General features: G+C 42.8%; 3 protein-coding genes and 1 pseudogene across 20 annotated transcripts; 1 reads left to right on the top strand and 3 right to left on the bottom strand.

The window, feature by feature from the left end:
• The first annotated feature begins 36634 nt into the window (after window positions 1-36634).
• Window positions 36635-38704, top strand: LOC148021334 (uncharacterized). Its single transcript, XM_087699208.1, has one exon. It carries the CDS (start codon window positions 37282-37284, stop codon window positions 38158-38160), a length of 879 nt encoding a protein of 292 aa, XP_087555334.1. The 5' UTR covers window positions 36635-37281; the 3' UTR covers window positions 38161-38704.
• A 30332-nt stretch (window positions 38705-69036) lies between these two features.
• On the bottom strand, window positions 69037-362759 carry LOC148021332 (uncharacterized). 17 transcript variants are annotated; one of them, XM_087698141.1, is made up of 21 exons: window positions 362330-362759; window positions 362081-362241; window positions 361811-361867; window positions 355054-355098; window positions 338575-338631; window positions 338109-338222; window positions 316623-316679; window positions 284184-284253; window positions 246947-247002; window positions 244748-244797; window positions 205650-205692; window positions 205458-205556; window positions 178619-178696; window positions 161886-161975; window positions 133085-133201; window positions 126107-126169; window positions 125915-125989; window positions 121066-121108; window positions 93230-93324; window positions 71940-72016; window positions 69037-69399 (listed from the first exon to the last, which is right to left on the bottom strand). In XM_087698141.1, exons 4-21 carry the CDS (start codon window positions 355081-355083, stop codon window positions 69321-69323), a joined length of 1293 nt encoding a protein of 430 aa, XP_087554267.1. In that variant the 5' UTR covers window positions 355084-355098; window positions 361811-361867; window positions 362081-362241; window positions 362330-362759; the 3' UTR covers window positions 69037-69320. The 17 variants fall into 17 exon arrangements, 16 of the variants coding, with proteins under 16 accessions (XP_087554267.1, XP_087554250.1, XP_087554257.1 ...); XM_087698124.1 differs by having other exon boundaries at window positions 362176-362241; XM_087698131.1 differs by lacking the exon at window positions 133085-133201 and having other exon boundaries at window positions 362176-362241.
• LOC148021333 (uncharacterized) lies at window positions 256244-257221 on the bottom strand (annotated as a pseudogene).
• A 48600-nt stretch (window positions 362760-411359) lies between the features above and the next one.
• LOC148021331 (Peptidase M28 family protein) lies at window positions 411360-464170 on the bottom strand. Of its 2 annotated transcripts, XM_087699206.1 has the most exons (13): window positions 462073-464155; window positions 461844-461911; window positions 461693-461774; window positions 461509-461601; window positions 454956-455108; window positions 454704-454775; window positions 430418-430505; window positions 430249-430332; window positions 413236-413324; window positions 413013-413141; window positions 412694-412837; window positions 412047-412600; window positions 411360-411868 (listed from the first exon to the last, which is right to left on the bottom strand). In XM_087699206.1, the coding sequence occupies exons 1-12, from the start codon at window positions 463240-463242 to the stop codon at window positions 412427-412429; spliced, it is 2346 nt and encodes a 781-aa protein (XP_087555332.1). In that variant the 5' UTR covers window positions 463243-464155; the 3' UTR covers window positions 411360-411868; window positions 412047-412426. The 2 variants fall into 2 exon arrangements, with proteins under 2 accessions (XP_087555332.1, XP_087555333.1); XM_087699207.1 differs by lacking the exons at window positions 411360-411868; window positions 412047-412600; window positions 412694-412837 and adding exons at window positions 429880-429948; window positions 430032-430061 and having other exon boundaries at window positions 413093-413141; window positions 462073-464170.
• Window positions 464171-476893: the final 12723 nt, after the last annotated feature.

Here is a 476893-nt window from a genome sequence, read left to right as displayed (position 1 = left end):
CTCCTAAATATCATGGATCCAATCTTTATGAAGGGTAGTAATAGTAGAAACTGAACATGCCCACATACTAGATAATGTATATGCCACTACATTATTCTTGCATGCCATATTGGAAATCTCAAAGTCATAGCCTTGTAGTGTAGCCAACCATTGTCTTTTTAGGAGAAATATTAGGCCCTGAAAGTCAACCCTTGGTGATCACTCGACTTTGAAATTGCTACCATAAATGTAATGATACCACTTCTTAATGGCATGAAGTATGGCTAACATCTCTTGCTCATAGATGTGGAGTTCTTTCTTTAGCATCCAACTTCCTACTTTCATAAGCAATAACACCATGATCCTAGCATAAAGTAGCCCCAATACCATAACCATAACCACTAGCATGAGATATAGATAAACTCCCTAGAAATTTTTGGGCATGATAAAATAGATGCGAAAATAGGAAGACTTTTCAGTTCATTAAAGCTGTTTGTGGCAGTGGTGTCTCAAAAGAATGCTTCTTTATTCAATCTATTAGTGATGAGAGGAGCTGTTATATTTGGCATAATTCTTGATAAATCTCTTATAGAAAGAGGATAGTCTTAGAAATCCTTGCAATGAAGTAGAATTTTGTGGTATGGATCAATCCTTGATGCATTTTGTACCTTCTTTGGATCCACCATGGTCCCTTTATCACCCACAATGTGACCCAAATATTCTACCTCACTAGCTATAAAAGTACACTTGCTTTCTTTTACAAAAAGCCTATGTCTTCTCAATGCGAGTAGGACTTCGTGGACATGTATATAAGGATATCATTGAATAATATCAAGACAAATCTATAGAGGATTGGCCAGAAGACCTTGTTTATGAGAGCCTGGAAAGTAGTAGGTATATTGGAAAACCCAAATGGCAAACCAAGAAGTGATAGAGAACCCTTTCTATCCTAAAATCCATTTTATATTCATCACCTTCATTTTGATTTGATGGTATCATGATCTCAAGTCAATCTTAATGAACACCTTTGCATTCTTGAATTCATCTAGCAAATCATTAATGCGAGGGATTGGGTATTTGTTCTTTATGAGCTCTTGTTACAGCCTTTATAATCAATGAACATCCTATAGGAGCCATCTTTCTTTTGATAAGTAGTATGGGAAAAGCAAAAGGTAATTGGCTACATTGACTTTAACCTGTCTAATTGGCTACGCTGACTTTAACCTATCTCTCCACTTCTTCTCTTTTATACTTTAACAACTTGTAAGGAGTTTGTTGATTAATTTAGTATCAGGTGATGATTCAATAGGATGGTTTACTTCTCTCCCAGGAGGTAATGATGCAAGAGGTTGAAATATGCTCTTAAACTCTTCCAGAAGTTTACATAGACATGGATCACACTCCTTGGGTGAAGAAGATTGTCGATATTCATCCGCCTTCAAAAGGTGAAGTGTGAAAATACAAGACATTGCATTGATTTCCTTCTTTATATTCTTTTTGTTGATTATTTTCACGTGAAGAACATGCCAAATTTTCATTCACATTCGAAAGAAGAAGCGTAAAAATACATGGCGTTGCATTTATTTATTTCTTCATTTTCTTTTTATTGATTATTTTCACTTATTTTCTCTCTATACCATGAAGTGTTACTTGTTGCCCACTCCAAGTGAACTCCATAAGCATATGATGGAGATCCAAAGAAAAATTGCCAAGCTTTTTGAGCCAATTATAGCAAATAAGGATATTAATGGGATCCATATCTAGGACAATCAAGTCTGTCATAATAGTACAAGAATGGGATAACTCAATAGGAGTTTGGAGGTATATCTCTTTACTCAACTCTTGAGTTTGACTTGCAACTTGTACCTTTAGTGGAGAGTCCTTTTCTTGATGCAATAACTTTAGCTCATATAATGATTTGGCATTGACAAAGCTATGTGTGCTACCCATATCTATGAGAACATGAGAAACCTTAGAATTGATAGTGCCCTTGAGCCGAAGTGTATTCTCCCCTTTGCAATCCATCCAAGCATCTTGGGATATGGAACATAGCATGGGTGAATATGCAATAGTTGAAGAATCATCCATGTTTAATCCACTTGGTTCAAATGAACCACCTAGATAAAATGGAAACTTATTGATTGGCTCTAAATACTCTTGAGTGCATTGATCATCATGGGAATGCGTCTCATCACAAGTAGGAACTTCCTCTACACTTGTAATAGATTCTCCTCATGTACCTCATCTTTATCAGAGTCTTCTATGATCACCATGTTAAACTTGGCATTGTTGGCTTTGCATTTCTATATATGATAGGATGACCATTTCTCACCACACTTGAAATATAATCTTTTCAACTTATCACTAGAAAAAGCATTGTTGCTGATGTTATTAGGTGAGTGTTTAGTTTCATCTTCAGCTCTCTTGAAATTCCCTTTTGGTTTAGTATTATACCTAAAGTTGTTGCCTTATTTAGAAGTATATGCTATAGAATAAGCTGGAATCTTAAAGTATTTGGAGCCATGTTCTCTTTTTTATAACCCTATCTTTGTTGGCTAAACCAGTATTCAATTGTCATTGGCTAATTTGAATGATAAGTCACTCTTGTTTTGGGTTGAAAAGAGCTCAATTCTCTTCTATATTTTTGACTATAGCGTTTAGCATATTGTATGACTGATATACATTTGTAGGCTTTACTACCCCAACCTTTGCTAAAAGATTTGGATTAAGAAAAAAAATACTTATTCAATTATGCTAAATCGGATATATCTTCAATATACATAGAAAGATTTGAAAACTGGCTAGAATACTCTCTAACTGTAGAGCCTCTTTGCCTAAGGTCATACCATTTTCTTTCTAGTCTCTCTTTTTCCATTAGAGACATGAATACTTGAGTCACGTTTGATTTGAAGTATTCCCATGTTTGAAAAATTTGTCCAATTTTTCTTATGTATCTCCACCATGTGTGCACATAACCCTCTAGGTGTAGGGCTGCATAACAGGTCTTTCCTTTATCATTGCATGGGTAGAGGGTTATGTACATTTCAAACTTGTTGATCCATTCTTCTAAATCTATTGGTGAGGGATAATCCCCTTTGAATTGAGGCATGCTAATCTTCTCCTTGTATTATTTTTCATAGTGCTAATGCTATCCATTATTGTAGGATATATCAATCAATTATTATTTATGAGAGAAATTTCAAAATGTTTGCTATCTACGATTATTGTTAATAGAATGCTCTCCATTTTCCTTGTTGTTAAATGAACAATGACCAAGTGAATTAGTTCAATGTGGTTGATGATTTTGGTTGGGTTGACCATATGGCATCATGTCATCGAGGTCTTCATCATGCAAAAATTTGTAATCTCTTCTTGGTTCTTCATGAATGTGTTGATCTTGCCCATTCCTTACATTAGGCACTTTAGTATTTTGTGGATAAAACTGTTTGTAGAAGGAATCACATCCATGAATGTCATCATCTCTATCAACATGCTAAAAATTCACTTGCTATCTATGATTCTTTGGGTTTTCCTCTATTCCATAAATTGGAAGGAATTTGAATTGTTCCTTTGACTCTTGAAGGGACATCGTGCTCATAAGTTGAGTGCACAAATTTATTGGCTGATTTAGACTATACATTATCACTTGGGAGTGGCATAGCCTTGTTATTAGAAGGTTGATTTCCTTGCCATTTACTACCCAAGTTGCTGAGAATGGCAATCATTCGAGCAAACTTTGCATCCGACATATGATGTCCAAACTTCTCAAAGTGGATAATCATTTGACCAAAATTGTCATCAATCATATGGTTTAGTTGGATGATGTCTTCATTCATGCTATCAATCTGTTGTGAGAATTGTTGATACTCATTTGAATCATGTGAGAAATTTGCTTTGGCCAATAGGTTCCATGGCCAACGCGACTTGTCATTTGTGTTGCTATTGCCCATAACATTTCTCCCTTGATTTTTTGCCCCCATGGATGAGTTAATCTTTGCATGGTAATAAGCTAAAACCTCATTTATACACTCAAGAACTTGCTCATTCTTCTTGTTTCTTACCATGGGAATAGGTGTAGTAGAAAAGGATTGTCTATCAGTAAATGAGTAATATCTTAAGTTATACTTCTCCAATCCTTTTGATTATTAGCTCTAAATGATTCTTATTATTGGGAGGGGGGGGGGGGGGGGGGGTAAGGTAGATTTATTGAAATGCCAAGTTGAAAACAAATAGGAGGTAGATCTAGGTTCAAATAGTAAAATGTGTCTTAGTGTCCAGAGGCATTCTGTAGTGTGACCACTTGAAAGTAAAATGGCCATATCTTTTGATCCACAACTCTCTTTTGCCAAAAAATTTGACTAGGATTGAAGCTAACTTCTTTTTTTTCAAATAGAGTACAAGAAACCTTTGTTTATATCTATAATCAATTCCTTGTGACTATCTAGAATTAGATAGCAACTTGTATATACTTGTAAATAGCATTATTTAGGCCCTGTTTTGGCAAATATGACCATGCAATGTGACTTGTTTTCCATTAAACTGAATCTTCATTGAATGCGTGGAGTAATCTATGTCAAGATTATATTGATGATGCCAAGGCATTCCTAAGATAATGTCACTAGATTGCAAAGGCACAACTAAGAAATTTCTGCGCTCGACATAATCACCAATTTTAATTTTTAAGTCATGTACTTCTTGTGTTCCATTATATCTAGTGCCTAAGAATACAGCCTTGATACGATAATGAGTCGAAACAGTATGTAAATTCAATTCTTTGACCAATTTTATAGAAATAAAATCGTGTGTGCTCCTGTCATCATGTAAAACAATCTTTTCTCTACCATGCACAAAACATTTCATCGTTAATAAAGAATAGGGATTTGGCCTGGTAAAGTATCTGAAGTAGTATCGATATTGTCATCGTCTTCTGTGAAATCTCACATTTCTTCATGGTCTTCATCTTCAGTCGCTCCCAAGTAGTTGATGTGAACAGTTGGCTTTTTGGATTGAAAATTCATCGCTAGATGTCCAGGTTGATGGCACTTATAGCAAACTATGGATTGGACTTTAGAAACATTATTGGCAATAGCAGGAAGTTTAGGAATGTTGGGATTTGGCTGGAAATATGGCTTAGGATTTGGATTTGTGTTTGTTGGTAAAGCAGGGGGTCGTGTCCAAGATTTACGGAATGAAGATGGAACAAAGCGGTTTTGATTGAATTTTTTGAAAGTTAGAATTGAATTGCTTTGTACCGAAGTTACCGTTATCTGAGAATTGTTGGGGTCGCTTCTCTCGTCCTCGGATTTTATCTTCAATATCATGGGCCAAGGAAATCACATGTTTGAGAGTCATTGGCTTGAACATGTTCACTTTCGCATAGAAGTGACCAAGCAAACTAGACATAAACTTGTGCTTATGGGTCGCCTAAGGTATATCTTCGAGCATTCGAAGTTGCAATAAGGCATTCCAGAAATGCTCGGTATATTGTGAAATAGGCTCACGATCTCTTTGTTGCACAAGATCCCACTGTTTGATTGCTTTTTCGTGGAATTGAGGTGGAAGAAAATTCTACAAAAAATTCTTTTGAAAGGTTTCCCAGGTAGTAGGACAATCAATGCTTTTGCGGACAAAAGTCCATCATAGCGATGCTCTATCCACTAAGTGATTAGTGACACACTTGAGTTTGTCTTTTTCGGCATACTGTTCTTCATGGAAATAATCATCAAACTAATTGATAAAAGCGAGAACAGTCTTTCTATCGCGTAACCCATTAAAAGTACGGAATTTGAAATTTCTTTTACTTATCTTGGCTTATTTCCAGATAGATTGTGCTTTAAGTGTCGCATCGATCGTACGTCGTATAATATCTTCAGGTTGCGGTCCATCTTGATCAGCAATAGATCATTGAAGAGTGGCCAATTGAGCTTGTAAAAGTTTGATATGCTATTCGTTCCTCCTGAAGCTGCATCATAATTAGACCCAATTTTTGCTCCATCGTTGGTTCTGGTAAATCACCTTCGACCATAAAATCTTCCATATTTTGATCCGTTATCCTGCAAAATTTCAAGCAACCTCACACTCAAAATCTTGTTAGTGGGATGAGCGTAGCTCAAAGTTGGGTTTATAGGGCTTGCTCTCTCTTTTTTTAAAAATGGCTTTTAGCGATCTTTCTTCTTTGTGGATACAAAAGTTGCTGAAATCCTTCTTTGACGAATTCTTTGCCTATGAAGCCTATGTATAGCAATCTACTCGCTAGAAATTATCTTTGCCATAGCACGGGTGTGAACAGAGGCTTGCAGGGAGGTTGAAACGAATCTAAGATTGATTTATTGAGGAACTCCATGTGAATAACCACTAGAGAGAAGATTTGACATTAAAGCTTTAGAAAGCTTAAAGTTTTAAGCTTTATTAAAAAGATTGATAATTGAAATGTATGGAATTAGGACGTCAGGATGGCGTCAACGGATTTGATGCCATCAAGAAGATGCTGACGCTGCCGTTGCCACTGCCGAACTTTTTAAGAGAATAATCTTTACTATAAAGTTTGTTAATATTTTAAGCTTAAATTTTACTTATCTTTCTTCTTTGCTCTGATAATAAAAACATATTGATGAAGAAGTTTCCCAAGTGGTCCTCCGCACAGACACTGGTCCTTCGCGATCCAACAGTGCAACTGGGGGTTCTTCACTGCCAGGAACACACTGGTATTGATGGGTTATCGTGAGATTGATTGTAGAGCCCATTCGTTCCACGAGCTTTGCCTTCACGCAAGATGGTAAGCGGTTGGAAGCCCTTGATCTCAGCTTCGCTCTTATACCATTGGTGCATAAATTGGATGCTATATGAGTACGTAGCGAGCGTGGAAGGTCCCCAAGAACAAAGAACTCTACTTTAAGCTCAAAATTCAGAAGAATAGACTTGCACGACATGAGGCAAAAAGACCAATTGGGTACAACCTCCCCCCATGCCTTGTGTGAGCACTCCACAAAGAATGTATTTATTAATTTATTCATCTCCAAGCTAAAAATTAACCCAATTTTACAATTAGCATGCTTTAGCTTTTTTGTTAGCTTTTGTCCAAATAAAGAATAAAGCGGTTGGGCATCCCAAAAGTTAGGTAGTGTCCAAATACAATGTCCAATAATGAATATTTAAACCGTGCGCCCATACACATACAAAAAATAGATATATGTCAAGCACTTCAATAAATAAGCGTGCCAAAATAAATATTAGCGCCATGCCTAAGACGTGTGCCCATTAAAATGATAATTTCTTCTAAATAACTTGAATACACGCTATCGCCCATTGCTTTCCATCGCCACCGCCGCCTGCTCTACACCTCAACTGAAGCATTCACAATTATTAGAAAATAATTAAACCGACAAAAGTGAATACCTAATAGTCTTCAGCAACAAAATAAATAAATAGGTTGAAACTCTGTCCTAACCTTAATTCAATATGAGTGCGCACTCTAAACTCATAAACGTCCATTAATTTAAATATGTATTTTATGGAATCACCCGCTATGGGATCACCCACTTGCACATTAAATTATTGTGACACCCGAAAGGACAAGCGTCCCCGTAAACTTTTCACACAAAGAATTCACTTTGTGTATGAGCCCCGACAAATAAATATAATTTTACGGAATCCACCGCAAAACCTCACGGAATCCACCGTGGTCTTACGAAATCCATCGTGGAATATGCCTCCTAGCATCAATAAAATACTTCATAATCCTCATGATTTGAACTTAGATTAACCAAAGATTTAAAGAAATTCATGGTTGCCATGTTTTTCCTCAAATTGAAAGACAAGAGTACTATAAATCTTACTAAAATGCTTCAATGTTGGATGTATCTTGCATATAGAAGCTTGCCTTCACCTTGTTGAAGCTAAAGATACAAAATCCCTCTCAAATCTTCAAGAAATTGTTGAAATTTCCTTGTTGTCTTGAAACTACCATTGCTAGGGTTTTCAAAAATCTCCAAGGACTCAAGAGAAGGGAAGAAGCTTGAATGTAGCAACCATGAGCTCTTTATGAGAGAATAATGAGCTTGACTTAAGCTCTATAGGAGCTATAGGTAAATTTCTTGTAAATGATGAGGCAATATACTATCATTTAGCATGAATCACATTGAATATATTCATGTCCACTATGATCTCATGCCTTGCAATCAAGGCAAAATGATACTCCATAGATGGTAATCAAGGCAAGGAAGAAGCCTATGCCATTCTTGAAGTTCAAAATAGAAGGGAAAGAAAGATTGCAACATTTATCTCCATGGAAGCTTGTAGGAAAGCTTGAGAGAAAGAGAGAAAACTCTTGATTAGCAAAAAAAAGACTATTGGAGCTTTCCCTAAGAATCTCCAAAATGGGCCTCATATTGACCATGAGTTGGTTAAATGTCTAAGAAACCACAATTTCTTCTTTAGATATTTTCCAAGAATCCCATAAATAGTCAAGAATTATTGTAGAGAACCTTAACTAGTCGCGGTTTGAATTGTACCAAGTCATGTGACCTATTCTTGCACTCTAGTCGCCTTGTATGGTGCTAGTAATCAAATCTAAGCTTGAAAACAACCTTGCCAATGAATCAAAAGAAAGGCTCTGATACCATTGTAATAAACTTAGCCTATCTTGAATCAAAATACTATGAAAAGCAAGAAACAACATATGAGATAATTAGCCATAGCCATGCCAAACCTTGTAGTAAACTACATTATAATGTAGCCATAGCTGAATTGAATCAAAGATACAATGAGAATCATGAGATGAAGGTTGTTGTAACAAATCCACCTCTTGCAATGGCGAACATTGAGTATCCACCCTTAATGTTGGTGGAGAAGGCAAGAAATCCTCAAGCTCCAAGAAATGGAGAAGTTTACAAATGTGCAAAAAGATCCTTTACATTAGCACCCTCTTGCCTTTTATACTCCATCCTAAAGTAAGCTAATTCCCTAAGCTAAGGGTATGAAAATTATTTTAATACAACTAGCATTTGTATGTAATATGCTAACCTAAGGATTGCCACTAGAGAATACATTTTGTGACTATTGGTAGAAAAAAATAGATCACTATACATGATCATTAGGAGGTTTTTCCAACCTTAAAAACATCCTTTGCCTTACACAAGACTTGGATTTTTCCTTTTGTGATGATGCATGCTTATGGTGTTGATGAACATGAATATATCTACAAAGGAGTTTCTCAATTAAGGACAAGAATATTTCCATAATCAAAGGCATCATCGTGGATTTTTTAATAGCACAACCTTCCCTTGATAATTGAATCTTTCGCACTCCCTTGATAATTGAATCCTCAAAACTCCATAAGCTCTCTTTGTAGCCTCAAGAAACAACTATGGTACTATGGCAGCTCAAATAGCAAGGCGTCTTGACAATACAATCAGCAAGTAGTCGCACATCCTTAAACGTGATGGTTGTTGAAGCAATGGTAGCATATGATAATGCTCAATGACATACTCTACATTTACATGTCATAATGTAATACAAATTGATTAGATAAACATATTTTAGTGTATGCTTTTGATAATATAATCCAAATCAATTAAATAAATGCATCCTATTTGTTTATGTGATAACATTCTTCGAATTCATATTTGTATATACATGTGATACACATACCTATGATCATTCAAAATACATATACATATGGGAATATGCAATGTTATGTGCTCTACATATATAGAAGTTAATAGTGTATCATTGAAGAGATTAAGTATCAATTTGCTATTGTTTGTAGGGTTTATGTACTGCTAGTTGTTCTCACAACAATAGCCTTCTAGAGTGGTGAGTGGCAAAATATTTCAATATTGGTGAGTGGTAGGATTCACAAAACGTCACAACAATATACTTCTAAGAGAAAGCTCTAGGACAAATAAATCATACCTTTGCTATATGTGCCTCATCTCACTTAGAGACACAATGCCCAGTTGCCATCTTCTCTTCATTTATGGTCATCTCTCTTGGTTAAGGGAGGATATTTCAACTTTGAGGAGGCCCCACCTTGTACTCTAGGTAGTATCGGATGATCTTTTTTTGGCGATGAGTAGTAGAGTTAGTATACACCATGCAAGAAGCTTGGGAAGAGTAGGATGGGGAAATGAAAGCTGAGGATACTAGAATGGAGAAAAGAATTAAAAGTAACAAGTGAAAAATGACAAGGATGATAACCTACCGACCCTTTAACACCTTGAAAAAATTAATTACAATTTCACATGTAAGATTGACCATTTTATTGGAAATCCCTCATTCTTTATTGGAACGTGACAAAAATGTACACATGAACTTGTGATATGATCATGAGCTCACCTATTTTGTTGCATTAAAAAATGTTAGGGGTTTCTTGGGCCTAAGTAAGGCATGTGGAGCCATTTTCGTTTGACTTTAAAGCCCTCATGCTTTTTTGGAATGTTGCGGGACTTTGCATGTGCATCCATGAGATGACTAGTAGCTCACTACTTACTTTCATCAAAAAATGATGTTGTGAAGGGCTTGGTTCTAAGTTTGCCATATGGAGCCATTTTCCTACCCCTTCCCTTAAGCCATCAAAATAAAGCTTCCCCTTAGCTCTCTTTATCTCTCTATTCTATATCAAATATTCTCCTCACTCTTTCTTTTACTCAACCATTATATTCTCGTATACCACCATAACATTATCCTCTCCCTATAAATCTCTCTCTCTCTCTCTCTCTCTCTCTCTCTCTCTCTCTCTCTCTCTCTCTCTCTCTCTCTCTCTCTCTCTCTCTCTCTCTCTCTCTCTCTCTCTCTCTCTCTCTCTCTCTCTCTCTCTCTCTCTCTCTCTCTCTCTCTCTCTCTCTCTCTCTGTGCATGTCACACACACACACAGAGTATAGAAAAAGAAGCTCATGACACCTTGTTTAGCATAGATCTCTCTGCCTACTCAAACACCCATACACCTATATGCTTATGTGGTTACACACTCACATGCACACACACATACACACATATACTTACATAATCACATTCCTACTATCTTGCTCTTCTTATACACATTTGTATGATTGAATTTTCTTTTTAACTATTTACATATGTGGGCACCCACAAGCTATCAACAACCACTCTCTATTAGCATGCTCGTTAGACCTTGGGGATGACACACATACTAAAAATAGAGGAGGTTGGAAATGAAGAAGGGAATATAAGTTGTTCATGATCCTCTTTTCACACATTTACTCACTTAGTGATACACATGTAGGTACATACACTAATGCTCACTTACATACATATATTGACACATGCATATTGAATTTAAGCAGATCCCATTGAATTTAAGCATAAGACTCATAGGCTGGTCCAAGATAATAGCTCTTTTGCTAGAATTTGAGGGAATACACCAAAACTAAAATGTGAACATCTTGTAGCCCAAGGTATAATATTCTAGAGTATGGTATATCTAAGACCATGAACCCCCTCATATACACATTACTATTGGCCCCTTTTTTGTGAAATACACACATATATATACATTAATATGTGTGTATTTATTGCTAATGCTCACATAAATGCATGCAAACTTACACACACATACACACACACACGCACGCACGCACACACGCACGCACACACGCATGCATCACTTCCCTTTATGTGTCACACACATATCACTTATAATAGTCATGGTATGGAAACTACTACACACACACATACAATGAATGCACTTGGATTAGCCTTATTCGCATACACGCTATTTTTTTTATATTGCTTGGCCTTTTGAAGCACATATGTACAACCAATCACATACATTGGCGTTCACAATCAAAGACGCACTACTTTTTCACTTAAGAATAGTGATTACACTCAATGTCCTTGATTATTATTATTATTATATAAATATGTATAGTCAAACAACACTAGTCAAGGATACCTTTATTTTTGCCCAATTGGTGGGTCCCCCTCTTTTTCAGTGTGATGTGCTAGACTCACAATCAATGAATTTCCAACCAATCCAATACTACGAACACCATAGTAATATGATGATCTAGGGGATACCTCTCATTCACATGAATACTGCATGTGAATTATGGAAGTCATGTTAAATAATGAGTGTATGGTTAATGATGGACTTTGGCATCTTAGTACACATCAAGTCTGTGCAAGTCCATGCAAGTATGTATCTAGCTACTCATAAATTGTTGTACTCCATATAATGACTGCATCTTCCTTGGAGCACATGATATCTCTCTCTTATCCCTCTACTACTAAAAATGATGTTGAAAGGTTGTCTCGGTAACAATATATGCATTATGTTTCAACGATCTCTTTCATCATATGATCATCACTTGTATATAATCATAATCTAACACCCTTCCCTACTTAAGTATGTTAATTGATGGTTGCTAGCTGTAAAATTTGGGACAAAATATGATGCCATGCTCTAAACTCTCATTATATGATAGGTAATGATTATCTCAAAGTATATACAATAACTCTAATATGTACGGTGAGAAAATGAAACACTTGAATATTGTTCATTCATCCGTGTTGTTTTATGACACTAAAAGATAAATTATGTACCCCGAAATTGCTCACTCATTCCTCTACACTACTTAGAAGAATGCATAGGTGTCTTGGAGCATATATCTCCTTGATGGTTTAAAGGCTTGGTTTCCTCTTATTAAAACTATCTCTAACAAAGAAGTCCTCCTATATTTTTTGTAAGGGCTTTTAGGCACTATGACTAATTAAGAAGTAGACCCATTCTTAGTGGTGTCTAGATTTTTTCTCTAACCCTCTTTCATACTATAAAAAAGGACTACCCATGAATATGGTCTCCATGAGCATGGGGCTCATAGCCACTTCCTATATGTGCTAAGTATATTCAAATGTATGTTAATGACTAACTCTTATTTGTTTCGATAACTTGACTTTATCATTACAAAGGTAGTAACATTTCTCATAGCTTTTTTTAAAACTGTTATGTTTGGCATCTATAATCTAAAACCACATGAATGAGAGAGTCTGTAGTTTTCTATATGAATTTCTGACACTAGATTCATCAATTTTATGTATCTCTTGATGTTTTAAGAGAGTGTGCATAGTTTTCTATATGAATTTCTGACACTAGATTCATCAATTTTATGTATCTCTTGATGTCTTGACTTTGAGCAATGACCATTAAGATGTGATAAGTAGTCCTAGATACCTTCATAATTTGTTAAGTAACAAAAGCTTGCAAGACGTGGTTTGTATAAATAATATAAAGGTAGATCTCTTTACAAGGTATTGTTGTTGTGGATAAGGTATTATTATTGTTATCAATTACCATATGCCATGGTGGACTAATATTGTAGTACTAAAAAGCTAAAGCCTATGGAATTTTAAATCTCTATAGATGCCTCTGCTTGGACTTGACACAAGATGGTGCTATAAGGCTGAAGATATCCTTGGTTTCTTTATAAGGAAACCTGATTTTGTAAGATAATTGCTTATTATTTCAAGTAACTTAGAGTTAGCTATTAGTGCTCTATTTTCTTAGCCCCTTTATAAAAGAAGTTGATTTTATAGAATGACTTTATATCACTTTTTAGGTATTACCTCTTAGCACTAGAACACTTTTAAACATGTACTTTAAAATATTTTTTTCTAATAGTACTCACCTTCATTTGCATAGACCTTCTACCTTTATGATCCTTGTCTAGATTTACCTCACTCCAATTTCATGTGTAATCCTTGTTAGAAGTTGATCAATGAAGATTGTGAATGATCAAACATATATATTTGTACTTTTGAAATTGAATGTTTTGTTTTCATAACAAAATTGACATAGGTCCTTTGGGCTTAGTTTCTCTAGCATCTTTGTAGGTGTGAAGGGGATGACAACCGAGTTCGATGATGATGCCTACAATATACATTAGGTGTAAATGTTCTTACCTTGATCTTTTGTATAGATGTAGGTAACAGCTGGACCCTTCACCCACTCAGCCATGGAAAAGCTACTCTGAGGTACTACCTTCAACAAATTACAATAATTTTGTGTAGTTATAGTTGTGTGTCAATGTCAATTTATACTTTAGGAGCTTTGTGAAATTATAGCTTCCAAATAATTTTTAGCTTCATTGTTTACTTTTATCCTTTTTGTTTGTTTTTAGATACTTAATTATAAATTATAAATTTTATGTGTTTTTATTTTTAAGCATATTTTAGTGTAATAAAACTAATCATTACTTAATTGTATAATTGTTTAATTTTTTAAAATATGTGGGGGTATTTTTCTCATAACAATGTATATATGTTATTTAATTTATTATATGCTTTCTCTTGGATTGATTATTTAATTTAATGTGATTTATTAAATTTCTTATTTAAGAAATCTATTAATCTTTCAATAATCTATATGATTCAAGTTTTTGTCGAAGGGAAATGTTACACACACACTCACTCATGCATATGTTTGAGAGAGAGAGAGAGAGAGAGAGAGAGAGAGAGAGAGAGAGAGAGAGAGAGAGAGAGAGAGAGAGAGAGAGAGAGAGAGAGAGAGAGAGAGAGAGAGAGAGAGAGAGAGAGAGAGAGAGAGAGAGAGGATAATTTTATGGTGGCATAAGAGAATAAAATGGTTGAGTAAATGAAAGAGGAAGGAGAATACTTAGCCCATAAGAGAGAGAGGAAGAGAGAGACAGGGGAAACATTCATTTTGATGGCTTAAGAGTAAGGGCACTAGAGAGTTGAAATTATAGACCTTCTGTGAGGATTTAATGGAGTGAAGAATTCATTGATTACATTATCTCCATCATCATTTGATGAAGAGATAGAATAGTATATCTAGTTTCTAACTAGTTCATCTCAAATATACCATTTGGCATTTGATCATCATTAATAAGAACTCTAGAAATTTAGCTATGGTAATTATTGTCAATCTACCTTTCAATATATCGTCTTTATTTTCATCCTCTAGTGCTATCTTCAGAGGCATTTGCCAAATAATTTTATCTTCTTTTTCTTGTTATATCTTCTGCACATATTGATCAATCTTTGCAATAGCTTTGTTAGTCCACTAATCATCATCTTGATCTAGATAGTCTTCTACTTGTTGCATTGCAAGCACTTGATCTTGGAAAAACATGACATGTCTAGCTTGGCCTATGCAATCTCTCTCTTGGTTAGATGTAGAGGGACTTGGTCAATCATTTGTATGTGAAGGTCTTGCTACAAAATCATTCCTTGTAAGATGATGCCAAAGTATATCTTATTTGCTAGAGGAAGAAAGAGAGATTTGTTTCCATAATATGTGTTGATTTGGTTCTTTCTTTTTGGTATCCATTAGTGGGAAATAGGTGTTGGACGTCATACTAAAAATTTTCTATTTCATCAAGGTTAGGAGTGTTTGTAGAATGGATATTGAGAGCATCTTTAATAGGAGTTGAGAAATGAGACCAACCCTTTTGTGTCATTTGTTTGCAAAAGATGACCAATCTATAGGTAGATTGCTATTTAAGAGAGGAGGATGAATTTCATAATGTTCACTTATTTACAAATGAGAGGGTTGGACTTTTATAGATACAATTAAGTGGGATGAATGATGAATATTTACATCAAGGTGCTGGGACATGGATCTAGTACATCAAGATAGTCGGAAGAGAAGAGTAGAGTGCAGGAAAGAAAAGAATCATAGGGAAGAGTAGAGTAAATAGGAATGCAAGGAAAATAAGTGTATTGCTTCATGTTTTCTTGTTTACAAGATGAGAGGATTGAGCCCTTATATAGATACAATTGAGCGGGATGAATGATGAATGGTCACATTAAGATATTGTGAAGAGAAAGTAGTACATTAGGTGTGTTTGCCTTTCCAAAGCGTGTCGATAAGAATGAATATTTTTATAGGTAGAAAGATAAAAAGGTGTATATGGGCTACATCAATCTTTTGAAGTGTTCGGTTTTTGAGAGAGTAAGTCTAGTAGGACATTATTTAAGCCTTTGATATGCTCTTAGGTGACAACCAGCTCATAAAAAAAGAGGGAATAGGTGTTTATTCCCTATCTTTGTAGGGGCCTTTTTAGTGAGGTATCATTGTACATATTGGAGGTCTATTTTGATTGTGAAAGGAAAAACTTCCACAAAAGTTCCAAAGGATTTGCACATTTAATAACAACAAAGATTTCCCATTGGTAAAAAGGTACTTCTTTTGGGTAGAATTGAATATTAGTGAGCATATCTACAAAGCTAAAGTTATTTCTTTACATATTTTCCAAGAATTTTCTCACATAACACTCATTGTTGGCATTTTTCTTTGAATTGCAAGGGATCTTAACTACCATGTATTTTGCATTTGAATCCTTATCTATTGGATCTTGCATGTATGCTTGTGAATTTGTTGTTTTAGCCATTGCTCAATTGTTTAATACTTCATCTTGTAGTTGAGAGATGGTGAATATGGTTCTAATGATTTTGGGTAAGTAGAGCCATGCCAATCTACTGGCCTTTGTAAGAAAATGCAATGCATTTTGTCTAGAATGTGTAAGGAACTAGATATTGCAAGATATTACTTACAATGATGAGATCATACTTAAGGCCTTTCATTAATTGTATCCTAATAGGAAGCATGAATCGTCCAAGTAATAAATATGCCTTGACAATTGTTGTGAATGTAATTCTCTTATTTTTAGAGATCTCTACAATGATAGGACTCCTTTTTTTGGTGGTATTATGGGGAAATAGCTCATATAGAGGATTTTGTGAGATTGGAATTGGTATCTACCATACACAATGAGGAAACATATTGAATTTACCTAAAGATTTGATTTTAACACAGATGGCAGGAATATGACCTTTGCCTTCTATTACACCGATTCAAAGATGATACATTTCATGCATTTTTGCCTTGATCTAATTGAGAGGTTTCACTTCTAGCTAGTTGGCTTCTTGATTTTTTGGAGGGTGTCCAATTAAAGTGAAGATAGAAGTAGAAGTCTAAAAAATCTCTTTTTGGACTTGGGGATTTTTGGTAAAAACTTTGCATAGTCCTTAACTGTGTTTGCATAGTAGTCATTGCCTCATTTAGATAATTGAATTCTTTCCAAACTTTGCCTATGTCTTTGGCTGTTTTTATTCAAAAAATTCATTGAGTGAGCTATGATGATGGATTTATTCAAGTTTATGGGGAGCAAAAAATTAGCCTTTTTTAGTGCCACCAATAAGAAAACCTATTTTAGAAAAGTCATTTGGGTTGGAGAATGATTATTGTTTCACTCTTTTTGGTGCTTTTCTCTTTTGGGATGTGGTCTTTTTCGGAGTGATTGTGTTGAAATAATATCATCTTTTTGCTTGTTAGAGATGGATGTTGATGATGTGTCTTCAACATGCTATTTTCCTTTGTATTTGAACCTATGTGAGATGCTATCAGATTCATCAAAGTGATATTCAAAGATGTTGTCTTGCATGTATTCATTAGAGGAAGTATAAGTAGCTTAAGAAAAGTCACTAGATATTTTTGATGTATCATTTGACCAACCACATGAATAGTAGAAACCATGATCAATTTCAAATTCTACATCATCTAAGAATTCTAAATAATTAAAATCCTATGATTTATCAGACTTCCATGATCCTACACTTCCATTATATGAAGGCTCATAGGGTGAATCATATTCCTCATCAAAAGAGTCATATTTAGTGCTTTTATAAGCAAGATTAGGATAGAAATGATGATTGTTTATGTGTGTTTTTTTAAAATGAGAATGTTGTTTTGGATTTGTCTTCCCCTTTTTAGGACATTTGTTGGCAAGGTGTGTAGGGCTTCCACAAATTCAACAATTTGGTTGTTTATTCCTTTTGTTTTTCTTTGACCTTTGTGCTTGTTTTAGTAGATTTGGAGTTTAAGATTGTATCTTTCATCATTGTGATATCTATCATATCTTCCTCTATGATTCGTTCCTTGTCTTCTTGGCTAGTAGTTATACCATGGTTGACATTGGTGTTGTGGAGAAGAAGAACCAAAATCTTTGTATTACTTAAGTTTGTGCTTAGTGTGGTTTATGAAGCGCATATGACAAGAAGGGGAGGGGTGAGACATGCGGTGTTTGTTGTAGGGGAATGGTCCCCATGCTGATGTTCGCGTTGCCTCCAGTCATTAGCGGATGTTAGTTTATGCTAAGTCACGTGGACTGGTTGTCGTGGAGTGGGACAGGGTACTTCCTCGGGAGGATAGACCAAAAGGGAAGGTGTATGGGAAGGGACTACACCCTGTCTACACCGTCAGAGTTGTTGGTCAAGGTCTCCTATGGTGGCAATATGGGTTGCATGCCCTTCACTTGGAGGTGGGGCTGGTCACACGATTTTTAAAAGTGTGATGTGAGGAGGACCTGAGGAGCTTAGCCTGTCAAACCCGACTCTTCTCCCAGCGCTTGACTATCATTGCTTGTGTGTGCTGATATTGTTTATACATGGTGACACAAAAATCAGTGTTTATTTATATACATGTCTATGAATCCATGTCACATCACGAGGATAAGAACCAAGCGTAGAACTCGGGGTTGTACCGGAGCATGGCACACGCATCTAGTATTCGTGGCAGCTGACTTAATACTGATAGATATTTTGCCATGTCGAGTAGCATGGAACCTTGACCGAGTCTACTGGCAATATGTAACTCCTCTTCGGTGAGAACCTTATCAATCAAAGGGCCCTGTAGCCTAGTCCCAGCCAAGTCCGCACCCCGAATGTCAGTGAGCACTCGAAGGGAAGTTGGTGCCACATAGGTTGGGTCTCTTTGAGACCGCCATTTGGCCAATCGCTCTTCTGAGACCATCATGATCTGAGCCCCTAGTTCGGCCATTACGACGCGGCTTTCGCACCAACGCCGCTCAAATTGACTCTGGCCTGCTGACAGTCGCTTTAGTAGCTCTGTATCTACAAGATTCGGTCGACAGAGCACTTCATTGAACGTGACGGTTAAGCGTAGTTCGTCAGCCTCCTCGTTAGGGATGAGTCGCATCTGTTCATACAGGAGCCTGTCGTAGTGCCCGTTAAGATGTTCTTGTTCTTCCCATGATAGAGGAAAGGTCAAGTACTCTCCAAGCTGCTCCTTGGGGATCGTGCCCACGTCCTCAAGGACGTAGACACGTGCGACCACTTTGAGCTTAGCCTCCAACTCAGTTAAGCATTCTGTGACATTTCTATGTTCAATGAGGGCTTGCTCGGTTGCTATCTCATGCAAAGTTCTAAGAGTTTCCTTAGGCTTTAGCATGGCTGGGGGCTCAGGCCTAGATGAGCAAGATTGGTCAACGCTAGGATTTCTTATGCTCTTGGGGTTCTCACGTTTCTCCTGAGGTTTTGCTACCATTTTGTCATGGTTTTTCTCGGATGTGACTGGTATAGATTAGTCACCCTATTGTGACAGCGTTGCATCCACTCTTGATTGATCAATGTGAGTTCTATTGTCAGTGGATAGAGTGTTGCAAGCAACTGTTGCTTTGGTTTGTCAGAGCACACAGGTGTGTCTGAGGTTTCACCGCTATTAAGAGAGGCATCAGTGGGTCCATTGGTGGATGGACTCGATGCTTTATTCATCTGCTCTTCGGCGCTCTTCATCTCAATGTTCTTGGGGTCCACAACCACCTGCAACTGTTGTTGTTTTCTCTACTTTCTCCTCTTTTTCTTGGTCAATGAAGGTGCCTCTCTTGACGACTCAGGACCCTGGGCTATATCGACCGTTGATGTGCTTGGTCGGGCCTCAGCATTTCCCTTCTCTAGTGTGTCCTTATGGGACATAGCCGCGGTTTGCTGAATAGCCTTGCCCGGTTGTGAGGGCACAACTGCCTTCCTTTTCGGAGAGTCTAGCCCTTCAGCCAACTCCCTTGCATTTAACTCCTCCAGCCTAGGCTTTAGGCACTTTGAAAGTGCTGGAGTTGTTGAGGGATTTGGTTGCGACACCTCCTCCACAGGTAAACTACTAAGGACACGTTCCACATAGGGTATTGTCACGGCCAAGGGCTTTGACTGCTGTGATCCCTGATTGGAAGTAGTAGCAGCTAGTTTAGTGGGCTGGCTACCCTTGGTGGATTGCGGTGTCAGGTCCCTAGGGCGATCAGAAGTGGGTGTGTCTTTTGTTGGCCTTTGAGCACTCATTTGTGTAGATCGAACATGAGCTGATCTAGTCGCATTAGGTGGCTCAGGCATATCCTTGGGTCGAGAGCTACAGATGGCATCATGTCCCACCTCCTTGACGATTGGAAGCTTAGATGGAGATAGAGATTGGAATTGAGCAGTCGCCCTTGACAACTGCTGTGGTGCTTCCTGTGTCTGTTTGGGAGAAGAGGGCGTAGGAGATCTAGGACTCTTGGGTGGACTTGGCACTCACTGAATGATCTGCTCGAGGTTACTAGACGATTGTGCCATTTGCTTTGTTGAGCGATCAGCCTTGCCTTGAGCAATGTTGTGCCCATGATGCTTGTCCTCCCCTTGGGGAATCAAAGGCTCATTGGGCACTAATGGCTTTTGTGCACGCTCAATGGTTACATATGACATCTGCTTATTAAGCATGCTAGGTTGAGGCTCTTTCTTTTGAACACTCATGTCTGGTTTCTTACCTCGAGACCTAGAGTTTCTCTTAGATTTCCTCCTGTGCTTCGTTGCTTTTGATGCACTCTGGCCTTCAGTCGACCAGGGAGGTTTGGCAAGGGGTTTTGGCACCCAAATCCATCGGTTGCCTGCATAATACCCTTGAGCCCGAAGCAACGCCTTGGATATCCATCGTGGCGTTGTGCTGGCTCTCCATCGACGCCTCCGTCTATAAGGCTTGGGCTTCTTTTGGGGTCTTCTACGATATTTGTAAGTCCAAAGCCCGTCCTTGGCGTTGTCTCTTGACCTTCTTATTTCAGGCCTGGCCTCACTCACTGGTTCTCGTTGTTCGACCTGTGCTTGTATCAGTTTTTCCAACAAGTCCTTGCCCTCGTTTGTAGGCTTGACTGTTATGTCATCACCTTCCTTGCCTTTCCCTTGAGGTTCGATGAGGTCACCCTTGCTAAAGGTTGTGACTATCCTCACACCCGATAGTGTCAGGTGTATCCTCTGTGCTACATAGTCAGCCTTACACTTGATCGCCCTTTTGAAGGGTCTTCCTAGGAGGGTTTCTTTCCCGCAGCTAGCATTGTTTGGAGGAACATGAAATAGGATAGGCAAGCTTTCTGTTTCAATTGTTGCAAGGATTTTGCACTTCCCTATGAGTGCTTGTGGGTGTCCCCCATAAGGGCTGAGAGTTGCACTAGTCGATGTGAGCTCTGGTTGGCCTAGTAGGGTCCATGATTCATAGGTCAAGATGTTAAAATCTGCTCCTTCATCAATCAAAGCATCGATAGTATGCTCTCTTTTCGCGGTGAGTTTGACCCTAAGATAAGCAGGTGGTACTATGTCTTCATCTTCCGGGTCCTGGCTTGTAAATTTAAGCCTTCTGACAGATGCCCTTGAGTTCTTGACTGCACGACCAAATGTGGATTCTCCAGTGCTGTCTTGGATCGTCAGTGCAGCGCTATTCAAGGTACATCTCTCGTCAAGAGTGTCATGTTTAGTCATCTTCGCATTTGTAGCTTGCAGAAGTTGCATTTTGCTTTGACTAGACACGGGTTGAACACAATGTACATGTGTTCTTGTGGTGTGGCCTTTTTGCCCTTGATGGCTAGATTGGCCCATTGATGTTTTAGGTTCTCTGTTTCTCTCTATTCGGGCATGGGATTTTGGTTGCTCTATTGCAAATGAGAATCCATGCTCGTGTAGAGCCATTACTACTCTAGGGTCCAATTTGGAGGTCCTGTCACGGCGCGCGTTTTCTGTCCAACCTACTCGGGGGAGGTGCGGAGGGGGGCAGAGCCCCCTCTGCAGGGGTCCGGGGGGGGGGGGGGGGCAATCCCCCCTGGCCCACAGGGCCGTTACGGTAGACGCCATATGCAATTTGGAGGACCGTTTATAGCCAAATTTTGAACTACGTGCTCTAAATTTTAGCCGGGTTATGGATCTGTGATGTGCCTTCAGCTCTACGTAGCCTTAGAGGTCAATCTCGGGGTTTAGATGTATCAAAATGTGTGTTCTAGACACGTGTCCGATTTTGACAGTTTTCTGTCCGATTCTCAGATGTCCGATTTTCAAGAGTCCGATTATCAGAATCAAACGTCCGATTTTGGGTTGGTTCGATCGGACCAGTGGTCCGATTTTGCTCACGTCCGATTCTGGGAATCAGATAAAAAAAGTGGTCCGATTCTGGGAATTGGATCGGACAGGGTGGTCCGATTCTGGCTGTCCGATTCTGAGCTGGTCCGATTTTGAGTGGTCCGATTATGGACTCGTCCGAGTGGTCCGAGCGTCCGATTCTCAAAATCGGACGGGTTGGTCCGAGGGCCATATGGCAGGTCCTATCGGGCTGGTCCGATTCTAGGAATTGGACGGTCCAAATCCCGAACTCGAGTGTTCCGATTCTGGGAGTCGGATGGCCTGGTCCGACTACGCGGACGATGGCCCGCGAGTTGCACGTGCGATGCCTCTAGACTGACATCTACTACACCAAATCGTCCAGCACCTTCTAGATAGGTGCAAGACACTACAAGGGAATGCTAGACATGCTTGGAACCACTGCGGTGCTCGAATCGAACGGCTCTCCAAGGATCTGTGCCCCTATTTCCCTATTTTAGCATGTTATACAACAATAGAGAACCCTACTGTTTGTTTCTTTTTCTTTGTTTTTTCCTATCCTAAATGCATCCAAATCAGAAAGTAAATACCTACACTACTTCATTCCACAACATACATCTCAAGAAAGCAAAAAACGTACTTGCCAAGGAGATCGAATACCATCTTCGACCCCCTCGCTTCCTACCTATCTACCTCAAGCACTGTTTCGGGGAAAACCCTACTCCAATGCTCGATTCGAAGCACGCAAGCGCTCAAGGCTTGAATCCGTTGGTCCCGGCAACGGAACCAAAATGTGGGAGCTTTCACTCAACCGCCAAGACCCACGAACCGCTTATTGATTCAAGCGTTCCAAGCCGAGCACTAATGGCTACCTCTCACATAGCCGACGCACCATCCATATCTACGGGTGTAGTGAGCTTACCTTGATGCCGTTCGAGTTACCTCCTCTCCCGCGCACTCCGGTAGCTCCACGATCCAAGTGCAAGCTTCAAGCAAGCTCCATCCTCAAGCTCCACGCTCCAAGCTCCATTGCCGCGAGCAAGACAAGAGAAGAGAAGAGAAGAGAAGAAGAGAGGAGAAGATGGAGAGCTTCTCCTCCTCGGTCCCTCACCCTCACACACTCACTCCCTCACACTCTCACACTCTCTCTCTCAAGCACAAGCTCAAGCAAGCAAGAAGAAGAAGAAGAAGAAGAAGAGGAGAGCTACTTTTGGCCACACACAAGAATGAGCTTCTCATTCACTTTTCAACTTTATATACAAAACCCTAAATCCCTTTTGGGCGGTCATCCCCTTTTTACATGGCCGACCATAGCCTAGGCTCTTTTTCCCATTGTCCTTCTATCTTCCTAGCTTCCTTTCCACCGCCCGTCTACATTTACAAATTGCACAGGTGAGAGCCTGGCGCTCTTTTACAAGATTTCAAGGTGCGCCTTTTTATTTTAAAATGCACATTTCCCCTTTTGCCTTTGCCTTGGACTTTTAAGGTTGCCCTTGCGCTTTTGGCCTTTTCTCCTTTTCTTTCTTCAGTCGGGCTACCTTTTTCCGCCTTTGCCCTGTGTCTTTTCCACTTCCTTTTGCTTTCTTCGTGTTGGGGTTAACACCAATACATTATGTAGAGGAGACAAATGAGGATGAACCATACATAAACCCTTACATCTCATATGATGAAGAGGGTAACTCCATCTTGATGGATTTTATAGCAATGTCAGTGATGGCATTAGGGAGGGGAAGAGGTAGAGGTCTAGGAGGATAGAACCAAGAACCCATCGCATATGGTCACCCCGAGTATATCTCATCTCGCTGCCTCGAAAGAGAGCAAGCCAATTGAGATAGGGCTAACTTGAGATGTCCAAAGTGTGGGATCACACACTTGTATGCCAAGTGCCCTAGGTGAAAAACCTCCACTAGTTTGGCAATCATGCCATCTGTACCATTGGGGTTGTTCGGAGTTGGGACACTTGATAGTGAGGCTACACTTATTCTATTGAATGTCAAGACCCGAGCACAAACTAAGTAGGTTGATGTTTCATTACTTGGATCTAGAAACCTGACACAGCTTCAATAGGGAAGAAGAGTCATGGGAGAAGGAGAAAAAGGGTTGAGGTGAAGGTTATACTCAAGACAAAGAGTGCCACCACATTACCCAAGGAGAAGCAAGTCATGAACGTAGAAGCAGAAACATTTGCTTCTAAGACAGTAGAAAACGGGAGTGCCAGGAGTATCCTGACCCAAGGCACCAATTGGAGGTAGTAGATAAGGTCAAAGGAGTGGGTGAGAGAAGCCCAAGAGCACCTAAAGGATGTTGAACCCATAATTGAGGACAAGATTGATGAGCTCTCTAGCACAAGTACACCAATCTCGCCTACACCGATAAGATCAAGAGATGCATCCGTACCCAAGTAGCACTATATAGACAAATTCGAGATGCCACAGGCAGGCAAACCACCTGAAATCATTAGCAAAAGAGCATAGAGCTTGATGAAAAGCAAGTAGTTGGCAATCTGCTCATGACATTGATATCGTCCCTATGACTCTACTTTGGGAGAGTTGCTTAGGTAGAAACTGACACTATGGCAAGTGTTGAAGTAGTGGGTAGAAGGGCCTAATGAGCTTGGACTGACTGGCTTGCCTAACCACGATGCAACAATGCAATTACCGAGCTTAACCCTAAACTAAGTGCCTAAGTCCTTGCATGTAAACACTTTTTGATAAGGCGCAAAAATTCACGCAATCTTACCTATTGTAGCATTAGGAGATGCCATGAGAAAGGGAATCATAGATCCGGGAGCATGAGTCATTGTGCTTAGCCATACAATCTTGCAAGTTTGGGATAACCCACATGTGGAGGTTGCAAGGTTTGATGTCATGCTGGCTAATGGAATGAAGGTTAGACAATTTGGAGTACTGAAAGGTTGGCTCTTGAAGATAGTAGAAGCTCAGTTCTCGGTGAACTTCATAGTCATAAAGGGAGTGGACTACAACATCCCACTAGACCGAGCCTGGATGTGAAACACATGAGTGATAGAAGATTGGGATAACAGTCTAATATTCTTAGGCAAAAAATCAAAAGTTGTCAATGTCAAGATGAACACCTAGAAGATCATGCCAATTGACCTAGATGCGATCTCTACCATCTTGAAAGGAGACTCACAAGTTAGAAATTCCTACATGCCACTAACAAAGTATATCCCTTGCCTTGAGGATGAGGGGGACTGGATGCATGTGCTAGCCACCATCAATATGCCATTCTTAGGTGATAACGAGGATTACAAGCAGAAGGCAAGGACATCCAATGAGTCCCACAAAGCCACACCATATCAACTGCCAAAGATTAGGACCACACCATCAATACCACTTTGCATGATGACCAAGAGCTCTAGTAGTAATCAGCCTACACCTGTCCATTTCCAGGTTCCATCTAACAAATTGGAACTCCCAGGGACTCTTAAACACTTGACGAGAGCTCGCTAGTAACCCGGCTGCATGCACTTGAACCTATTGTACAATTGGACACTAATCACATGAATGAAGAGAAGGTTGAGAGTGGAACCTAGGAAATGACGAGCAGTCAGAATATGAGGACTCAAACAACGAGTTACAAAGACTGCTACTCTACTAATGAGAAAAGTAAGGAAGAGCTTAAGAAAATAGAGTATGATATAGACGGCTGAGTGATTAAATAAATATGAGTAGACTCTAGGCCTACATGAAGCCAACATCTTTAGGATCAAAAGAGGAGTCATCAAGACGAAATGTGACCATACTTGGTTACACCACCTAGGTGTAATAGACTATGAGCGAGCCCCAGATTAGTTGCACCACTCTTTAGAATTGAATCGGCCTCAAAGCTGTGACACTAGGGGAAACTCCTTCTTGTAGCAAAGGTTGTGAGTTTAACTATGAGTTGAAAGTGAGCTCTGAAAGTGATGTGGAAATACCTTGACCACCTAAGACCAAATGCACCAAATGGGACCTCCTAGTCCACTTAAGTTGCAGGTGGTTGAAGGAGGAAAAGAGGAGATAGTCAAGGGGGTCAGAAGCCAAAAAGTAGAGGAACCCCTAGGATCTACCAAAGCTCTTCACAAAGTTCAAAAAGGCCTACAAGGTAGTGACCTTGTTGGAAGCTAAGAGGCAAGGACATGCAAGCAAACCAGTAGAAGGGCATGCTAAGGTCAATGAAGTACAATAGGCGACACTTAGTCCATGTGCTCGATTTCGTAGATGAATCTGGCCTTCAACAGGTTATCTATCTCTTCCTTAATAGCATTGCATGCTTTGGATTCACTAGGTATGGTCGTTGCTTAATTAGTATTGCATTGGGAGTCATAGAGATATTATGAGTCATGACCCTCGAATGCACTCCTTTTAGCTCAGCTAAGGACCAAGAAAACGCATCCATGTACTCTCACAGGAAAGCGATGAGATTAGTCTCCTCTTTCTCAGTCAGGTCATCTGCTCCGAATATGAGAGCAAGTGTGTGTGAACTATAAAAAGGTCAATGTTGTTACTATGAGAGACAACTACCCACTACCCTACACGGAGCACATGCTCGAAAGAGTAGTGGAAAAAGAAGCCTATAGTTTCCTAGATGGCTTATCACGCTATAACCAAGTGTAGGTGCATCTTGATGATAGACATAAGACAACATTTGCGACCAAATGGGGTGTATTTGCCTAGATGGCCATACCATTTGGGTTTACGAATGCACTAGCTACCTTTTAGTGCATTCGTATAGCTATGGTGTTCGTTGTAAATAAGTTTTGTCATTATCTTTTGGCTACGCCCTTCACCTTCTTTGTTGACCCCCATCAAGCTTTGCTTTATTTGGTGAACAAACCTTGCACTACATGACACACAGTTAGATGGTTACTTCTACTTTTATAATTTTACTTCTTCATGGTCATATGCATGGGTAAGTAGCATTATATGGTAGACCATATGTCCCACATACCCATAGGAGATGCTAGATAGTCCAAATCCTAGAGCATGGATTGCCTGAAAGACCTATAGAGAAGGCTAGGCTAAAGCACATTAGCCTCAAGATTCAGTCCTATTAGTTAATATTTAGCCAACTCTATAGGCTAGGATAGGATGGGTTATTGTGAAGATACATGTGTGAGTATGAGATGCATAATGCACTTGCTAAAGCACATGGTGGAATTACTAGAGGACACTTCAATCATGAAGACACTACAGCACGCAAGGTGCTGCAATCTCAATTGTAGTGGCCCACCCTCTTCTACAATGCAACTAAGTTCGTGAAGCATTTTGACAAGTGGCAAAGGATCAAAATCCCCATCTGTAAGGACAAGGTGGAGTCACACCATTGCAACAAGCATTGAGATTCAAATGAGTTGACCCCTATAATAGCATGATAACCCTTTGAAAAATGGGGATTCAACTTCATTGAGCCAATCAACCCCATAGTGTTGCAATACTCACGAGTGAAGTACATAATTGTAGTGATGGATTATCTCATGAAATAGGTGGAAGCTCGGGCCACTAGAAAGTGACATTAGGACCATGGCTATGGGATGGAAAGGAAGCGTGGTAGAGTTAGAACATCTATTTGATGAGACATGTGAACCATGCACTAATCTGTAAGAAGGAAAGACACAAGAGCTAGTTTGACAAACATGTTAAACAGCGTGACTTCAAGCAAGGCAACCTAGTGCCGCTCTACTCTATAAAGGGCCATAAGTAGAAGATGAAGTTTAGAGGATTGGGACCTTTCAAGGTTTGCAACATTAGTCAAATTGGCAATGTAGAGCTCGAGACTCTAGAGGGAGAGGGCATAAGCTTCTTTAATGGTAGTGGCCTCAAGAAGTACTACCCTCCAACACATCCATTGCACAAGCCTCCAATGCTGGAACCATCAACGAATGTAGGAGTTGCCACCATCATAGAGATAGAGGACAAGAATGAGGAAGTAGTAGCACTTGCCTACCTGCACATATTGGTCGCTGCCAAGAAGATGCATGGCTTTGATGCACTCATTAACGGGGGAGTTGACTTTAATATTCTTACACATGACCATTGGACCCTCATTGGTTAGCCTTAGATGTAGCCTACTAATGCCAAACTCAGCTCTTTGGGGGGCAATCTTACTCACTATTGAGAAAGTGCAAGGTAGCGGCCTCTATCGAGACTAAAAGCCTACCAATGATCTTCTATGTATTGCCTAACACTAAGGCTGCTGGTAAGGAAACACTACTAGGGTGTGCATTCAAGAAACAAGCACACTGCAATGTCGATTCACAATGTATTCACCTTGCCATTGATAGTGTTCGAATAGTGACGGCTTTCAACAAGGGCATCATGGCTCCATCTAAGCTTGTTGTGGCACCGATAGAAGAACCTAGTGCCAAGCCTAATGAGGGGGTTGTGGCTTGTCCCACCCTACCAAAGCAAACTGTAGTTTTGGTTGATAAAGCCACCATGAATACGAGAGACAACTTGGATGCCTACATCAGACGCTTGGATGCCACCTTCACCATGTTTGCTAAAAGCTATAAATGGTTGGATTTAGGCCTCCTAGATGAGCCATTTGCAATGGATGTACGCTCCTTGCCATGCACCTGGAAAGAATATGAATTTACATTTTTCAATATTCCCATGGTAGCTGAGGAATTGATCACCAACAAGATTTCTCAAGAACAAACTCTCAAACAATGATTGATCACCTCCTATAGCGAGAGCAAAGTCTCTACAACAAACTAGGTGCTTGAAGAGTTGAATAACCTAGCCGACTTTGACTCTTCCTTCCTATGAAAATGGTATTCTCTCCGTCTCCAATGGGAATAAGAGGGTTGTCACACTGAGCAGAGATGTGCAATTGAAACCTCTGAGTATGACCCAACCTATGTGGCCCCTACCTCGTTCAGGGTCTTGGCCATCACTCACAATGGATTGTTAGAAGATCATGTTATGGCCCCTATTTGGACCAAATCTTGATCGAGGAAGAACTACACATTGCTATCAAAATGAACTCTGCTAACTTCTCAATTGATATCATGACCTACATTACACGAGTAGGCATTAGGCCGTATGACATGGACTATCATGCCCACTTAGAATATAACCCACAATTCTATGATTGTCTCATGAAGAAATAAAGCCCAACCAATTGGCGCTGTTAATGCCCTTAAGCCTTCATCCTCCCATCCTAGGAAGAATCTTCATCATTCCCAAGGGGGGAGAGGGAGAAAGGTGGACAAGAAAACATGACTTGAACCTCAAACCGCATTTCAAAAGCATAAAAGGACGGTTAAAGTAAATGTGTACTCAAGTAAAATTTTCATGAAATTCTCATTGTGGATTGCTTGAAGCAAAAATTTTCATTCTACACTTGAATGTTTCAGAGTTCCATAACATACATTTGTGATCCTCTTATCTTTTTGCAAGAAGTCATTGCAAGTGAACGAAAAGTGAGTTGTCGCATCATGATAGGAACTCGAGATGACAAGGCACCATGACAAAGGTAGCAAGCTTCCATTCTTGGAAGAGGAGTAGGCCAAATAGCTATTGAAATGAGATGCTTCAACCAACTCAAATATAGAAGCATTCAGAACCTAGAAGGTAGGGTGATAGAGAAGCAGGCTGTGAAACATATCATCAACCAGTGCAACCTTAGCAAGTACCTAGAGAAGGTCAACCAAGCCATCGATTATAGCAAGTACATAGAGTTCATGTGATCCTTTGATGCCACCAAGAACCATAGTATAGTGACGGTGAGGTAGGGAGAGGAGACCTAAAGAGTAGAAGTCGAGAGCTGAGTCGAAAAGGGATCTAGGGCTTGTCAACAAGCTTGAGAAGCAACCAAAAAGAGACATCTACATCATGTTAGGGATGCATAGGGGCCATGTGTACACAAATGATCGGATCAATTTAGCTGACATCCCTAACCCCGACATCAGACTACATGCAAAAATGGTCCATGTGTTGTTCTCCAACTAGAGGTACAATGCTTTGATGAGCAAGATCAGAGTACCACTGCCCAAGAGCTTTACAGCTAGATCCTTGGATGAAGTCAACTCGAACAGCTATGTACGTAAGACCATCAAGTCTTCAGCAAAAGCACTAATCACGTGCCCTAGAGCATAGGTGGGGAGTCTTCAACTTCCATAATAGCAGAGACTGCAAGGAAGAAACCAGGGCCAACATAGGGTTTGGGGGTGTGCTAACCACTGCCATAATCCAGGGGAAGTTGTGGGAGATGTAGAGAGGGAACAAGTGGTGGGAGAAACACTTGATCTCTCACTAGCCCATGGGTCGTCAGTGCATTATCCATAAGGAAGAAGTAGAGCGAGCTACAAAGAAGAAGGAAGCTCACCTCCAAGCCCAACAACAATAGGAGGGATTGAGCAAAAGAACTATTAGTGAGCAAGATGAGGAGGGATTTGTCCCATCAAGCCAGGGAGGAAGGGAAAAAATTATGTTGAGAATTCTAGGCAAAAAGAAGGAAAATACAGTAGAAGGGGACAAGACTTAGAAGCCGCACAGAGAAAGAATTAAGGAAGCTAGAAGAGGAGCAAAGGAGGAAGTAAAAAGAGGAGGAGAAAAGGCTAAAAAGAGTAGATGATGAGCAGACGGCTCTCACTCTCAGATTGTCAGTCGAGAAAACCTCCCCAGAAGAGTATGGATGAGCCTAGGCACTAGCTCTTTAGCAGTAGTTAGCAGAAGTAGCTCAAGGATCTGTAATGGGCAAGCAAGGGAAAGGCTCCATTACATCCACCACTGCCTATCATGGTTGCCATGCCTACCACCACATAGGAAATCGCAAAAGCCACAATGAACCAAAGCAATGTGATGGCTTGGGTGTTGTAGTACCTACTCAACATAGTGTAGCAACTTGACCTAGCACCAAGTGGAGGAGTCCTAGTGCCAGAGAAAAAGACACCAGGCTGCTCTAGATGCAGAGTCCAGAAAGGACCCAAAGAAGCATAGAATAGAAGCCTCAATGATATCCATAACCTTGGCTATGTCAATGTCCAAAAATTATGACAAATACATATAAGAGCTGCTAGGCCAACTGGAAAATGTGAAGGAAGAGAGGAAGGAAATGTTGGTAGAGCTAGAGGTGTAAAGAGAGGTATTCTCACCAAGGAGTTGGAAAGAGTAAAGACCCAGGCTTATGTAGAGTTCCATAAGGCGAAACATCAAAAGGAACGACTTCCCAAAGTACTACACAATGCCAAGGCGGCACAGAAAGACAAGGTGTTACCTAAAAGGATGGCAGAGGTAGAAAGCCGACTCCATGTGACCATCTTAGAGCAAAAATGATTGGAAGGGTTTAAAGCCTAGCATATGCCTAGCTACCTAAATTTACTTCGTAAATAGTGCCCACACACTTGACGAGTAGCATTTTGACTAGAACTTGTAGAACCCATGGAGATATGGGGCTATAAGAGGAATAACAAATAGTTAGATGCTACCAATACTAGTCATTTAACACATAGATCAAACACTATATGTGGTAAAAGAGGAGGACATGGTAAAGGGGTTGATTATAGGATGGCTAACTTATGACACATTCCTTATGCAATTTGAAGTTTAGAATGTAGATGAAGACACATAAGAAGGTTCATCTAGATGAGACAATGCTTTCAAATAAACTAGCATAGTTGGTAATGACATGTGGTCATTAGTAAAGATGGAGGTGATTTTTTTGCAACCTGTGAACACTTTTTGGGTGCCAGTATGTCACAGTTGTGAGCGTGCAAAACGTATGCTCTCATGCTAGCAATAGAGTAAACTTGAACCTTGTCATGTCAAATGGGAAAATGTGCTCATTAGATGAGATAAACAAGCATTGACCTTACTTGTCACATTACTAGGTTTATGAAGTTAAATTTAAAAGTCCCATCAATATCTTAAATGTGTTGTACTACTAGGGCAATCATGCAATTGGTCCCCTAACCCTATAGTGAAGTTTGTTGGGCAAGAACAAGGTTCGTATTTTTGAAGCCTCAAAATGGAACTAGAATAAGTCCATAGAATGAATGCCACCACAAAGAGGGTGGAGATCATGCTTGGGAGGACAAGGAAACCAAGAGGATGCATATTAGTCATCACAAAGGGCAGTAGTACATGGCCAAAAGAGGATGGGAAAACTCCTTATAAAGGAGATGCATATACTCGATGGTTCTCTTGTGTTGAGGCATAGTGCATTGGCAAGTGGATGAGTTGATGTCTAATGCCACATAGAACAAGAAAATGTGCCACACGTAGATGGAAAGAATGGAGCTCTTATGGTGTTGGTGTTATATAAGCCCCAAAAGAAATTAGGGGTGGACATCGGGGAGTTGTCCATGTTAGGGGGGGCTTCGGTTTTTGGTTTCCACCTTTTGTCATAGAAAGCTAGGAACTAGTCCAAGTCACATGAAGCGGGTCTTGGATTTCAACTAGAGATTGATTTTCGATTTGGAACAAACAGAGGCTCAATGGTGTTTGAATTAAAAACCCCATTGAAAAAAGGTTCCATTGATATCAAAGACACATTGAATCTAGCAAAGGCAAGGGGATGAAGATATTTTCTCTTCAACAAGACACTCATCTAAGAAACAAAGATATTGTTATTTGAAAAAGTCGTGGTTTTTTGAAACCTCTTGTGATGCAATTACCGTGAACGACACGTGTGGGTCGGTGTGAAGAACAAGGATTTGGAAAGACATTTGGAAACAAGGATGGAGGTTTCATGTATTATTAGTTGAAGGGAAGCGAGTATAGAGGTTTTTTTAAATTGAAAGAGGAATCTCCGAGGTGAGCACATGGGAGAGGCAAGGCATAAAGATTAGGTTGAGGTGGGTGGGTAGCGGCAGGATTAATGTAATAATTTGGGTATTTTAGCACAATCAGAACAACAAAGCAAATTTTCTATTTTTCTTACAAAAAATAATGGAGGGGTATTTTTAACGGTCAAAACTGCGAATGACGCAAAAGACTCACGCAGTCGAGAAAAGAAATATTCGTGCCTGCTGGGAGGCTCTCTCTCTCTCGCTCGCGGGTCATTCATAGATCCCCCATCCCGTTTCATGCTTTTACGCCAGCTAGCTAGCTAGCTCACTGGTACAGTTCATCATCCCATGCATGCCTTTATATAAGCCTTCCTTTCTTTCTATTATCCTAGCCATAATCCCATTCCCCACAGTTGTTTATGTAGACCCCCTAGCCCCATATCATGCTCAACTGCAAGCCTTTAACGTACCTCTAAAGATTGGCAGTTGGTTCTTAGGGCATCTCTTGCCCCTAAAAAGATTTTTAGTTCGTTCTAAGGCCATCTCTTGTCCTTGCTCCATCTTTAGCATCTCCAAAGGTAACTCCCCTTGACAAATGACTAGATCTATTCATTTTGCTACTAAACAATTGTCACAATTGCTCGATCCAAAGTACCTACTAACGTTTAGTTCATAGCTCTTTCCATAGCTACCACTACATAGCCAATATACAAACTTCACCTTCTTGAGTGCAACATTTTTGGCAGGTCACATCAACTTTACACCGCGCAAGCTTGCTTTTTGTTTATATAGAAAGGGGCAAGCTTTGCCATGGTACACTAAAAGGTTGCTTGCTTGGTTGTAACCTTTATTGGTGACTAGTAGATTGGAAACAAGTGAATCAATCACTAGATGTGCCCATTTATAACAAGCAACATAGCCATCATCCTTCAATGAAAAGTTAGAAGAAGGTACCGCAAATATATAATGCATGTATTCCTAGGATTATGGTAATCTTACAATCATAGACTTCTTTTGGATTTCATTCACAAATGGCAAACTTCAAATATCAAGAGTTAAAAATAATTTTACTAATTTAATGTCCAAGCATCGCATATATCCCACACACCTGCATGCAAAGTGTGCACACACATGCATACACACACAAACACACATAGGCACATGTGTGATTACACTCCCATGGATGTTCCTTAGACTCAACCCACATGTTGGAGCTTGATCTAGACCTTATGATGAGCAGCCTCTTAAGGGCATTCATATATCTAGGTGACTATTGAGCAACCACTAATGCTTCCAATTGGTACGTTGTAATTAGGTATAAAGCACAATCAAAGAGGTAGCCATCTTGTTGGTTGTTAAAAATATGTTTATACAAATTTTTATTGTCATCAATGATACATCTTAGACATGAGAACAATCCTCAACATCTCTCACAATAGGGTCATTAACTTGCGTCAAATTGTGCCTTACTTATCTTAAGAACTCAAATGTACACATTATAAGGTTTTCACATGAACATTGCCTTAACTCCAAGAAAGTTGGCCATTCCAATTTCTATATAATATTCAAAAAAGTTGGTGTGTCATTATTACCGATAGATAACTCAATCAAGTCACTTTCTTGTTGTGAAGGCCTACGAGTGTGCTAATGTGAATGTTAAAGGGGTGTGAAATTATGAACATTGTGATCAAAAGGTGTGCCAAAGTTCAACATGTGCATTGCTCATGAGCAATGTACCTTAAAAGTTTCAATCACATCTCTCTCATAAGTTAAAATTCAAGGGAGTAATGTGTCTAAAGGTTAAAGTGGTCAAGACCAATCTTGAACAGTTCACATTGCCCAAGTACCATAAGTATTCAGGCCTTGCTCACACTTTTGTGGGCGGCTTAATTGGCGAGTCAAAATCCCATTAATGTTGTATCCACCACCAATATTTGCAACTACAAATTTCACATTGGAGTTTCCGAACACATGGACATGCGTAGCCATTTCATCAAAGTTGCCTTCACATGGTTGTTGCTAATGCCACATGTGGGATGACAAATACCAAGTGTGTGGTTCTACCTACTCATATATTTACCTTGTGTAGAAAAATTGCTACTCGTTTGCTCAGCACAAAAGTAATAAGGTTTCATGACATTTATGGTTGAATAAGAGAGTAGATCACATTTATTAATTTGGTCTTTGAAAAGGCTTCCTTTTCTTATATTGAGCTTTGTCAACTCTGTAGGCCCGCAGCTTGCGTTTTTAAGAGAAAAGATGGGAGTAGAAGTGGCTTTGGACAAGTATGCATGTCCTAATGTGGGCCATGTAACAAGGCTTGGTCCATGAGTGCCATGGCTTAAAAAAACCCTAAAGGACATTCCACATGGGGTGGTAGGCTCTAGCTGTATGCACTTTTGAAACGTTGACATAAACATTTGAGAATCAAGGTAGATGTGTTTGATGAGCATGCCTGGTAGACTTGGAAATGTTCAAGGGAGAACAGTTCCATCAAAGTGAGCAAAATGAGTAACTAGAAAGAATCCTTTATGCATGTCTAGTCTACTTGAATATATGTATCTAGGTTGTGCATGACTAAGTTGTCCTTCTCAATTACTAGTACTTCCCATGATATAAAATTGCATCCTCTACCTATTCACTATTCAAATTATGGAATTTGTTGATTCACAACATGTACAAGTCTAAGATGGCTACTTGTGTGAAATGAAGAATCTTTGTTGTTTTATTCTTGTTTTTAGTAGTGTCTCAACATACAAAAGTGTTACAAAATAGTGTCCCTAGTCTAGGTAAAGCTCCAATCCACTGTATGTATATGCGCATGATGGAATCGAGTTGCCCTTAAGTCACTCTCTACATACCAAGCTTCAGCTCCATTGTTTGTAGGCATAAACATGGAATCATCTAGTATTGTACTTGCTTTGCACGAGTAATCACTTTGTTTCAAAGTTTTGTTCAACAGCCGTGTAACTTGTACCATTGTGCAATATTCATTGCTAGGAGACTGGTTAGATTTTCTTAGAGGCTATTTGTTGGGTACATTCCATGCTGTTTGTATGATAGTGTACGATTGTGGGGATTAGAAGCTAGTTGGATTTCTTCCTGGCTACTTATTGGGCACATTCCGTGGAGTCTATATATAGAGGTCGGTCCATCCATCCAATTACTCTTGGGAGGGTACCTACTGTTTGCTTCCTTTTTCTTTTTTGAGAAGACTTGAACTTTGAAAGATGCCTTAAGGATGTATCTAAGGTTTGAACTCATGGTGCATGCACCCATATACAATCCCACATGCTCATTCCATTAGGGCTACAACCCCATATACCAGCACACATGCTCAAGCCACTAGGGCTACACATCCACTGTCAATTGTTGTTTACTTTTCACACACAGACACACTCACTCACTCACACCACATGCACACACACGACACGCACATGCATGCGACCAGCAAATGTATATACCCGCACACGAGGGTGGAAGCGTGAGAGGGGGGGTGGAGCAATAAAACATTGAGCCAAGGCACATGGATGGGGGATTGGGTACAGCCAGAAAGCTGGTTTGTTTTTTGGAAGCCAGGGCCAAACACACACACACACACACACAAAAACAGTTGGGATCCACGAGCTGGAAAGGCTGGGGCTACTTTCAAAATTCACATTAACAAAAAAGCCACCAAAATTCACATCAACAAAAAATCGGAAATTGACCCAACCTTACAAGCCCCCATCTCCATCCTCTCATTTCCCTCCACCTCCACCGAGAGACACACTCTCTCTCTCTCTCATCAGCCAGCCTCTCCTTTTCTCTCTTTCTGTGAATCTTGTCTGTCCTCCCCTCTCTTCTTCTTCCCTCCTGTCAGACACACTCAAGGAAAGAGAGCGCTTTAAGGTGTACTCCACAGCAATACCACTTTGTCTCCCCACACACCCTCTCTCTCTCTCTCTGTCTCTCTCTCTCTCGGGTCTCTTGAAGCCTTCCCATCATCCTGCTCATAGCCCACTGTGTGTTTCCTTTCCCTTGTTCTCCTTTTGAATTACATGAAAGCACCCCCCTCGACACATTCCTAGTCAAGAAGAAGTAGACACTCCTGGTCAAGAAGTAGCCTCCTGCCTTCTCCCCTCCCCCCCCCCCCCCCCCCACCTCTCCCCCTTAAATGCACTAAGGCTTAAGCAGGAGCCAGCATCAGATCTCTACCAAAATGATGCTCTTTTCTTCTGCCTTCTTCACTAGAGCTCATCTCATGCCCTCCATTTCCTCAGATTTCCTCTCTGGGAGCAAGCCTATCTTATAGCACTTGCTGCCTTCTCTTTCTTAGTTTTACCCTTCTCTCTGCTCTTCTACCCGCTTCTCTCTCTCTCTCTCTCTCTCCTAGTGCCATCATTTTACCCCAATTGGAAGCCACAATGCAGAACCTTGTCACATGCCTGTATGAAGCCAGGCTCTTTGGGCTTTGCAGGCGTGTGACCATCACATGGGTCAAGAACTCCAAGGGGCATGGCCTGTGTGTCACCATAGATGACCCTTCGTGCCAGTACACGTGCAAGATCAAGATGAACCCCTGGTCCTTCTGGAAGAAACAAGGGGTCAAGACCTTTGATCTGTGTGGCAGCAACAAGGTGGACATCTTCTGGGACCTGTCATCGGCCAAGTACGTGTGTGGTCCCGAGCCACAGGAGGCGTTCTATGTGGCTGTGGTGTGCAATGAAGAGATGGTGCTGCTCTTGGGAGACAGAGACAAGGAGGCTTACAAGAAGAGCAAGGCAAGGAAGCCATCATCCAGCATGAAAGCCACATTGTTGTCAAGGACAGAGCATGTGTTTGGGAAGAAGCACTTCTGCACAAAGGCACAATTCGGCGAGTCAGGCAAGGCGCATGATATCGACATCGAATGCCAGGTAAAGGTGCCAGCAAAGGAGCCTTACTTGTGCATAAGGGTCGACAGGCAGATGGTCGTACAAGTGAAGAATCTAGAGTGGAAATTCAGGGGCAACCAAACAGTCCTGATTGATGGGCTGCCAGTGGAAGTCTTCTGGGATGTGCACAATTGGGTGTTCAGTGCAGGTGTCAGCAATGCCACCTTCATATTCCAGGCATCATTGAGCAAGGTACCCCAGAAGGCGCACTCAGCCAAGGAGATTGAGAATGTCATCAAATGGTCTGGGGACTTGAATGGCAGCATTTCATTGATGAAACTGGCCAGCGCGAGGAGCTTGAAGTCTGCACATGAGTTGGTCAGCACAACTGGTTCCTCTTTGATGTTGCAGGCATGGAAGAGTGAGTGAAGTGTCCTTGCCTGCAATGCAAGCTCTTCTATTATATGCCCTCTTTGTGGACCTTGTATATATGATGGGCCTGGCTTCAATTTCAATTCCCCCCCTCCCATACATCGGCACACTGTCTTCATTAATTTGGAGGCCCCCTCCCTTCACATGTGGGACTCCCCCCCCATCAATAATGCCAAAGCCCAGTATCAGCTGTCAAGGTGTGCTTTCGGCACAGGACGATGGAATCGATAAGCTTGCTCAAGGAGTGTCTGTTGGAGAGTGCAAGGTGCATTATTCACATCATGGGCTGCCTGGATGCCGTCTGTAACACGCCCTTATAGAATTGGAATCTGTTGCAAAGCATCAGATTTGTGGTCTTATATGAATGCAAAATTAGAAGCTAGAGACTATAAATCTTGAAAGGTTTGGTCTAATTTTGGATTTGTCAAAATCAACACAGCCTATCATCGGAAACTAGCTAGCATAAAACTGAGTTGTTTATGATCTGCTCTTGTTGAACTTAACAAGGCATCTGAAGGCAATCCATTTAAGATTATATTTATTGATGTTTAAGGCACCTGAAGGCAATCCATTTAAGATTATATTTATTGATGTTTATTCTTTGTGGTTCTTTAAGTAATGCTAGACAATTAACTGCAGCTGTCAAATGAAAGAGAGCTAACTGAAACTTGACTGTTGGGAATATTGCTACATATTTGATGCCTTGCTTGTCACACATATTTGTCCATCAACTTGGGCTCTATTTCGCCAATGTCATAATGTTCTTATTAACGAATAAAAGGTCTTTGCTCTGCACATGGGTATCACGAGACAAGATGGAAATTGGCAAGAATCCCCCAACTACTACAAGGATAGACACGATTGGTTCTGTTTAAGTAAGGCTACAACAACTTCCAATGATGTCACTCACCGTAATCTACACATGGGCATTGAGACAATCTAACACTTGAACTTTCCAAGTGCAAGGATATGCTGCTCCGAGTAACATAGAAAAGGGTTAGGACTTGAGTAGACCCAAAAGTGGAATGCTAAATGTTAGAGGGCCAAGATTTTGAGACTCATATTACATGATTTCTTAGGCTCATCACTATTAAGAAAGTCATCATTATCAATATATGAGTCTTGTGTTGTCTCATCCAAATCACAACCACTTAGGATGTTGCCATCATCATCATCACCGTGTAGCTCTCTAATAGGAATATCCTCGTGAGCAGCATGAGTTGTGGTAGATGAGCTTCTAGAGCCACACTCTACATTAGTCCTATTGACACATTTGTGTTGCTAACAAAAACGAACCTTGAGTAGTGGATCCTCACTCTTCATGAGTCCATGTGACCCAATAGTTAGTTTGCTACAACCATCACTTAGCGCATTACTATCATCATCATGCTTTTGCTGTCTAGTAGGAGCATCCTTATGAGCATGAGTTGTTGCAGTAGATGAGAGCCACACTCTACGCAAGGCACCTTTGCCACTTTTGTGTTGCCATCAATAGTTGCAACACCTCGGGCAATGGATCATCACCCTCTACAAGTACATGAGACTTGGTGGTCAACATGCTCCCAGTCCATGTAGAGGTTTTTGAAGACCACCTCTTGCTCAATATCATGTGCTTTGTATGCAATTTGAGGAGCAAATGGAGAGATGATAGATTGAATTTTATCCATGAATTGTAAAAGCTTAAGATTAGCTCAAGTTTTCCAAATCAAGTACTAAATGACTTGTCTAGCCATAAGCATTTTATGCATGCTACAAAATGTATGCAAGTTAGAATTATGATAGATTAGTCGTTGCAATTGTCTCATGCTAAGCCTATTGCGTATATTGGTGAATTAAGAGAATAGACTACCCAATTCTCTCACACACTCTGGAAAAACAATCTTGAATAGAAGTAGATGTTTCACATGTCAAGCATCTATCTTATTGTAGAAGTTTATCTAGATTCTATAGATGTAAAGATAAAAGGTTCAACATTGCTACTGATTACATACCTATGCAATACCTTAAGAGCCACCTTTTGCACATTTGGCAATTGGTACCCAAAAAACTCCCAACAAAAATGTGGTTCGACTAAAGATGCTCTTTTGAATAGAAGCACCACGGTATTCTTCATGTAATGCCTTGGGAGATAAAAATCTCTATCTAGGCTCTTGCAACAAGTAGGATGCAAGAGGGGCACAAAACGTTTGCATATGCTTCTTCATTCACTTCCACCTATATAATGTGTAGAGACTTCAAGATGGACATATGTGTACAAAGTTGAGTGCCATTCACGAAATGTACTACCTATTATGGAGTTGGATTATTAAGAATATTTCAAGCCTTCATGCCTCAATGGCTTCTCTCATGAAATGTGTTAGAAGCCCTAATCTAGACCCTTCATAGTCATATAACATGTGTAGAATCCTATGTAATGGAGTAATTGAACATGTGTAGAATCCTATGTAATTGAGCAATTGAAATGACCAAGGTTCACACCTGACTCCAAAACGAGCTTCTCAAGCAAACCTATTGCTCACTTTCATACTTGCCATAGTTGGCTCCCAACCCATCCATACCACGAATTATTCGGATACCATTGTCCATTGAATATTGCTTTGCATGCCATAGAGTTGCTCAAGTGGCAAATTACATGATGGTGAATGAGACTTCATATCACTATATGTGGAATCTAACAGTCACTTTTTCCTTCTTGGTGATGAAGTTTACAATCATCAATGCATTTGTTATCTTCTGCGGCCACTTTAGCTTGATCACGTCCTCCATGAGAGTAGTACATGCAAGTTCAATCACAAGCAATTACCTAATTTTCAACATAACTAGAAACATTATCAGTGATGCCTTGGATCACATTGGTAATGCCAACCTACATATTACATATATGCCTTAGAACTTAACAACACAAAGACTAGGAATTGATTTGAAGACCTCTTTATACATCTCTAAATTCTAAAATGACCTCAATTAGTGTCTGTCTAAATGTATTGTAGTACATGTCCTTGGTTGTTTTTCTCCCTTCAAACCCACATCCACAATTCATAAAAAGTATATTTCAAAATGGCTAGTGACATGAATATTGATGATGCTCCACTTCTTCTAGCCACTCCACGCATCAATTGGATGGGGGATCCATCCATTCACCAAGTTGGCACATCGATGGTAAAGAGAACTTTTTATTCTCTCTCCAGTTCATCTATCTATTTAGTGTGTATATTATTGTAGGTTATACCTCTTCTCATATGGTCCCATTGTGACTATGGCTCTCACCATCCTTTGCCATTTATTAGCGTTAAGAAATGGATGGGGAGATTGTAGGCATTATTATGTTTGCAAAATTTTAGTTTCGTGATTCATTTGTAGCTCCTTAAGGAACGATAATGAGTTGAACATCTCCCATGGACTTGACAAGAGTGGATAGTCTCTTGGGCCTCTTGGATCCAATGGTTGTAGATACTAGGGCAATTGATGCAGAGGTGAACATGTTGATAGTTGGATCCATAGTATCTTTAGGGATGGGTGTCATGAGGTGATCTCCACTTAAGCCTTAGTAATGATTGAGGTGACTTTGAGTTTGCATGGAAAACTTCTTAATGATTTCATTGGCAAGTGCTTGAGGGATATTAGTATGTGGGTTGCATTCTCCACCCAAATATGACAAGTGGATGAAGAGCTTTGACATACAACTTCTTTAGGACTTGCCATGATATTTGCTAGTCCATTAGGTAGTAATTCAGCATCATGTTAGTAGAGGTTGGGAAGAAAGAAGAGGAGGTAGAGGAAGAGGAGGAGGTAGAGTGGAGCTAGATGAAGGGGAGGAGGAGATAGAACGAGCAGTAGAGAAAGAGGAGATAAGAGGTAGGTGTAGAGTAGGTGAAGAGAAGAGGAAGAGGGGAGTGCTTGAATGTTGCAATAAAAGGTAGAGACTCAAGGTGAGAACTTGAGTGCTTGAGGGGTGAGAGGTAAAATGTTGAATTTCAAAATTTCCATAGTTCAAATTGCAAATGGTTGAAAAATGGTAGAAATTCTTAATTTTGAACCAACAATGACTAGAAACAAACTTTTTCTCAAACATTGTTGATTATATAGATCCCTAAGAGACCATATGGAACGATGGTTCCTATCAAGCAAGATTACAAATACCGTGGAAACATTATCTATCATGCTTTGTTGGTTAGAGGAGAAAATAAGGGCTTGATATGTGTAAATGGAACAAATTGATGGTATACTCATTATATTTAGGTAAACAATTGGTAGTATGCTCATTTTACTCCTGTAACAATGTGTGATATTTAATATGTCACATTTATTATCCTATATCACTTAACTTCTATGAGTTGAAAAGGCACAATGATATAATTGCTTTGTGAAAGGTAGCTCTTAATGGATTTCTAGCCATGCAATGCAAATAACATATCGTAAATCCATGATAAGCTAAGGGTTGCAACATTATGCCTTGAATTGGAAGAGCTTTCTAGCATTATTTCCTCCTTGATGTCATGGTGAACATTGACAAGCACTCCAAGTTTACCATTTTGTTGAAATTGCTTATACTAACATATATGCATTGGGCAATGTTTTTAACTTAGTAGAACTTAACTCAAGATAACTAAGACATGTGGTAGTAGTTTCCTCATATTTTGAGGTATCTTTCTTAATATTAGTTAGCTAGGCTTAATAGGGGGTGGCAAAAATGGACAATTTAATATTTGTAAATTATTGTGACTGAAGCAAATTTTTCTTAATACTAGTTGGTCAAGCTACGCATTAGTGTGCAAAGCTCATGAGCCTTCACCTTTCTCCATTCCCTCTTTTGCAAGCAAAGGGAAGTAGTCATGCTATTGCACGGTTGCTTTAAAAAAAAAAAAAAACTCACAAAAGATTTGAAAAGGCATAGACATCCATAGTTGTCTAAGAAATGAATGAGCTAAATAGCTCTGCTTTGAAGTTCCCAAAAGCTCAAATGCATTATGAAATATATCCTTTTGAATGGCAAATATCACATCATTTAAAACTAAATGTCAAAATAAAGTGCTATAATGTAAAACAAGCTCAAGTAAAGTGTAATCAAAGTAACATGACAAAAGTATAACAAGCTCAAGTAAAAGTGCTATAATGGTTGTGAGAGGTGTTAGAAGTGGAGCAACAATGGAAGTGTAAACATATGTTGTAATAAATTGCTAAAACACAAGACAAAAGAGAGAGGGAAAGAAAGAACACAATATAGATGAGAACTCATATGTATGCTCAGGAAATGGAATCCATATATCAGACACGAGATTGTCACATACAATAGTGAGTCATTGGCTGTGTGGGCACTAGCACCAGCTCCTCTCTCCACAGGACCTCCAAGTGGTGAACTGACAGAATGAGGAGGAGGAGCCTAGAATATATAGGCATGTATAATGCCATAAAATGTGTTAGGTCAGCCATCATTTAATGCTGGCTGACTGCCACCAATAATTGCCACAAAGCATAAAATGCTACATAATAAAAATGCCTAGAATATCTACATAATTTGCCTAGCCATAATACATGCTCAAACTCACACATGAGTTGACATACTCTTCTAACACCCTCTCTTAGATCATGGGGGATTTGATACAATACAATGATACAATGATACAATGATAAATAACTTCATCATAGTCCATACAATAGAAAACCACTGAGTAGAACCATGGATACCTAGGCAGTGGGTGATCAAGCCACCACCAAGGTGCCTCGGAGAGAACCTGATGTCGATGTTGATTGTACCTACTCCTAAAAATAGAGAATATCATACCAACTCTCAATGTCTGTCAACAATGCATTTGATGTAGCACACATGACCATCCTATCACCAATGCCGCAGCACATAAATGACCATGGATCCCCCTCCTTGGACCAGACTGCCAAAGTGTCCCCTCATGTGAGCTCCAAACAAAAGCCACCCGCTCTCTGTCAAGTAACCAGCCCATCATGAACTTGGATGGCAATCCTAGCTCCATGATTTGAACCTGCTAGACTTCGATCAATGCATTGGGGACGTCCCTCTCTGGATCATGTGCATTTGTATAGAAATATAGATGAGGCACGACTGCCCCATCTCACCACCCTCCCACACTCCCTCTCTAGCACTAGAGAATCATGAGGGATGGCCTCATCACCACCACTATTGAGGAAGGGACCACCAAGCCCTTCTCACAATCCAAAGAAATGGATCCCTTCCATGCCTTGGACTTCACCTTGGTTGGAGGATTGGAGTTGGAATTTAAGGCAGATGGTGACTCGTTGGAGGAGTTCGTATCCTGCTTTGTCTTTTGCTCCTTTTGCTTCCTGGAAGCCGCTAACTCTTTGTAGTCTTTCTGCAAATGGCCCTTCTTGCCACAATGGTAACTTTGGGCCTTTCACTTCTTCATCCTCAAACCCCTCTCTAAAGCTACAAGAGCCTCACTTGAACCTCCATAATGTGACGGAAGCCACCCTTGTAGTTGCCAAGTCTCCTCATGCTCAAGTAGCATTGAGGATATATGAAGAAAATTGATAGGAGTTGTAGATGTCTATGCCCGTAGTAAAGAATTTTCCAATCTATCAAACTCTCGAGGAAGCTTGTAGAGTACCGTACCAACAAGATGTGCCTCTGATAGGGTAGATTGCATAGTACGAAGCTAGTCCTAGATCTCAGTAACTTGAAGAAGGAATGATTGTATTGTATCTTTGATTTCAAACTTCAGTTGCTAGAGCTAGCCATAGAGAGTAATGGTCCTCATGGTGGAAGGAGCCTTGTACATCAAGTGCAACTTCGACCATACATCTCAAGCTGTCCTACAAGAGTTGAATGGTTAAGTAGTTGTCAAGATAGTTGTAATTCACTAGGCTTGAGGAACAAATCAACATCTACACATGGCTAAGAGTAGAAGTAGCACAAAAGATAAAATACATGAATGATATGTAACTACAATGAGGAACTAATCAACCTCATACACATGACTAAGATTTAAACTAATGCAAAAGGTAAATACATAAATGATATGTAACTACTCTATTAGCTCTAAAATCATGAAATCCTGAGATAAATGACCTTTAGAGCAAGCATGAGTATTGCAAGAGTGGTCATTTCCAGTAAATCCCCAAAGTTAGTGGTAATTGGATAGGCTATCATGCTCCTTCATGTTATAGAACGAAGTATGGTAGAAAATAAAAGTTGTTTGAAGGCTAGGGGATTCATGTACATAGTGATGATGACTAGTGTGACTACCATCTAGTCTCAATCTATGAATGCAATGGGGACCTCATCTTGGAAAGGAGAGGACTTATTTCTCATAGTAAACTATTTATTCTTGATTTTGACGATCTTACTCAGAGATATAAATCCGAGTTGTCTTGATATGCTGGTAGGCATGGTGAATACACATATAAGCTATTTTGTCAAATATGCTATAACTTGGAAATTCCAAAAACTATGCAAGTTTTGAAGAAGTTTCGTGGGACTCGATCTTTGGTAACTAAGGTAAGTAGATGCTCATGATCCACATGTCGAATACTACTGGATGTTAGGACTAGGCATTTCATGAGTTTTATTGGTTTTTATTTGGCATTTGAGAGGGCACTCTAAGTGGGTGGTTGGGTGGCATGATTTCAACATGATCTCATAGGCCTTGTTTCTCGCCTATATATGCAAGCCTCCTCTGTTGGGGGTAAAGGCGCCTCTGCCTAGCCGCCCGTGTATTACTACACTGACAGTCATTGCCACTGCACACTGCAGGTGGCGAGCGCCCGTCACCATCACTTTATTCTTTATTCTTTTAGTGACAGTTTGAATAAAGGAAGGCCCGGTCACACATTGTGACTGTTGGAGTTCCCATTTCTTCTCTCTCTCTCTCTCTCTCTCTCTCTCTCTCTCTCTCTCTCTCTCTCTCTCTCTCTCTCTCTCTCTCTCTCTCTCTTGCTCTTGCTCTCCCGCCATAGCTCTCGAGTCCAAGCTTCGGGTCTTCTCTCCCTTTCAATTGGTATCAGAGCTTTGCTTTCCGACTCTTGAGCTTGGTTCGTGGCATTCTCAGCATCCCATCGACTCCCTACTTGCATTGGGTCTCCTTCCCGGCAGCCATATCCGACTCCTTCGAGCTCATGTCACTCCCCGGCTTCTCGAGCACCTTCCCGGCATTGTTGGGCACCTTCAAGGCATTACATCAGAAGTATTCGATCATTTTCTTTAGGGTTTACTTCAGTTCTTAGGTCTCACAAGCTGTAAATAAGTTGTGGGCAGCCATAGCTCACACCTCTTGGAGCTTCCTTCACCTGGATCTTGCTTCCAACCTATCAAGGCTTGCTGAGGCTTGGTGTAGGCCTTCTTTGGTCCTCATTTGTGCCCCCTTTGGGCCCCATTTTTGACACGTGGGACAACAGACCCTCCCAGCCAGCTCATGTTTTTGTTGTGCTAGTTTCAAAATCTGGCAAAAAAATCACTCTTTTTGTCATATCTCGGGCATTCGGAACCCGATTCAAGCAAGGTAAGAGTCTAACTTGGGGTTTTGGCATGCTCTGAATGTGATGGTGATGTTGGATTTGCCAAATTCTGATGACAGAATATTATGCAACAGATTTCAGGTTTGAGACAGCATGTATTTGTATGCCTATGCTTGTTTGGGCATGACTACATAACCGGTTTGATGCCTATTGCATCTTGATTGATTGGGGGATTGAAGCTACATGTAATGCTATGATTTTGGCCTGATTTTGGGGCTAGAAATACACAGTTTATAACAGTAAATGCATGCTAAATACTCTTGGGCTGAATCTATCTTTCATGCTTTGACATATGCCTATTGGTTTCGGATGTATGTCTTGGGTTATGCTATGATGTATTGATCATCGAGGGACGACTTTGAGCTTGTCATTGAATCCAGATGCTTTTGGAAGCTTGGGCTTATTTAAGCCCGCAATTATTGACATTGGTATATGCTTTGACAGTGATCGTTCTTGGGTTTATGCATACCCGTTGCCTACGGCTTGATGCTCATGTCACGGTTGATTACCCTATGCATACGTTGAGCTTGAGTGCTCATTGAAGCTCCACCTTGGATGCATTTTGGATTATATGGAGTAGTCTTGGATGTTACTTGGCTTTTCAGAGTTTGGATTGGGATGTATTTGATGTCTTACATGCTTATGGATGCTACATACGGATGCTCTACCGCCTATATGTTCCGGATGTACTATATGTTCCGGATATCTTACATGCTTATGGATGCTACATACGGATGCTCTACCACCTATATGTTTGGAATGTACTATTGATGTATTGTCTTGGAATTATGCCATTAGCACTATGTCTTGCCTTGGCTTGAGCTCTTGAGCTCATACATACGGATTTTGTGCCAGTGGGAGTATTCTTGAATGCTTATCAGACATTGAGTAGGTGGTATTTTTATGCATTGAGCCGTTACATACTATTGAGCAGTTACAAACACTTGAGACTTTGGGACTTCTCACCCTTTGGGATGATACATCATATGTTTTAGTTCACTGTATGCTTATGAGCTATGTCTCAGTTTTGGATCTGTATCTTTGTGAATTGACACCTACTTGTGTCAAGTTTTGGTAATGGTAGGAATACTTTGCCCCGTTAATTGGGGGTGTGCCTACTCACTGGCAGATGTTTGTATGACATTCTTGGGTGTTGGATTCATGCTTATCAACCGTCATATGCTTATGCTATGCCCGCATGATGGCTTTCTTTGGTATTGGCAGTATCTGATTGCCTTGGGATCCGGTTTTGGCACTGTTAGCTCTCTTTTATTACTGAAATCTGAAATTTATTATAGCAAGCATATATGTATGGACTGTCATGGATTTTTCATGCTGAAACACTTTGAAATGATGTGCTTTCACTAGTACTTGGTGGGCAACAGCATTGGTTCCACTTTCCTTGCCATTTTACCTCGATTTTGGTGATTTTTTGGTCATTTTCTACAGTAAACAGCAAGCAGTTTTGAACTCTCTACAGTCTTCCAGCCTGCATTATGGCGAGTTCGTCCACTAATCATGCTATTTTCACCATCACTAAGCTTGATGGTACGAATTACTCTTATTGGAAGAGCCAGATTTGGCAGGTGTTGGTGCAAAAATCGCAGATCAAACCTTTGAGGTTAAGCGGGCATTTGCCTGCAACTATGCCAGATGAGGAATGGCTTGAGCTTGATGAGTTATGCAAGTCCACCATTGCATTGTCTCTCACAAAACATGTTCACTACAATGTATTTGAGGAAGAACAGAGTGTATGGCAGTTGTGGGATAAAATCAAGAATCTCTATGACAAGAAAAGTCCAGCGAGTCAAATGTATTGGCTGAAGCAGCTTATGGATCTGCGCATGAAGGAGAATGTGACTATGTCTGCTCACTTAAGCCAGTTCCATGCTATACTCAAGAACTTGAGTTCGCAGGACATTACTTTTGTAGAGGATGTCACTCCTCTTTTCTTGCTTGGTACTCTTAATGAGTCATGGGATGTATTCCGCACTGCATTATGTGCCTCTAATACTACCTTGAAATTATTTGATGTTGAGAGTGCTCTTCTGCAAGAAGAGGTTAACCATAAGAATTTGGATGCCTCTCGTGTGTCGCATGCTATGACAGTTAGAGGCAGGAATAATGGATATGGAAAGCATGGTAGTGGCAGTGGCCGTGGATGGGATTCTCAAAAATCTCAGTTCAAGTCGCGTGGAAAGTCACGTAGCAAATCCCGTGGCAGGAATGCATATGTTACTTGTCACCATTGTGGGAAAAATAGCCATATTAGGCCACAATGCCATGAATTGCGCAATGAAAGGCGTAAAGATAAGGGGAAAGACAAAGTGCAGGATAAGTCTTCTGATCACAGCATAGTGCCTGCAAAGTCCAGTGTTAAAATTGAAGAGATCAATGTTATGCAACCTGAGGATGTTGATGATGATGATTATATCCTTGTAGCTTCTTCTAGTGCTTCGCAAATGACAGAGATACACTCTATGTATGCACAGTGTTGGCTCTTGGACTCAAGTGCATCCTTTCATGTGACACCTTGCCGAGAGTGGTTTCATTCATACCGTACTGTTTCGGGTACTGTGCGCTTGGGTGCTGACAGCTCTCTTGATATTGTGGGCATTGGTGATATTAGGCTGCAGTTTACTTCTGACATCAGTTTTGTTATGCAAGATGTATGTCATGCACCTGCTTTGACATGCAGTCTCATGTCACCTTGACAGCTTAATGATGCAGGATATCATGTATGTTTTGGAGACTCTGCATGGAAGATCACTCATAGCAGACTTGTGATTGCGAGAGGTGCCAAGGCTAGCAGTCTCTACCCCTTGATTGTATCAACTTCTTCCCTTGATCATGTTTTCTCTGTGGGTTCTATCCCACATGTATCTCTTTGGCATGCCCGTTTGGGCCATATGTCTTTGAAGGGAATGAAAATGCTTTCTAGTTTGCAGTACTTACCGCCCCTTGATTATGCATGTTTTGATTCATGTGAGCATTGTGTTTATGGCAGGCAGACTAGGTCTACGCATAAGAAGTCTGCTAGGCCACGCATAAGTGAGCCCTTGGCATTGGTACATTCAGATGTCTGTGGGCCCATGCCTTGTCAGTCTATGGGTGGTGCAAAGTATTTTGTTACGTTCATAGATGATTTTTCACGGCAAGTTTGGGCTTATCCCATTAAGCTGAAATTTGATGTCTTGGCTGTGTTTCAGAGATGGTTTGCATTGGTTGAGAACCAGTCTGGGTATAGGCTAAAATGCCTAAGGAGAGATAATGGAGGTGAGTATGTCTCACGTGCTTTTGAGCAGTTATGTGATGAGAGGGGTATTAAGCGTCAGTTGACCGCTCCCTATCCCCCCCCCTCCCAAGAATGGTTTGGCTGAGCGGATGAATAGAACCATCCAGGAGCGTGTATGCACTGTGCTTAGCCATGCATGCCTACCACATAGTTGTTGGGCTGAGGCAGTTAGTATAGCTGTGCATGTCGTAAACAGATCACCTTCTAGTTGTTTGGATTTCCAGGTTGCAGAGGAGGTATGGACTGGAAAACCCCCCTCTTATGAGCATCTCCGTGTCTTTGGATGTGAGGCATTTTGCCATGTGCCCAGGGACAAGAGAAGTAAGCTGGATCCCAAGAGTGTCAAATGTATTTTCCTTGGTTATGGGGATGCTGGCGAGATGGGTTACCGTCTCTGGGATCCGCAGGCGCGGAAAGTCATCCGTAGTCATGATGTAGTCTTCCATGAAGACAAGATGCATAGGTAGCCTGAGAGAGTTGTTGAGATCCGCAAGGTCATATTTTAGGAGGAGCTGAGAGCTCCCGCACAGCCAGTTGGACAACCTACAACTGCAGTAGATGCTCATGGTCAGGGCATTGGACATGCAGCTAGGCAGGCAACAAAGCTTGCCGTGAGATGGTCTACTAGAGACATATGTCCACCAGATCGATTTCAGCCCTCGATGCATTACGTCTTGGTTACAGATGCAGGAGAGCCTTTCACTTATGATGAGGCTATGCACAGGGGTGACAGTCACTCCTGGGAGAGGGCTATGCAGTCTGAGATAGACTCCCTGCATAAGAATGACACTTGGGATTTGGTTTCCTTGCCTATGGGCAAGAAGGCTTTGCCATGCAAGTGGGTGTACAAGCTAAAAAGTACCCCTAGACACCCCAAGCTGGCATACAAGGCTGGATTAGTAGTAAAGGGTTTTAAGTAGGAGCATGGTGTGGACTTTGATGAGGCCTTTTCTCATGTGGTTAAGATGACCACCCTGTGCTTAGTCTTGGCTTTGGTTGCTTAGCTTGACTTGGATTTATACTAGATGGATGTCAAGACGGCTTTCTTACACGGGGACTTGCATGATGAGATTAATATGGAGTAGCCTAAGGGCTTTGCAGAACCTGGCAGGCAACACCTAGTGTGCAAATTGAAGAAAAGTCTTTATGGCTTGAAACAAGCATGTAGGGAGTGGTATCATAAGTTTCATGCCTTTATGAAGTCATAGGTCTACAGCTGGAGTGCTATGGATTTATGTCCTTACACGAAGAAAGCCCGTGATGGTTCTTTATTGATTTTGGTACTCTATGTGGATGATATGCTAATAGCATGGAAAGCTCATGATGAGCTGGATGCTCTTAAGGCTCAGCTCAAAAAGAGCTTTGAGATGAAAGATCTGGGACAGGCCGCTCACATACTTGGTATGCGCATTAGACGCGATAGGCATCAGGGATCCTCTACTTGTCATAGAGGGAGTACATTCATCAAGCCCTTAAGCGCTTTCGCATGCAGGATGTAAAGCCTATTGGCTGTCCATTGCCTTCTTATGTGAAGGTATCACAGGCTGATTATCCGCAGATAGATAAGCAGAGGACCGAGATGTCCAAGATTCCCTATGCATCCGCAGTGGGGCCAGTCTTATGTATGCCATGATAACCACTTGTCCAGATATTGCCTTTGCAGTTGGTGTTGTGGCACACTATATGGCTACACCTGGCAAGAAGCATTGGGATGTCGTGAAGGGTATCATGAGGTACCTGAAGGGCATTGCAGATATGTGCATATGCTATGGCAGCCAGGATACAAGAGTCATGGGGTACACTGACTTTGATTATGTAGGACATGCAGATAGTAGGAAGTCCACTTCTGGCTATGTATTCACCTACGCTAGAGGTGCTATTTCTTGGATGTCCAGGGTGCAGAAATGCACGGCCCTTTCTACTACAGAGGCTGAGTATGTTGCAGCTACTGAGGCTTGCAAGGAGGCCATTTGGTTGGGTCGTTTAGTTGCTGACCTTGGTATTGATGCTATCCCTACACTGCATTCGGATTCTATGAGTGCTATTCAGTTAGCCAAGAATCCGGTCTTTCATGTGAAGACGAAACACATTGAGGTGAGGTATCACTTCATACGTGGGGTCGTTGAGGACAAGTCTGTTGATCTTGTCAAGATCTCGACTGACCAGAATCCTGCAGATCTGCTCACGAAAAGCCTCTCTACAGAGCGATTTGCCTTCCTCAGGAGGTTGATGGGCGTGGGATGAGATGACATCTTTCCTCATCCTGTTGTACATGTGTACATGTTGTACTGTCTTTTTTTTCTTTTTCTTTTCACTCCTCACTGGGGCAGATTCACCTTTAGGTGGGAGGTTGTTGGGGGTAAAGGCACCTCTATCTAGTCACCCATGTATTACTACACTGACAGTCACCGCCACCACTGCACACTACAGGTGGCGGGCACCCGTCACCGTCACTTTATTCTTTATTCTTTTAGTGATAGTTTGAATAAAGGAAGGCCCGGTCACACTTTGTGACTGTTGGAGTTCCCATTTCTTGTCTATCTCTCTCTTGCTCTTGCTCTCCCGCCATAGCTCTCGAGTCCAAGCTTCGGTCCTTCTCTCCCTTTCATCCTCATCACTCTTCATCATCATATTCATTATCTACATCCTATGGAGAGAGGAAGATTGAAAATACTTTGGTGGCCAACCACTGCCCCTATGGTTTGTCTACATCATTTGATGCTCTGATATATGGATTCCATGGCCAATTTCTTCATTATATGAGTTATGTATTCTTGCGTGTCTTGTCATTTCATTCAATGTTCAATAATTGTTTTCTTTTGCTTCCATTCCATATGTCATTCTCACATGTTATCAAACAATCAAGTTCTTGGTCTTTGTGTATTTTGTGATGTGACAAATATACTACATGTTGCTTTTACTACTATGCTAATGCTTATGTTTTGGTGATGTACCTTGTTGGAAGCTCACGCTCAACCGCCAAGGTCCACAGACCACTTATTGTTCAAGCGTTTCAAGCCGAGCACTGATGGCTACCTCTCATATAGCCAATGCACTATCTCTCTCTACGAGTGTAGTGAGCTTATCTCCATGCCCGATCAAGTTGACTCCTCTCCCGAGCACTACGATAGCTCCATGATCCAAGTGCAAGCTTCAAGCGATCTTGATCCTCAAGCTCCATGCTCCAGGCTCCATTGCTGCGAGCAAGAGAAGATAAGAGAAGAGAAGAGACGAGAAGAGAAGAGAAAAAGAGAGGAGAAAATGGAGAGCTTCTCCATCGAGGTCCCTCACCCTCACACACTCACTCCCTCATACTCTCACAATCCCTCTCTCAAGTATAAGCTCAAGCAAGCAAGAACAAGAAGGAGAAGAAGAAGAGGAGAGCTACTTTTGGCCACACACAAGAATGAGCTTCTCATTCAGTTTTCAACTTTATATACAAAACCCTAAATCCTTTTTGGGTGGTCATCCCCTTATCCCATTTTTTACATGGGCAGCGTGACCTAGGCCCTTTTTCCCACTGTCCTCCTATCTTCCTAGCTTCTTTCCTACCACCCATCTACCTTTACAATTTGTATAGGTGAGAGCCCGCGACACTCTTAAAATAAATTATAATGCACCTTGCACTCTTTTAAAAAAGTATTGACTTGTGCTTTTTCTTATGTGTCTTTCTCTTTGATTTAGGACTTTTCTACACTTCTTGTGTTTTCATATTTTTCTTTGCGTGCCTTCGTCTTCTGTTTCACTTTTGCCTTGGTCTTGTTTTCTGCTTTAGATTTTCTAGATTTTCCACCTTGTTCATCTGAGGGTTAACATTACCCTCCTAGACGAGTGCCAGCACTGAAGACGTGGGTGGAAGGGACTGTTGTGATTTTCCTTGGAGGAGTTTTGGTGGTGGTGTGGATGAAGGTCATTGGTTGGGGCCATGTTGTTGGCATGGTTGGTTGGTGATAGGGTTGTTGGAGTTGGTGATAGGATTGTTCTTTGTTGGGAATTTCACTCATGGCTGGCACATGCGTTGGTTTTTGGGGATTCTACATGTGATGATTCTTTGGTGGGCTTGCATGATGATAAAGGACAAGAGTTCAAAGTTGAGTGTTGATGAAGAGCTGACTGTACTTTCATTGGAGTCTTCAATACTTGCAATTGAAAACCTCTCACATGGTATCTCCAGTCTTTTTATCATGCACAAGACGTAGTTTGATGAGTTTGGGAGACATGTCGAACTCTAAGCAAGCTGAGAGTATTGTCCTGCACTTGAGGATCCAAACTGTGTATAGATTGTGGTGCAGATATTATGTGAGTGCATGTGCATACTCAGATAGTATGTAGTTAGAAGACTATTGGTCACATTCCTCGTAGCAATGTGTGGATGATGCGAGGGTTCAATGGGGTGGAAAAAATTATCGATGTTGAGGAGAAGTATACTCGAAGGCTTCTTGAGACATTAATTGTGCTTTTGACAACACAATGTAGCATAATTGAGCTCATTGATGCCGAGATTAGATTGCGAAGGCCGAGATTAGATTTGATAAGGTAGTGGGAGCCTTCAATGTCAGTGGTAGTTGATCACCATTGTTGAGTATAATTGAAAAAAGAAAAAGGAAGTGTACTACCTAGGGGTGCATCTACTTCACTGTGCAGTGTTGCATGGTGTTCGTATAGTAAAACTGGGAGTTGGGTCACCTTAGGGAAGCCTATGGTGTTGTCATACACTTGAGGACCCAGCTTGTGTACAGGGGAGGTGTTGTGGATGTCACTTGGGGAGATTTAACTAACCATAGGTGAGCACAAACTCCCTAGGTATGTCCTGTCCTTGATGTGCCCTAAGTGTGAAGTGGGGGGATAGGAAAGACTAGGGGGTTAGGCACAGAGCCAGCTGGCCAAGGCCACCACTGTACATGCCTATCCTTAGGACCCCTAGGTGCAGTGTTTGTGGCACTCTGATATACATAGAAAAGCTCATTGTTTGTTTGCTCTTTCTCTTTTTTTTTTTCCCTTTTTCTTTATCTCTTTCTTTTGTTTTGTTTTGGAGATACATTGGGAGGGGGGCATGCTAGACATCATCCTAATGCTCTACAATAGTTATATTTCGAGGGGGCTAAGAGATTTACCAAGGAATGCATGGCTTGGCATGGAGCCCCTTTCTCTTCTAACTAAACTTGTTGTGGCCACGGAGGGGGCTTGGTTTCTACACTCGTTCTTTCTTTTGTTGATCTAATTTAGAGTCACACCCTTCTTTGTGGAAGACCAGCTCTAGTGGCTCCTATTGAGGATGGCTGCATTTGTTGTTTTGGCTCCCCAATCCCCTAGCAAGGAGAGTTCCTGTGAGGTTCAGCTAGTTGAGATTAGGGGAGCACATTGCTCCTCTACTCCTAAGCTAGTGTTAGGCTTAAGTGTCATGGCATGGAGTCCATGTTGCAATGATGTGCCAGCTTGTAGGCTAAATCTTTGATTCCATCTTCATTAGAGTAATCTCTTACTCCCTTTTTGCCTTAGTCGTTCTTCCTCCTCTTCTGGTGTTTTCTTGCACACTTCTTCTAATCTCTTCGATTCCTCCTCTACCATTTGCAGCTCTCTATTTTATTTGGAGGTGGATCGAGTTCTTCTTATGGGGATTTTGAGAGTGTGATCTTTCCTTTTTGCTTGACTTGAAAAATTTTAGCCTTGCTTCTCACGGATTGTTCTCTTGCTCTCTTGTTGTTGAGATGGTTGGTCATTCTTCTTTTTATTAGTAACTCTCTCCATGATGTTGTCCTATTGTTCATTGTGGACTTTTTCTCCCTCTTGTTCTTGGATTGGTGACGCCGACTCATCCCCCCGCATATTATACACATCCCTCCTTGGACGTTTCTCAGTCCTGCTACTAGCTAATAAACCCAAGACCTTCTCCACCATCGCAGAGCTCAACTCTACCTCTACTTGACGAGATCTGCTTCTCCTCTTCTTATCGTCACCACCATACCACAGTTTCTTTTGGCATTGAAGCTCCTCAAATATTTTGTGCACTTGCTGTAATCGATAGCCTACTAGACCTTTTCTACATACTTCTGTAGACTGCACTGGTCCAAGAGTTGTGTGATGGCTGGCTCCTCCATGATGGTGTCTTTTAGGTTTAGGGTAAGCTTGAATGTAAACTAGCTGAAACCCCTCGTTTCCACCATTAAGCCATACTTTTCTTGCTCTTCCACCGTGAATGGAAGCTTGCCACCTTAATCTTGCCTCGGATGTAGAGTTTGGCCAAGAAAGAGAGAGTAGCCAATGACTAGGCTTTGGGCCATGCTCAAATGCAATGTGTGATTTCTGTAGGGGTGAATTTCTCTTCTAGCAGTGTGGCTTCCATCATGGCTCTTTGTTCTTAGTATTTATGTCACTTTCTCCATAATGGTTCTTTGCAGGGTTGGTGGTCTTGTGGTGACTTGGACATTGAACACTTTCATACAGAGACCTATGTCGTCCTGCATTCACTTGGCAACTCATGAGAGTACATGCAAGTCATATGCTTCAACCATAATGAATAGGTGCATGCATTCAGATACTTGAGACTGGGATCTTCACCTAGATGTTGCATGGTTGATATACCGTGGTTCTCACAGATGTATTTGGGCTGATTTGGGCTTTGCACTTCTTGAGCATACACCTATTTATGTCAGGTCTTGCCAGTGTTGTGTACATTTTGCCCTATTACACATATGGTGTGCCGTCTTATTGACGGATTCATTTGATATGCTTGGGTGTTTGCTCGATTTCCATATGACTATCACTTCTTGATTTATGTCCGCTTGATGCTGGTTATGCTTTGATAGTCAGTGGTTGACTTGGTGCATTCATTTTGCCTACAGCTTTGGTCTCATTGTACCTTGGGTGTAATTTATTATAGCAAGCAATTATGTATGGATTAATGTGAAATTTTCATGTTGAATCATCCTAATTTTATGTATTTTTTATGGTACTTAGTGGACAACATCATTAGCTATCAGTTCGTGGTCATTTTGCCTTGGTTTTGATGGTGCTTTGGCTATTTACAGCAGAAAACAACAAGCAATTTCGAATTGTCTGCACCGTTTTGGACTAAGTATGGCATCTTCTTCCACTGATAGTGCTATCTTCAACATCATTAAGCTTCATGGTATGAATTATGTCTATTTGAAGAGCCAAGTTTGGTAGGTATTGGTGCAAAAATCTCAGATCAATCCACTAAGGATGTATGGTGAGCATCTTGAAACTATGACTGATGACAAATGGGATGAGCTTGATGAGTTATGCAAGTGCACCCTTATCTTGTCTCTCATTGAATAGGTGCATTACAATGTGGTTGAGGAAGTACAGAGTGCTTGGCAGCTTTGGGATAAAATTAAAAACCTCTATGACAAGAAAAGTCCAGCAACAAGTCAGATGTATTGGCTGAAGCAACTTATGGACATGCGCATGAAGGAGAATATGACGATGTCTGCTCATTTGAGCCAATTCCATGCTATTCTCAAGAACTTGACTTCATAGTGCATTACTTTCAATGATGAGATTACTCCATCGTTTTTTCTTGGGACTCTGAGTGAGTCATGGGATGTATTCTGCACTACCTTTTATGTGCTCCTGCTACTATTTTGAACTTGCCTGATGTAGAGAGTACTCTTCTGCAGGAAGAGATCAACTGTAAGAACTTGGATGCCTCTCATGTGTCGCATGCTTTGACTGTTAGAGGCAAAGATGGTAATGGATAGAATGATCATGGAAATGACCATGGTAAAGACTCACAGAAGTCTAGGTCTAAGTCGCGTGGTAAGTTGTGCAACAAGTCTCTTGGGAGAAATGATAATGTGACATATCATCATTGCGGCAAGAAGGGTCATATATGCCCACAGTGTCATGAGTTGCACAATGAAAAATGCAAAGAGAAGGGAAAAGACAAAGTATAGGAAAAGTCCTTTGATTGCAGCATGGTACCTACGAAATCTAGTGTGAAAATCAAGGATATAAATGTCATGCAGATTGAGGACTCCGATGGGGAGTACATACTTGCAACTAGTTCTTGTGATACTACGCCGTTGATTGAGGTTGACTGAGGTTCACTCTATGTATACGTAGTGTTGGCTTTTGGATTCTGGTGCTTCATTTCATATTACACCATGATGTGAGGGGTTCCACTCCTATTGCACTATTTCATGTTACACCATGCCGTGAGTGGTTCCAGACCTACTGCACTATCTTTGGTTCAGTTTGCTTGGGTGATGACATGTCACTTGTTATTGTTGGCATAGGAGATGTATAGCTAAAGTTCTCTATTGGCAGTATTTTTCTGTTACAAGATGTACGTCATGTAGGTGCACTTACACACAGTCTTATGTCTGCAGGGCAGCTTGATGATGCTAGGTTTCATGTCTCTTTTGGGGATTCTACTTGGAAGATCACACGTGGCAGACTTGTGCTTGCTAGAGGTGCCAAGTCTGGCAGCCTCTATCCTCTTGTAGTTGATGGGTCCTCTATTGACCATGTTTTGTCAGTGGGTTCCATCCCACATGTATCTCTTTGGCATGCCCGTTTGGGTCATATGTCTCTTAAGGGAATGAAAATGTTTTTTGGTTTTTGCAATACTTACCGCCCCTTGACTATGCATGTTTTGATTCATGTGAGCATTGTCTTTATGGCAGACAGACTAGGAATATGCATAAGAAGTCTGGTAGGACATACATGAGTGAGCCCTTCTGGCATTGGTACATTCAGATGTCTGTGGGCCCATGCCTTGTCAGTCTATGGGTGGTGCAAAGTATTTTGTGACATTCATTGGTAATTTTAGCTATAAAGTTAGGGCTTACCCCATTAAGCTTAAGTAAGATGTCTTGGCTGTCTTTCAGAGATGGCTTGCATTGGTTGAAAACTAGATTGGGCATAGGTTGAAATGCCTTAGGACTGGCAATGGGGGAGAATATGTGTCTCATGCCTTTGAGCAGCTATGTGACGAGAGGGGTATTAAGCGTCAGTTGGATGTGAGGCCTTCTACCATGTGCCCAAGGACAAGCATACTAGGCTAGATCTTAAGAGTGTCAAATGCATTGTCCTTGGCTATGGAGATGCAAGAGAGATGGGCTACCACCTTTGGGATCCGCAAGCACACAAAGTCATCCATATCCATGATGTAGAATTCCATGAATATAAGATGCATCGGCAACACGAGAAGGTGGTAGAGATATGCAGGGTTATATTCTAGGAGGAGCCTCATGCTCCAGTACAGCCTGCACAACAAGATGGTCAGCTTGCAGCAGCAGTTAGTATATATGGCCAAGGTGTTGGACATGTAGCAAAGCTTGCAGTGAGGCTATCTACTAGAGCTAGACGTCCCCGTGATAGATTTGAGCCCTTAATGCATTATGTCTTGATTACAAATGTAGAAGAGCCTCTCACCTATGATGAGGCTATGTGCAGGGGTGACAGTCACTCCTGGGAGAGGGCTATGCAGTTTGAGATGGACTCCCTGCATAAGAATATGACTTGGGATTTGCTTGCATTGCCTCAGGGCAAGAAGGCTTTGTTGTGCAAATGGGTGTACAAGTTGAAAGGTAGCCCTGGAAACCCCAAGCCGGCTTATAAGGCAAGACTTATTGCTAAGGGTTTTAAACAGGAGCATAGAGTTGACTTTGATGAAGTCTTTTCTCTTATGGTCAAAATGTCCACCCTATGCTTGGTTTTGGCCTTAGTCACGCATCTTGACTTAGACATGCATCAAATGGATGTCAAGACTGCATTCTTGCATGGGGATTTGTGTGATGAGATTTACATTGAGCAACCCAAGGGCTTTGTAGAACCTGGCATGGAGCACCTAGTGTGCAAGTTGAAGAAAAGTCTTTATGGCTTGAAGCATGCACCAAGGGAGTGGTATCATAAGTTTGATGCCTTTATTCACAAGGCTACAACAGGAGTGCTATGGATCCGTGTCTTTACATGACAAAGGCCCGTGATGGCTCATTGCTTATTTTGGTACTTTATGTGGATGATATGCTAATATTAGCAAGGAAAGCTCATGATGAGCTAGATGCTCTTAAATCTCAGTTGAAGAAGAGCTTTGAGATGAAGGATTTGGAACAAGCCTCTCACATTCTTGGTATGCGTATTAAGTGCGACATGCATTTGGAGACTACTCTACCTCTCGCAAAGGGAGTACATTCATAAAGTCCTTGAGCGTTTCCACATGCAGGACGTGAAGCCTATTGGATGTCCATTACCTTGTTATGTGAAGGTCTCATAGGCTGATTATTCATAGACGTCTATAGACAGAGATGAGCAGAGGGCTGAGATAGCTTATGCATCAGCCGTGGGCAGTTTGATGTATGCCATGATAGCCACTTGTCTAGATATTGCCTTTGTAGTTGGTGTTGTGGCATGCTATATGGATATACCTGGCAAGAAACATTGGGATGCTGTGAAGGGTATCATGAGATATGTAGAAGGCATAGCAGATATGTGTATTTTCTATGGCAGCCAAGATACAAGAGTTGTGGGGTACACAGACTTCGATTATGCAGAACATGCAGATAGTAGGAAGTCCACTTTTGGCTATGTATTCACCTATGTTGGAAGTGCTATCTCTTGGATGTCCAGGGTTCAAAAGCGTATGGATCTCTCTACCATTGAGGCCGAGTATGTTGTAGCCACTGAGGCTCGCAAGGAAGCCATATGGTTGGGCCATTTGGTTCATGATCTTGGGATTGATTCTATACCTATGCTGCATTCGGATTCTATGAGTGCTATTCAGCTAGCCAAGAACCGGTCTTCTATGCAAAGAGGAAACACCTTGAGGTGGGGTATCACTTCATATGTGGGGTCGTGGAGGACAAGTCTATCGACCTTGTCAAGATTTCCATGGACCAAAATCTTGTAGATCTGCTCACAAAAAGCCTCACTACTGAGCGCTTTGCCTTCCTCAGGAGATTGATGGGCGTTGGATAAGATGACGTTTTTCCTCATCCTGTTGTACATGTGAACATTGTATTGTCTTTTCTTTTTCTTTTCACTCCTCACTGGGGCAGATTTTCCTTTAAATGGGAGGTTATTGGCGGTAAAGGTGCCTTTGCCTAACCTCCCGTGTATTACTACATTGATTGTACCCGTCGCCACTACACACTATAGGCGGCGGGTGCCTGTCACTATCACTTTATTCTTTATTCTTTTAGTGACAGTTTGAATAAAGGAAGGCCCACTTACACATTGTGACTGTTGGAGTTCCCATTTGGTCTCTCTCTCTCTTTCTTGCTCTTGCTTTCCCGCCATAGCTCTTCCAAGCAAGCTTCGATCCTTCTCACCTTTCACTTCTCACATTCCCCTTCTATACCTCTCTCTCTCTCTCTCTATCTTCTTACTCTTTTCACACTAAATTTTCTCTTTCTCAACACCTCTCCCACTATACTTTTACTCTCTCTTCAACACACACACACACACACACACACACACACACACACACACACACACACACACACACACACACACACACACACACACACACACACACACACACACACACACACACACATCGCTCTCTCTCCCCTATCTCTTTATACTATCTCACTTCACACACACACACACACTCTCTCTCTCTCTCTCTCTCTCTCTCTCTCTCTCTCTCTCTCTCTGTGACACACCCACATGCACATGGAATATTAGTGATGAATAGCAAAAAATGAAAATTGAAAAGCCCCTAAGCTATATGGGCTAAGGCTTTTATCACCTTTGGTTGGTTTGCTTATGGTGTGCTCTTTATTAAGCTATGGCCTAGCTTTACTATTGTTTGACTATGATCACATTGCTTTCAAGATGCTTTGTGACAATTTATCTTGTGCTCATTCAAGATTTTCTCTTGTTGATCAATCTTGAGGATGATTGTGCCTTGACTTTCAATCTTTTTGATAATTTGATTTGAGACTAGTGATGGAGATCATGATGACATTTGTATCAGGGAATGAGATGACGATGATGATAATGTATGTGAAGATGAATATATGGTTTGATTAATAAAAAAGAACCTATTGATCATTGATCTTACTAAGGTTAGCCTACTAAGGTTATTACAAACTCTTCCCCTTAGAGGAATTGAGATGTCCTCATCTCAAGAGAAATTGGGAATATTGTTTACATGGGCTTCCTCATCAATCTAAGCGACATCCTCTTCGAGATAGTCATTCCAATAGATGAGATATTTTCTTAAAGTTTTTACTTCTAAGGATTATGTCCTTTATATCAAGTAGTCTCTTAAGTTGTAGCTCAAGGACTCCTTGTCTTAGCATTACAATATGTTGATCATCTAGCATATAATCAGGATTGGGTACATAAGCCTTTAGTAGACCAACATGGAAGACATTATGGATGTCTATTGAAGAAGTTGTAACTTGTATGCATTGTCCCCTAGGCCCTTGAGGATCTTCTAAGGTCCAAAATATCTTGGGCTTAGTGTCTTAACTTCACCCAATGATAGCAAGCTCTTCGTTGGATGAACATGGAGAAACACAACGTCTCCTTCTTTGAAGATCCACTCTTGTCTTCCAAGATCCATGTAGGATTTTTTAAGATTGTTGGAAACTTGGATATCTTGTCTTATGGCCCATGAAGTCTAAAGATATCCTTGATGAATATCTTGCAATGTTTGAAGCCTTTAGCTTGTCTTGACTAGAATAGGATGAGCAACTGTTGTTAACATGTCTACAATCACCATGATAGAGTTGTATCCTCCTTGGATTCAAAGTAACCCTCCCATGAAATCCATGCTAATGGTGAATTCCCGCTTGATTTGAGGAATATCAAGAGGTTGTGGTCTTTTAACATGCTCTACTTTCACCCTTTGGTAGCTTAGGTATTTAGTGATATGCTTAATTAAGTACATCCTTTTGAGCTTTTTCCAATGATAGCTCATCGTAACTACATTGAGTATCTTAGCATGGGAAGGATTTCTTGAAAATGAAGAATGTGTGAGAGTGCATAATAAAAAAAGGAAAGCGAACATGGAGAGAAGAAGGAGAACAAGAGAACGTAGGAGAGAGAAGGAATAATGTGACTGCAATTTCGTAAGGTACAAGGTTGCAATAGTCAGCCCTAATACATAGCTCTACGCATTAGTGTGGGCATTAGACTATTCAAGGTGATGAGAGAATGAGGAGGGTTAGCTAATCACAAAGGATCAATGATGGATAATGGATAATGAAAGTGGGCGGATAGGTTGCCTATATATAGGTGAAAAGAGAGAAAGCCCTAAATGTGGTGAAACCCCTAAAAAATAGCCAAAAGTTCATAAAAAGAAATGCACTCATGTGCTCTCCATGTAAAGTACCTAAAACATGTAAAATGATAGATAAATACAATGTTAGAGCTCCTAATGCCCTCATTTGACTAAGATTGAGGTTCACATGTAAGAAATAACTACATAAGACACACATGATTGCTAACACCCCCTCTCAGATCTTGGATGTGGAAAAAGGCTAAAGGAGATGCAGATGTGAGGATGGTAGGATACAATTTGTTGATGAAGAAAGCCAACCAAGGAGCAAGACCCCTCTCCATATAGATATTTGATCAAAGAGAAGACCATCAAAGAGTAATGGAAATGGAGAGGCATTGAATGAATCATCACAGAAAACTCTATTTTGGGATGGATGAGCCAAGTCTCTAACCCAACTATGAGACAATAGTGATGAGGAACTATTGAAGGCACCCATAAGTTGCATAGAAATATTAGGGACCAAGGGCCAAGTGGCAGGGAATGGTGGCTTGATGATGAAAAAAGGGGTAGCCACATTCAAGAAAGGCCCAAAGTAGACTAGAAACCTTGAAGCGACTCTGCATGATCTTGGGAAGGGCCCTTTGAACACAGAGGGCTAGGAAATCCATAGCCACATCACCCATATTGTCTCCCTTTGAAAGGGATGGTAGGTACAAGGGAACCATTAGAGGAGATGGTGGGGGATGGGATGGAACATGTGGAATAGATGGTGCACAATTAGGAATGGGTATAGCTACAGAAAGATGCCTTGGAGGGCCTCACACAAAGGAAGGGGAATGTATCATAGATATGAAAACAAACAAGAGGGGAGAGAGATGAAGCACCCAAGCATGCACACACAAAATAACAATGGAGACTTGAGAACACAAAGAGATAGGGCTGAAATCTTCTTCTTCTTCTTTCTTCTTCTTCCACACAAAACAACATAGCCTACAATATGATAAAAGACTAACATGAAAGTAAACAAGAGAAGAAGAAGAAGAAGCTTTGGCCACACACAAGAATGAGCTTCTCATTCACTTTTCAACTTTATATACAAAACTCTAAATCCTTTTTTGGGCAGCCATCCCCTTATCCCCTTTTTTACATGGCCGTTCGTGGCCTAGGCCCTTTTTTCCATTGTCCTTCTATCTTCCTAGCTTCCTTTCCACCGCCCATCTACATGTACAAAGTGCACGGGTGAGAGCCTAGCACTCCTTAAATTAAATCATGATGCGCTTGCACTCTTTTACAAAAGTATTGACTTGCGCTTTTCCTTGTGCACCTTTTCCCTTTATTCGGGACTTTTCTGTGCTTCTTGTGTTTCTAGATTTTTCATGGCGTGCCTTTGTCTTCCATTTCACTTTGCCTTGGCCTTTGTCTTCTACTTTAGCTTTTTCAGATTTTCCACCTTGTTCATCTAACGGTTAACAAAGTACAAGATCAAAAAGAGCAAACTAGACTACATCGACGAGAAGAGCTACAATGAATTGAAGATCTATGTAAAAAGAAATGTTGAAAACTGCAAGGACCTCATGGTCCTTGACCCAATTTTTTACTAGATTGTTTCTAGCCTTGTATTTCCTAGCCCTAAGATATAAGTTTTTAAAGTCCTCATGTAGCCTTGTACTACAGCCTCTGTACAGTTTGTGAGGCCCCTGTTATAGCCTCTAGATGTCCATCCTGTTTGTGATACCCACACTTAGCCTTTTCTGCGATAGCCTCTAGTGTTTTGCCATGTTTATGGTGTGCCCACACTTTGCAGGTATTGCTTTCATTAAAGCCTCAACACACTTTGTACTTTCTAGTTGTGATTGAGAAGGGGTGTTGAGATATTTGCAATCACACCTATTGTAGAATATGATGCAGTTTTGGGCTTAGGACATGCAGGCATGACTAAATCCCATATGCACAGAAAGGAAAACTGCTACCCATCCAACAACTATAAAGCATTGTACTTGACTACCACTTTAACATATGATGAATGCAATATCATGATTCTTTCCCATTTCAGTTAGTGTCTTGGTCATTGTCAGTCTTATACACAAGATTGTGTTTATGAGTCCAAGTCTCAATCTTGGAACCTGATTCACTTGTGTAATAGGTCAAGTTGTGTCTATGTCATCATGAGCTTAATCTTCCTCTTCAATCCACCATAGCCACTGCCATGCTCTAGATCTCGCATATTTTCACAGTTAGATCCTTTTCCAAAGGGAAATAATGGTTTGCCAAGTAAGTGGGTTTATAAATTGAAGGTTACACCTAATAATGTAAGCCAAAGTATAAGGCACATTTGGTATTCAAAGGCTTTAAGCAAGAGAAAGGTGTCGACTTTGATGAGATATTTTCACCTTGTAAGGTACTTGAGTGGTACAAGGAATATATGCATGTGCTTGGCAAGAGTGGTGTACTTGGATACACAGATGCATACTATATAGGGAATATTAACAATATTCAACCATATGATATGTCTTAACCTTGTGTGGTGGTGAAATCTCATGGATGTCTCATTTGCAAAAATTTGTGGCCGTATCTACCACTAAGGCAAAGTATGTAGTAGCCACCATAAAGGCATGCAAAGAAGCTATATGGCTTACTCATCTAGTGGGTGATTAGGGCCTCGAAGAAGACATGCCATTTTTCATAGTGATAGCCAAAGTGCCATTATGTTAGCAAAGAATCCTATGTTTCATGGGAAGACCAAGCACATTAATTGCTTGAGGTGAGGACAAGCACATTGAAATGATCAAAGTTCATACCAAGATGATGATAACCCTCTAGACTTTCTCACTAAGAGTATGCCCTCTGCACAATGTGCTTATTGAAGAGATTTGATGGGCATTGGGTGAGGATATCTCACATGTATTTACCTCATATGTTATTCTATTATTTTGTCTCCTTGAAAGGCACATCGGCCTTTGAGTGGGAGATGGTTGGGGTAAAGTACTCACTAATTCTTACTTTACATGTACACACTCATTAATTATTCTTTGAGTGATAAGAAACTAAGGTGTTGCTCACAAGAGAGATATTGAGGCACCAAGAAAGAAGCAACTTTTCTATGTGTGTGTGTGTGTGTGTCTGAAAGACTGAAAAATTTAAAGCAAGTGTTGGAAGAAAAAAAGAGCACTTATAAAATAAAATTGAAGAGAAACAAAGCTATGTAGAGGAGGTAAATTAGAGAGGGCTCAGTTTCTAAAGACAACTTAGGGCAAACAATCAAAAATAGATATTGAAGGTGCTTGGATCTCACATTATAGCACTCTATGATGAGTGAGCTATGTATAGTGATGATATAGTGCAATCATATGATTTTATAAATGCCTTGGCAAATAATTTTGTAAAAACTCTAGATGGATGCACACACATTCATTGCATCTAGGGGTCCTCAATCACCTCCTATTTCCTTAATAATCCTCCATGATATTATTACCACAAGCTCTTCCATCATCTCCATACATACTACCACTCTGTACAATATCTACCAATAACAAATTTGATATCACTCGCGACATTTTTCCTCAACATCAATGATAAACAACATGCCTCCAATACGACCACATCATCATTGACCACCCTAGCATTTCACATCTTTAGTGCAAGGTATAGCAACTATCTTTGACATGAGTGTCATGGGGCTTGCACTCATCTAGGAGGTGGTAATGTTCATTAACTCACAAAGGATATAAGAAATGTGACAATGTATTCTATTCATTATCAACCTTGACTGTGTACAAATAGTTATAGGGAGAAGCATACATCAAGGGGTGGATTGATCATGAGCCCACAAAAGTGGATAGGATGCCAAAAAAGTAGTGGAAATCCTAATTTGCAAGGGCCTAAACCTAACCCTAGTTTTCATTTATATAAGACTTGAAAATTAATGGAACAAGTTATTCATGTATGTGCAAACTTGAGCTACTACTTTTTTTTGCTACTTTTCTTCTTGTGTAACTAATCTTTTAGAGTGAGGAAGAGAGAGAGAGGGTGGAAGTGTGTGCAAGAGAGAGGGACTTGATGAGGTGAAGCTCTTCTCCATTTCTTTCTTTCATTTTCTCCAACCCATCTTGGTAAGATGTTGAGTTGAGAATACACGTGAGGATTGAGTTATCAGAGAGTGAGGGACTTGGTGAGCCAAATGTTTTTCTTTCTTCTTCCTCCTAAACTTCTTCTCTCAACCATGGCATGCTTGTGGTGAATGTGAAGGACTTGTCATGGATTTTGGAGAGAATACTTGGATCATGGTGCCACTATTAAGCCTTAAAGATTTGAACTACAACATAGAAAGGTAAGTCAATAAGTAAATTTACAACATTCTCCATTAGAGTATTGTATTCTTTGCTTTTATAGATAGGAAGAAAGGATATGTGGTTAGTTTGGAGCGAAATGTAAGAAGAGTATGTGAGAGGTTTACCAAGGAGGTTGAAGGTTTTGAAAGAATATAAGTTCTATCCAATATCTCAACCTTTGTGCATTTAGGCAAACAATAGAGATATATACTATGCAAGAAAGCAATGAGATGAACTTGATATGAATTAAAAAATGTAAGCTTTCTATCCAACTATCTGAGTTAGAGAACTACAGGGAGGCCCTTTCGAGGGTAGGAAAAAATTCCCACATGTACAAGTCTTCAATTCAAGGTTTATGCTTTATTTGGAATGATGATTTGATTTATTCTATTCATATGTGGTTATAGATTGTATTTTGTACTCTGTGTGTGTGCGTGTGTGCGCACGCGCGCATGCATGCGTGCATATATTACTATTCTCTCAAAATGAGTGTTCATGTAATCGAGGCTCTTGCCCCTTGAACACTCTAGTGAACCCTCCTCATTGTCCATCAAGGAGAAGGATCCCAATTGTAATGAAGCTCCATTGTTGGCTTAGTTAGTGGATTATCCTAGGTATCCATATGAGATGACTATGTTGCAAAACCACCCCCCCCCCCCCCCCTCCTTCTTAAAGAATGTTGGACTACTACACAATTATGATGGCTTAATGCACACAAGGGTATGATATTTTAGTAAAATACCTCATCTGTGATCAACTATTTTAGATATTACCAACCATAAGATGTGAAACCATTTGATGGAAAAGCTATTTGAGACCTTGATGAAATTTCTTAACATGTAGCTAAGTATGTCATCATACAAGAGGTTTAATAAGAAAAAAATATACTTATTTCAATTGTTACTTGCTTTTCTATAGCTAAATAAATAAATAATTTGTTTGAGAAACTTTGTATCATACTCACGTAAGACAACTATGCATTGGCTCTAATCTTATCTTCCATCATGCCATACTTGCAATTTAGTCAATCATACTAGTTAAACCTCCTTTGAGGATTATTCCTAATCTCTAATTAATGATTGTGTTTGAATGGTTAGCAAAAGATTCCATGAATATTCCTATATGTGTACCCCATATAGACATTCATTTGAGTCCTATTATATGCATAGAAACGCATGGATGCATACATGTGCATGTGTGTGTGTGCGAGAGCGCGCACGCGCGCGTGCGTGTGTGTGTGTGAGTGATTTACTATGCCCATCATTAAGACTATGAATTATGAAAGAAAATGGGACCATTTTGTATAGAAGATAATGTTGGTTTGTAAAACCTTGAGTTTCTCAAACTTCGAATGAATCCAAGTTTCTCCCTTTTCTTCTTATCAAAGGATTTTATCATATATGGGACAAAGAAAATGGATGAGTTCAATGAGTGATGAATGTGATAACTGTTTGGCTACATGTTAGTTGTTAAAGATTTTGCATGAGAAAATTGTAATGAAGAGAAGCAAAGCAATAGGATGGCAAACATGCACCACAATTGTAGCATTCTGATGCATTCAATTGAACCAATTTGATAAATAACAGAAAAGCACAATCATTTATTGGGTGCTTATCAAAGTGCTACTAACGACTATAGTTTAATATCTTGTTTTCATACCTCACCACTTACAGAATGAAAAAATTGATGGGTCATTATTTATGGAGAATGCCAAGCCACATGTTTTATTGAGACTCAACCTAAATTGCATACGTCTACATGCATAAGTTGGAGGCATTGCATGTGCCAAAGTGTATCCATCTCAAATAGAAAGGGAAAGGATGCAATGAAATCAATTTGGAGCCTTCAAAATATCACATATTTTTCGATGGATTGTCCATAGTTTCTTTTGGCAAGCCTTTCCACAATACCTATACAATCCAAAAAACAAGCACTTGTTATGCTAGGTTTGATAGTGAATGTTGATCATGAGTTTAGAAATGTGATATTTACATAGTATATCACTAATTTTAAAAGTAATAATTAAAAATTATTTTAACTAAATAATACTTTATTTAGAGTTTTGTTTTGTCGTGCTGAGAGAGAGAGAGAGAGAGAGAGAGAGAGAGAGAGAGAGAGAGAGAGAGAGAGAGAGAGAGAGAGAGAGAGAGAGAGAGAGAGAGAGAGAGAGAGAGAGAGAGAGAGAGAGAGAGAGAGAGAGAGAGATTATGGCCAACAACTTGCAAACATGTTTAGTTTTGCAAGTTTCTATAAGTGGATATATCAAACTCCAAGGGTCACTACTTTATGACCTTGCTAGATGAGCACGATCACAATTGCTCTACTAGCATGCCGAAGTGCATGAGCTTTGTTATTCATCCTCCCTATTAATCTTATATATACTTGCTTCCATCGAATACCATCCACAAAAATAACACACTTACATGCACTACAAAGTCACTAGTCATCATCTACTGATAGCTCGATTTAGGTAGATTTTTAAAAATATGCTAGCATAGTCTTAATACATAGCCAAACTCTTTTAATGTGACCATTTTGAACTATGTGCAATTTGGGCTACATCCCAATCTCTACATATTAAGAGTAAGCCATCATAGAGCTACTCAATCATACGTTTTGAATTCTTGATCTCCCATTAGTCACACACATATCCTATTGATTGAGCTACCAATTCTTAGTATAGTTGAATAGCCTCCATCCCAGCCCCTTCATCTAGATGGGTAGTTTTGACCCAAAGGTCAAATTCACATTTTTTCACCTCAAAGGATACCATGCCAAGATATCCTAGTTGATTGTGGGATTCAAATCAAGAACGTCTTGAAACTCATCCACTAGGCTAATGTTGTTGGTTAAAGTAGCTACTAATGATTCTATGCCCATTATAGGGGGTCTTCCTTTTGCATGCTCACTCATTTTTTGAATCAGCATGACAAGAAGTGGTTAAAATATTTAAAGGTTTTATGTGAACAAGGGAAGATTAGTCTCAAAGGGATTCGATTAGCTAACCAAAAAGCACATTCCCTTAAGATACTTGGAGGGTTAGGATTCACCAATGTAGGTATTAGAGCACTTCTTTTATTGTTGACTATTCTTATGACATGCCTCCACTTTGTCTATGCAAATTAGAGGTAGGCATACATAGCTTTAGAACCTTGCTTTTGTTAAGAATGACAACAAGATGGCAATGTAGGAATGCAAGTGATGATAGAGAAGAGGAAGATCACAACTCTAATATGCAAGATAATAAGAAAGAAGAAGATACAAAGACAAGTAGACAACTCTAAAATGGATTGGGGTAACATGCATTCCAACTTGAGGAAAAGAAACCTATTGAGGAGGGAAAAACCCTAGGTGTTCCTAAAATGGTCACACATCACTACCATAATATATGGTATTAGCCTTTTCACTTGGAGGTCACCAAGAGGAAGTATTGTCGAGACATAAAAAGCCTAATACTTCAAGAATTTTTTCTCTGCCAAACAACTTTACCAACACTATCAATAATTTTTGAGCTTGTCAATGTGAATTTCAAGACCAATTTGAAGCAATTGATGACAAATTCTCTTACTATTTGGAGCATTCAACACATTTGAAAGATTTTTGTTGTCACCAATTAAGGCAACAAAGGAAAGAGTACATGTCCCCTTGCTAGGAATTTTGCATTGTTTTGTCATAGTGATGGTTTCTATAGATGCTATAAAGAACCATAAAGACTTCTCTTATTTCTCATAAGATGAGAGCTACCACTATACAATACCCATGAGTGAGTGGCCAATGCTTCTTGAGCTGAGAGCATTCTCAACGATTTCTATTAGTAACTCGAGCTATTCTTTGGCCATTCTAGCTCCCTCCTTCCCTTACTTTTTAGCACACCATTCCTCTCATCTATCTTCTTGACATGAAACTCTACAATTGCATGTCTCTTCTTCTTACAATAGTAGAACTCTCCTTGAAACTTATTCACACCACCTTTCTTCCTTTTGTCACCATTGCTTTTGGTGGAAGAACCATCTTTACCTTTTGGAGTGGTAGAGAATACAACATCTCCATTGTTGCTTTGTTCTCAGGCTTTAAGCCATGACTTCTTCTCCATTAATAGTGCATATAATTCTTTAAACATAAGTGATTTGAGGTTGCACATAAAAGTTTTAACTTCCACATAGTGTAGTCTGTACCATCTAACTTGCCTTCCATGAAAGTTGGTGGAATAATACTTGTATTTGAATTTTTGATACAATAATATCGCTTCCTAATGCACTAGAACCATTACTTAGAGGTCATTATGAGGAGGGAGGTATCATAGAGAGGTGAAAGCTTGATATTTTAGAAATACCACATGATTTGGATTTGATAATATTAGTCTTCACTTTGGTGTACTCTAATTCTATATAAGATCATAGTCAAAGAATATCAATGTTTGGGAAGTAGTTACAAGCAAAGGAAATCTTACCATTCGCCTTTACATCTTGAACATCGTTGAGTAGATGGTGCCCCACATGCAGCACAATTTGGTGCCTCCATGGATTCCTATACAACATAACAAGTAAGTATTATGAGAGTATTGAAATTTGGAAAGCTCAAACCTTGCATATTTATGGTTTTCTTGTTTTTCCTGTTAGTTGTTTTTGTATATGAAGAAACTCTTTTGGAAATTCTTATTACATTTTACCCTCAGTTCAAGCGTATAAATTTTATATTGAGTTAGTGAACTCCAAAATATCATTATTTATGAGAATTGGCACATATCTAAGATATTTCAATAAGAGCTAAATGTTCATAATAATCCTATTACTTATAGGAAATCAAAGAGTAAAGAATATCATATGGACAAGGGCACTAATATGTGATCTCAAGTAGTACAATCAATTAGAACTAGAAAGTAAAAGAGGAAAAAATATTAAAAAGCATTTGAATGAATAAAAAGGAAAAATAAGACCTTACATGCAAGAGCACAAAATGATTATGATCATGTAAGAGCAATGAGTGCAAACATTCTATTAGATGGTTAGCAAAATGAGAGCCAAAGATTGGTTACAAAGGGTACTATATGAAGGGAGATAAAAGCAAAGAGTAAATCCTAATATGAACAAACACAATATTTCTTCTAAAGTCTAGAAATAAAAGGTAATATCAAAGTACACATAAAATGAAAAAATTCATTGAATAAGAAAGGTTGTACACAAGAAGATATAGTAAAATCTCTACATCTAAGAGCTTATTAAATAGTAGACTTGATATGTGACAATAGTGATTACAAGTATATTTAATATTTATATAAATAACAAAAAATTTCAAGCAATAATGACAAATGAATGATAAAAAAATCTTAATAAAGATTAATTTTTACTGTAAGACCACCCAAATATGCCATATAAGTGTTTAAATACATATCTTTTTTCACATTAAGAACTTTGCCACACTAAAGGGCATGTTGTGCTTATGGACTAATAAAAACCAAGAAATTTCCTCAAAATAAGAGAAATGTTGCTCTCAAAGGTCTTTAAAAATATTAGTATCACCTCAAATTCAAACAAGACTAAGGGCATAGCCAAAAAGCTCCTAATAATACTCATCCTTAATGATTTTGGTTCAATAAGGGAATTTCGGTACTTATATCCTACCTTTAACAAGACAGAAAAAACAAGGCATGAAGACAAGGGCATGCTTAAAACATTATGGGGAAGGAGTGAGATGAAAGTGTGTTCATTATAAGACTAGGAGGGATATTCAAGGCTGTAATGGTGGCAACTCATTTGAAAACTTGAACTGGGAGATTATGCTTATGCACAAATTTGATATGTTAATAAGAATCTACGATTAAGAATATAATTAGGGAGTGTGTGGAATAAATGAAGCCTCGCCATTTGGAAGGATTGACAATATTGGAGTCTCTCTTGAGTGGAATCAACAAAGATGGCAAACTTGAGTAAAAAGGGTAGAAAACATATTAGACACACATATTAATTTACATGTACTATTTGCACATACAATGCAAGAAGGTTGTGGAAGTGAACATGGAAGATTATGCTCATGCACATATTTGATATGTTAATAAGAATCTAGGATTAAGAACGTAATCAAGGAGTGTGTTGAATAAATGAAGCCTCCTCATTTGGAAGGATTGGCAATATTGGAGTCTCTCTTTAGTGGCATTGACAAAGATGGGAAACTTGAGTCAAAGAGTAGAAAACATATTAAACACATTGCTGGATTAGTCTACTTGTGCATGTACTACTTGTGCATGCAATGCAAGAGGGTTGTGTAAGTGACCATTGATATGACAAGTTTTGTACTAGAGTTGTAAAAACCTATAAATGAGACGTTGATGACTTTGGATTTGTATGCATCTTAGCTACAAAAACTAGCACTTTATGTAGAAGACGAATCTTTGATGGAGCTTCAACGATGTGTTGATGGAGATGCAAGTTGAGAGAGGAGATACACATACATTCATTTGTGGGTATTAGAATGTGTACTGCTTATTCGATTTTTAGATAGGTATATTGTACATTGTATAATGTCCCATAAAGGGACATTCACACCCAGTGTGGATGAGAGCACATTGGCCCTTTATTCCCAACAACCTCCCACCTAAAGGTAATGTGCCTAAAGGTAGTGAAAGAATTAGCTAAGTCTAAGTATGTACAAAACTGAAAACCTATACCTATCCAACTCCCATCATCTAGCGACAATGGAGCAAACCGCTCTACTAGAAGACCCTTTGTGAGAAGGTTTGCAAGGTTATCATCTCTATGTACCTTGACAAGCTCAATGCTCTTACTGTCAAGTATCTCTGTGATGAAATGATACTTCACATGTATGTGTTTTATCTTTGTATGAAAGATAGGATTTCCTACTAACATGATAGCACTCTGACTATCACAATGGAGAACAAGAACCTCTGTAATGTCAAGCTCTCCCACTTGACATGAGAGCCATAAAGCCTCCTTGCATGCCTAAGTGGAAGCCGCATACTTTGGCTTTGTAGTAGACAATGCAACACACTTCTATAGCCTGGATATCCACGAGATTGCTCCCCTTGTGAAGATGAATACATATCCTAAAGTAGACTTCCTGTAGCCTAAATGATCAACATATTCTGCATCTGTAAAGCTAACCACATATGCCTTCTTCTTCCCAAAGTAGATGCACAAATCCTTTGTGCCATCAAGGTATCTCATGATACCCTTCACTTCTTCCCAATACTTCTTGCCAAGGCGTGCCATGTACTTGCTAACCACTCCCATCGCAAATGTAATGTCAAGATGTGTAGCAACCATAACATGCATCAAGCTACCAACAACTGAAGCATACAAAATCTTGGCCATTTCAGCCTTTTCATTCATCAGATGTAGGGATGTCCTTTGCACCGAGTTTCACATATGCAACCAATGGAACACCAATCACTTTTCCCCTCCATATTGAAATGCTGCAAAATCTTGGATACATACTCTTGGTGTGGCAAATAGAGAAGACCCTTTGACCTGTCATGATTGAGTATCCGCACTCCAAGAATACGATTTGCCTCGCCAAGATACTTCATGTTAAAACTACTATGTAGGCTTTCCTTCAGGGTATCCAAGGCATGAATATCTCTCCTTGCAATCAGGATGCCATCCACTTTCACCTTATAAACCCATTTGCATGGCAGTATCTTTTTCCCTTTAGGCAAATGCACTAAGTTCCAAGTACCATTCTTTTCAAGAGATTCCAACTCTAATAGCATAGCCTTATGCCATTTCTTGTTGCCCTTTATGTCCATTGCTTCCTTGAAGCATGATGGTTCACCACAATCAATCAACATGACATAATCTACAACATACTGAGTAAAATGAATAAACCTATCTAGTTGCCTTGAAGGTCAGGTCGACCTATAGAGCAAAGGCTCCACCTTTGCTGGGTGCTGGGGCGGCATGCAAATCTGCATTTATAGCTTGCTGCCTTGAACTTTAAACATGTTGTCTTGCCAATTTCAGCTATCCTAATTGGATGTTATCCTGTTGAGACTACGGGACATCATGGGAAACTGCTTATTACTGATCATTTTTAGCATTATTCCCTACATTTTCAGAGCCATTTACACCAAGTATTTTCCAACTGGTATAGCTTCCCAAAATACAACCCTTCTGACCTCCTTTGTCTTTTATTCCAGGAATATAACATCATTGCTATGCGTACCACTTTCCTTTTCTCGAGATCCCATAATCGATATGCCATTTCACCCTTATCACCATATCCTAGAAAAATGCATTTAGAGGACTTTGGCTCAAGTTTGTTGTGCTCTTTCTTATGGATATGCACAAATGTTTCGTAGCCAAACACTTTGAGATGGGCATATGAAGATGGCTTTCCCAACCACACTTCTTGAGGGACTCCCCCCCCCCCCCCCCCCCCCCCACCCCAAAAGACCTATTCAGTGTGACAAATTAATCAAATGAATGATTGTCATAACATCCTCTACTTAAAAACCATGGGGTAATGCAACATCACACATCATAGTGCGCACCTTATCTTGAATGGTCTGATTCATATGCTCTGCGACTCCATTTTGGGGTAGATTAGGAGGGGCAATGAGCTTCCTCTTTATCCCTTTACTGTCACAAAAGTCTTGAAAGACTTTAGATACATATTCCCCACCATTGTTAAGAGTGAAGACACTTGAGTGTCTTACTTATCATATTTTGCGCCAATGCCATGAATTTCTTGAATTTATCCAAAGCCTCGTCCTTATGATGGATAGGATATACCCAGACTTTGTGTGTAGCATCATCAACAAAAGTGATCCCCCTAGAGACAACCCTGGAATTTGACATACATCTGAATGTACCAACTCTAAAGAAGAAGATATCAATAAAAGAGACTTCTTATGTGATGTTTGAGCATGTTTATCAGAGACACAATGATCACAATGGTCAAAAGCAACATACCTCAAGCACGGTAAATAACACTAACGAGAAAGTGCTTTCATTCCAATTTGACTCATGTGTCACAATCGGTCATGCCATAAGGAAACACTCGGCTACTCAATAATGTCAACAACATGGTCACACACACTAGGTACATGTAATGGATAGAGGGTATCACTCTTAGAACCATGAGAAACTATCCTAGATCCATTATATATCTTCCATTTGCCATCTCCAAAAGTAGTGCGATAGTGTTTGTAATCTAGATGCCATGTGCTTATCAGGCTTTTCTTGAGCCACTGTATATGCCTCACATAATGGAGGGCAAACACTGAACCATGCTGAGGTTTTAGCCGCACACCGTTAATGCCTGCAATATCACATGCATAGTTGTCCCCTAAGTAGACAACACCATGTCTGGCATCACTGTAGTCAAAGAACCACCCATGATGGTGTGTCACATGAAAAGAAGGACTTGAATCCAAGATCCAAGTATGCATGTCATCACTCAAATTTGTTACCAATGAGTGTGCACTAAAGCAAGAAGAGACAAAGGGTACATCACTACCACTGTCACTCTCATGACTGACCACATTGACTTCCTCTATCTTGACATTACTCTTCTTTGTAGGTTGGCTATCCTTCTTCTCATCCTTGTTATCATCAGTCTTCTTACCCTTGCCTTTCTCTTTCTTCCACTTATAGCATTTCCATTTAAAGTGTCCTTTCTTGCCACAATGATGGTACTCAACATCTTTCCCATGAGATTTACTACGTCACATTTCCCCTTTTGGTGAGACCTACCTCTAGTATGCAACGCATTGAATGACTTGTTTGTTGCATTATTTTGTCGATTCGCCTCTTCCATAAGCAAAGAGCTTTCCACATCAAAGTGCATAAGCATTGCATTTGAGTTGCTCATAGTTATCATGTATGTATCCCAACTTTCAAGCAAAGTGCATAGCAACAAAGTGGCCTTGAACTCATCGTCAATATTACACTTCAAAGCGATCAGCTAGTTGAAAATCGAGTTGAAGTCATTGAGATGTACAGAAACGACTATATCTTCCTTCATGTGAAGATCCATCAACCTCTTTAACCAATAAACCTTGTTAGCAGCATTCTTTTGAGCATACAACTTCTCAAGTCTAGTCCACATAGCATAAGTAGAGTCCAACTTCTCTATGTTGAACAACAAAGAGCCTGCAAGTGATAGTTCAATAGTGAAGCATGCAAGCTCATCAAGCTCATCCCAATCCTCTTTCTGAATGTCTACTAGTCGTATCTTCTTTGTCTTGATAGGCTTCACCTATTTCTTTTGCACCAAGACATTGTGGCACTGCTTCTGCCATATGACAAAGCTATGTGCCCTCAAGCTTCTTGATATGCAATAAGTTGTTACTATTAGCCCAAAATGATAGGAAATGTCACCAAAGACAAGCCCAAATTGTCCACAACTAACCAAGATGCAAAATCCAACCAACAAGATGTTTCCAAGTTCTTGTGTTCAATACTGATTAGTGATCATATTCTAGCATAGCCAATATATTTCGGATCAATGGCATACATGAAAGCATCACACCAAATAGTGATTGGTAGCTCTAGGCGTAAACTATATGTAGATGATACTTGTTGTTCCTAGTATACATCATCAAAAAATATTTGCATAAACTAATCTATATAGCATTACTTGCTCTTGTTCCCGGTATACAACATTAAAAAATGTCAACATAAACTAATCTATTTTCAACTCAAAAGAGAGGCACAAAGCATGTGCAATCACTACTCAATTGTATGCTATTATGTTAGTACCAAAATAGTATTAGAGACCTTCACTAAAAGCATACAACCCAACCAAAATCACTTACAGATATGGTACTTGTTGCCTACAATTTTCCATAGCCAAGATAATGTTTCCTAGCTCCAAATCAAGCTCAAAATATACCCAAAGTCACCTCCAAATGATTGGCATTTATGGTGTACATATACACTACATTACTAGCACCCAAGAGATAGCCCAAAAGTAATAGGTATGGCATAAATCTCTACCAAGTGCATTCAGCCTTGCTATTATAGCAACCAAAACTTGGTGTAAATTGAGTAAAATCCATGCTAAAATTAGGCCAAAAGCACCTTAGATGCAAGGCATATCATCTCCCAATGTGTTTACATCATATGAGCATGTGTTGGCATCCAATAGGCATAATCATTGATCAATGTCAATTCAAAACAAGGGTTGCATGTATATTATAGCCAATATCTACAATTGGAGGACTCTAAACACCAATGCCAAGGCTTGATATCAGTGTTAGAAGTGTGTAGCCAATGTCCAAGCCAATGGGTCCCAAAAGAGAAATTGTAGCCTATGTATAGGCGTCAAGAAGCCAAGAAAAAGAGCTTGCAAATAGGCACAACCAGGGTGATGTTGCACTACTCGCCTACAGGGTGCCAATGCTACAAAAGAGATATTTTAGAGCTATACTAGACCACCAAGAATCTCCTTAGGAAGCCTTGAAGTAAGGCATTGAGCATAGAGTTGCCAATCTCTAATGATGAGAGGTATGCAACAACTGCCCTATTATGTGTGCTCAAATGCCCTTCAAAATGAGCTCAAGACTAGCTAAAAAAATGCTCTAATGAAGCTCCAGTGCTTCCCTGATGAGTGCCAAGAAAGGAGAGATCAAGACAAACCTCTAAGAATGAGACATGGCTGCCAAGAGTTGGATTTCTAGGCTTGACTATTGCCGAGTCAAAATGTCAAGAGCTCCTTCACCAAGAACCATGCTCTGATACCAATTTGTAGAAGATGGATCCATGATGGAGATTCAAAGATGTGTCAATGGAGATGCAGGTTGAGAGAGAGACACACACATACACACTCATTTGTAGGTACTAGAATGTGTACAGCTTATTCGATTTTTGGATAGGTGTATTGTATATTGTATAATGTCCCGTAAAAGGGCATCCACACCTAGTGTGAGTGCGGGCATGGTAGCCCTTTATTCCCAACACTTTAACCCATACGTTTTTCTTCAAACATTGCTTATATATATGTATGTAAGAACTTACTGATTCTAAAGGAGGTGTGTGTTGGGGATAGAGGCGCCTCCGCCTACCCGCCCGTGTATTACTACATTGACAGTCACCGCCACTGCACACTGTAGGTGGCGGGCGCCCGTCACCATCACTTTATTCTTTATTCTTTTAGTGATAGTTTGAATAAAGGAAGGCCCGGTCACACATTGTGACTGTTGAAGTTCCCATTTCTTGTCTCTCTCTTTCTTGTTCTTGCTCTCCCACCATAGCTCTCAAGCCCAAGCTTCGATCCTTCTCTCCCTTTCAACTAGTATCAAATCTCAGCTTTCCGACTCTTGAGCTTGGTTTGTGGCATTCTCAGCTTCCCATCGACTCCCCACTTGCATTGGGTCTCCTTCCCGACAGCCATATCCGACTCCTTTGAGCTCCCGTCACTCCATGGCTTCCCGAGCACCTTGCCGGTCCCTTTGGGCACCCCCAAGGCATTCACACATATGTATTGCTTCACTCTTTACAAGGTTTACCTCATTTTTCAGCCCTCTTGAAACAGGGCAACCATTACACTCCCAGCTCTCATTTCATATGTGGGCTGCTCTCCTCTTGCTGGAGCTTGTTTGACGCCTTCCTTGGCTTTAACCGGACCCCTCCAAAGCTTGGCCACCATTTTTTGTAGCCCCAGGACTAGCATTTACAATTGGTGGAATCACGCAGCCCTCCCATATGTGTCTTCAGCATTGACAGTCACAATAGCAACTCTCCGCCTCCATTGGCACTTGGAAAGGCTCTATTTCGGGCATATGAACATGCTTTGATGCTTGGTTTTGATGGTTGAAGTGCTGGCATAGCATTTGGACTGATTTAACACTATTTTGGGATTGTCATAACAATCCACAGGCAGTTTATGACAGTGTTACACTGACATTTGATGCTACAGCTTGTTTGGTATTGTCATTTGATGCCGGGTTGGTTCCGTTTGATGCCCGGATGTTAGGGGAATGTATGTCTATTGTTTGGCAGCCATTTGGAGCTGATTTTAGTGCTGAAATTATCAGTTTTGAATAGTAAATCACTACTGTACACAGTTGGATTGAAGTCATTTTACTCATGTATGCTTATGCCTATGCTTTTTAGGCTATGTTTCGAGCATATATGGTGATGTATTGACACTTGGGGCTCGACATAGAGCTTGGTTTTGATTCGGGATCATTGGTTGAGCTTGAGCTTGCTTTGCAAAGCATTTGGATACTCCGTCTTGGATGTACTTATGGCATGTATGTTGCTTATGTCTGACCAGTCTTGACATGCTTAGCCTATGCCATTACTACATGCTAGTTACATTGTTTGGAGCCTATTGCTACTGGAGCTCCGTCTTGGCTTGACCTTGGATTCCCGAAGCTTACTTGAGCTATTTATTGGCTTGCCAGAGTTGTATCTTGGGATGTACTTGATGTCTTACATGCTTATGGATGTTACATACGGATGCTCTACCACCTACATGTTCGAGATGTACTATTGATGTATTGTCCTGGACTTATATCATTGGCACTGTGTCTTGCCTTGGTTTGAGCTCTTGAGCTCATACATATGGATTTTGTGCTAGTAGGAGCATTCTTGAATGCTTATCAGACATTGAGCAAGCGGTGCTTTTATGCATTGAGCAGTTACATGCTATTGAGCAGTTTTACAGACACTTGAGACTTTGGGATTTCTTACCCTTTGGGATGATACATTATATATCTTAGTTCAATGTATGCTTATGAGCTAAGTCTCAGATTTGGATCCGTATCTTTGTGAGCTGACACCTACTTGTGTCAAGTTTTGGTAGTGGCAGGAACACTTTGCCCCGTTGACTGGGGGGTATGCCTACTCACTGGCAGATGTTTGTATGACATACTTGGGTGTTGGATTCATGCTTATCGACCGTCATATGCTTATGTTACGCCCGCATGATGCTGGCTTTGGTCTTGGCACTATCTGAATGTCTTGGGATTCGATTTTGGCACTGTTAGCTCTCATTTACTAAAATCTGTAATTTATTATAGCAAGCATATATGTATGGATTGACATGGATTTTTCATGCTGAAATGTTCTAAAATGATGTATTTTCACTAGTACTTGGTGGGCAGCAGCTTTGATTCCACTTTTCTCGCCATTTTCCCTCGATTTTGGTGATTTTTTGGTCATTTTCTGCAGTAAACAACAAGCAGTTTTGAATCTACAGTCTTCCAGCCTGCATTATGGTGAGTTCATCCACTGATCATGCTATTTTCAACATTACTAAGCTTGATGGTACGAATTACTCTTATTGGAAGAGACAAATTTGGTAGGTGTTGGTGTAGAAATCGCAGATCAAACCTTTGAGGTTAAGCGGGCATCTGCTTGCAACTATGCCAGATGAGAAATGGCTTGAGCTTGATGAGTTATGCAAGTCCACTATTGTATTGTCTCTCACAGAACGTGTTCATTACAATGTCTTTGAGGAAGAACAAAGTGCATGGCCGTTGTGGGATAAAATTAAGAATCTCTATGATAAGAAAAGTCCAGCGAGTCAGATGTATTGGTTGAAGCAGCTTATGGATCTACGCATGAAGGAGAATGTGACCATGTCTGCTCACTTGAGCTAGTTCCATGCTATGCTCAAGAACTTGACTTCGCAGGATATCACTTTTGCAGAGGATGTCACTCCTCTTTTCTTGCTTGGTACTCTTAATGAGTCATGGGATGTATTCCACACTGCATTATGTACCTCTACTGCTACCTTGAAATTATTTGATGTTGAGAGTGCTCTTCTTCAGGAAGAGGTTAATCGTAAGAATTTAGATGCCTCTGTGTGTCGCATGCTATGACAGTTAGAGGCAGGAATGATGGATATGGAAAGCATGGCAGTGGCAGTGGCCGTGGACGGGATTCTCAGAAATCTCGATCCAAGTCTCGTGGGAAGTAACATACTAAATCCCGTGGCAGGAATGCAGATGCTACTTATCACCATTGTGGGAAAAAAGTCCATATTACGCCACAATGCCATGAACTGCACAATGAAAGGCGCAAAGATAAGGGGAAAGACAAAGTGCAGGATAAGTCTTCTGATCGCAGCATAGTGCCTGCAAAGTCCAGTGTTAAAATTAAAGAGATCAATGTTATGCAACCTGAGGAAGTTGATGATGATGATTATATCCTTGTAGCTTCTTCTAGTGCTTCGCAGATGACAGAGATACACTCTATGTATGCACAGCGTTGGCTCTTGGACTTAGGTGCATCCTTTCATGTGACACCTTGCCGAGAGTGGTTTCATTCATACCGTACTATTTCGGGTACTGTGTGCTTGGGTGCTGATAGCTCTCTTGATATCGTGGGCATTGGTGATATTAGGCTGCAGTTTCCTTCTGACAACAATTTTGTTATACAAGATGTATGTCATGTACCTGCTTTGACATGCAGTCTCATGTCACCTTGACAGCTTAATGATGCAAGATATCATGTATGTTTTGGAGACTCTGCATGGAAGATCACTCATAGCAGACTTGTGATTGCGAGAGGTGCCAAGGCTAGCAGTCTCTACCCCTTGATTGTATCAGCTTCTTCCCTTGATCATGTTTTCTCTGTGGGTCCTATCCCACATGTATCTCTTTGGCATGCCCATTTGGGCCATATGTCTTTGAAGGGAATGAAAATGCTTTCTGGTTTGCAGTACTTACCGCCCCTTGATTATGCATGTTTTGATTCATGTGAGCATTGTCTTTATGGCAGGCAGACTAGGTCTACGCATAAGAAGTTTGCTAAGCCACGCATAAGTGAGCCCTTGGCATTGGTACATTCAGATGTCTGTAGGCCCATGCCTTGTCAGTCTATGGGTGGTGCAAAGTATTTTGTTACATTCATAGATGATTTTTCACGGAAAGTTTGGGCTTATCTCATTAAGCTGAAATCCGATGTCTTGGTTGTGTTTCAGAGATGGCTTGCATTGGTTGAGAACCAGTCTGGGTATAGGCTAAAAGGCCTAAGGACAGATAATGGGGTGAGTATGTCTCACGTGCTTTTGAGCAATTATGTGATGAGAGGGTTATTAAGCGTCAGTTGACCGTCCCCTACACCCCCCTCCCCAAGAATGGTTTGACTGCGGATGAATAGAACCATCTAGGAGCGTGTACGCAGTATGCTTAGGCATGCAGGCCTACCATAGAGCTTTTCGGTTGAGGCAATTAGTACAGCTGTGCATGTCATAAACAGATCACCTTCTAGTGGTTTGGATTTACAAGTTGCAGAGGAGGTATGGACTGGAAAACCTCCCTCTTATGCACATCTCCGTGTCTTTGGATGTGAGGCATTTTGCCATGTGCCAAGGGACAAGAGAAGTAAGCTGGATCCTAAGAGTGTCAAATGCATTTTCCTTGGTTATGGGGACGCAGGCGAGATGGGTTACTTTCTTTGGGATCCGCATGAGCGGAAAGTCATTCGTAGTCATGATGTAGTCTTCCATGAAGACAAGATGCATCGGCAGCTTGAGAGAGTTGTTGAGATCCACAGGGTCATATTTCAGAAGGAGTTAAGAGCTCCTGCATAGCCAGTTGGACAGCCTACAGCTACAGTAGATGCTCATGGTCAGGGTGTTGGACAGGCAGCTGGGCAAGAAGCAAAGCCTCTTGTGAGATGGTCTATTAGAGATAGACATCCATCTGATAGATTTCAGCCCTCAATGCATCATGTCTTGGTTACCGATGTAGGAGGGCCTGTCACTTATGATGAGGCTATGCGCAGGGGTGACAGTCACTCCTCGGAGAGGGCTATGCAGTCTGAGATAGACTCCTTGCATAAGAATGAGACTTGGGATTTGGTTTCCTTGCCTATGGGCAAGAAGGCTTTGCCATGCAAGTGGGTGTACAAGGTAAAAAGTACCCTTGGACACCCCAAGCCAGCATACAAGGCTAGATTGGTAGCAAAGGGTTTTAAGCAGGAGCATGGTGTGGACTTTGATGATTCTTTTCTCCTATGGTTAAGATGGCCACCCTACGCTTAGTCTTGGATTTGGTTGCTCAACTTGAGTTGGATTTATACCAAATGGATTTCAAGACGACTTTCTTACATGGGGACTTGCATGATGAGATTTATATGGAGCAGCCTAAGGGCTTTGCAGAACCTGGCAGGGAGCACCTAGTGTACAAATTGAAGAAAAGTCTTTATGGCTTGAAACATGCACCTAAGGAGTGGTATCATAAGTTTGATGCCTTTATGCAGCCACAGGGCTATAGCAGGAGTGCTATCGATTTGTGTCTTTACACAAAGAAAGCCCGTGATGGTTCTTTATTGATTTTGGTACTCTCTGTGGATGATATGCTGATAGCAGGGAAAGCTCATGATGAGCTAGATGCTCTTAAGGCTTAGCTCAAGAAAAGCTTTGAGATGAAAGATCTAGGACAAGCTGCTCACATACTTGGTATGCGCATTAGACGCGACAGGCATCAGGGACTCCTCTACTTGTCACATAGGTAGTATATTCATAAAGTCCTTGAACGCTTTCGCATGTAGGACGTAAAGCCTATTGGCTGTCCATTGCCTTCTTATGTGAAGGTATCACAAGCTGATTGTCCACAGACAGATGAGCAGAGGGCCGAGATGGCCAAGATTCCCTATGCATCCACAGTGGGCAATCTTATGTATGCCATGATAGCCACTCATCCAGATATTGCCTTTACAGTGTGTGGCACGCTATGTGGCTACAGCTGGCAAGAAGCATTGGGATGCCGTGAAGGGTATCATGAGGTACATGAAGGGCACTGCAAATATGTGCATATGCTATGGCAGCCAAGATACAGGAGTCGTGGAGTACACTGACTCTGATTATGCAAGACATGCAAACATTAGGAAGTCCACTTGCGGCTATGTATTCACATATGCTGGAGGTGCTGTTTCTTGGATGTCCAGTGTGCAGAAATGCATGGCCCTTTCTTCTACAGAGGCCGAGTATGTTGTAGCCACCACTGAGGCTTGCAAGGAGACCATTTGGTTGGGTCGTTTGGTTGCTGATCTTGGTATTGATGCTATCCCTACTCTGCATTCGAATTCTATGAGTGCTATTCAGTTAGCCAAGAATCCGGTCTTCCATGCGAAGACAAAACACATTGAGGTCAGGTATCACTTCATATGTGGGGTCATTGAGGACAAGTCTATTGATCTTGTCAAGATCTCGACTGACCAGAATCCTGCAAATCTGCTCAGAAAAGCCTCTCTACAGAGCGCTTTCCCTTCCTCAGGAGATTGATGGGTGAGGGATGAGATGACGTCTTTCCTCATCCTGTTGTACATGTGTACATGTTGTACTGTCTTTTTTCTTTTTCTTTTCACTCCTCACTAGGGCAGATTCGCCTTTAAGTGGGAGGTTGTTGGGGGTAAACATGCCTCCACCTAGCCTCCTATGTATTACTACACTGACAGTCACCACCACTGCACACTGTAGGTGGTGGGCACCCATCACCGTCACTTTATTATTTATTCTTTTAGTGACAATTTGAATAAAGGAAGGCCCGGTCACACATTGTGACTGTTGGAGTTCCCATTTCTTGTCTCTCTCTTTCTTGCTCTTGCTCTCCCGCCATAGCTCTTGAGCCCAAGCTTCGATCCTTCTCTCCCTTTCAGTGTGCTCCTTGCAAAAGACAAAAAAAGTTCACAAGACCTCACCACTGAAAAGCTTCTACATGAGACATTATGAAGTCCCTAGTAGTTTGTTTATGTATTTCTTGAAGTGAATACCCTTTGAGGAGTTTCCCATATGGTTTGCTTTTGCCTTTTAAAAAAACCTTGTTGTTAAACTTTAAGTTTGTCAGAATAGGATTCCTCCAAGTGGTTGTGGGGTCCCAATAGAAATGCAACTAGAGGTTTGCTCTATGGTTTCAAAGGGAGTATGATTCATACTGCCCTAGATAGCTAGGTTTTCTCCAAATGATATGTTGCTTTTTGAGTGCCTAGTTGGATTTCCTTTCCAAACCTACACTAGTTTTTTGACTTTTGAACTTAGAAATTGTTGGCGTATTGAGTAGGGTGTTTTGTGTGGCTGCATTGCTAATGTATCCTAGAGGTGCTCTATGTGGCTTAATTGCTAGTGAATCCTAGAGGTGACTTGAAAGAATGCATTTTGTGGGACGAGCAAGTGATCCCCCAAATGTCCTAATTTTGAATGTTAGGGGCTTCAAGCTTTTGCATGAGGTAAAATTCTCCTCATTTCTAAATGCATACTATGCGTGCAAGGAATTTGACCATTTTGCCAGGGAATGCTCAAAGAAGCTATCAAAGGAGAAAGATGGGAGTAGCTTTGAAAACTTTGTGCAAAAGATGCAAAAGAGAAAATGTCGACTTGTGTGGATATATGTGTGGTCGTTGTGAAAGAAAATAATCCTACTAAAGAGCCTTTTGGAGAAGAGCAATCTAAGTTTAGTAAACCAAGGTGTCCTCCTCTACAACCAAAGGATTCCAACAAATTGCTTTTGGATAGGCATGTAGAAAAAGAAAATTCAACTCTAACAATTGAATCTGTCGTATATGGAAAACATAAACAAAAGGCATAGTTGGGCAAGCAATCCCGTAAGAAATTAACAATAAAAGGCCATAATTTAGTAGCTTGTATGCTGCCTTGGCCTCAATATGCTTATTTTGGTATGGAGAATACATAGAAATATCAAAGGGATTCAGTCAGGTCATCTGAAGGATTATTGAAGCAAGTCCTTAGATAGTATAATCTTCATGAGTTGTGTTTGTAAGAGATTAAATGAGGTGCAAATTTTGATGCACCCTTTTGTTACAACATTGATGCCCAATAAGGGAGAGTAAGTGTTTTTTGATTTTATGTGGTGGGACTATTTGGATTGTTATAATCTTTGTGTATGTTGGCTTGGACTATAGGTTGCAATGATAAGTATGACTAGAGAATTTATTGGGGTCTCAATCATCTTATTTGAAGTATAGAGATCTAATATGATTTTTTATTATGCCTCTAACCTATCATCTAATAGGAATATTTTATGGAGTCATTTAGCTTAGATAGAATTAAAAGATGACAATTTCTTTTTTGATGCCTAGAGTGTGATGCTAGATGAAAGTGCTAGGTCAAACATGGGTGATATCATCCCTACATGTGATAAGCATGCATGGAATTCTTTTTGTTGTTCTTATGATCTACTAACGTAGATATTTTAAATAGAGGTATTGTGCTAAGTCAATTCAATGGGCACAATAAACATTCTTATTGTTTTTGGGAGAGTAGCTCAACTAGATCTAATGTATAAGTTTGGCACGGGATGCATTAGTCCTACAATCTCTATAGAAATTTTATATATTGTGTGTGCTTCAAATCATTTTCTTGTCATTCTTCACTTTGCATGCTTGTCTAATTATAAAATAATGAAGGACTCCCTCCCTTCAAATTATGTATTCCTTTCTTAGTCATGCTACTCTAAAATATAAGGTGGTGGAGGCATGGAAGAAAGTAGATATTGTTGGTGGTTCAATAGTGGTCTGCGATTCCAAGATTCATGATGTAGCTAATGCATGTGTCTTATGGTAGAGAGCAAGCTAAGAAAAAGAGAGAGGTGGTCCCATCATAACTCAATTTAGGGTGGGTAATAAACTAGCTATAATATAATAAACCTACTATAAGGGTATTCTCTAATAAATCTACTATAATACAATAAGCAAGTGCCATTATCTTGGTTGATCCATCTATAAAAATAAACAAATATGATTATATTCCAAATCTTATTGCTCACTATAATCCCTTGAAGAAACTTATAATCCTTTCTTGATTGGTCTAAGGCAAACAAATAACCCTAAGAATTCGTCATGTTATGGTGTTGTCATTATTGCATATGTGTTCCTATCCTATTGCAAAGGTCAAGTTAAATGTGTATATGGACTCAGCTTAAGACCATTTGGATTGATGCTAATAAGGAACGACATAGTAAAAGATATATTTGGTTGTTCTAAGAGTTTCTTTGGTATTTTATTCCATAACTTGAAATGATTAGGGTTTTAAAGGGAAGCCTTTAGTATTGGATGATTACTTGGTGCATGTGGTGATGTGACACATTTTTATGACAACTTGAAATATAGGCTAAATAACTCTGTTTGACTCAAATTGAGATATGTATGGTATGAGTCAACCTTATCAAATGTGCACATGGGATGCAGAAGAATATTGGAAAATGAAAAATAGGGATATATTTCTCAAATTATATGCATGTATATCAAGATTGAGATGCAAGGGATCATGGTTTGTGCAAGCTTTCATGTTTAGACATGATTGAAGCACTAGCATAGTATGTGGGGCAGCCCTTTGGAGGGGGCAAGGAGATGAGATATATTGCAAAAAAGATGGACTTTCAGAGGATATGAAAGTATAATTTTATTCATAATACCAAGAATATCTAAAGGATAATACATATTGCACATAGGATACCCTTTCAAGGGTTTGGAAAAGCAAGTTAGCATAGCTAGAGAACATAGCTACTATTGTTGAATTCAAAGAGCAAGGTCATACCTATCAAGAAGAGGAGACAAATCACCGTACTAGAGTTAGAGGTAGGGATTTTTGCAAGGTGTGAGGGAAGGAAAAGAATTGGTTATGTCAATAGCAAGGAGGCATTGCTTCATAACCAAAAAGATAGAGAATGACTATAATAAACATGCTAAGATAGTGCGTGCATGGCTTGGGGAGAGATAGAAGAAGGGTGGTGAGAGAGAGAGGAAAAAGTGACAAGGTGCATTGTACAAGTGTATGAGGTAGGGACTATAGATACATCAAAATTACAATGGCTAAGTGAAGCACTAGTCTCAAAGCTATAGTGCTAGATCATATGCAAGTCAAAGTGGAAGAAGGTGATAAAGTCCCAAGTGTGACTAAAAGCATATGTCCTCATACACTCATAGTCACTTTGAAGTATCTCCCATCTCTCTCTACAATAGAGATGTCCTACAAATCAATGGTTTAATTGCAACCTGCAAGCCAAAATGCATATAGCAATAAATCAATCGACTTCTATTTGTGGCAATGACTCTTAGTTTAGTCTTTTTGTGACAACATTGGTATGGAAATCATGTCAAGGCCAATAATGATGAAGGAATGATTCTCCTAAAGATCCTTGTATCCACAATTAGTACTTTGTGATGCCAATATTGCCCCTATGTCATTATCTTACTCTCAATTAAGAAAAGGAAGACATTTTGAGGCTTTTCTCCACACTCCTAAGCACTCAAACCATCCCATAGAAAGTAGCTTTGAGTTTCATCTAGCTCTCCACATATGATGCACACCTATCATAACCAACCATATGCCAATTGCGCTATACCAAGCTCGTTGCACATGAAGAACAAAAACTATCTAGGTCTAAATTTATCATCCAATCTCCTGCAAAAGGTAGTAAAAAAAAGGTACAAAGATACCACGTACATACCAACATTGATTTTTAGTAGCAATTGGCATTGCTCTAGTGTTGCTCATCTTTGTCCTCCTCCCTATAGTAAGTTGGTGCTCTAGTCAAAGAAGTCACATTGCAATGTTTACAAGGAATGAATGAATCTATGCTAACCCACTCCTGTAGGTCACATTGGAATCCCTACAATGCCTCCTCTAATGAATCTACGATGATACAATAAGCAAGTGCCATTATCTTGGTTGATTCATATCTAGAAATAAAGGATTATGAATGTACTCAGAATCTTATTTCCTAGTATAATGCCCTTCTTGATTTGTCTAAGGTAAACAAATAGCCCTGTGAATTTGTCATGTAATGGTGTTGTTAATATTGAATTTGTGTTCCCATCCTATTGCAAAGGTTAGCCTTCCATGGCCAGGCGTATATGGACTTAGCTTAAGACTATTTGGACTTATGCTTGTGAGGAACAAGACATAGTAAAATATATATTAGTTTGTTCTAAGAGTTTGTTTGGGATTTTATAATGAAACTTGAAATAATTAGGGTTTTAAAAGGAAACCTTTTGTTAAATGGTTATTTGCTACATGTGCTAACGTGGCACATTTTCATCACAACATATGCTAAATAACTTTATTCAACTTCTTTAGAATATGTATGGTATGATAGGAGAGATAACTAAATATGAGTCAACCTTGTTACATGCATACATGGGATATGAAAAGATCTTTGAAAAGAAATCATATGGATGTATTTCTCAAATGATATGCATGTATGTTAGGATTGAGATGCAAGGGATCACGGTTTATGCAAGCCTCCGTGTTTGGACATGATTGGAGCACAAGCCTAGTATGTGGGGCAACCCTTTAGAGGGTGTGGAGAGATGAGATATATTGCACGAAGGATGACCTTTAAGAGGATATGAAAGTATAAGGTTATTTATAATATCAAGAATATGCAAATGATCATATATATTGTACAGAGGGTGCCCTTTGAAGGGTTTGGAAAAGCAGTTTGGCATAGCCAGTGAACACAATTGCTACTATTGATTTCAAAGTGTAGGCCATGGTCATACCTAGCAAGAAGAGGACACAGTAGAATCATGCCAATGCCCTTGGTGTACAATAGAATCACGCCAATTGCTACTATTGCTAGCTCACCCTTTAGGCAATTGCACCTAAGGATGGAGGTTTTCCCCTTGAATGCTCACAAGGCCCTTAGCTCATGTAGTGTCAAAGGGTTCAGGCAATACAACTCAATTTTTTGGATTATTTTGATCCCCTTGGCTACATCATTGGTGCCAATTGTGGACATGACAATTTGTTTTTCTGTCTTTGGTGCTTGTGCTTTCTTAACTCCTTGGTCTTGGTTGTCTCCTTTTTAGATCTTCATATCCTCGGCTTTGGCTCCATGGTATTTGATGATTTTTTTGGCATTACAATGGCTTTGGATAAACTTGGGCACTTATGCATGATGGAAATAGAACATTGTTTATCTCGCGACATTGTTTTTGCAAGATACTGGAATTCAATGGTAGTGCCTAATCTTGGTTACAAAAGAGAAGGAGTTTCCAACTTCTAGACATGTGTGAATATGCTCTTCAGTTTGTGATGAAAATGAATTAATTCAATACAATTGCATTGTATATGTAATTTACAAATTATTAATTCAAATCGGTTTGGAATAGCAAGGAATGTGAATAGGATTTTAAGACAAATTGGTTTGTTGAGGAAGCAGAATAGTGTGAATAGGGGCTGAGGATAAACATGGGTCAAAACACAATCAATTTGAATGTCAAAAGGGTTTCGGTGAAGGAGCTTTTTGAAAATCTTAGTGATAAGGTTTAGAGAGGACTGAATGAAGAAAAATGTAGGGGTGGCATGAAATTCTTGAACTATGCCAGGTCCATAGCACACATCTATGGGACACCAATTTTAGCTGAGGCGTATTTGAGCAGTAGCAGACAACTAATCTTTGAACTCCAATTGCAACAAAACACAATATTTTTCATTTCTTTCTCTCCACTTATTTGTCACAGACACACAAGAAAGCCCTAAGATCGTGGGACAAGCTACCCCCAACTTCTTCGGTAAGTAGACCCTTAGCTTGCCAAAAGTAGAGGTCCCTTAACAAGTCTCTTCTTTAAGTATAGGGTTCAAGTAGCCCCTTTTCTTGGCAATAGACACCAAGAAATACCATTAGATTTGGGCTTGAAACCAACCCTCGAATGACTATAACTTTCTTCTTCTCTCTTCCACACTTCAATGCACTTGACACTTTTGAGAGCCTTTAGTCTCCATGCTTTGAGTCTCTTGGATAGTAGCAACACCACTACTTGGACAACATGCTAGTGATTAAGAGACAATGCAAGGACCATGTCATCACAACATGCTCTTTCTTTGGTGCAAAATTAGGAAAGGAGAGTGGTGGAATCAAGTGTGTTAGCTATTGATTATCACAGATTATCGATGATAGGAAAGGGGATGGATGATCATTAAGAGGGTGGACTAATCAATGATGGGCTCATGAGATGGGTAACCAAATAATTATAATAGGGGAGATGACTAGTACCAAAGGCAAGAGGTAGACTACTTGGATGATAGGTGGCAACAAGGGTGGCATCCAAAGGCATGAACATCAGCAACACCTTGGTGAGCTTCTTGGAGGTTGGTCCACACTCAATAAGTAGCCATTCCTTATGATTTTGCTACATGATTATATATCCAAGTGATTTCTCCATATGAAAGAAACATGTTGTTTCATAAGTAGTGCACATATCATCAATTATAAATGTCCAAAGTTTCTCTAGGAAAAGTGAATAGAAGTCTATTTTCTAGCCAAAATAGGAAATTTGAATATTCAAATCCTTTGTTCCGCCATGTTTTGTTAGAGAAAATATGTGCTCATCTTTATAGGATGAAGGATATTAAGATAATGTTTAGTTTTCAATAAGATCTCCACTTGTTTGACTTGAAAGAGGGCAAACAAAAGTGAATATAGGCCATATGAATAAAGCAAGTTTGTACAACTATTCCATTGACATGCATTTTGGAAATGGTGATGTTTGATAAGGATGCTACATCGTGACTACAATCAATTAAGCTAAAATCAGTAGCTACAATATAGTTATATATGTTATATTTGATGATAACACTTGTAATGTTCAAAATTTGGCATGTGGTAAGCTCTTGAAAACAACCAAGGTTGAGCAAGTATAATGAGTATCAAGTGTCAAGATGCAAAGCCTCCAAAGCAACAACTATAGTAAATACAAACATTAGGGTAGAACTTTTATTATTATGTTAATATGACTTTAAACTCAAGATGTTCATTTTTCTAATGCAACAAAGTGGAAATTGGTTAATTTACATTGTTAAGCTTACCGCAAACTCAAACATACGTAGCAATTCTTTGACATGACCTTCTGAGAGTTGTGATCTTGAAAATGTTGTTAGAAGTTGACACTTGGCAATGTGATCTATTTCCAAGTCAAGATGTTACTATCATTCAAAAAACATATTTTACTAGAAGCGATTCAATATACAGACCTTTTGGCCAACATACAAAAATTTGTTATATTAAATGCAACTAGTTGTACAAACCTTTTGCCCAGCTTGCAAATATTAATGCACACCATATATAAAACCCAAAAAATGATATGAAAAGCCACTTGACTCTAGAAATGAAATCTAAATTCTTGAAACCCAAACCTAAAGGAAAAAAAATTTCTAATGTCAGTTGCAACTTTAGGCCTTCCTAAAATGTATAAATAAAACAACGAGTGCTTTTTGTAACATGCCTTCAAAGTATAAAATTATAAATCTTGATGAAAGACATGATATTGGATCAAAAGAAAGAAAGAATGGATAGAGGGAAAAGAGATGAAGCAATATTCTTGTGTATTAACATTGAGCTAGAAACTTCACTATAGAGGAGAATTTTGAAATTGGGGTAATCCAACATTGCTAAAATTATTCTAGTGTGCGTAAAACACCTCACAATATTTTATAATCCCTTGTATAGTCTTACTCTATCTAGAACCAAAATCATTGATGAGCATTTCCTACCCCTTGGGAAGGTTTTCATCCTCTAAATCTTGCTTTAATCTTCATAAAACTTCTTTTTATTAGTAATTCCCCTTGAGATTGTGTCCTAAGCCAAATTATAGAAATAATATTGTGCAAGTTTTTCAAAAATAATAATAATAATAATAGTGTGGAATTCTCTTAGAATGGCTAAGTGAGTAACTACATAGGAGATCTGTAGTACCAAAACATGTACATTTGTAATGGAAGAAAGTGCCAAAATCATTGGTCCTTTAAAATCATAGCTCCTCCTCAGTTGAGAGCCATATCATAGAAGCATCTTGAAGACAATTTAAAGATTTTTGAAGAAATTTCAATATTTTTAGAAGCATCCACATCATTTTTCAAAGGTGAGATTGCCAAAAATAGGCTTGTTGATTTGATGCATCCATTTGGGATTATTTTCATGCAAAAAGTGTAGAATCTTCATCCACATGCCTAGATCTACTTGTGTATACCCTATCATGATATAATGAAGATCCATATTAGTCCTTCTCTCATTTATCACTCCTTCTCCTCTCCCATAGCACTTGTTTTTGCAATTCTATTCCATCATCGATTATGAGTGTGTAGGAGGTGAGGAAAAAAAGGGAAAATGATAGAGCATGTGAAATAAAGAGGGGAGACATGTCTGTAGCCATGGGACCATTAGCATGCCTTCCTCCTCCTCCTCTTCCTCCTCATAATTCACGAGCACAAAAATTATCAGAATAGTAGGATTTACATGTAAGTAAATGTTCTTGGTATTATATGTGTTTGTTTCTATTTCCTATTGGGGAAAAATGATTGATTTGTTGAAAATCTATTGATGCTATGAAAACGGAAATAATAGCATAATTTTTAGAATTATGGAGCAAGAAAATATAAGGAAAATCAAGAAAAGTGCATTAAAATATTTATTTACTCAAAATACACAGTGGAAAAAGTGGAAAACATGTGGATAGTTGCTCCACTTCACATTTAAGCTCATCTACATTTCAATTTCTCAATGTTCACCCTTATTCATACAATTGTAAGTTGGTTGGTGGCGTGATGTTAGCCTCAATGCCATTCCTTTAATGCACATTTACTCTTATTTTTCTACGTCATTTAAGAAAGAGCCGTGTAAGTGGGTAAACGAGTGAATTGGGATTGTTTTCTCATAGAAATTTCGTCATCAACAATGTTGTATTTACATAAAATCTGCCAAGATTTATAAGCACCTTACACATACATCTATGCACATGCAACATAGGAACCACCAATTACCTTAATAGAGTTTATAGGCTATTCACTACTTGCATAGGGAGTTCTACCTTGATTAAGATGCAATCTATTAGTCTTGATTGTCCCATTAGAGACATATTGTTGATAGATTTGAGGTTTCCTATTGCATTGTCGTAGAGGAATCAAAATGGGGATTTTGGGTTGACAAAAGAGTCCTTTGGAAGATTCAAGACATGAAATTTTATTATATGCGGGTTGTTTTGAATCTAGACTATTCTATTCATGTTTGGGACCTAATTTTGGGACATAGATACATTGTTTCGTACTTGAACACTTATATAGCAACCAGTGAATCTTTTGGGCTGAATGAATTCGGGATTTGTCTGAGCCATAGCCTTAGGACTATTTTCTATAACTGGATGTATATAATGTACAAGATTTGAGTCAAAGATCTATCACGATAAATAGAATATTTAGTTGAGTTTCTTTTATTGTTTGTGTTTGTATTTAATCTTGTATCCATCTTCTATAGAATTTCTTATCTCTCTACTATAATCTGTTCTTGCAAGAACCTTAGTGGTTTTAGGCCAAACGCAACTAATCTCTCAAGGGAGGCAAAATTTTGTGCTTCACGAGTGCAACATGTAGGAGTTAAGCCATACACTTATTATTTTTAAGAGCTTCAAGCTACTACCATCATGTGGCCACCTTTCACATGACCACATCAAACAATTGCCTATAAATCAATCTATCATGTATCATTCCCATGTAAGAAATGATAGACAAAACCAATATTTGAGTTGTAGTAGACAATAACTTATCTTTTTGTTGTAGTCATGCCCAAGGCTCGTTGCTTACTCCATGATTTACGCAATGCTACTTGGTTCAATCACGTCCTTGCCTCCAACTTTGAATGCAATATGGAGAGGAGAAGATGGAGAATAAGGGGAGAAGAAGAGCTTCACAACAACCTGCTCCTCACACTCTCAACTCCTCATGTACACATCCCCAACTTTACCTCTTACCATGAAGGAATGGATAGGAAGAAAGTAGAATGGTAAGAGATCCTCACCTAGTTCCTCACACTCACACTCACTCTTCTTCACTCTCACTTAGGCATAAGGAAAAACAAGGAATCCCAAATTTGCATGCACATGAATAGCATGTTGTACTCCTTTTTATCCCTTTTATACATGAACTTTAAAGTTTCCAACCCTTTTGGAGATCTAGCCTAATTTATGGCCTCATGATCAGTCTTCCTCCATTTTCATACTTTCTTTAAGGTTCATAGATAAACGTAAATAAAGCATCTTTCTTTATCATTGGGAGTCTACCGATACTAATCCAATTTGCATGGGAGTGAGCTTGACTTTGGAATTTATATCATATTATAAGTGATGCAACCACTTTGTTGTACATTGTAGGCGATGATAATAATTATAGTAGTACAATGCAAAAAATATAATCCATTCCAGTTGAATGCTGACATATTGTACTCTTGCTTGACTTGCATACTTGTTGCTATTTAAGATTAACAATCACTCCTATTTCATTTTTTGTTAGCTCTTGAGTAGGATATCGTTAGCCAATACCATTGCTTGATCTATTTGATCATTGGATGTACTCGCTTATAGATTTCCTAGATATATCCATTGTGTAAGTACTCTCCCAAATATCTAGGATTTAGATAGAGATTCTCCATAGTCAAATGGGAGAGGCTGCAAGGTGACTTGGAAGTTACATCGAAGAGAGAATGCAGTTTTCTCAAAATCTAGGATTTTGGCACTCATTTTTGCATTTTGAGCTATACATGATTTGGTGTTACAAACCCCAAATTGATTATTCCTTCAGGCCTTATTCTCAAGTTTGAGATAATTTACATAGAATTCACCAAGAATTCTAAGAATGGTCATCTTCATAGGATATCTAAAGGTAGATTATCAAATCTATACTATATTATTATTCACAAATGTGGCTAAGGTAATGCGCAAACCACCAAAATTAATCCAAGATAACATGGTCAATGTACAAAGGTATGTTGATATGATGGCTCGAGATATTCATTGACGACCTTTGCATCCACTCTAGCTAGGAGAAACACCTTGAGAAACTTTGCTTGGTCTTTGAGAGGTATCGAGAGTATCAATGCTCCTTGAACCCTTTGAAATGCGAATTCTGAATTAAGCACTATATCATTTTAAACCATGTCATATCCAAGAATGGCATTGCAATTGACATTGTGACAAGGGTAGAGTGATAATGGTCTTCCACCATCCACTAATTAAGTGGCATTCAAGGCTTCTAGGGATATATTGGGTAATGATGATGCTTCATACTTCATTATGCTTTGATAGTAAGGAAACATTACAAGCTTTTGGTTATCTTAGACAAATATCAAGCATCCTAAAAAGCACTTAAAAAGACTCTAATGGTTGCATCTATCATATGAGCCCCAAGTTAAATAGTGACTTTCCATGCACATATTGATGTGAAGGGGATGCAATGGCAGTGGAGAAGGAGAAGAGGAAGATGCGGGAGAGAAGAGCACACACAATGTAGGTGCTGTCCAATTGAACTGATAGCCTTATTGCACTATCATATTATATATGAATAAAGAATGGGCAGTCACAGTATACACGGGTAGGCCCAGAGGCCTTATACCCCAACAACCTCCCACTAAAAGGCCAATGTGGCTAGGGAGTCAAAACAAAGAAAAGAAAAGAAAATACAACGTGAGGAATCATAACATCTCACCCAATGCCCAATCGGAAAGCGAGCTGTGCAAGAAGTGTCGGGAACCTCTGTAGAAGAAGAGTCAAGCATCCCGAGTCCATGACATCCAGGAGATAAGCGATCCCACAGCTCCAAACAACGAAGCAATCCAACAATGCTTCTCATGAAGCAAGCACAACTCATCAATGCACTGGTGTAAAGCATCAGAGTCGCACATAGCATCAGCATGGCGCATATAAGACAGCGGAGAGCAGTCAAACTCTCCAAAGTCAATCACTGAAAGAGGGCCAACATCCCAGACACTCGTCCAACGGGTCTCAAGACTACATGTGGCCTTAGCGAAGCGGAAGACTGACATATGGCTGGCTATCTAGCCTGCAAAACTACAAGAAAACGGCTCTCATGAGCCTGTAAGGGGTCTAGCAACTGACCACCAACATCCTGACCCTGACTACTATGCATAGCTACATCATCTAGGCCAATAAGTGCCTCATTTTCAGCATAAACAACTTGCTATAATGGCATTGTAACTGTTGTAAAATCAACCATAAAGCGTACCAAACGCTCATCAAGAGGGCTAAGAGGTGTCTGCGTCTCATTGAAGACAGCATGATGGCTACGTATGACCTGCTGGGCATCCAAATCCCAAATCTGTAGGCCTTAAAGTCACCATCTCCATAACCAAGGAGGATACATCTACGTGACATAGGCTCATGTGGCATATGTACAGATGCTTGGCAGCTAAACATCCTCAAGTAATCATATGAGGGTTGCATGCTAATCCATGCCTCATGGGGTGTAATACCATCCAAGGTCAAGCACGACATCGTGTTAACCAAATAGAGTGCTGTCATAAGGGCCTCAGCCCAAAAGCCATAAGACAACCTAGCTGTGGTAAGCATAGAAGCAACCTTTGCCTGTAAGGTCAAACACATGCCATGAGCAATCCCATAATACCGTGTGCACAAGAAATCAATGTCATACTGCTGACAAGAGGTCCGAAAGCTGAGAGAGAGAGCATGACTCTTATAATCCATCTGCAAGCACCTAGGCCTACTACCAATAGAATCCATAAACTTGTCAAGCATAACTGCAGCATCCTCAATCTGCACCAAGGGAAAAGCCCAAACACGATGGGTAGCATGATCAACAAAGGTCACAAAGTATGATGCTCCACCAAGTGACTGGGAAGGCATAGGTCCATATATTGCACAATCGGCAAGATCTAGAGGAGCATGCCTCATACGATCACCATAAGCCAAGGGGGCTCTGCAAGGACCAAGAGTACAATCAGGGCAAGCATCAAGATTTGTAAGTGACATAGGAGGCATCAATGATTCTGAACGAGACAAGATCTCCATCTCTCTGTGGTGCATATGGCCTAGGCGATAATGCCATAACAATGCATCTGGTATCCAGATAGCTACAACCATAGAATCTCCCACATGAGAGACATGCACTGGGTAATGAGAACCAACTCGAAAACCTCTGGCCAAAACCAAGCAACCATTGACAGATCTTCCATGACCTATCCTGAAGAGAAACAGAGTAACCTGCATCATGCAACTGACAGACAGAAATTAGGCTCTTACTGAGCATGGGAACATGTAGAACATCCTTGAGTATAAGAGAAGTCCCATTAGGCAAAGCTAGGTGTATGTTCCCTGTACCAACAATAGCATAAGTCTTCTCAAGGCCTAGATCAATACATCCATCAACCTCCCTATAAGAAGAGAACCATGCTCCATGAGGGGTAACATGACAAGATGCCATAGAGTCGAAAAGCCAATCAAAGGCATGGGCCGGATCATTGAGCAAGTAAGATGTAGGGAAACTAGATGACAGGAGGACATGCTCAACTGCATCATCATGGGTAACTGCATGTATCTCACAACTAGAAAGAGTGGTTATACCTACTGCATCACTGACTCTCTGCTCATGTCGAGTCTGTCTCTGTCTCTACTACTCTTTAATCCGTCTAAAGCATTTTCTTTGAACATGCCCAAGCTTCCCACGATGGAAGCAAACATCTGAAGTAGAAGAACCTGTAGAAGATGACAAGGAATCCAAATCATCATGAATAGGACTATCCATAGCATCCACGGAGCTCAAGCAGTCGAGGGCTGTCCCAACATAGGGAACTTGCTCATAAAGACAATCATCTGCTAGTACATCAGTGGTAGAAGCATGCTGCAAATGTTCATGAAACCTCAATGGATGGGAGGACATAAAGGCATCAATCAAGGATGCAAAATCTCCCACATGAAGAAGAGTCATAGCCAACTGCATGACATAACCAACCACAGTATAGTAAAGCATAAGACATCTGTCATAAGAGCATATGATATTCAGCCATGAAATTAGCCCATAACCATATGCATACGCATAGCTCTACAGTACATCATGCCACCAAGGAACATCCAAGTCAAGTAAAGACCGACAAGGGGCAAAGCATCCTGCAAGAATCAAGCTCCAGGTGAAGCCCAAACATCTATACAACAACATCCAAATAAGTGGCTCTGTAAGGTATACAATAGTAGACCATGTGTATAGACGTGTAAGCATACATAGCATCTGCTCTCTAACATGGACGGGCAACAGGAGCCCAACTAGCATAGAAGCTAGACAACAGAGGAGCAAGAAAGCCATAACTGTAAATCCCAAGCACTATCCAAGTCCATTAATCAGTAAGTATCCCGCATATCAAATGCAAACGAGCAATCACAGCTCAATAGGCAAGTGCCAAAACAAGGGAGCAGTTCACTGCTCAATACCTGTAAGTGCATCCAAGTAATAGCCAAGACCCATAATCGGAGCATCAAATCCCATATAGCATCCAGAGTCATAACGGAAAAAGCCAAGTCAATGTCCAATTGCTCAAGGGAATACTCAAATGAATGTCGAGACGAGCTCAAACAACTGCCATCCACAGCCAAAGCATAAAGCATTCACCAAGACATCATAACCCGTACTAGGTAGCCTAAGCATAAACCATGGCATAGATGAAATGCCAGCTACAGAGAAGTGACAATCAAACCCAAATTGAGCTCTAATCTCAGCTCAAAAGCATTCCAGAGCATAAACAAGACATGTTCATAGTCCAAATACATCATGACATCATACCGAGTAGCCGGGAGCACTCCGTGACCAATAGGCATAACCCAACTGTAGCATAAATAGCTTCAGCCCTGAAGTTTCCAACATCATATAATCTCTATAAAGTGAGCAAATCAGTGCTCAATCCAAGCTCAAATCCATAGGCAGACCATAGGCATACATTCCCGTATGTATAGGCACCAACTGGGCATAATCGGGCATCAAATGCCAAGACCTGTAAGCATAAAATTGAAGTAACAGGTGGCTGCCCTGTTTTGGACAGATCTGGGATTATTCAAAACAGTCAATGGCTGAGCTAAGTCAGCTCCAAATGCGTCTCACATAAGAGGCATAACATCCACAAGTGATCCGGTATCAATAGACATCAGAAGAAGCATCACATAAGTCATAGGCATACAAATACATGCTGTCTCGGACTTGAAATCTGTTGCATAATATTCTATCATCATAATTTGGCAAATCAGACATCACGATCACGTCCAAAGCATGCCCAAACCCCAACTTAGACTCTTACCTTGCCTGAATCGGGTTTCGAATGCCCGAGATATGACAAAAAGAGTGATTTTTGGGCCAGATTTTGAAACAGGCACAAAAAAAACGTGAGCTGGCTGGGGGGGTTCAGATACAGTTGCATGGATACATTGATGCTGATTGGGCTGGTAGTATTTCTGATAGACCATCTACCAGTGGATATGTGTTCTCTTTTGGGAGTGTTGCAGTCACTTGGAGCAGCAAGAAACAACTTGCAGTTGCCTTGTCGAGCACAGAGGCTGAGTACATGGGTGTAGCAATGGCTGCATGTGAAGTAGGTTGGTTGCATAAGCTACTTTATGATATGCATCAGCATTTATTGTGACAACATGAGTAGTATACACTTGGCAAATAACCCAGTCTATCATGCTAGAACAAAGCACATTGAGGTGCATTATCACTATGTGCAGGAGAGGGTTTTACTAGGTCTTATTAATCTAGTTTATGTCAGCACAGAAGATCAAGTAGCTGACATATTCACGAAGGCATTGGGCGCAGAGAAGCTGTGCAAGTTCAGAGACCTGCTTGGTGTGCAAGAATTGGGATTGAGCTCGAGGGGGAGTGTTGAGATATCGAGCTCCACTCGTGATATGCCAGGGTGACCGTTGTGCATTTATGTCACCGACTTGTCAGTTGCAGATGCAGTTGGTACACCGCCTATGAATAATAGCTAGATGACAGCTATCCTTATCTACTCTAGTTTGTGGCTCAGTTAGTATGCCATCTTAGTTAGTTGAGCTTGGTTTGAGACCCATATATAGGGTTCTTCTATTTCTATGAACTTGAGTTCTTTTGGCTTACACAACTAAGAAGAGAAAAACTGTTTTCAGCCTCCACCTCTGTGTGTATTCCCCCATTGTGCAAGCAACAAAGCTACAAGTGAGACTTCTTCCTTCTCTCCCACAATCTTGACATTGACACGCACCCTTTGTCCGATGCCATGGTTGCTTTGGGATGGGACGCCTTGGGTTTTTTTTTTTAAGGGCTTGATTGGCCTTTATTCTTGCGGCACCATTGTTGGGCATGAGAGAGGGTGTTGAGCTAAAAATGCATTAGCTTCACTTAAATAGCCCCAAAACATGCTTAGCCTTGTTTATTTAAAAGAAACGTGATCCTAGAGAGTGTCTGTATCCCATAAGCACAAATCCACTTGGGAGGGCCCAAAATTTCTATAAATAGGTATGCTACCATCCATTCAATCTAAATCTCATTTTCACAGATTTTAGGTGTTTTCAGCTTGCTGCCCATACCCCTTTCACGAAGGACATCGTAGTCTCAACTATCCCTTGTCATCTATGGTCTGGCACCTGTTTCTAGCCTTCCACCCATAGTTTGCAGCTATTCACAGTAGAGCAATTGTTGCTGATCACTCTCCAGCTGCCGCTTGCTCAGTTTTCTCTCCTCGATGTTGCTGTCATTTTTCTCTCTCCTCAACCTATCGCAGTAGATTTTCTCTCCTTAGCCTTTCACAATAGATTTTCTCTCTACTATATGTGTTTGTTGTTTTCTCTCTCAAGTAGTCTACATTTTTAGTCTTTCTCTCTCTAGGCTACCATCTGCATCAAATCCAACTATCCACTTCTACGTTTGCTACTGTTCAACATCTAGAGGCTACCTTACTGCGTTCGAGATCCATTTGGAGTACAACACACTCTCCAACTCATTACCTTTGCCCCGATCCTTGAGATACATGAATTCGAGATTCAGTATTCATTCACCACATAGTGTGTTTGCTGCATGAGCATTGTATATTCAGTAATCATATCATTTCATTTTTCATTGTGTTCATTGTCTCTGAGTTACCCTAACTCTAACTGTGTTCTTTTATTAGTTTGTGGTTTGTCATACAATTGTTATTTGTGTTTTTGTGTTAGGGTATTTCTTTACAGGTGGTTGCGGGGGGGGGGGGGGGGGGGGGGGGGGGGGAGGGCGGGATAAGCTGCGACCCCCCTCATTAGGCTTGGTACTAAGTTGCTCTACTAGTGGCATTGTGGTCTTACATGGAGCCGCGCTTCTCTTGTTAAAAGCGTCACTATCCGAACATTGCCAATGGCAAGGTGAATGTGCTATGAGTCGTAGTTGACATTGCAGTGTGCTTGTTTCTTGAATGCAAATCCTGACAGTGATTCCTTACTAGCAGCTTTGGTGTTAGGTATCACGTAGAAGATCATTGGTATGCTTTTAGTCTTGATAGAGACCGTTACCTTGCACTTTTCCAATAATGAATAAGATTGCCCCCCAAACAGGCTAAGTTTTTCATTAGTAGGTTGCAACTGGGGCTAGCCAATGAGGGTCCACTGATCATGTGTAAGAATATTACAGTCAACTCCCTCGTCAAAGAGTACATCAAAGGCATATGTCTTGTGGCTAGTGATCAATATGCACAGATATGCGGATGCCATTGCTTCCTCTTCTTAGTCCTCTATCTCAATGATGGTGGCTACTCTTATGTTTACAGGCAGGTCCAACAAATTGGAGGCTCATGTGGTGAGTGCACTAGAGGGTAGTACTTCTTGAAACAAGTGACATTAAAGAAGTGTGTGCTCTCCTCCTCTTTTTCAGTTAGGTCCTCGGCTATGAATACGGGTTGAGGCTTTTCATCTTCCCTCGCTAAGTTGACCTCCTAGACCTTAGCAACCCCTTCTACAGTTTTCTTATCTATCCTTACCTCTTAGCTCATGGTAAAATAACTACCCTATTGCCCTTTCTGAACTTCATAAAACACTTCACTAGATCCAAGGGCTTCCTTTGCTCTTTGGCTTCAAACCCCTTTGATTGCCTTCTCTTTTCCTCCTTCAATCGCCTACACCTTAGGCGGCAGACCGGTAGGTCCCCTTTGGTACGTTTGGTCTTAGGTGGCCAAGGTATATTTGGATCATTCTCGAAGATCACTTCCAATTCAGAGTCAAACACACAACCCTCACTAGAGGAAGGCGTTTCCCCTAGTGATTTGCAGCTCTGAAGTCGATTCAGTTTTAAAGAGTGGTGCAGCACTTTGGTTGAACTAATCCAACTTGTTCATAGTTCATTACACCTAGGTGGTCCATCACATTTTGTCCTATGGACTCCTTCAATCCCTAAGACTTTGGATTTCTGTGGCTTGGTGTCTACTCCTATTCGTTTGATCACTCAACCATCCATAGTATACTCTATTATATTGGCCTCTTTCTCACTTTCCTCATTCGTAGAGTAGCAATCTTTGCACTCATCATTCGAATCATCACATTCTAACTGCTCATCATCTCCTAGGCTTTTGCTCTCTCAGACCCCGATTAGTGCTCAATTGTACATGTTTAAGTCATGCACTTGGGTCCATTGCTACTTCAGCTTGTCCATGAGGTCCTTGAGAGGTTTGAGATTGACAGCTAGGTTACTAGCCAACTCTCTAGTCAAGTATTCAAGAATCCCTTGGATTTTGAGTTTGTTAGATGGGACATGGAAGGGGACATGTGTTGGTCGACTACTAGAGCTCCTAGCTATCATGCAGAGTGGTACTGATGGTGGGGCCCTACTCTGTGGCAGTTGAGATGGTGTGACTTTGTGGGATTCACCGACTACCCTAATAGCTTTCTTATAATCCTCCTCTTTATGTGAGAATAGCATATCAATGGTGGCTAGCACATGCATCCAATCTTGCTTGTCCCTTGAGGCAAGGGATATACTTGGTTAGTGGCCTGTAGGAGTTATTAACTCGTGAATCTCCTTTCAAAATAGTGGAGATGACATCTAGGTCGACCGGCATGGTCTTCTAAGTGTCCATCTCGATTCTCATAGTTTCTGATCTGTTGCCTAAGCATATCAGACCGTTGCCCTAGTCTTCTATCACTCGAATGTTTCGCATCCAGGGTCGGCCTAGCAAGATGTCATAGTCCACTCCCTTCATGACTGTCAAGTTTACTAAGAATTATACCCCCGTTATCTTCAGGGGCTACTTTTTTAGCACTCCAAACGGTTAGACCTTCGTTCTGTTAGCCAACGTGACATTAAATCTAGCAGTCTCCATAAGAGGATCCCCAAGCTTGTAGGAATGTTTGGCTTAGCACAATGATTCCCACTCCTATATCTGCAATTCCCTTCCTTATGATATCTCCTAATGCATTGACAGGCAAGATTGTGTGCATCTCGGTGCTTACCAAAAGGTATTTACATGTAAAGACTTAGGCACCGAGTTCAAGATTAAGTTCGGTATATGCGTTATTGCATCATGGTCAGGTAAGTTGGTTGCTCCAAGTTCGTTAGGTCTTTCTATCCATTGCTTCAACCATTGCCACAATATTAAGTTCTGCCTAAGTAGCTCTCCCAGAGGTAGGGTCACAGGGGCTGATATCAATGTCGTGAGAAGGTTGCCAATTGCTTGCTTTTCATTAGGCTCTACACCCCTTTGCTAGTGATCTCACCTGACGGTCTACTTCCCTATGGTGTCTAGGCTTTGTCCATGTGGTGTGGATGCATCTCTCGATTTTAGCCGCGTGGGTGAGATTGGTATGCTCATACTAAAGAGCTTATCAATCTTGTTTTCCATGATGGGTTTTCCATCCTTGTTAAGGTGCTCTTGGGCTTCTCTCACCCACTTCTTAACCTTATCCACTACTTCCAATTGGTGCCTTGGGTCAAGATACTCTCCAATCTTGACACTCCCCTTTTTTGTCTCCTTAGAAGTAGATGTATCCACTTCCCCATGGGTAGTGTGGTGGCACTGTCTTCCTTGAGCATTACCTTCATCTCGGTCCTCTTTTGCCTCCTCCTACGGTTCCTCTTCCCTATTAAAGCTGTGTCAAGATTTATAGGTCCATGTAATAAGATACCGTCCTGTTTCGTTTGTGCTTGAGTCATGACGTTCAACGGTATCAGGGTGGCCTCACCATCAAGTGTCTCGACTCTAAATAGCCCCAAGGGTACGGATGACATGATTGTTAAACTAGTGGAAGGTTTTCACCTAGGACATTCAACATATAAGTGTGTGATCTTGCACTCTGGACATCTCAAGTAAGCTTTGTCTCGATTGGCTTGCTCGCTTTCAGAGCAATGCGATGAGATATGCCCTGGGTGACTGCAAGTCTAGCACATAATGGGGTCTTGGTACTATTCTCCTAGACCTCGACCTCTTCCCCTACCTAACACCATCACCGGCACTAGTCTGAAATCCGTCAGAACGGGGTTCCTCTCTTCATCATATGAGATGTAAAGGTTTATGTATGCTTCATTCTCATTCGGCTCCTCTACGTAATGTATTGGAGCATTGCTCAGTGGATGGGTCACAATAGGTCTAGGTGGTCTAGATATCCTTATAGGATTGATGTCCCTCCTAGGGACGACTAGCTTTGAGTCATTGGGTATTAGGAGAGCTAATGGAGCTCCTCTCCCAAAGTTCAGCAGCATATTCCTTGGGTAGTATGGCTGATTAGTGCATGGTCTTGACCTAAGATCCAAGCACTCGATTGGGAGGTGATTGCCTCTGCAATGCACATACTACACATGAGGTCGAGTGGGATTTCTCATCATCTCTTGAAGCTTAGCCAAATCTAGCTTCATATCTGCCAACTCTTGGCTTTGGTCGACGCCCTTTCCCTAGTCTTGTACGGTCTGACTGGATCTCTCATTGATGGTCATAACTCTCTTTGAGGTTCTAGTGGTAGTACCATCTCTCGGGCCGTGGTTCTAGAGCTTCTCTCCTTGAGCAACTCATCCACTCGTATGGCTTCTTCAAAGACCCTAGCTAGCACATCCCTTTGTAGGTTCAAGTTTCCCACCAAGGCCTTGTAGAGATCTTTGCTTCAGATGAGTGGTGGAGTGGACTTGTGCCAAATCATGCTTTCTATCTTTCCTTGTGCACTTCAAGTGTTTATGTGACAAAGTATGTAAGTGCAATCATAATCAATGAAAATCACACTTCCTTTAATCAGTTTTAGCTAGTGCTAGCTCTTTCGTGCAAGTAGCAGTCACCCGTGGTGGTCCACTCTAGGTCCCTGCTATACGTTTGAAGTGTGGTCCCGACAATGGAACCAAAATGTGAGAGCTTCTCACTCGACTGCTAAGACCCACATTCCACTTATTGCTTCAAGCATTTCAAGCTAAGTGCAATGGCTACTTTTCACATAACTGTACGCACTCTCACACCTATGAGTGTAGTGAACTTACCTTCATGCCCGATTGAGTTGCCTCCTCTCTCAAGCTCTCTGGTAGCTCCATAATCCAAGGTACAAGCTCAAGCAAGCTCGATCCTCAAGCTCCAAGCTCCATTGTGGTATGCAAGGCAAGAGAAGAGAAGAGAATAGAAGAGGAGAAGAAGAAGAGAGGTGAAGATGGTGAGCTTCTCCACCATGGTCCCTCACCTCACCCTCACACACACACTCCCTCACTCTCTCACACTCCCTCTCTCTCAAGCACATGCACAAGTAAAAGAAAGAATAAGAAGAAGAGAGCTAGTTTTGGTCACACACAAGAATGATCTTCATCATTCACTTTTTTCCTTCATTAGGGCCAAAAACGCTTCAAAAATGGCACTTGTAAGAAAGTGATTAAGTTGCTAATTAGTTGAGGTTTAGGAAGAATAAAACCTCTAAATTTGGTTGTCCAGATGTGATTAATGAGAGAATATTTGGTTCATTGAAGAGGTCGGCCATTAATTGCCCTCATCTTTTAATCCAAGTCAGGGGTCACCTTTTCGGCCGTTTTTGTCTTGGAACTCAAGAGATTTTGTATTTTCGAGATTTTTGTACGAACTTCGCATTTGTTTGCTCCCGCGTTTTCTTTCTACACACTATTCTCTTTTACCATTCCTTTTGTTGCACTTACTTCCTATCACTATGAGATTCTTGCTCGGTTCATTTGCTAGAATGTCTAGCAATACTACTTCAAATAACACAGGCGCAAGCACACGTAAATACAAGCTATCTATTCAGCTAGATCCGATTTACACATCTTGGAGAAGTATACATCGTCGAGTATTGATAGATGAGATTGAAGCCAACAAGTTGCGAACACAAGGAATGAAGCATATAGATTTGTGGGTGGACGGAAATATTTATCCCAGGGATCCTTCTACAGGTAAACCACCTCCTTTTTTCAATGTCCATGTCTATATAAGATATGCTGGAGAAGGTTACAATGGAATGCTTGGCTATTGTATGAGGTTATACTCTGCGTCTTACACATATATAGCTCAAATGCATGAAATGAAAAAAGCACTAGAAACTACACAAACAAATATTTTAGAGTTGACAAGTCAGATTGATATTTTGAAAAATGTTAACAAGTCATTGCAGGATAAGCTAACACACTTGAGAGAAACTCCAGTAGGATTTAGAGAGAGGAAGAGACCATTAAAAAATATAACCAGCTTGTGTGAGAGAGCAAAGAAAAGGAGACTAAATCTTGCAAAGAAATATGTCTCTAACATATTAGGCATAAATATCCGAGAGAATGAGGAAAGAATCAAACTTTTGAAGGAAACCATGAATAAGAAAGATATTTTGAGGATTCTAAGTCACCCGAAAACGCGGATTTGAGAGGTCCAACTCTCAAAGAGTTAGTGAAGGATTTAAAAGGCACGGTGAAAGCAAATGAAATCGTAGAGACATGTGATACTGTGGGTATAAGTTGAAAAGGTTATCGTGCTATCTCTGGATTATGGTTTAAAATTCTTAAACGCAATAGGCTAACTATATTTGGATTGCCCCGAGCCCTTGCAGTTTCGACTGCAAGAATTGCCATGAATCGCAAGATTCCACATGTTTTTGGAGATTACATTCACATCAAAAGGTCTATGTCCTATGAAAAACAAAAAAAACAGGCAATTTTTTATTACAATGCGTTTAACAATATATGGGTTGATCTAAAAAAGGTGCAAATTGCAATGGTTCACATGTATAAAATCACAGTAGAAGAAAGTTATGGTGTTCTAAAGTTTGCCTTGAAGTTGGATGAAGCATAGATTCAAAAGGGACAGAAGATGGAAAGAATTAGCATTTGCCTCATGAACATGGCATTGGACCATAGCAATGGTGAGGGCCAAGCTCCATTGCATAAGATCCAATCCGAGATGGAGATTTGGTGGATTGGTGCAGCCAAGGTACCAATTGAAAATCATCAAATGTTGAAATGGTTGTTCAACCATACAGGTATTCCAAATATCATTAAGTCTCAAAGTGAAGGCGAAATGTTGGTAGTTGATGGGGTTGGTAAATTTAATGTGGAATGGCATATGAATGCTGATTTGAAAACTATCAAATGTATGCTTGGAATATGTAATGGTACAAATGCAAAATATCCTTGCATTTATTGTATGGAAAGTATTGGATCCAAAGATTGGAGTAGTTTGCGACCAGTAAGAAGAGCCCCAAATAGAGACTATAGATTTGAGTAAATTTAAAAACATAGAAGACATCTGGGATCCCATTCTTTCCATCTCTCTTAAGAATGTTCATATTTGTACTTTGTATGCAGAGATTAGAATAATCGATAAGCTTCTCAAGTTGCATCTTGACTACGCATATTCCATTAAGCCATTATCTTTATCAAATGAATGTATTGATAAATGCGAGGCATTACTATCAAAAATGGGATTTCATGGGGGCCAAGTTCACTTGAGAAAGGATCCAATACTTTCAGGAAAAACAAGAGATATCTTGGCCGATGTCTCTATGGGAGGCTCAAAAGCTAGACGATTCTTAGGAAACCATTCAGGAAAGCAAGTGAATGCGGCTTGGGAGTGTTGGAGAGAGCTATGTGAGATCACAACAAATGTTGCAAGCACGCCGAGGCTTGCGTTTCTTAGAATGGAGGTCTGGATACACCTTGATGTTTTTCTGAAACTCCTCAGGCAACATAAGACAACATATACATATGCGGAAGAGTTCAAAAGATCAATCATGAAGCTTGTTTAGGCAATAAAAGAGGCATGGGGAGAAAAAGATATCACTTTTTATCTAGTAAAGTAATAATTATTTAATATGGGCTTATTTTGACAGGTTTTTCAATTGGTATAAAGCTAGTGTTACTTTGTATTGCAGCATATTCTTCATATTCATGGACCTTACTTTGTGGAGGAGCATCGCCCCTTAGCAACTTATAGTAACCAAGGCATGGAAAAATCCCACTATCAAGCACGCACAAGTTATTTTCGAAGCACAAGGCATGGGGGAGGAGTTACAAAAAGCAATGCTTTGGAGGAGCTATTCAATTGGTTTTTTCGACGACAACTTCAAAGAATGCAGATAAAAGACGGCAATGACACATGAGCAATCACACTTTTATATATAAGAAAGAATATATACAAAGCTAGTTTTCCAAAACTCTCACATTCTCTTCCTCCTCATGAATCTTTCCTCTATAACGTAGAATTTTTTTTCTCTTGTAGCCAACTATAGATTTTACATCAGTTCGGTTTGCAGCCAAGGCGTAGGATGTGAACGCCAAAAAGTATCCTGCTCTAGAAGCAGAGTAACCTGGGCCGTAGCCAAAAATCCTAATTGCTGCAGTCTTTTCCAAAAACATTACTTTGTGGGAATTATATTGTAATCGTGAGAAACCTAGAAGCCTTGTAAGAGCCTTAATACAAAGTATGGGCTATGCTGCATCCTCTGAGAAACTACTATGAAGTACTAAAAAGGAATCAGGGCCAATCCTAGCCAAGTAGTGGCCGAGTGCAATGCCTTTGAATGTACTACCACCAACTCTCGATCCTTTGCCATGTCCCAAGAAGTTATCTGTATCAGCAATCTCCAACTGCAAATAAAACCCATACTGAATGAGCATGAAATGTAAACCTACAAATGTGTAAGCAAATTCAAAATTATCTTACCACTTGATTTTCATCGTACTTCAATTTAACTGGATTCCATAAATTTATTGATGATGATGTCTCATTGGTGTTAATCAATTCTTTAACATATTCAGACTCCTCTCTTCCAAAATTGGAAATCCCAAGTTAGCTTTGAATGCGATCGAAGTCCTCATCAGTAATACTCAACTCTTTCTCAGCTTCTTTGGCCTTTTCAAAACAAAGAGAAAGGGCCTCACCAACATCAATAAACTTATCGTCTAGAGTTTCTTTATCAAGTTTGAGTATCTCTTCCTTTGATTCATTCTTTGTGTCAATTATCCCATTTGCAGCATCAGAAGCCTCTGCAATAATTGCTAGACAATAATCTTTCCTGAGATTAAAAAGTTTTTGAATATCTGACAGTAAAATGTACTCCTTATCCTTGAAAGGTATAGATGGTAGAGAAGGAACAATATGGTGAGAACTCTCATCAGTTGGAGGGTTTGTATCTCATTGGCTCTCCTCAATGATAGTCTCAGCTTTGAAGTGAGGAACATCCAAATTCTCAGCAATAGAAGCCTCAAAATCTGCATCTACAACCTCCTCTGTTTCCTTTTCATCTACCAGATGATCAAACATGCAAAAGCTGGCAGACTTTGCTCCTTCCAACTGTTGCTCATCAGCTTTCACAGGATATTTGACAAGGGTGAAAACAATAAAAGCAACAGATTTTCTCATCATCTTGTAGTTTTTGGAATGAGTGGAGCACAATATGTCTCTTGAATAAAACCTCTCCAGAGAGTGGGCACCACACTTCTTAGTAAACACTGACTTTTCATTTCCCGTTGACCCAATGGGAACATGGACATATTCAATTGTGCCAACTTCAATAGAAGGACATGCAAGATTTTCAAACTCCAAAAAGTCCTCCAAAATATATTTTTTACAAGATTTCAAAACACTATCAAGGTCCCAATCAGGATTAAAGACATTCTTCACAACTCCATAGAATGAGAGATCCATTCCATTCTGAAGGATAAAATCAAGAAGCCTCTCTGATGGAGTGATATTAGTAAGCTCTGATACTCGACCTCTCATTACCGACATTCGCTTCCCTGGAGATGTACTTGGCATTCTCACACTGGTGGCAGAGCATGGAGAAGAAACAGAATGCACAGGCTCATCACACGTTGATGCCCTTGAGCCTTTTGAAAGCCTTCTTCTTTTACCAATTCCTGGAAAAACCTTGGAGCCTAAGAATTCTGTGGGTTCAGACATGTTTCCAACTTGTGCCGATACGGCGCGATAAGACTGAAACGCTTCAGACGGATGTGCCTCCTCGGCCGTATCGGTGATTCCAGCAAGAACCTCAACGAAAGAGCCGCAACCGTAAGTAAGGACGGGAGAAGAGAGAGCTAGAATCAGTGATCACCCGACCTCGGGCACTATGAGCTTAGGAGGCAAGCCAAAGGAAGACTCTGCAGAACACCCAAAACGACGCGAACAGACGAAAGCCCAGAAGACAAACACTCGCTCTCGTGCCGTATTAGGAGAAGAGATAGAGGTCCATAAAGAAACCGAAAAAAGCCGTACGGATTAGGGACACACTCTTATGTAGGCGCGCAATAATGCCACCTGGCACTATCCGTTGGGCTTCAACAAGTGGCAGTAGCCGTTGGCCAACACATGGCCGATAAATACGTGGCAAATACGTGGACCGGTCGTTAGTCCACACGTAGCATATGCACGATATGCGCAGACACGTGGCACAATCAGTGTCAGACACGTGTCAGACACGTGTCAGACACGTGTCATGATTGACGTGGGTATATAAGGGGTTATTTTTCCTACGTGTACACTTTACATTTCTCAAGCTCTTCCGCCTTGCTTGCCGATACGGTGCGATCCAAGTCTTGCATCTTCTGCGTTTCTAATCTCTCGCGTTGTATCTGTGGTCTTTTTGCTGATTCCTTTGCTTCACTGGTCAAAACAAGGAGTGCCTATACGGAACGAGGGCGTTCGTCCGAGGCTTTCATAACCTCCCCCTCGCGTCATATCGGCCAATACGGAGCGAGGGCTTCTTTACGTAGTCTTCGTTTTCTCCATATCGCTTCATATCGGCATTTCAACATTTCCTCCTATCGCGCCATTTCGGCATTTCTCTTCTTTGCTTTTCTCCTCTTGTAATCTCCAATACGAAGCGAGGGCGCGCTTTCATACTGTTCATATTCTTCATATTGCGCCGTATCGGCATTTCTCTTTTCGTCCCTTCTCGCGCCGTATAAGGCCTGTTGCGTTTACAGATTTTTGCTATTTTAATTTTTGTCCTTCTGGTTCTTGTATTTGCTTCTCTGGATGGCAAGGACAAAGCAAACTGCAAGAAGAGTGTATCTGGATAGGAATGATAATGGGGGTAGAAGAAAGTTACAATTTGATGAATCTGAGGAGCCCTCTTCAAATTTTGCTGAAGCTGGGCCATCACAGGCCCCAAAGCATTTTACCACAGAAATCCCCCCTACACCAGGTGTTGGCCTAACATCTTCCATGGAGTTAAAGAATTTCAGTGCAGTGAATGTTTCTTCTCCTGAAGTTGAGGAAGCAAAGGGTGAGACTTGCCATGTGAAAGATTCATCCCCTACAATTGCACCCGAGCCTACATCTGCCTGAAGCCACTGAACCTCCCAAGCCACAAAAGAGAAAGAGGAAGTCCCGGTTTTTCTATATGCAGAGATGTTTCAGTGAGATCAAGAAAGCCCAGAGAGCTACACAGCATGTCATTCCAAAGGCTGCTTTTATAAGAGTCGTTAAAGAGATCTCTGATAGATTGTCTCAAGTAGCAACTGTCTTTGGTCTAAATAAGAAGTGGCAACTCTCAGCCATTCTTGCCCTACAAGAGGCCGCAGAGGATTTTGTTATTGATTTCATGAACGATGCTTACATTGCTGCCGCCCATACTCATAGAATCACCCTTATGAATAAGGATTTTAGCATTATCAGCAGAATCAGGTATAGGTTCGATAAAGTGCTGAGGCCCTTGCCTTCCAACGATCAAAAATCCCTTGAAATCCTTATCATTCCCCCGAAATTGTCCAGGAAAGGGAAAAAGCTTAAGGTTGAGGATGTAACTCACCTTTACTCTACAAGGGGTGCCACCCAGCAGGAGTCTTTCTTGAGTGAAAAAAATCAGGAGGTGTTGGAAACTGAAGACGAAGTTTACAAGAGGAAAACCGCATCACTTGCTCCCGTCAACAGTGAGAGGATGGGCAAAGTGTATAGGCAGATACTTGTGAATGTTTCTGCGAAACCTGAGAAGGAATATCTTAGTATATCTCCCGAGGACAAGCTCATGTTGGAAAAAAGGGATGTCCAACTATCTGACTCCGTTGTTTTTTGTTGCATAAGGTAAGGCTTATTTTTTTTTTTTTTTTTGCGTAAGGAAAGTCTTATAGGTTCAAGTATGTTTTGGATGTAATTTGTATTGAATAGCTTTTGCTATTGACTGCAGGTCATTGGTCTCCTCTCTCACTCTCGATATCCGTAGAACCATATATATTGTTGATCCACTTCTCTCTGTGGAGCTATTTGCAAAATCTGGGTCTAATATTTCACCATTTTTTCATAGCTTCGATAGTGTGACAAATTACCACATCTTTTTTCCTTATGTAGAAAGGCATTTTTCTTTTTCTGTAGAGGAAAATTTATATTCATTTGCTTTCACCCTTCTACTCACCTCTATTATGAATTTACAGAGGGCATTGGAGTCTCATCTACATTAATTGTCTTACAAGAGAAATTATCTTTATGAACTCTCTCAGCAGTGTTCATGGCCAAGCACGAATGTATGTTGAAAGAAAATTACTTACTTTGATTTTATTTACAAAAAATATTTTGAACTTACAAAGCTTCCTTTTGCAGTGCTGGTAGACTTGTTTTTACATTTTTGGATACTACATATGAGGATCTTGCTGATCCTCAAAGGCCTTATACGTTTCTTCTACAAGAAGTTCCATTGCAAAGTGATGTGCATTCTTGTGGATGGAGAGTTATCTCAAATATTTGCAGAATAGTGGATTCAAAGTTGTTACAAATAGAAGGAGTGAATGTAAGTTAATTTCATTTGATGTTTGTGTAACCCGTATCATGATTTCTTTTCACTAACTTATAACATTTATTCTTACAGTGTAGAGACTATCCTGATTCATATGTTTGGTGGATAAGGGAGAGATGCATTGAGCTGATTCTGGACAAGGCAATCACACCATATGATCTTGACTCCCCTCTTCCTCCCAAAACTTCAATGGCCAAGGGTACAAGCAAGGGAAAGGGCAAGGGAAAGGGTAAGGATAATGGCAATGGTAAGGGCAAGGACAAGGTCAAGGGCAAAGGCAATGGGACCACTGCTGTAGAGTCTAAAAAAAAAGGAATGCCAATGCTTTCTCCTCTGAAATTTGATCCATCCCCTCTTAAGCCCCAAGAAAAGAGACTACTTGTAAATGTGAAATTCTTTCAACAATCAAAGAAAGGCCCTGTGAGAAAAAACATCTTTGAAAAAATCGATAAAGAATCAAAATAGCAAACATAAGCATACATGAACCTTATTATTTTGTCTTTGTACATTTATATGAAATTTTTGTACCTCATGGTGTAATGAAAATTTTCACTTATAAATCTAATGTAATGTACATTTTATTTATATACATTCGAAAGGCAACTTGCTTCATGATAGCTTATGAGTTCCCACTAAAAAATATCTTAAGGACAATCTATTAAGATAAATTCCTGCAAAGTTTTCATTCTCAAGGCTCAAAAATCACAATTGTGGGAGACAAACAACTCGTACAAGAGAAAGAGCGCTCGACTCTTTTACCAATTGTTACGCCATTCACTTTGAACTTATATCTAGGGTATGCATTGTCTAGCAATTCCAAGGTATCCCTCACATATTTCAGACTCCAATTGGAAGTAACATTCACATTCTTTACTTCTTTATGTGGCAAAATGTGCACCGCAAGTTTATATGGTGTGCAATCTGTATCGAAATCCAAGGGAACCCAAATACCCAATCTTAGTTTGTATCTCCTCTAATCAAAGCCCAAAGCAAGAGTTTGACGAGGGATATTGTAAGCCAAAGCCAAGGATTGAGGGCATGCACTGCACCTCAAGATATCACCCTTATGGTCGCACTCTCTAGATTTCCAAAGCGTCCCTATAGTGTTGTCCAAATCCTCTTCCGAAAAGTTTCTACTTAGCCAGGATACCTTCGTTCTTTGTAAATTTGTTGTTTTGAAGCAAGCCACGAAGATATGGAGAGGTACAAACCATGATAAACGTATTCTTCTTGAGATCCTTCCAGCTGTCATGGACTTTTTAATATCCTGAGATATTTTGAATTTGAAACTCTGCACCGTTACCTTGTCAGGAATCTCCCAGTTTAGAGATGAAAGACTTGGCAATGGAAAATCTTCGATATTCCCATACCTATCCGCTTTAGAGGGAACCACATACTGTGCATAATATATAAAAACCTTGCATTCACTAAAAAAAGACACAGTTTGATCGGCATAAATAATGTCTGCCAATACCTTATGAATGGCATGAAAAGTCCCACTTAGGCTTTTTACAGGTTGTCATTCTATACTTGTTGACGGAAAGATATCTACAATGACGAACCGTTTGTTAGAACTTGCATAAATGGAAAAGAATTATATACGTTATTCAACTAATAACTTACAATGTGTTTGTTGGGGAACACGTTCGTTTGGAGGCAAGTGCATATCCTTGGCCATGTAAACATGTTGCACCTTGACAAACCAGCCTTCGGGCATAATTTTGAAGGCAATGATACGCCCCTTCCAGTGATGTTTTATATCATCTCGTTTTCTTCTTTTCACCTTATGAAAGCCCTTGCAAGATGGCAGCATGGTAACCCAATCGTTTACAGCAAAGGTTTTGGGCTCAAAATTTCCATCTGCTCCCTGGCTATAGACTGTGCAAGAGTGTATTAAACGAGAAGGGCGCATAGAGGAAGCCATGAAAAGAATGAAAGCGTAGAGAAAGAAGCTCAAAGAGGGGTGAATGAACTAAAAAGTAGCGCCAAGAACACAAATGAGTATGTATTGGGCGCCAAAAACAATATTGAAAGATCTCTCGACTTTCAAAATCTCATTATTAATTTCATCACATCTCTGTCATGTATTTTGTCAGATTTGTAAGTAAATAACGTCTTTGGGACTCCAAAACATGTCAACCTTTAGGGGTTTTGGCTAAAAAAGAAGAGAGAATTACGAAATGGACTCCACTATCTCTAAAAAAGAGGAGACAAGAATACCATATTCTTGCACACGTGGCGAACTCTCTTTGTCCATTTCCTTAATCCCGTGATTAACAAAAGTGCATTTTTTGAAGCGTTTTTGGCCCTAATGTTTTATACATACCCTACTTCTCTTGGCCGCCCATCCCTTTTTACATGAACGACCATTTCAGCTTAGGTTCTCTTTCCCTATTCCCTTATTATTTACATTGTTCCTTCACCCATACCCATCTACATTTACAAATTGCACAAGAGGGAGCCTAGCGCTCTTTTACAGGGGTTTAGGGTGCACTTTTATATTTAAAATGCATCTTTTCCATTTTGCGCTTGCCTTGGACTTTCGAGTTTGCTTATTGTGCTTTTGGCTCTTTTCCTTTTGTTTTTTCATTGGGCCGCCTTTTTTCGCTTTGTCCTACGTCTTTTTAATTTTCTTTACTTTCTTTGCATCAGGGTTAACACATTCTCTTTCTTTCTCTCTTATATCTTGTTCCAACTTTTCTCTCCTTGATTTTTGTAATATAAAGAGATAGACCAATCTACACATTTTCTTTGTTATTTAGTGTACCTATCATTATTGAGGTGTTGCAGCTTCAATCAAACAACGAGGATAGGCTATTGTTTAGCACAAGATACAAACATTGATCCCACCCTCTCTGTGTAGTCATATCATCATTATATCGCTATACTCGCCATACTTGGATTGGTAAGCCCTAACAAATCACGAGTAAGCCACTTGAATATCATGAGGCAACAATGTGATGATTGACTTCCAATTGGCAATACCTCTTGCATGTCAACCAATCAAAGTGTATATTAAGGTGTTCAGCATCCACTCTCCTTTACACACTAAAGAGAACATGACTTATTGTGTGCCCTCTAAAATGGTAAACTCACTATAAATGTCAACCAATCAAAGTGTGTATTAAGGTGTTGAGCATTCACTTTCCTTTACACACTAAAGAGGACGTGACTTATTGTGTGCCCTCTAAAATGGTAAACTCACTAGAAACTTTTAAACATGGAATCTCCCTCTCCCACTTTATAAAGTGATGAACAAGGGTGCACTTTTTGCATCTACAATCAATTAAAATATTTATATACTTACTATTTTCACTTTTCTCCAAAATATATCCTTTTGGTATGTGAAGGTATTGCATCCATGTTTGATGTACTTTCAAAAAGTGCATGCTCACATTGTAGGCAAGGGCAAAGAATCTATGACTCTATTTGTAACTACCATGATAACTTAACTTAGATACAAAGTGCAAAAGTGTGCAAGACTCCATATGGGCTCTGACTACAATGTGGATTCATTGCTAGAAGCTTTTTTCCCCATGTATGTATCATTTCTACTTGGAATGTACAAGAAGGATAATTCTTGTGTTCTTTTTGAGAAAATAGAAACCCTATTAGTGGCATCTTGGAGAAATCCCTTGAAGGTAAAAATACAAAGCAAAAGAAACTTATAAAGATTAGTTGAGTGTGCCATATCTATGATAATTATGTGCATACTCAATATGGTGGGCTATAATACTAGACCATACAAGGAGCTAGGTGAATGAAGGTGCTAGGATCCCAAGTCCATACCTCTTCCTTCTCATCCCCTCACAGTCACCTTATAGCCTCACCCATCTCTTGTGGAGACTATAGATGATTCCTATCCAAACCTTTGAAAGAATCTCTACAATGGAATATTTTCTTGACCTAAAGCTATCATCAAACCTCCTCCAAAAGTTTTATAGATATGATATGAGACGTAAAGCCTATTGGATGTCCATTACCTTCTTATGTGAAGGTATCACAGGCCGATTGTCCGCAGATAGATGAGCAGAGGGCTGAGATGGCCAAGATCCCTTATGCTTCAGCTGTGGGCAGTTTGATGTATGCCATGATAGCCACTCGTCCAGATATTGCGCATCAGTTGGTGTTGTGGCACGCTATATGGCTACACTTGGTAGCAGACATTGGGATGCCGTAAAGGGTATCATGAGGTACCTGAAGGGCACAGCAGATATGTGTATTTGCTATGGCAGCCAGGATACAGGGGTTATGGGGTACACTGACTCCGATTATGCAGGATATGCAGATAGTAGGAAGTCCACTTCTGGCTATGTATTCACCTATGCTGGAGGGGCTATCTCTTGGATGTCCAGGGTTCAGAAGTGTATGGCTTTGTCTACCACTGAGGCCGAGTATGTTGCAGCCACTGAGGCTTGCAAGGAGGCCATATGGTTAGGCCGTCTAGTTGCTGACCTTGGGATTGATGCTACACCTACACTACATTCAGATTCTATGAGTGCCATTCAGTTGGCTAAGAATCCGGTCTTCCATGCGAAGACGAAACACATTGAGGTGAGGTATCACTTCATACGTGGTGTCATGGAGGACAGGTCTATTGACCTTGTCAAGATCTCCACTGACGACAATCCTGCAGATGTGCTCACGAAGAGCCTCACTACTGAGCGCTTTGCCTTCCTCAGGAGGTTGATGGGCGTTGGATGAGATGTCGCCTTTCCTCATCCCTTGTACCTATGTACATTTGTACTGTCTTTTCTTTTTTCTTTTCTCTCACTAGGGCAGATTCGCCTTTAAGTGGGAGGTTGTTGGGGGTAAAGGCGCCTCCGCCGTGCCGCCCCGTGTATTACTACACTAACAGTACCCGCCACTACACACTGCAGGTGGCGGGCGCCCGTCACGTCACTTTATTCTTTATTCATTTAGTGACAGTTTGAATAAAGGAAGGCCCAGTCACACATTGTGACCGTTGGAGTTCCCATTTCTTGTCACTCTCTTTTTTGCTCTTGCTCTCCCGCCATAGCTCGCGTGCAAGCTTCGATCCTTCTCACCTTTCAAGCAGGAGACAAGGTCACCCTACATATCTAGAAATCTAGCATACTTTTTGAATCAAGGACTCCAATGTGGCATTGCATTAGAGCCAACTAAACTTAGCACCCTTGTATTGGGCAAATCCCTCATGCACCATATGGTTTCTTCCCCTTTCTTATTATGGGAGTTTGTGCCCATTTGTCTTAGTGATTATTATTAGCTAAAGTGCTCATGATACAGCTTTATTTCCCAACTTGGACAATGGTAGAGCTTAGAGATGCTCATCCACCACTCCTCTTTCACCTTAACAAGATATGCTCTTGATATTGAGTATTGTAGCACAAAAGAAACATGTAGCATGGATGATTAGTAGGGATATTTGAAAGGATATCATTCACACTAGGTTAGCTCCATTTCTACATGTAGTAAACAAATAGGTATTGTAAATTTTCAAATCGTTGAACCTATAGGTGTATTGCTTAGCCTTATAGTTGCTTGGACACCCTTTATTAATGTATTTTCATAAAATTTCTCATACTTCAAAAAGGTTGTGTTTAATAGAAAAAGGAAAAAAATATTTTGTCTTCACATGTTATATAGAAAATGCACACAAGAGTCTCACGTGTGAATAGGTGTGATTTTACTTACCCCAATTCCTTTGTACCAACACTTTCTCTCTCAAGAGAGGCACCTGTGACATTAGACAAACTTCTTGCTCGCTCTCTCTCTCTCTCTCTCTCTCTCTCTCTTCCTTTTGTGTATACATTATAGGTACAATGATTGAGCGAACATCATAAGTACAATGGTTGATGAACAAACAAACTTGTGAGTGGTAGACCATATGAGGATCTAGGTGAGAAAAGGCATCGGAGTCCCATGTCTGCATTTAAGCATCTCTTCTTTTCATCATCCATTCAGGGAATGTGAATGGTCTCTGCCCGAAATTCGAATCCTAGGGAGAATCTTTACATAAAAAACATCCGAAAGGTCAATAGCATGACTACACCTTGTAGCATAAATGAACCAAGCAATAATCAGCTCATATCTATGATAGCGTCCCGAAGTCCACCATGCCTCCGACGAATCTAGATTGCCTCCTCAAATGCTGGCCCTCATATCCACATCCTGGGCTTCTGATTGCGATGCAAGCTACTCCCTCCCAAGTTGCCACCACAGTCTCTGTTGCGCCTTCAAAAGGAATGGAGGCACACTGGAGGGAGATTGCCTTCTTGTCCACAAACATCAGCGACCCAATGAAGGATGAAGCCGTGTGATGAACATCGGCGATGGATATGGTTGTGAATCATAGAGGTCAAATAATGCTTCTACTCCATGTTTAGTAGTAAGGGGCTTCACTTCACCGCTAGAGTCACGAAAATACAGCGAGTAGTGTAGGAAGCAATACAGTGCCACCACCTCCTCGGAAGACTTTTGGGAATCCAAAGACATGAACGGAAGTAGCTTTTGACGAGGAAGTACTCGGTCTGTGTATGACTTGTTTGGTCGGAGATGTTTTAGGAGGCAAATCAAGGACGGAAGAAATGAGGAAGTGACGACAGGGAACTGGAGTGTGGATGGGGGAGGCACAAGGTATGGTTGATGGGAGGCCAACAGTTTCATGGAAACGCTATTAGTAGGTGATGCTACTGGCCCATCAGTCTCAGCAGGTAAAGACTCAAGTGGTCGAAACGAAGAGCAGAACAAGCCGCAGCTAAAGCCGAGAACAAGGCGGCAGTGGGAGATTAGATGGTGAGATAGGCAAGATGGAGGAGAAGGTGGAGAGTTGAGAAAGCAGAATAGTGAAGCTTCTCACAGAAAATAGCTAAGGGAAGTTCTCTCCCTGCTCAAGATCATTAAGAGCTGTGACACGCGCAACTTGTGAGCGTGTAGTGCTACGTCCTCGCACAAGCAGCAAATTTGGAGAGGCGCATAGTCAGCTGCCTTGAAGAGAGAGATCTACAAGTAGCCATGCACCGCTTCCTCAAGTTCATCATGGGGTATCTCCAATCTTACAGATACCCCATGAACCACACCAAGTTCCTACTTTTCTCAATTGAAGTTAAACTCCATGGTCACACACACATAATTTGGACTCTGTCAACTCACCTCAATCATTTTCACTTGCGCGTGACTTGGCTCTAAGTTGGCCCTTTCTTAGAGATAATATGGATTTTGACAATGCATCTAATATAGTGGTTGGTGTAGTTTTGATACAAAGATGAGGTTCAAGACCAATATTGGTGAGTCTTCTATGCTAGCAAATGACTATGTTGCCAAAATTAATTATTAGTAATAATAGTGCGAGAAGTATTAGGCATAGTTTTTGCATTACAAAAGTATAGAAATTATTTGCTAGCCACCAACAGATTGATCTTTCATATGCACCATCTGGCTCTTTTGTGTCAGTCATTTGGCATCTAGATGCTATTATTGCAAGATTTTGATTACTCTTAGAAGTCCATATACTAGGGAAGCACACAATAGTGGATTTCTTAAGCATACTGGATGGATTGGAGTAGGATGGGAGTAAGGACTAGTTATCTGATGTAAACTTATTTGATGTAAAGGTGCTAGAGTCACACTCTTATTATGACTATCTCCTAAAGATGTTACTTTTAGGTAGTATACTAGTAACTATGTATCAAAAGTACTTGTAGAAATTGCTTGCAGTTAAAAATCCTAGGATGATGGGGAGGAAGAAAATCATCACCACTTCAACCATTGATGTGTGTTTTCTCCACTCTTTTTTTCTCCAACACTTCAATTTGAAGGCCCTTTCTTTAGAGATGAAAAATGTGAACTACCATTGTGGGAGAGGAAGAGAGGGAGCAGGGAGAAAGACAAATGAAATAAAGATTGAAGTCACAAAATAACAATTATATTATTAGAGATTACATCAATGATCTATCCTTGGCCTTGGGATCAAGATTCCACAATTAGATTAGAGAGTTTCTCATGATGATCGACAAATGGATGGAGAGAAGGGAGGAGGCACCATCTTCATTCTCACATTGCTATTGTGAAAATCATGCCTCTTGCCTCCCTCTTTTTGTTATTTCAATTTCATTTGCAAGTTCTTGTTTACATTTCATATAACTTATTAAGTGGTCTCTCCCATGCTCCTTGATTTCTAAGGTCAAATTGCAATGCTTTTTTTCATGGAAATGTAAAAAAGTGAAACACATCATGAAATCTTATCTAGCTCTTGTCTTGCAACTCCACCTTCTTCGGCTCTTTCATATTTGAAAACTGATTGAAATACCTTTTAAGTGTTCAAGCTTCAAATTAACCCCAAAAGACATTCAAAAACTTTGAGACATTGCCAAAATCCACTAAGGATTATAATAATGTTATTGACAAACTAATAAGTGTATTAACATCAACCTTATAGAGTGGGTCCTAAGTAGATCTTGCAAAGGAACAAGGAAATCCTTGAAGAGGTACCCAACAGATTTAGCTTTGTAGAAGCACTCCTAGTCAATATCAATCCCCTTGATGACATACTAATCATTATAAGGGGTCAAAAAGAAAAAGAAGGTCAAGAAAACTAACCCTAGTACGAGTATACCTAGAAGGTTGAAATCTCATTTGAGTTTCTACAAGGCATTATATAAATCAAACTCCTAGAAATTAGTCATACCTTTTTTTCTTACCACACAGTTCTCTCTTAGGCTTTTTTAGGACTCTCGCATCATATTAAGACCAACATCTAAACAAAAATGAATTGTGTTTCACTTTTCTTCACATTTTCATACAAAAAAGCCTTGCAATTGGACGAATAAACGACATGAAATGTAAATAAAAGCTTGAAAATTATATTTAAATGACAAAATGAGGAGGATAATGGCATGATTTTCAAGACAGTAGCATCAATATAAATATTATTCCTTCTCCCTTCTCTCCCTTTGCTCCATTTATTTGTTAATCATCATGAGCAACTCTCTAATCTAATTGTAGAATGTTCTTTCCAAGGCCAAGGGCAAGACATTGATGTAATCTTTGACCAATATCATGGTTGTTTGTCAATTTTATATATATATATATATATATATATATATCTCTCTCTCTCTCTCTCTCTCTCTCTCTCTCTCTCTCTCTCCCCCCTTTCTTCCTTTATCATAATGGCAAATCACATGTTTCATCTCTACTATGAGAGAGGAGGGCACTAAAGGAAAGGGGGCCAGAGGGGGGGGGGGGGGGGATAGGGCTAGGGATCGAGGAAGGTCCTTTAAATAGAATTGCTATAATAAAAATAAATAGAGAAGAAACATGTTAGTAGTTGAAGTAAGCATCAACAAGGTCTTCTTCCTCCCTATCATCTTAGGATTTCTCACAATGGCGATTTCTACAAGTAAGGAAGTGGTTTCAGTACATAGTTGGCTAATGTGAGAATATGGATTCTTTTTTGTTATGTTCTTTATTTAATAAGAAAATTAGTTGGAACTACCTTTCTTTATTTTCAAAATGCTTAATTTTACCTTTGGATGTGAGAAAATTAGGAAAAATTAAGGGATACATCAAAGACATTACCAGTATTCATTTTGATATAATTATCTTTGATGTCAAGGAATAAAAATGCCAAATGTTACATCAACTAGGATTAATGGGGAGGGTAGAGGTTGCTCGAAAGAGTCTTGCCAAAGTCGGGGGAGTGAGTTCATTGGGGTTGGTGGGTAGCAATAAGACTGGCTAGCATGCAAGGAAGGTGGGCAAATCAGGCTAGTAGAGCAAGCAAGTTGACAAGGTAGGATGCAAGAGTAGGAGGAAGAGAGATGGCTGGTGCTCTAGAAAGGGGCAGAAGGTGGGAGAAGATGAAGCTGATGGGCGTGGTTGTGGACTTGCTGACGATCTAGAAAAAGTGCAACAATTCAACCCGCACTACACAAGACACATTAACAATTCTCTTGTAATTAAACTACCTTACTCTTTCTTTCTTTAATTTTCTAAAATAAACTCTTCTTTATCGAAAAGCAAGATATTGGCATATTTCAAGACTAAGTGGATCACTTAACTAAAGCTAACAATGGGTTTTTTTTTTGTGACATGCACCACCTTGTCACCACACCAATGCATAAGCATATGCCCTAAATAGCAATGCTAACAAACAAAAAATGTGCACAAAAAAACAATAACTTTTTGGGTCTATATAATATACTATGTTGTAAGTACTTGCACTTGGCAAATGCAGACCGGGTATGTGAACGATACCATCCACAAGGAGCATATATGAATAGTTGTTAAGGGGATAAAAATATGCCTTTGTTGCACCATGAGAACCTTGAAGTTCTAAGTGTTCATCCATATTTAGAGTGTTGGTAGATCCTATCACTCTATGTCCATTTGAATAAGATTGGGTTTGTCTCTCATGCTTATATTGGATATTCATTTACCAATAGCTTTTCTAGACTTGATTATTAATATTGGTACTTGTTATTCATATACAAAATATGTGCCCATTAAAATAACCAAAACTAGAAGTTCTTTGTTTAGTTCAAACCTGCTCTAAAATAAAAGGGTTGGATTTCAAGCCTTCAAACTTAGGCTTCACATGAAGGGAGATCTCTTCCAAAACCTACAAAGGAAAAGTAAGCACGTAAAACATGCACACACACCACAAAGAAACAAAGGATGAACAAGAATATTACATTTCAAAGACACAATTTGAAAAGTTGTAGAGTAATTCACTCACCCACTGTAGTTCTTTCAAAATAGGGATTTGATCATGAAGAATCTCATTGAGGTGTTTCCGAAGCTGAAAGTTCAAATCAATTAAACTTGTGTTTTGAATGAACATTTGATGTGCACAGATAGACATAGTAAACAACATTGTAGTACAAGAAATATGCTTTAATAATGTCTAATAACTAATCATGTTAAATTGGTTAACCTTGACTTGAGATATGGCACTCATGCACAACATACTCTCAACATGGGGAGAAATGTAAAATATTAGAAATCAATACACGTAAATCTACAAAAAAAGTTCGATGTGGAGGCACATGAGTGAGGTAGTGAGCACAAGATAGTGCACACAAGAGTGGGTAATAGTCCCACACCAAAAGTTATGAGTATTGGAATGAACAAATGAAAGTACAATAGGTCTAAGATAAGTTAGGGACCTAACTCAACTAGAGCCATATTGACTCTAGATATAGTTACACAACTTACTTAGTTGTGTCCACATCACACACTTAGATGGGCTTAGATGGTAGTGGTAAGAAGCGTCCTCTCTACCTCTTCCACCTCTTGCGAATTCACTAGAGATAACAAGAGGCAAGAAGGTTCAGGTTTATCGATGAGTGTCCATAGTTGATTATGGCAACATCAATGAAGCTCCACATGTGATACTATTGCTGAAAGGAGAGTAATAGAGGTTAGACTTTCCATGGGAGGAAATTGCCAAAGCAAAAGTATATGGAATCAATTACGGCGATATCAATGGAGCTCCACGTTCGCCTCTAGTGCTCAAAAGAGAGCAATCATAGTTGACTTGTGGGGGGAAGGGGGTTGCAAAGTAGGAGTGGGTTTGGAAGAGAAGGCAAAAATCTTTCACTAATCACAAGTAGCCATGTGAGTAACATGCCCTTGGAAGCTCAATCTGCCTTTGCTCATCTGAACTTGGCCTTAGTTGTGCCCACATTACACACTTGTACATTCGGTGTTGGTAAGAATTGGTATATTCTAACATTCCCTTGTAATGACAATGTGTACAATGAGTGAATCGATCACTAAAGGTATTAAGTACAAAGTTTTTCAAAAATCCTCAAACTTTTCACCTGATACTACCTTGGTGAAAATATCTATAACATTCTCATGTGTGGGAATGTAGATCATGGTAGTCTTTCCTACATGTGATCTCTCTTTGACATAGTGATAATGTATGTCACTGTGTTTTGTACAAGCATCAACATTGTATTTCGTGCTACAATAGTAACATTTAGATTATTCAAAAGAATAGGAGGGTCCCTTCAAATGAACATGAAGACTAGCCAATAAATGATATAACCAAACACATTGAATCATCACTATGAAAGCTCCTCTATACTTAGCTTCACAAGATGAGATAGCAAGATATAGCCCTAATAGACTATATCTTACTTAGCTAAGAAACGCATGATTGGCCTAGAAAGAAATAATATTCACTAGTAGACTACCTTGTGTTGTGAGATCAACAACCTAATTAGAATCACTATAAACATGCATTTGCAAGTCTCCCCCTTTGGAAAATACCAAACCATATACTTGTTTTTTTTGCAAATAATGAAAATGCACTTAACAACTTGCCAATGTAGTGTCCTTGGATTGTGCATGCATTTGCTCACTTGTTATACTGCATAATACCATACGTTAGAATAAGTGTTACAAATAGATATACCCAACCACCTTGCTATAATGGCAACATCTCATAGATCATTATATCACCATGCACTAAAAGTTTTAGCCATGTTTCCATAGGTGTGCTTATAGGTTTACGATCTTGCGTGTTAAACCATACTAGTAACTTTCAAATGTATTGTGACCAAGATATAAGAATTTCATGCTCATTTTCAGTAAACTGAATACCTAGAAAGTAGTGAAGTAGTCCCATGTTTGAGATATCAAAGGTAGAGTTCAATTCAATCTTGAAATCTGTAATTTTTTTGTCATTTGGTTCATTGAGTAGCACACCATCTACGTAAAGAATAATGGCTATAAATCCCCCCTTCCTTCTTGACGTAGAGGGTGGGCTGAGTTAGGCTATTTTGGAAATCTTGTGTAGTCAACAATATATCTACTTTGAAGTACTAAGAACGTGGAGCCTATTTTAAGACATACAAGGCTTTATTTAGCTTGATACCTTGTGCTCTTAGCCTTGCATAATAAAGCTTGGAGGTTGTGCAACATCCCTTTCCTCTTCCAACTCTCCATTCAAAACTATTGTCTTTATGTCTAATTGATATGCATCCCAACTAAAATGTGTAGCCATAGCAATCACACATCTACTAGTGGTCATCCTGGATGTAGGAGAAAATGTCTTCTCATAGTCAATGCCCTTTTTCTGAGCATACTTGAAATATATGTAGATAAAAGAGGCACAAACCTACTTGGTAAAAAACTTGTTGTCCATGCTATTATTGCAGTGAAAATCCTGTCAAAACTGAGCTAATGAGAGCTCAAATATGTCCCCAAAGCACCTTAATATATCCATAAGCGATCTAGCAACAAGACATGAGCATATGAGCATCAATGAAGCTCAAACAATTAGGACAATGGATATCCCAAATCTCTATACAACATGTTTGATATGTATTGCAACAAATAACTAAGATTGTAACACTTCAAATGGGAGCCAATGATGTCGGTACAATGTTTAATGTCTAGGAGCTGAAGTAGAAGCCAATAGGCATGAGAGAGAGTAGCTTGCATGTCTAATAAAGAAGCCTCAAAATAGGTGCAATTCACATTGTTGATGCTAGTACTACTACTGAAGGTGATGGATGTGAAGAAACTCTTACCACTCATAATGTGTTCCCCAAAAGGTCTCAAACAAGGCCAGAAGACATTGAATTAAACTAAAGATCAATGGCGTTGATGCATACCTCAAGGTGTGGCTACCATGAAAGCTTAAGCCGAAGCTTCTTCATGAGCTGAAGTAAATGATGGATGAAGCTCCTCCTCAAATGCCTAATGCTAGTTGAAAGGTGAGCGAAAGGTGGAAGCACGAGCAAAAGTAAGAAGAGAGCAAGAGCTATTGAGGTTCAAGCAAGAAAAGAAAGACTGATATATAGAAACTTCAATAGTCACAATATGTGATATGCCTTTCCCTTATTCTATTTATCACTAAAAGAATAAAAAATAAAGTGACAACGATGGGTACCTACCACATGTAGTGTACATGTGTGTGGGTCTGTATACAAGTAAATATAGGTGGTTGGGCATAGATGGTCTTTAACCCCCAACATTCCCATGACTTGGATTGGGATCATTTGCTAGAGTTTGCTAACTCTTTGTTGAACATATAGCAATATCCTGAGTTGTCATAAAGAGGGCATTGTGGATGCTCATGTTGACACATAAAAGATGCTCCTCCTCCACCTTTTTATGAGTGAAGTTCTCATTTTCTTCATGGCCAAGATTTTGGTGCTGCCTTAGATATGTTCATGTTGACTTCTATTTTATGATGTGATTGTGTAGAAGAGATTTCTGTGGGCTCCAAGGGCTTTCATAAGGTTGTGCTTACATCATTTAAGAATCATAGAGAGAGAGAGAGAGAGAGAGAGAGAGAGAGAGATTTTAAAATCCATGTTTATTAAAGTTTGGGGCAAGTTGTAGGCTTACGAAGCATTTCGAAGTTTGGGACCTCCCTTTAGCCACAAATAAATTATATACAACACACATGCACAAATGGGATATTCTTCAAAGAAGGATCATTCAAAAAATGGTAGAATTGTAGTAATACATTAGTATGCCAAAGGTAATGTGAACATAAAAGCTATCATATTATGGGCTTTCATACCAAGTATGTTTGCAATACTATTCAGATGATGATGGGTAGCATAGGGAGATTTTGAACAAACCTTAAAGAGAACATTATGATGAGATCATTGCACATCTATTTGTTGTCAATATTTTTGTATCAATCAAACCAATCTAAGACTATGAGCAACTCACAATACTCGGAAAGCTTGCAAACAGCTCTTCAAAATGTCAAATCATGTCTTTAGATGGACAAAACAAGAAACTTTAAAAATGCACAATTTCCTTTTCTATCCATGCAAATAATCTATTTTTATTTTCCTTCCTCGATTTCCTATTAAAACAATAACAATAGTGTTATTGCCAACTTTCAAAAAGAGAAATATATGTTACTATCATGTTGGACATTTCAAATATCATTCTTCTTATTCTCCCTAATGAATTCAAGAATGAGTCGTCACAATTCAATTCCACATATGTAAAAGACTCCACTAACATATGAGCTTCACCTATGTCTATAGTTGTAGTATAAAAAAAGAGCAACACGCCCTGTCTTTACCCTTTCTAGGGACAACCTAATCTTTGCCAAATCCATTGAGACTACCCTTCTTGTCTATGTGTTTGCTGTCTGGGTCTTTCCTTTATTGCATATGCCACTTGCCCCATGTTATTCAATATGTTTTAGGAGCAAGTTGTCACAATCTCCCCATGCATGGTTCTATAGAATAGTTCAACAACCATCTTCCACGTGATCAATTACATTATTTTTTTGGAAAAGACAAGGATAATCTGAGTGCAAAGAAGACAATGAAGGTATCTTGCCTAAGATCCAAGAACAGATGGGCATCTGCTTCTATCGAGCCATTGAGACCCACACATGGGAAAAATGAAGCTCCAAATTTGTCTCGCCAAAGGGCAAGAGATGAAGAGGTGAATCAGTGTCTCATCGCAAGTAGTGCAAAAGATGCAATGGCTTTGCGAGATCTTGCGAGCATGTAGATCTTGTGGACACGTAGGACATCCCCAGTAGTAGGGAGACTATCAATAAGCAACCTCCACAAAAAAAAATGTCCCCTAATAAAAAATCTTGGATCTCCATAATTGAAGAAATCTATCCCATCACTTCTCCTTGCTACGTCGAGCACGCTAGACTTTATTTGCTTCCTTTGTGACCCATTCTTCTAAGTTTTTCTTTGCAATGTCTTTCTATAGTCTTTCTTCTTTCTTTGGATGAGGACTCCAAGGGGGATAGTAGTAGTGATGAGGAATTTGAGGAGAAAGAAGGAAAGAAAGAAGGACAAGGGCCGTAAATCCTTAGAAGGCACTTGCCAGTTTGCAACAAAACCCTTTGGTGTACCAAGTGTAACAATTTGGGTCACTTTGTGGTTGATTGTGGCTTAAAGGGATGGTGCAATATTTTCTATCCATACTATGGAGGTTTGGCAATATAAGTTTGATGGCATGGATAGAGGGATGGCAAGGCATTGGAGGAATCAGCTTGCCAACTGGAGTGCCCAGGGACCATTGGCATCATAAAATACCAGCACTGTCTTACATCTAGCAATATTGTCTTGTTAGAAGTAGATGCAATAATGGAAGCATGAAAGAATGCTGAAATAAAACTGAACAAAAGATAGAAGAGAGAGAAAAGAGAAAACACAAGAACACTCCAAGGGAGAAATCAGAGATATCCTCGAGAAATGGAATCCATATAGCAAACACAAGATAGTCATGTACAAATAGTGAGCCACTAGTTGCATGGGCACTGGCACTAGCTTCCCCTCTCCAACAAGGCATGCATTGAGATTTACAAGTAATGAATGAATGAATGTAGAGAAGCCTCAGTATATAGGATAAGGTAATGCTAAGAAAGCAATCAAGTTGGCCATAATAAAATGCTAAAAGACCACCAAAATGACAAAAAAAAACTTAAAAAATGCCTGGCACATCCTAGACTCACTCATGAGCTAACTATATTGCTAACATCATCTCTCAGATCATGGGTGAGCTAATAATGCTACAATGATAATGACTCATCATAGTCCATATAACAGAGATCACCAGAATAGGACCAATACCCAAGTAATGGGTGATCAAGCCACCACCAAGGTGCTGCCATGAAAACTTGATTGTCGATGTCAATTGTACCAAAACTTTAAAATAGAGAAGAATCATAGCATCCTCTGTGTTTGTCATCAATGCCTCGCAATAGCATACGTGATCATCTTGTCAAAAGTGCCTTTGAGCATAAGTGAACATGGATTCCCCACTTTAAGCCAAGACCACCAAAGTGTTTGCTCATGTGAGCTTGGACTAGGAGGCAATCCCACTCTCTATCAAGTAACAGCCCATCATGAACCTAGAAGTCCCAAGATTTTTATGCATTAGCGAAGTCCCTCTTTGGAACCTATATACTTGTATAGATGAGGCCCCCTTTTCCCCTCCTCACCACCCTCTTACACTTCCTCTGTGGCCCTAGAGAGTTATGAGGGATGATTGCACCAATGGCACTAGAAAGTAGCAGGAGGGACTGCCAAGCCCTTTCCGCGATTTGAAGAAGACCAAAAGTTGAAAACCACTAGGGAGAGAGAAACCAAAAATCTCCCCATCATCAGCCATCCTCTCCAACAAAGGGAGCATCGGGTGAGTGTCCAATATAAACAATAAAGGACTGAGAGGGCATTCTTGACGAAAAGAACGAGATAAGGCAATCTCATTAGTGACTCCCTCGTTAAGTGCAATATGTGCCAATGCATCCTAGTTGATAGTGTCAGTAAGAGAGCTCATGTGGGAAGTAAAGCCCATGGTAGACATCAATTGCTGCAATCAGTTGACATGATCAAAAGCCTTTTCAACATCTAACTAGATCATAACAACTTGATGGCTAGAGGCTTTAGCATAATCAATCCCCATTTGAACATTCAAAATATGATGCAAGATGTTCTGTACCTTGATAAAACCATACTAATGTGGATGAATTAGTTGTGGAAACACTTTTTGCAATTTGTTGGCAATGACTTTGGAAAAGATTTTATATAAGGAACATAACAGAAATGGGTCTCCACTTTTTTAAAATACATGGGGAAGAAACCTTGGGTAGCAACTAAATTAGTTCAATCTTTCAATCTGAAGGCATCAATAAAGATCTTCACATACATTGACAAAAGGCAAGTTAATGGGTCTCAAGCTATTGCACATTGACTAAAAATACCTCATTAGGAAGGCCATCCCAACCTGGGCTTTTCTTGTGTGGTAAATGGGGTAGCACTTCGTCCACTTCTTTCTCTGTATTATCTGCTTCCATCAAGTCCACCCATTCAAGGTTAACCTGATTTTGAACCAAGTCACAAATGTATCGACGAATAGAATGAACAACATCAGAAAGAACTTCTTGCGGGTCCAACAAAGATCTATAGTATTTGAGGCATATCTAAATAATACATATCAGCTCAATGACCACATCACCCTGCTCGTTCATCAATCTCACAATATTCTCCCAGGCATATTTCTAGTATAGACGAGCAAAGAAGTGATACCTGTCTCTCTCTCTCTCTCTCTCTCTCTCTCGTAGGTAATTGTATTAATCACGAAAAAAGTACAAGATTACAAGATTAGAAGATGCAAGATGGTTCTAGGCGATGCATTGTACCTAAACTATTATGAGGACATGTATTTTTGAAACCTCACTTAACATGTTTTAAGTTTTAATCACATGATTAAGTAAATGTTACACATGTGAGGTGCAATTGGGGTTAGAGTAAATTTACGAGCTCGGGACTCGAGAAAATCACGGGATGTCAAAGACAAAAGTTGCTATGAGTTATGCCACACAGGTACTTGGTAGTATCTGGTGCTAGTTGTTGGCCTAGGTCATTCATTTGGCCATAAGTGTTAGTTGGTAATACTAGAGAAGTGGTATTTAATTGTATCTAACGCCAATCTGATGGTCAAAGATGACACAGAGACACTCGGGAATGGAAGTTGCCTAGTCAATTTAATTATTGGCTAGTCATATTATTTTTTAGGGCACCGAAATAATTATTAGATTAATTTTTAATATTTAAAGATTAAAAATTAATATTTAATTATGGATAATATTGAAAAAACCATTTGGGAAGGTCGCCACTTGTCAAAAACGCCCATGAAAGATTGAAAAACGTCTTTAGAGACTGAGAGAGGCATTTTTAGTGTATTCAGCTTGCAAAAGAGAGAGAGAAGATACTGCTAGTTTGATTTGCAGCCATTGGAGATCCTTCTAAGGCAGCCAAGGGCAAGAGAAGACCAATCAATAGCAGGTGACAACATCTATAGGCTGTTGAGATAGGGTAGTAGCAATTCTTTGCATCTACAAGCTGTTGTGGCATAGCAGCAAACTGCATTTGACCGATTTTCAGTCATTCTTCGTGACAAAATTCTGAATTCTCTCTCTCTACAGCTTTCTCTCTCATCTCCCAGTCATTTCACAGCCTTGCTCCGAAGATCGCAGTATTTGGACCCTTGGAGGTTGAGAAATTGAAAATTTCTCTGTTGTAAACCCTAATTTAGAGCAGAAATTAGGGTTTAGTAGCAACCTCGAGAAGCATGCTAGAAATTGGAAGCTCCAAGACTTAGATTTTTCAGGGCTCAAGGTGAATTTCAGCAAAATTTAGGTGGAGGACTGGCCAGCCATTGAATTTGGGGCATTTCCATCGTCTATGAAGTGGGTGAAGGCCAATTATGTGCTCGAATCAAGGGGCAAATTAGATTGACACTTTGGACAGCAAGGGGAGTTTGGATTGTGAAGGGGATTGGGAGAATCCCATTGTAAATCAACTTTTTCTTCAATAAAGCTAAAGAAATATCAAAAGGGGAGCCAATTTTGGGGCCAATCGGGTGTGCATTATCCAAGATCAATAGGCAAATTTGTATTTTCAGATTTGCATTAATTATTTGCTGTTGTAATTAAGTTGTAATCAGGGATTTACCACCCATCCACGGAAGGAAGGTTTGTTTCATGGTTCCATTGCCAGGATACCATCAAATCCTTTGAATTGGTGGGCTTGTGGTACTTGATTGCAACTTGGGACTATTGCATTATTGCTGAAATTGTTCTCAATGTAGTCAATTACAGCAAGCATGTCTTCACATGGTAATATGGGATCAAGGGGAGAGGATGTATCACTCCTTGGTCAATCACGTGGTGAAGAAGAAAAATGCAATGACTGTTGTTGGGCATGGTTCTCAGCATGGACAACATGCTGAAAATGTGGGAAATGACCCAAATGTTGGCACTTTAATGCATAAAGAGGCTCATGACCAGCAAGGGGCTGAAGAATTTGATGATAGCTTCAAGGATTGAATGCATACAGCAAGGGGCTAAAGAATTTGATGATAGCTTCAAGGATCGAATGCATACATCAGCAAATCTTTTTGCTGAATTGGCAAAGGATCCCCAGTTTACTCGATTCTTGAATGCCCCAAAGAAGGGTAGTAAAGGCAAAGAGAAGAAGACACCTTCTACAGCTTCGGGACAGCCACAAGAACCGAAGGAAATGCCTAAGCCTTCTTTAGAAGAGCCCAGAATGCATGATGAGCACAAACAACTGGTATTCGTGGGGCAACAAGCGCAAATGCATGGCCAACTTGGTAGTGCCAAAACATTGGGAACATGGGCAGCAAGGCAGTTATGCACATGCAAGCATGGGACAACAAGGATACTTTGGTGGCTGTACCATTTTTCATGCTATGATTGGACAGGCACCGCATACGGGAATGTATGGCACAAATTCCTATGGTATGCAGCAGCCAATGCATGGCTCACAACACCCAATGTATCCGGGTAATGCAAGTGGAATGCCTAATCCCATGTATGACAGCATAAGCATGATGCTTGGGACACAAAGCAAGCAATATGGATATGTATCGGCATCCCCAGGGACTGTTGGAGCACAAGGATTTGGTGTTGGTCATGTAGGTGCTTCAGATATTGTTGGTTTTTATGTAAATACAGCCAATGCACCCTTTTTGCAGCAGCCCATTTATGATAACTTGACTCCCACAAGTCCATTGAAGGACTATGATGAAGGTGGCAAAAGTGTGAAGTTTGAGCCTTTCAGTGGTGCACAAGATAGGCTGAAACCACTTGTTTTTATTCAGCAGTTAGATGCAACCTATTCTGGAGGCAACTTCACAGAGGCATCTTAGATATGCAAGGCAACCACATTTTTGAAGGGAAATGCATTGCAGTGGTGGACTACACTTCTTATTCAAGGGAAGTCACCTACACTTGGGTCCAATTCAAGCAAATGTTTGCTTTAAATTGGTTGACAAGTACCGAAGTAGACATCATGATAGCTTGAAATTAGTTGAATTCCAAAGATTGCAAGAACTTGGATCAGTACAATAAGAAGTTTTGGGATGCATTGTTGCCAGCTACTTCTTATCGCATAGTACCCCTCCATAAGCAGGTGGAGAAGTATATTTGTGGTTTGGATATTCGGGATTTTTGCAGTAAGTCCACTGTTTCCATCATGTCTCAGCTTATAGAAACTACTACTACAACTGACATATTGGTGCATGGATGATGCCAAGTCACATGTCAAAGGAGCAAAGGCTGAGAAAAAGGGTAAATCTGAAAATAAAGTTGAAAATTAGAGCAGATTTTGGCACACAAAGAGAGGAAGATCAAGGGTAAGGTTTCCAGAAGGTACTTGGTGAAGTTTCAGAATTATTCACCAATGGATGCCAAATGGATGGAGGAGGATGACTTGGCAGACCATCCTCAGTTATTTTAACTTTACCTTGATGCTTTCCAGTTTGAGCCGGCTTAATCAGGTTCAGCAAAGCAAAGGTCCACAGTATTACCTGATGCTTGTGAGGGAGCTAGCACCTCTGCTCCTTCAGTAATGGACAACTCTAGAAGTAGTGGATCTCGAATGTATTCAACATACATTCAGGGTACTATAGCTGAACAGTATGTTTGCTAGGAGATCACTATTCAGCGTACTAGTCACTATGTTTGGTATGCGGATCGGTATGGTTTTCACTGCAGCTTTGAAACTATACATTTGCATCCGTTATGCTCGGTGTGTAATTAGTTATGCTTGGTATGGCATTGGTTATGCTTGGTGTAGTATCAATTAATGATCATCAGGGGTTGATTATCAAATGTTGGTTTTCAGTGTATGATCATTAATATTGAGTGGTATTCAGCTCAATTTTTGATAAGCTTGAGAACCATTTATGGTTACTTTTTGGATTAGTTTTGCATCAGTTTTTGCATTGGTTGTTGGTTAGTTTTTGCAATGAGTTTGTGATCAATTCTCAGATCAGCAAGTGATCAGTTTATGATCAGATTATGCTCAATTTTCAATGGTTTACATCTAGTTCCATGGACAACAGCATATGTTATGATGCCATTGATGTTTTAGCCATGGTTTATGCTTGGTTATACTATGCTATGGTTTCCAGATGAGTTAAGCTCATGAGAAATGGATATGTCACATGATAATCTCGCAATGATTTTGAGATTCTTTGTGAGTCTTATGTTATGTTATGTTGGTTGGTAATTTTCAGCAAATGTTGGGCATATGGAATGGTTGAACAACATTGCGCAATGTTGTGTTGACTATGATGCCCTATGGAAAATACCAGTGTAGTACTTTGCTTTTGATGCATTTGGCAGTTCAATCGAGGACGATTGCAAGAATTTCAAGGGGGAGGGTTGTCATGAGGACATGTATTTTTGAAACCTCACTTAACATGTAGATTAATTTTTAATCACATGATTAAGTAAATGTTGCACATGTGAGGGTGCAACTGGGATTAGAGTGAATTTATGAGCCCGAGACCCAAGAAAATCATAGGATGTCAAAGATAAAAGTTGCTATAAGTTATGCCGCTTAGGTACTTGGTGGTATCTGGTGCTAGTTGTTGGCCTAGGTCATTCATTTGGCCATAAGTGCCAGTTGGTGACACTAGAGAAGTGGCATTTAATGGTACCTAACGTCAATCTGATAGTCAAAGATGTTGTAGAGACACTCGGGAATGGAAGTTGCCTAACCAATTTAAATATTGGCTAGTTAGATTATTTTTTAGGGTATCAAAATAATTAATATTTTTAGTATTTAAAGATTAATTTATTAGATTAATTTTCAGTATTTAAAGATTGAAAATTAATATTTGATTACGAATAATGCTAGAAAAACCATTTGGGAAGACTGTCACTTGTAAAAAATGCCCATGCAAGGCTAAAAAACGTCTTTAGAGACTGGAGAGAGGCATTTTTAGTGTATTCAGCTTGCAAGAGAGAGAGAGGAAATGATGTTGGTCTGATTTGCAGCCATTGGAGGACCTTCTGAGGCAACCAAGGGCAAGAGAAGACCAATTAACAGCAGGTGACAGCATCTACAGGCTGTTGAGACAGAGCAGCATAGCAGTTCTTTGCATCTACAAGATGTGGCGGTAGGGTAGCAATTGCATTTGACAGATTTTCGGTCATTCTTCGCGACAAAATTCTGAATTCTCTCTCTCTACAGCTCTCTCTCCTCTCCCAACCATTTCACAGCCTTGCTCCAAAGATCTCAGTATTTGGACCCTTGGAGTCTGAGAATTAGAAATTTCTCTGTTGTAAATTAGGATTTAGCAGCAACCTCGGGAAGCATGTCAGAAATTGAAAGCTCCAAGACTTGGATTTTTCAGGGTTCAAGGTGAATTTCAGCTAAATTCAAGTGGAGGACTAGCTAGCCATTGAATTTGGGGCATTTCCATCATCTATGAACTCGATGAAGGCCAATTAAGTGCCCAAATCAAGGGGCAACTCAGAATGAAGACTTGGTGGTCACTTTGGACAGCAAGGGGAGTTTGGATTGCGAAGGGGATCAAGAGAATCCCATTGTAAATCAACTTTTCTTTAATAAAGCTAAAGAAATACCGAAAGAGGTGCCAATTTTGGGGCCAATCGGGTGTGCATTGTCCAAGATCAGTAGGTAAATTTGTATTTTCAGATTTGCATTTATTGTTTGCTGCTGTAATTAAGTTGTAATCAGGGATTTACCACCCATCTACAGAAGGAAGGTTGGTTTCATAAACTCAGCTCTCTTTTACAAAAGGTTAGATGGCCAAAAGAGCTCTCTTTTTTTTTTCGTAAAAGGTAATTGTATTAATTACGAAAAGTTTTCATGATTACAAAAGAGCTCTCTCTCTCTCTCTCTCTCATGGCAATGAAACAGAGAAGATTGTTCTATGCGAAGGAACTAAATCCTCCGTAGTGAGAAGATCATCATCCTAGAAAAAATCCAATTGCTAGTGTAGGAGACCCTTTTTGGCAATATGTCCTTGGATGCCTACAGTAGAATCGAAACAAAAGCATCTCAGGTGACCCAATTGTGCCAACAATCCCATAATTTCAAAAAATGAAACACAATCTTTATACTTTGCTGCACTAGGATGGGACAACTCAAGAGTTCCCTCATCCAAGAAATCTGCCAATACTATAAATGAGTTTAGACATTGACTTATCGATTTAGAGGTGGAGGGATTACTCCCATTCTTTGGAGTAGACCTGGGATAACGACGATTCCATGCAGTGATCACCTTTCCACGTGTGTCAAAAGCAAGTGTGGCTGGAGGATCTTTGAAATGATCCACAAGATTTTTCACTGCAGAAGCATTCTGTGGGGCACAAGAGACCATGTTAGCAGATGTACACATCATGGGCTACTAATCGTTACATCACACATAAGTATGCAAGGAGTCCCTGAGCAGCCAATATATCCACATTTATCTTTTTGTTTAACCTTGTTTCAGTTGATCTTGAGAATGCAAAGGTTTTTCCCCTTGTCTATATTGATGGATGCTAGAGCCTTGCAAGAGTTACCTTTTTATCCCACCAGGTCTTCCTCAGCCACTGGTGGGATCCCAACTCTCGAGCTACCTTTTTATCCTGCCACTCAGCCATAAAATGCCCCAGTTGTCCACAAGAGAAACAATGACCGACATAGGTGTCCCGTTTCAAATGGAAATGCTTTCTCTTAGTCAGATTAGAGCCGGGAAAATGTGGCCTATGATTGAGGGGCTCATGCTATAGTCAAATTAGGTCATCATTACAAGACACATGAGACTCACCCCTCTATACATTAGTAGGGTGGCCCTGGATTACATCATGATTGGGATCATATGTTGATCTTGACATTTAGAGAGGAGCTACTGTGAGAGCTGAGGATCAAGGTACAACAGAGATTCAGTAGACAGTGTGAGAGTGTGAGAGACAGAGTTGAAGCACGACACCCAAGAGAATAGACTGAATGAGTGTAATCTGAAAGTACAAAGTACAACCCTTAAACCTTAGGGTTGGAGGGGGGGTGTTCACACCCGACACACACTAAGTGCCTAAATGTGTGTAACATAAGCACATAAGTACATATGATAATAAGACCATAAGTCTGGGGGAAAAAACCTCTCCTACCGAGAGTAAAAAGTGCCCCAGTGTCCTATTGATCACCGACACTCCCATATGAGCGTAGGCGTAAGTAAGGCATGAGTAAAATACCCAACAAACCCCCCTGGAGTGAAGAGTGATCAAGAGTACAAGGATCATCCGCCACCAAAGGATATCAAATTTAAAGTATCGCGAAATGCTTCAAATTTGTCACAAGGAAGAGCTTTGGTGAAGATGTCTACCACATTACTGGTGGTAGGACAATAGACAAGGCTGATATCACCTGCATGTAGCCTCTCTCTGACAAAGTGATAGTGAATCTCAATGTGTTTCGTGCGAGCATGAAACACTGGGTTCCCTGCCACTGCAATGGCACTCTGACTGTCAGTGAACAAAGGAGTAGGCTCAGTAACAGATACATCCAAATCAGCTAGCAAGCGTCTAAGCCATACGCATTCAACTGTGGTGGTGAAAGCTGCCTTGTATTTAGCTTCACATGACGATGTGGCAACAGTGGATTGTTTCTTGCTAAGCCAAGAAATGCAAGAAGTGCTAAGAAAGAAACAATTGCCACTAGTAGAGTGACGTGCATCAAAATCACCAGCCCAATCAGAATCACTGTAAGCATGTAAATGCAGTGGTCCCCCCTTGGCATAAAGCAACCCAAGAGAACGAGTACCTTGCAAGTAGCCGAAAACACGCTTGACAGCTTGCCAATGTGACATACGTGGCTGATGCATATACCTGCTCAAGGCTGAAACTGCAAACTGTATGTCCGGCCTAGTATTGCATAGATAGATAAGGCATCCAACTGCAGGAGCATATGTATGTATATCAAACAAATCACTGTCATCATGTAATGATAGTTTCAGTCCAGGTTCCATGGGAGTACAAACTGGCTTGCAATCCTGTAAGCCAAATTTCTCAAGAAGCTGCCCAATATACGTTGACTGTGATAACCCAATACCTCGAGCAGTATGTATGAACTAGATGCCCAAGTAGTAGTGAAAAACTCCCAAGTCAGACATGTCAAAAGTTTGCTGCAAATTTTGTTTGAATGCTGAAATCTGATCAGCATGTGTTCCAGTGAGCAAAAGATCATCAACATAAAGACATAAAATCAGCATAGATCCCCCTCCTTTACATACGTAAAGGGTAGACTCAGATGAACTGTTTAGAAAACCCTGACCAAGCAAGAAAGCATCTATCTTTTCATACCAAGCTCTAGGAGCTTGTTTTAAACCATATAGTGCCTTTTTTAGCTTGCATACCAAATGTTCTGAGCCTTCAACTGCAAAACCAATGGGTTGCTGTACATAAACTTCCTCTTGAAGTTCCCCATGCAAAAATGCAGTCTTGATATCTAGCTGATGAACTGTCCAACCATAATGTGCAGCCAAAGCAATCATAGACCTGATGGTCGTCATATGGGAAGTAGGAGCAAATGTCTCCTCATAATCAATGCCCTTTTTCTGTGCGTAGCCTTTAGCTACCAGCCGTGCCTTGTATTTATCTATGGATCCATCTGCTTTTCTTTTCAATTTGTAGACCCATTTTGTTCCAATGGCTTTCTTCCCAAATGGCAAGGACACCAAATCCCAAGTGTGATTCTTAGTAATAGAATCTAATTCAGCTTGCATGGCTGCCTTCCAATGCACACTGTGTTGTGCATCCTCATAACATTCAGGCTCTTCATTATCAAAAGTACTTGCTGCCATAATAAACTCCATAGTATGTGCTGAATCATGCAAACGAGTTTGCCTTCTAGTACGACCAGCCATGGGTGCATCCAAAGGACTATCTTGCATGGTCTGCAAATACCATCTAGGTAGCTGTCTAGCATCTTGGCTGTGTGCAAGCTCTTGCTGAATTTCTGTCTCAGCATTATGCTGAGTATTCTGATCAGCCAATGGCTGAATTTCTGCACTTTCCATAGGAGCAGCTGGCTGAACATTAGGTTCATTTTGTGAACCTCCAGCTGAGTCACCAAAAGTAATGGGCAGCAGCCCTTCAAAAACATCACGGGCAGCCTGATATGTGTCCAAACCAGCCAAGGATAATTCTGATTTTTCATCAAAAACAACATCCCTGCTGACGAAAACCTTCTTAGTAACGGGATCATAGAGTCTGTAGCCTTTGCTCTCATTGCTATATCCCATAAAAATGCACTTAACAGCCTTGTTGTCCAATTTTCTTCTAAGTACCTGTGGAATATGGGCATAGGCAAGACACCCAAAGGTACGAAAGTGACCAACAGAAGGTTTGCGGCTGTTCCAAGCCTCAAATGGTGTGATGGTCTTCAAGGCTTTGGTAGGGCATCTGTTCAAAATATGGCAAGCACACATGACTGCTTCCATCCAAAAACTATGAGGCAAGCTCTTTGCCTTCAGCATACATCTGGCCATCTCCATGAGTGACCGATTTTTCCTCTCTGCTACCCCATTCTGCTGTGGAGTATAAGCTGTAGTATACTGATGTACTATGCCCTTCTGCTGCAAAAAAGAATTCAGCATAGAGGACATGTATTCCCCCCCTCGGTCCGAACGGAGAGTCTTAATGTGGCATCCAGATTGGTTTTCAACAAGTGCACTGAAAGCCAAAAATGCATCATACACTTCTGACTTCTTTTTCAAACAATAGACCCAACAAAAACATGTGAAGTCATCAATGAATGTCACAAAATAATAACAACCACCCAATGACATGGTCTGCATAGGCCCACAAACATTTGAATGCACCAACTCCAATCTGGTTGTTGCCCTGAAAGCAACATTACGAGGAAATGAGAAACGATGCATTTTCCCCAAAATGCATCCCTCGCATAAGTGCTCAGGAGGTCTCTCCAAGAGAGGTAAGCCATCCAACATCTGAGTACATTGTAAAAGCATCAAGCTGCCAAAGTTTACATGCCCTAAACGAGCATGCCATAACTCCGCCTGTATCATAGCAGGAGTAAGAGTGGATGTCAAGTATGCTGATTGATCTACTGAAAGAGCATCCAACTCATATAAACCATGACACAAAGATCCTGTCAAGACCAATGTCATGCATTCTTTTTCTCGAACCATGCAACGGTCATCATCAAAAGTGACCTGCATACCACAACGTGCCAAAAAAGAAATAGAAAGCAAATTCTTCTTTATTCCAGGCACAAACAAAGCATCCTGCAGGCGGAGAATAGAGCCATCAATGGCTGTGAGCTGAATCTCCCCAATACCACGAACAAGGTATGATGCATTATTGGCACACTGTACCGTTTTCCCAACGGGAGGTGCATTAACTGAAGCAAACAAATCTCTGCGAGATGTGATATGTCTAGAAGCACCACTGTCAAAGAACCAAGTGTCAGCATCCTCTGTAGAGCTAAGTGCTCTATCGGCCCAAGAGATATCATAACTGCAAGTGTAAAAACAATAGTCCCGGTCCACAACAAAGGACGCGGACTCACTAGCAGTGGAAGGAGTAGAAGAAACAGACATTCATGACTCCTTTTTCTTCTCTTTGGCAATGTGCTTTCTGCACTCAGTGATATAGTGGCCGGGCTTCTTACAATAATGACATTTTCCTTTCTTTGCTTGCATCCCCCCTTGTGACTGAGTCTGCGATGTGCCCGAAGTGCCAAAACTCTGTGGAGCATTTTTCACCTTGCTGTTCTTGCCTTTTTGTCTTGCCACAAAAGCCTGCTCAGAGACTATAGCATCCACACCACTATTTTTCCGTGTTTGCTCCTCCTCTAGAAGCAAGCTAACCAGCTGAATAAAAGTGAGTGGGTGCTCAGCAATCCTCATTGTGAGGTTCAATGCAGTATGAAAAGACAAGTACGAAGGAGGTAGGGAATTCAAGGTGGTGGATATCAACTGTGCATCCGAAAAATACTCATCTACATTCATGAGCTGCTCCCTCAAGTCCTGAATCTTGTTTAAGTGATCCTACATAGAATCACCTTCATGCATCTTCAGAGTTTCCAACTCTTTCTTCAAGAAAGAGATCCGTGTCTCATTTTTTCCTGCAAACATATGCTCCAAAGTCAACCATGCATCTCGTGAAGAAGATGCCGAACGGATATGAGGTATGATGGACCGCTGAACTGCCAAAGCAATCAGCGACAAGGCCTGTGCATCACGGGTATCCCAAGCTTTTTGAGCTGCAGTTCTTGGAGGAAGTGGCTGAGGTGGAGCGGGCTGAGGTCCCCGTTGTCCACGTGCGCCATGGGGAGGAGGAGTAGCGGGAGCTACAACTCCCGGCCGAGTTTCCTCTCCACTGACATAATCCCATAAATTCTTGGCCACTAATACATTTTTCATCATAAATGACCAAAGGGAATAGTTGTTTCCGTCCAGTTTGTCCTCTTTGGATACATACGTAAAAACATCACCTCCCTGATTTGCCATGATGACAAATTTCCAAAGACAATATGAGCAATGTCAAAGCAGTTTGAACTGGAAATTTGCAAATTTCCAGAAATTGCAGCAAATACTTTTCTGCAATTAATGTGCAAGGGCGTACTCTGTCAGAAAACTGTCCTTTACTGCACGCTTCCCAAGGTGCAAGCAGTGCAGTGCAACACTGTTATGAATAAATCCCCAAAATTTTTGCCAAAATCTCTGTCAAAAACAGTCGTTCTATGACTGTATCAGCAGTTTAAATGTATCTGTCCTCCAAATACACAAAAGCCCCAAAATTTCTGACCATTCAGTCCAGAAATTTGCATGAAATTTACTTTTCCAGTAGATCTGTGCCAACAGCGTGTGAACCGCCGCTTCCAGAATTTTATTCTGGGCTGGAATAACAATAATTTTGAAAATTTTACCTGGGCGTGAAGCACGTCGCGAGCTGCTGACGTGACAAAGGCAGGCAGGCAGGCGGGAGCAGGTCGTCAGACGGGCTGACCAGTCGCGATGGGCAGGCGGGCTGCACGTGGTCAAAAACGGCGGGCAGGACTGTCGAAAACTGCGCTGTCGAACAGCGCGCGTGCTGACGTGACGTGTCGCTGGTCGCTGGTCGTCAGGCGGGCTGCGACTCTGACGCAGGTCGGAGAGCAGTTCGTGGTCACGAGCGCAGGGCAAACTCGTTTGCAGGAAACGGGCCTTGGCGGATTGAGGCGGATTGCTGGTGCTGCTCGCGAGCTGCTGACGGACGACTACGACTGCTGACGTGGATGATTGTTGACGTGGACGACTGTTGACGGGCAGGGTACTGGTGGAGGCTGGCGACGAGCTGTACTGTGCTGAGGCAGCTCTGTGGAACAGCGCCTGACTGCTGAAAGAACTGACGACAGGTTGTACCTGTGCTGTCGTGACGTCTGACGCTGGAGTACGACTAGCGTGTGCTGCAGAAGTTGAGTTCAGAGCTGAGCTCTGATACCAAATGTGAGAGCTGAGGATCAAGGTACAACAGAGATTCAGTAGACAGTGTGAGAGTGTGAGAGACAGAGTTGAAGCACGACACCCAAGAGAATAGACTGAATGAGTGTAATCTGAAAGTACAAAGTACAACCCTTAAACCTTAGGGTTGTAGGGGGGTGTTCACACCCGACACACACTAAGTGCCTAAATGTGTGTAACATAAGCACATAAGTACATACGATAATAAGACCATAAGTCTGGGGGAAAAAACCTCTCCTACCGAGAGTAAAAAGTGCCCCAGTGTCCTATTGATCACCAACACTCCCATATGAGTGTAGGCGTAAGTAAGGCGTGAGTAAAATACCCAACAGCTACTATAGCTAGACACTTTATAAATTTAGTTTTTTAGACATAGAGATCTTTATATGTTAGCCTAATACTAGGATACATTTTTCTTCCACTTTCCTGATGAGATGACATTGGATAGAGATGTTTTTTGGTTTTGTCTCATAGGCCACATTGGCCTTTTGTAGACATTAATATATCTTTCTTTCTCTCTCTTTTTGTAATTTCTTTTTTTCTTTTTTTCCATAATGGTCTCTCCCTCCCTATCTTTCACACTCATTGATCAGACTAGAGCAAAGAGGGATTACTATGATGGTTGAGAAAGCATGGAAAGGCCATTGATCATGATGATGGCATGTATGATTGGGAATAAGCCCTCCACCCCACATCCTATTGTCATTGCAAGAGCTAGGGGCAGCACCTATAGTTACGAAGGCACTCTTCAGGGTAGTGATCTTTTGGCATATATTATGGGAGCTTCCACATCATAGATACTCCAAATTGGTACTAACTTCATCTAGATAACTAGCAGCAAGAGGCAAGAAGAATTGTAGGTTTTCATAGATGACTATTTGGATGAGTCTACATGGTTTGGATATTGACCACCTTCCACCTTTTGATTATAGCCTTGACTGCCCTACACTTGCTCTCGACCGATCAGAGCTGAACCAGGTGATCAAAGTTGATATCTCGAGGATTGAGATAGCAAGGACATGGATTCCCCCACCACTCCCTCTAGGATCAAGGATGGAGTTCTATAGGAGTCATTTCTTCTCTCTCTTATGATGGTTTCGCTATTCAGTCAGCATATATGGACATCCATCTCTCCCATAGTATACAGGCTGCTATTGGACAGATTCGCACCTCCTCACATAGGCTTCAAATGGAGATAGGCAGATGGACAGATACCCTAGTAGAGGATAGGATTTGCCAACTTTGTGGTTGAGAGCCTGAGACGGAGGAGCACTACATATGTAGATGTACAATATACTATGACATACAAGGACAGTACCATTGTCTCTTCCGTGATGGTTTTGGACCCCTTCGCCACATCATGGAGTATGAGGACCAGAGATGCCTAGGTCTTTTCCTCTTGGAGCTCCACAGGCGCCGCACAGCACTATTGTGAGACAGGAGGCCAACTCATCCAGAGGGATCCACTTAGAGAGTAGTGATAGACTTTTTTCGGGGGCCTGACCCTACTAACCCTACCAACCTAGCAGAGACAGAGCCATCCTGCCAGACACCTTACATGCCACGTTGTAGAGTCACATTGGATAGAGCCATTTCCCTTCGTCGAGCACGATGACCCCGTCTACTAGGACCACGTCCAAGGAGGCTGCACTACAATCGGATCAGAGCCATTATCACAAGACATCAAAGACTCACCACCAAGCATATCGGTGAAGCAACTAGGGATCACATCATAGCAAAGATCACGTGGAGATCTTCATGAGCCATAGCCTATAGTCTTCACTATATTTTTGTACATGGCTTTGTTAGATATGGTTCTCCTTTTCTTTCTTTTCTACCAATGGGACAACACTACACATGGTTCAACCCTAGTATAGTCCCATTGCATAGTTATTCTCAGCATGGTTTCATAGGCCACCCACTTATTTTTAATGTTATCTTTACCTTATTGATAAGATGCCATTAGATATGGATATACTCTAGATTTTGTCTCATAATGGCAATAGTTACATTAGACCATCAGGTCAGCTAAGAAAAATAGAACAAACATAAATCAACCTAAAAGGCCTCTAAGACCATAACACACAAATATCACACAGAAAGGACAGCTGGAGTGGAGCGAATAAGATCCAACCAAGGAGCAGCAAAGTAAGGAAGAACCAAGTTAGCTGAAACCATAGAGGAGATCTTTCTCTCTCTCTCTTTCTTTCTTTCTTATACATTGTACGAGACAATGACATGTAGAGTATGAGTGCCTGGAGGCATAACAGACTCAGTGTCTAGTGCGGTTGGTGTAAAGCAAGGCTGTCCGCTCTCTCCTTTGTTGTTTGGATTGTACATTGAAGAGATTTCAGATTACATAGAAAGATGGGGTGGTATGGGAGCTAGCTCGGCTGGGGTATTGATACCAATTTTGTTATATGTAGACGATATTGTGCTCATCTCCAATTCACCCGAGGGGCTACAACGACATCTGGATGCATTGCATGTGTTTTGTAAAGAGAAAGGCCTCAAGGTTAATGTTGTAAAGACTAAAATTATGGTCTTTAACACCTCAGCAGCTTGGATGACATGCTCAGAGCATCACTTTATGTATGATGGTTAGTTTGTCGAAGTGGTTAGACAATATGTATAACTTGGGTCACTTTCAAAGGGCCATAGTTTTCATGAAAGGAGACGTCAGAGGCTAGGCTTGCATGGGCATATGTAGCTTTGGGCACTCTAGAGCGACACTGTGCACACATACAATTTTAGGAGCCCCGTACCAAATTGTGGTTCTTTGACACTTCAGTTATGTCCACACTACTCTATGGAGCAGCCATTTAGGGCCCAAGCCTTTATCATACTAGACGAGCGCCTCTCATGGGATATAATGGACCTGAAGCACAACATCATAATGGCTGGGAACATATGGAGAGACTGCTGGTCATGATGATAGCATGTATGATAGCACGACATCATAATGGCTGGGAACATATGGAGAGACTGCTGGTCATGATGATAGCACGTATGATAAGGGCAAAAGCCTCAGTACCACAAGAGATCATCCAAGCAGAATTGGGTGCAACACCCATGGTAGCAGAGGCACTATTCCAAGCCATCACCTTCCTCCAAAGGATACGGCAGCTCCCTAAAGACCGATACCCTAGGCTAGCCCTAGAGTCTTCAAGATAGCTTGTAGCAAAGGGAGATAGATGCACACATGAGCACGTGGCTGAACTTGCATGGCATGAATGTAGACAGATTGCCACTGTTCGATTACAGTCTTAATTGTCCCACTTTGAGTCCTTTTTTTTGCAAATAAAGTGTGGCTAATTATATTACTTCAGAAAAAACCTGAATACAAAGAAGTGCTCATGCTCAACAAACTAGTTGGAGCTGATGCAGAGTCACAGATATATCAAGTATACAAGCCTCTCAAGGCGGTCTAGGGGGGAATGGGGGCAAGAAGCCACGGAGGGGGGGTGTATCGCCATCTGGAGCTGCCTGCTTGCATAATGAAGAACAGGTCTTGGCTGCCCCAGGTGCGTAAGAAGTGAAAACGGAGCTCCTGACGAGCACGAGACTCGCTCTGCACCTGTTCCCACCGGCCGTGGAGGGAGTGGATGATGGAAGTCCAGAGCTCTACCAAAGTTGCATGTACTGAGAGGTTTTCCCTGCCAAAAACCTCTTGATAGCATGCCTTCCAAATGTGCCATCCAGTAAGATTCCCTACAATCTCCCATACCTCCGAGCGGTCTGCTATGGGCTCCAGTACTTGCCGGTTGGGTAAAGCTTCCAGGCCGATCACTGTGCAAGACCCAACCTCAATGATGAGGATCGTATTTTGCATCGCGGTCTCATACAGAAGGTGATGGCCCTAGCTGACTGCTTGCCAGTAGAAAGCTCCCCACGAGATACATCCAAGGCTAGGTGCTAGAAGTGAAAATGCGGCATACTCCTCTCCACATGAGCTGTGCTGCCTTGCATGACCAATGGCAATGCTTTGGAGTTTCCAAAGGCTAATGTGGGCAGCATTTACACCCTCCATCCTGCTGCATCTAGGCTAGCCAACTCCCCACCGCCTGTCCTCCATGTGCCAAAAGCCATAGGAAATATGATACCCTTCTGGGCCTCCACCTGTCCCATAGGCAGTGCTAGAAAGTCCGCTGGAAGGCATCCGTGATGCTCTGCTCTGCCCAGTATCTGCTACGTGAAGGCGCTCGGACCATGTTCTCATGCATCAGTACATGTTTGCCAATCCAGGCTATGTACTCCAAGAACCTCAGTGGCTTCTTGGCAACCGCAATGGCCGGCCATAGCCACTCTCCAAGGTCCCACTCTAGCTCATCAAGTGGCCTGCTCTCCCATATCCAGAGACGCCACTTCCAAAACTCCTTCTAGAATACATAAGGGTCTAGATGCCAGGTCTTTCCCTGAAGACCGACCACACGAATCCTCCTTCAAGGAAGGACAATGATCTCCTCATCTTGCTCCCCTCTATCAAAGACCAAACGCGCCCCCTCCCCCCCAACCTATATGGTGAAGAAAATCCTGTAGGGAGTGCCATCTACTCTGCCTGTTACTTATAGGGGGACACTTGCCGGTGAAAATCTAGCAGCCCATACCTCGCCAGGCTCTATCGGTTCTCAGATCAGGGGGTCAACCCACTCCTGAGGTATTGCTGCGTCAATCTCCCTTCTCCTCAGCTCCCCTCCTCTCTAACACCTTGATGCCTGGTGTAGCACGTCCTGGTCCACATCCTGTACACCTTCGGCTATGTCCTGATAGTGCAAGTGGGACCGGCCTCCTAGCCAACCCACTGGATGTGGGGGCGCTTGCCAACAATCTGTATCCCGTCTCTATCTCTGACTTGGGGGTTCTAGACCCCTAGCTGGCGGTCTATCTCCTCTTGGCATCCTCGAGGGCTCTGAATTAGGGCCTTATGGAGGCCCTGCCACACATGAAGTAGGCTGCGGAGAAAGGAGGATTTAGGGGGTGTGATGGGCCGTCGTGAATATCCATTTCAAGGATGGCCTCCAATCACTACCAAGCCTCGATTTGCATTCTTGGAGACCCTCATGTAGTAGGACCTTCCAGGTCTGCCCTCCTGGCATGAGCCCATGGATAGCTTGCCCAACAGGGCCAGGCTCTGGAACTCTAGGTCTGATCCCAAGCCCTCCCTCAGACCGATGCCGAATGACGGTCGCCCATGCCACCTTGGCTTAGAGATGAGCTACACAAGATGAGAAAAAACACCAGCCTAGAGAAAATTCTGCACTAGGTGGCAAAGATGAGCTACACAAGATGAGAAAAAACACCAGCACGAGGCGATGTACCATGCCGTTGCTAGGAGGACTTGGTTGACCACTAGGGCTCAGCCTGCTAAGCAAAGGTGGGTAGTACTCCAATAGGTCAGCTAATAGAGTCGAGTACGAGAAGAAACTGTTGGGTAAGAGTGATGTGGAGTCCCACTTGAAACCCCTGGTATCGGACGGTTTGCCCTCTTCACACCCATTTGAATCCCAAGTGGACGTCCCACTCTTTGCTAGAGTCCGGGTCCGTAAGAAAACCAACTGACTTTCGCCAGTTGATTTTTGCTCCCGCTGCAGTGTAAAACACCTACAGTGCTAGTTTCACACTCTCCAGCATTAGCACATCGTCCTCTATGTATAGTTCGGTATCATGTGTATACTCTAAATCTAACAACTCCGTCTCCCCCCCACCAGAAGTTGAAGGCCACGTAGCCCGCTCACACGTGACCAGAGGAAGTAGGACATCGCCTCTGCAAAGAGTAGGAATAGATAGGGGCTAGACGACAGCCTTGCCGGATCGATCTCTCCAACTGAAACTCCTCCCCTCTCTTGCCACCTATGAGAACCCTGTTGGTAGCCAATCTGTAAGGTGCAGAGACCCCACGGATCCATGCTTGGGGGAAGATCAACCTCACCATGGTGCCCTCTAAGAAATCCCAATCAACCTTGTTGTAGGCTTTCTCGAAGTCTAGGAGAAGTACAGCCAATCCTTGACCATTGTGTTGCGCCCACTCAGTCGCCTCGAAGAAGGTGAAGACATTGTCTAGGATGCTCCAATCCTGGACAAAACCTGTATGTGTGTCGTGAATGATGTTTGGAAGCATGGGGCGGAGTTGCCTACCGATCATCTTAGCCAGTGCCTTATAGGCTACTGACAGCAGGGTGATCGGTCTCCACTAGGAAAGCTCTAATTGGTCTCTCCCTTTGGGGAGGAGATTGATAAGACCTACAAATAGACTCCCTGGCATCCATCCTGAGCTGAGAATATCCTGAAGGGCCAGCAGTAGGGGGTTCTTCACTACCTCCCAGTAGGTAGCGAAGAAGGCCCTAGTGAGACCATCTTGTGCATGGAAAGCCTCCTCTAATTCCTTCTCTGTGAAGGGGTCTAGGAGGGAGCGATCCATCTCCTCTATGACGAGGGATGGGATGTGGTCCCAAACTTGTTGTCTATCCTTTGGCTGAGATTGCCTCCTATTGGAAAAGGTGCCTATAGTAGTTTGTGGCTATCTCCATCACCTCATCTGGGTTAGAGCGACCTCCCATACTGATCTCAGAGGCTGCGAATTTGATCTCCTGAAGTGCAAGGCTGATGCACCTAGAAAAACTCCTTGCACATTGTGTCCCTCTTTCATGCCCAAAAAGTTGCTGAGGTATGGAAGGAAAACTCTGAGCGCTTGTCCTCGATACCGACGATGGCTGCCCGTGCGTGCACCTCTTATGCATGGAGAGTGGGGTCCCCTGGTGCCTCCTGGAGAGGTCTCTGCGTGGCTGCTGGGTCTTGTCGGAGTGCTCTTTCCTCCTCCAAGCTCTGTATCTGGCCTGTAGGGCTGCCTCCTAGTAGATCCTACTCGTTGACTCGGCTAGGATCCTGCAACATCCTCTACGATCCTGTCCCTCCTGTCCCACTTCCTAGTCCAGAACTGCTCAATTTGCCTCTTCACCTCCTCCTCCTATAGATCGAGTCAGAGATCCGACAGGATCGTGCATCTAGGGCTGAAACTGGGAGATTTGTCAGGAGGACCGGGTAGTGATTAGACAAAGTGGTGCGGGCCAACTACCCTACCTGGCCTTTGGGAGAGCACCCCCATTCTCCCACATAGAACCTATCCAGCCGCTCCATTGCCCAGTCGCCTGTATCCTCAATGACATCTCCCTCCTGTGGAAAGCTGGGTCCCTCTAGGCATCGAGTGCTCCTACTGCGAGAAGAAAGACCTCCCATGTCTCCTGCTTCTCCCTTGCCATACCCTGGTAGTTTTTGTCTCTGCCCTGCTGGTCCTCTAGGGCTTCCAGGTTGTTGAAGTCTCCTCCAACAATCCAGGAGTCCACCTCTGGGAGTCCTGTTGTGTGCCCTAACCTCCGTAGGGGCATAGACATTGAGGACTTCGAGCACGAGTCCCCAATATCCAACATGATCCATAGAACCCTCCCTGTCACAATCGCCCCGTGATCTTGTACACAGGCAGTAAGGCTCGCGCCAATAGAGGTGCATACGCCTCCACTCCTGCTGTGGGCACCGATGGTGTACTCCTAGTAAGTGTGTGAACTACCTGGGAGTATCTTCCCTACCCGATGGGCCTGGGCAGTAGGGGTGAGCTTGTGCTCCTGCAAAAGTAGGATGTTGATCCATCTAGCAAGGGCCGGCTGCAACTCCTGCCGAACAATCAAATTCCTGGAGACACAAGCCCCATTGTAGTGGAGACTATTTACATTCCAAGATGCAAGATGTAAGCTCATAGGGAAACTTGTGATTGACTGAACAGACATCTGTTTCGTGTGGAAGCTGCTGATGAAGAGGAAGAGCTATGGGACATGCGAATATGCTTTTCTGCAGGCCTCGACGGTGAACTCCAATCCCCCATGGTGGCCCTCGAGTGACGGACCATAGGGGTGAAAGATGCTCTAGGTGGTACCACCAGGGTATCTATCGGCCAGGCTGAGAGTCATGACTCTATACATTGGTAGAAAAGGGCAACCTGTACCAGGGGCCACTCGATCACATCCATCGGTGCTCTCCACTGTGGAGGGGCTAGAAAGATAATGCTCAAGTGTGGGACCTCGATACCAGCCCACTAGATAATATCCATCATGCAACGTGGGCATTGTTGTGAAAATAGTGCTAGTCCTCCTTCCATCCACTAGGAGATGTGGTCTGCCACTTGACTCTTCATCTCCTCCTGTATCAGTCATCGTCCAGTCCCTTGAGTGAGAGGTCTGAAGAAAGAAGGTATAGTTTGGTCCATCCGATGGTGCTAGTAGATGGAACTTGCCACTCCTTGACTTGCGTACAACGAAGATCCCTACCTCCAAAGGTAGTGGGAACTCTCCATGCTCCGCAACTCTCAGGTAGGATCACGGACCACTACGAAAAAATTCCTGTGGTAACAGTTGCACTTGTCTCGGGAAAGTGTGATAGGTGGTAAGGACAGATGAGCTAGTGGATGTGTGGGGAGGGGGGGGGGGGGCAAGGCTGCTGGTGAGTGGAGGATGTAGGCGTATGTGGCTCATCACCTCTTGTGGGAAGAGGGGGGATGGGCAGGGGGGGGATCACCTGTACTGGGTGCGGATTAGGGGGGACTAATCATCAGCAGGGGAGATGGTGGGGGGGATGAAGATCGAGGACGGTGGGGTGGTCGGAGATATGTGGTGGGTGTAGGGGGGAGACTGGTGGCCTTGGAAGGGGGGTTTGTGGGCTAGGATTGGTGGGGGATCCATGTGAAGAGGGGTGGGTGGATGCGGGGATTGTGAGATCTTGGGTGAGGTAGCCTGTGGCACGGGTGGTGGATGTGGGGGATTGTGGTCTTGCCAGGTGGGGCGGGCGAGGGGGGGCTATGGGGTGCTCTGCTGGGGGGGTTGTCGATCACCCTCTTGCTCCGTGTTGTCGTGGTTGTGTCTGAGGGGCTGCTGACTACAGCCCCCCCTTTCGTCTCCCTCTCTGTTATCTTTGGATCCGTGTAAAATTGTCAGCGTCTGCTTGCAGCCCTGTTAGCGGAGCTGCCTTGGCTCCGAAGCACATGCAATCTGTTGCTTGATGCCCAAAGTCATGGCAGCGCAGGCACTGCCCTAGTTGCCCAGTCACAATGACCTACTGCCTAAAGGAGTGACCTTCTATCTCAATCTTTGGGAACTTTGGTATACTCTTTGTATCTTTCACAGCCACCCATATCTTTGGGACTTCTACAACTGTCATTGCATCTGTGAAGGAGGCAAGAAGAACTATGCCGAAGAGCCGTCCAAAGTCCTCCATTAGTTGGCGGTACTCTACTGCTAATTTGGGAAAAATTTAAGTGACCGGATGTCTAAGGAACCTGTTATGGAGTGCAAATGTCTCCACTGTGAAGCCGCTGTACCAGGGAACCATGTAGATGACCCCCTTCGTGGAGGCATAGGGTGAGCTATCCACCATGAGTTGCGTCTGCAGAGGTGAGTCGAACCATGAAGATCCCTTGACCCATGAGGATTGCCTCTGCGATCTGTGATGTGCCAATGCCCAGCGTGGAGTGAAGCCAATCTTGAAGTTGGTGGGTCCTCGATGGGAAGTGTCCTACGACCTGACCAAAGATCACTGTTTTTTTCAACTCCAACTCTGTGGCGCAGACGGCTAAGAGCTATTCCTTAGAGAGGACGATGTGCAAGGTGTTTGACTGGGCGGCACTCGTCGTAGAATGCACCGGTGTCTAACCAGAGGTTTCCATTGCGCGTCCATGCTAAGAACCTACCTATCACGCTGCTTTGCTTTTGGTGGGGGGAAAATTGTTGCAGAGGGAGGGAGCAACTAGGGGAGGGAGCAACTAGGAGGGGGGAAGCACGGGTTGTGGGTCTACTAGATGGGGCCATGGGTTGCAGGGCAGAGGAGGCGGGGGCAGCACGGGGGGGTTAGGGAGTCCGCGGGGGGGGGGTTTTGGTTGGTAGGGTAGGCGCGCCACTAAGCCGTAGGCAGGGGCGACGGGCAGGGCGGGTGCGACAGGCCATGGGTAGGGGCTTAGGCGGAGGCGATGGAAAGGGCAGGTGCCATTGGGCCGTAGGCAAGGGGGGACTGTTGGCGATGGTGACAGGTGGGAACAGGCGGGGCGAGTGTGAGGGATCAGGCAGGGGTGGTGCGATGGATTAGTGAAGTGCAAGGTAGCTTAGGCGATGCGACGAGCCAATTCTTCACAGCTTGCTATGCACTAGATTTTCCCCACTTTGAGTCTTAGCCGTTCAATAGAATTGAATAGAGTGATCAGCTTTCCCATGAAACCAGACCGAGATATATGGATGCTCAACTCTCACAAGTTTCGAGTTGCTATTAGACAGATTCGCATCTCATCACATCACCTGATCATTGAGACATGTCGATGGAGCAGTGTTGCAGCAAATGAGAGGATGTGCAAACTTTGTGGATAGGAGGCAAAGATGGAGGAACACTAAATTTGTACATGCACTATATACTATGATATCCAAGGCCACTACGATTGTCTCTTAAGGAGGGCTTCAGACCATTGAGACGGGTGATGGACTATGAGGATCAGAGATGTCTCGGCCTTTTCTTATTGGAGTTTCAATGGCATAGAGTAGCATTGTTATGGGATCGGAGGCAACCTCAGTCACATCCACCCATCCAGAGCAGTTACAGACTTTTTCAATATAGCTCACCCCCCGGCCACTGCCACCTTAGACACTACATCTCCTACTGATGGGCGCCATCGAGGGACATCATCAAGTGGCATCACAGTAGACAGAGCTATAGCGTTATGCAGAGCACGATGCCCCAAGGTTTCTGCTTGGCAACGTAGACATGCTCATATGTGACACATTCGTGTCATGATTGCTTGTATAATAGATGAAGATTATCATGCCAAGTCAATCGGGGGGTAGCTTGCAAAGTCTTGGTGGATTCCATACACTAAGAGGGAGATATTCTATACTCTTTTAAGTTTCTCAGTTCTCCATATTCTTCGTTTTCCATTTCAATTTATCATGTAGATCTAGACATAATTCTATGAGAGATGATGATGCCAGTTGTATTAGTTATGGTCTCATAGGCCATTCTGGCCTTCTATAGACGTTAATAAATCTTTCTTTCTTTCTTTCTATCATGATTGGTCATACTTTGGCCAAGATATATGGATCTATATTGGAGCATGAACTCAGTGAGTGGGCTGAAATGCAAGGCAAGAGAGCACAAGAACATGCAGGTTTCAGACGAGGATATACCACGCTAGACCATATTCTCACACTTAGAGCCATTATTGAGGAGGGTCAAGCCCGAGACAAGAGGATCTATTGTTGCTTTGTAGACTTTCGCAAAGCTTTTGATACAGTACCTCGTACACGCATCATGCAGAGATTGTAGGACATTGGAGTACCAAGGTATACAATGGGGTGTCTATGCATTATATGAGGCAGTGAGAGGTCATGTAAAAGCACCTGGGGGGCTATCAGAGAGGATATATAGTACCATAGGAGTGAAACAAGGATGCCCACTTTCACCCACATTGTTTGGTCTATACATAGATGAAGTGTTTGATTATATAAACCGAGGAGGAGCTGGAGCCAGCCTGCTGGTAGGGGTGCTGATACCGATATTACTGTATGCAGATGATATTGTTCTCATTTCAAATTCACTGGAGGGATTGCAATGCCATCTAGATGCTTTGCACATCTTTTGTAGAGATAAAGACCTCACAGTGAACGTTGGGAAGACCAAAACCATGGTTTTCAATACTTTAACAGCATGGCTGACTAGATCTATGTACTAGTTCACATTTGGGGGAGACATATTGGAGCATGTGAGGGAATATGTCTATTTGGGAGTCACCTTCTTTGGCCCACGTTTTTCATTGAGAGGGGTATCAGAGGCACGTCTGGCACATTGATACGCAACACTGGGGGCACTCGATAGTCAATGTGCTCACATACAGTTCCAGGAGCCCCGCACCAAACTCTGATTTTTTGACACCCTAGTCACACCTACATTACTATATGGAGCAGAGGTATGGGGTTGCAGCTTGTACCACAGGCGTCTTAGCCCACTCACTGATCAAATTGGAGTAGAGAGGGATTATTGTGATGGTTGGGATAGCATGGAAAGGCCATTGATCATGATGATAGCATGCATGATTAGGAGTAAGCCCTCCACCCCACATCCCATTGTGAGAGCAAAGCTAGGGGCAACACCTATAGTTACAGAGGCACTCTTCAAGGCAGTGACCTTTTGGCACAGACTATGGGAACTTCCACGCCGTAGATACTCTAGATTGGCAATAACCTCATCTAGACAACTAGTAGCAGGAGGCGAGAATAACTGTTGGTTTTCACAGATGGCTATTTGGATGAGCCTACATGGTTTGGATATTGACCGGTCTTCCACCTTTGGATTATAGCCTTGACTGCCCTACACTTTCTCTCAGCCAATCAGAGCTGAACCAGGTGATTAGAGCTGATATCTTGAGGTTTGAGACAGCAAGGACATGGATCCATCCACCACTTTCTCTAGGATCCAGGATGGAGCTCTACAGGATTCATTTCTTCCGTCTCTTTAATGATGGTTTCACTATTTGGCCAACATATATGGACACCCATCTCTCCCATAGCGTACGGGTTGCTATCGGATAGATTCGCACCTCCTCACATAGACTTTAGATGGAGATAGGCAGATGGACAAATACCCTAGTAGAGGATAGGACTTGCCAGCTTTGTGGTCGAGAGCCTGAGATGAGGGAGCACTACATATGCAGATGCATAGTATACTATGACATACAGGGACGGTACCATTGCCTCTTCCGTGATGAATTTGGACCCCTTCATCGCATCATGGAGTACGAGGACTAGAGATGCCTAGGTCTTTTCCTCCTGGAGCTCGAGAGGCACCGAACTGCACTACTGCGAGGTAGGAGGCTAGCTCATCTAGAGTGACACACACAGAGAGCAGTGATAGACTTCTTCTATAGAGCCGACCCTATTGACACTTCTAGTCTAGCAGAGATAGAGCCACCCTGCCAGACACCTTACAGGCCACACCATGGAGTCACATTGGATAAAGCCATTTTCCTTTGTTGAGTATGACGACCCTGTCTACCAGGACCACATCCGAGGAGGCCACACCACAGTTGGATTAGAGCCATTATCACGAGACACCGCAGACTCACCATCAAGCATATCAGTGAAGCAGCTAGGGACCGCATCATAGCTGAGATCATGTGCAGATCTTGAGATCAGCTAGCCCATAGTCTCCACCACAGTTTTGTACATGGTTCTATTAGACCTAGTTCTCCTTTCCTTTCCTTTTCTTTTCTATCCATGGAACAACACTACACTATTGGGTATTTCACTTACGCCTCACTTACGTCTATGCTCACATCGGAGTGTCGGTGATCAGTAGGACACTCGGGCACTTTTTACTCTCGAGAGGAGAGGTTTTTTCCCCCTGACTTATGGTATTATTTCGTATGTGCTTATGACACACTTACGGGCACTTACCGTGTTCGGGTGTGAACACCCCCTATAACCCTAAGGTTTAAGGGTTCTACTTTGTACTTTCAGTCTATTGCATTGGGTGTCATGCTTCACTCTCTACTGTCTACTGTTTTGTGTGCTGAGCTTCGATCCTGACCTCCACTCTCACATACACATGGTTCAACCCTGGTATAGTCCCATCATATAGTTATTCTCAGTATTGTTTCATAAGCCATCCACTTATTTATAATGTTATCTTTACCTTACTGATGAGATGACATTAGACATGGATGTACTTAGGATTTTGTCTCATAGGCCACATTGGCCTTATGTAGACGTTAATATATCTTTCTTTCTTTCTTTTTTTCTCTCAGCCGATCAGAGTTGAGAACTAGGTGATCAGAGCTGATATTTTGAGGATTGAGACAGCAAGGACATGGATCCATCCACCACTCCCTCTAGGATCGAGGATGGAGTTCTATAGGAGTCATTTCTTGTGTCTCTCTGATGATGGTTTCACTATTTGGCCAGCATATATGGACACCCATCTCTCCCATAGCGTACGGGTTGCTATCATACAGACTCGCACCTCCTTACATAGGCTTCAGATGGAGACTGACAGATGGACAAGTACCCTTGCAAAGGATAGGACTAGCTAGCTTTGTAGTCGAGAGCCTGAGACGGAGGAGCACTACATATGCAGATGCACAATATACTATGACATACGAGGACGGTACCACTGCCTCTTCCGTGATGGATTTGGACCCCTTCGTTGCGTCATGGAGTATGAGGACTAGAGATGCCTAGGTCTTTTCCTCCTGGAGCTCGAGAGGTGCCAAACTGCACTACTACGAGACAGGAGACCAGCTCGCCCAAAGGGACACACACAGAGAGCAGTGATAGACTTCTTCTATAGAGCCGACCCTACTGACACTACCAGCCTAGCAGAGACAGAGCCACCTCGCCAGACACCTTACAGGCCACACCGTGGAGTCACATTGGATAAAGCCATTTCCCTTTGTCGAGCACAACGACCCCGTCTACCAGGACCACGTTCGAGGAGGCCACACCACAGTCGGATTAGAGCCATTATCACGAGACACCGCAGATTCACCACCAGGCATATCAGTGAAGCAGCTAGGGACCGCATCATAGCTGAGATCATGTGCAGATCTTGAGATTAGCTATAGCCCATAGTCTCCACCACACTTTTGTACATGGTTCTATTAGATCTGGTTCTCCTTTCCTTTTCTTTTCTTTTCTATCGATGGAACAACACTAAACATGGTTCAACCCTAGTATAGTCCCATTGTATAGTTATTTTCAGTAATGTTTCATAGGCCACCCACTTATTTGTAATGTTATCTTTACCTTATTGATGAGATGACATTAGACATGGATGTACTCGGGATTTTGTCTCATAGGCCACATTGGCCTTATGTAGACGTTAATATATATTTATTTATTTCTTTCTTTCTCTGCCTCCACCAAGCTAGAATGAATCTCCAACAGCCTCTAACAGTCTTGCCTTCACTTGCATGGGAAAGGTTTCTAAGTCGCAGCTTTGCTAATGCACTTTTCAGCCATTTGATTGATTTTTATAATTAGTAATTCTCAAAATTAATTTCAGCACTTGTCATTGCCTAGAAAAATTACATGTACCCATCCACAATTAAATTGGCTAAGCCATTTTTACTCCCAAGTGGTCATAAATATTGATAAGCCCCTGAGCTGGGAGTAACTAAATAATTAGTGCTTAGTTCCTAGTGTCACCATCGACATTTAATGGCTAATTAAATACCTTAGGCCCAAATTGTCACCCAGCACCACCTAGTACCTGACCGGTATAACTTATTACAATGTTTGCCTTTGACACCCATTGACATCTCAGGATCTTGTGATTGTGACTTTAGTAACTTGCACAACAGATATGCAGCTCACATTTGTACATTCGATCAATAACTAAATCAAATGTGAAGCAGAGCATTGAAATTCATGTCCCCGTGTCAGAAAAATTGATTGCAAAATTGATAACATTGTGATCTTTGTTCATATTAATCCAAGCGCATATATATGGGTGAGCTTGGACATGTGGAAACTAAAGCACTTCCATCACCATCAATTGCAACATATTTGATACCTAATTTACAAATCATAAGCCTTTATAGGCTCTTGAATTGCAAGTGGTTTATTAAAGACCACACTCACAACATATAATTTCATGACATCTAGAGTTGCCCTCTAAACATGATACAAAACTCCCTTCCAAAACCAATTGAAAAACAGAAACCTGAGAAATTTTTCATTAAAAAGCTTAAGATAATTTTGTTTTCCAAACTAGGGAAAATGAGTTCAAAACCTCAGGCAAAACTGAAGTTAAACTACATAAACAAACCTGAAAGTGAAAACTAGAGAGTAGACCTTAATGTGGCCTTTCTTAGAGAGAAAGTCTAGTACAAGGGATCAACAAACAGCCAATCAAGTGGCCAATTGTCAATGAGGTGATCCAAGCTGAAAGAAAGATGAAAGTTAAGGGTAGCAAGAAAAGCTGGGAGGTAGGGCTCCATTGCTTGCACAAGGTGCGTGCAATAGAGGAGTCCAAAGCAACACACACATGTTAATCATATGTGATTGTAAGCTACAAAACAATTATGAAAACAAATAATTTGAAATCACCATTAAACTTAAAAATACTAGTTCATTAATATAGACATTGCCTTGCAATTAAAATTAACTCGAAGAAAGCATTGATCAAACATGAACCTTCAAGACTTGGTCACGGTGGAAATCAGTATACTTGAAACGAGACCGGCAACTAGGGTCCATTATCAAGTTGTATAGAGTCAGCCAAACCTGTAATACAAATAGTCTGAAAAGCATTCTTGTTTCCATGTGAAAATATCCCTCCCTTCATCCCTCTATCCCCTCTTTCTTTTTTGGTTTAAAACTTGTTGAACTTTATAGCCATCCAGCCAGCAAATAAAAACCAAATGCACGGCTAAGAAAACAACATTATATGCCATTTGGAAACTAGCATAAGAAGACACCTATGTTGGAGCATGATCTTGAATGACTAAGTATGCTAGATTGTGAATTTTTTCTCCAAGTAATTTGGAGTGTGGATCTTCCTGGGTTATTAACCAATGATGAGAAAGGAGCGGCTCCCTTGAAAGTCCTCATATCCACATATTGGATCTCTATCTATTATCCAAGCAATGACACCCCGAGTTGCAACCATGGTCTTTGTTGTGCCATGAAAAAGCATCCTAAGGGCTCTCCATACTGCCTAGGTTCTGGAAGAGTCCCATAGGCAATGTCTCTACGTCTCCTCTGCCTCGTTGGGCCTCGTCTTATCCAAGCCATGTGCCAACTATTAAGTTCTTATGAGCTATGAGCCATAGGAGAGGCCTAAAGCTATCATCTAGCCTCCTCAAAAAATCTTACACAAAATGACTTGAGATGCCATATCTATGTCAATGGGAAGTAGCTGTTGGTTGTACTTTGATCATGCTCATCTTAGTCCTCCTTCCCAGCATGATAGTGTAGTCAAAGAAGGCTACATTGCATTGGCTATCAAGGGATGGATCACTCCAAACCTGGTATACTGGATCCCAGTGTAATCTTTGAACATGCCTCCTATTTAAAGTTGAGTGTCTCCATCCATCTAACAAGTGGGTAGTTGGGTCTAGGTCGATGTACCATCTCCTCTCACAATGTGCCACTCCTATGATCCTCTATCTAGAACATCTTGTGAACTTTTCTTGGATCTATTTAGAACATCTTGTGAACTTTTCTTGATCCAAGTGTCCTCCCTAGGTGCGACCATCTTCTGCTACTAGGAATGTGAAAATCTTGTCTCTCTTGGTTGCAATGATCCCAATGAAGATGTCTCCTATAGAGAAGAGACCAATCCAGGCTTAAGAAATGGCTATGTCCGTCTTCCACTTTGGAGGTACTCCCTTTGGCATGGTCTCCATTCTAGCTCAGCCATGTATTCTTTGTCTTTGGATCCATTTTTGTGTGCCAAAAGTATTTTCTTTGTGGAAAAAGCACTTTCTAAAGGCATAGAAGCACTTTTTTGAATGCCAAAACAATTTGCGATAGGTCATAAGCACTTCGCTTGGTTCAGAACTAGTTTTTACAAGAAGAAGAGCACTTTATGCACCTTTAAAACATATTTTAATGGAAAATAAGCACTTCCTATTCAATATAAGAATTTTCTCTAAGAAGAAAACAACTAGTTGGGCTCCTTAGAGCTTTTCTATTGCCCAGAAACACTTTGGATAAGCAAAAACTCTTTCTACATCCATTACACCCATTTCTAAGTACAAACCCATAATAGAGATGCTATTGGCACTTTTGCATCTTTGGAACAAAATCTAGAGCAACCTCATAGAGTACCCCAATACAGTGAAGAAATCTGATTTCATTTAAGTGACCAATATCACCACCTACTCAATGCGTCCACTACTCCATTCTCTCTTTTTTGCAACCTTGATCGTGAAGTTGGAAATAGAAAAGAAAGTGCCACTATCAATGGAAAGTCAAAGTCATCTCCTACAATGAGTGAGTAGGTGGCATAAATTTTTCAAGCATATCAGGCCTAGGAAGATATTCCTCTTCCTATGGCTTATAGCTCATAGGAGCCTAGCAGTTGGCACGTGGCTTGGATATAGTAGGGACCCAGTAGCATGTGCAAGATGTAGCCGTCCAATGGAGACATAGAGACATTGTCTATGGGATTGCCCTAGGGCCCATAAGGTTTGGAGGAGAGCCCTCAAGATGGTATTTCACAGTACAACAAAGACCATGGTGCTACTTGGGGGGTTGTAGCATGGATCACAGATCAAGGTCCAGCATGTGGCTACGAGGATGTTTAAGGGAGCTACTCTTTTCTCATCATTGGATAGCTTCTGAGTAGGATTCTCACTCCAAATTACTCATAGGCATAGTGGACTCAAGGATACTGCCATAGATGGGAGTATCATAGCCTGGTATATTTGGACTACAAGATGAAACCATGTTATTGACCTTTTGGATGTATCCATGACGGATACCTTATCAAGAATATGGATAGAGATCATTCACACTCTCCACAGGAGATGGGAGAGAATCATGCTTGTTAGGTACGAAAAGTATCATACACTATGGTATGATAAAATAGGATACTAAATGGTACCTTAATACTTTTAAAGGTATGGTACAATAAAAATACATTTCTCTATCCTAAAGGCAACTTAAAACCTAGCTCTTTTTGACAAAATAAGGTAGGAAAATTGTTTGGATCTCAAATAACCTAATCTTATGAGAGAATCATATTAATATAAGGAGCATTTAACTCATCCCAAAGTGTGGTTTGAATGGGAAAAGAGGTGTCCATTAAGTTGGCACCTTATGGTACTAATAAGGTACGGTACCTAAAGTACGGTATAGTATGAACCCTTTCGTATGTGGTACTAGTGCAACTATGGAGAGAATGTAGTGCAGCTTTGAGAAGATGAGGAAGAGAAGAGAGGCTTTTTTGTGGACATGGGATTTAGGCACTTTCTTCCATACAGTCCCTCATATGGTTTGGCATTACAGCCCATTGGATTGGTTGTTCACACAACCATTGTATTTGTGATGCATGTAGTTACTCTTCACATAGTTCCTTGTACTTTGTATTTTACCTCAGGTTATTTGCCGAGGTATTATTAATAGAAATTTCTTTTCTTCGGAAAAATAAGAAGATCCTATCCGACTAGATAATCCTCCAATACCTCAATGTCATAGGTAAGGAAATTTAAGTCTTACCACATTGAGCTTCCAATACTCGTAAGCCACAACATGTCTGTGCTTCACTATAACACCATATCTCTACTATGACCACTAACATCACAATTTAATGTGGAGGGATAATTAGAAACCTCAATACACGTTGGGAATAATAGATATCCTTGAAAGCTTGCTCTAGCTGTCCATATCCATTGGATATTTGACTTTATGGCATTTGAAAATCTCAAATAATACATGCATATATCAAGAAGGTTATAATACCCATGAGATAATCTAGAAAATCAGCTAGTGCATTGGCTTGCCCAAATGGAAGCACCACAAAATTGAACTATCCAAAAGGTGTTTGAACAACATATTGTGAATGTCCTCTCGAGCAATCTTCATCTAGTGGGAGTTGAATTCATGTCCTACTTACACCAGTGTAGCTAGCTGATCCAATAGCTTATCATTGAATGGAAAATAAATGTTGGTTCTAATGGTAAGATTTTTGAGAATCAGTACAAGCTCTCCTTTTTGATGACATTGGAGCACCAAACAAGCTAGGGCTGACTTGAATTATCTCTCATTGTTGCATGTTTGGAGGTCCATAATATTTCTTTATGCTCATGTATTAGGGTGCCTTTGAAGGTGGTTATGCTGCTAGAACAAGCTTGGTAGGGTGCCTTTGATTGTGGTTCTACTACATTGAAACAAGCTTGATGGTGAAGTCTTCAAATCAAGATGGAGGCAACCCTTGAGGCAACTCATACAGGAAAAGAGGATCCAACTCTCAAAAAAATGCGAAGCTCCTCTCATCAAGATGTGCCCATGCGGAGAAGGGGTCAAAGAGGTCTTCTTGTTCACTTCAAGATAACAATCGTGGTGTGGAAGCCCTTTCAAACGACCCTCTATGAAGCTAAAATTAGATGCATTACACATTAAATCTTCATTAGCTCATTAAAATAATCCCAAAACTCAATGATTACCAAAGTTTCAGTGTCCCATAAGCAAACAACCAAACCTTGGGGGGATCCACATCTATGCATAGGAGGTTGTTCACTCCATTCAGTTTATCCCTTTGTTTGCACGTCATCATCCCTCTACCAATGGCTGCTGAGCCTCAAGCGATTGCTGCCATGTCATCTAGAGCTCCTTGTGCCTCTACCAATGGCTGTCGAGCCCCAAGCGATTGCTACCATGTCATCTACAATGCCTTGTGCCTCTCCACTGCTGTTGCCTAGCTTCCTACAGCTACCGATGATCAACTGCCATCATCTTCAAGGCATTACATTGTTGCATTCACCAATTGCAGCCTCAGAGACTGCTGTGTTTTGATTTCTAGCTTGTTGCCCTTCCACTTCTAGCCTCATCTCAGCTTTGACTAGTGGTTGCAACACTTAGGATTAGTCTCTGATGGATATCACTCTCCGACTACTCCCTTGGCCCACTCCCACAAAAGCCATTGGCTATTGGATAGCTTTGTCTTTGAGCATCTTGTTTGTTCTTTCATTCATTTACAACATTCATTCATTCACTTCACAATTCTTTTTCTTCTTTGTTTGTGTTTTTTCCATTTTTGCATTTGTGTTTGAGTTCTCTATGCCGATGATATTGTACTTATATCTGACTCACCTGAGGGACTAAATAGACACTTGGATGCATTATCAGCTTTTTGCAGAGATAGAGATCTTAAGGTGAACCTTGGGAAAACTAAAGTTATGGTATTTAACACTTCAGCTGCTTGGGTGACAAGAGCTGAGCACTAGTTTACTTTTGACGGAGAGCCAGTGGAGATGGTTAGGCAGTATGTTTATTTGGGGGTCACATTGAAGGGACCACAGTTCTCTTGGAGAGAGACATCAGAGGCTCGTTTGGCAAAAGCATATGCAGCCTTAGGTGCATTGGAGAGGCAATGTGCTCACATACAATTTCATGAGCCGCGCACCAAACTGTGGCTTTTTGACACCTTGGTTACACCCACACTCCTATATGGGGCAGCTATTTGGGGTTCGAGTCTGTTTCACACGAGGAGACAGCCTTTGGGAGACCAGGATGGACCAGAGAAGGAATACTATGATGGATGGGAGCATATGGAAAGACCACTGGTCATGATGATCTCACGCATGATACGAGCGAAGAGCTCGACCCCACATGAGATTATCAGAGCTGAGTTGGGGGCATCACCCATGGTGGCTGAAGCCGTGGTTCAGGCAGTGACTTTCATACATAGACTATGGGAGCTCCCCCAAGATAGATACCCACGGCTAGCCCTGGCCTCTTCTAGACAACTAGCAGCAGACAGTGACAGACACTGTTGGTATGCTCAGATGAGTACATGGATGCGTCTACATGGTCTGCAGATTGACAGACTACCCCCCTTTGACTATAGCCTGGATTGCCCTACACTTGACATAAGCCGATCAGAGCTAAACCATGTGATCAGAGTAGACATACTGAAGTTAGATACGGAGAAGACTTGGATCCGACCCCCCTCGCCCCATGGCACGAGGATGGCACACTACCAGACCCACTTCCTTCAGGTATCTGAGGATGGTTTCATCACCCGACCCAATTACATGGACACACAGCTGCCTCATGGACTACGCACAGTTATTGGTCAGATCCGCACCTCATCCCACCACCTGAGGATTGAGACAAGCAGATGGGAGGGTATACAGATAGAAGAATGCATATGCCCACTATGCGACAGAGAGCCAGAGACAGAGGAACACTACATCTGCCGATGCACTGTATATTATGACATACGAGGTAGATACCACTGTCTGTTTCGAGAGGGTTTTGGACCCTTGAGATGGATCATGCAGTTTGAGGATCAGAGATGCTTGGGATTTTTCCTCTTGGAGCTCCAGAGGCGCAGAGCAACAATTCTACGGAGTAGGAGGCCCCCACAGCTCGACTCACATAGACAGAGAGTAGTCACTAACTTTTTCACTGATACACGACAGAGTATGGCAGATACCACTACTACTGCCCCACAGCCTACAGGAGTACATCATTGGACCTCATCTTCTGTAGGTGTCCCTTTGGATAGAGTAGTGGCACTTAGCCGGTCTAGGCGCCCACGTCCACCCGGACGAAGGCCTAGACATCCACACCATAGACAAATTAAAGCCATCATTGAGCGCCACAGGAGACGGATACCGAGACGCCTCAGCCATGCAGAAATACACCTCCCTAGAGAACAGACATATCATTGATGGAGAGTTTTCCTTTCTCTACTCTCACTTTCAGATTACTGACATGTTTCCCTTTTATAGGACACTATTTCATTTCCTTTTCAGTCTTATAGGCATGTTTTTCATCTTTTTTCTCATTCCAGATGAGAAACACACCATCATTGTATGTACTGCTTTGGTCTCATAGGCCACATTGGCCTTTTAGAGATGTTAATATACTCTCTCTCTCTCTCTCTCTCTCTCTCTCTCTCTCTCTCTCTCTCTCCCTCTGTTTTAGTCGTGGTCATACACTTCATGTTTTCTTTTGCAAACGCTACAATATCTCCGTATGGTATTAGAGTTAGTGTTCTTCTAGAGTGTCTTCTTGAGGCTATTGTGGATTGCTTGGTTTGTTCTTGATTGCCCTAAATGTCATGGCTGATTCACAATGGCCTAGACCACTCCGTCTTTGGATCCTTTGATATTTTCTCAAACTACTTCTGTAGTAGCGGGTCCATTGAGGTATTATGGTCTTGATTTAAAGGATAATGCTCACATGCTAACCTTTGTTTAGGGATCAGCCCAACTCTTTTTTCTCTCATATTCCTTCACAAGGTGCATCTCAATTGGAGCACTCCATTGATGAGATTGATCACCTCTGAGTTGAGGAAAGACTATCCACTTGGGAAACAGCTGAAAGTTTCAATTCTTCACAATCAAGCCTAGCGGCAAGTTTGTACAATCCATTTTTGTGTGTCTAATTATGTCTATACTACTTCAGTTATACGAGGACTGACTCTAAGTCACTTAGGAGATCCATTTTGGTACCACTATGGATTAGAAGAAAGCTATATGAGGCGAGATGTTCCACAAGGTAATCGTTCATCCTTTGTTTCATTTGAATTTGAGTTTGGTGCTTTGCATTCACCTTCATGTTTCTTGTCCTTTCTTCCCACTTTCAATTTATATTCTACATTCAATCTAGATCATTGGTTAGTCGACATGCACCCTTTGCCCAATGCCTTGGCTTTGGGGTGAGATGCCTTGGGGTATTATGGGCTGGGCTATGCTTGCAATCCCTCTGTGCTTCTAGTTTTGGGCCCAAGAGGGGGTGTTAAGCTAAAAAAGATGCATTACACATTAAATCTTCATTAGCTCATTAATACAGCCCCAAAACTCAAGATGACCAAAGTTTCTATGTCCCATAAGCAAACACCCTTTGTTTGCAGGTCATCAGCCTTCTTCCAATGGCTCTCCAGCCCCAAGTGACTTTTGCCACATCATCCAAAGCCCTTGGTGCTTGTCCATGGCTGTCAATTGCTGCTCCTTGCTACAAGCAGCAACGATCTTCTCTGCAATGCCATGAAAGACAATCTTGAGGGGTCCCTTTCATACATCTTGGGCTGTGGGACAGCCCCATAGTTTGTGTCTCTACTTCTCCTTTGGCTTGCCACATCTTGCACATGCCAGGACCCTACCATATCCAAGCCATGTATTGACTACTAACGTCTTGTGAGCTTAGAATTAGGAATATCTTTCCAAGCCTAAAGCTATCATTTAACCTCCTCCAAAAGTTTGATATAAAATAATCTTCGATGCCCCTTTTTGTGCCAATGGGAAGTGGCTGCTGGTGGTTATGCTCTAATGCTGCTCATTTGAATCTTCCTCTCTCTATCCTGGTCAACCATTCTCCTCTACCATCATAAAAGTGAATGAGGAAGATTCTTCCTGACATGTTATTAATAGAAATTCCTTTTCTTTGAAAAAACAAGTTCTCAAATGCACTTGTATCCACCAAGAAAAGTGTAGGAGTTGATTGCATGAGTGCAAGATAATGTTGTTCATCTTAGTTTCATACAATATTTCTGCAAGGACACAGATCTTGCAATGAACCTTGGCAAATCAAGGTAAAGGCATTTAATAAAATACCATTATCTCCCCACAATATATTGGCTGATCAAGAGTACACTTAACACATAGGCACAAACTAGTGGAGCATGTGACTTTCTATACATAATCTGGATGTTTTGCTGGTCCTAGATTGTCTATGTAGGGTGATAGAGGCCAGAATGTTACAATCATATGCAGCACTAGAGGATTTGCGAGAGTATGCTCATGCAGATTTTCATGAACTAAGCATAAAGATGTATGTTTGAGAAATTTGAAACTCCTACATTTCTATATAGAGCACCTATTTAAGGGTCTTGCCTCTACTACATGAGGAAAAGGTATAGAGACCACATACAAGGGAGAAGATTTATAATGCATGGGAGTCCATGAAGGCACCCCTTATGATGAATCATGGTGAGTTCTCACATGATGACCACTTGCATGATGTGGAATAAGGCCTCTATGCCACTCTAGACACTAGGTCTTGTCTTTACTACACGAGGAAAAGGAATAGACACCATACATAGAGGGGAGGAAATTTATAATGCATGGGAGCCAATGAGGGCACCTCTTATGATGAATCATTATGAGTTCTTACATGATGACCAATTGCATGATGTGGAGTAAGGCCTCTAATGCCACTCTAGACACCCATTTTATTGATAATCTCTTGCATAAGGCCTTTGTGCCACGCAGGACTATGAGAGAAGAAATTAATTGCCTAAGCAACCAGTTTAAATATAGCACCACTCTTTGATGTTTGAATATTGATAGCTGGCCAGCTGGAGGGTATAAAGGTTGGAAAGAGTGACTTCCACTAAAATGCAAATTTTTATTTTGTTAATAAGACCCCATGGAACAAAATATGTAACAAGAGGAAGTCTTATCACAAAGCTTGAATGAATAATCAGTCCAGAGGTCTATAATGCCAGACCATGTGGGTTTGGTAATGGAAGAAAGTGCCAAAATCCCATGTCCTAAAAAAAGCATCTCTCCTCATAGTCTTTGAACTGCGCTGCATCCTCTCCCATCTCCCATCTCCCATGGAGAGTATGCATAATCTCTGTAGTTTGCAATAGATATGCCCTTGGCATATATCAAATTGCCCACTGTGGATGCATAAGGGATCTTGGCCATCTCAGTCTTTTGTTCACTAGACTAGAAACAATCAGCCCAAGCAACCTTCACATGAGAAGGTAAATAATTACCAATACACTTAACATCCTGCATATGAAACCGCTTAAGGACCTTTTGGATATACTCCTTTTTGTTGAGCTAAAATATGCATTACTTGCTGATTAGTCTCTTAAACAGCCCCAAAACACACTAAAAATGGTCTTTTAGAGTAAAACCCTAAAAGGGGGAGTGGTTCGAGAGAGTTCAGTGGAAACCCTAAAACGGGGAGCGGTTAGAGAAAGTTTCGTGGAAACCCTAATTTTTGGGGCGCCCTTCCACATCTATAAATAGACAGGCTACCCCCATTCAGCCATCATCCTTGTTTTGCAGGTTACACCAGCCCACACACCCTCTGCTGCTATTGGCGCCTAGTTTCCAGCCTACAGCCCACCTCCATCTGCTGTCCAGCCATCATTGATTGCAACCACATCATCTTCAGCTTGTCCATTGCTGTAGGCGACAGCTCTCAACTGCTGGCAACTGCTCCAAACTGTCCCAGACCGCTGTACAGCCTGTTGTCCATCGTCTCCAGGGTCAGCCAGCCTGCGTTTTTAGCATGGCAGGTCCTAACACTCTTAGACATTGTTTTAGCTTGTTGTTTACAGCAGACTGTGCACAGTTTCCAGCCCCCAATCGGTGGTACACTGCTGCGTTTACCAGTTTCGAGCCTCCACACTACTGCGTTTTGGTGACCAGCCTGCTGCCATTCACTATTCAGTACTCTTACACTCCGACTGGTGGTCACAGACTTGGGATTTGTCTTCGGTGGATGTCACTCCGACATTGCTCTGCCCTTCAGCACACTGTACACTCTTACATTCATTTACAGCATTCATTCACTTTAGAGTTGTGTTCACTCTCTCCCTTCTTCTGTTTGTGTTTGAGTTTTGAGTTTTGCGTTTAGGGTTTGAATTTTGCCCTCTATGTCTGTGTCTGCGTCTTTGCGTTTCTGCCGTGATCGTACACTCTGTGTGTCCTCAGTGCAAACCCTAGCAGTCTTCTTGACATGGTATCAGAGCCGGTGCTCTTGTAAAGAGTATCTTGCGGATATTGTTGAGAGCTAGTCTTTGTGCAAGGCACACAATACGACTCGTAACCAAATCACAATGTCCCAGACACCTTCTCCAGTTCCTGTGATGTCTTATCAAGCTTCTCTATCATTGGAGGCCCTGAGACGGCATTATGGACTCAGTGAGGAGGACGACACTCCACCTTCACCAGATTTCACTAACATGATAGAGGAGGACTTTGAGGAGTACTATCGCAACAAGTACGGTGATGTTTACACCCCTCCTACTAGTTTTGCTACCACATCCGGACCGGTTGGTGAGGCTGGCTACCTCTCCGATCACGGAGGACATACGGCATTTGGAACGTTTGGCGATCCATCTTCATAATCTCAGCCAAGTCCAATGTCAGGTTTGTACAATTCTTTTGTGTCGCATGAATCAAAACTCTCGCCTGTTTTTTCTTTTGAGGTACAGGATTTGGATGGCTTTGCGTATGCGAACTTCAATAGAGGGGGCTCATGAAGCAGACGGAATTCAGGTACATCTACAACTTTTGTTTCATTTGAGCATATCACACACACTTCTCACTTTCCTACCATCCCACCCTCTTCTATATCACACCTTGATCATCTCTCATCATCTTTCCAAAATCTTGGATTATACTCCATATCTGCATCACACACCGTAGGGGTTGGATCTTCCATCTCCGCTCCTAGCACCTTTTCCTTCTCCATCCCATTCTCTACCTCTTTGCACCATGGTACTTCATTAGGGGGAATGCCACCCTTTAACACAGTGTCTCTCACCTTTCCGCAAATAAGCACACCCATAACTCCTGGGTCGATTGTGATGGGCATCCCCCTCACTATCCCCAGCTTCACATCTCTCATGACCACTCATATGCAGGGGTTTCCATCCTGAGCTTATGGTGCGTCTTCACACTCTCCTTGGGTTACACCTACACAGGGATTCCCATCTTCTGCTCCTAGTGTTCCCATCCTACCTCCTTGGGTTTCTCATGTGGCTACCATGCCCATGCCTAGTTAGCCCATCCCTACCTATGGATCCACCTTGTACACTACCCGCATGCCTAGTGGGCACTCTCGGGCCCATTCCCAAGTGTACTCCACTCCCCCATCCTACCCCCACTACACTTTTTCACACTATCCATCTCCAAGCACTACCACTCTTATTGCAACGGCCAAGAATGCCTTCACGGATAAGACACGTTTTAACGGGTCAAATTTCACTACTTGGTCGAATTTCATGCAACAAGTGCTCGAGTCTCAGGGTCTTTGGGACCTCGTCATTGGTCTAGAGCCTATGCCGAACCCTCGACTAGCTCACCCTAACTACATCCGTCAATGGAGAGTCCACAATGCTACAGCCAATGTTGAGCTGATGCAAGGATTGATCGTGAGTTTCACTCTCAGTTGCAGCACTTCCCGCTCACATCAGAGTATTGGAGTCACCTTCTCGACCGCTATGCGGCTCGTGATCGTACTCGGTGCATCAATCTCGACTTTGAGCTTCAAGAATTCTCTCTTAAGGAAGGGGATGATCTGAAAGTCAAGCTAGCTAACTACAGGCGGTTACTTGCCGAGTTCGCCACTACTGGCTCACCAAAGTCAGATGACGATCAGGTTATATTCTTCTTGAATAAGTTGCCTGCAAAATACTTCAATTTCATTCAACACATCATCTCCCAACCTCGATTGCCAATCTTCTACGAGTTTGAGTGCAAGTTCTTGCGTTACGCAAGGCTGCATGATCAAGTCCACAAGAAATCCTCATCACAGCCTTATTTAGAGTAGAGGGGGTTGGTTACTTCTTCTTCGGGAGGGAAAACCACCAGTGGCAAGAACTCGCTAGATGCGAAGGCAAGCCAATCAAAGGGCGACTCCTCTTCCTTCGATAGAACCAAAGAATCAAGACCTATTTGGCAGCAACTCCCTAAGAAAAACCGGTTTTGCACACACTGCCAGAGAGTAGGCCATGTGGACGAGGAATGTTGCTCCAAGGCCCAAGGTCTTCCACCTAAAAAGCCTCAGCAGACCGCTGCGACTTCACAGTCTAGTGGGGCTACGCCTTCCGTTGCTGCCCCATCTGCTCCTCCAGCCCCCACAACGACTGCTGGACATGTGGCACCCGCCCAAACTCAGTGGCCATTCTTCTCTACTCCTGAAGGATTGGTTGATTAGTCTATAGGTTCCAATCCCGTTGCACTTCATGCATCTATCTCACCTTCCTCCCTACCTCATCAGGCGTTCCCTTGGCAAAGCTCTGCTATTGGACGTATGCGATGGTGGCCACCTTGTTAGACTTGCATGTCTCTAGGTCCTTTCGGATACCCTAGGTCAGTCTAGCATTCATTTTTTGCACTCTTCGAGTCGGGCCCATAGGATTTTTGTCTCTACATTTTAAGTCTTTTGCTGCATTTACTCACACACACATATACATTTGCATCTTTGCACTTGTTCCTTCAGTTAGCTTTTCATTTTAGTTTAGTTTTGTTTTTGGAGCATCTCACTACTGACCTCTCTGATTGCAGACTTTGATCTCCTTTGTAGGTTTGGTTTTCAGTGTAGGGCTAACATGCAAGTTTGCCCAGTCCTACCTGGGTTGGCTGGAGACTTGGGATGTACACCGTTCCTTCATGGTTTCATCATCCTTGGAGTTTTGCTCTTCTACCAGCATGGAGGCTTTTCCTCCCAGGCGGATCGTGCAACATCTCTCTTGATGCTATCATGGCGGTGACTTCTACCTAGCTCTTCTAGCTAGGATGCTTTCTCCTCCTCTTCATTCCTTATGGTTCTCAGCACCACACGAAGACCGACATCAAGCTCCTCTTCCTTCTTCGGCATCTACATCCAGGTTGAGAGAGGGTTCCTACCCTTCTTGGTATTCTACAGGCTTCAGCACTATCTTCGACATCGGCTTCTCCCCCCTGTTGCACCTTACCCTTTGCATTGCATGATTTCATCATCTTTGTACTAGGGCGCTTGGGCAAGTGAACAATTTTCCCATGAGGGACACTTTCCAAGTGGCACCTGCTGCATGAGCATTCTTTAGCATGTAGCATACTTTGCATCTCATTGTGCAGAGCACCACTTGAGCGGATCCTAAGCTGTTACCACCAGGGGCTGTTGTTACCACACCACTATCCTTCTTCATCACATGGATACCTCATCACCTAATTTTCCTCGTCATTGACACCCTGAGTGGATGGGTTAGCTTCTACTGTTTTGTGATGTGTTGGGTGTATCCTCTCTACTTCTGTCTTCTGGGTCACTATTCGTCAATCGTCCGCATCCCATAAAATTTACCACACTTATTCAAAAAAAAAAAAAACACACACACACACACAAAAGTTCCATGTAGTTCCATCCGCCTTTGTAGAGCTTGGTAGACCACTGGGCAGCCGATGTGCACCCTTTGTCCGATGCCTTGTCCTCTCTGAGGTGACTACTTGGATTCCCTTGGTAAGATAACCATCGCCTCTGTAGTTTTGGTAGGCCACTGGACAGCCGACGCACATCCTTTGTCCGATGCCTTGGCTGCTTTGGGGTGGAACGCCTTGGGGTACATCAACATCACAATGGCTGGCCTAACCTTTTGGCTCAATTTTGGGCTTGAGAGGGGGTGTTGAGCTAAAATATGCATTACTTGCTGATTAGCCTCTTAAACAAACCCAAAACACACTAAAATTTCTCTTTTAGAGTAAAACCCTAAAATGGGGAGCAGCCCTGTCCTCTTTGGGGTGACTACTTGGATTCCCTTGGTAAGATAACCATCGCCTCTGTAGTCTTGGTAGGCCATTGGGCAGCCGACGTACATCCTTTGTCCGATGCCTTGGTTGCTTTGGGGTGGGGCGCCTTGGGGTACATCAACATCACAATGGCTGGCCTAACCTTTCGGCTCAATTTTGGGCTTGAGAGGGGGGTGTTGAGCTAAAATATGCATTAATTGCTGATTAGCCTCTTAAACAAACCCAAAACACACTAAAATTTCTCTTTTAGAGTAAAACCCTAAAATAGGGAGCAGTTCGAGAGAGTTGAGTGGAAATCTTAAAAAGAGGAGCAGTTCATGAAAATTTAGTGGAAACCCTAATTTTTGGGGCGCCCTTCCACATCTATAAATAGACAGGCTGCTCCCATTCAGCCATCATTCTTGTTTTGCAGGTTACACCAGCCCACACACCCTCTACTGCTGTTGGCGCCCAGTTTCCAGCCTGCAGCCCGCCTCCATCTACTGTCTAGCCATCATTGACTGCAGCCACATCATCTTCCGCCTGTCCATTGCTGTAGGCGACAGCTCTCAGCTGCTGGCGACTGCTTCAAACTGTCCCAAACTGCTGTTCAGTCTGCTGTCCATCATCTCCAGGGTCAGCCACCTGCGTTTTCAGCATTGCAGGCCCTAACACTCTCAGACACTGTTTCAGCCTGCTGTTTACAGCAGACTGTGCACAGTTTCCAGCCCCCGATCGGTGGTACACTGCTGCGTTTACCAGTTTCCAGCCTCCAGATTGCTACGTTTTGGTGATCAGCCTACTGCCATTCACTATTCAACACTCCTACACTCCGCCTGGTGGTCACAGACTTGGGATCCATCTTCGGTGGATGTCACTCCGACATTGCTCTGCCCTTGAGCACACTGTACACTCTTACATTCATTTACAGCATTCATTCACTTCAGAGTTGTGTTCTCTCTCTCCCTTCTTCTGTTTGTGTTTGAGTTTTGAGTGTTGCATTTAGGGTTTGGGTTTTGCCCTTTGTGTCTTTGTGTTTTTGTCGTGGTCGTACACTTTGTGTGTCCTCAATGCAAACCCTAGCAGTCTTCTTAGCACTTTTGTGATAAGTCAAGGAGCCCCATAGAGCGATCGCATGTGATGTACATCCCAAGAATGTGTGAGGCATGTCCCATGTCCTTTATCTCAAAGCTCTTCTTCAATTAACTTTTCAAGGTATCTAACTCATTATGAGCGCTCCCAATAATTAACATATCATCCACATAGAGTTCCAACAACCATATCCTGCCACAATGAGCTATAACTTCAACCTTGTGACAAGAATAAATCGTACACTCTTAACTGATCCAGACCCTTTCTCATGAACTTGCCATCCTTCTCCACTACAAAGATGAAGATCACCCCTTGCTACTTACAATCATCCAAAGTAGGATGTCTCCCCTAGAAAAGCAACCAATCCAGATCTGAAAGGTGTTTGTAGTAGCACCCCATTCTGGATACTCTCCATCTGCAACTGTCTCTGCCATGGTTCTTGCCTTTCTAAGGCCTCAATGCCTTTGTCCTTGAGTGTTATCTAGTGTATAAAAGTCTACTTGTGTGGAGAGCCTCCCCCAAGGAAGATGGCTCTTCTCCAAGCTGTGGCCAGAATGTGACCTCAAAAATGTTTGTTGAAGACAAGTGGCTGGCTCAACTTCCCTTCAACAATGGTCAGGGTTTGCTGGTGAAGCCCAGAAGAGGCTAATGTCTAAGCCCTAGTAATGACAGCAATTAATTTGATTTCAATCTGCTCCCCAGTTCATGTGACTGAGGAGCTGTCAAGAAGAAGAAAGTTGCTGTCCTACCAATGATGGCTGGTAGTTGTCCTCTTCATGTCACTATTCTCTCACCCGTACTACCACACATACCTGATTTTCTCTATTATGATTGTGTGACCTTGGGCTTGCTGCCCAGACCACACTGTGAGAATTGAATCCTGAAAGTTTCCAGGTGGTTATACTTGTATGTGTTAGGTGTACACACACTGTGTGGGCACATTTGGGGCACTGTACAGCTGTTCTCCTTTTGGTTTACCTTCATCATCACTGGCTGTTTATGAAGGAAACTTACAGGGTTACCCCCACATTGCACTTCCCTCTGTTAATTTGCGACTGAGAGTTGTTTACAGAGGAAACTTACTGGGTTACCCACACACCACACTTCCCTCGGTTAATTGGGGACTGAGAGTAGAAGAATTCTAGACAAGTAGCTGCTGAAGGGATTGTGTAATGCCATCCTTCATCTTCACTGGCTGTTTATGGAGGAAACTTACTGGTTTAACCCCACATCACACTTCCCTCTGTTAATTTGGGACTGAGAATTGAAAAATTCTAGACAAGTAGCTGCTGAAGGAATTGTGTAATGCCATCCTTGGATGGTGTGTGCTTCTGTGATCTTACTCTGACTTTAGGACATAAACATAATAACTCTTTCATAAGTATCCCACCGCATACGTTCTTCTCTGTGCATCCCTTGGCCATGACCTCTTTGTCCACTATAAGGCACTCCTTCGTAGCAATGTCAAAACAAAAATAGTTTACTCTTCTAATGTCCATCCAACGAAAGAAACTACCATTTTCTTTCCTATATGAGCAATAACTTGCCACTTAACAAATTTTCACCTAATTTGATTAGGGAAAAAAAATTGTTAGATAAACTTGGCTTTTCACAAAATGTGTCTTCTTAGCTTGCATTTACAAACAATACCTGAGCATCTGATTTTGTGACCTTAAAATGATCTTCTTTTGATATTCCCATCCACTTTCCCTCAACATACTTCTCCACCTACATTAATATATTGTATACATATCAAATGATGGAGCTTGGACTTCAAAAATGTTGTGCACCACCATCATTTACATAACTAAAAGAGGATACCACTATTTAAATTTTATTTTCATGATCATGTGTTAAAAACATTACAATCACATATGTTGGATTTAGGGTTGTAGGAATACAAATACACAGCTTGGGGCAGAAGCTTGTGAGAGCACAACTCAAAGTATATTGAGAGATATCAATAGAGAAGATTTACAAGACTAAGTATGCCCTAAAAGTGAATAGGCATATATACAAGTCTAGGGAAAAGAAAACTCCTAAGAGGGAAAAATATGCCATGGAAATCCTGAGTGTGTTACACACATCACTACCAAAATATGGCAACAAAAATTCCCCTTGGCAGTGGTGTGGTGAACAAGAGCTAGCACTCATGTATAGGGAAGTGCCATGCCTAGTGGACTAGATCAATCCACAAAGGGGAGTAAGTCCAAAGCTTTGTAGAAAGCTTCAAACTTCTCATAAGGCAAAGCCTTTGTAAAGAGATCTACAAGGTTGTTATGTGTTGGCACGTAGGCCTTTGCAAAAAGCTTCAAACTTCTCATGAGGCAAATCCTTTGTAGACAAATCTGCAAGGTTGTTCTGTGTTGGCACATAGGCCAAGATGATATCTCCTGTAGAGAGTCTCTCCTTGAGATAATGATAGTGCATCTTAATGCACTTAGCATGTGCATGGAACACTCAATTCCATGCAACTGCCAATGCTCTTTGATTGTTAGTAAAGATAGTAGTAGAAGATGATTGTTTAACACAAATCAGCCAAGATGCGTCTAAGCCAAACACAGTCAACCGTAGTAGTGAAAGCTACCATGTACTCAACTTCAACAATGATACTTCATTATCTACATACAAGAGTGAGATATGCAAAAGTAGACCTTTCTTTCAAATTCACTATGCATATGTGCAAGAAATTCCATAGGCTAATACCATCATTAAGAAGTTAATGAGTCAACGGTGGTCTAAATGAGAAGTGCAAGGGTGCATAGTGCAAGAAAAGTGGACTTAGCAAGAGTGAACTAATGAGAATAAACTCACAAGAGTAAATTTATGAGAGTGAACTATCAAGAATGAATTGGTGAGAGAACTACAAGAGTAAACTTGATATGAGTAAACTTGCAAGATGACTGAACCTAATGAGTGAACTTGATATGAGTGGACCTAATGAGTGAGTGTAATATGAGTGAACTATAACATATGGATACCAAAATAGCATCACCTTGTTTTATGTGAAAAAGAGAACTAAAAACTACACGAATCAACTCTACAAGTGTCTAAATATGTAGCTCTTGTTGTGCCCTTCCTTTCTAGCCATAGAATGCTTGAATCCAACATCGTATACAGAAGTTATAGCCAAAACATGTGTTGTTGTTTCCCCTTTAGAAAAAGAAAGGCTTCAAAGAAGATGATATGCATGTGCTCAAAGGGGGATGTCAATTAGAGACTACTCAAACACCTACTTCAATATCGCCATGTATGTTGAGGGCATTTCAGATTTTGCCAAGTTGAATAAATATATTTTTGATATTGACCCTGCCCTATCATCGGAGGTGGCAGCTCAACAACAAACAAAATATGACAGACACTAGCTTTTTAATAGATAATGAAGTTGCATTGCAAAAGACGATTGTGATTCATGCATGTTTAGGAGGCCTCCCTAATGTACGGTATGATGAAACACAATAGAAACTAAATAATAAAGATTGTCATTTAGTCTTTATGCAAGTCAAGGGCTAGATGAAAACATTTGCTATAGCGCTCAATCTTTTATGCCATCTAATTAGAATGGAAAACCCTTCCTTGAAGGATGCCTCTATTGCGACTTTAGTACCAACATCAAGTGTGTGTTGCCACTCTTACCCTTTCCACATGTCCAAGTAAGGCCTCTTATCTTTGCAATATCATTAACATTGTTACCGGTCTCATCAATGTAAATTTTTAAGACACATACACATGCTAGTGATAGCTAAGTAACACAGCTGTTGTGTCAAGGATAAGATAGTAGTAGATGAGCTTGACTCTCTCAACACTCCCCCTCAAGCTCAAGCAAGGTTATGTACTCCAAGTAGTCGAATGAAGTGACTGAACTTATCTTTACCTTTTTTTTTTTGCAAATAAAATGTGGCTAATTATATTACTCAAAGAAATTGATTACAACGTATGCTCGACAGACTAGCTAGAGCTGCAGCACAAATACATCATGATTACAAGCCTCTCAGGGTAGTCTGGGGGCAAGAAGCCATGGAGCCCGTATATCGCCATCTGGGGCTACCTGCCTGTATCATGAAAAACAGGTCCAAGCCACCCCAGGTATGCATAAAGTGGCCACAGAGCTCTTGACGAGCCATGGATTCGTCCTGCACCTGATCCCAACGGCCACGGAGGGAGTGGATGATGGAGATCCATAGCTCAACTGAGTCGCCTGTGCGGAAATTCTCTCTCCACCGAAAGTCTCCTGACACTGCGCCTTCCAGATATGCCATCCACTAAGACTCCCTATGATCTCCCATACCTCAGAGTGGTCTGCTGTGGGCTCTGGTATCTGGCGGATAGGTAGAGCCTCCAACCTGACCACTGCACACAATCCTGCCTCAATGATGAATATCGTGTCTTGCATCCTGACCTCATACAGAAGGTGATAGCCCTGGCTGACTGCTTGCCAATAGAAGGCGCCCCATGAGATGTATCCAAGGCTAGGTGTTGTATAGCGGAGGATGCGGCATGCTCCTCTCCACATGAGCTGCGCCTCCTCACATGACCAAAGGCAATGCTTTGGGGTTTCCAGAGGCTGCTGTGCGCAACGCTTACAACCTCCCTCCTTTTGCATCTGGGCAAGCCAGCTTTCCACCGCTAAGCCTCCATGTACCACCAGCCATAAGAAGTATGATACCCTCTTTGGTCTCCAGCTATCCCATAGGCAGCGCCAGAAGGTCCATCGGAACGGCTTCGTGATGCTATGTTCCGCCAAGTGCCTGCTATGTGACGGCGCCCAATCCATATCCTCCTGCATCAGTACGTGTTTGCCAATCCTGGCAGTGTATCCTACAAACCTTTGTGGATTCATGGCGACTGCAGTGGTTGGCCATAACCACTCTCCTGGATCCCACTCCAGCTCATCAAGTGGTCTGCCCTCCTAGATCCAAAGGCGCCACTCCCTGAGCTCCTTCTAGAAAACATAGGGGTCCAATCGCCATGTCTTCCCCTGAAGGCCCACCACCCGAATCCTCCTCCATGAAAGGGCAGCTATCCCCTCATCCTGCTGCCCTCTGTTAAGGGTGAGACGCCCCCTCCTGAACGGTGAAGAAAGTCCCTTGCGGGGCGCTACCCACTCTACCTGCTACCTGTAAGGGGATGCCTGCTGGTGAAAACTTGGCGGCCTATACCTCCCCAGGCTCTATCGGTACTCGTATCGGGGAAACAGGTCACTCCGGAGGTATTACTGCGTCTATCTCCCTTTGCCTTAACTCCACTCCTCTGTGGCAGCTTGAAACTTGTTGCAGCACCTCCTCGTCTGCCATCTTGTACACCTCCCGCCATGTCTTGATGTTAGCCGGGCCGGCCTCCCAACCAACCCAATGGATGTGGGGGCGCTCGCCAATCTGTGCTCTTTCCCGATCTTTGACTTGGGCGTTCTAGATCACTGGCTGACGGTCTATCTCCTCTTGGCAGCCTGGGGGGCTCTAAATTAGGGCCTTGCGGAGGCCCTGCCACACGTGGAGTAAGCTACGTAGGAAAGGTGATCTGGGGAGGATGATTTGGGCTGAAGCGAAGATCCATCTCAAGGACGGCCTCCACTCACCACCAAGCCTCGATCTACAATCTTGAAGACCCTCCTGCAATAGGACCTTCCAAGTTTGCCCGCCCGGTGTGAGGCCGTGGACAACTAGCTTACCCAAGAGGGCCTTGCTCTGAAACTCTGGGTCTATGGTCCCAAGCCCTTCCTCTGACCGATGCCATATGATGGTCGCCCACGCCACCTTGGCTCGGGAATCCTTGGAGCCGTTTGACCCGGACCAAAGGAAGTTCTGCACTAGACGGTGAAGCTGCACTACCGAAGATGAGAAAAAGCACCAACACGAGGCGATGTACCAGGCCATCACTAGGAGGACCTGGTTAACCACCAGTGCTCCACCGACTAGTGAGAGGCCAGCCGTGCTTTAGTAAGTCAGCTTCCTCTGAATAGAATCGAGGACTGGAAGAAACTGCTGGGCGGAAGTGATATCGGGGAACCCTAGGTACCGGACGGTCAGCCCTCTGCTCACCCATCTGAATCCTAGGTGGACACCCCACTCCGTGCTAGAGTCGAGGTCTGTGAGGAAACCAACAGACTTTCGCCAGTTGATTTTCGCTCCCACTACGGAACAGAACACCTCAAGAGCCAACCTCACTCTCTCCAACATCAACTCATCGTCCTCTATGTAGAGTGTTGTATCATTTGCATACTTTGAGTCTAGCAACTCAGTCTTCTCTCTCACGGGAAGTCGGAGGCCGCGTAATCTGCTCACACGGGACCTGAGGACGTGAGACATCGCCTCTGCAAAGAGTAGGAACAAGTACGGGGCCAAGGGGCAGCCCTGTCAGACCGATCTCTCTAGCCGAAACTTCTCCCCTCGCCTACCACCTATGAGAACCCTGCTGGTGGCCAATCTATAAAGTGCGGCAACCCCGCGAATCCAAGCCTCGCGGAAACCCAACCTTACCATGGTGCCCTCTAGGAAATCCCAGTCCACCTTATCATAAGCTTTCTCGAAATCCAAGAGTAGTACGGCCAGTCTCTGCCCACTGTGCTAAGCCCACTCAGTCGCCTCAACGAAGGTGAATACATTGTACAGGATAATCCTATCCTTGACAAAGCCTGTATGTGTATCATGGATAATGTCTGGTAGCACGGGGCGTAGTCGCCTACCAATCATCTTTGCCAGTGCCTTATAGGCCACTAACAGTAAGGTGATCGGTCTCCACTGGGAAAGCTCCAATCCGTCTCTCCCTTTTGGGAGAAGACTGATGAGGCCTGCTGAAAGGCTCCCTGGCATCTGTCCTGAAGTGAAGATCTCTTGGAAGGCCATCAGTAGAGGGTCCTTCACCACTTCCCAGTAGGTAGTAAAGAAGGCCTTAGAGAGGCCATCCTCTCCGGGGCATTTCTGCCCATCCTGTGTATGGAAAGCCTCCTCTAGTTCCTTCTCTGTGAAGGGGGCTAGGAGGGGGCGTTCCATCTCCTCTGTGACAAGGGATGGGATGTGATCCTAGACCTGTTGCCTACATCGCCATCCTCTAGCTGAGGCTGTCTCTGTTGGAAAAGGAACCTGTAGTAATCAGTGGCAATCTCCATCACCTCGTCTGGGCTTGAACGAGTCCTCGCATACTGATCTCGAAGGCTGCGTATCTGCACTCCTGAGGTGCGAGGCTGGTGCACTTGGAAAAACTTCTTACACATCGTGTCCCCCTTCCATGCCAAAAAAGCTACTGAGGTGCGGAAAGAGAACTCAGAGCGCTTGTCCTCTAGGCTAGTGATGGCTGCTCGTGCTCTCAGCTCCTGTGCGTGGAGGGTGCGGTCCCCTGTCACCTCCTGTAGTAATCTCTGTGTGGCTGCAAGGTCCCGCCAGAGCGCTCTCTCCTCCTCCCAGCTCTGCTGCCTGGCCTGTATGGCTATCTCTTGACAGATTCTGCTCGACTCGGCTAGGACCTCTACAACCTCCTCTGCGATCCGGTCCCTCCTGCCCCACTTCCTAGTCCAGAGTTGCTCTATCTGCCTCGTCACCTCCTCCCTCCTATAGATTGAGTCAGGGATCCGACAGGATCGAGTGTCTAGGGTAGATACTAGGGGATCTAGTGTCAGGAGAACTGGGCAGTGATCAAACAGCGTGGTGCCCACCAACTGCCCAATCTGGCCCCCACGAGAGCCTCACCACTCTCCCACATAAAACCTCTCCAACCGCTCCAGCACGACTTCACCTAGCCGCCTGTATCCCCAAGAGAAGTCCAACGACCTCTCCCTCCTATGGAAGGCAGGGTCTCTCTAGGCGTCATGTGCACCTACTGCCAGTAGAAATACCTCCTATGCCTTGTGCTCCTCCCCGGTCATGCCCTGATAGTTTCTGCCTCTGCCCTACTGGTCCTCCAAAGCCTCCAGGTTGTTGAAGTCTCCTCTAACGATCCAGGAGTCCACCTCTGGGAGTCCATCCACGATCTCCACCCAGAACCTGCTACGCGCCTAACCTCCGTAGGTGCATAGATGACACAAGTCCCCAATATCCAGTCTGATCCATAGAACCCTCCCTGCCACTATTCTCCTATGGTCTTGTATGCAAGCGGTGAGACTAGGGCCAATAGAGGTGCATACGCCTCCATTCCTACCGTAGGCCCCTATGGCGTGCTTTCGGTAAGTGTACGAGCTACCTGGGAGTACCTTCCCTACCCCCGCTGGGCCTGGGAGGGGGTGAGCTTGTGCTCCTGTAAAAGTAAAATGTCGATCCGTTCAGCAACAAGGACAGGCTGTAGCTTCTGCCGAACAATCAACTTCCTGGATCCACGTGTCCCATTGTAGTGGAGGCTATTCACATTTCAGGATGCAAGGTGTAAGCTCATGGGGAAACCTGCGATTGACTGAATAGACATCTGTTCGGTGTGGAAGTTGCTGATGAGGATGAGAAACTATGGGGCATGCAGGTACGCTTTGCCGTAGGTCTGGACAGCGAACTCTAGTCCCCTATAGTGGCCCTCGACCGAACCATAGGGGTGATGGATGCTCTAGGTGGTACAATCAGTGCATCATCTATCAGCCATGTTGAGAGTCATGACTCCAGGCACTGATAAAAACGGGCCGCCTGTGCAAGGGGCCACTCCATCACATCCCTCGCAGCCCTCCACTATGGAGGGGCTTGAAAGATAATGCTCAAGTGTGGGACCTCAGCACCAGCCCACTAGTTAATGTCCATCATGCTACCAGGCCATTGCTGTGCAAATAGTGCTTGTCCTTCTTTCCCCATCCACTCCGAGATGTGGTTCGCCACCTGCCTCTTCAACTCCTCCTCTATCTGTGTCGTCGTCCAATCCCCTGAGTGAGAGAATTGAAAGAAGAAGGAGTAGTTTGGTCCATCCGGTGGTGCTAATAGATGGACCTTGACCCTCCTTGACTTGCGAACCACGAAGATCCCTAACTCTAGAGGTAGTGGGAACACTCTGTGCTCCGCAACTCTCAAGTAGGACCATGGGCCACTGAGAAAAAACTCCTGTGGCAACAGCTGTGCCTGTCTTGGGAAGGTGTGATGGGCAATGGGGGCAGATGAGCTAGTGGCTGTGGGAGGGGGAAGACTGTTGGTGCAAGGAGGATGTAGGCGTGTGTGGTTCATCCCCTCCTATGGGATGAGTGGGCATGGGTCTGGGGGGGATCACCTGCAGCGGGTGCATATTAGGGGGGGTTGCTCGGGAGGGGAGATAGTGGGGGGGAAGAGGGTGGAGGGATGGTCAGAAGTATGTGGCGGGTGTGGAGGTTAGTGGCCTTGGAAGGGGGGGTTGTGGGCCAAGGTCAGTGGGGGGAGCCTGGGATGTGGTGGAGGGTGGGTGTGGGGACTGTGGGATCTCAGATGGGGTAGTCTGTGGCGCGAGTGGTGGCTGTGGGGGACTGCGATCCTGCCCGGTGGGACAGGCAGGGGGGGCTGCGGAGTGCTCTGCCGAGGGGGGTCGCTCGTCCTCCTACGCCCTGCTATCGAGGCGCTGGCGCAGGCCCCCCCTGCCGTCTTCCTCTCTGTCGTCTCTGGACCCATGTGAAACCGTCAGCATCGACCTGTGGGCTCGTCGCCGAAGCCGCCTTGGCCCCAAAACGCGTACAGTCTACTGCGTGATGTCCAAAGTAATGGCAACATAGGCACTGCCCTGGTTGCCCAGTCACAATGAGCTGCTACCTAAAGGAGTGACCTCCAGCCTCAATTTCCAAGAGCTTTGGTATACTTTTTGTGTCTTTCATGGCCACTCGTACCTTTGGGACTCCTGCAGCTGTCACTGCATCCACGAAGGAAGCAGGGAGAACTCTGCCAAAAATCCATCCAAAGTCCTCCACTAACTGGCGGTATTCTACTGCCAGTCCAAGAAACAGTAGGGTGACTGGATGTCTGAGAAAACTATTGTGGAGCGCAAATGACTCCACTGTGAAGCCGCTATATCAAGGAACCATGTAGATGACCCCCTTCGTGGAGGCATAGGGCGAGCTCTCCACCAACTCATGGGATGCGTGCGCAAAGGTGAGTCGAACCATGAAGATCCCTCGGCCCATAAGCACTGCCTCCAAGATCTGCGCTATACCAATGTGCAATGTGGAGTGGAGCCAATCCCGCAGCTGGGCTCTCGATGGGGAGTGTCCCACGACCTGACCAAAGATCGCTATATCTTTCAGCTCCAACTCTGTGGCCCGAATGGCCAAGAGTTGTTCCTCAGAGAGGATGATGCACAAGATGTTTGACTGGGGGGCACTCGTAGAATACACCGGTGTCTGACCAGAGATTTCCATTGCGCGTCCCAATTGAGGACCTACCACTCGCGTTGCTACGCTGTCAGAGAAGGGGGGGAGGTATGTTGCTGCAAAGGAAGGGAGCAACTGGAGGGGAGGCGAGACAATGGCCAGGAGGAAGGGGGGGGGGGTGGGGGTGGGGGAAGCTTGTTTACATGGTGGGTGTTGGACCCTGCTGTAGTCCAGCTCATATCGAGGGCGGGGCGGGGGGGGGGGGGGGGGAGAGAGCAGTGGAGCAGTGAAATGAACCTCAGGCGGAAGGGCGAAACAGGGCTACAAGGCGAGGGAGGCGGGGGCAGTGTGGGCGTGGGACAGTTATAGGCGTGGGGCAATTATAGGGCGGCGGAGGGGCAGTTATAGGGTGGGGGAGCAGGAGCTGACGGGAAGGGGCGCAACGTGTTAGGAGGGTGAAGGGAGCACTGCGCGAGAGGAGGGAGGGGGAAGGCACGGTGGCGGGCAAGCGGGAGGAGGGAGGTGCGATGGCGGGCAGGAGGGGGGAGGCGCGATGGTAGGCAGGAGGGGGAGAAGGCGTGATGATGCGACAAGAGGTAGGGGAAAAGCTAGTGCACGATAGCATGCGGGAGGTCTGGGCAGGGCGATCACGCAAGGGAGAGCTGGCGGGGGGGGGGGGGGAAGGGATAGCTGGCAGGGGCAACGCTCCACAAGGGGGGAGTAGGCGGAGGAACAGTGTGCCTTGGGGCAGTAGACGGGGGACGGGGGGGGGGGGGGGGGGGGGGGGGGGGGGCGGGGAGAGGAGAGTTGGTACAATGGCGGGGGCGGAGCAGCAGCGCACGCAAAGGCAGGGTATTGCCCGAACTTATCTTAGTGACTTGGTAAATATATTAGCTACTTAATCATTTGTCTTGACATGCATGAGATCTGCCTTTCTTGCAAGTACCATCTCACGTATGAAGTGATAGTGTACCTCTATATTTTTTGTTTTGGCATGGTAAATAGGGTTTGTAGCCAAAAGCACACTAGAACTATCCTCAACTAGTTGCAAAAAGAGGCTACTATGGTTGTTGAAGATGCCTCTCCAGCTAAGTTAGAATTCACAAACGCTGTAGATGATAAAGAGTGTGCATTTAGTATGCAATGCAATTATGATCCTTATTTACATGATTCTTGCTTATCTATTGTGGATTCAAATATCTGGTATGGTGCTACTAAGCATATTACTTCTCTATGCAGTCTATTAACTTCTCTCGTATTTTCTCCTAAGAAGAGTACTACCACATGTGCCCATAACTTCTCTTATCCAATTAAAGGAGTTGGCAAATTTTATGTTGATTGCTATTAATGGTAGTACTTTCACACTTACAGATCTTGTGTATGTTCTAGAGATCAATAAGAATTTGCCACCAATTTTTCCACTTGCCAAGGTTGGCATCATTGTGAAGTTTGTTGATATTGAGAGATGCACCATTCATGATCTCTCTTGTGGTGATATAATTATTGCATCTAGTTCACTATGTTTTGGGCGATACAACATGCTATAACACTCTCACACACTCTTCATTGTCAAACCGTCCCCCCCTACTCTTAGCTGAGCTTCGATTTGTCCTTCTCACATTTGGTATCAGAGCAGCTCTCTACTTAGCTCAGCTTGTGGCCACCGCTAGTTGACCCGCCACCTCTCCGCTATCCTCAGCTTCACAACTACAAGCTACATTTGGCACCACTAATAGCTTTAGAGGGTTATCATGCTAGCATGGAATCTTGTCTTTCATGCAAAGACAAAGTACATACATGTGAAGTAACATTTTATCAAGGATGTACTTGACAACAAGAGCATTGAGCTTGTCAAGGAACATACCGATGATAACCTTACAGACCTTCTCACAAAGGGTCTTCTAGTAGAGTGGTTTGTTCATTGCCGCTAGATGATGGCGGTTGGATAGGATATGTGTATTTCAGCTTTGTACATAAATAGACTTAGCTGATTTTTTCCCTACCTTCAGGCGCGTTGCCTTTAGGTGAAAGGTTGTTGGGAATAAAGGGTCACTGTGCCTTTTACAGTGTTCGGGTGTGCATGCACCCTTACTTTTTTTTGCAAGTAAAATGTGGCTAATTATATTACTCAGAAGGCTGATTACAACGAAGTGCACATGCTCAATAGACTAGTTGGAGCTGATGCAAATCACAAAACCATCATGTATACAAGCCTCTCAAGGCCGGTCTAGGGGGGATGGGGGCAAGAAGCCATGGAGGAGGGGTGTATCGCCATCTTGGGCTGCCCGCTTGCATCATGAAGAACAGGTCATGGCCGCCCCAAGTATGCAGAAAATGAAGATGGAGCTCCTGACGAGCTCGAGACTCGCCCTGCACTTGGTCCCACGAGCTGTGGAGGAAGTGGATGATGGAGGTCCAAAGCTCTGCCAAAGTTGCATATATTGAAAGGCACTCCCCGCCAAAAACCACTTGACAACGTGCCTTCCAAATGTGCCATCCTTTAAGACTTCCTACGATCTCCCATACCTATGAGCGCTTTGTTGTGGGCTCCAATACTTGGCAGCTGGGTAAAGTCTCCAAGCTGACCACTGCACAAGACCCAGCCTCGATGAGAAAAATCGTGTTCTACATCCCGGCCTCATACAAAAGGTGACGGCCTTGGCTGATTGCCTGCCAGCAAAAAGCCTCCCACGAGATACATCCAAGGATGGATGCCACACGACGGAGAATACAGTAGGCTCGTCTCCACACGAGCTGTGCTACCTCGCAAGACCAAAGCTTTGGAGTTTCCAAGTGCTGCTGTGGGCAGTAATTACAGCCTCCATCTTGCTTCATCTGAGCCAACCAACTCCCAACAACCAGACCCCTACGTGCCAAAAGCCAAAGGAAATACCTCCTCGGCCTCCAGCTGTCCCACACGCGATGTGAGAAAGTCCGACAGAAGGCATTCGTGATGCTATGCTCCGGCCAATATCTGCTACGTGAAGGCGCCCAATCCATGTCCTCCTGCATCAATACACGTCTACCAATCCTGGATGTGTACTCCAAGAATCTCAGTGGATTCTTGGCATCTGGTCCTCTAAGGCCTCCAGGTTGTTGAAGTCTCCCCCAACAATCCAAGAGTCCACCTCTAGAAGTCCTGCTGCAACCTCCATCTAGAACTTGCAGCGTGTCCTAACCTTAGTAGGAGCATAGACATTGAGGACTCCAAGGCATGAGTCCCCTAAATCCAGTCTGATCCATAGGACCCTCCTTGCCACAATCGTCCCGTAGTCTCGCACACAAGAGGCAGTAAGGCTCAGGCCAATAGAGGTGCATACGCCTCCATTGCTGCCATGGGCACGGGTTAAAACAATTAAATATTAAGGAAACTAATAATTTTAAGCATGTCTTGATTAAAACAATTAAATTTAAAATTTTATACCAAAAAGTAAACTTGGTCCCTTGAACACTTGACTCATTGTAAACAAAGATCGAGAAAAAAGTGTTACTTGTTAGCTTGCAATGTAGATCGTCTTGTAGATGAACCAACTTTTGAATGACAAATAATTTCTATAGATGCCATGCATAAATACATGGGCTTAGAAAAAGATTTTTGAGCTTAAAGAATAATGCTACCAGATACTTACATAAGAATAGGCTTCACAAAGAATAAGTGGGGAGCTAAATTCTATGTGTCAAAGGGAAGCTATGTCGAAAATGAGGTAATAAGTAATACTCCCCCAAAACAAAATAGCAACCACTACTAGATAGAAGAAAGAAAGAAGTTAAATCTTTTAAGCTTTATAGCTTTAGTAATGAAAGAGAAATAAAGACAACGATCAATGTCATGTAATGGCATTTTTTCCTCAACGTGGTGGCAAACATCACATATTTCAATGGATTGAAGGTTAGATTCGAGATTATGATGACAAATATGACAAATTTCAATGGATCGAAGGTCAAATTCGAGACTATGGTGATGGCATAAATAGATAGATGGCTTCAAATTTGAAATCTCCTACAAGCTGAATAAGACCAGTACTTTCTCTTCAATACCACTTATCCAAGTGGTTTTTCTTTGTGCCCATGTGGTTTTGGGGCTGTATACGTATGTATGTATAAAAGACAAAAATAGTGCCTGGACTTTTCCTTCGAGGCAAGTGAGATGGCACTTCTTCCACTTCATCTTTAGAAATATCAACCTCCATTAGATTCACCCATTCTTGTGTGACCTGATTACTAACCAGGTCACAAATATATGTTCAAGCAGAGAGAACAATATCAAATAGAATCTCTTGCGGACCCAACAAGGCCCTATAAAAGTCAATCGTCATCCAAATAATAGAGGTAGGATCGGTCACCATATCACCCTGCCCATCCTTTAAGCGCACAGTGAGCAAGTCATCATTGGAATCCTGAGTCTGACACAAAGACGAGGAATGAGCTAATAAGGATTGAGCATGCTGCAATTCAGCTCAAAATGAGGAAGCATGCTGAATACCATATTGTCAGGATAACGCTCATGCATTATCCCTAAAAACTGCCCATGCTTCCATCCCTATAGATAGGACCCTTGAGCTAAAAGAGGCTATCGGTTGCTGAACACCTTCCAAAAACTAATTTTGTTGCAAAAAAGATTGATTAAACCAAAGAGGCAAATGGGCAAGGAGAGCCTTAAATGCATGAATGGGTCTGTGGCTCATTTCCACGACCAAAGGGTAACGATCTGACAAAACATGCTGTTTTTCCATGCACATATCGATGACTGCAAGAAGAAAAGAGTCACTTTGGCAAATGTATATCCTATGGAGCATGGCCCAAGTGTTCGAATGTTGAAAGGAACGATAAGTGTATTCAGCTTGTGATGGATACATCTAGGACCACATGTCCTGTTTCAAAGATGCCGTTGCAGGAGCGTCCCAAGCCTGTCTCTCAGGACCATCCATAACCGAATGCGGAGAGGCCGTCTGATCAACAGAAACACAGGCATTAAAATCACAGAGAGTGAGAGAGACAGAGTATGCTGACCTGATGGTTTGATGTAATAGAAAGTAAGAGATACAGAGTGAATGTTGACCTGATGGTCAGATGTAAATATTCACTATCTAATTCAATTATCTTCACGAAAAAAAGAAAGAAGAAAGTTATATTAACGTCTACAAAAGGCCAAGTTGGCCTATGAGACCAAAAGGTTACATACAAAATGTCTGGGAAGTCTTGCAAGTCCTAGTAAAGCTACTATCTAGTGTTATGGTGAACTAGGTGAGTAGGTACAAAATGGTATACAAACTCGATACAATCTAGATGCACTTCAAGTGCACTGTGGAACTGCTCATGGAGCGTGGTCATCTTAAGATGTTCTGCATGGGCTTGTCTAGCATGGAGAAGCTAAAGCAGCGGAGTATGGCTCCCTGATGGTGCTGTAGTATCCATTGTATCTATAGGTGATGTCTCCTGCGGGGGCATGGGCCTACTGGGTGTGGGCGACGAGCTCTGCCTCTCTCTGTAGCTCTATCCAAGGTGACTCCTCAAGGTGGGACCATTGGTCGATTGGCTGCAGTCGTCGTTGTAGAGGCGGTGGCGAAGGGTCTGTAGAACTCTTGGAGGGTGCGTTGCTGTGTGTTCCTGGACCCGTAGAAGGTGGTCTTTATGTCGGCGTAGCTCTAGGAGGAAGAGCCCGAGGCATTTTTGGTCAAGGAAGTCAAGTGTTTGGGAGAGTGGCCCGAATCCCTCCTTGAAGAGACAGTGGAAGCAGCCTCTGATCTCATAGTACACTAGGCATCTACATATGTAATGTTCTTGTGTCTCTGGCTCCAGCCTTGATCGATGGCGGAATGTGATGGCATCGCGGACTTGCTCTGATTCACCTGCTGCATCGACCTGATTCACCTGCTCCCGCCCCGTCACGATGCACTGCTGTCCCTTGCCCCAACTATTCACGCCCCCCCCCCCCCCCCCCCCCCCCCCCCCCCGGGTCCCGTTTGATGCGCCCGCTCCGTTTGACATGCCACCACCGACTGCTCACCCCAGCCCCGTTTGGCAGCTGCCATCGTGCCCTTCTGCCCCGCCCGTCGTCCTAGGACACACCGCCCCCCTGCCATCATCCCCCCTCCCCAGTTGCTTCCTCCATCCACAGCAACTTTCCCCCTTGGGTAGCACCGCAACGTGATTTGTAGCTTTTCAAAAGGGACACGCAATGGAAACCTCTAGCCAGACACCAGCGCACTCAACGAGTGCCCTCTAGTCAAACACCTTGCGTGTCGTCCTCTTTGAGGAGCAGCTCTTAGCCATCCCGGGCTAAAGAGGTGGAGCTAAAGGAAACGACAACTTATGGTCAGGTAGTAGGACATTCCCCAACCAGGGCCTAGCTTCAGGAGTGGCTTCACTCCACGTCGCGCATCGGCACAACGCAGATTGTGGAGGCGGTTCTAATGGGTCAAGGGATCTTCATGGTTCGGCTCAGCTTGGCAAACGCAGCTCATGAGTTACTTGCCATCACACCCTATGCGTCCACGCAGGGGATCATATACATGGTCCCTTGGTACAGTGACTTCACTGTGAAGGCATTTGCACTCCACAACAGGTTTCTTTGGCACCTGGTCACCCTTCTCTTTCCCGGCCTGGCGATAGAGTATCGCCAGTTGGTGGAAGACTTTGGACGGCTCTTTGGCACGGTCCATTCCACGTCTTTTGCGGACGCAGTGGTAGTCGCAGGAGTCCCAAAGGTACGGGTGGCAGTGAAAGAGGTTAAGAATATCCCACATATCTTAGAGATTGAGGCATGTGGACACTCCTTTAGGCAATAGGTCATTGTGATTGGGCAGCTAGGGTAGTGCCTGCGTCGCCATGACTTTGGGCACCAGGCAACTGAGTGCACGTGCTTCGGTGCTAGGGTGGCTCCGTTGACAAGCCCACAGGTGGATGCGGACAGCTTCACACGAGTACAGAGATGACAGAGAGGGAGACAGTAGGGGGGAGCGATGCAGGGACCAGGTGGGCGAGCGACACCCCCTCGCAGAGCACTCCACAGCCCCCCCCCTGCCTATCCCACCCGGTAGGACTACAGCCCCCACATCCACCACCCACGCCACAGACTGCCTCGCCTAAGTTCCCACATCCCCCACACCTACCCCCCTCCACATCTCATGCCCCCCCCCCCATTGACCCTGGCCCACATCCCCCCTTTTCAAGGCCACTAGTACCCCCCCACACCCGCCATGCATCCCTGTCCATCCCACCATCCCTGAATCCTCTTTCCCCCCACCACCTCCCCTATCGAGCACCCCTCCTAATCCGCACCCGGTTCAAGTGGTCCCCCCTAGACCTAAACCCCCATCCTCCCACAGGAGGTGATGAGCCACACACACCTACTTCCTCCTCACACCAATAGTCCTCCCCCTCCCATATAGCCACTAGCTCATCTTCCCCTGCTGCTCATCACACCTTCACGAAACAACCATAGTTGTTGCCACAGGAGTTCTTCCGCAGTGGCCCATGGTCCTACCTAAGAGTTGCCTAGTGCAGAGAGTTTCCACTACCTCAAGAGGTGGGGATCTTCGTGGTTCGTAAGTCAAGGAGGGTCAAGGTCCATCTACTAGCACCACCGGATGGACCAAACTACGCCTTTTTTCTTCATTCGTCTCACTCAAGGGAGTGGACGACTACACAGATAGAGGAGGAGTTGAAGAGTCACGTGGCGGATCACATCTCCCAATGGATGGGAGATGAAGGATTAGCATTGTTCGTGCAATAGTGGCCGAGGTGCATGATGGACATTAACTGGTGGGTTGGTGCTAAGATCCCAAACTTGAGCATTATCTTTCGAGCCCCTCTAGAGTGGAGAGCTCCGAGGGACGTGATCGAGTGGCCCCTGGCACAAGCGACCCGTTTCTATCAATGTACCGAGTCATGACTCTCAGCATGGCTGATAGATACATTGATAGTACCACCTGGCGCATCTATCACCCCTATGGTCCGATCGACGGCCACCATGGGGTACTGGAGTTCACCATCCAGACTAGTGGCAAAGCGTACTTGCACGCCTCACAGTTTCTCCTCCTCATCAGCACCCTTCACACCGAACAGATGCCTACAAACAGATGTCTATTTGGTTAGCCCATGAGTTTACACCTAGCATCCTAGAATGTGAATATTCAAGCTCACTCCCACCCAGGCCTAGCGGATAGGGAAGGTGCTTTTGGGCAGCTCGCACACTTATTGGGAGCACGCCATAGGTGCCCACGGTAGGAGTGGAGGCGTATGCACCTCTATTAGCCCAAGTCTCACCGCTTTTGTACGAGACCACGTGAGGATAGTGGCAGGGAGGGTTCTATGGGTCAGATTGGATATTGGGGACTTGTGCCTTGGAGTTCTCAATGTCTATTCCCCTACAGAGGTTAGGGCACATAGCAGGTTTTGGGTGGAGATCGCGGATGGACTCCCAGAGGTGGACTCCTGGATCGTTGGAGGAGACTTCAACAACCTAGAGGTTTTGGAGGACCAACAAGGTAGAGGCAGAAACTACCAGGGCATGGATAGGGAGGAGCAGGTGGCATGGGAGGTTTTTTTGCTGGCAGTTGGAACACGCAATGCCTAGAGAGACCCTGCCTTCCATAGGAAAGAGAGGTTGTTGGACTTCTCTTGGGAATACAGGCAGCTAGGTGGAGTCCTGCTAGAGCGTTTGGACATGTTTTATGTGGGAGAGTGGGGAGGCTCTCGTGGAGGCTAGATTGAGCAGTTGGCAGGCACCACGTCCGATCATTGCCTGGCTAGGCATTTAATAAGTTTTTTTTGTTAACTAGGATTTATGTTTTCCTTCATCTATTGTTTTCAATGGGTTTTGATGATCATTATTTTGCAATCTAGTGTTGTTGAAGTAATCAATACATGGTTGAGCAAGAGTTTAGGGTGAGTAGGGAAAAGAAGAAAAACAAGTGGAGAAACATGATGACACCAAATATCTGACACTTGACGCCCTAGCATCCACCCTAGACACATGATCCTGTTGGATCCCTGACTTGATCTATAGGAGGGAGAAGGTGACGAGACAGATAGAGCAGATTTGGACCAGAGAGTGGGGCAGGATGGACCGGATAGTAGAGAAGGTTGCAGAGGATCTAGTAGAGTCAACCAGAATCTCCCAAGAGGCAGCCATACAGGCAAGGGAGCAGAGCACTCCAGCGGGACCTGGCAGCCATGCAATGATTATTTCAAGAGGCACCAAGGGATCCCACCCTCCATGCACAGGAGGTGCGTGTGAGAGCAGCCATTGCTGGCCTAGAGGACAGGCACTCAGAGTTCTCTTTCCAAACCTCAGTAGCCTTCTGGGCACAGAAGGGGGACACGATGTGCAAGGAGTTCTTCCCAGTGCACCATCCTCGCACCGCACGAGGAGAGAAGATACGCAGCCTTTGAGATCAGTATGGGAGGACTTGTTATACCCAGACGAGGTGATGGAGATTGCCACCGACTACTACACGTGTCTTTTCTAGCAAGAGACAGCTTCAGCTAGAGGACAGAGATATAGACAGCAGGTCTGGGATCACATCCCGTCCCTCGTCACAGAGGAGATGAGACGCTCCCTCCTAGCCCCCTTCACAGAGAAGGAACTAGAGGTGGCTTTCCATACACAGGATGGGCAGAAATGCCCGAGAGAGGATGGCCTCTCTAAGGCCTTCTTCCCTATCTATTGGGAAGTGGTGAAGGACCCCCTACTGATGGCCTTCCAAGAGATTTTCACTTCAAGACAGATGCCAGGGAGTCTTTGCACAAGCCTTATCAGCCTTCTCCCCAAAGGGGGAGACCGGTTGGAGCTTTCCTAGGGGAGACCGATCACCTTATTGTCAGTGGCCTATAAGGCACTGGCAAAGCTGATTGGTAGGCGACTACGCCCCGTGCTTCCAAACATCATCCATGACACACACAGACAGGCTTTGTCCAGGATAGGAGCATCCTAGACAATATATTTACCTCCTTTGAGACGACAGAGTGGGCTTAGCAGAGTGGGCAGAGACTGGCCATACTACTCTTGGATTTCGAGAAAGCTTATGACAAGGTGGAGTGGGACTTTCTAGAGGGCACCATGGTGAGGTTGAGATTCCCCAGGTGTGGATTCGCAGGGTCTTTGCCCATTATAGATTGGCCACCAATAGGGTTCTCATAGGCAGAAGGTGAGGGGAGGAGTTTCGACTGGAGAGATCGGTTCGATAGGGCGGCCTCCTGGCCCCATACCTGTTTCTACTCTTTGTAGAGGCGATGTCTCACTTCCTTAGGTCACGTGTGAGCACATTATGTGGCCTCCGACATCCAGTGAGAGAGGACACTGAGTTGTTAGGACTCAGAGTATACAGATGATATAGCCCTCTACATAGAGGATGATGAGTTGATGTTGGAGAGAGTGAGGCTGGCTCTTAACGTGTTTTGTTCTACAGCGGGGGCGAAAATCAACTGGGAAAAGTCAGTTGGTTTCCTCATAGACTGGGACTCTAGCACTGAGTGGGGCGTCCACCTGGGATTTAGATAGGTGAGTAGACGGCAGACCGTCCAGTACCTAGGGTTCCAGGTGGGACTCGACATCACTCCTGCCTAGCAGTTTCTTCCTGTCCTTGATTCTATTTGGAGGAAATTGACCTATTTGAGCATGGCTCACCTCTCACTAGCCAGACAAGCCCTGGTGGTTAACCAGGTCCTCCTAGCGATGGCTTGGTACATCGCCTCATGTTGGTGGTTCTCCTCATCTTGCATAGTGCAGCTTTGCCACCTAGTGCGGAATTTCCTTTGGTCAGGGTCTGATGGTTCTAGGGATTCCAGGGCCAAGGTGGTGGGGGCAACCATCATACGACATAGGTGAGAGGGAGGCTTGGGATCATAGATCCAGAGTGTCAAAGTATGGCCCTCTTGGGCAAGCTAGTTGTCATGGTCTAACACCAGGCGGGCAAGCCTGGAAGGTCTTATTGCAGGAGGGCCTTCAAGACTGTAGACCGAGGCTTGATAGTGAGTGGAGGCCATGCCTGAGATGGATCTTCACGTCAGCCCAGATCCCCCCAACCCAGATCACCTTTCCTTCGCAGCTTGCTCCACGTATGACAGGACCTTCGTAAGGCCCTATTCCAGAGCCCCCAACCTGCCAGGAGGAGATAGATGGTTAGCCGGTGATCTAGAACCCCCAAGTCAAAGATTGGGAAGGGCCACAGATAGGTGAGCATTCCCACATCCAGTGGGCTGGGCCGGCCTGGCTTGTACCATCAGGACATGGCGGGAGGTGTACACGATGGTGGATAAGGAGGTGTTGCAGTGAGTATCAAGATACCAGAGATGAGTGGAGTTGAGGAGAAGCGAGATAGATGCAGCAATACATCCGGAGTGTCTTGCTCCCCTGATACGAGAGCCGATAGAGGCCAGGGAGGTATGGGCAGCTAGATTTTCACCAACAGGCATCCCCCTTCAGGTGGCAGGTAGAGTGGGTGGCACCTTGCAAGGGACTTTTTTCGCCGTTCAGGAGGGGGGATGTTTGGCCCTTGACAGAGGGCAGTAGAATGAGGGGATTGCTGCCCTCTCATGGAGGAGGATTCGGGTGGTGGGCCTTCAGGAGAAGACATGGCGATTGGACCCCTATGTTTTATGAAAGGAGCTCAGGGAGTGGCGCCTTTGGATCTGGGAGGGCAAACCACTTGATGAGCTGGAGTGGCATCTAGGAGAGTGGCTATGACCGCCTCTGCGGTCGCCAAGAAGCCACTTAGGCGGCGTCACATAGCAGACACTAGGCGGAGCACAGCAACACGAAGCTCTTCCGACGGACCTTCTGGCGCCGCCTATGGGTTAGTTGGAGGCCGAGGAGGATGTCGTGTTTCTTATGGTTGGTAGGACATGGAGGCTTGGTGGTGGGAAGTTGGCTTGCCTAGATGCAGGAGGGAGGTTGTAAGCCTTGCACACAGCAACCTCTGGAAACCTCAAAGCACTGCCTTTGGTCATGTGAGGAGGTGCAACTCATGTGGAGAGGAGCATGCCGCATCCTGCGCGATATAACACCTAGCCTTGGATGTATCTCATGGGGAGCGTTCTGTTGGCAAGCAGTTAACTAGGGCCGTCACCTTCTGTATGAGGCCGGGATGCAGGACACGATATTCATTATTGAGGCAAAGTTGTGCCATAGTGGTCGGTTTGGAGGGTCTACCCATCCGCCAGGTACAAGAGCCCATAACAGACCGCTCGGAGGTATGGAGATCATAGGGAGTCTTACGGGATGGCAAATCTGGAAGGCGCGGTGTAAGGAGGCTTTCAGCGGAGAGAGACTTTTAGCACATGCGACCTTAGTAGAGCTTTGGATCTCCATCATCCACTCCCTCCGCGGCCGATGGGATCAGGTGCAGGGCGAGTCCACGGCTCATCTGGAGCTCCAATGTCACTTCATGCGCACTTGGGGTGGCCAGGGTCTGTTTTTCGTGATGCAAGCAGGCAGCCCCGTTTGGCGATCCCCCCCCCCCCCCCCCCCGGCCCCATGGCTCCAGCTAGTCTGTTGAGCTTGAGCACTCCATTGTAATCAGTTTTTTTGAGTAATATAATCAGCCACATTTTACTTGCAAAAAAAAGCCATCAACAGAAATAGAATGTGCATGCTTTGGGATATCTCTTGCAAGCATCCCACTTGGCTATGTGTGAATATTCTCGGTATGCATTCCCTACAATTCTGTCTTAAATGGGAAGCTTTCATGGGACATTGTTTCGATTGTGGCCAATGAGGCCACTTTATGGCAAAGTGTACTCAATGGAAATAAGTGACAAGACATGCAAATGATGTGCTTGCTGTACAAAAAGATGCTTCTACATCACAAATGCTTATAGATACCCAGCCCATGGAAGAAAATTTGGACACAGGAAAACAATAGCTCTCATCCTCCATTGATGATGTCCATGGTTGGCAAGAGGTTCATTCGAAGAAGGATGAAAATTCACATAAGGTTCAGCACATGCCACACAAAATGTTTTTCACACCTACGTGTGCCGTAAGGATAAATCTTTGTCCCACAGTACTCGTATAACCCCTTTGAGCACTAAGACAGCATATAATCTAAAGGCCCAACATGAGTCACCAATAAACATGGTAAAGCAATTACTCCATGGGACCGCAAATACCCACATTGCAGTTCGGTTGATGTGGATCAATCCTTGACTTCTAAAGTGCATGGGAACGGAACAAATGCTTTTACTATGTTGGGAGTTTTTTTTGGATGAGGATGTTCTTGCTATCCTAGAAAATAAAGCCATAGAGATGTAGTTGCAACCTCAAACTTGATTTCCTTTCTTTTCATCATGAAGTTGGCCACATGGAATGTTTGGGTTATATGTTTGCATAGCAAACAATACGCTATGTGGAAGACCTTGCACTCTAATGCTTTGGATGTTTTGTGTGTGACAGAGCATAAGAAACATAAAGAAGCAGGGAGAACCTTGCACTGTCATGACTTCAACTTTCTCTATGCTGGTGTTCCTACAAGAATCCATTTGGGTGTGTTACTAATTGTCCATGAGAAATTTCAGCTAGTTTTGATTAAAAGAGATGTATTGGGCAGATTCATAGTTGTTGACATTAATTATGATTGGGAAGTGCTATGGTTGGTGGGCTTGCATGCTCCCAATTATGTTTTTGGTTGTCATGAGTTATGGCGGTACTTGTGAGCGTGTATTACTCTTGAAAGACGTGGGCTTACCATGGGTGAATTTAATATGTGTGCCAATCCATCTCATTCGACTTCTTGGCATGGACTAATGGATGGGCCTGCTGACTGCTAGGATTAGAATGCTTTTGCATCAGTAGTGTTGAAACACGATTTGTGGTCTTGGTTATCTCCCCTCGACCATGGTTACACCTTCCATTCAAAGGAACACTTGGAGACTTGGAGCCATCTAAATCGGCTCTATGTTTTACATGATGATTCTTTCTTGTTGCCAAAGGTTTTGGAAATCCTGGTTTTGCATGGATATGTTCTCTTCAATTACTTTCTCTTTGTGCTTGAGATGCATAACCACCCCATCCATCCCTTTTGATGCCTTTTACAAGCTGCCTTTGTGCTTTAATTCCTATTTCCTCCAGCATGAGATATTCGATGATTATGTGCAACGGTTACTACATTTTTCATTGGATCTTTCATCTCAAGGGGTAGCCTCTCTTGACTTCTAGCTTTGGTGCATTCTCTTTTGATGGATTTGCCACAAGATTCCCTTTTTATTTCTATCTTTGCGAGATTGACACAGCTTGTTGATACTCTCAAAACGAGATGCTACCAGCAAGCTAAACTTGTTGTGTTATCTGAGGGGTACAAGATAATAATTGTCAGTCACATAAATTCTATTGGGGTTCGCATGCTTCCTTTCCTAGGGAAAATGTGGTCTGCCTGAGAATTTCTGAAGGTGAAATGGTCATAGATCATTAAGCAATTGTACATATGTGCAGGAACTGTTTTATGGACTTGCCTGGATCGCAATCCTCTGTTTCTCGTATAATCGTGGTGGCCCGCTCATTGTTTTGTGATCTAGTTAAAGATCAAGTCTTACCAAACGTCGTTGATATGTTGGATATGGACATAACACAAGATGAAGTGATGGAATTTCTATTGCTTTTGCCTGAAGATAAGAGCCCCTGGTAGCATGACATCACTAATGAGTTCTTTGAGACCCATGCAACTCAATTGGCTGCACCTTTCACACCATTATGTCAACAAGTTTGAATGATTAGAAACATGCCGCACTCTTGGAAGGAGGGTGTCATTCAACTGATTCCCAAAGTGCCATGCCCTTCAGCTTTAAGGCATTGGCAATTAATTTTCTTGATGAGCTTGGCGTACAGGATTTTTACCAAAGTCTTGGCTAATAGATTGCACGATTAACTTCCAAACCTTATTCCCCCTAAACAGTATGGATTCATCAAAGGCAGCAATTAGAAACATGCTGCACTCTTGGAAGGAGGGTGTCATTGATTCCCAAAGTGCCATGCCCTTCAACTTTGAGGCATTGGCGATCAAATTCCTTCATGGGTTTAGCGTACAGAAATTTTACCAAAGTCTTGGCTAATAGATTGCATGGATACCTTTCAGACCTTATTCACCCTACACTATGGATTCATCAAAGGCAAGAATATTCTACACATCTTGAAAGTCCAAATGGGGATAGACTATGCTAACTACATGAAGCATGAAATGGTGATAGTTTAGTTGGATCTGAAAAAAGCATTTGACCACTAATGGTCTTTCTTGGGCCATCTAATGTAGTGCATGGGATTTGGCCCTAGAATATCTAGCTTATAGCAACATAAGTTTGGATTCTTCCTCAATAGTTTTGCTGAATGGTGGCGTCATAAAACCCTTTCCTCTTTGTCGATCTGTCAAGTGAGGTTGTTTGTTGAGTCCTTTCTTCTTTGTTTTGGCTAGTAATCCCATTTTGATGATGTTGTCTAGCCTAGCAGCTAATGGCGAGGTGGTCATGGCTCTCTATCCCTTCACAAGAGTAGTTGGTTGGCCAAGCTTTGGCTGATGACACTTTCACATCTCTCAAAGTTGACTGTGATAATGTACAAAGAGTAATGGATGCATGGGACTCGGGGCTTCACATTAATGCCTCTAAATCAGCCCTTATCAGTAGCACTCAAAGTGATCTTCAAGCCTTTGGCTATTTCCAGATCCAATTGAACTATCACCATTTCCTTCTTTGTGTATTAAGCAATTTTGACTGAACGGCATTGTTTTCTAGCATTTGGACTATCCTTTGGGACTCCATTTCAACCTCATGCACCATGCAGTCTCTCCCCCCTTCTTTAGACCAAGATACTATTAGCAGATTAGTCAGCTCAGGTGTGAGACTGTGCTCTAGAGGTTGTGGCATTTCATGTAGTATTTTTCTGGTATTTTCTAGTGCCCTTTTTAGGGCTGGGGAGCATTTAATGCTGGCCGAATGCATTTATTGCTCCCCCCATTTTATGCCTATATATTGCTGGGCTCCTCCTCCTCTTTGTGTACTTCAGCCATCACTTGTGGATTCTTCAAGGGAGAAAGGAGCCAGTGCCAAGAAGCCCACACAACCAGTGATTCACTGTTGTATGTTGCTTTCTCATGTTCGATATGGATTCCATTTCCCGGGCATACATCTGAGTTCTCATTTGTATTTGTGTTCATTTATCCATTCTTTCTCGTCTTGTGTTTCAGCAGTTTATTTGAGCATGTTGTTTATGCTTCCATTGCTGCACCACTTCTGACATGGTATCACATTTGAGGATTTGTGTTTTTGCTGTGTTTTCTTGCTGATTTCAGTACTGTTTTCCCTCTTCCTGATTAGGCAGCTGCTGCTCCAATCAAGCGACCAGTTTTGCCTCCATTTTTTGCTGAGGTCAGCCTCCGTACCGCCTGCGCATCTGTTTCAGCCTGCATTTTGGTGTTTTTGCATCTCCTCCTGGCTGGGCGTTTTTGCTGTTTTTGACAGTTTTTGACTGATTTCTTGACTTTTTACCGCAGCTTTTGTCTTACTTTGATTAGATTTTGGGTTATACTGCATGTGAACTCTTGCTTTCTGTAGTCTGCGCTCGTGGTTTGGCTGTGTTCCCTCTCCCAATCCCTTATGTTCTCTACTTCTTTTCTAAATCCTCTCCAAACGGCTCCTCCATGCACATCCACTGATGACAAGCTCCATGCACCTAATTATTACATATGGAGTGCGGTGATGAAGGCTTGGTTTATTCACAAGCGGTTATGGTACGTGGTTGGTGGAGCTATGGCACGTCCTCAACAACCTTCTCCTGTTCCATCTGATTTTGATGAAGAAAACCATGAGGAGGTAGTGCTTACATGGGATTCAGATGATGCCTATGCTTATTCAGCATTACTTCGGTGTATTTCCAAAGAAGTCCTACTAGCAATCACCTCCTGTCCAACAATGTCAGACGTATGGTCGAAGTTACAGTTGATGTATGAGGCTCCTTCCACCATGAGGGCCATTACTCTCTAGATACGATTCAATCCTTCCTACTTCGTGTTACCCAACTCCAGGACCAACTTCGCACTGTGCAGTCTGCCCTATCAGAGGCACATCTTGTTGGTACGGTACTCTACAAGCTTCCTCGGGAGTTTTATGGAGTGGCAAACGCTTTACGGGCATAGATATCTACAACTTCTGTTAGTTTTCTTCACATGTCCTCCATGCTACTTGAGCATGAGGCTACTTTGCGACTACAGGGGAGGCTTTTGTTACACTATGGAGGTTCAGGTGAGGCTCTTGCAGCTTCTGAGAGGGGTTCGAAGATGAAGAAGTCGAAGGCCCAGTTTTACCACTGTGGCAAGAAGGGTCATTTAAGGAAGGACTGCAAAGAGTTAGTGGCTTCCAGGAAGAAAGAGGAGCAAAAGACGAAGTGGAATGTGGACTCCTCTGACGAGTCATCCTCTGCCTCAAATTCCGATTCCGATTCTCCTGCCAAGGCGAAGTCCAAGGCATGGAAGGCCTCCTCTTCTTCGGATCGTGGGAAGGGCTTGGTGGCCCCTTTCTTAGTTGCTTTCTAGTGGTGGTGATGAGGACATCTTTACGACTCTCTAGTTCCAGAGAGGGAGTGTGAGAGGGTGGTGAGATGGGGCAATCGCGCCTCATCTATATATCTATACAAATGCATAGGACCCAGAGAGGGACATCCTTGATGCATTGACTGAAGTTTGGTAGGGACAAATCCTAGAGCTAGGATGGACATCTAGGTTCATGATGGGCTGGTTACTTGAGAGAGAGCGGGAGGCTTTTGTTTGGAGCTCACATGAGGGGACACTTTGGCCATTTTGGCCGAAGGCGGGGATTCCAGGGTCACATGTTCAGAGACATGTTTGACAAATTGATCCCGTTGTAATCAGTTTTTTTGGAGTAATATAATCAGCCATATTTTACTTGCATATCTTTGTGCTCTTGGTCACTTTTGAGATTATGTTTTGGTAACATGTTATGGTTTCAGACCTTTTGCATGCATTGTGAGCATTGGTGGGGAAATCTTTCATATCATGATCTTGAATATCGATAGAATTGGCATGGGGAAGGGTATCTAAGAAAGAGTAAACTTGCTTTGATAATGATTTGGTAATTTTGTCAATTGAATAGCTTAACTAAAATGTTGATAGCCCTAAAAGATCACCTAAAGTCACGATATTCCCAAAAAGCTCACCTTTACATTTCCCCTACAAATATTTTTATGTTTGTGTTATCCAAAAGCTTGCTTTGAATTCTTACACATCAAATTTTGATAATTTAGGTGTCTCATACCACTAGTTTATCGCCTTTTCTTCTTTCACGCTTCCAAGGGGGATTCTCAACTAAAGGAACCAAAGACATGATCACATCATGCTTATCAATCAAGCGAGCCTGAAATCACAATCATCTTTTCATAGTAATCGCCACTATCCTAGGTATACTAGTTGTGGCAAGATTGGAGATGAAGAGCAATATTAGCATTACCATTATGCAAAGTGGTAGAGCATTAATGTAATCACTTAGATACCTGAAACAAAATAAAGAGTCCAAAGTTTGAGTTGCAACAAGATCGTAAAAAGTATTTGCAATCCATTTAACAAAGTTAACGTAATGATAGTGGTAAGGATCTTATAACAAGGGTTAAATTTGGAATTCCATAATCACTCGGAAATATGTCCCTATGTTGATGGTTAAAATTTGAACACAAGACACTGTAAATCTTAAAATCAACAAAAAGAAAAATAAGCTACATGGTGCCATTTGTGCTATGGTGATGCAATCTATGAAGAGAATTAGGAATTAATGTCGTTGTGGCATAACCTTCTATTTTATGATTTGTGAAGTCCAAAAACAAATAATTTTTGTAAGAACCCACCTCTAATATTAGACAATTTGTTTCATTTTAAAGGAGAAAATTAAGTTTGTGGAGTATTCTAACCACTTTTTAAACAACAATCTCTTAAACTTTACATATTTTATATGTTTGTTTTGTCCAAAAAACATTGAAGTCCGAAAAACTTTGAAAAGAGACTTGCCTTGCAAATTTTGTGAAACATAAGATAAGAAAATTTTATGAATAAGACCTCAAAAAAATCCCCAAAGATAAAAGACTATATACAAAATAATGCTAGACCATATGTCACTCAATCCAGTGAGTTGTAATGCTAGACCATATGTCGCTCAAAGTGGAAGAAGGTGCTAGTCTCCCATTTGCAAATAAATGTTTCTCTTCTCCTCTCCTTGTAGTTTCTCCCATCTACCAAGGAGTGTGGATAATCTCTATCAGCATCCTAGACATAGTCTTTGGAAGAGACATGCCCTAAAAGTCAATGACATGGCTGCACCTAGTGGTCCAAATGAGCCAAGTGATAATGTTGGCAATCAGCTTTCATTTGTGGCAATGTTAGCAATCCACACTATCGACAAGAAGTCTATTGGGTGGCAATCATCAAGTGCTAGCCAAAAATAAAACTAAAAATGTGAGGTGAGAGAATGCACAGAGATCGAAGCTCAGCTGAGAGTACACTTGATAGTGAAGAGTGTAAAAGAGAGTGAAGGCATGACTACCAATGCAATCATCAAAGAGTGTAAGATGCAAGTACAAAGTAGAACCCTTAAACCTTAGGGTTGCTAGAGTGTGTTCACACCCGAAAGGTGTAAAACACGATAAGTGTCCAAACTATGTAACATAGGCACATCAAATAAAATAGAATAAATTTGGGGGAAAAAGCCTCTCGTAAAGAGAGTAAAAAGTGCCCCAGTATCCTACAGAGGATCACTAACACTCCTCTGTGAGTGCAAGCATGAGTCACCCAACAAACCCCCCTGAAGTGAAGAGTGATCAATATATAAGGGTCATTCACTGAAGGAGATCAAATTTAAAGCGTTGCAGAATGCTTCAAATTTGTCAAGAGGAAGAGCTTTGGTGAAGATGTCTACCACATTATTGGTGGTAGGATAGTAGACAAGGTTGATATCTCTTGTATGTAGCCTCTCTTTGACAAAGTGATAGTGAACCTCTATGTGTTTTGTGCTTGCACGAAACACTGGGTTCCGTGCCATTGCAATGCCACTCTGACTCTCAATGAACAAAGGAGTAGGCTCCGTGACAAATACATCTAAATCAGCCAACAAGCGTCTAAGCCATATGCTTTCAATTGTGGTAGTGAAAACTGCCTTGTATTCAGCTTCGCATAACAATGTGGCAACACTAGATGGTATCTTGCTAAGCCAAGAGATGCAAGATGGGCCAAGAAAGAAACAATTACCACTAGTGGAGTGACGAGAATCAAAATCACCAAGCCAATCTGAATCATTGTAAGCATGCAGTTGTAGTGGTCCCCCCTTGGCAAAAAGCAATCCAAGAGTCCTAGTACCGTGCAAAGTAATGAAAAACATGCTTCACAGCTTGCCAATGTGACATGCGTGGTTGGTACAAATATCTACTCAAGGCTAAAACTGTAAACTGAATATCTGGCCTTATGTTGCATAAGTAAATGAGACATTTAACTGCTAGAGCATACGCATGGATATCAAACCAGTCATTGTGATCATGCAAGGACAGCTTGAGTCCAAGTTCCATTGGTGAAAAAACTAGCTTGCAATCCTGTAAGCCAAACCTCTCATAGACGTCTACCAATGTATCTAGAGTGTGATAATCTAATGCCTCTAGCATCATAAATGAACTGAATGCCCAAATAAAAGTGCAAAGGCCCTAAGCTTGACATCTCAAAGTTTGCTGCAAACTTTGTCTGAATGCTGAAATCTGATCAACATGTGTCCCTATAAGCAAAAGATCATCAGCGTAAAGACATATGACCAGCCCTCTTTATATACGTAAAGTGTAGACTCTGATGAGATTTTTTTAATTAAAAAAATGCAAATAAAGTGTGGCTAATTATATTACTTTAGAAAAACCTTGAATACAAAGAAGTACTCCTGCTCAACAAGCTAGATGGAGCTGATACAAAGTCACAGAAATATCAAATATACAGGCCTCTCAAGGCGGCCTAAAGGGAACAGGGGCAAGAAGGCATGGAGGGGGGGTGTATCGCCATTTGGGGCTGCCTGCCTGCAAGTGCGCATGAAGTGAAGACGGAGCTCCTGACGAGCTCGAGACTCGCCCTGCAGCTGCTCCCATCGACCGCAAAGGGAGTGGATGATGGGGGTCCAGAGCTCTGCCAAAGTCGCCTGTACAGAAAGTCTCTCTCCTCCAAAAACCTCTTGACACCGCGCCTTCCAGATATGCCATCTAGTGAGACTCCCTACAATCTCCCACACCTCAGAGCGGTTTGCTCTGGGCTCCAGTACCTGGCGGATGGGTAGAGCCTCCAAGCCGACTATTGCGCATGACCCAACCTCAATAAGGAAGATCGTATCCTACATCCCAACCTCATATAGAAGGTGACGGCCCTGGCTCACTGCCTGCAGCAGAAAGTTCCCCATGAGATACATCCAACCTCATATAGAAGGTAACGGCCTTGGCTCACTGCCCTCAGCAAAAAGCTCCCCATGAGATACATCCAAGCCTGGGTGCTATGCAACTCTCCACACTAGTTGCGCCGCCTCACACAACCAAAGGCAGTGCTTTGGAGTTTCCAGAAGCTGCTGTGTGCAGCGTTTACATCCTTCATCCTTCTACATCTGGGCTAACCAACTCCCTACCGCCAAGCCTCTATGTGCCACCAACCATACGACATACGATACCCTCCTTGGCCTCCAGCTGTCCCATAGGCGGTGCTAGAAAGTCCGTCGGAAAGCATCCGTAATGCTGTGCTCTGCCCACTACCTGCTATGTGATGGCACCCAGTCCATGTCCTTCTGCATCAGCACGTGTTTGCCAATCCTGGCTATGTACTCCAAGAACCTGGGTGGCTTCTTGGCGACTACAGTGGCCGGCCATAGCCACTCTTGGGGATCCCAGTCCAACTCGTCAAGTGGTCTCCCCTCCAGATCCAAAGGCGCCACTCCCTAAGCTCCTTCCAGAAAACATAGGGGTCGAGTCGCCATGACTCTCCCTAAAGGCCCACCATCAGAATCCTCCTCCATGAAAGGGCATCTATCCCCTCATCTTGTTGCCCACTGTCAAGGGCCAGACGCCCCCCTTCGTGAACGGTGAAGAAAGTTCCCTGCGGGGCACCGCCCACTCTGCCTGCCACCTGTAGGGGGATATCTGTCGGTGAAAACTTAGTGGCCCATACCTCTCCGAGCTCTATTGGCTCTTGTGCCAGGAAGAAAAGCCACTCTTGGGGTATTGCTGCGTCAATCTTCCCTCTCCTCAACTCCACTTGTCTCTGGCAACTTGATGCCCGCTACAACACCTCCTCATCCACCAACTTGTACACATCCCGCTAGGTCCTGATGGTGCGAGCCAAGCCGGCCTCCCAACTAGCCCACTGGGTGTGGGGGCGTTCGCCGATCTGTACCCCCTCCCGATCTTTGAACTGGGGGTTCTAGATCATCGCGTGTCAGTCTATCTCCTCTTGGCAACCTGGGGAGCTCTGAATTAGGGCCTTACAGAGGCCGTGCCACACACGAAGTAAGCTACGTAGGAAGGGGGATTTTGGGGGGTGGGGGGGATGATCTGGGCCGTCGTGAAGATCCATCTCAAGAATGGTCTCCAACTCCGCCAATCCTCGGTCTGCACTCTTGAAGGCCCTCCTGCAGTAGGAGGGCCTTCCAAGTCTGCCCTCCTGGTGTGAGACCACGAACTACAAGCTTACCCAAAAGGGCCATGCTTTGATACTATGGGTCAATGATCCCAAGCCCTCCCTCTGACCGATGCTGGATGATGGTCGCCCACACCACCTTGGCCTGAGAGTCCCTGGAACCATCCGACCCGGCCTAGAGGAAATTTTGCACTAGGTGACGAAGTTGAATAGCACAGGACGAGGAGAAGCACCAACATGAGGCGATGTACCAAGCCGTCACTAGGTGGACCTGGTTGACCACACTAGGGCTTAGCCCACAAGGGAGAGGTGAGCAATACTCCAATACGTCAGCTTCCTCCAAATAGAGTCGAGGACTAGGAGAAACTGTCGGGTGGGGGTGATGTCGAGTCCCACCTAGAACCCTAGGTAGCCGACAGTTTTCCCTCTTCACTCCCATCTAAATCCCCACTCCGTACTGGAGTCCCGGTCTTTAAGAAAACCAACCGACTTCTACCGGTTGATTTTCACTCCTGCTGCAGTATAGAACACCTTGAGAGATAGTCTCACCCTCTCCAGCATTCAACTCATCGTCCTCTATGTAAAGTGTTGTATCATCTGCATACTCTGAGTCTAACAGCTCCGTCTCCTCCCTCACTGGAAGTCGGAGACTGGGTAACCCACTCACACGTGATCTGAGGAAGTGAGACATCACCTCTTCAAAGGGTAGGAACAGATATAGGGCCAGTGGGCAGCCTTGCCGTACCAATCTCTCCAGCCAAAACTCCTCCCCTTTCCTGCCACCTATGAGAATCCTGCTAGTGGCCGATTTGTAGAGTGCGGAGACCCCATGGATCCATGTCTGGGGGAAGCCCAACCTCTCCATGGTGCCCTCCAAGAAGTCCTAGTCCACCTTGTCAAAGACCTCAAAATCCAGAAGTAGTATAGCCAATCCTTGGCCACTGTGCTAGGCCCACTCTATTGCCTCAAAGAAGGTAAAGACATTGTCTAGGATACTCCTATCTTGGACAAAGCTTGTCTGTGTATCATGAATGATGTCTTGAAGCACGGGACGGAGTCGCCTACCAATCATCTTTTCCAATGCCCTATAGTCAATTGGCAACACGGTGATCGGTCTCCACTAGGATAGCTCCAACCAATCTCCCCCTTTGGGGAGTAGACTGATAAGACATGCTGATAAACTCCTTGGCGTCGGAACTGAGCTGAAAACCTCCTGGAAAACCAGCAGTAAGGGGTCCTTCACTACTCCCAGAAGGTGGTGAAGAAGGCCTTAGAGAGGCCATCCTCTCCTGGGCATTCCTGCCTGTCGTGTGTGTGGAAGGCCTCCTCTAATTCCTTCTTTGTGAAGGGGGGTAGGAGGGAGCGTCCCATCTCCTCTATGACGAGGGACGGAATGTGATCCCAGACCTATTGTCTGCAACGCTGTCCTCTGGCTGAGACTGTCTCCTACTGGAAAAGGCGTCTGTAGTAATCAGTGGCACTCTCCATCACCTAGTCTGGGCTAGAGTGAATCCTCCCATACTGATCCTGAAGGCTACATATCTACTCTCCTGAGGTGCAAGGCTGGTGTGCTTGAAAGAACTCCCTTCACATCATGTCCCCCTTTCGTGCCCAGAAGATTGCTGAGGTGCAGAATGAGAACTCCGAGCGCTTGTCCTCTAGGCCGGCGATGGCTACTCGTGCACGCACCTCCTATGCGTGGAGGATGAGATCCCCTGGTGCCTCCTATAATAACCTTTGTGTGGCTACTAGGTCCCGCCAAAGTGCTCTCTCCTCCTCCCACAGCATTGTTGCATGGCCTGTAGGGCTACCTCCTGGCAGATACTACTCAACTCGGCTAGGACCTCTGCAACCTCCTCTGTGATCTGGTCCCTCTTGCTCCACTCCCTAGTTCAAATCAGCTCAATCTCTCTTTACCTCCTCTCTCCTATAGATCAAGTCATGGATCCGACAGGATCGTGTACCTAGGGAAGATGTTGGGGGATCAAGTGTCAGGTGGACTGGGCAGTGATTGGCGGCAGACAGAGTGGTACCACTGCCCTATTTGGCCTCTGTGAGAGCATCCCTACTCTTCCACGTAAATCCTATACAACTGCTCCATCCTAGCCGCCTATATTCCCATGACAAGTCCAAGGACCTTTCCTTCCTGTGGAAAGATAGGTCTCTCCAAGCATTGCGAGCTCCTACTGCCAGTAGGAAGATCTCCCATGCCTCTGCTCCTCCCCAACCATGCCCTGGTAGTTTCTACCTCTACCTTGCTGGTTCTCTAAGGCCTCCAGGTTGTTGAAGTCCCCTTCAACAATCCAGCAGTCTACCTCTGGGGGTCTTGCTGCAATCTCCACCCAGAACTTGTTGCATGCCCTAACCTCAGTGGGGGTGTAGACATTGAGGACTTCGAGGCACGAGTCCCCAATATCCAACCTAACCCATAGAACCCTCCCTGCCAGAATCGCCTCATGATCTCGTATGCAGGTAGTAAGGCTCGGGCCAATAGAGGTGCATCCGCCTCCACTCTTGCAGTGGGCACCAATGGCGTACTCCCAGTAGGTGTACAACTTGCCTGGGAGAACCTTCCCTACTCCATGGGCCTAGGTGGGGGTGAGCTTGTGCTCCTACAGAAGTAGGATGTCTATCAGTCCCACAAGGGCCGCCTGCAACTCCTGCTGAACAATCAACTTCCTGGAACCACCTGTCCCACTGTAGTGGAGACTATTCACATTCCAGGATGCAAGGTGTAAGCTCATCGGGAAACCTGTGACTGACCGAATAGGCAACTGTTCAGTGTGGAAGCTGCTGATGATGAGGAAGAACTATGGGGCATCCAAGTACGCTTTGCCCCAAGCCTGGACGGCAAGCTCTAGTCTCCCATGGTGGCCCTCGGGCGGACCAAAGGGGTGATAGATGCTTTAGGTGGTACTACCAGTGCATCTATCAACCATGCTAAGAGTCGTGACTTTGTACACTGGTAGAAACAGGCCACCTATACTAGGGGCTGCTCAATCACATCCACCGGAGCTCTCCATCGTGGAGGGGCTCGAAAGATAATGCTCAAGTGTGGGACCTCGGCACCAGCCCACCAGTTAATGTCCATCATGCAACTTGACCACTATTGTGAAAACAGTGCTAGTCCTTCTTCTCCCATCCATTGGGAGATGTGGTCCGCCACCTGACTCTTCACCTCCTCTATCTCTGTCGTCGTCCAATCCCTTGAGTGAGAGGACTAAAAGAAAAAAGCGTAGTTTGGTCCATCCAATTGTGCTAGTAGATGGACCTTGTCCCTCCTTGACTTACGAACCACGAAGATCCCCACCTCTAGAGGTAATGGAAACTCTCCACGCTCTGCAACTCTCAGGTAGAACCATAGGCGTCTGCGGAAGAACTCCTGTGGTAACAGTTGCGCCTATCTCGGGAAACGGTGGCAGGCCACAGAGGTAGATGAGCTGGTGGCTGCGTGGGGAGGGCAAGACTGCTGGTGCAAGGACATTGTAGGCATGTGTGGCTCATCACCTCCTATGGCAGGAGGGGGGGTGGGTCTAGGGGAAATCACCTGTACCGGGTGTGGATCAAGGGGGGTACTCGAAAGGGGAGGTGGCGGGGGGAAAAGAAGATCGATGGATGGTGGGGTGGTTGGTGGTACATGGCGGGTGTTTGGGGGGGTATGGGGGCTGTGGGATCTCCGGTGAGGTAGTCTGTGGCGCAGATGGTGGATGTGGGGGACTACAGTCCTGCTGAGTGGAGCGGAAAGGGGAGGGTTGCAGAGTACTCTGCGGGGGAGGGGGGGATTGCTCGCCCTCCTGCTCCTCGCCGTTGAGGTTGTGTCTTAAGGAGCTGGCTGTAGCTCCCCCTGCCGTCTCTCTCTTTGTCATCTCTGGACCCGTGTGAAGCCGTCAAGCGTCCACGTGCAGGCCTTTTGGCGGAGCCGCCTTGGCTCCAAAATGCATGCAATCTGCTGTGTGATGCCCAAAGTCATGGCAATGCAGGCACCCCTGGTTGCCCAATCATAATGACCTGCTGTCTAAAGGAGTGACCTCGTGCCTTAATCTTGAGGAACTTTGGTATAGACTTTGTGTCTTTCACGGCCACTCGTACCTCTGGGACTCTTGCAGTTGTCACTGTATCCACAAAGGAGGCAGGAAGAACTGTGCCAAAGGGCCGTCCAAAGTTCTCCACTAAATGGCAGTACTCTACCACCAGTTCGGGGAAAAGTAAAGTGACTGGATGTCTGAGAAATCTATTATAGAGCGCAAATGTCTCCATTGTAAAGCCGCTATACCAGGGAACCATGTGAATGACCTCCTTTGTGGAGGCATAGGGTGAGCTCTCCACTAACCCATGAGTTGCATCCACAGAGGTGAGTCAAACCATGAAGATCCCTTGGCCCATGAGGATTGCCTCCGCGATCTGCGTTGTGCCAATGCGCAATGTGGAGTGGAGTCAATCCTGAAGTTGGGCTCTCGATGGGGAGTGTCCAACGACCTGACCAAGGATCGTTGTTTCTTTCAACTCCAGATCTGTGGCACAGACAGCTAAGAGCTATTCCTCCGAGAGGATGATGCGCAAGGTGTTCGACTGCCGGGCACTCTTAGAATGCCCCGGCATCTAACCAAAGGTTTCCATTGCGCATCTATACTGAGAAATGTGCCGATCACACTACTGAAACTACCGGAAGGAGGGGAGGGAGGGTTGCTGCAAATGGAGGGAGCAACGCGGGGGGGGGGGGGGGGGGGGGGAGGGGGGAGGGGGGGGGGGTGGGGAGGGGGGGTTTTGATTCGGTTTTCTAATACTGATGGTAGCACTGGGCACCATGAGAGATGCTTCCAGATTGGAGTCGCGCGGGTGAGGGGCCTAGAGCTGCCGGTTGAATGGGACAGGGGATCGCGCGGGAGTGGGGGGGGACTAGGCATCAGATTGGGAAAGTGCCAAGGGAGGAGAATGGGGGTCAAACATCAAGTTCGGCATCAGGAGACAACGCAGGATTGGTGGAGGGCTGGGCATCAGAGCAAAGCTAGAGCGAAAGGAAGGGGGGTTTTGATGAGGAGTGGATTACTGATAGAGGAAGGGCGGAACCAAGGCGGCAAGGATTGATGGGCATGGGCAACCGGGGGAGGGGAGGGAGAAGTACAGTGCGTCACGGAAGGGGGACAGGCAGACGAAGCGTTGGGTAGCGGGAGGGAGGGGCGCTGCAACAAGTCGCTGGAAGAGGCGGGGGTAGCGGAGGATGCGGTGGTAGTCAGTGATGACGGGCGACGGAGTAACAAAAGATCATTATATTCTAGATATGAATTAACCATGTAAAGTAGTCGCATGTGAATTGATGATCTATTAATAAACCCTTGGTTGAGCAAAAAGGCATCAATTTTTGCATGCCAAGCTCAGGGAGCTTGCTTTAAACCATACAAAGCCTTTTTTCACTTACATACCAAGTGTTCAGATCCCACAACTGCAAAACCAATGGGCTATTGTACATACACTTCTTCTTGAAGTTCCCCATGTAAAAATGCAGTCTTTATATCAAGTTGGTGCACAGCCCAACCAAAATGGGCAGCCAAAGCAACCATAGATCGAATGGTAGTCATGGGGGATATAGGAGCGAATGTCTCCTCATAGTCAATGCCTTTCTTTTATGCGTAGCCCTTGGTCACAAGCCTGGCCTTACATTTGTCAATGGATCCATCTACATTCCTTTTCAGCTTATAGACCCACTTTGTATCAATGGCTTTCTTCCCAATAGGCAAGGACACTAAATCCCATGTTTGATTCTTTATGATAGAATCAAACTCATCTTGCATTGCTGCCATCCAATGCACAATACGTTGTGCATTCTCAAAACATTCAGGCTCCTCATCATCAAGTGTATCTATTGCCATAACAAACTCCATTGTATGTGTACCATCATGCATAGGAGCTTGACTTCTAGTACGACTAGCAATACCATCTAGGCATTTGCCTAGCTTCTTGACTATGTACAAGCTTCTACCGAACTTCAAATTCAGTATCTTGCTGAATATTCAAATCAACCATAGGCTGATTTTCTGCATTACCCAAAGGAGCAACTGGCTAAACATTAAGTTCACTTATTGAAGCTCTAGCTATATCACCAAAAGAAATGGGCAGCAACCCTTCAAATACATCATTGGCAACCTAATATGTATCAAAACCAGCAAGGGATAATTCTACTTTCTCATCAAAAACCACATCCCTACTAACAAATACTTTCTTAAAGACAATATCATATAATCTATATCCTTTGCTCTCACTGTCATACCCCACGAATTAGGCAATAGCTACAGAGTCAAGGCGAAGGTTAGAATTAGGCGCCAAATGGTAGCACATGGTTGGGGGAAGCTTTAATCACGATGTCCTCCGAGAATGGGGTGTGGACAACAAAGATGCAGCTCTTGAAACCTGCAAAAATGAGATTGAGGGAGAGTGGTGGGCTGTGTGCCTATTTATAGAAAGTTTAGGGCACCCAAATTAGGGTTTTGCAGGTGGGATATAGTACCTCTCTAAGATCACGTTTCTTTTTAAAATAAGAAGGTTTCTTCATTAATTGAGTGTGTTTTGGGGCTATTTTCGCTAGGCTAATGCATTTTTAGCTCAATACCCCCTTTCAAGTTCAAAATTGAGCCGTGAGAAATAAGCCCTTGATAATTATTTACTTTTACCCCACGGTGTCCCACCGCAAAGCAACCATGGCATCGGGGAAAGGGTACATGTTGGCTGCCCAATGACCTACCAAGATGATCGAAGCGATGGTTATCTTACCAAGGGAGCCCAAGTGATCACCCTAGAGAGGCCAAGGATATGTCTCAACTTCTCAGGGGACTACCAAGTTCTACAAAGGCGGATGGAATCAACAACACACTTGTTTTTTGTGCATCTTTTGGAGAGTTTAGGGTTAATTTGTTCACAAGATTTAGCATTAGATGAGATTTTCAAATCAATTTTCCTTCCATTGAATCATTGTACCCCAAAGTATGGGAAAATAAGGATGGATAGCCCTACTACCTTCATAAAACAAGCAAAACGATCCCACACACTATTATGGTAAGTGCCTGGGGATTTCCAAGTGTGTGTGCGTATGTGTCAATCTTATGGAGAATATGTGGAGAGAGAGACAATCTGACGGAAGCAAGCAAGAGAAGCAAACCTAGCATACAAGCTAGGAAAAAAATGCCTTTGGAGACTGCCATGTGTAATGCTACAAGTATGGTGGATCTGGAGTCGACCACTTTAAGGGTGACCAAAAAGTAATAAATGTGCAGAGATGTATGTTTACATGAACAAAATGTCTATGCATGGAAGAATGCAAAGAAAGATGCAAGTTTTCATGCTCATACAGAATACAATGCAACGGTGCCACTTGGACAGTGCCCTGGCAGGGAAATTGTTCACTTGTCCAAGCGCCCTTTTGCAATCTTATCATCTTGATAGTGTGGATAAAATTACAAATGTCCATATTGTATAATACAAAATAAATAAATGTTTGAGAGTAAATAACTATAAGCATCATCAGTGTCACTATTAAGAGAAGAAAATTGCCCTCTCTCAAACTAGAAGGAGAAGTAAGAGAAACCCAAGCCGATCCACGGTAGAAGATTGGTCAAAAGATCTACAAAATTATCACTAAATAGCACAAACTCTAAGCAAATGGTGCCTAGTTCAACCAGCTCTCTGGTGAAGTGGTAGTGAATTGTCATGTGCCGTATTCGAGGGGTGATAATAGGTTGCTCGCAAGGGCAATGGCACTCTGGTTGTCACAATAAACAACTGTAGGCAACTCACAAGGAAAATATAGAGCGGCCAACAAGTTCCTTAGATAGATGGCCTTTGTAGCACCATTGAAGAGAGCTCGACACTCAACTATGAAAGCTGCCACTATCTCTTGTTTACGGCTAGCCTAAGATATAGGTGTCATGCCTAAGGTGTAGAGGTGGCCTCCATGGAAATGCTGCGTATCACGATCTCTTGCCCAATCAAAATTATTATATCTCTACAAGCATAAACCATGGCCATAAGTTAGTCCATAATTATAGGTACACCTTAAATATCTTAACATATGAAGACCTGGCATCTGGACCCTTATGTGTGTAAGAGTTTCGAGAGTGGTGCCTATGGATATGGGAGAGCAGGCCACTTGATGAGCTAGAGTGGGACCTTGGAGAGTGGTTATGGCTGGCCACTGCGGTCGCTAAGAAGCCATTGAGGTTCTTGGAGTACACAGCTAGGATTAGTAGACATATACTGATGCAGGAGGATATCGATTGGGTACCTTCGCATAGCAGATACTGGGTGGAGCATAGGATCACGGATGCCTTCTGTCGGACTTTTTGGCGTCGCCTTTGGGACAATTGGAGACCAAGGAGGGTGTAGTTTTTCCTTTGGCTTTTGGCACATGGAGATCTAGCGGTTGGGAGTTGGCTAGCCCAAATGCAGCAGGATGGAGGGTGTAAGCATTGCCCACAACAGCACTTGGAAACCCCAAAGCACTGCCTTTGGTCCTGCGAGGCGGCACAGCTCGTATGGAGAGGAGCCTGCCGTATTCTCCGCCATGTGGCACCTAGCCTTGAATGTATCTAGTGGGGGGACCTTTTGCTGGCAGGCAATGAGCCAGGGCCATCACCTTTTGTATGGGACCAGGATGCAGGACATGATTTTCATCATTGAGGCTAGGTCTTGCGCAGTGGTCGACTTGGAGGCTTTACCCAGCCGCCAAGTACTGGAGCCCACAGTAGCAGACCGCTCAAAGGTATGGGAGATCATAGAAGGGATTCTTAGAGGATGGCACATCTAGAAGGCACGCTATCAGGAGGTTTTTTAAGAAGAGTGCCTTTCAGTACATGCGACTTTGGCAAAGCTTTGAACTTCCATCATCCACTCCCTCCGTGGCCGGTGGGACCAAGTGCAAGGCAAGTCTCTAGCTTGTCAGGAGCTCCGTTTTTACTTTTTACACGCTTGGGGCGGCCAGGACCTGTTTCTCTAATGCAGGCAGACAGCACTAGATGGCGATACACCCCCCCCCAACCCCCCTTTTTTTTGCAAGTAAAATGTGGCTGGCTATATTACTCAAAAAAACTAATTACAACGGGGTGCTCATGCTCAGCAGACTAGTTGGAGCTGATGCAAAGTCACAAATACATCATGTATACAAGCCACTCAAGGCGGTTTGGGGGGGATAGGGGCAAGAAGCCATGGAAAGGGGGTGTATCGCCATCTGGGGCTGCTTGCCTGCATCACGAAAAACAAGTTTTGGCCGCCCCAAGTGCGCATGAAATGACATTAGAGCTCCGTACGAACCCTGGACTCGTCTTGCACCTGATTCCATCCGCCGCGGAGGGAGTGGATGATGGAGGTCCAAAGCTCTGCTAAGGTCGCCTGTACTGAAAAATCTCTCTCCGCCGAAAGCCTTCTAATACTGCGTCTTCTAGCTATGCCATCTAGTAAGACTCCCTATGATCTCCCATACCTCCGAGTGGTCTGCTGTGGGCTCCCAGTACCTGGTGGATGGGAAGAGCCTCCAAACAGACCACTACACACGACCCAGCCTCGATAATGAATATCGTGTCCTGCATCCCCACCTCATGCAGAAGGTGATAGCCCTGGCTGACTGCCTGCTACCAGAAAGCTCCCCATGAGATACATCCCAAGCTGGTGGCTGCTATACAGCACAGGATGCGGCATGCTCCTCTCCACACGAGCTGCCCCTCCTTACATGACCAAAGGCAGTTCTTTAGGTTTTCCAGAGGCTGCTATGTGCAACACTTACAACCTCTCTCCTTTTACATCTGTGCAAGCCAACTTCCCACTGCCAAGCATCCATGTGCCACTAGCCATAAGAAATATGACACCCTCCTCGGCCTCCAGCTATGCCATAGGCAGCGCTAAAAGGTCCGTCGGAAAGGCTCCATGACACTGTGCTCCGCCCAATGCCTGCTACGTGACAACACCAAATCCACAACCTCCTACATCAGTATGTGTCTGTCAATCCTCACAGTGTACTCTAGGAATCTGGGTGGCTTCTTGGTGACTGCAGCAGCCAGCCATAGCCACCCTCCTGGATCCCACTCCAGCTCATCAAGTGGTCTGCCCTCCCATATCCAAAGGCGCCACTCCCTGATGTCCTTCCAAAAAACATAGGGGTCCACTCGCCATGTCTTCCCCTGAAGGCCCACCACCCGAATCCTCCTCCAAGAAAGGGCGGCTATCCCCTCATTCTGGTGCCCTCTATCAAGGACCAAACGCCCCCCTCCTGAACAGCGAAGAAAGTCCCCTGTGGGGCGCCACCCACTCTACTTGCTACCTGTATGGGAATGCTTGTTGGTGAAGACCTAGCTACCCATACCTCCCCGGCCTCTATCGGCTCTCGTATCAGGGGAGCAAGCCACTCCAGAGATTGTTGTGTCTATCTCTCTTCTCCTCAACTCCACTTCTCTCTAGCAGCCTGTTACTCGCTGCAGTACCCCCTCGTCCACCATCCTGTACACCTCCCGCCATGTCCTAATGGCATGAGCTGGCTCGGCCTCCCAAACAACCCACTAGATGTGGGCCGCTTGCCGATTTATGCCCCTTCCCGATCTTTGACTTGGGGGTTCCCGATCACCGGCTGATGATATATCTCCTCCTGGCAACTTGGGGGACTTTGGATTAGGGCCTTACGGAGGCCCTGCCATATGCAGAGTAAGTTGTGTACGAAAGGTGATCTAGGGGGTGTGATCTGGGCTGACGTGAAGATCCATCTCAGGGATGGCCTCCACTCATTGCCAAGCCTCGGTCTACAGTCCTGAACACCGAGCTGCAACAAGACCTTCTAGGTCCGCTCGCCTGATGTGAGGCCGCGGACAACTAGCTTGCCCAAGAGGGCCATACTCTGATACTCTGGGTCTATGATCCCAAGCCCTCCCTCTGACTGATGTCGCATGATGGTTGCCCACACCACCTTGGCCCTGGTATCCTTGAAGCCATATGACCCTGACCAAAGGAAGTTCTGCACTAGGTGGCGAAGTTGCACTATGCTGGATGAGAAGCAACCACATGAGGCGATATACCATGCCGTTGCTACGAGGACTTGGTTAACCACCAGAGCTCGGCCGGCTAGTGATAGGTGATCAGTAGGTCAGTTTTCTTCAAATAGAATCAAGGACAGGAAGAAACTGTTGGACAGGAGTGATGTCGAGTACCACCTGGAACCCTAGGTACCAGACAGTCTGCCCTCTGCTCGCCCATCTAAATCCCAGGTGGACGCCCCACTCCGAGCTAGAGTCCGAGTCTATGAGGAAACCAACCGACGTTTGCTAGTTGATTTTCGCTCCCGCTACAAAACAAAACATGTCAAGTGCCAGCCTCACTCTCTCCAGCATCAACTCATCGTCCTCTATGTAGAGTATTGTATCATCTGCATACTCTGAGTCTAACAACTCACTCTCCTCTCTCACTAGAAGTCGGAGGCCACGTAATCCACTCGCACGTGACCTGAGAAAGTGAGACATCGCCTCTGAAAAAAGTAGAAACAGGTATGGGGCAAGGGGGCAGCCCTGTCGAACCAATCTGTGACATTAATGTGACATTAAAAGTGATATTTAATGTCACGTTAAGGTCATAAATATGGGATGTGACATTAAAAGTGACATTTAATGTGACATTAAGGTAAATCTAGGGGAACATGCACGAGAATGACCGTCCGGGCTCTTGGGCGCCCGAACGGGGTTAAGGGGAGCCTAGAGAGTAAGAGAGTCTAGGAATAGTAGGACTCCAGGAAGTTGACGGCTGGCAAAGGAATCCGGGTGAAAGGGCCAGCACTGATCTAGGCGTGGTTGGGAGGAGAAAAAACACTCGTGCTCAGAAGTTTTCATGGATTTTTCCCTCTGTCTTTCCGAAGCCATCTATCACAATCTCTTGAGCCAAAACTCCCCTCACCTTCCACCTATGAGAACCCTGCTGATGGCCGATCTGTAAAGGGCGAAGACCCCGCGAATCCAAACATGGGGGAAACCCAACCTCACCATGGTGCCCTCTAGAAAATCCAACTCCACCCTATCATAAGCTTTCTCGAAATCCAAGAGTAGTACGGCCAGTCTCTGCCCATTATGCTGAGTCCACTCTGTCGCCTCAAAGAACATAAATACATTGTCTAGGATGCTCCTATCTTGGACAAAGCCTGTTTGTGTATCATGGATGATGTCTGGAAGCAGGGGGCGTAGTCGCCTACCAATCATCTTTGCAAGTGCCTTATAGGCCACTGACAATAAGGTGATTGGTCTCCACTTGGAAAGCTCCAACTGGTCTCCCCCATTGGGGAGAAGACTGATAAGGCCTACCAAAAGACTCCTTGGCATCTGTCCTGAAGTGAAAATCTCCTAGAAGGCCATGTGTAGGGGGTCCTTCACCACTTCCCAGTAGGTAGTGAAGAAGGCCTTAGAGAGACCATCCTCTCTCGGGCATTTGTGCCCATCCTACGTATGGAAAGCCTCCTCTAGTTCCTTCTTTGTGAAGGGGGCTAGGAGAGAGCGTCCCATCTCCTCTCTAACGAGGGACGCGATGTGATCCCAGACCTGCTGTCCATATCTCTGTCCTCTAACTGAGGCTCTCTCCTGTTGGAAAAGGCGCGTGTAATAGTCGGTGGTAGTCTCCATCACCTTGTCTGGGCAAGAACGAGTCCTCCCTTACTGATCTCAAAGGCTGCATATTTGCTCTCCTGCAATGCAAGGCTTATGCACCTAGAAGAAATCCATGCACATCATGTCCCCCTTCCGTGCCTAGAAGGCTGCTGAGGTAAGGAAAGAGAACTCCGAGTGCCTGTTCTTTAGGCTAGAAGTGGCTGCTCGCGCGTGCACCTACTATGCGTGGAGGGTGGGATCCTCTAGTACCTCCTGTAATAATCTCTCGTGGCTGCAAGGTCCCGTTGGAGTGCTCTTTCCTCCTTCAAGCTCTGCTGCCTGGCCTCTATGGCTGCCTCTTGGCAAATTCTGCTTGACTTGCCTAGGATCTCTACAACCTCCTCTGCTATCTGGTCCCTCCCGCCTCACTCTCTGGTCCAAATCTGCTCTATATGACTCATCACCTCCTCCCTCGTAAGATCGAGTCAGGGATCGGACAGGAGTGCATCTAGGGCGGATGCTGGGGGATAAAGTGTCAAGAGAAACGGGCAGACAACGTGGTGCCTGCCAACTACTCAATCTGGCATCCACAAGAGCCTCCCCACTCTCCCACATAAAACCTATCCAACCACTCCAACAAGACTCCACCTAGCCGCCTGTATTCCCAAGAGAAGTCCAACGGCCTCTCTCTCCTATGGAAGGCTGGGTCTATTCACGCATCGTGTGCTCCTACTGCCAACAGAAAGACCTCCCATGCCTCCTCCTCCTTGCCAACCATGCCCTAGTAGTTTTTGCCTTTGCCCTGCTGGTCCTCCAAAGCCTCCAGGTTGTTGAAGTCTCCTCCAACAGTCTAGGAGTCCACCTCTAGGAGTCCATCCGCAATCTCCACCTAGAACTTGCTACATGCCCTAACCTCCGTAGGGGCATAGACATTAAGGACTCCAAGGCACGAGTCCCCAATATCCAATCTGATCCATAGAACCCTCTCTACCACTATCGTCTCGTGGTCTCATACACAGGTGGTGAGACTCGAGCCAATAGAGGTGCTTACACCTTCACTCCTATTGTGGGCATCTATGGCGTGCTCCCAGTAAGAGTGAGAGCTGCCCACGAGTACCTTCCCTACCTGTTGGGCCTGGGTGGGGGTGAGCTTGTACTCCTATAGAAGTAAGATGTCGATCTGTCCGGCAAGGGCAGGCTGCAGCGCCTGCCGAACAATCAACTTCCTGGAACCACCTGCCCCACTGTAGTGGAGACTATTCACATTCTAGGATGCAAGGTGTAAGCTCATGGGGAAACCTATGACCAATTGAACAGGTATTTGTTTAGTGTGGAGGCTGCTGATGAGAAGGAAAAACTATGAGGCATGCAAGTATGCTTTGCCGCCAATCTGGACGACGAACTCTAGTCCCCCATGGTGGCCCTCGATCGGGACCATAGGGGTGATAGATACTCCAGGTGATACTATCAATGCATCTATTAGCCATGCTGAGAGTTGTGACTCTACACATTGGTAGAAACGGGCCGCATGTGCTAGGGGCCACTCAATCACATCCCTTGGAGCTCTCCACTGTGGAGGGGCTCGAAAGATAATGCTCAAGTATGGGACCTCGGCACCAGCCCACCAGTTAATGTCCATCATGCAACCAGGCGAGTGGTATGAAAACAGTGCTAGTCCTTCTCCCATCCAATGGGAGATGTAGTCCGCGACGTGACTCTTCAACTCCTCTATCTCTGTCGTCGTCCAATCCCTTGAATGATAGGACTGGATAAAAAGGCATAGTTTGGTCCATCCTGATGGTGCTAGTAGATGGACCTTGCCCCTCCTTGACTTAGGAACCACGAAGATTCCCACCTCTAGAGGTAGTGGAAACTCTCCGCGCTCTGCAACTCTAAAGTAGGACCATGGGCCACTACGGAAGAACTCTTGTGGCAACAGCTGTACTTGTCTCGGAAAAGTATGACGGGCAGCAGGGGTAGATGAGCTGGTGACTGTGTGGGAGGGGAAAGACTACTGGTGCTAGGAGGAAGTAGGCATGTGTGGCTCATCACCTCCTGTGGGAGGAGAGGAGGTTGGTCTAGGGGGGATTACCTAAATTGGGTGTGGATCAAGGGGGGTGCTTGGTGTGGGGGTGGTGGGGGGGAAGAGAATCGAGGGATGGTGGGATGGACGGAGGTGCATGGCAAGTGTGGGGGGGCTTACTGGCCCTAGAAAGGGGGGGCTGTGGGCCAGGGTCAGTGAGAGGGGGGGCATGGGATGTATGGGCGGGTGGGTGTGGAGGTTGTGGGATCTTAGGTGAGGTAGTCTGTGGCGTGGGTGGTGGATGTGGGGGGCTCCGGTCCTGCCGGGTGGGGCGGGCAGGGGGGGCTATGGAGTGCTCTGTCGAGGGGGTGTCGCTCGTCCACCTACTCCCTACTGTCGAGGCTTTGTCTGAGGAGCTAGCTGCGCCTCCCTCCCGTCTCCCTCTCTGTCGTCTCTGGACCCGTGTGAAGCCATCAGCGTCCACCTGCGGGCCTGTCATCAACAGAGCCACCTTGGCTCCGAAACACATACAAATTGTTGCATGATACCCAAAGTCATGGCAACGCAAGCACTGCCCTGATTGCCCAGTCACAATGACCTACTGCCTAAAGGAGTAACCTCCTCCCTCAATCTCTAGGAACTTTGGTATATACTCTTTGTGTCTTTTACGGCCACTCATACCTTTGGGACTTCTGCAAATGTCTCCACTGTGAAGCCACTATACCACGGAATCATGTGAATGACACCCTTTGTGGAGGCATAGGGTGCACTCTCCACTAGCTCACGAGCTGCATTCGCAGAGGTGAGTCGAACCATGACGATCCCTTGGCCCATGAGGGCTGCCTCTGCGATCTCTGCGGTATGCCAATGTGCAGCGTGGAGTGGAGCTAGTCCCATATTTGGGCCCTCCATGGGGAGTGTCCAACGACCTGACCAAAGATCGCGGTTTCTTTCAACTTCAGCTTTGTGGCATGGACAGCTAAGAGCTGTTCCTCACAAAGAATGATGTGCAAGGTGTTTGACTGGGGGACACTTGTAGAATGTGCCGTCATCTGACCAGAGGTTTCCATTGTGCATCCCTGCTGAGAACCTATCTATCACGCTGCAATGCTACCGGAGGGGGGGACTTGCTGCAGCAGAGGAAGCAACTGAGGGGGGGGGGATTGCTGTTTTTTTTTAAAAAAGGCAGAGGTGACGGGCAGGGGGCAAGGAAAGGGCACAAGCCGAGATGATGGCCAAGGGGCAAGGGCACAGGTAGATGCGGATTAGGGACAGGGGCGGAAGGCATAGGCGGGGGACAGGCAAGATGATGGCCAGGGGGCGGGGCGATAGGTAGGGCGAGCAACAAGCAAGGTGGGGTGGGGCGGGGCGACGGGCAAGGTGGGGTAGGGCAGGCGATGGGCAGGGTAGGGCGACGGGCCACAGGTGGGGGCCACAAGCAGGAAAGGGGACCAGAGAAGGCGCCGAGCAGGGCAGGCACGAGTGTGAGGGAGCAATCAAGGGGCAGGGGTAGGAGGCGACGTGATGACAGGGATTTTTTTTCCGATACACCCCCCCCCCCCCCCCCCCTCCATGGCTTCTTGCCCCCATCCCCCCACGACCGCCTTGAGAGGCTTGTGTACATGATGTATTTGTGATTTGCATCAGCTCTAGCTAGCATGTTGAGCATGAGCAGCCCATTGAAATTAGCCTTCTAAGTAATATATTTAGCCACATTTTACTTGCAAAAAAAAAAAGCTTCTTACCTACTTTTGAGTTCATAAAGAAATACCTATCTTTCTCATTACTCACAAACCAACCTTAATTTTGAAGAGTCCCTTCTTGACAAAAATCCAATAGAAAATACAAAATCAATTGGCATGAAATCTGAAATAATAGGGTATGTACCCAGCATTGGAGAAAAGAAGTATTGTAGAAGTGATGTGTAATCCGAGCTAGGTTCCACTTGCAGATGACCGGTTCGTAGTGGGAAGGTCCTGCAAGATCAATATTTGTGCACGGAATCTCAAGGAGAAAACTCAAGCTTACCTTCAACCTCCTATTGAGCCCTATGCATAAGAATGAGATCATACTCAATGGCTGAAATTTGATATGGTCTGTGGACTCCATGGTAGTCCGATGGTTCTCCGCCCATATCAAATCGGAAGGTAGGAGGCTAAGAGACTCACTCCTGCTCGTTTCTATCCATGTTTGGTTGTGGAGACTAGAGCATTGTTGTAAATGTGTTTGAAGTCATCTGACTCTTCTATTGTTCCTACTTTCACGAATGAGCTTTCCAACCAAAGGACAAGGTTTCTCAGAGAGTATTTCTCAAAGAGTATCTAGCTCTAATACCATGTGAAAAAAATGCTCTTAACGCAGTAAACACAAAACCAATCATATGATGACAAAGCACAGACTAATAAACATAGAGCACAGTCAGGTTTAGGGTTAGGGTGAGTCAGAGATAGTGAACAGAATGAATAATGAATATACAATGCTCATGTAGCAAACACACTATGCAATGAATACTAAACCTCGAACTCTGGTATCTTTGGGATCAAGGCAGAGGTTATGAGCTGTAGAGTGTATTGTACTTTGAATGGATCTCAAAACACAGCAAAGGTAGCTTCCGTTGTCGAACACTGGCAAATGCAACCAAGGAAGGTTAGATCTAATGCATATTGCAATGTAGGAGAGAGAGAGAAAGAAAGAAAGAAGAAAGAAAGTTATATTAACGTCTACAACAGGCCAAGTTGGCCTATGAGACCAAAATGTTACATACAAATGTCTGGGAGATTTCAAAAGTCCCAGTGAAGCTAACATTTATGCTATGTTGAACTAAATTGAGTAGATACAAAATGATATCTGGACTAGATACAATCTAGAGGTACTCCCAGTGCGGTGTGGAACTGCTCCTGGGGTGTTCATCCTAAGATGTCCCACATGGATCGGTCTAGCATGGAGAGGCTAAAGCGGCGGGGTAGGGCCCTCCGAAAGCTAGGGTTAGAGCCAAAAACTGTAAACGCAACTTGTTGAGGAGAGAATGTCAAGGCGGCAGCCCTAAACTAATGGGCAACAACATCAGATGATGAGATCAGCACCAAATGCAGTAAACAGACTGAGGGGGACAGCAACAGATGACTGCAGCATCAAATGCAGCAAAAAAATTGTAGGTGACAACTCCAGGGTACGATGCATCAACTGTTGAGTAAACTCTAGGGTACTGCATGGTAGTAGATGGTTGGGGGAAGCTCTGACCATGATATCCTCCACGAACGGGGTGTGGGTAGTAGAGATAAGACTCTTGAAATGTGCAAAAACAAGACTGAGGGAGAGTGGTGGGCTATGTGCCTATTTATAGAAAGTTTGGGGCACCCAAATTAGGGTTTTGCATGTTGGATACAATAACTCTCTAAAATTGTGTTTCTTTTTAAAATAAGAAGGTTTCTTCATTAATTAAGCGTGTTTTGGGGTTATTTAAGTTAGGCTAATACTTTTTTAGCTCAACATATAGTACCAGTCAAATTCTTCCCTTGAATGAAATGGTATCAGATTTGTATGTACTTCATCCATGCATGAAACACCATATTTTGAACAATGGCTACGCAACTCTCATTATCACATGGAAGAATGGTAGCATGGCTATGATTACAATCAAGGTCACCCAACAATCTCCAATCTGCGTGGTCTCGCATGTGATGGATGATGCCGCTCCGTCCTCGACCTCCATAGAAGACACGGCCATGATCGACTGCTTCCTGCTACTCTAAAAGATAGCACTTGCACCAAGAAGAAGCAGAACTGGGCTGTCGATCTTGAAAGATCGACATCACCAGCCCAATTGGAATCTATCCATTGATCTAACACCGAGGTGGTGTCTCCTATACCTATTGGATAGAGAATGCCAAGATTGGGAGTTCACTTGAGAAATCAAAGAATTCTCAAAGTAGCTTGTTAATGAGTTTTCTTGGGTTCACTTATACACCCTGCAAGCAAACTATTGGGATCAACTCACGCCTATGCTCACACAAGAGTGACAGTGATCTTCAATAGGACATTGGGGCACTTTTTACTCTTCGTATGAGAGGTTTTTTCCCCTAGATTTATTTCTTTTATTTTATGTGCCTATGTTACACAATTTTGGACACTTATCGTGCTTCACACTCTTTGGGTGTGAACACCCTCTTACAACCCTAAGGTTTAAGGGTTGTACTTTGTACTTGCATAACACACTTTAGATTATTGCATTGGGTGTCGTCCTCTAAAACTCCACACTGTCTTGGCTAAGCTTCGATCTCTTCCTCTTTCATTTGGTATCAAAGCTGAGCCTTAGCTCAGTTGACCTCAGAGCCATCATCTCTAGCTCCTTTGCCATTGTCAGTAGCTCCATCATCACTAGCAGAGCCACCAGCAAGCTGCCAGTTGCAATGCCTTGTTTGCCCTGTCATGACATGCCACCCTGCCTTGCTAGGCAAAGTTGACACCTGGCCTGTAGTACGACACTTGCCCCCTATTTGTTTCCAACAGGCGGCACTCAGCCTGCGCCAAGCTCTATCCCTGTGCCCTGTACAACGCTCTGTCCTCACACTCCAGTCCATCCCGCCTAGCAGAGTTGCCACCTTGCCTGACCTAGCTCACCCACCACACTCTCTAACTCAACCCCCAACTGCGCCCGCCACATCCAACTCGACCTTCATCCGTGCCCCCACCTCCAACTCGACCTCCAGCTACTACCTGCACTACCAAGTCCACCACCACAGCTTAGAATCGAAGGTAAAACATTTTTTAAAAAATCAATTTTTAATTCAGATTCACTTCTCGGGAAGGGGCTTGTTGCTGGGACATACATTCTTGGTTCCAGTAAGTGTTTGGGACACAATTATAGTAGAGATTTTGTGCATTTTGGGCCAGACATTTGGAGCTTTTGCAGTCAGCTCAGTGATTGACACATGTACACCTGTGACAATCTGAAACAAACTGATGTCGTGCATTTTGGGACAAGAAAATTTGGGGCTTTTGCATTTTAAGTGTTGCTGAGCATTTAATTGCACCTTGAACAGCGTGCATTTCAAACAGGTTTTGATAGAGTGTGCTTAAATTTGCTAATTACAGCAAAGTACTTGCTGTAATTTCTGGAAATTCTGAGATTTCCAAGTTGGTCCAACTTGAGACATTGCTCCTTTGCTCTCTGATTAGCATAATCTATCATGGCAAATCAGGGAGGTGATATATTTACTTATGTATCCAAGGAGGATAGGTTGGATAGTAACAACTATTCCCTCCAGTCCTTCATGATGAAGAATGTGCTAATTGTGAAGAATATTTGGAATTATGTTGGTGGTGAAGAAGTTAGGCCCGGAGTTGTGGCTCCTACTACTCTTCCAGGAGAACGTGGACAATGGGCAACTCAACCTATTCAGCCCGCTCCAACTTAGCCACTTCCCCAAAGATCACCATCACAAAAGGCATGGGATACACGGGATGCATAGGCTTTGTCGCTGATTGCATTGGCTGTTCACCGGTCTATCATCCCTCACATTCGGTTTGCAAGTTCTTAACGAGAAGCATGGCTAACCTTAGAGTAGATATTTGTTGGAAAGAATGAGATACATATCTCTTTCTTGAAAAAAGAGCTTGACACAGTAAAGACAGATGAGGGTGATTCTATGTAGAATAATCTAAATAAAATTTAGGACTTGCATGAGCAGCCTATGAATGTAGATGAGTGTTACTCAGATGCATAGTTGATATCTACCACCTTGAATTCATTGCCGCCCTTGTACTTGGCCTTTCATATGAAGGGAGGTGAGACCTGAAGTGGAAGCACGAATGGGAGCAAGAGCTATGGGGAAACGAGCAAGAGCAAGAGAGACACATAATGTGGGAACTCCAACAGTCACAATGTGTGACCAGCCTTTCCTTTATTTAAATGTTGCTAGAAGAATAAAGAATGATGTGACAGTGATGGGCGTCCGCTGCTTGCAGTGTGCAGGCGTGGGTACTATCAGTGTAATAATACACGGGCGGTTAGGGAAAGGCGTCTTTACCCGCAACAACCTCCCACTTAAAGGCGAATCTGCCCTAGTGAGGAGTGAAAAGAAAAAAGAAAAGACATTACAACATATACATACATACAACACGATGAGGAAAGATGCCATCTCATCCAACGCCCATCAACCTCCTAAGAAAGGCAAAGCGCTTTATAGAGAGGCTTTTCGTGAGCAAGTCTGCAGGATTCTTGTCAGTTGAGATCTTCACAAGGTCAACAGACCTGTCCTCAATGACTCATGAATGAAGTGATACCTCACCTCAATGTGTTTTATCTTCGCATGGAAGACCGGATTCTTGGCTAACTGGATAGCACTCATAGAATTTGAATGCATTATAGGGGTAGCATTCGCAATACCAAGGTCAACAACCAAACAACCCAACCAAATGGCCTCCTTGCAAGCCTCAATGGCTGCAACATACTATCCTACCACATTGAGATCCATTATCACTTTGTCAGAGAGAGGCTACATGCAAGTGATATCAGCTTTGTCTACTATCCTACCACCAGTAATGTGGTAGACATCTTCACGAAAGCTCTTCCTTGTGACAAAGTTGAAGCATTTCGCAATGCTTTAAATTCGATCTCCTTCGTTGGATGACCCTTGTATCTTGATCACTCTTCACTCCAAGGGGGTTTGAGATTGACTCATGGCTATGCTCACAGAGGAGTGATGATGATCTTCAATAGGACATTGGGACACTTTGTATTCTCTATAGTACGAGAGGTTTTTTCCCCAAATTTATTTCTTTTATTTTATGTGTCTATGTTACATAGTTTTAGGCACTTATTGTGTTTCACACTCTTTGGGTGTGAACACTCTCTTACAACCCTAAGATTATAGTCTAATGCTCAGCTGCAGCAGGCGTCACTCTGATCCTGTTCATCTATGTTCCTCCCTAACCTAGTGGTATAGTCAAAGAAGGGCACATCCTAAGGCGTCTCTACAAATTGATGTCTCCATAACCACTCCCTAGGATCCCACTAGTCTTTGTAGTGGCCGCCTCCTGTATGCCCAATGTCTTGTTCCATTTTGGGTCTAAGTACGAAGTCCTATAACAATGAACCACAACTCTAATCCTTTGTCGAGAGCATCCTGTGAACTCTCATATCCAGATCCTGTCACCTAAATCTGCCATCCATCTCTACAGAAAAAGTAAATACACTCTCTCCACTAATGGCTACCATTGCAAGAAATCCCTCTGGTTAAGAGCCCTATTCTTGTCTGATCTATCACTGTGTCATTCCTCCATTCCAGGGGCACCACCTCTCTGATGCTCTCCATTATGACTCTAGCTCCCCCGATACCTCGAAGTCTCTGTAACAACTGTATATGATCTGGTGTCTCTTCTTGAGCCGCCTCAGCCTCATCAACACCTGTCCTGGTATATAGTTTCATCATGCAGCCACTTCCTACAATGCTTCAGACCCATCACCACCCATCCTATCCAATTTGCTTGCCACCTGACTATATGCTATCCATTATGGTCACCCCAGACCTGCCTCTATCAGCTCCATCATTGGCTGCTGTCTTCAAAAGCAATCTTCACTTAGCCAAGTGCCCAGTCGACTGTCTTATCTCCAACACATGCCACCCTGCCAGTGGCTACAGTTAGTTCCAGCCATCTTCAAATTCTATTAAACCATCTCTTACTTCATCAAACTTATTCTTCCTAGATCTCCAAATTCTAGGACCTTATTCAGAAAAGCACATCATCGTTTTTTCTCCCTCTCCTTGGACAAGTGGGGTTAGATTCTTGATTTCCAATAGATATCAGGTATGTCGGCATCTTGCAATAGATTCATAGTACCCGATCAAGACAGACCTTAAAGGATACGTATGAGAACTCAACTAATTTTTTCAAAGGAATATCTTTCAAGAGATCCACAGTACCAAATCAAGGAAGACTTTGAATAGTACATATGATGTCTCGAACAATGAGGGGTAAGGGCCAACTGGTGAGAGAATCAGAGGTTAAAATCAAGAGGTGAACAATTCAAATCATCAAATAAGTCCCCTAAATGGTTGGTTAGTGGTGATGGAAGTAAAAGTGTAGAGACAACCAAGAGGTTTATGCAGAAGCAGCCACCCCTTGAAAGAGTGTGGTAGTCCACACACTCTTGCACCAAATGTGAAGAGGACTAAGCATTCTGATAAACCTATAGAATGTCAAAATACATAGGTAGAGGAAAGTAGTTCATAATTTAAGATGGAAGGTCATCCTAGCCTGTAAGGCACAATCACTATAGTTTAGAAAGGCTACATAGTGAGACAAGGTGTCTTGACATATGAAGCATTGTACAACCATGTAAGTAGCAGGCTATCTAGATATTATTCAATTTTGGATGCACAAGAGACTTGGTTACAGTCAGCTTTAGAGGGCCTTCAGACCTTAGCACTCAAAGTGTAACTAAGACATACTAGACATGGACCTGGAATAAGTGGCAGGTTACTTTTAAAGCCAGTACAGGTTGGAAGTTAAAAGGTGGTATGGATCCACACCAATGAATTGTTGGACTTCCAAAATCCCTTTCCCAAGTAAGATAATTCTGTAAAATGGTAGAAGCAGTTTCACTTGGGGATCAGTTGAAGATAAGTTTACTGACCAGATATATGATGAGCTCCTGCAATGCAACCTGCTCTCCTCCTCTAATGATCTCTGCGCATATATCTACCTTTCCGATCCTCCAAGGCCTCTCCCATATTGAAATTGTGAGAGACACAATAGGAGAACATGAACATGGAGAGAGAAAGGAAGACAGACTGAAACAAACACAGAGAATGGAAGGAAAAATATGCACTGATCTGAAAATGAAATGCTGAATTCAATGTGGAGTGATCAGTCCTTGCATGAAGCCTGAAGTATCAGTGAGGGCACTGGATCAGGCTGATGATAGAGGAATGTGCAGGATGATGGAGAGAGTGCTGAAACCTGCAAAACTGAATGTGTTGCCATGTGTGTGGGGGGGTGCTGTAAATAAATAATCAGCCCCAGCTCCAGCTGATTGCTGCTGAAAATGGGCCGAATCCATTGCAGCCACCTGCACAAAAAGCTGATCTGATATGAGAGAGACAGAGAGATGGTTAGGCAGATCATGAAGAGGATTATAGACAGGATGAGCAGACATCCATTTCACAGAGGAGCTGGAGGAGGCACTTTGGGCACTACCCTCCGGCAAGTGTTGAAGGGAAGGCGGACATGATAAGTCCTTGTGGGCTACAAGAATCTTATCAGTGTAGGCCTTCACTCAGCCGTTAAGGAGATTATGGCATCAGGGACTATGCCAGAGAAACTTTCCAAGGGGCTTATTCCTCGCATACCCAAAGGAACTAGAGATAGAAAAGAGATCACACAATGGAGACTGATCGTCTCGCTAAGAACTACCTACAAGATCCTTGCCAAGGTGATTAAGTTTAGGCTAGCACCATTCATGTCAGGCTTTATACACCCCACTCAGACAAGATTTGTCTCAAAGCACAACATCTTGGACAATACTTTCACCTTTTGGGAGACCAAAGCTCTGGCTAGATTGTGCTTCTTCCCGACTTCAAGTCTCGACTTCGAAAAGGCATATGATCTCATGGATTGGGAGTTTGTGGAGGGTACAATAATGAGAATGGGCTTTCCAAAGCAATAGGTCAGGGGAGTCGCATGTGAGAGTGGAGGTCAGAATCGAAGCTCAGCATAGAAAACAGTAGACAGTAGAGAGTGAAGCACGACACCCAATGCAATAGACTGAAAAGAGTGTAAACTGAAAGTACAAGGTACAACCCTTAAACCGTAGGGTTGTTGGGGGGTACAATAATGAGAATGGGCTTTCCAAAGCAATAGGTCAGGGAGTCGCATGTGAGAGTGGAGGTCAGAATCGAAGCTCACCATAGAAAACAGTAGACAGTAGAGAGTGAAGCACGACACCCAATGCAATAGACTGAAAAGAGTGTAAACTGAAAGTACAAGGTACAACCCTTAAACCGTAGGGTTGTTGGGGGGTGTTCACACCCGAACACGGTAAGTGCCCATAAGTGAGTGTCATAAGCACATACGAAATAATACCATAGGTCTGGGGGAAAAAACCTCTCCTACCAAGAGTAAAAAGTCCCCTAGTATCCTACTCATCACTGACACTCCAATGTGAGCGTAGGCGTAAGTGAGGCGTGAGTGAAATACCTAACAAACCCCCCTAGAGTGAAGCGTGATCAAGAGTACAAGGATCATCCGCCACCAAAGAAGATCAAATTTAAAGCATGGCAAAACGCTTCAAATTTCTCACGAGGAAGAGCTTTGGTGAAGATGTCTGCCACATTATTGGTGGTAGGACAATAGACAAGGCTGATATCACCTGCATGTAGCCTCTCTCTAACAAAGTGATAATGTATCTCAATGTGTTTCGTCCGTGTATGAAACACTAGGTTCCGTGCCACTGCAATGGCACTCTAACTGTTAGTGAACAAAGGAGTAGGCTCCATAACAGATACATCCAGATCAACAAGCAAGCATCTAATCCATATGCATTCAACTGTGGTAGTGAAAGCTGTCTTGTATTCAGCTTCACATGATGATGTGGCGACAGTGGATTGTTTCTTGCTAAGCCAAGATATGCAAGATGAGCCAAGAAAGAAACAATTGCCACTAGTGGAGTGACGTGAATCATAATCACCAGCCCAATCAGAATCACTGTAAGCATGTAACTGCAGTGGTCCCCCTTTGGCATAAAGCAATCCAATAGATCTAGTACCCTGCAAGTAATGGAAGACACGCTTAACAGCTTGCCAATGTGACATGAGTGGCTGATGCATATATCTGCTCAGGGCTGAAACTACAAACTATATGTCTGGCCTAGTGTTGCATAAGTAAATAAGACATCCAATTGCTAGAGCATATGTGTGTATATCAAACAAATCACTGTCATCATGTAATGACAATTTAAGTCCAGGTTCCATTGGTGTACAAACTGGCTTGCAATCCTCTAAGCCAAACTTCTCAAGAAGTTTATCAATGTATCTTGACTGTGATAACCCAATACCTCTAGCATCATGTATGAACTGAATGCCCAAGTAATAATACAAAGACCCCAAGTCTGACATGTCAAAAGTTTGTTGCAAATTTTGTTTAGATACTGAAATCTGATCAACGTGTGTCCCTGTAAGCAAGAGATCAACAACATAAAGACAAATGATCAGCATGGATCCCCTCTCTTTACATACGTAAAGGGTAGACTCAGATGAGCTGTTAATGAACCCTTGGCTAAGCAAGAAAGCATCTATCTTTGCATACCAAGCTCTAGGAGCTTGTTTCAAACCATACAAAGCTTTTTTCAGCTTGCATACCAAGTGTTCCAAACCCTCAACTGCAAAACCAATGGGCTGCTGTGCATATACTTCCTCATGAAGTTCCCTATGTAAAAATGCAGTTTTAATATCCAACTGATGCACAGTCCATCCATAATGAGCAGCCAAAGCAACCATAGACCTGATGGTCGTCATACGGGAGGTAGGAGCAAATGTCTCCTCATAGTCAATGCCTTTTTTCTGTGCATAGCCCTTGGCTACAAGCCTTGCCTTGTATTTGTCAATGGATCCATCTGCATTCCATTCCAGCTTGTAGACCCATTTTGTTCCAATAGCTTTCTTCCCAAATGGCAAAGACACCAAATCCCATGTTTGATTTTTAGTGATAGAATCCAATTCAGCTTTCATTGCTGCCATCCAATGCACACTCTGTTGTGCATCCTCAAAACATTCAGGCTCCTCTTCATCAAGGGTGCGTGCTGCCATAACAAACTCCATGGTATGTGCAGTATCATGCATACGAGCTTGCCTTCTAGTACGACCAGCCATGGGTGCATCCAGACTATCTTTCGTAGTCTGTAAATACCACTGTAAATACCATCTAGACATTTGTCTTGCCTCCTGACTGTGCATAAGCTCTTGCTGAATTTCAGTTTCAGCACTTTGCTGAATATTCAGATCAGCCAATGGCTGATTTTCTGCATTTTCAATAGGAGTAGCTGGCTGAATATTGAGTTCACTTGCTGAAACTCCAGCTGAATTACCAAATGTAATGGGCAACAGCCGTTCAAATACATCACGGGCAGCGTGATATGTATCTAAACCAGCCAGGGACAATTCTGATTTTTCATCAAATAGTATATCCCTACTGACAATCACCTTTTTAGAAACAGGATCATAGAGTCTGTAGCCTTTGCTCTCATTGCTATATCCCATAAAAATGCATTTAACAGCCCTGTTATCTAACTTTTTCCTAAGTACCTTTGGAATATATGCATATGCAAGGCACCCAAAGGTACGAAAGTGTCCAACAGAAGGTTTCCAGTTGTTCCAAGCCTCAAAAGGTGTAATTTTCTTCAATGCTTTGGTGGGGCATCTGTTCAAAACATAGCAAGCACACATGACGGCTTCCATCCAGAAACTATGAGGCAAGCTCTTTGCCTTCAGCATACATCTGGCCATCTCCATGAGTGACCGATTCTTTATCTCTGCAAACCCATTCTACTGTGGAGTATAAGCAGTAGTGTACTGATGGGCAATGCCCTTCTGCTTTAAAAAAGAATTCAGCATAGAGGACATGTATTCCCCCCCTCAGTCCGAACGGAGAGTCTTAATTTTACAACCAGACTGGTTTTCAACAAGTGCATGAAAAGCCAAGAATACATCATACACTTCTGACTTTTTGACCAAAGAGTAGACCCAGCAAAATCAAGTAAAGTCATCAATAAAAGTCAAAAAATAGTAACATTCTCCCAATGACTTTGTCTGCATAGATCCACATACATCTGAATGCACTAACTGCAACCTAGTTGTTGCTCTAAAAGGAACATCACGGGGAAATGATAAATGATGCATTTTTCCCAAAATACGTCCTTCGCGCAAGTGCTCAGGAGGTCTCTCCAACAGAGGTAATCCATCTAGCATTTGCATACGCTGTAAGAGCATCAAGCTGCCAAAGTTCACATGCCCCATCCTAGCATGCCATAACTCTACCTGTATTATAGCAGGAGTAAGAGTGGATGTCAAATACACTAACTGATCAACTGAAAGAGTATCCAACTCGTATAACCCATGACATAAAGTGCATGTCAAGACCAAAGTCATGTGTTCTTTGTCTCTCACCATGCATCGGTCATCATCAAATGTGACTTGTAATCCACAACGTGCCAAAGAAGAGATAGAGAGCAAATTCTTCTTTATGCCTGGCACAAATAAAGCATCATGTAGGCGGAGAATAGAGCCATCAATGGCTGTGAGCACAATCTCCCCAATACCTCTAACAAGGTATGATGCATTGTTGGCACACTGTACAGACTTGCCAACTGGAGCTGCATGAACAGATGCAAATAAATCTCTGCAAGATGTAATATGCCTAGAAGCACCACTATCAAAAAACCAAGTGCTTGCATCCTCAGTAGAGCTAAATGCTCGAGCTGCCCAAGAGGTGTCATAACTGCATGTGTAAAAACAATAGTCCACGTCTGCAACAAAGGACGCGGACTCAGTAGCGGTGGAAGAAGCATCAGAAACAAACATTCCTAACTCTTTTTTCTTCTCTTTGGCAATGTGCTTTCTGCACTCAGTTATGTAGTGACCTGGCTTCTTGCAATAATGGCATTTGCCCTTTTTGGCTTGTGTGCCCCCTTGTTTTTTGTTTGCCTGAGAGGTGCCTGAAGTCCCAGAACTCTGCAGAGCATTCTTCACTTAGCTGCTTTTGCCCTTGTATCTAGCCATAAAAGCCTACTCAAAGGCTATAGCATCCACACCACTATTCCTCAGTGTTTGCTCCTCCTCTAGAAGCAAACTGACTAACTAAAGAAAAGTGATTGGCTGCGTGGCAATCCTCATGGTGAGGTTTAAGGCTGTATGAAAAGCCAAGTACGGAGGTAATGAGTTCAAAGTGGTGGATATCATCTATGCATCCGAATAGTACTCATCAACATTCATGAGTTGCTCTCGCAAGTCCTGAATTTTATTCAAGTGATCCTGAATTTTGTTCAAGTGATCCTGAATAGAATCACCTTCATCCATTTTCAATGTCTCTAGCTCTTCCTTTAAGAAAGAGATGCGAGTCTCATTCTTGCCTGCAAACATCTGCTCCAAAGTTAGCCAAGCTTCTCGTGAAGAAGCTGCTGAACGAATGTGGGGGATGATTGACCGCTGAACTGCCAATGCAATCAGTGACAAAGCCTATGCATCGCATGTATCCCATGCTTTTTGAGCTGCTGTTCTTTGGGCAAGTGGTTGAAGTGGAGAATACTAAGGTGCCCATGGTGCACATCCTCCTAGAGGAGTAGTAGCTGGAGCCACAACTCCAGGTCGAGCTTCTTCTCCACTAACATAATCCCAAAGATTTTTTGCCACAAGTACATTCTTCATCATGAAGGACCAAAGTGAATAGTTATTTCCATCCAATCTGTCCTCCTTGGATACATAGGTGGAAATATCTCCTCCCTGATTTGCCATGATTTTCAATTACCAAAAATAAATGCAAAAGAGAAATGTTGAAGCAGAACTACAAAGGAAATCTGAAAATTTCCAAAAATTGCAGGAAATAACTTCATGCAATTAGTGTACAGAGATGCACTCTATCAAAACTGTCTGTTATGCACGCAGCCCAACGTGCAATCAGTGTTCAGCAACACTATACCAGCAAAATCCCCAAAATTTCTTGCCCCAGATTTGTTCAAAACAGTCTATCAATGACTGTAATTGTAGTACATACACCAATGTCCTCAGAAAACATAAAAGCCCCAAAATTTTTTATGAATGTGTCCAAAAATTTGCATCCAATTTGTCCCAGACATGTATCCTGTATGCTGTGCCTGTTGCGTAGCAACCCCCCTCTTCTAGAACTTTGTTCTGAAATAAAAGGAAAAAAATTAAAAAATAAAATACCTTAGTGATGACGGGTTGTCGCTGATGACAGGCAAGTGTCAGGGGGGGTGACGTGGCTGACGTGAAGACAGTCAAGTGGGCTGGACGTCGCAGGCGAGCGGGCGTCTGAGCTGCTGTGAGATGGCACAGTGGTGAACCGGTGGCACAAAGGACCAGTCTTTAGAGGCGTCGCTGTTGACGAGCAACTGTTGAGGGATGTGAAGACTGCAGGTAGGCGGCACTGGCGACTGAAGTTAACGGGCGACGAGATAGGTAGGCGTCGCTGGGACAAGCGCTTATCAGACGGGCGGTACCAGTAGGAGTCACTAGGATGTGTGGCGGGAAGGGTAGTCTGGCCAGGGGGCGGGCATTGCCAGAGGCAGCGTGACTGACGAGAGCTGGCGGGACGTTCTGCAGTCTGCTGACGTGGAGAGAATCAGATCGAGCTGCTGCAGGACAAGGCACTGCTGTGCAAAGCAGAGGAGCAGGGCGTCTCCTTCTGAAGGTTGAGGTTGGACCTGAGCAGAGAGTCCCGAACGCTGAATGGACCTAAGCTAAACAGAGCCAATGCTCTAATACCAAATGTGAGAGTGGAGGTCAGGATCGAAGCTCAGCACAGAAAACAGGAGACAGTAGAGAGTGAAGCACGACACCCAATGCAATAGACTGAAAAGAGTGTAAACTAAAAGTACAAGGTACAACCCTTAAACCTTAGGATTGTAGGGGGGTGTTCACACCCGAACACGGTAAGTGCCCGTAAGTATGTGTCATAAGCACATATGAAATAATACCATAAGTCTGGGGGAAAAAACCTCTCCTACCGAGAGTAAAAAGTGCCCCACTATCCTACTGATCATCGACACTCCAATGTGAGCGTAGTCATAAGTGAGGCGTGAGTGAAATACCCAACATCGCAGTTCTCTATTCTTGAGCACATAGCCGGGTCATCATTAGTGGGGTGAGTGGAGATAGCTTCAGCATTCAAAAATCAGTCAGATAGAGATGACCATTAGCTCCTTTCTTGTTTTTATTTGTAACTGATGTCATGAGTTCCTTTTTGAGATACAAATCTACAAGTATTAAATGGATCAAGCTACCCATCCTTGAGTTTGAGGAGCTTCTTGATGTGGAGCTTGCTGATGATACAGCAGTCTACCTGGATGAGGATGAGAGTAACTTTAGAGGCTTTGTAACAACCATGCAGACATTTTGCAAAGCATAGTGAGCCCTAAATAATTGTCAAAAATCCTATGGATCTTAGGTATGCAACACTAGACTACTGAAGTCGCAATCCAACAAGGATTTCGCGTGGGTTATTGAAAATCCTATGGATTTTGGGTATGCAACATTAGAGTGCTCAAGTGGTGACCACACAAGGATTTCACATGACTTCCCCGGGAGACCTCTATGAGATATCTTGAATGCCATTTGGACATTGACATTACCTTAGAGCAACGTTTAGCACCTCTCCTTTTGAGCATCATATAGAATCTCCTTATCTTGGAGCTTGGTGAGACTCTCATTAGTAGGGAGTGTAGTGCTCGCCAACCACGTTCTTTTGGCAACCATGTGGTACATCCCTTCCTGTTGGGCATTCTCTAGGTCATGCATAAGCCAAGTGAAACACTTGATCACGAACTTTAGTTGATTGGGAGGAGATGGGAGCTCAGCCAAAGTGAAGGTGGTTTGGGATGTCATCATACAACCTAGATCCAAAGGAGGATTAGGGATCATAGATCTAGATAGTTTGAGCAAAGCCTTATCGGTGAAGCTCATTGTCAAGGGTTTGCTTCCAAGCGATTAGCCTTCAAAGAAACTCCTAATGGGGAGGCTACAGGATATGACACCTACACATGGAGGACCATGATAGCCCCACATTCACTAGATCTTTCAAGAGATTAGTACGAGAGACTTAGGGAGGAGCTTTGAGGTCAGATTTGTGGCTACCATTATTAGAGCATGGAGATGTATATCTTTGCAATTCATCACCTCCCTCACTGATTACTATTGGAGAGAAGAGACGCAGCCGCTTCTCTTCAATCATTGTTTAAGATCAGATTTGCGCCACACTATTGGACAATGGACATACTTGTCATGGGGGAGATTCTCTAAATAGATCGCTATGTAAATGGGGGATTGGTTTGCATTTCATGAGTTACCACAGGAGACTCAAAGAATGAGACTATAGGGTCTTAGGGAAGCCAAAGCTATGAGATGTATGAGATGGAGGGGATTCCACTAGATTGGCATATAGATACAACTATCTTCCAGGCATGGATCAGTATCTTCTCTAGAGGGAGCATCCTACTAGTGTCATTGTGTCTAGTAAAGGCAAGAAATTCCCTTTCATGGTTGAGGAGAATCATTGATTCCAATGAGAAGATGTGGACCATATAGCATTCAATGGCTGCTCTAGGTAGAGGATCAAAGTAGTGGCATACTCTGAATAAAAGTGGCACATGCTAGATATGCTCAATGCCCACCCTTGTAAACATAGCAGCCAGAAAAGTTAGGGACATTTAGAAACCAGGAGGGGGTAAAATAAGAAACATGGGTTTTCTTATATAGGTATTTTTTATAGTTTGAACTAGGGAAAGAGGTTCTAGATCTCTATGGAAGTCTCACTTAAACAAAGAAAGGCCAATTGATTTTGAGTGATAATACATGAGAGTCAATTGAGAATAATACATTACATATCCATGATCCATTATTGACTTGTCACTTACGTCAAAGTTAGAGTCTTTGGACAAGGTATAATACGGTTTAGAACTCAAAACATTAAGACTCGTATATATCACACAGAAAATTTAAATAAACATGTAACTAGCCCATGTACAATATGGATTGAGTCAACAAGAAAGATAAAAAGAATAGCACCCCAAAAACTAAAGGGAAGGAGACAACCAATACTACTGAAGCAGAGTTGGAGTTATTAGCGGCGACAATTGAGGAAGTGTATTCCTTGGCGCATGAAGTATCTACCACTAGCTTATTGGTATTGGATAGTGGTGCCTCCTATCACATGACCAATAAGAAAATTCTATACAGTTCTATGCAGCCTCTGCAAGAATCCATCACTGTGATGGTTGGGAATGATGCAAAATGCAGCCTCTACCCGACGATAAAGGAAATATTCCTTGGCTGACTAGGGAAGGTTCATAATATGGCCGGATAAGCAAACCAAACTACCTTCCCAATCTATAAAGGAAGACCCCTCCCAAGCCATCATCAATCTATCTTTCACCTAGTCAAAGTTCTTCCAGCAAGCCTTAAGCTCTTTTCCTATCATCTATCTAGATCGCTACCTAAGCTTCATGGTGGAAGCGCATGGATGGATAAAGCCATCTTTGTATCAGTTTGTTTGGAATTAAAGAAGTTACTATTCTTCTCATATTTATTCTGTATTCTCTACTCCTTACTCATATTCTGTCCGTTGTGTTGTGTAATTTTTACATGGCATCAAACCTAGACCTAGTTACTATGTTGTAGATGGATGGAGATATTAGGCATACTAGAGAAGGCCTCCATAAATACTAGAATGGGCTCTAAGAGAGTGGGTGTGGAGGGACCCTTTTCTTGACAAACCATGCAACACACCCTTTTTTGCCTACACTACTAGGTTGGGGAGAAGGATACAAATGAGTAGGATCAAAGCACAGCCATGAGTCACCCCCATTAGCATAGAGAGGGAATCTCATATGAGTTCCTAAATGACTTTTGGAGGTGGCTACATGACATTCAAACCCAGGAAGATATCTCTCTTTCTATGGTTGGGTAGCCCACATGAGTTTAGAACTTGGCACTAGCTTGGATATGGCAAGGACCCAATGGCATACACACAATGTGGTGAGCCCGTGGAGATAAAAAGAGATTGGACTACAACCCACGATATTTGTAGGAGAGTTCTTGAAATAGAACTTCATAGCACAACGGAATCCATGGTGGCAACATGGGGGGTTCTAGCTTGGGTCATAGATAGAGATCCATGTAGCTATGACGATGTTTAGGGGAGCAATTCTTTTCTCATCATTGGGCACAGCATCTGAGCAAATGTGTACCAAAAACTACTCATAATGCAGTGGACTCAAGGACACTATCATAGATGGAAGCTGAATTCCAGCATCATAGCTTTGCTAGATAAGGACTACAACATGCAGCCAAATCATTGATCTTTAAGACATATCCATTGGAGAGACATTAGGCTTACTAGAGGAATCATCTTTAGAGGTTACAATGGGATCTAGGAGAGGGAATTTGGAGGGATTCATTCCTTAACAAACCATGAGATGTGGCATTCTTTAGCTGACCCATCAAGCTAGGGAGGAGGATTCAAATGAGTAGGATGAGAGCACATCCAACAGCCACTCCTCACTAGCAAAAACAAGGCATTCTCTTTTTTTTTTTGTCTAGATGATAGCTTCATGCCTAGGACTATTGTCTATTCCTAATGCTAGTAGCTCATAGGAGCTAAGGAGTTGGTACAAGGCTTGGGTATGCCAGGGTTCTAGTGGCACGTATGAAATGTTGTGCCTAGTAGAGAGACATAGAGGCATTGTCTATGGGATTGCCCCAGAGCTCAAGAGGTGTGGAGGAGAGTCCTCAAGATGGTCCTTTATGGCTCAATAGAAACTAGGTTGTGACTTGGGGGGCTCAAGCTTGGGTCACAGACAAAGGCCCAACATGCAGACATAAGGATTTTCAAGGGAGCACCTTCTTACTCTTCATTGGCTAGCATCTAAGTGGGATGTTTGCTCTAGATTACTAGTTCACAGTGGACTTAGATAAACTAACGCATATTGGAGCTGATTGCTAGAATTATTGCTTGATACATTTGAACTGCCAAGTGTAGGCATGCTATAGATGTCAAGGATGTTTTCACTGCAAAGACTCTTTTGAGGATTTGGATAGAGACTGCCCACTCTCAATGGGAACTGCTCCAAGGTGGTTCTAAGAGGCTGAGGAGAGATGCCTTCTTGTGGACTTCGCTATTAGGCACCTTCTTTCATGTGGCCCCTCATCTGGTCTACCATTTTAGCCCACCAAATTGATGCTTCACACAACCATTGTATTTATGATATACTCAGCTGCTCTTTACAAGGTCCCTAACTGAGTCAAACACTAAAGCAAATAAAGACTAAGATGAAAGTACAATACATCTCTCAATCCAATTGAAAAACTGGGAGGAAGACATCTCCCAGGCAGGCTGCCCTCAGAGAGAAATAATACTTTTAATATGATCTGAATTGAAAGAATAAAACTGAATAATATTATCTGTTCATAGTCCTGGTTTAGCGAGAACAAAAATTTTATGTTAAAATCTGTAGGCAACCTTACATTACTACTCTACTTCTTGCTAAGATATGGAAATGCAATCCATTACCTCAGAATTGTCAATGCACACATTCCAGCTTGAAAACGTGCATTTGTCACCTGAGTGTTAATGCAAAAGGTTAAGTCCAATGATTTGAAAAAATGAAAGATTGCTATGACTAAATTGCTTGTTGCAAGACATCTATCATAACTTCAGTGATGTCAATGCTCTGAGCATGACCTAATTTTTTTCCAGTTTTGTTATTTCAAGAGAGACTCCCTTGCATTGATGAATAAAAGCATTATGACTACTGACTGCTAGCTGGCTACTTTGTCAGACAAACAAATCTGGGAATGTAGTGAAGATACAAGCAAAAAGGAAAAGAGGCTGCATCCATCTGGCTGAAGAAATTGGGTGAAGATCAGCCACATGATCTGATGTGCCTTGCAAATCCCAATGACCCCATGAATGACTTACTCCCAAATGTCTCATCATGGCCACCAGCAAAGAATGCTGATGGCTTGATTCATAAGGGAGAGGATGCAATCAATGCAAATACATCACACTGCATCCTAGTTTGGATGACCAAAAAAGGTGTTGGATAAGGACATGATGATAACTATTGGCCAATAATGCTGTCACAAAGATAATCAGGAGTCCGACTTGAACCTTGCTCTCAGATGGATTAGATTTGATCGAGATAAAAGCCGTATTCACCCTCTTTGAGACCACAGACAACACTAACAAGTGTATGAAAATTCTTGTCTTAGAATTTTGAAGAGGTGGATGACGACACAGCTATAGGGCTCTATGTTAACTTCGTATCTCTATTTCTGGGAAGGTCAATTGTTAGGCTTGGTAGAGGTGTATTAATGCACAGTACAGATTGGCACTTCTGAGCCTATGCATCAGGTAGATTTAAGCATTGTGGAGGAGGTCAAAACAAATTTCTGATGGATGTTGTAGGATATTAATGTATGGCTAGTGAGTATGGATGTTTATGGACAATTGTTGTCATTAGAAAGAGCCTGTTTACTGTGGAATTCATGCCCTTTTTTTTCTAGAAATATTTCCTTCTGCAACATCCACGGAGTTCATAAACATGATAATTGAACCAATACCGTGTGAGAGTGATCCAAAAGGTCAGCATCAACCCTAGAAGAGTCAAAAAAGATTAGTATATGATTCAGATCCCTCAATGAACATCCATTGATGGAGATGTTGAACCAAACATAGCAATGGCAGAATGAGGTATCTATGCTACTCTAGTACCTCTAACAATCTGAACCCAGATCACCTTTGTTAAAGACCCCAAGTACCCCCAAAGAAGATATTTGTGAAAGGGTCAAGGCTTGCACACTAATAAAATGTCTGATCTACTATATGTCAAGGACTGCAACAAGGACTTGGCATTACTATTGCAACTGGGAGAAATGTGAAGACAAGATCCACCCTATCAAATTACGGATCATGAACTTATGTTTAGAGAACGAATGCTCCCATGAGGCATTAGGAATGCCCCATCATGAGCATGTTTTTCAGACACATGAATAAATCAGCAGGCCATTAAGAAGTGTGGTCCAACCATTAGGCCATAGGACTTGTGCCAAAAAACGGACCAAGTGTGCTTAGGTTGATTTCATTCCAGCTTGTTTCCTAACCTATGGAAAGGATCCTTCATATTAGGGAATGTTCTCATTTTATACAAGACATGGACATGGATAAATGATCATTTTACACAAAAGAAGGGTAATGGTAGTGTTTGCCTAGAGTAAGAAGTCCATGTGGAATTCTTGGTAGCATGTGTTCATACTTCAGGTGTAAGGGGGCAGTGAGAGGAGAATGAGAAGAATATGAGGCTTTTTTTTTTTTTGGGTGGGGGTTGGGGGGGCGGGGGGGGGGGCGCGCCATCAGGCCATACAAGTTTGGAGCAGGTGGATGACTCAAAGGTGTGGAGAGGAAGAATGTGGTTGAGGCAGAGAAATTAAGATTCATACCCACAAAGAACCCAGATTCGGAGCAGGTGGATGACTCAAAGGTGTGGAGAGGAAGAAAGTGGTTGAGGCAGAGAAATTAAGATTCATAACCACAAAGAACCCAGATTCGGAGTTCTTCTCTCAAGTTTTAATATTCCATTCCTCATTTTGAGATACCTTATCCACATCAAGTTTGATCACATTAATAGACCTATACAAAGATGACACCAGGTAGGGTCATTGGAAATATGTGCATGCTATATTTTTAATTGTTTATTGTACTCTGTCTTACCTTTTCCAAGATTTCTTCCTGGAAGCTCATGTTGATAAAGTCCTTAGCACTCCTTTCTTCAGAAAAAACAGGACAAAGAGAGTCAAAGATGAATTCAATGAGCACCTATGTTACTAAAATCAGTAGGCTCATAAAAAATTCACCTAAAACTAGCTGTTGCTAAGCTTTAATACTCGAACGAAGAGTGTGTCAGTTAATAATTGGGGGCCTATGATACATCAATGTTGGAATGCATAATGCTTCTTTCTCAAAACGAACAAAGTAACTTTTCATTTTACCTCGGGGATTTCTTTGAAGGTGCTAATAATAGAATGCTCTTATCTTCAAAAAAGAAAATAAGAGGATTATTTATGCAAACAACTGGTGCATGTGACTTATTATGCTTTAGTTGGAAGTACATCTAGAACTAGTAAAAAGCATACAGGGTCCAGCTGGCTGTCCACTGTCAGCCCACTTAATGTGGGTCATACTAATAGTATCCATGAATTGCATGTGGATGTAATGTAGCAAGTTCATCAACTGTAATTATGAACTTGTGCATGCCTTCACTATTATTTCCTATCCTAAATAGAGCCTTCCAAACCTGTTGTTAGAATCATACTTGTTAGAAATTGTCAATTATGACCAGTAAATTCATTTTCATAAAGTAATTCCTCCTACATTAAGCCAACCATGTAGTGGAATGAAATGTCAGCTGACATCCATTATTGGCATACAAAGATGACATGATGTCCCTTAGAGTGCCTTCTCCATCTCCTATGTGCTTACCATGACCAGCAGGCATGCGAATTTGCTTTGCGCGCTGCCTGAGCTCCCCCGTGTCACAACTCTATAGAAACAGAATTTGTATCCTTTTTCATTAATTTGTCTATTAAATGATTTATTAAATTTGTTTCCTTTGCACTCATTAGATATTAAGAAAAGTGCATTGGAGCTGGCCACTGATGAGTGGTCACAGGTTATGGTGGACCCACGCGGTGGGTTAGAGAAAAGATAGTTCACACTTCCACCTATATGGCCCGATTGGGTGCCTGTGACCAGAACTCACGCATATCAGGGTTAGACTCGCACACAGAAATGATTGATGCCTTGAAGTGTGGGCTAGATCCGCCTAAACAAACAATTACAATCAACAAGATGGCATGATCATGAAATGCTTGTACAATGTATATGTGCGGGCTGAAAGCTTGAAATGCACATTTCTTTGCATAGGAAAGTCACATTAAGATTCTGATACCGTTTTTGCAATGTACACGGAAAAAGCTTTCACATGACACCCATATTGGGGGGTCCCTAAATTTTAGGAGCCTCGAATTAGCCTAAAAATGCTAGTCCTGAAAAATAAGGATGTCATTCTAAAAATAGTAAATTCTGTACTCTGACTGTGCTTACTAAATTTGGTTATTTCTATTCTTGACAGTATTCAACCCAAAAAGAAAGGCCATAGAGAAGAGACAAGTGTCAAGACACTTGTCACACAAGTTTCCAAGTGTCCTACCACTTGTCATATCTCATGACATGTGGCTGAACACTTGTCTTGTGCTACTCCACTTTCCCCTTTTGTACTAGCTCTTCCCTCTCCTATAAATAAAAGCTCGTTTTTCTTCATTCAGCATCATTTTTCTTTGCTGTAAACTCATGTACAACATTCACAGATAGCCAGAAACTGGCCCTATCCATCCCCATCATCATCCCTCACTTCTCCATTATCAAATTCCTCCATATTCCCTCTTCTATCACTGCAGTTTTACAGGACAGCAAGCCTGTAAATTCATTACAGCACCTCCTTCTCGAGCTCTTACTTTTGGACCTGTTCTTATCATTCCAGATTTGGTAAAACCATTTGTGGTGAAAGCGGATGCTTGCGGTGATTGTATTGGTGCAATGCTAAATCAAGAAGGCCATGCCGTAGCCTTTGAAAGCTGCCGTCCAAATGATGTGGAGAAAAGGTATGACATTTATGAAAAGGTGCTCTTAGCAATGGTTCATGCTTTGAAGATATGGAAACATTATCTTTTAGGCAATGAATTCCTTATTAAAATTGATCATCAGAGCTTGAAGTATTTCAAGACTTAAAAGCATTTGCAGGAGAAACATGCAAGATGGAAAAATTTCTTGTCTATGTTTCATTTTCAAATTATGTACACTCCATGGAAACAAAATGTAGTTGCTGATACACTTTCTGGAGTGCCTCGCATTGCAACTATTACAGTGCCTCATCATGAAGATTTTCAAACGATGAAGAATACTTATAATGAAGATACTGATTTTGCAGCAATTTGGTTAAATTTACAGCAAGGAGGTTCTCATCCAGATTATTCCATCAAAGACGGTTACCTTCTCATGAACAATCGCCTTTGTGTCACTCTTCCTGTTCGACAAAAGGTACTTAAAGAAAGTCATGAACCCTCTTATACAGGGCATAGAGGCAGGGCAGCCACTCTAAGTGCAATTGAGCGGTACTTTTATTGGCCAACATTACGAAGAGATATACATAACTTCATTGAGGCTTGTCTAGTATGCCAAAATTCCAAGTATGATACGCAGAGGACTCCAGGATTGTTGCAACCTCTTCTAGTGCCCAAAGATCCATGGGAATCTATCACAATGGATTTCATCTCAAGTATTCCAAGAACACCTCAAGGTCATGATATGATTTGGGTCATGATTGATCGATTCAGCAAGCAATCACATTATATTCCATATCATAAAACATTTAAATCTGCACAAGCTGCAAGACTTTTCATTCAACATATCTTCAGATTACATGGTATGCCTTTTGAGATCATTTCAGATAGAGACTCCAAATTCACAAGTAACTTTTGGTGTGCTTTATTTGAGAATTTGGGAACCACTTTAAAGTTCTCCTCAGCTTTTCATCCTCAAACTGACAGCCAAACAGAGGTGATGAATCTCACACTTTTGGATATATTGAAAGCTTATGTTAATGAACATAAGTCACAATGGGAGAAATATCTTCCATTATTGGAGTTTGCTTACAACAATACAGTGTACTCATCCACAGGGAAAGCTCCAAATGAAATAGTACAGGGTAAAGTGATTCCTCCTCCAATTATTCGCACTAAAGATAAGATTTTTGCTGCTGATGAGTTTGCTTCAGATTTAAAAACAGCAATGGATCAAGTTCGAGCCACTATCAAAGTTGCCCAAGAGCGAAAAAAGAAGCAAGATAAACGAAGAAGATCTTTGGCTTTTGAAAAAGGTCAATATGTCTTGCTAAAGTTTGATAAAAGCAGGCTCAAACAAGGTTCCGGTCAAAATTCATCTTTTCCAAAGCTCTCCATAAGATACTTTGGACCCTTCAAAGTGATTGAGAAAATAAATGAAGTTTCTTATTGACTTGAGCTTCCTGCTCATTGGAAAATACACAATGCTTTTCATGTAAGTTTGCTAAAACCTTACATAGGACCAGAACCAAAGGAACCCATTACTGAAGATCCCCCAGAAGTTGAAGAAACAAAGCAACTCTTGGAACTTGAACAGATTTTGTTTCACAAGAATCGAACCACGAGAAGTGGCCTTGTGACACGAAAATTCTTACTAAAATTCAAGAATCTACCCACAACAGATGCACAGTGGGTAGATGAAAATTTCATGAAGGATTACCCAGACATTCTTCAGTTATATCAAGAAGCTTTTCAGCTGAGAACAGCTGAATAAAAGCCAGAGGGCTGTCACAACTCTATAGAAACAGAATTTGTATCCTTTTTCATTAATTTGTCTATATAATGATTTATTAAATTTGTTTCCTTTGCACTAATTAGATATAAAGAAAAGTGCATTGGAGCTGGCCACTGATGAGTGGTCACAGGTTATGGTGGACCCACGCGGTGGGTTAGAGAAGAGATAGTTCACACTTCCATCTATATGGCCCGAGTGGGTACCTGTGACCAGAACTCACACATATCAGGGTTAGACTCGCATACAGAAAGGATTGATGTCTTGAAGTGTGAGCTAGATCCGCCAGAACAGACAGTTACAATCAACAAGATGGCATGATCATGAAATGCTTGTACAATGTGCATGTGTGGGCTAAAAGCTTGAAATGCACATTTCTTTGCATAGGAAAGTCACATGAAGATTCTGATACCGTTTTTGCGATGTACACGGAAAAAGCTTTCATATGACACCCATATTGGGGGGTCCCTAAATTTTAGGAGGTCCCTAAATTTTAGGAGCCTTGAATTAGCCTAAAAATGCTAGTCCTAAAAAATAGGGATGTCATTCTAAAAATAGTAAATTCTGTACTTTGACTGTGCTTACTAAATTTGGTTGTTTCTATTCTTGACAATATTCAGCCCAAAAAGGAAGGCCATAGAGAAGAGACAAGCGTCAAGACACTTGTCACACAAGTTTCCAAGTGTCCCACCACTTGTCACGTCTCATGACATGTGGCTGGACACTTGTCTTGTGCTACTCCACTTTCCCCTTTTGTACTAGCTCTTCCCTCTCCTGTAAATAAGAGCTCGTTTTTTTTCATTCAGCATCATTTTCCTTTGCTGTAAACTCATGTACAGCACCCACAGATAGCCAAAAATTGGCCCTATCCATCCCCATCATCATCCCCCACTTCTCCATTATCAAATTCCTTCATATTCCCTCTTCTATCACTGCTGTTTTATAGGACAACAAGCCTGTAAATTCATTACAGCACCTCCCTCTCGAGCTCTTTCTTCCATTTTAGCAACAAGAAGCAAGCCCCATCCATGTACTGCTGATCAACGATGGAGAAAGGCTGATTTCCCCTCTTTCTTCTCTCATACTGTAAAGAAATCAGTTCTTATCATTGCAAAAAGATAATGCATGTGTGTTTGTACATCTTTGCATGATCTTGTGAGAGAGAGAATTATTTCTCCTCACTCTTAGGTTGATTGTAACTGAGCTCTTCCCGAAGGGACTTGGGTTGAGCAGAAATACATTCCTGGGGGGAGGGGGGGGAGGTGGCCCATCTTCAACCCTCAATCTTGTCTCCATTACTTATACATTTTCATGGCTATAACTTTGTGAGTAATTTTCATTTTCAACTTTAAGTATTCATTCTCTTTTATATTAAATCTCGAAAACAAGAAAATATCATAATTTGTTAAGCATACTACCTTGTTCGGGGCGTTTACACCCCGTGTGTCTTGTGTAGAGTCCGTTTCTGCACTGTTCAAGCCTTGCCTCAGCACGCCTACAATCAATCATCAACTTGCACTACAAACAGTCCTGCGACCTAACATTCGTGCAGCACCCTGCTCTAAGTCCGAGTAAGAGGACCTGCGCTGACTATCAGATAGAGCGGGGACTGGCAGCGCCGACCTTCTGCCCCTCATCACCTATGCATCAGGGCCCTAGCGTTGTCTGGCTTGCGTCTTGTCTTCCCTATCGTTGGAGGTGGGCCTACACGCCATCGGATTGAGCTAGAACTTCCAACGTTGACCCCCTACCCTAGAACGTTTGGCCACACTGCACATACAAATTGATCTATCGTGTGCTACTCCCCTTCTCTTGTGGAGGCCCGGCTGTGAAACACACACACACACAGAGAAAGAAAGAAAGATATATTAAAGACTACATAAGGCCAATGTGGCCTATGAGACAAAATCCAGAGTGCATCCATGTCTAATCTCATTTCATCAGTAAGGTAAAGATAACATTACAAGTGGGTGGGTGGCCTATGAAACAATACTGAAAATAACTACGCAATGGGGCTATACTAGGGTTGAACCATGTGTAGTATTGTTCCATCGATTGAAAAGAAAAGAAAAGGAAAGGAGAACCAGATCTAATAGAACCATGTACAAAAGTGTGGTGGAGACTATGGGCTGTAGCTGGTCTCAAGATCTGCACATGATCACAGCTATGATGCGGTCCCTAGTTGCTTCACTGATATGCCTGTTGGTGAGTCTGCGGTGTCTCGTGATAATGGCTCTAATCCGACTGTGGTGTGGCCTCCTCGGACATGGTCCTGGTAGACAGGGTCGTCGTGCTTAACGAAGGAAAATGGCTCTATCCAATGTGACTCCACGGTGTGGCATGTAAGGTGTCTAGCGGGGTGGCTCTGTCTCTGCTAGGGTGGTAGTGTCAATAGGGTCGGCTCTGTAGGAAGTCTATCACTGCTCTCTGTGTGTGTCCCTCTGGGTGAGCTGGCCTTCTGTTTCACAGTAGTGCAGTTCGGCGCCTCTCGATCTCCAGGAGGAAGAGACCTAGGCATCTCTGGTCCTCATACTCCATGATACAACGAAGGGGTCCAAATCCATCCCGGAAGAGACAGTGGTACCGTCCTCGTATGTCATAGTATATTGTGCATCTGCATATGTAGTGCTCGTCCATCTCAGGCTCTCGACCACAAAGCTAGCAAGTCCTATCCTCTGCTAGGGTATTTGTCCATCTGTCTATCTCCATCTAGAGCATATGTGAGGAGGTGCGAATCTGTCCGATAGCAACCCGTATGCTATGGGAGAGATAGGTGTCCATATATGTTGGTCGAATAGTGAAACCATCATCAGAGAGACACAAGAAATGACTCCTGTAGAACTCCATTCTCAATCCTAAAGGGAGTGGTGGGTGGATCCATGTCCTTGCCGTCTCAATCCTCAAGATATCAGCTCTGATCACCTCGTTCAACTATGATCGGCTGAGAGAAAGTGTAGGGAAATCAAGGCTATAATCCAAAGGTGGAAGACGGTCAATATCCAAACCATGTAGGCTCATCCAAATAGCCATCTGTGAAAACCAACAATTCTTCTCATCTCCTGTTGCTAGTTGTCTAGATGAGGTTAGTGCCAATCTAGAGTATCTATGGCATGGAAGTTCCCATAGTGTGTGCCAAAAGGTCACTGCCCTGAAGAGTGCCTCCATGACTATGGGTGTTGCCCCTAGCTTTGCTCTAACAATGGGGTGTGGGGTGGAGGGCTTACTCCTAATCATGCGTGCTATCATCATGATCAATGGCCTTTCCATGCTATCCCAACCATCATAATAATCCCTCTCTACTCCAATCTAATCAGTGAGTGGGCTAAGAAGCCTATGGTACAAGCTGCAACCCCATACCTCTGCTCCATATAGTAATGTAGATGTGACTAGGGTGTCAAAAAACCAAAGTTTGGTGCAGGGCTCCTGGAACTGTATGTGAGTACATTGACTCTCAAGTGCCCCTAGTGCTGCGTATCCACGTGCCAGACGTGCCTCTGACGCCCCTCTCAACGAAAAATGTGGGCCAGAGAAAGTGACTCCAAAATAGACATATCCCCTCACATGCTCCAGTATGTCTTCCCCAAATGTGAATTGGTACATAGATCTAGTCATCCATGCTGCTGAAGTATTGAAAACCATGGTTTTGGTCTTTCCAAGGTTCACTGTGAGGTCTTTATCTCTACAAAAGATGTGCAAAGCATTTAGATGGCACTGCAAACCCTCCGGTGAATCTGAGATGAGAACAATATCATCTGCATACAGTAATATCGGTATCAGCACCCCTGCCAGGTTGGCTCTAGCTCCTCCTCGGTCTATGTAATCAGACACTTCATCTATGTATAGACCAAACAATGTGGGTGAAAGTGGACATCCTTGTTTCACTCCTATAGTACTGTCAATCCTCTCTGATAGTCCCCCCAGGTGCTCGTACATGACCAGTTATTGCCTCATATAATGCATAGACACCCCATCGTATACCCTCTGATACTCCAATGTCCTGCAATCTTTGCATGATGCATGTATGAGGCACTGTATCAAAAGCTTTGCAAAATTCTACAAAGCAACAATAGATCCTCTTGTCTCGGGCTCGACCCTCCTTAATAATGGCTCTAAGTGTGAGAATATGGTCCAACGTGGTATATCCTCGTCTGAAACCTGCGTGTCCTTGTGCTCTCTTGCCTTGCATTTCAGCCCACTCACTGAGTTCATGCTCCAATATAGATCCATATATCTTGGCCAAAAAATGACCAATCATGATAGTCCTGTAGTTGCTAGGAATCAGGGGATCACCACTTTTAAATAGCGGAATTATAGTATTGTCTAACCAACTCATAGGAAAACCTTCACATACTGCTCTATTGAACATATGTGCTAATATGGGTACTAATATGTCACCAGCATGTGAGAAATGTTTTGCTACTAGTCCATCCTCATCCTGTGCCCTCCCATTTTGTAATCTATAGATTGCATCCCTAACCATTTTCCATGTGAAGAAAGATCATTGTGTTGGCCTACAAGCTTGTGGGGGCTGCATAGGTCGCTGTCCTGGCAGGTCATACAACTATCTCCCATAGTCAAGCCAAGCATCTGGTGATGTAATCTGTATGGGGGGCTGTCTTTCATGAAGCATCTTCCATGCGCTCTTGCTGTCCCGCCCCAAAAATAGCTGATATATCTCTGCTTCTACTTTTGTTAGGTAGTCTTGTTTCTTCTTCCGCACAAAGCGTTTGAAGAACGCCTTTGCTTGGTGATGTGTTTGAGTGCCTAGCTCCACTTTCCTGTATAAGCGAGCTTGGGTGACTCTACACTCATCATCATACCAGCTATTTTGGGGAGCAGTAGATCGTGTGGGTCTACATTGGACCAAGGTGTGTGGGAATGCATACATGGCTGATCCATGTATAGCCTCTGCTAAATCCCTTGTACATTCTTTCAACAATCTACTCAAGTCCAATGTATGTAAACTGGTCTGCAGAGATTCACTGTAGATGTGTGAGGTGTGTAAAGTAGTATTTGGGATGTTTAGGGAGGCATGGTGTTTCATATTTCATATGTACACAAGAGAGCATGAATGCCAGAATAGCATGATCTGCTGCTATACCAATTGGCCTCTTAGATATCTTGAAATTTTGGATGTCTGGTATCAATGCTGGTGAGCCCATCAGGTAGTCCACAGTACTTGCCCCTCCTTTGTGATTCCAACATGTCAAATTGTCAAATTCTAGCCATTGTGGCAGACCATTAAATATGGCTAGTCTATGTGCACTTCCCAAAGTCAATAGGTGTGTCCCATAGGTACTCACTTCTTTATCCTGGGCTCTGCTGCATAGGCCTATTTTATCTATGTCGATCTCTTTGAACATGGCACTGTCATGCATATAAAAGTCACTCTGTCTATCTCCAGTGCATGCATTGAAATCTCCTACTAATAATATGTCCCCAATGCTAGCATATCTCATGATATTCTCATAGAGTACTCATAGAGTACATTGCTATATCTATGTTTCGGAAGCTATCTTCAAAGTAACGAGCATCCAAGCGCAGGGCTCCATTACAATTCCATATTGACATCCGAAGTGTCTCATAGGCCTCGTACCATCATGAAGTCCTTTTGTCAGTGATGATGACTCGTCCATCCCTATAAACAGTCCACTTTCCCTCTTTGCGAGCCTCCAATACCTTGGGCATGTGTTCTCTACGATGCGCTATCTGTGCTGGGGTAAGGTCCTCATCCAAATAAATCTCCTCACCCTTGAGGGCTCTCCTCTTGGAGAGAAAGGCCTTTTTTTTCTCTATGTCTCCAAAGCGAAGAATTAGAGCCTTGGACTTAGAGTCCTCTTTTCCCACTTTCCAAGCACTAACAATAGGTACGTCTAAAGCCCAAATTTTGTCACCGAGTGTCTTAGCATCTTCCTATGGGCTGCTCTTCTCCTCCCATCCTACTACCCATACATGTAGAACCCTAGTCCATCTCCTAGCCTCTTCTTACAAGGTAGCATTCATTACTTCAGTCCTGTTCAATGACGTTCCCTTATTCTTTTTTATTGCCTCAATCCATGGACTGGCTTCTTCTATCTGCTTATGTGCTGTCTTTGCCACTTCTGCCCATGAGTGAACCTCCCTTTCACATGCCTTCAAAGCCTCTTTCTCTTTTTGTAGTTCTTGCACGTTCATTTCTTTTTTCTTAAATGTATTCAATTCTTCCCCTTGTTCTAAGATTTCAGATTTGTAGGCATCTACAACTTTCAGCATTTCAGTTTTCAGCGTGTGCATTTCGGACAGCATTTGTGCTTGTAGGTCATTCTTAATCTTTATCTACATGTATTGCATTTCTGCCCTCTGATTTACTATCAGTTCGGCTTTGACCTGCTCTCGTATTTCTTTCTCTAATTCTTGTCTCATAATTCGTAGTTCAGAGCAAATCATGAGATGAATTTCTTCGTATTTCTTTTCATTCACGGTGCGTGAAGTCTTTCCATGCCTGTCAGATGCTGGGGAGACGGTCCAATCACGGACCCTATGGCCATACATCTTGTACCGTGTGTTTTTAGAAGGGGTGTTGAACATTGCTTCCATGGACGGTTGTGCTAGTTCTTGATCAGATTTGTCTCCCAAATATTCATTTTCCACGGTTTGATGCTTGCATTTGTCTACATTATCCATCTCTCATACACTGTGTGCAAAGCCACTCAACTTGTACTTTGTATTGTCAGATCACAGCAATTTCTCTGATTTCCTGCAAATTCCTGCAAATTTCCAGGGTTTCCCCAACCCCTCACTAGCCTTTTGCAAGCCCAGTAATCTTTTACAAGCCCAAATGTGTTCACACTGTTTTCAATTACTGCTCACAACTGCATTCTCTGGTCAGGACTGCTCACGTCTACATTCCCTGCTCACGGCTGCATTTATTCAAACCAGTGTGCAAGAGACAGCATTCCCTGCTAAGCAACATGCGAGAGGGCGTGCTGCCGGACCAAGGCACTACGGGTCCCTGCTTCTGTGCGCCCGTCTGGCTCGTCTGCATCTGCTCGTTCCTGCCCTGTCTCTGATCAGCTGTCACCCTGCGCTACGTGCCCTTCTTCCCTGTGCTGCCCTGCTCTCCGATAGTGTAAGAGAGAGAGAGAGAGAGCGTGAAGGCCACTTCAAACAGCCAGCTTAATAGCGAACTGTCAGTTTGGAACTGTGCAGAGGGCCTGCAGCACATTCTGAGGGTTTTGCACACAGTGAGAGAGAGACAGAGGAAGAGTTTTGGGATCGGAATCTGCTTCTGCTATGGCAAACCTGCAGGAATTTAGTGGTATTGATATGGCCTCGATCAGCAGATCGGGCGAGGGAATAACAAAGACTTGGCTGACTCAGATGGTGACTCGCTGGCAGATGAACCCGGGCCATTGCTGGATAGTGAAGAGATGGGCAAGCGTCGTAGAATGTCGGTTGAAGAACTGGCCTTCGGCCCGAATTTGCCTCAGCCTAAGGTTCATGTTTCGTATCCACAACCTAATGGGTCTTTACAGTTCATGCTGGCCACTGCCAATCATCTTATGTCGGATTATGTTCACAATAATGAAGATAAAGCTAACACATTACCGGAAGGGGATCAAGTAGTAGCAGCCATGGGAACCGACCAGGTCCTACAACAGATAGTTGCTTTCCATGAGAGGGCAGCCATATTTTATTTTATTGGAAGGACTCCTTTGATCACCAGAATTTGTGCTTGGCTGCAGTCTATGCTTGTCAGTTCTGAACAGTGCCCAGATGATGCTTTAGGGCGTATGCAGGTTATCAAGGATCTCGACAAAGATCATTCACCCTCTCCACGGGAGATGGGAGAGGATACAAGGCAGCTCTAAGAGAATGAGGAAGAGAAGAGAGTGTCAAAAAAATGACAAAGAGACCAGAGAGACAGTAGGGTTTGCGGATGAAAGATAGTGTGTACAGCAAACACTAAGAGAGAAGAGAAAGCTCAGAAATACAAGAACACAATGATGATGCACTAAGTCAAGATGCTATTAGAAGAAAAACTGATATAGTGGAGCCAAAGCTCAAAAGATAAAATGAGTTGTCCTGTCTGAATCAGGCAGTAACACTTGTGGGAATCCACACAATGAAGGGAGCGAAAAGCAAACCTTGGGGCAGTGGGCTATCAAAGTAATCACTGGAAGGTGAAGGACAGCCATTGAGGGAGTGATCCACGGTCCTCTAATGCCGTTGGAGATGAAGAAGAAGGTCACCAGCTATCGAGGGAGCAAACCACACTCCTCAGATACCGAGGAGATGACCTAGGCACAGAGACCTGAATGCTGAAACCACAAATGTCTGATTGAGACAAGCTGCAAACGCAAATGAAATCACTAATGTCAAGCTTTGGATGCTGTCATTAGGTGCAAGACAGTTGATGCCAAGTTGCAAGAGATGACGACAGCTGGCGGAAGGACTCCAAACTGCAAAACATAGATGCTAGGATGATGCTAGGTAGGTGAAAGATGACACCCACTAGTGGAGAGCCTCCAAATAATGAAAACACAAAGTGGATGATAATGCTAGTTGGAGAAGACCGATGCCTGTGTGGAATAACTAACACCAAGCTAGAGAAATCTATCCTCGCCAAGATGGGGAAAGCCTCCAAACGCAGACGCGATGATGAGTAAACACGATGCCTTAAGAAGAAGCGCAAGGGTGACCACGAACTGCGATGTGCTCCAGTTAGGGTATGGGCAACAATGGAGTGAAGAGGGAAGAGTGTCGAACTGATAGAAGAAGAGGGTGATGAATGACTCAAGTGGTATGGAATGAACGAGGTGATTGTCTATTTATAGGCATTAGTTGTCTAGGGTGGCACACCACTATGTGGGGGCCCACTAACAAAAGTAACTAGAATGTGGAAACTAGCCCTTTTTGGGGCTGATAGTACAAAACCCTAAATTTTGTGTGTAAAGGGAAGAAGTAGTTTCTCAACAGAGAGGCTTTCCTGCAAACATGCGATTTAGGCACTTTCTTCCACACTGTCCCTCATATAGTTTGGCATTATAGCCCACCGAATTGGTTGTTCACACAACCATTGTATTTGAGATGTACTTAGTAACTCTTCACAGTGTTAGCCTGGTTTTTGTTAACATAAAAACTTAAGATTCCTTGTACCTTGTTTTCTACCTCAGGTTACTCGCTGAGGTGTTATTAAAAGAAGTTCCTTTTCTTGGATTAAAAAAAAGGTCAAGCAATAAACTCTACAAATTATAGGAAGAGTGGTGGTTTCTAGCTAGATAGCCAATCAAAAGAAAGAGAGTGAAATGGAAGCTAAAAGAAATTCCTAACTAGTTTTGAAATGCTCAACATAAACTCAAATTATGAACCTTATTCAAAGGAAAATTCCTGTTGATAGTCAGGTACGATACGGTATGGTACGATAAAATACGGTACTTGGTTATTTTGGATTATAGATAATAGAACACATGTTTAGAGCTAAAATAGCAATGTCACTTAAGTTAATAGCATGAATACATGAGGGTAACAAGGTAAAACCACATGCACAACATGTGCAATGCACTACTAGAAGACAAATGGGAGTGTATACGTAATACATCATACAACAAAGCAAAGTGTGGGGTGGATGGACAAAGAGGCTCTTCATTCTTTTGTGTGTGTGTGTGTGTGTGAAAGAGAGAGAGGCTTGGCAATTTGGGGGGCGAGAGAGAGAGAGAGAGAGTATATTAACGTCTCTAAAAGGCCAATGTGGCCTATGAGAACAAAGCAATACATACAATGATGGTGTGTTTCTCATCTGGAACGAGAAAATATGAAAAACATGCCTATAAGACTGAAAAAATGAAATAGTGTCCTATAAAAGGGAAACATGTCAATGATCTAAAAGTGAAAATAGAAAAAGGAAAACTCTCCATCAATGAGATGTTTGTCCTCTAAGGAGGTGTATCTCTGCATGGTTGAGGCGTCTCAGCATCTGTCTCCTGTAGCGCTCAATGATGGCTTTAATTTTTTTGTGGTGTGGATGTCTAGGCCTTCGTCCGGGTGGACGTGGGTGCCTAGACCGGCTAAGTGCCACTGCTCTATCCAAAGGAACACCTACAGAAGATGAGGCCCAATGATGATGTATTCCTGTAGGCTGTGTGGCAATAGTAGTGGTATCTGCCATACTATGTCATGTATCTGTGAAAAAGTCAATGACTGCTCTCTGTCTATGTGAGCCGAGCTGTGGGGGCCTCCTACTCCATAGAATTGTTGCTCTACGCCTCTGGAGCTCCAAGAGGAAGAATCCCAAGCATCTCTGATCCTCAAACTGCATGATCCGTCTCAGGGGTCCAAAACCCTCTCGAAACAAACAGTAGTATCTACCTCATATATCATAATATACAGTGCATCGGCAGATGTAGTGTTCCTCTGTCTCTGGCTCTCTGTCGCATAGTGGGCATATGCGTTCCTCTGTTTGTATACCCTCCCATCTGCCTATCTCAATCCTTAGGTGGTGGGATGAGGTGCGGATCTGACCAATAACTGTGCGTAGTCCATGAGGCAGCTGCGTGTCCATGTAATTGGGTCGGGTGATAAAACCATCCTCAAATACCTGAAGGAAGTGGGTCTGGTAGTGTGCCATCCTCGTGCCATGGGGGGAGGGTATCCAGGTCTTCTCCGTATCTAGCTTCAGTATGTCTGCTCTGATCACATGGTTTAGCTCTGATCGGCTTGGGTCACGTGTAGGGTTATCCAGGCTATAGTCAAAGGGGGATAGTCTGTCAATCTACAGCCCATGTAGACTCATCCATGTACTCATCTGAGCATACCAACAATGTCTGTCACCATTTACTGCTAGTTGTCTAGAAGAGGCCAGGGCTAGCTGTGGGTATCTATCTTGGGGGAGCTCCCATAGTCTATGTACGAAAGTCACTGCCTGGACCAAGGCCTCAGCCACCATGGGTGATGCTCCCAAATTAGCTCTAATAATCTCATGTGGGGTCAAGCTCTTCGCTCGTATCATGCGTGAGATCATCATGACCAGTGGTCTTTCCATATGCTCCCATCCATCATAGTATTCCTTCTCTGGTCCATCCTCGTCTCCCAAAGGCTGTCTTCTCGTGTGAAACAGACTCGGACCCCAAATAGCTGCCCCATATAGGAGTGTGGGTGTAACCAAGGTGTCAAAAAGCCATAGTTTGGTGCGCGGCTCATGAAATTGTATGTGAGCACATTGCCTCTCCAATGCACCTAAGAGAGAGAGAGAGAGAGTATATTAGAATTATCTTTTACGAAAAGAGAGAGAGAGAGAGAGAGAGAGAGAGAGAGAACGATCCAGATGACGGGCTGCTGCTCCCGCTCCATGCTGCCCTGCCATCGCTAGGCCTGGCGCGACCTGCGGGCGCGTTTTCCTGCGCCGCCGCCGCCTGAAAACCCTACCTGTCGCCACCCTGCGTTTGCCTAAGGCTCGTCGTCGCCCCTGTTCGCCAGCTGTTCGAGTGTCGTCACCACCATCGCGGCCTGCGTCTCTGCCGCTTTCGACCAGTCACGCCTGCGCCCTGCGCTGCGGGCGCCATCCCTAGTGTCGTCGTCAGGCCGTCCTGCTCCTGGAGCCGTCGGGAGCAGTCGCCCTGCCCCTGGAGCCAGCATCTTCTGTTCCGGCCGCCCTATCAACGCCCAGCTGCCCTCTCGTTGATGCCCTATTCAGGATAGCATCCTCCTGACGCCCTGTTCCCGGACGCTGCTGACGGACCCCTAACCGACATCCCAGCCTGTCCCGTCCTGCTGTGGAGACCGCCCGGCCTATGTTTCACCTGTCTGCCCCTGCACGGAGACAGGTAAACCTCGGTTTTCATTAGCTCTCCTTGCTGAGTACACCCCTGGACAGCGCCTCTGTACAGAAAAAAGGGAAAGCGAGAGAAACGGCAAAACAGAGGGTCAGTCCTCATTCGAGAGCAAATCATCATCTACGATGGCTAGTTTGGATCTGGACTTCATAGATCAAACAGTGGCAGCACTGGGCCCGGATTCTGATGCGGAGGAACCTGAGGATATGGTCCCATGCAATGAAGAGATGCCCCCTGGTCCTGACATCCAGCCTGCGGGGAAACGTACTAAGCATGCTTCGGAAGAGATAGGCGTTTCTCAGGATCGGTCCTATGCCCAAGTTGCTTCGGATTCGGTGGACTCTCAGGAAGTGGACTGGGAACACTTGCTGGAACTTGCAAACACTTTGCTTGGCGATTATGTTCAACATAATCAGGAAGCCTTTTCCGACTCTGCACCTGACGATGTGATGGATGCCACCGTGGACCCAAAAACTGTCCTACGCTCCTTTTCGGTATTTTATGATCGCGCTGTGATACTTTTCTTCACTGGTCGAATCCCGTTGCTTTCCCGTATTCGCCAGTGGTTGCAACATCTGCTACAAGGGGACTGTGTTGAAGAGATTTTTATTGGCTCCCGGGGTTTTTTTGAGGTCCTGTTGAAATCGGAGACGCACCGTGCTGCTCTCCTGTCTAAACTGCCTTTGTTTTTTGAACGCCGGTTGGTTCATGTGGTTCCATGGCGTCCAATGGCAGATTTTCAGCGTCTGCTGCAACGTGAATGCCCGGTCTGGGTCGAGGTGGAAAACTGTCCGGCTGTTTATTGGCCGCTATTGAAGGATGCTATGGCCGTTGTGGGCACTGTTCTGGTCCCTCCCAGTCTCCGGGCTGTGAATCGCAACCGCTTGTGTATGCTATGGGACACTGCAAGAAAAAGGCCTGCCTGGTTACGCCTCAATTACCCTGGCATGCACCCTTTACACTTTCGTTTGAAATGGGGCAATTTTACAGGGCATTGCTTCTCCTGTGGACAATTGGGGCACTTTATGGCCGAGTGCCCGGAACAGCAACACACTTCCCATAATGGCCATGCTGTGCCGCCCATGGAGGAGATGGTGTGTGATGCTCCATCACTGGATGCTACCCATCAGCCCCAAGCTTTGGCCAAAGGTAAACAACAGGTTGCGGGTCTGGATTCTAGCGCCAATAATTGGGTGGAAGTAGGTGCAAAAAAAGGCAACAGGGTTGTTGCGGCCATGCAGAACAATGTGCCTACTACATCTCAAGATTCCATGCGTACATACATGCGAAGGAAGGAAATGCAGTCTTCTGAGCGCTCGGCTCCTGCTATGGTTTCCTCTGGCCCCCGTTATCAGTCCGCCAGGAAAATGTCTTCGGATCGTTCTAAGGGTCCCTCTGCGAAGCTGGCATTTGATACCAGAGGTAATGTCATTACCCCGTGGGACCGTTGTTATCCCCGGTCCATCCCAAAGCCAGCAGATATGCCGTCTACTTCCAAATCTGGTCCGCAGAACTCTTTTGCAGTGTTGGCAGATTTCTTGGACGAGGGAGTCCTGGACATTCTCGCTGACAAAGTCCAATCGAGGCAAGCAGTGCCTCGCACCTGATTTTGCTTGAAGTATACATGAAAATCGCCACGTGGAATGTGCGTGGAATTTGTTCTCGCCACAAGCAACATGCTATGTGGACTGTGTTGCATGAAAATCAGTGGGATGTCCTGTGTGCTGTTGAGCACAAGAGTCACGATGAAGCCGGAAAAGTGGTAGATTGCCAGGGCTTTAGACTGTTTTTATGCTGGGTCACAGGCCATGCATTATTCGGGTGTGCTCATGATTGTCCATGACAAATATCAGCCTGTTCTGATTAAAAATGATGTTCATGGCCGTTTTTTGGTGATTGAAATTATATTCGAAGGGGAAATCTTATGGCTACTTGGCCTCTATGCTCCGAATGATTCCGTATCTCGTCGGGCGCTTTGGCAAACTTTGCAGGCCTCCTTGGCACTTGGTAGACGGGGCTTCTTCATGGGGGATTTCAATATGTGTGTGGATTCCTCCCAGTCCACATCGGAGCATTCGGTGATGGATACGACGGAAAGTCGTATGTGGCAGGCGTTGGCTCTTGACGTCCTCAAGCAAGATCTCTGGTCCTGGTTACACCCGTCCTCTACAGGGTTTACTTTCCATTCTGCCCAGTATGCAACAACATGGTCGAGATTGGATCGTATATATATCATGCAGAATGATGATTTTCTTCCTGAGCTGCTCGAAATAAAAGTATTGCAGCAATATGCCCTGTCGGACCATTTCCCTCTGCAGCTTGAGCTGCTTGCACAACCCATTGCCCCGTTCAAGCAATTTCTAGAGAGACTCCCTTTGCGTTTCAATTCGTCTTACCTGAAGCATGCCATCTTTCAGGGCTATATGCAGCAATTGATCGACAGATTTCTCTTCGACTTCTCTTCTCAAGGCACTGCGTCATTTGACCGATTGCTCGCTAATGTGCAGCGGGTTGCGCGGCAGTATGGGATCCACCATGCCTCTCTTTGTCGGCAGCGTCGCAAGGCAGCTGAGGACATGTTGGCTTTGGTTCGTTCTTTGCTGGTGGACACTCCGGATGATGCCTTTCTGCTCGCACTGGCCATGCGAGTGGCGGATCTTATTAAAGAATTCCAATTGAAATCATATCAGCAGGCCAAACTGCAACATCTGACAGAGACGTTGCAAGATAATGCATGTCAAACCCATAAGTTCTTTCGAGCTCTTCACGCCTCTCCTGCTAGGGAGAATATGACCAGACTTGAGGATGCAGAAGGTCACCTTATCATGGATCCGCAGACTATTGTGCAGATGTGCAGGAATTATTTCCGTGACCTTCTCGGCACCACTTCTCCACCTTCAGATCAAATCACTCAGACCCGTTCGGATTTTTATGACCTGGTCCGCAATCAGCTACCGCAGGACATGCAAGCTATTATGGAGTCTGATATTTGTGAGGCAGAGGTTATGGACGTCTTGTTACATTTGCCCAAGGATAAAAGCCCAGGTTGGGATGGTCTCACCAATGAGTTCTTCGAAGCTTTTGCTACCCAACTGGCGAAACCATTGCAGGCCTTGTTTCAGCAGGTGTGGCAAACCGGGATCATGCCTTCCTCATGGAAAGAAGGCCTTATTAAACTGCTTCCAAAAGTTCCTTCGCCATCTACGTTGACACAGTGGCGCCCCATTTCTTTGATGGGTTCAATGTACAAAATCTTTTCCAAAATAATGGCGAATCGGCTTCATAAGCATCTCCCGGCCATTGTGCATCCTCTACAGTATGGTTTCATTAAGGGCCGAAATATTCTGCACAATGTATTGAATGCTCAACTAGCTATTGATTATGCAAGGCATTCTAACCAGGAGGTAGTACTGATTCAATTGGACCTGGAAAAGTCTTTCGACTATCTGGATTGGTCTTTCGTCGCTGAACTTATGTCGGCTATGGGCTTTGGTCCCCGGATGTCCCGTCTAATCTACACCGTTAGCGCTGCAGCATCTTCGCGAGTCATGCTGAACGGAGGTGTTACTGAGCCATTTGTACTTGCCCGCTCCGTCAGACAAGGATGCCCTTTGAGCCCGCTATTCTTTGCCCTCGCGACACATCCAGTTCTTTCCATGTTATCCCATATGGTGGCCTCTTCTCAGTTGGCCGGTCTGTCGCTTCCTTCAGGACAGCACTTCATTAGCCAATCCCTGGCGGATGATACTTTTATGATTTTGCGGGCGGACAAGGACAACCTCAAGCGCGCATTGGATGTTTGGGGCATCTTTGGGCAAGCCTCCGGCCTTCGCATCAATGCGCTCAAATCAGCCATTCTCAGCTGCACGGAGTCGGATTTGCAGTCCTTAGACTGGCAGGGTCTGGTTATTCCTCGTGGCTCCATTGTCAGGCACCTTGGGTATCCTTTGGGTGTCGACGTTCCACCAAAGCAGCTTCTGCAGTGGATTTCTCAGAAAATGGTGGCCAAGTTTATGTATTGGAAATCTCAAGCCTGGCCCTTCCATATTCGTCTCAAAGTGGCCCAGGCAATTATGCTGCCAATGCTGACATATTTTTTGCCATTATTGCCCTGGACTACTACCACTCTCAATGCTCTTACTCAGTCTATTCGCTTCATGCTATGGAAGAAGGACTCATTGCATGCAGGTATCTCCTGGATTTCGTGGTCGCATGCCTGCACCCCTAAACGCATGGGTGGCGGAGCTATTTTAGATGCCCAAACTCACATGCAGGCACTCCGTTGGTCTCTCTTCCGCGCCATGTGCTCGGATCATCATCCATGGGTCGATATAGCCCGTTATCTCCTTGAGAGCCATGGGCTTCTACATGGCAATACCCATATAACTTCTTGGTGGCATGTTCTTAATGCTGATTCGAGGTTCTCCAGTTCCTCTTCGTCGCTGCTCAATCATTTGGTATTTTCCTGGAAACGGGTCCTTCTAAAGGCTCAGTGGCATCCAGCGGAGGATCGCTTGATTGCGAATTCTTTTCAATTGGAATTATTGGCAGTCTCGCGTTTACTTGCATGGGAAGGCAAAAATGAGCTTAGACCACAATTCAACCGGATGGCTCGTTTGGGCTTGTCTTCGGTCGCGGATGCCACCCTTGCTAGTCGCAATGTGCTTATATCATTTCGTACAGCCAGGAGGCTTTATAGGATTCCGAGGGGATATAGGCCTTTATGGGAACAGCTTTTGCGGATGCTCTAGAGCAGACAACCCTTTCCTGCCCTTGCTTCAGATCATCCCTGGCAGGATTGGGACCTACAAGGCCGGCTGCCTTTAAGCAAAGCTTCTGCTAATCAAGTTTATCATATTCTGATCAAAGATCAACAATGGTTACTTACCAAAGCCAATGCTTTATGGGGCCTACGAAAATCCCGGTCCTGGTGGAGGGCAACTGTGATGGAGGGCTGGTTGAACAAGACCCCCTTCAAATGTAAAGTATTTCTTTGGAGAGTGATGATTGGTGGTCTTCCGCTTGCGTCGGCTCTTTCCAAGCGACGAATTTCCAATGGCAACTGTTTCTTTTGCACCACTGCGGTGGAATCGGCCCGCCATAGATTTATTTCTTGCCCTGTCGCAAAAAAAATCTGGTTCTTTTTGTCGGCTATTTGGCAAGGAGCGGTTGGATTCACGCTGCGCCCCTTTGATTGGGTTTTCGGGCAGCCCAAATACCCCACTCCTGCACAGCCACATATGAAGCTCATGTATCATTTTCTGCGATATTGGGGCTGTTGGCATAACTGGACAATTAGGAATGCTTTTCTTTTTGACTCCGCCTATAATGTTCAGCGACATATTGCGAGGCTTAAGGGCCTTTTGTATTGGCAGTTAGATCTTCTCCGGCATTCTGATTTGCTCTCTAGGGAGGACTTCCGTCCCTGGCTTATGGCAATTTCATCTGCCCCCTTGCCATAACTTTGTAACATGTAGCACTTAGCCCCTCTTTACATGATGGCCTGGATTGGCGTCATGTATCTTGTAATCAAGTTATCTTGTACCTTTTTTCGTAATTAATACAATTACCTTTTACGAAAAAAAAAAAAAAGAGAGAGTATATTAACGTCTCTAAAAGGCCAATGTGGCCTATGAGACCAAAACAGTACATACAATGATGATGGTGTGTTTCTCATCTAGAACGAGAAGAAAGATGAAGAACATGCCTATAAGACTGAAAAGGAAATGAAATGAAATGAAATAGTGTCCCATAAAGGGAAACATGTCAGTGATCTGAAAGTGAGAGTAGAGAAAGGAAAACTCTCCATCAATGATATGTCTGTTCTCTAGGGAAGTGTATCTCTGCATAGCTAAGGCGTCTTGGCATCTGTCTCCTGTGGCGCTCAATGATGGCTTTAATTTGTCTGTGGTGTGGATGTCTAGGCCTTCGTCCGGGTGGACGTGGGCGCCTAGACCGGCTAGGTGCCACTGCTCTATCCAAAGGGACACCTACAGAAGATGAGGTCCAATGATGATGTATTCCTGTAGGCTATGTGGCAGTAGTAGTGGTATCTGCCATACTCTGTCGTGTATCCATGAAAAAGTCAGTGACTGCTCTCTGTCTATGTGAGCCGAGCTGTGGGGGCCTCCTACTCCGTAGAATTGTTGCTCTGCGCCTCTGGAGCTCCAAGAGGAAAAATCCCAAGCATCTCTGATCCTCATACTGCATGATCCGTCTCAGGGGTCCAAAACCCTCTCGAAACAGACAGTGGTATCTACCTCGTATGTCGTAATATACAGTGCATCGGCAGATGTAGTGTTCCTCTGTCTCTGGCTCTCTGTCGCATAGTGGGCATATGCGTTCTTCTGTCTCTATACCCTCCCATCTGCCTGTCTCAATCCTCAGGTGGTGGGATGAGGTGCGGATCTGACCAATAGCTGTGCGTAGTCCATGAGGCAGCTGTGTGTCCATGTAATTGGGTCGGGTGATGAAACCATCCTCAGATACCTGGAGGAAGTGGGTCTGGTAGTGTGCCATCCTTGTGCCATGGGGCGAGGGGGGTCGGATCCAGGTCTTCTCTGTATCTAACTTCAGTATGTCTGCTCTGATCACATGGTTTAGCTCTGATCGGCTTAGGTCAAGTGTAGGGCAATCCAGGCTATAGTCAAAGGGGGGTAGTCTGTCAATCTGCAGACCATGTAGACGCATCCATGTGCTCATCTGAGCATACCAACAGTGTCTGTCACCGTCTGCTGCTAGTTGTCTAGAAGAGGCCAGGGCTAGCCGTGGGTATCTATCTTGGGGGAGCTCCCATAGTCTATGTATGAAAGTCACTGCCTGAACCACGGCCTCAGCCACCATGGGTGATGCCCCCAACTCAGCTCTGATAATCTCATGTGGGGTCGAGCTCTTCGCTCGTATCATGCGTGAGATCATCATGACCAGTGGTCTTTCCATATGCTCCCATCCATCATAGTATTCCTTCTCTGGTCCATCCTGGTCTCCCAAAGGCTGTCTCCTCATGTGAAACAGACTCGGACCCCAAATAGCTGCCCCATATAGGAGTGTGGGTGTAACCAAGGTGTCAAAAAGCCACAGTTTGGTGCGCGGCTCATGAAATTGTATGTGAGCACATTGCCTCTCCAATGCCCCTAAGGCTGCATATGCTTTTGCCAAACGAGCCTCTGATGTCTCTCTCCAAGAGAACTGTGGTCCCTTCAATGTGACCCCCAAATAAACATACTGCCTAACCATCTCCACTGGCTCTCCGTCAAAAGTAAACTGGTGCTCAGCTCTTGTCACCCAAGCAGCTGAAGTGTTAAATACCATAACTTTAGTTTTCCCAAGGTTCACCTTAAGATCTCTATCTCTGCAAAAAGCTGATAATGCATCCAAGTGTCTATTTAGTCCCTCAGGTGAGTCAGATATAAGTACAATATCATCGGCATAAAGCAGTAATGGTATCAACACTCCAGCTAGGCTGGCTCCGGCCCCACCTGTCCTATCCACATATTCTGAAATTTCATCTATATACAGCCCAAAAAGTGTCGGTGAAAGTGGACAGCCTTGTTTCACCCCAATGGTGCTATTGACTGTATCTGAGATGCCCTCAGGTGTTCGTACTCTGCCTATCACTGTCTCATATAGGGCATAGATACTCCACTGTATCTCTACGGGCACATCAATGTTTTGCATTCTTTTCATGAGTCTAGCACGTGGCACTGTGTCAAAGGCCTTGCGAGAGTCCACAAAACAGCAATAGATCTTTTTCTTAAATGCCTTGCCTTCTTCAATGATTGCCCTCAACGTAAAGATATGGTCTAGAGTTGTATGTCCCCTCCTGAAGCCAGCCTGGCCTTTTGACCTCAGGCCATGCATCTCGGCCCATTCACTCAACGCTTGTTCCACGATAGAGCCATATATCTTGGCCAGCATGTGTCCAATCATGATAGTTCGGTAGTTACAAGGTAGCGCGGGGTCTCCACTCTTAAAGAGCGGCACAATAATATGGTCTGACCAACAGGTTGGAAATCCCTCACAAACTGCCCTATTAAAGATGTGAGCCAGCGTTGGTGCCAGAATATCACAGGCATGCGTGAAGTGTTCAGCCACTAAACCCTCATGGTCTTGGGCTCTTCCATTTTTCAGCTTCCATATGGCATTCCTCACTTTTTTTTCTGTGAAAAATCTGCAATTTGCTGGTCTTGAGGTTGAGGGGAGTGGCATAGGCTCTTGGCCAGGGATATCATAGAGTGTGCAAGCATATCCATGCCAATCATCCGGTCTAGTAATTTGTAGGGGTGGCTGGCTCTCATGCATCTTTTTCCACGCTCTCTTGCTGTCCTGCCCCAAGAACATGGAATACATTTCTGTTTCTAGTCTGCTCAGGTATTCCTGCTTCTTTTTGCGTACCAACCGTCTGAAGAGTGTTCGAGCATGCTTATGGGTGCATATACCAAGTGCCAGCTCTTGCTGAAAACGTGCTCGTGTCTCTCTGCACGCATCATCATACCAGCCATTCTGTGGAGCATTACCTCGTGGAGGTTTATCTGACGGTGTAGTGTGTGGGAAAGCGTATGCTGCTGAAGTGTGTATTATCTCGGCCAATTGTCCTATAAACTCATCCAGAGAGGCCTGTGTGTCTAGCTCCCTCAATGCATCTCGCACAGTAATGCTGTATATGTGTGAGGTCGCTTCCACAAAATCATAGCATGGTAATTTTGGTATATGTGACTGTGCTTCATGTATATGCCCATATTGCATTGTGAAAGCTAGAATAGCATGGTTTGCTACTAATCCAATTGGTCTGTTCGAGATTTCAAAACTTTTTATGTCAGGTAGCAAGTTGGGTGATCCAATCAAATAGTCCACTGTGCTTGACCCCTTCTTGTTATTCCAACATGTGAAGCCATTAGATCTTGGCCACTGTGGTAGCCCGTTAAGGATGGCCAAACCATGTGCACTTCCTAGTGCTAGTAGGTGTGTTCCATATTCTGTTATCTCTCTATCTTGGGCTGATCTAACTAATCCCACTTCATCTAATGCAATATCTCTGAACATCTCATCACTAGTGTCAAAGAAAGCAGATTGGTTGTTTCCTGTGCGTGCATTAAAGTCTCCTGCTAGTAGAACATCCCCAATTCTCATGTATCCCATTATGTCCTCATATAGTGGTGTATACGGGGATGCCTCTTTAGGGGCAAACTTAGAGTATGCAGGGGGAAAATAGCATATGGCAATATACATGTCGCGAGTTCTGCTTGTACGTAACCTAATCCACATGTATCTTGCCTCTACATCTCTATGTACCACTTGGACTGTATCTCGGAGCTCTTCTCTAAATAGAATTGCCACACCTCCTGATCCCCTCGTCCCTCCAGGCCGTCTAGGCTGAGGGCGATATACACTTTCCCATCTGTATCCATATACATCAGGTAAACGGCTGTCTTTACATTGATGTGTCTCAGTATACATAGCAATGTCTATACCTTTGAAAGTATCCTCAAAATAACCTACATCTGTCTTAAGGGAGCCATTGCAATTCCACAGTGTGAACTTCAGGGTCTCATAGGCCGCGCACCGTCATGCCGTCCTTTTCTCTATGATGATGACTCTTCCATCTCTGTATACAGCCCATTTACCTGCTTTCTGTGCCTCTAGAACACGTGGCATATTTTCCCTCCTGTGGGCTAACTGGGCTGGGGTGAGGTCTTCATCTAGGTAGATCTTTTCTCCTTTGAGAGCGATCCTCTTAGAGAGGAAGGCTCTCTTCTTTTCCAGGTCTCCAAACTTCAAGATGAGGACTTTTGTTTTTGTGTCAGCCTTCCCGACTCGCCAAGCCCCAACGATGGGTACATTTGTAGCTCCAATTTTGGTGGCAAGAGCTGTAGCATCTTCAATTGGGGAGCTTTTCTCGTCTAGTCCAACCACTCTTACGTGGAGTGCACGTACCAGCCTTTTTGCCTCTTCTTCCAAGGTGGCATTCATGACTTCCACTTTGTTGCCATGTATTCCTTTGTTCTTTTTTGCCACATCTATCCATTCTGCATTTTCTTTGACGGTATTCTCAACATTCTCCATTTTCTTTTGGGTGCCTTCCACCACACTTGCATAGGTGTGCATGTCCTTTTTTAAAACATCCATTTCTTTTTGTAGTTCCGGTGTGGTTTGTGGTTCCTTTTGTGTGTCCAGTTTCTTTTTGCATTCGTCTAGTTCTTCTTGTAGATTAGAGATCAATGAGTCTTTCTCTGCCATGCGTGCATCCAAAGTTTGCATCTCCTTTTTTAGTTCTTCCATCATTTCAGCTCGAACCTGCTCTTGTATGTCCTTTTCCATTTCCTTCCTCATGGTACGTATTTCAGCACGGAGTATGGTCAACATCTCCTCATATAGTGTTTCATTAATTTTGCGGGATGTCTTCCCATATCTACTCGACCCTGGAGAGACATTCCAATCTCGGGTTTTACGCCCATAGGTTTTGTATCTCGTGTTCTTTGGCGGTGTATGAAACATTGTCTCCATGGCTGGTTTTGTGATTCCTTCATTGTCAGTTTCTTCCATCGTAATTATAGTATGCGCTATAGCATAAACTGTTTACAGTCTGGGTAGAGTAGTAAGCCAGTGACATAAACTATCACTCTAGCATGAACTAGAGACAGTATATCATAGACTATCAATGTGACTGCATCATAAGGTATGACTGTAACATGAAATGTTAATGTGCGTCAGTCTGAGATCCCGTAGGTTTCCAGTCCACACAGCATGCAAGGTTCACATCAGTCTGAGTATATCTGCAATCTCAGTGTATTCACAGCGTCTGCATTCATATCAGTCTAAGAGAGTGTCTGCAATTTGGGAGAGTGTATGCATACGTCACTGCTGCCACGATACATTCACAGTGTCTGCATTCACAGTGTCTGCATTCACAGTGCCACGATACATTCACAGTGTCTGCAATCTGGGAGAGAGAGAGAGAGAGAGGGGGAGGGAGGAGAGAGAGAGAGAGAGAGAGAGAGAGAGAGAGAGACTCGCTAAGACTCAAGGCTTGAGAGTCACGTGTGTGTGTGTGTGTAAGAGAGAGAGAGAGAGAGAGAGAGAGAGCGAGAGAGATTCTCTTGTAGAGAGAGAGAGAGAGAGAGAGAGAGAGATGGCGATGGAGCCCCCGTCCCCGTCGCCTGAGCCCCCGTCGTTGACCTGCATCCCCGTCGTTCGTGCGCTCGTCGCCTGAGCCTCTCGGCCCCCGTCGCCTGGGCCCCCGTCGTTTTGGTCTGCGTTCCCGTCGTCCGTGCCCTCATCACCTAAGCTCCTCAGCCCGCGTCGCCTGGGCCCCCGTCGTTCGTCAGAGGCTCCGTCGTCTGCGCCTCCATCGCCTGAGCTCCCGTCCTCTGCCCGCATTCCGTCAGTTGCTGTCGACAGCTGCTCGTCTGAGACCGCAGTTGTCCTGTCCGCCCCCTACCCTACACCTGCTGCCCGCGGGTGCCTGCCCTCTGCATCTTGCGGTGCCGTGACAGGGAAAGGGAACCCTAATCTGGCAGCACGTGACTACAACCCTGCTCGCCTCCGAGATCTGATCTACTCTTGTACAGAGAGAGAGAGTGAGAGAGGGAGAGAGAGAGAGAAGAGAGAGAGAGAGAGAGAGCCCTCCGGGACTTGCACAGCTCGAAAAAGAGAGAGAGTGTGGGAGCGAGCGAAAGCGAGAAGACAGCAGTATGGCTGGCCTGGATATGGATTTTCTCGACCGGACGGTGGCAGCCCTTGGCCCTGATTCCGATACAGAGGAGCCGGAGGATATGGTGCCATGCACGGAGGAGCCGCCTCCGGGTTCTGAATTGCCGCCTGCAGGCAAACGCTCCAAGCACACTTCAGACGAGCCAATGGGTCCTCAGGACCGTTCCTATGCGCAGGTTGCCTCTGAGCCTGTGGATTCGCAGGAAATTGACTGGGAACATCTGCTGGACTTTGCCAATACTCTGCTTGGCGATTATGTCCAGCATAACAATGATACTTTCTCTGCTGCGGCTGCGGATGATGTGCTGGAAGCCACAGTGGACCCAAAATCAGTCTTGCGGTCCTTCTCGGTGTTGTACGACCGTGCAGTTATACTTTTTTTCACCGGCAGGATCCCAGTGCTCTCACATATTCGCCAACGGATGCACCATTTACTGCAAGGGGAATGTGTTGAGGAGATATTCCTTGGACCTCGCGGTTTTTATGAGGTGCTGTTGAAATCGGAATCGCATCAAGCTGAGCTCCTGTCCAAGTTGCCACTATTCTTTGATCGCCGCTTAGTCCATGTGGTACCATGGCGCCCTATGGCTGACTTCCAGCGTCTGCTTCAACGAGAATGCCCGGTGTGGGTGGAAGTGGAAAACTGTCCAGCGGTATACTGGCCATTGTTGAAGGACGCGATGGCGGTTGTGGGCACAGTGCTGGTTCCCCCGAGCCTCAGGGCCATGAACCGAAATCGTTTATGCATGCTATGGGATACGGCCAGGAAAAGGCCTGCATGGCTTCACCTCAATTGTTCAGGCATGCATCCTTTGCATTTTCGCCTGAAATGGGGCAATTTTGCTGGACACTGCTTTTCATGTGGTAAACTAGGGCATTTTGTGGCCGAATGCCCGAAACGGCAACCGTCTTCTGAGGAGGCGCAGGTTGTGCAGCCCAAGGATGACATGGCGCTCGATGCCCCGGCACAGGAGACCCTTCAGCCACCTACTGTCATGGATAAAGGCAAACAACAGGTCCGGGGTTTGGATTCTCCTAACACTGACTGGATTGAGGCACGACAAAAAAAAGGTAAACAGTTGGACGCAGGCCTGGCAGATGCTGGGCCTAATGCTTCTCTGGATTCTGTGCGCACGTACACGCGCAGGAAAGACATGGTCACCTCACAGCAGGATGCGCGTACTATGGCCCCGTCCGCCCCCCGTTATCCGTCTTCAAGGAAAGGCTATTCAGCAGGCCCCAAGGGCCCACCTGCTAAGCTGGCATTTGATGCAAAAGGTAATGTGATTACACCTTGGGATAGGCGTTATCCCCACCCTACTCCCAAGGCAGTGGATTTCCCTTCTACCTCTAAAGCAGGTCGCCCGAATTCGTTTGCAGTATTGGCTGATTTTCTGGATGAGGGTGTCCTGGATGCCCTCGCGGAAAAGGTGCAATCGAGGCAACAGGCGCCTCGTTCCTGACTTCCTTTTTTGAAAATATATGAAGATTGCCACGTGGAATGTGCGAGGCATTTGCTCTCGCCATAAGCAACATACCATGTGGTCTGTCTTGCATGAGAACCAGTGGGATGTATTGTGTGCAGTGGAGCACAAAAGTCATGGTGAGGCAGGAAAAATTGTGGATTGCCATGGATTCCGTCTGTTTTATGCAGGGACACCTGCTAAGCACTACTCGGGCGTGCTGATGATTGTCCATGAGAAATACCAGCTTGTTCTTGTTAAAAACGATGTGCACGGCCGATTTCTGGTGATCGAAGTCTTATTTGAAGGAGAGATTTTATGGTTGCTGGGGCTCTATGCTCCGAATGATCCCGCATCCCGACGGGATCTATAGTCGACTTTGCAGGGCTCCATGGCACTTGGTCGCAGGGGATTTTTTATGGGAGATTTCAATATGTGTATTGACTCTTCTCAGTCCACCTCAGGGCATTCGGTCATGGATATGCCAGAAAGCCGGGTGTGGAACTCCTTTGCTTTGCACGTACTTAAGCAAGATCTTTGGTCGTGGCTTCACCCTTCTGTTTCAGGTTTCACTTTTCGCCTGGTCGCGACTGGACAGAATGTATATCATGCAGGGGGATGATTTTCTTCCCGAGATGCTGGAGATGAAGGTCTTGCAGCAATATGCGTTGTCAGATCATTTCCCCCTCCAGCTTGAGATGCGGGCACAACCCATTGCACCTTTTAGACAGTTGCTGAATAAGCTCCCTTTACGCTTCAATTCCTCTTATTTGAAGCATCCAATTTTTCAGGGTTATATGCAGCAATTGATTGAGAGGTTCTTATTGGACTTCGCCTCTGAGGGCTTGGCTTCGTTCGCACGCCTGCTCTCTAATGTGCAGCGGGTTGCTCGGCAGTATGGGATTCATAATGCCTCTCTTTGTCGCCGTCGTCGACATGCAGCAGAGGACTTATTAGCCTTGGTCCGTTCCTTGCTCCTGAGCTCCCCAGATGATGATTTTCTACTGTCCCTGGAGAGGCGTTTGGCCCATCTTATTCAAGTATTTAGCTTGCAATCTTATCAGCAAGCCAAGCTGCAAAACTTGACTGACACCTTGCAAGATAGTGCCTGCCAGTCTCATAAGTTCTTTCGCGCCTTGCATGCTTCTCCGGCCCGCGAAAACATGACGCGACTCCAGGATTCGGACGATCGCATGGTCACTGATCCACAGACCATTATCGATATGTGCAGAAATTATTTTATGGATCTTTTTGGTTCCTCTTCCTTGCCGTCCAACCAGGTTATGCATGCCCGCTCGGTCTTCTATCATCTGGTCCACCAGCAGGTTCCATTTGATATGCAAGCCACTTTGGAGGCGGATATTTGCGAAGAGGAGGTTATGGATGTCTTGTTGCACCTGCCTAAGGATAAAAGTCCTGGTTGGGATGGTCTCACTAATGAATTTTTTGAGCACTCGGCCACGCAGTTGGTAAAGCCTTTGGTGGTCATGTTTCAGCAGGTTTGGGAAACAGGGGTCATGCCTTCTTCATGGAAAGAAGGCCTTATCAAACTGATTCCCAAGGTCCCTTCGCCATCAAAGCTGCAACACTGGAGACCGATTTCGTTGATGGGCGCGATGTATAAAATCTTTTCCAAAGTACTGGCAAATAGGCTTCACAAGCACCTTCCAGCTATTGTGCATCCTCTCCAGTATGGGTTCATTAAGGGCCGCAACATTTTGCATAATATCTTAAATGTGCAAATGGCTATTGACTATGCGCGGCACTCCAATCAGCAAGTGGTCTTGATTCAATTGGACCTGGAAAAGGCATTTGACTGTGTGGACTGGTCTTTCCTTGCCGATCTTATGTCTGCTATGGGCTTTGGTATCTGGATGTCTCGATTGATTTACACCATCAGTACTGAGGCTTCTTCAAGAGTTATGCTTAATGGTGGGGTTACAGAGCCATTTGTCCTTGCACGCTCGGTCAGACAGGGTTGCCCTTTGAGCCCTCTCTTCTTTGCCCTCGCGACTCACCCGGCCCTTTCAATGTTATCCTCCATGGCGGCTTCTGCCCAGCTGGCAGGGTTATCTCTTCCTTTGGGGCAGCACTTCATTAGCCAATCTTTGGCTGATGACTCCTTTATGATTTTGTAGGCGGACAGGGACAACATTCGCAAGGCATTAGATGTTTGGACGCTCTTTGGTCAAGCCTCTGGTCTTCGCATCAATGCCTTTAAGTCGGCCATTCTCAGTTGCACGGAGCCGGATTTACAGTCGTTAGGCTGGCAGGGCCAGGTGGTTTCCCGTGGCTCCATTGTCAGGCATCTTGGATACCCATTGGGGGTGGATGTACAGCCAAAGGACCTGCTGGAGTGGATTTCACAAAAACTGACCGCGAAGTTTATGTATTGGAAGTCGCAAGCCTGGCCGTTCCATGTCCGCCTCAAAGTGGCTCAGACAATTATGCTACCAATGCTGACGTATTTCCTGCCATTACTGCCATGGACGCCCACTACTTTGAAGGCTCTCACCCATCCCATTCATTTCATGCTATGGAAGAAAGATTCACTACAGGCAGGCATTTCCTAGATTTCATGGTCACATGCATGTACCCCTAAGCGCATGGGTGGTGGAGCTATTTTGGATGCAGAAACTCATATGCTGGCTCTTCGTTGGTCTCTTTTTCGTGCCATGTGTGCGGATCATCACCCATGGACCATCATAGCCCGTTATTTTCTTGAGGATAGCGGGCTCCGCCAGGGCAATACACGGCTTCGGGCCTCATGGTGGCATGTCCTTAATGCTGACTCTCAATTTTCCAGTCCCTCTTCCTCTTTGTTACAGCACTTGGTCAGATCTTGGAAAGTGGTGCTCCAAAAGACCCGTTGGCATCCTGTAGGGGATCACTTGCAGACTAATTTTTTCCAACTGGAATTGTTGGCAGTATCCAGATTACTTTCATGGGAAGATAAACATCAGCTCAGACCAAGATTTAATCGCATGGCCCGTTTGGGTGTGACTTCGATTGCGGATGCTACCCTTGCTACTCGCAATGTCCTCGCATCGTTTCGGACCGCTAGGAGACTTTTCAGGATCCCGCGCGGATACCGTGATTTATGGGAGAAGCTTTCGTCGGAACTTCAGGGTAGGCAACCCTTTCCTGCCCTGGCTATGGATCGCCCTTGGCAGGATTGGGACCTTGCAGGCCGGTTGACTCTGGAAAAGGCCTCTACTAATCAGGTGTATCATCTTCTTATTAAAGATCACCAATGGCTGGGTGTGACAGCTAATACTGTTTGGGGCCTGCGGAAATCCTTGTCATGGTGGCAGGCAACGCTGATGGAGGGATGGCAGAATAGGGCACCTTTCAAATGCAAGGTCTTTCTGTGGCGGGTAATGATTGGTGGTCTTCCTCTTGCCTCGGCCCTTTCCAAGCGTCGAATCTCGAATGGCAATTGTTTCTTCTGTACCACTACGGCGGAATCGGCCAGACATCGTTTTCTTTCTTGCCCGCTCGCCAAGAATATCTGGTCTCTCTTGTCCCAAATCTGGCGCACAGTGGTGGGGCCCTCACTGACTCCTTTTGATTGGGTTTTTGTGCGCCCAAAGTATCCCACGCCGCCACAGTTACATATGAAGATCTTATTTCCCTTTTTCAGATACTGGGGATGCTGGCACATTTGGACCACCCGAAATGCTTTTCTCTTTGATTCGGCCTCTAATGTACCGCGACATATTGCAAGGCTTAAAGGGCTCTTGCATTGGCAGCTAGATCTCATCAGCCACTCTGACTTGCTCCCTCGGGAGGATTTGCATTCCTGGCATTTGGCAATTGCCTCTGGGTCCTTGCCATGATTGGTGTAGCTTTTCTAGTATACTAGTTTGGGGATTTCCCACACGTTGGCCTACGGCCCTCGTGTCTCTTGTACTCGTGTAATCATGTAATCTTGTACTTTTTCGTAATTAATACAATTACCTTTTACGAAAAAAAAAGAGGGGGGAGGGATGCGCTTGGAATTGCATATTCATCTTGGAAGTTGGGAGAGAGCGAGTAAGAGAGCCTTGAAATTATGATAATAAACATAAGGCTTAGGAGTTGGAAGATATTGTGTGGTCTAGTCTTCATAGGCCAAAAATAGCATGTTTTTTCACAGCAATTGGTACGGATACGTATCATACGGTACGGTACAAACCGTACGGAATGAACTAATCCGTACGTGGTACTAATGCAACTGTGTTGATAGTGGATGACTATTTGAGTCGTAGAGTGAAGGAACCGGACTGTGGTGAATATGGCACGCTCTATGTTGTTTGCAGTAGTAGAGCTTTCTAAGTGCCTTTGGTTTGAGGATGTAAACACTTCGATGTACATTCTCGACCAATGCCATTATAGCGGTCCCTTAGAGAACTCCCTTTGTATGTTGATGATTTCCTTATCATAGGCTCAAATTTTGCTACCATAGTGGATATAAAAGCCCAACTTTGTTCTACCTTGGTTTGATCTTATCAATTGTCCTATTTCTTGAGGATGGAGTTAGTTCAATCTGATTTGTGTCACGGAAAAAGTACATCCTTCAATTGGTTGAGCAATATTACACTGATCAGACACGACTTGTGGCCATGCCTCTTGATCCCATTGTGAAGCTTTCTAAGCATTCCCTCGGTTAGCCCTTCAATGAGCACAATATAGATCTTTTGTGGGAAAACTTGAGATTGAGCACCTTCCCATGCTACAAATTGATGGAGAGAGGGTGATTCTCTCTAACTTCTCCTTCCACATTGAGAAAGGGTAGTTTTCTTCTCTTGAGGGTGATAGGATTTTGGTTCAATTATTCAATTATTGCTTAAGAAACTTATTATTTGTATATTATATCTTTCTCCACATCCTTTGGATGACTATGATCGTAAAAGAATACTTGGGCAAGTGAACAATCCCCCTATGAGGACATTGTCCAAGTAGCACCATTGCATAGCATTTTAAATGAGCATGATGATTTGCATTGCCTCTTGCATAACCCCATGCATTGGCATTCTATTCTTGTAAACATGCATTTGTCTGCATTTATCCCTTTTCAAAAAGAGTGGTCAATTGTGGATCCATCATATTCGCGGCATTGCACATGGCAATCTCACTTTTGCGACCACCTATCATTTTTACTTCCATTCATACCCTCCATAGCACTCTTCATCATCAACACCCAATGGTGGCCAGAATAGCTTGTGTGTTTTGTGATGGCAATCTTGGGTCTAACCTTCCCTTTATTCTCCCCTCACGGCATAGATCACTTAATAGAACGAAAACTGATTGAAAACCCACACTTAATGCTAAATCAAATCAAGGTTAAAAGCTCTTCAAAAGAGAATGACCAAAGCCCACTATGATTCCATCTGCCTTTTAGGTCCTGATAGGCCACTAGGCAACCAAAAAGCACCATTTTTCCAATGCCTTAGCATCTTCAGGGTGATCACTTGGGCTCCCTTGCTAAGATAACCATCACCTTTGTAGTCTTGGTAGGTCACTTGACAACCGATGTGCACCCTTTGCCCAATGCCTTAGTTGCTTTAGGGTAGGATGCCTTAGAGAAAACACAAGCAAATATGGGCTTGGGCTGGTATAATGCCTTTCAGTTCCAATTTCATACCTAAGAGGGGATACTGAGCTAAAAATACATTAGCTTCTTAAAACAGCCCCAAAACGAGCTTAATTAATGAATTAAACATTTTTATTAAAAAAGAAATGTGTTCCTATAGAGTGCCTATGTCCCATAAGCACAAGCCCTATTCGGGAGGACCCAAACTTTCTATAATTAGATAAGCTGCCCACCATTCAGCCTCAATCTCACTTCTGCAACTTGTAGGTGCCTCTCCACTCCTATCCACACCCTGTAGGTGGAGGATTAATCAGCTGGAGCTGTCCATCATTGATGTCTACCATTTGGTGCCTACTACCCAGCCTTCTACTACTGTTTGAAACTGTTTACCAGTAATCCAACCTATTGTCCAGCCAGGTGACTACTGCCAAAGACTATCATAGCCTGTGTTTTCTGTCTGCTGATCATCCTGAGCTGCTATAGTGTCTTCTCAGCTCTGCCTCCCTGTGCTGGCGTCAGAAAAACTGTTGAATTTTGCACTCCCTACTGCGACCCAGCCTCCTATCGTCGACATCTGCTGGCCTCTCTTTTGCTGATCAGCCCATCCGTACAGCTGCCACATCATCAGCCTGCTCTGCATTTGCAGATTCTGCACACTACTGCCCATTTGATCCAGCATTTAGGCTACATTTGCTGCTGCCAGCCACATTGGGAGACTGCCTGCTGCATCTTGGGATCCATCAAAGTACAACACACTCTTCTACTCATACTCTTCACCTTGGTCCTCAAGACATGGAGTTTGAGAGTGGGTTTTCACCTTCCATACTATGTTTACTGCATTAAGCATTGTATCTATTCATTCATTATTCAATTCCATTATCTTCTGTGTTCATTGTCTCTATGTTAACCCTAACTCTAACTATGTTTCTTTATCAATCTCTGTGTGTTTGTCATACAATTATGTTTGTATTCTGTATATGAGTATTTCTTTATACTCTTGCCTCATCTCAACCAAATTAATTTCTTGATAAGGCACTTCACATAGCTCATGCATTACTTGGAGAATGCCCAACAAGAAGGGATGTACCACATGGTCGCTAGAAGAACCTAGTTGGCAACCAATACTCTTGATGCTAGTGAGAGTCTCACCAAGCTCCAATGGAGAAGCTTATGTCTGATGCTCAAGAGGAGAGGTGCCAACTGCTGCTCTGAGGTAATGTCTATCCCCACATGGCATCCAAGATATCTGACTGGAGTCCCACAGGGAACCCACATGAAACCCTCGTAAGGTTGCCACTCTGGCTGCCCAATGTTGCATATCCAAAATCCATAGGACTTGTAACAATTAACCAAGGGATCCACAGGAGTCAGTTTGGAGTGACCCTTTCCAAGACAAACTTAGAGATGTCTCCTTCTTTGAAAATTTCATCGGACAAGGTTCCAGATGAGCAAGATCAGAGCAGTACCAGCCACTACTTATAGCATTGCGTCAGATAGGGCATCTTGCCTGTCTTCTTGGCAGACTGTTGGAGAAGATTACCTGACACCCATAGGCCAAGGAATATCTTCCTATGGTTGATTGTTCATAGAATCTTGGAAGTTCCCATTTGGGTAGGTTCCGACATGGCTCCTACAGATTGTGCTACATGCCATGAGCCAAAGAAGGCCTAGAGGCACTATTTATGCTATTGTACAGAGCCCATAAGGTATGGAGGGAGCCCTCAAGTTGGTTTTCTATGGCACAAAAGAGTCCATGTGATAGGCAATTTAGGACTAGTAGTGCCAGTCTAACTGATGCCCAGCCTGTGGATATGAGGATTTCCAGGGGAGCCTGCATTTTCTTAGCTCTGGACAGCACATGAGCAAGATAACCAAGCTGCATTTCTGTAAAAAGTGTGGATTAAGAGACATTGTCACAGATAGGAGATGATTAGCACCATTATTGCTTGGTTCATCTGGAGTGCAAGATGGAGCTATGCTATCAATCTACAGGATTTATCCACTGTAGAGACTCTCCACAATTTGGATAAAGATACTTCACAATCTTCATGGGAGATGACACTACAGGGTGACTTAAAAGTGCATGAGGAGGAGGAGATGTTTCCTTGTGTTAGGGAAACCATTGTAGGTTGGACCTTCATCACCCTTTGGATCAGGTCAGTAATTTGCCTCCCAGATCAGGTCAGCAAGTTCTCATGCTGTGGCCTATTTATAGGCTCCACAGTCTATGTATACTGCATTACCGATTTCAGTATTTGATTGCATAGGATTCACATATTGGGTCATTTCATCATTTCTTATCATTCTCATTCTCCACTCTCTCTCAAACTCCTTACCTTCCTCTGCACCTCTATTTCCATATTGGCTCATTTCATCATTTCTTATCATTCTCATTCTCCACTCTCTCTCAAGCTCCTTAACTTCCTCTGCACCTCTATCTCCATCATAGGCAAGGTATCACCCAACCTTTTTTAAGAGATTAGAAGAGAACGTCTTGTTCAATTGAGGTCAGAAGAAATGTCGGCATAACTTCTCAAGGGCAGGATCTTCACCATGATCCTCACAGCAAACAGTGCATTGTGCGGCCTTGAAGCATAGAAACCCCACTGAATCCTGTTACAACAACACAAAGTCTATCACACACATCCACTGCCCATCTTTTAACACAAAATGCAAATGAATATTTTGCATCACCCAAAACTTGATCAGCCTTATAGAGGTCCTCCATAGGACATGAAAAAATTTGACTCCATACATGTGACTGCCATCACAACACGGAACTGCCAACCCAATGCATTTGCTGCTCCAAGCTGATATTTTAGACTGCTTAACCATACTTTATCGGAATATAACCTATTGTAAGCTCCCTTCTTTAACGTTAATTTTTTTGAACATGTTCCCAGATTTCCAATGTATAGAGAACTGTCATTCATGCTCTCGTCAATGTTGCACCAATCAAACCAGATGAAAAAACCAATTACCTTTATATGGCTTGTCTTTATGGGCCTCTGTGTTAAGGTACATCAATTTTCGATAGCAATAATCTGCAAGCTAGATTCATGTTCATGACCATTCCATTTAGTATATGACCATACTTGTGACAAACATTATTCTTGTTCCCAATGACAAGCTACGTACACAACATAGAAACAACGAAGCACATGCATTTGAATGAATAAAATGTGGTATCTAAAGGATTGCCTTAAGGCACATGGTGCATGATAATTGCATGTAAGACTAGTAAACAATTTCAAGGTACGATTTAGACTCTTACAGACTTCTAGCAGGAACATACTTCAGCAAGGTAGATTTCAATCTTTTTTTCTTTTGCAGTATCGAGTCAGTAAGGGACACTGAGAGCTCATCCATTTGACCACAGTTTGGATACATCCCCTTCCTCATTAGCTCTGGCCATTTTCGTCTATTTGGGAGCCTATCATTATGGAAATGATATTTCACATATTTCATCCATTTTCAATCGTCCTTCTAGGTTTCCACCCTCAGTGTTCATTTCCTCCAGAGAAAATTGCATCTTGTGCAAGGGCTTCCATTGTAATGAGGCTCTACGCTCCCATCACATGACATTCTCTGCACAGTCCAGCACTCTCTGCTCGCACTCTCGGCTTGCCTCGTACACACACATTTCAACTTTGTTGTAGCATTGCCTAAGCTCCACTCTAGTGAGGCTCTGATAGCAAAGAAGAGAGCATACTGCTCAGTGCAAGCTTGACACACTCAAAGCCACTACAGATCAAGATTTTTTGCAATCTTACCATAGGGTGCCATCTTCTTGCCCTGGTCTAGCCTTCTAGACTTGTTCTCTGCGTGCCAATCACTTGCTCTGGTCTAGCTTTCTAGACTTGTTCTCTGCATGCCAATCACTTGCTCTGGCAAAACTATGGTCAACCGAGGTTCCTCAACAAAACCCACAATCAAGCCACCTCCAAAGTTCTTTGTGCATTGCCATCATTGTTTCCCTAACCACCTTAGTCCCTCCAAAACTCTTTCACCCTATTCTCAAAGGATGACTAGCAATGTGCCTGGTAGTTCTAAGGATACCAAGGTGTTAAGAAGTAACTTGGAAGGTGGTGGCCCGGTCTATATCCAACCTTCAACAAGAGCCCCTACGTACACCCTTGGCAAGGGTAAGTTACCAACGTCTTGGCTTAACAACACCATTGCAACACAAAACATTGATGATACCCCTGCAACAAACATACATGGTAAATATGGTAAGTTATCAACACCTTGGCTTAGCAACACCATTGCAGCATGAAAGAACTTAGAACACCGGATATACATGGAAGAACCTAGAACACCAAACAAATAACGAAAGAACCTAGAACACCATACATACATGTTGAATATGGTAAGTTACCAACATCTTGGCTTGGCGACTATGATCTAGAAGTTCTCATATAGGGGCCACAAAAGAAGGCCACCAGCATGAAAGAACCTAGAACACCACACATACATGTTGAATATGGTAAGTTACTAACATCTTGGCTTGGCGACTATGATCTAGTAGTTCTCATATAGGCCACAAAAGAAGGCCACCCATTGGAGCTGGAATGCTCCAAGACAAGTTACAGGTTTTTTTTTTTTGCAAGTAAAATGTGGCTGATTATATTACTCAAAAAACTGATTACAACAGAGTGCTCATGCTCAACAGACTAGCTCGAGCTGATGCAAAGTCACCAACACATCATGTATACAAGCCTCTCAAAGTGGTCTAGGGGGGATGGGGGCAAGAAGCCATTTGGGGGGTGTATATCGCCAACTGGGGCTGCCTACCTGCATCACGAAGAATAGACCCTAGCCACCCCAACTGCGCATGAAGTAACCTCGGAGATCCTCAGGAGCCCTGGACTCACCCTCCACCTGGTCCCATCGGCCGCCGAGGGAGTGGATGATGGAGGTCCAGAGCTCTGCTAAGGTCGCATGTGCTGAAAGTCTCTCTCCGCCGAAGGCCTCCTAACACCGCGCCTTCCAGATATGCCATCCAGTAAGACTTCCTATGATCTCCCATATCTCCGAGTGGTCTGCTGTGGGCTCCAGTACCTGGCGGATGGGTAGAGCCTCCAAACCGACCACTACGCATGACCCTGCCTCGATAATGAATATCGTGTCCTGCATCCCGGCCTCATACAAAAGGTGACGGCCCTGCCTGACTGCCTGCCAACAAAACACTCCCCATGAGATACATCCAAGGCAGGGTGCTATACGGCGAAGGATGCGGCATGCTCCTCTCCACACGAGCTGCACCTCCTCACATGACCAAAGGCAGTGCTTCGGGGTTTCCAGAGCCTGATGTGTGCAGCACTTACAATCTTCCTCATGCATCTGGGCAAGCCAACTTTCCACCGCCAAGCCTCCATGTGCCACTAGCCACAAGAAATACGACACCCTCCTCAGCCTCCAACTATCCCATAGGCGGCGCCAAAGGTCCGTCAGAAGTGCTCCGTGATGTTGTGCTCCGCCCAATGTCTGCCCAGTGCCTAGTCCATATCCTCCTGCATCAGTACATGTCTGCCAATCCTGGCAGTGTACTCTAGGAACCTGAGTGCCTTCTTAGCGACCGCAGAGGCCGGTCATAGCCACTCTCCTAGATCCCACTCCAGCTCATCAAGTGGCCTACCCTCCCAGATCCAAAGGAGCCAGTCCCTAAGCTCCTTCCAAAAAACATAGAGGTCCAATCACCATGTCTTCCCTTGAAGGCCCACCACCCAAATCCTCCTCCACCAAAGGGCAGCAATCCTCTCATCCTGCTACCCTCTGTCAAGGGCCAGACGTCCCCCCTCCTGAACAATGAAGAAAGTCCCCTGCGGGGCACCACCCAATCTACCTGCCACCTAAAGGGGGATGCCTGCTGGTGAAAGCCTAGCTGCCCATACCTCCCCGAGCTCTATCGGCTCTTGTATCAAGGGAGCAAGCCACTCCAGAGGTATTGATGTGTCTATCTGCTTCTCCTCAACTCCACTCCTCTCTGGCAGCCTAATACCCGCTGTAACACCTCCTCGTCTGCCATCCTGTACACCTTCCACCATGTCGTGATGGTACAAGGCGGGTCGGCGGCCTCCCACCCAGCCCACTAGATGTGGGGGATTCACCTATCTATGCCCCTTCCCGATCTTTGACTTGGGAGTTCCAGATCACCAACTGACGGTCTATTTCCTCCTGGCAGCCTCCGGGGCTCTAGGTTAGGGCCTTTCAAAGGCCCTTCCACACGCGGAGAAAGCTGCGAAGGAAAGGTGATCTGGGCAAACGTGAAGATCCACCTCAGGGATGGCCTCAACTCCCCGCCAAGCCTCGGTCTACAATCCTGAAGGCACTCCTGCAATAGGACCTTCCAGGTCTGCCCCCCTGGTGTGAGACCGCGGACAACTAGCTTGCCCAAGAGGGCCATACTCTGATACTCTGGGTCTATGATCCCAAGCCCTCCCTCTGACCTATGTCATATGATGGTCGCCCATGCCACCTTGGCCCTGGAATCCCTGGAACCATCAAACCTTGACCAAAGGAAATTCTGCACTAGGCGGCGAAGCTGCACTACACACAATTAGGAAAAGCACCAACATGAGGCAATGTACCAGGCCGTCGCTAGGAGGACCTGGTTAACCACCATGGCTCGTCCAGCTAGTGAAAAGCGAACCGTGCTCCAATAGGTGAGTTTCCTCCGAATAGAATCCAGGACAAGAAGAAACTGTTGGGCAGGAGTGATGTCGAGTCCCACCTGGAACCCTACATACTGGACGGTCTGCCCTCTGCTCACCCATCTAAATCCCAGGTGGACGCCCCACTCCGTGCTGGAGTCCGAGTCTATGAGAAAACCAACCGACTTTCGCCACTTGATTTTCACTCCCACTGCAAAGTAGAACACGTCAAGAGCCAGCCTCACTCTCTCCAGCATCAACTCACCGTCCTCTATGTAGAGGGCTATATCGTCTGCATACTCTAAGTCTAGCAACTCAGTCTCCTCCCTCACTGGAAGTCGCAGGCCGTGTGATCCACTCACATGTGACCTGAGGAAGTGAGACATCACCTCTGCGAAGAGTAGAAACAGCTATGGGGCCAGGGGGCAGCCCTGTCGAACCAATCTCTCGAGCAAAAACTCCTCCCCTCGCCTTCCACCTATGAGAACCCTGCTGATGGCCGATCTGTAAAGGATGGAGACCCCGCGAATCCAAACATGGGGGAAACCCAACCTCACCATGGTGCCCTCTAGAAAATCCAAGTCCACCCTGTCATAAGCTTTTTCGAAATTCAAGAGTAGTACGGCCAGTCTCTGCCCACTATGATGAGCCCACTCTGTCGCCTCAAAGAAGGTAAATACATTGTCAAGGATGCTCCTATCCGGGACAAAGCTTGTCTGTGTGTCATGGATGATATCCGTAAGCACGGGGCATAGTCGCCTACCAATCATCTTTGCTGGTGCCTTATAGGCCACTGACAATAAGATGATCGGTCTCCATTGGGAGAGCTCCAACCAGTCTCCCCCTTTGGGGAAAAGACTAATGAGGCCTGCCAAGAGACTCCCTGGCATCTATCCTGAAGTGAAAATCTCCTTGAAGGCCCTCAATAGGGGGTCCTTCACCACTTCGCAGTAGGTAGTGAAGAAGGCCTTAGAGAGACCATCCTCCCCCGGGCATTTCTGCCCATCCTATGTATAGAAAGCCTCCTCTAGTTCCTCTCTGTGAAGGGGGCTAGGAGGGATCCCCATAGTGAAAGATACCAAAAAGGGAATGCTTGCTAATTCGATCACCAAAGAGCAGAGTACACCCAAAGGTTGTATCCACTATTGATTTGTCATCAGTACCAAGAATGGGGCTAGCTCCCAATCTGAGATTGAACTCCCAACAGGTGGGTACTATGATAATGTTAACATCCGAACCACTATCCAACAAAACATTCTTGATAATCTGACTTTGACACCAAACCTAAATTCTTGGGGTTGTTGGATCAGATCTACCACTATGGCCATTGTTGAAACCATCACCTCTAGCACTAGAGATATAGGAATGTTGGGTTGCAAAATCTTTAGCAAATGATTCTAAAATGGTAAAACTAGATTCAAAAGCTAACCAAAAGGAATGCTTATGGAATAGGGCAGCTACCTGGAATAGGGCAGCAAGGTAGCATCCACCAGTGGAACATCTTTCTACATCAACCTGTAGGCTTAGGATTTCAACCAATGCTTGCGGTGCCATATTATCCATCAGTGAGGTCATCTAAAACTTGAAATGGACGTGAGTTTCACATCGTGGCTAGCTCCATGCTACAAACCAAACTACCACCGAGACTTTACGTCGTGTACTAATTCTTATCAAAATCAAATCATCTACATGAAGAAAAACAAGTACAATATCATTTCCTTTAATCGTGTAATAGAGAGTATGGTCAACATTACTCTTTTGTATTTCTTTAATCTTGTAATACAGAGTATGTTTAGAATTACTCTTTTAAAATCCTTGCTATTTTAGACGGTCATCTATTCTTTCATACTACCAAGCTCTTGGAGCTTGCTTCAATCCATACCTGCATAGCAAACAACCATTCACTTCTATCATCATTGTTTCTACTACTGGATGCATAGTTACCTTCTTGCTTTTTCCCATCTTTTTTAGCTTGCATATCAAATGTGAGCCACACGCTCTTTAGCACTTGCAACATAGCCTTCTAGTTGTTGCATGTGACCCCTTCGTCAAGATATCAATTGAGAAAGGCATTCTTTACATCTAGCTGCCATAATTTCCACTTGTCAAGAGCAGCTAAAGAGAGTAACAATTTGATGGATCTCACTTGGCTATAGGTGTATAACTCTCTTCATAATCAATATCATATTCTTGAGCAAATCCTTTAGCTATTAGTCTAGTTTTATGTCTACCAATCTATCCTTGTTAAAATTTCTTCTTAGTCCAAATAACAACAATAGGGTTTTCTTCTAAACATTTCTTCACTCTCTTTCCAGAGTGGATACTCACATTGACTACAATTGAGAAGCTCTCCGATTTTAACTATTCTGATCAAAGGTAGGGGAGCCTTTCCTTTATCGTTCTACTACTTTTGAGCATCATTAGCCTATGCATCCAAGCATTCATGATACAAGTGTTCTTTCTACATGAAAAAAGAAGCACGTTTCGCTACAAGGGCAAGGGTTCCACAATCTCATCTTCCTTGGTTGTGGTGTCCCTACTACATGCCACATGGAGGCTGACCTTGCTGAGCAGACAAAACCATTGGTGCTGCGATACTAAACATCACTAGTGTGTTCCATTTTGTGGGAGCACTCATCCATGTTCCTTGTTGCCCCAGCTAGTTGGCTGTGTATTTTGTTCTACGCATGTCATTATTATGGGTGTGAGTCTTTTTATAGATTCCACACCATCATTGGTTCATACCACAATTTGTTGCCAAGTGTCTGGAATTGTTAGACTTGGAACACAAGGGTTCTAGTAGATAATTTGGGAGCACCCTCTAAGGATTTCAATATTTCCCTCCTTTTTGGACTTTGTGGCCCTATTTGTTTCCTCAAGTCCTGCTCCTCACTAGTACTCCCCATCTTGGTATTTGCATGCGATTCTAAATCATTGGTATTAACTTTGCAGCTCTTGTCAGACTTCTTTGATTCTTCTCCAAAAGACCACCAAGGGACAACCCCACCCAAAGGACCAATTTAACCAAATCATCTAGAGTAGTGATTGAGAAATTTTTAACAGCTAGAGTAATATAGAACAATGTCTTTAGGCCTTGCAGTTTCAGGAGGTGCTAAGACAGGCATGCCCAATTTGGGTAGAGGTGGTTGATTTCCCTGCACATCTCTAGAGACTTCTCCCTCTAGTTTTGAGAACACTTGGGGAGGTTTTGGTGGAACCTCAACTGGCTTCCCGCAATCAAAATAGGGCATGTATGCTTTGGGATACAGGGAAACCTCGCCAATATAAATTCATTTTGAGGTTTTGGGGTTACAAGATGGGTGTATGAGTTGAAATGGGGTACTTTTGCAAGACATTGTTTCAAATGTGGCCAGGTGGGCCATTTCGTTTCGGAATGCAACAAAAATATGGAGGTAGTGCAATGCCCTATGGATCCAAAAAGCAAGTAGCTGATCCAGAACAGCTTTCCCAACATGGTCGCGATGAAGGCAAGAAGGATGTTTCCCATGTTGGTGGGGAGCGTGCTTCGTTTGTGGGTGGGCTGAATTTGTCTCCTTAGGAGGATTCTTGGGTCATTGTGGTTCGTCGTAATACCAAACAGGATTCTCACTCAACTCCTTGTCAAAAGATCATGTGCCAGCAAGATAGTAGGGTTTGCGGGGAGGAACACGGAGTGAACTCGGCAAACATGGAGAAGAGAAGAGAAGAGAGACGAAACTCTAATGAATGGAATGATGAAGATACAAGGGAATAAGGGTGCCGTAGCACAAGGAAGATGATGAAGACAACCACCAACCACGAACCGCAATGTCCTCCTGAAGGGGTGTGAGAGTAGTGGAGAGGCTAGAGAGAAGAGGTGACGGACTGAATGAATCAACCGTAGTGAATGAATGAGAGAGTGGCCTATAAATGGGCATAGTCAGACTAGGATGGTGCCCCTTTTTGGGGCTGCAAACCCTAAACGCAAAACGTAGAAATGCAAAAAACGCAAACTGTGGGTGAAGGGTGAAGGATTTCTCAACACCCCGTCCCAAGCCCAAAAAGGAGAACGAGAAGAGTGAGGTGGAGATGCAATGCTACATGCTGAAGAATGCTCATGCAACAGCTACCACTTGGACAGTGTCCCTCGTGGGAAAATTGTTCACTTGCCCAAGTGCCGTAGTACATAGATGATGAAATCATGCAATGCATAGGAGGAATGTCAGACTTTGTGTGGTGCCGAGAACAAGAAGAATATGCCCGTACTCGATCTTGAGAGTTGGCTCCATGCTAACCAAGTGACTAAGGCAGGAAGAGAAGAGGAGGAAGAAGATGTAGAGGATCACAAGATCCAAGATTTCCACTAGAAAGGGAACCTACAATAAAGACTAGTAGATAGAGTGAACTGGAGAACCCGAAATACAACCTCGGGAGAGAAGCCACTAGCTCCGTGCATCCATGCTGGAAGGAATACGAAGGCCTCGTCACCAAGTCGCGGCTGAACCTCTAAGGCCCCGATCTAGGTGGTACTTGAAGATCCTGGGTATCAGTATAAGAGATGACTGGTCGAAGACAGCCACCCCAAGAAAGTAGAGGATGGGTGAAGAACTTCATGTGGAGTAGGTTCCCCCTCTGAGGTGGGAGGTGGAGGGGTCCTTGCTGAAGTCGAAGAAGAAGTAGATGCCCCCTCTGAGGGCAAAGAAATAACGTCCCCCTCTAAATTTCCCTCTGAAGTAGATAGGGAATCCAAAAACTCATGAATCACGAACTCCGAAATGTTTGATGACGAAGAAAGTGCCACCGGTCGTGCCGAAGAAGGTATCTGGGGTGCTGAAGAGAAAGCCAGAAAGCACCCAGAAGTGGCCTCTCGAACCTGAGTGAGGGTGGAGAAGGGTGGGGCTCAAAATGAGCAAGAGATGGGCAACAGTCGCTGTCTCTCAATGGAGCGTACTGGGTAGCCAAAGAAGAGGAAGGAGTCAAGCAACCACCGTCTCTCGAAGGAGCGGACTAATGAGGAGACGGTATCAAACAATCACTATCTCTCGATGGAGTGGACTGCAATTCCGTAGGTTGCGGAAGCCACTATACCTGAAAATAAGTGGGAGAAGACCACCACTACAATTGCAACGATCTCCAAGAGGTCATAGCTCCAATCGATCCTCCATGTGCTCGAAAGGACTTAGTGCACATCGAATGTGTTTTATTGCCTTGGGCATAGTGCTCTGATAGCCGATGCAGAACGTTCTCTGTGGCCCAGAAAGGAGAGGTGGCACAAGGAGTGCCTGGTGGAAGACGCATATACTCTGGGGGGGTGGGGAGCAAAGGTCGAAGTCGGGCAGCATTGGTGGTGTGTCTGGTGATGCCACAATAGGAGCACCCGGTAGTCTAGTCATCTATTGGTAAAGAAGCCATGGATACCAGTGTGCCTTGCTGAAGAAGGAAGAATTCAGCCACCATGAACCACGAACTGCAATGTCTGCCTTAAGGGGTGTGAGGGCAGCATGAAGTACGAACCGCAATGTCCACCTCAAGAGGTGGGAAGATAGTGGAAGGGCTGGAAGTGAGCTGCCAATGGGAGGAGGATGCGACCAGCAGTAAGAGGTTGCAACCAGTAGAAAAACACAGGTGAGGAGAGAGAAAGACTAAAAACGCACGCAGCAAGTGAGAGAAAGACTAAAAACGCAGACAAGACAGCCTGCAGGAGAGAGACTAAAAACGAAGACAGGACAGTCTATAGGAGAGAGAAAGACTAAAAACGTAGAAAGCAAGACTGTGATGACGTGGCAGGCTGTACGGCAGCAGGTCTGCAGAGGAACAGCAATTGCCTGACTGAAATCAGCTCCAAACTACGTAAAGAGGAGTGGAAATCAGGTGCCAACTAATGGAGACAACAATGGACAGCTTCGACTAAGATGTCCTCTACGAATGCGGTATGGGCAGCAAGCTAAAACACCTGAAATCTGCAAAAACGAGATGTTGATGCAGCGGAAGAAAAAGAGAAGTGGATGCCGAACCCACCATCGGTCTTTGCCTTTACTGGAGTGGAGGATCTTCACTGCTAGGTGAGCAAATCTAGCTCTGATACCATGTCAAAAGATGACGTGCCAACGACACAGTAGGGTTTGCGGGGAGAAACACGAAGTGAACTCGGCAAACATGTAGAAGAGAAGAGAAGAGAAGAGAGACGAAACTCTGATGAATGGAATGATGAAGATCTGAATCATGGAGTGAATGTGATACAAGGGAATAAGGGTGTTGTAGCACAAGGAAGATGATGAAGACAGCCACGAACCACGAACCGCAATGTCCTCCCGAAGGGGTGTGAGGATAGCGGAGAGGCTGGAGAGAAGAGGTGACGGACTGAATGTGTCAGCCGTAGTGAATGAATGAGAGAGTGGCCTATAAATAGGCATAGTTAGTCTAGGATGGCACCCCCTTTTTGGGGCTGCAAACCCTAAACAAAAAACGCAGAAACGCAAAAAACGCAAACTGTAGGTGAAGGGTGAAGGGTTTCTCAACACTCCTGTCCTCCACCGCCCCCAATCACTTAGACCTTTCAACACAAAGCTATGGGATTATATATCAAACCTCAATCTTCGCGTGCTCTGGTAGTGGAAGATAAAAGGACTTTTGATTCTGATTTGCGCTTCAATGCACGTGGGAGGCTTGTGCCTCCTCAGGGTGTTTTCCGTTCCCAGCAACTGCAGTTTCCTTCCTGTGCTTCAATTGCAGGTTTGCAAAGGGCAAATATTGTAGATGTTATCCGAAGTGAAATGGAGAGATTCCAGACTGCCAAGGCTATTAATGTAAAAGGGAAAGGAAAAGCGGTGGTTCAGTAGTTTTTCTCATTTGTGATTAATCATGAAAATTGCTCTATGGAATGTGAAAGGTATTTCTTCGGGCAGCAAGCAATATCAATTGTGGAAAGTTATGTTGGCTGGAAATTGGAATGTTTTCTGTGCTGTGGAGCATAAAAAGCACGCTTTGGCTGAATCTTCTTATGTATACAAGGATTATGCGGTCTTTTTTAGTAGTCGAGCTCTGCATAAATCGGGAGTTATGTTGGCTGTCAAATCCTCCCTGCAGCCATCGTTGGTTTCTCAACACGACCCTCGTGGCCGATTTGTGATTCTGAAAATCATTTATGAGGGAGAGGTTTTGTGTATTAAAGGCATGTATGCTCCTACTACAAGGGAACGTCGTCATCTTTGGGATGACTTGCACTACCTTGTCACGGCTCATCAAGGTTTTCTTATGGGTGATTTTAATGCGTGTGTTTCTACGGATCAGGCCACTTCTCAGCATTCCATTATGGATACTCTTGAGCGACAGGCTTGGGATGCTCTTGCAGCAGTATCTTTGAAACAGGACATGTGGTCCTGGATGTATCCATCACAAGCCGGATATACTTATTGTTCTTTTCAGCATCCAAATACCTGGGCAAGATTGGAAAGGATCTACATTTGTCAGAGTGACGCTTTTCTTCATGCAGTCATTGATATGTGGGTTAAAAGACAACATGTTATGTGAGATCATTACCCTTTGATCTTGGAAATGAGCCACAGACTTGTTCATGCATTTAAGGCTCTCCTTGCTCCTTTGCCTCTTCGATTTAATCAATCTTTTCTGCCACAAAACTAGTTTTTGGAAGGTGTTTAGTAACCGATAGCTTCTTTTAGCTCGAGGGTCCTATCTAGAGGGATGGAAGCATGGGCAGTTTTTAGGGATAATGCACAAGCATTATCCCAACAATATGATATTCAGCACACTTCCTCTTTTTGAGCTGAATTGTAGCATGCCCAATCTTTATTGGCTCATTCCTTGTCTCTGTGTCAGACTGGGGATTCCCATGATGATCTGCTCACATGCATTGAATGGTGGAAAGGCAGGGTTCAATCTCTTCAAGAAGAGGAATATACAAAATACAAACTGCTGGCCAGAGCCGAAGCTTTACATGATAATAATTGTCAAACTCATCAATTTTTTGCTCATCTACATCATAAATATGCCCGGGAAAATATTGTGAATTTAAAGGATAGGCAAGGTGATATGGTGACTCATCCTGCCTCCATCATTTGGATGACGGTTGACTTTTTATAGGTCCTTGTTGGGTCCGCAAGAGATTCTTTCTGATGCTGTTCTCTCTGCTCGAACATATATTTGTGACCTCGTTAGTAATTAGATCAAACCAAAATGGGTGAACTTAATGGAGGCTAATATTTCAAAAGATGACGTGGAAGAAGTGCTGTCCCACTTGCCTCGAAGAAAAAGTCTTGACTAGGATGGGCTTCCTAATGAGCTATTTTCAGCCCATTGGAACTCCTTAAGGACCCATTAACTCGCTTGTGTCAACAAGTGTGGAATTCTGGTATGATGCCTTCAAATTGAAAGATTGTTGTCATTAGGTTATTGCCCAAGGTTCCCTCTCCAACCTCTTTGAAACAATGGAGACACATTTCTCTCATGGGGTCGTTATATAAAATCTTTTCTAAAATTATTACCAACAGATTGCAAAAAGTATTTCCACACCTTGTTCATCCACATCAATAAATACGGTTTCATTAAAGGTCGGAATATAATGCACAACATTTTGAATGTTCAACTAGGAATTGATTATGCCAAAGCTTCTAGCCAGCAAGTTGTTATGCTTCAACTGGATATTCAGGAGGCATTTGATTATGTTAGCTGGTCATTTTTGCGGCAATTAATGTCTACAATGGGTTTTGATCCCCGTATGATTTCTCTAGTTGATACCATTAGTCAAGGTGTTGTGGCTCGTATTTCTCTTAAGGGAGGGATTACGGAGGAAATTGCCTTATCTCGGTCTCTTGAGCAAGGCTGTCCTCTCAGCCCTTTGTTATTTGCTTTGGTAACTCACCCGATGCTCTCATTATTAGATAATTTGGCAACTCAAGGTGAGATAGTTGGCTTATCTCTTTCCTGCAATGACCAGCTTCTGGGTCAATCTTTGGCAGATGATTCTTTTATGTTCCTCAAGGCTGATCGCACTAATGTTAATCGGGCAATGGTGGCATGGAATCATTTTGCTTTGGCATCGGGTCTTCATATTAATACTCAGAAATCTACCCTTCTCTCCTGTACGAAGAATGATCTGCAGGCCTTGGGCTGGAATGAAATTGTGATCCAAAGGAGCAATATAACCAAATACTTTTGGATATCCTATTGGTGTGGAGGTAGCTCCCCGTGCCTTGCTGGATTGGATGGCCTCTCATATTCATGATAGGTTCATGTACTGGAAATCTCAAAGCTGGCCTCTACATGTCAAACTAAAAGTGGCTCAATGCATTATGATTAGTATGATTTCGTTCTTTCTGTCGTTGCTTCCTTGGACTAAGAAGTCCCTTTTGGATTTGGTTCAGCCTATTAGATTCATGCTATGGAAAAAGAAAGGCAATCGTTTGGGTCACGTATGGATTTTAAGGCAATATATGACTACTCCGAAAAGAATGGGAGGTCCAGCTTTGTTGGATGTTAATTTGCATATGGCCGCTTTGAGGCTATCCCTTTTGCAAAGTCTATGTATTAAGAGTCATCATTGGTCAGATATTGCTAAATTCTTCATTGAAAATAGGCATCTCTCATGGTAGCATGGTTATTTATGCTTCGTGGTGGCATGTGCTTAATTCCAAGAGGCCTATTAAGGTCTCCCAGTCTTTTCTCCTTTCTCATTTGATTGCATCCTAGCAGGAGATGCTACGTTTTGTAGTTTGGCGCCCTCCTGATATTCGTAAGGAGGAAAATTCGCTGCAAGGAGAAATATTGGCTTCCTCAAGGTTGTTGGATTGGCCACAAAAAGATTTACAGTGAGACAAGTTTAATCGGATGGCTCGGTTGGAATTGAAAATAGTCCATGACGGTGTTATTGCTGGGCAGCCCCGTCTTTATTGTTTCAAGCGTATTCGTCAATACTTTAGGGTGCCTCGTGGATATAGTGACATTTGGTCGTCCATACAGGACAGTCTTCAGAGGTTCTCTCCTTTGCCTGTGTTACAGCCATTGGATCCATGGCATGAATGGATGTTGTGCTTCCTGATGATTTTGAGAAAAGGTCAGCTAATCAGATATATCATTAGATGGTGGAGAAAAAAAACTCCCTGCCATCGAGTCATGAAGCTGCCCCCTGCCTCCACCTGAACTATCACTTGCACCCAACCTCCCCCCTACCCACCTTTCGCCAATCCTCCCCTCCTGCCCTGTGGCTGCTGACCTCGCCCCCGCCGACCAGTGCCCGCCCCCTGGGCCCCCCCCCCGGCCCGCCCCGCCCTACTCCCCCCTTGCGTCTATCCCGCCCGCCCCCTGCTCCACCTTTCCCCCTAGCCACCTGCCTGCCCCCTTACCAACCCCCCACCCATTATTCCCTTCTTGTGCGCTGCCCCCACCTCCTCCCCCTTGAGGCCCGGCTAGGCGGTCACACCACCGTATTGAAAACAACTTCTTCTCCCCTCCCCTCCCCTCGCCATCGACTCCCCCCCCCCCCCCCTCTAGTTGCTCCCTCCCCATGCACCAATTCCCCCCTCCAGTAGCATAGCAACGTGATAGGTAGGTTCTCAAAAGGGACGCGCAATAGACACCTCTGATCAAACGCTAGCGCATTCTGTGAGTGCCCCCAGTCAAACACCTTGTGTATCATCCTCTTTGACAAACAGCTCTTAGCCGTCCATGCCACAAAGCTGGAGTTCAAAGAAACAACGATCTTTGGTTAGGTCGTTGGACACTCCCCATCGAGGGCCCAGCTGTGGGATTGGCTCCACTCCACGCTGCGCATTGGCACAGCGCAGATCATGGAGGCAGTCCTCATGGGCCAAGAGATCTTCATGGTTCGACTCACCTCTGCGGACGCAGCTCATGAGTTAGTGGAGAGCTCGCCCTATGCCTCCACGAAGGGGGTTATTTACATGGTTTCCTCGTATAGTGGCTTCACAATGGAGACATTTGTGCTCCATAACAGATTTCTCAGACATCCAGCCACCTTACTTTTCCCCGGACTGGCGGTAGAGTATTGCCAGTTAGTGGAGGACTTTGGACAGCTCTTCAGCACAATTCTTCCTGCCTGCTTTGCGGATGCAATGACAACTACAGGAGTCCCAAAGGTACGAGTGGCCATCAAAGATACAAAGAGTATACCAAAGTTCCTAGAGATTAAGGCAGGAGGTTACTTCTTTAGGCAGCAGGTCATTGTGACTGGGCAACCAGGGCAGTGGCTACGCTGCCACAACTTTAGGCATCAGGCAGCAGATTACACGCGTTTCGGAGCCAAGGCAGCTTCGCCGACAGGCTTGCAGGTGGACGTTGACGGCTTCACACGGCTCCAGAGACGACAGAGAGGGAGATGGCAGGGGGGCCGCGGCCGACTCCTCAGACACATAACCTCATCAGCAAGGAGCAGGAGGGCAAGCGACGCCCCCCCGACAGAGCATTCCACAGCTCCCTTGTGTGCCCCACAACCCCCCCCCCCGCTAGCCCTCCCCCACACCCCACGCGCCTCCGACCACCCCACCATTCCTCGATCCTCTTCTCCCCCACCACCTCCCCTGCCGAGGACTTCCCCTCATCCACACCCGGTATAGGTGATCCCCCCCAGACCCACCCTTCCCCTCCCACATGAGGTGATGAGCCACATACGCCTACATCCTCCTCGCACCAGCAATCCTACCCCCACCCCCCCCCCCACACAGCCACCAGCTCATCTACCCTTGCCACCCGTTACATCTTCCCGAGACAGGCACAGTTGTTACCGCAAGAGTTCTTCCGCAGTCGCCCGTGGTCTTACCTAAGAGTTGCGGAGCGCGGAGAGTTCCCACTACCTCTAGAGGTGGGGATCTTCGTGGTGCGTAAGTCAAGGAGGGGCAAGGTCCATCTACTAGCACCACCGGATGGACCAAACTACGCCTTTTTCCTTCAGTCCTCTCACTCAAGGGATTGGACAATGACACAGATAGAGGAGGAGATAAAGAGTCAGGTGGCGGACCACATCTCCCAGTGGATGGTAAAAGGACTAGCACTGTTTGCACAGCAATGGCCAGGTTGCATGATGGACATTAACTGGTGGGCTGCTACCGAGGTCCCACACTTTAGCATTATCTTTCGAGCCCCTCCACAGTGGAGAGCTCCGATGGATGTGATCAAGTGGCCCTTGGCACAAGCGGCCCGTTTCTACCAGTGTACAAAGTCACGACTCTCAGCATGGCTGATAGATGCATTGGTAGTACCACCTAGAGCATCTACCACCCCCATGGTCCGCTCAAGGGCCACCATGGGGGACTGGAGTTCGCCATCCAAGCCTGCAACAAAGCGTACTTGTATGTCCCATAGTTCTTCATCCTCATCAGCAGCTTCCACACCGAACAAATGCATGTTCGGTCAGTCACAGGTTTCCCCATGAGCTTACACCTAGCATCCTAGAATGTGAATAGTCTCCACTACAATGGAGCATGTGGTTCTAGGAAGTAGGTTGTTCAGCAAGAGTTACAGCCGGCCCTTGTGGGACGGATAGACATCTTGCTTCTACAGGAGCACAAGCTCACCCCCGCTCAGGCCCATCAGATAGGAAAGATTCTCTCAGGCAAGTCACACATCTACTGGGAGTACGACATAGGTGCCCACGGCAGGAGTGGAAACGTATGTACCTCTATTGGCCCGAGCCTTACCGCCTACCTACAGGATCATGGGGCGATTGTGACGAGGGTTCTATGGGTCAGGTTGGACATTCGGGACTCGTGCATTGGAGTCCTCAATGTCTATGCTCCCACTGAGGTCACGGCATGCAGCAGGTTTTGGGTGGAGATTGCAGCAGGACTCCTAGAGGTGGACTCCTGGATTGTTGGAGGAGACTTCAATAACCTGGAGGCCTTAAAGGACGAGCAAGGTAGAGGGAGAAACTACTAGGGCATGGCTGGGCAGGAGCAACAGGCATGGGGGATCTTCCTACTGGCAGTAGGAGCTCACGATGTTTGGAGAGACCGAGCTTTCCACAGGAGGGGAAGTTTGTTGGACTTCTTGGGGAAATACAGGCAGCTAGGCGGAGTCTTGCTAGAGCGGTTGGATAGATTCTATGTGGGAGAGTGGGAATGCTCTCGTGGAGACCAGATAGGGCAATTGGCTGGCACCACTATGTCCGATCACTGCCCGATCCTCTTAATACTTAATCCCCCACCATCTTCCCTAGGTACACAATCCTGTCGGATCCCTGTCTCGATCTACAAGAGAGAGGAGATGAAGAGACAGATTGAGCAAATTTGGACTAGGGAGTGGAGCAAGAGGGACCAGATCGCAGAGGAGGTTGCAAAGGTCCTAGCCGCGTTGAGTAGTATCTGCCAAGAGGCACCCCTACAGGCCACATAGCAGTGCTGGGAGGAGGAGAGAGCACTCTTGCGAGACCTAGCAACTACGGAGAGATTACTATAGGAGACACTAGGGGATCCCATCCTCCACGCACAGGAGGTGCCCGTAAGAGCAACCATCGCCGGCCTAGAGAAGAGGCGCTCGGAGTTCCCATTCGGCACCTTAGCAGCCTTCTGGGCACGGAAGGGGGACACTGTTGAGAAACCCTTCACCCGCAATTTGCATTTTTGCGTTTCTGTGTTTTGCATTAAGGGTTTACGTTTAGGGTTTGCAGTCCCAAAAAAGGGCGCCATCCTAGACTGCCCCAAAAAGAGGCGCCATCCTAGATTGGCTATGCCTATTTATAGGCCACTCTCTCATTCATTCCTCACAGCTAATTCATTCAGTCCGTCACCTCTTCTCTCCATCCTCTCCACTGCCCTCACACCCCTTCAGGAGGACATTGCGGTTCGTGGTGCGTGGCTGTCTTCATTATCTTCCTTGTGATACGGTACCCTTGTTTCCTTGTATCACATTCACTCCATGATTTCGATCTTCATCATTCCATTCATCAAAGTTTCTTCTCTCTTCTCTTCTCTTCTCCATGTTTGCCGAGTTCACTCCGTGTTCCTCCCCGCAAACCCTACTATCTCGCTGGTATGTCATCTTTTGACATGATATCAGAGCTGGATCTGCTCAAACAGCTGTAAAGATCCTCCACTCCAGTGAAGGCAAAGACCGGTGGCGGGTTCGGCATCCACTTCTCTTCTTCTTCCGTTGCATCAAATTCTCGTTTTTGCAGGTTTCAGGTGTTTTCAGCTTCTTGCCCACACCCTGTTCGCGGAGGACATCTCAGCCAAAGCTGTCCATTGTTGTCTCCATCAGTTGGCGCCGAATTTCCAGCTCTCTTCACGCAGTTTGGAGCTGATTCCAGCCAAGCGACAGCTGTTCCTATGCACACCTGCTGCCGTACAGCCTGCCACATCATCATAGTCCTATTGCCTACATTTTTAGTATTTCTCTCTCCTGCAAGCTATCTTGCATGTGTTTTTAGTCTTTCTCTCTCCTCACCTACCTATTACTGCTGGTTGCATCCTCTTCCCACTGGCAGCTCACATCCAGCCCTTCCACTGCCGTCACACCCCTTGAGGCCGACATTGCGGTTTGTGGTTCATGGTGGCTGACCTCTTCCTTCTTCAGCAAGGCACACTGGTACCCATGGCTTCTTTACCAACAAATGACCAGACTATTGGGTGCTCCTACTGTGGCATCCCCGGACACACCACTGATGCTTGTGGACTTTGACCTTTACTCCCCCCCCGGTAGTATATGCATCTTCCACCAAGCGAGGGTGAAAGGTGTTGCCCCCTTGAGTTTTTGTGTTTCTGCGTTTTGTGTCTAGGGTTTGCGTTTAGGGTTTGCAGCCCCAAAAAGGGGCACCATCCTAGACTGACTATGCCTATTTATAGGCCACTCTCTCATTCACTCCTCACGGCTGATTTATTCAGTCCGTCAACTCTTCTCTCCAGCCTCTCCACTACCCTCACACCCCTTCAGGAGGACATTCCGGTTCGTGGTTCGTGGCTGTCTTCATCATCTTCCTTGTGCTACGGCACCCTTGTTCCCTTGTATCACATTCACTCCATAATTCAGTTCTTTAGCATTCCTTTCATCAGAGTTTCTTCTCTCTTCTCTTCTCTTCTCCATGTTTGCCGAGTTCACTCCGTGCTCCTCCCTGCAAACCCTACTATCTTGCTGGTACATCATCTTTTGACAGACACGATGTGCAGGGAGTTCTTTCAAGCACACCAACCCCGCACCTCAGGAGAGCAACTACGTAGTCTTTGGGATTAGTATGGGAGGATTCGCTCTAGCCCAGATGAGGTGATGGAGATTGCCACCGACTATTACAAACGTCTTTTCTAGTAGGAGACAACCTAGGCGGGAGGACAGTGTTACAGACAGCAGGTCTGGGATCACATCCTGTCCCTCATTACAGAGGAGATAGGATGCAGACAGCAGGTCTGGGATAACATCATGTTCCTCATCACAGAGGAGATAGAAACTCGTCCATGTTTGCCAGGTTCACTCCGTGGTCTCACTTCCTCATGTCACGTATGAGCGGATTACGCGGCCTCTAACTTCTAGTGAGAGAGAAGACGGAGTTGCTAGACTCAGAGTATGCAGATGATACAGCACTCTACATAGAGGACGATGAGTTGATGCTGGAGAAAGTGAGGCTAGCTATTGAGGTGTTCTATTCTACAGTGGGAGCGAAAATCAATTGGCGAAAGTCAATGGGTTTCCTCACAGACCTAGACTCAAGCACGGAGTGGGGCATCCACTTGGGATTTAGATGGGTGAGCAGAGGGCAAACCGTCTGTTACCTAGGGTTCCAGGTGGGACTCAACATCACTCCCGCCCAACAGTTTCTTCTAGTCCCCGATTCTATTCAGAGGAAGCTGACGTACAGGAGCACGACTCGCCTCTCACTAGCAGGCGGAGCCCTGGTGGTTAACCAGGTCCTCCTAGTGACGGCTTGGTACATCATCTCGTGTTGGTGCTTCTCCACATCCTGCGTAGTGCAGCTTCGCCACCTAGTGCGGAACTTCCTTTGGTTTGGGTCAAATGGCTCCAGGGATTCCAGGGCCAAGGTGGCATGGGGGACCATTATATGGCATCGGCCAGAGAGAGGGCTTGGGATCATAGACCCAGAGTATCAGAGTATGGCCCTCTTGGGCAAGCTAGTTGTCCACGGCCTCACACCAAGAGGGCAAACCTGGAAGGTCCTATTGCAAGAGGGTCTTCAGGATTGTAGACCGAGGCTTGGTGATGAGTGGAGGCCATCCCTGAGATGGATCTTCACATCATCCCAGATCACCCCCCCTAGATCACCTTTTCTACACAGGTTGCTCCATGTGTGGCAGGGCCTCTATAAGGCCCTAATCCAGAGCCCCCACATCCAATGGGTTGGTTGGGAGGTTGGCCTGGCTCGTACCATCAGGACATGGCGGGAGGTGTACAAGATAGTGGACGAGGAGGTGCTGCAAGGAGTATCAGGCTTCCAAAGAGGAGTGGAGTTGAAGAGAAGGAAGATAGACGCAACAATACCCTAGGAGTGGCTTGCTCCCCTGATACGAGAGCCGATAGACCCCAAGAATGTATGGGCCGCTAGGTTTTCACCAGCATGCATCCCCCTACATGTGGCAAGTAGAGTAGGTGACGCTCCACCTGGGACCTTCACCATATAGGACGGGGGGCGTCTAGCTCTTTACAGAGGGAAACAAGAAGAGGGAATACCTGTCCTTTCATGGAGGAGGATCCGAGTGATTGGCCTACAAGGGAAGACATGGCGGCTAGACCCTTTTGTCTTCTGGACGGAGCTCACGGAGTGGTGCCTCTAGATCTAGGAGGGCAAGCAACTTGATGAGCTGGAGTGGGATCCAGGAGAGTGGCTATAGCCGGCCACTGCAGTCGCCAAGAAGCCATTGAGGTTCCTGGAGTACACTGCCAGGATTGGCATACATGTACGGATGCAGGAGAATATGGATTAGGCGCTGTCACGTAGTAAGCACTGGGCGGAGCATGGTATCACAGAGCCTTTTCGACGGACCTTCTGGCGCCGCATATGGAATAGTTGGAGGTGGAAAAGGGTATCATATTTCTTATGGCTGGGGGCACATGGAGGCTTGGTGGAGGAAAATTAGCTTGCCCAGATGCATGAGGAGGGAGGTTGTAAGCATTGCACACAGCAGCCTCTAGAAACCCCAAAGCACTGCCTCTCGTCGTGTGTGGCGGCACAGCTTGTGTGGAGAGGAACATGTGGCATCCTTCACCGTATAGCACCCAACCTTGGATGTATCTCATGGGGAGCTTTCTGCTGCAGGCAGTCAACCAGGGCCGTCACCTTCTGTATGAGACCGAGATGCAGGACACGATATTCATTATCAAGGCAGGGTCGTGCGCAATGATCGGTTTGGAGGCTCTACCCATCCACCAGATACTGGGGCCCATAGCAAACTGCTATGAGGTATAGGAGATCATAGGGAGTCTTACTGGTTGGCATATCTGGAAGGCGCGGTGTCAGGAGGCTTTCCGCGGAGAGAGCTTTCAGTACAAGCGACCTTAGCAAAGCTCTGGACCTCCATCATCCACTCCCTCCGCGGCTGATGGGATCAAGTGCAAGGCGAGTCCAGGGCTCGTCAGGAGCTCCGATGTCATTTCATGCGCACTTGGGGCAGCCAAGTCCTATTTTTCGTGATGCAGATAGGTAGTCCCAAATGGCGGCAGGTCGTTGTGTTTTCTGCACTACATGTGATGAAACATTGCTTCACCTCTTTGTCTTTTGCCCTGTTGTGCGACAGATATGGAGTTTCATTTCCCGAGTGTGGTCCTCAATGACTCAGCACCGCATAACACCTCATTCATGGATTATGAGAAATATGTCCTCTATGTCTTCTTTGTATTCAGATTGATCTTTCCTTTTCCATTTCCTTAGATGGACAGCCCTGTGGCATATATGGCATACTAGGAATGCCTTTATTTTTGATTCAGCATCAGGCATCCATGGGCATGTGGGCCGTGTGCGTGGATTAGTGCTATGGCAAATCTCTTCTATGATGTCAGGTGACCTAGTTCTTCCGGATATTGCTGCTCCCTGACTGGCTATTGTTCGCTTATGTAAATATCTCCAGAGAGAGACAGTTTATGCCTGTTAGTTCTATGCTGACCTGATGGTCTGATGTAAATATTTACTACTTAATTCAATATCTTCAGGGAAAAAAAAAAAGGGGAGTGAAGAACTTTTGTAGCCAATGAATTGTTGAAAATCCATCGTAACAAGATGCAGCTTTTAGCAGTGTAAGTCTGCACATCTTAATCATCTTGCATGAGGCTCCTCAAGCATTCCAACTTCTAAATGGCTCTTCTGAAGAAACTTGCTTTAGCTACCTTATAGGTGACCCACCCATTATACTCAACTATCTAGACTGTAATTCTCTTTCACAATGTAGTCTCAAAGACTACCACTTGTGCCCCATCAACCTATTGAGTCGCATCCAGGTCTTTCCCATTGGTCTTGTAAAATTTAGGAAAGGTTATGCAAATAGCCATTGGAACACCAAAAGGGGGGAAGAAGAGGAACAACCATCAAAGTCTTGAAAGAAGGAATAGGCGGAACAATCACAAGGGTTTTTATACTGGAAGAGTTTGCTAAACAGCACTAATGGTATAAACAATACGATCAAGTGTTCTAGGCTTGTACTATAGTTAGAAGGTTGTGATTGTGACTACATCAAAAAAGAGAATGAAATCTACTGAGAGGCCATAGAGATCAAAGCCTCTAGAGATGCCAATGTGTTGCACTACCACTCACACCCACTACACCACCTTCAAAGGGGTGTGAGTGGTGATGAAGGTGCATCCTCCAAGTGTGTGTGCATGCATAGCAGCTAGCAAAGGTAGGATCAACATGGTTACCAAGTGTAATTGGGTATAAACATCTCATCTAAACACCAAAAAACCCAAAATCTATACGCGACACAACCTTCCTTTTGAAATGAACAGAAATTCCCAAAGTGTGATGTGACTAAATATACCATGCATTATTCATTTTAAGTACAGAAAGGAAATCAAAATGAATATACATCAGAGACACAATTGCTCATTTAGACAAAAGAACCAAGATAGTATATTGATCAAGTGGTACACACTGAATATGCACAATGCAGTGCATAAATATTATATATGCAAGATGGTTAAAATCAGCATCCAACAGGCATGCATGGATCCAAACAGACATATCCAATAGCTAATGACTTTCTGGTGAAAAATCCACTTGGCGCCCAATACAACAAAGTGTTGGCACCAAAGACCCAACATGGTGGATCATTGTTGAGACTCTCACAATGGTAAAAAAGATTAATAGAATTGGAGCAAGAAAGAAAAGAGACAGTTCCTTCTTACATCAATCCCCAGAAATATATGGCCTTGAACATGAACTTTGCCATCCCTAATTTATAAGTCCTTACATCCGCATGAATACCATCTTTTATGCCCCCCCCCTTACACATCGCATGTACGCAGAACCTGAACGCACAAAGTACATTAGGCTGCAGATGCATGTGAAAAGGGTTTTGTTACATATCATTTTTGGCCTAATTGAGGCAGAGGATCTCAAGTACATAGAGTGCAATTCCACCAATCCTTGATACAAGTCTCTTCCCGATTTTCTCATTCCCTTGTGTCACCATGATGTGAACATGCAGTTCAAGCGCTCCACTCAGTTTTCCTTTTATCGTATCTCTGTCAGTGTGTACAACTCATCCAACACAAGAAAACGGGACTTAGTGTAATGAGTTGAATTATGAGCAATACTGAGGATATAGTGCATGAACATGGAAGAACTAGTTTGGGACTGGAAAGTCGAGTAGTTTGATTCGGAGTCAGTCATCTATCTGTGTAGACTGAATTGGTGGCTCTAAGTGGATGATTTCATTGAACACTGTCTGGATTCTCAACTCCAGCGAGATGGACAATCGTCAGAAGGACTGCTACAGACAACAACAATCTGATAGGCATGGTACTCAAAAGACCTTGGTAACGAAACTTGATGACCCCTTCAAATTGGAGACGGTGGGTCACCTTCTGCATTTACTGTGAGTAGTCTATCCAGCAAGCCAGATAATTATTTGGTGATAGATAGGTGATATATTCATGGGACGGTTGATAGTGCAATCCCACGGCAATAGGTTGTGGATGATGGAGGAGATGCAGGTGGCTAAACCAATATCACATAGTGGAATGCATGCCATATGCTATTGTTGGAATGGTAAGAAGATGATGTCACTCATCACTACAAGTATTAAGTCAAATATGCTATTACAACCTCTTGATCAAACCCCTGCTCACAAGCCTCCATGGATTGACTTGACTCTATTACCAAAGGTCATAGAAAGATGATCATGATGGCCAAATTGTTGGGTCCGAAGCCCAAACGGGCCGAATCATTGTTGAGACTCTCAAGTTAGAAGAAAGAATAGAATCAGAGCAAGAAAGGAAAGAGACATTTATATTTCTTCTTCCATCAATCCACCAATGTATAGCCTTGAATATGAACTTTAGAATCTTCAATTTTATGACTCCTTGCATGACATGAATATAACCTTTTAAATCCCCCTCCCCATCAAACTAGAAGCCATCCTATGGGAAAAACAACTATGGCCCAATCCAACTCTTCTTCACAAGGTAATCTCTTTCTTTGCGATATATAAAAGTGTTTCTAGATATCCATTGGTCTACACCAAGTCCCTTAGTTGACAACCGCAAGCCATTTGCATCAAACCTTATAAGCTCAATCCCAAATATGCCGATGCAATCAAGCAAGAACTAGAAAAAATGGTAGACAGCTGCAGTTGGTCTTTGAAAAGTGTCCAAAGACTATAATCCAGCTTATTCCATTTCAATGTCGCTTTCTGGTGGTCCAAGACTTTCTCTTGGGTCACATAGTTTCAACAAGAGGGTTGGTCCCAAATCCATAAGAGATTATTGCCATCCTTAGATTACCGCCCCCAACCATGACAAAAGGAGTTCATATTTTTCTTGGCCACACCTATTATCACAGAAGATTTGCAGAACAATATGCTAATGTGACTTATCCTCTCTCTCGGCTTCCCAACCCCTAGTTGGACATCTTACGCAATGGAAGCTTTTCTCTATCTTAAGTATAGACTCACTTGAGCCCCCAATTTAGTCACCCCAAACTGGTCCAATATTTTTCAATGTACACATAGATGCTAGTCTGTAGGTGCAATGTTTACCCATTCTAACTCCAACTTGAATATGGATTATCCCATTTGTTACTCTAGTAGGTTGCTTAACTTGGTCGAGCATAATTACTCAACTACAGAAAGGGGGGGTTTGGCAATTGTATATACCTCTCAAAAAGTTAACTGTATTTTAGGTACACACTTCATGGTACTTTCTTACCATAAGCCCTGTAGGGACCGGTTAGGCACGGAGATCGAGACAAATTGTCCTACACACAGTGAAAGATAGAGAGAGAGAATGAGAGAGAGCAGAGTAGGTATGTCCAAAGCTGAAATACATATATCTATCCAACTCTTATCATCTGTCGGCAATGAGCAAACCGCTCTGCTAGAAGACCCTTCGTGAGAAGGTCTGCATGGTTATCATTTGTATGCACTTTGACAAGCTCAATGCTCTTGTTGTCAAGTACATCTCTAATGAAGTTGTACTTCACCTGTATGTACTTTGTCTTTGCACGAAAGACAGGATTCCATGCTAGCATGGTAGCACTGTGACTATCACAATAAAGAACAAGTAACTCTGTGATACCAAGCTCTCCCACCAGACATGAAAGCCATAAAGCCTCCTTGCATGCCTCAATGGCAGCCACATACTCTGCCTCTGTAGTAGACAATGCAACACACTTTTGTAGCCTGGAGATCCAAGAGACCGCTCCCCCTGTGAAAGTAAACACATACCCAGAAGTGGACTTCCTGTAGTCCGCATGACCAACATAGTATGCATCTATAAAGCCAACAACAGATGCCTTCTGCTTTCCAAAGCAGATGCACAACTCCTTTGTGCATTTGAGGTATCTCATAATACCTTTCACTACATCCCAATGCTTCTTGCCAGGGGTTGCCATGTATTTGCTAACCACTCCCACTTCAAAGGCAATGTCAAGACGTGTAGCAACCATAGCATACATCAAACTGCCTACAGCTGAAGCATATGGTATCTTGGCCATTTCAGCCTTCTCATCATCAGATGTAGGACTGTCCTCTGCACTAAGTTTCACATAAGGAGACAATGGAATCCCAATTGTTTTCCCCCCTCCATATTGAAACGTTGCAAAACTTTGGAGATATACTCTTGCTGAGATAGATAGAGTAAGCCTTTCGATCTATTCGCATGCCAAGAATGTGATTTGCATCACCAAGATCCTTCATGTCAAACCTGCCGTGAAAACTTTGCTTCAATGAATCCAAGGCATGAGTATCCCTGCCAACAATCAGCATGTCATCAATATACAAAACCAAGATAGTCAGGCTGCCATGTGCTGCCTTCTTGGTGTACAAGCAGTGATCCACTTTACTTCTATGAAAGCCTTGGGACTGCATGAATGTATCAAACTTATGATACCATTCTCTTGGTGCTTGTTTCAGCCCATACAAACTCCTTTTGAGTTTACATACCATTTTTTCCTTCCCTTGTTCAACAAACCCTTCAGGCTGCTGCATATATATGTCTTTATGCAGATCACCATGTAAAAACGTAGTCTTTACATCCATCTGTATGAGCTCAATATCCTCAACTACAACCAAGACCAAAATGGTTCTCAATGTAGTCATCTTGACTACAAGAGAGAAAATCTCATCAAAGTCAATTCCATGCTCCTGCTTATATCCCTTTGCAACCAATCTTGCTTTGTACTTGGGTAAGGAACCAGAAGTGACCTTCATCTTGTAAACCCGTTTGCGTGGAAGGATTTTCTGCCCTTTAAACAACTGCACCAAGTCCCAAGTACACTTTTTTTTAAGAGATTCCATCTCTAACAACATGGCTTTATACCATTTCTTGCTGTCCTATCTGTCTATTGCTTCCTTGAAGCAAGATGGTTCACCACAGTCTGTCAACATGACATAATCAGCCACATTAATTGCACCAGGAACAAATCCGTCAGGTTGTCTAGTAGCCGTAGACGATCTCCTAACCCAATGGTCATTGTTTGCTGGCTGTTCCTGCAAATTTTCATTTTCAGCATGCTGTCCTGGCATTTCAGCCTGCAAATCAACATTAACAGCTTGCTGTCCTGGCTGTTCCTGCACATGTAATGGCTCATTTTCATGGGCAATAGCTGGCTGATCATTTCCAGCATTTACAGGTCCATTTACAGCAAGTATTTGCCGTTGTATAGCGGGCACATTTTGCTGTCCAAAAGGTATTTCTTCCTGGAATACAAACCTACAGACCTCCTCAGTCTTTTTGGGCTGTTTGTGCATGCAATCTTCCCGGAAGATAACGTCATTGCTACATACTACTTTCCTTTTCTCGGGATCCCACAATCTATACCCCTTTTCACCCTCGTCACCATATCCTAGGAAAATGCATTTACAGGACTTTGGCTCAAGTTTACTGTGTTTTTCTTTACAAATGTGCACAAAAGCCTCACAGCCAAACACTTTCATATGAGCATATGTAGGTGGCTTACCCAACCACGCTTCTTGGGGAACTCCCCCCCCCCCCCCCCCCAAAGACCTATTTGGTGACCGATTAATCAAATGAACGATTGTCATAACAGCCTCTGCCCAAAAACCATGAGGTAATGTAGCATGACACAGCATCGTACAGACCTTATCCTGTATAATCCGATTCATACACTCTGCAACTCCATTTTGGGGCGGATTATGATGGACAGTGAGCTCCCTCTTTATCCCTTTGCTATCACAAAATGCCTGAAAGGCCTTGGATACATATTCCCCACCATTGTTAGAGCGAAGACACTTAAGTGTCTTATCTATCTGATTTTTAGCCAATGCCAAGAATTTTTTTAACTTGTCAAGCACTTTATCCTTGCTACGAATAGGGTAAACCCATACTTTCCATGTAGCATCATCGACAAAGGTGAAAAAATATTTATTTTTCCCTAAAGATAATCCTGGCATTTGACATACATCCGAATGTACTAACTCTAGAGGAGAAGATTTGAAAGAAAGAGACTTTTTGTGAGACATCTGTGCATGTTTGCCACAAATACAATGATCACAATACTCAAAATCAGCATAATGAAGACAAGGCAAGTAACCCAAACGAGAGAGTACTTTCATTCCTATTTGACTCATGTGTCCCAACCGGCCATGCCACAAAGAAACGCTTGGCTACTCGGTCACGGCAACAACATGGTCACGCACACTAGATACATGAAGTAGATACAAAGTATCACTCTTGTAACCTCTGGCAATCACTCTTGATTCCTTACAGATCTTCCATTTTCCATCACTAAAGGTGGTATGAAAACCATCATCATCTAGCTGCCCTGTGCTAATCAAGCTTTTCTTGAATTGAGGTACATGCCGTACATGCTGAAGTGTAAAGATAGAGCCATGCTGAAACTATAACTGCACACTACCAATACCTACAATCTCACATGCATAGTTGTCCCCAAGATGGACAACACCATGTCGACCCCCTATATAGACGGAGAACCACTCACGATGAGAGGTGACATGAAAGGAGGCACCTGAATCGAGAATCCAGATATGCATGTCATCATCTATATCTGCAAGTAGAGCATGTGCACCAAAGTGTGAAGAGACAAAGAGTACGTCACTCCCATTGTCACTGTCATGAGTGACTACATTCACCTCTTCAATTTTTACACTGCTCTTCTTAGGCTGACTGTCCTTCTTCTCTTCCTTGCTATCATCTGTCTTCTTGCCTTTCCTTTCTCTTTCTTCCATTTGTAGCAGTAATGTTTAAAGTGACCCTTCTTGCCACAATGATGGCATTCAATATCTTTGCCACGTGATTTACTGCGTCCCTTGCCATCATATTTAACCTTTTGCTATGATTTGCCCCTAGTATGCAAAGCACTGGAAGACTTACTAGATGCACTATTATGCCGATTCATCTCTTCCATAAGTAGAGAACTCTCTACAAAAGGATTACATTAGAATTGCTCATAGCAGTCCTTAATGTATCCCAACTCTTTGGTAGAGTGCAAAGTTAGAAAATAGCCTTAAATTCCTCATCAATCATGAACTTCAAGGCAACCAGCTAGCTGAAATTTGAGTTAAACTCACTGAAGTGAGTAGACATTGGTGTACCCTCTTTCATACACAAATCCATAAGCTTTTTCAACCAATATACTTTGCTTGCAGCACTCTTTTGTACATACAGCTCTTCCAGTCTAGTCCATATAGCATATACAGAATCCAAACCTTCAATGTTGAAGAGCAGGGCATTAGAAATTGATAGCTCTATGGTTGAGCATGCAAGCTCATTTAACTCATCCAATCGTCTTGATCCATGTCCACAGGCTTTGCCCCTTTGGTTTTGATCGGCTTTGCCTGCTTCTTTTGTAACAGGATATTGCAGCACCGCTTTTGCCAAACTGCAAAATTATGTACGCCTTAAAGCTTCTTTATGTGCATCAGATTGCTGTTGTCATTGCTGCCAGCCATGATTTTCAGTCCAAATGTGACCAAAAAACGAGCAAATGCAGGCCCAAAACTGTTACCCAAGTGACCAAGGTACAAACAAGTACCAATCAGAAATAAATGACCATGCAGAAGCACGAATTTCAGATCTGTAATTAAATATTCAGGAGCACCAAACCATGTGCTACAGCATTATCCAACTAATTACAGCTGTTGCAAGGGCATATGCATCACATTACTTGAGGAATCCCAAAATTTCAGCTGCAATTTCTGTTGTACATGTACCCACAGGCATAAAATTTGAAACGAACGGTCAAAAGCCCCAAAATTTTGTGCTCAAAGCATCAAACACACATCTGTTCCCGCTACCCACACATCCCGTCTGTTTGGAGACGCCCGTCAGCTGGTCGCCAGTCCACCACACTCCTCTCGCTGGAGCCTGGCCCTATCGCCTGTGACTGGAAACACGATGCCTGCAGCTCACGCCTGTGACTCTCCTACTCGCTTTTGAGCTGTCTCGTCACCACACTGGTCTTCTGCCTCAGCCTGACGATCATCTGCAGCACCTTACGCTCTGATACCAGTTTGTAGGGAACGGTTAGGCACGGAGATCGAGACAGACTGTCCTACGCGTACTGAGAGACAAAGAGAGAGAGAGTGTGAGTGAAAGAGAGCAGAGTAGAGAGTGAGCACATTTACAGATACAATGACGAGAGAGTACCTTTAGGTTTTTAGATAGATATATATGTGTAAGTACAAGTGCTAAGGGTGTGTTCACACCCAAGCACATTTAACAGGCATGAGGCCTTTATTCCCAACAAGCCCCTCAAGTACTTTCTTACACACTTCATGGTACTTTCTTACCACAAGCCCCTCAAGCACTTCTTGAACAAAGCTCTATAATAGGGTGGGTCTGGTGCTCACTTTCGTTCAGGAATTTGACTTTGAGATCTAGATTCGCTGTGAAGAACATCGTACCATGGCCAATCATTAATCAAGAGTAGAAACTGAGAAACTAGCTACAAGTATAACTGATGAGCTTCCTGACAATGCTTTATTTCTAGTGTCTTATCCCTTCTACCAAGTGGAAGCAATACTACATGTTAAGCTCAAAAAGATGTATTACACATTAAATCTTCATTAGCTCTTTAAAACAGCCCCAAATCTCATTGATTACCAAAGTTTATGTGTCCCATAAGCCAAAACCCTAATTTTGGGATGATATATGGCATCTCCCAACTATTGCATCCATGTTGATCGTATCAACAATCTAGAGTATCATCTATGGAGACTTTCTTGGGCTGAAAGGCTCAACATTACTCGACTTTTTATTTTTTATCTAGGTTCCCCCAGCTCTATTGAGTACCATAAGGGTGAGGCCATGACTCAAGCTCAATGGGTATATAGAAGAGTTACTTGGGTCATTCTACCCAACCGTATTGTATTTGCTCATCGGTCCTAAGCTTCTAGCTACCAAATAGAGGGATTTCCTAATCTTCCAGTAGAATATTTAGCCCTAAACATTGTGGGCAAGCCACCTAAATATTACTATATTTCCTTAGAGCAGTATCATGGTTAATCTTGTATGAGATGGATGGCTTCTGGTGAGCAAAGCCTTTATATATTAAAAAATGGAATAATGTAGTGAGTTTTCTTTTTTTCCCTGTGCAATCTTATCTTAAAAGAATTATGATTCAAATTAAGTTACCTTGTTCCATCTCTCCATCAAGCATGTAGTTGGGTCTAGATCTATATGCAATCTACTATCACAAGTGCAATTACTCTAATCCTCTATCAAGAGTAGCCTACAAACTTGTTTGATCCGAGTCCTCTTTCAAGAGCCAACCATCATCCTCTATCGTGAAAGTGAAGACCATGTCTATGCTAATTGCAATGACCCCAGTAGGATGTCCCCTCTAGAGAAGAGACATATCCGGCTCTAGGAAGTGCTTGTATCCTCCTCCACTAGCAGTGGATTCTCTTCATCACTATCCCCACCATAACTTTAGCACCTCTAACTTCTAAGATTGTGTAGTCATTGTCTCTATAGAAAAGCAAACCACTCTCCCACTAAAAAAGTAACCTGCATGGAGAACTGAGGGTGTGGCCAAACTCTGATTTGAAATAGTGGGTGAATTCAACAATCTGCCACAGGACAGATGAGACAGATCTCCAAGCTCTAATTATGGCAGCAGCAAATCTAACCTAAAAGCTCTTTCCTGGATCTCTGGCCCTGATCTCTTTGAAAATCCAATAGATGCCAGGCTGCTATGATCCTCCAAGTATGGGAGGTATGACCTCCATGGCAATGGTGACATCAATCCCTCAGACAATCTCTCTAGCATGTACCCTAATGCCATAATCTCCTAGAATGTTGTGAGAAAGCCTGCGCTGAGAACATCTCATTAGTCCAGAAAGGTCCTACCCAATCCAGGGGCCATAAGGTATCTATTGATGCTCTTAGTGACAACTCTCCTTGTAATCCATAGAAATTTCTTCTCTTGGAAAGAGATGTTTATATGGGGGTACACGTTATATATATTTGCAAATGAAGTGCTTTTTTTACATATTGATGTGGCAGAACACATGATATAGTGCAGTCAGATAATTTGCAAGAGTCATGGAGGTCTTACAATCTGAGCTCAGCTGCGTTAACATGGTATAATATTTGAACAAATGTAGTACTATCATTGGAGAGACTCTTTCTGAATGTTGGGTTCATGGCAAGTTTACGAAGATTATCCTTGTCTGCTATAGCTTTTCATCCACAGCTCTGCTACAATGATGCTAGAGAGATTTTTGAAGGTACCCCTTCTGTCGAAAGGTGTGGAGACATCAAGTGCTCAGGCATACCCTACTAATCTCTACTTTATACAAATGTGAAGGAAAATTCAGCAACAGTTAGACAAGCTGTAGGTTTGAACTAAATTTAAGAAGTCTACTGTAATTTGTTTTCAAACATGGATGTGGAACATCACAATCACATGCTAGCCCTAACACTAATTTTATTCTTTCCATAAAGAGTATTTAACTGAGGTGGGCATGTGACCCGGCTAGAATAAAGGAGGCTACTCATATATTCTCATTCTTTAGCTATTAAGGAGTCTAAATTCTTCAGAAAGAGTAAGAGCAAAAAAATGGCCAGTAACAATCAAAACGTGACCAGCCAACAGAACAACAATAGCCCAAGTATATTATGTCTTATTCATTTTTAGTATTGCTTATTTGAAAGATTAGAACAAATAATACTAATCTAGAGCACCTCAAGTAGTGACTCCGATCCCATTGCCTCGCATGCATCTTGATGAAACATTATCACCTACATTTCATCACATGAGAGTCCATTATACCAATATATGGATTTGCATGTTTGAATTCATCTTGAGAGCTATTTCGTTTTGCTTGATAGAAAGGTTTTAAAATATACTTTACCTATATCAAAATCACATATGTTTACTTATAAACTCCTAATTGAACATGCCACTGCATGCATGGCGACAACAAGATCTGTCACACAGGCATTTTATGCATTTTATCAAGTGCTACAGACACAAATGACATTCATGCATCTTCAATAACCCCATGCTTTAGTTCTGTTATTTTCAGCTCAACTCCATCTTCATTCTACAAAATTATTTGCATCCACTCCCACCTTCAGTGAGAAGAACAATAATAGGGAACAAACTTCACCACCCAGCATTAGCAGCAGATGAGTTCTCCTTTTCTTAGAGAGCCTTCTCCCTGAAGAAGGGGAGCAGGGAGAAGGAGACTAAGTCTATGTCAGCTCTTGCGTTATGCAAGGGTGTTTGATCAGTTTCATAGGGCATCTCCTATAGTAGGGGCCCTTGTTGCCACTTCTCAAAAGGGACAACAAGGGAAGGGTAAGAAACCTCAAAATTCCACTCAAACCTCATCTAGTGAGACCCAAGGGAACAGCCAACCTCTCTTGAACTAGGGTGGTAGAATAGGTATCTAAGAAGAATAGGTATTGTCAACATTGTCAGCAAGCTGGCCATTTTGATGACGAGTGTCGTTCAAAGGCAAGAGGCACACAGCCAAAATCCAAGTCTCAGACCTCTGCACCCCAACAGGGTAACCCCCAACAAGGTAAGCAGGGTGCTGGCAACCAATCTTAGGGGACGTGGAAAGCTCAATCTCACGCTGCACCAGTCGGTCATCATAGTCAACAACATTCTCAACGCTAGAGGGCTTGTTTGATTGGTCTACAAAGGCCCACGTCGTCTCTTTAGAGGTATCAAATGTGAGTCTCATCCATATCTGTGAGCTGTCTTCCAAGAAGATGGTTGCAAAGGCCCACTTGTCACAGTCAAGCACTTCTACTCCTACTTGGATTGTGGACAATGGAGCTACTCATCACATGACCCCTATAGATAACATTTTTCTCAGCAAACATCTTGCAATTGGGAGAGTCAAAGTAGGAAACAATTCCTCAATCAAGATCCAAGCTTGTGGTCACATTAGTTTTGCCACTGATATGGGTCAAGATCATGCCACGCTTGACGACATTTATCATGTCCCCTAGCTTGGGGTGAGCTTATTGTCTATTCAGTAGCTTTGTCAGTTGAGGCGAGCAGTCTTCTTTACATCGACCATAGTCGAAGTCATTGATGACAAGACTAGTTTAGTCATCATTCGCGCCAAGGCACAGCCTAATGGCCTCTATCACCTAGCGCAATTTCTTGCCGTGCCCCATAGCCGAGAACTCGGAGTTCCATCGCTTCTAGGATTTAGCCACTGCACGAGAGCCCTCGAGCACTAAGCGTCTTTGGCATTACCCCTTAGAACATCTTGGATAGGACTCTCTTTATGAGTTGTCACATTGCCACATGGTTGATGGCATTCCTCGTCTAAAGCTATCTCGAGAGGTTTGTAAAGCATGTTAGCTAGGTAAGTAGCACCGTACCGCATTTCCACAAGAGTCCACTCATCGAGCAAAGGCTCCATTGAGATTGATTCACGTTGATCTTTGTGGCTCACAACGCCCACTGCCACCTTAAATGGTGCACTTTACTTCTTTTTTATAGTGGATGATTTCTCTCAATACATGTGGGTATACTTTCTCAAGCACAAGTCTAGTGCTTTCACCTATTTCGGTGCTTGGGTGATATTGGTTCATAACCAGAGTGGACGTCATATAGATACCATGAGGAGGGATAGCAATGGCGAGGTTATCTCCCATGAGTTTTCTGAGTTTCTATAGAAGCATGGCATTTCTCACCAACTCACCTCTACTTACTTCCCTTCCCAGAATGGAGTCGTAGAGCATGGGAACTGGACAATCTTGAACATGGCACGCTCTATGTTGTTTGCACTAGAGCTTCCCGATCGTCTATGGGTTGAGGTTGTTAGCACTATAATGTACACCCTTATCAATTGATGCCCGCCGACTGCAACAATCCCTCAGTGGACTCCCTACAAGGAATTCTTTGGAGATAGGCCTACTATTTCCCACTTTAGAGTCTTCCGAAGTCGTACATACACACACGCCTGATGACAAGATAGGAAAGCTCACTCCCCGAGCTGATTTGTTGATCTTTGTGGGTTATTCTTTCAAAGTGAAAGCCTATCATTTGTTTGATCCTCAAGCAAACAAGGAGATCGTTAGGCAAGATGTTGTCTTTGATGAGAGGGACTTAGTGCAATCTTATGCACCGTACTCTAAGTCCTTACCTCAACCCACATCATCTAAAGTTGTGCCTTCTGAGCCAGTTCTACTGCCCACTCCTGACCTTCGTGCTAATTCTTCCCCTCCCAGGTCCCCTCCGCGAGACTTGTTACCTCACTAGCACCAACAAACTATGCGGGATTCGAGGATCCTTCCGCCGGATTGCTCTCTGGAGGGCCCTTGAAGATCTACTCAGCTTGCCCCTCAAGCTTCATATGCTTCAATCTTTATGGCTAATTACATTACACATTTCGAGCCAGACTGTTGGCCTAGAGGCTCTCCAAGACCATCTGTGGCGTGAGGTGCAGATAGTTGGCAAGGAGGCTCTCCAAGACCCTTTGTGGTGAGAGGCCATGGAGAAGGAACTAGATAGTATTGATCAAAATGAGACTTGGACCTTGGTGGATCGTCCTAGTCACAAGGTCATCAGGATGAAGTGAATTTTTAGGACCAAGCTAAAGGCTAATGGGACTCTCCATAAGTACAAGGCTTGCCTTGTAGTGTAAGGTTTTCGTCAGAAGCAAGGTATTGATTATGAGGAGACCTTCATACCCACTACTTAGATGACATCTTTCCGTTTGCTAGTTGCACTTGCTGCTCACCACGGTTGGCCGATATACCAAGGGGATGTCAAGAGCACCTTTCTAAATGGTTATTTGGAGGAGAAAGTCTATGTGGAGTAGCCACCGGGATTTCCTTCTACTAACCGTTTGGACAAGGTGTTCCATTTGTGGAAAGCTCTTTATGGGCTCAAGCAAGCTCCGAGGTCTTGGTTCCAAAGGATGGACAAATTCTTACAGACTCATCGATACCATTTTACCCCCTATGATCCAAATCTTTGTGTGTGCACTACATGCATAGGGGTCAGCTACATCTTACTATACGTCGATGACTTACTTATCATTGGCTCAGATTCTACTGCCATAGCGGAAATTAAGGCCAAGATTTGTTCTATCTTTGAGATGACTGACCTCTGTCTGTTATCTTATTTCGTGGGGATGGAGGTAGTTCATTTTGGGAAAAGTATTTGTGCCTCATAGCAGAAGTACGTTCTTCAACTGGTGGAACAGTATTGCACAGATCAAACACGGCCATTGGCCATACCTCTTGATCCCACTATCTATCAAATGATACCCTAGATCAGCCCTTCAATGCACACACCTATCAATCTATTGTAGGGAAGCTTCTTTGGTTGATTTATACTAGGCCAGATTTAGCATATCAATTAGTGTACTAAGTCAATATTTTTCAACACCTAGAATGTCACATTGGATTGCTTGTCTACCTGTGTTGAGATATTTGTGGTGCACTTTTCATTATGAACTGACTTATGGACATGGTTTATGCTTGCAAGTTTACACCAATTTTGACTAGGCCAAGGATCCTGGCACCCGGTGTTCCCACGGTGGTTACCTCTTTTCCTTGGGCATGGCTCCCATTTCTTGGTCAAAGCCATAAGCAAGAGACACTGGCAACTTCCACGGCAAAGGCTAAGTATAGGGCTCTCTTTGATGGTACCACTAAGGCCATCTATCTGAGAAGCTTGCTGGCTGCGCTTCAATTCCCCTGTGATTCTCCTATAGTTGTCTATTGCGACAACCAGAGTGCCATTGCCCTTGCGGGAAACCTGATCATCACACCTCGAACACGGCATGTGGGAGTCCACTTCCACTTTACCAGAGAGCAAGTTGAGCGAGGCACTCTTCCCCTAGAGTTTGTGCCTTCAAGTGAAAATTTTGCAGACATTTTGACCAAAGTAGCCAACCAGCCATTCCAATAGTACATCCTACCTCGAATCGTTGGCTTGGGTTCACCCTTCTTTACTTCTTCAACTTGACGAGGAGAGGGTGCTTCCCTCTTGCTTCTCCCTCCAATTTAAGAGAGAGCAGTTTCTTCTCTTGCTCAGTGGCAGTGATGATGCTAACAGTTTAGCTTTGGACATTTCAAACATTTATTCTTTGTATTGTACTTAAGGACATTTGTAACGTCATCTCCACTATCAGGATAACAAGATTGTAAAAGGGCAATGGGACAAGTGAACAATTCCCCTGTAAGGGTACTATCCAGTAGCACTGTTGCATCACATTCTACATAAGCATGAAATCTTGCATACTCCTTTGCATTACCCCATGCATTGACATTCTATTCATGTAAACATGCATTTGTGTGCATTTATCCCTTTTCAGTCTTTCACGACTAGTCAACTCTGGATCCACCATAATCCTGGTATTGCACATAGCAATCTCCAAAGGCACTATTTTTCCCATTCTTGCTTGTCTTACTAAGCTCACCATTATCCTTTTTGCCTCCTTGCATATTCTCCAGATGACTGGCACACACACACTTCAGTATCCCTAGGCACTTATCCTAGTAGCATGTGGGATTGCTTTGCTTGTTGTATGAAGGTAGTGGGGCCGTCCATCCTTATTTTCACGTACTTCGGGGTACAATGACTCAATAGGACGAAGACCGATTTCAAACCCTCACTTACTACAAGTCTTTTAAAAAAATCAAACCAGCTGCCCTTTCGAAAAGAAAAAAGGGTCTATTGCTAATTCCATCCACCTTTGCAAGACTTGGTAGGCCCTTAGGCAACCAACGCACACCCTTGGTCCAATGCCCTACCCTCTCAAGGATAATCACTTGGGCTCCCTTGGTAAAATAACCATCACCTCTATAGTCTTGGTAGGTCATTGGGCAGCCAATGTGCACCCTTTGCCCAATGCCCTGGCTGCTTTGGGGTGGGACGCCTTGGGGGTAAAGACTATAGATATTAAGGGTTTTTTTCTCATGGCTCTATTTTGGGTTTGAGAGGGGGTGTTGAACTAAAAATGCATAAGCTTGACTTAAAGAGCCCCATAACGTGTTTAATTAATAAAGCAAACCTTTTATTTTAAAAAGAAATGTGATCCTAAAGAGTTATTGTGTCCCACATGCAAAACCCTAATTTGGGTGCCCCAAACTTTCTATAAATAGGCATGCAGTCCACCACTCTCCCTTAATCTCATTTTTGTAGATTTCATGTATTTTATCTTGCTGCCCAGACCTCGAATGCAGAGGATATCACGGTCCAAGCTGGACATTGTTATCTACAATAGTCTGGCACCTGTTTTCAACCTACCACACATTATTCGGAGGTGATTTCAACCTACTAACTAGTGCTACTAGTTTTTTTGTTGTCACCAACTTGCCAAGTCATCAACCTGTCAAAAGTGGAGCAACAATGGAAGTGTAGATATATGCTGTAATAAACTGCTGAAACACAAGACAAAAGAGAAAGGGAAAGAAAGAACACTGAAGAACACAATACAAATGAGAACTCAAATATATGCTTGGAAAATGGAATCCATATATCCAACATGAGACAGTCAGTCGCATACAATAGTCCACATGTGTGATGGCAGATGAGTTGCTAAGTAAGGAGGAGAAGCCTGAATATATAGGACAATAATATATCCTCAATATGATCAGGTTGGCTATCATTTAATGCTGGTCGCCCAGCAATAAATGCTAAATATGACCGAAACGAAGACCATAAAAAATGCCTAAAATATCCTAAATAATGTCCCCAGTCTCTGCATGAACAGACTCAAACATGAGTTAACATATCTCCTAACACCCTCTCTCAGATCATGGGTGATCTGATACAATACAATGGTACAATGAGAATGAATCATACAACATAGAACCACCAAGTAGAACCATGGATACCCAAGCAATAGGTGATTAAGCCACCACCAAGGTGCCTCGGAGAGAACTTGATCTCGAGGTCGAACATACTAGCTCCTAAAAATAGAGAAGATTATAGCATATCTCTGTGTTTGTCCTAATGTCTCTCAGTAGCATACATGACCATCCTATCAAAAATGCCTCTAGAACATACGTGACCATGGATTCCCCGCCTTTGGCTAAACCGCCAAAGTGTCCCCTCATGTGATCTCATAACTAGGAACCAAGCACACTCTCTATCAAATAAACAGCCCATCATGAACCTAGATATCAATCCCAACTCCAGGATTTGAACTTGCCACAAGCTTCAATCGATGCGTCAGGGAAGACCCTCTCTGGATCCTATGCATCTATATAGATGTATAGATGAGGCACGGCTGCCCCATCTTACCACCCTCTCACACTCCCGCTCTAGCATTGGATAGTCGTGAGGGATGCTGTCATCACCACCACTAGAAAGCAGCTAAGGAAAGGGCCATCAATCCCTTCCCACGATCTGAAGAAGCGGACCCTTTTTGCGCTATGGGCTTCTCCTTGCTCGGAGGATCGGAGTTTGAGTCGAAGGCAAATAAAGACTCGTCGAAGGAGTCCACATGCCACTTCGTCTTCTTCTCCTCCTTGGAAGCCCCTAGCTCTATGCAGCCCTTCCGTAAATGACCTTTCTTCCCACAATGGTAACATTGGGAATTCGACTTTTTCTTCTTTGAACCCCTCTCTGAAGCTGCAAGAGCCTCACTAGAACCAGATGAAAGCCTCCCTATAACCGCAATGATGCCTCATGCTCAAGCAACATTGAGGTCATATGTGTAAAACTGACAAGAGTTGATGATGTCTACACCCTCAATGCATTCACCACTCCATCAAACACCAGAGGGAGTTTGGAGAGTACAAGTCCAATAAGATGAGCCTCTAAAAGGGCAGACTGCATTTTCCGAAGCTGATCTTGGATTTGGGTCACACAAAGTAGAAAAGACTGGATAGTATCTTTGGCCTCGAATGAAATTTGTTGGAGGTATCCATAAAGAGCAACTGCCCTCATGGTGGAAGGTGTAGCGTACATCAGCTGCAACTTCATCCATACTTCAAAAGATGTCCTACAGGAGGTAACCACCGGTAGGACTTCTTTGGAAATACACCGAAGTAAGGCCCAGTAAGTACGGGCATCATCGGAATCCCATGTAAGCACCGCTTCCTCATGGTTGTCATCATCAAAATCAACTAGAACAAGAGAAGGCCGTTGAGGACATTCAGTAGCTCCACAAACCACATACCACAACCGCTTCTGTATAAACCAAGCCTTCATCACAGCAATCCATGTTAGATAATCACGTCCATGTAACTTATTATCAGTGGATGTACATGGAGGAGCCGTCTATAGAGGATTTAGAAGAGAAGTAGAGAAAAGAAGGTATTTGGAGAGGGAACACAACCAAACCACAAGCACAGACTGCAAAAAATGAGAGTTTACATGTAGTATTCACGAAAATCTGACCAAAACAAGAAGAAAACTACTGCAAAAAATCAAAAAATCAGCCAGAAACTACCTGAAACAACAAAAACGGCTTGATAATGCAGTCGCCCAACCAAGAGGAGATCCAAAAACACCAAAACCCAAGCTGGAACTGACACACAAGCAAGAGAGGGGCTCATGTAGGCTATACATATACTAACATCAGCAAAAACACAAGAAAAACAGGTCACCTGGTTGGAGCAACAGTCGCATGATTACCAATGGTCAAAATAGTCCTGAAATCAGCAAAGAAATTATAGCAAGAGCATAGAACTTGAAATCTGATACCATGTCAGAAGTGGAGCAGCAATGGAAGAGTAAATATATGTTGTGATAAACTCCTAAAACACAAGACAAAAGAGAAAGGGAAAGAAAGAAAACTGAATAGCACAATACTGATGAGAACTCGAATGTATGCTCGGGAAATTGAATCTATATATCCAACACGAGACAGCCGCATACAACAGTGAGTCATTAGCTGCATGGGCAATGGCACTAGCTCCTCTCTCCATAAAGTCCCCACACATGTGATGGCAGATGAGTTGCTGAGTGAGGAGGAGGAGGCTGAATATATAGGACAAAAATATGTCCTCAATATGATCAGGTCGGTCAACATTTAATGCTGGTCTGTTAGCAATAAATGCTAAATATCACCAAAATGAAGACCATAAAAATGCCTAAAATATCCTAAATAATGTCCCCAGCCTCTGCATGCATAGACTCACACATGAGCTGACATATCTGCTAACACAACCAGCCTGTGTTTGCTATCTCAAACTACCGTGTGCACTATTTTCTCTCTCTTCAACTATCGCCTTCTCCTACAGGCTATCGCCTACCTTTTGCTGACTGCATTTGACACTTTTCTCTCCCTACAACTATTGCCCAACCTAAACAAGTTGCGTTTTGTTGTTTTCTCTCTTCTCACCTACGTTTTAGTCTTTCTCTCTCTTCACATGCGCTTTTAGTTTTTCTCTCTCTTGCATTGCCATTTGCATCAAATCCAACTTTCTTTGGTTGCGTTTGCTAGTGTTTGACATATGGAGGCTGCCTTGCTCCATTTCGGAATCCATTTGGAGTATGACACACTTTGCAACTCATTACCCCTACCCTAATCCTCCAGATACAGAAGTTTGTTATTCACTCTCTGCATAGTGCATTTGTTGCATGAGCATTGTATATTCAACAATCAATCGTTTCATTATTATCTATGTTCATTGTCTTTGAGTTATCCTAACCCTAAATGTGTTCCGTGTTATCAATTTGTGCTTCGTCGTACGATTGGTATTGTGTTTTTGTGTTTAGAGCATCTCGTCACACATGGTCTTTACTATGCTATGAAATACCATCCTAAGGGCTCTCCAAACTCATGGGCTCTAGGGCAGTCCCATAGGCAATGTCTCTATGTCTCCACTGGCCTGCTGCATCTCACACATGCTATTGGGTGCCTACCATATCTTGCCAACTACTAGGCTCCTGTGAGCTACATGCCATTGAAAAAGAGAGATCTTCATGGCCCTAAAGCTATCATGTAGCCTCCTCCAAAAGTCGCATAGAAACTCCTTTGTGATTCCCTCTCTGTGCCAATGGGGGGAGGCTGTTGGCTGTGCTTTGATCCTGCTTATTAGTATTCTTATCCCCAACCTAGTAGTGTAGCCAAAGACGGGCACATCGCAAGGTCTATATAGGAACAAATCCCTCCACACCCACTCTCATAGATCCCCCTTAATCTCTGTAGATGTCTCCTCTGGTAAGCCCAATATCTCCATCCATCAACTAGACAGGTGGATGGATCTAGGTCAATGTGCCACTTCCTCTTGAAGTGAGCCACTACTTTGATCCTCTATCTAGAGCATCTAATGAATGTTCTTTGGTCAAGGTTCTCTCACTAGAGATGGCCATCCTCCTCAACCATTAAAGTAAATGTCTTGTCTTTGCTAGAGACTACTACAAAAATGTCCCCTATAGAGAAGAGACCTAATTGTGCTTATATTTGTCCGCCAATCTGGCAGAACTCCTTCCATCATGGCCTCAACCATAACTTTGGCTCCCTTGAACCCCTGAAGTTTCTGTCTCTGAGCCTCCTACGGTAGCTCCTAGAATGCAAACCAATCTCCCATTGATACAAAAACCTATAAAGAGAAACTCCCACATCATAAGTATGTTCTCTGTCCAAGAGTGTGATTGGAGTCTAATCTCAAAAGGTGATTGAAGAGAAGAGACTACCTTCTCTTCTCTTTAGCTGTAGCGAAGGGTAGCTGGTAAAGCCCTAATGGTACAAATCTCTAAGCTTTGACAATGGCAACCACGAATCTAACCTCAAAGCTCCTTTCTAACCCCCCTACCTTGATCTCCTAAAAAATCCAGTGGATGCTAGGCTGCCATGCTAGCTTCCAGTGCCCTATCTCTCCTCGAGAACTAGAATGAGCCTGTGGGCCTAGCAAATTCTACTGTGAACCATGGGTCTTGGCCTCTAATCTAAAATAGCAACTCCTCCTAAGCATCATGCTTTCCTCCTCTAATAGTTTCTATGTATCTACCTCTCCTATCCTCAAGAGCCTCTACTACATTAAAGTCACCCCCTACTATCCAATGATCCACCTATGGTAGTCTAAAACTGTCTCCTATCTCGCTCGCCATTGAGGGCATAAATGACCAACAAACCAATAAGTGACTCCTCTGTGAAGACATACTCTACATCTAGAAAACACAAAACCAATCATATGACAAAGCACCAATTGATAAACATAGAACACTATTAGGGCTAGGGTAACTCACAGGCAGTCAACATAATGAATAATGAAGTGAATGACTACCGAATATACAATGCTCATGTAGCAAAAACACTATGCAGTGAATACTAAACTTGAAACTCTCGTATCTTTGGAATCAAGGCAACAGTTATGAGCTGAAGAGTGTGTCATACTCTAAATGGATCCCGAAACATAGCAAGGCAGTCTCCTTGTGTTGAACACCAGCAAACATAGCCACAAAAGACTAGATCTGATGCAGACAAGTAGTAGAAGAGAGAGTATGTAGCAAACGCAAATCTATATAGAATAGAAAGAACCTTGCGACAACTATAGGAGGTAAACACAAGCAGCCTAATGTAGGTGATAGGATGCAAAGTGTAGGCGAAATGACGATGACCTTGCTGAGGAAAGAGAACATCAAACACAAGCATTTAACAGACACCTTGCAACAGACGCAAATTTGGCAGTGACGAATCAACAGGCAACAGCTAGATACATGTGATGCAAGGGGTGATGGAAGCTAGAATCATGTGCCAGATGGTAGCATACAACAATGGGAAGCTCTAACCGCGATATCCTCCGTGAATGGCGTATGGGCAGTAGAGATACAGCTCCTAAAACCTATAAAAACGAGATTGATGGAGAGTGCTAGACTGCATGCCTATTTATAGAAAATTTGGGCCACCCAAATTAGAGTTTTACATGTGATACACAATAAATCTCTACGATGGTAATTATTTTTAAAATTATAAGGTTTATTCATTAATTAAGTGTGTTTTGGAGCTATTTAAGTCAAACTAATGCAATTTTAGTTCAATATCCCCTCTCAGGCCGAAAACTGAGCCATTAGAAATAAGCCCTTGTTATTTATTTTCTTTTACCCCCAAGGTGTCCCACCCCAAAGCAGCCAAGGTATCGAGCAAAGGATACATGTCAGCTGCCCAATGACCTATTAAGACTACAAAGGCGATTATTATCTTACCAAGGGAGCCCAAGTGATCACCCCAGAGAGGCCAAGGTATTGAACCAAGAGTGCTCATCAGCTGCCCAAAGCCCTATCAAATCTTACAAAGGTAGATGGAATCAACAATGGCTTGTCTTTTTTTTAAGGCCTTTGTTTTAGTTTATCACAAGATTTAGCATTAAATAAGAGTTTCAAATCAGTGCTTGTTCCATTGAGTCATTATGCCCCAAAGTACAAAAAATAAGAACCAACAACTTTTCCTTTTGCTGTTAAAGCTGCTCAATTCTAGTGCCACAAAATTGTCCTTGGTGGATTGTTTGGCCTAACTTTGGGCATTGTCTTTTGAATTGGCTAGGTTCATTGCAATGGAAACACTTTGGTCTAGTATTATCCTTCGATCCTTTTGACATATCCACATAGTCCTTTATATAGAGAACCCTTACTATTGGATGTTGTATAAAGCTCCTAAATAATGGGCCTTACTCAAATTAATGTGCCTTGTAAGTCAAATGAGCACATTGCCTTGAGATGAGTATTCAAAATTCAAATGAGGGTTTAGTCTGTGGAAGAACTTTGAAACCTATTAGTGGATGGCCCCACTACCTTCATAAAATAAGCAAAACAATCCCATAAACTATTAGGATAAGTGTCTAGGGAATAGCTAAGGGTGTATATGTGTGCCAATCATATGGAGAATATGGGAAAGGCAAGCAATATGACGTGTGAGCAAGCAAGACAAATAAAGCAAGCATGCAAGCATAGAAAAAAAAAGGGCCTTTGAAGACTGCCATGTGCAATGCCACAAGTTTAGTGGATCCAAAAGTTAACCACTCCAAGGATGACTAAGAAGAGATAAATGTGCACAACTGCATATTTACATGAATAGAATGTCATTACATGGAGTAATACAAAGGAAGATTCAAGTTTTCATGCTCATGCAGAATGTGATACAACGCTGCTACTGGGACAGTGTCCTTGCACGAGAATTATTCACTTGCCCAAGCGCCCTTTTACAATCATGCCACCCTAACAGTGCAAACGAAGTTACAAATGTCTATAATGTACAATACAAAATAAATAAATGTTTGAGAATGAATAACTGTAAGCATCATCATTGTCACTATCAAGAGAAAGAAACCGCCCCCTCTCAAACCGGAAGGCAACGCAAGAGGGAAGCACCCTCTCCCTGCCATCAATCTAAAGTAAAGGAGCAGAGTGTACCCAAGACGATCCGTGGTAGAAGATATTGTAGAGTTAGCTTGTTAACCGCCTCGGTCAAAATATCTACAAAATTGTCACTGGATGGCACAAACTCTAGGTAAATAGTGCCTAGCTCAACCTGCTCTCTGGTGAAATGAAAATGAACCACCATATGTCGTGTCCAAGGGATGATGATCGGATTGCTTGCAAGGGCAATGGCACTTTAGTTGTTACAATAGACAATGGTGGGCGTCTCACAAGGAAACTGCAGTGCAGCCAATAAGTTCCTCAAATAGATCGCCTCCATAATACCATCAAAAAGAGCCTAATACTCTACCTCGGCCGTGGAAGCCGCCACCGTCTCCTGCTTATGGCTAGCCCATGAGATGATTGTTGTGCCCAAGGTATAGAGATTTCCCTACAACAAAACAATAGGTGTGAGCATCAAAACCAGCTGGAGAGCGTACTTCTATTGGAACAGAAAGATACTTCGCTTAGATCGAACATTCTCCATCTCCAAGAAATAAGATAACAAACCTAAATTGATCATCTCGAATATAGAGAAAAAGCTTTGCCTTGATTTCTACAACTGCCGCAGAACCTGAGTTAGTGAGGAGTATATCATCAACATACATCAGAATTTAGTTGAACCCCATGCTAGTGGTGTACACATATAGATTTGGATCATAGGGGGTAGAATGGTATCCGTGAGTCCATAAGAACTTGTCCATTCTATGGTACCAATACCTCAATGCTTGCTTCAGCCCATAAAGAGCTTTCCACAAACAAAATACCTTGTCAGTCTGGTTAACGGAAGAAAAGTTAGGAGGCTACTCCACATAGACTTCCTTCTCCAAATAACCATTCAGAAAGGTACCTTTGATGTCCATTTGATAGATTGGCCAACCGTGGTGAGCGACAAACATAACCAAATGATGTCCAGAGCAATAGGTGTGAACGTTTTATCATAGTCAATGCCATGCTTTTGCCTAAAACCATGCACTACAAAGCGAGCCTTATATTTGTCAAAAGTATTGTCAACGTTTAGCTTGGTCCTAAAGATCCACTTCGTCCCAATGACCGGCTTGTGACGAGGACAATCCACCAAGATCCAAGTCCCATTTCAATCGATACTATCCAATTTCTTTTCCATGGCCTCATGCCACAAAGGATCTTAGAGAGCCTCCTACCAACTATCCGGCTTGAAGTATGCAATGTAATCAGCCGACCAAATCTTCTTGGGCCCTCCAGAGTAAAATCTAGTGGAAGGATCCCCCAATCCCGCATAGTCTGCTCGTACCAACGAGGTAATAGGTCTTGTAGAGGGGGCCTAGGAACTAAAGTGTCTGCAGGAAGATCAAGAGCAAGCACTAGACCCAGCTCAAGAGACACGATCTCATATGATATGAGCAGATATGAGGACGCAGAGTCCATTGTAGAAATTTGCATGATGTCCCTCTCATCAAAGAGGAAATCCCTCCTAAACAATCACCTTGTTCGTCAAACAAACGGTAGGCTTTGGCTTTGGAAGAATAGTCCACAAAGATCAAGAGATCTGCTTAAGGCGTGAGCTTTCCTATCTTGTCATTTGGAGTATGAATATAAGCACGACTGCTGAAGACTCAGAAGTAAGAAATAACAAGTTGAGAGCCAAACAATGCCTCGTAGAGTCTTTTTAGGGACTACCGCAGTCTAGCATTGGTTAAGGATGTACATCAAAGTGTTAATAGCCTCAACCTGAGGCGCTCCATGTGCTCTACTACGAATAGTATAGAGCGTGCTATATTCGCGACTATCTGGTTCCTACGCTCTACAACTCCATCATAGGCAAGGGGGTTAGTAGAGATGAGCCGGCGTACAATACCCTACACCTATAGAAACTCAAAGAATTTGTGGGAGGTAAACTCGCTATCAGAATCACTCCTCATAGTACCCACACGACGACCAGTCGGAGCAACACCCAAGCACTGAAACAAGCAAAGGCATTTTACTTGTGCTTGAGGAAGTACACCCAAATGTACTTAGAGAAATCATCCACTATCAAAAAGAAGTATAGTGCGCCACTTAAGGCAGCAGTGGATGTGAGACCACAAAGATCCACAAGAATGAGCCTAAGACGTTACTCAGCATGGGTGGTAGAATGTTGAGGGAAGGGTGTACGATGCTACTTACCTACCTGACATGCTTTACAAACCTCTCAAGATAGTTTTAGGCATAGACGGCCCTCACCCATCCCGTAATGCGACAGCTCATAAAGAGAGTCATAGCCAAGATGTCCTAAGAGAAAATGCCAAAGACGCTCAGAGTCCATGGACTCTTATATGGTGGCCAAGGCCTGGAAGCGATGGAACTCTAAATCATTGGCGGTCGGCTCAGTATAAAAATAGGTCATGTGGTAAAGGCCATTAGATTGTGGCTTGCCTCGAGCAATCACTAAACGGGTCTAAGAATCTAGGACCTCCACCATGGTCGCTATGAAAAAAACTGCTTGCACCCAACTGGCAAAGTTGCTCAACAGACAACAAGTTCACCCCAAGATGGGGGACATGATAGACATCATCGTGCGAAGCTAGATACGAACCCTAGTCAGTGAGAAAACCGACGTGACCCTGGGCCTAAATCTTGACCGAGGAGTTGTTTCCTACAAGGACTCTCCTAGCTACAAGGGCTCACGAAATGAAAATATTTGCTATAGGAGTCATGTGATGGGTAGCTCCACTATCCACAAGCCAAACAATTATTGATGTGCTCAACTATGACGAGTGGGCCTTTGCAGTCACCTTGTCAGAAGGCAACTCGCAGATGTAAACAAGACTTACATCTAATGTTTAAGGAGATGATGTGGGCCTCTTCAAACCGGTCAAAAAACCTTCTAGAGTTGAGTAGTTCGCCCATTGTGATAGCTAACCAGTGGTAGTGTGGGTCTGGCCTCGCCACTGCCCCTATTGCGGTTTACCACCACCTTGCTTCCCTTGCTAGGGGCTACTCAACTGGGATGTGAGGGTCAGATTCTCGAAGTTTGGCTATGTGCCTCTTGCCTTAGATTGACACTCGTTAGCATAGTGGCCAACCTTTTGACAATGTTGACAACACCTATTCTTCTTAGGTAGATTTCGTCATCTAGGTTTAAGAGTAGATTGAGTGGTTCCTTGGGATTCACTAGCCTTGTTTTGATTTTGATGTTGATTTGCTCGAATCCCATGTAAGCACTACCTTCTAATGGTTGTCTTCATCAAAATCAAATGGAACAGGAGAAAGCTGTTGAGGACGTACCATAGCTCTGCCAACCACGTACCGTAACCACTTTTGGATAAACCACGCCTTCATCACCGCACTCCACGTATAATAATCAGTCCATGGAGTTTGTCATTAGTGGATGTGCATGGAGGAGCCATCTGTAGAGGATTGAGAAAAGAAGTAGAGAAAAGAAGGGATTTGGAAAGGGAACACAGCTAAAACACAAGCATTGACTACAAACAGCAAGAGTTCACATACAATATAACCCAAAATCTAACCAAAATAAGACAAAAGCTGCTGTAAGAAGTCAAGAAATCAGTCAAAAACTGCCAAAAACAACAAAAACGGTCGGATAATGCAAGCGCCCAGTCAGGAGGAGATGCGAAGGCACCAAAACGCAGGCTGAAACAGATGCACAAGCTGTATGGATGCTGACATCAGCAAAAAATGCAGGTAAAACAGGTCGCTTGGTTGGAGCAGCAGCCGCCTGATCATCAAGGGCGAAAACAGTCCTAAAATCAGTAAGAAAACACACCAGGAACACAAATCCTGAAATCTGATACCATGACAGAAGTGGTGCAACAATGGAAGCATAAACATGAGCTGTAATAAACTGCTGAAACACAAGACAAAAGAGAAAGGGAAAGAAAGAACACAATACAAATAAGAACTCAGATGTATGCTCGGGAAATGGAATCCATATACCAAGACATGAGACGGTACAGAAGCAATGTGAGTCACCGGCTCTAGAGGCACTGGCACATGCTCCCTCTCTCCAAGAACTGTCAGGTGATGAATGAATGTGGAAGAGGGAGCCTGAGAATATATAGGCCAAATAAATGCCAAAAATATGACTAGTCGGCTGGCTGCAAATAATGCCAAAACACAATAAATGCTGGCAAATAAAATGCCTAAAATATCTCTGTGCCTTGCCTGCTCTACCACATATACATACTCAACCATGAACTAACTAATCTGCTAACACCACTACAATGGGGCACGTGGTTCTAGCAAGTTGGTTGTTCGGCAAGAGTTGCAGCCTGCCCTCACCGGAGACCCCGACTCTAGCATGGAGTAGGGCGTCCACTTGGGATTCAGATGGGTGTGCAAGGACACCGTCCGTTACCTAGGGTTCCTGGTGGAACTCGACATCACTCCTGCCCAGTAGTTTCTTATAGTCCTCGACTCTATTAGGTGGAAGCTGACCTACTGGAGTACTTCCCACCTTTCCCTAGCAGGCCGAGCCCTAGTGGTCAACCACGTCCTCCTAGCGACGGCTTGGTACATCGCCTCGTGTTGGTGCTTTTCCTCATCCTGTGTAGTTGAGTTTCATCGCCTAGTGCAGAATTTCCTCTGGGCCGAGTCAGACGGTTCCAGGGACTCCCAAGCCAAGGTGGCATGGGCGACCATCATCCAACATCGGTTAGAGGAAGAGCTTGGGATCATAGACCCAGAGTATCATAGCCTGGCCCTTTTGGGCAAGCTAGTAGTCCGCGGTCTCACACCCGGAGGGCAGACCTAAAAGGCCCTACTACAAGAGGGACTCCAGGAGTGTAGACTGAGGCTTGGTGGTGACTGGAGGCCGTCCTTGACATGGATCTTCACGACGACCCAAATAACGCCCCCCAGATCCTCCTTCGCAGCCTACTTTGTGTGTGGCAGGGCCTCCGTAAGACCCTAATTTAAAGCCCCCCAGGTTGTCGGGAATGAGATAGACCATCAACCGGTGATCTGGAACCCCCAGGTCAGAGATCGGGATGAGATACATATTGGCGAGAGCCCCCACATCTAATGGGCTGGTTGGGAGACTGGCCCTGCTCGTACCATCAAGATGGTGGGAGGTGTACAAGATGGTGGACCAGGAGGAGTTGATGCAGCGATACCTCAAGAGTGGCTTGACCCCCCGATACGAGAGTTGGTAGAGCCTGGCGAGGTATGGGCCGCTAGACTTTCACCAACAGGTATCCCCCTACAGGTGGGGGATAGAGTGGGCGGTGCCCCATACAGGACTTTCTTCACCGTGCAGGAGGGGGGGTGTCTGGTCTTTGATAGAGAGCAGCAGGATGAGGAGATCATTGTCCTTCCGTGGAAGAGGATTCGTGTGGTTGGCCTTCAAGGGAAGACCTGGCGTCTGGACCCTTATGTGTTCTGGGAGGAGTTCCAGGAGTGGCACCTCTGGATATGGGATAGCATGCCACTTGATGAGCTAGAGTGGGACCCTGGAGAGTGGCTATGGCCGGCCACTGCGATCGCCAAGAAGCCACCGAGGTTCTTGGAGTACACAGCCAGGATTGGCAGACACGTACTGATGCAGGAGAACATGGATTGGGCGGGCAGAGCACAGCATCATGGATGCCTTCCATCGGACTTTCTGGTGCTGCCTATGGGACAACTGGAGACCAAGGAGGGTATCATATTTCTTATGGCTTTTGGCACATGGAGGCTTGGCAGTGGGGAGTTGGCTAGCCCACATGCAGAAGGATGGAGGGCGTAAACGCTACACACAACAATTTCTAGAAACTCCAAAGTACTGCCTTTGGTCGTGTGAGGGGGCGCAGCTTGTGTGGAGAGGAGCATGCAGCATTCTCCACCATCGAGCACCGAACCTTGGATGTATCTCATGGGGAGCTTTCTACTAGTAGGCAACCAGCCAGGATTGTCACCATTTGTATGAGGCCGAGATGCAGGACACGACCTTCATCATTGAGGCTAGGTCGTGCGCAGTGGTCGGCTTGGAGGCTCTACCCATCCATCAGGTATTGGACCCCACAGCATACCACTCTTAAGGTATGGGAGATCGTAGTAGGGAGTCTTATTGGATGGCACATCTGGAAGGCGCGTTGCCAGGAGGGTTTTGGTGGGGAGAGCCTTTCAATATAGGTAACTTCGGTAGAGCTCTGAACCTCCATCATCCACTCCCTCCGCAGCCGATGGGACTAGGTACGGGGCGAGTCTCGAACTTGTCAGGAGCTCCGTTTTCACTTCATGCGCATCTAGGGCGGCCAAGACCTATTCTTCATGATGCAGGCAGGTAGCCCTAGATGGCGATACATCCCCCCCTCCCCCACGCCCCATGGCTTCTTGCCCCCATCCCCCCCAAACCGCCTTGAGAGGCTTGTACATATTATATATTTATGACCTTGCACCAACTCCAGCTAGTCTATCGAGCATGAGCATTCCATTGTAATCGGTTCTTTTAGTAATATAATCATCCACACTTTACTTGCAAAAAAAAAATTCCATTTGTGTTTGCTACATCTAGGATCTCCTTCACTACTGGCGACCTCCTCCTCCACTAGGCATCAACATCAAAGGCTGCTACATTTGCATTTTTAGCTTTTGACTCTTCCTTCACCTCTGGCATCACTCCCAGCAACTACCGTTAGTCATTAGGCTTGCATTTGCGAATCTAGCAAGAAAAAACCTTTGAACAACTTTGGACTTCTTTAGGTTGTCAATTATACCCAAGCAAAGCCTATCTCTTATAAAAATGGTAAAGTTTTGATTAGCCATCATAAAGGATATGGCCTCAAGTAACCACACAATATAACACATTGAAACTGCACATTACATCACATTATGTGCATGCCCATTCATCTTTAGATGAAGTGCTCACTACCTTCTACCAATTGGGTTTAGGCATCTTCCTAGATGGAAACTAGCCATATACACAATAAATGTTAAGATGATTCAATGATCATATCGCCTTCTACCTGTATCAAATCAGATTTGGATTGTGGGAGCTACATAGTTGTGCAATCGTGAGGTTTTGGTACTCAAGGGGCTTAATATTGGTGGTATTGGAGTATCGCTTTTTTTGGATGCAATAGTTGCCTGTTTGTAGGAGGAGACGTAACAAACATTGAGCATCAATGTTTTCATTGACAGTTTTCCTGAGCCTAAATAATTTTGCTAGGGTCTTTGAAAAGTATGACATTCTACAAAGCGCCATCATTTGACCAAGAGCCCCACTCTGGATTACTCATGGGCATACTAGACTCAAGGGCACTATCATAGATGGGATTTGATTGCTAGTATCACTGTTTGGTTCACTTGGACTGTTAGGTGTAGCCTACTAGCTAGGCTATTTGCCTTTAGGGTGTTTGCACCACAAACTCTTCCTTTGATTTGGATAGAGATCATTCACACTCCTCACAGAAGATAGGAAAGGCTGTAGGGTAGTTCTGAGTAGATGAGGAGCAGGACAGATGCTTTCATGTGGACATGGGATTCCAAAACCTTATTTAATGTAGCTTCTCACATGGTCTAGCACTATAGCCCACCAAATTGATTACTCAACCATTATATTTATAATGTATTTAGTTACTCTCTACAGGGGTTTCTTTGAGTGGTGGGTATTTTACCTTAGAGGGGTTTTTCCTGCCTGGTACCACAAATAAGATTTTACAAGAAAGGAGTGACAAACAATCAAAGGTCCATTTGTGCATTGCATGCTCAAGAACCTTCAAATGTGCACATACATGTGGACTTAAACGGTATAGTCTTTGTGTTCCATTGTGGATTTGTAGCATGTCTCTTTCTACAATCTGGTTAAATGTTTGTGCTGCACTAGACATGTCTTATAGTCTATCAATTGTCACTGATATTATGAGATCTACCTTATTCCTCACAGATAGAGGCCCAGCATTCAGTTTATAAGGTGATTTAGTTATTGGTTATAAGGGTATGGTTTCTTTATGTAGCATTATTGGTAATACGGGATGTAGTATGGTTGCTTTTTTTGTTGGGGTGGTGATTTTAGATGGACAACCTACTTTGGCTTCATTGTAGGAACATAAAAGTGACAAATTGGCTACTAATTTAGTTATCAATGATAACAAAAAATGTCATGTTATTAGGTAAATGGTCAATGAGGATGTTTAGGGTACTCTTTCTTTCCTCATCATTGGACAGCATCTGAGTAAGATCCCTACTCCAGATGACTCGCAGGCATAGTGGACCCAAGGATACTATCACATATCAGAGCTGATTTCCAATATAATAGCTTAGTACATATGGACCACGAGGTGCATTCAGACTGTAGACCTTCAGGATATAGCCGCAGCAGAGACTCTATCAAGGTTTTGGTTTAAGACCGTCCATACTTTCTGTGGGACATGAAAGAGTATGCATGGCAGCTCTAAGAGTATGAGGAAGAGAAGAGAGGCCTTCTTGCAGAGGCCTAGGACTCCTCAAGTGGTCTGGCATTATAGCCCATTGGATGGTTATTCACACAACCATTGTACTTGTAATGTACTTCATTCCTTGTACTTTATTTTGCTCTAGGGGGGTTTTTCTCCAAGGCATTATTAATAGAATTTTCTTTTATTGAAAACAATGTACCTCATTCCAAAATAAAAAAGAGTGGCAATATTTTGCCAAGAAGTTACACTTGTTTGGTAGCAACATAATTTGTTGAAGGTACTAAACATATGGACAAAAAAACGGATTGCAAAAGCAAATAATGAATGTACATGTAAGTATCAAAATTACTACATAGTCCCCATCTTTATGAGTTTGTGATGTATAATTGTGATAAAGCTGTTCCACAATCAATTATGCCCATATATCTATTGCAATCATAATATCAAGCATTGAATCAGATTGATTACAAGATGCACTCTGTTTTTACATCAGTGATGATTAAGTGAATAAGGCATCTGATATACCTCAAGCAAGTTTGTAATAGAAGCTTCATGATGAATAGCTAGACTTAAAGGCATTGTAGAAATATCTTCTGTGACATTTTGCAAAAGAATTGGAAATATTTTCTCCATCCATATCTGAAAGAAATGCTTCTTTAGATCTTAGTAAGCATAATGAGTCCATCCAAATTATGTTTCTTTTAAATCAGACAAAGTAGTATTTTTTATATTTAGTGATAAATAAACAAACAAACTTATAGGACAAATGGCTATAACAAAAAAAGTTTTTGCCATTGAAGCTATAAGAGAGAACTGATTCAAAAAATGATTGAAGACACTTATTATAGAACCCTCATATAAACTAGAGATAAAATAAGGAATGAAAGTACATTATAAGCTTTCATTGGACTACTGCCTCGAAGAGGGAACAAAAGAGAAGAATATGTCATTACATCTATTTCCTGCAAATTTTGGAAAGTTTTTCCAATACCTCAATCACTAAGAGCTCATGCATCAAAACTCCCATCTTGTCATGTGAAATTAATGCCTTCCAAAAAGACAGCAAAAGGATTTGTTATTATTCAACCAGTATGAAAAGCTTAGCCCGCAAAAACATACTGAGCAGCGTAAAGATGATAGAGACGTAATTTGGAGGATTTTCTTCCCCAGGAAAAAAATATCATTTAAATGCCACCTCAATAATAATCATTAAGGTATTTACTTACGCAATACAATAGCCTAATATATAAAAAAACAAGAAACACATGGATCAAGAACACCTTGGCCGTCTGCTCAAGGGAGATGACTACTGCAAGGGAAACCTGTAATCCTCATCAAGTGCTCTGAGACACCCTGTAATCTCTCCATCTACCTTGAGAGTGTTAAAAATCTTGTCCAAACGCAGCCAAGGAACTTAGAACTAGAGATCTTTTATTGATTTATAACCTCATTGCACCTTGCTGTCTAACAAGGGAATAATGCCAGCAAAAACCCAATTAGGTGTGTATTGTCAGACTCCTATGTGCCAATAGCCAAATAAACAGAGTGACCTTCCTGAATCGTCTGCCTAGCCCTGTCTACTCATTTGAGTCCTTTGCAACAACCTGGTCATGTGCTACAAGAATGGAATACCCCGGCCCTGTGCTGAAAGGGGTCTATCCTTATCCACTCTTCTAGGTTTTAACAAGCCTCTATATATGAGTCTCCTCTGATAAGCCCCTGATCTCAAGCCATCCTATGTACAAGCAGCTGGGTTGTGTCAATGTACCACTTCCAATCACAATGAAACACTACATCTCTATCTAGTGCAGCCAGCTTACACTATCAGCCAACCTCCTCCCTCATAAGTCTCACATCCTTGTTAACTGCTAAGTAAAAGGAACCCTTAGTAGAGATACCAAAGTCATTAAGTGCATTGCATTACATAAATTCCTATTTCAGTCTCCACTTACAGCCCCAAAGTCTTTATTTGTATCATTTATTAGTGTTTGGGCACCACCCTAGATAGTTCAGTGACTCATGTGCCTATAAATAGGGCATCGGCATTCATCCATCTACACTTCACACATCCATCATTCATTGTTCGATCAATATCCTCTTCTCTGACTGCTGATCTTCATCATCTCTCCTCCTCACTGCCCAGTGGACACTGCCTACTGGAGCTTTGACTGCCATCTTTTGGAGCAGATTGCTGCTTCCCACATCATCAGGAGCTGTCATCTACATCAGCAGGCTGCCGCCCATCATGAGGACTGATCATGTGTTTTCACCTTCAGCTGTCATATCTGCACTTTTGCAGCAGATAATTGCGCATTGTCACTCTCTTCAGCAATCAACCACTTTATTGTGCCGGTGACCTGATTTACAGGCTGGACAGACCTCCATTTGCAGTCTCAGCAGTCTAGCTTCACACACATCTCCTCTTCAACACCAGCTGACCCTGCATTTGCTATTTTCGGCCCTGATTCCACCCGCTACAGCTGCGTTTTGGTCTTCAGCAGGCTGCCCTTTTGATCTTCTGCCTTCTGAGTACACTTGCTGTTGCTTATCATCCTCTTACTCTCTGACAACTCCTCAGGACTGCATTCCGCTCCTTCTACTGCTGTCCTTCATCTTCCCATGCATACACTGACATTTCACTGCCCCGAGGACTATAGTTGGCTCCCTCCAAAGAGTAGCTCTTTTCCTCATCATCGACACCTTTGCCCAAACGACTGCATTTTGCTCCCTTCACGGTGAAAATTCCTTCTAAGTGCTGCCGGCCTAATCAGCCAAGAGATTGCAATCATCTCCAAGCTTTTCTGCATTGTATCAGCATGATTCGTCATTCATCATTCTCCATACTTCTTCGATGTTTGGAGTTTTCTTTGTAACAATGTTTGCCATACACTCCATGTTTCTCCCTGCAAGCCCACTATTTCTCCTCCAAAATTATACAAGGAAAGGTTGTGATGTATGAATGTAGCCCAATATTGGGCTATAGTTGGCACCACTCTAATCCTCTTCATCTATATCCTCCTCCCTAGCCTAGTGGCATATCCAAAGAAGGGCACATCCCAAGGTGTCTCTCAAAATGGATCTCTCCATACCCACTCACTAAGGTCCTCATGGTCTCTGAAGTGGCCTCCAATATGCCAAAGGTCTCCATCCATCTACTATACAAGCATGTGGATCTGGGTATAAGTACGAAGTCATGCCAAAATGAGCCACAACTCTAATCCCATGCCAAGAGCATCCTAGGAACTTCAACTAATCTAGATCCTCTCACCTATGGCCGCCATCCACCTCTACTAAGAAACTCAACACACTCTCTCCATTAGTGGCTGCCACTCAAGAAGGGTCTCTCCTCTGGTGAAGTGCTCCACCCATGTCTGTGACGTATCTATGTCAATCCTCCAGTCCTAGGGTACCACCTCCCTAATGCTCTACATTATGGCTCTAGTCCCCCTGATGCCTCAAAGTCTCTATCCCTATATTTGATCTGGTAGCTCCAAGAAAGGAAAACCACTCCCCCCTTGTAGAATCTACTTGCAAAGAGAACCTCCTCCAAGATAGGCGAGTTCTCTCTCCAATGGTGTAGCCTCTATCTGTCTTGATTAGATGGCTGAAGAGAAGTAAATGCGTCAACTTCTCTTCAACCATGGTTGGTTCAATGCAGGTAGGTCCTACAAATATTGATCTCCATGCCCATGTAATAAATGCAACAAAACCAATCTCAAAGCTATTCCCAAGCCCTATGGCCCAAATGTGCTAAAATATCCAATGTATGCCAGGAGGCCATGGTCCTCCATGAGCAGGAGCAATGGTGTCTAATCTCCATAACAATAGCTTCTTCCACAACTCCTTGCCCAAAAGGAGGCCCGTCATGATGAGCTTCACCATCAGCACTCTGCTCTAATTGTCCACGTCAATGATCCCCAAACTACCCCTAGATCTAGGATGAATGATGACATCTTAGGCTACCTTAGCCCTTGTGGTGCTACCATCTCCACTTGACAAAATAATGTTCTTGATGAGTCCTTTCCCTTTGCAAATGCATGATCTAGAGAAGGCCAAACAAGAAGTGATATACCAAATGGTGGTGACCAAAACATGATTTGCAATAGCATTTGCCTTATGCTCAGTACTGAGGGTGCTAGCTATTGCTCTAAAGAAATATCAATGCCCACATGACAATCTAAGTATCTCATCAAAGTGCCATGGGGAACCCAAGTGAAATTCTCACTAAGCCACTCATGGTGTGAGCTTCAATACTTAATGGATGGGCAATGCAACCAAGCCAATCACAATGCAAGAACTAGCCTCAATGAAGATCAAGCCATGCACCTCAACCCCATACAATAAGTGGCAGCCATATCTAACAGATTGCCAGTAGAAGGCCCTCCAAGATATACACCCCAGGCTAAGCACCATGTCATGAGGATGTGAAATTTTGCCACTTTGCTTAGCATTTGATTAAACGATTAATCAAAAGTGCAAATGTGACTTGCATATGTGAGATGCAGGTTAGTTGTTTCACAATTTGGGACCTACAACACTAAGATATTAGTCAGTGCCAAAGGTAAAAGTTGTAACAAGTTATACTAGACATGTACTAGGTGGTACTTGGTATCAAACTTTGACCTAGACCATTTAATTGCCCTTAAGTATTAGTGGTAACGCTAGAGAATCGACATTAATTAATTAGTTAATGCTAGTTCTGAGCTAATGAGTCCTCAGGATCAGGATTGCTTGGGTGATAGATTGGCCTAGCCAATTTAATTGTTGGCCAATTAGTTTTTTTTTTTGAGCCATAAATAATTACCAAATTAATTTTCAAAATTAATAATTTAAAACTTAATTTAATAAAGTTGGATAATACTAGAAGGTGTTTTTGAAAGGTTGCCACTTGGCAAAGTTGCCTATGCAAGTGGAAAAAGCTAGCTGGAGGAGGCTTGGGGAGGGGTGTTTGTTTTTTTGGGAGGGACCGAGGGGGGGGGAAGGGGGGGGTGGGTTTTGGTTTGTTGTAACGACCATTACAGAACTTCAAGTCGTAACCTGTCATGAGGCATACAAATGGCACAACAGAAAGGCATATATCAATAAGAAATCCTCCTTTGTATTCATGATATAGAAAGATACAACATTAAGGCACATCTCAAGACTACACCCTCGTGACACCGCCTATGTGAGGGTTCACCCCACTGAGCCTAGGGAATCACATGTAGAAGCACAACCCAAGCAAGGCTTGAGTGACTACTACTCCCTATATAGGTGTTTCACGTAGCAATGCCATGGTATACCTACAAAGCCCTTACAGGGGGAAAGAGAGGGAAAGAAAGAAAGAAAGATATATTAACGTCTAAAAAAGGCCAACGTGACCTATGAGACAAAACCCAATGCATCTATATCCAATGTTATCTCATCACAATAAAGATGAAGTCAAGTTACATGAAATAAATGTATCCTAATATGAGGTTAAGATCTATTAAAATAAAAATGGTTCTAAAATTGGAGAGAGAGAGAGAGAGAGAGAGAGAGAGAGAGAGAGTGTGTGTGTGTGTGTAGTGGTACCTCTCTAGGTCTCAGGATCAACACAGGATCTCCATCCTGAAATGATCCAAGGCTGCTCTACTAATGTGTTGAGGGGTGAGCATCTTGTATCTTGCAATGATAGCTTTGATCTAACTATGGTATGGGCCTCTCAGTTGTCACCAACCACTTGGAGAATCAATGGAGGAGTTGTTTGCTATAGGCATCAACAGCAACAGTCAATGGACGTTGGCAGCCAACCGAGAGGATTCCCACAACAAGCGACTATCTCCAAAGGCTTCTTAGCATTTATGACAGCAAGAGGCACTTGGATCAGCGAAGGAGATTAAAGAATCTCAATGTACTCCATTCATTTGCAATAAAAGACAAAGAATACCACAAGAAGCACCAATTTTAGGATCAACAAACTATCCGTTGTCCAAGATTAAATGGTAAATTTTGCATTTTAGTTTATGTGCCTCACTTGCTTGTTGTAATCATTGATAGGTTAATATCACCCTCTCTGAAGAGAAAGGCTAGTTTCATGGTTTCATTGCCAGGATTGGTATATCATTAGGACGTGAAATTTTGATGCTTTGCTTGGCATTTGATTAAAGAGTTAATCAAATGTGCAAATGTGACTTGAACATGTGAGCTGCAAGTTAGTTATTTCACAATGTGGGATCTAGGACCCTAAGATATCAGTCAATTCCAAAGGCAAAAGTTGTAACAAGCTATACTGGGCACGTACTAGGTGGTACCTAGCATCAAAATTTGGCCTAGACCATTTAATTAGCCCTAAGTGTCAGTGTGGTGATAATAGAGAATTGCCATTAATTAATGAATTAATGCCACTTTTGGACTAATGAGTGCTTCAAATCACTTGGGTGATAAATTTGCCTAGCCAATTTAATTGTTGACCTATCAGATTATTTTTCAAAGCCATAAATCATTATTAAATTAAGCTTCACAATTAATATTCTAAAAATTAATTTAATAAAGTTTGATGATGCTAAAAATTGTTTTTGGAAGGCTGCCACTTGGCAAAACTTGCCCATACAAGTGTAAAAATCTCGTTAGAGACTGGGGAAGAGAGAGAGAGAGTATATTAACGTCTCTAAAAGACCAATGTGGCCTATGAGACTAAAGCAGTACATACAATGATGGTGTGTTTCTCATCTGGAACGAGAAAAAAGATGAAAAACATGCCTATAAGACTGAAAAGGAAATGAAATAGTGTCCTATAAAAGGAAAACATGTCAGTGATCTGAAAGTGAGAGTAGAGAAAGGAAAACTCTCCATCAATGATATGTCTGTTCTCTAGGGAGGTGTATCTCTGCATGGCTGAGGCGTCTCGGCATCTGTCTCCTGTGGCGCTCAATGATGGCTTTAATTTGTCTGTGGTGTGGATGTCTAGGCCTTCATCCGGGTGGACGTGGGCGCCTAGACTGGCTAAGTGCCACTGCTCTATCCAAAGGGACACCTACAAAAGATGAGGTCCAATGATGATGTACTCCTGTAGGCTGTGTGGCAGTAGTAGTGGTATCTGCCATACTCTGTTGTGTATCAGTGAAAAAGTCAATGACTGCTCTCTGTCTATGTGAGCCGAGCTATGGGGGCCTCCTACTCCGTAGAATTGTTGCTCTGCGCCTCTGGAGCTCCAAGAGGAAAAATCCCAAAGATCTCTGATCCTCAAACTGCATGATCCGTCTCAAGGGTCCAAAACCCTCTCGAAACAGACAGTGGTATCTACCTCGTATGTCATAATATACAGTGCATCGGCAGATGTAGTGTTCCTCTGTCTCTGGCTCTCTGTCGCATAGTGGGCATATGCGTTCTTCTGTCTCTATACCCTCCCATCTGCCTGTCTCAATCCTCAGGTGGTGGGATGAGGTGCGGATCTGACCAATAACTGTGCGTAGTCCATGAGGCAGCTGTGTGTCCATGTAATTGGGTCGGGTGATGAAACCATCCTCAAATACCTGGAGGAAGTGGGTTTGGTAGTGTGCCATCCTCGTGCCATGGGGCGAGGGGGTTCGGATCCAGGTCTTCTCCGTATCTAAATTCAGTATGTCTGCTCTAATCACATGGTTTAGCTCTGATCGGCTTAGGTCAAGTGTAGGGCAATCCAGGCTATAGTCAAAGGGGGGTAGTCTGTCAATCTGCAGACCATGTAGACGCATCCATGTACTCATCTGAACATACCAACAGTGTCTGTCACCGTCTGCTGCTAGTTGTCTAGAAGAGGCCAGGGCTAGCCCTGGGTATCTATCTTGGGGGAGCTCCCATAGTCTATGTATGAAAGTCACTGTCTGAACCAAGGCCTCAGCCACCATGGGTGATGCCCCCAACTCAGCTCTGATAATCTCATGTGGGGTCAAGCTCTTCGCTCGTATCATGCGTGAGATCATCATGACCAGTGGTCTTTCCATATGCTCCCATCCATCATAGTATTCCTTCTCTGGTCCATCCTGGTCTCCCAAAGGCTGTCTTCTCGTGTGAAACAGACTCGGGCCCCAAATAGCTGCCCCATATAGGAGTGTGGGTGTAACCAAGGTGTCAAAAAGCCATAGTTTGGTGCGCGGCTCATGAAATTGTATGTGAGCACATTGCCTCTCCAATGCACCTAAGGCTGCATATGCTTTTGCCAAACGAGCCTCTGATGTCTCTCTTCAAGAGAACTGTGGTCCCTTCAATGTGACCCCCAAATAAACATACTGCCTAACCATCTCCACTGGCTCTCCGTCAAAAGTAAACTGGTGCTCAGCTCTTGTCACCCAAGCAACTGAAGTGTTAAATACCATAACTTTAGTTTTCCCAAGGTTCACCTTAAGATCTCTATCTCTGCAAAAAGCTGATAATGCATCCAAGTGTCTATTTAGTCCCTCAGGTGAGTCAGATATAAGTACAATATCATCGGCATAAAGCAGTAATGGTATCAGCACTCCAGCTAGGCTAGCTCCGGCCCCACCTGTCCTATCCACATATTCTGAAATTTCATCTATATACAGCCCAAAAAGTGTCGGTGAAAGTGGACAGCCTTGTTTCACCCCAATGGTGCTATTGACTGTATCTGAGATGCCCTCACGTGTTCGTACTCTCCCTGTCACTGTCTCATACAGGGCATAGATACTCCACTGTATCTCTATGGGCACATCAATATTTTGCATTCTTTTCATGAGTCTAACACGTGGCACTGTGTCAAAGGCCTTGCGAAAGTCCACAAAACAGCAATAGATCTTTTTCTTAAATGCCTTGCCTTCTTCAATGATTGCCCTCAACGTAAAGATATGGTCTAGAGTTGTATATCCCCTCCTGAAGCCAGCCTGGCCTTTTGACCTCAGGCCATGCATCTCGGCCCATTCACTCAACGCTTGTTCCACGATAGAGCCATATATCTTGGCCAGCATGTGTCCAATCATGATAGTTCGGTAGTTACTAGGTAGCGCAGGGTCTCCACTCTTAAAGAGCGGCACAATAATATGGTCTGACCAACAGGTTGGAAATCCCTCACAAACTGCCCTATTAAAGATGTGAGCCAGCGTTGGTGCCAGAATATCACAGGCATGCGTGAAGTGTTCAGCCACTAAATCCTCATGGTCTTGGGCTCTTCCATTTTTCAGTTTCCATATAGCATTCCTCACTTTTTTTTTTGTGAAAAATCTGCAATTTGCTGGTCTTGAGGTTGAGGGGAGTGGCATAGGCTCTTGGCCAAGGATATCATAGAATGTGCAAGCATATCCATGCCAATCATCCGGTCTAGTAATTTGTAGGGGTGGCTGGTTCTCATGCATCTTTTTCCATGCTCTCTTGCTGTCCTGCCCCAAGAACATGGAATACATTTCTGTTTCTAGTCTGCTCAGGTATTCCCGCTTCGTTTTGCGTACCAACCGTCTGAAGAGTGTTCGAGCATGCTTATGTGTGCATATGCCAAGTGCCAGCTCTCGCTGAAAACGTGCTCGTGTCTCTCTGCACTCATCATCATACCAGCCATTCTGTGGAGCATTACCTCGTGGAGGTTTATCTGACGGTGTAGTGTGTGGGAAAGCGTATGCTGCTGAAGTGTGTATTATCTTGGCCAACTGTCCTGTAAACTCATCCAGAGAGGCCTGTGTGTCTAGCTCCCTCAATGCATCTCGCACAGTAATGCTGTATATGTGTGAGGTCGCTTCCACAAAATCATAGCGTGGTAATTTTGGTATGTGTGACTGTGCTTCGTGTATATGCCCATATTGCATTGTGAAAGCTAGAATAGCATGGTCTGCTACTAATCCAATTGGTCTGTCTGAGATTTCAAAACTTTTTATGTCAGGTAGCAAGTTGGGTGATCCAATCAAATAGTCCATTGTGCTTGACCCTTTCTTGTTATTCCAACATGTGAAGCCATTAGATCTTGGCCACTGTGGTAGCCCGTTAAGGATGGCCAAACCATGTGCACTTCCCAGTGCCAGTAGGTGTGTTCCATATTCTATTATCTCTCTATCTTGGGCTGATCTAACTAATCCCACTTCATCTAATGCAATATCTCTTAACATCTCATCACTAGTGTCAAAGAAAGCAGATTGGTTGTTTCCTGTGCATGCATTAAAGTCTCCTCCTAGTAGAACATCCCCAATTCTCATGTATCCCATTATGTCCTCATATAGTGGTGTATACGGGGATGCCTCTTTAGGGGAAAACTTAGAGTATGCAGGGGAAAAATAACATATGGCAATATACATGTCTCGAGTTCTGCTTGTACATAACCTGATGCACATGTATCTTGCCTCTACATCTCTATGTACCACTTGGACTGTATCTCGGAGCTCTTCTCTAAATAGAATTGCCACACCTCCTGATCCCCTCGTCCCTCCAGGCCGTCTAGGCTGAGGGCGATATACACTTTCCCATCTATATCCATATACATCAGGTAAACGGTTGTCTTTACATTGATGTGTCTCAGTATACATAGCAATGTCTATACCTTTGAAAGTATCCTCAAAATAACCTACATCTGTCTTAAGGGAGCCATTGCAATTCCACAGTGTGAACTTCAGGGTCTCATAGGCCGCGCACCGTCATGCCGTCCTTTTCTCTGTGATGATGACTCTTCCATCTCTGTATACAACCCATTTACCTGCTTTCCGTGCCTCTAGAACACATGGCATATTTTCTCTCCTGTGGGCTAACTGGGCTGGGGTGAGGTCTTCATCTAGGTAGATCTTTTCTCCTTTGAGAGCGATCCTCTTAGAGAGGAAGGCTCTCTTCTTTTCCAGGTCTCCAAACTTCAAGATGAGGACTTTTGTTTTTGTGTCAGCCTTCCCGACTCGCCAAGCCCCAATGATGGGTACATTTGTAGCTCCAATTTTGGTGGCAAGAGCTGTAGCATCTTCAATTGGGGAGCTTTTCTCATCTAGTCCAACCACTCTTACGTGGAGTGCGCGTACCCGTCTTTTTGCCTCTTCTTCCAAGGTGGCATTCATGAATTCCACTTTGTTGCCATACATTCCTTTGTTCTTTTTTGCCACATCTATCCATTCTGCATTTTCTTTGACGGTATTCTCAACATTCTCCATTTTCTTTTGGGTGCCTTCCACCACACTTGCATAGGTGTGCATGTCCTTTTTTAAAACATCCATTTCTTTTTGTAGTTCCGGTGTGGTTTGTGGTTCCTTTTGTGCGTTCAGTTTCTTTTTGCATTCCTCTAGTTCTTCGTGTAGATTAGAGATCAATGAGTCTTTCTCTGCCATGCGTGCATCCAATATTTGTTGCATCTCCTTTTTTAGTTCTTCCATCATTTCAGCTCGAACCCGCTCTTGTATGTCCTTTTCCATTTCCTTCCTCATGGTACGTATTTCAGCACGGAGTATGGTCAACATCTCCTCATATAGTGTTTCATTAATTTTGCGGGATGTCTTCCCATATCTACTCGACCCTGGAGAGACATTCCAATCTCGGGTTTTATGCCCATAGGTTTTGTATCTCGTGTTCTTTGGCAGTGTATGAAACATGGTCTCCATGGTTGGTTTTGTGATTCCTTCATTGTCAGTTTCTTCCATCGTAATTATAGTATGCGCTATAGCATAAAACTGTTTACAATCTGAGTAGAGTAGTAAACCAGTGACATAAACTATCACTCTAGCATGAACTAGAGACAGTATATCATAGACTGTCAATGTGACTGCATCATAAGATATGACTGTAGCATGAAATGTTAATGTGCGTCAGTCTGAGATCACGCAGGTTTCCAGTCCACACAGCATGCAAGGTTCACATCAGTCTGAGTACATCTGCAATCTCAGTGCATTCACAGTGTCTGCATTCATGTCAGTCTGAGAGAGTGTCTGCAATCTAGGAGAGTGTATGCATACGTCACTGCTGCCACGGTACATTCACAGTGTCTGCATTCATGTCAGTTTGCATTCATGTCAGTCTGAGAGAGTGTCTGCAATCTGAGAGAGTGTCTGCATTCGTCACTGCTGCCACAGTACATTCACAGTGCCTGCATTTATGTCAGTCTGAGAGAGTAAGTGCAATCTGAGAGCGTCTGCATTTGTCACTGCTCCCACAGTACATTCACCCAGGACACAGCAGACAGGCCAGCATTCATGTCATTCTAAGTACATTCGTGTCCCTGCAGGACAGTGGTTGTTTCCCTGTGCAGAGACGTGACCTTGCAGAGCAGCTTCTTCGGGTCAGCACTCACGACAGTCCCGCCAGACTATTGTCACTACCGTTGCTCCCACTAGACTGCCGCCTCTTGTAGGACGGGGACATAATAGTCACGTCAGCTCTTATCACTCGCGCCAAACACGTCCATCACGCCAACATCCCGTCGCTCACGCCAGACACGTCCATCACACCAGATACGTCCATCACGCCAAACACGTCCATCACACTAGACACGTCTCTTCACGCCAGTATCCCGTCGCTCACGCCAGCATCTCGTCACGCACCCCACAGAGAGAGAGAGAGAGAGAGAGAGAGAGAGAGAGAGAGAGAGAGAGAGAGAGAGAGAGATACGACGTAGACTCCCTCCGTCACGCCAACATCCCGTCGTCACGCTAGAGAGAGAGAGAGAGAGAGAGAGAGAGAGAGAGAGAGAGCATTCCGAAGGTGGAGATTTGAGAATCAATGGAGGAGCTGTTTGCTGCAAAGTACCACAGTCAAGGGGTATTGGCAGCCAGCCAAGAGGCTTCCCATAGCAGGCAACTATCTCCAAAGGCTGTCCAACAGTAGGCGACAGCATACAAAGGCTGGCAACAGCAATAGAAGGCTCCAGAGCAACAAGGGACAGCATTTAATGTTGTCCAAACAGGGCAACAACAGATTTTCTCTCCTTCATGAAGAAATTCTCAGTTTTCTCTATTCAGCGTTCTCTCTCATCCTCCAGGTAATTCCCATACTTCCTCAACAATTTCCAATAAGATCAAGCATTGGAGGTTGAGATTTTGGTCAATCTCTACTGTAAACCCTAATTTACACAGCAAAAATTAGGGTTTAACAACCACCTCGAGAAGTGTGCTCAAAAATTAAGGCCTAGAGATTTGAATTTCAATCACACTAAAGTTGGGGCAATTTCAAGAGATTCAAGTGGCCATTTAGCTAGCATGCATTTGGGGCTGAATTTTTCACCCAAGGAGCACAGTTGAAGGCCAATTCCTAAATAAACCAAAGGGCAAATTGATTTGAAGGTTTTCCAATAATCTATAATAGCAAGAGGCACTTGGATCGATGGAGGAGATTAAACAATCTCAATATACTCCATCCATTTAAAATAAGATAAAGAAAGACCATGAGGGGTGCCAGTTTTGCGGCCAACAAGCTATCCATTGTCCAAGATTAAGTGGTAAATTGTGCATTTCAATTTATGTGCTTTAATTGCTAGTTGTAATCATTGATTAATCAGGTTATTACCACCCTCTCTCCGAAGAGAAAGGTTGCTTTCACACCATACAACAAAGAATATGGTAGACTCCTCTCCACACCAACTAGGCTGCATGGCATTGACCAATGGGCCAACCTCCTCCCTACTACTGGGCCCCCATGTGTAAGGAGCCATATGAAATAGAACACTCTCCACAACCTCCAACTATCCCACAAGTGTCGCCAGAAAGTCCAGCAAAAAGCATTCATGATACTATGCTCCATCTAGTACTTGCTCCACGAGGGTCCCCAATCCATCTCCTCCTACATCAAAACATGTCTATCACTCCTAGTTGTGTAAGCTAAGAAGCTCTCTAGCTTCTTGGCAACTTTTGTGGCCCACCAAAGCCACTCTGTAGGGTTACACTCCAACTCATCTAGAGACCGACTCTCCCAAATCCAAAGGTGCCACTCCCAAAACCCCCCAGGGAATGTACAAGTTTAGCTACCATGTGTTTTTTGGAGGCCAATAACACAAATCCTCCTCCAAGGGATGGTTGGCATATCCTCTTCTTTTTGTACTTTGTCAATGACTAGCTGACCAGCAGCCTGAACTGCAAAGAAAATGTTGTGGGGAGCACCACCCAACCTGCCCACCATGTGCAAGGGGGACATCCTTCAATGAGATTTGAGCAGCCCACATCTCTCCACATTACAGAAGCTTTCTGATGGGAGGATCTACCCACTCGAACAGGATCGATGCATCAATCTCCCTCCTCCTGTCCTCGACCCCTCTCTGACATCCCATCACCTACTATTCAACCTTTTGATCCTTCCTTCTGCATTAGTACATGTCTATCACTCCTAGTTGTGTAAGCCAAGAAGCTCTATGGCTTCTTGGCAGCTGTTGCGGCCAGCTAAAGCCACTCTCTAGGGTTCCACTCCAACTCATCTAGAGGCCAACTCTCCCAAATCCAAAAGTGCCGCTACAAAAACCTAGCCCATGGTACATTGTCGTGCCGCTACGCGCACACCGTGTAAAAAAAATCTGGAGCGTGGCTTTCTTATTGATTTAGATAGCCAATGCCATTTTAGACATTAGTGTTAGTATCCATGGTTCAAAAATATTAGATTTTTGGACAAGTTTTAGCCAATTTTTTATATTCTAGATATTATCTCTTGTAAAAATCCATAAAACTATGAGAACTTCTAGATTAGGATGACATGTAAAAGAAAGCATGTAGCTTTCAGTCAATTTAAGAGGATTTTATATAAAAAGAGAGATTGGTGAAATCGTGCGACGTGCGATCGCTATTTTCAGGCAGTGAATAGCACTCTGAAGGGGGAGATGGAGTGATCTGGCAGAATTTTGGCCAAGTGTGCTGGTATTTTACCCCCCTTTCGGAGCCAATGGAAGCACAAGATTGGCGATCTGAGCAGCATAGAGGAAGGTATTAGTTTATGCACGTTTTTGTCTATTAGAGTTATATCTTCTCATAATGCTAAAAGAAACTGACAAGCTTCATCTCTGTTAGTATTCTTCTTCATTTTCTATTTCTTTTTGGGAGTATTCTTCTACGTCTTCAATTTCTTCGAATCTACCTTCACCCTGCTGTCTCTTATCTGTAAGAACTTGGCTTGAAACCTTCAACCCTTCTCTTATCTCTACCATCTCCGAAGTCTAAGCTCTTGAACCCCCATACATTCTTCTCTTGCCAAACCCCTATGGTGACCTTCAACCCTACGCGATGCGACAACATACGGGTCTGGTTGCCAGGTGTTCCCCTGGAGGCTTCTCTTCCCAATACTCTTGCTAATCCTAGAGCATTGCCTCTTGAGAGATCTTGTTCAACTCTCCCAAAGCTTTGCAACCTCCTCTACAATCCATCCATCATGTGCCCACTCCCTAGACCATAGTTGCTTGATATAACTCCTCACCCCCTCATGTCCATAGGCTGAGTCCAAGATATGGCAAAAGTATGGATCCAAGGATGAAGTAGGGGCATCAAGCATGAGGAGAAATAATTTGCTAAGGTGGCCCTTGCTAGCTACCCCACCTACTCTCCTCAAGTGTACCCCCAGTCACCTACATGGAACTTGTCTAGCCACTCCAAGAGTACACACACACCCCCCCCCCCCCAATCTACTTGTACCCCCAAGAGAAATCCAATGAGCCACCACACCTATGGAATGCGGGGTCCCTCCAAGCATCCCAAGCTCCTATTGCAAGGATAAAGGCCTCCCAAGCCTCTTGCTCCTCCTTTGCCATGCCTTGGAAGTTCATGCCTTGACCTTTTGTTCCTCTAATATCTCTAGGTTGTTGAAGTCACCTCCAACAATCTAGGGGTCCACCTCAGACAAACTTGCCACAATCTCCAACCAAAAGCTCGTGTGTGCATGGGCCTCCATGGGTGCAAGAGTACCCAATGTCTAGCTTGACCCATAGAACTCTCATAGCCACAATTATCCCATGATCCCACACACAAGCCAGCAATCTTCGGCCAATTGCAGCACACACTCCACTCTTGTCATGGGTGCCAATAGAGTACTCCCAATAGGTGTGTGATCTGTCATAGAGTACCTTTCCCACCCTACTGGCTTGGGAGGGGGTGAGCTTATGCTCCTATATAAGTAAAATACCATCAAGCAAGTGCTGGCTGCAATTCTTCCTAGATAATTAACTTCTTGGGACCTCTTGCCCCACTATGGTGATGACTATTCATGTTCTAAGATGCTAGGTGTATGCTCATGGAGAAAATCTAGGATTTGCTGAATAGTCAACTAGTCAGCATGGTAGAAAACAATTAAGAAGGGAAGTTGTGACATATACTAGTGCTTGGCAACAAGCTTAGAGGGTGAACTCCACTCCCCCATGGTCTTTTGAGGAAAAAGGAGGGGGAGGTGAGGTTCACTCCCTTTGCTACTATAGGTGCCTTCAAGAGCCATGCTATCAAACATGCCTCTAAGATCTAGTAGTAGCAGGCAATCTAACCAAATAGCTGATCGATCACATCCTATAGTAGTCACCACTGCTGCAAGGCCCAAAGAATGATACTGAGGCATGGGACCTCTGCCCCATGCAGCCAAACAAATGTCCATATGCACCTTGGGCGCTACTCCTAAATAGTTCAAGCCCAATCTTGCAAAGCCACTAAGAGAGAGGCTCAAATACATGGTCCCTTAAGACCTCCTTCACCCATGTCTTTGTCTAGCTGTCAAAGTGGGAAGTCTAGAGGAAGAAGGCGTAGTTCATCCCATCTAGGGGAGCTAGCAAATAAGCCCTAGCACTCCATGACTTGCAAATATAAAAAAATCCCACCTCCAAAGGAATCAGGAACTCCACTTAACCCGCAACTCTAATGTAGGTCCAAGGGCCCTTGTGAAAGAACTCCTATGATGAGAGAAGCTAGGGAAAGTGGGATGGGAGAAATTGGGGAAAGTGTGGTGTGTTGTTTGGACTTAGGAGCTAGAGGCCGTGTGGGAGGGACCACTTGACTACTGGTGGGGAGCATATACTAGTGTGAGAGGCTTGTCGCTCCCTGTGGGTGGGGCTGAGGTTTTTTCTTTCTCTTTGTTCTTTTTTTTAGTGAGCTGGAAGAGGCAAGCATGGGATGGCACAACAAGCAAATGGGAAAGGGGCAATTGGGAGATGAGATGCCTTGTAGACAACAAAGGTAGGAGGCGGGGGTGCACTTGCAACCAGCACAGGGATGGGTAAGGGATGCTGCATGATTAAACAAGTGTCAAGGGTGGCTAGGGTCAGGTGTCTATTGCTAGCGAGACTGAGTTGTCTTTTTTTTTTGGGGGGAAGGGGGGGGTGGGGGGCGCAGCAGCAATGGCACAGAAACAGCTCAAGCATCAATTGTGGAGCTCACACTCGGGCATCACATCATCATTCTTGGCCGTCTGCCTATGTGTTGTGTGTAGGCATTTTCTTAAGTCACACTTGTTAACATGTCACATTATGTTGTTAAAAATTCAAACTTGCAACTTAACTTGTGCACAAGAAAAGAAATGAGATGTCCATTAGATTCAAATTTGACAAACCTGCCTATGGCTTGACAACTATTTAGAATTTTGAAAAACACCAAAGGTAATGTATAAGCTTGCTTACCCCCATGACAAACTCATCATTGTGAGCCATTGTGTTGTAATGTGCCTAAACAACACAGCAAAGATAACATCAAAATGTGCTTTTGACACAAAAGACAAACAATCAAATCATTATTTTGATCCTACCACAAAAGAAATGTATTTACCTTTTTTGCCCTAACTCAACTTAGGCAATGCCCAGTTAGCTTTAAAAATGGAACTTCCATTAACCTATGTGAATTCATAGTTAAGTGCAGAAAATCAATACTAACTCTTCTTTCTGCCATGTGGGTCCACCCCCATTTGCACCACTGCAATTTGGGGCCACTTTAAAATGAGTCTCATCAATGAGTCTACTTAGGCCATTAATGAATAATTAGATATACAAGAGGCTGACTGGCCAGCAAGCAAAAGCCATATGCACGCAGCACATTTCAAAAGAGGAAACCATTAAAAAATCTACATGGCTACTAGTAGACAAATGGAACTTGCTGAAGCCCAAAAGATTTCCTCAGATATCCAAAACTCACTTTTCCAAGAGCAAAAATCTAGCACTCTCTTACCACTAACTGCTGATCTTTGCAAAAAACTAGGAAAAGGTCTACAGGAAAATGGGGATGTCTCCAGAAAACTTGGGACGTATCTGCAAAAAAGAAGGAAATTTCTACAAATCTCCTAGGAAATATCTGGGAAATCTCTGGGGACACTAGAGATGTCCAGAGAAAACTTGGGAAAGATCTATAATTAACTAGGAAATGTCAGCATAAAACATAGCAAAAGCTTGGGAAATGTCTAAGGAAATTGGGCATGCCTGCAGGAAACTACAAGATGTCTACAGAAAACTTGGGAAAAGTATGCAAAAAGCTTGGAACATTTCTAAGAAATTAGGAAGTGTCTACATAAGACTTTGGGAATATTTGCAAAAAAAAAGACTGTTTGGAGAAAGAGAAATGGTAACAATAATTGAGGAGAAATGGATAATGCTATAGAGAGAAGCAAGGAGAGTGACTCTGACTAGGAGTGAAAGAGCCACGTTCAGACAGTCAGCTTGGGGGGAGTGAAGTGAGAAAAATGAGGTGGAAATATTTCAGTGTGATGGGAGTCTAGAGAGTGGTTGGAGAGAGTGAAGTGAGAAGAGTCAAGTAGAGAGAGCGAACTGCAGTCACTGCTAGAGTGAGAGTGCACGCTTGAGCCACAAAAGAGAGAGAGAGAGAGAGAGAGAGTCTACATTAGACCGATGTGGCCTATGAGACAAAATCCAGAGAGAGTGGAGTGAGACATTGTGAAGATTTAAGTAGAGAGAGAATATAGGGGTGTTGGAGTAAGACTGTACACTTGAGACACAAGGAGAGAGAACACTAGAGATGGAAAGAACAACACACTACATTATTGCAATTTTGAATGCCTTACAAGGTCGCCTTGCCCCTCTTTTATAGAATGGAGAGGCTGCAAGATTTAAAAACCCCACATACTCTGCTGGACAAGAGAAATCTCTATGGAAGGGAAAGATATCTATGGTAAAATCTCAACTTGACCACACAAAGTTATCTATAGAAGTCCTTATGCAGTATATGGTTGAGTACAATATATCCATAGAAATATACATGCCCAAAGGAAAGCAAAAATAGTATAAAGAAACTAGAGAAAAGTTGGTCATGTAAATTGAGCATGACACAAATCCATGCATCCGTAAGAAATATGCACACACAAAGTCTCAGCTTTCTAGTCCAAGGTTAGCACACACTGTAAGATCTTGATGGAGAGAGGACATTTTCTTTTGTCTCCTAAAGGCTAACCAGCGACCCCTTTCATTCCCACAAAAGGTCGTAAATGAAATAGGTTATTCATGCACACATAAAAAGCTTGTTTTCAGACATCCAATTCATCCAATCAGACGCACTTAACAAGATCAGCTCTGAAAACAAATTCCAAGATATCATAAGTGTATAACAAAAACAAAAACCTAAAACAAGGCCCAAGTAAATAAGCAATTGAGAGGCTTACCATGCCTGACCCTATGTGACTCAAAGTGAAAGGAAGTGCCAAAACCCCAGATCATAGAGAGATCGTCTCTCTAATCTCCTCTGGAAGTGAGATAGGAATTCTAATAAGATACGATCCCCAATCCAATGTTGTTAGCTAGCCAGCACCACGGCACCACTCTAGTCCTACTCATCTAGATCCACCCCACAATCTAGTGGCATATCCAAAAAAGGAAATATCCATGGTCTCTCTACAAAGGGATCTCTTGAAACACACTTTTCTGGGTCAAACTGTAGTCTTTCGAGAAGCCTCGCCCAATATGCCTAGCATCTTCAATCATCTATTCTGGCAAGAGCACCTAGTCTGTTCTAATTGATCCTAAAATCCTCTTTCATGAACCTACTATCCTCCTAGGAGATGCATTGAAAATATGGACTCTCTCCATTGTTGCAACCAATACAATAAGAATGTTTATTGTAGTAAAGATACAAATCCATGTTCAAGAAGTTCTAGCAGATGTCCTCTAGTCTAGAAGTACTCTCATCTAAATGTTCCCCATAACGGACTTGTGCCCCCTAATTCAAGGAAGTTTCTATCTTTGAGTAGATCTAGAAAAGTGACACCATTATTGAGGGGATTTGAGTAGAGAACCTCCCCAAAAGAGGCATTTCATGTCCCATGGTGTGGCTTGGCTTTGTCTTAATGAGGTGATTGAACATGAGAGACGATCTCATCTTCTCTTCAAAGGTGATTGGAGCAAGCTAACGAAGGCTTGAAGATACCATGGTCCTTTGAAAGCAAGGGAAATGGTCGCTAGTCTTCATAGTAGTAGCTTCTTCCATAGCTCCTCACTCAAAAAAGACCTGTCATGATGAGCTTCACCAACAATGCGTTGCTATGACAATTTGGGTCTATGATTTCAAACCATCTCTGTATCTGTATTGAGTGAGACCATCTAAGCTACCTTAGACTTGGATGGGCCTACATCTCCACCTCAACTGAATGCAATTCTTCATGAGGCATTTCGCCTCACCAATGCATGATCTGGAGAATGCCCTGTGAAGATATGCTAGGGTTTCCACTAAGGAAACACAGCATGTACGACCAAGACTAAAATATAAAGACTCAGACAGAGACAAGCAAAACTCAAACACTAAATGCAAAATGCAAAACACAAAAACTCAGAACTCAAACACAGAGAGAAGAAACTAAGAAGTGAATGAATGCTATAAATGAATGTAAAAGTGTACAAAATGTCCAAGGGTAGAGCAACGCAATGTCAAAGAGTGACATCCACTGGAGATGGATCCCAAGTGCTATGACCACCAGTCGGAGTGTCAGAGCACACGAAACACCAAACGTTGATCACTAGTGTCAGGGAGCTGAGGTGACAACAGGAGAGGTGTTTGCTAATGTAGATGGCCTATTGGACAACAAAAACGCAGGTATTACAGTAGTCCCCTAGTGGGAGAGATGGCAGCAGCGTATTGCCTATCATTAGATATTAAAAACGCAAGCTAATCAAGAGCTATGATGATGCAACAAATAGAGACCTCCAAACAAGGAGATGGCTGAAAACAGACTACCCATAGTGATGGGCTGTAGTCGGTGATGGTTGGATAGTAGATGGTAGGTGGATGATGACTGAAATCTGCATGGTAGCGTGAGAAACCTGCACAAAAGGATGAGGCTGAATGGTGAATAGCTTGTCTATTTATAGATATTGAAGGGTGCCCCAAAAAATTAGAGTTTAGGGGGACCATTGACAAAGTACGATGTTAAAGAGTGGCATTCCCCCTAACGATGCACCAAGAGGTCGAGTGAATGGAGGGTAGGTAGATGGTGGGAGGGAGAATGAGAAGGTGTTAGAAGCAGAGATGAAAGATCCAACCCCTAGTGTGCTTTGAGCAGAAGTGGAATGTAATCCAAGATTTCGGAATGCAGATGATAGTAGATCATAATGTGGAGAAGACAATGGTGGGATGGGAGGGAGTTGAGAAGTGTGGTGTACTTGCTCAAATGAAAAAGATGATAGAGACGTACCTAATGAAGGGTACCTACTTCGAGAGCCTCCTCTATTAAAGTTAACATACTAAAAACCATCCGGCTCCTGCACACCAAAAGAAGAAACAAGAGAGAGTTTTGGCCCATACGACTCATTATACAAACCTAACATAAGCCCTAGCTGAGTTAAAGGAGATGGATAGCCAAATGCACCAAATGTCATGGTCCCTTGAAGATCAAAGAGATGGCCAATCTAACCAATCAGTCCAGACAAAGTAGTAGCACGCATTAGAGGAGGGTAAATTAAACTATACGTGATGCACAAGTACTTCTCAAACTCTTCATTTGTAAGATGACCAAAACGAGAAGAAAAAGATAGTAAAGGTGGTGAAGGTGTATCTGTCTCCTCCTTGAGACCATAATGCCTTCTCAAAGCCTCCAATGATGAAGAAGCCTGATAAGGCATCATAGGATCTAAAGAAGAAGGTGCCTAAGACATTATGAGTCAAAATAGAGTCGCATGTGAGTCTCGCACAAAGACTAGCCTCCACAATCACCACAAGATACTCTTTAGAAGAGCACCGACTCTGATACCATCTGAAGATATGCTAGGATTTGCACTAAGGAAACATAGCATGTACGACTAAGACTGAAACACAAAGACTCAAATAGAGACAAGTAAAACTCAAACCCTAAACGCAAAATGCAAAACACAAAAACTCAAAACCCAAAACTCAAACACAATGACAAACACAGAGAGAAGAAACTCTAAAGTGACAAAACATTGTAAATGAATGTAAGAGTGTACAGAATATCCAAGGGTAGAGCAATGAAGTGTCGGAGAGTAATGTCCACCAAAGATGGATCCCAAGTGTTGTGGCCACTAGTCGAAGTGACGAAGTGTGGAAAACACCAAACACTGATCACCAAAGTGTTAGGGAACTAAGGTAACAATAGGAGAGGTGTTTGCTGACGTAGACAGCCTACTGGATAGCAAAAACGCAAATACTGTAGCAATCACCTGGTGGGACAGACGGTAAGAGCGTGTCGCTTGACACCAAATGCTGAAAACGCAGATTGATCAGGCAATGTGATGACGCAATAGATGGAAGCCTCCAAGCAAGGCAATGGCTGAAAACAAGCCGCCTAGGGCTGGATAGTGATGAGCTGCAATCGGTGATGGCTGGACAACACATGGTAGGTGGCTGATCATTGAAATCTGCACAATAGAGTGACAAACCTGCACAAAAGGGTGAGGCAGAATGGTGGCCAAGCTGTCTATTTATAAATGTTGAAGGGTGGCCCAAAAAATTAGGGTTTTGGGAGACCATTGAAACTCTCTTGAACCGCGTACCAAATTTGCATTTTTCATTAATTAAGCGTGTTTTGGGGCTGTTTAAAAATGCTAATCAGCTGTAAAACATATTTTAGCTCGGCATGCCCAACAAGAAGTGATATATGATTCTTGGTTAGGTATTTCACCTAGCCAATGCATGAGATGGAGGAGAAGACCCAATAGGAAGTGCTATACCACATAGTAGTGACAAGCAGGACTTGATTAGCTGCTACTGCCATCCTTTCTACTGATGAATTAGCCACTGCCACCATCCTTTCAACTAATGAAAGTCCTATCCTACATGCTCCAGCATAGGAATTTCAGTCTACTGCTCAAAATTTAGGGTGCTATATGCTTCTCTAAGGTGATTTCAACACCTTTGAAACCCAAGGTACCTCATTGAGGCTCGAAAGAAAACCGAAGTGAGATCCTCACATGGCCTCCAAACTAGCTCTATTGAGTGTCACAAACCCAAAATGTAAATGATTTATACAACTTGATGAGAGCTCCAAAGACTTTACAAAATATCTCCATTGTAATCACAAAATCCCTGAAGTTATCTTCATCCCCCCTCGAACTAGGCAATTGTATCATCTGCAAACTCCATGTGCAGAAGCTCCTTAAAATCTGAGATGTGCAACCTAATGTCATAGATAGCTCATGGCCTCTGCTACCAAAACAAAAGGTAAATGGCAAGGGGTCAACCTTGTCTCACTGATCTATGCATGTTGAATCTCTTGCCTCAAGTACCACTAACGAGAACCTAGCTGTGAGCTGAAAACTAGAAGGCCACCATGCCTCTGACTTTTTGTCTTAAGAATCCCATCCTTGCCCCTCTAACTCACTGTCCTAAGAATCCCATCCTCAGAATGGTGCCCTCCAGAGACTCCCAAGGCACGTGTCTATAGCCTTCTAATTTGAAAATCAAATAAGATCCTGTTGCTTTGGAGCACACAAGGACTGTGGACTCTCTAAAGGTAAAAATGTTGTGCATGACAATGTAGCACAAAGCAAGAGTCTTGCCCCTGCAACTTGAAGCAAAAGCCTACCTACACTTGCTCCTATTGTGGAATAGGTTTAATAGAAGAAAAACAAAGGGGACAAGACACAGTCTGTAGCAAAGAAGAAAATCTCTTTAGGGGATCTCTAGATCAAACCAACAATCTCTTTAGAGGGCTCTCTAGATCAAACCAGCAATGTGATGATTTGGCGTGAGAAGAGAGAATCGTTTGTAATCTTTATAATAGACATAATGGGGTCTTACGTAGGACAATGATTACATAATAGCACCAAAAACAAAGATGCCAGTTTTCTGTCATATCACTGCAAGCTCTAACGTTGTATTTGTGGAATCGTCTCATATCTTTTATGGTTAGAACATACAAACAAGGAGGAGATATTGAGGACTAACATCCGTGCAATTCTTCGGAAGACTTAGTGGGAACAAGATACACACCTGCAAGTTGAGCTTGTTCAGTGCTTCATGCTGCGCTAACCATTCAATGCTTCCAACCTGCAAATGATAAGCCTTTTGCAGAATGAAGATAGCTAGGGGAAAACAGTAGACAGCAAGGTTATTTCCTAGTTAGGAATGTTCTTTACGAATTCTCGCAAATAGGCAAAAAAAAGTCATAATTTCCTAAGTATCTCCTGGTAAGGAATGTTTTAAGAAATCTTGCGAAGAGGCAAAACGTCATAATCCGTAAAGATGGGGCAAGGAAAGCACCTGTTATAGTAAGTATCTCCTGGTAAGAAATGTTTTAAGAAATCTTGCGAAGAGGCAAAACGTCATAATCCGTAAAGACGGGGCAAGGAAAGCACCTGTTCTATTTCAAACACCTTCAGCTGCTCCACCATGTAATCTGCGTCGTGGCTGGTCAGAAGAGCCTGATCAGGAAACGCAGAAGAGCCGATTATCAGCACTGTGAAAATCGATGCGAGAGAAGTTCTCAGAAGCAATTAGGGGAATGCTAACCCCGTCTTCGGGTTTCAGATACGCAGGTCTTTCAGCCATTGTGAAGGCGCGCAGACACACACACACACACACACAGAGCGAGAGAGAGAGAGAGAGAGAGAGAGAGAGAGAGAGAGAGAGAGAGAGCGAGTCCGCGTATGTGTCTGTGCCAAGAAGTTGCATGCAGGGGTGGCGAGTGATAACTCAAGCTGCAGTGCTATGCATTTCGGAAAAATTACCAACAGACCTCTCACATTTCCTAAATTGCCAAAACATTTCTCATAATTTTGACAAACATATCTCGATCACATCATATTTTGCGTATTTTACTAGGATAGTAGTATCTTATAAATGTAGAATGACAAGATGAGTTGAAAAGGCTAATTAGTGATCAAGAACAATGGATTCTTTCTTAGAAGAGCAAAACACACACAAAGAACATTGGATTCTCTCTTGGAAGAGCAAGACAAGCAACTCACGATGAAAAGAAAGATAAAGATAAAAGAGATTATACACAAGATGTAACCAAGAAAAGGAAATCACTATGGGAATCAAGAATAGAGTGGTTGAGAGTCAGCTCACACATTCCACAAGCTCCCTCTCTCCACACTAAGAACTTGCAAGTACACATATAAATGAATGTGGCCACAGTCCCTCCTTTTACATATAAGAAATAAATGAGTGTTCCGTTCCTATCATGAAATAGGTTAGCCAATAGTAAAATACACAACAAGTATTCCATTCACTCTAGGGATTCAATGGACACTCGAGCTTGCGCTTGAAACCACTAAGAACCTAGGAGAGATCTTTCTGCACAAACCAAGATTTCATACATTTCTTTCAATGAGCATAATTAGGGTCTTTGACTTTGTTATCACTATTAATGCAAGGAGGTGAAGTGATAATGCAAAATGAGAAAGAGTACTTCCAACAGCTACCTTGGAGGAAGAAAGTAGCAAAGGCAACGTGAGCACTTGCAAAGATTTCAAAGCATGTGACAAAACCCAAGGTCAAAATAAATTACATGGGCACAATGCATGAACCACTTCTAAATGAACTCAAGATGAATGGACACATAAATGGAAGATGCACCCATTATTGACTAACGAAAGAGGCTATGTACAAGATATAACTAGAAAAAGGAATCCACTATGAAAATCAAGAGTACAATGGTTGAGTACCAACTCACACACTCCATAAGCTCCATCCCTTTGCACAAAGAATCTACAAGTACATGTATGATTTGACTATGGCCACACACCCTCCTTTTCTAGATAAAAAATAAAGGAGCTACCTACCACAAATTAGGTTAGCTAGTAATCAAAATCTAATAAAGAGTGTGCCTATAAATTATGGCATGGACACTCATGAACCTAAACCTATGATATAACCACTTCTAACATCTTGCCATAGGGGTGACTTGCACTATTCTAATATTTCAATAGATGTAAATCAAACTCAAAGATCTAAATGGGTTCTTAGAAGATCAAGAGGAAGCCAATTCGAGCTCTATTGCATGGCTTCTTGATAGAAAGACTAGGACTTAGCAATTGGTAGACTCCTTTAGACAAAAGAGGAAAAGAAGTAGTATATGGTGTATATTTCAATGAAAGTACTTAAAAGATGTAAAGTAGGGGGAGGGCTATAGCTATTAAATATCTAAGAAGAAGACACTACAAAGAAAAGATGCCATAGTGATGAACCGTAGTGATGCTTTTTTAAAGCATCACTATATCAGTCACTATAGACATCAATATCAACATTGGTACTACCGTCACTAGCAATGTGTATAGCAATGGTAATACTGACATTGATACAATGGTCTTTCTGACATGCATTCGAATATACCTTTTGACGTTGATATAGATGGAAATAGTGACACCTTAAAAAAACACCAAACACAAAGCACAACATTTTTAATCTTTGTGAGCAAGCACGAAGAAATAAAGAAAGAGAGTGAGAGAGAGAGAGAGAGCAGGAATGAAAGCGATGGAGGTTATTGTGTGTGTGTGTGTGTGTGTGTGTGTGTGTGTGTGTGTGTGTGTGTGTGTGTGTGTGTGTGTGTGTGTGTGTGAGCCATCCGTGAAGAAGGAGAAGAAGACCACAAAGGAGGAGACGAGGAAAGGAGGAAGATTGTGAAGGAGGAGAAGAAGAAAACAACAAAGCAGTGCTTCTTTGAGCTTTGAGATAAGTATTTTCCTCTGTTCTTTCTTTTCCTTTCTTTATGCATTGTGCTTAAGAGAGAGGAGAGGAAAGAGAGGGGTGGAAGGAGATCGAGATGGAGAGAGAAATAGGGTTATGAAAGTAAAGAAAAGGATAGAGGAAAAGGTAAACTATTTATTTTCTTCTTTCTTTGTTTTCTTTATGCATTGTGCTTATGAGAGAGAGGGAGGAAAAGAGATGGGATTGAGAACCAATCTAGGTATAGGTTGAAATGCCTATGGGGTGAGTATGTATCTAAGGATTTTGAGTAGCTATGTGATGAGCAGGGTATTAAGCATTAGTTGACCCCCCATACACCCCACCCCAGAGAATGGCATAGTAGAGCACATGCATAGGACTATTTAGGAAAGAGTCCATAGTATGCTTAGTTAGGTGGGCTTACTACACCACTTTTGGGTTGAGGCAATTACTATTGTTGTGGATCTCATTAATAGATCCCATGCATTGCTCTTTGTGGTAAAGTTGTAGAGGAGTATGGTCTGGTTAGGAAACCTCTATCATATGCACACTTACGAGTCTTTGGCTGTGAGGATTTTTGCCATATTCCTAAAGACAAGCACAATAAGTTGGATCTTAAGTTTATCAAATGCATCTTTCTTGGATATATGATACATATGAGATAGGCTATTGTTTTTGGGATTCGAAGGCTCAGAAGGTTATTTGCAGCTGTGATGTTATCTTCCATGAGAATAAGATGCATATGAGACTAGAGCAAGTGATTGAGGTATGCAAGGTGATCTCTTAAGAGGAGCCGTCTAGCCCAATATGACAAGCCCCAATATGACTATGCCTAGTGAGATAGCCTACTATACTTGTTGATGATATAGTGGCCCACAATCCGCATGTTATGCAGAATCATGATGTTGGATAGAGCGGATAGGTTGTACATGCCCCACAACCAATTTTGAGGTGCTCTGCTAGAGCTTCATATCCTCCTGATTGCTACGAGCCCTTTACAGATTATGTTATGGTAATATGCTCTATTAAGCTACTTACTTATTATAAGGAGGCTATGCATAGAGGTGATTCTCATTCTTGGGAGAGGGCTATAGGTTAAGAGTACCTCTAGTAACCCCTAAGCTAGCATATAAGGCTAGATTCATTGCAAAGAGTTTTAAGGAGGAGCATGGTGTTGACTTCAATGAAGACTTTTTGCTTGGTATTGGTCTTGGTTGCTCAATTATCTAGAGCTTTATCAGCTCTAGATGTTAAGGCAAGTTTTTTACATGGAGACTTGCACAATGAGATCTATATGTAGTAGCCTAAGGACTCTAGGGAGAAAGGTAGAGAACACCTAGTGTGTAAATTGAAGAAGAGTCTTTATGGGCTTAAGCAGGCACCTAGGGAGTGGTACCATAGTTTGATACTTTCATGCATTCGCAATGTTGGGGGTAAAGGCATCTATGCCTATGCCACTGACAGTATACATGTACACTGCAAGTAGTAAACACTTATCATTGTCACTTTATTCTTTATGTCTCTCTCTCTTGCTCTCTTGTTCCATTTGCCATAGCTATTGCTTTGCTATTGCTTTCACTTGTGTGCTTCCACTGAAGCTCTATCTTTCAATTGGTATCAGAGCCAACCATTTGCAGAGCTTGTTCATCCTTTGCTTTAGCCCGAATTCAAAGCTTTAGCTTAAGGTTTCATGGCAACCAATGTTTCTTCCTCCTCTTGATGTATGTATTGAGTCTTCCCTTCTCTCAACTTGTTCCAACTTTCTCCTAGCTTATTGAGGAGCTTCACCTAGGCCTTAGCTGAGCCTTCTTGAGTACTTATCGAGTTGAGGAGTAGCCATTCTATCCATTTCCAATGGATACAGAGCATGCTATAAAAGTTATGGAAAGTTATAATAGCTAGATATCACTATTGTGTTTTGGTTAACTTTTGCATATGGTATCAGATTCAAGATTTCTATAGCTAGAAACAAAGAGTACAATGAGAGCTATAGATTTGGCACTCATAGAGTTGATTCTATGTATTTTTCTATTCTTTGTTTCACATTGAATAAAATAGTTCTAGTTCGGATAGTAAGTAGGAAATTACATAATGCATGTTTGATGCTTTGGGGATTCTATTTTGGTGCCCGGATGGTATGGTTATGCTTTTAGAATGCTACTTAGATTGTTTAGAACTTGAGTAGCTAAGTTTTACAAAGTTTTGTTGTTGTCATAACAATTTAGACAACAAGCATATAATACTGAGCTTCGTGCTTTGAATGCCTATTGTATCTATATGGTATTTCAGGTATGCTACATGTCTATGGTAATATCCAACATTGATGTATGAGCCCGTATATATTTATGGCATGCTTTGACACTTTGATTTGAGCTACATTTGATGTACTTCAGCTTTGGTCAGTTGCTTTTAGCTTTTATGCTTACTCACTTATTAACATTGAAGTTTCATTAGATAATTATGCTCCTGGATGTATTTGTGATGTATTTGGGTTTCTCAAATGCTTTGATATATATATCTTGAGCTTTGCTTACTCACTTTGCATTCCAAATTTACTTCCAATCCCATTTCTCTTGCATTAGATGCTTGGGTGGGAGGCGCTTGTACTTACTTGGTAGAGCTTGGTTCTTTGAGGTAGTGGGACTCTTGGCTCATGCGTATGCTTTTGGGTGTAGTTACCTCAGCTTTTGGGCTGATTTGATTCCATATGCTTTGAATACCAGCACTTACCTCTGTCAGTAGTTTGTTAGTAATGTATATTCTTATGGGATGTATGGCCTACTGACAATTTGAGTTTATCATAGTTTTTGGTATTGACGGTCTATGCTTAGTCATTGCTAGTTGCATTCTTTGTATCTTGATTGCTACTTGGATATTCGTAGCAATGGGAACTTCCTTTTCTTGGCTATTTGCTCATAATTGGTGGATTAACATATACTATTGTATTTATTTGAAAAATTTTGTAATTATAGTTTTCACCATTATCATAAAGAGCAAACATTGTACTTTGGCAGTCTGTTGTTTGTAGTTGATGGACATCTTTATACTTTGGTATTCCCTCTTGTTTTACCCTTGTTTTGACTAAGTTTGGGGGTTTATTTGCAATCATTTATAGAATCCCATTCTGGTGCACAGATCGGTCGCCGTATACGCACGTAGTGAGCGTCAGAAGGTCCCCAAGAATAAAAGAACTCTACTTTTTGCACATAAATCAATGTAGAAAGCTTGCATGACATGAACAAGAGACCAATTGGGTGCAATCTCTCCCCATGCCTTGTGTGAGTGCTCCACAAAGCATGTATTTCATATATTATTCATCTTCAAGCTCAAATAATAGCCCAAATTACAAAATAGCACGCTTTAGCTTTTGAGTTTGCTTTTGTGCCAATAAAGAATTAAAGCTAATGGGTGCCCAAGAAGTCAGGCGGTACCCAAATACAATGTCCAATACAAATATTTAAATCGTACGTCCATGCGCATATAAAAATAATAAATAAATATCTAGCACTTTGATACGCGCCCAAAATATATGTGCCATGCCTAAGATACGCGCCCATCAAAATATTGACGATAACTTGAATACACGCTATCCTCCAATGCTTTCCACTGCCACCGTTGCTTGCTCTACACATCAACTGAAGCATTCACAATTGTTAGAAAAATAATACAATTAAACCAACAAAAGTGAATACCAAGCAATCTTCATCTACATAAATAAATTGGTTAGAAATCAATCCTAACCTTAATATATCACGAGTGCGCACTCTAAACTCATAAACGTTTATTAATTCAAATATGTATTTTGCGGAATCACCCGCTATGGAATCACTCATGTACACACAAAATTAACAAAATGCTCGAAAAGGATAGGCGTCCCCATCGACTTCTCGTACAAAGAATCCACTTTGTGTATGAGCCCCAGTAATAAAATTTTATGCAATCCACCGCAAAACCTTACGGAATCCACCGTGGCACAGAATCCACCGTGGAATATGCCTCCTGGCATCATACCCCCGGGGTGGGATAGTAATTGTCCTCAATTGCTATTAGCTCAATGTGGAGCTAACAAAGTGGGGAAAGCATTTAAGTCTCTAGCGTGCATCCATTGGGCCTCTTCAACAAGATGGTTTTTAAACTTGACCAAATATCTAGAATATCTATGACCAGTTCTAGTGGTCATAAAATCAGTATCTATAATAGTTTTAGGCTCAAGGATTTCAGTTTCATCATCTAGCAAAGGAGGGTTTTCATAGACAGGGTGTACAGGTAGTTGGCCTCTAAAGGGTCGTAATAAACTGATAGGAAGGTGTTGTGGATTTTGCAATGTTGTGGTAGTTCTAGTTTAAATGCATTGTCATTGATTTTGTGTATGATCTTGAATGGTCCATAAAATCTAGGTGCTAATTTCACAACTGGGTGTTTATCTACACTTTGTAATCTTCGTTTTTCTATGCGTAACCAAACATAATCATCAACTTTAAAATTCATAGCCTGTCTTTTCTTATTTGCTTGTTCTGTATATGATTGCTGGGCTTTGGCAACCATATCTTTAACTTCATAAAAAATAGTGGCATGCATGTTAGCAATATCATCAGCAGTCTGAATTTTATTTGATAATGATGCAACAGGTGTAGACAATCGATATCCATAAATAACTTCAAATGGTGCTTTCTTTGTAGCTGTATGTGGTGTATTATTGTATGCAAATTGAAGTAAATGTAGATGTGTATCCCATGTGTGTGGTTTTGAAATAGTGTAAGCACGTAAAAGATCTAAAATAGTATTGTTAGTAGCTTCTGTTTGATCGTTTATTTTAAGATGAAATACAGATGAAAAATCAATCTTTGTTCCTAAGTTAGCAAACAAAGTAATCTAAAATTTATTACAGAATCTAGAATCACAATCTGAAATAATAACTTTTGGTAAACCATGATTAGTGAAAATAGTTTTCAAATACAATTGAGCAGCTTGAGATGCAGTTAAAGTTTTCTTGCATGGAATAAAATATGCTTGTTTACTAAACCTATCTACAACAGTCCAAATCATATCATGATTAGCTTTAGTGTTAGGTAAACCAGTGATAAATTCCATTGAAATCTGTTCCCATGGTCGTGATGGAATAGATAATGGCATTAGTAAACCATATTGTTTACCATGATATCTTTTAACTCGTTGATAAACTAAACATTCAGATACAAAGTTAGATATATCAGTGTCCATATGTGGCCAATAAAAATCTTCAGTCAATGTACGCAAAGTAGATATAATTCCTCTATGACCTTAATATGGAGGACAATGAACTTCATTCAAAACAAATGATCGAAATAGAACTGTCACGTAATCTTTTTTCATAAAACATGAATCCATTGTTATAAGACAGTGAATCAATACGAATCCAATTATTTGCAACTAATTTATTCCAATCAGCTTGAAAAGTAAGATCCTGATGATAAGTATCTTTCATAGGGATAAGAGAATCAAATGATATCATAGAAATATTATGAATTGTCGGTCTTCTGCTTAAAGCATTAGCTACAACATTCTCTTTTCCTGGTTGATATTGTATAAGGGGATGAAAACTTTGAATAAAAGCGGCCCATTTAATGTGTCGGTCAGATATTTGTGGTTGACTAAGAAGATGTCTAATGCTTTGCTGGTCAGTTTTGATCATAAACTCAGATCCCATTAAATAATGTTTCCATTGATGTAAGGCTTGTACTACAGCTAGCAATTCTTTATCATATGTAGAATATTTAAGTTCAGATGGTTTGAGTTTACAGCTAGAGTAGGCTATGGGACGATTACCTTGCATAAGTATGGCTCCTATTCCAGATCCACTAGCGTCAGTAACTACTAAAAAGAATGGTCTATTGAAATCAGGTAATTGTAATACGGGAGTATGAATTAAAACATGTTTCAATAAATTAAAGGATTTTTGTTGATTGTCAGACTAGTTATACACAATACCCTTCTTTAAAAGTTTTGTCAAAGGTAATGCAAGTAATGAAAAATTCCTCACAAACTTTCTGTAAAGACAAGCAAGACCTAGAAAAGAACGTAACTCATGCACATTTTTGGGTATGGGCCAATTTAAAATTGCTTCTATCTTTTTAGGGTCGACTTTAATACCTTCTGATGAAGCAATGTGTCCGAGATATTCAATTTCTGTTTGGAAGAATTCACTCTTTTCTGGATTAGCATATAACTGATTGTATTTTAACAACTTAAAAACTAAAGACAAATGTTCATAATGCTCATTCTCATTTTTACTGAATACTAATATATCATCAAAGAATACTATGACACAATGCTAATGTTTCAAAAATATGCAATTCATCATACGACTAAATGTGGCTGGTGCATTAGTTAAACCAAAAGGCATAACTAGAAATTCATAGTGTCCAAATTGTGTTCTAAATGCAGTTTTGAATATATCACATTTATCCAATCTTACTTGATGATAGCCAGATTTAAGATCTATCTTACTGAATATGGCAGATCCTTGTAGCTTATCCATAAGATCATCTACCCTAGGAATTGGATATCTATTCTTAACAGTAATTTTATTTAGGACACGATAATCAATGCACATACGATAAGTATTATTTTTCTTTTTCACTAATAAGATGTAAAAATAGATAGATGAATCCTCTTTGCAGGTGCACCAAATGGAGAACTACTAGGTCTAATTAATCCTCTGTTAAGTAATTCTTCTATTTGATTTTGAATTTCTTTCTATTCAATTTGGTTATGCCTATATGGTGCTTTATATGGTGGTTGTGTTCCAAGAATTAAATCTATTTTATGATCTTTAGGACGTGAAGGTGGTAGTCCAAGTGGTAAGTCAAGAGCAAAACAATCTTGAAATTGGGCAAGAAATTGTGTATGCCTAGGATGCATTTGTTTTTCTTTAGCTTGAATTTCATTCACCCATATTAAATAAGATTTGCTACTTTTACGTAATGCACGTTTAGCTTGAGTATGAGTAAGCAGTGGAAATTTATTGGAAGCGTGCATACCATGCAATGTGATTTGCTTTCCTTGAAAATAAATTTTAATTGAATGCGTAGAATAATCTATATCAGGATTGTATTGATGATGCCAAGGCATTCCTAAGATAATGTCACTAGACTGCAAAGGTACAACTAGAAAATTTCTTCCTTCAGTATATTCACCAATTTTAATTTCTAAATTATGCACCTCTTGTGTTTCGTCATATCTTGTGCCTAGGAATGCAGCCTTGATGCGATAATTTGTAGAAACAATTGGTAAATTCAATTCTTTGACTAACTTTGCAGAAATAAAGTCATGTGTGCTCCCATCATCATGTAAAATAATCTTTCTTTACCATATACAAAACATTTCATTGTTAACAAAGAATTAGGAGTTGGCATACCTAGCAAAGTATCCGAAGTAGTACCAATATCATCATAATCTTCCGTAAAGTCTGGCATTTCCTCATGTTCTTCTTCTTCTATTGCACCAAGATAATTGATACGGACAGGTGGCTTTTTGGTTTGGCAATTGGCTGCTAAATGTCCAAGTTGATGGCCTTTATAACAAACTATGGGTTTCGCTTTAGATACATTATTAGTAATGGTAAGAAGTTTAGGAAGGTTGGGATTTGACTGTGAGAATGGCTTAGGGTTTGGATTGGTATTTGATGGCAAAGCAGGTGTTTGTGTCCAAGATTTACGGAATGAAGATGGAAGAAAATAACTTTGATTGAATCTTCGAAATTTTGAATTGAATTATTTGGAACCATAGTTACCATTAGTTGGAAATTGTTGTGATCGCTTATCTCTTCCCCGAATCTTGTCTTCAGTGTCATGGGTCAAGGAAATTGCATCTTCAAGGGTTGTTGGCTTGAACATAATGACTTCAGCATAGAAATGTCCAAGTAGGCCGGACATAAACTTGTGTTTATGAGTTGCTTCAGGTACATCTTCGAGCATACGTAGTTGCAATAGGGCATTCCAGAAATGTTTAGTGTATTGGGAAATAGGTTCACGGTCCCTTTGCTGTAGAAGATCCCATTGCTTGATGGCTTTTTCATGGAATTGAGGAGGAAGGAAATTCTGCAAAAATTTCTTTTGGAAAGTCTCCCAGGTAGTGGGACAATCAACGCCCTTGCAGACCACAGTCCACCATAAGGATGCTCGGTCAACTAAATGGTTAGTGACACATTTAATTTTGTCTTTCTCAGCATATGTTTCTTCATGGAAGTAACCATCAAATTGATTGATAAAAGCAAGTACAGTCTTTCCATCGCGTGATCCATTGAAAGTACGAAATTTGAAGTTTCTTTTACTTATCTTTGTTTCTTTGCGGATGGATTGGGCTTCAAGTGTTGCATCGATGGTACGTTGTATAAGATCTTCGGGTTGCAGTCCATCTTGGTCGGTGGTAGATCGTTGCAAATTGGCCAATTGAACTTGCAAAGCTTGTCGGGCTCTTCATTCTTCTTCGAGCTGCATCATAATCAAATCCAACTTTTGCTCCATCGTTGGTTCGGGTAGATCACCTTCAGCCATAAAATCGTCCATGTTTTGTTCAGTCATCCTGTAAAATTCAAAAGACCTCACACTCTCGAAATCTTATTAGCGAGATGAGCATAACTCAAAGGTGGGTATACAAGGCTTGTAAATTTTGTTTGGTTTTTGTAGTCTTTCTCCTTTACATTTGTGGTATTCGTTGTCACAACCATCTTCCAAAAGAATAGTGTTACTTAGGAACTGCGTATGAACTTTTGCGTTTGCTGAAACTGGTTCAGCAAGTCTGCAAGTGTGAACAGGGTCTACCAGAGAGCAATAGACTGATTCTGTGCTTCTGCGTGTGAACTGCCTCTTAAGGAGTTGTTGATGAAGTCTTTAATGACCTTTGTAACTTGCAGGATTAACAAGACTTGGAAGACTTAAGAGCTTAAGGCTTTTTTGATAAAGCGTGGATTTTTAGGACATGAATATGTCCTTGCCAGTGTCGACTGCGGGCAGTACATACTACCGCCGTAGGCGCAGAATTTTGTGTTATTAAGCTTTTAGATAAGCTTATTATAAGCTTAATAAGCTTAGTCTTTAAGCTTTGTAAGCCTTGAGCTATGGAATGAGAGTTTTCTTATTTGTGTATCATGACTTGAGAAAGGAAGTTTGCCGCCGGTCCTTCGCCTACAGAGGCAGGTCCTTCGCATTCAGAGGGTGCAGAAGGGGGTTCTTGACTGCCAGGAACACGCTGGTATCAACCGTTCGCAACAAAACTGACTATAGAGCTCGATCGTTCCAAGAGCTCCGCCTTCGCGCAAGATGGTAAGCGATTGGAAGCTCTCGATCTCAGCTTTGCTCTAATACCACTGCTGCACAGATCGATCACCGTATGCGCACGTAGTTAGCATCAGAAGGTCCCCAAGAACAAAAGAACTCTACTTTTTGCACACAAATCAATGTAGAAAGCTTGCACGACATGAACAAGAGACTAATTGGGTGCAATCTCCCCCCATGACTTGTGTGAGCGCTCCACAAAGCATGTATTTCATATATTATTCATCTTCAAGCTCAAATAATAGCCCAAGTTACAAAATAGCACGCTTTAGCTTTTGAGTTTGCTTTTGTGCCAATAAAGAATTAAAGCTAATGGATGCCCAAGAAGTCAGGTGGTACCCAAATACAATGTCCAATACAAATATTTAAATCGTACGTCCATGCGCATACAAAAATAATAAATAAATATCTAGCGCTTTGATAAATAAGTGCGACAAAATATAGGTGCCATGCCTAAGATACACGCCCATCAAAATATTGACGATAACTTAAATACACGCTATCCTCCAATGCTTTCCACTGCCACCATTGCTTGCTATACACATCAACTGAAGCATTCACAATTGTTAGAAAAATAATACAATTAAACCGACAAAAGTGAATACCTAGTAGTCTTCATCTACATAAATAAATTGGTTAGAAATCAATCCTAATCTTAATTTATCACGAGTGCGCACTCTAAACTCATAAACGTTTATTAATTTAAATATGTATTTTGCGGAATCACCCGCTATGTAATCACCCATGTACACACAAAATTAACAAAACGCCCAAAAAGAATAGGCATCCCCATCGACTTCTCACACAAAGAATCCACTTTGTGTATGAGCCCCGGTAATAAAATTGTACGGAATCCACCGCAAAACCTCACGGAATCCACCGTGCTTGGATTTTACATTGGTATACTATCATTATGGCTAGTTCTTTGAATGATAGTGCTACTTTTAATATCAAAAATCTTGATATGGCACAAACTTCACCTATTGGAAGACACAAATTTGTCATGTACTGGTTCAAAAGAAGTAGGTTAGGCCTTTGAAAACTGAGTGTAAAGCTCAAAGGCATTGATGAGGATACTTGGGATGAGTTGGATCAACTAAGTTAATCCACTCTTATATTATCATTGTCTAAACATGTTTACTTCAATATTGTGGCACTTGAGAATAATGCTTGACAGTTATGGGAGAAGTTATATAATCTTTATGATAAGCAAAGACTTGCTTCACATACATATTGTTTGAAAAATCTCATGGACCTTCTCATGAAGAAAGGGACTCGTGTGTCTGCACATTTGAATGAGTTTCATTTAATTTTCAGCTAATTGACTTCACATGGCATTGAGTTTAAGGATAATCTTCCTCCTTGGTTCTTGCTTGTAACACTTCTTGAGTCATGGGACACTTTCCATACTATCATGTGTACTAATATACCTAAGGATGATTTAAAACTCCAGGATGTTGAGGGTGCATTACTCATATAGGAGATAAATAGAAAGGATATGGATGTAGCCCACTGTACTTCTCATGCATTGACTCTTAGGGGTAGACATGATGGTAAGAGTGCTAATGATTGTCGTGGTATAGACTCATAAAAGTCTCAACCTCACAAACAATCTCGTAGTATCATTATTTTGGGAAGTATGGTCATATCAAGCCATAGTACCATAAGATGCAAGATGATAAGTGCAACGAGAAAGGCAAGAGCAAAGTGCAGGATACGTCTGATGATCAAAGTATTATTCCTAGTAAGTCTAGTGTGAAAATTGAGGAGATAAATACCTTGGAGCATAAGTCTGATGATAATATCTTGGTAGCTTCTTCTCTTGATGCTAGTCTATTGGATGATAGTTTGTTTATCTCATCATGAATTTATTCACCCTTTACAACAACTCCTACATCTGCACATGCTTTCAAGGCACAAGTAAAGGAGACTGCAGTGGGGCAATGACCCTCATGTTGCATCTTATCAAAACATTTCAATGCCTCCTTCCCTTGCCCATGCTATGCATAACCTGCAATTAGTACACTCCAAGATGCTACATTGCAGACAAAAAGCTCATCCAAGAGCTCCTGCGCTTTTGCAATATAGTTCTCTATTGTTTGCCACTCCCAAAGTTCTCATCTCTTTTGCCAAGGCAGACTGAGTCATCTCAATCCTTTGCAAAAAGAGCCATCTGGATTTTTAATTTTTAGTGTCTTTATAAGGGACATATCAAGAGAGTACCAGGTTTGTCCTCTTAAGAATGTGAGATCATTCCTCATTCAACTCTCTCTCAAGTCCCTCTTTAGCACCTTCATCTTAAAAAGAAAAGATTGTTTGTTAGACACATTTTCAAGGCCTTTATGGTGCCATAGGATTTCAAAGAGAGATTGAATGTGGCAACATTAGCGAACACTCCCTACTTTTGCATCCCTTCAATACAATGTCTTGATACAATGTCTTGAACATACAATTTGTTCAACAGTTTATAAAGTTTTTCCATGGAACCACATCTTCCATACATGTCTATGTCAAGATTGTGGGAGAGAAGGAAGGAGTCTCACTTGTAGCTTTCTTGCTTGCACAATGGGGGAATACACACAGAGGTGGAGGCTGAAAACAGTTTTCCTCTTCTTAGTTGTGTAAGCCAAAACAACTCTCATACAAAGAAATAGAAGAACCCTATATATGGGTCTTAAACCAAACTCAACTAACTAAGGTGGCATACTAACTGAGCCACGAACTAGAGTAGATAAGGATAGTTGTCATGTAGTTATTATTCATGGGCGGTGTACCAACCACGTCTGCAACTGACAAGTCGGTGACATAAATACACAACGGTCACCCTGGTGTATCACGAGTGGAGCTCGATATCTCAACACTCCCCCTCGAGCTCAATCCCAATTCCTGCACACCAAGTAGGTCTCTGAACTTGCACAGCTTTTCTGCGCCCAATGCCTTCGTGAATATGTCAGCTACCTGATCCTCTGTGCTGACATAAACTAGATCAATAAGACCTAGTAAAACCCTCTCTCGCACATAGTGATAATGCACCTCAATGCGCTTTGTTCTAGCATGATAGACTGGGTTATTTGCCAAGTGTATACTACTCATGTTGTCACAATAAATGACAACTGGCCCATCTGTAGACTGATGCATATCATAAAGTAGCTTATGCAACCAAGCTACCTCACATGTAGCCATTGCTGCACCCCTGTACTCAGCCTCTGTGCTCGACAAGGCAACTGTAGGCTGTTTCTTGCTGCTCCAAGTGACTACAGTACTCCCAAAATAGAACACATATCCACTGGTAGATCTTCTATCAGAAATACTACCAGCCCAATCAGCATCAGTGTATCCATGCAACTGTATTTGAACCCCAGTCTCATAAAATAGTCCATACTGCAATGTGGACTTCACATACCTGAGTATGCGTCTAGCCGCATCCAAATGTGGTTTCCTTGGAGCTTGCATAAACTAACTTACCAATCCAACAACATAGCTCAAATCTGGCCTGGTAGTAGTCATATAAATCAAGCTTCCTACTATGCGTCTGTACATAGTAAGGTCTTCTAGAAGCTCACCTGCATCTGTGCTCAGCTTCACATTCTGCTCCAAAGGAACTGAAATAGGCTTACAGCCTGTCATCCCATATTTGGACAGCATGTCCAATCCATACTGCCTCTGCAAGAGCTGTATCCCACTTGGTGATCTAATCACCTCAATGCCCAAGAAATAACGCAGCTCTCCCAAATCTTTCATCTCAAACTTCTGCTTCAATAGCATTTTCACATGAAGGATATCTTCATCACTATCACCTGTCATAATCAAATCATCAACGTAAATGGCAAGTAGCATAATACATTTCTCTGTTTTTCTCACATAAAGTGAGAAATCTGCCTTGGAATCTGAAAGCCAATAGTGACAAGATACTGTCCTATCTTGTCAGACCATGCTCTAGGTGCTTGCTTCAAGCCATACAAGGCTTTCTTCAACCTGCAAACAAACTCAGGATGAACAGCATGCACATAACCTGGTGGCTGCTCCATATAGACCTCTTCTTGCAAATCACCATGCAAGAAGGCATTCTTTACATCCATCTGATGTAAAGACCATCCCTTTGATGCAGCCATAGCAATGACTGCTCTTACGGTTACCATCCTTGCAATTGGACTGAATGTTTCTTCATAGTCAATGCCATATGTTTGTGCATACCCCTTGACTACTAATCTTGCCTTGTATCTGTTCACAGAACCATCTGCATTATGCTTCACCTTATAAACCCACTTATAGCCAATTGCATTTTTACCTTTAGGCAAAGGTACCGATTCCCATGTAGCATTTGCTTCCAAGGCATCCATGGCTTTCTCCCATTTTTCTTTTCCCATGGCTTGCTCAAAAGAAGTGGGTTCTGGTTCCTGTATCACTTTGACCATATATGCATAGTGAATGGCTGTAAATCCATCATATTTCAGCCTATCCACAAGATACCTAGCTCTCGTAGACCTGCGCAAAGTAGGTTCACTCCCAGGTGCTCTCAAAACATCCCCGGTCTTCCTTACTCCAGGTGTAACAATAGAATGAATACCCAACTCATCGAGCCACTGGATTCACCATCCACATAAAAGTGACTTGCATTCACATCAAACATGGGCTGATCAACCTTCTCTTTTCCTTTTCGTGATACCTGCATACCACTATCTGCATTACTTTGAGAAGATTCTCCTGATCTCAATCTGCCTGTCCATGGCAAAGAATGTGAACCACTGCTAGAGGACACTCCAGGTCCACTAATATTTTGTGACTGCTGCTGTGAATTCTATGCAGCATTACCATTTTGTGCATCTATATCATCAATCACATTTACTGGTTTATACCAGCTACTCATCTCATCAAAAACAACATCTCTGCTCACTATAAACTTACTAGTAGAAGGGTTATAGCATCTATACCCTTTTTGCTGCAGAGAGTAACCAATAAAGATTCACTTCTTAGCTTTTGGATCCAACTTGGATCTCAACTCATCTGGCACATGTACATAGGCAATGCAACCAAAAATTTTCAAATGAGAAATATCTGGTTTCCTACCAGTATACCTCTCCTCTGGAGTCATTCCATGTATTGCTGCAGTGGGAGTCCTGTTCATTATGTAGACTGCTGTAGCAACTGCTTCAGCCCAATAAAAAACTGGCAAGTCTTTTTCATTGAGCATGGCACGAGATACCTCTCCAATATGCATGTTTTTTCTTTCTGCAATTCCATTTTGTTGTGGGGTATGACTGCATGAATATTGCTGCTTTATGCCATGCTCCTGCAGGAACCTTGCAAACTCATTTGAGAGGTACTCTCCCCCTCCATCTGACCTTAGGCATTTTATCTGCAGGCCTGTTTCTTTTTCAACCATAGCTTTAAGAGTTTTGAAATGCCCAAAAACTTCACTTTTCTTTTTCATAAAATACACCCAAACTTTTCTGCTATAGTCATCAATAAAAGTGACAAAATAATGACAGCCTCCAAGAGATGCAGCGTTAGTAGTCCACACATCAGAGTGGATTAATTCCAATGGCTTCTCACTCTCTTGAACATGTCTAGGAAATGGTTTCCTTGCCTGTTTTCCAAACTGACAGGCTTCACATACCTTATGCATTTCTGCAACCTTGAATTTAGGCAAACTTGCAACAATATTTTGGGCCTGCATTGATTTAAGTCATTGTACATTAACATGACCAATGTGTTTATGCCAGATATCAATATCTGCAACTACACCGGTCCCATGTGCAAACATTGCTGCATTTAATTCAGACATGTCTGCATTCAATGTAAACATTCTGCCCTTCTTTTTTCCTTTTGCTATCAAGCGACCTTTATTTTTCATATCCTCAACAAAGCATCCATGAGGATTAAATCTGACCTGCAAGCCCTGCTCAACCATTTGACTAACAGAAACCAGATTCTTGGTGATATTTGGGACATGAAATACATCGGACAGGTATTTCTTTTTCCCATCCTGCATAGACAAAGGAATTTTTCCAATCTGCACAATAGGATGTGTAGTATCATCACCAGTCTCCACAAATCCTAGTTTTTCCATTTTTCTTGCATCCTCCATCCATTCTGCATGATCTGTCATGTGGTTTGATGCACCTGAGTCTACATACCATACATCGTTGCTTTCTTCTGCACTTGTCACAGAATTGTTCATGTGCTGCACCATAAACAAATGCTCATTTCTGTCATCACCCTGTCTACTAGAGGATGCATAATTTCCTTGTTGCAGTTTTCCATTCATGATGTCATTCTGCTTTTTATAGCAGTCTTTAGCCATATGACCCAATTTACCACAATAGTAGCATTCAACATTACTATTTGCATTTTGGCCTCTTTGCCATCCACCACGACCTCTTTGGCTCCCCCTGCCTCTAGAGTTACCACGTCCTTCTCCATAGGACTGGTTTTCTTGAGTTTGCTGCATATTCTGATTTCTACCATGGCCTCCAAATCGGCCTCCTCTACCTCTGCCTCTACCTCTTCCAGCATTTGAGTAGAAGACAGTTTCTTTTGAAGTTCATCCTGAAGAAGATGCACCACCATTTCTTTGCTCCTTAGAAATTAGAAGAGCAATTAGCTCCTCAAAATCAGGAAATCTTTCACGAACTGAAATGGATGTCCGAAACTGTGCATAATCCTTTCCTAGACCATTCAAGGTCACAGAAACTAAATCATCATCTTCCACTGGCGACCCAATGGAAGCAAGTGCATCTGCAATCTTCTTCACCTTCATGTGGTAGTCATTGATGCTCATATTTTCTCTTTGCACATTATGCAACTCTTGCTTGAGTTGCATTTTCCTGGCTTGCGTATTTGTGCTATACATTTTTGACAAAGTATCACATGCCTCCTTTGGCGTACTTGCATCTTGAATATGCACAATCATAGAGTCTGAAATGCTGATAGACAGCCAGTACATAACTTTCCTGCCTCTCTCATGCCATGCTTTAAATGCCTGCATTTGCTGTTGATTGGGAACATCAGGAAGAACTGGTTCTTCTTCATTTCTTGCAACAAATTCCCAATATCCTTTTCCCATAAGGAAATTCGTCATTCTAAACTTCCATGCTTGGAAGTTGTTCTTGTCAAGCTTTTCAGTGACAATCTGTGAGAGAGAATCAGACGCCATTACAGAACACTGCAAAAAATTCTGTCACTGCAAAGAACACAACTTCAGCCTCCCAAAGGCAAATCTGCAAAACTGATGAAAGTGGTATTTGACCACACAGTCACTTCCTAGTGACGATTTTGCATAAACAAGAACCAAGGATGATTCTGAAACTTCCAATGTCTTTGCGCACAAGCATACGATGCAATTTCTACATTAACTTTTCACCGACCTGTAGAACAGTGGCTACACAGCATAAAATTGGGCCTTTTCCTGAGTGCATGGAGAAAACTTCCGCCTCCAAAACAGGCCCTGAAATGGCCTCAAATAAAAAAAAACAAGGTCGCCGAGGGCTAAAGCCCTCGCCCGCAACATATACTGCCCTCTTGCTTCACCGCAAAGGGCGCCTCAACCTGAGACAATGCACTCCTGCACTTTCCGGCTGTGCTACCTCTGTAGAGATCTGCTCCCAAAACAGAAAATGAAAGCAACACTGCTCCTCTTACTAGAACACCACGAGCTTGGCTTGCTTTCTTGAGCTCCTTACCACGAACAAGGCTCTGATACCATGTCAAGATTGTGGGAGAGAAGGAAGGAGTCTCACTTGTAGCTTTCTTGCTTGCACAATGGGGGAATACACACAGAGGTGGAGGCTGAAAACAGTTTTCCTCTTCTTAGTTGTGTAAGCCAAAAGAACTCTCATACAAAGAAATAGAAGAACCCTATATATGGGTCTTAAACCAAACTCAACTAACTAAGGTGGCATACTAACTGAGCCACGAACTAGAGTAGATAAGGATAGCTGTCATGTAGCTATTATTCATGGGCGGTGTACCAACCGCGTCTACAATTGACAAGTCGGTGACATAAATACACAACGGTCACCCTGGCGTATCACGAGTGGAGCTCAATATCTCAACAGTCTATCCTAATTTACTTATCTTTGCATGTATTTTTTGGCCTTCTTCAAAGGATGTTTTGAGGCTACATGATTTCAAGGACAAAACAAGTGTGATTACATCAACAAGGAGACCTACTAGCTACATATGTTTGAAATGCTCAAATGCTTGTTCACCATGCACATGGTCAACATATCCATCAATGAGTGCATTCTAGGAGAATTCATTTGACAATTGTTAGCCTATCAAATAATTGTTGTACTTCAAGAGATCCACATTTTCCATACATATTAACCATGGCACTGCTCATAGATAGCTCCTTCCAAACCCTTTCTGAAGCACTTCACCATGCACTTGTCAACCTTTATCTAAGGACTATGAAACACCACAAAACTTTAAGGAGAGGACAAAATTTACATCATCCACAAATATATATTTCTCTTGCATCTCAAAACATTGTAAAGCTTTGTCCAAGATACAACATATCTAAGGTTGTTGAAAACAATCCACGATACAGCATCCCGTGTCAACATGGTTTGAAAACTCTCCTTTTGCAATAGAATCACATCTCCCATACATGTCCACCAACACATATCCTATCATAGGATTATTTCCTAAGCCTCAGTTCTTGACCTCAATATGTATTTCTTGGCCTACTCTTAATGTCCCCAAGGTGCCACAAGCGTTCAAGTACATGATAAAGGTAACTAGTCATGGCATCTACATGTATGCTTTGTAGTTGCATCATTTTGTAACATCTCAATGATTCTTCACAAGACCTATGCTCTACATATGTAGCAAGCATTGCATTCCATATGACCACATTTCGAATTGGTAACCGATCAAACACTAGCTGTGCTTCTATACGGGAGCATCACCTTTAGCACATGTCCACAAGTTTGTTGGCAGCATACAAATCCCTTCTAAAACCCTCAAAATAATCATAGCATGTACCTCTTGGCCTATCTATAGCATCTTGGCTATCAACCTAACTCAATGTAAGACTTAGGGGTGTTGGCTAAATGGCCTACAACTAGCAAAAGTACCAATAAAGCCCCTACTAAGTCTATATTTTCTCTCAATAATTACTAGCTTGTTTCCAAACCTCCCACAATTCCACAAGATTTTAATAAATCGGGAAAGGTCACGTCATTAGGAATTACCCCCAATAGTTGCATTTGTCAATATGAGGTCAAAGCTTGTTCACCAAAGTTCACTAAGCCTATGTTCAAGTTATCTTAAGGTTAATGCAATCTAAGAGACTGCATCTTGAATATGAAGCTTGCCAAATATTGCTTGTCCCACCACAAGATCACCACATTTTATGTTCCTATTTTGACCACATTAGCATGTAGTCCTCTGCCCTTCTCTACAGTTGGAACTATACGATAAGCTCTCAAGCTGTAAGGGTATGTGCTTGTATCTAGAGGTATGTTATCCTTCTACATCTGTAGCAAATAGCTCAATGCTTTCTCACCATGTCCATGGTTTGTAGATTCTCCAGCAAGGGCATTCGAAGAGAGTACACTATGAATAGGAAGCTTGAACATAACCGACTAAGCATCTATGAGCAAGCTAGATTTACTATACATGTTTACCAATGTTTTTGCCCACAAAGATATCACCTTCCACTCCTTTTTGGCTATCTCAATATTTATTTCTTGGCCATATTTTGGCACTCACATGAACCCACAAGTTTTCACATAATAATTATAGGTAACGAAAATCAAAGATACGCCTTCCAGCTGCATCTGTTTACAATAGTGGAGGGTCTCCTCACCAAGTTCCCTTCCCCCCAATTGACTGTTTGCACCCTAGGTGGACCGGAAGATCCCCTTTAATGCATCAAGTTTTAGGAAATGACAAGATTTTTGGATTACTATCATAGTAAAAATTCGACCTAGAATTTGTAGCCTTCACTCGATGAGGTGTTTCTCTAGATGGATGTAACTTTAAAGCATTACTAAATCACCTTGGTTGAACCTTGCTTGATCATAGTCCAGTACTCCTAGATATTCCAACTAAGTACGATCACAATCCATTTTGAGTATTCTATTGACAAGTGGCATTGGGATTCCATGGGTTTAGAATCAATTATTATTTGCTCAATTGCATGCATGTCACTGTCGTAGTCAATCATTTCAAGGTCTAGATATGAGTTTTCATCCCTTGATTCACAATCTGAGGTGGTGCCTATACTTCCTACATTAGAGAATTCATCATTAGTGGAAGCTTCTCCATCAATACTTTTATTCCTCTCTAGGAGAGCCCAATTGTAGAGAAGATTCAGGTCATGTACCTTCTTCCAATCCCAACATCAAGCTTCTAGAATGTCCTAAAGTGGATTGAGATTTGCAGTCGGATTATCTTGCAGGATTTCTTTGAGGTATTCTGGGATTCTCATTAACTCCAATCCATTAGTAGGCACATGGTAGGTTATGCAGGCTCCTAGTTCAATACTTTTAGACATCATGCAAATTGGGATTGATCCCCCATGACATTGGCAATTCCTTTATGCTCATCATGTTTACTTGGTGTGATTGTGGCATGCTTATACTTGTATTCATTATCTAAGAAGGGAAAGTCAATTGTAGCTACTATATGCATCTAGCCTCACTTATTGTGAGGGAAAGGGATGTACTTTATTGAAGGCCCATAATTGGGCATAGTCTTCGTAACCCCTTTAATTAGTGCATATATAGTGTCCAAGTTGACAAGTTAAGTTTTCTAGGTATTCATCTCTATTCTAACTGCTTTTGAGTGGTTGCCAACAAAGAACATCAATCCATTGCCTTAATCCTCAATCACTTAGGCATTGCGCATCCATGGGTGTCCCAAGAGGATATCATAGTCTACCCCTTTCATGACTATGAAGTTCACATAGAGTTGAATCTTTGCAATCTTGAGTGGCCCAATCCTTCAACACTATGAATGGTCTATTGAATTTTGTCATGTTAGCTAATGTGACATTAAACTATGTTGCTTCTATCAGTGGGTTACTCCAAGCCTGCAAGACCGCATGACTTAGAATGCTCACCCTTGCTCCTATATGTGCATGTAGGAAGGAATTTTTCATTATTTCCAACCATCATAATTATGGATAGTATCCAATACCCATGGGACACTGGTGGAAGATGCTTCTTGCATAGAGGAACTCTAGCCATGAATAACTCTAGCTCTGCTTCATCTATATTGGATGTCCCTTTTCCTTTACTTTTCAGGATACCATTCTTTTCATTTTCCTTCTTAACATGACTATATACAATTGTATGTCCTTACTTCTTACAATAGATACTCTGCTTTAAAGTTCTTGTTAGCATCCTTGTTCTTTTTGTTACCATGACTTTTCAGGATACCATTCTTTTCATTTGCCTTCTTAACATGACTATATACAATTGTATGTCCTTACTTCTTACAATAGATACTCTGCTTTAAAGTTCTTGTTAGCATCCTTGTTCTTTTTGTTACCATGACTTTTGGTGGAGGAACCTTAGAATAGAAGTATTTTGCTTGACTCCTTACCATCCTTCTTCTTTTTGTCACTATTAATTTTTGTGGAAGAAGTTGCTTTTTCTTATGCATTGGTCTAGCAGCAGCAAATGATGTGACATTTCTTCTTGTTGGCTGATCAAGAGGGGCTTCTACTTCCTTGTAACGGTCATCTCTAAAGCCTCTCCATCAACCCTTGAAAGGTATTTCACTCCTATTGAGCAAGATGCTTCATCTATAGAGTTACTGTTAGATATGATCAATGCCCCACCCTCATTAGGTGCTACCAATGATCCATGGTGCTCAAAGTTGTAAGGCCCCCATTATGAGGAGAAGCCAAATGTGAGCCCAGACATTGGTTGAGTCTTGACTTGCATATTAGATGAGGTCTATGTGACCGGATGGCAAAAAGGTGGTTGTTCTGGGTCTAATCTTTGGGTTAGATGGAGTGGTTAAGCTGGTAGCAACTCGAGGCGCATTGCATCGAGTTGCGGTGTGAGGGAGTTAAAAGGGGCCCTTATTGTGGGGTCCGGGGGCCGCAGAAGCGGCCCCTGGCTGGGGGGTCCCAAGGGGGCTAGTGACCCCCCTGGCGGGGGTCCGGGGGCAGCGCCCCTGGCCTGATGGTAAAGGGAATATTCCCTGGCCGACTAGTGGAGGCTCATATGGTAGGTCGGGGTCAGCAGGTTGACCTAACGACCTTCACGGGCTATAAAAGCTAAACCCCTTCGTAGCCATCTCTCACTCATCTTTCACCCAGTCAGAGTTGTTGTTCCAGCTAGCCTTAAGCTCTTCACCTATCTTCTGTCTAGATCGCCATCTAAGCTTCACATAGTGGAAGCGCACGGGTGGACAGAGCCATCTTTGTATCAGTTGTTTGAAGTTAAAGAATTTACTGATTCTCCTCTTATCTGTTGTGTACTCTCTATCTCTTTCTCAGATTCTGTTTGCTGCGCCGTGTAATATTTTACAGTTATAATATTCAAGTCAATAGTGAAGATCTTTGATCATCACCATTTAATCTTCAAAGCTTGTTCTCTAATTTTGAGCATGATCTCTAAGCATTGCTACTTGGAGCCATAATAAAATCTATCTCTTGACATTCAAGCCTCCATATTCCTTCTTCACCCACTGTTTAAGCTATTTTAAAATAGTTAAAATAGAGCAATCACGATTCACAAGTCAAATCTTCAAGTATTTGTGCTATATTGATGGGGCTTTTGTTTAAGGGACTTCAAGGAGCTTATCTTTAGCATTCTCAAGCATTTTGGACAAAGATTGTTTCATTATTTCAAGACTGGGGAATGATTTCATTCACTTAAATACCTTGGACACCAATACAGTCTCAAATCTCTTCAATTTCAATTAGTTTGAAGAGGCTTTTATCATCTATTGGCTTCTAGGAGCATAGTTACAGATTAAAGACAATCTCTTCATTGATATTGAACCTTTATTTCAAGATTAGGAGGACGTTACCATTATGGATAGTAGTGGATAGAAAGCCCCATTCAAGGGTATTTGAAGCATTGGGGATTTATACAAGCATTGATAAATCTTTACAAGGGGATCAATACTTCAGATTATGGATCATTTTGTGATGTTGAACTGATTGAATCGGGTCTCCATTGATACTTCTCTTATACATTCAAGAGGTACATTTGATGCTCTCTCTTTAATCTCTCTTTGTATCCCATTGTTTAGCCTCCTCCACTTGCTTAAGAGAGAGATTAAGAGTTAATTACCCTCTTGAAAAGAGCATATAGGACCTACCCTAGGGCTAATTTGATTCATGATTGTGTCTATCAATTTTGATTATAAATTTCAGTGGTATATTGGTGCTTGAATGGATCATTTCTATCCCTTTAACGCCTAACATTGATATTGATTTGTTGTTACGATTGTTGTTCGTAGAACTTGGAAAGAATCGTATGATGGTAAGTGGAAAAAAATTATAAGCCATTGAGTCACTACAAAAGGGTAAGCTCTTATCCATTTCCCATTTTATTTTGAGCCTTTTGTCCTATAAAAGCTTGAATTTCAATGAAGAGATCAAAGATTATGCCCATGCATATCACATATGTTTGATTAGACTAGCACGTACTTGCCATGTTTATGATACACGCAAGGAAAAGAAAATGTTGGCTAAGATGTGAAACAAAAGAGAGGTGACCCTCCTTCACATTAGGAATCCCGAAGGGGTGCACAACTTGGCTTGGGGAGAATAATTGCACACCCCCAAGTCTTTGAACCCATGTAGATGCCTGTCCGACTATTTTATCCCTCACACATGTATAGTGTTGTGGAGGATTGAAGATGCTATCATTAAAGTTCATTGGGCTCTATTTTTCATCCCTACAATGAAACTCAATTTATCCTCAGTTTACCATAGGTTTTACAGGTGAATTTAAGCCTAACAAGGTTAAACATGGCATCTTCAAATAGTTCAAAAGGTATTATAGGTTTAAATAGGCACTTTTGCAAATACTCTTATCTTCATTGGAGGTATGGTATAAGAAGCACTAATTGCCTACAAGTTGATAGTAGTGTTTCACAAGGTTTTCCCAAGGAAAAAACAATTGCAAGTCACTTTACATGTGTGAACACAGTCTAGATAGGGTTTTAGATAGTTCTGGATAGGTTACACAAATTGGTTCCAGAATAGGAAAACACAATTATGACAGAAAAAATAACTTTGTACCTAGCTAGACAATTTTATAACAAAGGTTTAGACCAAAAGCCACCTCAAATGAGCTCTCGAATCAAAAGTTATTGACAATTTTGTACCTACGGGTTATTGTGGACAACACCTATTAAGCAAGGCCAAGAACAAGAGAAAGGACAAACTTTTGGAAACAATCAATGAGCATGTTAGGACCAACCATGCAGAGAATGTAAATTTACATGTATCTTAAGGTTCTAGTGGATATTAACAACTATCAAAAGATTTGAATAGTATAAATGAGGGTCCTCTTAGGGGAATACACTTATTAAATAAGTCAATGGCAAAGATGGACAACATATTTGATGAACTGATTACTATTATCAAGGGTTTGGGCAATAAAATGTAGGAATATCAGCCTACTAATAGTACAATGCCACCCCCCCCCCCCCCCCCCCGCCCCAAATTATCCATATCTTACTCCACTTCTTGACCCAATTATTTTTGAAAAGGGAGAACCTTCCAAATTGAGAGACACATATCAGCCCAAGAATAAATCTAGGCCTCAAATTGATCAAAAGAATGACTTTAGACATGAAGAGGATGTAAGTGTTGACTCAGAGAAACATGGTTACGGTCCCTTTTATAAGTCCTTTTACACTCAACCCACTACTATGTCACAAAGAGTGGAGATCATTTTTGAAGATAAACATGATGGATGAAGGTCTATGCGTAATCAAGCACCAAGAGAGTACCAATCACTTGAAAGGCCTTCTAATCATAGCATTAGTCAGTCCTCTCATCAAGGGTTTGGTAGCAATCAAAATGGCCAAGCAAAATTCACAGAACAAAAAATCTTGGATACAACAATCATATGGACAACCCAATTCCAATCTATCACCTTAGAATATCCATGAATATAAGAAGAAAATCAACATTACCAAATTTAAGGGTGATTATTCTCCGCCTAAGGAATGGGAAGAATGGATCAATAAGCTTGAAATGTACTTTACACTTAACCCTAGGAGTGATGAAGCCAAGATTTATTATGTAGCCCTTCACCTTGAAGGTTATGCCCACACTTGGTAGAAGTATATGAAAAGGATCGGGGAAGAGTTTGGTACTTGGGAAGAATTCAAGCAGGCAATGCTTGATATGTTTGTATCTCCCCTAGAGAAAGAAAAATTGCAAAGAAAGTGGTATGACTTGAAACAAAGGGGAATGTCTATATGGGATTATTCTAATATGTTCTTGAATCTATCCATGTACATTGAAGGAATCACAATTTTGGCAAAGATAAATAAGTACATTTATGAAAGAGCGGGATAAGTGCAAGACTATATTTAGCACTAAAAGGGGATTGTATCAATAACTTGATGCCTTTTAGACTATCAAATGCTCTAGCCACATTTCAAGCTCTAATAAATAAGATTTTGCAACCATTCTTATTCAAAATAGTCCATGTTTCCTTTAATGATATCCTTCTATATAGCAAGTCTAAGGAAGAGCATTTAAAGCATATATGGGAGGTGTTTGACACATTAAGAAAGCAAAAATTCTTTGGAAAATAATCCAAGTGTTCCTTTATGGAGGATGAAGTGTAATATTTGGACCACATAGTTGGTGATAGTGGGATTAGAGTGGACCCAAAAGAAGATGCAATGTATCAAGAATTAGCCTACCCCTATATCTTCTGCATCTTTGAGAGATTTTCTTGGTTTATCCTATTTCTAATGGTGATTCATTAAAAATTATATGCATGTTGTGGCTCTATTGATTAGCAAGCTGAAGAAAGAGGCTTTCTTTTGGGATTATGTGATAAACCAAAGCTTTAATGAGCTAAAGTCACTATTATTTTCAGCACTAGTTTTGGAACATCCAAATTTTTCTAAGGAATTTACTATATGTGTCAATGCTAGTGGAAGAGGCATTAGGATTATTTTATATCAAGATCATAGAGTTATTCCTAGATGTGATGGCCTAGGCTACTAAGTAGGGACATCTTGAGCCATATACCCAAGCTCATAACCATTTGCACACTCAAAAAAAATACAATTCATTCTTGCACTTCTTCCTTGGCTACTGTTGAGTTAAGCCTCTTATGTTTCCTTGGGAAAAAGGCCAGCCATCAATATACAAACGTTTTTCCTTATGATACTTAAGACCTTGTTTTTGGAGAGATAGGCCACATTAGTATAGAGCCCATATGCACTCATACTTTGAATGTTCCTAGCAATCTGATGCCATAGACCCCAATGATATATAGGACCACAAAAGACATCAATGTGACTTATGATTTACATGGGGCATATAGATCCAGTGTGATAAACAAGCCACACCCACCAAGGACCAATTAAATATAAATCATCCCAAAAGCTAAAAATTTCCCCATCTTTGGAAAGAGATCCCTCCTATACTTTATATGGTTTGTGATCATAAGTTTTCATTAAAGATTACAATTGAGGAGGCAAAGGATAATCTCTTGATATCTCATCATGAAGATCGACAGACAAAGGGTGTTAAGAAATCTTGTGTTGTAAATAAAAAAGCACCTAACCATGCCACGTATGAGGGATATCTACATCAATGACAATATCATCATCCTCCATGTGAGATATATGTATCTACATTCCCTTGTATGGTCACTCTCTAGGGGTGGACATAGTGAAAAAATTATCAAACACAAAAACTTTTAAAATATCAAACTTTATAATGGGCTAATGTTTCTATTGTGGTGGAGACATAAGATGGTATAGACTAAATGACTCCTTATGAGTATAACATATTGCTTATGACCATCAATACACTCCTCAAAAATTATTACACCAAGATGGCATGCACTCCTCATATCCATCATGTATAGTGGAAGGGGTTGGTATCGAGGATGATGTCTCTCCATGTTCTATCATAGAAGTTCCTATATGAGATGCAGACGGGGGTGTGCTAGAGGATGAATCTGGATCTTCATATCCACCATGAAAAACATAAATTATAAAATTATAAATTGTGTTTTAATTAGAAAATCCACTATTTTCTAACACACACATACAACACAAAGCATAGCTACCAAGACACGTGTTTCATAAGGTTAGGTAATGTGTTTCAAACTCAAGTGTTTTAGAAACATATAAAAACCTATTTTAGATTTCCAAAAAACACCTACCCTTAAAAATGCATTTGAACTTTTGTAACCAACATTTGTCACAGATTTATTTGACACAAATCCATGGATATTGAGATTTATTGTTAAAGCAAAGCATATGCAATGATCAAGGAATATAAGAGACCAACAACCATTTTTGAGGACTTGTGGAGCCACTTTCGACAAGAGATCCATTTACGTTGACAGTTCCTTAGCAAAAGGTATGATTGATGTTTTTTTTTGTTTTTAAAGGGTTTATAACTAGAAGAGTTATGATATTTAATATTTGTTTTTGAAACATAATAGGAGATGCACAAGCCAGGCTGCAAGCAAGGCCCACATCCCATCTAGGACAAATGGGAAAAAGGGATTTATGCCACTTTTGCGAGTGTATAACCTACACACATTCAAATATCTTATTTATATATGCAAGTGGTTTTGTTAAATTAGTCCTTTTTTTGTAACTAGACAAAATACTATAGCTATCCACTAGTACTCCAACATAGATAGAGATGGCCACATACCAGGGGGCTATTGAGCTTTATACATTACACTTTCTCTAGCACATCCTTTTATAAGTACCTAAATATATTTATCACCAATGTGATTTCTAAGTAACACTTCATTAATAATAGATATCTCACACTATGTAGGAGATTCATGGAACATGCGATATGAAGGTCATTGCTCGAGAGGAGGCCAAGCATAGGTATCAAGTTGGCGAGTAGATGGAGATTGTCCAAATATCTAGGTGAGGGGGGTAGGCCCATGAAGAGCAAGTTCATTCTTCTTAGCATCCTGACTTAGATATGGAGGCTAATAACAATGAGTTAGACAACCATAACGACAATGCAACTTGAGTCGCACTTTGATATATTAGCTCATTACTTGGCCATTGCTTGAGCCATGCTTTGCTTTACTATTTAGCCACTTGGTCACTTATGTATCATTCTTTTAGATTGCTACTTTAGCATTTATGCACATATATAACTACTATTGATGCAATATTGTTTCATTTCATATTTCTCTTCATTTGATTTAATCTTAGAAATTATTGTTAGAAAAATATAACTATTTCACTAACCAGACATGCTTGTGTTTTCAAACTGGCCATGTGTATAGTATGTCTATTGAGTGTACTTGTCGAGTAGTGTAAGAGAGAGAGAGAGAGAGAGAGAGAGAGAGAGAGAGAGAGAGAGAGAGAGAGAGAGAGAGAGAGAGAGAGAGAGAGAGAGAGAGAGAGAGAGAGAGAGAGAGAGAGGACAAATGAGAGGCAATGAAAAAATGTGAGAGTTTGAGATAGAGAGAGTAATAGTTTTGCTATGGATGATAGAAAAAAAAGTGTCACTTGTTTTTTTTAAAAATCATCACTTAAGGGACACTTATTTAAGAAAAAATCTTGTTTAAGGGATGCTTAATTTATTTTAAAAAGTGTCACTTAAGGATGCTTATTTTTTTTAAAAGCATGTCTTAAGGGATGCCTATTTAGAAAAAAGTGACACTTAAGGGATTCTATTACAAATGTCACATAAAGGATGTCCGTCATTCCATATACATGCATCATAAATAATGTGGCATAAGTGACTTACAAAAATGATGCATTAAACTAATGCTTTAAAAAAATTGGCATTTCTACGACCTAACAATTGTAGTAGTGGGTAACACCTATAGGATTGCTTGATCCAATGCCCTTACCTTTGCAGTGTTTAAATGCCATCGGTATGGACTTTATCTTCAACTTAACCAAGTCATAGGGATGTAACACCATCTTTTTGTGTGGGTTATTTTTAAAAAAGTAGAATTTGTTGCAATGGAGACACGTTTGATTGCCTTAATGTTGCAAAGATCTTCTTCAACAATATGTTTAAAAACCATAGGTTTCTCTTGGCCTTAGTTTGAGACAAGGATGCCTTTTAAGTAGAAACAATTATTTTACTTGCTTGATATATATCTACACTTCTCCTTGGGATGTCACTAATAAATAGATAGACAATTTAAATAAGTAAATCAAGGTATCAAATATTATTGGATAGCTATGTCAAGGTAGAGTAATAGGATTGGGTTGTATACTTGGATGCACTATAGAGCATTATAACTCAACAATTCATAGTGCAACAAGTTCTACTCCCTTTGAATTGACCATACATAAAGAGGTAATCATACCATTTATATTGGCAATGGAAAAGTACCCAAAGTGGATGATCATGGTGTGGAAATTTATTTGAAGAGGTGGTTTGAGAGACTAAAAGCAATGAGGTAAGCCTCAAGGAAAGCAAGATTATAATGAGAAAGTAGCTCTTGGGAGATTTGATATTGGTGAGCTTATTAACACATTGCTACCAAAGCATGTAACACAATAGTTGAATTATTGGTACTATGGACCTTACAAAGTGGTGGAATGTCACCTACAAATTTAAACTATCACCAAGTTGGATACATGATGTTTTTATATCTAATTGTTATGTCACTTTCATGATGTTTTTATATCTAATTGTTATGTCACTTTCATGGAGATACAAAAATTGGGTGCCAAGTCTCCTTGATGTGACACAAAATTTCGACCTTACACAAAGTTGTGGAATGTCACGTACAAATTCAAACTATGACCAAGTTGGATACATGATACTTTTTATGTTGAATTGTTGTGTTAGTTTTATGGAGATACAAAATTTGGGTACAAAGTCTCCTAGATGCACCATAAGGGGAACAAATGCAAGTCCTCATCATCCATGGTCATGCATTGTGCCTTGCACATCACATTATAAGTTCCTTATGTTTTGGATGGTTTGAGCTTCCTTTGTAATGTGGGATGTGAGTGAATTCAAGTGACAATAAGTGGAATGGGGTTGGGGTGAGAGGCGAGTGGGGCTAGTATCCTTTTTCCAGGGAGAGTCCTTAGCTAGACACATAAAACATGACCATGTCATGCTTTGGTGCCCTAAACTATGTTGTGGAGACTCCTCACCCATTGGAGGACATGCGGTTCCTTGGTTCATGTCTTGGTCCCTCAAACGATGTTGTGTTGCCATGCTATTGTGTTGTGTTTTGGTGCTCTGAATTGTCCCATGGTGATTGAAGTCAAGTTTGGTTCATAATATAGAGAGAATGTGACTAAGCACAATCATCATAGCTCCAATACGCTCACAATGTCTTCCTTTGGTGCTGCTTCAGTTGCCACTTCGATCTCCATGTCCACCACCTTACATTGCCCCATATACTTGAATTCACCTCCCCTTTTTTCCATTCTACCTTCCTCCTTCCACCTCTTCCCTAAGCCTTGGGATTGTGAACTTGAGTCATTGAAATAATACCCATATCTAGAACTCTAGCTCTACATGATAGACAAGCCTTTGCTCTCACAAAAAGATACATGTGTGTATGTGAGGGAAACAAGTGGTATGAGTATTTTAAATAAACCAAATTATGTTAATCCTTCCAAATTTTCTCCATTTTTTAGAAAAATCTATTCTTATTCTACTTGTCCAAGCACATGAGGCTATGTATATATCAAACAAACAGAGGCTATATGTAAAGTGTCCTAAAAGTCAAAGAGTATATATCCACTTTTAGAGATACTCATTGCAGTGTGTGAGAATGAAAATAAGAGAAGAAGAAGAAGAAGAAGGATCAAGCCTCCATATCTTCCACCATCTCCCTTTCCTTGTGCATCTAAATCAAGTCTTTTTAGTTAGTATCAAAGCAAGAGTGCAAGAGTGAAGAATCAGATTGAGGAGTGCATTGAATCAAGATCTACGTTAGATTCAAAGCTTGTTGTTCACCATTAAATCACATACAAATCTTCAACCAAACCCACTCAAAACAAATGCACAGATTGGTAGAGCTATTTTAGGTTGGATTTTGGGGCATTATTGGTGGATTTGGATGTATTTGGGAAGCCAGTAAAGGCTTTGAATCACTTTGTGACAATTTGATTTTCTATAAAGAATCAAGTTATGTATTGGATGTTGTGGGGGCTTTTGCTCAACCACCAAGACCCACTGATTGCCGATTGCTTCAAGCGTTCCAAGTGAGCTCTCATGGCTATCTCTCACCTAGCCGACGCGCCATCGATCCTCTCGGGGTGTAGTGAGCTTACCTGATGCCGAAATGAGTTGCTCCTCCCTCACACAAGCCGGTAGCTGCATGATCCTAAAAGCTAGCTCAAGCATCCTCAAGCCTCCTCCATCTCCAAGCTCCATCCACCATAGCCATGTGCGAAGCAAGAGAAGAGAAGATGGTGAAGAGCTTCCCCCTCTTGATCCCCCACTCCCACACACTCTCACACTCCCTCCCTCAAGAGCACAACACACACACAAGCAAGATGAAGAGAAGAAGGCCTTAAGCCTATACCCATCTATTCTTTTACAAGTGGCACAGGAGGGAGCCTGGCGCTATTTTACAAGAGTTTTTAGAGTTTTTGAGACGCCTTTCCTTTAAAATTGCTCTTTTTGCCTTAGTTCAAATTTAGAGGCCGCCTCTATGCCTTTGCTTTTTTTTTTTCATTCTTTTTCCTTTTTTTTCATTTTTCTGCCATTTCGATTTGAGGACGCCTTTGCTCTTTTTCCATTATTTTTTTGCTTTTTTCTTCGTTTTTCCACCATTTTGATTTGAGGTTAACATTACCTCCCTTCGAGGTGGGTGCCACTCCCATGGCATGTCGAACTGTTTCTTGAGGAAGGGTAGGCGGTTGGCAAGTTGTTGGTCAGGCAATTGTAGGGCCATATGTGGGCTGGACTGCCATGGAAGCATGGGCAATGATGTCAAGTGGATGATCGGGCCTCCGAAGGTGATGGTTTGGCACATCTTGCAGTTCTAAAAGGAGAAAGTGCGATGCTCTACCTAAGGGGAGTGTCTGCTTTACTGTGGGGTGCCTTGTGCTCGTGCTGGTGGAACGAGGAGTTGGGTCTAATCACAGGTAGGCCTGGGTGATGTCCCACACTTGAGGACCCCGTTTGTGTGGTAGGGAGGTGCATTGAGTGTAGCGTAGGGTGACATGTCTAACCATAGGCGAGTGTTACCTCCCTAGGTGTGTCCTGCCCTTGGGGTGCCCTAAGCGGGAAGTGGGGGTAATAAAGGGCTAGGGGGTTGGGAACAGGGCCGGAATAGGGCCGACCAACTGAGGTCACTGGACATGCCTAACTTAAGGATCCCTAGGTGGAGGGATTGTGAGCCATGTTCCACGACCTGCGTGCGGATCCGTTTTTTTAAATTTAATTTAATTTTATAAGTTGGGTTTAGTAGTAGGAAATTGTTAGTCCTCGTTCTTAGGAGGGGGTGGTGAAGGAGATTTAATGGAATGTCTCAAAAATCTCCAGTTTTGCATGAAATTCTTAAGGTTCAAGCAAACCTGGAGGGGAGTGGTGGAGAGGAAAGGATGGATGCAACAAATGAACCGGTTATCGCTCATGTCTTCAAGAATAGCAAGGCAGAAAGAAGAGAGGAGGCTGGCTTGCATCATCAAGCGGGTCACCACGTAGCTGTTGATTGCGTTAGGATAAAAAAAGAGGGGGAAGGCCGCGCTCGGTCGGGGTGGGGTCTTGCATAAGTAGGATTTTTAGGAGCCTAAGATAGTCACAAGTAGTGATGAAGGCGGGATGCAGTCAAGAGGAGAAATCAACGATAAAGCGTATTGTGGCGACATCTAAGCTATCGGAGGTGAAGGTGAGCACCTGGGCTAAAGTGGTGGTACAGGGGTTGTATATTACAAGGAAGTCGTAACGGCCATGGGTGTTTGCATCAAAGTCTACTCCTATTCGTCGAGGGTATGCCATGTAGACAGGGTCATTCCTCTTTGAAGGGAGAGTGTTACAGAAGGCCATGCATGCGAATACGTTGTCGTCACAAATGCGCCTTTACCATAGTGGTTGGTACTTGTATCCGAGCACGGACCGAGGCACTTCAAAAACTTTATTCTGTGAGTATTCCGCATCCTCGATGCCCTAGAGGGTGGGATTCTTCTCTCTTTCCTTTAGCCACTGTTGGCTTAGTCGGCTTCTGACGTTGATCATCTTGTCCACTATTTTAGTAGGAAGGACTTTGTGCAGGGAATTGGGGATGAGGAAGCTGAAAGTGAAGGGCTGCTTCTCCTGTTCCTGTCTCTCTCAGAGTATGAGCTCTGCATGGAAACTAGGAGGCATGTCATTTGGGCATGGTGAGAGGGGTACAGAGGGCTCGGCCATAGGGTTAGCTCTTAATCTTTGTCTGGCTTCTTCCACCAGTTTCCTCCTCTTCTCCCTCAGGATGGTTTTCCTCTCCGCATATGCATATGTCGGTTGCCCTTGCCCTTCAAGATGGGGTGAAGGGGGTTGTGGAACCACTTCTTCTTCGAATTCGCCTAGGTCGATGTGCAGTTTTGTCTCACTCCCTCGGCGCTCTTGCTGTTGCATCCCTTCTACGAACCCTAGAGCATCAATTTTCTGGGGATTTAGGCCAACCGATAGTAGATACCTACATTGTTTCCTCGGGCTTAGCCCCACTATAATGCATTGGGAGGGCATGTGTAGCCCTGTTCGCAGGGCTCTACGCGCTATGCTTAGTATGAGCCCAGCAAGAGAGAATGTACCAAGCATGAGCATAGCAAACTGAAGAAGCAAGACTGGTGGCAAAAGGTAAGGGTAAAGCCCCAGTACAACCAATCCCACAAGCCTTGGCCACACCAATAATCACCCCAACATAGGGCATTGTGGAAGGGGCGGTTACAACGAAAGAAATATCATGGCCTGGGTACAGTATCTCATTAGCAAAGTACAAGAAATTGCACTTGCACCCAACAAAGGAGTCCCCTTTGCAAAGGAGCAAAGAGGCCAACAATAGTAGCTGATGCAAAGTCATGCCAAGGGCCAAATGTATCATGCTTAGAAGTGTCAACCACTTTGGTGCCTTCGGCCATGCACTACAATGAAGATCAAGACAAACTTGTAAAGGAGTTTCAAAGCCAACTCCATGAGGTGAGAAAATATAAAAAAGGCCGCGCTTGTTGGTTTTTTAGAGCTTGAAAAAGAAAAGGTTTCCTTCACAGACTACAGGATGGAACACACACAAGAGTAATGACCATCATAAACAAGGAGGTGATCGCACTAAAATAAGCCTTGAAGGCAAGAGATGGAGAAGAGGATCCAAAAGAGTTGGATGATGAAAAGAGAGAGAACCACATCTCCCTAGAAAATATGTGTGCCTTCAACTCCAAGAAAATAGACATCTAGATCTAGAAATAAGGGAGTTGAAGAGGCAAGGAGAAAGCTACAAGTGGCAAGGAACCAAAGAGATGAGGAGAATATGAAGAAACCGATGGAGTTGCACAACCAACTACAATCAACTCTCCACGAACAAGCCATAATGAAAGAGCATGTGTGGAATGTAAAAACCAAGAAAAAGAGCAAATGCATACACTATGGCAAGAGCAAGAGCATGTGATTGCCACCCTAGCCTGGTACCAAAACCAAGGTTAGAGAAAGTGAAGGAAAAAGCACAGGAATGGGTAGTTAGGAACCAAGAGCGAATCAAAAACTTAACCTACAAGTTGGCCCATTCTGAGAGTGAGCGGCCTTCTTGGCAAAAAGCAAAGCCGCGGCTATCGAGATGAGAATGTTGGAGCAACAACATGCATTCTTAAGCACAGTATTGAATATCATGCAAGCAGGAGAAGAAGAGAAATTGGAGCAACTAAAAAGAAAACTAGAACTAACAAGGAGGGCCTGGCAACATGGACTCCATGACAAGGCACCCAAGCCTAACAGCTTGGGAATAGAGGAGCAATGTGCTCACCTAATCTCAGCTGGTTAAACCACACAGGAGTTTGGCTTGCTAGGGCTTGGGGAGCCAGAAGACAATAAATGCAACCATCTCACAAGAGCCACTAGAGTTGGTCCAGAAAGAAGGACTTGATTTTGAACCAGACCATCAAGTGGAAGAACAAGTGTAGGAATTGGGGCCCCCTATGCAACCACAAGTGCAAATAGAAGAGCAAGGAGAGGAAGCAAGGCCACCTGAACATATGGTGAAGATGAGGCACAAGCGCAAAGAGCAAGTGGAACATGCCCGCAAGAAGTTTCAAGCCAAGACACTACAAGTCCCACAAGTGGCCATCCCCAAAGTGAGGAGTGCAATCCTATCAATTGGGGCTAGGAACTTACAATGTGGGAGCAATGGGAAAACCACTATCATCCCTTCGAGTTATCCTTCAATTTCCCTCACACATTGGATAGAGTATTATCTCCTAGGGTGGTGGAGGATGTCATCAAGCTTTCAACAAAGCTAGAAAGGAGATGGATAGAGGAATGAAGGAGGCACCCCACAATGTGGTAGCAGGAACCTATAGACTATTGGGAAGATAAGGCAGTGGAGGTACTGTAAAAACCTAAAACGGGCCCGATATTGGCTCTAAGGCTCGCCAAGCCTCTAGTATGCACCCAAACCACCCTTCACAGCCTTGCAGCCTAGGATAGTCTAAGGGGTATACTACCCCCATCTCTAATGTAAAACTTTGTATTTGTATGGACTATAATCCAATGGGTAACCCTTCCCACACTCCTTAGAGGGAGTCCCTTACAAATTGGTGTAATACACTATGTAAGCATAGACAAAGGGAGCACCCCCTTGGTTGATTGCCACGGCCCCACAATGGCTCTCATACACCTCGAGGATTAGCCTTAAGATATGTCGTGAACCTATAAAGCACGCACGACACATAATCCTCTCTTTTAATTAGACATTCTAGGAGATGTAATATATTTCTCATTGAATACTCCTCAAGAAGACGAACCTCTAACCTACATCAGCTTAGGGTACGTCACCTCCTCAACGTAGATCATTGCTCATGAAAACAATTAATGTGCATCCACAAGATGATACCATGTTTTGCATGCAATGCAATTGTGTATGATTTATAGTGCTTATTTTTCGGATGTAAAAAACCTATTTTTTCTTTTTTTAATTTATTGATAATTATCAATATTTTATTAAAATTGATTGATCTTAGTGAGAATTATTTTTTTATCACATTTCATCCCATGTGAACACCATACGCACAACAAAACCCCAAAAATGCATCATTTTCCTTAAAATCGCAATGTTGCACGTTTTGCGTGTTTATAAAGAAATTATTATATGGTTGATTTTTCTTGATTTTCTTAACATTTCTGATCAATCACAGCATTGATAACCAAATGCAACCATTTTCAATCATTTACCAACAGATTTTATCATCAAACGATTAAATTTACGACTTACTCATAGAATCAAGCCTTATGTCGTACGTATCTTGTGAGTGGAGGCCCACTGACACTTCCCTAATAGTTGCTGATGATCTTCCAACCTTGATCTATGCTCCTTCATGCTCTAGCATCATCCCACAATCAAAATCTTTCATCTCAGCCCACCGCCTTCTCTCATAGAATCAACCATGGAAACACACAACAAGAGGAGAGAGGAGAGAGAAAGACTAAAAAGTGATATTTCCATTTATTGCATCATTTTTTGATCTGATTCTTGCAATGGATGGTGTGGAAATTCTTCATCTTGTTGTCCTCTTGCCTCTCTTTGATGCCAACAGGCACAAAATGGTACTTTTTAAATCAAGAATGGGGCGCCAAAAAAAGCATCGCTCCCCCTCCCCCCCGATTTAGTTTTTAGGCTTTTTAAGCCTTAACTAGGACATTAAAGACTAAACATTTAAACATCTAGTTAAAATTTTGGTTTTCACACTGCATGCAAGTGGTTTTTTGTCGATTAGAGACCCAAATGAACTTCGATTCGCGAGAATAGACTAGACAGCTAGCTTTGCAGCATCTATCAATGTGGCCCCTACCACACTTTTCGGCTCTCAGATCATATAGCTACTTTAGAACACTAAATCTTGTGGGGATTAAATGGGAGGTCAAACGAACTCCAATCGACAAACTGAGACTGGAATTGCATTTCTGGCATTGAACTCTCTCTGGGAAAACTTTAGCTCATCTATCCACAACCGTTTTTTATGTATCCTAGACACTTTTTCACTTCAAAAACAAGTCATAAAATCTAGCTCTCATTGGCCACATGGGATAGGGAGACTCAACCCGTCAAATCCCACGAATTGATGTGCACAAACAACAACCATAAAGAGCATCAAGTTGCCACAAAACAAAATACTCAACAAAGCACAAGCACAAGTCTCATCTTAGCCCCCTGACAAAATCAAAGCATGAAAATCCTCAAGGGATAGGCCCAGCATAATCTGACAGAAACCTAGAGTGAGTCATTAACCAATTGCTCCAACACAAACTAGCTAAAAAGAACCATCAAAGAAGTCATCCTAGGTGGTGGCCTAAACTACGGACCCAACTTAGGATAACTAGACTAGGAACTCCTACTATAGGCGAGGACTCATATAGCTTGGTCATCATATATTTTCATTTAATAATATTTTTCCTTCAAGTTTCCATATTCAAGCATGTAAAAAGGAGGGATCTGAGTGCCATGTCCCAAGAAAAACAAGGCATCAACCTCACGCCTTGAATCAATACCCAAAAACCTATCAAGCTCTCGCAAGGTGACATCAATTTTTTCTCTTTCGCTCACTATTTTTTTTTCTCCAACCATTCTTAGGATTTCTTTTCTAGCTAGATGCCATCCCTAGGAAGACAAGGCATTGACCTCGGCTCTGCTGACTCGTCCCAAGGAACCTACCGAGCCTTCGCAAGGTGATAATGAACTGCTCTTAGGATTTTACTTCTTTTTTTTTTCTTGCTTTAGGAGTTAGAACTCCTTTTTACACACCTATGTATTTTCATATTTCAGGTATATTCAAAATTTTCTCTTCTTTTTAATTTTGGTAGGATTCTTAAACTATCTCACACTAGAATACTAGGGACTCCTAGAATAGCTGCCTAGCAGGCTAGTAGAATAGGATCACTAGGACTACCTTCTAAAAATAGGTTTTTCAATGCCTAATGATGTCTTTATAGGAGATAGATAACTACTCAAACCTTCCCTATATATACCTAACATAACCCTGAGACTTCATGCTTGGATTGCTAGTCCCCAACAAAAGAACAATTCTCCCTAAGTACATAAACACATATAGCATAAAAGAAAAGTACTCATAAAGGAAGAACATCACCTAGACTTGGCCATAAGAAGCTTCCGTGTAGCAAGCGGCTCCCTCCAGGTTTCGCTAAACCTGTATAGCACATCACTAAAACAAAACCCATTAACAACACCTACACTAAACAAACACATGGCCTTCTTGGCCTAATGAAGTATAACATTGCACTACACAATGACTAGCCCTCTTGGCCTAATGAGATAATTCATGTAGCTACCATTTAACAACGTGTTGTTGAGACAGACCCTTGGTCCCAACATAACTCTACTGAAGAATAAGATCAGCCAAGAATAAGGGCTCCTCAGACCCTACACTAAATGCATCAGGTTATTGGCTAACCCCTACATAAATAGCAAGGTGTATCTAACGAATATGACCATAAATGATCCTATGCATCCATATCAGAATAGGAAGGTGCTCAAGCGCTACCTAACTCATAATCCAAACTAGCCATTGGCGGCCAAAATAGGATGTGTCAATAAGAAAGCCCCAAAGTAATCATGAGCTAATGTTAGAAGGTAATTGTTAGAGCTTCCCTGGATCACAATTGAAAAAGACATCTTCAACAAAAGCATAATTGGCCAAGGAATCTTCAAATCCATTCCATTGTTGAGGAACTAGCTCTTAAGTCGCTATCTCAAAAATATGCAACATATCCAAGGCTACATAATGGTACATTCATAGGATGGGATCACATACACTATAGGCCCCATTCAACTGGTTGATCACTAACTATGAGTCACCTTTCACCAATAACCGATGGATACAGCTACATTAGACTACATTCAGACCCATAATCAAGGCCTTGTATTCTGCCATATTATTAGTAAAAGAGTGTCCTAAATATACACCCATTTTCATAACACCCCTACATTGGGGATCTTCAATAACCACACCAACACTCGCATGTTTAGTGGGCCCTCTAGAAGCTCCATCAAAATACAAAGTATAGACCTAGTCTCCTCACAAATAGGACACGCCATACTGATTAGCTTACTTGTACTCGTGATAATCAAAGTCAAGCCAAGAGAGAGGATGTATGACATGTACAATCCCTCCTTCCTTGCTAATATCGCTAGGAATACTCATAAGAATCCTCTGATAGTGGTGGTAGTAGACCTTAATATTCCACATGAAAGATCCATCTTGCCACTTAATAACCTAATAACCTTTACTCCACCAGATCACTCGGTCCTGGTGGTAACGCTGCTCTAAATAAAGATGCTCAAGATAAGGAATTATTATTCCCATAACCCAGTTGTCTTGGTATCTATTGCAAGTTAAAGCTGAATCATAAAGTATCTCACAGGCACCAAGTCTCATGTCAGTCCTGACACATAGTAAGGTTTTAGCTTTTTAAAATTAAATTTATTTTTAAACTCTGTCCCCTGCAAGCCTGCTAAAAGGGTTGCAAAGCCATTCTTGCCTATACAGACAATTTTATATGGCCCATCCCATTTGGATTCTAGCTTACCATGAAATAGCTCACGATGAGTATCGTAGTACAGCACCAACTGACCTTTCACAAATTTATATTTCTTAGCCCCTAAAGGTCGTGAAGCACTTTCATTCTCTTCTTCCCTACCTCTTGATATAATAAACCCTGCAATCGAATTTCGTCAAGATGTGCAAGAGACATAAATCTATCTTGTAATACTTCTACCTCACCCAACGAATGATTAAGATCAAATCACACAATGGGCATCTGTATGTCCAACGATAAGACACACTCTTCCCCATATACTAGCTTAAAGAAGGTGTGGCCTATAGCTCTCTTGAATGCCATATTGTAAGCCCAAACCGACACATGCAATTTCTTATCCCAATCTTGCTTACTTTCAAACATTGTCTTGGATGTGATCCCTACAAGCTATTTATTTGTATGCTCAACTTGACCATTTGCTTCTGGATTATATGGAGTAGTTTTGTTGTGTTTAATCTTTAGAGCTTTTGTCAAGGCTTTATGTCCCTCGATTAGACACTATCTCCTTAGGTGGACCAAAATAGCAAACAATTTTCTCCATAATAAAACTAGCCATCTTCTTAGCATTCTCCTTCATTGTTGCTTGAGCTTCAAACAACTTTGTAAAGTAGTCCGCATCGCTACAATAATATAACACTTCTGCATAGTCGATGAAGGGTATATTGGTCCAACAAAATTGATATCCCATTTTTCGAAGGGTAACGTAACTAAAATAGGGTTTAGCAGCCGCTACGATTCTCCCTGGCATCATGTCTTTGGTAGGCATCATAGTGCTTAACATCACTGAGAGCATCTTGGAAGATCGATGGGCACCAATATCCAACACGAAGAGATTTTGGGTAGTAAGCCATCTAGCAAAATGTCCCCCGTATATATTGAATCATGGCATTCCTCAAGAATGAATGGTACCTCATTAGGTACTATGCATCGGCAAAATTAATCTTGTCCACACCTTTCCAATACAAGATACTCGCTATAATCAAAAAGTGTAGTGCTTGCTGCTTAATTTTTCTCTTCCCAGACTTCAATAGAGTAGCCCCAAATCCCCTTGTAGATAGATAATCATCGTAGTTGCATACCACAAGAAGGGATGGAAGCTGTATCAATTTTGAATAGACCTTCGATATTACTTCCTTTAGCTAGAATTTTCTTTGGCTCCCCAAAATCCACAAGACATTCCACAATATCGTGTAGCTCCAGTGGCTTACTCCTAATTTCATAATCAAACTCCTACAAAGTAATTAACCACTCTGCTAAATGGCCAGGTGGTTGCAAGTTGTTCATCAACAATCTAAGTCCCTCTGCCTTTGTAAAAAATACCACCTTCTCATAGAGAATATAGTGCCTAAATTTCTTTGTCGCGAAAACCATTCTAGGCACAATGTCTCTATATAAGTATAATTAATTTCAAATATTCCCAATTTATGACTAGAAAAGGTTATTGGATAATACCCTTTCTCTTTCCAAATTAGAGCTAAACAATAGCTAATACTATGCATTGTTGCTCTAGAAATATATAAAAGACCTTACCTCTTTTGGGTGCTTTTAGGATTGGAACTTTCACTAGTTCCTGTTTCACATCCATACCTAACAAGGTTCGCTCCAATTAAATAGACAATTAAAAGATAACAAATTCGTCAATGGCAACGTTCTTTCTATTAGTGAATTGATAAATCTTTGATAATATCCCACTAACTATGACAGAAAGCTAAGCACCTCTTTTAGAGTGCATGTGGCAAACTCATAGCAACTATAACCTTTATTTTTTCAGGGTCAGTCATGATACCAACTGAGCTAACCACATGGCCTAGTAACAACCCATAGGGCACCCCAAAGACACACTTTCGTGGATTAAGAGCAATCCAAAACTATCTGCAATGCTCAAAACATTTCCTTAAAATAGTCAACTATCTATCCTTTGTAGTGGATGTTCCCAAATCATCGATAAAGACTTTTAACTCCCCCTGATTCAATTTTTTGGCTTTTTAAGCCTTAACTAAGATATTAAGGTTTAAACCTTAAAATATCTAGTTCAAATTTTGGGTTTTCACACTACATGCAAGTGGTTTTTTGTTGAATGGAAGCATAAACAAACTCAGATTCACAAATGGATTGGACGATCGACTTCACAACGTCAAAATATATCAATCTAGCCTCCACACACTTTCTGATTCCTAGATTACATAGGTGCTTCAGAACACCAAACCTTGTGGGGATTAAATGGGGGGTCAAAGAGGCTCCGATCAACAATAGAGACTTGTGTTGTGTTCCTAGCATTGAAATCTATCTAGAAAAAATATAGCTCATGGATCTAGAATTGTTTAATTTTCTATGAAAATTTGGTCTTTTCCACCTCCCGGGCACTTTTCCACTTCAAAAATAGGTACCAAAATCCAGCCCTTAGGTACCCCAAAGAGTAGAGGGATATGAGGCATAACCTAAGTGGCACAAGAACATCTAGGACTTTAGCTTAGAGGTCTAGATCACTTTCTACAGCACCGAGATGATCCTATCTACACTCCCTACCCAAGAAAGTTTGGAGTTGATTTTAATCGGGAGATGCATGATAGATACGACTTCCCTCTAATCTACAACATAAATGTCTCAATCCTTGAAGAGAGTTTGATCTTCACTGAGGGACCTTTGCCCATCTATAATAGATTTCCTTAAGGACTTCTCCTCGTACCCCAACTCCGCTTTCATCACCATATGTAACTACGTCCACCTACTATGAATATTACTAAAACAAAAACCTATTGCAGAGGAAGAGTGGTTGCTGTCCCTATTTTTTTATCTCAATGCTGGGATAGATAACTATGCGATGGTGCGCCTCATAATGAGAGTCACTCTCTTGCCACCGTTTTGTATGAAACTCTTAGAAGATAAGAGTGAAAATAGATTCACTGGGTGTAACTTAAAGGGGTATCTCCAAAGTAGAGCATTCCTCAGTAAAGCCCTCAAACAGCTATGCAACCTAACCCCTGTTGCTCACCACAATGGGATGCCTCTTAGCATGCTTCCTTATTAAGTTTTTCAAAAAAATTAAAAGAATAGAAATTTTTAAAAAAATAAAAGGAAAAACAAGAGAGAAAAGAAAAAAGAAGAGAAAAAGGAAAGGAAAAGAAGAAAGAAGTAGAAAGAAAACAAACACAGTAAAGAAATCAGCCCATTTGTACTCTACCAGCATCGCAAGCAGTGTGCCTAGGGACCACCCTAGCCCTTTTTCCCACTTCACACACTTAGGGCACATTAAGTTCAAGACACACCTAGGGAGCTCCCACTCACTTATGGTTAGAGCTGTCTCCCTAAGTAACACCCACAATACCTCTTTGTATATTGGAACTGGGTCCTCAAGTGTGGGACAATACCATGGACCCAACTCCCAGTTCCATGGAGCAGACACCATGTACTACACAGTGAGATAGGCACACCCCCAAGTAGTGCACTTTCTTTTTCTTTCAACAAGTACATTTGGGAACCCATGATCAACCATCGATATTGGAGATCCCCATCATCCACTCAATCCATCCTTGGCCTCCACAATTCCTCATCCATTTTGGTGTGTTTCTTCTCCATAGCCAACCTTCCCAAAACCCCATCATCAACCCACATGGCAAACCTTCAACCACTCGAGCCCTTACCAACAAGTGCCATCATGGAACTAGTACTCGATTAAGAGAGGGTAATGTTACAACCCAAAAAGAAGTCCGAGATGGAAAAGCCCCACAAAGTAAAAAACGGAAGACATCCCAATGTGAGAAAAATGGAAGAGAAAAGCAAGCTCAAACGGATGAGTGCACCAAATAATCTAGCAAGGAAAGCATTGGGAGCATTGTAATTCATTTTGTAAAAGAGCGATAGGTTCCCTGCTGTACAATTTGTAAATTTAGAGGAGCATGGGTGAAGGAATTGTAAAAGTAAGAAGGAATAAGGAAAGATGACCTAGGCTAAAATGGCCAATCATGTAAAAAGGGATGGGAACCCCAAGAGGAGGAGGGCATGTATAAAAATGCAAAAAGTGAATGAAGAAGATCATTCTTGTGTGTGGCCAAAACTAGCTGTCTTCTTCTTCTTGCTTGCTTGCTTGAGCTTGTTCTTATGAGAGGAAATATGAAGGAGTGAGTGTGTGAGGGTGAGGACTGTGGTGGACAAGCTCTCCATCTTCTCCTTTCTTATCTTCTCTTTTCTCTTCTTGTATTGCATGTAGCAATGGAGCATGGAGCTTGGAGCTTGAGGATCAAGATTATTTGAGCTTTGTACCTTGGATCATGGAGCTACCGGAGTACTTGAGGGAGGAGGCAACTCGATCACGTATGAAGGTAAGATCACTTCACTCATAAGTGTGAGAGTGATATGGCTATGTGAGAGATAGCCATTGCACTTGGCTTGAAATGCTTGAAGTAATAAGTGATCCGTGGGTCTTGGTGGGGCTGAACGAGAGCTCCCATGGATAACTTAATTATTCCTAAGGCAACATTCTCTAGGTTGGTGCGAGAAATACTACAAGATCTGTAGTCAAGGCATTATTACAAGTTCTTTTCAAGGAACCACACAAGGCATATGATATTCCATTTTGCCCATGATTTGTATTTTGTGAATTTTTAAGTCTCCAATGTCACACGTAGTTTGGTCAAGAATACATTTAATATGCAAGTATGCACACTCCGTGAATTTTTTCATTCTCAGTGTGAAGTATAATCTAGTTAATGCATTTTTCAAAAAAAGATTCAATCATCAAATTTTTTAAATCAAAATCCAATGAAACTTCACCCATGTGTCGAGCATCATAAGAACTCATGAAAACTAAAAAATTGGCCCCATTAGAAGCCTCTTGGATACATAGACGGAGGTTTGGATGTGAAGCCCTGACTTCCTAGATTCAAGGCCCCACACATGAGCCTCCTACTGCCAGGTGTCCCAACAAATGCTTCTGATGGGGCTAATTTTTTTAAGGTGGTTGATGTATCCTAGAAGAGTCCACAAGTAAAATTTCAAGCCAATCTAATCACTAGTCGTATTTTTTCTAAAATCTAGATACATTAATTTAAATTTATGGATTTTTAAAAAGTTTGGCTATAAGTTGAAAGTTTCACCTCATTTTACCCATTTGAGTTCTATGTTTCAAGTTCTCACTCCTGGAAGACATGGCACGCACCAAGCAAGCAGCTTGGGGATTCTCCCTAAGAAATCCCACATAGAGACAACCTCCCCCAACTCCACCACCACCACACCACCATCGCAAGTGTTAAACAAAGCTAGGCACAGTGGCCCTCCAAGAGATGCACCATTATCAAAAGACCATACACCTCTTGATACCAAACGCTATATTTCCAAAAGGTGGTCCAAGAGACAATGCAGAACATATTGATTAGAAATAGCAAGAGGCACTTCCCTGATAGTTCAAGTGTGGATCGAGTTGATCAATGGATTACCCAGGCCCTTCTTGCACTAGAAGAAGCTATTGAAGCCTTCCTCATTGACTTTTTTGGAGACTCGATCTATGCAACAGTGCATTCAAGGAGGGTCACCGTCACACTAACAGGGATCTACAGATAGTGAGATTCTTTCGATGATGGAGGGACAGTCTTGGTAGAGAGTAGCAACAATAGGGGGCCTACTAATGAAACATTTGTGGGATCTAGCTTCTGAAATGATTTTGTAAAACCTTGCTTGTATCAGATCCTTTGTAAATTGTTATGAATATGAATACAAATTTTATGCCGCATATCTTATTTTTGTTTAGTCACTTAGTCATTTGTTCTATTTATTTATTTAAGTTATTCTTACGTACCTTTGGATAAATAAAGAATACGCATGAATTCAATAAAGCATTGTGTATTAAATTTAAATAATGAATCAGCTATGCATGAATCTAACAAATAAGCATTGCATTCAAATACAAAAGATAACTTTGCTTACCCTACTTGAGATACTAGGTTTTAATGCTCTCTATATCTCAAAAAATATTTTATATCTATAGCCCTCACTAATAGCTGGACTTAACAAAGGCCACTCAAAGCTTAAAAATCTGACAAAGGAAATAAAAATATTGATCCCCATTAGCTACGTTGCATAGAGACAATATAAAAAGTCATTAAAAAATATTATATTCTCTGCAAGCTCTGTTTTCTTTATATCTTTATACATCTCTTCTCCAATTAAACCATGCATCACATCAATCACATCAACAATAAACTCAACCGATTGCTATTTCTCAAGATTAGAGGGATAGACATCTACAATATAAATGAACAAATGTTATAGTGAAAAACCTTAAACCAAGTTCAAGAAAAAAAAAATTTAAAATCAAATCCTCACAATTTGATTTATGCATTGAAAATTTTGAACTTCCAAGTCTCAAATATAGCTCTCTATGTATAAACACATGTTGCACCAAAACCTTTTTTATGCTATTCTTATTTACTCCAACCTTGAAATATCATATTCTACCCTTCCAAGCATAGATGAACGAGCTCTCATATCTTCGCATTTTCCTACGTTTTGCATGTTGCATGGTGATCCAACTACCTTTCCTAATGATAGTAGAAATCCATATTTCATCTTTTTGAAATGAGTTAAACACTCATATGGATGTGATTTGGAAGCTTGGACGCCTTATTGAAGGTCGAATTGATGTATCCATAGCACAGAAAGAAGAGAGAGAGAGAGAGAGAGAGAGAGAGAGAGAGAGAGAGAGAGAAGACTAGGCTACTACAAAGTAGGAAAAAACGCAAGGGGAACAAAAGAAAGTATGGAAAAAAATATGTGCCAAGCTTTTTACTAATTTGAATTTAGAGTAAACATCTCATTGTCATTAATTCAGACATCATTAAATAAAAGGGACCGGGACTGTATATCACTAATGCAAAAAATGTCATAATCACAAATATAAGAGGCTAAAAATAGATATTGATAATACAAATTCGTACTATTATTATATATGTATCTTTTTGTAAAATAATTTTTGCCTTTTTTAAAATAGAAGTTCCATTACATAGGCTTTGCTCCTATTGGTTTAGAGCACACTCTTTCTATCTCCTAAAAGGCATTTTCGAGACCTCAAAACTCTCCTAATGCCTCCACACATAGCTATAAGAGATTGTAGCCTCCATAGCAAAAATTTATTCCAAGGCTCCTTGCTCTAGCTACCTGGGTCTATCATCCCCAAGTCTCCTCTAGATCTAGGCCAAATAATTTCCAAGCCACTTTTGCCCTAGCCAAGCTCCATCTCTTCATGACTAAATATGTTTCACTAGGCCAATGCAAAACCTAGAGAAGGCCAAGAAACAAGTGATATATCACAAGAACCTCGTTGGTGACCACCATTCTCCTAGATTTAGAAAGCCTCACATAGCTCCAATGCAAAAGCTTATGTTTCACTGCTGTTTTTTATTCTTTTGGAATAGACTCCATTTTCTCTTGGCACAGTAAGATATCACAAAAGCTCCAATGCAAAAAATTATGCCTTGGCGACTACCACTTGCCTAACTAGAGAAAGCCTCACGTAGCTCCAATGCAAAAGCTTATGCTTCACTGCTGTTTTTTATTCTTTTGGAATAGACTCCATTTTCTCTTGGCACAGAAACAATATAATCCACAATAGTTTCATAAAATTTGTGTGCATGTGTGTGTACAACAAGATAGAGGTAATACATCACAACTCGGCCTAAATTGTAACCATAACTTGTATTACATAACCAAATAAATATAGGTTCATGAGAAATGGTTTCATCTAAGGGGCATACAAGCAGGCCCATAGAAGGGGAGCAATGATATCCATAAAACTTATTTGAAACAGAAGTTCAAAGAACACGGTACATAACATTGTATGGAGAGGTTGCAGTTACTAAAGTCAGCACTCGCACTTAACACAGCAAATATTGCACGTACATTGACAAGATGTGGTGGAGATGGGGAGTGAATCCTCCTCTTCCACCTACCTGGTTTTTACCAACAGTCTTAAGAATCGACAAGATTTTGCGGAGATGGTGAGTGAATCCTCCTCTTCCATCTACCTGCTTTTTACCAGCAGTCTTAAGATGTTTTAAAGTGAGAGATCTGCATTCATAACCATCTCTTAGGTGAAGTCTTTTTAGATCCTCAAGAGGCTGAAGAAGCCAAGCATGCAGTGGGGTAACCTCTTGTTATCATTGTAGCACTATGCTAGCTTGAAGTCACCTGCAAGATGAATCACAGTCTGTCATGACAGTTACCCTTCCAAAATGAAGTTTCTTTGTGGAGAACAAAAACTATGCTCAAACAACTTGACTGAAATCATCATGATGCTATTGATTTTTAGTAACTTCATATGTTACAGATTTGCAAGATTAGAAAAAACACGCGCTTGTGCACAGACCTGCAAACCTGCTTGTGAAGTGACGGTAACTGCTGAAGTTTCAACTCTTCAATGCCCCTGATGCCCACTTTCACTTCAACGCAGGTTCTTCAAGTAGCTTTCCTGCCTAATTCGTAAAAACTGCAACTATGCTCCTTTGTAATGGTAGCATTGACAATGTTGCAACTACCAAAACTGCTGGGTCATTTCCCAAAAAACTTTCCGATCTGGACTCCAAAAGTGTGCAAATTTCATGGCCTCTGGTTCAAGATTTCCTGACTGCATGGAAAACATGTGGGGTACCTCACATTGCTGGCAGCTTTCTCCGTATACAATCCTTTGCAAAAGAGGCCACGTTCTCAAAACGGCACTATATGCTCTTGTAAATTGCAGCAATTCTCCTACGTAAACTCTCCTTTCAGCACAAGAGCAGCCCGATCAATCACCCGTGCTACTCTCCAGATCTCATGCTGAACTGCTGACCACTCTTGGCTGTCAATGGCACTAGATATTGCATCATAGATTCCAGGAAAACAACTACTTCCATATTCATTGTATTTTGTGGGACCATAGATCTGCAAAATCACAAGATGAGAGTTAAAACTCTTTAATCAGGATTGCAATTCCTGATGTACATATCAAGATGCAAAATTTCCAAGGCAACTCACTAGATGTTTGTACCAAGGCTTGCCTTCCAACCCATCACTGTCAAGAAAAGATCTTTCCACCATGATGAGACGATCATTCAACATGCGAGCCCTTGTTGCAAGCTGAATTGAATTTTCCACGTCCTCTGTTAAGCTCAAAAAGATCTGTTGATTGTGAATGTGTCAGGTAATTTGTACAACTCACAAATCCTGAATCCTACTCAACAACTGACGACAATCTCCAACTTGCAGCTTAAGCTTTATTCAGAATTATGTTACGAACAGAAACTCTCAAAGTAATATAAGTCCTTTTTGTATAAGCACGATGACTAAGCAATACCTGTGTCTCTTGAGTAGCTAGAGAAACTGCATTCTTAAATAGCTTCAGAGAAGACCAAAGAGGTGACACTGTCACGTTAAATGACGGCTTCAGATGAGCTAACTTTTCCTCAACTGCCTTTGCATAAACCTTTCAACATATCATACCAGAAAACAGTCACCAGACTAATTTTCAAAAGTCACCATCAGCATCTTAATATATATATATGGCAATAAGATCTTACCTCTAGCTCATCAGCATAAGCAGAATATTCAAAAGGAAGTACTATATCATCAGCCAGTCGCAATCCCAGTAGTCCCCAAATTGAAGAAGCTGAAGAAAAAGAACAAGACTTAATTGCATTTCCCTTGAGATAATAGTTAACTCTCCCCTCCCTCCCTGGTTCCTGTTCAAATATTACTTTTTGCTTAACCCACTTCTTCCCTAGTTCCTCCAAATTGCAGATACTGTTGTGTATCAGAAACTGCAAATTTAGGACACCCCTCACGTACCTCTCACTTGCCCGTCTCCCACTTCCAACACCCAACCCCTGCAGCCTGGGATGGCAAGCAAAACTGTTCCTAGGGACACCTCACTAAAGGATGATGAAGTCAGTGTGCAGAGTACTACAGCAACTCTCATACCCAAGTAGAACAGATACTATTTACACTTCGTCCACTCTGCAGGTGATAAGTTGCCAAAGCTGGAGATTGAGAGGAGGGAGTTGACCTTTAAAAGCAATATTGGAAGTGAGCATGGAATTTATCCATATGAAGTGCACCTGGTGTTGGTGTGTGTGAAATAAGACTTCACACAAACTAAGGTTGGAAGCTGTCCTGAAAACTAATTATACCCTAAACAGGTGTCTGACTTAGCATTAAAACAATTGCAAGCATGGTTTGGTGGTCATAAACCAGGCATCAAGCACCTTAGAGTCTTTGAGTTCTTGCTTATGCTCATCCCAAAGGAGCAAAGAACTAATGACAAATCTGTAAGATCCATCTTTATTGGCTAAGCCCCATCTCAAAAGGCTATAGGTTGTACAACCCGACTACTGGTAAAATCGTTGAAAGCAAGGATGTCCACTTTACTGAAAATTACAGCTGAAGGGATAAAACAGAAGAACCTGACTCTAGGACACCATTCAACTTCGCCTATGCAGAAGTTTCCTGAGATCCAAACCAACCCAAAGAAAATTCACTTGTCACCCAACAAATCTGTTAGATTTATTTATCCTTGTGTGAACACACATTATTGTGTAAAAGTGTATGCTTAGGTGTGTAAATACCTTTTACACCACTTACAATTAAATAAGGGTCAAAGGTGTAGGTGGATATCTCAGCCTATATATATTCAGGCCCTATCACTTGGATTATCATCTCACTTATCTCACCTATTATTATCAATCTATTTCTTTCAGTTCATATACGTGCAAGAGTTCTCTCTCTCTCTCTCTTTCTCTCTTTTTTTTCATAAAGATAATTGAATTAAGTAGTAAATATTTACATCAGACCATCAGGTCAACATTCTCTCTGTATCTCTTACTGTCTATTACATCAGACCATCAAGTCAGCATACTCTATCTCTCTCACTCTCTCTGTCTAATATTTACATGAGGCCTACAGGCTCTCAGAACAACCTATTACATGAACAGTACTAATAAATCACACAAAAGGAAGAGCTGGAGTAGAGCGAACAATCGCCAGCCAGGGAGCAGCAATATCTGGAAGAACTAGGTCAGCTGACATCATAGAAGAGATTTGCCATAACACTAATCCACGCACACGGGCCACATGCTCATGGATGCCCGATGCTGAATCAAAAATAAATGCATTGCGAGTACGCCATGTATGCCACAGGGCTGTCCATCTAAGGAAATGGAATAGGCAGGAACAATCTTAACGCAAAGAGGGCATAGAGGACATATTTCCCATAATCCACAAAAGAATTGGTATACGATGCTGAGTTACCGAGGACCACACACGGGAAATGAAATTCAAGATATGTCGTGCGGTAGGGCAAGAGACAAAGAGGTGAAGCAATGTCTCTCTTTTTTTCGTGAAGATAATTGAATTAGATAGTGAATATTTACATCAGACCATCAAATCAACATTCTCTCTGTATCTCTTACTTTCTATTACATCAAACCATTAGGTCAGCATACTCAGTCTCTCTCACTCTCTCTCTGTCTAATATTTACATGAGGCCTACAGGATGAGGCTTGTAGGCTCTCAGAGCAACCAGAACAACCTATTACATGAATAGTACTAATAGATCACATAGAAAGAATAGCTGGAGTAGAGCGACCAATCGCCAACCAGGGAGCGGCAATATCCGAAAGAACCAGGTCTACTGACATCATAGAGGAGATTTGCCATAACACTATTCCACGCACACCGGCCACATGCCCATGGATGCCCGATGCTGAATCAAAAATAAAGGCATTGCGAATACGCCATATATGCCACCAGGCTGTCCATCTAAGGAAATGAAATAGGCAGGAACAATCTCAACTCAAAGCCGGCATAGAGGACATATTTTCCATAATCCACGAACGAACTGATAGGCGGTGCTGAGTCACGGAGGACCACACACGGGAATGAAATTCCAAATCTGTCGCTCAACAGGGCAGGAGACAAAGAGGTGAAGCAATGTCTCATCACACGTAATGCAAAAAACACAACACCCAGCAGAGATCTTTCGGGCACGGAGCACTTCTCCCATTGAAAGGCCCCCAATGAGCAGCCGCCACATGAACACTTTTCCTTGGTACGGGACCTTAGACCTCCAAAGGTGGATAAATCTTTCCCACCACTTCTTTTTATTGTCCCTACAATGCCATAACCTATTCACTTTCCCCATTACCCATCTCTTGGCTTCCACCATCTAATGATATATCTAATTAGCTGACCTTTTCCCAAAATCATCAAGAAGCACAAACATATCCAGTCACGCCAAGGATCCAATGGATGTAACACAGGCAAAGAAAAGAACCTTTGAAGATTGTCTTGTATCGATGACCAAATGTCCCTGTAATGTCTCCTTTCCCCCCCCCCCCCCCCCCCCCCCCGTGACCCCCGTGCTCCACGGGGCCTCCTCCATCGAAACAATTCCCCCCCCTAATTTTTTTACATTTTTTTTTCTCTCCCCCCCTGCCGTGGCATGGCGGAGAGGGGGGGGGGGGGGGGGGGGGGGGGGGGGGGTGTGGTGTGGAAGCTAGGGGGCATGCAGCCCGCAGGTGGCAACGGACAGCCCGCAGGTGGCGGAGAGAGAGAGAGGGGGGGGGGGGGGGGGGGGGGGGCATGCAGCCCGCAGGTGGCAACGGACAGCTGTGCCCCCCCCTATAAAACCTCCCCCTCCTCCCTCGCACAGGGCACCGGCCCCCCCGTTCCATCGTCTGTGCAGCCCCCCCCCCCCCCCCCCCCAACCTGCTGCATTATCGCCCCCTGGGCTTAAGAGTCAAGCCCCCCCCCTACTGCCGTGACGTCAACATATCCCCCCCCCCCCCCCCCTTTTTTTAGCAAGAAGAAAAGAGAGGGAAAAAATGGATGATCAGGCCGTTGTGGAGAGAAGAAGAGAAGGAGAGAGAAAAGGGAGAGGAAGAAGAAGAAGAAGGAGACGGAGAAGGAGGAGAAGGAGAAGGAGAAGGAGAGAAGGAGAGAGAAGGAAGGAGAAGAGGTAAAGAAGAAGGAAAGGAAGCAGAGAGGGAGAGAAGAAGAGAAGGAGAGAGAAGGGAGAGGAAGAAGAGAAAGAAGAGGTAGAAGGAAGAGAGGGAGAGAAGAAGAGAAGGGAGGGAGAGAAGAGGAAGAGGAAGAGGAGAAAGAGAGAAGAGAAAGAAGGAGGGAGAGAGAAGAGGAAGAAGAGGGAGAGAAGGGGTAAGGAGAGAGAGAAGAGGGAAGGAAAGAAAGAAGGGGAAGAAGAGGGAAAAGAGAGAAGAGGGAGAGAAGAAGAGAAGGAGAGAAGGAGTAGCAGAGAAAAGAGAAGTAGTGGGAGAGGAGTGAGGAGATAGAAGAAGGAGTGAGGAGAGAAAAGAGGAAGGAGCAGAAGGAGAAAGAAGTGGGAAAAGGAGAAGAAGAGAGGGAGGAGAGAGAGAGAGAGAGAGAGAGTAGAGGAATAAGAGAGAAGTAGAAGAGGAGAGGGAAAGAGAGTAGGAGAGTAAGAAAAACAAAGAAGAAGAAAAGAGAGAGAGAGAAAGGAGGAGAGGAGGTAAAGAAGAAGGAGAGAGAGAAAGGGGGTAACCGCTACGAGTCACCCAAACCACTCTCCTGGCAACGAAACCACATCCGGTGGTCTTCCCAACCGATCGTGTCTAACCGAAACCGTTAAGGTCCAGACTGCCCAATCTCCGCGAGGCGAATGGCTCCCAAGATGAAAGTCGCGGGAAGCATAGGCGCCCAAACCACTAGTCATGCTGGAGGGACAAGCGGAACAACCAACGCAGCACACACGAATCAAGCCCAAGTTCCAAGCATTAAAAAATTTAATTTAAGACTTGTTTCTCGTGGAAGGGATAATGTCATGCATAAGGTTTTGTTTATTCTAAGAACTAAGTTACACACGCAAAACGGTAGAGGTTGATTTCCCATAAGATTTTACGCACGTAAAATGATAAGGTTAACGCCTTACCCCACAAGAAATGATAGCTTTTACTCACATAAAATGATAAGGTTATCACCTTATTTCACATAAAATGATAGCTTTTTAACCAGTTCAGTGCATGAAGAGTCATCTAGAATTCACATTTTGCAATCAAGGTTAAAAGAAACACATGAAAGGTTAATTTCTGTTCATGAGATACACTTGCATCGTTAGACAAAACCCTAGACTTTCATAGACGCAAGTCGCATGTGATCCGGTGCATTAGGAATAAGTATAATTGCCTGCGAATTGTTTTATCGATCTTGTTGTGGACTATCGTAAATGGATACGCTCCTAGCTTAGTTGAAGCTGGTGACCTAACCCTAAATGGATTGTTGACCCAGGTTATGCTTGGCGGTTTGTAAATATTGTAAATCCCTTGAGCAATTGTTTTGATACATCCAGTTAAAATTATGATTGTGCATGCGATGGGATTGCGATGCCTTGAAGCGAGAGGTTGTGCATTCAACTGTTTGTTAATGTGGTTTTGAATGTTAACCCAAGTGGGGAGTGTTTGATGGTTTCATGGCCGGGTCCGAGATGACTGATTACCATGGAACGAAAGGGATGTTTTCCCTAGAAATTGTTATTATGCTGGTTGCTTCAGCTATGGTTGATTTCCTAAAGGGATAATTAAGGAAGGATGGCGCTAGCTACCCCCCGCGAGCTGCCAAACCCTAACCAAGGGGGTTATGAATCCGCGTCGGGAATGTGGACCGAACCCGCCGCGAGAGGTCTCTCCGTGGAAATCACTTGGCGTAGGAGGACGCTTGGGTGCCAGTGGGGGCTCTGGCCGTAAATCCCAATACCTCCGGACCCTACACAAGTCTTCTACGTGACTCGAGATGGGATCTTGAGGCCTCGATACTAGTTATAAGGCGGAATCTTGGAAGGATAAACCTTCGGGTTTTATTGCCGGAAGACGGAATGATTTTTTTGCGGAGGCAAAAAGGAGCACTTAATTCTCCTGTATGGGCAGGAGACACACATTAATCCGAAGATAAGTTAAGTGTTTGATCTTGTTTTAACCTGTCTTCGTGTCTGTGGCCTAAATTACGTAAAGGAACCTATAATTAACGAGTTAATTAAGGAAGCTGCCTTTATATGTCAAACATAATGTGGTAGGTAATTAGATAACTAAGACAACCCTCGAGAGAAGGGTGGTGGACGTGACCAATGGGTCTATCCTACGGAAGGGTGGTCTCGGTTAGCCGAGAGCTTTCCTAAAAGGAAATGTTAACGAGAAATGTTAGAAAAAAGTCGGTCTATGACCTTAGGTAATGTTAGCTAGGAACCCGGACTTCGGGTCGATCCTAGTGGGAACGGCCTGATAAGTTCCGTTGCGAGGCAGACTCGAGAGACCCTAGTTGGCAAACCCCGTGTCATTCCTTGGGAGTGCCGAGCGGCGTCCTCTAGATTGATCTCTCGATGGGCTGCTAAGACGTGTCCCAAAATTTGAGGGGCGGGCACGTTACAGTCCCTGTATCCACGAGGCACCCTAAAGTACTGACGAATATGCCTAAAGGAATAAAGACGGGGCTGCCCAGGAATAACACCATCACAGACTGTCTTCAATCCCAACCTATCCATCCGATTGAACTTGTCTCATTGCAAATCTTTTTGTGGCCAATCCAACAACCTTAAGGAAGTTAGTATTTCTCCTTGCAGAGAATTTTCCTCTTTACAAATATTCGGGGGGACGCCAAACTGCAAAACAAAGCATCTCCTGCCATGAAGCTATCAAATGAGAAAGGAGAAAAGACTAGGAGACCTTTAAAGGCCTCGTAGAATTAAGCGCATGCCACCAAGAAGCATGAATAACCGTGCTACCATGAGAGATGTCAATCTTTTCTATGAAGAATTTGGCAAAGTCTCACCAAGAATGACACTGAATGCATAGACTCTACAATAGGGATAGCCTCAAAGCGGCCATATACAAATTGACATCTAGCAAAGCTGCACCCCCCATCCTTTTCGGAGTGGTCACATGCTGCCAAGAGATCCATACCTGCCCCAAACGATTGCCTTTCTTTTTCCAGAGCATAAATCTAATAGGCTCAACCAAATCCAAAATGGACTTCTTGGTCCAAGGAAGCAATAGTAGAAAGATCTAAGATCATACTGATCATAATGCATTGAGCCACTTTTAGTCTAACATGTAGTGGCCAACTCTAGGATTCCCAGTACATGAACCTGTCATGAATTCGGGAGGCCATCCAATCCAGCAAGGCTCGGGGAGCAACCTCCACACCAATAGGATATCCAAAGTGTCTAGTTATATTACCCCTTGTAATCACAATTTCATTCCAGCCCAAGGCCTGCAGATCATTCTCCATACAGGAGAGAAGGGTGGATTTCTGACAATTAATGTGAAGACCCGATTCCAAAGCAAAAAGATTCCAGGCCACCATTGCCCGATTAACATTAATACGCTCCGCCTTAAGGAACATAAAAGAATCATCTGCCAAAGATTGACCCACAAGCTAGTCACCGCCGAGAAGAGTTAAGCCAACTATCTCACCTTGAGCTACAAACTTATCCAGTAATGAGAGCAAGGAGTGAGTTACCAAAGCAAACAGCAAAGGGCTGAGAGGACAGCCTTGTCGAAGGGACCGAGATAAGGCAATTTCCTCCGTAATCCCTCAATAAAGAGCAATACAGGCCATAGCACCCTGACTGATGGTATCAACTAGAGAAATCATACGGGGCCCAAAACCCATTGTAGACATTAACTGCCGCAAGAAAGACCCGCTGACATGATCAAATGCCTTCTCAATATCCAGCTGAATCATAATAACCTGCTGGCTAGAAGCTTTGGCATAGTCAAATCCGAGCTAAACATTCAAAATGTTGTGCATTATATTTCGACCTTTAATAAAACCGTATTGACATGGAGGAATGAGGTGCGGAAAAAGTTTCTACAATCTGCTAGCAATAATTTTGGAGAAGATTTTATATAATGATCCCATAACAAAAATGGGTCTCCATTATTTCAAAGAGGTCGGAGAGGGAACCTTGGGCAACAACCTGATGACAGCAATCTTCTAATCTGAAGGCATCATACCAAAGTTCCACACTTGCTGACACAAGCGAGTTAATGGGTCCTTAAGCAGTTGCACATGGGCTGAAAACAGCTCATTAGGAAGCCCATCCCAGCCTGGACTTTTCCTTGGAGGCAAACGAGATAGCACTTCTTCCACTTCATCTTCAGAAATATCAGCCTCCATTAGATTCACCCATTCTAGTTTGACTTGATTACTAACCAGGTCACAAATATATGTTCGAGCAAAGAGAACAACATCGAAAAGAATCTCTTGCGGACCCAACAACGCTCTATAAAAGTCAACAGTCATCTAAATAATAGAGGCAGGATTGGTCACCATATCACCTTGCCCATCCTTTAAGCGCACATTATTTTCCCGGGGATATTTCTGAAGCAGACAAGCAAAAAATTGATGAGTTTGACAGTTGTTATCATGTAAAGCTTCAGCTCTCTCCAACAATATGTATTTTGCATATTCCTCTTCCCGAGGAGATTGGACCCTGCCTTTCAGCCATTCAATGCATGTGAGCAAGTCATCATTGGAATCCCCAGTCTGACACACAACAAGGAATGAGCTAATAAGGATTGAGCATGCTGCAATTCAGCTCCAAATGAGGAAGCATGCTGAATATCATATTGTCGGGATAACGCTCGTGCATTATCCCTAAAAACTGCCCATGCTTCCATCCATGTAAATAGAACCGTCCAGCTAAAAGAGGCTATCAGTTGCTGAACACCTTCCAAAAACTGATTTTTCTGCAAAAAAGATTGATTAAACAGGAGAGGCAAACGGGCAAGGAGAGCCTTAAATACATGAACAGGTCTATGGCTCATTTCCACGACCAAAGGGTAATGATCTGACAAAACATGTTGTTTTTCCACGCGCATATCGATTGACTGTAGGAAGAAAAGAGTCACTTTGGCAAATGTATATCCTATCCAGTCTAGCCCAAGTGTTTGGATGTTGAAAAGAACGATAAGTGTATCGAGCTTGTGATGGATACATCTAGGACTACATGCTCTGTTTCAAAGATGCCGCAACAAGAGCGTCCCAAGTCTGTCTCTCAGGACCATCCATAACCAAATGCGGAGAGGTCGCCTGATCTGCAGAAACACAAGCATTAAAATCACCCATAACAAAGCCTTGACGAGCCATGGCAAGGCAATGTAGGTCTTCCCAAAGCTAACGACGTTCCCTTGCATTAGAAGGAGCATACACACCTACCATCCACAGAACCTCACCCTCATAAATTATTTCAAGAATCAAAAATCAGCAACGAGGGTCTTGAGAGACCAACGATGGTTGTAGGGAGGATTTGACAGCCAACATAACTCCGGATCTATACGGAGGACGACCACTAAAGAAAACTACATAATCCTTATATACATATGAAGATCCAACCAAAGCGTGCTGATTATACTCCACAACACAGAAAAGATCCGATTTTCCAGCTAGCACCACTTTCCACAATCGATATTGCTTTTTTCCCGAAGAAATAACTTTCACATTCCACAAAGCAATTTTCATGATGGATCACAAATGAGAAGAACTACTGAGCCACTACTTTCCCTTTCCCTTTTACATCAATAGACTTGGCAGCCTGGAATCTCTCCATTTCACCTCGAATAACATCAACAAGATCTGCCCTGTGCAAGACGGCAATGGAAGCACGGGAAGGGAAGTTCTATTGCTAGGAGTAGAAAACATCCCGAGGAGACACAAGCCTCCCACACGCATCGAAGCACAAAGTAGAATCAGAAGGCCTTTTATCTTCTACTGTCGGAGCACGTAAAGATTGGGGTTTCATGTAAAACCCTCTTCCTCTACGTTGAAAGGTTTGAGTGATAGGGGGCAGCGGAGGATGGGCAGGAGTGGAGCAAGAATCCTGTCTTGCATTACGACGCACCACTATAACCCAAGAATCCTTTTGAAGAGGCGAATTCCGCCCACCCGTAAGCGAAGCACGCTCCCCATCACCATGGGAAATGTCCTTGCCTTCATTACGACCATGTTGGGAAAGCTGCTCAGGATCAACCACGGGCTTCTCAATCGTTTGCTAAGGGAGGTGGTCTTGCATTTCCATATCTGGGTCCATAGGGCATTGCCCTACCTCCATATTTTTGTCGCATTCCAAAATGAAATGGCCAAACTGGCCACATCTGAAACAGTGTCTTGCAAAAGTACCCCATTTCAACTCATACACCAACATTTGTAACCCTAGAACCTCCAAACGAATCTTCATCGCACGAGGTTTCCCTGTATTCCAAATCACATGCCCTATTCCGATTGCCGAAAGCCAACCGAGGTTCCACCAAAACCTCCCCAATGGTTCTCAAAACCAAGGGGAGGAGTCTCCAGAGATGCACAGGGAAATCCACCACCTCTACCCAAATTGGGCATGCCTGTCTCAACACCTCCCGAAACTCAGCCATGGGCCTCCAAGGGACCACATGAACTAGTTGCCCATCCATAAATAGAGGAATGTGTTGCATAATAAGAGCCCGTACTTCTGCAGAACAAATAAGAACCTCAAAGAACCCCTTCGGGCCATCATAAATCTCTTCCACCAAGGGGGACCTGCATACGCCCTGAAACATCTTCGGAGCACTGTTCAAAACTGGCAAGCATAGACTGCAACCAAGCACAAATTCTAGTGATCAAAGGAGTCCTTCCAGTAGAATAAAATATGGCTGCCCTCTCATGGAAAGCAGCTATCTATTGTAAAACCAAGTCGGTTCCCATGACTGCAACTACTTGATCCCCATCCGGTAGTGTGTTAGCTTTATCCTCATTACAATGGACATAATCTAACATAAGATGATTGGCAATGGCCAACATGAACTGTAAAGATACGTCGGGCTGTGAACACGAAACATGAACCTCTGGGTGAGACAAATTCGGGCCCAAGACCCGTTCTTCGACGGACATCCTACGGCGTTTGCCCATCTCTTCACTATCCTGTGACAGCCCGGGTTCATCGACCGAGGAATCACCATCCAGATCGGCAAAGCCCTTGTCATTCCCTTGCCCAATCTGTTGATCGAGAAAGGCCATATGGATGCCATTAGATTCCTACAGATTTGCCATAGCAGAACCAGATTCCGAACACAAAATTCTCTCTCTCACTCTTTCACTATACAGGGGCAGGCCTACTCTCATTATCGGGGCACAGGGGCAGATTGCACGTGTAATAATGCCTGGTCCGCAGGCTCTCGATAAGGGCGCTCAGAGGATGTGCAGTAGACTGCGCAGGACAGCAGGTCGGTTACCGCCTGGGTGTGAAGGCTGGCCACGTAGAGGCGGGGCAGAGTTGTCCCTTCACTTGGCGCAGGGACTGTGACTGAGGAGCAGATCTAGGCGAAACTTTGATAGCAGAGCAGAAATGGTAGCGGCAGATGACAAGCGTGCAGGGGCAGGGCTCACAGAAGGCTAGAACGGGCCAGGCAGAGGCATAGAAGCACAGTACCCTGTCGAGGTGGAATGGCGGAAGCAAGAGATGAAGAGCACTGTCGAGTGTGGGTTGCAACCAACCGGAAAGGCACACGCACGAAGGAAGGCAGGCGCAAAGGATGCTGGGCTTCAACGTGGAGCCCCAAGGCGGCGGGCTGCACGAACGAGAACAGAAGACGCAGAGGCGACAGACAAAAACCCTAGGCAGAGTCCCGTTGCATCCCCACCATCACGCACGCCATTCCGCATCTCTCTCTCTCTCTCTCAAGCAATCTCTCTCTCTCTCTCTCTCTCTCTCTCTCTCTCTCTCTCTCTCCCCATGGAGTTACATCCACCATAACCTACTGGACACACGTGAGCTCCATGCAGTATACCCAAGAGTGGTATCACAGTGGGTTCACCACCGGCTATCTACCTGCTGTTCATGGTTCTTGAGCTCCTAAAGAAGAACAAGAAGAAGAAGCTGCTGGCTGAGCATGCCTCTACCCTGTATAGATGCCTGTGTGCCTGCGTGTCATTGCTGGTTGCTGTCTGACTCCTTCCAGACCTGCCCTGCAATACCGTTGACCTGATGGCTCCAATAGACACACCGCTTGTTGCCACAACACGCCCAAAAGCTGCCATGCTTCATCATCGCCATCCACGTCCTCCTATGAGTCTGCCCTGGCACTGCTGCTTGACATCCCACCTACAAGCCATGTCATTGCCTTGTGCTTAAAAATTAATTCAAGGAACTATTCATATGAAAATTGGGACTTTACAATTTCACTCAAATTTTCTCAAAATTTTTTCTCCAAACTTTGGGGCTTTTCGCATTGGCACCTATCTACATTAAATTGGGACCTTTGACGACACATTGGAGACCGCCCGAGTACTTGCACCTTCAACATTGCATGAAAATAACCCCCCAAGCATCAAGTGCTTGGCAATGTCATCGCAAGCAATCAACCTTGATTGTGATGTCATCAGCATTAACATTGAAAGGAGGGGGGGTTTATCTCTTGATAAAACTTTTAAAAAGTAAAAATTAAAATAAAATTGTGGTTGGAAATGGACACTAGCCATGCATGTGTTAAGACCTTTCCAACACATCCGTTTATTGTGTGGGGTTGTCTGCCCAGATTTCAATCCAAAATGAGTTGTATTTTTTTGTATTTGCTATCAGATTTGCCTTTTTGTTGTGATCTGCCTCTAGTATGCAAAGCACTGGAAGACTTACTGAATGCATTGTTCTACCGATTCATTTATTCCATGAGTAGAGCACTCTCTACATCAGCATACAAAAGGATCGCATTAGAATTGCTCATAGCAGTCCTGAATGTATCTCAACTCTCTCACAGAGTGCAAAACAAGAATATAGCCTTAAATTCTTCGTCAATCATGAACTTCAAGGCAACCAACCGGCTGAAAATGGAGTTAAACTCACTCAAGTGAGTAGACATTGCTGTACCCTCTTTCATATGTAAATCCATAAGCTTTTTCAGCCAATAAACTTTGCTTGCGGCACTCTTCTGTGTATACAGTTTTTCCAGTCGAGTCCAAATAGCATAGGCAAAATCCAAAACTTTATCAAAAATCGATAGCTCGATGGTTGAGCGTGCAAGCCCATTTAACTCATCCCAATCTTCCTATTCCATATCTACAGGCTTTGTCCCTTTGGTCTTAATCGGCTTTGCCTGCTTCTTCTGCAACAAAATATTATAGCACTATTTTTGCCTGACTGCACCCACGGGCACAAAATTTGACACGCACGGTCAAAAGCCCCAAAATTTTGTGCTCAAAGCATCAACCATACATCTGCATTGTCTTTGACATGCATAGAATAGGCCAATTTTGCCAAAATAGAGCAATTTCAGCAAAACCCCCAAATTTTCAAGTGCTAGATGTCCAAATTGCATGGAATTAAACCCGCATGTACATAAAATGACCAAATGGCGCACAAATTTCGCCCAAACAGCAAAAGCCCCAAATTGCACGGGCCCAATGTGCATCAATGTTGAGAAATTGGGTAAATTTCAGCCCAATTCTTGCATGTACATGAAAAGCCCCAAATGTCGGAGGCAAAATGTCACAAATTCCTGCAATTTTTGAGACAAATATCACTATTGTGTCTTGCTTGCATCAAATTTGGACAAATCCCCAAATTTCTCAGGTCCGGTGTGCACAAATTTCAATGAAATTGAAAAAATTTCACTAAAATGTGAAAAGCCCCGAAATTCCCAAGCAAATTGCACTGATTTTGCAATTTCTGAGTCAAATTGTCCAGTTCTACATTAAGATCCCAAAATCAAAGAAAAGTCCCAATTTTTCCAGGTCAAAATTGCATATTGTGCTTGTGCATATGAACGCCTGGCAAGAGGGGAGAAGGAAAAATTTCAGGAATTTGACAAAAAATTACGGAAAAGGAGTCCGTCCGTCGAGTCTCGGACTCGACGCGTTGACCCATCAGCGTGTGTCGTCAGCTCGCTTCATCCAGTCGCAGCGCCGTCTATCCCGTCTAGCGCCTACAACCCATCGACTGGTCATCGTGCAATCGCCAGTCGCCTGTCGACTGTCCGCGCCTGTGCTTGGTCGCTGCCTAGTTAGCTGCCCTGTTGCGTCCTTGTCACACAACTACAAGTCGCCTACCGCCTACCTTGTCTCCCTATGCCACAACTGCTGACCTGTCGACCTACAGCAACTATCACCTACTCTCCAACAGCCCGCCTTCTGCAGCCCACGACCCCACGACCTGCCTACTAGCCTTCAACTGTTTCTTGCAGCATGTGGCCTAAGTCTACTAGTCGCCTCAACCATGTCTCCTGTAGCCTATGACCTGTTTCGTCTCGAGAAGCGTGCACTCCTTGCTTGCTCTGATACCAATTTGTTAAGACAGAGACCGCGAGTATCGAGACATGCAATGCTTTCTCACAGCAGAGAGACAGAGAGAGTGCAAAGTAGAGAGAAGAGTGAGCACGATGCATAAGCATGAAATCTTGCATCTCCCTTTGTATTACCTCACGCATTGGCATTCTGTTCATATAAACATGCATCTGTGCATATTTATCCATTTTCAGTCTTTTAAAGTGATCAACTCTGGATCCACCATATTCATGGCATTTTACATGGCAGTCTCCAAGGTTGTTCCCCCTAGCTTGCTTGCTCACTTTGCTTGTCTTGCTTGCTTTACATCTTTGCTATATTTGTGTCACCCACACCTTAGCCATTTTCCTTCTTTATTGACAACTAGTAATGGTAGGGATAGTCTGCTTATTTTGTGAAGGTCTGACCATCCCTTATCACTCTCCCGTTTGGGGTACAGATACTTAATAGGACGAACCCTGATTTAAAACCCTTAATGTTAAATCTATCAAAACTACAATGCCCTCAAAAAAAGAGAGAGTCCATAGTTGATTCTATCAACCTTTACAAGACTTGGCAGGCCACTAGGCAACCGACATGCACCCTTTGTCTAATGCCCCAGCCTCTCTGGGGTGATCACTTAGGCTCCCTTGGTAAGATAACCATCGCCTCTCTAGTCTTAGTAGGCCACTGGGCAGTTGACGCACACCCTTTGTCAGATGCTCTGGCTACTATGGGGTGGGATGCCTTGGGGTAAAAGTTTTTTTTTTGTTTTTTTAAGGGCTTGGTTAGCCTCCCTATGGATTGTTGTTGGGCCTAAGAGGGGGTGTTGAGCTTTAAAATGCTTAATTAAGAAAGAAACCTTGTTTTTTTTTTTTTTAATGTGTTCCTAGAGAGTGTCTATATCCCATAAGCACAACTTCACTTGGGAGAGCGCAAACTATAAATAGGTATGCTGCCCTCCATTCTTTGTAGGTTCTGGGCGTTTTCAGCTTGCTGCCCACACCCTGTTGTCACGGAGGACATGACAATCAAAGCTGTCCATTGCAATCTTCACTCATCCCGCACTGTTTCCAACCCTCTGTTCATCAATTTGCTGCAGTTTCCAGCTAGGCAACTGCTATTGTCCTTCATCCAGCTCTCGTACAGCCTGCCACATCAGCATACTACTACGTTTGCAGACCCTAGCTACCGCCCTGCAAATTTTCTCTTTCTTGCAGCTTGTGTTTGCTGTTTTCTCTCTCCTTGCTATGCTTACAGATTTTCTCTCACCTCAATCTACGTTCACTGTTTTCTCTATCTTAGTCTTTCTCTCTCATGCACTGCCGACTGCATCAGATCCAACCTTCCTTGGCTGCGTTTGCTAGTATTCGACATCCGGAGGCTACCTTGCTATAGCAATTCAGGATCCATTCAGAGTACAACACTCTCCAGCTCATTACCCTTGCCCTGATCCTTGAGATACAAGAATTCGAGGGCTAGATGCTCTTTAAAAAAGCCCACCACTTTGATACCATATAAAAAAATGCTATGGCAAACAGAGAGAGAAATTTGTACAAGAGCACGATGAACACAGTCTCTAGAATACTCAATGAAAATGAATGATATAGGAATGTGAATGATACACCGACCTCAAACCTCTATATCTCAAATACTAAGGATGAGGTGAACTCTGAGTGGTCTCAAAAGACACTAAGAACATCCCCAAGAGTGTATCGTACTTGAGACAAATCCCAGAATGCAGAGCAGCAGTTTACCAGTGATGATGCCATGGGAAGCAAAGGAGGGAGAGAAACGCAGTCGTGCAAGCAGTAAGATGTAAGGTGACTCCAGGCCACAAAAAACAAGGTTTGCTAGCTCATGACAGTTCCATAGGCGGCCAAGGAACAACGATGACAACTGTTGGCTGTCCTCCTGGGCTGAAAATGCAGACTGCTGCTAGTAAAACCCATGGGCAGCAGCAGGCAATAGTCCTCTAGATGCTGGGCCATGACACAGATTAGCTGGGCAGCAGCAACAGGTGACTGGTGGAGATCACAGCCGGCTGGACAACAGCAGAAGCAGCTGGGCAATGATCTCTGAGCAATGACATCCAGAGGCAGTGTTGATCTCAATAGGGGCTGGGCAGCCGGGCAACAACCTCCACAGGCTGGAAGTAGCCTTCTAGGGCATAAGAAGGCTGGAGTGAAGATTCATTGCTGGAGGCTGGAAGAACCAAGTGTGGGGATATGCCCACAACATGTCCTTTTATGGGGGAATTTTGGGCATTTTTCCTATTGCCAGAAAAACTGCCATTGTCATGAATAATATCTTTTGGGGCTGATTTTAAGGAGTACAATTATGCATTAATGCATGACAATTTTGTCTTAATGAATGTCTTTGGTCCCTCAACAACCCTCTGCTAAGCAGAAAAAAAAGCTAAAGAAATGTATGATAGATTGGAGCACTTGGTTCTGTACCTGATGCATCTGCATGTACCAAATTGCTAGAGTGAAATTCATGAATCAGGAAACTATACTACCTTTTTGGGAGTATCTCTAGATGTGATCTGCAAAGTGAATCTCTGTGGCAGTGCTTCTAATAAAGCACATACATGTCAGGAAGGCTGGAAACTTGAAAGAAGCAATCATCACAATCTGGAAAAGCTATTGTTTCCAGATTCAACACTTCGGAGTGGCTATTTGGTGAAACTAGATGCCTTGATTGTGATCATGTTGTTGGCTTATCAAGTAGACATTGACTCTGCAACTAAATGGGATCAAAAGGAACAACATGCCCTTTCACAGACAGCTGTCTTATCAGTTTTACCAAAATCAAATGAAGAAACATTACTCAGCATTTGAATCTGCTCTTTACAAGAATTTAGGCATGATCCACAAAAAAGAAATAGAGATTCAGTAATTTAATTGTCCTACCTAGTTATAACCATACATCTTTTCAAATAGCTTCAGTTTTGATCAGACAAGCTCCTCCTGACAAGCGACCTGTGATCCAATCTAACAGGATTTCATTTTTTTACAGATAACTGCAACAAACATACAGTTACAATCTCTTCACTTGCTGTTACCGTATGACAGCATCTCTGGAGCAAGCCAACCTACATTAACCACACAACAACATATATGTTGGATATTCCAACTTCCAAGACAGTCCTTACATCCATTATCATATGTTAAACACCCAAACAGCTATCCCTTCTAGCTTTTGCACCAACTCTCAGATAAGCAAGTTGTAAGAGTGACTTTTACAGAAGATTCTTACAAAAAGGTTCACTGAATGCTAACCTGCTGTGGTACGCTTGAATCCTGGATCCCCAAATGTCTTGATCCAGTGGAAGTTGTCATACAAAGAGTGATAAACAGGATAGTCTGCCAAAGAAAAAAACTTTGTGACTACTAGGGATGATCATGACATGATCTCGATCCTTTTAGAAGTAAGACTTCCATCACAAACCTTTGCCAAAATAGATATCTGCACAGGGTACGCCAACATGGTGAAGAAATGCAGCAAAATCAGAACCACCTCCGCCAAGCCTACTGATCTGAGACCACCCAACAGTATTTTCAAGTGAATTTAAGAAATATGTCAGCACGATAGCAGTGACCATTACACCTTAAACAACAGAGAGTTGAGGACAAAGACTGCTTCAGAATAAAATCTGCAATACTACTAAAAAAATCCACTGTTTGAATTTTTGTTTTATAATAATAGCTACCCACAACTTCATTAAGACGACACATGAATGTACTTCAGTTGTGCACCATCAGTACTTGGGGCATCTTTAAATGGTGCAAGCCATCATTGTCGGAACTCACCTCCCACTCATCTACTTCATCCTTCTATATAATAAGGATACAAAGGGCAATTTCATCTCCTTGTCCTCCTACTTTCGCATCTTCTTCTACTTCTTTTTTCCTCCTTCAAACTTACACCATAAAATTTCATACAAAAATTTTAGTGGAGAACATATATAGAGGCTACCTGGCTAAAGGGCCCTAAGCATCCTACAAACAGGCACATCCATGTTTACTCCAAGAACCAAAACAAAGTGGAAATATTCATATCTAAACATTTGATCTTAGCATGGTCATTCATTTCCATAAAACCATCAAAGAACCCTAACCACCAACCAAGGCTCCTTCGGAAGATGAGGAAGCAATGGGAGGATCGCCCACCTCATGAATGTGAGGAGAGGCTCTATCGTGAAAGTTAGGCAACCAAATGTAGACTCCTTTCAACCTAAACAAAGGTGAGGGTACTTCTTCCAACACTTCTCCTCTAGATCAATGTTTTCCCCATAGTAAGGGCACTTGGGAAAGCCTCTACATTTAGACTCTCTGTCAAAATCCAAGTCTGATGGTATTTGTCTTCTGGATGGTTCATCTTCCCATGATGCAAGATCCAGAAATGATAGTTGGACTTTTTATCATTCTCCTTCTCTTGTTGCTCCTTTGATTTCTTGCCCATCCTCTACTTTTGACCACTCTATGTCCAATCCTAGGTCACAAAAGCACTACTAGTTGTCCCTAGTCACAAAAGGCACTACTATTTGTCTCTACGCCATCTCAAACTTGTCTCCTTTTGTTTGGCATCTTGTTTCAATATCATCAATACAAGTCCTTTCCATATGATGGTATTCCTAACCCTAGAGGTGAGAAGATTGGCATAAAATATATTTCAGTAATGGAAGATGTGACAGTTGTTAAGAAGGTGACATGTACCACGTGTGCACATGCACTAGCAAGCGCTATGATGAAGAGATATTTCTTGGGCTTTTGACTATTATCTATGTAACTCCAATTTGACTTTCTTCCCCTTCTTCTTTTTTCACCTACTTCCTTCTCCATATTCTCCTACTCCGAGATCATAGGGAGCAATTGTAAAGAAATGCCATAACTCTAAAACTCAATTACAATTGTAGAACAAACCACAAATTGATAACAAAACATAATTAGGGTTAGAGTAACTCAAAGATAATAAACACAATGAATAATGAAATGAATGAATTTGAATAGAGTATGATGCTCGATGCAACAAACACACTATGCAGTGATGAATATCAAACCTTGAACTCTCGTGTCTCAAGGACCAAGGCAAAGATAATTAGCTAGAGAGTGTGTTGAGCTGTGACACATCCTGAAACATAGCAAGGCAGCCTCCGAAGGTGTCAAGCAGCAGCAAACGCAACAATGTAGGGCTGGATCAATATCAGACAAGCTCAAACGGAGCAAAAAAATCCAAACACAAATGTGCATGATGACATGGCAGCTAAGGGAGGGTCCCAATAGCAAAAACGTAGATTTTGATGATGAATGGAGCAAGGCAATAGTTGATCAAGGCAGGGCAGCAGCTAAAGACTCCAAATGCAACCTATGTGATGATCGCCATCTGATGGCAGCTCATCCTGGACAGCAAACACAGTAATAGGTGGGCCACCTAGCAGTAAATTGAACCTTCTAAGGCTAGTGGACAATAGGCGGCAACTAGTAGGGGTAGAAAACTGTGAGAGAAGGCTGATGAATGGGTGCTTGATAATAGACCACGATGACAAACAGCTCCAACTGAGATATCCTCCATGAACAAGGTGCACACAGTGAAGTTTCAGCACCTACGAATTGCAAAAACGAGATTAGGTTGAATGGAGAGCAACCTGTCTATTGATAGAATGTTTGGTTGGTGAAATTAATTTCTTGAACATTGGAATAATTATAGATTTTCAAAAATAATATTTTGAAAATTAATTTAATAAGCTAGATAATGTTGGAAAATGGGATTAGAAGGCTCCCACATGGCAAAACTTACCAATGCAAGTGGGAAAACGTTTTTAGAGGTTGTTGGAAGTTTATTCCAGCCATTGTGAGAGAGAAGGAGACTATTAGAGAGCGAGCAGATGCTGCTGATGTGATTTGCAACCACCATGGACTGGTCTTACAAAAAGTGACAGCAATTTGATGCCCTCCAAGAGTAGGTGACAGCAGCGCAAGGTCATTCTGGTACAGATGACGACATATAGAAGCAAGCAACAATCTTTCTCGTGGTCCTAAGCTGTAAGTGACAGCTTCCATGGCTGTTTGAGCAGGGCAACAACAGTGTTTCAGCATTCCTCGCGATGAAACTCTAAAATTTCTCTCTCTATAATATTCTCTCTCATCCCGCAACCATCTCTTAAGTTATCTCAGCATTTTCCAGTAGTTTGAGCCCTCACAGGAAGAGATTTCAATCTATCTCTGTTGTAAACCCTATGACAACCGCCTTGAGATGCATGCTCAAAATTGAGGGCCGCCTTGGGATCCATGCTCAGAATTGAGAGTCTAGGACATGAATTCTAGCAGCTGAAATTGAGGAATTTCAATAAGATTCAAGAGGCCAGCTAGCCAATATCAAATTTGGGGCTGAACTTGTCTTTCAAGGAGCAGGGTGAAAGCCAATCCCTAAGCAAACCAGGGGGCAAATTGGTTTGGAAGCTTGTTAGTCAGTTTTGATAGCGAGAGACTTGGATTAGAGGAGGAGGTCAGAGGATCTCAGTTGTACTCCATCCATTTGCAATAAAATTTAAAAAGAAATACCGCAAGGGGTGCCAGTTTTGTGGCCAACAGGTTTTCCAATGTCCCAGATTGTATGGTAAAGTGTGCATTTTCAGTTTACGTGAATTTTATGCTGACTCTAATTAGTATTAAATCACGTTATTACCACCCTATCCAAAGAGAAAGGATGGTTTCATGGTTCCATTGCCAAGATACCATCAATATCCTTGAATTGTTGGGCGCAAGGTACCTGATTAAAGGTCAAAAGCTATGCTCTAGTGCTAAAATTGTATTCAGTTGAGCATTACACCAAGAATATCATCTAACAGAGAGATGAAATCAAGCAAGGATAATGCCTCTCAATCTGGAAACTCATAAAGTGTTGGAAAAAATGCAATGCATAATCTTGGACAAGATATGCAGCATGGACAACAAGCTGATAATGTTTAGACCAAAATGTGGGTCCTTCTAGGCCTTCAGAAACTAATGGCCAACAAGAGCAAGAGAACTTTGATGACTAGTTCAAAGATCAGCTGAGAACAACTACTGAAATGTTTATGCAATTGGCAGATGATCCTCGGTTCATGCATTTTTTTTGTACCCCTTAAAAGAGGGCAGCAAAGGCAAGAAGAGGAGATCATCTTCAAGTGCTTTGAGACAACAAGATGCACCAAAGGAAGAGCCAATACAACAGCATGATGTTCAAAATGTGAGTAGTGACCATAAGCAAATGATGCCTATGGGGCAATTAATGCATATGCGAGGCCAACTTGGAAGTGTCAACCTAATGCTTTTTGGACACCAAGGCATGCATGCAATGATGGGGCAGCCATGATACTTTGGTGATGGCACTAGTTTCCATGCTATGGTGGGTCAATGACCACATATGGGGATGTATGATACAACTTCTCATCATATGCAACAACCAATGCGTGGTGTGAAGGGCCCAATATATCCAAGTATGGCTAGTAATATACATAACCCCATGTATAGCACTATTGGTGTAATGTTAAGGCACAAAGTGGCAAGTTTGGCAATGCATATAAGCAATCCATTGTGTTTGGGACTCATGGTATTAATGTTGGTCGTACAAATGCTCCATATAGTGTTGGTTATAAGGAAAAATGCAACTAGTAATGCGTGCAATGTATGAGAAAATATATCTTGGTATGGCTGGTAATATGCAAATTCCCATGCACAGTAACATTGCAATGGTCCAAAGTATGCAAACAAGAATGTTTCCTTATGCATTCAGTGCTCCTAGCATGTCAGATACACACAAAGAACTAGTCAATTGGATGCAATATTGCATTTTAGTTAAGTTGGAAGTGCAACAATGTGAAAGTATAAAGCATCACAATGCTTAAGGGGAAGAAAGGCCTACAACCTAGTGGAGGTTTCGAGGCAAGTAACGTTAGATGTAAAGTTTCCATATGCTTCTTTATGAAGCTTTAGCATTGTTTCACCAATAGATGCAAAGTGGATGGAGGAGGATGACTTGGCAGACCATCCTCAGTTGTTGCAACTTTACCAAGATGCCTTTCAATTAGAGTCAACTTTGGTTTGGGCTCAGCCACGTTCAATAGATCAAGGGTCCGAAGCATTGCCTGATCCTCAAAGGGAAGGTAGCACTTCCACTCCTCTAGTTGCAGACAACTCACATATATAGTGAAGCTTAGATGTATTAAGCATGCATCCAAGGTATTGTACTGACACTATGTCTACCATGAGATCACTATTCAATGTATTGGTCTCTGTGAGATGTATGTAGATGAGTATGAGTTTTACCTGGGCAATGAAACTATACTTTTGCATCAGTTTATGATCAGTTTGGCATGAATTTTTGCCTCCGTTTTGAGACAAATTCTAATCAGTTTTAGCTCAATTTTTTATCAGTTTGAGAACCATTTATGGTCACATTTTGGATTAATTTTTGCCTTAGTTGCCGATCAATTTTTGCAATCCATTAGTGATCACTTTGAGGTCACGTTTGCAATTAGTTTGTGATCAGCTCTCAGATCAAAACGTGATCAGTTTATAATCAGTTGATACTCAATTTTCAATGGTTTACAATTGGTTCCATGGACAACAGCATGTTAGTAAATGCCATTGATGGTTTCAGCCATGGTTTATGTTGAGAATATGCTTTACTATGGTTCTTAAGTGAGAACAGTTGAGAAACATGAATTATGGATGTATCTAGTGAAACTCTAGCAACAATTCTGGACTAATTTTCAATTTTAAATTATGTATATGTTAGCAAGAAATTTTCACTAAGTTTGGGGCATATGGTATGGTTGGACAACAGTAGCCAATGTTGTGACTATGATGTCTTATGGAAATTCCAATGTAATATGCTTTTCCTTTGGCACAATGCAGTGCAATCGAGGACGATTGCAAAGATTTCAAGGGGGTAGTCTATCACAAGGACATGTTGAGAAACATGCGGGATCTAGAGCATGGCAATGAGTTATGGTGGATGGAAGGAGAAGTGTGGACTCATGATGGAGAAGACAAAGACACTGTTTGTTACACAAGTGAATTAGGTTCCAAGATTGAGACTTGGACTCATAAACACAATCTTGTATATGTGGACAATGACATTGACACTTCACTGAAAAGAAAAGAATACTATCATTGCATTTAGAAAAGGAAGCAAGTACAATCATATGGGATAGGTAAGCCTGCATGTCCTTGGCCTTGAAGCTCCATACAAAGAGGCTGCTTAGTAAGTGTGATTGCTGATTCTCAACACCCCTCCTCAATCACAACTAGAAAGGCACAAAGTGTGTAGAGGCTGTAATGAGAACCACCTGCAAAGTGTGGGCACACCACAAACATGATAGACACCAGAGACTGTCGCAGAAAAGGCTAAGTGTGGGTACCAAAACATTATGGACATCTAGAGGCTATAACAGGGGCCTCACAAAGTGTACAGGGACTGTAATGCCAAGTTACATGAGGAGTTTACAAAGCTTATGGCAGTAAGCATTAGGGCAAGGAAGTACAAGGCTTTTAAAACAGTCTATCAGAGTAATGAGAATAGAAGGATTGATGAGTCTTGTCCTTCCGATCCTGGTGGTCTTCATCTTCATCTTCTTCTTCATCTTTTGATCCATGGTCTTCTTCTTCTTTCACAGCTCCAAGATAGGCCTTTTGGGACCTCTTTCTAGCATGATAGAACTTCTCAGTGTGTCCGGTCCTTTTGCAGAAGTCACAGAAGAGCGGTTCCTTTTTACCTTTGTATCTGTTGTTTACATATAACATTTGTTCATCCTTTGAAGTGCTGGGCTCTTCTTTGCTTTTGAGTTTCTTTTCTTCTTCTAACAGAGAGGCTTTAATATCAACAAGTTGAGGATCAAGCATGCTGGTTAGAGTGGTTGATACATTGTCATAGGCAGGAGGCAGACTTTTTAGCAAGACACCAATACAAACATCTTCATCCATTTTTAGCTTTATTCCTGCAAGTTGAGTAAGTAGGCTTTCCATGTAGTTCAGATGGGATGCCAAAGATGTATGAGGCTTCATATCAGGTCGGAAAAATTCAATTAAATAGACCATACTTAGACGACTTTGACTGTGCACCAAATAGGGTATCCAATTTATCCCAAGTGTCATGGGACGTGTCACAGGCATCCACATGATGGATATAGCTGTCGTCCAATTCCAGTTTGATGATGGATTGTGCCTTGTCATCATTCTTTTGCCAAGTAACTACAAGGTCCGTATCTCGGCGTTTTTTCTCTTTACCATTTGTGATGGCCCAAAGACCCTTCTTCATCAGGATGAGCTTGATGGGGGTTTGCCAAGTGTGGAACCCAACTCCTTTGAATCGAGCATTTGGAGAGTCTTTTCCCATGTTGAGGTTGCAAGATCAGCAGCAAATCAACACCAGAATTCTGAGATTTTATCAGTAGAAGAGCACATTGCAATGTGTCAAGAGACACAGTTAATGACAGTGTCAAAACACACTATGTCAGTGTTGATGTTGAGTTGATTCTTCTTGTTCGGGATCGTTCAATCGTTCTTCAATCTTCTCAGGTCCTTTCCCTCCTTGATTTGATGCTGGGTCAATGGATTAGAGTGGGCTTTAGCTTTATTTAGTGTCAGGAGTGAGAAAAATGAGAAAAAAAAGAAGCTTGAGAGGTTTTGGCTATGGCTGACAGTTTAGGGTTTCAGATAGGGACCTGGTTTTTTGTAGATTTCAGGAGCTATGGTTGATCATTTCCAAAACTTTTTTTATGGAAATGAAGCTTACTTCAAGCTCTTCAAAAGCCCTATCCTCCTCGTCAAGATCGTGGCATGTATGGCGCGCGCAGAGTGAACGAACAGGCACGGCGCAGTTTTGGGCAGCGATGTCGAATGTCTGCAATGCCAGGGCTGTAGATCACCAATGTGGTCAATTATTGTGCCAGGAGGGAGCGCCCTAAGTAGAGGAAGATATGTCTAGAAGAAAGTTTATGAAGATATGCTCTACAGAGAGAGATATGAAGGCTCCATGGAGGGTATGTCCTGCAGGTCACAGTTGAAGACTATGGCAGTGACTGGGAATTTTCACAATGCTAAGCTTCAGATAGTCAAATGTCATGGATTGATGTGATACAGGGAAGCTTTGTGAGTTGGGGAATACTTTTCCAAAAGGAAGCTCCAAGAGATTTGACCTGTGGAATGAGATATAAGCAGCTCAATCTGACAGGGTGCTGCTGGCTATGGCTGCCATGGAAGCTTCAATGAGGGTAGAGTTGGGAGATGAAGTCATGGGATGGAACTAAGCTGACCAGAGATTAACATGAGCTGAGAGAGAGCAGAGGAGAGCTAAGCCAAGCTAAGCCATGCCCGACTGGGCTCTGATACCATGTTGAGAAACATGCGGGATCTAGAGTATCGCAGTGAGTTATGGTGGATGGAAGGAGAAGTGTGGACTCATGATGGAGAAGACAAAGACACTGTTTGTTACACAAGTGAATTAGGTTCCAAGATTGAGACTTAGACTCATAAACACAATCTTGTGTATGTGGACAATGACATTGACACTTCACTGAAAAGAAAAGAGTACTATCATTGCATTTAGAAAAGGAAACAAGTACAACGCTTTATAGGAAAGTAGGAAACTGCAGTAGGCACCATTGTGCATATGGGATAGGTAAGCCTGCATGTCCTTGGCCCTGAAGCTCCATACAAACAGGCTATTTAGTGAGTGTGATTACTAATTCTCAACAATGAGATTTTATTGCTTTGCTTAGCATTTGATTAAAAAGCTAATCAAATGTGCTAATGTGACTCGCACATATGAGGTGGAAGTTAATTATTTTACAATGTGGGACCTAGGACCCTGAGATATCAATTGGTACCAAAGGCAAAAGTTGTAATAAGTTATACCTGACAGATACTAGGTGATACTCAGTGTCAGATTTGAGCCTAGATCAATTTTTTGGTTACTAATGTCAATGGTGACATTAGAGACTAAACATTAATTAATTAATTAATACAAGTCTTAAGGGCTAATAACTGCTCAGGGATACTTGGAGAACAAATTGACCTAGTCAATTTAATTATTGGCTAGTGAAATTAATTTATTGAATACATGAATAATTATTAAATTAATTAATTTAATAAGCTAGATAATGCTGAAAAATAGGATTAGAAGGCTGCCACATAGCAAAACTTGCCCATGCAAGTGAAAAAAACGTTTTTAGGGGCTAGTGAGAGTCTATTCTAGCCATTGTGAGAGAAAAGGAGGTTGTTAGAAAGCGCGAAGATGCTACTCATGTGATTTGTAGCCACCATGGATCAATCTTACAGCAAGTTACAACAATTTGGAGCCCTCCAAGAGCAAGTGACAGCAGCCCAAGGTCCTTCTGCTGCAGATGATAGCATATAAAAAAGGGCAATAGTCTTTCTGGTGGTCCTAAGCTATAGATGTCCGTTTCCATGACTGTTTGAGCAAGGTAGCAACACGTTTTCAGCATTTCTTAATCTGAAACTTTGAAATTTCTCTCTCTACAGCATTTTCTCTCATCCCCCAGCCATCTCTCAAGGTATCTCAGCATTTTCCAATAGTATAAGCCATCATAGGAAAAGCGTTTAGTCAATCTCTGCTCTAAACCTCAATTTACAGTAGAAATTAGGGTTTTAATGGCCACTTCAAGATACATGCTCATAACTAAGTGCCTAGAACTTGAATTCTAGTAACTGAGATTCAAGAGGCCAGCCAATCAATATCACATTTGGGGCTGAATTTGTCTTTCAAGAAGCAGAGTGAAGACCAATCCCCAATCAAACCAAGGGGCAAGCTGGTTTGGAGAGTTGCTCGTTAGTTTTGAAAGCAAGAGGCACTTGGATTAGTAGAAGAGGTCAAAGAACCTTAGTTATACTCCATCCTTTGCAATAAAAGATAAAGAAACACTGCAAGGGGTGCCAATTTTGGGGCTAACTGCCTATTCAATGCCAAGATTATATAGTAAAGTGTGTATTTTCAATTTACATAAATTTTATGGACTGTTAAATCAAGTTATCACCACCCTATCCAAAGAGGAAAACTAGTTTTAAAGTCAATTTCCAGGTGGAGGTGGAGATTCCTTCCTTCCTATGTGGTCAATAGATTGGTGCACCGAATCTAAAGAGAAAAACTTAGGCTTATCTTAAATCTCTTGTTTAGCTCGATAAATCAAAATGAGGTCATACTCAGCTTGAGTAATCTCATAAGATCTTTGGACTCCATGGTAGTCAGATGTCTCTCCTCCCATATCGAAACTTTGTGGGGAAAGCTCAGAGAACCACTTCTACTCGTTTCTCAGCATACTTGATTTGGGAGATTGAAGTGATGTTGTTGTGTTCAAAGTCATCTTCCCTTATGTTATTCTTGGTTCTAAAAAGAGCTTTTCAAATCAAGGGTCTAGGTTTCTTCACGGTGTATCTAGCTTTGATACCATATAAAGAAATTCCCTAATACAAAAACTCAAATACAATCGTACAACAACGCATAAACTGATAACAAAACACAGTTTTATCAAAATGAGATCATACTCAGCTCGAGTAATCTCATAAGATCTTTGGACTCCATGGTAGTCAGATGTCTCCCCTCCCATATCGAAACTTTGTGGGGAAAGCTCAGAGAACCACTCCTACTTGTTTCTCAGCATACTCGGTTTGGGAGATTAAAGTGATGTTGTTGTGTTCGAAGTCATCTTCCCTTATGTTATTCTTCATTCTAAGAATAGCTTTTCAAATCAAGGGCCTAGGTTTCTTCACGGTGTATCTAGCTTTGATACCATATAAAGAAATGCCCTGATACAAAAACTCAAATACAATCGTATAGCAACGCACAAACTGATAACAAAACACACTTATGGTTAGGGTAGCTCAGAGATAATGAGCACAATGAATAATGAAATGAATGAATCTAAATAGAATATGATACTCAATGCAGCGAACACACTATGCAGTGATGAAAACCAAACCTTGAACTCTTGTGTCTCAAGGACCAAGGCAAAGATAATCATATGGAGACTATGTGGTACTCTAATAGATCCCAAAACACAATAAGGCAGCCTTCGAAGGTATCTGGCAACAAGAAATGCAACAATGTCCGGCTGGATCAATGTCAGACGGGCAGAAACAGAGTAAAAAACTGCAAACACAAATGTGGATGATGATGTGGCAGCTGATGGAGAGTCCCAACAGCAAAAACGAAGATTTTGATGATGATGGAACAAGACGACAACTAATCAAGGCAAGGCAATAGCTCAGGATTGCAAAGGCAACCGGTATGATGGTCACTAACTAATGGCAGCTCCTCTTGGACACCAAATGTAGTAATAGATGGGCAAGCCAGCAATAAACACAACCTTACACAGCCTTCTAAGATTGGTGGACAGCATGCGAGATTCAGCAACACGCGCACACTCACTCTGAACAAGTGAACAGCAAGAGAAAAGAGTGTCGGAAGGTCACATCGGCTATGTGAGAATGAATATAAAAGTACAATCCCTAGGGTACCAAGTAACACACCCACTGACAGAATCCAAGCTAGAGAAAGCTTTCGTAAACACATTTGCCAAGTTGTCTTGTGTAGGGATATCAACCAAGTCAATCTCCCCTACATGGAGCCTCTCTCTGACATAATGATAATATACCTCAATGTGCTTATTGTGAGCATGAAAATTTGGATTCCTCGCAATTGCCATGGCACTCTAACTGTCATTGTAGATAGGAGTGTATGACTGCTATCCCACACTAGAATCAACCAAAAGGCATTTGAGCCATACACATTTCAATGTAGTTGTAAATGCTACCCTATATTCAACTTCATAGATAGATGTGGCCACTGTAGACTACTTCTTGCTCAACCAAGAAATGCATGAATCACCAAGTATAAAATAATTACCACTTGTGAACACACTCATGTCAAAACAATTGGTCCAATCACTGTCTATAAATGCATGCAAGCAAAGAATAGTGCCTTTAGAATTAAAAAAGCCCAATGTCTGAGTGCCTTTGAGATAACGAAAGACACATTAAACTACTTGCCAATGTGTAGTACCAGGGCTCTACATAAAGCATGCCAACTAAGAGACCCCAAATTGGATATCCAGCCATGTATTACACAAATACAATAAACAGCCAATAGCCTCTTCATAAAGAGAAGCATCAAATCATTCTCTTGCATCTTCAAGTGTAAACATGTGGCCTGCCTCAATGGGAGTAGAGATCGGCTTGCAGTCTTGCATCTCAAAATGCTTAAGAAGCTACCCAATGTACTTAGACTGCGGCAAAATAATGCCCCCCTCAACTACAATAAACTCTATACCAAGATAGTCGTACAAGTGGCCAAGATTTGTCACATCAAATGTATGCTACAATTCAACTTTTAAGGCTGAAATATGTCTAAGGAGGTCCAATCAACACCAGGTCATCCACATAAAGAATGAGAATCAAGAGGCTATCCCCATCTTGGCGGACATAAAGTGTGCTTTTAATGTGTGACTTAAGAGCAATTGTCTTCAGACTTCACTATCTCTATCTCTAAACTCCTCTGTCTCAAGACTTCTCTGTCTTTCCTCCGATCGTCTCTAACTACGGACTTCTTGCCCTCGCACTTCTCCTCTAACTTCTTTACAACATTGTTCCTTATCATTTCAAACTTCCCTTTCCTCCTATACTACAGACCCATCTTCACTAGACCTCCTTTCTCGGTCCTCTTGCATAAACAAGCAACGTCAAGGAATTCAGAGATGTATGCATTGATTGCAAAGCGAGCATACTGCTCTAAGGAAGCCCTTGTAATGTGCACCATTACGCAACAACCTTCCCCTACATAGCCGCCACGAGAACACAAAGTGTCAAGATCTCTGGACATCCAACATGCAATGAAATACTAGCTAAGCAAACTAACTAAGTACACTAAATCTGGCCTAGTATGAATTAATCAAAGAAGTTTCCTAACTACAAATCTATAGATATCTTCATCAAAGGGCAGACCCAAGGTATTCTTAGATAAGTGGACAATGGGATCAAGAGGCATAGCCACAGACTATATTGGATTCTAGCAATATTGATCTACCACACTAAAGAGCACACTTCTATTGCAACACAAAAATACGTCCTCAAGATCAAACTACCTCCATTCCAAAAAGGTAAGACAACAAACCGAGCTCTATCATCTCAGAAGCTTGGCCTTAATTTCTACTATGGCAGCAAAATCTAAGCCAATGATGAGTTAATCATCGACGTACACCAAAATATAGCTAGCTACCCCCTCTAAAGTAATGTGGATATATAAGTTCAGGTCATAAGGCATAGAATGGTATCCGTGAGTTCAAAGAAACTCGTCCATTCTCTAGAACCAAGACCGCGGTGCTTACTTCATTCCATAAAGAGCTTTCCGCAAGCAAAAGATCTTATTGTCTTGGTAAGCAACAGAAAATCTAGGTGGGTGCTCCACATAGACTTCCTCCTCCAAAAAACCATTTAAAAGACACTTTCAACATCCATCTCATAGATCAACTAACTATGGTGAGCAGCTAGCACAACCAACAAATGGAATGATATCAACCATGCAGTAGGAGCAAAGGTCTCTTCATAATCAATGCCTTGCTTTTATCGAAACCCTTGCACTACAAGGCGAGCCTTGTATTTTTCTAAAGTCCCATCAACCTTAATCCTAAAAATCCACTTCGTCTTGGTAACTTTCTTGTGACTTAGACGATCCACCAAAGTCCAAGTCTCATTTTGGTCAACTCTCTCAAGCTCCTTCTCCGTGGCCTCTTGCCATTGGGAATACTGAAGAGCCACCTACCAACTATCCATCTCAAAATACGTTATGTAATCAGCTGTAAACAGCAATGCAAATGAAGCTTGAGGTGCAAGCTGGGTAGACCTTCTAGGACCCTCCGAAGTGCAATCCCATGGAAGGATCCCCGAATCCCACATGGTCTACTAGTACCAGTGAGGTAATGGGTCTCACAGAGGGGACTTAGGAGCTAAAGAATTTGTGGGAAGGTCAGGAGCGGGCATTTGACCTTGGCTCACAAGGCACTATACTCGAGGGAATGATCTAAGGAAAAGGCACAAAATCCAATGTAAAAGACTGCACAATATTCCTCTCATTAAAAACTACACCTCCTAACAATCACCTTGTTTGTTTGAGAATCGATAGACCTTCACTTTAGAAGAGTAACCTATAAAAATCACAAGATCAACTTGGGGAGTGAGCTTTCCTATCGTATCATCAAGGGTGTGCGTGTGTGTGTATACACATCTCTCAAAGACTCTAAAGTGGAAAAAGACAGACCGAGAGCCAAAAAATGCCTCATATGGAGTCCTCTCAAGGATAGCCACAATCAAGCACCAGTTGAGGATGTACATTGAAGTATTAATAGCCTTAACCCAAAGGCACTCAAGGAGCTATGCTACGAACAGCATAGCATATGCCATATTCATGATGGTTTGGTTCCTTCGCTCTATGACTCCATTCTAAGAGGGGGAGTTGATAAAGGTAAGTTGGCGAGAGATGCCATGCTCCTATACAAACTTTGAAAACTCATGGGAGATAAACTCACCACCACTATCACTCATCATGCATCCTACACAATGACCAGTCAAGTTATGAACCAGTAGCACCCAAGCAGAGAGGTAAATGGGTCGACCCACATATATCTAGAATGATTATCCACCATCAAAAAGAAACACAGTTTACCATTCAAGGCAGCAATGGATATCAATCCACAAAGATCAACATGAATCAATCTAAGAGTCGCCTTAGCTCTATGTGTGGACTACTAACGGAATGGGATACACTACTATTTCTTGAGTTGATAGACTTTATAAATATATTGAGATAGCTTCAGGCCCTCAACCATCTGTCAACAAGACAACTCATAAAGAGAGTCATATCTGAGATGTCCTAAGCGAAAATATCAAAGACGCTCAGTGCATGTAGAATCCTATGCAATGGCTAAAGCCTGGAAATAGTGGAATTCAATACCCTTGCCTATCGGCTCGAACAGAAACTAAATCATGCAAAACAGGCCACTGTTTTGTAGCTCAATGCAAGCAATCACTAAACCAATCTAAGAGTCAAGGACCTCCACTATGATCACTCTAAAGAGGAATGTTCATCTCAACTGGCAAAGCTACTAAAAGGATAACAAGTTAACCCAACCTAAGCGACATAGTACACATTACTAGTGTAGCAAGGTCTATGCCCTCATTACCATGGAGTATCCCAACTACAAGTGATTGGGAGATAAAAATGTCCGAGATAGGAGTCATATGATGGGAAGCTCCACTATCCACTATCTACAATCCAAGGAGTAGCTTAAAATTTAACTGTGGCGAGTGGACCTTTGCAGCCACCTCGTCGAGAGGCAACTTGCACATATAGATAAGACTTGCATCCTCATGTCTCTATGGAGACAATGTGGGTCTCTGCAAACTAATCTAACATGCTCTTTGGCATTGAGAACGATGTAGATTGTGACGGCTAACTGGTGGCAACATGGGTTTGGTGAAACTAGCCTTCCTCCTCCAATAGGGTGGTAAATAACCTAATTAAGCACTATTTACAGCAATTAACAAATTCACAAAATTGAAATACACACTTTACCATATAATCTTGGACATTGGACACCCTATTGGCCCCAAAACTAGCGCCCCTTTCGGTTTTTTTTAAACTTAATTGAAGAAAAAGTTGATGTACAATGGGATTCTCCCAATCCCTTTTAGTATTCCAACTCCCCTTGCTGTCCAAAATGACCAGTAAGTCTTCAATCTGATTTGCCCCTTGATTCGGGCAATCAATTGGCCTTCACCCACTTTGATGGAGATGGAAAATGCCCCAAATTCAATGATTTGCTGGTTCCTCCACTTGAATATGCTAGAAACAGCTTCAGTCTTGTTGAATCCAAGTCTTGGAGCTTCCAATTTCTGGCACGCTTCTCGAGGCTACTGCTAAACCCTAATTTCTGCTACAGATTAGGATTTACAATAGAGAAATCTGAAATTTCTCAGCCTCTAGTAATCTCAATGCTGTAATCTTCGCAGCAAGGCTGTAGAAAGGCTTAGGAGATGAGAGAGAATGCTAAGGAGAGAGAAAATTCAGACTTTCTTTGCGAAGGGCTAAAGAAAATCTATCATTTACTACTACTGCCCTATCTCAACAGCTTGTAGATGTAAAGAACTCAAGAAAATCAGTCAAGAAAATCAGTCATTTACTAATGTTGCCCTGTCTCAACAGCCTGTAGATGCTGTCACCTACTGCTGATTGGTCTTCTCCTGCCCCTGGCTGCCTCAGAAGATTCTCCAATGGCTGCAAATCAAACCAGCAACATCTCCTTCCTCTCTCTTGCAGGTTGAATACACTAAAAATGCCTCTCTCTAGTCTCTAAAGACGTTTTTCAATCTTGCATAGGCATTTTTGACAAGTGGCATCAAACCCAAATGGTTTTTTTAACATTATCCATAATTAAATATTAATTTTCAGTCTTTAAATACTGAAAATTAATCTAATAATTATTTTGGTGCCTCGAAAAATAATTTGACTGATCAATAATTAAATTCGCTAGGCACCTTTCATTCTTGAGTGTCTCTACGCCATCTTTGACCATCAGATTGGCGTTAGGTACCATTGAACGCCACTTCCCTAGTGTCACCAACTGACACTTATGGTCAAATGAATGACCTAGGCCAACAACTGGCACTAGATACCACCAAGTACCTGTGCGGCATAACTTATAGTAACTTTTGTTGCCTTTGATATCCCGTAATTTCCTCGGGTCCCGGGCTCGTAAATTTACTCTAACCCCAGTTACACCTCACATGCGCAACATTTACTTAACCATGTGATTAAAAATTAATCCACATGTTAAGTGAGGTTTCGAAAATACATATCCTCATGACAGCCCTCCCCCTTAAAATCCTTGCAATCTTCCTTGATTGCACTGCCAAATGCATCAAAAGCAAAATAGTGGATTGGAATTTTCACAAGGCATCATAGTTAACACAATATTGCGCATTGTTGCTCAACCATTCCATATGCCCAGCACATGCTGAAAATTACCAAATAATCATAACATAACATAAGACTCACAAAGAATCTCAAAAACATTGCCAAATTATCATGTGATACGTCTATTTTTCATGAGCTCAACTCATCTGACAAAACCAAACCATAGCATAGCATAACCAAGTCTAAACCATGGCTAAAACATCAATCGCATCATAACATATGCTATTGTCCATGAAACCAAATGTAAACCATAGAAAACTAAGCATAATCTAATCATAAATTGATCATTTGTTGATCTGAGAACTGATCACAAATTGCTGCAAATGTGACCCCTAATTGATCGCAAACTCATTGCAAAAACTAACCAGCAATCAATACAAAAACTAATGCGATACTAATCCCAAAAGTGACCATAAATAGTTCTCAAGCTGATCAAAAACTGAGCTGAAACTGATCAAAATTTGTCTCAAAATTGAAGCAAAATTCATGCTGAATTGATCATAAGCTGATACAAAAGTATAGTTCCAATGCCCGGGTGAAACTCACACTCATATGCATACATCTCACAATGACTAGTACACTAAGTAGTGACCTCATGGCAAATATACTGTCAGCGTAATACCTTGGATGCATGCTAAATATATCTGAGATCCACTACATACGAGAGCTATCCATAACTGAAGGAGTGGAAGTGCTACCTCCCCCTTGAGCATCACACAATACTCTAGACCCTTGCTCTGCTAACCTGACAAAGCCCAAACTAAAGTCCGCTCTAACTGAAAGGCATCTAGGTAAAGCTACCTCAACTGAGGATGGTCTGCCAAGTCATCCTCTTCCATCCATTTGGCATCCATTGGTGAATAATTCTGAAATCTCACCAAGTATCTCTTGAAAACTTTACATCTGACTTTTTTTTTCTTATGTTCCAAAATCTACTCGGGTACCAAAATCTCAGCTAGCTCCTCAACCTCAGGCTGAATTTCAGCAGACATATCCTCTGACATATCACCATGAAAAGACCCCAACAAACTGACATGAAAGGCATTGTGTATCCACCAATGTGGAGGTAATTTTAGCCGATATGCCACATTGTTGATCTTCTCCAACACCTAGAAGGGCCCATAGTATCTCATACTCAACTTTGGATACAATCTTTTTCTTCCTTTCATCTTTTTCAGCCTTGTCTTTTCAAAACGCAGCAATACATAATCACCCTTTGTAAACTGCAAAGCACATCTGTGGCGATCAGCTTCCCTCTTTTGCTTTTCTTGCAATCTCTAAAGTTCATATTTTATCTTTGCATAGGCTACATCCAAGTTTTCCACATAACGATCAGCCTCAAAGATCTTATCCTTAGTTTGCAAAATAGGTGGTATCTTCTTGCCACCCTCAACCACCTCAAATGGAGCTTTTCCCGTAGAACTATACGTTGAGTTGTTGTAATCAAACTCAACCAAGGGCAAATACTGCTCCCACTATAACTTGTGGTCTAAAACATAGCACCTCAAAATATCTAACGCTATGGAATTTGCTTCCTCAGACTGACCATCTGTCTGCAAATGGAAGGATGAGAATTTCAGCGTAGTACCTATATTCTCAAACAACCCCTTCCAAAATAAACCCGTAATCCGGGGGTCTAGATCACTAATGATCGACTCTAGCATACCATGATACTTAAAGATGTGCTACAAAAACAATCATGCCATATGATCAGCCTTTATTTTCTTCCTCACTGAAATGAGAGGCCTTGTTTGCTAAACCTGCAAATGATAGTCCATATCCCATCATTCCCTATAGGTGTCTCAAGAAGCTAAAAATAAAGTCCATTGCAATACTCTGCCAAGGCCTATCTGAAATAGGCAAGAGCTGCAACAAACCTGGTATCTTTTGCTTATCATGCTTTACCTTCTGGCATACAATGCATGTCTTAACAAACTATTATACACCATGTCTCAAAGCTAGCCAATAAAAGAAATGCTCCACTACCTTGACCATGGCATCGATACCTCTGTGTCCTACATACAGAGAGGATGACTTTCCATGATAAATCTAGGCCTTAATTGCTTTGTGACACACAATCGTCCATGCATCATCAAAAATCCATCTCTTAGCACAAAGTATTCATGCCTTTAGCCATTGCAAAGCTGATCATAAACATTAGCAAAGTCCAAATCAACAACATATTCTCTTTCATGGCATCCAACTCGGTGTAATAACCCATGCTGACATCTGAAATTTGTGGCTTACATGACAATGCATCAACCACAACATTCTTTTTACCATCAATATATACAATCTGAAAATGAAACATAGAGAGAAAATTTACCCATATGAGACCCATCTCATATGCTTCTCTGACAACTTTATCTACGTCAGAAAGTACCTCAAAGTTTGATGGTCTATCTGCACTGTAAAATCAGTCCCCCAACAAATAATGTTTCCATGTAGACAGTGCATAAATTACAACCAAGAGCTCCTTCTCATAGACCTACAAATTCTTTTCTGCATTGTGGAGAATTCCGTTCTCATAAGCCAAAACTCAGCCATCCTACATAAGAATAATCCCAATGTTATGACCACATGCATCACATTGAACTATAAATGACTTCCTTAGATTGGGCAATATAAGCACAAGATCTAAAATCATCTTTCCTTCAACTTTTCAAACGCTGAAATTTCCACTGCTATCCATCTAAATGGCACATCCTTCTTCTGCAAGGCATGCAATGGAGATGCAATTTCAGCAAACCCACTTACATACTTCCTATAGTAAGAACATAACCTTCATTAAATAAGAAGAAGATATACAATGGAATTCTCCCAATCCCTTTCACTATTCCAACTCTCCTTGCTGTCCAAAATGACCAGCAAGTCTTCAATCTGATTTGCCCCTTAATTCGGGCAATCAATTGGCCTTCACCCACTTTGATGGAGATGGAAAATGCCCCAAATTCAATGATTTGTTGGTCCCTCCACTTGGATAGGCTAGAAACAACTTCATCCTTGTTGAATCCAAGTCTTGGAGCTTCCAATTTCTGGCATGCTTCTCGAGGCTACTGCTAAACCCTAATTTCTGCTGCAGATTAGGGTTTACAGTAGAGAAATCTGAAATTTCTCAGCCTCTGGTAATCTCAATGCTGTAATCTTTGCAGCAAGGCTGTAGAAAGGCTAGGAGATGAGAGAGAATGCTAAGGAGAGGGAAATTTCAGACTTTCTTCGCGAAGGACTAAAGAAAATCTATCATTTACTGCTACTATCCTATCTCAACAGCTTGTAGATGTAAAGAACTCAAGTAAATCAGTCATTTACTAATATTGCTCTGTCTCAACAGCTTGTAGATGCTGTCACCTATTGCCGATTGGTCTTCTCCTGCCCCTAATTGCCTTAGAAAGTCCTCCAATGGCTGCAAATCAAACCAGCAACATCTCCTCCCTCTCTCTTGCAAGCTGAATACACTAAAAATACCTCTCTCCAGTCTCTAAAGACGTTTTTCAAACTTGCATGGGAATTTTGACAAGTGGCAACCTTCCCAAATGGTTTTTCCAATATTATCCATAATTAAATATTAATTTTTAATCTTTAAATACTGAAAATTTATTTAATAATTATTTCGTTGGCTTGAAAATTAATTTAACTAACCAATAATTAAATTAGCTAAGCAATTTCCATTCCCAAGTGTCTCTGCGCTATCTTTGACCATCAGATTGACATTAGGTACCATTAAACGCCACTTCCCTAGTGTCACTAATTGACACTTATGGCCAAATGAATGACCTGTGCGGCACAACTTATAGCAACTTTTGATTTTGACATCTTGTGATTTCCTTGGGTCTCGAGCTCATAAATTTACTCTAACCCCAGTTACACCTCACATATGCAACATTTACTTAACCATGTGATTAAAAATTAATCCACATGTTAAGTGAGGTTTCAAAAATACATGTCCTCATGACATCTGCTGGCCTGGCCATTGCTCCTAGTAAGGGTTGGCACCACCCTACCTCCCCTATTGGAGATTGCCTGAGTCTGAGTCTTGAATTTAGGTGTTGTGTCTCTTGCCTTTGACAATCATTGGAGATTGCCTGAGTCTGAGTCTTGAATTTAGGTGTTGTGTCTCTTGCCTTTGACAATCATCGTTAGAGCGGCCAACCTTTTGACAATACTGATAATACCTATTCTTTTTAGATATATTCTCCCACCTAGGTCTAAGAGAAAACCAAGTTATCCCTTGGGTCTCACTAGCTAGGTTTTGATATTGATTTGGCTTTTGATTTTGGTTGGATTTTGTTTACCCTTCCCTTGTTGCCTCTTTTGAGAAAGTCTCTTTTGAGAAGTAATAAGAGTCCCCTCTAAAGGCTCATACTATGAAACTTACAAAATAGTCGAGCATAACGCAATCGCTAATACTTAAATTCATAAAATGTGGACATGGTAGCTTATGAGATCACCTACTATACAAAATGGAAGTATTTTCACAGTAACTTAGTAAGGAACAAAGTAACTTGATTATCCAAGGACTTAGAAACCCCTATAGTAGAGAACTTTGCCAGAAGTCACCAATACTCAGTCAATTTGTTCAAGTCATCCCAATCAGCAATTTTAAAGTTTTGAAGCTCATGGTCCACATTTATGTGAGGGGTCCTATCTCAAGCTACATAGTAGTCAGTCAAGTGTGCCCAACGCTCAGACACTAAATAAAAATGCTGAAGTTGAGAATGAAACTCACGCAATAAGCTCTAAATCGAGTCAACAATAGTGAAGACATTCCTAGCCTTCCACAAGCAGATAACCTCATATGGAACAAGTGTGGGGTTGGGTTTAGGGTTCCAACCCTTGCACAATATCCCATAGGTTCTAGAAGTCAAGAATATGTCTCATTAGATTAGACCAAGTAGTGAAGTTCGACCTATTAAAATGAGCCTTGTCAGTAAAGGCACGTTCGGCTCATGAGGAAAAACAACCATGAGGTGTCTAATAGGTGCAATAAGATGGATAAGACATATTAAAAGGAGGTGGTGGGGGAGAATAAGTAGGAGGAAGAGGAGAAGATGGGTCAGCAAAAATACGCTAGAAGTATCCAATGGGTACCAATTGATGCGGATTCACTGAAACATGAATGTTTCCATAGGGTGCCGATGGAGATGGAGACATCGAGACATGTGAACCTTGTCCAAATGTCAGCTAGCACACAACAAAATGACCAAAAGTTCCACTAAGTAATCCATGGTAGCAAAGTGTGGAACCAACTGATCCACACTCGAGAATGGCTAGGTGGCATTCCTAGGCCGTGACAAACCCGAAAGTATTGAGAAGGGAGGATCAGCCTCCATCATGGGTACACCACCCATCTGAGGAAAAGATGAGGATCTGAAAGCCGTGCCTAAGGGTGAAGGACCCCTCAATGTAATGTGTGATGACATATAAGCTGCACTTAATGGAGCTGGAAAGGAAGGTGTATCGAAAGTAGAGGGTGGGATGGGTGGGAGATTAAATGGATTGGTTGATGTAGTTGTTGGAAATAGTTTTGGTTCCTTTTGTCATTAAATGCATTGAATGATAATAAAGACAGTTCACCTACTTCAAAATGCCTTTGAGAAGGAAAAACTGAAGGAAAAGAGGAGAGAGAACTTACGTGTGTTTGAGTTAATCTTTTGTACTCGTCACCTTTCTTTGTGTTTCAAAACAAAAATCTATCTTCTTCAGGACTATGAACCAATAACGTGTTTCCATGGTACCTTCTTCATGAGAATCGCCTACATGTTTCTAAAAAGAGGAAGTATACTCAAAAGATGGAGAAGTGTACTTTTGCATACCTAACATAGGAGTGAATGAAGGTGGAGATATAAATGGAATAGATGAAAGAGATAGAGATGGAGATAAAGGTAGTAATAAGATGAAGGGAATGAGTGAAGACAGCACTGGAAGACAGAGGAGTACCCCTGTACGTCAAAAGAGTGTTGTAACCTGCAAAGCTGAATGACCAGCCAGCCGAGGCAGGCTAGAAATAGCCAATCAGCAAATAAATTGGCTGACTGCTGTGTAGGAGTGCCAAAAATCTGGTCAACTACATACAATAATGAAAGAAATGCAATCAGCTTAGTATGAGCTGATTGCCACAAAAAACATTAGTACACCCTCCAGTTTCAGTGAACAAATAATGCAAGGCCGGAAACAAAACCCAGCCAGTGTGAACATACCTAAAACAGAATGGAAAGGAAATGCATGCTCTAGAAAGAGCTGCTTCCTCCATCAAAACACATGACAGACTTGCGTGTCAGAACTCCTTATGCCTCCATGTGAAGATAGTCATAAACAGGCCTATAGGGACAGCTGGGGAGAAGAGGGCACAGCAGCCACTAAAAAAGCATGCAGCAGTTATCTATCACAGAAGCGCACTTGCCTCTAATACCACACGAGTGCACATGCAGAAGTGGAAATGCAACTAAGATAGAAAGAGAGAAATAGACATGTGTTTTTTTTTGTTTTCCTTTTTGTGCAGAGAAAGAGAATGAACACAAGATATGCATGCCATGTAAAACTGTGACTAGAAAAGCCGATTCTTTTATACAACAGGAGATGGAGCAGGAGGACAAGTCTCAGTGGCACTCATGATCATGAAGCTAGCACTTTGTAACCTGCAAATGCTCCCTCTAAGTGTGATGGTAATAATGCTTGAGAGTTCTAAGTTCTCAGTTGTAGCCGCTTGCTGGCAGCAAAGTGATTTCTTGCATCTCAAGACTTGAAACCTACTCTTTTGTACCTTTGGGTTTAATACTCACCTAACATCCCCCATTATATGATATTTGGGCACATTTCAATGAAATGATGTTTCCCGAGTTTAAAATGTTATTTATGAATTTATATTTATGTTATTTGATATAATAAGCTTAAGGCTTTTTAACAAATAGAAACAACATTTTTCTAACATGTCTTCCCACCCACCATCCCCACCGTTCCACATGGGGGGGGTGTGCAGAGAAAGAGAATGAACACAAGATATGCATGCCATGTAAAATTTGACTAGAAAAGCCAATTCTTTTATACAATGGAAGAGATGGAGCAGGAGGACAAGTCTCAGTGGCACTCATGATCATGAAGCTAGCACTTTGTAACCCACAAATGCTCCCTCTTGAGTGTGATGGTAATAATGCTTGAGAGTTCTAAGTTCTCAGTTGTAGCAGCTTGCTGGCAGCAAAGTGATTTCTTGCATCTCAGTCTTGAAACCTACTCTTTTGTAGTAGGTAACCTTTGGATTTAATACTCACCTAACATCCCCCAATATATGATATTTGGGCACATTTCAATGAAATGATGTTTCCCAAGTTTAAAATGTTATTTATGTATTTATATTTATGTTCTTTGATATAATAAGCTTAAGGCTTTTCAACAAATAGAAACAACATTTTTCTAATACGTCTTCCCACCCACCATCCCCGCTGTTCCTAGATTTTGTTCATCCCCCATCCCCAGCTCCATCCATGCTCCGATCACCCGTCCCATGTTTCTATGCTACAAAGGAACAGACCCAATGCTAATTCTCCTTATAGAACATCTGAAATCCAATATTTCACAGTCCTAGCATTTAGCAGTTCATAAAACTTGAAACACCTTTCACGAATTTGCTTCCTTTCCTCTTCTTTTAGACCCACAAATAAACCCAGGCAAAGCTATGCAACTTTAGGTAAGAAGAACAAAGTAGTGAACTTACCAAACGCGAGTCCTCACTTGAGGTTATCCAAGTATCATAAACTGACATGTCATGTGAGTCTGGATCCTTCACCTGGAACACAATGAAGACCCATAGACTACTGAACGCCTCTTGAATAACTGATAAGATGCAGTGAACCTCTATTAAAACAACTACTCAGCTAACCAAAAATTCTCTTTTTCAATAAGCATTGAGCAGGCAACTCCACAGTACCACATCTGGAAGTACTGAGGATGGAGTGGTGCTTCTAACCTGTTTCGTGACCTCTTTCAGCAGCAGATCTATCTGTGGTGTACCAGCTGCAAAGAACCCTGGTCCAGCTACTGCACAATCAACATTCAGGTATGCCACAGCTCGAACAGCCAGTAAATCTTCATTCTGTTCAACCCACTCAGTTGACCCAATCTGCCAAAACCCAGCAAAATGTATTGTATATAGAGTTAAAGATATGCTCACATCAGAGAGCAAACAAAGGTCTCCTGAGATGAACATTTGCAGGTTGTAAGACATGTTTGAGAAGTTATATCATAAAAGCATCTCAATTGATGCAATGTTCAAAAGTTGAAGCATACCCAAACTCAAATTTCTGAACGTAACTTCAACTAACTAAAGGAAGGCAGAGAGAGCAAAACACAGAAGATGATGAAGGAAACAAAACCCAAATCTAACTGAAATGAGCAGTAAAGAATGCTGATACAACAGCCCCTACACATGTGCCTAGGGACATTAGTGAGGGCACCAAACTCTGAAAAACAGGAGACAGAGAAATCTGACTAGGGAGGGAGAGAGAAACAATGATTGCTGGAGAAATGACTGCAACACCAGGAAGAGAGGACTGAACTGATCACAATGTGCAGGAAAGTGACAAGTGCCCCATAAATAGGGGATGCAGGAGGAACTGACCCATACTAAAACGTCCAACCACTGCAACAAAAAGCAATAAACACTGCCAACTGGTCAACATAAGTGCCGTGTGGATCAATAAGTGACTACCCTACATGCTGTCCACAAAAGTGCCCTGCTGCCCACTAAAGTGGCCCAGAACTGTCCACTTGGCAACAGACAGTGTCTGGTCATGCAGGACATGTGACATGAACAGCAAAAGAGAAGTCGCCTGCTGTAGATGAGGGCCAAGAGGGCTGCTTGAAGGGACAGACACTGCCATGAACAAGGTAAAGAAATCCTAGTCTCCACCTGAAGACCCTGTGATGAAGGCAACTAGCACAAGAACAAGACTCGCTGACTGAGACAGTGTCAAAGCTCGCCTCTTGGACTTCCCCTCTTCTCCTTTGGCACATGTACACAGGCATACATCCAAATACCCCGAAATGAGCAAGGGAGGGCTTTGCTTAAAATAGGCCTCATGTGGAGTCTACTTAAGGCTTAAGCACTGCAACTGTAGGGGGAATGAACAAAGATACAGAGCATGGTGGTAATAGACTCAACCCATGGACCTAGCCATTTCTAACTAGAATTTTGACACTCCACAACACCATTCTCTGATGGTGCACCTGTATTGGCAAACTCCTTGTGAATGCCCACAGAATCTGACCAACTCAAAGGAGGTACCGCCAAGTGGCTCGTACACCGCCAACCTTGTAGTGGACTGATTCTTCACCAAAGCCTTCCACTTGTAGAAGGATGAAAATGCATGTAATTTGGGATTAAGAAAATAAGCCCAAACATACCTCAAGAAATCATTAGATACTTGGCCTTGCCCAAGGCCCAAGTGCACATGGGGTCACACAAATCCATGTGGACAAGCTCTAAGGGGGTAGTAGCCCGGTGGAAAGCGTGTCTGGGAAAAAAGCTCTTTATGTTGTTTGCCCCAAGACAACTAAAGCGAACTGATAGAAACTGCAAAGAGAAATCCAGTAACCCCTGCACCAAACCCTTGCAGCTAGCCAATTGAAGAGAGTCAAAATTGAGGTGACAATAGTGGGCATGCCATAATAGTCCCAACTCTGCTAAAAAAACAGGCTACTAAGGCTATGAGCTGACAAAGCCCTCCCTCCTCATATCCAATCTAAAGTCTCTCTCCTAAAGATGCATCCTCCCCCCTAACCTCCTCTGTGAGGATAACTCAAGTGCCAAACCGACTTGAGGGCATATGCAGACAGAAGATTGAAGCCCAAGTCTAGCACATATAGGATTTCAGCTATGGATTGACGACCCTACTGAGTAGTGCTCATACCTCAAACAGGCGCTATTGAATTGTCACTAATGGTGACTAAGCCTCATCTATTAAGGAGATCTTGGATCTAGTCACGTCTATATGTCGTGTGACTCAACACACTACTATCCATAAGCCAAGGCATCTTAAATGATGGAGAAGCCAAAGTGGTGTCACCCGCCTCATAGAGATGAATGAAGACAAAATCTGTCATCATGGCAGATGTAGGTTTGGAATCCTCCACTCCATCCTTTCACCCAAGCTGAAGGTGAGAACACTTCTTCCAGCACTTTTCTTGTGAATGAGTGGTCTTTTAGTCAGTCACTTTTAATACAATTCTTGAAGTGATTGACTAAAAGCATGTTGGTTTATGCATTTGCCATTACACCACCCAAGGAAAAAAATTATAGGCAAACATCCATGCACTTAAAAGTTTGGCATCCTTGTTTGAGTGATGCTTGATTCCTCTTATGGAAGGCCCAAATTTCCACAATAGCATGTCCTTCATAGTAGCTGCAAGGCAAGGCAGCAAAACTCATGCTAGAGTTGGTTGAGACATATGCCCCCGTAAGGGTGCAATTAACCAAGTTATCAATGCTCTTAGTGGCATCTTTGAAATATGTACCTTATCTTTGTAGGCAGCCTCAACTGACTCCTATCTTTCTCTAATGGGGCATCACTAATTCAAACCTCATTTTGATCAAGGATTTGGCAACTAGTCCAAGTAGAGCCTATAGCACGTAGAGCTTAGATGGTCGAACACCCATAAGCTAGAAAAGGAATACAACGTAAAAGCGCTCCATTATCTGCAAGTAATTATGCATGTCCTGATGCACCTGAGTGTTGAACACCTGGAATACACCAAAATTTGCACTGGACAGCGGGTACTTTTGTTGATTGCACCACAAATCCTTTGTGGGTGAAAAAGTGCACAAGTGCATGTATCGTCATCCTAAGAAGCTGAACAGCACTAACCAGGCTGGACTTTTCATTCATTATGAATTCATGATGGACTTTTATATCCATGGAGTATGGTAGGAGAATTTCCCCATATACCCATGCCATGACACAATCCGGGTCCTGATTGACTAATTGACATAAATGGCCCATTGCATTCTTGGAAAAGATTCTTCGACATAAATGGCCCATTGCATTTTTGGAAAGACAAACTGTGCAAAGCCACACATTGGTTTATTTGTTTATCATGCCTTGGTACTAATGGTTCGCCAATCTGAAATCAGTAATGACCATTCATCTGAAATTGTTTTAATCTGCTTAATGAAATTATATGTGACCATCCTTCTTAGCTCACAGGTCATTTCTGGTAAATGGATATCCATAGATGCATTCATCTTAAATTACCTATGTTTAAAGTGATGAGTCCCTTGGTAATACCTTGGCTCATTTTGACCAATGGCTGTTGACACTACTCCACTAATCTCACAATAGTTGTCGTTGAAAGCTAGATATACCTATTGATTCATGTTGTTACTCATCATTTAATGATGCAAATAATCAACAAGCCTTCTGAGAGTAGTTTATCCTCTTGTTCGATAATATCCTGCCCATGCAGGTGAATCAAATAACCATTGTTACATGGATTGCATCCTATTGTCATAAGACAATCTTGCATTGCAGCATATCTCCCATGCTTGAGTATAAACTCTCTCTATCTACTATTAACTTAGAAGGAAGTCCTCTTAATCCTAGCCTTGAGAGTCCCATTTCTCTATGTCATCCTTGGACTATTACAGACCAATCGGTAGACTCAAATGAATCACCACACTTTAGAGTATATTTGTTGAGCATGTGGCTCTCGTTGTCAACCCAATTGGGAGTATTGCATTCCCCCAACCAGATTGAGTTTTTAACAGTTCTAAGTTTTTGGCTATTGGACACGGCCATTATTGATATGGTGTTATGTGTGAGATCACCTACTGTCCGAGGACTCAAAGGAGTGAAGATGCAATCCATGGTGAACTTTTTGCACAATATGTGAGAAATGTCAATGATTGCTAACATGCAGTCAGTACTTGATTTGTACACAATATGCTGGAAATGTCAATGATTGCTAATCTTTATCATAATGCTTGTGAGCTTCCAAAAGGCATGTGATTGTACTCGAAGGTACCCTAGGACTCTAACTTGATACAGAGTGGCATGTATTATAAAATATCTAAAAAGTGACCCCAAAGTCCTTGAAAGATTTGTATGCAATAAACATTTGTCTCTGCTGCACTGTATGTAGCCGGTAATTGCCCCATTTTCAGGCATTTTCAGAATTTATTTTAGCAGCTGTTGAGCTTTTAGGTCACAATTGAATGGGATTGACCATTCCATTCACATTGTGATATTTTTAGAGTTAAAGATAGCCCAGCATCTCTAATAATCACTTGTACAATTCTGTTCACATTCTAGAGATAAGCTGAGAATCTGAACCTGAATATTCAACTGCCAGTGTTCCTATCTTCATTTCCCTTTTCTGTGCAGCATGCACGTATCAAAGTGTGAGTTTACAGCAACTACTAGAGTATTTACTCAAACAAAGCACAAATCTCTCTAGAGTTTTGACACCCCAAAGATCTCTAAACAAATCAGCTCCATTTGCCTAAAATAGCTGCACTTTCAATCAAGAGATCCATGTTCACACTCAGGCCAGACAAGCAAGGGAGTATTCCCATGCTCATTTTGCCCATAAAGTGGAGGCCTTCTGACAGAGGGGAAACACACTAACACTCACAGAAGGAGCAGTGTGAGCACTCGATGGATGAGCACAGATCTACAGCATGTCAGCCCCAATTTACATCAGATCAGATGCAAAAAAAAATTGGATCTAGTTTACAGCAATCAGACCCAATAATTTGTGTTGGTTGAGTCCTCTCTCTGACTATTTCTCATGTGACGGACCAAGAGCAATGCACTGCAAACACGACTGGGCAGCCATAGTCATCAACCAAACCTCCCTCTCCTGACCAGACTTGCCCTCTTGTACTTTTCCCCTAAATAAATCTTGGACAATCTTTGCCAAACCCTCTTCTCCAATTCACACTGAAAGCCCTGGTATTTTGCCTCAGTAAACCACGACAAACATGGTTTCCTTCCAATCACTTATGCAAGAGATTCACCAATTTCACAATCAATAACAGCACAAATGGATTTGCCTTTTTTGGTGCAGACACTGTGCAGTGGATCCAGCAGATCTGTAGCACCCTCTCTCTCAGACTTCACCATTGCCCTCACACATGCACACTCACTCACTTGGGGCTGTCATCTTGTATCTTGCTTCTGCAATCTATGGACTTCCATGGCCTCATGCATTCATGTCTCCATGGAGTTCCATGCTTCACGCATTCATGTCTTCATTCTGTCTGCTACCCATGCTAACAGTTGGACGGGTCATTGAGGAGATAACCACACCGGTATTCCTAAAGGATTTAATATGGTTCTCACAAGAAGCCCTGTAGCAGTTGTCTCACATAGCACTTTCTAGTTCCTCAAACTTAGATTCTCTGGATTTATAAGATTGACAACTGGTCTGTGTTGACCATAAGAACTCCAAGAAAGATTCTAACATGATCAGAAATCAGCAAATACTGAAGGTTTCCAGACTTCGCTAGCAGAATGTGGCTGTTCCAAGCTTCAAGTTTCACTTGGGAAGTGCCTATCTCAGCATCAGCAGTTTATCAATGGATTCTCTGTATTTCCAGCATGTCTTGTGTTCAATTATTAAGCTAAGGAGTGGCTCTACTGTTCCAGCTTGTCTCTTCAGAAATATTCAGGCCAGTGAAAGCACAACCCAGATTCTGCCTTTCCTCCAAACACACCTTGATTCATTAGCAATCAATCAGTTCTCAGTTTCAGTCCTTTGTAAGTTATAGACTACAATGTACATGTATCACTTTCCAGCACCAGAATCCAAGCTAAACCATTAACCAGCTAGCTTTCTGCATAGTGGAGTGCGCTAATAACCCATGAATTTCAGAAACAGAAAGTCCCATGCAGGTTTTTGACTAGGACTAATTTAATTTTATTGCTCTGACCAAGAGTGCACCTCAACTATTACAATAGCATGCCCTTATGGCAGATGCTATAAATAGAAACTCAACTGTAATGAAATGTGGAATATGTCAATAATTTATATTTCTGTAGACACTACTGAAAACCAATTCTTAGACAGTTGCTCAAAATCAAAATCTATTGATAAGTTCTACATGAGCAGTCTTATAACATCTTTAGAAAAACATGATTTGGTATTACAGCCTGCCTGAATGATTATTTCTCTAGCCTTGTACACGACACCTCCTTGGTGCAGATTCATTGGACTAAAGTCACATGATGTTAGATACCATACACCAAAACAGATTCCAACACTCCTTTTCTCTTAAGCAGCAGCAGGAAGCCATCTCCCAAGCAGATGATTTCTGCACCCTCACTGACCTCTTTAAGCTAAAGTGATTTCCCGCTACTCTGCTAAAAACTTCTGTTGAATCAAATGCCTATCTTGTCATGTCTCATGCAAATTGCTTCTTTTGGTGGCTTGCATTGAGTTGGCTGTTTTATTGGGTAATTAATGCCACAACTCTATATAAATAGCAAGTAATAAATGCATAAAACAACAAGTGTTCCATGTACCATCCCATACTCCTCTGCATCCCAGCTACAAAGCATTATAGTCCTTCGTGGTTGCCATCCATGCCTTATCAATTTGCCAAACCTCCGAGCAATCTATGACAAGCATAATACAAAACAGGTCATACAGTCTGAAAAGATCCAGATAACCTAGGTGCTAAATTGTTGTCAAGGATAAGTATTCCACCTCTAAGAGAGCTGCAGTTCCACTGCCAGGGTCTACTGCTCCAAATGTCCAAGCATCCCGATGGTTGCCAAGCAGTACATATCTAAAGATAAAGAACTATCAGTGGTATTTAGTTGATTAAGGAGCCAAGTTCTACTGTTGATAGGTATACCTGTCAGGCTCTTTAGAGCCTTCTATCACAGCAAACACATTACGTACTGTAACAAGTCTTTGGCTAGCCTGCAAAAGGGGACACCAGACACAAGAGAGCACTACAAATAGTTATAGCCAAAACTATATAGTCGAAACAATTGGGCCTGTAGACATTTCTCTTCTACTGGTGTTAGTCAACCTGATATTAAGCACAGTGGGGCAGATAATTCATAGCCAATTTCCTATACCTCATAGTTGAACTTGAGATTTACAGGTCCTTTTCCAAGTCGGTAAGAAGGTATAGACAGGGAGCCATGCCATTCATGCGGAGCAACAGGCCCCTCCAATTCCCTTAGAATGTACTGTGCATCCATGGCAGATATTGGTAAAGATGGAATTGCAGGAAAGGTTACAGCCAACTCCTTGTCTGACAACCTTTGCCCTTGAGGTGTAGATGGCCAGCCTGGTGTAAGGGGGTCTCCAATACCTTGGAAAACTGTCCCCCTCTGCACACCTGTGGGAGGGAGCCACCGTGCATCTGGATAATATCCTGATTTGCCTCCTGATGCGAAATCCTTGGGATCTGAATACAAAAGAACTGCCACAGCACCAGCATTTGCTGCAATGGACACAATATCTCCACGAAAAACCTGCCCATACCTAGCAATGACTATTGCACCTGTCACATTCAATCCCAACTCTATGAGTTTCTTATAGTCTTCTTCACGCCCATAGTTCACATATACAGCATTCACCACTACATTTCCAGAAGGTGAGTATGCATGGAAAGGAGGGATGGCATTGGTGCCAGTGTCGTCAAACTCTCCGTCTGTTGACGATTCCCTCAGCGGAAGTTCAAACTCAGAGCCATTCTTGTATATCAATGAAAGAGACCTTTTGACAGGAAATGAAAGGAGCACATCATAATCCATAGTACGTGTTTTAAGCCCATAACTCTCGAATGTCACCTGCACATAGTCTGCAGTAGAAATGTCCTCAGGTGACCCAGCTACATGAGGTAGCTTGGTGAGCTCCTTGAGAAACTCTGCAACTGCTGAATGAGAGGCCTTCTTGATGAAGGAATGATGGTATTCTATGCGCTTCTCAGCATGCTCACGCCCAGGAGACCATCCAGTTAGCTTGAAGCTGATGAGGGAGATGCAGAACCCAACGAAGATAGCTGCCACAAGGATGAAAGAGCTGCTGAAGCAGGCCTTAAGGACACCTAAGTGCTGGGGCTGATGGATGCTGTGGCCCAAACCGGGGGACTCCCTTTCAATGTCCATGTGCAAAATGCGCTGTGAAGAAGAGGATCTTCTCAAAATTGAAGGGGTTGGGCTTCCCGGGGCAGGAAGTGCAGCCATGGATTCAGGCTCGGGAGGCAGGGGTAGGCACTTTGTCCAGTAACTGGAATCCATAATTGGGCCTCAGGGTAGAAGCTGTGGCTTATCTCTAAAGCAGCAAAGCTGCATGAATTTGGATCATTAGGATGCCTCTCTTATAACAGCAGGACTCTCACCTGAGTGTCCAATGAAGCTGTGGCTTATCTCTGTAGAATCAGAGCTCCATGAATTCTGGTCATCCAGATGGCTCTCTTACGCAGCAGGACTCGCCTGAATTTCAGAAGAAGCTTCTGGCTATGGTGATTCAAAGGTCCTCGGATAATACCTCAAGATGGGACTGCGGCTTCTCTCTGGAGAGAATTATAGCTCCATGCATGCTGGTCATTCAGATGGCTCTCTTATGCAGCAGGACTCACCTGTCAGGTTGAAGCTGTGGCTTGTCTCCGGAGAGTCAAGGCTCCATGAATTCTGGTCATCAGGATGCCTCTCTTATGCAGCACGACTCACCTGAATGTCAGATGAAGCTTCTGGCTATGGTGATTCAGAGGAACCCAAGCAATACTTCAAGATGCAGGTCTGGAGAGAATCAAAGCTCCATGAATGCCGGTCATTCAGATGCCTCTCTTGTGCAGCAGGAGTCACCTGAATCTGTGGCTTACCTCTGAAAAATCAAAAGCTCCATGAATTCTGGTCTTTAGGATGCCCTCTCTTCTGCAGGCAGGGACTCACCTTGAATGCCATGGACGGACCTTCCTCTCTTGTCAAGAAGGATGCAAATGTAGACGAGAAGCCCCAGAGATCTCATCAATCTATGTGCATCAGAGAATTTTGCTTGATAAAGACAGGTCAATAAATAAATAAATACAGACACAAATTCTCTGCCATATCTACTGCATTAGACTACTGAATAAATGGATGACACAGGTGGCCTCCACTTGTTTTTATAGAAAAATGCAGGGTTCTAGTATCAATGTGATAACCATCACATTTAGTTTTAATGTCAAACTATGTGCTAGCATGGGAGGCTGTGCCACACAGCAAATAATACCATATCACATTGTTCATTGAAAACAAGTGCATAGTTTATTAGAGCAAATACAATACTATAGTTTGCATATATTCTCCACTAGGCATTTCCTACCAGGTTAATCTTTCTCTATGTTCTTCCAATAGTGCAAGGACTAGTCCAATGCAAAAACCTTTACCTTGAGCTATGTGACATGCTCCAATACATGGATTAGCATAAATATTCTTGTATTAATACAATATCGCATTATTTTTTTAAAAAACTTGATGATTTGCAAGTCTTTTCCTACATATTCCAAGTTCTTTTGTCATGTTATTACTAGCTAGACTCGACTTATTTTTGAAATTTTAAACACCTTCGCTCATCCCAAATTTCAAAAATTTGCTTTAACTTAACAATTTGCTGAGGTGAAACCTCTGCATTTCATTAGCAATGAAGTCTATAAAAAGTTTTGAGGTTCTATTTATACGAAAAGGCCACACATGAGTTAGTCCACCTTTTTATGGTAAAAGATTCAGGTGAAATTCAGGGTAACATGTGCAAAGCACTAAGTCATTTTCCTCTTTAGTATCCTAAAAGTGTTTCTTTTTAGGCAGTAGTTCCATTTACTTGGGGAAAAGAGAGATTGAGAGGCATTGCTGACCTATTGACCAATTAGCTTTTCTAACATACCAAAAAGACGAGCACTTTTACATCCCACATTATTTTCATTGATAGGTGTTTTCGAAGATGCAATCCAAGGTAACACAAAACCTCAAACACGCTTCGTTTTAAAGATAACACAAACCCATTCATGTAATTCATTTGAAAGTTATGCTTAGGATTTTTTATGTGATTTGGAATTGAATCAAGTATGAGAGTGTGCATGTGAAAAGCATAATGCTCATCACAATGAGTCATTTGCAATTGAAATAGGCATCATCAATACGTTGATAATATCCATCTTGATGTGTTTTTTTAATCCAACATTCAGGTGATTAAGACCTAAATTTGCATTTACTCACCATATGACATTGCAGCACTTATGTGCAAACCATTCATACTAACTTCACTCTATATTTAATCTCCTTTATCTTGTCTTCATTAGCCATGAAGGTCCTCATAATCATAAGCACTCTTGGCTACAAACCTAAGATGTGTTTGCATCCACCAACATGAAGTTCTACCTAGCCCAACTAACCTCTCTCCTTTTCATATTTAGGCCATTTGAAAACTTAACTGAGCCCACAACCTCCTTCTTTGAGTGTAAACACCTAAGGCTAGTTGTTTGAAGATTAAGAGTGGATACATGTGTTTCCACATGATGCAATAATTGTCGGCCTTGTGCATGTAGGCACTCTTGGATATATGTGAATGTGTAGTTCTTTGTGTGATGGTGCATTTTTTTGGTGTCGATACACGAGTGTGTGTGTGGGCTAGAATATAATGTAGGTAGAACAGTGATTCCAAAGCAAAGAAGAACACATGTGGAACACAGCCAGCATTCCCACAACCTCCTCAATGTGCAAGACTTTCCCAATCTTGTATAGCTTTGTGACCATTAGATGATAGCGTTTACAAAAATAAATTCCCATTTCCTTTAAGCACTTCAAAATGACCTTCTTATAATCATATCAAGTAGGAATCTACTACCCTTTAGAGAAGGATACACAATGGGGTTCCCAACAACAAATCATAGTAAGGACTAATGTGAAAGTGAACTCACACCAATACCTTGAAATTGATAGAAAATCTCCTTAAGCCAAGAGTCTTAGTGTGTTGCAATTAAGAAGGATGACATGAAACTTGTAAATTATTTAACTATGAAGAAAAGTTTAGTTCCTATAGCTTCACCTCTTTTTTACATGTTTGTCTAAGTATGATTCAACGATGCAAAAGCATGAGTTCTTCATTTCCTAGTTAAAAACAACATTTCAAAAGTTATGTCAGTGCTAAACCACTATGTTAACCTTTTATCATGTTAATGAGTGCTACAAAAGCTTGTTCATGCTAGTTGCTTACATTATCACAACAAAAGTGTTTAACATATATACTTGTCAAATCATCGCATAATCAAAACGTGTAATTTGAAGACTTATTAAGTGTAAGTATGTTTTAAATAATAGTTTTATTCTAATAAGAGTACATTAAATAACATTCATTAAGTGATATCATGATTAGCAAGTCTAGAGTAACATGTTGTGTGGCATTAATGTTGTAGCATTATAGTAAATGTTAGCATAGAGGTCTACCATTAATAGAGCTCTTGATTTTTTGCTTTTTTATGCAATATAAAAAACTTTACACATCTTCGAATCTTTAAAGCAAATATGTAAAAATCATTTGACAACTGCACACATGTTGACTATGCCTATATTAAGCATACCTAAAAATCATGACACTCCATATTCAATCAAACACATGTTAGCTATATCCATTAACTGTTACAGTCCCTATCCACTTACTAAACATACGAGTGTACCTATCCGCTTGTGATGGGACTAAGACTTGTGAGTCTAGCTCGTTAATTAATGCATTTGAAATCATTCATTCTGCACAACAAACAAGTTAGAGTACTAATGTGTTGTTTATACCAATATATGTGCATATGCATTCACGCAATCATCAACCAAGTTTGACATCTATCCATAGAATACAGTAATAATGGTAGCCACTATATTCACATATTACTAGGAAACTATATCATGTCCTGCAAAAGGGCATTGAAACATCCATACAACATGTTAGAATAAATTTGTTCAATTTCAAAGAATTGCATGGTGTACTTAAACCAAATTGCTTTCAATAATGAGCTTTGTGATTCATTTATAAACAAGGATTTCTAAATTGTTTCATTTTGAGAAAGCCTAACTAGCATAAAGTATTATAATCATTCAAACAAACAATTTGCATTCTAGGATTTGGCATGTAGAAGGTGCTAAAGTAGGCACGATGTGTTTCTTTGCCTTGTTTGGCTAGAATATAATATAATTGAGAGTAAGCATCATCTTTCAATTATGTATGGTTGATGCAACATTGAACCTTCATAAAGGAAACTTACACAACTAACAAACAAACCTTATCTGAGTCAAAGCTTGAGGGGTGTGCCCTCACCCTTCCTTTTGGGTTCTTCTCAATGAGCTTGATCACATAATCAAGTAATTTCTTTGAGATCTTGAAGTTGGGAATTAGATGAAAGCAATGGATACCACCTTTACAGTACATGGCTTGACGTACCTCCTTCCCCTCATGATGGCTAAAGGTTTTCGATAGACTATATATCCCAATATTTCAAGAGGTGAGTCCTGTATGGCCAAATAGAAGGGCTGCAAGGAGGTTACCATGGTGGCTAACCATAGCCTCAAGTAGACAGCATGCAACCCACATGGTCCCTAATTTCACCAAGGGGCAAGTAAGTCTTCCAACATAAGTCATGTTTATTGATGGTTGAAGAGAGAGGAGTATGAGAGTCTTAATGCAAAGGGGGTTCTATTCTCTCACTCTATGAATGGGAAAAGAAGCACAATCCCTCTTATTTGGACTCCCTTGCAAGCATCATGTCCTTCCCTTTTCTACTTAAAAACCAAGCACTAAGGGTGGTTACACATTGGGTGATGGACTCCCAACCTCTTCCTAAAGTGTGGGCTTGCAAACAAGGAGCAGATATGGACACCACTTTACACACCAAAGTACACACTTTCCAAAAAAGTGAAAAATAATAAACATAATTTTTTTATTTGCCACACATGCAAATAGAACACCCTTGTCCATCACTTTGTAAAGTGGGTAGTGGAGACTTTCTATCCAAATGTAGGCGAAGAGTTCACCAATTTAGCAAGTAAACAATACATCATATCCTCTCAAGTGTGTAAAGGATAGTGGATGCCCAACCCTTAAATAAACACTTTGATTAGTTGATAGCTTGCAAAGTGGGCATTCGTCACTTGGTGCATAACCAACCTTAGACTGGTGGCATGCAAGTAAATGTTTCTACTTATCATTAACAATGACCTTTATCATTTGATTTGAGAAACCTATATATTGTAACTATTTCTCATCTCAAGTAAGCTAGTTTTAACTTTTTACACCATTTGTCACGAGTCCATCATGCCAAGAGATATGGGAAATTCTTTGAGTTACCAAAGTGACTTTCCTCTTATCTCAACCACTATATCCCATATATGAGTCCTCTAGCATACAACTACAATGCTTCTTGAACATTGGGCAAAAGAAACAATCATCTGCCATTGGATGGCCTTAAAGTAGCACAGCACCAAACGATCCAATTAAAAGATGTACAATCCTGAAACAAATGGCAAAAGTGAAAGAGGTATAGCCAACAATTCCTTGTCATATGTACTATACAAAGATAGGATGCACAACATACAAACCTTATTGGTATGGTCAAAATAGAAAAAACATTTTAAAACAAGCTATGAATGCTTGTGACAAAAAAAGATATTCCTTAAATCAAAACAACGAGCCAAAATCAAAACTAACCTCTGGGCCATCTCTTCTTCCAATCAACATATTATGATTGAGTGAGATAATGAAAAGATAATTGCAATCAACCTTCACATACATGCTAGCCAAAAAATTTCACATCACTATCATAGCCAAGTGAAATTGACTCCCACAACATGTTATCTGAAGAGCTCACGACCCATTCTTGAATAGCAATGCATGTGGGACTTGCATCTATGGGTTCCAGTCTAGATTTGCATCAAAAGGATGTTGTAGTCTCTCTTGTAGCCACCATGAACCAATCTATCCATACAAAAAACTCCAAGGTGTCTATCTTTAGTCCAAAGCCATATTATCTAGGCATGACACCATGAAAGTAGAATCATCATTGATATCTTGTACTACAAAATTAGGAAGCCTATGCCAATAACTATTGTTGTGCATAGTGGATGTCAAGTGAATGCAATGTTTTTGTCAAATTTACAACATCAAATATGCTTTGTCTTCCCTATGTTGGATCTATCTAGTACATATTAGCCATTATAGCTAACCAAAATCACCCTAACAAAATGTGAAACACATGCATAAGGAATAGAGGTATCTTCTTGTTCCTACATCAAAAGCACACATTTGCAAATATACTTTTACCAAGAAATTGAGCAGGTAATACCTTGGTCTCTTTGGAGAGATATTGCTACTTTTGTGGTTTGTGGTACTTTTTGGGTTGCTGACCAACATAGTCATATTTCTATTGAAGTATGATAATGTAGATCTAGGGGTGTAGCCAAATTTTGTACGATATATCTCTCAGAAATGACTTTTTGGTGAGTGGTTACAATGAGAGGGAGAGCTTGTAATGGAAGAGATTTGAGATTATGAATATGTGGATGACCTCCTAGAATTGTAGATGAGGATTTGAAGGCAATCTTAATCTTAACATGGGAAAGATCATAGTTATGAAAAGAAGCTCGAAGGTCAAGAGAACAAAAGGTGGTGAGGAGGGTAGATCTTCAACATGCCCTTGATAGCTAGTGCCAAGTTTGCTTACAATGCTTTTAAGAGAGCCTGTGGTGGGGATCAACCGCCAAGACCCACGAACCGTTTATTATTTTAAGCATTCCAAGCAAAGCACTAATGGCTACCTCTCACATAGAAGATGCGTTATTCATCTCTATGGGTATAGTGAGCTTACCTCCATGCCCAATCGAGTTACCTCCTCTCTCGAGAGCACTTCGATAGCTCCACGATCTAAGTGCAAGCTTCAAGCAAGCTCCATCCTCAAGCTTCACACTCCAAGATCCATTGCCACGAGCAAGAGAAGAGAAGAGAAGAAGATAGGAGAAGATGGAGAGCTTCTCCTCCATGGTCCCTCACCCTCACACACTCACTCCCTTACACTCCCTCTCTCAAGCACAAGCTCAAGCAAGCAAAAAGGAGAAGAATAATAATAATAATAATAAGAGAGCTACTTTTGGCAACACACAAGAATGAGCTTCTCATTCACTTTTCAACTTTATATACAAAACCCTAAATCCCTTTTGGGCGGTCATCCCCTTATCCCCCTTTTTTACATGGCCGACGGTGGCCTAGGCCCTTTTTCCATTCTCCTCCTATCTTCCTAGCTTCTTTCCTACCACCCATCTACCTTTACAAATTGCACCCAATGCTCTTAAATTAAATCATGATGCGCCTTGCGCTCTTTTACAAAAGTATTGACTTGCACTTTTTCCTGTGCGCCTTTTTCCTTTATTTAGGAATTCTCTGCACTTCTTGTGTTTCCATATTTTTCTTAGCGCGCCTTTGTCTTCCGTTCTGCTTTTGTCTTGGCCTCGTCCTCTTGGCTTTAGATTTTTCAAATTTTCCAGCTTGTTTATTTGAGGGTTAACATTACCCTCCTCCTAGATGAGTGCTAATCCCATGGCACTCACACCGTCGTAGGTAGCAAGCTTTGGCATGCACCGAAGACATGGGTGGAAGGGACTATTGTGGTTGGCCTTGGAGGAGTTTTAGTAGTGGTGCAAATGAAGGTGGTTGGTGGCACTTTGTAGGCCTGATTGGTTGGTGATAGAGTTGTTGAAGTAGTTGATAGGGTTGGTTGTTGTTGGGAGTTGCACTCATGGGTTGGCACATGTGTGGATGTGCTAGGGAATTGGTACAGGCAACGATTCCTTGCTGGGCTTGCATGATGAAGGATAAGAATTCAGAGTTGATTGTTGATGAAAAGATGACGGTACGTTCGTTGGAGTCTTCAATACTTGCACAATTGAAAACCTCTCATATGTGGTCTTTCCTTGGGGTAGTGCTACTATTCTTATCGTGCACAAGACGGAGTTTGACGAGTTTGGGAGAACTCTAGGAAACTCTAGGCAAGCCAAGAGTAATATCTTGCACTTGAAGACCCAAACTGTGTAGAGATTGTGGTGCAGATATTATGTGAGTGCACGTGGATACTTAGATATTACGTAGGTAGAAGACTACTAGTCTTGTGTCTCATAGCAACATGTGGATGAAGCAAAGTTGTCAATGTTGAGGAGAAGTACACATGAAGGTGCATGAGACATCCTTTGTGCTGTGACAACACAATGTAGCATAATTGAACTCATCGACATCTTAACTTTTGGTAGCTGGTAGCTACTTGTCTTGCTCAATGAGTATGATGGACTTTCCATGGTCGTTCGTGCGTTGCTTATCACGATCGATTGCAATGGTACTGAAGTGGAGTACAAAAAAGGAATCGTGCAAGCGGGTCAAGGTGACAGGTCTAACCATAGGCGAGACAAGCTCCGTAGTTGTGTCCTGCCCTTGATGTGCCCTGAACAATTGTGGGGGGATGTGAAAAGGGCTAGGGGACTAGGGACGGAGCCAGTCGACCAAGGTCACTGGATGCGCCTAATTTGAGTGCCCCTAGGTGTTGTGCTGTGATTGTGAGTGCTTTTTCCTTTTTCTTTCGTTGTTTCTTTATTTCTTTTCTTTTCTTGTCCTTTATTTTTATTTCTTTTTTTTGGAAATAAACCATTGCAATACGCTGAGGCCATCAACTCTTCATTTGGACTGGAAAATATAGAGAGTCAAAGGCTGTGAAAATGGATATTACAATGATGATTGCATTACTAGCCTCATTGCTAGGGGAACAGTTGTGAGGATGGGGAGATACACTTGAGATTTTGCAAAACCTCTTTGTGACATGCGATGTCGGTACAATTGAGGTAACAATTGCCTTGAGCCAAATGTAGAGTCTGACCTAGAAAGAGAGAGTAGCCAATGACTATGCTTTGGACCATGCTCAAATGCAATATGGGTATTCTGCAAGGGTTCTTTTCTCTTCTAGTAGTGAGACTTCCATCATGGCTCTTTTGTGAGGTTGGTGGTCTGGAGGTGACTTGGACATTGAACACTTTCGTACAAAGACCTGTGTCGTCATGCATCCACTTGACACTTTGTGAGAGTATATGCAAGTCACATGCATAAACTTTAATGAACAGATGCAATGCAAAAAGACATTACTTTATCTAAATCTTATGATGTTGACTGCGATGCATATCACCGGCCCTTGTTAAAGACGTGACATGTATTAGTAGCAGGTAAGAAAAGTTTGCACAATCGGGGAGCCTGCCCCTTTAACCACTTAAGGACAAAAAGTTATGGCAAGATGGCATTTAGTAAGTAGCTTATATAACATAGGGACTATTCTATTTGTATGAGATGGGGTGAGTTTGGGTGATCCGGCGACTGGGGTACTGCTGACAGTGGGCTTTTGTCAAGCTGGGTAGGGAAGACATTGGCTGGGACCCAAATGGTATAGTCCTTGGCCGCTGCGGTATCAAGAATGCTCTGGAATAACTCAACAAATTCCTTATTGTTTCTAGCTGCATTTTCTCTTTCAAGCACCTGGTGCCCAAGCGTCTGGGGAGGGCCTGTACGGCAGGGGTCACTACCCCCCAAGCATTCCCTTGTGCCTTCCTCTTCCTGGCGGCCTGGGGAGTTTGCAACCTGTATCCTGGACGATGTCACTTTGGGCCTTGTTTTGGCATATACCTCTTTAGGGTAGGTACATAGCGCTCTGGTGGAGGAGCTTGTGCTGTATGCTCCCTCCAACGACGGAGAGCTTCCTTACAGGCCAGTTGCACTGTGTGCTCCATGATGGCTACTATTGGGGAACTTGCAAAATGTGAACCAAGGGTTAGGCCCTAAGGAAAGATAGAATTATTTGCATGAAAGGGATTGAACAGTGGATTCTCAAGCGCATATGACAAGGAGGGGTGAGGTGAGGCATGCAGTGGTCGTTGTAGAAGGATGGCCCCCGTGATGATGTTTGTCCTGCCTCGACTATGGGACGTATTCCAGCTAGTAGTAGACCTTTGCTCACTCCTAGTTGCACGGACTAGTTGTGATGGAATGGGGTAGGGCTCGTCCCTAGAAGGATGGATCAGAAACGGGGGAAATCTTGTAGAAGGGGACAGTGCCATGTATACACCCTTAGAGCTGTTGGCCAGGGCTTCCCATGGCAGCCATGAGGACTACATGCCCTCCACCTGGAGGTGGGAGTGATCCCACAACTTCTAGACATGTGGTGAGAGGAGGACCCTAGGGGCTCAGCCTGTCAAACCCAAAATTTTCTCCCTGTGCTTGATTACCATTGCTTGTATGTGTTGATATTATCTATACACAACTACCAAATTCATTGTTTATTTATGTACATATTTATGGACCCATGTCACTTCATGAGGATATGAACCAATTGTAGAACTTGGGATTGTACTAGAGTGTGGCACACACATCCAATACTCGTGGTAGCTTACTCAATAACAATAGATATTTTGCAACATCGAGTAGCATGGTACCTTGTTCGAGTCTACTCGCAACATGTAGCTCCTCCTCAGTGAGAATCTTATCAACCAAAGAGTTTTCTTCGCTAGTTCTAGCTAAGTCCATACCTTGAATGTCAATCAGTACTCAAAGGGAAGTTGGCGACACATAGGTTGGGTCTCTTTGAGACCGCCATTTGGCCAATCGCTCCTCTGATACTATCATAATCTGGGCTTCTAGTTTGGCCATTGTAACGCGGTTTTCAAACCAACATTTTTCAAATTGACTTTGATCCTCTAATTGTTGCTTTAGTTGCTTTATCTCTAAGAGATTTGGTTGGCAGAGTGCTTTGTTGAATGTCACAGTTAAGGATAGTTTGTCGGTCTCCTCATTAGAGACGAGTTGCATGCACTTATATAGGAGTGTGTCATAATGGTCGTTAATATATTCTTGCTCATGGTAAGTATTCCTCAAGTTGCTCCTTAGGGAATGTGTCCATGTCTGCTCTAGTGGGAGCTCACCCATGAACCACTTATTGTTTCAAGCGAGCTCTCATAGCTATCTCTCACCTAGCCAACGTGCCATCGATCCTCTCGGGGTATAGTGAGCTTACCTTGATGCCGAAATGAGTTGCCTCCTCTCTCGCACACGTCGGTAGCTCCACGATCCTAGATGCTAGCTCAAGCATCCTCAAGCCTCCTCCATCTCCAAGCTCCATCCACCATAGCCGTACGCGCGAGAAAAGAGAAGAGAAGATAAGAGAGAAGAAGAGAGAAGAGGAGATGGTGAAGAGCTTCACCCTCTTGATCCCTCACTCCCACACACTCACTCACTCCCTCACACTCTCACACTCCCTCTCTCAAGAGCACACACACAAGCAAGGTGAAGAGAAGAAGAGATGACTCTTATTAGCCACACACCAAAGAATGAGCTTCTCATTCACTTTTCAACTTTATATACAAACCCTAAAATCCCATGGGCACCCATCCCTTTTTACATGACCAGCCATTATGGCAGGGTCCCTTTTTCAAATTCCTTCTTCTTGCTTCATGCCCTAAGCCTATACCCATCTATTCTTTTACAAATGGCACAGGAGGGAGCCTGGCACTCTTTTACAAGAGTTTTTAGAGTTTTTTGAGATGCCTTTTATTTAAAATTGCGCTTTTGCCTCAGCTTAGGAGGGGCCACCTCTATGCCTTTGCTCTTTTTCCATCCTTTTTCCACTTTTTCCTTCATTTTTCCACCATCTTGAATCGAGGTTAACATTATCCCCATCCGAGACATGTGCCAGTCCCATGGCACTTCTAGCTATTTGTTGGGAAAGGGTAGGCGATTGGTAAGTTATTGGTCAGGTGATGGTAGGGCCACATGTGGACTCATATGCTTTGGAAGCTTTGGCAATGATGGTTGATAGAGAAGCCAATTAGATGTCAAGTGGATGATGGGGCCTCCAAAGTTGGTGGTTTGCCGCATTTTGTAGTACCTCAAAGGAGAAAGTGTGGTGCTCTACCTAAGGGGAGTGTCTACTTTACTGTGTGGTGCATTGTGCTCGTTATGGCGGAACGAGGAGCTGGGTCTAACCACAGACACCAAGCCTGGGTGATGTCCCACACTGGAGGACCCCATTTGTGTGGTAGGGAGGTGCGGTGTGTGTAGCGTAGGGTGACATGTCTAACCATAGGCGAGTGTTACTTCCCTAGGTATGTCCTGCCCTTGATGTGCCCTAAGCGTGAAGTGGGGGATCAAAAAGGGGCTAGGGGGTTAGGAGTGGAGCCGTCCGACTGAAGCCACCAGACACACCTAGCTTGAGGACCCCTAGGTGCAGTGATCGTGTCTTGTGTGGTCCTGGTTGTGCCTTCATGTGAGTCTTTCTTTCCATGTCTTTTTCTTTTTGTGATGTGTTTTCTTGCCTTTCTTTCTTTCTTTTATTTTTCTTTTCTTAAATACAAAAAGCCAGGATGACAGCCAATTTCTAACTTTTGTCGTCAAAAGTGAGTTGGAGAAGGGGGACTAGATAGATTTGCTCAAAAACTACAAGCTCTGCATATATCCCTTGAGATTCATGCGAACATGGAGTGAAGTGGCGGAGAGGAAGGGGTGGTTACATCAGGTGACTGGCTATCATTCATATCCTCAATAAGAGCTAGGCAAAAAGAAGGTAGAAGGCTAGCTCTCATGATCAAGCGTGTCATGGCACAACTATCGATGGCGTTAGGATCAAAAAAGAGGGGTGGGAGGCCACATTCTTGTGGGGTAGGGTCCTGCTTAAGTAAGAGTTTAAGAAGCCTAAGGTAGTTATAGGTGGTTATGAAGGTTGGATTGGGGCAAGAGGAAAAGTTGGCGAGGAAGCTGGTCATGGAAACGTCTAGGCTTTCAAAGGTGAAGGTGAGAGCTTGTTCAAAAGAGGCACAGTTAGGATTCTAAATAATGGGGAAGTCATAGTGTCCATGGAGGGTAGCGTCAAAATCCACTCCTACCCTACGAGGGTACGCCATAAATGTAGGGTTGTTCCTCTCGGAGGGTAAGGTGTTGCAAAAGGCCATCTAGGCGAGCATGTTAATGTTGCACACCCGTCTCCTCCACATGGGTTGGTAGTTATAGCCTTGTATAGAATGTGGCACTTCAAAGATCTTATTTTGCCAAAATTCTGCCTCTTCGGTCCCTCAAAGAGTGGGATTCTTTTCTCTCTCTTCTAGCCATTGCTGGCCTAGTTGGCTTCCAATCGTAATCACTTCCTCCACTACTTGAAGTGGCATGACTCTCCTTAGGCTGTTGGGCATAAGGAAGCTAAAGGAGAAGGGTTTTTTGTCCCTTTCATGTCGCTCCCAAACTATTAATTCAGCATGAAAACCTACTGGGAGGTCATCTGGGCATGGTGGTAGGGGTGCGGATGGTTGCACGACCAACTTGGCTCTCATTTGTTTCCTGATTTCTTCCATCAGTTTCTTTCTCCTTTCCTTGAGGGCGGCTTGTCTTTCCGCAGATGTGTCAATTGATGGTTGCTCTTGGGAATGTGGCGAGGGGGGTTGTAGGATCACCTCTTCTTTAAATTTGCCCATATCAAATTGGAGTTCAGCTTTATCCCTCTGTCGGTCTGCTTGCTGTGTTTCCTCTTCAAAGCCTAGTGCATCGACCTCCTAGGGGTTTAGACTGGCCATCAATAAGTACTTCTGTTAATCATCAAGGCTTGCAGGGCCCTGGGGCTATGCTTAGTTTCTTCTTCACCACCTTGAGGGACTCCCCTTCCTTTGAGTGGGTGGTATCCATTAGTGTATTTAAGAAGGCTTTCTATTGAGTGTTGAAGGCTACTTGGGCAGCCTCTGCTCCGCTCTCTGCGAGGATTTTCTCTTTTTCCATGAGAGCCAGGCGATGCGCCAAGGTCTTCATCCTCCATTCGTTCTGTCCTGCCCATTCTTTAGCTCTCTTCTTCATTTTCTCCATGCCCTCCCC

The sequence above is a fragment of the Lygodium microphyllum genome, chromosome 18, assembly GCF_053477565.2.
Source record: "Lygodium microphyllum isolate KBCC chromosome 18, Lygodium_microphyllum_v1.1.10, whole genome shotgun sequence".
NCBI classification, from domain to species: domain Eukaryota; kingdom Viridiplantae; phylum Streptophyta; class Polypodiopsida; order Schizaeales; family Lygodiaceae; genus Lygodium; species Lygodium microphyllum.
The sequence above is the reverse complement of the archived record's forward strand: the minus strand, read 5'-3'. Positions and strand labels throughout refer to the sequence as shown.

What these genes read in the sequence shown, in the direction of transcription:
- LOC148021331 (XM_087699206.1), bottom strand. Translation starts at nt 463,242, where the DNA reads ATGGATTCCAGTTACTGGACAAAGTGCCTACCCCTGCCTCCCGAGCCT. An exon ending in ATGCAGAGGAGTATGGGATG is followed by an intron (nt 455,109 to 461,508) that starts GTACATGGAACA and finishes GGGTTTTGGCAG; the next exon opens with ATTGGGTCAACTGAGTGGGT. An exon ending in ATTCAAGCGTACCACAGCAG is followed by an intron (nt 413,325 to 430,248) that starts GTTAGCATTCAG and finishes CTTTTTCTTCAG; the next exon opens with CTTCTTCAATTTGGGGACTA.
- LOC148021332 (XM_087698124.1), bottom strand. Translation starts at nt 362,491, where the DNA reads ATGCAACTTCTTGGCACAGACACATACGCGGACTCGCTCTCTCTCTCT. An exon ending in AGGTGTTTGAAATAGAACAG is followed by an intron (nt 361,868 to 362,175) that starts GTGCTTTCCTTG and finishes TATCATTTGCAG; the next exon opens with GTTGGAAGCATTGAATGGTT. An exon ending in TTTTGAAAGAACTACAGTGG is followed by an intron (nt 125,990 to 126,106) that starts GTGAGTGAATTA and finishes TTTCCTTTGTAG; the next exon opens with GTTTTGGAAGAGATCTCCCT.
- LOC148021334 (XM_087699208.1), top strand. Translation starts at nt 37,282, where the DNA reads ATGCAGAACCTTGTCACATGCCTGTATGAAGCCAGGCTCTTTGGGCTT.